Raw genomic sequence first — 480020 nt, forward strand, 5'->3', positions numbered from 1 at the left:
CCATAACCATTACTGAATGACTGGATGAAAATGCTCAAGGCTTTAGCGAATTTTTCCTATTTTCTACGTTGCAAAAACACAAATAAATTAGCCACAATAGAAGTTAATCTTAAAAGGGCTAGAGAGATGGTTCAGTGGTTAAGAGTGCATACCGCTCTTGCGGAGGACTGGAGTTGGTATCCAGCATCCACCTCAGGGAACCCCAGCTCCAGAGGCTCCCCTCTGCACTCTCTGGGCACCAACACTCAACACGTGCACAAGAACAAAAGTACATTCTGAAGTAAGATATGCACATAATCAAAATTAAAATAAATCGCCGAGCAGTGGTGGCGCACGCCTTAATACCAGCACTCGAGAGGCAGAGCCAGGCAGATCTCTGTGAGTTTGAGGCCAGCCTGGTCTACAGAGTGAGATCCAGGACAGGCACCAAAGCTACACAGAGAAACCCTGTCTCAAAAAACCAAAAATAACATAAAATAAATAAACCTAAAAAAATTTTTTAAAACGAGGCTGAAGGGATTAGAATGACTATGATTGTAAGAAAAGTCATCCCATTGTGCTGAAATATCTATAAAAACAATTTATCTGTACATTGTGCCAGAGTCCTGTAATCTCAGCAGTGGGATAAGGACAAAGGCGGTTTGGAAGTAAATTCAAAGTTCACCTGGGCTGCTAAGGGGATCCAAGGCCAGTCTGGGCTATGTGAGGCTTTGGGCCCAGACAGGAAGGGAGACTGTCTTTTCCGAAGTAAAATTTTAAACATAGCCTGGGTTGCCTGGACAGGAAGTTAACCCAGGTGCCCGCAAACAGTCGGAAATGAACAAAGAACACGCTGGTGATTTGCATGGGTAATAAAAGGGGCAGGTGGGCAGGAGAGATGGTTCAGCAGGTAAGGGCACCTGCTGCCAAGACTGACTACTTGAATTCCAGAAGAAATAAGAAGAAAACAAAGAAAGGAGATGAAAGTGTGAAGGCGATGTTGCAGGTGTCCAGGAGGAGTGGGAAGAATAGTTAGGGAAGGATGTAACTAAAATACACTGCAGACATAGGAAATTTTCAAAGAATAAATAAGAAGTCTTTCAAATTTTGTTGCTATTGTATTAGGTTAGTGTTGTCAACTTGACATAATCCAGCGTCCAGCGTCGCTTGGGGGATGGGTGGATGAACTGCGGGGAGGGGGAAGCCACTGCAAACGGGGCCCTGACTGTGTGCATGGAGAAAGCGGGCTGAGGAGGGAGGAGTGCCCACTCACTGTCCTCCCTCATGTGACAGCTGCTTCACTGTCCTGTGGCCTTGACTTTACCACCAGGATGGGCTGTACCCTTGACTGTGAGGAGAATGAACCTTCCTCCTCTCCATTGCCTTCTCAAGGTGTCTTATCACAGTGGCAGGAAAAAGAAACTCAGACATAAGTTTGTACATTTTTCCTAAAGATACAGGAGGGTTCAAATATGTGATTATAATATTTTGTTACTTAATTTTATTTTAAAGTTCAAAAATTTTAAAAACCCAGAATGTGGACCTGGCTTCTGACCAAATGCAAAAATGCCAGCTAAATATTTATAAACAAATGCTGCGAAAGATTATTGTTGGGCTGGAGAGATGGATCAATGGTTAAGAGCACTGGCTGCTCTCCCAGAGGTCCTGAGTTCAATTCCCAGCACCCGCATGGTGGCTCACAACCATCTACAGTGGGATCTAATGCCCTCTTCTGGTAATAATGTTGTATGTGAAGATAGAACACTCATACATAAAATTAAAAAAAAATCTTAAAAAAAAATTATTGTTCCCAAACACACCCAGAAATTCTAATCAAGTGAAAACAGAGAAGAAACCCAGAAAGTATGACAGGTAAGAAAGTTTCTATCGAAGGACGTGGTGGTCCCTTATAAAAGGAGGCAGAGCCTTTTGTACCATCCACCCGATCCCAAATTACCACACAGAGGCTTATATTAATCATAAATGTTTGGTCGATGGTTCAGGCTTACTAACTAGCTCTTACATTTAAATCCACCCATTTCTATTAATCTATGTATTACCACGTGGTCCATGGCTTACTAGTCCCCTGGTATCTTGCTTCTTTGGCCGCTCCAGCGTCTCCCTGACTCTGCCCCCTCCATCCCAGTCATTTGTTTAACCTTATCCTGCCTTGCCATTGGCCAGAACAGTTTATTATCAACCAGTGAGAGAAATGCATATTCACAGCTTACAGAAGGATCATCCCACAGCAATCCCTTTAGTACCAGCACTTGGGAAGGCAGAGGCAAGCAGATCTCTAAGTTCAAGGCCAGCCTGGTTTACAGAGTGAGTTCCAGGACAGCCAAGGCAACACAGAGAAACCCTGTCTTAAAAAAACAAACTAAAAAAGAAGACTGTGTCTTAGTTCAGGTTTCTATTGCTGTGGAGAGACATCATGACCACAGCAACTCTTATAAAGAAAACATTTCATTTTGGTGGCTTGCTTACAGTTTCAGAGGTTCCGTCCATTATCATTATGTTGGGGAGCATGTCAGCATGCAGGCCGACATGGTGCTGGAGTAGTAGCTGAGAGTCCTACATCTTGCAGGCAACAAGAAGTCAACTGAGACATTGAGTGGTATCCTGAACATAGGAAATCTCAAAGCCCGCCCCCACAGTGACACACTTCCTGTAACACAGCCATACCCACTCCAACAAAGCCATACCTCCTAATAGTGCCACTCCCTGAGATTATGGGGGCCAATTACATTCAAACTACCACAGCTGAGAATGGAAGTTGTTAATAGCCTTGTGACCTCTGCATTATTTGTATGGCCAGGCTACACCTGGCTCCCCATAGACTTTTACAAACAGGACCAAGGGCGGTTAATAGCCTAGTGACATTTATGCTATCTGTATGATGGAGACTACACCACATCCTCCCCCGGGCTCTCAAGATGACATACATAGTCTATATATAGAGGCCATCCTTACAGAAGAGGTGACATGAACTTTGAAACGAGTCTCGGTGTCATTGTGCCTTAAGATTTATTGTTCAGACAGGATTGTGTTACACCTGGAAACTTTTTTCTAAGTTGTACTGTACTTCAATATGCCTAAAATAAGCTGTCCAATGTAAGACTCTAGACGTTTGAGCCGCACCAGCTACTGAGTCAAGCTGAACTGGATTTTCTTCTGGCTTTACATGGATCATTACTCTGCCAGGCCTGGGATTTGCAGAGATCCACGGTTCATACAATTGAAAAATCCACTAGCTCTGGAAGGAAAAAGGAAAGGAAGAAAGGAAGGATGGGAGGAAGGAAAGAAGGAAGGTAGGGAGGAAGGTAGGTGGGTAAAAGGAAAGCCTAGAATCAACCAAGCTTCAAGTACAGTCTGATCCAGATATTCAACAACAATGCCACTGGAGAGTAGAGTGATCACAGACTCATGCTTCATGTAAATACTTTGGTGTCGAGATAATCTTTTTGTACACTGTGAATATGTGTCTCTGTCTTTCCTCACCTGCCTAAGACACCTGATTGGTTTAATAAAGAGCTGAACGGCCAAGAGCTAGGCAGAAGAGGCTAGGCAGGACTTACCGGGAGAGAGAGGAACTCTGGGAAAGAATCTGAGGCTCCAGAGATTTGCCAGCCAGACTCAGAGGAAGTCGGATGCATGGCACTGAGGAGAGGAGTCACGTGGCAAAACGTAACTTCATATAAATAGGTCAATTTAAGTTTGAAGAGTTAGTTGGGAACAAGCCTAAGCTAAGGGCAAGCTTTCATAATTAGTAAGAAGTCTCCATGTGGTTACTGGGAGCTGGCATCCAAAGACCTGCTACACTTCAGATTTGGTCTTGTACCATCACTAACAGTGACCGTCTTGCACTCCTACAGGCTTACTAGTGCAGGTGATAAACTCTACAGTAACCAACAATGTTAGTTAGCTTTTCCATCTCTGTCACAAGTGTCTGGGGAAAGCAACTTAAGAAAGATTGATTTGGGCTCAGTCCCTCCTGGCTGGGAGTGTGTGACAGCAGAGCAGGTCTGGGAGCAGAGGGGAAGCAGTGCCCACGCCAGGGAGTCTCCCCTTCCCCACCCCATTCCTTTCCAGCCCCAGGCCTGGGAGGAATTCTACCTGCTCTCCCCTCCTCTTAACTGATCTTCTCTAGAATCACCTCGCAGAATATCAAGGGGTATGCTTTGCTCATCGAGTTGACAGGCAACATTAACTATCACATTGGCCAACAAAGGTGGCTCAGCAGATACATGTTAAAGGCATTTGTTTCATAAACCTAACAACGTGAGTTCAATCCCTGAAACTTATGTAAAGATGGAAGGAGAGAACCAATTCCTACAAGTGTGTCCTCTGATGTGCGCACACACACACACACACACAAAGAATTAATGACTTGTAATCCTTAAGTGAAATTGATTGTTAAAGTATATTACCTAAGCAAAGTTTACACGTATCATCCCTGTAGTTAAATAAACAAACATAAAATTATTTTTTCTGAAAGTTATTGTAAGAAATATGTTTCAGAGCTGAATAATCCTTGCAAAGATAATAGAACTTGCTTGAAGTTAATCATTGGCATGTATTAAAATTTCTCTTTCCTGGAATCAATCCTTCAGTAAATGAAGAGATTCAATTGACCCCTCTTTATTTCCTAGTTATTTAGCCTGTTTTCTTTTACAGAATTTTCTTAACAAGTAGAAACCACTAGAATAAAGAACCATACAAATCAAATGTGCCGACAGGTCTTCCTGGGGCTGCTGACACTTCCAAAGCTCTATCATTCCGCTCCACAAATCAAACAAGGTAAGACTAAAGGAAAGCCAAGTCTGCTGCTGTGGCATTCAAACAATAAGTTGATATGTGTGAGGTCGACCTTCTGCACACATGGAAAATTAACTCTTCCTTGGAACTTTGAGACTAAAGTGAGCATTAGTAATTTATTTCTGATTAATGTACTGGTAATGACAAAACATTTTGTTAAGTGGTAAAACAGGAGGTGCTTTGATAAAACAGTGCATCATAAAATTTCTATCCTCAAATATTTTAAAATTAGATTTCTTTATTTGGGGCGTTTGTGTGTGTACATGTGTGCACATACCCTATGCGTATGTGTAAGGGTGCATGTGTGGAGTCAGAGGACAGTTTGTGACTCTGTTCTCTCCATTTACCTTGTGGATCCCAGGAATGAACTCAGGTCATTAAGCCTGGCAGCAAACTCTTTTACAAAGCTCATCAACCCCTCAAAACATCAACTAATAATTAGTTTTTATGACAGCATAAATGGAAAATTCCTGAAAGATAGTAGAAACAGAAACATACTTGTGAAGCAACCTAAGTACTCTTTAATGAACAGTTAATATCGATCTACCTTCTGAATATAGATGAAAAATCCATAACTAAATATAGCAAAGGAGACAAGAGCCATGACTCCCTAGCATATATGAAAGCCAGAATTCAATCTCCACTGTTGAATACAAAAACCGAAAGTGGCCGGGCGGTGGTGGCGCACGCCTTTAATCCCAGCACTCGGGAGGCAGAGCCAGGCGGATCTCTGTGAGTTCGAGACCAGCCTGGACTACCAAGTGAGTTCCAGGAAAGGCGCAAAGCTACACAGAGAAACCCTGTCTCGAAAAAACAAAACAAAACAAAACAAAACAAAAAAAAAAAAAAAAAAAAAAAAAAAACCAAAAAAACTAACCTGTGATCCAGAACTCAGAAGGTAGGGACAGGAGGATCAGGTTACAGGTCCTCAACAAGTTCATGTCTGAGACCTATGTCTCACTTAGTGGTGTGTGCATACACACACACACACACACACACACACACACACACACACATTTTTAAACAGTAGCGTGTAATTTTGAGTCTAGGTGGGAGGAGTTTAAGCTGCATCCTGCTGGCCTACTGTCCTTTTTAAAAGATACAACAGGTCCAAGACCACCCTTCCCCTCACTCACCTTGTTCCCTGGGTGCTGGAGTGCTGGAAACAGTGGCGCCCAGCTGAAGACATGAAGGTAAAGGATGTATCACACCAGGACAGACACAGCAGATGGTTATTAAAGAAAACGCTGCAGGGCTGGAGAGAGGGTCCAGCAGCACGTGCTGTGCGTGTGTGAGGGCTGGAGTTCAGATCGCCAGAACCCATGTGAATGCCAAGTGGGCATGGTGGCCTGCCTGCAATTCTAGCAGTAGAAGGCAAGTGACAGAGGCTCCCCTACTGACTGAAGGGAAAAGTCAACACAACTGACAAGGCCACAAAAGCCCCCTCACCCCTAAGCCTGAACAGGGCACCTCACAAAACCACCTTATAGCTTCATTTGCAAAAGGAAACTCTGTGTGTGTGTGTGTGTGTGTGTGTGTGTGTGTGTGTGTGTGTGTGTGTGTGGTTTTTCGAGACAGGGTTTCTCTGTATCACAGCTTTGGCTGTCCTAGAACTTGCTTTGTAGACCAGGCTGGCCTCGAATTCACAGAGATTCACCTGCCTCTGCCTCCTCAGTGCTGGGCTTAAAGGTGTGCGCCACCACACCCAGCAGGAAACTTTTTAAGATGAGAGAACTAAGTAAACCAGCTCATATATGTTTATTACTTAATTTTTAAATGCTACTTAAAAATTTAAACTTTTCCTAATCTTTAAACCTTGTGGTAGATTATAAGCTTTGAGCAATATAACTTAAGAAGCCACAGGATCATTCACTAATTCATATATTTATTCATATTTACATACTTATACATCCATTGTAAAGGCACCTAACAGCCACTGTCTTTCAGAGAGCTATCTGCAAAACAGATTTCAATTCATCTCAGCACTAAAAACTAAAGAGCCTTATTTATGTTTTCTCTGGAGAACGAAGAATGTGCTGAACCAAAGTTTTGACCCTGGAAACTTATCAGCAGTTTTGTTTCAGCTGAGCACTGCTGGGTTCATCAGCAGGGAGAGGCAAAAGCTGTAGTTAATCCTGTAACCTGCATGCCTTCTTCCCTCTATAGCAAAGTGGGCACCACCCCATTCAAAGGCTCAGTGTTAAATCGTGTAGGTCTAAATGCTGTAGGTATAACTGCTGTCATTGGTACACCAGACCTGTGGGGAGCCGAGGAAACCTTGAGTGAATGTGTAAAAATGAATGAAGTCCTGAGTGAATGTGTATTGTTGACATGGGCCCAGTCAAGTCAAGGACTGAATGCCTCAGACCCATGGGAACGGCAATGCCTTCCCTGTATGGGTGAGGCTTGGAACTGGGAAATGGTAAAGCCTTCCTCTAGTCCTAGTAAGAGTGTTTACAAACAATTGATGAGTACGTGCAATGAAGGGCAGTTGCAGCTTCCTGCTCCTCATGGCTACAACTACTCCAGTACAAAGAGCTCCTACCTAGAGATTTTGAGCCATTGCATAGTAGATGAACTCCATCAGAGCTAGCACAGCCTACTTGATCCCAGCTTTTCTGGACATTTTGTTTGTCTGTCTATCTTCCCTTTATTCCCTGGTCACCCCAGTCAGGTTTCCAAGCCCAACTCACTCTATTCAAATTTATAAATGTATGTATTTATTTATTTAAGACAGGGTCTCACTATGTAGCCTTTGCTGGCCTGAAGCTTCATATGTAGACCAGGCTGGCCTCCAACTCATCTGCCTCTGGAGTGCTGGGACTAAAGGCATGTGCCAGCTCATCTGGCCAAAATTTGTATGTATTTTAAGTGTCTGCCTGACTTTTAGGAGTATGTAGTTGGCAACATCAGGCAAACACTTTAACTATTAACATACAGGCATAAAGTTAGTTAGCCCACAAACCTGTACTAAATGGGAATTCCATCTATGATGAATCAAATCTTCCTGTCCCTACTGCTTAACTTGGCTATTTCCGTGCCTCAAGTAATTCTGAACGTCCTCTGAGGTTCCTCACCACTGTGGGGCAGAGAAATGGGTGACGTTCTTCACTCTGACCATAGCTCTCAAGCCATCCTTACTAACAGTCCTTGGCCATCTAGTCACTGAGGTCTCTAAGGTCCCTGATCACACCACCTACTAGCCTCCACGATACAACCTGGTTGTTTTCTGAAGACTGTGGTAATTGCACATTCGTCCACCGTACTCCAAGTACTGTCATCTTGCTGAGTGATTTCAAGATCCATCTGGATCCCTTATTTAATACCCAGACACTTTATCCTGGTAAGTAAGCATCCCAGACTCAATCTTACTTCCACTTTCCTGTGTTTTTCTTTTATTTGAGAATATACTGCATTTGCTTATCTCTAAAAGTCTTAAGCAGCACACTACCAACATCTGGACCCATCCCAAAACCAACGTCTTGGAAATAAGAGAAAGATCTGGGTTGAAATATGCAAAGTCACCTGAAAGAAATGTGTGAACACTCCTGAGACTTGAACAGAGACAGATGACTTAACACATTTAAAAGACGTGTCAAGGCAAGTCTAGGCAACCCTCGCCAACCCACCTTAGGCTAGCCTCGCCCACTGCAATCTGTCCATCACACAGCTGTCGGAAATACCCTCCTGGTAGCAAACGGCAAGCATTACACTCAACTTTAAATGGCCTTTTACCTCTTGCTATTTCTTTTTGTTATAACAACTAGCTTTGAGCTCTATTTCAGCTTAGCTCTTGTGATTTGACTCTGAACAACACCCCAAAGCTCATGAGTTCAAAGGCTAGGTGGCCCCCTAAAGGAGCCATGTAATCTCCAAACGGAGTTACTTTATTTCTGTGTGCCTGTTTCATTTTCAGTAAAATTGAGGTAAGTCTAGAATCTTCTCAAGATCATTTTGGGATTAAAACATTGCCTAGTGCTTGGACATAGTGCCATATAATGCTTACCCAGCCACTTTATGAATTAATTTATGGACAAAATTGAGAATCACAAATTTTATTGTACCGCCTTGTTTTTTGCTCAGTGTTATGCCACATATTTGGTAGTTTTTCTCATTCCACACCTGCCCCTAAATGACAATCGCAACCTGTAAGAATTCCTTTTCCCTCTTTAAACGTGCCGGTTCTGGCCCCGAATCCGTTCCAGTTTCGAATTATCCCGGGAAATTAAGCATGAGCAGAGCCAGCCTGGGCTGAGCGTTTGGAGGCCACGCCGTCTGGCTTCATCAGGCTCGGTGACCGCGGAGGGGCCGGAAGGCGGTGCCCGCACTGGGAGTACCGGCTCAGACGGAGCCACACCCAGCCCCGCCGAGCCGGGGTCGAGTCAACACCAACCCTTGCCAGCCGACCTTTGAACCCCCACAGCCCACGGGGCAGAGACCGGAAGTACGGCCTCCCGGGGACGCGCGGCCAATAAGAAGCGAGAGCCCCGGGGGAGCGGGCGGAAGAGAAGCGGTCCAGTTCCGGAGGCGGCCGCGGCCGCCGCCATCTGTCACCTCGTCTCCGGCACCGGCAGCGGGTGGCGAGTGCCCCGGCCGTTTGTTTCCTCGGCGGAGCCCGCTCCTCGTCCTGTCATCTCTCCGTTCTCGCGCCCGCCTTCCTCGCCGAATGGATCTGGTCGGAGTGTCTTCACCTGAGCCGGGGCCCGCAGCAGCCTGGGGACCCAGCAAGGTGAGCGGGGGTCGCGGCTGGCACACTTGCCGCGCCCACGCGGGGTGCTGGTCTCGGAAGCCGGCAGAGGCGACTCGGCAAGCCTGGGGCGGGGCCCCGAGGGCCTCGCGCAGGCCGCCCCGGGTGGCCGGGGGGTGACTGGGTCCTGTGCCCTCTCCACTCGTCGCCTGGACCGGAGCAGAACGCCCCGCACCGGCTCGTTCTCTCACCAGCCTAGTGCGCCAGCCCTACCCCGAGAAAGCTTAGACAGAAAACTGCGTTAGGAAGGTGTTGCCTTCAGACGACTGGGTTATCCCAGTGCGGTAATTTCTTGTTTTAAAAATGGTAAAGATAAAAGTTTAGGCGCCTGCCCGTTCCAGCTAATATTACTAAAGTGCCGTAAGACTGTAAAATGGTTATGAATTTCCATGATCTGCCATAGGCGTGGCTTCCCCGTACCGCTCGAATGGCAAACTAAGATTCTTTTCTGTTCACGTCTGATTTTGAGCCTGCTCTTCTTCGTATTGCATCGGTTGGGATGAAAAAATCCTGAGTATTTCATTGCCTAGGATGAAGAGACCGCAGACACTTGTTTCGTTTGGGGTTTGTGTTCCTCAACTGTAAGGTCCTGAAGGGGCTCCAGCCTTGTAAACCTCACAATAGTTATTAATTCACGTATTAATCTTATTGGAGCCTCCTGAGTGCTGGGATTAAAGGCATGGGTCACTATCACCCGGCTCAACTGTTAAGTTTTTAAAAAGTTGATTTTATAAGTTTATAAACCTGTAGGAAGAGTCAAATATCTATTGGTAAATGTGGTTACATCTTCATATCATTTTACCCACTTGTGAGATGCTGATCTTGTTGACGAGGTCAAGACTAACAGACAGAAAAGGACAAAATTAGACAGAGACCATAAAAATACAGGCCAGATTCTTTCAATTTCCCCAGTTAAACACTCCCAGAGCTTGTAGGAAAAGTTCAATGAAAACATTGAAATGTTTCATTTCCTAAATAAATAATAGTGGATAAATGATGCACATCACCTTCTCATCTAAGTGTATATCATCAGAACTATGAAATCCCATTTTCATCATTTAGCAAAAAATATGTTCCTGGAGTTTATTGGTAGTTTGTTGGATAGACAGACTACCAAAACCAGGCCTGTGTCATCATTTAACCATTTCCTTTTCTAACCATGGAAAACCGGAGTGAGTGAGTGAGTGAGTGAGTGCCTAAGGAGGAAGAGACTCGAGAATAGTATTGTTTTACTTTTTTGTTTGTTTGTTCTTGTTTTTTCAAGACTGGGTTTCTCTGTGTAGCCTTGGCTGCCCTGGAACTTGCTCTGTAGACCAGGTTGACCTCAAACTCTGCCTACCTCTGTCTCCCAAGTTCTGGAATTAAAGGCATGGGCCACTGCCACCTGGCTTTGTTTTACATTTTAAAAAATCACTGTTTAGTTTAATAGAAGGTAGTTTGTTCTTATATTTATTTGTTGTATGTTTTTGGATTGAATATATGGGGAAAATCCATCCCACAGATACACAGTTATAGCATATATAATTGGAGATGGACAGTGGGACACAGTACAGAGTAAAGTGGAGTTAGCCTAACTCTAATAAAGATGCACATTTATAGCCCAAATTTGCTACTGTAGAAAATTTTGAAAAGCATGGATGTGCAAGCATCCATTCAGTCAGCCAGCGGAATGATGATATCATCAGTTCTGATGTAGACCCTGGAAAACTATTATGGTTGAAAGAATGAGAATTAAAAAGACAAAGCATAGCAAGAACCTGGAAACAACCTAGATGTCCCTCAACTGAAGAATGGATAAAGAAAATATGGCACATATACACAATGGAGTACTGCTCAGCGGTAAAAAAACAATGATATCATGAAATTTGCAGGCAAATGGGTGGATCTAGAAAATATCATGTTGAGTGAGGTAACCCAGACTCAGAAGGACAAACATAGTATGTACTCACTCATAAGTGGATACTAAATGGGAGGGAAGGGATGGCCAGATTGCAACCCACAACTCCAGAGAGGCTAGTTAACAGGAAAAGACCCTAGGAGGGACACATGGATGACCCTGTGAAGGAGAAGTGGATGAGCTCTACATGAGTGAACTGAATGTAGGGGGGTGGCAGAGGATGAGGAGTGGGGGATGAGAACATAGGGAAATGGGAGGGTCAAGCTGGAACAGGGACAGAGTGGGAGGGCAGGGAGGAAGATACCATGATAGATGAGGACATCATGGGAATAGGAAGAGGCAGGGTGCTGGGGAGGCGCTGAGGAATCCACAAGGTTGACCCCACCTTGGTCTACTGGCAGTGGTCCAGAGGGTGCCTGGACCAGTCTACTCTGGTGACCAGCCTAGCAAATAACCTAGCTGTCATCATAGAGCCTTTGTCCAGTGACTGATGGAGGCAGATGCAGAGATCCACGGCCAGGCACCAGGCTGAGTTCCGGGAATCCAGTTGATGAGAGAGAGGAGAGATACTGCAGGCGAGGGACGTCGAGATCATGATGGGAGGATGTGCAGAGATGACCGGCCACACCAGTGGAAGCCCATGAACTGTGGACTGGTGGCTGTGGAGCCCCCATGGGACTGGACTAGGCCCTCTGGATATGGAAGACGGTTGTTTGGCTCAAACTGTTGGGCGGCACCCAGGCAGGGGGATCGGGATCTGTCCCTGGTGCATGGGCAGGCTTCTGGAATCCGGTGCCTGTGGTGCAGTGGGAAGGGGCTTGGACCTGCCTAGGCTCAGTGTGCTGGGCTCTGCTGACTCCCCGTGGGAGACCTCGATTTGGGGGATGTGGGGATGCAGAGTGGCTTGGGAAAGAGGGCTGGGGGGTGGGGAGAGGGAGGAGGGGGGGTCTGTGGATAGCATGAGGAGTGAATAGAAAATTTCTTAATAAAAATAAAAATAAATAAATTAATTAATTAATAAAAAAAAAGACAAAGCATATCTTAGTAGTGTTGAGAAAATCTTGACCTCACAGTTCTTCTGATAGGGCCCCAGGACCTGCTCTCCCAGGTACCAGTGACAGAATACCACACTGCTTTACAGCCCAAGAAGCAGGGGAGGGTGCTGTCGAATGAGAGGCAGAAGTGAGGAAGTGTCTAGCTCTGAGAGGGGGTTGTAGAAATGAGTCCATGGGACTTCCATGGCAGCCACCAAGAGTCTGAGAAACCTAAAACCAAGAGGAGCCTAAGGAGACCTGACCAACCTACAGTGGTATCCTGGATGTTCTTCTACAGTAGAAAAAAGGCCCTGGGGGAACTAAGGAAGTGCCAGGCACTGTAGTGTGTGCCTGTAGTCCCAAGGCTAAGTGCAAGAAAATCAGGAGTTCAAAGCCAGCCTGGGCTGTCCATTGAGATCCTGTCCCACAAAGTAAAAAGTCAATACTGGTTCATTAGCTGTGCCTGATGGTGCACCCCTGTAATCCCAGCACTATGGAAGCTGAGGCAGGAGGACCGAGGGGTGGGGTTCAAGACAGCCATATATACTATATACTCTGTCTTCAAAAAAAGTTATATTGTGACAAATGTGACCCACAGGGAGAACCCAGATCACTTTTCCCAGACATTTGACTCAAACATGTGTCCTGGATTGTGTGGTTAGAAAGGGATCCTCCTGTGGGTTGTGATTTTCTTGAATTCCATAAAGTGGACTGAACAGCTAGAGAGAGTCACATCATTGGAGCTGAAAGGAAAGGCTGAGTCCTTCAGTCTGCAGCTGGCCAGAAACCAGTGAATGTGCCGTGGTCAGGAACCGTGAAGAGCAGACTTCAGGGGTGGGTCTTGACCGTATTAGAGGACGGAAAAGTCTCAGCGGGAAGGATTTAGGAAGCTGGCTATGGGGCTGTCAGATACATTGTTAGTTAGGTTTATGGAGCTGGAGCCAAAACACCGGTGAGAACAGTTTAAAAGGTGAGAGATTTCAACTCATGGTTTCAGAGGATGCAGACCATGGCTGCCATGTTTCTGGGCCATAGCATGTCATGGAAGTCAGGGCTGTTGTTCTTGTGGTGGCCAGGTGACCAGGAAGGAGAGCAGAAAGAACCCTTATGGTCTGATTGTCTCTGGAAGGATCGTCACAGACACACCCAGAGGAGAGATTTGAATCTAGGCATTTCTTAATGTGATTATATTGACAGTCACAACTGAGCACTCAGAAATGATTGTGTGCTGTTTCTCAGATGAGCTCGAAGTTATGAGTAGATGTCCTGATGATCAGTAAGAATGACTGATGAGGTAGGAGTCTGAGAGTTCCTGTTGCTTTAGGTTTATTGCTGCTTTAAAATGTAAAGCTTGTATCATTGTTGTGTATATATGGTGTGTGTGTTTGGAGCAGTGCACATGTGCCGTGACGGGTATCAGAAGACAACTTTGTGGAGTTGATTCTGGGGACTTAACAACTTAGGTTGTCATGCTTGCTCTGCCTGTGTCTGTTAGCTGAGCTATCTCACCTCTTACTTCCTTAGTGAAGAGTTTGATTTCCTGTAGACTCACAAGGACCTGACAGCAGACTCTCCGCGATATAGACATATCTATCTCTCTCTCTCTCCCTGGTGCCAGATCGTAAGAGAAGCCTCCAGTACATTCTCCAAGCCCCTTTCAGCAGGATAAGCCATTTGTAGAGTGTTCCCTTCCCCAAAGCGGCCCTCACAGAGCCAGGAGAATTTGTAGAGTGTTCCCTTCCCCAAAGCGGCCCTCACAGAGCCAGGAGAATTTTGTGGAAGACTTTTACTAGCTACTTTTCAATATTTCAGTTTGATTTCAAACTGTGGGAATTGTGACTTACCTAGCTAACCTGAGGAAGTAGCCTCAGTGTGAGGTGGCCCAGTTGGAAAGGTTGGCAGAGAGGGGAAGTGTAGGTCATTGTGAGTGGGCAGTTCCTGTGTGCTGTTATATCTGTGGTCTGTGTTTTTGGGAATAAAGAAATCGCCACTTCATGGTAAAAAAATTACTGTCTGACATCATTGCCTCTTCTGAGAAGTTTGTCAGCTAATAATTTATATTTAATGTCTTTTAGACCCTGGTGGCAGGTGACAGTAGACCATGAACCTCAGAAATAGGCACGCAAGGTGGAGGCAGGGACTCGAGATCAGTTTGAGATGCTGAAAGGCACAAGACCCTGCCACTTTGGACCACATTTGGTCATCTTTTCATTGTTTCCTGTGGCGTGTATCATTCAATAAGTACTTGAACGTTTCTGTGTCTGAAGCTCTGTGCTGGGTCCTAAGGGTGAGAGTGCCCCACCCCTCAAGGGGCTCTCACTCTGTCCTGGCTGGTGATAAACTTTAGTGATGACTGCAACAAGGGAGCCTGCCTTTGTTTCCGTTTCTGAGCCTTTAAAATGTCGATGGTTGCCGGGCGGTGGTGGCGCACGCCTTTAATCCCAGCACTCGGGAGGCAGAGCCAGGCGGATCTCTGTGAATTTGAGGCCATCCTGGGCTACCAAGTGAGTTCCAGGAAAGGCGCAAAGCTACACAGAGAAACCCTGTCTCGAAAAACCAAAATAAAATAAAATAAAATAAAATAAAATGTCGATGGTATCTCGGGTACTCTACCTACAGCTCATGCCTTTAATCCCAGCACTTGAGAGCAGAGGCTGGTCTACATAGAGAGTTTCAGGATAGCCAGAGTTATAAAACAGAGACCTGAAGGAAAATGAGGGAATGATGCTCCAAGGCACGGTGGAGAAGGGTTTACTGTAGATCTGAGGGAGAGAACAGCCAGAGGCATCCAGAAGGGTCCTGACTGACCCAGGCGAGAGAGGAGGTGGTGGGAGGGAAGAGGAAGGGGCAAGAATGGAGAGGGCAGGCAGACCAAGAGACCAAGAGCACATGGCCCAGTGGCTGGGCTCTAGAGGACTCAGAAGCTGGAGAAGGAAAGCCCAGCTCCTGGGCTGAAGAGGTTTAGGGTAAGGGCGGGTGAGAAGTGATGGTAACTTATATTCTTAGTTAGCTAAGTGACTTAGTATAGGGAATATTGAAATGTTATCTGTTGGGCTGTGAATGTAGCTATTGCTAGAGTAATTGCCTGGAACGGTGAGATCTTGGATTCAGTCTCCCCCACTTCAAAAGAAAAGGGGCAGGAGGTGGCTCTACTACTTCCTGTTAGTCCTTGTCTAGTTGTGGTGAGAGTCATGACTGGGAAAACGCAGTCATCTGCTTTTGGAGCCTGGACTTTGAACTGATCAGACTAAGAATTTCTTTATTTTTATTTCATGTGCATTGGTGTTTCGCCTGCTTGTGTGTCTGTATGAAGGTGTTGAATCCCCTGGGACTAGAGTTACAGACAGTTGTGAATTGGCATGTGGGTGCTCGGAGTTGAACCTGGGTCCTCTGGAAGGGTAGCCGGTGATCTTAACCCCTGAGCCATCTCTCCTGCCCCAGACCAAGCATTTCTAGGTTAAGGAGCAGAAGGCCAGTGGAAGCCATGTTCTGTACATTACAGAGCACTTCAGTCAACCTTCAGGGAGTCTCTGTTCTCTCTTGGTGGGCCTTCCATGAGGATGGACCAGCTCCACAATGGCTGGTGTCAGTGTGTGCAAGGGGCCATGTGCACCCCTCTGTCTCAGGCTGAGTCCAGACAGAACTTGCTCTGGTTCCCTTGGGCATGAAAAATAGTTGTCATTGTTGCCCACCCCCAGGCTCCACCCGGGCAACCTACCCACGTCAGTCAGTTCTGACCCTCTCCCTAAACGTGGGTATTCCTGCTCAGTTGTCGCAGAGATGGCATGTACTTTTGCCGCCTCACCTTGGTTTGATAGTTCTGTGGCTGATAGAGATATCACTGTTAATTAATTCTGAGGTAGACATTCATTGAGGAATGAGTTTAGACTTTATACTAAGGCAGTAAAAACAACAAAAAGTTTAATTAAGGGAATATAACTAGTAAATCTATAATTTGATAAAAACACTGTATTTTGGAAAGTGGAATCAAGACAAGGAGTAGATGATGAGTTAGATGTCTTAGGAAAATATGAAATCAATCTAGAATCTGTGTTTCAAGAAAGCTGAGACAGTGGTGCCATTGAGAGAGGCCAGTGCTGAAGAAGAATCTCAAGGAATAATACTCTTTTGTGATCATACTTTGTCATTCCTGAGCCTCAGATCCTGAAGTTTAGAAATACATTTTTTTTGTGTGTATGTGTGGCTTGTTCTTGGTTTGTTTTGACATACACTCAGACATCTTAAGGAGGATTGACACTTTTTATAATGAGCCATGTCCTTATGCTTAGATTGGACTTAGGCATAACTTCTGAGTGGGATTTGAATTATTTTAGTTGGTAAAAGTAATTTATTTTTCCTTTCTGAGATAGCCTTGCTTTGTAACTCAGGCTGGCTTCAGCCCCATAGCAGCCCTCTTCCTTCAGCCTCCTAGGCACTAAAATTACAGGAGTGGACCATTATGGCCGATGATAGAGTCTGTCCCATAAGAACATCTACTAGGGAAGCCAAATCATAAACAGAAAGGTGTCTGATGAGAAGAACTGCCTGCCCAAGCTGAGAACTCCTTGCCTGGTGGGCGATGCTGTGTAATATAGCCTAGTACTTTTTTCAACCTTGAGAACACGCCTGTCAAAGAGATGGGTGTGTCTGCTTAAGTTTATGGGTATCCTCAATAGGGTTTGAGTTGGGGACGGGCCATATGGCCCAGTGGGTAAAGGCACCTGCCACCACCCTGACAATCCAATTTCAATCCAGTCCCTGGAACTCACATGGTAGGAGAGAATCTACTCCCACAAGTTGTCCTTTGACCTCACTTGCATTGTGGTGCTTGCAGCACAAGAGTAAATAAGTGAAGATGTAATTAAAAAAAAAAAAAAGATTTGTGCTGAGAGATGCTTCCTTTTAGGATGAATTTTGTAAATAGCTAATTACTCATTTTGGTCGTTTTAACTAGTTTAATTCTCGAAAGATAACCTTGTTTTCGAGTTTTTAAGTCCTTATTATAAAGTTTTTTCTCTTTTGTTTAAATAGTGCCCATGGGCTACCCCTCCAAACACAGTATCCTGCTCGCTGACCGAGGTGATGAGTGAAGAGTTGGCCAAAGAGCTGCAGTTGGAAGAAGAAGCGGCCGCTTTCCCTGAAGTTGTGTAGGTGACCCTCAGTGCTTGCTTTACCCAAAGCTTTAAAGTCTGCCTGGGCACGGTCATTACAGATGAGTAAGAATGCATGCAGAAGGAAGAGCACTGTACTGAATTTAATTCCTGAGTCTCAGTACAGATGGCACAGGCCTACAACTCTAGACACTCAAAAAGTACTCAGAAAACTTCAGGTTTTAGAGTATTTCAGATTAGAATTTTCCAGATCAGGAATACTTAGCTGAGTCTATGTAAATCATTCCAAAACTTGAAAACTTCAAAATCATAAGTACTTTTGGTCCCAAGCAATTCAGATAAAGAGATTCTGAGTTTGTATTATCTTAGCCAAAGCACTGTTTCTGTGGGTTTTGTCCCTATTATTGCAGCAGTTGAGCTACTGAGGAGGTTTGGTTTTCTCTCTCCTGTGGTTAGACCACGGATGAAAAGCATTCTGGGTCTCAGTACGGGTTTTCCATAGACCCCTAGGGGGCTCTCCCATCTCTCTCACCTAGCTGGGGCTCTCAGAGAGTTGCCGTGGGTCTGAGGCTGGCTGAGTGACCAGGAGATGGTAAATGGTTTGGTAGAGTCTCACCCCTTCTTCAGTGTGATTTTAGCGTTGCAAAGACACTTTCTACTCATGATCAGTAGCTGTGTGCACAGCATATCGGTCAGCTTATATCACCTTATTTTGAATAGTGTTGCTGAAGGACCATTCATTTCTGGAGAAAATGTCGACACTTCCAGTGACCTAATGCTGGCTCAGATGCTGCAGATGGAGTTTGACAGAGAATATGATGCACAGCTGAGGCGTGAAGAAAAGAAGTTCAATGGTGATAGCAAAGGTACTGGGACCTTATTGTGACCTTTCCAGTGGATGGTAGGAAATGCCTGTACACACTACCAAGTAAACAGTCAACTGTTTTTACCTTTTAAGTTTCCATTTCATTTGAAAACTACCGAAAAGTGCATCCTTTTGAAGACAGTGACAGCTCTGAAGATGAGGTTGACTGGCAGGACACTCGTGATGACCCCTACAGACCAGGTGCTGTTTGTTTCTGGGGTATAATTGGGAAGGGTAGAGGAAGGTAATTGTCCCAGTGAACTTGTTTAGATTTGAATCTCATTTGATAATTCACCCTGTTAGATTCAAGTGTCTCTTCAGTGCTGAATGCAAGACTTTACTCTTTGCTGTTTTTATATTCTTGGCTTTTCTTAATTGCCTTTAGCAAAGCCAATTCCTACTCCAAAAAAGGGCTTTATTGGAAAAGGAAAAGACATCACCACTAAGCATGATGAAGTGGTATGTGGGAGAAAGAACACAGCAAGAATGGAAAATGTAAGTTACAGAAAGAGTTATTTCCCAACCAAGAGTCTGCCTCGAGTGCTGGGATTAAAGGCATGTGCTACTATCCCCTGGCTACCTCTCATATTTCTATGTAGAAAATAAATAGTAAAAGGTACTGATAATGACATGTAATTGGTTTTGGGTTTTTTTGTTTTTGAGTGTAGCTATCAGCCCCTTTAAAATACAATAAATGGAAGTAGGATTGATGAATCATTTAACAATAAAAAACTGTAACATTAAAAAAAAAGAGTTTAAATATATTTTAAAAACAGCATTCTAGTCCAGGTATGGTGGAGCACGCCTTTAACCCAGCACTTAGGAGGCAGAGACGTGGTCTACACAGTGAGCCAGGGATACTTTCTTAAAACACAAAAGCAACCAAATTAACAGCCTTATGTATAGAGTACAGTAAACTTCTAAAAGTTTATTTTATCTGTTTCATATGGGTCTCACTCCATAGTTTGGGCTGGCCTCAGACTCTTGTTCCCCTGCACCTCTGTGCTGGTGTTCACCTCATCAGGCTGCAGAGATGCTCTAGAGGACGGCTTAACTCTGAAAAACTCCGCCACTGAAATGATGGGGATTGCCTTAAGTGCAGCCCTAGAGGACACTTCAGACTTAACTTGATTTACAAGGTTCTGAGGTTAGGAAGGGAAGCTGAGCATATGCCTGTAATCTAGCACTTGGGAGGTAGAGGCAAAAGGATAATGGATTAAAGGGTATCCTTGGCTACATCATGATTTCAAGGCTAGCCAGGGTTACATTAGACCTTGTCTTTAAAAAAAAGAAGGATAGAGGCTGGAGAGATGGCTCAGAGATTGAGAGCACTGGCTGTTCTTGCAGAGGACCTGAGTTTAATTCCCAACACCCACATGGTGGCTCACAACCATCTATAATGAGATCTGATGCCCTCTTCTGGCCTGCAGGCATACATGCAGGCAGACCACTGTATACATAATGAATAAATAAATTTTAAAAAAAAGAATAAATGAATTCTTAGTCCTTAGTACATTATTTTTTACAAAATAGCATTTCTACAGAACGCAGCTGTGGAGATGGGACAAGAACTAGAAGAAGTGCATGTACGTTTTAGACATCCTGCCTTTGTGGTATGGGTGCGCAGCTGCAGTGTCTTGTGCACGCTGAGCAAGCCACAGAGCTCCGCTCCCACCCTGCACCAGGCTTTTGGAACTACCTCTAAAATTAAAAATAAAATACCATTTAAAAATGATTTCTCGGCCGGGCGGTGGTGGCGCACGCCTTTAATCCCAGCACTCGGGAGGCAGAGGCAGGCGGATCTCTGTGAGTTCGAGGCCAGCCTGGTCTACAGCGCGAGATCCAGGAAAAGCACAAAGCTACACAGAGAAATCCTGTCTCGAAAAACCAAAAAAAAAAAAAAAAAAGATTTCTCAGGGGCTGGAGAGATGGCTCAGTGGTTAAGAGCACTTGTTCTTCCAGAGGTCCTGAGTTTGATTCCTAGCACCCACATCAGGTGGCTCACAACTGCCTATGAACTCCAGCTCCAGGAGCTCTGATGCCTCTGGCCTCTGTGGGCATTCACATGTGTGTGTGCATGCCTACCCACACACAGTTAAGAATACGCCTTAAAATGAAACTAAATGTCTTGGGAGATGGAGAGATAGCTCAGCAGCTAAGAGTACTCCTGCAGAAGACTGGGTTTGTTTCCCAGCACCCACATGGTGGCTCACAACCATCCTCAACTCTAGTTCTGGAGGATCTGATGTTCTTTTTGGCTTCCGTGGGCTTGAGGTGTGTACGTAGTGCACATATATACATGCAGGCAAAACAAGCATGCACATATAATTTTTAGGTTGTTTTTAGCTTTTTATTTGTGTGTGTGAGTGAGTGTAAGGGGGAGGGAGGGAGAGAGGGGAAGGGAGGGAAGGAGGAAGGGAGGGAGGGAGAGAGAGAGAGAGAGAGAGAGAGAGAGAGAGAGAGAGAGAGAGAGAAAGAAATAGATTCAGGTACCTGTGGAGGCCAGAAGAGGGTGCTAGATCCCCTGGAGCTGGAGTTATAGATTGTTGTGAACCTGTTGACAGGGTGTTGGGAACTGACTCTGGTCCTCTGGAAGAACAGCAAGTGTTCTTAACTGGGGAGCCATTTTTCCTGTCTCAAATAAATACATCTTTTTTTTTTATTTAAAATTTTTATTTCTTTCCTTTTTCATAACAACCCCTGTTCCACCTTTCTCCCCTTCTCCTGCTCCCCTAAATAAATCTTTTAAAAAAGTATTCTCTTTCATAAATACTGTGGTCAGTAAGAAACATGCAGACCTTAGTGCACAAATGTTTGTTCAGTAAATATCTTATTCAGTATGGTTGTGATGTATCTTGTCTGGAAATGTTCTGTGGCTCTGGAACAGTGCTATTGTGCAGAACTCTATGGTGACAGCAGAGTGCCTATCTCTGTCTTTTGTCTTCTGACATGGTGGCTGTATTGGAATTTTAATTAACTCAGATTTAAATATCCACCCGGTGGCCACCTAAGTGGACTGTGCAGCTCCATAATTGTCATGGAGGTGATTGGTATGGTCTGCTTTAGCAACTTAGTCTTCAGAAATAATTATGAAGTTATAGTTCTTTGGTAAGGCTCCGTGGAGGCTTTATAATATAACATTGTTCTTTGGCATCAGAACAAGGTACAAAGCAAATGCTGGGTCATTCACTTTGCATGTGGTAAGGGGTGTTTCTCTGTGTGGCGTATGCCTTCCTTTGGGCTGCCTTTCTTTTGGGGTGCTCCTCTGTGTCAGGTGCTCCCCTGCGGTGCCCGTGGCTTCTGTGTGTGCGGGAGGTCGTCTGTTGAGTAGGAACGCTGCAAGACTGACTTCCCACCGTTGTCCCCACACTGTTCCCGTAGGAAAACGTTAACTGCTGACTTTTCTTCTTTGTCAGTTTGCACCCGGCTTTCAGGTAGGCGATGGAATTGGAATGGATTTAAAGCTGTCCAACCATGTTTTCAATGCTTTAAAACAACATGCCTACTCAGAAGAGCGCCGAAGTGCCCGGCTCCACGAGAAGAAGGAGCATTCTACCGCAGTAAGCATTCCGCACCTCCCTCGCTTTGGTGGAAGAATTCATGTTAGAAACTAATGTTTGAGGGGAAAAGAACAAAACAGAACTTCATGATTTAATTTTCCCCCGCCTGTGAAATTAGCTTTTCGAGTCAATGCTACTCGAGAGACTTTGCTTTTGGGCATTTTCTTACCGTAATAGGTAGTCAGTCATTTATAACCCACGTTATGGTGTTTTCATTTCTAGCAGCCGCACTGCCGGGAACTTAGGATTTGGCACAGAGGGTGAAACCGCTCTTCTTGTGTGGCCCCTCACATGAAAGCAGTGCCCGCCCAGAACATCACCATAGCTCAGCCTCCAGAAGTGACGGCATCTGTAGTTGGCTCACCTTCTGTTGCATCCCAGAAGCAGATGTGATGGCCCAGGTGGTGACCACTGTAGCTGGTGGTGTGGCTTCGGGCTCTACTGCTAGGCACACACTGGCCATGCTGTCACCAGAGGCTTCAGTGGAGGTAGTAATGTTGAGCCTTCAAGCCTGACATCACTTACCAGGACCCTTAAGGAACCTAAGTAGCTTAGCAGAAACACTTGGTGGCCCTTGGTTTCATGTGCTTCAACAAGTTTTAGAGTGCCCAGAACCTGTATGAGGTTAACCCTGCTAGTGTTTTAGTAAAGTTGGGAAACAGTTCAGACCTTCCAGGGACTAGTCTGGTCAAGGAGTTCAAATTGAACTGAGGTGGCTCATGCCTATAATCCCAGAACTTCGGAGTATTGATTGCCATGAGTTTGAGGCTATCCTGGGCTTCACAGTGATTTCCTGGCTAGACTAGGCTAGTGAGACCTTTTGTTTAAAAAAAAAAAAGAGCACATTTATATTAGTTGTTCTCTGGGCTAGTGCAGTTGAAGAAATGTTTGAAAATTGGTTATGAAAGTATAATGTGTAAGCTGAGTGAAACCTTATTAAAAAGTTTTAGTAATTCTCCCCCTGCCCCCTCCCCTCGAACTCAGAGCTCTGCCTGCTTCTGCCTCCCAAGTGCTGAGACTAAAGGTGTGTGCTGCTAAGCTCTGCTATTTTTAGTAATAATCTCACTGCTTCAGAATGCCGTGTCTGTATAGAAGTTCACCAAGATGATAGGGAGTTTGCGGTTGAGCAAATGGCTATATGGCCTCCTTAAGCCATCTGAGTGATAGCATTTGTGAATTCATTTGAATAAAGGTTTTTCCCCCTAACGGTTATGTTTAGTGATAGTAATTTAGAGTATACACTTTATATTTAGTTGAATGTTCCAGATATTTAAAGATCTATTTTATTTTATGTGTGTGGGTGTTTTGTCTGCATGTGGGTGTTTGTGGGTGCCTAGTAAGTACCCTTGGATCCCCTGGGACTGGAGTTACAGACAGTTGTAAATTGACATGTGAGTGCTGGGAGTTTTACTCAGGTTCTCTAGAAGAGCAGCCAGTACTCTTGACTCCTGAGGCACCTCTCCAGCCCAAATGTTCCATATTGTTTAAAAAAGTTTTTGCCTGTTACACTGACATTTGCAACTACTTGGACTTAATAGTGTCTAATGTTTTACATTAATGAAGATAATATCTATTTTGGAAATAACAAAATTACTAGACTTTTTAAAACACTAATCTTTTATATTAATGAAGAAATGTGTACTATTTTAATAAGTGAATTTACTAAACCCTTAAAGCTGTAAGAGGGCTAGAGATGGCTCAGTGTAGTGAAAGAACACACATTGTTCTTGCAGAGGCTTGGAGTTCGATTCCCAGCACCCACATTAGGCAGCTTCACAACTGCTTATACCTCCAGCTCCAGGGGATGCCTCAGGCAATGCACATATACACATAAATTAATAATAATAACTATAATAGTACCGAGAGAGCTATTTAAACTTAGTTGGTAAAATAAGATTTTGATGTGTTTTAACTACCAGTCTGTTTTTTAAGGACAGAATGTGGAAGTTATAGTCCAAGAGCCCCTCTCAAGGCTCAGGAGGTAGGGAGCCACATAGGCTACACAGGCAAGGTGTCACAGGTGTGATACTGGATTAGGACTGGAAGGGAGAAGTGTCTCAGCCTCAAAATACTCCGGAGGTGTTGGATGAGTTCTACCACCATACAAGATAGAGAAGGGACTTGGGTCCTCAGTGGATGGTACCTAGCTAGAAGATGCTGCAGGGGAACCAAGGAAGGTCAAGGGTTAGGGAAGGGGAGGACTTTGTGTATGTATTAAATTTAGAGACTTACCAACTGTGCACACCTGCCTGGCATCCCAGTTGTACCACATAGCATCTGTGTTCACTACCCTGATCCATTATTGCTGTAATCTTGGCTTATGTCTACACCGCAGTCCTGGCAGTAGTGTGGGGGCTGGGGAGGAGCACATTGATGCACTAGGAAGGACCTCTGCACTCCTCTAGTCCCTTCTCATGTTCTGTCTCTGGAGGGGAGCTGTGATGATGCCTCCCATTCAGTTTTCTCCTCTGGGGCTAATTGTTTATCTTGGGATAAAATTAGGGGTTACCAGAGGTCAGGGGGATCATTCCAATGGGCAGGAGTGTATCTTGTGGCCTCCGAATTTGATATAAAACATTACTAGAGCCATGGTGCCACCCAGAATCCATCACTGTCTCTGTACCTTGTCTACTTTAGTGTCCTACCTGGGAGGAGGGAGATGAGTGGATGGGTATAAATGGATGGTGCAGGACTCAAAGTTTGGTTTTCCTTGAAGAGACTCCTATCCAGACCCACGTCATCTTCCACAAAGTGGAGAGACAGAGCTAGGAAGCCAGGAGTTTTTTGAGAAGGAAGGTGAAGCCCTTCCTCAGAACAGATGTCCTTTGGGGAAACTAGTTCTCCTGATGCATCAGAACCTCCTGCTCTGCACATTGAGGCTTATGGTGAACTGGAGGAGAATGGGCTGATTTTCCTGGAGGTCAGTGTGGAGGCACAACAGATGAGTGTTCATCTCCAAATACTTCCAGAGAAGGCTACGGGTGGGCCTGGCCAGGGAATGAACTGGGCCTGAGTCGTTTACACACAGTCTTTGCCTGTGTCCACACAGAAAAACTCCAGGCTCTACCATCTTGGGCTTTGTCCTTCATTGGTTCCAGACCTTTGAAAATGGGTCACTGTGGTGCTGCTGTCAGCACTTAGCGTCCCTTGGGGCTATTCTTCAAGAAGCTCTGACTCCTGAGGTTGTCTGCCACAGAAACAGTGACTATGTGGTCCAGACTTGTAGCCTCATGACACTGGAGCTGAAATCCAGGGCCCCTGACGAAAGAACTGTATTGTGATCAGGCTCTTTTAAGAGCCTGATTTCCTATACCCTTTGAAAAGAGAATCTTTTATGATGATCATTTTCACTTACAGTACTTTATCTCTTACAGGAAAAAGCAGTTGATCCTAAGACACGCTTACTTATGTATAAAATGGTCAACTCTGGAATGCTGGAGACAATCACTGGCTGTATTAGTACAGGAAAAGAATCTGTTGTCTTTCATGCGTATGGAGGGAGGTAAATGAACAAACACCTTTCTCCTCAGGACTGAGGGGTTATATATAATCAGACTTAAGCTGCATAGCAAGTGGAGTCATTATTGTAGAAGTGTAGACATTATTTTTATTTATTTGTTTTGTACTTAAAAGAATTCACATGCCTGTTGGTCAAGTCTTTGCCTTTCGTTTTCTTAACTATTTACCTTTTCACACACACCCATACCACACAGACATCATATTGAATTGGATTGTTAAGTTCTAAAAACGAAGAGAGTAGAAAGCAGTGTTGGGTCTGGGGATGTAGCTCAGTGGTAGAGCTCATGCTTAGCAGATGCAAGGCCCTGGGTTTAATCCCCAGCACCAAAAAAGGAAGGAGGTATGGGAAGGGGTTTGCAGTTTTAACCTCTGATCTGGAACAAGTTAGATGAAAACCTCATTTGGAAACTGCTCCTCACTTCATGGGATTTTTGTGTGGCTCAATGAGATCTTATTTCATAATTCCTGATATTAATCTTAGCAAACATTTACTTCTTCCTTTCCAATTTTGAGTTCAGTCTTTCAGAGGTTTGTATGCATTTGTTTAGTTAGCTTATGCAGTGATCTTTTCCCAGTTAACATACATTTGACTTTTAGGTATTAGTAGACAGTCTATATTTCTAGACTGCACTATACCGTTTAAAATCTTATTTTTATTTATGTGTAATAGACCAGTAGGCATTGGCTTCTGGAGCTGGAGTTAAGGTGGTTGTGAGCTGTCTGACAGACAGGAGAGCGCCTCTGGAACTGGGAGCACAGCAAGTGCCCTTGACCTCAGAGCCGTCTCTCCATCCCCAGACGATGCTATTTTAAATGACACCATGGGACTGTGTAGAGAGATCCTTGAACTTAGGTGTGTTTTACAGCTATACCCTTCAGCTGAATTCCTAATGAAATTGCTGTGGAGACACTGTATGCCTTGTTTTTCCTTTTTTTGTTAAACAGTTGTGGAAGGCTTCACTGAATGGAGAGCTGGGTTTGCTCCCTTGGAAATCCTGAGCCGGCTGGTGTATCAAGCAGTGTTTATTGGGATTTCGTGGGTTTTTTTCTTTGTTTTTAATATATGAAAATTTTAATTAAAAGCTAAACTATATGTTCTTGGGGCTGCAGAGTTGACTCGGAGGGTAAAGTGGTTGCTGTGCAAGTATGAGGACTGGAGTCCCTGTGCCCTATGGTAGGATGGGAGGTGGAGACAGGAGACGCCCTGGAGGCTAGCTACGGGTCAGCCAGCCCGGCTTACACAGAGGCAGTGAGACTCTGCCCCAAGGTAGAAGGCAAAGCCCAACACCCAGGGTTGTCTGCTGACCCTCGCTCACATAAACATGTACATAAAAGAGAAAGTACAGATTTTCTTGTTTGTCACCACAGCAGTCAGATCCTCCAAGAACAGTTACGACCGGTAAAAGATAATTGTATGACAAAGCATGCAGCTATGCAGCTATGCAGCACTGCAGGGTAGGAAGAGACATAGGCCAAGATCATTGCCAGACACATTCAGGGAAGGCACCATGATGAGGTTAGCTTTCAGCTTGCATTTTAAAAGTAAGCAAAAAACCCAGTGTTGACAGCCAAAAGATGGTTGAAAAGGTACATAGCATGTCATCTACAGCTGCTTGTCTGTATAGATATTTCTATATGTGTATTAGTCAGGCTTCTTTAAAGGAACAGAAATGATAGAATTATACACATACACATATAGATATATTTTAAAGGGAGTGACCACAGGCTGTGGTCTGTTAGTTCAGCTATGGCTGTTCCCTGATGGAAAAGCAAAGGACCTGGTAGTTGTTCAGTGCAGGAGACTGGATGTCTCAGCTGTTCTAGTCTGCCTCTGGAGTCCCTGGGAATTCCTAGAGAGCAGCTGGTCTTCAGTCTGCCTTGGATTCCTGAGAAACTAACACAGTGAAGGGATTCCTCCCCAGCAGGGTACATGGACTTGCCAGTGAGAGTGAGGGCAAGAAGGCCTTCCTTGTACTTACGTGGGCTGCCACCAGGAGGTGTGGTTCAGATTTGGGGTGGATCTTTCCACCTGAAATGATCTGATCAAGAAAATCCCTCATAGCATGCCAACTTCTTGGGGTTCAGTTGGTTACAAATATAGTGAAGTTGACAACCAAGACTAGTCATCATTGTGTGTCTTCAGCTCCAGAAAAACAGCACTGTGACAGTACTTGCCCCAGGAAAGGTGGGGAGGAGGAGGGAGTCTGCCTCAGGCTTGTAGTAAAGGCTTCAGCTCTGTCTATAACTTCATTACATAATTTCAATTTTGTACTAATCAACAAATGTATACTTTTACCCGACAGTAAATGTTAGAGATACAGGGAATAGCATGGTATAAACACAGTAGATGTGGTTAAGAAAGACCTTAAGCTGGCCAAAGGAAGCCAGACAGGATACACATAGGTAGTCCCAGCTTCTTAGGAGTTTAGAATCCACTTGAGCAACAGCAAGACCCTATTCTAGAGAGAGAAGGAGCTGGGCATATTGGTTCATACCATAATGTCAGATAGGATATCAAGCTCATCCTCAGCTACACAGTAAGTGTGGTGCAAGTCTGGGTTATTTATCTGAGTCCCTGTCTCAGAAAATAAAGACGAGAAAATTAGCAGGTACATAGAATGTTTTCTAGGGGATGATGAGATGAATTGTTTAAATTGGACTCCTTGTATATCTGTGATTTTATTTTATAGCGTTCTGTTTCCTCTGCGTAAACAGTCCAATGACAGGAAGCTCATCTCGAGTTCAGCCTGGTGTGTCTAATAACTTATTCAGGGTATTGGGGACATTTCTGTGTACGGCCTCCATTCTCTTCCTGAGAACTGCCTCATCCACTTGCCAATACTTGAGCAGCTTCCATGGGATGGATCCTAGGTTCTAGGTCCTGGAAGTCCCTGCTCTAACAACCTGCATTCAAGGTTAGCATACATAGACACATCAGATATGTGCTGTACAGAGTTTAAATGGCATCGTCATGGTTTTGATGAGTAGAACAGGGAAGTCTGATGAAGTGACTTGAAGAACATACCCAGCACAAGTGGCAGATGAGGTTGAACTGCATTGCAGACTAGAGAGAGGAGACCAGGAAGCAGCGGGAGCTGGGACAGGAAGGACTGTGAACCTGGAAGAAGGGGTCTGCACAGTGGGAACCAAAGACGACGTGGGCTGCTGGGAGAATGAATGATAGTTGAAAAAGTCTCAACTGTGGATATAGTTCAGTACTTATAGCATGGCGAGTCCTAGGTTCAATCCCTACCTAGTACCAGGGAAAAGTCTGTATAGCAGTTTAAATAAACTACTGTGTTGATTTAGTCTCAGTGGTAGTGAAGGAAAGAATAGGACTCTAGGCAGGCAGTGGTGGTGCACACTTTTAGTCCCAGTACTCAGAGGCGGGTGGATCTCTGAGTTTGAGGCCAGCCTGGTCTACAGAGTGAGTTCCGGGACAGCCAGGGCTACACAGAGAGGCCCTGTCAAACAACAACAACAAAGAATAGGAATCTATGTTTGGAAAGTACAATCTGCAGTCTCCTGTTGGAGAGGATGTGGGGTGCTCTTAGCCAGCATAGCACACGTTGGTACTATTTCCTGAGGTGAGACCCTAGGGGAAAGTAGATGTAGGAAGCTGCTATCAAGTTTTGTTCTGGGGACAGTAGGAGAGAAGGAACAGGAGGAAAGGAGGGAGGGGAAACTGTGGTCGGAGTGCAAAATAAATGAAAAATACGTTAATTAAATAAAATAAAGTTTTGTTCTGGGCATGGAAAGTTGAAGACACCTGCTAAACATCAAAGCAAGTATGGGTTGAATAAAGGGGCCTGACGCTCCTGAGAGTGTGCTCTCCATAGAGGACATGGCACAGGAAGAGAAAGCGCCATCGAGCTTGCTAAAGGACTCTGACCTTTTGAGGCTGAGTGGAGAAATAGCCATTAGCGTGTAACACAGAAAGCGGTTGCTGGTTTAATTCTGATTCTGTCCCTGGAAGCAGCTCAGCGTGCCTGCAGGCATTTAGAAGTAAATACTGCTATAGTTTCATCCATCGCCTGCCTTCCCAGTTAGCACTGGAGTCAGCTCCTGAGTCAGCCCCAGCCTCTGCCTCCCTCTGCCTCCTGCACTCTGGTGTCACTTGAGGAAGTGTGTCGTTGCCAGTGCCATGCTCACAGGCCTTCATGATTCCTGCTGGCTTTGGAGAAATGTCCAAGTTCTGAAGCCTGCCTCTCTTGTTCTGTCATCTCCACCTTTATGTCCTCTCTCTAGCCAAGATTGAACTGCAGTGTTTCAGGTTCCTCAGACAGCTCCTGAGTCTTCTGATAGTACTGTTCAAATCTGCTGCTTCTTTGCAGTGCCACTTACCTCGCACAGCCTTGTTTACTCTTCGAGGGCCATTCAGATGCTGCTTCTCTACTCGCCCATCCTCTTCGCATACTCACAGGGCAGGCCCCTTTTTCCCACCCTTACACATCTGCCAGGAAAGAAGGAATTATTTTTACAAAGCTACTCTGTGTGTTGATTCTGTTCAGTTTTGCCCCCAAATCCAAGGTCATAGTAGTTTGTTTTAAGAAGTATGTTTTCCCATTATTTGTCAAGCTTGATTCTATAGTGATGAAATATACAGAACATTATGCTGTAGATTGATGGAAGGTATCTGACAGTTCATTTGGAAGTATGTTTTATTAAAAGAAACAAACCCAGCTAGGAGCAACAGTGTCTGTAGTTCCAGATCCTGGAAAAGCTGAGACAGGAGGATCACTTGGGTCTAGGAAATTCAGGCCATTCTAGGAAACATAGCAGGATCCCCTAAAACCTAATGCTTTATTAAGATATAAAACTTGAAGGTTTAAAAACAACAACAAAATAGGATGACCCTTTGAAACGGAGTCGGTCTACTTGAGAAGAATGAAGTCTGAGACGGTCTTACTGTGAGCTGGTAACTTACTGACTTTGTTCTTCTCCCTTCAGCCTGGAGGAGGACAAGGAAGATGGTAAAGCTATACCAACTGAATGTGCCATCAAGGTATTTAAAACAACCCTTAATGAGTTTAAGAACCGTGACAAATACATTAAAGATGATTTCAGGTTTAAAGATCGCTTCAGTAAACTAAATCCACGTAAGATCATCCGCATGTGGGCAGAGAAAGAAATGCACAATCTTACAAGGTAAAGAAACAGTGTGCTGCAGGTGACCTTGGGAATTGCCCTCTGTACCAGGACTGCTAGCCAGGCCAAGGCCCATGCTGTCTTTTAAGCTAGTTTATAGAAATAACAGAAGGCTTTGACTTTCTAGTGCTTCCAAGGCTTTTTGTCAGAAAACATTTCTGTGCTTTGAACCAGAATTCATACTTTGTGAATGAAAAGCCATTTTCCTTCTTCATTAACATTTAAGGGAAACTAAGGCATCGTTTGCCCAGACATCCTGTCATATATAGGAAAACTCTCTGTTGAACAGTCTTTCTGAAGAATCACAGAGCATGCAGGGCGCTGGCCACACCTATGCCAACCTTAACTCAGTACCATTCCACCTGCCAAGTTCCCTCCCAGTAGGGGCTGTATCTTCCTGGTTTTGTATTCCCATATCTCCTGTGTAGAGCATAGTACCAGCTCAACACAGGCCCTAGTTAGGTGTTTGTTGAATTAATGGCATGTTTTCTCCTTCTGACCTTTATATTCCTAATCATGTCTTTCTATACAGAATGCAGAAGGCTGGAATTCCTTGTCCAACAGTTGTTCTGCTTAAGAAGCACATTTTAGTAATGTCTTTCATTGGCCATGATCAAGTTCCAGCCCCTAAATTAAAAGAAGTAAAGCTTAGTAGTGAAGAAATGAAGGACGCCTACCATCAGACTCTGCATGTAAGTTGTGCTTTATACCTCCTGTGCACTGACTTGTAAACACGCTGCTTCTATCCGGGTTAGAGCGTGCCTGTAGTGCAGCTGCTTGGGAGGCCCAGGTACTTGAGCCCAGCTCTTCAAGGTCAACCTAGGAACATAGCACAAGAGCCTAGCTTAGTAGATGGTAAGTTTTAAAAAATCATGGGGCTGGAGAAATGGCTGCTCTTCCAGAGGTCCTGACTTCATTTCCCAGCAACCACATGGTGGCTCACAACCATCTATAATGAGATCTGGAGTCCCCTTCTGGCCTGCAGGAACACATGCAGGCGGAACCTGTACACATAGTAAATAAATACACTTTTTTATTTAATTTGGTGTTTTGAGACAGGGTTTCTCTGTGTAACTTGAACTTTGGAGCCTTTCCTGGAACTCACTCTGTAGACCAGGCTGGCCTCGAACTCACAGAGATTCGCCTGCCTCTGCCTCCCGAGTGCTGGGATTAAAGGCGTGCGCCGCCACCGCCTGGTGAAATAAATAAATTTTTTAAAAAATCATGGAATCTTACTTTTTGAAGGTAGCATAAGAAGGATAAACAGAATCTTGTGAAGGATTGTTGACATTGAAGTTGTCTTTTAGACAGGCACGGTGGTGCACACCTGTGTACTTGAGAAGGCAGAGAGAGGAGAATAGCTACAAGTTCGAGGCCAGCCTTGTCTACATACTAAGTTTCAGTCAAGTAGCCTGTCTGTTAAGACGCTGTCTAAATGGGGAGGCACTAGAGAGATGATTAGTGATTAAGAGCACTTGCCGCTCTTGCAGTGAACAAGGTTCAGTCCCCTGCTAGATGATTCACAACCCCTGTGACTCTACTCCCGAGGGTCTGATGCGGGTACAATGTAAGCGGGAACTCACACACACAAAGTGAACATAGATAGTCTTTAAAAATTAACCCTGCCTGTGATCCTACAGCGTGGGCAGCTAAGGCTCAAGGACCGCAAGTTGAAGGCCAGCTTGAATTCCTTAGTGAGACCCTATCTCAACACAGTTGTTTTCATGTCCATTTGTGTGCTGAATAGTTTTAGAAAACTTTAAGATATTCATGGAGCAAGAGCAAGCTTCATTCTTAGTATGAAACAATTGTTCACAGAACTTCTTCAGTCAAGTTTAGCAGATGGAATCCCTCTGTCTGACTCCTTAAAAGTTAGGGTTCTTTAGCAGTATTGAAAGGGTCGTGCATACCTTTAATCCCAGTACTTACTTAGGAGGTAGAGGCAGGCGAATCTCTGAATTCAAGGACAGCCTGGTCTAGTTTCAGGACAGTCAGGGCTATGCAGAGAAACCTTGTCTTGAAAAACCACAAAAAAGAAAAAGGACAGGAAGGGCCTACAGGCACTGTTGGGAAATCCGAGGGAAGCAGATTGGCATCGCTGCGGCAAAGTGATGAGGGGAGTGAAGACGGTGGGTGACAGTAGCGGGTCCAGGTGCTGCCGTTGGAGCCCCTGTCAGGAATCTTGACAGTTACGTGTGTTTGGGGACAACAACTGGATTAAGTTGAAGCCTCCAGTTTAGAAAATGTCCCCAATGCCGTCGTGATTTCTTCTGCAGTGTCTTCAGTGAACACTGGGGAAACTTAGGTGTATGTCACACACTGTCTACATGGAGCCTTTGTGTCATGCAGCAGCTGATGTCAGTATAAAAATACTACCCAGTAATTTGTTAGGATATGATCAGAGGGGCCTGAGCTTAAGTGGTGCACATATCCTCAGCCTTGGTTCCCTCACAGTGCTGGTCGTCGATGCAAACAGGGAACTTGGGGGCAGGAAGTAGACTCAGAGCCAGTTTACTTCTGTGCAAGCCCAAGACTGAGTTTGCACCTCAGTATCCCTATAAAAAGCCCAGTGTTATGGTGTGTGCCTTAATCCAGCCCTGAGGAGAAAACGGGATCCCAGGGGCTTGCTGGCCAGCTAGTCTAGCTGAATCCATGAGCTCCAGGTTTATAGTGAGAGACTTTGTCTCAGGAACTAAGGTGGAGAGCCACAGGGGAGGACACCTGATTGGACCTCTGGCTTCCACATGCATGCACATGTACACCCCACATGCACACATTCATGAACACGAGATGCAATTTCAGAGGTTAAACACCTTCCACTGCCAAGAGAAGAACAGGAAAGAAAGGAAATCATGTTCAGAATGCTTTGGGGAAGAGATGAAGTGATGGGCTTTGGTTATACAGTTCTGTTAGGGGTAGCAAACACACATTTTCAAGGGTAAAGTTAGGGGTTATCATTAATGATGAATGTATGATGCTGCTTAATTTAAAAGGCTGGAAACCAAGTGTCCTACACACTGGGAATCCCAGCACTTGGGAGTCTAAGGCAGGAAGTTCATGAGTTCAGAGCCATCCTAGGCTACACACCAAGGCACCGGCTCACAAACAAGAACACCTCTTCTACCATCACAGGCAGGAAATACTGTTCCCTTGGAACTGTGTCTGCTCCATGGAGGTCTCAGTGGGACACTGTCCTTTGACAGGAAGTGGCTAGACAACAGATGCCATTGGAGTCTGAGCCTGGGCCTGACTCTGGTCACAGCAAGGAAGCAGAATGGCAGAGTCCTGCCGTCCCTCATTCTCCTCAACACTGCTGACACAACAGAAGTGCCGCAGTCTTAGATCGTGTAGGAGAGGGGAGAAGGGCTGGGCTCATCTGTGGAGTGTGTGCCCATCTTAGATCGTGTAGGAGAGAAGGGCTGGGCTCATCTGTGGAGTGTGTGCCCATCTTAGATCGTGTAGGAGAGAAGGGCTGGGCTCATCTGTGGAGTGTGTGCCCATCTTAGATCGTGTAGGAGAGGGGAGAAGGGCTGGGCTCATCTGTGGAGTGTGTGCCCATCTTAGATCGTGTAGGAGGGGAGAAGGGCTGGGCTCATCTGTGGAGTGTGTGTGCGTCTGGGCTCAGTCATCGGTGTGACCAAAACAAGAGACAAATAAGGAAGGAAGGAAGCTGGTGTTTTTTTGTTTTCCGAGACAGGGTTTCTCTTGTAGCTCTGGCTCTCCTGGAACTCTGTAGACCAGGCTGGCCTTGAACTCACAGAGATCCTCCTGCCTATGCCTCCTGAGTGCTGGGTTTAAAGACATTACTACTGCCCATGAAATAGGTTTTTAACTTGTTTTCTGGGAAGTACTTGTTGACACATTCATTTTAATTAGTCATTTAATTCATTTAATCAAGGTCTATTAGAATTATGCTTTCATTTCTCTTCTCAGTTGATGCAGCAATTATATAATGAGTGTAACCTTGTGCATGCTGATCTCAGCGAGTATAACATGTTGTGGCATGCTGGAAAGGTAAGTGGCACATTCCAGTTAATATTCAGATCACATTTCCTGGTGTAAATTATTGAGTGTTACATCAGTCTATGCTTTATGTTAACTAGGTCTGGTTGATTGACGTCAGTCAGTCTGTAGAACCAACCCATCCTCATGGCCTGGAGTTCTTATTCCGTGACTGTAGGAATGTTTCACAGGTAAGTGTGCCAAGCAATGCCTTTTTTTTTTTTTTTTTTTTTTTTTTTTTTTTTTTTTTTTTTGGTTTTCCGAGACAGGGTTTCTCTGTGTAGCTTTGCGCCTTTCCTGGTACTCGCTTTGGAGACCAGGCTGGCCTCGAACTCACAGAGATCCACCTGGCTCTGCCTCCCGAGTGCTGGGATTAAAGGCGTGCACCACCACCGCCCGGCTAAGCAATGCCTTTTAAAGGATGTCCAAGGTTCAGATATTTTTCTCACTCCTAAGAGATCATATTTGTAGAAATTGAAGGAAAAGATACCGGCTACCTTTAGTATAAGGAGATAAAGGAGGGTTTTTCAGAATTCACTTATTCATGGACTCTGGAGTTCATGACTCATGTGGCCTCCATTTCTAAGAGATTAAGTTTTTGGTTTGGCTCCTGCTGTTTAAGGAGTGAGTGGACTTAATGTATGCCTAATGCATAAACCAAAGCTGAAGGTGGTTAGGCCTGCATGCTTCCTCCCATTACTGCTAGGAGAAGGATGGCTTCCTCACTGGGACAGTGCCTCCTCACTGGGACAGTGTGTGCTCACTGCCACTGTTACTCCAAGGGAGAGTGAATTCACTCCCTGAGCACAGAGAAAGGACTTGCTATCAACAGATCCAAGTGATAAATAACTGTTTACTGTGGGTAACCTGTGGGCCTGCTTAAAAATAGTAATTCATGGGATTTAGGGACTACATTGCATCTGTCCACACAAAACAGTGCCAAAGCCGCTGTATACAGGGCACCACGTTTATACTGAAGAAGAAGTAGCAGGCTGTGGAAGTTCCTGAAAACAGACAATATCGTGTAGACCTGGGCCAGTTAACCTTGAGAGGGAAACCTCAATGGCTGCAAGATGCTGAAGGAGTGTAGTGCAGCTTGTGCCTACAGGGTTGTGAGAACTTGGCTGATGTTCTGACTGTGTGTGTCGCTGCTAGTTTTTCCAGAAAGGAGGAGTAAAGGAAGCCCTTAATGAGCGGGAGCTCTTCAACGCTGCTTCTGGCTTGAACATCTCAGCAGACAACGAAGCTGATTTCTTAGCTGAGGTGAGTGCCTGGCGCACAGCTTTGTCTCCTGCTGCTAGAGAGCTGCCCAGAGGGGCTCAGGGCTGGTGTGACGCTCCTCCAGTCTACGGGTCTTCCTTCTCTCTACGTGGTTCTTTTCAGGCATGAAACCTAACACGTCTTCACAGAGTTCATCACAGTTTGGCAAAAATGGGTAACAGCAGGCGGGGTGTGGCACGAGTCTTTAATCCCAACACTCAGGAGGCAGAGGCAGAAAGATCCTGAGTTCCAGGGCGGCATGGCCTACATAGTACTCAGTGTGTTCCATGCCAGGGGTCTAAAAAGAAAAGATGGGCAACAGCACATTCCTACTTACTCTTATTCTCCTGTTTGAAGAATGAGGAAGGTGACTGGGGAATACCCTGCGTGATATAAAAAGAGTAATTTATTGACTACCTTCCCTTAGCAGAACATAGAAAGCTAGAAGTAGCCACATGCAGACATATGCCTTCCTTGTAGTGCCAGAGCCACAGGAACGGAGGCAGAAGGCCTGGTCTATGTAGAGAGCTCCAGGCCAGCCAGCAAGATGATGGTTTTAAAAGAATTTACATATATAACGTGTGTGTGTGTGTGTGTGTGTGTGTGTGTGTGTGTGTGTGTGTGTGTGTGTGTGACAGTAGCTCATTATTCCCAGCATTTTTACCACAAAGCAGAGAGAGAGTGGTTAGGGTCTGTTCTGGAATTCCTATGTGTGACTTGAGTTTGGCCACACTCTGGGGGAGCCTAAGGCCAGGCAGGAAGAGGCAGAAAGCTGGTAGTTCAGTCAGCTGGTGTTGACACTGTTCAGTGAAGCTTTATAGAGCACATGGCAAAACCCATCAGAGTTTACTTCCTGGCTTCATAAGTGTACTCAGTACTAACCCTGGTAATATAATCAAGGGAAAAGCATACGGTATATTTGCACACGTATCACACACATGCACAGAGGGGGTGGAGAGAAGAAGGAGGGTAGAGAGAGATTCTAATTCAAGACCAGCATCATTAGAGGTGGCCGAGTGGTAGAGAGGTATATACATAGAGTCCAGACTTGACAGATGGGTTCAATGTATTGGTTCTGCAGATAGAAGCTTTGGAGAAAATGAATGAAGATCACGTTCAGAAGAACGGAAGGAAAGCAGCCTCGTTTCTGAAAGATGATGGAGGTCCACCTGTGCTGTCCGCAGAATAGCGCCAGTACCACTGCTCTCTGCCAACAGCAGTGATCGCCAGCTGCCGATAGCCAACGAGTGTGGCTGACTTGACATACCAAAGCAGGAGTGGACAGTGCTGCTCCTGTGCTTCCCACTTGTTACCCACGTGCCAGACGTGTGGAATTTTTAACTCGGCATTGAAAGAATAAAATGTCACTACCTCTCATCTCACGAAAAGGATAAGATAATTCTTTAACAGGTATAGACGCCATGATATGAAATATCTTGATGAGGATTTTTAAACATAGGTAGTGGTTCCGAATGGGTGGGGACTGACTGTGAGGTGTTTACAGGGGAGGTGTGCTGGCTGCACTGTGCTCCTCTACCTCCCTGCTTTCTGTTGAATCTTTCTGCAAATGTTGTCATTCGACTTTAGCCCTTCTCAGCTGGTCTTCCAGCTGTGACTATGATTGTAAAGACCCTAGTGGTGTTAGAAATGGGGATTTGGCTTCAGAGTAGATGGTGGAAAGACATAAGCAATGTACCATTTATTGGTCTATCATGAAAATGTATGGAATTCACATTTCTATCTCAGTATCTAGGAAATGGCAGGTTTCTGAAAGATAAGTACAGAAAGATTTCTTAACTAAATTTTAACTTTCGGGTTTTCTCCATTTAGGTTAAGTGGTTGGGATGTGAGTCATCTATGTTTATAATGAAAATACAAAATATCTGGAAGGACAGAATATAAGAATCGTATTTGATGTATTTTAAGAAGGCAATGAAACACATTTCAGTTTAGTTTCCTGAAATTGTTCACATATTGATTGCTAGTTGTTTGCAGAGAAATAGAGCAGAGTAATTGGAGCTGTTAAATAAATGGAAGACAAGCTTGTGTGCAGAACAATTAATTCAAGGAGCGAATTAACCAGCTCAGCCGGTCGGCCTCTGTTTACCAGTCTCTACACTGGCTGGATTCTGCTTTGAAAAAGCGAGCAGTGTCTAGAAGCTATTGATTGCTTGCTCTCACTTCATTAGCCTCTTTATTACCCCAGTGCCAGGAGTCCGATCAGATCCACTAAACAGCCTAACCCTGTCTGGTTATAAAGAGTAAAAATATAAATGTAATTTATGTTTGAGAGATGTTAACATTATTTTAAAATGCCAAATATGTTCTTTCTTGGACTATTTATTTTTGTTTCTGTTATACTGCTTTTAATTGCATTTCAGAGGAGTGTGACTTTAGGTGACTCAGCCCACTCTGAGATGTTTGCTACTCTGCAACAAAGATTTAAATGATGATTAATTATTGGCTGTACAGAAATTCCAGAGAACTCACTTGAAACAATCATTTAAAACTTTTTCTTTCTTGACATACTCATTTTCAAACCATTGCTTGGAGTGTGCTGTGAATTTGCCTTTCAAGAAATTAAAAATGAAGAGATCATTTTAGAACTGGCTTATTGTGTGGTTTATTCCTATTCCTCATTTTAATGTCCTGGCACCAAGACAGCCTTTCAGTAGCAAGGTAAGCAGTGCTGTTTTTAAATACACACACACACACTTGACTTCTGTTTGATTTTTAATCACAAAATAGATTAGATTATAGATAATTTTTTCCCTCTTGTGAGGTCAGGACATTTTTCACATAGCAGGAAAATGATGTAGAAGATACTGGTTTGATAAGTAATCTAGTAAGTGTGTATGTATAAGTAAATAGGAATATTTTACCTCACTTTATTGACATTGGATATAAATAACTATAAAAATACGTTTCCAACATAAGGATGATTGGAGAGAATTTCTATTACAATAAGATAATTCATTACTAGTTTCCTTGATATGTGTAAAGAATTAGATCCCAGCACTTGGAAGGTAGAGGCAGACAGATCTGATAGTTTGAGGCCAACCTAGTCATATAATGAGTTCCAGGCCAGCTTAGGATACATAGTTAGACCCTATCTTATAAACAAAAACAAACTAAAATTCCAGCACTGTGGGTATGAGGCAGGAGGATTGCTACAAGTTTGAGGGCATCCCTAGACTCTCCCTAAGAAAACAAAATAAAATGGATGGACAGACACAGAATGAAGTCAGGCAGTTGATGGGGAGATGTTACATAAGGCTGACTCCCATGGGAAGATGGGAGTTTGGTGGTTTGAATGGCAATGCCCTCACTCTTATATATGTGAATACTTGGTCCCTACTTGGTGGAGCTGTTTGGGAAGGATTAGGAGTGGAGCCTTGTTGGAGAAGGTGTGTCACTGGAGGTGGGCTTGGAGGTTTCAAAAGCCCACACATGGTCACAGGTGTATCTGCTGCCCTTGAATCAGGATGTAAAGCTCTGGCTACTGCTCCTGTTGTAAAAACGGTGAGAAGAGAGGTGTTGGCAAGTTGGAGCTGAGGAGCCCCACAGCGGTGAGAAAGAGGCATGCCATGCAGACATGGCGGGCGGTGGTCATGGCAGGTGGGAGTCGTGGGAAAGACATCATGCAGGCGGCACTCATGTGAAAAGTTATTATTAAAGGAGGAAGGGAGAAGGGGGGGAGGGAGCGAGCAGAGGTGCTCACCTCATGGGAACAGTGGGAGCAGGGGTCTTCTCCTGAAGGGGACTGTATGTAGGGTGACGTTGTCAGGACACTGGGCAGGCCAGGGGCACGTCTGAATGCTAACAGTCCTCCCTCTTTGATTATTATAACAAGGTGAGTTATGCGTAGCAAGTGGGGGGAATGAGGCTGCTGAATTCTTGAGACTGCTTCCTGCTGATTCAGGAAGAAATAAAGAGGGGGAGTTGGGAGTCAGGGTCACGCACAGCAGGAGGTGTGAGTGAAGAAGCATTCAGTAGCTGTCATTGAGGAGTCCTCAGGCAACAATGATTCTACCTGGTTTATAATGATGCCATTGAGCAGATAAACACCACTCAGTGATCAGCTTTGGACTGCAAACTGTTCAGGACAGTTCCAAGATGGCTAGATGAGATGGTCCATCATATTGCACTTCTAGAACTTTGGGTAAGCTTTACCCATAACTTGGGAGACAGACTATGAATATTACAGTCAGTTCCTCTGAGACCTAACCACTGTTTTAGTTTTTCACAGGATCCCACAGAGAGACCATCGGCCCCAGGACAGAAGGAAGCAATTCTAAGAAAACGATGCCCCCCACCCCCCAAAAGGTTCTGTTTTCTCAGGGTTATGGATAATTGTCATCTGTTAGGGGTTGGTTTTAAGTTGTAATAAGGTTGGGGGTGGAACAAAGTTTAGACTCAGGATTCTCTTTTGGAAAAGAAAAAAGGGGGATAGGCTAGAATAATAAGGTAGATTATTGTATCTACTTGTAAACTAAATCAGTAACTATTAGCTTTAGATAATTTGCATTGGTATGGATTCTTGTATGTTGATACGAATGTAAAGTTATTTTTCTATTGCTGTTTAAGACAATTTGTATATTGATACAAATACAAAACTATACTTGCCATATTGTACATGTGTTCCTACTCCTGTTTGAAATATTTTGTATATTGATACAAATGTAAAATTATATTTGTCATACTGTATGTGTGTTCTACCTCTGTTTATGACATTTTGTATATTGATACGTATTAATGATATTGTTGTCATATTGCACTATACATTTCTACCTCTGATTAAAATAAAAAATAAAAAGAGTCCATTACTGATACATTGAATTGGACAAAGAATGGTAGTGAGTCATGAAGAAGCAACTGAATTATGTGAGAAGACTTAAAATATGAGGGTTTTTTGCGGGGGAAGGGTGGTTTTAAGTGGCTGAAGGGACTGAGGAGACAGCTCACTGGTTAAGAGAGTTTTCCTGCTCTTCAGATGACCCAGGTTTAGTTCCCAGCACCCACATTTGGCAGCTCACATGTGCCTGTAACTCTAGCTGCAGGGGATCCAGTGTCCTCTTCTGGCCTCTGAAGGTATCTGTACTCACATGCACATACCCCCACACAGACACAAACATATACATAATTAAAAATAATAAAATTATTTAGATAGGGTCTCACCATATAGCTCTGGCTGGCCTCAAATATAACAATAAATAAGATAAAATGTGAATGAATTCTTTCCTAAGTTCTATTCTGAACTCTTGTGGACCCAATTTCTCATCGTTGAGGGTAGAGGTGTTGTTTTAATTCTAACAGACAGGGCACTTTCTGAATTGAATCTCATCTCTTGTTTAAGAAATGACACTGGGGTTGCAGGTGAGGCAGGAAGTAGTGCACCAGAGCCTAACCTGTGCAAGGCCTGTGATCTGATAACCAGCCATAGAGACAAAAAGACCAGAAATAAACGCAGAAAATCCCACCTCAACAGCTAGGAAGGACTTAACTACCCACAACTTGATGTCTTAGGATGTCTGATCCAAATATTTGAGCCTAACCCAAATTTTTGTGCTTTACCCTAAATGCCCCTCTCACAAAGGACAAGTGGTGCTGTAAAACTCACGACTTAGCAGAACAGTAAGATGCCCACTTGTCTAGCCAGATGCAGACTCCACACAAACGGCACCTAAGGCCAAGGAATTGACATCAACTGTCTAAGGAACCACTGCCTGGTGTCTTCCTGCTGCTGTGATAAAATAACCTGGCAGAAGCAGCTCGAGGGAGGGGGGTTCATGAGTTCAGCTCAGTAGTTCATGGTCTGGTCCATCACAGCAGGGACAAAAGCCAACCGGAGCTTGAAGCAGCTGGTCATGTTACCTCTACAGAAAAGAGCAAAGAATGCAGGCCAGTGCTCAGCCGTGTGTGTGTGTGTGTGTGTGTGTGTGTGTGTGTGTGTGTGTGCACAGCTTACACAGGCCACATTCCAGACGGGATGGTGCAGCCATAATGCTTAGGTCTTCATTAACATAATGAAGATAATCCCCTGATAGATGTGCCAGGAAGCCCATCTCTCAGGTGATTCTAGATTCTGTCAAGTTAATAACACTATAACCATTGTATTACCATTCCTTTTCAGGAGGCAATTCTCTCAGAATTTATCCACTGTGTCTCTGCCTCTTTTATTAAAAAAAATTAAAACAATTACTTTCAATTTCTTGTTTTGTGTTTGTGCTTATTTTTTATGTATTTATTTAACTTTTTTTTTTGGTTTTTCGAGACAGGGTTTCTCTGTGTAGCTTTGCGCCTTTCCTGGATCTCGCTCTGTTTTATTGAGGTTTTTATTTTTTTTGAAACAGGGTTTCTCTGTATAGCTCTGGCTGTCCTGAAACTCACTCTGTAGACCAGGTTGGTCTCCAGTTAAGATCTGCCTGCCTCTGCCTCTCAAGTGCTGGGATTAAAGGTGTGTGCCACCACCTCCTGGCTTGTCTTTTTTTTTTTCTATATTTTTAAAAGATTTATTTATTTATTTATTTATTTATTTATTTATTTATTTATTTATTTATTTATTTATTATGTATAGTGTTCTGCCTGCATATATGCCTGCACACCAGAAGAGGGCACCAGATCTCATTACAAATGGTTTTGAGCCACCATGTGGTTGCTGGGAATTGAACTCAGGACCTCTGAAAGAGCAGGCAGTGCTCTTAACCTCTGAGCCATCTCTCCAGCCCCTTATTCTTCAATTTTGTGTGTGTGTGTGTGTGTGTGTGTGTGTGTGTGTGTGTGTGTGTGTGTGTTTACACATGCATGTGGAGGCCTGAGGTTGATGTTGCAAATGATCTTTTGTCACTCCACCTTATTTATTGAGGTAAGGTCTATAAATCAAATCCAGAGCTCACAGATATGACTAGTCTTGCTAGCCAGCATGCTCTGGGGATCCTGTCTCTTGCCCTCTGTCTTAATTTGTGTTTCTATTGCTGTGATAAAACACCATGGCCCAAGTGTTTATTTTACTGAGGGAGGTCAGGGCAGGAACTCAAGGCAGGAAGTAGGAGGCAGGGTCTGAAGCAAAGGCCATGGAGGAATGCTGCCTACCGGCTTGCCCCAATGGTTTACATGGACTGCTTTTTTATACTTAGGACCCCTGGTCCCGGAATGGCACCGCCCACAGTGGGCTGAGCACTCCCACGTCAATCATCAGCCAGAGAGTACACCCCAGACTTGTCCTCAGGACAGTCTTGGGGCATTTTCTTAATTGAGGTTCCCTCTTCCCAAAGGACTCACTTGTGTCAATTGACATAAACTGTCCAGCACATCTTCCTGGAATTGCAAGCGGGCCACCATGCCCACTTGGCATTCACATGGGTTCTGGTGATCTGAACTCCAGCCCTCACACACACACAGCACGTGCTGCTGAACCCTCTCTCCAGCCCTGCAGCGTTTTCTTTAATAACCATCTGCCGTGTCTGTCCTGGTGGGGTACATCCTTTACCTTCATGTCTTCAGCTGGGTGCCACTGTTTCCAGCACTCCAGCACCCAGGGAACAAGGTGAGTGAGGGGAAGGGTGGTCTTGGACCTGTTGTATCATATTAAAAAGGACAGTAGGCCAGCAGGATGCAGCTTAAACTCCTCCCACCTAGACTCAAAATTACATGCTACCATTTAAAAATGCAAACAATACTAAAAGTGGGGAAAAACCCCAAATTCCCCCAAAAGTCCACAACAACAAACATCCTTATTCATTCCTCACCACACTTATTATATATGCATACAAATATGCAAAGAAATTTGCATTGCGACCCAGAACATTTTATTTATTTATTTTTTATTTTATTTTATTTTTTTATTTGTTTAATGTGCATTGGTGTCTTGCTTGCATATATGTCTGTGTGAGGGCGTCAGATCTTGGAGTTACAGACAGTTGTAAGTGCCATGTGGGTGCTGGGAATTGAACCTGGGTCCTCCGGAAGAACAGTCAGTACTCTTAACCGCTGAGCCATCTCTCCAGCCCCGACCCAGAACATTTAAATATAGCAGGTCAGTGAAGAGCCCAGGAATATGAAAAGTTGTGTGCCTATAGCCTATATGCATAATCTAGGGGTGTTGGGGCTGATAGCTGCTTTAAATAAGCTACCTGACCTTGCCCTACATTCTCCCCAGATATGGGAAAGGCAGTTAAAACAGACCCATGACTAGGTACACATCTTGAACTAACACCCTGTAATCGGAGGCTTTAAATCCTGACCCTCAGATGATCTTGCTTCTTTTGAACCTTTTTACAGGGGTAGCCTAGGACCACCTGCATGTCAGATGTTTGCATTGAGATTCACAATAATGACAAAACTGCAGCTATGAAATAACAACAAGCCTCAAATATTTTGTATGATGATAGTGTTAGTTTTTTGCAGCGCTGTGCTCTTACCCTGCAAGGAAATGTCACGAAACACGACAGAATCCTCTAATAAGAGTTTTATTAAAGATAAAGGGACAGAGAGTGCTCAGGCCTGTAGGAAACGTGTGTGGAAAAGAAGAAGAACCGGGAACATGGCGCCGGCTTTTAAAGGCTGGGCGTGCACAGGTCAACGTCACTACTCCACGCATGCATGTAGATCACATGGCTACGTGGTGCGCTTATGTAAACATGCAAAGTTACGGATCCTGGTCACGTGAGACGTCCTGACCCGGAAATGGCTATCCTGACCCGGAAATGGCTATCCTGACCTGGAACTGGCTAGGCGGACGTGTCAGGTCCGCCGGGCATATGTAAACATGCCCAACCGTCGGGGCATGTTGTGAACCCTTCAGATAGAAATGTAAAGCTAGATTTGACTCAACTCTAGTTTACAATATACAAATGTCCTTGGCTAAGGGAAGAGGCTGAGTCCCCCTGCAGCTGGAAAGGCTAGAGACATCCTACAGGTGTGCTGTGTCTTCTTTCTACAGACCCATGTCAACCCACACCAGTTCACCAACACTCTCCCTAATCTTAATAAACTCAGTAACTTATTCACTCTGGCCCAGCCTGAAAATATTTTCTGCTGCATGGTCAGGATCCACCAGCTGCTCCTGACTAAAGTTCTCTCACTGGGAAGGGAACTCCTCCAGGATGCTGGCAGCAATGCTGGGCTGTACCTCCCTCACATACACACTTCTAAAACTAGCTCCTCTTATAATATGTTATTCATGCTCACTTTCTAACCAAAAGGAATTTAGAAAGTTCACAGAGGAAACCAGAAGTCATCCAAATGGTGGCTGAGCAGTGAGAAGCACTCAGTCTTACACAAGGTCTGACCAACAACAGGCAGCAAAACCAAAAACAAGAAAACAGCAACAGGATATCGGGTGTGCTCTGAGGTTCTAGAAGGCATCGGGAGCGCCCTCTAGGATCCTCGGACAAGCACAAGCACCCCTGCTTATCTCACAGGCCAGAGCTTCCGGGCTCTGGAAAACAGTCGGAAGTCAAACAATGAAGAGGAAGTAAACATCCAGCCTGGGGGCTGTCAGGGCAGAAGTGACACTGATCCTTGGTTGAGCACACTTAGTCTGTCTACCTACTAATCTGAGGCATTCCCAGGTCGGACTCTCCCCCAGAGACAGTCTGGTGCTTGCCAGCTCAGTGGCTTTCAACCTTGCTTTTCTTGTTGTGTTTTGTTTTTTCTATTTCAGCCCTGTGTGTTTGGTCAGCCCTTCAACTTCTTACCTTTTCCATTCTGCACAGCACCTCAACCCCTTGCTTATCACTTTCAAAGCAGCTCATTCATGGTGGAGCATGGTGGCAGCTAGTGTCCAGCCCTCACCCAGGATTTCAGCCTCTGGGGTTCTAGCTGCCTTGGGAGCACTCCAGGGCCTTCATGAGCGGTAAAAGGACTCCACAATGAATGCAAGCTAAGATTGTAGTTTGCTAATTCTTGTTCCATGTCCCAATATTTTAGCTTTCAGATGCAGCAAAAGTTGTCAAGCAGTCTTGTAATCCCGGCTCTTGGGAGGGGAGTGGTAGGTAGAGCGGCTGCCTAGCATGCATGCCCTCTGCTGGCCTCTATGGTCACCTGCACTCGTGAGGACATACCCACCAACACACACACACACACACACACACACACACACACACACACACACACACACTTTTAAAAAAAGAAATCTTAAAAGAGAAGAAGAAGAAGAAGAAGAAGAAGAAGAAGAAGAAGAAGAAGAAGAAGAAGAAGAAGAAGAAGAAGAAAGTGAAATGGGAGAAGGTATCCGCTTAAGTAGCAAAGGAAATCCAGACAAAAACTTTCAGAATACATGTCAGGCCAGAAGGGGGCACCACAACAAAGGCAAGGCTCCTCAACTCTATTGAGGCTGGTCGTTTTTTTGTGAACTACACTTTAAAAGCTGAGTCCCTGGAAACGCCAGGATCTCAAAATGCTGGTTTGTTCATTTTTGCATAAACCATGCCAGGTTCATTTTTCTTTTTTGTTTTCTTTGTTTTGGTTTTTCGAGACAGGGTTTCTCTGTGTAGCTTTGTGCCTTTCCTAGAACTCGCTCTGTAGACCAGGCTGGCCTCGAAATCACAGAGATCCGCCTGGCTCTGCCTCCCTAGTGCTGGGATTAAAGGCATGCGCCACCACCACCCAGCCAGATTCATTTTTCTTAACAATTTTTAATTTTTTTTAAAATCTAGGAAGAATAAGTGCTCCTATTTGGTCACAGGGTAAACAATCAAATGGTCTTCACTGTAGAAGGAAATGTTTGCAGTGGGGTGGGGAGACGGCTTAGTTGGTAGAAGCCTGAGGACCCGAGTTCAGATCCCCAGCCCCCATGTAAAGGCTGAGTAACCCTGCTGGGCTGAGCAGGTCCCTGGGGCTCACTGGTCAGTCACTCTAGCCAATACGTTCACGAGTGATCCTGTCTCAAAAACCTGAGGGGCTGAGGAAGACACCCAATGCGCTGACCTCCAACCTTCATACGGATATCCATCTATTCGTATTCAATGCACCATACACACATTTAAAAATAAATAGAAAGAGACCATACCTGGAGGGGCAAAAGATGTGATTCTGGATCTTCAGGATTCCTGCAGCCTGTGGTGGTTGGAGCATCTCCTGAGTCCACAGCATTGTCAAGATCACTGTGACCAGGTTCTTCCTGTGACCAGAGTCTTCCCGAGGCAGTTCTTCCTGCTGCTGCTGCTGCTGCTGCTGCTGCCGCCGCCGTAACAAAGAGCTGCAGGCTGGGGGCTTAGACAGTTAGTTTACAGTTTTTGAGGCAGAGAGCCTAAAGTCAGCAGGGCTGTTTCATTTCTTTTTAAAAATTTTATTACATTTTACCAGGTGTGGTGGCGCACACCTTTAATCCTAGCACTCTGGAAGCGGAGGCAGGTGGATCTTGGTGAGTTTGAGGCCAGCCTGGTCTACATGGTGAGTTCTAGGCAAACTAAGACTACACAGAGAGATCCTGTCTCAAAACATTTTTTATTACATTTGTTTGTGTTTGTTTGTGTATGTGGGTGCTCACTTGCTACAGTGCATGTGTAGAGGTCAGAAGGCAGCTTGCTGGGGTCCTTCTAGTCTTCCATGCATGTAGGTCTCAGGGATCAAACTCAGGACATCATACTCGGTGGCAAACGCCTTTACTTACAGAGCCATCTCGCTGGCCCAGGACTGTTTCTTCGAGGCCTCTCTGACTCGTAGATGGCCACCCGGCAGGCTGGGCATTTAAGACCTCATCTCTTTTTTTCCTTCTTTAAATAAAAGTCATATTGGTTTAGGGACCCATCTGATGACTTCATTTTGCCTTAATTACATCTTTGAAGCTCCAAATGCAGGCACATTCTGAGATATTGGGGATTAAAAGTCCAACACATAAACTTGTGGGGAGGGGCAGAATTCAGTCCTCAACATCCCAGCAGATCCCAGCACTGCCTGCATGGCTGACAGATTGTTCAAAAAATCAGGTCCCGGGGCCGGGCAGATCTCCGGGAGCAGTGTTTGCCCGGTGCGAGTGGGGTCCTGAGGTGAGTACAGAAATCAGTCTTGGCTGCGTGATTACAGCCAGCCTCCTGCCTTGTCTCCCTGACTCAATTGACAGGCAGGAACCCTCCGCGTAGGCGACGCGGGACACGGCACCACTTTAAGCTGGCAGCTTCCGGGTCACGTGACTCTCGCTCCGCCTCCGGAGGGGGCGTGGCTACGGTGGTGGGCTCCAGCGCGGGCCACTGACGCGCCGGCGGCCGCGAGTCACGTGGGGCGCGGGGCGGGGCCTAGGGCAGCGGCCTGAGCGGTGGACCGCAGCGAGGCAGCCGGCTCCGGCGGGTCCCAGCCATGGGCGGCGAGGACTACTACCTGGAGCTGTGCGAGCGGCCGGTGCAGTTCGAGAAGGCGAACCCGGTCAACTGCGTGTTCTTCGACGAGGCCAACAAGCAGGTGAGCGAGCGGTGCCCGCAGCGAGGCCCCGCGCCGGGACGCTCACCGTCGCCCTACCCGCGCGCTGCGCGCAAGGATTTAGCGCCGAGTGCCCGGTGTTTTGTACGGGAGCAAAGACGGGTGTGCAAGTGCATGGGTGGTGCCAGAGTGCGAGCTGGCTTTCAGGTGGTCAGTCTCAGGGTCTAGCGTGCTCTTGCACGGTGCCCTATTTTGCTCACTTCTTTCTCCTTAAATTCGTCTAAGCACCTACCTAGGAATATACCCTGTTAGTTTGTTCAGATGACTCAAGGGGTGGTGCGGTAGACACGATCCCTGAAAGGTTGAGTCTAGGTCTTTACAAAGCTCTGACCATTAACGTTGCCTCTTCTTCCTTAGGTTTTTGCTGTTCGATCGGGTGGAGCTACTGGCGTGGTCGTTAAAGGCCCCGATGATAGGAATCCCATCTCTTTTAGGTAATTTGCTCTTTTCAGAATAGTATCCACATGTAAACACTGGGGATTTTCTGATTCAGAAAGTTGAATCACTTTGTTTTGCCCTCCTCTAAGCAGCCTGGGGTGGAATCCTGTGTGTAGGAAAAAGCAGTGGGCATCTGCGGGCGCAGTTTGGGAACGACAGAACAACTGTCGGAGTGAAATGTGGCAATCAGGATTGCCCAGGGCACCTACTTCCTGGTACTTGAAGTTACCGACATGCACTCATTTCTGCTGTGCTGGGCCTGGGGACTCAGTTTCTCATTTATCCCAGGTCTTCCTAGAGTGCTGGGTGGAGGAAAATCCAGTCTTCCTCATGTAATGGGGAAGAACCAGGGTTCTCACTGAGGTTAAAGTGACAGACAGGCTGTCCCACTTTACATACGCTGAGTGTGATTGACTGTAGCGGCCCCTTTCACTTTCACAAGTGCCTCAGTTGGCTACACAATCCCGTCAGTAGCAAAGAGAAAGTATTTTGTAGGGCCTCAGTTCAGTGGTGGCACAGGCCTCTAACCCCAGCCCTCTGGGAAGCTAAGAGAGGTAGTTTGCAGGTTACCGGCCAGTCTGCACGGCATGGCAAGACCCTGTTAAAAAAAAAAAAATCACTTTTAACATGTGTCAACTGTTTGAAATAGAAAACAGCTGATGTCGTTTTGTTTTTTTGGTCCTTGTTCGGCACACACCGTCAGTGAAGGCTTTGAATCAGCCCCTTCCGGAACTTGGACTTAATGTAGGCAGGAAGAGGTTCAGCAAATACTGTTTGCCACCATAAACTCTGTGCTAGAGCTCTGGTGAGAACATGGGAACACTTAAGGGATGCAGCTTTGACCTTGAGATGGGGTTGAGCAAGGCTTTCAGGTAGGAAGGGAGTGATTTCTGGTTGGAGACCAGACCATGAGCAGAGACGTGGTGTTTGGGGGACTCTAGGTCAGGGTATCTGTAGGGAAGGAGGCATGGAGAAGGTGTGCATTCCCCATGGGATTAGGACTTTTCCTTCATGGTGAAAATCTGTCAGGTCGGGTGTGGTGAGGTCACCTCAGTGTTTGGAAACACCGTATGTCTGTGCTCCTGATGCTGTTGGGAGCAGAGACAACAGTAACTCTGAGAGACAGTGTTAGTTCAGCTATGTGTTGCCAAAAATCCAAGGGGCTCTGAGGTACAGACTGATAGCAGCATGGGAAGTTAGTGGGTGAGATGCACCAGTGAGACATGGAAAAGTGAGAGGGATCCGCCTAGCATGCTACACTTCAGGATTCTGAGGAGCTTGAGGGGTTGGTAGGCCGCAGCCTTTAACTTGTATATGCGTGAATGCATTTTTTTCTCGTGTTTTGAGACGCAGTCTCTTTGGCATATTAGCATGGCAAGTGACCCTTAGGGGCCTGCTTCTCTTTGTCTCTCTAGCACTGGAATTGCAATGCCATAGTGTCTAGATTTTTTTACATGGGTTCACACTCTGGAGATCACACTCAGGTCTCTGTGAGCCAACTGAACCCAAACATTGTGGGGGTTTTTTTGTTTGTTTTTTTAATGGCTCTATTGAGTTATAATAGGCTCACAGTATGTTGCACACTTACTATATAGTGAGCTATTTATACACCCAGGAAACCATCACTATAATCATGATAATGAGTGCATCTATCCCCCAGGGTATCCAGCAGTTCTCAGGTGACGTGTGTGTGACCTTGGCTCTCCAGCCACTTGGCTATGTCCTCTGTTCATTTCACCAGCCGGTTGTTGCCAGTAGATTCTGTTCACAGCTTCAGAAATGCAATTCTAACATTAGACTACAGCTTGCTGCTTCCCAAAGAGTTACATGGCTTTTTGTCAATAGCAACAAGAGCTAGAATTCAGGGCAGTTTCTCTCTGAACCTGTTCTTTCTTGTTTCAGAATGGACGACAGAGGCGAAGTGAAGTGCATTAAGTTTTCTCTGGAAAATAAGATACTGGCTGTGCAGAGGACCTCGAAGACAGTGGTAAGGCAGCTGAAAGCAGCGCCAGAACATTAGACGCATGCTTGAAAGAGACAGGTTGTTTCCTCACCTGAGGGATCCAGTGATGTGGGGCTGGGGAGATCGTTTGTAGACGAGAAAGACCGATGAGTGGATGAATGAGCTTACCATCTGTATTCGTGACATAAAATGCTGAGTTTTATCGTGACGTTTTCATACCTGTGTATTATGTTCCATGCTCATGTTCTGTCCCATTACCTTCTCCTGGTTCCTCTCCTCCTGGTCCCCCTCCTCTTTCCAAGTAGTTTCTTTTCTACACATAAATACTTGATTTGTTATTTTTATGTGTGTGGATGTTTTGCCTGTATGTATGTCTGTGCACCATGTATGTGCAGTGACCAAGGAGCTCAGAAGAGGGCATAGGATCCCCTGGGACTGGAGCTGCAGGTGGGTATTAGCTGCCATGTAGGTGGTAGGAATTCAGTCTGGCCCTGGAGCAGCCAGTGCGTGTAACTGTTGAACCATCTCTCCTGCCTCTATTTATTTATTTATTTTTAAGTAATCTGGATTGTCCTGCATCTTTGTGTTGCTTGCTAACTGGCAACATGGATTATGCCAGGTCTGTTTTTGACTGCTTGGTGAATTAATCTTACTCAGGTCACTTTATCAGCTGGTGTTTCTTGCTGGATTGGGTAGGAACAGGTAGATAAACACAGTTGGAGCAGCTTGCTGGCACGTCATCCCTTGGAAAGCATCACCGTTGTGCGTCTTGGGATGGGATGCAGTGGTAATTTAGCCTAGCACAAAGGAGGTCCTGCGTTTGCTCCTAGCATCACATTAATCAGTTCATCAGTGTTGTTCATTCAGTTCACTGCTGTCGTCTGTAAAGTAGTGAAGAAGCCACTGCGAAGATAAGTAGACTGATGTGTTATCTAATTATTCTTTATCAATAAGAAGTCAGGAGTCAGATATTGGGGTAAGCACCTGAATGATCAGAGAAGTGACCTCCTATCTCTCTGTTCCTCCATCCAAAGGGTTGAGATCCTCTCTCAGCCCTGTCTTACTGCTTCCTGTCTCCTATCTGTCCTCAATCCTCCAAAACCTCTATGGTTAATTTTGGTCAGCTAGTTGCTAGCTCTGCCCTCTCCAAGCAAGCTTAATTGTCAGAATGAGATCAAAATATCACACACGAGCAGACTCCTATACCTGCTGCTGCTTTAGTATTGCATTTGCAGGAAGCCTGGGGAAGCTGGGACATTTCCCCGATGTCACCCATCTGAGGACCTTCTTCCTTCTCTGCCCTTCCCTGTCCACCCCTCCTTCCTTCCCTCCCTCCCTCTTTCCTTTGCCTCCTTCTCTCTCTCCTTCTCTCTCTCCTCCCTCCCCATTTCTCTCTAACAAGTCCTCCTTTTATGACTCAGGTTGGCCTGGAACTTACTACATAGCCCAAGTTGGTGTTGAACTTAGAGCAATCCTCCAGCCTCAGCTTCTTGTGTGCTGAAATCCTAGATGTGGGCTGCCATACCTGACTTGAGGAATGAATTTTAAAAGTCTGTTCATGAATCCCAACTGAGTATTTGGATGGACTCTTTAGTTGACTGATGTCTTAGGGTTTCTATTGCTGTGACGAGACACCAGGACCACAACAACTCTAGTAAAGGAAAACATTCAATTGGGCTGGCTTACAATTGCAGAGGTTTAGTCCATTATCATCACGGTGGGATATAGTGGCATGCAGACAGACATGGTGCTGGAGAAGGAGCTGAGAGTTCTACATCTTGATCTGCAGGCAGCAGAAGCAACTGTGTGTCACACTAAGTGTAGCTTGAACAAAGGAGACCTCAAAGCTCACTCCCACAGTGACATACTTCTTCCAACAGGTCACGCCTATTCCAACAAAGCCACGTCTCTTAATAGTGCCACTTCTTCTGGGTGCCATTTTCTTTCAGACCACTACAGTGGATAACTTGGTGTTGCTGACAGTTGACCATAATTGGTCTTTATGTCTTTTGTCTGTGGTTGTTTGTTTGGCTATTTCCTTTTATTATCTATCTGTCTGTCTGTCTGTCTGTCTATCTGTCTATCTATCTATCTATCTATCTATCTATCTATCTATCTATCTATCTATCTGAGTCAGGGTTTCTCTGTGTAGCCCTGGCTGTCCTGGAACTCACTCTGTAGACGAAGCTGGTGTGGAACTCACAGAGCTCTACCTGCCTCTCTCTCCTGAGTGCTGGGATTAAAGGAGTACGTCACCACTGCCCAACATGAGCTATTTTCTAATCATTTTAAAAATCTGTCAGAGCTGGACGGTGGTGGTGCACGCCTTTAATCCCAGCAATTGGGAGGCAGAGGCAGGCAGATCTCTGAGTTTGAGGCTAGCCTGGTCTACAGAGGGAGTTCCAAGACAGGTTCCAAAACTATACAAAGAAACCCTGTCTTGAAAAGCCAAAAAACAACAACAACAACAACAAAATCTGTTTGTCAGGCATAGTGGCTCACACTTTTAAATCCCTCCCAGCACTCAGAAGGCAGAGGCAGGCAGATCTCTGTGAGTTCCAGGACAGCTAGGGCTGTATAGTGAGAACCTGTCTCAAAACAAAACAAAAACATTTGTCCATTTTATCTCATAGTAGGCTGTTTTATCTAAAATTGTCCCTGTGTGTTTTTCTGTCTTTCAGGACTTTTGTAATTTTATTCCTGATAACTCTCAGCTGGAATACACCCAAGAGTGCAAGGTACAGGGGTGGGGGTGGGGCCTCGTTCCTCACCCGCTGCTTCCACTGTGGGCTGTGTGTGGAGACCTGTGGGTCGGGTGGTGGAGGCACAAGCTGGGAATCCCTGTCTGGGGGGCTGTCTAGGTTGGTGATGAGCTGCAGAGGTCAGCTGGGGGGTCTAGCTTGGCTGGCGGACAGTGTCCCCCTTTTGGAAATTCTGTCTCTTCAGCTATGAAGTGGAAGCGTAGATGGGTGAAGAGGTTCCCCTCAGCGCTGTCTGGGCTTCCTCACTGCCTCCTGCCTCCTGTGTCTCAGGCCTGGGACCCGCCAGGGCCTTCCTGTGATGGTCTTGGAGTGTTCTTTCCTTGACATGTCTCCTTCCCATGTCCTTACACTTTCTGTAGGCATAGACTAGTCTCTGAATTAGATTAGCAGGGTATTGTAAATGAGGCCGGAGGGAGCTCCTGGGGCAGCTGGGAGATTGACCAGAGCTGTCAGTAGATGGGAGTAACAACTTTGGCATCTAGGTTCTTGGTAAGTGGCACTCAAGATGGGGTCTGTATCCATGGGAGGAGCCTCCACCACTTAGCCAAGCTCCTCCCAGCCCTTCAGGTGCTCTAAGTATGAAACAGTTCCTTGTCTGAGCCCTGCTGTGCCTGTCTGCCCTCGGGCCACCCAGTCTGGTCTCAGGCTGCTGGAACTCATCTTGGTCTGTGTTCACTGCATAACTTCAGGCCCTTGTATTATTGTGATGGCTGGGGGAGTGTCTACAGTGTGAAAGGCAGAAGTTGGAGTTCCTGTGCTCTGGGTGTTATCTTTATAAAACTCAGGCTTCCTCCTCTGTGCAGCAGAGTTGAAGGAATTAAGATTCAGAATCTTGGGTTAGGGCAAAGATCGGGGAAGCTGTGTTTAAAATGAATCCCAGCATGTGGTAGGGTGAGACCGCATCCTGAGTTCTAGGCTGCCCAGGCTGCAGAGACCAAGGCCAGCCTCTGTTATGATAGTGAGATCTTGTTGGAGTGGGGGCGGGGGTTGTGGCTGTTAATGAGTAACCATTCTGAGAAACTCATTCATGAGTGACAGTGACAGCTGAGGCCTTGAGCTTTGGATTAGAGTTGTGCAGCTTTTCTTGTATGTGTGGTATAAGTATACAAGCGTGTGTAGGGATGCATGCCCTCACAGGTCAGTGGAGGATGTGGTGTGTCCTGTGTTGTGGATATTTTGATTGCACTCTGACACTCCGGAGACTGCCAGTAAAGTTTACCTTGAGTCAGAGGGCAGAGCCAGCTACTAGCTGACCAGAATTAGCCACAGAGGTTTTGGAGGACCCAGGACGTATATAGAGAGACACAGGAAGCAGTAGGGAGGGGTTTAGAAAGATTTGCGGCCCTTTTGGATCAAGGAAGGAGAGAGAGAAGGTCGGTGGTCGCCTTTCCACTGCTTCTCTGATCAGTCAGGTTTTTACCCCAGTATCTGACTCCCGAGTTCCCTTCAGTCCTGCTCTGTGCTCTCCATCTTAGACCCTTGGGGCAGGTCTACTGACCTGGCCAGTGGCCAGCCAACCCAAGAGCCCTCCTGTCTCTGCTCCCCCCACCCCAGCACTAGGGTTGTGGCCACTCTTGGTGATTTGTGTGGGTGCTGGGATTTGAACCCAAGTCCTTGAGCTTGTGCAGCAGACGCCTTACTCACAGAGTAAGTTAGTTCTTTTTTATTTTGGAGATAGTCTCATGTAGCTCAGACTGGCCTCCAGCTTAAAATGTAGCCGTGGATGGCCTTGACTTCCCAGTTCTCCTGCCTTGACCTCCTAGGTGCTGGGGTTACAGGCATGTGCAGCCGCAGCCAGCTAAAAACATTCTTTCTATAATTCTCCCAGACCAAGAATGCCAACATCCTGGGATTCTGCTGGACCAGCTCTACGGAAATTGTCTTCATAACAGACCAAGGCATTGAATTTTACCAGGTACTGTCTCGGTTGTGAGGTTTGCTAGAGAAAGCAAGGTTGGACCCGGGGGTTCTAGAGCCAGCCTAGCCTCTCGATCGAGGAGGCGCTGTACAGAGAGCAAAAAGTTGCATAGTCCCCAGAAGTGACTGTCGGCAGCAGTTTGCACACTCCGGTGCTCTTCTTCTGTACACATCATCATCATCATCGTCTTTTGCAAAGGGGGCCTCTTGCGTGGACACCTCTGCAGCCTACCTTTTTCTTGCACAGCTGTATGCTTTGGCGGTTGTTCCCAGATTTTGTTCTGAGAACAGTTCTGCTCTGAATGATTTGCCCTTTGTCTTGCCACTTCCTGTTACAGGATGTCTAGCTCAATTTCACTGTTTTATCCTTACAGTTAGAAAGTTCAGTGAGCCTGCTCACGTGTTTCTTCATGGGTAAAGCAGTACTTGGAATTGAGTAGCAGTGTGGGAATCTCTTCCGTGCACTGCTGCTGGCCTTGGATCTCATTGGTTTGTAGACAGTTGCCATTTCAGAGAGAGAGAGAGTCTCACTGTCCTCCTAGGACAGCGGTGCTCAACCTGTAGCTGAAAACTTTTAGCTACATCAGCCTGTGGGTTACAACCCCTTCGGGGTCAAACAGTCCTTTCACGGGTCACCTAAGACCATCAGAAAACACAGATATTTACATTAAGATTCATAACAGTTGCAAAATTACAGTTATGAAGTAGCAACAAAAATAATTGTATGGTCGGGGTCAGCACACATGAGGAACTGTGTTAACGGGTCACAGCTTAGGAAGGTTTGTCTGTGTAACAGCTCTGCTGTCCTGGAACCTGCTTTATAGACAGGCGACATTGAACTCACAGAGATCCACCTGCTTTTGCCTCCCAAGTGCTGGGATTAAAGGTGTGTGCAACCGCCTCCTACCTTCAGCCTGCAATCTTATTGATGTAACGAAAGGAGTGTAAATTAGAATTGGTGGAGACAATGTGCCCAGTGTAAGTGGCATGTGAGACGCTCATGCCATGGTCTTTGCTCTAGGCCTGCCAACGTGAGCATTTAGGGGTGCCAACATGCGCACTGGAAAGTTTAAACCGGTAAACGGAGAAGGGGAAGCCTGGGTGTGCTGTCCACAGGCCGACAGGGGGCTCCCCGCAGTCCCCTCTCTCTCTCTTTGAGACAGGGTTTCTTTGTATAGCTCTGGCTATGCTGGAACTCACTGTAGACCAGGCTGGTGTCAAACTCACAGAGATCCACCTGCCTCTGCTTCCCCAGTGCTGGGATCAAAGGTCCACCACCGCCACACAGCCCCCCACAGTCGTCTTTAAAAATCTGTCTGTGTTCAGTGGTTAAGAGCACTTGTTGTTCTTCAGGAACATAGTGGGTCACAACCATCTGTAACTCCAGTGCCAGCGTATTCAAAACCCTCTTCTGACTTTCATGGGCACCAAACATACACATGGTCCACATACATGTGTGTAGGCAAAACATTTGTTACACATAAAACAAAACAACTCTGAAAAAAGTCTGTTCTCTCTAGTGAGCAAGTGTGTGTCATAGGTCTTCGGGTGTTAACACAGGTTAGGTCTGATGAGATGGGTCAGCACTTGCCACCCAGGCCTGATGATCTGAGTTGGATCCCTGAACCCCTTGTGTAAGGAGCAAACTGTCTCCCAGAAGTTATCTTCTGACCTCCATGTACACGGTATGACATACCCATGTCTATACACACGGAATAGTGAAAAAGAAGTAGATTCAAAAGGAAACCTCCAGCATGCTTCTTGTGGCTTCCAGTGTGTGCTATCCTGTCATAGTGCACATGTGTGGGGGTCAGAGGGCACCTCTGGAAAGTTTATTTCCTTCCACCTTTCCGTGGGTTCTAGGATCAGATTTATGTCAGGTGGCAGGTGCCTTTACCTTCTGAGCCGTCCTTCTGGCCCCAGACACACTCTTAGGAGGCTTGGATGACGAGGTTCATGCTCATGGCCTTGCTGTCCTTCATGGTCCTTTGGCATGTTGCTGGGTGAGTCTGTGCAGTGTTCTTAGTGTGTAGGAGTATGAAGAGAACATTAGATGAGACTGTAAGGCGCTGCAGCACTTGGAAGCGGTCCTGTGGACAGCGGGGTTAGCAAAGGAGTCTAGCTGGGCCCCAGAGCCAGGTGGAGTGCAGATGGAGCCTGGTGGCTCCTGGAAAGGTGGCGGACTCTGCCTGGGTCTGGGGACTGCTTCACTTTGACTATCTGCTTAATGAAAACCCACAGTTCCTCTCTTTAGTGCATGGTGCCTGAGTGCATGGCGGCTCGGCCATGGCGGTAACTGCCTGAGTGTGTGGCGGCTCGGCCACGGCTGTAACTGCCTGAGTGTGTGGCGGCTCGGCCACGGCTGTAACTGCCTGAGTGTGTGGAGGCTCGGCCACGGCTGTAACTGCCTGAGTGTGTGGCGGCTCGGCCACGGCGGTAACTGCCTGAGTGTGTGGCGGCTCGGCCACGGCGGTAACTGCCTGAGTGTGTGGCGGCTCAGCCACGGCAGTAACTGCCTGAGTGTGTGGCGGCTCGGCCACGGCGGTAACTGCCTGAGTGTGTGGCGGCTCGGCCACGGCAGTAACTGCCTGAGTGTGTGGCGGCTCGGCCACGGCGGTAACTGCCTGAGTGTGTGGCGGCTCAGCCACGGCAGTAACTGCCTGAGTGTGTGGCGGCTCGGCCACGGCGGTAACTGCCTGAGTGTGTGGCGGCTCGGCCACGGCGGTAACTGCCTGAGTGTGTGGCGGCTCGGCCACGGCGGTAACTGCCTGAGTGTGTGGCGGCTCGGCCACGGCGGTAACTGCCTGAGTGTGTGGCGGCTCGGCCACGGCGGTAACTGCCTGAGTGTGTGGCGGCTCGGCCACGGCGGTAACTGCCTGAGTGTGTGGCGGCTCAGCCACGGCAGTAACTGCCTGAGTGTGTGGCGGCTCGGCCACGGCGGTAACTGCCTGAGTGTGTGGCGGCTCGGCCACGGCGGTAACTGCCTGAGTGTGTGGAGGCTCAGCCACGGCGGTAACTGCCTGAGTGTGTGGCGGCTCAGCCACGGCAGTAACTGCCTGAGTGTGTGGCGGCTCAGCCACGGCAGTAACTGCCTGAGTGTGTGGCGGCTCGGCCACGGCTGTAACTGCCTGAGTGTGTGGCGGCTCGGCCACGGGGTAACTGCCATCCCACCATTCCCACCCTCTGTCAGCCTGAGGTTCTCATCTGTTGTTCTGTGCAGTCTCTCAGGTGTAGTGAAGAGCCTTGGACAGCACAGGCCACATGGTGCCGTAATAAACAGAGGTCACAGTTACTGTGTGACCCGTCAGCTGGATTTCCTTGTTTTGCTGTTTGGTGGTGCTGGGGTTGAACTGGAGCCTCATGCATGCTCTTCAAGCTCTCTACCACTTGGGTCCGTTGCTAGCCCTCAGTGGGCTTTGTGCTCTTCATTTACCTAATTTGTTGTAGCCGTCTTTTAATGTGAAGATTCATTTCTTGACCTTCGTCGCAGGTGTTACCTGAAAAACGAAGTCTCAAACTCCTGAAGAGCCACAACATCAATGTGAACTGGTACATGTACTGTCCGGAGAGCGCCGTGATCCTGCTGTCCACCACAGTCCTTGAGAATGTTTTGCAGCCTTTTTATTTTAGGGTAAGAGTGAGTCCCAGGCCCCTTAAGATAATTCCTGTCCCCTTCCCTAACCCGGAAATGAACCCCGTCCTCAACATGAACCTTGCATCTCAAACCGCTAGAGGGCGCGCTTCACCTCCCGGCCAGTTCCAAGAATGGCTGGTTCCCTGGAGGAGGATCAGAAGGACAGTGTGTGTCTTCATTGAGTTACTGTAGAGCGAACTAAAGCATGGAAGGAGTGTTGAAAACTTTCCTAAACTTTCCCCTAAACAGGCTGGCACCATGTCGAAGCTTCCCAAGTTTGAGATTGAATTACCAGCTGCACCGAAGTCAACCAAACTTAGCCTTTCAGAACGAGACATCGCAATGGCGACCATGTACGTCTGTCTTCAGAAGGTTCCTTTTTGTGATTGTCTCTAGTGACCTTAGTAATGAGGGTGTGTTAGGAGCTCACAGTAAAAGGACCCCTACAACAAATATCAAGGACTTCCCTTTTTTGGTTTCGTACTTGAATTAGTAAGTACAGAAAAACCTAAGGTCTTTTGACACTTTTTAAAAAGGTTTATTTTTATGTGTGTGCTTTAACTGTATGTATGCATACGCACCATGTGTGTGCAGTGCCCACAGAGCCCAGAGGAGGGCGTCAAGTTCCCTAGAAGGGGAGTAACAGTAAGCTGTCCTGTGGGTGCTGGGAATTGAACCTGGGTCCTTTGGAGAAATAGCAAATGCTCTTTTTTTTTTTTTTTCCCCTGAGACAGGGTTTCTCTGTAGCTTTGCACCTTTCCTGGAACTCACTTTGGAGACCAGGCTGGCCTCGAACTCACAGAGCTCCGCCTGGCTCTGCCTCCCGAGTGCTGGGATTAAAGGCGTGCGCCACCACCGCCAGGCAGCAAATGCTCTTAACTGCTGAACCATCTTTCCAGCCCTGGCATTTTCTTTGGATTATACTAGTTTATCACCTAAGGATGATTTTTTTACCTCTTGTCTGACACAATGGGAATATTGAAACAATTTCAATGAAACATTCAAACAATTAAATAGGTTTGCCTTAGAATTTTTTTTTTTTTTAAAGATTTATTTGCCGGGCGGTGGTGGCGCACGCCTTTAATCCCAGCACTCGGGAGGCAGAGCCAGGTGGATCTATGTGAGTTCGAGGCCAGCCTGGGCTACCAAGTGAGTTCCAGGAAAAGGCGCAAAGCTACACAGAGAAACCCTGTCTCGAAAAAAAAAAAAAAAAAAAAGATTTATTTATTTATTATGTATACAGTGTTCTGTTTGCATGTATGCCTGCAGGCCAGAAGAGGGAGCCAGATCTCCTTACAGATGGTTGTGAGCCACCATGTGGGTGCTGGGAATTGAACTCAGGACCTCTGGAAGAACAGCCAGTGTTCTTAACCTCTGAGCCATCTCTCCAGCCCATGAATTTTTAAAAGTTCTATTAATTAAAGCTTAACAAGAATTTTTTAAGCTAATATACAAATGTTCAAAATATAATTTTTTTTGTTTTTTTGTTTTTCAAGACAGGGTTTCTCTGTGTAGCCCTAGTTGTCCTGGATTTTACTTTGTAGACCAGGTTGGCCTTGAGCTCACAGAGATTCACCTGCCTCGGGATGTGTGCCACTACTGCTTGGCCCTCAAAATATAATTTTTAAAACTCTAACAAACATGGAATGGAATTTTATATGTAGTAAATTACATAATTGCTTGGAAATTCAGATATCTCAAGTTTTAAGTTTCATACTGAAAATGTTAAGCAAAAATGAAATCAATACAGAGAAACATTTCCTACCCCTACATTTCTGCTTCAGCAGTCCTCACAATTTTGCTCCAGGACCTGAGGATGTGACTTAGTACCTAGCATGCTCAAGATTCTGAGATTTATCCCCAGTCCCAAAAAACAAATTCTAAATCATTTCCAACTCTTCTCTGAGTTTCCCAACAACTTTTTAAAAATTATGATTATTTTTAGTAGAATGTGCTTCCTCCTTTTCCTTTCTGAGAGCAGAGCAGTGAGCGCAGTCCTGGCTGCGATGCTGGGACTTGTCTGTCCCTTTGGTCTCTTTTTGTGTCACCGTGGCAGGCCCAGCCCTGAGCTCATGGCAGGGATGGAAGTGCACATTCTAGAGCTACTCACAGCAGCGTCCACAGGTGACATCTACCGTGAAGAGTGACTATCCTGTCCTTTTGCTATGGGACATGTCCTCATTCTATGAAAGAAAACAGAAAGCCAGAAGTAAAATAAGCATTGCTTGTCATGACTGCTGGCCTGTATTCCTTCCGATTGGAATTCAGTGCTTGGCTTTGTGTCTTTCTTCCAGAAGACCTTCATGAAGCGTATGTGGAGGAATTCTATTACCCCTTAAAGACAGGGGCTTATATAGGCTAGGCTGGGCCAGAACTTGTTATATAGTCAGGATGACCTTGAACTTCGCATCCTCCTGAGTGTCAACATTATGAGCTAAGCCATACCCAGTTTATGCCTTATTGGGGTTCAAACCCAGAGTTCTGTGTAGCTAGCCAAGGCTCACTTTACCAACCAAGCTACATCCTCAGCTTGGGGAGGAAGGCCTTTCAGATGGCCAGATATGACTCGTGTGCCTCCATCTCTGCTTAGATACGGGCAACTTTACGTCCTGTTCCTGCGGCATCATTCTCGGACCTCCAATAGTACGGGAGCGGAGGTGGTGTTGTATCATCTCCCACGGTATGTCTGGGGCCTCGTGTCCTCTTCCCTCTTGGATCTGAAAACTGAACTCAGGCTTGCTGACCTCCAGCCTCAACTTCTGTGCTGTCTTACAGAGAGGGCGCATGTAAAAAGATGCACATACTGAAGTTGAACAGGACGGGAAAGTTCGCTCTGAATGTAGTAGACAACCTGGTCGTCGTCCACCATCAGGACACAGAGGTGAGTCTCCTGGAGGAGGCTCTTTTTCCAGACAGCGTTTCTCTGTGTAGCTCTGGCTGTCCTGGAACTCGCTCTGTAGACCAGGCTGAACTTGAACTCAGAGATCTGCTTGTTGCCCCCACCACCAGCAGCAGCAGCAGCAGCCGCCGCCGCTTGTGCCGGGGCTCTTAATAGGCTTTGTGGGAACTGGCAAACCCAGACACGATAGCAAGAGTGCCTAAGCTCAAAGCAGTTAAACAGCCATCCCCAACAGTTTATTAAAAACGATTCAGTTTGGGGACACAGCTTGCCTAGTGCGTTCCGTCCCCTGATTAAAAGCCAGCTGTGATGGTATACACCTGTTACCCAGGACTTGGGCAGTAGAGGCAGGAGGGTCAGAAATTCAAGGTCTTCCTTAGCACTATAGTGAGTTTGAAGGCAGCCTGAGCTACAGGAGACCCTGTCTCAAAAAGAACCGAGGAGGTTAGGAACTTGGAGAATGTATTTGATCTGATCTTTGGAACTCTTACTCAGTTGAGCCAGCTGGGCTGGGACTTTGCTTCAGCTCCCTGGTGTCACATGAGTCTGTGGCCTTTGTCGAGCATGTGGGTGTGGATAACAGTATTCGACGGTGTTGGGCCCATCAGTCTGCAACAGGTCTCTCTAAATGTCTAGCTGAGCACCCGGTATCAGGCAAACCTCACCTCCCCTTGCTTTCTGGGGGTCACGCTGCTCTGTCTTGTGAAAAGGCTCTGCCTGTCTCTCTACGACCTTTCAAGGAAGCAGGCCCTAGGTGAGGAAGTGTTTGTGAAAGTGGTAAGATTGGAAAGAGTTGTCCCCTCTGAGTGCGAGCCGGGCTGGGGTGGGCGCACGCAGAGGCGTCCACACTGGCAACCTGTGATGCTGCCCTTCCCTCCTCTAGACATCCGTGATATTTGACATCAAGTTACGGGGAGAGTTCGATGGCACTGTTACTTTCCATCATCCTGTGCTTCCAGCCCGATCAATTCAACCTTACCAGATCCCCGCGGCAGGTGAGAGCAATCCTGTGAGGTGTCAGGGCTGTCTCTTCCCCACTGGGCCATAGTCTGGCTGGAATCGTCAGGGGTCATGTTCAGAATGAGACCAGGAAAACAGACTCCCAGATCTGCGTCATTTTTCAGAGGGGTGTTTGCTTTGGGGTGCTGGGGATTGAACCCAAGACCTTATGCTTGCTAGGCAAATGTTCTACCACTGAGCTCCATCTCCAGCCAGTTTGTTCTATTTTACAAAAAGATACCTACTCCTGCTGCTTCTCTAAGCTGACATTTATTTTGAGAAGCAATTTATACAATAAATGAATCTTCCTTGGAGGAAGTAGTTTTCCTTCCTCAGGCTTCTCTAGAAGCCTGCAGTCTGCATCCTTGTCTCTCTCTTTTCTTCGAGACAGGGTGTCTCTTGTGTAGCCCTGGCTGTCCTGGATCTCGACCTGTAGACCAGGCTGGCCTAGAACTCATAGAGATCCGCCTGCCTCTGCCTCCGGGTGCTGGGATTAAAGGTGTGTGCCACCACTCCTGGCGGCCCTGTAGCCTTTTAATCTTGATAAGCCCTTAACCCTTCGTTTCCCTGGTTCTGTAACCCTAGAATTAAACTCAGCTGATTGTGGCTGTTATTGCAACAGGGTCACATGCCCTTCTATTTTTAACGTTCTGTGTTAGAGGTTTTTTTTTAGATTTCCTTTTTTATTTTTGTGTGCTTATGTGCATCTGAATTTGTCTATGAGCATATGTGTATGGGTGCTGTCAGAAGCCAGAAGGTGCTGGATTTCTGGCAGTTCATGTGTCCCCAGGAAGCGGAAGAGGAAGTGTGTCAAAGCTTCCTTCACTGTGGTTGATTTTAAAGTTTATTTTTTTAATGTTTTATGGATTGAGTGTTTTTTCTGAGTGTATATGTTTGTACTGCATACATGTCTGGTGCCTGATGAGGCCAGATGAAGGTGTTGGATCCCCTGAAACTGGAGTTACACACAGTTGTCTACCCCAACATGGGTGCTGGGAACCAAACCCAGGTCCTTTGTCAGAGCAGCAAGCGCTCTTAACCACTGAGCCACCTGGCCAAACTCTTGTGCTGGGTTATAGTAGATACGGCCAGTGCTCACGTCACAGCTTACAGGTATGGTTCTCGAGTCAATTCTAGATCATTCCTCCTGCTCAGGTCAGGGAGGAAGTCAAGAGAGTAGCAGGTCAGGAGTTGAGAAAAGAACTAACCTCCTTAGGACGTGGTCTCTGATGTACTGTGTTTCCTTGGTTTTGAAGGAGACTGCAGTGAGTTCGCTGATTGACAACCCCAAGTCACCCCCAGTTTGGATCTCTGGTGGCTGTGTTTCCGTAGGAGACACACATGTCAGCTGGCATGTGGCACTTGCTTATCCTGTGATTTCCTTTTGGTCTTTGTAGAGACAGTTGAGAGCCAAGCTCTAGGAGGTAGATCGGCAAGCAGTCAGCATTTCGGCAGCTGGCCCAGCAAAAGGCAGAGGGAAGGAGGTGGCCATCAGGTACCCGTGAGCGCCAGGTGTCTGATGGCCTTAACGCCTCCCGTGTGCTTTCTGGCATCTGGCTCCCTGGATGATAATGTGACCAGTAAGGAGGAGGTGATGGCAAATGATTGACTGGGGAAAACTCTGGGCTCTGGTCCAGTAGTAAAGGATCAACAAAGAGGCTAATTCAGGTGGGAAAGGCTGATAGTAAGAGGTCAAGACTCCGTGGATTCCTGGGGTTCTAGGGAGTCTGGGCAGGTAGAGCCTGCCTCTCCTCAGTTTCCTGCTGGACCATGCGCCCTTAGAAAACCTGAGACTGCTGTCCCCCAGCGTGACTCGGGCTGCTTTTGAGAGCGGTGCTGGTTTTGTCCTGTTGAACAAGTGGCTTTTGTTTGACCGTGTTAATCACCTGGGTCTCTGAAGACTGACGTGCCCAGGCTCTGCACGGAGGCACAGCATAGGCAGCAGAGATTTCCTCTTCAGTCTGGCCGTCACGTGCTTTCCTGAAGCTTGTCTGCCTGGGCACGGCCCTCATCTGGTGGGTGGTGTGTTCAGAATGACCATCTTACCTAGCTGGTCACTGCCGGTCACATCTCACTAACACTGCCTTCTGACTCTATCTGGGTAATTGGTACAGAACTGGGAACACTGTTGATTCAAGAGCCCTCCCATTTCCCCAGGGTGCATAACACCCAGGCAGCAGAGCTGGTTGGGATGGGCCCGGTCATGTGAGAGTGGAAGGTGCTTTTAGGTGAGTTCTCTTATGCTAGACTGCTCAGTGCAGTGCAGTGGCAGTGGTGCCCATGCCTTCGTGATTAAACCACAAGCCATCGTCACTTGAACCGTCAGTGAATCTGGGTATTCCTTCGGAATCATCCAGGTCAGTTTCTTAGGGTTTAAATGTACACATTTAATGGTGATGTGTCATCTCTGGTTAAAACAAACCTGGTTAAGAGCTCTGCTGTACTTGCAGAGGACCTGGGTTTGGTTTCCAGCACCCACGTCGGGGTAGACAACTGTCTGTAACTCCAGTTTCTTCTGGCTTCGGCAGGAACCAGACATGTGTGTGGTGCACACATACACACTTGGGCAAAGCACTCATAAAACATTTAAAAAACAAACCTTAAAAATCAACCACAGTGAGGGAAGCTTTGACACACTTCCTCCTCTTAGGGACACATTTTCATGGATTAATGTAGCTGTAGCTGGCCGTCCCCCTGCTTCCCAGGTGTGTGAGACAGGACAGTCACCTCCTCCTCCTCCTCCTCTCTCGAGTCTGTTGTGACTCCTGCAGGGTCCCCTGCTGCCTGGTCACACCGGTGTTCTCAATTTCTAGGTCCTGCTGCTGTGACCAGCCAGTCTCCAGTTCCCTGTAAACTCTGTATCCTCACAAAGGCGGTGCCACTGAGCACGAAGGGCATGTGTCCCCACCCACTGCACACAGTCCTGGGAGCCAATCCGGGGGGGGGGGGGGGGGCCTTTTGTGGCCTTAGCATGTGGGGGCTGGGCTAAGGGAAACGGGCTTGTCTTTTGTTACCCTCTTTTCTTCCATTTGGAATTTCCTTTAACGAGTAGATTCTTCATCATGGATCGTCTTTCAACCAGACATCATTATCAGTGCCAGCCAAGGTAGGTCCGAGGGGCCATTGTCTGCATAGAAAAGCGTGTGCCGACCTCAGAGTGACTCTTTGAGATGACCCCTCCCTTCAGTCCTGAGAGTGGACTGCATTTCACCTTCCTGCATTTCCTCTGTAGGTTCTTTTTCTTTTCATGAGCATGTGTGATTCTCACAACTGAAGTGACTAAGAATGGCCAGTGCCTGTGGTATCCCCATGGCCATCACAAAGCCAGTCTCATCCCTAACCCACCTGCCCGTGCACTTCTGAGATGCTCCGTCCCTTGTCCTGTCTTGCTGGTCACGCCTCCTTCAGCCAGCCGTCTCTTCCTAGGTGGTCACCTGTGGCTCGGCATTTGAGAATGCTGAATCATCTTTAGTCCCTCCGAGGCTCTCCCAGTCTCCTCCTTGACATTCTTGGGGTGGGGGAGAGAGTTAGCCCAAATGTCACAGACACCCACTGCATGTAATGAATTCACTTCTCCTTACATTGACAACAGCTCCATCTTGGAAGCTGAGAAATTGGTCCCTCCAATTATTTTTGATGTGACATTCCTTTCTCCCATGGAACGCTGAGGAATGTGGCCCCAGCTTGCCTGTTAGTACATGCAGAGGCTGATGAGTGGAAGGAGTCTACTGAGTTTGTGGAGTTACCTGCTGTGCACCTGAGCCAGTACAGGAGAAAGTAAAGTACTCCGTGCGCAGTTGATGGCTGGGGCAAGGCACAGTGGAGGGAGTTGAGCTTGTCCTTGTCTCCATGGAGACAAACGTTGGTGTGACTCTGAATGCAGTTGTCATTCATGAAGATCAGCCCCTTTGCTGAGCTAGCGTGACTCTGTTCTTCCACAGTCAGCCACCTTCCTGAATGTCCTGGCGCCATGTTGGTTAGGAAGAGCTCTAGGGGCATTCTTTGTTGGCTTTGGCTCTGGCTTGCACTGTATTGCTGAACTTGCTGCTTCTTAACACCCAGGTTACCTCTGGAACCTCCAGGTGAAACTTCAGCCCATAGTGAATCTCTTGCCAGATAAAGGGAGGTTGATGGACTTTCTTCTCCAGAGGAAGGAGTGCAAGATGGTCATCCTGTCTGTCTGTTCACAGAGTAAGTGGACTCCTCTTTCCCACAGGTTTGTGGCTCCCTACCACCATCTTTCTTTGTTTTGGCTTTTCAAGACAAGCTTTCTCTGTGTAGCCCTGGCTGCCCGGATCTCACTTTGTAGACCAGGCTGGCCTGGAACTCGGAAGATCCCCTTGCCCCTGCCTCCTGAATGCTGGGATTGGAGGCGTGTGCCACCACGGCCCGGCTTCCCACCATCTTTAAAAAAAATTATACCAGTGTGGGTATGTGTATGGGCACATGCCATGGTACCCCGCTGGATGTCAGAGGGCAACTTAGGAAAATGTGCTCTCCCTTCTGGCACGGGGGTCCTGAGATTGAACTCAGGCAGTCAGGCCTGGTGGTGGGCGCTTACTGCCTGCTGGGCATCTCACCAGGGCCCCGCCCCACCTCTCATCTTTTGCTCTCAGGGCTACATGCCTGAAGGATGATTACCTAGCCCACCGGAAATACTGGGAAATACTAGTGCCTTGTAGACTTTGGCAGGAAGCAGCCAGCAGGCAGGTGGCTCCAGGTGAAGGCTGACGACACGGCCAGTGTCGTCCAGTGACACCTGTCTTGTTTCCTCTGGTCACTAAAAGGGGTCCTGACTGACTGCCAGGTGGCGGTTCTCTGAAACATTTCTTGCATTTTGAGATCACTTGTCACCATCACCTGAGATTCTGATCACAGTGGGTCTGACCGTGTACTGTCCTTTGCAGTGCTGGCCGAGTCAGACAGAGCCACGCTGCCGGTGATAGCCACCGTTTTTGATAAACTCAACCACGAGTATAAAAAGTACTTGGATGCTGAGCAGAGCTACACAATGGTAAGTCAGACTGGGGGGAGTCCCGCTGCCGCTGTACGATGTAGTTACACAGTGTAATGTCAGGTTCGATGCATGCAGGGCAAGGTGACAGTGGTGTACCCAGAGTCCCCACATGCTGCTGGCTTGAGGCTTCAACTCGGTACCTTCACTGTTTCTGCTTTTTAAAATCTGTTTGAGCTTATGTGTGGATGTGTTCTCAGTCTGCTTCTATTTTGTAGAAAGAAAATCAGCTTTGGCTTTGACCAGAGCCTGCACTTGGCAATTAGAGGTGTGATTTCCACTACGGGCTGTGCCTCCTTCCCTTACAATATAAGGTTATCTAGAGGGCAGTGTGGGCGAGCTGTGTCCAACATGCAACATGTATTTGTATGAACTCAAAAAGTAAATTTTAAAAGATTCTTTTTATTTCAGATAAGAAATCCTTTTTTAATTTTTTTAGACAGGGTCTGGAACTTACTATGTAGACCATGTTGGCCTTAAAGTCAGAGATCCACCTGTCTCCCAAGTGCTGGGATTAAAGGCATGTACCATCATACCTGGCCAAAATAATTTTTTTATTGATGAATCTGTTGACAATTTCATATATGTATGCAGCATATTGTTTCCTCTCACCCCTACCCTCTGTTACCTCCCTCCTCTCTGCAAGTGTCTTCCCCATTTGGATAGCTTTGTGACCCAGATTTTAACGAGGACTGTGAACACAGGTTTGAAAGTGTGCATGGGGCCTGGATCACCGCTGGGTGCACACCTCAAGGCCACGACTGCCTCTCCTCCAGATTCCACCAGTGCCAGTAGTTCAGCGGGGAGGGTTAGGGTCCTGTGAGCCCTCCCCAGACCCATGATTGACGGCTGACACAGCTATTGTGAGGTCATGTTTGGGATAGCTGTGTCAAGCTTTGTATATAGCATTTTGCAGCCCTTTCCCCATCTTCTGGCTTTTACATTCTCTTGCCTCTTCTGTGATGTTCTCTGAGCCTCAGAAAGGGCTGAGTGTTCAACAGTTGGTTGTCTGTCCTCAGCATCTTGAGCAGCCACATCTCGACAGCCACTCTGCATTCTGTCATTCACTGGCAGGGCCACAGAAAGGTTTATCTTAGGTTAGCAGAAAAGGATGTCCTAGGATCCTGCCACCATCAGTATCCTTGAGGCATTGGTTAAGTACTGGCACTGTGCATTCCAGTTAATAGACATCACATGTTCAGTGAAAGGCGGGGAGAATTAGTGTGGCGTATTACTAGGTACAACACCTAGTACTTCTGGTTTCTGAAGCAAGAGGTTTGGGACAGTAGGAGAGATTATTTCAAGGACGTGATTACCAACAGTGGACACTGCCTTGGTTATTGGAGGATAGTGGGTCTGATAGGCTGCCTCGATCATCTCTGTCCCTGTCCTGTGTCAGCCCTGTCAGGTTGTGTCCTTCTTCCTGTGGGTCCCACTGGTAGTATCTGGGATGGGAGTCAGTGGGTTTGAGTCCAGTGGCAGGCCCTGGGCTCTCCCACACTGTGGTCATGACGTGTGAAGAACAAACCATCTGTACTGGAGTTGAGCCTGCTCTCTAGGGACACACACAGCTGGAGCAGCTCTGCTCAGTCTTTGGGGAGCTCTGGCTCACCACTGAGTCCCCATTACACTGGGCTGTGACTGACCTAGCCGCCGGTGGTAGAAGTGTAGAGATGAGTGAGGCCCTGGATCCACTTGAAACTCCAGCACAGACCCAGTGCACGAGCCATCCTTTACTGTCTGGTAGAGCTCCATAAACGAGGGTGCAGCCGGCCAAGAGTAAAGAAGAAAATCAGGTCGGCCTCACGTCTTCAGAGGTTAGGAAACGTGACTGTGACTTGGGTTATTTAATTCTGATCTTGCACGAACCGTGGAGTGTTTGCCAGAGGACCAGTTTTGTCTGGCTTGTCAAGCGTCTTGCTCACATTTAATTTTTGCCTAGGAATTCAGTCTCGGTTAACTGTGATGGGTGCTGTTTCTGTGGAAGATGATTAAGGTCACCAGTTGTCTGTCTCACTTCAGGCCGTAGAAGCAGGGCAAAGCCGGAGCAACCCACCTCTGAAGAGGCCGGTGCGGACCCAAGCAGTGGTGGACCAGTCGGACGTGTACACACACGTGCTGTCGCCATGCGTGGAAAACAAGGTGTGTTATGGCTCCTGGCCTCCTGAGTGGGCTACTGTGCAGCAGCCCCAGGACTCACACTGCGTTTGAACTAGTGGGGTGGCGTTGGGAGGGCCGAGGCCGTCAGGTTGACTCTAACAGACTCAAGACATGCTCACCAGTGTGTACGGTCCACAAGGACTGTTTAACACCAGCCAAGCGGTGGGCTGCCTGCAGCTCCGGCAACTGACAAGACCCTCTTCCTCCCTAGGAGATGGCGCACAAGTTCGTGATAGCTGTGCTGATGGAATATATCCGTTCTCTGAACCAGTTTCAGATTCCAGTGCAGGTACTGTCCAAGGGGTATTTGCCAGAGCCAGACCCAGTGCAGAATTCTGGGTGACTTTAACATGGCAGTTGTTTGTAGTGGGACTGGAAACTTTGGTTGAGAACACTGTTAGAACTAGACTACAGCCTGGGAGTTCAGACTGTTGCAGTCCTCAGCCCGTCACAGCTGGGTGACTCGTTATGTCCTTGACCTTTCTTGTGTTTCTAGCATTACTTACATGAACTTGTCATCAAGACACTTGTCCAGCACAACCTCTTCTACATGCTCCATCAGTTTCTGCAGTACCACGTGCTCAGCGACTCCAAGCCTTTGGTCTGTACCGCGGGATCTCACTTCTGTAGTCACTGAAACCTTCCAGTGGTACCCTTTCAACTGAAGCCGTTGAAACCCTGTCTTCCAGGCCTGCCTGCTGCTGTCCCTGGAGAGCTTTTACCCGCCTGCCCACCAGCTGTCTCTGGACATGCTGAAGGTAACCTGGGCCACAGCCTGGGTGCTACCAGCATCCTTCCTGCGGCTGCCCTGACCTCCATCTTTCTCACTTCCAGAGACTCTCAACGGCAAACGATGAGATAGTAGAAGTTCTTCTATCCAAACACCAGGTGTTGGCTGCCCTAAGGTTCATCCGGGGCATTGGTGGCCATGACAACATTTCTGCACGCAAATTCTTAGACGCCGCAAAGCAGACTGATGACGTCATGCTCTTCTATACCATATTCCGCTTCTTTGAACAGCGAAACCAGCGTTTGCGAGGGAACCCTAACTTCACACCAGGTGAGGGAAGGCCCAGGGTGAACACAAACAGCAGGAGCCCACCTCACCCTGGGGTCTGTGATCGTAGATTCAGAATGCTGATGGATCTAACTACACTCAGGAGAGGAGTGTTTGGGGCTGAGGCATTCAGGATGGAATTCAGGCATCTCCGAGGAACCCTTAAGAAGAAAGTAGTGACCAAACAGAACACCAGGAAGGGCAAGCTGAGTCACTTGTCATGTTATATGTATGTTTGTAGGTGTATGTATATGAGTGACAGGTCAGCTGGCCGGGGCTGAGGGGCTGAGCTCTGCAGTAGAAGAGAGTGACAATGATCTCAGTGGAGGAGGAGGAGGAGGTATTTTATTAAAGAAAATAAGTTAAAACCCAGTACCCAACCCATGAGCTCTGTCTGCATTCCCTTCTCCCCTGCCCGTAAGCAGCTGCTGACTGATGGACATTCTCCCTACAGGAGAACACTGTGAAGAACACGTCGCCTTTTTCAAGCAGGTTTTTGGAGAACAAGCTCTGATGAGGCCTACGACTTTCTGAAGTCCCTGGATAGTTTTTTTTTTTAATATAAAAATGTACAAAGTTAATTTATTGCATTAATAAAGCTCTTTAAACTACAAAATGTTGTAATAAAGTACCTACAACATCCTCAAATGTTGCTAAAAATAAGCTATAGCACGTGTGGTGGCTCCTCCTGAAAGAGGAGCGCGCACGTAGAGAAGTGGCCACTGTCTCACGCTGGCAGTCATTGTCCTTCCTCTGCCCCAAGACAAGGGTTCTCTGCTGCAGGGCTGGCGACTGCCACCTTCAAACTTCATAATACTGCTTCACAAGTCACGAGAGCATTCCTGAGTGTAAAGTGGGTGGGGCTGCATCCGCTACAGCCGTGACACCGCCTAACCCTGGGAACCAGCATCAGCAGGGCCTTGGTGGGACAGCTGTCGCAGTAACCTTGACCTGGACAAAGTCACCAGAGCCTGCTACAAGGCTAAAAGTTGAGGAGCCGTTCTCGCTCTGTCCCTTTGTATCGCTCTTGAGTGGTTTGTCTTTTAGCTTTATTCACCGACGGTCCTGTATGAGACAAAGAAGTAGAAACAATCTCCTGGGCACCCAAGAAAGCCCTGGTTTTGTTGACTCCTCTATTGTTTGGTGTGCCAGAAGAGGGCATCCAATCCCCTGAGACTGGCGTTCTAGACAGTTGTGGGCTGTCATGTGGGTGCTGGGGATCAAACCTGGGTCCTCTGGAAGAGTGGCCGGTGCTCTTAACCACTGAGCCGTCTCTCCAGCCTCCAATTTTTCTATTTTAATGCTTCAACTTTCTAACAAAGCTGTAAGGCAAATGAGTCCTGTTCTCTTCAACCAGGGGTCATTTCTATGAGGGGATCACCAAGAGCAGCAACAGCCTTCGGCTCTGGACAGCCGCCACAGGGAAAACAAAGGGCCCTCTGGACCGCTGGCAGGGCTGGCTGTCTCCTTGTTCCTCTCAGGGCAGCAGGCGTCAGCCCAAGCCTGCTGCCCTCCGAGAGCTCCCTTAGGCTTCTGTTGACGCCTCCAGAAACAAACAGCAGTGAATGCCCAGTGAAAGAATCTAGCTAACCATGAAGTCCTGGGGAGGTTTTCCCCTTTCCCTTTATAACTTTGTATGCAGTGTGAATTATCATCAGTACAAATTCAAATACTACACAGTTCAAGATTAACAATTTTGAGTCGGGGGTCTTTCAGCCTAGGCTAGTCTCAAACTCGCTGTAGATGACCTTGAACTCTGGATCCCGAGCGCTGGGACTGGGCTTCTGACACCATGCTCAGCTAATACAATTTTCTTTTAGCAGTATTTTTTCTCCCATGCCTGGGAAAAGTAAGCACACTTACCTACGTAGCTGAGTAAGACAGGAAGAAATATCAATCCGTGAGTGGCTCCGAGTAAGACCATGGCTAAGTACATCCTGAAGTAAAATATCTCGAAAATTTGAGATTTGGCAAAGGCCAACACTACAATCCCTCCAAATTTTGTAAGTGTGATTCCACTGAATACCTGAAGAGGGAGAAATGACCTGTTAGCACTGTCACACAAACCTGCCCGAGCATCAGTGTCCAGAGGGTGTGGGGCAGCTGCAGAACTGCTGAGACACCGCTCTCTACCTAAAATGGTTTGCACGTGTTATCTGAGGATGTGTGAGTGCAGATGTGGGGGGCCGGAGGCTGACTTTGGGTGTCTTCCTCAGTGGCTCCCCACCTTATGTGCTGAGACAATCTCTCTGAAACTGGAGCTCAGACAGCTGGACTGGCTGGCTAGTGAACTGCAGGGATCCACCCCTCTATCTATCAGGGCTGGTGTTACAGATGTGTACCACTGCACCCACCTCCTATGTGAGTGCTGGGATTCAAACTCAGGTCCTTGTGATTGTGTGGCAAACACCTCACTGGCTGAGCCATCTCAGCCCTGGATAAAAATCTTAGAAAAGGCCAGGCGGTGGTGGCGCACGCCTTTAATCCCAGCACTCGGGAGGCAGAGGCAGGTGGATCTCTGTTAGTTTGAGGCCAGCCTGGGCTACCAAGTGAGTCCCAGGAAAGGCGCAAAGCTACACAGAGAAACCCTGTCTTGAAAAAAAAAAATCTTAGAAAAGGTCAGAAGGTAGTTGCGATATGCTTTCCTGGAAAACTGTCTTCTACCTTCAACTATAGTGGCCTTGGCTTTTTGGTTCAAATCACGCAATATCTGAACCAAGACACGTTCTTAACGGAAACTAAATGTAAAAAGATTACGGTGTGGGGGTGGGCAAGCAGCATGCATGGGAGCTCAGAGGCCAACTCTGTGGAGTCATTTCTCACTCTCCATTTTTTTGACGTGGGTTTTGGAGATCCAAACCAGGCTTGCAGAACAAGCTCCTTTGACCTGCTGAGCTATCTTACTGGCCTGGGAAATAGTTTAAGTATCTGACGTTACAAAGCAAATGCTTAAGTTTTCAATCTACTAATATTTTCTGCAGCGGCCAAGTGACAGAGGGGAGCAGAGGGATAAAGAGCTGCATCAAAGACCTCCAGGCATCAACTACAAGAGAGCTCAGTGGATGCAGCAACTTAGGAAATCCTTGCCGTCACCACACAGTGCTGGTGTCCGGCTCTCTCAGGTCTAGATTTCCTCAGTGTCCTGTTTAAGCCATCCAGCTGCCTATAAGAGACCACACAAGGACAATTCTGAGGAGCTACAGGTCTGTTCAAGATGCAGCCGGCTATTTAGTGAACTGAAATTTTGTCATTGCTGGGAGCTGCCATTTAAGGAATGGATCCAAATTCTGCTTTACCTACTCAATTTGTGTGTCTTCTGAGAAGCAGCCAGTCTCTGAGAGGCACCCCTGTTGTAGGCCCCACCTCTCCTGGTGCCTAGCATACTCACAGAACTACCCATGTGGGCCAGCGCCTCTTCCGCTCGGCTCACTCGGCTGCCTTTGGTACTCATCGTGAATGCTCGTGTTATATGGCTGCAGAACTCCACAGAAATGCCACAGCTCTGAAATAAAGCATTCCTGTGAGAACAGATCTTTTTCAGCTGAAAATTCCCCCAACTACAGCAGGAAACTCTGAAGTCCTCTGGGCACTACCCAGAGCTCCACTTAACTACAGCATCTTGGCTTTGATGGACTTTTCTGGAAACTTTCCAAGGTTACCTGTTCTTCCCACTGTGCCAGCACATTCCTTCCTTTGCGTTACCACTCTGAAGGTGTTCTTATCTGAATGTTTACCTTTCATTAATACTTTTCAAGCTCATGTCTTCAATACTTTCTTTTTGTTGTTGTTTTTCGGGACAAGGTTTCCCCATGTAATCTGGCTGTCCTGAAACTTGCTCTGTAGACCAGGCTGGTCTTGAACTCAGATCCACCTGCCTCTGCCTCGAGTGCTGGATTAAAGGTGTGCCCACCATGCTGGCTACATCTCCAGTACTTCCTAACTACCTGGCAACTCTACGGGAAGCCTTACAGAGTAACCCGGGAAGTACAACTCGGGCGGCTTGATGTCGGTAGGCTACAGGTTTCTTGGTTTTCAGACAGAAGCTCATCTAGTTCTGGCTGACCTCAAATGTACTGTGTAGCTAAGGGAGGACTTTGAACTTCTGACCCTCCTACTCTGCCTCCCCGGTGCAGGGCCACAGGTGTGCACTCCAGAGCTTCCATAATGCCGGGGACTGAACTCAGGATCCATCATCCTGTGCACGCACTCTACCACACTGAGTGAGTTACCCCAGCCTTTGCTTCTCGTTTTTGAGACAGCATCTTAATTTGTAGTCCAGGCTGGTCTGGAACTCACTGTGTGGTTGAGACTGGCCTCGAACTTGCAGGAGTCCTATCTCAGCCTCTTGAATGCTGGGATTAGAAGTGTGTGCCATCACACCAGGTCACGTGGCTTTGTTGTCCTTTCTGAATGATGGAGACAGTGCACCCCCACTAGATCATGGAACCACATTTTCACGTCACAGCACCATGAACAACCCTACTCACTACAGCTGCAAAGAGAAGGAGAGGAGATTGCAGCCTTGAACTTGCAAGCCTCCTGCCTCAGCCACCTGGACGTTGTTGGTGAGCTTCCACTCCAGATGTTCTCAGTGCTCCCTCAGTGCCAGCCTGACTCAAGCCCTCGTCCCATCTCTCCCTGTGCACTAAGAGCAAAAGGCAGCCACAGCATTCCAGGCCCTCTCGGAACTTACATGAAACCCAAGGAACAATTCATGCAAGGTCACAGGAACTAGGGACAACGTCAGAGTCGGGCAGGACTCACCATCACCAAGTTGACCAAGGAAACAGCATTCAGACTGATGCCCCACAGCCACATAACACCGAACATGTTGACCAGGATCATGGCTATGGTGATACACATGATGACTGCAGACCACAGCTCACAGCCCAGAACCACCAAGGTCACCAGAAATATGGAGCCCAGAGACACACTCAGGTTAAAGATGGTGTCGTCAATAATGGTCAGGTACTGTTCATAGAAGACGTAGAACACACTGGGGAAGAGAGTAGCTGGTTAGAGCTCGCACTCCTGGGGTCATCCCTCTCTACCCTACCACCCTGCAAAGTGAGGAGACTGCTGAAAGGTAACAGACACCCCAGGAAACCACCTGGATCGGCACGATGCACCTAGAGCCACCCAACTATCTTTGATAGCCACTGACATCCAAAGAACGACCGGAAACTAACTGCAAACGTGTGTTTACTTACAGTTTTCACTTATAAGACTAATTCCCTGCTGCCTCATAAACACTCCCAAAGAATTCCATTGGTTGTTAGGAAAAGAAACAAATGATCCAGGGTGCTCTGGGAACCACCCTGGGCTGTGACACTGTTAGCCAGCTCTGCCTGAGAATTAGGACATGCACTCCGAAGAGCCACACAAAGAGGCTGCCCCCAGAGAGGCTGCCATTCTTCAACTGAGATCATGCTTACTGTGTGAGAAAAGCAATCGTTTGTTTGCTCCACCTTCCTTATCTTTCAAGGAAAAGCAGCAGCAGCAGCAGCAACTAGAAAATAAAAACTCTAACCCCAGCAAATGAAAAGTCTATCAAAGCACTACCCCGGGTCCTGAGCAGGCAGAGGTCCCTGCCAGCTGCTCACTGCATGACTGGCATGTCCCTTGTGTCCCTGCTCTATGTTACTTCATGTGTCTCTCTGGGCTGGGGCAGCACACTAAATCTGGCGTCCGTGGTCCCCAGAGCATCGAAGATGCTCCAGATCTTGGCCTTGCTCACCTCAAATGCCCCACATACACCACTCCTGGCTAAGGGTACAGCAGGTGTCAGAATGAGAGCTAGAGCTCTGCAATCCCACCCCCCCACCTCACCCCCAAATAGCCCTCCGTGCTTTACCTGTACGGGAACACGCGGTAGTTACTCCCCTTAGCTCTCATGGTTTCTGTGATGTTACTGGCTACAAGCTGGGCTTTTTTCATGGCATCAATATAGTCAGCGGAGGTCTTAAGTACAGTGTGGTAGGTCATAAAGTAAGTGGCCCCAACATAAGTGTCATCTCCGACGATGTTAACAGCTGAACCGTAGGCAGCATGTCCCCTGAGGTAGAGTCAGGGGTGTCAGAAAGGCTATGGTTTGGAGCAGTAGAAGGGTAGGACATGAGCACTCTGGGTGACCTCCCTCGGAGGTCAGAGGATGAAGGAGGCTTTGCCTCACTGTCTTCCTGTTGCGGTTTGTGTGGTGCACAGCGCTACTGTTTCCCCATCCGGTTCCATTCAAAACCAAACATCATGCAGAGCTGACCTGGTACTGCTCTCACAGGGAAGGGCAAGGACCTGGACTCGAACCCACGCTGGCAGAGTCCCCTCACCTCAGCCCCAACAACCCCTCTGTGAGTGGGCTCACCAGCACATGCCCACGGGCTGGGAGTGCGAAATGGGTCAAGGCCAGTGAGGTGTTTGGCATGACACTACACTACTTTGGCTATTACTTTCTAACTGAATTGCAAAGAACTCCCATGCTCTGGAAGAAAATTCCAGAATAACCTCGATAATCACAGGCAAAGCAAGTTCTAAGATCTACTCTTCTCTTACTTTTTAGAGGTAGTCTTCACCAGAACTAGCAGAAATCTCAAAACAGACATGACACACACAAGTAAGAAGACTGCTCAAATGTGATTCTTATAAAAATCAAGCACATCATGTGAGTTACACCACACACATGTGGTATTCAGCTTTCACCTACAAAAGCTTCCCAATCAATCCTCTTATCTTTACTTTTTCTGGACCAGACAAGGGCCCACATGTTCCTGTTCATGTGGGTAATGGGCAGTGTGGTAGTTTGAATGTAACTGGCCCCTGTAAGCTCACAGGGAGTGGCACAATTAGAAGGTGTGGCTTTGTTGGGGGAAGTGTGTCACTGTGGAGGTGGGCTTTGAAGTCTCCTAAGCTTAAGATATTAGCCAGTGTCTGAGTTCTCTTCCTGCTGCCTGCAGATCAAAGATGTAGAATTCTCAGCTCCTTCTCCAGCACCATGTCTGCCTGCATGCTGCCATGTACTACCATGATGATAATGGACTAGACCTCTGAAACTGTAAGCCGGCCCAATTAAATGTTTTCCTTTATAAGAGTTGCCACCGTCATGGTGTCTCTTCATAGCAATAGGCTCCCAAAATAAAACAGAAGTAGGTACCAGGGACTGGGGTGTTGCTGTGATAGGCCTGACCATGCTTTTCTTTGGAGGAATTTAGACTTTGGGACAGGAAATCAGTGGAATATTTTAAGCAATGCTTAATGGGCCATACTAGTAGGAGCATGGAAGACAGGGGTGCTGAGGGTGATTTGAACTGTGGGGACCTGGTTCAAGAGGTTTCAGAGGAGAGGAATGTTAGTGTGTGGCCTAGAGACTGTTCTTGTGATATTTTGGTGAAGAGTGTAGTTGCCTTTTGCCCTTGCTTGAAAAGTCTGCCTGAGCCTAAAGTGAAGAGTTTGGATTAATTGCATTGGCAGAGGAAATCTCAAAACAGCCTAGTATAGACTCTGTTGTGTGATTACTAGTGTTAACTCAAAGAGGATTTATAATGAAAAGGAGCAAGCTGAGAAAGGAAAAATACAAAATGTACAATTTGAAGAGAAAAAGGCCACCATAAGTGGAATGGAGCTAAGCCAAGGAGATAAACAGATAAAGAAATGTAATAAAGGGAGTGGTGACCTCAGGGCAAGATCCCACCCAGGTAAGCTTCCAACTTGTGAAAAGGAACTAAAGAAAAAGTTTTAGAGCCTGGTGTGGTGATGCACATCTTTAATCCCAGCACTCAGGAGGCAGAGGCAAGTGGGTCTCTAAGTATGAGGCCAGCCTGTTCTACAGATCAAGTTCCAGCACAGCTAAGCTTAGGCAGTGAAGGAAACCATGGAAAACAGAAAGCTGGTAAAGATGTAATTGAACAAGGGGAACATGTCCCAGCCCCAGCAAGCAGCAGAACGTGGCAGCTTTGGCCACATGGTTCTGGCTTTAGAGTCAAGGATGGAAGAAATAGGTTATGGAATCTTCCTCCATGACCAAGGAAGGCCACAGAGGCCACATGTGTGTCAGGGGTGTCCCTGAACGGAGACTACAGAGGCCACTGTGTGAAGCTTTGAAGGTAAAGCATGGATTGCCTTGGAGACCCCAAGATGCTGTAGATGCCAGAGCTGTGGGGTAACTGCCGAGGAGAGATGCTAACAGGGAGTGGAACCAGCCTAAGGGAAAGAAGTGTGCTGCAGTCAACAAAGCTAAAAGGAGTTGGAGATCTGGAGAGCATTTTGACATCACATGGAGATGCAGAGTTTGGAGTTTGCTGTGGGATGTCGTTCTGTATGCTGTGAATATGTGTTGATTCTACAGGACACAGAGAAAAGCAACTTAAGAGACTCTAGGCCTATAGGCTGAAGATGGATGCCCCAACATTGCAGACAAATTTTGGGTGACTGTCCAGGAACCCAGCTGTCTCTGTCATTCTAGTTTTTTGGAAGTTGCTTACAATGCACTTCCTGCTTACTTAGGTAATGTTATATCCTTCTGGTCTTGAATGTAGTTGAAGACTAGATAGTTATAATTTTCCTTAGTCATGATAAAAGATAAATTAGATATGAAACTTTAGACTCACAAATAGATAGGATAGATGATAGACTATTTTCTTTAATTTTGCCAAATACAAACAGACTAGATATTGTAACTGTAATTCTTGCTTGATAACTGTTTTGTTATATGTAATTTTACTATGTTAAAGTTTCTTTTTGATTAGACAGAAAAGGGGAAGTACTCTAGTATGTCATTCTGTATGCTGTGAATATGTGTTGCTCTCATTGGTTGATAAATAAAATGCTGACTGACCAGTAGCCAGGCAGGAAGTATAGGCAGGGCAAGCAGACAAGGAGAATTCTGGGAAGAGGAAGGTTGAGTCAGGAGTTGCCAGCCAGACACAGAGGAAGCAAGATGACAAGGCAGAACTGAGAAAAGGTACCAAGCCATGTGGCTAAACATAAATATGAATTATGGGTTAATTTAAGTGTAAGAGCTAGTCAGTAATAAGCCTGAGCTAATGGCCAAGCAGTTATAATTAATATAAGCCTCTGTGTGCTTACTTGGGGGATACAAGTTGGGGAGATTTGTCCTGACCACTGGCCAGCCGGAACACAGGAAAACTTCTGACTACAGGAGTTTGCCCAGCTGGTTTTTGGTCTTGCTTTGGTCTAGTATTTCCTCAATATGCTCCATTTCCTATGTTTTGGAATGGTAATGTATATCCTGTGTCATTATATGTTGGAAGTATGTGATCTGATTTTTCATTTTGATTTTACAGGGGGTTACAGTTAAAAGATTGCATGAATCTCAGAAGAGACTTGGAACTTTAGACTTTTAAATACATTTGAAACTATTATAGATTATGGGAACTTTTTGAAGTTGGACTAAATAAATTTTGCATTATGATATTGTTACAAGCCTATGGGAGTCAGGGAGTGGAATGTGGTAGTTAGAATGTAATTAGCCCCCATAAGCACGTAAAGGGTGGCACTATTAGGAGGTGTGTCTTTGTTGGAGGAAGTTTGTCACTATAGGGAGCAGGCTTTAAGGTCTTCTACGCTTAAGCCATGCCCAGTGTGGACACAATCTCATTCTGCTGTCTGTGGATCAAGATGTAGAACTCTCAGCTCCTTCTCCAGCACCATGTCTGCCTGCACACTGTCATGTCCCACCAAGATGATAATGGACTGAATCTCTGAACGTGTAAGTCAGCCCCAATTAAATGTTTTCCTTTATAAGAGTTGCTGTGGTCATGGTGTCTCTTCACAGCAATAGAAACCTAACTAAGACAGGTGGTCTGGCTGGCTGAGGATTCAGACAGCTCATACTTTCACATGGCTGGGGTAGCAGGGATTAGAAGAACCTAAACCTTAAACTGTGGCAACATTACCAAAACAGAGATGCTGTTCCTTAAACCCACTGGCACAATGGAACTGCCATGGGCCTCTTACTCTCTAGTGTGTCTACCCTGGCCTCTGCTTCTTCATGATATGCATAGGAATCTGCCTCCATCCACATACCCAGGGTCAGGACAGGAACCACAGCATGGAAAATGAGTGCCCAGTGAGGATTAGATCTGCTGAAAACTGATGAGTTTTCTTTAAATTGGGTCTTTGCTTTTACAGGGCTGAGACAGGGTAGAGAAGAGGCCCTTTCCCACAAGCTGACTCATCCAGACTCTGCTTCCTATTTCAAGTTAAAGCTACGGTGGATGCTTATCTGACAGGGCTCTGCAGCACTTACCCTTTGCCACACTTGGGGTTGGGGTTATCGGAAAGGAACATGGGCAGGAATCTCATGAACTCTTTCCCTTGAGGTCTCTGTTTGCCCTCTGCAGTCAGAGGTCTGCAGCGGACACAGGTTGGGTCAATCACTGGCAACAGAGGAGAGCCAATCATTAGAAAAATGAGCCTCAAGATTTAAACAGCAACAACAAACACTTAAGACGAGGTACAATGCTTTCCTGCACCCTTCCCTCCTTCAGACGCTTCAGCTCCGTGTGATTTCATAGTGCAATAAACGTCAGACCCACGTCATTTCATCAAACCATCCAGCAAACCCTCCTGAAGGAGGTGCCCTGTTCCGAGGAACACCAAACAACACAGGACTCTCAGCTTTCATGGAGAAAATTAAAGTAGTCTGCACAAGATGAGAGGCCTGATGGGGACCCGGTGTCCTGGATCTGCAGTCCTGAGCCAGGACATGTGCATGCATGGCTGAGGAGAAGGATACTGACAAAGGGAAGGAGATGCAGCCCCAACACGGACAACAGGCACAAATTAAAGCAAAATGAAATGGTTAAGGGATGCTACCATTTTTCTGAAATAAAAAAAAGGAAAGCTCTAGAAAAGGAGATCAAAGTACCAGAGGCGTTGCAAAACTGTTGAGTGGCACTGTAGAGTCTGCAGCAGGAGGACTGTGGTGCGATCCAGTCAAAGTAATCGTCAATCCAGGAGGAGGGGGCGAAGCCTATGCGGGTGCTGAGAAAAGAGAAAACGACTGCCTTGCTGGGGACTCCCTGGAGACGTCAGCCCTTCCCTCCCATTTGGCACGGCTGCACTGGCGTGACTGGACACAAACCTTCGTGACAACGCGTGGCCAACGAGCCTGCTCTGTGCACAGGAAACTTGGTCTAACAGACCTTTTGAAATACAACAAAAAGCAACTTTCCCAAGAAAATTTGTTTTTAGTGAGAAATTTCAGGCCTGAGTTGATTCCGGCCAAGAGTTCCTCCTGTGGCCTGTTTGTGCTAAAAGACCAAAGCTGGACATGGTGATGCACATCTGGTCTGCAGCCCTAACTCCCAGGAGCCTGAGACGGGGCAAGCTCCGAGTTCAAGACCGGCCTGGGCTACACAGGGAGACCCTATCTCAAAATAAACACATCAAAGAGAAAAAGAAGTACAAAGGACCAGGCGGTCCTGATACTGACTAGGCGTCCAGCTCAGCTGCGTTAAATATCTGCTGTACCAGGGAGTCATTGTCACAGCCCATGCCGCCGCACACCATGTTCTGCCCTCTGTGAGTAGCGTAGTTATGACCTTCCTCCAGGACAAAGTACACAGGCGGACCCGAGTGCAGGTACTGCCCGAGTGATTTGAAATAATCGATCACGTAGGAATCCTGAAAGAAGACCAAAGAAGAGAAGAGTACGTTTGGAGAGAGCTAAAGGAGATGGAGACTACTAAGGTAAAAGAGGGAGCCCGAGCCGCCAACCTAGACTCATGGCTCTCTTCCCCAGGTCCCAGTGCGCACGGTTGCTAAGCCCCAACCAGAGGGGACCTCAGAAGGTGACCTCAGGAGACTGGCTGCTCCATCCCTAAGGCTGTGCCATGAAGAACGGTGTGAGTTCATAGGGCCCGTGGCCCACTCCAGCAGAGCCCTGGAGTTCACTGTCGCCCCTTACATGACCTACATTCGGAAGCAAGCATTAACACCCCCACACACGCTCTGAAAACGACTCATCATCAGCTAAAAGTTAAAGAAAAGAAAGCGCCTTACATTTGGCATTGAGAGAGACTGATCCAATCCGATTTCTACTTTGTTCACGACTGCAATACTGAATGACAGGACACCCACAAATACGGCTACCTGGAAGGAAAAGCAAATGGCAAGACACCAATTGCTAATGTAACAATAAACTGAAGAACAGAAATAAAACCTTACAGACAAAAGACATGATACTGTTTTCTTTTTGGTAGTATTAGAGGTTGAACCCCATGCCTTGCATAAGGCTGGGCAAGTACTCTACCACTGAACTGCATTCCGAGTCCAAAGCCAGACTTTGCTAGAGTAAGATAGAAAATCCAAGGATAGCCCAGTGGTGGTGAAGCACACCTTTAATCCCAGCACTCGGGAGGCAGAGGCAGGCAGATCTCTGTGAGTTCGAGGCCAGTCTGGTCTACAGAGAGAGCTCCAGGACACAGAGAAACCCCATCTCAAAAAACAAAAACAAACAATAAACAAGCCGCAGAAGGGACCTCGCTACCGTACTATTTGCCTTTGTACTTTGGCAGTGTATTAACAGTGATTGGAATCGCCATCCCAAGCCTCAGAAGGCATGTGGCACACCTGTGAAGGGAGAGAAGACAGAGAAACCACAGAAAAGTCCGCACCACAATTGGTCGCAGCCAGTCCTTCATCAGAAGGGGGGCAAAGGAGTTCTTGAAGAAGCGGAACAGGCAGCTCTCGGAGGCCTGGATGCCTCTACCGTCGTCAGCACCTCTGACACAGCACAGGATGTCCAGCCGATTTTTCTGAGGGTACAGAGAGGACGAGGATATGGAAAGACCCTTGACATGACCTAGACTTTAGACTCACACATATCCTGGAACTTACCTCTTGCCTCTTAATATCTAAGCCCAAGAGGCTCACAAAGCAGGTAATCTGAAGGAGGAAGTCGATGAGGACGGCCAAGCCCGCAAACAGAGAGAAGGTGTGGACGGCCGGCATCGAGGACAGTGCCCCTGCAGGGAGAGGAAGGCAGTCACACCACTTAGAGGACTGCGGCTCTCAGGGCCATGCTGCCGTGCACATAGGACCCACACGATACCGATCATTTTAGGATCAAAACTATTTTTAATAGGTTGTCAGTATTTAATAGTGGAATAAGATTTACACAAAAATCTAGATTCGCCATATTATTTAGGGGTTAAAAAAAATCAAACTTTGTGATGCTGGGCTGGCCACATGATCCTAGAAACAAACATAGGCATCTGCCTCTTTAGATGGGACGTGTGCCGTCCTGAGGATGCCAAAGCAAACGGTAAAGTTTGCTGAGGTTGGGCTGATGCTGAGGCTCCGTCCCCGCTGCTACCATGGGCACACTTGCACTGCTTTCCTTAGAAGTGAAATGCTCATTCCCTGTGGCACCTGTGCCTATCGGGGCACAGTAAAGACCACAGGCTTCAAAGATTCTCTCTGTAGAAAGGAAGAGCGACGAGGAGCCAGCATGAAAGCTCGCCACCTAAACTAGCCTACAATGGCCCGTGTAAGAGCTGGCGGTCACGTGGGCACTGCGGCCTGTGACCTCAGACAATGTGAGACTGTCTCCTCAGCACAGACTTCCAGCCTCGTCCAGCCTCTACAAGGACCGAGTCAGTTTCTCTTTGGACACTTTGGAGATGGGCGGGGCCGGCAGCATCACTACTCAGGGACGGCTCTGCACCAAGGACTCCCTGAGGAACCGGCTCATTCTGGCTCCTTGCACTGAGGCACCACAAGCAGCTCTACTCATTAACGAGCCTGTTGCCCGGGGAGCGCGTGTTCAGGGAGGAAGCCCGTCTGGAAACAAAGGCAGAGCCTCCTGGACGCCAATGTGTGAGGCACTGCCAAGGTCTCCGTGGGCACGCGGGGTGCCATTTCCCGATACTAACACGTGCTACAGGCACCAGACGCGGAGGAGACGGAAGAGCTCAAGTCCCTGTCACCGTGAATCCCAGCATCACACTGTTCTGGGACACACAGTTGAGAGAGCACTTGAAAGCTGACTCCCGAGACACCGCCAATCGCCAAGACATGGCGGTTCAGCAAGCGGCACTCCAACATGAAACAGCTCACAAAAGGGAGCAGCACTGGGGCCAAAATACCCAGCAAGCTAGAGTACAATCTACAGCACGATTACCAAAGAAAAACGCCGAGGTCTCAGAAAAGGACGACAGGAACATAGTAGGGGCCACTTCCCCAAGGATCCTGCCCAGTTGCTGATCCAGGGTCTCCTCCTGAAGACGCTCATCTCTCTTGAAGGAAAGAAAAATGCACTATTACAATTTCTCTGTAACAGAAACGCCATCTCACTCCTGTCTTGTGTTACCTCAGGGTAAAGGAGGGGTGGCTGGATGAGCAGCTGCAGCAGCTAAGCCCACCGGTGAGCTGCCGAGCCACTCCGCCTGGTTAACTGAGATCACCAACCTGGGCTCGGGCTATCAGACAACCGTTGGCACATGGGCTGCAGGAGGGTGGATGCCACTGAGTCTCCACTCAGACGAGGACGGACCCCAGGCAACTGAGATCACGTTCTACGATGGCAGACTGTGTGGACCCTGTGCCATCAGCGGTGCCTCAGGACACCACAAATCTGCTACGTGTCTGGAATCAATTTAACATCCCTCATACGTGAAATGACTTCCTTGGTGTCAGTTCTTATAAACACATGTGAAAATGATATTTAATACCAAATTCTTATTTTCTATATGTTCCACACATCAAAGAAAGGGCTGAAATTCTTGGTCCAACGATATGCAGAACAAATCAGAGACACCAAGGAGCTGCTGAGGAAAAGGATGTGAAGCTGTCTGTATTGTTACAGGCAGTGGGGGGTACTTGCTGGGCAGGCATTCACAAACACCAGAGCCTGCAAGTCTGAGCTCCCTGAGGCGACGAAGATTTACCTGGTAGGTCTGCACGAGAATGAAGATGTTGTCCACCCCGACAGCCAGCACCAAGAATGGGATGACTTCGATGACAATGAGGGTCAGTGGCATCCCCATGTAGCTGAAGATGCCCAGGGAGCAGGCCACTGAGCTCAGCACTATCAGGATCCCCGCGATGCCCAGCGAGATTTTAGAGTCCACCTGATGTCAGGCAAAGGCAGAGGTCATCAGAGAGCGCTCTTTGTCCTGCCTGTTACAGGGTCTGTCCAAAACAGGAGTTAAACGTGCAGTGCACAGTGCGAGAGGACACAGAAAGACTTCCAGGTTTCTCCCTAGCAACAAAGTTCATGTGCTCACAGGCAATGGCGTGGGCAAACAGGAAAAAAACAAAACAAAAAAACAAAAACGCAGTTTACGTGAAGTAAACCTTAGGTTTACAATGAAGAACCCAGATGCAGAAAAGAGAAAGCTCCTGTCAGCGTGATGTTCACTGAGACACCACACCTGAGGCAGCTTTGGGAAGAGTGAATTAGTAAGGCTAGGAAACGCGGCATGCCACGGTTCGTACTGTCGTTTCTAGCACAGATATTCACGGCCTCTAACACCCTCCCCACGTGCCCCTCACACTTACCAGAAGCCTGCTACAGCTCTGGATGTGTCCCAAGGCCAGGGAGATGTACAGGAACATGATGGCGTAGCTGATGGCAATGGTGAACACGTCACTCTTACTTTCCCGATTGAGCTCGTCTTCAATGCTTCGCTCAGCGATGAAAGAGATGGTCAGATTGGGGTTTTTGTAGTTTTCCACAAACTTAATAAACCTAAAGGGTAAACAAGTTTTTACATTTTTAATTAAAAACTACACGACAGTTGAGTAAGAGTGGTCTCAACATTTATGACAAACGCCATCCTGCTTAACTCTGCCCAGGAGCCTGGGAGGATGCCCTCAGACTATGGGCAAATTCCAGCTGCTGACTGGTCTGCCTTTTGTGGTGGTGTGGAGCACCAAACACAAGACCCCGGGCACCCGAGGTCAGCGTTCCACCCCTAACTGTAACCCCAGTCCTGAAATTCTACTGTTCTACTGTACTGTTCAGAAGATGTTTAAAATTGGCTCACAGTTTTGTTGATTTTTGTTTGTTTGTTTGGCTGGTTGGTTGGTTTTGTTTACAGAGACACCTCTCATTATAAGCCCAAGCTGGTCTAAGATTTCTGAGTTCAGTGATCCCTTTGCCTCAGCCTGAGTACTGGGGTCACTGGCATGCACCACCATGGCAGGCTTAATGAATACATAGACTCATAGAGCAAAGTTTTAAAAGCAGATATATAAGTTCAACACCACTGTAGATCCCATCTGATTTCTTTATTGGACATCATAAGCTGCTTCTAAAGTTCACATGTAATTGCAAGGCCCCAAGCAGCCATAACAGACTGAGATGAACAAAGAAGGACTCGCATTTTCTAATTCCAAACTTAGCACAGCGATCAAGAAAGTGTGACAGGGGCTGGAGAGATGGCTCAGCGGTTAAGAGCACTGGCTGTTTTTCCAGAGGTCCTGAGTTCAATTCCCAGCACCCACATGGTGGCTCTCAACCATCCGTAATGAGATCTGGTGCCCTCTTCTGGCCTGCAAGCATGCATGTAGGCAGAACACTGTATACATAATAAATAAATAAATCTTAAAAAAAAAAAAAAAAAGAAAGAAAGAAAGTGTGACACTGGCATAGAACAGACAGACAGACAAAACCATGACAGCAAGACCTACGGACATACTGTGTCTGATGAAGATGCATGACCACTCCACCGTGGAGAGAAAATGGTTAAAGACTAGCTATATGCAGAGTGAAGCTGATCCTTACCTCATGCCATACACAAGAATTAATGGGCTGGGAGTGGTAGTGTAGGGCTGTCAAGGGCTAGCCTGAGCTCTAAAGCAAGACCTGGTCTCAAACCAAGGGCTGTGTATGTAGCTCCACGGCAAAACATTTGCCTAGGGTAGAGGCCTGGGTTTGAAAGATTCAAATGGATCAAGCAGAGGAGTTAACATTATAAAATTCTCAGAAGAAAACACAAGAATAAGTCTGTCATTGTGTTGGATCATGGCTTCTTAGATACATGAAAAGTAAGGCAATGCAAGGAAAAATCTGACCTTCAAAAGCACAAAGTGGGAGAACCACAGAAATGGAGGAAATATCTTGAAATCACATATCTGATAAGGGACTGACTTCTACCTAGAATATGTATCAGAATTTTACAACTCTAAATAATAAAAGTACAGACAATCCAATTAAAGTGGGCAAAGGATATGGAGACTAAGTTCATGAAAAGATGCTTGAGATTTTTAATCAAGAAAATGCAAACCACAGGGCTGGCTCCCATGGTGGAGCACCCACCGAGCATGCGCAAAACCCTGGGTTCTGCCCCTGGCACTGAGCAAAACAGGTGGTGCAAGCCTGTGATCCTAGCACTCGGGAGGCGGAGGCAAGAGGGTCAGAAGTTCAAGACCATCCTCAGCTACACAGCAGGTTCAAGGCCAGCCTGGGCCACACGGGACAGTCTAAATCACAAAAAAGGAATCAGAAAACGTTACTCAGTGCCACTCATCGGAACAGCCGGCATGAAAAGGTCAGATAAAGCATGCAAGCACAGATGGGCATCACCACACAGTGGAATCCACCAATCAGTCTTCAAACAATTAAAGCAGGATTATGGTAAGACCCAGTGATTCTGTTCCTACGGATATAAGTCTGTCTCCAAAGGAAATGAAAATATGTCTGATAAAAGTGCACAGACAAACATGCACAGAGCCATTCTTCAGAACAGTCCAAAGACTGATGCAACCCAAACGTGTGTCAATGATAAATGCACAAACAAAATGTGGTATGGTTATACACTGGAGTATTTGGACAAAAAAGAGAAACAAAGCATTGACATAGTTCACTATATGGACAACCTTGAACACATGAGGGTAAGCAGAGGAAGCCAGACACAAAAGTCCACATATATAAACCATATACAACATTTCACAGCAGTAAGGTCTATGAGGACAAAAGGCAGATTTGTGGTTGCCTAGCGCTGTGGGTGAGAGGCTGAGAAGACAGGGTGGACAGGACAGCTAAAGGAAACAGTATTTATGCTAACAGAACATTCGATTGGCTGAGGCCTTAAATGGAAGACTCAAAATGAGTGGACTGTACAAAGGTGTATGAATATGTCTGTATTCTTGCACAGAAATACCTGTTTAAACCGCCTGCTGTAGGTAAATCTGTTCAAAGACTTCTTAGTATAGCTACTACCAAGTGAAAACGATCCCATAACTCAGATCTCAAGTGCACACACTGCCCACGTCCAGCCCCATGAGTGACTCACTCTTTTTCCCAGGCCTGGGCCCTCTGGAGCTTCTCTGTGTCATTATAGTAATTGCTGACAGGGAAGGTGATCACAAGCGCCGTGGCATTATTGTAGTTCTGATCTAGAAAGCAAAAATGTGACATCAAAGAGCCGAGTACGAGCATGCGAAGTCAGAGAAACCACAGTCCATTGCTGGTCTCCCACTAGAGTTCCTTCCGTGAGCAGGAGCCACAGAGCGGGCCTGTGCTAGCTCAGGTAACACAAACGCAAAGCGTTCCGACAGTCACCACTCAGGAAGAACCGCCTCCACTAAAGACAAGGAAGCATCAATTCTTGGGTATTTTCCTCTTTTACACTTCTTTTTATTAACTATACATAATGGGCCTTACTTCAATATTTTTCATACATGTCTATAATGTATTTTGAACACATGACGCCCAGTGACCTCTGCTGCACTTCCCACTCCTGCTCTTCTAGTCCCTCTCATACTTTCAGATGAGGTTTCTATAGGTAGCCCAGGCTGTCCTGGAACTCACTCTGTAGCCCAGGCTGGCCTTGAAGTCACAGAGATCCACCTGTCTCTGCCTCCTGAGTGCTGGGATCAAAGGCGTGCGCCACCATGCTGGCCAATGATGTTTTGTGTGGACAATGGTGGTTCTTAGTGACACAGTGTGTGGACAATGGTGGTTCTTAGTGACACAGTGTGTGGACAATGGTGGTTCTCAGTGACACAGTGTGTGGACAATGGTGGTTCTCAGTGACACAGTGTGTGGACAATGGTGGTTCTTAGTGACACAGTGTGTGGACAATGGTGGTTCTCAGTGACACAGTGTGTGGACAATGGTGGTTCTCAGTGACACAGTGTGTGGACAATGGTGGTTCTTAGTGACACAGTGTGTGGACAATGGTGGTTCTCAGTGACACAGTGTGTGGACAATGGTGGTTCTTAGTGACACAGTGTGGACAATGGTGGTTCTTAGTGACACAGTGTGTGGACAATGGTGGTTCTCAGTGACACAGTGTGTGGACAATGGTGGTTCTCAGTGACACAGTGTGTGGACAATGGTGGTTCTTAGTGACACAGTGTGGACAATGGTGGTTCTCAGTGACACAGTGTGTGGACAATGGTGGTTCTCAGTGACACAGTGTGTGGACAATGGTGGTTCTCAGTGACACAGTGTGTGGACAATGGTGGTTCTTAGTGACACAGTGTGTGGACAATGGTGGTTCTTAGTGACACAGTGTGGACAATGGTGGTTCTTAGTGACACAGTGTGGACAATGGTGGTTCTTAGTGACACAGTGTGTGCACTGTAGAAACTTCAAAGTAGGCAGAGAGATGTTTATTGAAAAATTTCTCCCCTTTCCAAATTTTTGTTCTAGTCTAGTTCTCCTCCTCAGGCTGTGGCCAGCCAGCTGCCAACAGTTTCAGAGCACACAAGCAGACACACGTGTGCGCACACGAGCAGACACATGTGTGCACACACAAGCAGACACACGTGTGCGCACACGAGCAGACACACGTGTGCACACACAAGCAGACACACGTGTGCACACACAAGCAGACACACGTGTGCACACACAAGCAGACACACGTGTGCGCACACAAGCAGACACCTGTGTGCACACACGAGCAGACACACGTGTGCGCACACGAGCAGACACACGTGTGCACACTCAAGCAGACACACGTGTGCACACACAAGCAGACACACGTGTGCACACTCAAGCAGACACACGTGTGCACACACAAGCAGACACACGTGTGCGCACACGAGCAGACACACGTGTGCACACACAAGCAGACACACGTGTGCGCACACAAGCAGACACCTGTGTGCACACACAAACAGACACCTGTGTGCGCACACAAGCAGACACCCGTGTATTCTCTTTCTTCTTTTCACAGAGAGTGACGTCTACTCTCCAACAGTATAAAGTTATGTACACTGGAACCTACTGCGTCACACATCTGAGAACTTTGGAGGCTGAGGAAGGTAAGTGTCTGTGGCTAGTCAGGGCCACCTGGTCAAGTTCTAAGCAGCCTGAGCTACAGAGCAAGGTCCTGTCTCCAAACACAAACAAAACTCACAGAAAACCGTCTTAAGAAATTGCTCCGTCTCAGTATATAAAGACAGAAAATGCTTTTATTCTTTTGTGCAGTGTCATATGCTCCAGCATAATGCAACCAGTGGACATCTCTGCAATTTTAAAAAATTACAAAATGACTACAAAGGCTATCTACAAATATTTTAATACATAAAGTTCATATTTGTAGAATCAATTTTTTCCTGTCATCTTTGAGTCAAAACTATGAGTGTGTCCAATTTTTGATAAAACTTCTCTACAAAGTTTTGATCCTGTATTAAACAAAATATCGAGTCCGACCTTGGGCAGGTTTTATTTTATGTGCTATAGACACACCAGAGCAAAAGACAGAAGAAGCCATCCCTGCTTGGGGCCTAGAGCCTAGTAACTAGGCAACCTTGCAGGTCTTCACCAACAGGGTTTTCTCAGTTCTGTGGCTTTCGCCAGTTCATTGGGTACAAAGACTGAAGTGATCTCACTTCCCAAACAGAAGTGAACATGAGTATTTCCTCCATATAATTGAAGTCATTTTGGGGGCTGCAGGCGAGACACACTTGCTGTGCAAACACGAAGACCTGACTTTGGACCCTAGCATCCCCGTAAGGTGGGAATGGTCAGTCACACCGCCTGTTACCCAGCATTGTGTGGAGCAGGACCGCCGGGGCTTGCTGGCCAGCGGCCTGTTCCAGGTGCAGTGAGAGACCCAGTTTCAAATAAAGTGGAGAGTGACAGAGGACTCCTGAGGCCCTTCTCTGGCCTCTGTGCACACAAACATGCACCCTGTCCCATCCCTGCCATGTGAACCACACACCACACACACACCACACACACACATACACACACACACACCCCACAAACACACCACACCCCTCCCACACACCCCCCCACAAACACACCACACCCCTCCCACAAACACACCACACACAGACCACACACACACACAAACACCACACACACACCCCCCACACACACCACACACACACACACACACACACACACACACACACACACACACACACACACACCCCACAGACCACACACACACACCTACACACACCCACTGGCATCTATATTGCTTCTTGTAACTTTCAACTACTTTAAACTCGACCCTCCCACCACACAGCCCTTTTTATTAATAGAGAAATGTCGTCTGTTATGAACAGTAATAGGTGTATGTGCAGTTTCTTGCCTTTTACTTTTTAAATGTTTTTTTGAAAGGCCAGCAAACAAACTTCATTGAGAAGAAATAGCTCCCCATGGCCAGGAAGGTGCTAAAAAATGAGTTTTCCTCTTGTCTTAAAACAAACTGTACGCTCTCTTTCACACACGACTTTAGAATTCTTATGCAGTCAAATTCAGTCTTTCCTTCTGTGGCTTTTGAGTCTTCTTAAAAAAAAAAAAATCCCTCATGTTTTTCCCAGTTCTTTAACAGTTTCACTTTCCACACAACCCTTCTTTGATCTCCTGGAGTTTACTCAGATGGAAGGAATAAGAAACCAGATCCAGCCAGGTGGTGGTGGTATACACCTTTAATCCCAGCACTTGGGAGGCAGAGGCAGGTGGATCTCTGTAAGTTTGAGGCCAGCCTGGGCTACAGAGTGAGTTCCAGGACTGTCTCAAAAAAAAGAAAGAGAGAGAGAGAGAAACCAGACGCACTTCCCCTGTGGGAAGGCCGGTTATGACATCATTCTTTTCCCACCGTGTAAGAAAGGGCTTTTTATGACGGTGAGGCAGAACCTGTCTCAGATACAGATCACAGCTTCTCTCCTCCCTTCGGAGGGAAGAAAAGCTACCTGGCCTCTTTAGCAACTGGAGAAAACCTGTTTGGCTGGCAGCATGATCAGGCTGCAGATGTTGGAGGTGTTACCTAGCCAGGTGTACCCCAAAAGCAGTTGCCCTAGGAAGCAGAGGCCATAAACAACTGCTGAGTCACTGTCCTGACTGGTTTAAAAAAACAACCCACTTCTTTTTGTTTTCTTGTTTTGTTGAGACAAGATCTCACTATGTAGCCTAGGCTAGTCCCAAACTAATATTTCCACCTGCTTCTACTTCCTGAATGCTGAGTATTTTAGGTGTGTACCACCAAACCTGGCTCACTTCTTTTAAATCCTGAGTAAAATTCAACCCCAAAGCTAAAGGAGATATTTTTAGGATTCAAGAGATGGGACATTAAGACTTCTTGATTTCCGAATTGTAAACACTTTGACAGCTTCTTACCGTCATAGCCACCCAGCACAAGCCATGGGAACACAGGTCCTCCAAATGTACCCAGGCAAGGATCGTGGAGCATACTCGTGTCGTTCAGAGAGGCGGGGGCCCTGCCAGAAGTTCAGAAAAACTCAGTCAGAACCTCCAAGACACAGCAACCTAAACACTTCAGGGGCGGCGTCTGCATTCCAAGACACTCAGGTTCCTTAGTTGAATAAGACATCGGTCACCACCTCTAGGGAATCAAGCCACTGGGCACCAGCCAGGCCCAGTGACACATGGTGCTGTGTGAGGACAGTCGGGTAAAGGGAACGGGCAGCAATGAGGACGAAGTAGGCGAAGGAGATGAGTTATACAGAAGCCTCCTCACCTGTATTTGTGAGCCCTCGTGCTGTCATACAAACAAAGGCGGGGGTTAAAAACCGTGAAAGACTGATGCTCAACAACCAAGTTACCAGAAAACCAACTGCACAGAGAATCAAGGCATTTCTGGCAATGTCCTCTCACATTGCATTGTGTGACGTCAATGCAACCCTCGTTCCGAACACGTGTGCTTTGCACCTCACATGCTGTCACAGCACACGTCAACAAGTGCAGCCTGATTCAAGATTACTGTGTGTTACAGACTGCAGAGTGTCACCATGCACAGTTTTCTGCTCTTCTCTGGAGAACAAAACCCTCCAGTATTTCCCTCCGGGATGTTCCCCGGCATGGGTCACACTATAATACTATACACTGACTTGGACCATATTGTGTTGGAGTGGTGTCATTTTCAAAACTAATACTTAAGTTTCATAAAATTTGTTAAAAGACTTGTGGCTCGGGATTAAGTCAGTATTTCCAACAATTTCTAAAACTGCCCTAAACATACCTCTGCTCTTTTATACCATATATTTATGAGAAGAAATGCTCTGAGCACTGATCATTGTAAAATCAAAATACTGATCAACTCTGAAAGGCTTTGAAGATGGTCTGTGCTGGACAATGTCCATCCAAGATTTTGTTCTTTATGTCAAAATGAGTACACCCACCTCATTAGTATGTAAATCTGCTTTCATCTTTAATGATAAGTATACCAAAGAAGTGCTTCAAAACAAATCTCATGATTTATCACCAGTAGATTTTTTTAAAATTGATTTTATGTATATGAGTACTCTGTCTTCAAGCTTTATCAGAAAAGTGAATCAGATCCCATTACAGATGGTTGTGAGCCACCATGTGGGTGCTGGGAACTGAACTCAGACTCTGGAAGTGCAGCCAGTGCTCTTAACCATTGAGCCATCTCTCCAGCGCCACCAGTAAATGTTTGATCTATACTCATTTTATATACCACTACACCTAAGAATCCATAAAAATGTCTTGGGTAAAAAGGGATCATGAGTGGAATAAACTGTGCTCATGACTGGAGCAAACAGGCATGAGGCAGGGAGAAAAGCAGGGGGCTGGTGTCTGGAGTGGTCAGCCTCATCTTGGAGCATGTGGCTCACAGAGTCAGGCTCCCAGGAGAGGAGGCAGGGCTGCAAAGGAAGAGAATCAGGCTGTGCGGGGAAACAAGGATTCAGTGGCACCATGCTGAGTGGTTCAGATTTTATCCCAGAGACTGCAGGATCAATCAGAGTTCTGGGAGATGCACTGCACAGCTATGTGCAAAGTGGAAGGAAGAAAGCGGGCCAGACACAGGAAGCAGGCTGGCCAGCCAGGTTTGTGTAATAGCCTGGGCAGACATTTCAGGACAGTCATCACCAAACTCAGCCGGGCATTTGGGAAGTTCTCTAAAAACATCGCCCTTCAGAGCTGCCAGGATGAGCCCTGGAGGCAGGTGGCATTACAGGGAGCAGTCCTTTACCCCCAGGCTGACCACAAAGGGAGAGAAGAGGCCACACAGAGGTTAAAATGCACAACACAACCACCACCTAAGGAAGGTGCAAGCTGGGGACGGGCCTGAGATCACGAAGGGTGACTACTGACCACGCCCATCATGGGAGGCTGGCCTGCCTGCTTCCTGTGTCTGGCCCGCTTTCTTCCTTCCACTTTGCACATAGCTGTGCAGTGCATCTCCCAGAACTCTGATTGATCCTGCAGTGGCATGCAGCTCACGGGAGCGCCATCACAGGCATGCAGCTCACGGAGCGCCATCACAGGCAGGCTCCGAGCCTGAGCCTCAACTCTGATGAGACGTCTGTGTGCCTCTCTCCCACACTTTCATTTTTTGATTTGTACCACAGGAAACCAGTTTTTCCTCCAAATATAGAAATTTTACACTATTGAATTTTTTCCAGTCACCCAAAGCTCTGTCCCACCATCTGCACAGTGAGGAATGATGGTGTAGGCTTATGAACATGTGTATTCACGTCTCAAGCCCACAACCTGCTCTCAGTGGCAGCATCACTGAGGAGTGAACACAGCCAGCAGCTGAACAGTCACATCTAACACAGACACAGTTTAAGGTTACGAGAGTTCTTGGTCAGAGCTGCACTGTGGAGAAAGTAAGCTGAGCAGCACACCCATCAGAGACCTAGTCATTTCCCTGCTCCCATGGTGAACAGCTGGACACACCTGTCCAGCCCAGGTCAAGAGCACTCAGGGATGGTAGGCCTACCAGGAGTCAAGTCACTCTTCCTGACAAGCCGGCTCCCTCACAGGTCACTCAAGCTGGATGACTAATCCCAGTTATAAGGCTGCCCTGACACACAGCCTCCCAAAGGGAACCTCCTTGAAAGGAGGCTGCGTGCATTAAAACTAAGCTTAATGACAGAAGGTTCTATTTGAAGAACAAGAAAAGTACAGTGGACTCCTAACTCCAGGAGGAAGGATGACCCTGTAAGCCGCTGATGTGTGCCTGCTCTTCCCCGTACGTCCCGAGAAAGCTCCTACCCCAGGGCCTCAGCGTTTGCTGCTCATGCTGCTCGGACACTTTCCTCCTCCGGTATCCACAGGCTCCCTCCTTCTCTTTCCCTCTGAACAATTCTACAGTCTAAGGCAGCACAAAACCCAAGCCTTAGTGCTCAGCCTTAGTGCTCTCCTCACAGCCTCATCCCTCCTGACAGGACAACACCCACAGTCCTATACCACACATAACTGTCTCTCTCAGCGGCAGACCAGATACAAGACTGTGTCCCCTGGAATTGTGTTGCTCAGCGGCATCACAGTGGTCTAAGGTTTGTACTAAATTAAGAACGACATTTTCAGCAGATGCCCCCATTGCAAAGCAAAATGCAAAGATTTATTTGTCTATGGTAGCTCTCCCTCTGTTAGAATGCGAGCTTCTCAAAGCACATCTTGCTCTGTCTACTGGGTCTCAAGACCCATGAAAAGAGTAAGCAACAGAAGTTCTCAAGTACCAACAGGGCACAAGAATGGCCGCTGCCACTTACCGTACACAGTATAGAAAGTGCGTGTGGTAATCGGCATATACATAGAAGACATCGCCTACTTGGTGGTCCAGCACCGAATGGCTGTTCTGGAAGTAATTTAACACACTCAGAATGGTGCAGTTCTTGTTGTATGGAGAGAGAGGGGCCACACAGATGTCCTGAAGTGTCACGGTCTCATTGCCATAAGATGCAGTGATACTTTCAATGGCAATCTGTAAGTCAAGAACCTGAAGGATTTTGAAAATAAGAAAATCCAGAAACATGTCAGGCTTCCTTAGATGGTCACCAAGCACACTGCCCTGAGAACTCAGACGATAAAGATGCTTTGAGCAAATACTCCGGAGGATGGGGGAAGGTTGTACCACAGCATGGTGAGGGCCAATGGCTCCTCTTAACAGAAAATTGGGATGGAGAGCTCCTGTTAGCGGTTTCTGGGAAGGAGGCATCATTACCGTAACAGACCTCAACACTGGACACAAAAATCATCCTTCCCCCTTCTCCCAGCAAATTCTTGGTCTTCTGACATTGTCCCTTGCCAAAAATATACCACTTCCCACCTTGGCCTTTTATGTATACATGCCTTGTGACCATTTATGTATATGCGTGCATTTTCTAATAGAAGATGTTATCTGGTGAGAAAATTTCAATTAAGGAATTGCCTAGATCAGACTGGCATCTAGGGGCATATCCGTAGGGGACTGTCTTTAACAGTGAAGTGGTGTTGGACGGCCTAGCCCACTACGGGCAGCACCATTCCCCAGGCAGGTGGTCCTGGATTTTATAACGAGAAAGCTAGCTGAGCACAAGCCTGCCTCACAACCAGCAAGCCCGCTGCCTTCAAGTTCCTGCTCAACTCCCTTTAGTGATGACTGTGCGCTCTGAGACTGTAGGCCATCGAAGCCCCTTCCTCCCCATGTGGCTGTGGGTGAGGGTGTTTATCCCAGCAACAGAAAGAAACAGGACAGTGCTGCACCCTCCGTGGCTAAGCGGTGACTGCAAATGGTGGGTTACCTGGTGCAGAATCTCTTTGTCCAGTGGCGGCCCAAAGGGCACATCAGATCCTGAGGGGTACGGCTCATAGATATGAACACTGGTGCTGGGGGCCTGGATAATGAGCTGCTCTGTGCGGAAGAAAGGCCCAAAGTGCTTATCAAAGTACTCCTTCTCCAAGCGGGCCCGACTGTGAGGGGCTGACCAGAGCTCCACAGGATTGGTGGTGACCCGGACAAACACCAGCCCAGAAGAACACGCAGCGATGAAGACCAACGAGAAGAAAATGACGCAGGTGGGGTTTCGGACACAGAAAGCTCCCCACTTTGTGAACATGCGCCTCAGACAGCTGTCGAAGGCTGCACCGAGTGGGTCACAGCATGAGGCCTCCCCTGGGAGAGTGAGGGAAGGAGAGAAGGGAAAGTATTGAGTGCTATGGGGTGCTGGGAATCCGGTCTGCAGCTGCTCCACGCTCACGGTCCCCACACCTGCTCCACGCTCACGGTCCCACACCTGCTCCACGCTCACGGTCCCACACCTGCTCCTCACGGTCCCCACACCTGCTCCACGCTCACGGTCCCACACCTGCTCCACGCTCACGGTCCCCACACCTGCTCCACGCTCACGGTCCCCACACCTGCTCCTCACGGTCCCACACCTGCTCCACGCTCACGGTCCCCACACCTGCTCCACGCTCACGGTCCCCACACCTGCTCCACGCTCACGGTCCCCACACCTGCTCCACGCTCACGGTCCCCACACCTGCTCCTCACGGTCCCACACCTGCTCCTCACGGTCCCCACACCTGCTCCACGCTCACGGTCCCACACCTGCTCCACGCTCACGGTCCCCACACCTGCTCCACGCTCACGGTCCCCACACCTGCTCCTCACGGTCCCCACACCTGCTCCACGCTCACGGTCCCACACCTGCTCCACGCTCACGGTCCCCACACCTGCTCCACGCTCACGGTCCCACACCTGCTCCGCGCTCACGGTCCCCACACCTGCTCCTCACGGTCCCACACCTGCTCCACGCTCACGGTCCCACACCTGCTCCTCACGGTCCCACACCTGCTCCGTGCTCACGGTCCCCACACCTGCTCCTCACGGTCCCACACCTGCTCCACGCTCACGGTCCCCACACCTGCTCCACGCTCACGGTCCCCACACCTGCTCCACGCTCACGGTCCCCACACCTGCTCCACGCTCACGGTCCCCACACCTGCTCCTCACGGTCCCCACACCTGCTCCTCACGGTCCCACACCTGCTCCACGCTCACGGTCCCACACCTGCTCCTCACGGTCCCCACACCTGCTCCTCACGGTCCCACACCTGCTCCACGCTCACGGTCCCCACACCTGCTCCTCACGGTCCCCACACCTGCTCCTCACGGTCCCCACACCTGCTCCTCACGGTCCCACACCTGCTCCACGCTCACGGTCCCACACCTGCTCCACGCTCACGGTCCCCACACCTGCTCCTCACGGTCCCACACCTGCTCCTCACGGTCCCACACCTGCTCCACGCTCACGGTCCCACACCTGCTCCACGCTCACGGTCCCACACCTGCTCCACGCTCACGGTCCCACACCTGCTCCACGCTCACGGTCCCACACCTGCTCCACGCTCACGGTCCCACACCTGCTCCACGCTCACGGTCCCCACACCTGCTCCGCGCTCACGGTCCCACACCTGCTCCACGCTCACGGTCCCACACCTGCTCCGCGCTCACGGTCCCACACCTGCTCCTCACGGTCCCACACCTGCTCCACGCTCACGGTCCCACACCTGCTCCGCGCTCACGGTCCCACACCTGCTCCACGCTCACGGCCCCACACCTGCTCCTCACGGTCCCCACACCTGCTCCTCACGGTCCCACACCTGCTCCTCACGGTCCCACACCTGCTCCACGCTCACGGTCCCCACACCTGCTCCACGCTCACGGTCCCACACCTGCTCCACGCTCACGGTCCCACACCTGCTCCACGCTCACGGTCCCCACACCTGCTCCTCACGGTCCCCACACCTGCTCCACGCTCACGGTCCCACACCTGCTCCTCACGGTCCCACACCTGCTCCACGCTCACGGTCCCCACACCTGCTCCTCACGGTCCCCACACCTGCTCCTCACGGTCCCACACCTGCTCCACGCTCACGGTCCCCACACCTGCTCCACGCTCACGGTCCCACACCTGCTCCACGCTCACGGTCCCACACCTGCTCCACGCTCACGGTCCCACACCTGCTCCGCGCTCACGGTCCCCACAGCCCCTACCTGCCTCTCAGCTACGTCAAGTCTCCTTGGCTGCTCAGGATGGACCCTCTGGTGACTGTTCCACTCAACTCTGCCCTCAGGGCTTCTGTGGCTCTTCCCTCAGTCCATAATTGTGTCATTACTATCAATTACTTGGTTCTGAGGTGCCACACTGATGCCTAACCACTGCCAAAAGGGAAGAGCTATGTCTGCTTCCACTCCGCTGTCCTCAGCACCAGTACGCCGCCTCACATAAGGAGCACGGCTCTCTGCTCCTCACATAAGGAGCACGGCTCTCCGCTCCTCACATAAGGAGCACGGCTCTCCGCTCCTCACATAAGGAGCACGGCTCTCCATTCTTCACATAAGGAGCACGGCTCTCCACTCCTCACCTAAGGAGCACGGCTCTCCGCTCCTCACCTAAGGAGCACGGCTCTCCGCTCCTCACCTAAGGAGCACGGCTCTCCGCTCCTCACATAAGGAGCACGGCTCTCCGCTCCTCACTAAGGAGCACGGCTCTCAGCCCAATATAACCCTCGACCCCCCCCCCCACACACGCTTACCTCTGTCGCTGGTGTTCACAGAGAAGGCTATATTGCTGTCAATGGGAGTGTACTCAGATACAAAATAGCGTCTTCTGAAACAGAAGCATGGAGGTGGGGTTAGCAGACTTCGATACGATGCAAAGCTCACTTCCTCCTGGGTCCCCTGCTCCCTGTCAGCTTTCCCAGTCTGGGCTCACCGGCCTCAGAGAAGATGAAGGTAAAAAATGACAAAGGTAATTTCACATTGGAATCCACAGGTGTCACTTTTAGGTCCTTTAAAACACTTCCAGTAGCCAAAAGCTCTCTAGTGTCCAGGCTCCTCCATGCCATTCTCTAACAAAGGGACCAGAAACTCCTTGAGGTGGAGGAGGATTCCAGGCCCAGGGTAGGAAGTACCCAGTGAGCCTGGGGTTGGGAGCACGTCAAAAGAACACGTGAGCTAATGGGAAGGAACTCCAATGCCCGGTATCAGACACAGTCCACACAAGGCACACTACTGAGTAAGTGAAGGAAGGTCGGGTCCGGACGTGACGAGGGAGAGCGAGTAACCTGTAATCACCACGGGGCCAACGCCATCCATTCAGAGGACCAGTGGACAGCATCAGCTGGCTTGAGGAGAAACAGTCAGCCATTTTCAAGTAGCCCCTCCTCCTAAGAAACTTTCAGTCCCAGAGTGGGGTTCCTACCGCACAGTAGAGACCCAGCAGCCCCACCGTAACTATGTAATCCAGGCAAACCTCACTGGCAATGGAACCCAGGGCACCAGACTCCCCGCCGAGGTGCGCTGAGAAACCACACCTGAATGCTCTTGTCCACACACAACCTCAACACAATGCCGAGCAAGCATCACATGCTGGCCATGGAAAGACATGACCAATTCCTACTGGAGTGTCCCGCAATAGAGAAAATTAATAAAACCAAAAAACGAATGTACTGTGGGGTCCTGGAAGCAAACAGTGGGCAGGACCTCATCAACACCGGTGAGATGTGAAAAAGTCTGTGGCTTAGCTCAGAACACTATGATAATGCTATTTTTGGATTCTGAACATTGCCTACGAGTTCTGCTAGCTGTAATGTAACATGAAGCTCAGAACACGCACACATAAACTTTGCTATTTCTGCAGCCTTTATTTCACAATAGAATTACTAAAACTGTATTGTCCTGGGCTAAGGAGACAGTCTAGCCTGCAAAGTGCCTGCCATGGAATCATGAGGACCTGAGTCAGACCCCAAGAACACACGTCAAACGCCAGGCATGGTGGCACACACTTGCAATCCAAGTACCAGGAGGCAGACGGGTGGGTCCCTGGAGCTTGCTCCAGCCGGCCTCCACAACCGGTCAGCTCTAGGCCATGAGAGACCTTGTCCCAAAAACAAAGCAGAGGGCAACTGAGCACAGCTGACCCTTGTATACACACCTATGTACATGCGTGTACCCATGTGAACACTCACAAATATACTGCCTTAAAACAAGATGCAAACACAGACAGGACTGTAGTACTGCACGTAACTAGAGTTTGATCAGACGTGGCTTACACAGACTGCCTAGGTTACTGCAAGGTGCCTTAAATCACACACCATTTTGAATAAATCAGTAAACTAACTTCAAATGTTTAAATACCTAAACAAAACCTAATTATTTACTAGCTGCCAGGCATAAGATAACCAGAGAATGGTATCCATGTGGATATTTATTTCCTGTCTAGATTAACTAATGTTAACTGTGAGCTAAAGGTGCCACATGGGCAATTCTGCTCTTGTCTTGAAGGAAAAAACAAACCAATTGGCTTACCTGTGGCACCACACTGCCAAAAGTCCTCCAAAGAATACCAGCAGAAACGCCACATAGGTGAACCACATGATAACATACATGGCGTCCAGGCCGAAGATCCTCCAGGGCACAGGAGGCGGTGGAGGCTGGGGCTTGGGGCCACAGACCATGGAGCAGTCCTGGCAGCTACATGGCCCCGTGACCTCATCTACAGACTCGTTGCAGCCTTTGGTGGCATTTCTCATGGGCTCCATCCCAAGGACAGAAAGATCTACAGGAAGAAATTACGCTGAATTAGGACCTCATGAGAATACGTTCTACCTTTGATTATAGTTAGACCCAGTGGGAAGCATAGAGGACACCATGTGATACAACTGAAGACTAGGAATGGAAGGGCTGCGTATCCCTCATTATGCCTTGTTGCTCTGTCTCTTGGGTTTTTTTGGGGGTGGAATGGGGTAGGTGTTGACAGGACCTTATGCAGGCCAAGCTGCCTATAACATACGTAGCTTTGTATAACCCTGAACTTCCGGCTCTTCTGCCTCTAGCTCCTAAAGACTCCAAGGCAAACACTCTCAGCTAAGCTATGTCCCTTAGAATACGCTGTGACATCAGCAACCCTGCCACAGCGTGTGCCCTGATCTTCCAGTGCACCAATCACATAAGGTGGGTCCTCGGTGTGTCTGGCTTCCACTCTGAGCAGACACTTCTCAGCCTTCAGAAAACACACACACACACACACGCACGCACGCACGCACGCACGCACGCACGCATGCACGCCGGTTCAGTCTTTCAGTTACATTACCAATCCCTAAAAGCAATTCCTTTTCTCACCCAGCCCTAAGTTAACCACGCAGGACGAATGTCCTTCTTACCTCTCTGAATTTGTCTTTCTGTAGCTGATTGATTCCTGGGTTTTAAAGCAAAATTCTAACTACATTGGGCCAGAGAGCTGCCATCCTACCTGTAAAAATGGGTGTGATGGTGAACGGCGCCTGCCCGTTGTCTTTGTTGAACATGTACTCAATCCAGTTGGTGGCGTTGCAGGCACTGGCGTCCCTCCCACACAGGAGGCCCAGGGCCTTCTCATTACTTGAAGGGGCCTCCACGTCACGGCAGGCGTTGTACATGGCTAGAAGAGGAATTCCAAGGGAAAAGAGGAGACATTGTGTTTGCTTTCATTCTCCACTCAAGATCTAACTGAAGGCCTGTGGAACAGGAGCACAGCCTTCAGATGCACTGTGACCACACACCGCAGCCAGTGGTGAGAACCTGGGACACTACAAGACAGCAGGGAAGGAGACTGTCTCCAAACTGACCCAGTAAACCAGACGGCACCGCAGGCCTGACTCTAAGTGAAGAGAGTGACCAAGAGGAAAGATTCTAGCTGTTCCCCCAGCAGCTTCGAGAAGCCCCACTCACATTACAGAGAGGGGCTCCCTAAGGTCAGGAGACAGAGCCCCACTCACACTATAAAGAGGGGCTCCCTAAGGTCAGGAGACAGAGCCCCACTCACACTATAAAGAGGGGCTCCCTAAGGTCAGGAGACAGAGCCCCACTCACACTATAAAGAGGGGCTCCCTAAGGTCAGGAGACAGAGCCCCACTCACACTATAAAGAGGGGCTCCCTAAGGTCAGGAGACAGAGCCCCACTCACACTATAAAGAGGGGCTCCCTAAGGTCAGGAGACAGAGCCCCACTCACACTATAAAGAGGGGCTCCCTAAGGTCAGGAGACAGAGCCCCACTCACACTATAAAGAGAGGCTCCCTAAGGTCAGGAGACAGAGCCCCACTCACACTATAAAGAGGGGCTCCCTAAGGTCAGGAGACAGAGCCCCACTCACATTACAGAGAGGGTCTCCCTAAGGGTCAGGAGGGGAAACCTTAGCATCTCTTTGGTCAATGATGCTCACTCTGGAAACTTCTGCAGCAGGAGACTGCACAGCTAGAGGACTGAGGACTTAACGGGAAAACACTTTTGGGAAGAGATCACATGCAAATGAACTTAGTTATAATTTATGGGTCCCTCCTTGGTACAAACTTTCTGGGATCATCTTCCCCTAAACTCCGAGGAGACCCTATGAAGACTGGCTAGGCAGTGTGAGAGGTGACAACCATAGAAAGCTGGACTCTATTCCATTCAAGCTCTATCCTGACAGGAAAGAAAACTTCCAACTGTGTGTGAGGACTGGTGAGTTTTGTTTGGAGCTCTCAATCCTCCTGCCTCAGCCTCTATAGCAGTGGTTCTCAACCTGTAGACTGAGATGCCTTTTGGGGGTCATATATCAGATATTTACACTACAATTCATAACGGTATCAAAATTACAATTATGAAGTAGCAATGAAATCATTTTATGGTGGGGGGTCATAATGCTATATATGTAAGGAAAAGAAAATGACACAATGTAACCCATTATTCTGTGTCCTTTTTAAAACAACACAAACTGAAAAGCTAGGCCTAGGGTATAGCTTTAAAAACAAACAAACAAACAAACAACAAACACACCACAAAACAGCTTGGAGCCAAGCTTGTTGCGCGTGCCTCTGAGGACCAAGAGTTCAAGGCCAACCTTCAACCTCTGTGACAGACTGTCTCAAAAACAAACAAAACCCGCAACCCCCACTACAAAACCCCCCAGTAAACAAATTCAGTCTCACAAACCGCCAAACTCTCTTCTGGTAACAAGCCCTTATGCATCTTTTCACACATTTTTTACAGTCTTTGGTGAAGTATCTGTTTAGATTTTTTTGGCCGTTTTTTAATCCACATTGTTTACTTTTGTAAAGAGGTTTTTGGTTTTTTAACATTTTATTTCTTATGTAGTGTTCTGTCTGCATGTTTGCCTGCAGGCCAGAAGAGGGCACCAGATCTCATTACAGATGGTTGTGAGCCAGCGTGTAGTTACTGGGAATTGAACTCAGGACCTCTGGAAGAGCAGGCAGTGCTCTAACCTCTGAGCCGTCTCTCCAGGCCCTCGTAAAGTCTTTTAACAGTTCTTTGGATGCCCTAGGTAGCGAGCGGTTCTTAACCAGATCTGTCTTTTGTAACCATTTTCTCCCCATCTAGCCTTGTCTTCCGTTCTCTAGATGTCTCCACTTTTTACATCAGTGACGTTCTTTTCTGGGGCTTCCTGTTCATAGGCATTTTCAGTTTCTGTAGGGAGAGTCTACCTGCTTACACATATTCATGGTTTCTGTGTGTGTGTGTGGGGGGTGTCTCTGCACGCATGCGCACACACACACACACACACACACACACACGGTTTTTGTAGGGTCTCCCTGTTACGTGTGTTCACGGTTTCTGTGGGGTCTCCTTGTTTACACGTGTTCACGGTTTCTGTGGGGTCTCCCTGTTACGTGTGTTCACAGTTTCTGTGGGGTCTTCTTGTTTACACGTGTTCACGGTTTCTGTGGGGTCTCCCTGTTACGTGTGTTCACAGTTTCTGTGGGGTCTCCTTGTTTACATGTGTTCACGGTTTCTGTAGGGTCTCCTGCTCACACATGCTCACGGTTTCTGTGGGGAGGGCTGTGTCACACAGAATCTCTGAGGTAAAGGGGTGCTTATCTTCAGCTTCCCTGGGTATTGTGAAACTGTCTTCAATGGTTTCAAACATGTGCAGCAGCAGCAGCAGCAAGGGGCAGTCTATTGACACCCTATTGCTTCATGCCCTCACGAACAACAGGAACAGACAAACTGATTTGTGCCAATCTGATAAGACATGAAGAGTGAAGCCTTGTTTCTCTATTTCATGGATTGTTCTGGACACTAACCACTTCTGGCTTTTGCCTTTATTCTCTTGTCTAGAAACATTTTCTTACCTTAAAGTCATAAAAAAAAGTCCTATGTTTATTTGTAGAGATTTCCAAGATAAGTACTTTTAATCTACACAACTTCTCGCACATACTAAAATACAGATGAGCATATCAGTTTTACTGACCCATTTATCAACAGCCCCTCCCTTCTCTTAACGATTCCTAATGATACAGCTGATACGTATTCTCCACATACAGTTCTGTTTCCGGCTGAACACGCCCAGCTGGGCTATCACGTCACGTCCTTGGGAAGCTTTTGTCATTTTTGTCACGTCTGCAAATGGGACCTTTCCCAACTAAGCAATTTAAACTTCCGTTTGTTTTTCGGTGTTTTGAGACCCAGTGTATGTAGTCCAGGTTGGCTCCATCTCATGACCGTGCCTCAGCCCTGCAGGTGCTAACAGTAAAAGTGTGTATAACCACACCTAGCTGGGTTACTTTTTAAATTGGTCATTATAGTTAACCACAGCTTGGCTGATCTTACCGATCCTAGTACATTAAACATTATTATCAAGTTCACAGACAGAGCACTGCGTATCGTTAAGACATTCTCACACAGCGGATGCTTCAGGACATTCCCCTCTCGCTTATCACCCCTCAGCTGCTCTTCTGCCTTCATGTCAATGTGTCCTTCACGTCAATGTGTCCTTCCCCAGGCCTTCTTCGCCAGCTCCTGTCAGCCTCCCTTGGTTCCAGTCCAGTCTAAGTCTGTACCACACACGTGTGCTCATTTACACACACACAGCTGCTGTTACAACCAGGGTCTGCACAGGTGACAGGCCAGGCCGTTGTCATCTTTCTAGGTTTAGGTCACTTGGCTTAATATTCTGTTCCCCAGATCCACCCATTTCCTGCACATTTCATTTTTCTTTACAGCAGAACCAAACTCCATGTGTGCATGCATCCTGTTTTCTTTACTCTCTGTTGATGGGCATCAAGGCTCGTGAGAAGAAGGCAGCAATGAACACAGATGTGCGAGCACCTCTGGGGGGTACGGAGTCCTTCGAGTGTACGCCCGGGAACGGTGCAGGCAGATCTGATTGCTTTTTAGACTGATCTTAGACACCTCCTCTTCAGCTAGGGCTACTTTGCTATTTTTAAGCCCATTTCAATGACTACTCTGTCTTAAGATCTAATTCCTTCTATTTGTCATTTGTTCATTCCTTTTCAGAAGCATTTTATTCTTTCAAGAATTCTTTCATTTCAGTAACTTCTAGTAAGTAGATGGATCCCTTTCTCTATGATCTCCAGTGGCTGCTGGGTGTCGCTCCTCATGTCATATGGGGTGCTCCTCAAGTCATATGGGGTGCTCCTCATGTCATATGCGGTGCTCCTCAAGACATACGGGGTGCTCCTCAAGACATATGGGGTGCTCCTCATGTCACATGGGGTGCTCCTCAAGTCACATGGGGTGCTCCTCAAGTCACATGGGGTGCTCCTCAAGTCACATGGGGTGCTCCTCATGTCACATGGGGTGCTCCTCATGTCACATGGGGTGCTCCTCATTGTAACCGCTTACTTTCCTTTTGGTGACTGGCTTCCTCGGAATCAAAACCCTTCTCTGCTGCCTCCTGTTTTTGTCTCTACTCTGTCTCTCGAGGTTAAAACAGTCAGGTCTGGCTGGTCAATGTGGGACAGTCACTAAAATGTCCACAAGTACACTCAAATTGTAACACGGTAACTTCAAACAAAGATTAAAAAACACTTGTTACTTCTTTGAGATTTTATTTTTCTTTTCCTGCGTGCATGTACGTGTATCACACGTGCGCCTGGTGCCTGCCAAGGACAGAAGAGGGCCTCAGCCAAGAGGACCCTGGATCCCTTGGGCCTGGGTTACGGGGGTTGTGAGCCACTATACTGGGTGCTGGGAATTGAACCAGGTCCTCTGGAAGAGGACTATATACTCTTAACTGCTGAGCCATCTCTCCAGCCCCCACATCAGAAGAATTTTAAAACAAGTAATTTAAAGAGATTGTTTTAGCAGTTGTAGCTGAAGTCCCAGAATACAGCAAACTGACCAAGGCACGAAAACTGTAACTTTGCACACACTTGCCAGGGTCACAACAGATGTGCACATCCCAACCCCGTGCCCTGACACCAGCTTTTTAAAAGGAGTAACAAGTATTTTTACTTACCATTCGAAAAGCTCTGTCCGATATAGTACTCCAATTCCTTTACGTTTGTTTTATTCTCCTGTGTCTTAGGATCAACATAGTCTTCAGTGGCCGTCACATTCAGAAACTGACTCTGGTGAGGACTACATGTCAGCTCACAAAACAGGGTCATCAGGTTATAAAAACATGATGGACATCTAAAGGAAAAGTAAGTTACGTTTTACGACTTCAGATGGACCAGCAAAAATAAAAGGTGCAATATTTAAAGAATACTTAAAAACTTATTGAAAAGAGACAAATAAGTTACCATGAAAAGATAATAGACTCAGGAATTTTTTTTCCCCGAGACAGGGTTTCTCTGTGTAGCTTTGGTGCCTGTCCTGGATCTCACTTTGTAGACCAGGCTGGCCTCAAACTCACAGAGATCCGCCTGCCTCTGCCTCTCGAGTGCTGGGATTAAAGGCGCGTGCCACCACTGCTCGGCAATTCTTTTTTTTTTTTTAATTAATTTTTATTTTATGTGCATTGGTGTTTTGCCTATATGCGTGTCTGTGTGAGGATTTCAGATCCCCTGGAACTGGAGTCACAGACAGTTGTGAATTGCCATGTGGTTGCTGGGAATTGAACCCAGGTCCTCTGGAAGAGCAGCCAGTGCTCTTAACCACTGAACCATCTCTCCTGCCCTACACTCACAAATTCTTAGAACCTTATAGTAACAAAGAAATAGCTTTTAAAATTGCCCTCCTATTACATATAGTTTATTCAGAAGTAATTTCAAAAGGAAAAAAAAAAAGCTTTTCTGAATTCTGTGCTTTGTAATTTAGAGATGTCTATCCTTATTCCAAAGATGTCATATTTCTGATGAAGAGATTAAGGGGTAGATAGGTGTGTGTGTGTGTGTGTGTGTGTGTGTGTGTGTGTGTGTGTGTGAGAAGGACCACTATAGGATTCATATATTTCTTCACTTTACTGAAAGTCTTTCTTCTGGGCGTCAGACCACCCTAGCCTCTCCTAACACAGGAGGACCCCCTGAGTTCTGAAGATTACAGAGCCATCCCCCTGTACGGCCTGGGTCCAAGCCTGGCATCGGGAAGGTGAAAACAGAGAAGCATCATGGCAGTGCCTGCTGTGCCCGCCGCAGTGACACTCGGGTTTCTACGAAGACCACGGCGGACGGCTGTCCTTCGGGTTCGGAGTTTAAGCTCCTAATGCTGACTCTGTGGCAAAAGGGTTCTCTCTCCCCTTTGGTCCACAGTTACCTCACTGTTCCATGGAGTTCTAGAAACAGGAGCGGCTGAGGTTATCATCTAGTCTAATCCAGCCCCACTCGTCAGGTATGACCGAGGAGGGCATGCGTCTTCAGGGGCCTCTGACCTGAAGAGGCCCAGAGGTGCAGTGGCTCTTTCTCAGAGCGTGGCTGTCAGCTAGGGTCCTCTGAAGGAGCAGGGTGTGCTCTTAACTTCTGAGCTGTCTCTCCAGCCCCCAATTAGAAGGGTTGTAAAACAAAAACTTGAAAGAGTTTTTTTTAATGGCTGTAGCTCAAGTCCCAGAATACAGTGACAAAATCACAGGCTACAGCTGCACCTCTCTGACAAGAATCGTTCCTAGGGTGCACTGCTCTCCGCTGAATTACAAATCTCCTTCATTTAATCTCTACAATCATCGATTTCAACAGCTGCATAAAACTCAGATTAGTATGTTTCTCTTATTGGTATAATTCCAGTTTGACCCTCTGATAACATGGGCGGCCTAACTCTAGTAGATGCTTACATCATAAGCCATCACTTAGAGTGGCCACTAAATAAGTGTGCTTGGATGAAGCAACAAAGACTTTGATCTGGCTCCATCAATGTCAGAAGTCTAGAGTGGCCTGAGCACACTTCTGACCTACTATTACATTCTGTGATATCTGGGGAGGACAGCGCAGCAATGGTTTCCCACTCTGTACTGCCCACTTCTAAGAAGCAGGGTAGGGTCCTGCCGCCTACAGTGGTCTCTGCAGAGATCATCTTCCCCTCATTATCCCCTCATCCACCTCTACCCGTGTGCTAAAGTCTGCATAATTTACAGGCACCAGCATCTGCTGCTCTAAAGAACACCAACATGTTCTTCGGCACATTTGAAAACTGATAGGTAGGCTACAGGAACATCCACTACACCGTCTTTCTGCACTGCTCGGTAGGCTACAGAACATCCACTACACCGTCTTTCTGCACTGCTAGGTAGGCTACAGGAACATCCACTACACCGTCTTTCTGCACTGCTAGGTAGGCTACAGGAACATCCACTACACCGTCTTTCTGCACTGCTAGGTAGGCTACAGAACATCCACTACACCGTCTTTCTGCACTGCTAGGTAGGCTACAGAACATCCACTACACCGTCTTTCTGCACTGCTAGGTAGGCTACAGAACATCCACTACACCGTCTTTCTGCACTGCTAGGTAGGCTACAGAACATCCACTACAACGTCTTTCTGCACTGCTCGGTAGGCTACAGAACATCCACTACATCGTCTTTCTGCACTGCTAGGTAGGCTACAGAACATCCACTACACCGTCTTTCTGCACTGCTAGGTAGGCTACAGAACATCCACTACACCGTCTTTCTGCACTGCTAGGTAGGCTACAGAACATCCACTACACCGTTTTTCTGCACTGCTCGGTAGGCTACAGAACATCTACTACACCGTCTTTCTGCACTGCTCGGTAGGCTACAGAACATCCACCACACCGTCTTTCTGCACTGCTAGGTAGGCTACAGAACATCCACTACACCGTCTTTCTGCACTGCTCGGTAGGCTACAGAACATCTACTACACCGTCTTTCTGCACTGCTCGGTAGGCTACAGAACATCCACCACACCGTCTTTCTGCACTGCTAGGTAGGCTACAGAACATCCACTACACCGTCTTTCTGCACTGCTCGGTAGGCTACAGAACATCCACCACACCGTCTTTCTGCACTGCTCGGTAGGCTACAGAACATCCACTACACCGTCTTTCTGCACTGCTCGGTAGGCTACAGAACATCCACTACACCGTCTTTCTGCACTGCTAGGTAGGCTACAGAACATCCACTACACCGTCTTTCTGCACTGCTAGGTAGGCTACAGAACATCCACTACACCGTCTTTCTGCACTGCTCGGTAGGCTACAGAACATCCACTACACCGTCTTTCTGCACTGCTCGGTAGGCTATAGAACATCCACCACACCGTCTTTCTGCACTGCTCGGTAGGCTACAGAACATCCACCACACCGTCTTTCTGCACTGCTAGGTAGGCTACAGAACATCCACTACACCGTCTTTCTGCACTGCTCGGTAGGCTACAGAACATCCACCACACCGTCTTTCTGCACTGCTAGGTAAGCTACAGAACATCCACTACACCGTCTTTCTGCACTGCTCGGTAGGCTACAGAACATCCACTACACCGTCTTTCTGCACTGCTCGGTAGGCTACAGAACATCCACTACACCGTCTTTCTGCACTGCTCGGTAGGCTACAGAACATCCACCACACCGTCTTTCTGCACTGCTAGTTAGGCTACAGAACATCCACCACACCGTCTTTCTGCACTGCTCGGTAGGCTACAGAACATCCACTACACCGTCTTTCTGCACTGCTCGGTAGGCTACAGAACATCCACCACACCGTCTTTCTGCACTGCTAGTTAGGCTACAGAACATCCACCACACCGTCTTTCTGCACTGCTCGGTAGGCTACAGAACATCCACTACACCGTCTTTCTGCACTGCTCGGTAGGCTACAGAACATCCACCACACCGTCTTTCTGCACTGCTAGGTAGGCTACAGAACATCCACTACACCGTCTTTCTGCACTGCTCGGTAGGCTACAGAACATCCACCACACCGTCTTTCTGCACTGCTAGGTAGGCTACAGAACATCCACTACACCGTCTTTCTGCACTGCTCGGTAGGCTACAGAACATCCACCACACCGTCTTTCTGCACTGCTAGGTAGGCTACAGAACATCCACTACACCGTCTTTCTGCACTGCTAGGTAGGCTACAGAACATCCACCACACCGTCTTTCTGCACTGCTAGGTAGGCTACAGAACATCCACTACACCGTCTTTCTGCACTGCTCGGTAGGCTACAGAACATCCACCACACCGTCTTTCTGCACTGCTAGGTAGGCTACAGAACATCCACTACACCGTCTTTCTGCACTGCTCGGTAGGCTACAGAACATCCACTACACCGTCTTTCTGCACTGCTCGGTAGGCTACAGAACATCCACTACACCGTCTTTCTGCACTGCTAGGTAAGCTACAGAACATCCACTACACCGTCTTTCTGCACTGCTAGGTAGGCTACAGAACATCCACTACACCGTCTTTCTGCACTGCTCGGTAGGCTACAGAACATCCACTACACCGTCTTTCTGCACTGCTCGGTAGGCTACAGAACATCCACCACACCGTCTTTCTGCACTGCTCGGTAGGCTACAGAACATCCACCACACCGTCTTTCTGCACTGCTCGGTAGGCTACAGAACATCCACCACACCGTCTTTCTGCACTGCTAGGTAGGCTACAGAACATCCACCACACCGTCTTTCTGCACTGCTCGGTAGGCTACAGAACATCCACCACACCGTCTTTCTGCACTGCTCGGTAGGCTACAGAACATCCACTACACCGTCTTTCTGCACTGCCGAACACTAGAACAAGCTCGACATCAACACAAGCCCGGGCTGACCCGGGAGCTAATGCTAGCACAGTGTTTCAGCAGAGACAGGAAGGATGACAGGCAAGGGCCATGGGATGCGGGCAAGCTGGATGACCTGAGTCTGATCCTCAGGACCCACAGGATGGAAGGAGAGAACCAATCCCGACAAGCTGTCCTCGGGCTTCCATGTGCGTGGGCACCATGTGTACACACATTGTGCACACGGGGTGCACATGTACACACAATAAATAAATAACTGCAATAAAAGCTTGGAAAAGAATGACAGGCAAAGCAGGGCAGCAATGGGTGGGGAACAACCTGGGAACCACACAGATGAGGACCAGGGTCCTGAGCAGGACACCAGCGACCACTCTAAAAGGCCATAGGCCCCGTGCAGTTCCCTTGGGGGCCAGGACACCTCAAAGGAAACCAAGTCTTAACTCTGAATGCAACTAGGAGGAGAACTGAGTGTGCCGTGTGACCTTTCCCTTCCAACAGGCCCCGAGTGCCTTCCCGGAGTCTCCAAAGCACACCAGAGTGTCACTGCGTGTGGAGCCCCTCGGCTCCATTTGCCGGTGGTCAGCCTACCTGGACAGAAACTGCAGGGGCAGCTGCAGGTTGTTCTTTAGCGTCTGAAGCTGTTGAACGTCACAGCAGAGACTGACGTCGCCGAAGAAGAACCCCGGACAGAGCTCCTGTGAGGGGAGAGGATCGGAGGATCGTCAGTACACGCAATGTGCTGTCACTCTTGCTGCTCACGCGGTTCTCGCAGAACCCTCTTAAAGGCCCAGAAAGTGGGGTCACAGGAAGCTGTAGAGACAATCCTATTTATTTTTCCTTTCCTTTACTGCTTTGACTCACAAGTTAGCCTATTCAAGTTCAGCCACTGTACTCCGTCCACTCACCGTGACTCCAGGGACAGTCAAAACCTGCACTAACTCTGAGAAAGGAACCCAGGTGTTTAGAAGATGAAGTGCCACGCTGGAGCGGTCAAGCCTCCAAGGCCAGTCTTTTTTGCTTGACATTGCCCAGTATTTTTTCCCAACAGCCCTAAGAATCATGCTAATGAAAAGCAGAGTCCTGGGGGGCAGCCAGAATTCACGGCTTGCAGGGCAACAGAGAAATCCCTAAAACAGGGGAAGAGAATTCCCAGCCTCTTAGTGGCAGTCTAAGTCTTGAAATCTAGGAACCAACCAAACAAACAAACAAAAAAGCTAACTTCTAATACATTTTGCAGAAGTCCTAAAGAGTAGTATCTGGGGTACCAAGGTCAGCTCTAAACAGTAACTCGCTATTGGGAAACTCCAGGAGACTTACAAAGTCAGCACCTGGAAGATTAAGCCTGGAGCCGGTTTATCGGTCAGTTGTGGGGTACGGGCTGCAGTCTAGGATAAGATTTAAGCCTCAGGGCTGGAGCAGTTAAGAGTGATTACTGATCCTGTGGAGAACTCAGTTCAGTTTCCCAGCACCTATGTGGCAGTTCATAACTGCCTGTGAACTCCAGTCCCAGGGGATCCAAGACCCTCTTCTAACACACACACACACACACACACACACACACACACACACACACACACACACACACACACACACACGATTTAAGCCTCTTAGTCTTGCCTCCAGCACTCCCAGCACCATTCCACAAGCTACTGCCCATGCTTGTTGCCTGGTGCTCTCAAAACAGCACACTTACCTGCACCAAGTCATATCCGTCCTTCGGTAAGGGTTTTGGTGGACCAGAATATTTACAGTTGTACCTCTTATCTCCAAGCGTAGTTCCACACTCTCCATACCAAACACAGGATTGTGAAAACACCTACAGAGAGTCAACATGGACAACCAGATTTTAGCAAGAAAAGCTCAGCCAGCGAACCTTCCAACGATACCTAAAAAATTGAAGGAGCAACAAAGGTTCTTGTTAAACATGCCAAGAAATATTAACAAAGATAGAACATGGCAGGCATGGAGGGTGGGGGGTCTTAAACCAACAATCCCAGCACTTGTGAGGCCCAGATAGAAAAATTATGAGTTCAAGGCCAGTCTGAGTTGCACACTAAAGACCAGCTAACTACCCAGCCAACTCTGTCCTAGAAACCAACAAAACAAAACACCCAGGCCATGGGGCTGGAGAGACGGCTCAGTGGTTAAGAGTGCTTCCTTCTCTTCCAGAGGATCCACCTGTAATCCAGCTCCTCTACTTCTGGTCTCCTAGTGTGTGTGCGCACACACTAAATAACAATATCTCTTAAAAAAGCAACCAGACCTAATACCCCAACTGGCTTTGTCAAGTCAGTAACGCAGGTATGGAGATTATCTACAAGATGCAGACCTCCCGAGGGCTCGGGAGAGGGCTCTAGTTCCAGAAAGACTCACAGTACAAGTAGAAGCAACATAGCACTCAGCAAGTTAGTGATTACAAGGTACCGGTTTTGGGGCATTTGCACAAAAAATTAGATAAACAACCAAAGAACATTTCCACATATACTGAGGTTGGCTAATATTGGTAATTCAAAAGTAACCCATAGAACAAAACCATAAACATCACTAATCTTACCTAAAAGTGGGTGAAAGAATGGACATTGTCCTTGAGGGTTAAGAAGAATGCCAAGGACTGCACGTGCCGACTTTAAGGACTATCACCTAGGCAACACTAACTTGTGAAAACTTCCTATGGAAAGATGTGTCAAGAGCCACTCATATTCCCCATGTGACAGTCATAAGGCTGCCTAGAACTTGAGACGAAGGAAGGGTTCCCGTGAGTCACTGCCCTGTCCACGCATGCTGGCCAAAGTAAGCCCATACTCTGCATTACAGCTGACTCAGCAGAGATGACCAGCAGGCCAGGGACACGGGCTCGTAACCATCCCACAGGGAAAACACGGAACCAAGGAGCAAGCTGGATCCCAGAGCCCTGGTGGAAAGCCTTAAACACACTGGACAGAAGCGCCAGGACCAATCCACGCACATGCAGGGAGCTAAGTCAGTGTTCCTCAGCTTCCTACCCCAGAACATAAAATATGGGGGTAGGGGGAAGGAAGTGGAACAATCCCATCAACCAGACCAGGGTACACAATTGTCAAGGGACCCAGTCAGTATAATCTGCTTCTGAATTCATCCTTTAGATAGCAAATTAAAAATTACAGTTTGCTGGACGTAGTGGTGTATGCCCAGAACCTCATCTACCACAGAGAGGAGGAAACAGGAAGTAGGAGAAGCAGAGTTTGAAGCCAATCTGGGCCACCTGGAGCCCCTGCCTTCACAGAGAGGGATGGAGCTCAGGGGTGGAGTGTTTGTTCAACATGTGGAAGGCGCTGGGTTCAAAATGGCAAAGCAAAAACACAGATGTCCCAACCCACACGCCCGTCCTTTTGAGACAAGGGACAGAGTCTAACTCTGTGGCTCAAGAGCTCCTTCCCCAGGCTGCCTGAGTCTGGCACCACCCCCTCGCTGAACTCACTGTTCAGGACACAGCGGGGGTGGGGGGTGGGGGTGGGGGAGGGAGAGCATCCAAATGAGGAAGTGTCAAGATTTTAAACCAAACCCAGCAGCTCCAGCAGAGAACCTCAGCTCTGGCCTTCCAGCTGACAGGTGGTTACCAATGTAACTCAAGTTTAAAAAGGCAAGAGCTGACTATGGAGGTGGGGGGACGAGCTGACAGTACAATTTAAACACAAGGGAGCCTTCTCTCCTTCCTCAGAACTCTACTAGCTGCCAAGTCAGTCTCACAACAGAATTCAAAGGAAAATTCCGGAGGCTCGTTGGAGTTTAGTTAAGCAAGGCCTAACAAAAACTGATTCAGCAGGGCTGTCACCAAAGCCGGTTCTGAGTAGAACATGCCAACAATGTGATCAGATGGCATTCCCCACAACAAAGGACGAGACAAAGAAAGCAAGGTGACAGTTAACTGATCCCAGATCAACAAGCATCCACTCCAAATCCACGGCCCTCCGCAACAGAAGCCCAGTCACCAGGCCAGTCAAAATGGCCAGCCTGTCTCTGCTGTCCTTGACTTCAAAGCCGAGTGTTCCTGCCCCCTGGAAAGGAGTGGGGAAGGAAGGAGGGTGGCCGGGAGCTCCGGATCCCAAGAAGTCAGTACTTCAAGTCACCTGGAGGAAGTTACTTAGCCATCTCAACAGAACAGGGACTATGTGGCTTTCCTGGTCATCCTCGGCTAGCATCTCACAGCATCACCTTGCCCACAGCCGGAGCCCGAGCCCTTCTGTGTCAACTCCGAGTCCTCAGAGCGGTGTGACAGGGTACTAGTGCACGTGTTGTTTCGTGTATCCACAGATGTGCATACTGAAGCACTAGGAGACACATACATAATTTGTGCAAGATCACAAACAGTGCCTTAGCCAGGACGGAAACTGAAGTCTTTTGGCTCCAGGCACAGACTCCTCATAAAAGGTAATTAACTCCACAATTAAGGCCTTTCTCAGTTACCCCGCCCACTCCCACCTCTGTGAGGGCAGGGCCCATGCATCTCACCCAGCAGCACTGAAGGGCGAGGCCCCTCTTCCCGACTACAGCAGGAGAGCCTGTTTCCTCCCGCAGCTCTTCACTGGGCAGCATGTGCCTTCACTTTTCCTGCTGTTCGCACCTGCCTATGAACACTGGTTTCACAGACCTCCCCTGCTCTCCACACTTCTGCCTAGCTGCCTGCCAGCCTCTGGCTCTTGAGGAAAGTAACCTCTTTCCATGCCTCCACACCCGGGGCCTCTTAGGGCCGCCACAGCTAACTGCCACCCACTCTGGGGGACTCCCTTGTTCAGCCATCTCCCACAGCCTGTGGTCTTCCTGGGCTTAGAACCCGCCCTCTCCTGCGGCCCGTGAAAAGGGCTCTGGACACCCTGTCCTGGTTTTCCCTTTCCCTGTCCCATCCTAAGGAGACCCATCTGCCTCCACACTGGTCCCCGTCCTCCTCACTACCTGCTAATCTCCACCTCCCTTGGGGTACCTGTGGATGCACTGAGACGTCCCTCTGGAGCACCTGTCACACATTCGAGTCCCACAAGAGGATATGGCACATTTCCCATCCTCACCCTACCGGCACTTGCTAAGTGTGTCCCTACTTCACAACCCCACCCAAACAGACCTGTGACTCACCTGGTACTGGAATTACAGATGAGCAGGTAAAGTGCCACATCTGAGGTCTGGACTAAGACATGGCAGAGTTGGACTACACCTACCTGTGGCCTAGGTGCCTGGAAGGCTGGGCCCTCCTGCTGCTGCTCCAAGGGACTACAGGTCTAAAGAGAGGAGGCTGGGCCGTGCTCATCTCTGCAACCCATGGAAAATCTAACTGGTGCCTCAGAGGCAGGATTTGCAATCTCAACATCGCCACAGCACAGAAAGCAGCCAGGGCTTGTGTGACAAGGAGAGCTAAGGTGTCACGAGGTCTCCCAGGACTGTCACAGCAGCACACGCTAATGCCACCATGCTCTGGGCAAGTGGAACTCATGTGGGCCATACCCTTCCCTTTTAGACAAAGAACCTGACTTCCAAGCATAAAGCTGCCTTCACTTAATACAAGAAGCCTGATTCCAAGGTTAGGGCAGTGACATTTGCCCCTAATCCCAGCACTCAGGAGGCAGAGGTAGCAGGATTGCTATTGGAGGCTAACCCAGGCTACACAGCAAGACTTTGTCACCCAACCAAAACATACCCTGGTTTTAAATTCAGAAACATCCTCTTTTTTTTTCCTCCTTTGAGACAGGGTTTTTCTGTGTAACAGTCCTTGGCTGTCCTGGATCTCGCTCTGTAGACCAGACTGGCCTCGAACTCACAGAGATCCGCCTGCCTCTGCCTCCTGAGTGCTGGGATTAAAGGTGTACGGCACCACCACATGGCTCAGAAACATCCTCTTATGGAAGGAAGTGCTATGTGCAGTATTCAAATGAACCTCACCATGTCTGAGGTCTACCTTCACCAGAAGCGAGTCTAAAGCAAGCAGGAGCCTTGTTTTGGAGACAGACAGACAGACAGCAGCCATGGTTGTGCAGGTGTGATACACTGAGCTCACTCAACATGGCTAAAGGCAAAGTCATACGCGTATTTTACCACCCAAATAACACAAAACGAGAGCCTGGTCTCAGATATTCCTCACAGACGAAATGGAAGTCTGGTGTCAAGGGCGGCAGAGCTTCTGTACTGTCAACATTCTGAGGTCAAATAGGATCAGGGATCACAAGCTGAGCGTCACACCATACACCCAAGTCTTAACAGCATACCCCACTGACTCAAGGACTGGGGTATTTCACAGTTTGTATGCTGCTGCTGTACCAGAACAGCTGAGACTAAGTGATAACAGAAATGTATTAGGCTCAGATCTGGAGGCTAGGCCAAGGTGGAGGGCTGCATCTGGTGTTCTTGCTGCCGTACCCCATGGCAGGCAGCAGAAGGTAGAAGAACAGGAAAGGGCTAAACCCTTCACTAGGAACTCACGCTCGGAGGACTACTTGCTCATCTTGACAAAGGTGCACTGATCTGTCCACACAGAACGCGCATGACCTAATTACCAACACTGTTGCAGGGTGTGTGTGTGTGTGTGTGTGTGTGTGTGTGTGTGTGTGTGTGTGTGTGTGTCAGGGGGATTCCAGCACTAGAACTCTGTTGGCACACTCAGGCCAACAGCCAGATGTATTTTCATACAGACCACTCTCACAGAGATACTCTTAACTGAAAGGATAACACTACTTAAGTATTACATTTTTGTTCACTCCTAAAATATTTTTTAAAGACTGCAGATTTTTCTTTAATTGCAAGTCACTATACACCTATCACAAATACCCAGATTTTGCAGACACACTGAATTAAAACTGAAAGGCCTCCCTTGGATCCCACCCCGACCCATTTCTCAGACTGAACCAGTGCTGACTTACCACACCAGGTCTTCCTGGCTTTCCACCTTCCCCACAACATCACCGAGGCATAACCACAAGCACGCTGGGTCAGCTCCCTTCCGCACATCCCTCTTCGGCTCTTCTTAAACTACCCTCAGTTATTTTTCTCTCGATCCTTAGGGCCAAACTCCACACCACAGAGAAACAAGCCTCACTGTTTCTTCTGTCGCCCATCCCGTCTGTCTGCCCTCTCTGGTGACCTTTTCGTGGGTGCCTCTCCCAAGACTCACTTCCTCGCTTAGCTGAACTCTGACCCTTCCACTCTGGTCTAGTGCCCACGTTCCCAAAGTAGGTGAGCTGCCGTAATAGCTCAGAAGCAGAGCTGGTCTTCCCAGTGAGGCCACATGGTTTGGTCACATCCTGAGAGCTCCCTTGCAGATCCACTAGGGCTAGGCACTGAGAAATTCTGTCTCTGAGGGCCAAATGTTAAATAACGCAGGTCTCTGTGGCAAACACTCAACCCTGACTGCAGAAGTTCCAATGCAACCACAAGAAGAAGTAGGTGAATGGGCACGTCCCAATAAAACTCCACTTACAAGCGCTCTGGCTGGGCCAGTTTGCTGCTTGCTGCTCTCACTGGGTTTCCTAAGTTCAGAGACAAGAACTCATGGTCATCTGGCTTCAACCCAGATTAGTAGTTACAAGACTAGACAGTCTCTACTTTGAAAGATAGGGAAGATGTGGTTTAATTACTAGGAATATTACTGAGTCAGAAAGCTGCTTCCAACAGTTACCTGGTCAGTGCAGGAAGATTTAAGAAAGACTAAGCCGCCTGCTATCTATCAGCTACTACAATCGCTGACCCCACTCTACTGTCCATGAGCACATATGGAGGGCCGCTACCCACACGACACAGAAAGAAACCCTGAAAGCCAGCAAGAGAGCCATGCACTCCTGGAGGAGGCCTCCAGTGAATCCTGCTGAGGTCCGAACTCACAAATCCAGAAGGAACGCCAATGGCACCCCAGGAACAAAGTCGTGTGGTTTCTCACCTCGTTTATTTCTCAAACACTCCATCACACGGAACAAGAACATTTTACAGGCAAGGGAACCAAGGCTCAGAAATGATATTCCAAAGCCACATAGCTCGTGACATAATTCTGAGAACCAAGACAAATGTTCTCCAGTCCATCTTCTGAATCTTCCCACCCTCCCAAGCCGCGTGCCCACACAGTTCAAACTGCAGCCAGGTTTGGGCGGTGACACTCCCTCAGCCAGGCGGCCCCACCTGCGATGGTCCCCGAGTACTCTTTCTTCACAGACTCGGTCATTCCCATCTCTCGGCGGCTGTCATGTGATAACTCACTTCCTCAGTGTGACTGACAGTTCCTCAGCTCCCTGCCAGCGCCCAACCAAGATGCTACAGTTGGGATTATCGCTTCTGCTACCACTGTGGACAGGTGACGGCAACAGAGGGACCTGGGACACAGCGAGCGAGCTCCAGGTCCAAGAGGGAAGAAGCCAGGTGGCTGCTGGCTAGCCCCACTGCCCACTGCCTCTCTAGGGCGCATGGACAGTCACCACAAAGCAGGATGGGGCGGAGGGAACCCTGACCAGAGATGACACTGCCTGCTGTCCCTTTGGAACTGGGAGACAGATTAAACAAACACGGCAGGACTTGGAGGTGGAGGCCTGACCTGACTTCTGGGGTAGAGCCGCTGGTTCTGTTTCAAAGCCAGCCTGGCATGCACACGCACGCACGCACAGAGCAAAGGGTAATGTTGTGCACACCAAGACTAGCCTGTATACAGTGCTGAAGTCAACTACTTCTAGAGTGAGACGGGCTCTCATTTCACGGACCACCCTTTACCTCACCCAAGGCCACACAACCAGCCCCTGACAGACACGTATGAGCCTCAGCTCATACGGGGTCAGAGAAGAGCCCCAAAGCCACAGCTCTAAAACGAAACTGTGACGTGAGCGCTGGTATGTATCTGGAGAGGGCCATGGTCAGCAGACGAGTCGCCCAAGACAGGAGCAGGTGTTGAGGAGGAGCCTGGCTGGCCAAGGGGGTGACTGCTGACCCCCACTCCCTTTAGCTCGCTAACTTCCATCATCAGGTAGCATCACTTGAACTTGAGTGGACTGCAGAAATCCAGCTCTGGGCTGCCACTGACTGCCCTGTGACCTTGAGACAAACACGAACTTAGTGTTCCTGTTGATAAAACAACAAAAATAAGGGGCTGGAGAGAAGGCTCAGGGGTTAAGAGCACTGGCTGCTCCTCCTGAAGTCCTGAGTTCAATTCCCAAACACACATTGTAGCTCATAACTGTGCATAACTACAGTCTCATGAAATTCAACGCGCTCTTCCGGTGTGCAGATAAAACACCTATATACATAATATACAAAAATAAGTAAGTCTTAAAAACAGGAAAAATATACTTTTACTGCAGGGGTTCTATGACGACGAAACAAGGTTAGCTGTGTGATCACGACACTGTGCGAAAGCGGGGTGGCTACTTCTATATCTTTCATCCTCTGTAATCCAGAATCGCTCCCACTGCCTGCTAGTGAACACGGCCGCACAACACTATCACCCCAGCTCTTCGGAGGTGTCGGAGGCCAGCGGGTTTACACAGCAAGTGTCACTCAAAAAGGAAACCATCCTGGCCATTTTAACAACTTTATGAAGATAGTTTATACACCATAATTTATCCCTCCATCACATGCAACTCAGTGAATGGTTTTTGTCAGCAACTAGATGACTTTCTGCCGTGTAAGACTCTGCATTATCACACTGTGTGTGTGCAGTGCAGCACCTGTGGGTCGGAGGACGGCTTCTGGGGGTCGGTTCTCTCCTCCCACAGTGAGCTGCAGGGACTGAACTCAGTCACCAGGCTTGTACTGGAACACTTTCACTTGCTGCCCCGCTCCAATTTTGCAATTTTTAGTTTTTTATGATAAATATTTGTATGTACTTATAGAATATAGTATAATTCAATATAAGTATATGACATGAAATGATTAAACTAGGGTAATCAGTGACTCCATCTCCTCTACCGTGAATCATTTCTATGGCCGTCCTCCATCTTCCCGGTTCCTCTTGGTCACCTGGTACACAATTCACTCGAAGAGCTCAGCTCAACACTGTAACAACCTGCCCTTGTCTGACCTCAGCATCTCTCCCGACACTACCATTTTCCCCCAGTCTTTCACCCACTAAGTATGCACAAGACAGAGAGAGTAGTTGACATTACACAGCCCTTTATAGCGTATACACTGCTTTCCCAATGGGCTGGGTCTCTAGATCTTCACATCCTACACTGTGCCCAGAGTCCCTACTTTATAATGAGGGAATTAATTTGAATTCCTCTTGTGTGACCTAAGGAAAAGGACAGTAAAATGATCAAGGAGAAAGTGTTAGTGTCTTTCAAATCCTTTCAGAAGCTTATTCATTGTACGAGAGGGCTTTAAGCCTTTTTTTTTTTTTTTTTTTTTTAAAGTTCTGTTACCTAAACAAATCTTCCAAAGACTAAGATTACAGGCTGCCAGAGGTGGCTCAGTTGGTCAATCAGTGCTTGCCACACAAGCCTGAGAGGATCAGAGTCTGGCTCTCCAACACCAACGTCAAAAGTCAGGCACTGTGGTACATGCTTATAACCCAGAGCTGAGGAGGCAGAGACAGGAGGATGGATCCCTAGGGTTTATTGACTAGCTAGTCTGCTGAATAGGTTAGCCCCGGGTTGAGTGAAAGACCCGGTGTCAAAAAAATGTGAACAGTGACTGAGGAAGACACTTGACCTCTGCCCTCCGTGTGCACATAACCACCCTCACCTCCCCCACCACACACACAGGCACAAGCTAGGAAAACAGTCAATCACCGTCACCACCAGAAATCAACTACAAATACATTACATATACATAATTTATTGCTATTTTATGTTCATTGGTGTTTTGCACCATGTATTATCTGTGTGAGGGTGTCAGAAGCCCTGGAACGTGAGTTACAGACGGGTGTGAGCTTCCATGTGGGTGATGGGAATTGAACCTAGGTCCTCTGGAAGAGCAGCCAGTGCTCCCAAATGCTGAGCCATCTCTCCAGGCCCTGCAAATACATTTTTGATCACAACTAATATTTAAGTCCCTTTTCAAGATCCACTTTGAGGCTGGGAGACATAATGATGAAAAACAGCCATATATCAAGAGTCCTGGCCCCACTTGGAGACAAAATATAATTCTTGCCCTCAAGGGGCCTGTAATTTGGCATTTCAGTTAAAAAACAACCAACAAATATCCTGGAAAGTAGGCACAGTTAATATGACTTTATGAGGGGGCTGGAGTTCTAGTGGGGAGAGATGGGGTTAGGGCCCCCTCCCCACACTCAGGTCTTTGAGTTCAAAGACTTTGTAAACAGAAAAAGCCACTGCAGCAGTTGAAGCAAAAATTAAGAACTTCCATAGGAAGGCATCCTGGCTGGGGAACAGCACAGCATCACCAAGAAAGCTCCAGGCCACAGGGACCGTGGCAGTCTGGCAAAGACTTTGTGTGGGTTTGATAGCAAATGGTCTCATGTGTCTGGGCAGCAGACACCCTCTGCAGGCCCCAGGTGACAGAGTGAAAGAGCACCTGAGATGGCCTAGTCCAGACTTCCCAGTAGGTGATACGCCATGCCTGAAACAGTGGGTCTCTTGAACAGTGGCCTGAGGAGGCTTAGTCAGGAGAGGGTGCCTGTGCCTCCCTCAACAGAGGGACTCTTTGTTCTGGGTAATATAATAAATTCGGAGAAATACAAAGTTCTATTCAGCAAGTTGGTAATTTATGTTATCAAATCTTACTCCATCAATCTGACTGATGGACCGAAGCTAGGGATTACACATACCCAACTCCAATTTCACAAAGTTATTCATCCTTCCTCCAGGCTAAAAGATTAACCCATTCCAGATCATCTCTGAAAAAGCCACTTATATGTTTAATGAGTACTCAGACCTCAACACATTTCAAGTTCCTCAAGGGAAAAAGAAAGAAAGAAAGAAAAGTCAGGAGAGACACGTTTATTTCCCCCAAATTGTCTTCATACCTGGATGAACACAGGTAGGTTGTTGTTTGTATGTTTGAGACAGGGTCTCAATATTTACCTGACTGGCTTAGAACTTGCTAGGTAGAACAGGTTGGCCTCAAATTTACAGAGATCTGCCTGACTCTTCCTCCCCAGGGCTCAGATTAAAGGCATGCACACCATGACAATTAGCAAACACAGGCATTAAAAACAAGTTGTCTAAGCCCGCGCAGTAGTTCATGCCTATAATTCTAGCACTTAGGGGGCTGAAGCAGGTTCACAGTGAATTCAAGGCACACTTGGGCAATATAGTGAGCATCAGAACCTGGGCCCTTAGAGATAAACCCTGACACACAAAAAAAGCCAAAACAAGCAGGAAAACAGAACACTCAACTTGGCAATGTTATTCCATCATCTGTAAGAGGAAAAATTTAAAGGAAAAAAACCCAAAATCTCTCCAAATGCATTTTAGATTTTCCAAAGGACAACTGCCTCTATCCCCAAGCAACTTGATTGGTGCTCAGACTGAAACCTGATGAGTTGCAGCCACAGACCAGTGTGAGTTCTAAAACCAGAGACCCCTCCCCCATCAGTTCAGCTGCCCTGGGAGCCTCCAGATAGCAGGAAGCCGATTTTAAAACAATGGGAGCGTTTCTAGTTGAGAGGACTTTGGAAAGACTCTCAGGCATTTTGCAAGAGAATCAACTTCTGGTCTACTTCAAATGTACTAAAAGAGAAGCTTATTGCTTATCAACCTTGACGGCTACCTTGAGGTAAAAGCAGAGATAAGTTTAAACCACTTATAATGTGAAGTCTGCTGATTAGGTCCTGACCTAAAACTCTGGGGAAAAGAAATTGCTGACGCTTTCTCTAAGGCACTACATTAGGCAGAGAAATGGCTTCTCCACACACTAACTTATTTCAGTAATAATGATGAGGTATTTATCATCTCAAAAAAATCAAGGCTGAGTCAAACACCTAAAACCAGAGATGGCAAGGGTTGGCGCGTCCCAAACAGCCCCTTTGGTTCAGCCTGGTATGTGCACGTGTGCTTCTCCTGGCTCCCGGGCCCTACTGGGCCAGCACCCGGATGCCCCTCTGAGCACTGCCCAGACATTTAAAGACCGGGTAAGCCCTTCATCTGCTCTCACTTCTGATTCACCACCTTGTCATAACCCATAAGTCCATTAAAGGAAGTTAGTGGACACAGGGGCACAGAATTCCAGTGACTCAGTCATCCTGATTTGGTTTAATTAGTACCCCTCTGTAGGCATCCCCAAACAAACACACCCATTGTTTCCAATGAGACAACCGTAGACACACCAACAGTAGTGACACACCCGTGCCCAAGTTGGCCACAGCAACGAAAAGCCAGAAGAGGGAAGTCACTACACTGTTCCAGGTGTTGTTCTGTGGGCCTATTGTATTTGTGGGCCTCTGTTTCCCGAAACGTTCAAATGAACGTGATAAGAGGCAACCCACACTTTAGATCGGGCTGATTCACTTCAAGTACTCAAGACTGGTTCAATTTGGTGCCTGAGTTTTGTTCTCCTCCGCCTCCACCGTCTGGAGACAAGGAGCAATAATGCAGTCGGAGCTAAGTAAACTTAAGAGTTCGTGTGCACGTAGAATCTGTTTTTGTTTTAAAAGGCTAAAAACAAGCAAAGTCCCTATCCTCTGCACCCACTGTCCCTCCAACCCCACATCCTAAATCAGGTGACCACAGCTGGAATGAGCGCAAAGCCGGCCAAATAGCGGCCCCCGCTGTCACCTCTCCAGACCACAGGACAGCACGAGGGTGGACAGACATAGGAGAAGGCGACCTCCGCGGCTGCACCCGCAGACCGACTTCCCCCCGCCCGCGCCCCCCGCCCGGGGTCTCCGGAGCCGCCGCGCGGCCCCGCCGCGTCCCGCCCAGCCCGCCCGGGGCTCTGGAAGCCGCTCACCTGCGCAGGGCACAGCAGCAGCAGCAGCAGCAGGCCGAGGGCCGGGTGGCGCGCGCTCATGCTGGGGCCGCGCGGGGCTGCGGACCTCGGTAGGACTCGCCGTGCACCGCGACCCGAGCGCCGCGACACTGGACGGGCGGGTTCGGGACCGGCGCCTGACCGACCAGGGGGCAGGCGCAGGCTGCGCGCGCAAGTCAGGAAGGACGGAGGCGGGGCCGGGCGCGGACCCCCCCCAGGGGGCGGGGCTAGGAGCTCTGGGCGGGGCTTAGAGCGCAGAGCCGGGCGAGCTTCGCTGAGCCGAGCCCGCCCGCGCTCTCTGCCGAGCTCCGCTCCCTCCTCCGGGAGTCTTCGCAGCCCGGCTCCTTGGGGACACGTCTTGGAGCGCAGGTCTCAGGACCCCTCGCCAAAGCCACGCAGGCCGGATACCTCCCCGGGGACTAGTCCAGCTTTTTGGTGCCTCGCCATCCCTGCGCGCCCCTTGGGGATGGGATCTCTCACATCTGGGAAGCTGCACTTTTAAAATCCGTCCTGGGATGGTACTCTGGACTTACTCCAACATCTGACTTTGATGTTTTTAATTTAGTGCTCCCCCTCTCCCCCTCTTCTGGGTTGGAGAGGTTGGACAAGGTTTTAGCACCAGTACTTCGAGGCAATTTTCCTAATTAAGAACCCATTCTTCGGATCGCTGAGACATTTCAACCTCTGTTTTATTTATTTATTTATTATTTGCTTATTATTTATTTATTTATCTATTTATCTATCATCTATCTATCTATCTGTCTATCTATTTATTTATTTATTTATGGTTTTTCGGGACATAATTTCTCTGTATAACAGCCTTCAACCTCTGTTTCTTTGGGCTCTGACAAGTACTCTGATCAACTCTCCCAATCCCATTTACCCAAAAGGGATCGGTACTGGCGCATCTTCTAGCCAGCTCGGGGCGGTGACAGCGGTGGCCTGACCCTATTGGGATCTGACAGCTCAGTGTGGCTGCGCTTCCGACACCAGATCTGTTTTCTGTTAACTCGGACCAGGTTTGAGAAAGCACTAAACAGCACCACCTACCGGCCGAGGAGAGTCTAGCAGCGAACCCATGCTTACGTGGAAATTTAAAAAAATACACAAAAATCTAGAGACAAGAATTAAAAAAATAATCACTTATACTTCCCCATGACGGACAGTCTATGTTACACTGTGCTGTATTTTCTCTTTTTATGAGTTTTTTTCTTTTTGTGAAAATTATTTTAACGTGGATGAGACCCAAACAGAGGCTTTTAGCTTGAACAATACCACCCCCACCCCCCCACCCTCCCCACCCCAGCTTTCCCTCTCTAAAGGTCCTTACATTCCCCAACTTGTCTGGATTCCACAAAGCCTCTACTCCTCCTGCACTCTGTTTCCTCTTGGTACTAAAAGCTATTGATGATTTTCCTTATGGAGAGAGAGAGAGGGAGAGAGAAGTGAACAGGGGAGAAAGAGGCCTCACCCATTTCAGACATTCTGCAAGGCTGATTGACTGGTTAGAGCGTCCGTGTTTATGGAGAGCTAGAATGTTGCAGATCCAGAGTCAAGTTCCTTCAGGCTCTCTAGCCATGTACCACCCACCTCTGTGGTTGACCTAATGTCCTTGGGACTATTAGGGAAATCCCTTTGAAATGTACAATGAGACCCCTATCTTCTACCAACCCAAAGGCTAAAAATATCAAGAGATGACATCTGAGGCAGAGACACAGAGGTTTCCTGGCCTTGCTGTGATTTGTCTACCTGATCCTTGCACCAACCTCTGTAAAATGGGCCTTTATTATTTTCTTTGTTCCGTAACTATAAAAACTCGGTGAAACTGCTACCACATTGGCACATGGTATTTGGGGCACCTGAACCTGTTTTCCTGGGCCATGGTTGGGTGTGTGCGTGTGTGCGTGTATGTGCGTGTGCGTGCGTGCGTGCGTGCGTGCGTGCGTGCGTGTGTGTGTGTGTGTGTGTGTGTGTGTGTGTGTGTTTAGCCGGCAGGTGAAGGCGAAGACTCCAGTACCTGTGCCAGTGTCTTTGATCCGTGAGGTAACTTATCAAACACCTCCCACTGAAGTGCCTATTGGCCCTTGCTGTAGCAAACAATGACGCAATCAAACTTTTGTAATCTTCTGAAGAAAATGGAAGTTTTCCCTGTGCTGGGGGATGAACCCAGAGCTTTGGCCATGGCAAGCCAGTGCTCTGCCCCGGGGCTACATTCCCAGCCCCTGTTTATTTAATTTTGAGGCCGGCTCTCACTAAGTTGTCTGGCTGGCCCTCAAGCTTATAATCCTCCTGCCTCAGCCTCCTAATAGATGAGATTACAGGCACATAGCAACATGCCTTACAGATAATTTTATGTATTTTAATCAAAGGAAATGTACATTTACATTTTGACTGTTGTTAAGCTGCCTTTCAAAGAGGTTTCAGGCTAAGCCTTTGTTAGCAACACACGGAAATTACTGAGTTTCTGCTCCTTCACCATGACCTCTATTCTGATCGGTGAAATATAGAATCTATAATTTATTCCTTGTTTTTAAAATGTCCACATGATTTAATTTATATTCTTTTAATTATAAGAATAAATGTCTACCTATTTGTAAGTGACTTTTATATACTTTTATTAGATATATTTATTTTTCACATTGTTTTGTAAAAGCTTATATATGTATGTATATATATGAATATATACACATACACACACACACACATATATATATATACATACTTGTGTGTTCTTGTGTTTATGCACATATGTGTGTATGGAGGCCAGAGGTGCTGCTCAGGTGGAATTTGTCTTGTGTGTGTGTGTGTTTTTAAGACTTACTAATTTTTATTTTCTGTGTATGGGTGTTTTGCCTGCATGTACATCTGTGCCCTTTGTGAGTGCCTGGTGCCCATGGAGGTCACAAGAGGACATTGGATCCCCTAGAACTGGAGTTATAGACACCTGTAAGCCGCCATGTGGTTGCTGGGAACCAAACCCAGGTCTTCTGGAAGAGCGGCCAGTGCCCTTAAGCACTGAGCCATCCTCTCTCCTTTTAAAGATTATTTTAAAAATGTGTATGCTTATAAGTCAGTGTATGGGTATGTGCACATGAATACAGATGTCTATACGGCCAGAAGGAGCTATCAGATCCCCTGTGGCTGGAGATGCAGGTGGTTGTGAACTGCCCAAAGTAGGTGCTGGGAGCTGAACGTCAAGGCTCAAGCGAGAACAGCAAGTGCTCTCCAGCCCCACCCTGTTTTTTTGGACAGAGTTTCTCACTGGGGCTGGGGGCCTAGGGCTCCCCGATTAGGCTAGGCTGCCTGGCCGCTGTCTTTCCCTCCCCAGTAGTGGGGTTCCAAGCACATGCCTCCGTATCTGACTTTTTACCTGGGTTCTGGCAACCGAACTCACGTCTCCATGCTTGCAAGGCCAGCACTGTGTTGTCTGAGCTCTCTCTCCAGTCCCCTGCAAAGGTTGTTAGTAAGAAAATCCAGAGGTGAGCCACCCCTACTTTACCACCCTCACCATCAGATCGCTTCCTAACGCCGGCGACTTCTGATGGACGGCCATCTTCATTGTGATGTCATGAAACGCTTTACTGCTGTAGAAAGCAGGTGGCTAGAAGCAGCCTGAAGACCCCTGGCATGTGGGTCTGCTGAGGAGGGCCTGGGTCACTCGGGCGAAGAAGCATCAATGAGTGGACTGGTACTCTAGCTCTGCTCAGAAGCCTCTCCCAAGCTCCTGGATGCTGATGAAATGACACTGACGGTCAAAACGAGGTTTCCACAGTCCTCGCCAGCACGCATCCTGACTCACTTGTCATTTCAAGGTGTATAGATACACACTGTCACACATAAAACCCAAAGACAGACGGCAAGGACAATCCTGACCTCTGCGTACCCCAGGACTTTCCTCATGTCTAAGTCCCTCCTCTTTGCCTCAGCAAGTCCGTCTGTGAAATGGAAGAGCAACTGGCCAGCACCCAGCAGCTCAGTTCCCATCTAGCCTTGGTCCCAGGAGATGTGTTTGGCAGGAGGCCCAGCAGCAGAATTCTACATCTGAAAGAGGAGGAGGCAGAGGCCTCTGCAGAGAGTCTCTCAATCGGCCTTATATCTTGAATAAATTGCAGGTTGGAATTTAAAAAAAAAGAAAATTATCCTATGATATGTGTTGCTGATAAACACACATATACTAACACACACACTCATACACATACACACACACACCCATATATATACACTCACACACCCTAACATACTCATACAATACTCACACACACACATCCACACACATGTATACACACACTCTCATACACCCACATTCATACATATATACTCACATACACACTCATACACATACACTCACACACACTAACACACAGTCATACACATACTCTCACACATTCATACACATATACACACACTCTCATACACACACACTCATAACATACACTCATATATATGCTTTCATACACACATACAAAGATCCAGCTTCCCTCCTTTCTCTCAAGCCAAAGAAATCCCATAGTTCCCCGCTCTCCTAAAGGCCATTATTGCTTATGTGCAGTTCTCTTATGCTTTCATCTCCCTTGATTTCCTCGTAGCGTTCAACACAGTTGAGCACACTGTCCTTGTAAACCATATTCCCCACAACGCTTCCTCTCCTGGGCTACTTATTTGTCTAAGCCACGCCTCCTAATCGTGCCACTCCCTGTGAGCTGATGGGGGCCAATGACATTCAAACTACCACACTCTTTAAGTCCGTCTGGGACCCCATCCCATGGGATGAGGTTTCTCACATTCAGGGTGGGTTTTCCCTTCTTAGCCAAGTCTCTCTGGGAACACCCTCACAGACACACCCACAAATGTGTCTCCATGTGTTTCTAACCCCATCAGGTTGACAATGAAGACCAACTGTCGCCATCCACAGAGAATGGGAGGCTCTTAAATTCCAGAAGCTTTGTTTATACCTTTCCCCAAACTCTCATGATCCATTACCACCCAAGACGTAACCCCAACTGACTTCTACCACTACACGTTGGCTTTGCTTTCCTTGAGCGTCAGGTAAATATAACTGTAGCTCTTTTATACAGCTTCTTTCACTCACCATTGTGTTTAAGGCTGAGTAGTGAGATCACTTTATTGGAAGTAAGAAGAATACCTATCAGAACTGACTTAGGTGGGAGTACTCAAGAGCTCAGGCTGCAGCCGGGGACCCTTTTTATGGGCTCTAAAAGGAGGGGTTTGAGTGGTTCTCTGTTTTGATTGGTTAGATCATCGATTCATTTTTCTATGCATGTCCTTTCCTATATGTACCTGGTTTAATCATATGCACGCCCAATCATGCATACATTTAAGACAGTGAATAGGACATTCTCACTAAAAGTTCACTTCAAGGACACAGCATGTATTATTGCACATACACACATTTCAAGCCAGGTCAGGCCAGGCTGACCCTCTTGGACTTCTCTTCTTTGTACTTAAATGCATTGGTAATAAATTTGGATAGGAGTTGTCCAGATTAGATTGTTGTGAGGGCAGGAGAGTCTTATGCTGCTGCGCAGAGGTGGGAGACGCGTGTAGCAGAGCAATGGAGGTATGGGGATATGACAGCCAGCCCCAACCTGCTGGAACTATGGTTTGGCCTGCCCAGAATCAACTACTCGATCCTAGTCATTAGAGTGTTCAGACCTGAGTAATAATTTATGCTTTTAATCTGTGATGACCAAAGAAACTTAATATGGAGCCAGCACCCCTTGAGGGCTGTTGACCTTTGCTGTGGAATGCCTGGGAGACTGTAGTGGTCTGCAGCCACAGGAAGAACAGGACAGTAGACTGTGAGGTATTAACAGCTGCCTTTGCTTCTGAAAACCTGCTTATCTCCATGGGAAGGGGATGAAATGGTCTTTTTATTACTATATATTGGGGAAAAATGAAACAACTGAGGGAAATAAAATAATTTTCCTGCCCAGCTGTGGATTCTATGGATAGTTGTAATACACACCTTTCTGATGTCTGCCTGAAAATCTCACCTTAATCCCTGTGGTGGTTTGAAAGAAAATGGCCCCCAAAGAGAGTGGCACTATTGGAGGTGTGGCCTTGTTGAAGGAAGTGTGTCACTGTAGAGGTGGGCCAGAATGTACGCCAGCATGGAGCACCTTGATGAAATGGACTAAACCTCTGAAACTGTAAGCCAGCCCCAATTAAGTGTGTTTCTTTTCTAAGAGTTGCCATAATTATGGTGTTTCTTCCCAGCAATAGAAACCCTAACTCAGACAATCCTCCTTCTGCATGACGTATATATGGACTCCATCTGCTAGCAGTAAAAATGAATTCATTTCATCTAAATTTGAATTGTGCCTAAGTCTTTGGTTTCTCCCAGTGGATCTGAACACCATGACACAGGTAGGGATCTGAGGGGGTTTTCAGGTTGCTAGGTGCACTGTTTAGGGAGGAGTGTGTACACATAGCAGAGGTAAAGGAAGTAGGCTGTCCAGTGCATTTATTAAAAGAGGTGTGTGTGTGTGTGTGTGTGTGTGTGTGTGTGTGTGTGTGTGTGTGTGTATGCACGCACATGTGAGCATTCCTAACACAAACTAAATATAGTCCCAGGTGACTAAACTTTTCCCTTTGCCTGCCTGCTTTCACTCCAGGCAAAGGAGAACATGTTGTGTGGTTGGTGGAACCCTGGGAGAACGCAGTGCCAATGTAAGCTTCCCTCACACTGGGAGGGTCCTATCTGAGTGGAAGTTATACCACAGTCCATGACTGGGTTAACCAGACTTCAGCATCCTTAACAAGGTAAATAAAAATTGACCCTGTCTGATCAGCAATGCCCTGTTTCTGGGTCAGTCACAACTACTGACACTGAGGTCCTGTGTTAAAGCTGTAAGCTGCTTTGGGTGAGATGTCTATAAAATTCAGCTTACTTAAGTAGGGAGCTTTAAAAGTCATATTGACGAACCAGTGGCTGGAGAGGCTCAGCAGTTAAGAGCACTTGTTGCTCTTCTGAGCACTCTGTTCGTTTCCCAGCACCCACATGGAAAATTCCAGTTCCAGGGGAGCCAACAACCTCTTCTGGTCTCTGTATGCACCGGGCAGGCATGTGGTGCATATATATACATGTAGGCAAAACACTCATACATGTATAATAATTTTTTTAAATCTAAAAAGTCTTACTGCAGAACCCCAAAGAATTGAGAGTGTATGTTGAACATAGACATGTTCAGGAATGCTCATGGTATGTGGTCATCATGGTCCATGTTTGTAACCACAGTACTAAAAGGACGGTCAGGAGGACCCGGAGTTAAGGCTGTCCAAGGTTGAAGCTAGCCTCTGCTGGAATTTGTAAAGAAAAGAGGCCTTATTCAGTTATTGTTTGGAGACTCAAAGTCGCAGACTGGCACTCTCATCTGTTCAGGTCACAGTGAGAGCTTTCTGGTTATATCAAAACATGGCAGGTGGCATCACGTAGAGAGAATGCATGCCAGTGCGTCACAGTGTGTGCTAAAGAGATCACAAGACAGGAAGAGAGACTGGAAGGAGGCAGCCTCACTCTAACGACTTTTTCTCTTGAAAATTAATCTACTCCTTGGAGGTCCAACTCACACGTGAGACCAACACTAAAGGTTCCGTGAGGGTGTTCACGAGCCCGTCACCTCCTCCTACGTATGCTCTAGCCCCTAAGGCATCCCACAGACTCAACACAGATGTGTTGAGGGATTAAGCCTCAATATGAGTTTTGGCAGCAGCAGACCACATTCAAAACATAGAATGGCACACCTGTTTCCTTTTGCTGGCTTTTTATAATGTGTTGAGGCGCAAGTGCCATAGAGCATGAGCTGATGTGTGACAATGGCATGAAAAACCATAGCCTGGCAAGAAAATCCTCTCGCGATGTCAGCTTTCTCGGCTGTAAGACGGTGACGATGTAACTGTCCTAGCAGGACTGAAAGGTGTTCTAAAGAGAGGCCCTTGTGCCCCTTCCTTTGGTTACCAAACTATTAAAACAATGGTCCCCAAGGAACTGGAATTTCTTGGGAACCCCATGCTGGGGGAGGGAAAGGCTGCAGCTCTGATGTCTCCAGGAAGTGACTCCACACAACTCTGTGGTGGTCAGTGATGGGCAGGGCTACACCTTAGCCAGGGCTGTTTAGTTATACACATCTCCTGGGCTCTATCTAAACCTAAACCTCATGTCAGTACTCCCCAAATGTACTTGGGGGATCACAGGGCCTCTTTATGTGTTCCTCTTCCCAATGTGGCCCACTGAATAAGCATCCTTTCTTACATCACTGTCTTGTTTCTTTAGTTGGCTTGTTGAGGATGGATGGCTGAGTCGGGCTTGTTCGGACTGAGAACCCAGGCTCTGGCCTTAAAATGCCGATCGTTTCAACAGCACCTATTTCATAGGGTTGTCGTTGGGGGCAAATGAGATCGTCTGTATCAAGTGCTTACCACCAAAGTGCCCTGTAACAAATGGTAGCTTTTTATTAACCTGTGATGCATCCCCTAGTTACCACATGGGCACTCAGCCAATTCCAGCACTACAGCCACCTTCTCAAGCAGTTAGGAATTCCACATCTTATCCCTACCATGTGCAGGCCCATCTCAAACTTGCAGCCACCTCCCTCCCTCCAAGCAGCCATGCCTTTGGGTAGTCCTTTCTTTCCTCCATGCCTTTCCTCCTAGGGAGGGTTAGTAATGACATGTAGCTTCTTGTCACAGAAGATGGGACAGAGGAAAGCCAGAGCCACAAGGGGTCTTTTCAAGATTCCTGATGTCCCTGCTACAAATGTTTCATGTACAAGTTCTGCAAACTGATCAGCTGTTTCACAAGAGAAAGTTAGCTGGCAGAGAGCTGACGGGCCAGGAGCAGCACCAACAATAACAACAGGAACTAGGAACTTTGTATTTTCAGTGTCTTCAGTGACTACCCCAGGAAGTTTTGTTTAAATTGAAAACGTTGGGAATTGCTCACAAGTGTTCCTCCACAGTAGAAATAATAATAAATAGCATAAGTCCTTTAGTGAAATGACACTTAAAGATCTATTTGGGATCCCAAACTTTAATCTACTTACCAGCAGAGTTCAATTACTCACTCTGAAATTTTAGTCTATTCAAAATCACACAGGGGTCAGTGAAGTGGCTCAGTGGTAAAGGTACCTTCTGCCAAGCTTGAGGACCTGAGTTCGATTCCCAGAGCCTGCACAATGGAAGAAGAGAATACTCTTGCACGTTGTTCCCTGACTTCCAAGAGCACTGCTGTTTCCACAAACAGTAAACATAAAAGAGGGTTTAAAAACCACAGAAATAACACGTGAACTGTTTAAAGAAAGGGAAAAAGCAGCAAAGGCGAATTGGGAAGTGCATTAACTTTATTTGAAGTATAACATGGAATGTGTTGTCAAACAGATACATGTAGCTGCAAACTTTCGTAGTGCAGTTAAACAGGTTATTTGCATAGGAACTGCTCATGTTAAGTCTTTGGATGAACAGTGAATTGTTAATGAGACTAATATAAAGTAAGAGTCCTTTACACGTGTGCAAACTGAAGCATGGTTCCTGAAATAACAGACATTTCATTCAGTCTTTGGTGAGTTCTTGATCAGCTTCCCTGCCATGGATAATAACATCATAATTGCATCTAGATCAAATGCTAATCCAGATACCCGTCTCCTACAGTACAAAGGTCTTTATTAAGTATTGCTAAAGATACTGAATTAATTCCATGGCCCTAAAATAGTTCCTATGAGGGACAGGCCAATGCCAACATGTTTTAGTGAAAACCTGCAGTTCCTGATACTATCTTCTGGCGTTTTAATGTTGGTACCTACACTTCTCCTTTGTCTTGCTCAGTGATGAACAACTGGTTCTGGGCTAAATAAAGTGCAAAGAATTTAAGTCCACATCATTTTCTTCTTCAAGTCAAACACAGCATTTCAAAATTCCCAAGGGGGAAATGTGTATTTGTATAACTTTGCTGAATGAGAGGTTGTCACTGAAGAAGCTGGCACTGATCTTTAGCTACCAAAATATTTGTGTCTGGTGTTCTGGCAACACACAGCTTTCTTATCGTGCATCTCAAAATTAGCCTGGGGATTTTGCACAGCCGTCAGGCTCTACCCTTTTCTGAGAGCTGTGTGCACTGTTTGTTACCGGCTTTGTTAGCAACATTTATCAATATCTCCTCATTCATTATCATAAACAATTTTAAGAGACTATCTTCTAATTTCAGAAGTTTCCTTCTGGCATTTACTGACTTAAAGGTAATGCATCTGGTACCACTGCATGTTAATTAAGCAAAACTAATTTAGGACTACTTTTCCCTCCATCTTAAGATGACTCTACATAGAGACTACTGCTTGGAAACTGGAGCATAACATGAGCAAGGGCATTGGATATGTGTTTAAACATGAGAAGTACGAACACTGTTTCATATGGTGCATCGTAGAAGACAGCTTGATGTCTGTGTGTGCAGCTAGGCACCGACAGAAGCAGTTAGACACCATTGAAGGGCATTGGACATCAACTTTAGAGGCCCTCAAAAAAACTCTCAGTAAACTTGGGGTTCTTTTTTGGAACCAATTCACCCATGAATATGCATTATGAGCACTTGGTAAATACTAACAATGCCTTTTACTATGGGTACTCCTTCCCAAGTAGTAACAGTAACAGCAACAGTACTTATGTATATCATGTTTTGTCCAGTGAGCTCAAAGTCAGTGTGTTAGAGATTGCTGCTAGAAACAAGATTCCACAGCATATTATGGACTCACTTGTGGCCCGGGAGATGGACTCCAGACAAAACAACCAAAATCCAAGCTCAAGGAGACTTGTGGTTTGCAGCTTCAGGATTTTCAGGTTTCCACTGGTTTCCTCATACACCGACAATGTCGACTAAGAGACTGTGACCTTACATGTCACGAATAAGATGAGGTTTTGTCAACAACTATAGTTTATCTTTTCTATGCGTCAATGGCTCACCTTTGAGTAGCACATAGTGGGATGTCAGAAGTGGATCTTAATTAATGAATGCTTAGGTGTCATCGGGTCACAATAATCATGGCTATGATCTTCAGTTGATAGAAAATATTTTATACTGAAGGGACATACACAACTTTGATGGATGCAATGTATTTTAGCATAGCTACATTTAACACAAAAGCAAAAATGCATTGATTTGTTGATGGTCAATCTTTGACTCTTAAAGAACAAAGCCTTTGTCTCCACTTTTTAGCACTAAAACCATGGCAAACACCAAGTTTAACTGAGAGACCCACACTAGCATATTCATAATAAGTTTCTGTGAAATCTGTAAATATCCATGTCCTCGGGGGCCAAGTTACAGGGCAGTGTGAGAAGCCCACTGTAAGTAAGGGGAAGTGGACCCCAAGCCCTTCCTTGATTTAGTGCACAATGCACAAACCCACAGGGTGGACATTCTTTCTTCAAGAATTTCCAACCTTGTTAAGAAATATTTCTTTCCCGACAACGTGGCTTAAATTTCTATCTATCTAAGATGGATCCAAATTCGTTCTTCCCAGGTCCTTCTTTGCTTCTCAGGAGGTGCAGTATGCGCTCATTTTTGGTCAGTTCTGCTGGAAGCTCATTGGCCTGAAAGAAGATGAGATGGCCATGAGTGAATTCGCTCACTGGTGTGGTTCTAGGGGTTCAAGGGGGGCAGGTGACCCCACACTTTGCCCTTTAGAAGTGAAAAAGCTCCATTACTTACTGTGTTCTAGTAGGGAACTGGGGCCTCCTCTTAATGTAGAAGTGGTACCTGCTATTTCTCACCTCAACATTAACTTTGCACTTAGCAAATCTTTACTATACAGAGGCTCCCAGGGCAGGGCCTATGTCTTACAAATCATTGTGTCTCCACTCTCAGTACAATGCCCAGCACATCTAATCCTTGTTGAATGAATCAGGTATTTGATTTTTTTATACTTAGTCTATTAAATGAGGTGGTTTGTCTGATAGGGAGGACTCAAGACAGGGATTTTTTTCCGGCCACATTCCAATTTATGTATTACTTTTTATAACTCTTTTTCTAATTTTAAAAGTGACATGGTGTGTATGTGCTTGCTTGCTCAAGTGCATGCCACAGTGGGTTGTGGGTGAGTCAGTTCTCTCCTTCCACCCCTTGAGTTCCAGGCCTTGAACTCAGGTCATCAGACTTGTTGACAAGCACCTTTACCTGCCTGACCGCCTCTCTGGCCCCTCATTTATTATTTTTGTTTGTACATATTTATATATTTATGGGGTACAGTGTGATAATTGATACATAGATGTGAAACATGTTGATTGAATCAGGGTGGTTGGCATCTCCATTTCCTTAGATATTCATTGTTACTTCGTTAGGGAAGCTTTGAACATCTTTTAGTTCTTTATAAAATACACAATAAATCATTATAAACGACATCACCTGCTGTGTGACTACAATTCCTTCCTTCTACCAACTGTATTTAGTATCTGGTGTCTGACCTGCCTGGACTCTCACCCTCCTCCTTTCTCTGAGCTCTGTCTAAACCATCTTTATTCTCTGCCTCTATGAAATAAATCAACTTCCTGGTTTTCATATGCAGGATGGGCATGTTGCAATAAGACAGGTGTGTCTGAAGAGAAAACAGTCAGGAAGCATTCCGAGCCTACCACACAGCCAGGAAGGCACAGTGTCTGTGGTTATAACCCCTACGGGACCCTCCCTGCAAGTTATCAGTCTGCTGATCACTGTGTCACCCGCTGAGACACATCATCAAGCATTTCGGGAGCTAGTTTCTCCCACAGGCAGCACGTGTCACAAAGAAAATAATTCTTGAACTTCCATGACTTCAGGACCATTTTATACTCTTAAATATTATGGAACACTCTAGTATGTTTTTTAACCTAGAAATGAAAGCTGAAAAATACATTTCTTAGTTGATAAATCCACTACAGGTTGGTATGTAAAATATATTTCTGAAAAACAACAACTGCATTTTCAAAAACAAAAGGCTTAGGAATGTAGAATTGCTTGCCGGCCTTACACATTTCTTTAGTATGGAGCTCAACAGAGGACAGTTGGACTCTTCGGTCTGCCTCTACACGCAGGCTATGGTGATGTCTTGGATGGAGCACGGGATGGAAATTCAGCTGCACACTGATGGGTGGTTGGGAAGGGAGGAGTGTTCTAACATCCCCACAGACCAGGGCAGACATCTTCGATAGGACGCCAGCGCTGGCCAGGCTCCCTCTGCTCTTCTCTACCCTTCCTCTGCCTCTCCCTCCCTGCCCTGCCCTTTCTCCCCTCTCCTCCAGTTCTGTAGCAGTTACCATGCTGGAAGGAAGTTCACTAAGACTCACGAATTTCTAAAAGGAAGCTCCCTAAAGCAGGAAGTAAACAAAATCTCATCAAGTCCCTGAAACTTACAGGAGGCCCCTCTCTCCACCAAGGACTCTGAAGGGAAGAGATCCTCCAGCCCCCAGGACGGCTGCCAGTCAAGCGGAGGGCGCCAGGGCTCTGGCCTTCTGAGCCTTCACCCATGCTAGGGCGGACTTTGGGTAACACAGTCTTCCCCACCCTGTAGACAACCCTCACCTATACTCCTGTAAGTAACCCAGTAGACTCTGGCTCACCAGGTTGGACTTTTGTGGCATCATTACTTCTATCCGTTGTCAGTTTCTTCTCTGGGGTGAGTAGACATTTTTCAGGTCTCTCCAGGATTAGTGTCAAAGGACCCCTCCCCTCCCCTCCCTGCTCCCCTCTCTTCTTCTCCCCTTTCAATCCTCTCCTCTCTCTCTTCCTGTGGGTTTTTTCTTTTTTTGATGAAAAGGTCTTGCTATGTAGCCGAGGATGGCATAGAATCCACAATCCTCCTGCCTTAGTCTCCTGAGTACTGAGATTTACAGGTGTGTGCCACCATGCCAAATTTCTCATTAACAGCCATGTAGGATCCAGAAATGTACCATGAATGGCTTTGTACTTTGTTACATGGAAATCTACAGGTTCTAGCGTTAGTCACAACACTTGGAACACATTAGCTTACTCAGCCACACAGCTTGTGCAAATTTTGGCACATTTCTTCATGCCATATCCAAAAGTCGCATTCATTAAAATGCTCCTAATTCATCAGGAAAGACTTTCTGGACTGGTGAGCTCTCATGCCCCAAGTGCCATTCTTCCAAATAAAACAACTGGGTCCAGTGAGTGACTCAGCGGCAGAAGAACTACGTGAGGCTTCCCGTCAAGTTCAATCCCCGGACCAATCCCCGGACCAATCCCTGGGTTCCACAAAGTAGCAGGAGAGAATGGATCCAGAGGGTTGACCTCTGACCTCCACACACACTGCAGTACATGTGTCTACACTCTCTCACACATATGCACAAAACAAATAATTCAAATAAAAATGATGATTGATTACAAAAGTGACCGTTCAGGGATTCAAGGAAATCCCTGGATGCAGGAGACAGACAACAGCAAAAATCTCTTTGAAGACTTCCGGGTTGCTGCTAGACTCCTACTGCCTTGCTTCTGGGGCTGTGATTAAAGAGGCTGGCTTCTCGTGGTGTTTGGTGGACAGGGACGGTTTCCCTGGCAGCGATTCCTAGGACCGTGAGGCTTTCTGGAGTATGAGCCTCCACACATAAGTTCAAGTCCTTCAGGGAGGGTGAAAGCTCAGCATTTTGTCCTCTGGAAGTCACTCATGACCATTATGCCGCAGTTAGCCCATTAAGGGGACACAGTGGCACAGTGGGAAATGGTTTTGTTTTTTTTTTGTTTTTGTTTTTTGTTTTGTTTTGTTTTTGCAGTTTCTGTATCAGGGTATTAGCAGGGTTCCTAGTCTTAACTCAGTCCTGGATAGCTCACCACCAAAGTTTGATTTCTTTAAGAGTTCCATGTACAAAGTCTAGAGATAAGATTCAAAAGAGAGGCAGTTGTGACTTGAGCTGGCTTATCAACCAGCCAGGCCAGCTAAGGGAAAACAAATCTGGGAAAGATAGGCAGAGATGATAACAGAACAGCTTTCTGCAAGCAGCTGACTCTCCAGGAACGAGGAAACAGCTCTTCTGTGTGCTAGGTAAATGAGTGGGAGCCTTGACCTGGTACATTGTTTCTTTGGCTCTTCTTAATGGTGGGTGTGTGTGTGTGTGTGTGTGTGTGTGTGTGTGTGTGTGTGTGTGTGTGTGTGTGTGTGCGCGGTGTGGAGGTCAGAGGAGGCTGTTGTCCTTTATCAATTTCCACCTTATTCCTTTAAGACAGGGTCTCTCCCTGAAACTGGAGCTTATGGTTTTCAGCTAAGCTGGCAGCCAGCAAAACCCGGCAGTCCTCTGTCTCCATTTCCCTCAGGGCTGGGGTTACATGCAAATGCAACACCATGACAGCTCATTGCATGGGTTTTGGGCTCCAGACTCATGTTCGGACAGTTGTGCAGCAAGTTCTCTTAATAACCAAGTCACCTTTCCAGCTTTGATGGTTAGTTCTAATTGTGAACCTTGCACAACCTAGAGTCACCCATGAAGAGAGTTTCAACAAGAGATTGCTAAATCGGGTTGGACTATGGGCAGCCTGTCGCAGACTTCTCTTTAACTGGATTAACTGAGGTAGACCCACCCACTGGGTTTGGGTCCTGGACTGTGTCAGAGCAGAGAAAGGGAGCTGGATGCGACATATGACTGCACTCATTGTGTGTGTTCTTGGCGTGGGTGTGATGTCACTGGGCCTTTTGTCCTGCCACCCTGACTTCTCCGCTGTGAGGGGATCCAGGGCTAAAATGAACCTTTCTTCCCTAGATTGCTTTTTGATGGGTTAATTTTTTATCACAACAACAGCAATCAAAATACAACACCAATCCTAATGGGTTTCTTTTTAACTTCCACTTAACACAAAGATGACTCCAGCAGACATCAAGTAAGAGGAAGTACAAGACAAATCTTTCTGCTGTGGTTGTAGACGCTGACTTCCAAATTTGGTCTAATCCAAGGATTTAGGATAATAAAAATATGGATTGGTGTTAGAACAGACATGCAATCCTGCTGATAAAATAAATCACATTTTCCTGACCAAGCCACGAAGCGTACATTACTAATTCTCAAGATATAAACATCTGACTTACAGGGAAGGCCATAGGCTTCCAACAATGACATTTTTAGAGTACATACTCCCCATAATGACTACCTCTTTCCTCCTATCAGGAAGCCACACCATTGCAAGCCTCTGATCCCCTGCCTCCAGCTCCTGGATGCTGGTATTAGAGCCATGCACTACCATTGCCGGTTTATGTGACTGGGGAACCCTGCTTGCTAGGCATGCACTCTGCCAACTAAGATACATCGCTGCCCCTAATGTTTGCACATTTTATATGAGTAAATGGTTAAAGAAAGCCATGGATGATATAGGATTTTTAGCAAAATTCCCTGGGTCTAAATGCATTGACTAGGAATAATTTGTAATTGTAGTCCTGCCCTTACTGTGTATAACTATAAAAATAGAGACAGGAGCCTGAGAGATGCTTGTCTTGCCTTATGAAGAGATAGTCTCTTTGCACAGGGGCCCAGTGTAGTTAAAGGATGGGTTGAGTGGGTACCTTGTTTCTCAAGGCCGGATCTGCCCCAGCTTCCAGGAGCAGCGCAACTGTTTTAATGTTTCCGCTGAGCACTGCGGCATGCAGAGCCGACGTCCCATTCTAAGAGAAAATGAGAGTGTGTGTCAAGAGTTGAGCTCACAGCCCTCAGGCTCTGCCTGGCTTTCATCACAAACCATCTGAGAGATGCGATGGGAATAACACAGTCGTACACCTCTGTATCTTTCCTCATACTTTTCAAAGTCACATCCGTACCTACTACAGTGTCCTCAGATACACAGCTATGTGGTATATGGCTAGATGTATAGCCATATACTATACAGGGAGGGGAAGGGAAGATATTATAACCAAATTTACAGAAGAATGGGGTGCAGACATTGGCTCCAGAGGGCACAGATATCTATAAACAGCACTACAATGCAAGCTAGGCTTCCTACTTGATGACTCATAATCACCATGATTTGGTAAAAGTAAAAAAAAAAAAAAATGTCTGGAAAAACCTGTAGCAAAGCAGCCTTTCTCTGGTTGCTCCCACACTTCGAACGCTAATTCACTAAGCCGGCACTAGCTCAAACGTCTAAGTCTCAGACAACATGCATGGAATAGCTAACAAAGAGGCGGAAAGAAGTGTGTGAAGCATGAGTAGACACTGCCAAGCTCAGCTGAAAGCTGTTTCACTTTCATAGATAAATCCTTGTTTCCAAATGATTGTAAGAAGTTACTTCCCGATTCCCAAGTTCGCGGAAGACTGGAGGTATCTCAGTCGGAGGAGACGGGGACTGACATACTGAGCATTGCCATTCTTGATTAGGCATCAGCAAGAATGGGGTCTAAAGTGTGAAGGGCAGACAGAATGTTTCCAGTGTGGACATGGTAGTTATGGGGTCATTCCAGGGCAAGGAGTTTGCATGTCTTGATGGGTCCTGAGGACACGGCCTCCGAACTGCTAAGCCACAGCGTCAACTTAGAAAAGACTTGGTGTCCTTTATTTAACAAAACAGGAGAGTAAATGCTTCCTCCAGTCAGCAAACTGACCCCTACGGGTGGAGCCTAGTCCACTGCCTCTTTTTTCATATGTCCTGAAAACTAAGAACATTTTGTAACATGCCCAGATGTGAAATTTCATCACTCTATACCCATAAATTAAAACTCTGGATGGCAGCCACATTCATTTGCTGCTGTCACTTTCTTGGCTCCTCTGAGATGGCAGAATTGAGAACCTGCACAGGAACTGTAGGTCCACACAGCCCGGGTGCATCTGGTGCCTCATGCCATCTTGCTGACTATGCTACATCCACTGCAGCACAGACATACTTCCATCCCAAATGATTCCCACTTAACAAAGCGTCTCTAAGTCTCCAGGAAGACCCATTTTCTAAGGCTCCCAGATGTTTGAATTTTACACTGAAGCTAACCATGAAGAGTGGGTCTTCCCTCGGGGATGAAAAGAAAGACATGTCCTCTTTTGATCGTACAAATCTTCCAAATGATATCAATAGTTTACTTGCGTGTTTTAGTGTCAATGATACTATTTTTTTCCAGAAAAACTGGTTATTAGGAGAGTGTTCTCTTTCCCATCTTCCCATTTCCACTGAGCTAATGGCAATCCAATTCTACCTCAGTCACCAATGTCTTGGCTAACTTGTCTCTCTTTTTGACAGAATGGCATAACTTCTTTTTAGGTCTTACCTTCAAAATACCGAGAGTAGGTGAGAATTTGAGCAGCTCCTCTATGACATCATTGTACCCTTTGTTGGCCGCCTTCAGCAAGGCTGTAGTGCCGTCCTGAGGAAGGGGGCATGGGAGTTAATTATTAACATACATTGTGTTGGCTAATCAGCCATGTCTCCATCTAGGGCAGGTTAGGGCACATTAGACGATAACTCTGCATGCGAGGATATCATCCACAGTGGGTGACTGTGCTGCCTTAGGAGCCTGCGTTTGGTGAGTCAGATGCTTCTCCAGTCCCCGAGAACACTGCATCAGGGACGAGAGGGTTTTCAAGACCACATTTTAAGGTTATCATGGACCCAGGAGCCCTTCCTGCTGTTCATGACAGTGGAAATTGCTTAACCGCCTTTAATGATTCATGTTATTGAACCACATTTACTGCCTTAAAAATACACGCAGTCTTGACTTTACCCGCCCTGTGCATTATTGCCTATGTATGCTGGTGGGGTTGCAGGAGGAATGGGTCATAATTGATTAATCTTTTAAAAGATTTATAGACAAACTTAAAAATCCATCTTTTTTGGCTCAAAGAGAGCCGTTTCCAAATCATTAGCGTTTCCTGCTTGTACCAACGACTGTGTCTGGAGGACCGTTTCCAAATCATTAGCATTTCCTGCTTGTACCAATGACTGTGTCTGGAGGACCACTTCTGAGCTGTCTTCTGTCTGCCTGTAGAGCTCATCAGGAATGGGAAGGAGGAGGAGGAGGGTGTGATGGGGGATTTCTCTCTTCTAATTTCCGAGACGACAGGAAGACGATGGTGAGGGGGGAGGCCAGGAACAGGGCCTCCAGATTTCCCTTTTCTGAGACTTGATAGGCAACCAGGAGCGGCACAAGAGAAGGCACAAGGTACATCAGACACACGACACACGGCTCGCAACCTAATGCCAGGAGAATCTTTCCAAGTCGCTCTCCTTCCTATGGGCCTGCAGCTGGCGCAGGCAGGCAGGATTCAGGGCAAACCCTCAGAAGCCGAGTGTGTGGAGCAGCTGCTTGAGGGATGTAGCACCAGGGTTTGCAGCAGTGGCGAGGGCAGCAGCCAACAGTGGGCTCTGCCTGAACTCACTCCATAGATCCTGCGTGTCCCCTGCATGCACGAGGTCAAGTAAACCGTACCCCTCCCCAGAAGTCATCTCAGATGGAGGAGGGGGGAGGCACAACACTTGTGAAGTTTCCACTTAATTGGACTTTGACTGTTTCCCTGCTAAAGAGCAGATAGAGGTTGGAAGCCCAGTTGAGTGGTAAATAACACATTCGGGGGTCACATCTGAGCCCAGTCGGGGCTGGAGGGGGTGGGCTGTCTACTCACGTTGCGTGCAGCGTCACGGTCAGCTCCCCTCAGCAGCATCACGCGCACCACCTCGCTGTGGCCCATCTGGGATGCGATCCACAGCGGCGCAGTTCCATCCTGTGGGAAAAGGAGGAACCTAGTGTGACAGGGGTTCCACTCACTCATCCCAGAACCTCAGGAACACCAGATCTCTCTGAGTCCAAAAAAACCCCGGAGAAGATCCCCTGTCCAGCTGTTCTGCGCACCTTAGAGGAAGGCAGGGAGAAGGAGGTCCAGTAAACACAGGCCACAGAATGGCGTTGGGCAGGCAGGACCCTGCAACTGTTCATGACAAACTTTTGTCTAATACAGTCTTTCCTTTTCTCTTTAGCGACAGGATGTTGTGCATTTTAGGTTGGAAGAAAACTCGCCGTATAGCTGAGGATGACCAGGGTCCTCTGAGCCCCTGCCTCTACCTACTGAATGCTGGGATCACACATGTGCCACCATACCATTTTATGTAGTACTCTATTGAACCCAAGGCTTCCTGCGTGCTAAATAAGCACTTTACCAACCAAGACACATCCCCATAGGTCTGGCCTTTGATGTCAGGGCCTAAAACAGGCTGGGGAAGGTTCTGTGGGACCCTTATTCAAGGACAGCCGAGATGCACCACATTCTGAACTCCCCTAGCAATGAGGCAGCTGTCTCTTTCCCCTCAGACGATCTACTTCTCTGTTTTCTGTGTTAGAATGAGGCAGTGCATCCTGCCAGCACATGTCTAGCATGGAAGAGTGGGCAGCTTCTTTTGAGGTGGGTCATTTCATTTACTTTCATATTTGGTACCCCAAATCTCCCATGCTTTAAGGAAGCATAGACTTATATAGAAGGCAATGCTTTTCCTAGGAATGGACGCCCAAACTAGTGTAACAGGACATTAGGGTAACATTTCCTGTACAGTATTTGCTGGGTGACACCCTTTTACCTGCTGCGGGCCACAGGAATATATCATAAGAACTCAGCTGGTTATGACAAAGTCACTACCTGGAGGGATCAAGGATTTCCTCCAGAGGAAGACAAATTCCAAGGAGATTTTGGTGTTACTTGGCTTGTTATATATCAGCTGTCTTCTGTTATGAAAATCATGTGTGCCTTCATAGTTTTCCCAATTGACTTTTCCCTAAGAAGGGCTAACAGTGTGGACTGATCACTCTCTGGACATACACATTCAAGGTATTTGGAGAACAGCCTCAGGAAAGGCTTTCTCTGGAATCAGATATCTCCCTTGGCCACTTTCAAGGACTAGCAGTAATAACAGTCCACACGCAAGTCTCCTGATTTAAGATAAATTCCACAAGGAGACACTGCCTAGGTCAGGTGGACGTTAAGTAATAGCTTTACACAATTTAGCTCAGACCCTCCTTTCTTACATCCTTACTGACTTTATAGACGTTTAACTCCTTACCTAACCACTTCTAGGAATATTTAGATAACTTTCTGTGCTGACAGCTATGCTCAGCCAGAACCCCAGTTCAAGCCTCCCTGTAATTATCATCATTGGCAGCATCCGGCCAGGTCCATCCCCAGATGGAGGAAAGTACCTTATCAGAGATACCTCTGTACTCTCTAAGAACAGACTTAAGCATCCAGGCTACCCATTTGAGAAGGCCTGGCGGATGTGCCAATTAAGCTTTACTTCCTCCTTTCCCAAATCTTACCTCTAGTTCCAGATCTCCCTTTAACTATCACCAGAGGCATCTACCTATACACAGGTTGCCTAGCGACTGAGCACACTTTCCCCCACCCTGCAGAAAAACAGCAGATAGCTTGGACAGATAGGAGCCACAGGAATAAAGAAGACAGTTTTATTTTATGCCATTGACCTAGCAACTTTTAGATTCTTAACATTTTCTACTAATCATGTTTAAGACTATAGTTGAGCACATAAGATTCCCTCTTCTTAGATATTATCTGAATTTAGCCTTTAGTTAATTCATTTCCCCATTGGTCACTTCCCTTTGGGATTGCAAATGATAATTAATGTTTATTGCCTCTCAATGTGATTCTTATCACCCCTCCCTTTGACCCTGGAAGCCTGGCTTTATATACCAGGACTTCCAGGGCATGAGACAGAGAAGAGAAAAGAGAATGGAAGAACTAGCCGGGTAAGAACTTGAGAGGAACAAACTGAGATGGGGAAGGACTAGATTGAAGGGCTAGAAGAGAGTACTAGAGGAATGAGATGGAGGATGAGGAAGAGCCAGATGGGGAAGTACTAGCTAAGTAAGAACAAGATGAAAAGGACCTAGATGAGGCAGAATTAAGATGAGAGAATTAAGATAGAACTTAGACAAGTGTAGAGAGAAATCAGGCAAGAGAGCTAGGAGCTAGGCATGAGAACAGAACTGAAGCTGTGTATAAAGGATGTTATGCCAGAGGAATTAAAGCAAGTGGACTATAGAGCTCGGTGTGCTGAGATTCTATTTCCTGAAAATAGTCCTCGTCGTTAGTAGTTCTCTCTCCTGAGCCCCTGGGATGTATAATACTAAGGCTGGTCCCTCTAATATTATACAAGATTTTCCCAAGGCTGAGAAGGAGGTGAGATAATAGAAAGGGAGGAAGGGGAAGAATTTGACCCCAAGGCTGTCAACTGGAGAGCAGGAAGCCTTTGTAGGTCAGGAAGAAGCAGGACAGGGAAGGGACTCATGTTTCCTCCTTCCTGGCTTGACTCTGGCGTGTGGAGGGCACAGGGGTAGGTAGCTAGGTGATACAAACACCTAGACAGAACACTGGGAGCTTCAGGTGGAAAGGGAATTTTCTCGTTTTCATAGAGCAGAACTCAAGAAAACGGAAAATGCCTTAAGGAAGTTCTGTTCTAGGCTAGTGCCTGGAAGTGAGGACAGGATTGCTGACGGGAGCTGTCTGGGCCACAGGGTACCTGAGAGATTCCCCCAAAAACTACGATCCATAGCCACCTAGCATCTGGTTATCCAAGAAATTGGAAGTGCTAAGGGAAGAGAGGCTTGAAGTACGTTTGAGGTTGAGAAGACAAGGACACAGAAATGACTTCACTCAGTAGCGTCAATGCGGAGCCAGTATCTAGGAAGGACCATAGGGACCTCTAGGAACCAGTGCAGACACCTGAGAACCAGAGAGGCCAGCACAGATTCAGGAAGGAGTCTCCCCAACCCCTCCTCTGATACCTGAGTGATAGCCTGATCTCTGAGAACCAATTCACTTCAGAAAGAAGAGCAGGAGGAGGGAACTGGATCCAGAATTGGGGAAATGTAACTGCTGATGTCATCATGGTAATCTATCCCAAGATCTGGATTAGCTACCTATCCATAGCAATGGGGGCTACAGAGCAAGATGATACACTGATAGCTCATGAAGTTACAGCTTCTGCTGCAGTGTGCAGTTTCAATCCAAGCATACCAGCTAATGCCGGCACACAGTCACCGGAGATGGCCATCCTGACAAAGGGTTAGAGGATGGACTTGAGTCGGGTGGTTAAAGATGACACATCGAAAGGTGGGGGTGGGGGGAGGGGAGTGGAATCTGCAGGTGCTGAGAGAGCATCGGGTCCGAGTCTTGGGAGGGGTGAGGAAGGAGGAGCTGAAGGATAGAGGAAGGCTGAAAGAGCCTGCTTCACACCTCCTTCACACTTTTCTGTCTCTTGGAACTATTCTTGGATGTGAATATTATCACTAACAAATTATAATTTGTACTAAAAGCACAAACTAAAAGTACAAACTAAAGAATAGCTTATTGTTTAAAATAAAAGAACTTCCACAATTTTCATTTGATTCTCCCAATCGAGGATTTAATTTAGTATTCACCCAATCAACAATTAACTATGAAACCCCTTCTATGTTTCAGGTAGAATACTGAAATGCATCTCTCTTTCAAAGGGAGGTCTAGAGAAGGAGATAACATTAAAATTTCTGTGCAATTGCAAATGATAGTAAGTGAGGAAAATGTGCCCAGTGAACTAGGAGAGGGTCCCTCTCACTGCTGTGGGGGTTGGGGTCAAGCTCCATAGACGGGGTCATAGTTGAGTTGGGTCTTGAAGGAAGGCCAGGGTTCTGTCAGGTAACAGGGCAAGCGTACATTTACAGTGACTTGGACAGGCATGGCGTGGCAGGCGGAGTGAATAATTCCATTGCTTTGGCACATGGGTGCAGGTGGGATCCTGAGAGACAACAAGAGCTCTGGGTTCCACGGGTCTGTCAGGTTTGAGGTAGCAAGTGTGCTTGTTCCTTGCCTGCTCTGGGTCTATTTTGTTCTTTGTGGATGTCTCCACCAGAGGGCAGCCAGGGAAGGGAGATGGGCTGTCTCGTGAATAGGCCTGTCAAAGGTTTGGCTGTTTTAGCAAAATTGCCTGTGGAAAAGTGCTGAGACATCCCCACTGAAAACAATCATCACTACTTATAACAGTCATAGCAATGCTCAGATCTATCACATTAACTGGAAAAAAAACCATCCAGCAATTCCTGCAGTACCTTCTGCAAACATGTCAACCTTGTAGAGACCTACTGATGAACAGGACATGTAAAGGCAGAGAGCATGAGGATGGACCGGTGCTTAGAAAATGCTTACTGGATCCGAGTGCTGTTTACCATGAACGGCAAAAAGCCTTGACTTGTCCTTCTGGTTCCTTAAGCTCTTCCACTTGGTTTCTTCTACCAAGTCTCCAGGTGACCCTCTCCAACAACTGGATAGGGAGCAGCGAGGTCCTACTGACGGTACAGGACACATGGGGTCGCCAGCGTATCTGCTGATGCTCACTTCTCCAGATTTGATGTTGGAACCCAGGGCTTGTGAGTCAGAGCATAACTGTCAAGTCCAACTGCTTATTATCTAGTTGAGTAGAAGATTACTCTTTACACAATCATTTCTGCGAAATAGTCTGTGCCTTCCTCTTTTTTTATTTTTACTTTTTTCTTTTCTTTTCTTTTTTTTTTTTTTTAAAGACAAGGTCTCTAATTATGTAGTCCTGGCTGTCCTGGAACTCTAAACCAGGCTGCTCTTGAACTCACAGAGATTTACTTGCTTCTGCCTCTTGAGTGCTGGGATTAAAGGCATGCACCACCATACCACGCCTTCTTTTTCATCATAAAAATGGTGGAATACAAATCAATTCCTTTCTCTTTTCTGAGGTTTTGGAGTGAATTGGAATGGGCAAAAAAGATTTAAAAACTTTTAAATACTTTTAGATACTTCTGAACAAAAAATAGTTAAAAAATATATTAAGCAGAACAAATTACTGTGACATAAAAGTTATACACTCCACAGCTCTCTCTCTCTGTCTCTCTCTCTCTCCCTCTCTTTCGTGTGTGTGTGTGTGTGTGTGTGTGTGTGTGTGTGTGTGTGTGTGTGTGTGTGTGTATGGGTATATGCTCATAGCATGAGGGTGCACATGCAGGTGTGTGTATGTGCACACGGAGGCCAGGGGTTGGCGTCAGGTGTCTTCTTTGATCACTCTCCACCTTCGCTTTTGAGACAGCACCTCTCACTGAACTCATTGGTTTGCACAGGCTGGCTGGTCAGTGGGTCCCAGGAATCTGCCTCCCTGCCCTCTTGGCATGGAGTCATAGAAGAGCACAGCTCCACCTTGGTTTGTGTATGTGTTTAGGGTTCTACTCTCAGGACTTCATGCTCACGTGGCTGCACTTTACTGACTAAACCATTTCTCCAGTACCCAAATCGCTTTTAAAAGAAAAAGAAAGACTCACAGGTAGTAGCTGGCATTTAATTTAGTATTGGGTTCACACCAAGTGAAAGGAGATTTAGATTTACTTTGTAGGTCAGTGAAAGAGGATTAATAGATGACGGGCACATGGGGACTGGAGGCCAAGGAAAGAACAGGAAACATGAAGGCTGAATAAGACTAACAATCCAATAAATAGCAACATCTGAAGGTGTGTGATAATTCCAGAAAGAACTCAAGTACCAAATGGATGGTTAATAGGGTGACTTTGGCATTTCCTATCACATCTGTTGCTATTTTCAGGCTATATCTATTTTACAGATAGAGGGTCTATAATACCACTCACGTTAGAAACTTATCTTCTATAATCTTATCTAGGTTTCTAAAATCTACTTGGAAAAAGAAACCAACCCATTCAATTCCACAGGAACACATATACGAAATGCTATATGTTCTCTGTTTCTATAGCCTTCTAGTCCCCAGGCACGGACTGCTTTCATCTGTAGGTTTCAGGCCTGATAGTCTCTGGGATCAATTTTATTGATAGTTGGGGTTTCTCAAGATACAAGGAACTTTCCCAGTAGTGATGAGGGCCAGTAACAAGACAACTTTGCTACCAGAGTTAGTCCAACCCAGAGCCACTGCAATAAGAATTTTACTGGGAATATTTTATATCATTTTCATAGCAATTCTAGAGCGACGTTACCATTACTGTCTTGGGTTTATAGATGAAACGATCAAGGCCCAGGGAAAGGAAAACCACTGGCTCAAGGTCATGGAAAACTGGACTGTGTTTCATTTCCTAGACATGCATATCCGTACGACTGTCAGCTCCTCTCCACCTGGAGACCCGTGCTGGCTCCACAGCTGTTTACCAGTTTTCTAGAGCGTCTGTGTTGCCCGCGAGCATGGGCTCTACATCCAGATTCCTCTAGTTTCCAATCATGGATCATTCTGTGCCATCATACCGCCCTGGTGTTTGCCCAAGTCACAGTATCTTTTGGTGGCCAATAGGCCTTTTCCAAATACCTATACCATGTGCAGAGGGCTGAAGACAGCCAGTGGCCCAAGCGTTCCTGTGGTGGTCTGGTTCAGTATCCACATGCTTGGAATCCGATAGCAATCTGGAAGCTCTTGTTTCTCCCATTTCCCATGTGCCTTCAAACTTGTAACCCAAGAGAATAGTCACCTTCTGGGTCCCTGCAATTCTCTGTCCAGTCAGAGGCTTTTGTTAGAACAGTGGTTCTCAACCTTCCTAATGCTGCGACCTTTCAATACTGTCCTCATGTTGTGGTGATCCCCCAACCATTGAATTATTTTTATTGCTACTTCATAACTGTAATTTTGCTACTGTTATGAATCCTAATGGAAATATCTGTGTTTTCCCATGGTCTTAGGTGACCCCTGTGAAAGGGTCATTGGACCCCAAAGGGATCACGATCCACAGGTTGAGAACCGCTGTGTTAGGGACTGCACTCATTAGATGGTCTTTCCATCAGACCCCACAGAACACTGACAAGCAGAGGAGGAGGATAGTTACCGAGGAGTGGTGACGGGCCAGCCTGATGCTGGGTAAACAAGACCAGGTGTGGCGCTCTAGAAAATGTTGCTCTAGTAATGTGGGTGGGTTGAGCTAGGAAAAGTGTGTGTCAGGGCATGTGGTTGAGAGAACAGTGGGTTAAGTAGACATCTTCACTGTGATTAAAAAGCTTTGCCTCCTGGCAGGTTCCCCTTTCAAAGGACACATGGAAGAAACCAAAGTGAGTTTCCCGAGTAACAGTGGGATTCAGTGATCCCCGGGACTCCCACCATATGAGGTGGGACAATATGGAAGGATCTCGAGCTGCGCACCACCCAGCATCATGCTCTGTGATCATGCTTCCTCAACACAAACCACCGAAGAGGTCTCTGCTTAGTTCTCAGGGATCTCCCGAAGCTCATGTCAAATGTCAGCCGGGTGACTAGAGTGACTTCATTAGCATCTTGTCACAGATGCTAATGGCAGGACTCTGCCAGATGGTGTGTGTGTGTGTGTGTGTGTGTGCGCGCGCGCGCGCGTGCGCGAGCATGCGGGCATGCACATGTGTACGTGTGTAACAAGCGTGATAATCTGAGTTTGACCTTCAGCACCACATAAGCTGGGTGTGGTGGCATGTGCTTCTGAACCTAGGGCTGGGGAGAGAAGGGAAGGGAATCCCTGGGACTCGCTGAACAGATAATCTAATTGAAAGTGCCAGGTTCCAGGGAGAGACTGTCTCAAAACAGAAGATGACTCCTAAGGAGGGACACCTGAGACTGACCTCTGGCTTCTACACACATGTGCTGCACTTGCACACATGCACACGTGTGTGCACACATACACATGCACATCAAGTTTTTCTAAAAAATATTAAGGATTGGGAAATCAGGCACACATCCTTGTCCTTACTTTATACATTCAAGAATTTTCTGATGAATATTTAATGAGCCAGCGGGAATTTCAGAAGAAAACACCAGCTCCGGACACCCTGCCTGGAATGTTCTATCCTGTGCAAGCCATTTTAATGAGAACGCTAAACCACACTTTTCTTAAACCTCTAAATACCTTGTACCCAAGCAGCCATGCTTGTACGACGTTCATCATGCTTATGATGTTTGTTTTCTTAGACAGAATGGAGTCAGCAGAGGTTCTCCTGTCAGAGAAGGCAGGACACGGAATCATTGACCTAGATAGCTAAGTCTCCAACTGGAGGATTGCAGGCGCCTGGCAGGCAATGGACCCGGTTACTGTGTGGGAGCGCTATGGAGTGAGTGCGTGCAGAGGAAACATTCCACCGCTCCCCCACCCCAAGCAATTCTTATTTTTACAACACACTTTTCCTGAATAACCATCTTTTCAGACCTGGACTTCTACAGTCACAAAGCACTTTGTTAGAAACAGTCTTTGGAAGGGTATGTCCCTTGCTCTGTAACCGCAGGGCAGGCCCTCGTCCTCACGGGCTAGGGTATCCGCTGACCAGGTGAACCTCACGCTTGAGGAATGCAAACAGCTGTGATGTGTTGTGGTTACTGCTGCCATGCGGAGTTACTTTTTAACCTCCTGGCCTCAGTGATAACAAGTGACTCAGCTCAGGTTCAAGTGCACGCGCACCCATGCAGTCTTTGAAATATCAACTCATACCAACTTGGGTATCATTCTTTAAGCAAACATGGCTGTAGGAATAAGAATAATGAAATACATTTTACACACAGGCTTGTTGAAGTGACAAATTACTTTGCAAAGATATAATGAAAGAAACTTGGCACTCCCAATAACCTCTGGCATCCAAGGTCACAGGATACCTGTGGTGACAATGACCTCCAAATCAAATCCATGCCACCTGGAGCCCACCTCCTCCTCCCATCAGTTACGACAGAATGAAGCTTTTAAGTCAAAATAAGACTGGTTAACGAAATATTAAACTCCAAATTCCAAATGAGCGCTTTAGCAGGCCTGATGTGCATTTTTTTTCTTTTTCTTTGTGTGTGTATGTGTTCATGTATGTGTAGGGGTGTGTGTGTGTGTGTGTGTGTGTGTGTGTGTGCACGCGCACACGCGTGTTACATGCACATATGTGTCTGTTTATGTGGAGGTCAGAAGTTGCCCACGGGTATAGCTCTTTAGGAGTGGTTGGCCTTGTTTTTTGAGACAGGGTCTCTCGCTGGCCTGTGGCTCACCTATTCGGAACTGCCTGTCTGTTTCAGCTTTTCCAGTGCTGGGATTAACAAACACATGCCATCGTGTTTGGCATTTTTACAGGGTTGTCACGCTTGTCACGCTTGTCTTACTGACAGTCATCTCTTCATCCCTGATGTGCAACTTTTCCTGAACTGCTTTCTTCCCAAGAGCACTTCTAAGGCCATCAAAAGCTAAGCAAATCTTTAAAAGCTTAAAACACGTAATTTCACGTTTCTAGATTTACCTGGTCTATGGTAACTGCTCTGGGGATACTGACTGAACGTTGATAAAAACCATTATCAAAGCTCTGGGAGCTTGAAGGCCTTGTCGGGCACATCCTTCCTAGCCTCCTGGTCCAGGTGAAGGCCCCGAGGCCTTGATTTGCTTGTCAGACTCACACAGCTGGGCCACAAGGTGACTTGGTGGGCAAAACGGCTTGTGGCAGAGCCTGATGGTCTGAATTCAACCCTACAGTCCAAGGTGGGAGGGGACAGCAGACTCCCAAAGCTGTGCTTTGATTTCCACGTGTATTCTGTAACACACACACACACACACACACACACACACACACACACACACACACACACGCACACACAAATAATACGTTTAATTTAAAAATCTCCGTCGAGCTGAGCAGGCACAGTGGTGCACTCCTGTAATCCCAGCACTAAAGAGGCTGAATCATGAGTGTTGGGGGGGAAGTGGGGGAAGCCTAGCAACATAGTGAGACCCAATCTCAAAAACAAAACCCACCCGCAGGAACCAAACCACAGATATTGGCAGAGCTGGTCTAGAAGTCTAGATTGCTGAGAGCAAACCTACTATACCCAGACTCTTCTCATTCATTATGCACCCAGGCTAATGAAGACCCAAGAAGTCTATGTCCAGGAACACAGGCCGTCTAGAGGGTCCCCAGAGCTAAATGTTATGTAGAGACTCAGGCATTCCCATGACACATCAGTTCTAGTAGAAACCTGCCTTGGGGGTATTACTGCTTAAGAAATCAGTTTGACTTTTCTAAACAAACGAAACCTTCCCAGCAATGTTTCCTTAACCTCAGACGCAATGAATTAAACAGAGCACAGCTGGTTCCTACAAAATGGAGAGCTGTACCACCTTACATTTATCATACATAAAATGGCTCCAGTGTTATCTTGCATTCCAGAGCTTTACGTATCAGCTATTTGATTTGCCAGATATTAGCAAAGGACAGATGTCAGGTACTGGTAAATGAAGTCTCAATGCTTGTGAGCGATGAAGGCACAGGGCCTACCCATGATTTCAATGTCAAGGGCTTCTCTTGGTTTGTTGGAAGGTGTTGGGCAGGAGATACAGCAGCGTATCAGGAGAGGCCAGGCAAGGACTTGCCTCTGTTTATCTATGGCTCAGGTCAGCCAACACACTTTACTTCAGCACAGTCATAATTTATTTGAACAGGAGGTGGCAGAGTGTGTACTTGACCTCAGACACTAAACACTCAAGTTTTCAAAGTTATGAATCGTGATGTCAGCTTCAGTTCAGAGGCATCCTGCTGAGCTCAAAGCACAGAACAGGAGCCATCTTAGTGAAAGGTTAACTTCTTATCACAGAGGCAGGGGTGAGGGATGTCTCCAGTGCCTGTGCATGCCAGGCTTACGCTGCTTCAGACCCCTGGCATTCCCTGCTGCATGCTCCACGGACTTTGGCAATGACATTACCTGCCTTGGCTGGTTGACTTTTGCTCCTGAAGACAGCAGTAGTCGAATAACATCCAAGTAACCACCTTGGGCAGCGAGGAAGAGGGCAGTGGCTCCATCCTGAGAGAGAGCAAGTGTTCAGATTCAGGCTTCATATTTATTTTAAAAGAAAATTAAAGGTACATATACTTAATTAAAGCACATTCTCTTTTCTGTTTCTATTCTTTTTGCCAATCAATAGCTATGAGCTATTAGGTAAATAAATGGTTCAGATGTGCATACACACACACACACACACACACACACACACGCACACGCACACGCACACGCACGCACGCACACACACGCACACACACCCATGGAGGCCAGAGGACAACCTCCAGCATCATTCCTCAGGAAGGCACTGTCCACTTTGTTGAGATCTCTCACTGACCTGGGGCTCACACCAGGCTGCCTGGCCAATGACCCTGAGGGCTCTCCCTATCTCTGTCCCCAGGTGCTGGGATTGCGTGCATAAGCCACCACACCCAGCTTTTTAAGACATATTTTTATTTTATTCATGTGTATTAATGTTTTGTCTGCTCATATATATGTGTGCATGCAGTGCGTGCCAGGTGCCCTAAGAGGCCAGATGTGGGCTTTGAAAAGGTCCCCTAGAACTGAAGTTACAGACAGCTGTGAGCTGCTGTGTGAGACAAAACTTGCGTCCTTTGCAAGAGCAGCACACGCTTTTAACTGCTGAGCTATCTCTCCAGCAGACCCAGCTTTTTATTTTTTAACGTGAGTTCTGGGAACGAAATTCAGGTCTTCACATCAGGAAGCAAGCCCCTTACTAACTCCCTATCTCCCCAGAATCCACTTTCTGTGACTTTATGAACTGGGAGTTAGTGTCTTTCCCTCGGCCTCTCCACGGCCCTCAACATGCAGTTTCTCTGAGTATTGAAGGCATGGTGGCTCAGCCGCAGAGCAGCAGCCTAGCACTAGCACAGACACGTGACTTCAGAAAACCTGCCTTAGAAAGACCCCACCTGGCTGCTCCCTGCCAGCTCAGTGGACGCCAGCAACACCTATAAACACAAGGTAATTTGCACCAAGCCCAAAGTGACAGCCCCAGTCTCCGTGAGCTTTTCTGTGTGTGTGTGGAACTTCTCCTTTTCTTTCTCAGAATCATGTCTTCCTGATTTCAGCAAATTCATGGGTTGCGTTTGTCCAGATCCTCACGTCAGAGTATGTGCATATGGGGCAAACGCTGTTGTCTCTGCTCCACAGTAGAAAACCTGGACGTTCCCTTGTGGCGTCAACACCAGCTAATCACCTTGTGCTGGAAGTGCTAATGGCAAGCTGGAACCCCAAACACCTTTCTCGGCACAAACCCAGCCAGGCGCAACACCTGGATGGGGCTGGATTTCCACTGGGTGTCTGCTGAGCTGCTAGATTACCCTCGAAGCAATCATTAAAAACAAACCAGCCCGTACAGATTTTCAGGCAGATGCTTGATTATGGTTGCAAATTTTAGCTGCTCTGTGGTGTATTGGCACAGAACGTTCCCCACGCCCTTAGCTGCGGCTGACTCTGGTCTTTTCTGAGACAGACTGTCTACGCACAGGGTCTCTCATTGTGCATCACGGCATTTAGTTCCCACTTGTTTTCAGAGACCTTTGACACGTACCTTACCCCCATCATTTTTTATTTTATTTTTTGATACAGGCCTCACTCTGCAGCCCTGGCTGGATTGGAACTCACTATGTGAACCAGGCTGTCCTTGAACTCACAGATCCACCTGCCTCTGCCTCCCCTAGTACTGGGATCAAAGGTGTGCGTCACCACACCCAGGTCAATTGTTTCTAATAGAAATATTTGGACTAACTTTACTAAAAGTAAAAATGAATTTACAGCACATGAAATTTCTTAATTCACCTTATAACAAAGAGGAATTTACTATGAATAAGTGCTCAGCTGAAGTCTATATTTCCAAGAGCCTTCAGGAAGGATATTGTCTAATGAGTATAAATTTTACATCCACCCTCAATTCGGACTGCTAACTCTGGGTCATGTTGTGAAAATAAGAACTGCCTTTCCAAAGTCTCTGGAAGCCGTTTCTATACAGCCCACAGCACAGAAACCTAGACTCTCAGCCATTCTTTTCTGACGTCCACCCATAGAGAGGTATCCAAAGTCTTAGATGTACACTCATTTTTCCTTCTTTTTTTTTTTTTGGTGTGTGGTATATGTATGTGTTTATGTGTGTGCGCATGCGTGGATACATGCGTGCATGCATGTGCACTCAAGTGTATAGGTTAAAGGTCAATAGTAGGCGTCCTCAGTTGCTCTCCACCTTATTTTTGGAGAAAGGGTCTCACTGAACCCACAACTCACCACCAATTTGGCTAGACGGGCTGGCCAGCAAGCCCCAGACCCTCCCGTCTCCATCTTCTCAGTTCTCCAGTCTGCGCAGCAAACCACTGAGCCTCTCCCCAGCCCTGCCTGTGTTACACGTCAGAACCTCCTCATGCCACAGCTGTGTCCACAGAGGCTGGCTCTGCTGGTCTGCAGGGGTGGCCAGGACTGGTGGTTTGGAAGGCTCCACAGATGCGTCTCATGGGCAGCCAGGTTGAGAAGCTCTTTGTTAGCGTTATCAAGGATCTCCGGCCCCAAGCCTTACAAACTCTGAAGTGCCAGAGGGCAAGGCGAGCTGCTGTGGACTTCAAAGAGTTAACGAGGGGAGCTCTGAGTATTCAGATGGAAACCTGCACACCCACACAGCCCATTACAGGCTATGAAAACCTAGCGCCTGTGTCGTAAGTGCTCCTGTGTACTTGAGGAATACCTAATAAACACAGTTCCTGGATAATTGGAAGCACGACTCTCTCCCTCCCCCTGAGACTCCGTCAAGTCACCTCATCTTTCCGTATTTTATTTTTCCTACAAAACCAGGACAATAACAGTTGTCATGGAGTCTACGGAATCACAGTGACAATTAAAAAGGCCCCTGGGCTACAGACTAATTGCCAATTAGCTGCAAACAGACTCACAGAGGCAGCAGATCCCCTCACAGCCCTACCTTGTGCATCCATCTCCAAGCTTTCACCTCTCATTTCTCTTGGAACAACCTGGTTTCTCTCCCTGATGCCTTTCTGTTCTAGTGTCTTTACAACGGGAGGCTGCAGTCCATGCACTGGACCATATGGCTTGTCATGGCCGGAGTAAATATGTATCCCAGGACTTTGGGGCAGCTGAACTGCATGAGTGAAATGTGCCAGATGTACCGCAGATTTAAAAGGGACATGGTTTCCATGATAGGGAAAGCTCATCTCGTTAGCTGATTTCCCCTTGATGTCTCAGATGAAAATCCCACTGTGCAGGGCTGAAGGGATGGCTCAGTGGTTAAGAGCACATACTGCTCTGCTCAGGACCTGAGTTCAATGTTAGTATTCTGACCCGCCCCTTGGAGACCCGCCCAGCGTCCTGATGTCATCTTACACGTTAAAGCCCCCTTAAGAGGAGAAAACCTCTCCCCTCCCTCTCCCACCTCTCGCCCTCTCCCTCTCTCTCTCCTTTCTCCTTCCCTCCATTCCCTCTACCCTCACCCCCAAATAAACTTGCCACGTGGACGACGTGGCTGCTGTGTGAGTAACTTGCTGTGTCTGCCGCGCCTGCGTGGCGTGTCTAACCCGCTGCTGAGCACCTTGGCCCAACCCGCCAAGGCCTCCCGTGGGCCGCCTTATCATTACACAATTCCCAGCACCCACATCTGGTGGCTTACAACCGCCTGTAAACCCAGCTCCAGCAGATCTGGCACCTCGGACCTCTGTGGGCACTTGCATTCATGTGCACGCACACACATAGACAGACAGACAGACAGACAGACAGACACACACACACACCTCTGTACACATAATTAAAATAATAAAAATAAATATTCAAAAAAACAGAAAACCCCACTGTGCACTGAAATTACTTTAAGTTGGCAGTTCTGACGTTGGGATTTAGACTGGATGTTAGATGTGGTCAAGGGTGATACTCACATACAGTTGGTCATGGATGTTGGCCCCATGCTTCAGCAAGGTCTCCACCACTGGCATGTGCCCATACTGACTGGCAGCCAACAGGGCAGTGCCCCCGTCCTGTGGAAGGAAAGGACACTGCGTTATATCTGGTACAACTTGTATTTCACCAAGCATACTCTTCACAGAACTGGAAGAAAATGTCCCAAGATAATAAGTTCAATTCCCTTCTGTCATCTCTCCACCTGGTCTTTATTTTGTAAAGGCTTACTTTATTTTTTATTTGTATGTATGTGCACGTGTGTCTGTGTGTCTGTGTGAGTGGATGCCCTGTGTATGTGGGGGGTTCCCACAGAAGTCAGAAGAGTGTTGGATTCCCTGAACTGGAGTTACAGAAGACTGTGAGCTACCCAACATGGGTGCTGGACACTGAACTCTGGTCCTCTGGAAGAGCATCCGGTGCTCTTAACCACGGAGCCATTTCTCCAGCCTCTCACGTTTTCTTTGCAATCACGAAAGCTTTCGCCGTAAGGACCTGCACACGGTGTACCCTCGTATAACCTGCCAGGGACACGATGCCGTTATCTCGCCAAGTTATTATCATTACAAAGTATCTTGTACCAAGGGAGGAGTCACAGCTCTGCCTCTCAGTGTGGGGAGTGCAGCGTACTTCCAGGTGTTGTCAGGTCCTCCCGGAGTCACCAGAAAGGCCTTCCACAGCTGCTGCCCAGAGGCTCCTTTGCCAAGCTTTGGCTTCTCCTTGTGGTGCTATTTGGTTATAAGCCACTGAGTTTAAGATGTTTTTTATGGGACAAGATAGGCCTCCATTGAAAGAGCCGATGATGACCTCATGGTCCACGTCTTTGAACATGTGCCAGTTTGTCTGGGTCTCTTCTAAAGCATGGCCCTGAGACGAAGCAGAGTGCTGTAGAGTACCCGTGCTCTAATGTGGAGCGGGGCATCCCTCTGCTCCAGCAACCCCACTCTCATCTCTGCAGCCGAAATTAGAACAAACGAGCACTTAGCCAACCACATCGCACTACGGACTCACCGAGTCTGCGGTCGAGGGGCCACTAATGGCTTTCCCCAGGTGCCTCTGGTAAGGCAGCTGCTTTCCCACCTCAGAGGGATGCTCGGTTCTGTGAACTGTGATGTGGAGACTTAGGCTAATTATGAGGAATTCAATACATGTGACTTCACTAAAAATACTAATCATAAATATGATAGTGTAGTTCCTAAATTTGGGCATAGGATTTTTTAAAAAAGTTATTCAAAGCAAATTCTACCCTCAGAGGTTCTGATTCATAAGGTCTTGGGTGTGGCCCAGAAAAATAAGCCTTTTAACGAGTCATGTGGGGTGTGGCTGTGACAGTCAGGGGCAGGTGTAAAATGCCTGCTGTAGAGGTCTTGTGTTCACAGTCAAAGTGACATTCTGGTGCATGACAGTAGCTGCAGGTGGCATCACGGAGCGAGGGACTGTCTGTTAAGGAATAGGGCTGAACCGGCCTCGAAGGGCGGGGAACGGAGGGGACCGTGGTGGAAGGCTGAGGCTGGCAGCAAGATGGGGGACATCAAGACATTGCTTAGTAGCAGCAATGACAATTGCTCTTTCGCATCTCGCTCCTGTCAACTTTCTCTTCTCTCTTCCTGGTGAGGTAAGAGAATAGTAAGATACAGTGGCGCTGACAGAGCACCAACCTCCTTTATTAAAGGAATTTTAAGGCTACAAATTGCATGCAGTTAGTAACAAAGAGGGTGATTATTAAAACCAAGTCAGTTTTGATGACAGGCTCATATTGAAACTCACAACCTCCTGACACTTACTTCTGCCCATGGAAAGCTCTTAAAACACCTGCAGTTGACCTCATGGAATCATGGAATTGCTCATCCTGGGCTCTGCGGTCTATGGATCTATGGGAGCACAAATTGGCTTCTGTACAAAGACTCTAAGCCGACATTAGCTTGCTAAGCAAGAAGATGACTGGAGTAGACAAGTGGTCGTGTATGATCATTCTGACTTAGTTCTAGGGTTGAGATTTGGGTTCAGTGAACTTGCTACTTTAGTTGTAACGTGTGTGAGTGAGCGCACGCGTGCTTGTGTGCATGCACGTACACAGGTGCACCCATGTGGTGCGTGTGTAGGCCAGAGGTTGACATCAGGGTCGCTTCCTCAATTGCTGTTCCATTTTGTGATTTTGAGACGGTGTCTGTTACTGAACCTGGAGCCTGTCATTTTGTCTACACTGGTTGCCTTCAGGATCCTCGTGTCTCTCTTGCCCATCACCATCAGGGCTGAAGTTAAAGATGCGTGCCACAGCGCCTGGCCCCACAGGACCAAGTCATACTTCCAATAGCTCCTCCTACTGTATTGGAACTAATATAGAAATAGAATAAAACACAGAACTAGGGACTGTTAGAGAGAGAGCTTAGTTTCCCTGAACAGAAAATGAATGATGTAAGAAAGAGTAAAAGTAATTCTCCATGAAATTTTCCAAGTGTGAAACTTAGAAGGAATCCCAAAGACTGGCTAACCCTGAACCACTTGTAACCTCCTGAAACCCACTTCCTTTGGCTACAGAATCTTCCAGCAAGAGCAGCATATACTTGTGCCGCAGATAAGGAGAAAATGGATGCAGGGATGTGGAAGGTCTTCAGCAGGATGTGAAAAATCAAGACCTGAATTCTCTTACTTTGGTCCTATATTCAGTGGAGGCTCCAAATCCGAAGAGAAATCTCACGACGTCATTGTGGCCTTGCTGGGCAGCAAAGAACAGGGCAGTTGTACCTGACTGGGAGAGAGAGGGGATGGCTTTAAAGAGACGTTAACCAAATTAGTTTGCAAATAAAGCAGAGCAGAATCTTTGCACAGATTTCCTAGCTCCAAGAGGGCCATGTTTGATTTATTGTGATTTTCTCTTCTATAGTTTTACTTTTTTGATGTGGGATGTTTTGTCTGCACACATGTCAGTGCAGCATGTGTGTTCAGTGCCCGTGGAGGCCAGAATAGTGCACTGGACCCTCTGAGACTGGAGTTACAGACAGTTGTGAGCTGTCACGTGGGTGCTGGCAACTGAGCCTGGGTCCTCTGGAAGAGCAGCCAGTGCCCTTATCACTGAGCAACATCTCTATCCCCTGTTGCCAGTTCTTGATGAGAGAAATATCATGAAAGGGAGACTTCGTTCTTGTACTAGAGTGGGTGGTCCTCCCCCGAAGGCCAGACTCCGTCCTGATTCCAGGATATGCTATTACTTTATATAGTGAAGGATGCGACTGAGGAGCTGGAGAGGAGGTGCTCATTCCGATTGCCCGGACAATGATGAGTGTCCTTGTAAGTGCAAAAAGAACTGAACTCGCTCAGCTCTGTGAACTGTTCCACAGTATCACAGGCCTATAATCGCAGCAGTAAGGAGGCTGAGGCAGCAGGACTGGAAGTTTGAGGCCAGCCTGGGCTACAATAGTGTACCCTATCTCAAAAAACTTAAACCAATCCCTAATGAAAGAAAACAAAACAAAAAAGAGTGAGGAAGAAATCTTCTTTGCAGGAACTACGGCGTGGAAGCAGTGGAGCGGTGCATCTGTGGATGCGCAAATGGGGGAGTCACGCGGCGTGGCCTACAATGGCAGAATATTACTTAGCTTTAAAAGGAGGGAAATCAAGGCAGACAGCACAACAGGGTTGGAACATAAAGATTTGTCACATGGAGTAGGTCTGTTCCACAAGCACAAACTCCTTAGATTCTGCTGTGGTGTCTGAAGAACACAACAGATCAGGGACAGATCAGGGAGGTGGTGTGGCAGCGGAAGGAGGGGGGAGGAGGGGGAGAAGGGGGAGGGACAGCTATCGTCCGGTGGGCACAGCGCTGGGAAAGAGCCACAGAGAAGCTGTGGTTACACGGCACTATGAACGTATCCATGGTGCCATAACCGCATATTCTGAAACGGCTGAGGTGAAAATGGGTAAGATGGTGAGCTTTATGGAGACGTACTACCGTAAAAACGTGATTAAAAGAAGATGGATGAAGAGGGATGTTTGACAGGAGCGGCAAAGAGACACAGGCACGGCGACTGGGATGCGGTAGCCACAGGCACCGGATGGTGTCACAGCAGCTCTGGAGGCAGCAGAGAACGGAGGCCCCTGGCGGCCTCTAGCAGGCATGTCCAATCTTGATATCGTAACTCAACGCTGTCATCTTCCAAGTTCCTGCTTGGGAACTGTGTAAATGAGTCATAAATAATTCACCAAAAGCCTCCTAGTGTTTTCAGTAAGTTTTGTGTTGGGCCCCACTCATGATTATCCTGGAGTGCATGTGGTCTGGAGGCCATGGGTTGGATGCCTAGAGGGGGAATGAGGCCCAGTCCACACTCTGGATTTAGATTTCTGGCCTCCAGATCTACAAGATAATTAATTCCTGTTGTTTTAAGCCACCCAGTTCATGGTGATCTGCTGTAAGAGGCAACAAATATACTCGGTGTAGTGTCTGGGGAAAGGAGAATAGATTAAAACGTGGAAGAACTCTGGTGGCAGAATTGTGGTGCCAGAGTTTAGTACTCCAAAGCAGAAAACAATCAATGCGAAGAAAAAAGAAAGAAGAAGGGGTGGGGGGAAGAATCTAAATAATTTGCTTGTAAATTCTCTAACTGGAGGTCAGAGCAGAGGCGGACTTAAAATATTTTTCAAAACTGGACATATTAACCACTAACAGTCTAAATTCACATTTTCAGTCAACCCAAACATGGTATTTTTAGCATGTTTCCTTTGAAGTCACTTTTATAAGCCTACTCAAAGACTGGTGCTCAAATCATAGTGTCCCATGAACAAAATCATTAGAGCACAGCAGTGGCCAATGTGTATCGTTTCTATGAAAATGCTCATCATGGGGGACTATCTGGGAAGAGGGGGGTCAGCAGCAGGGATGGAGGGGATGGGGGGTAATGGGAGTGAACATGATCACAACACACTGTACATGTACAAGGAATTGCAAAGAAAAAACGTCCATCACATTCATAGTCTGCGCTTTTGGTGAAACCAACGTACTTCACTTCTCCAGCCTCCATGAAAAACCCCTCTTTCCACAGCTCACCTGGAACCTGTGGGTATTGATTCTGACTCAGGCCTGAGGGGCCGGGGGAGGCATCAAGTCCCGTGGACTGTACTCATCACTCTAAACTTCATTCTTAAGGGGGCAGGACACCGAGGCAGAACATGGAACACCTTTGTGAATTTAATCCTCTGCCTCCAGCTGTGCCCCGAGGGGAAGGGCAACCTGACCATTCCCAGAGCCCGGCTGCTTGCCGTGAGTGCCGTGAGGGGTTCCTCACGGTTCCCCACGGTTCCCGCAGACGGTTCCCGCAGCAGACGTGAAGCTGCAGCACCCGCCCTCTGCTCTCTGACTGCAAAGGACACTAAGTTCCAGAATGTCTGTAAAGAGGTTTTGATGAAAACACTTGCTTCTGAAATAAAGTTTAGAGAGTATCCGGGATTCTTTCTGGTGTTTTCTTTAAGAGAAGATATTTATTTTTCAGTAATTTTTTGATAAATAAACTAAAATGATGATCATAGCAGCTTGAGGTAATTTTTATATATAAAATCAGGCATGTATTCGGATACAGTAATCCCTAGCTAACAGGATTTAGAGTTCATTCTGAAAGCTGAATTAAGTTTTCAGTGTACATTCTTTCCTCCTGAAGCCCAGGACTCCAGGCCAATTCCTGTTGCTTCCAGTCACCACTGCTGGGTCTCTCCAGCGACTGCCCTTCAGGACCGCTGGTCTCCAGCTGGTCTAGAAAGCTCTACGGACCTAGGAAAGCAGGTTAGGGAAGTTCTAAGGACACACTCTGATGCTGCAAACGGACTAACAGTGGGGCATGGTTTAGGCCTGCTGCAAAAATACACTCCAAAGATCCCTCACGGAGTCCGTACTTTGGGGCCTTCCCCTGGCTTAGTATTCGTATTGCCTGAGGCTGCCATGGGCTCAGGAAATTAGAGGGACTACTGGAAACTTCTATAGCATCATCATCTGGGACACGATTTACCTCTGGACCGAGTGTGCGTCAGTGAAGTCCTCAGGGCACAGAGGTTTCCATCTGCTAGTTTAGTTGACCATTGTGACCAGAAGAATGAATCAACAAAACCACAAAGCCACACACCAGCTAGAAGTCCCTGTTTCTCTTTTCTCTGCTCTTCTTAGTGGTTCTCGAGAGGTTTTTGTACACAGTGTAACTGTCCTTCGGGATCAACTTTTTGAATAAGTATATTTCTGGACTGCATTGTTTTTATTAGAGAAAAATCTGCTTTGTGTTTTAAAGTTATAACAAACAAGGACTATAAAGTAGAGAGAGAAAAAGATGAGGATAATTTAAAAATATATTTCTAAATGGGCTTAAACATCTTTATCCCAGAGAGAAATTTTGTTTCAGCAGCTGATGTGAAAACGGCCTGAAGCAAGGAGCTAGCACTGTGGAGACTGCCCCAGAAGAACCCGTGTGAGAGAAGATGGATAGAATTGATGGCAGTGTCCTCACTGCTGCTCGGTAGACAGCCTCACAAAGGTTGTTTTTTCATGGCCTACAGACAAGGCCTCTAACATTTAGCGGTAGATGGACTGTCAGAGGTAAGGCAGATCATAGAATCAGGCCAAATGAAGAAAATCAAGGGTCCACTGTGGCTAGGAGCTGTCCCAGGATGGGTCTGTGTGAACTGAGGGGTCAAATTTACACCTAGAGTGACCAAGAGCACACATCTCCATAAAGCTTTGTCTAACCAGGTCCTACATCAGCTTGGAGATATAGGTGGGGTCTCCTCAGACCTGACCTCCAAAGTGTGTTAAAATGCCACAGTCGCCGGGCGGTGGTGGCGCACGCCTTTAATCCCAGCACTCGGGAGGCAGAGCCAGGCGGATCTCTGTGAGTTCGAGGCCAGCCTGGACTACCAAGTGAGTTCCAGGAAAGGCGCAAAGCTACACAGAGAAACCCTGTCTCGAAAAAACTAAAAAAAAAAAATAAATAAATAAATAAAAAATGCCACAATCATCTTGCCGCTGCTCTAGATTGAACCTCTGATAAAGGTTGGAGCCTCTGATAAAGCCAAGCACCCCAACATTGATGAAGTGTGATCACATGTTACTTCACGGTCTCCCCACGTGACTCTTTTGGAGAGCTTACTTAATACACTGCCAGGCAGAAAAGAGATTTGTAAATGTGGTTTTGTGAGGACCAAGTTTCATGATGAATAGGCTGCAGACAAAAAATACAGTAACATCTGGGAAATTCCTATAAATTCCATGGTATCTCATCCCAAGAGAGGAAGAAGTACTGATTCGTGTCTGAGACAAAAATGTGACTGTTAAAGAATGTGATAAGGCAGGGTGGTGCCTGGGATGGAGCAGATATGGTTTGAATGTGTCTTCTAAAGACTCAGTGCTAGGAGCTGAGTGTCTGAGTGATGATCCCGAGGTAGTTGGACCTTGAAGATGGAGGCAACAGTGAGGACATCGGTGGGTGGAGCTGTAGTAAAGATGAGTGCTGATCTCCTGGAGTGGGTTAGTTCTCACAAGCATGGGTTGTTAAAAAATCAGACACTCTGTGCTTGGTGGTCTCTTCTGTATATGGTCATTTCTTTTTCCTTTCTTCAACCTCATCATGTTGTGAGGCAGCCAAGGAATCCCTCACCGGATGCCAGACAGATGTAGTTCCGAATCAGTCCCTAAAACTGTGAAGTAAACAAACCTCTATTTTTAAAATAAAATACCCAGCACCAGTTACCCCGTTACAGTAGCACAAATGAATACAGTTGATGATGGTTCATTCTCAGCGCTTATTTTAGGCACAGGAAGCTCTGCAGTGGGCTTTGGTGTGGGAGCAAAGCGGTGGTAACTCTGTCCTCTTAAGCACTTGACTGCCATAAAGACCAGAGGTCTTTTCACCTGGTCACTTTTGTTCGCATGCACAACCCGACTTACCTCTCTCTGGAGGTTGATGTCCGCTCCCTGTAGAACCAGCTCCCTCACACAGTCTATGTGGCCAGCGTAGGAGGCCACCATGAGGAGTGTGGTGCCATGCTGCAGGAGGAGAAAGATGAACAGTTACACTCTCACAGCAGAGAGCCCTGAGGACACTCTAGGGATGTTAGCTTCACCCGGCTGAGGCGCACGAGATGAACAGCTCGTGGGTAACTAGGGTGCCAACTGGACGGGAGCAAGCAAAGGGGTAAATCACCAATTTGAAGGTTACAAATTCACTTATAGCCATCTCCTGCAGAAACAGTCCGAGTGAAGCATGGAGATTGTATTTTAAGCCAGCAATGATACAATGTTCTCATTTTATGATACACACTAAATGATTCTTGATCCATAACACTGCTACTAATTCCAAAGTGAGTTGAACGTTACTAACTGGTTTTCTGGATTTGGAAGGTTTTTGTTCTTGTTTATATATGCGTTTACAGTATAAGTTGATCATTTCCCCTCCACCTTTCTCTCTCTCCCTTCATACTTTCAAGTCCTCTCCTGTCTCCTCTCCGTAACGCTGAATTTAATCAGTGCTGCCTGCTACATTGTTGACTGTTGGTTTGATCTTGTGCAGGTGTGTGCGGGTGTGTGCAGGTGTGTGCAGTGACCACAGCTGCAGTGAGTTCATGAATGCAGTGACTGTGTCATGTTCCGAGGACCATTTGAACTTAAAAGTCTTCTAAATTGTTTTCTTTCATTTTAAGCCAGGTGGGGAGGCTGAGCAGAAGGATCGTGAGTTCAAAGCCACCATGGACTACATAACGGGTATGTGTCTAAAAAATATTTATTTATTTCTCTAAGAAGAGTGGGAGTTTATTTAGAAAAAGTTTTAACTCAGATTTAGCATGGAATTAAGGGAAGGAGAGAGAATCTCAGGAAAAGGATGAAACGCTATCAACTATGGACGGACGCTTCTTAAGAGAGTCAACCGATGTTCATCTTAATTTAAAGTCTTTCTTGACTTCTTCAGTAATGTGTTGTTCAATTCCCACGAGTTCCTGTAGCTACAGCAGAGTCTTCTGCTGTTGACTTGAGCTTTTATTGCATTGTGTGGTCAGAGGGTAGATATGGGGTTATTTCATTTTTAAGAGTTGTTTTGTTGAATGTGGTCTGTTTTAGAGAAACTTCCACGAGCTGCCGAGTAGAACGGATATTCTTTAGTGTTTGTAACTATCTGTTAGGTCCCTTTCACGTATGATGTCTTTGAGTTCTGGTTTCTCTGTTTATTTACTCAGCTGAACTCCTTTCCTCTGGAGTCCTCATGACTAGAGTATCGATCTTATATCACTAACTTCTTCCTGAACGTGAACAATTTTTATTTAGACAAGAAATAGGAGAATCCTTGGTGCTGTGGTCTGAATGTGTCCCTTCAAAATTCCTGCTGAAATCTAATTCCCATTGCAGTGGTGTTAAGAGACAGGCCTGTAGGAAGGGATTAAGACACGACGGACTTGCCTTCCAAGTGGGATTAGTGCTCTTGGAAATAACTTGAGGCGGGGACTCCTGCTCTGTTCTACAGAGAGGGCTCTTAGTGGACACCAAATCTGCAGACACCTGGGTCTTCGTTTCCCAGCCTACATGATGGTGGGCAATAAATTTCTGCTGTTTATTAACTATCCAGTTCGAAGCGTTTTACTACAGCACCTCAAGTGGACTCTTGGCTTAAAGACAACTTGTTTAAACAAGCTATAAATACATCCTTTTATATGAGATGTAAGAAAAATATTTATCTCACAGGTCACACTCTTTTCAAAGTAAGAACCAATCATGAGCAGAAGAAAGTATCCGAGTATTAATTTGGATATTTAAAAGAGAAAAAGAGGCTGGAGAGGTGGCTAGGGGTTAAGAAAGCACACTGTTGTCACAGAAGGGCCGTGTTCCCAGCACTCACACTGGACAGCTCACTATTACAGAAGGGTCGTGTTCCCAGCACTCACACTGGATAGCTATCACAGAAGGGCCGTGTTCCCAGCACTCACACTGGACAGCTATCACAGAAGGGCCGTGTTCCCAGTGGACAGCTCACTATTACAGAAGGGCCGTGTTCCCAGTACTCACACTGGACAGCTCACTATTACAGGAGGGCCGTGTTCCCAGCACTCACACTGGACAGCTATCACAGAAGGGCCGTGTTCCCAGTGGACAGCTCACTATTACAGAAGGGCCGTGTTCCCAACACTCACACTGGACAGCTCACTATTACAGAAGGGCCGTGTTCCCAGCACTCACACTGGACAGCTCACTATTACAGGAGGGCCGTGTTCCCAGCACTCACACTGGACAGCTCACAACCGTCTGTAGCTCCCATTTCAGGAGATCTGACACACGTCTTTCTTGTGCATCCACGGGCACTTGCATTCATGTGACATAAATGCACACAAACATCTATACATAAAATTTTAAGAAATTTTTAAAACAAGAAATAGCCTTAAAAATAAAATTAATCTTCCACAGGTGAAAAAAAAAACCTTAGGCTGATTCATTTGAAAGAAAAGATGAATAAAATAAATAATAAAAATATACCTTTATATATTGATCGTTTCAATTCTATACTATGATCAGTTGAAACAAAGATTGCTTCAATAGGGAAAGACCATAAAAAGTACAACATACAATCTCCATTTTCTTAAAAACCCATTAGCTTGACAAATTTTTGATTCCTGAAATATTAAGAGTACTTCATTTTATTGACTGAAGTTTAAAGTATATTTCAAAACAAACTAGTTTTGAACAAAGCATATATAAATGTATATAAAGGTAGTGAGGCCCAAAACAAAAAGACATTGAAATACATACATTAATAAATCTTAAAAAAAAGTTGCAAGAATCTTGTAATTCACATCAATGTGGTTAAATAGATAAGCAAAGAAAGAAAGAAAGAAAGAAAGAAAGAAAGAAAGAAAGAAAGAAAGAAAGAAAGAAAGAAAGAAGGAAGGAAAGAAAGGCAAAGACGGGATTAATTGCGGCTCTCCCCAGGCGTGGGAGTACAAGCCCACAGTTCCACTGAAGCAGGAGATGAGGCCAGCCAGCGAGCACAGCGAGTGTCAGGGCAGCTTGGGCTCCGAGTGCTGAGGCTCCGTCTCCAACAATTAAAACAAAATCTAGAAATCTCAGGTGAACAATGTCAGCAAATCAAAGCTTTGAGCGTGCAGCATGTGGTCTAGAGACGCAATATTTGTTCTTTACAATCCGTTGGAAAAGTCTGACAATGGCTGCTTTGATTGAGAACCGTTTCCAAGAAAGCCCCTTCGGGGCACTCTTGGCATCTGAAAGTTCTCCATGGATTTATTAGGTGATGCTGCGCCTCAGTTCATAGACCCCGGTAGTGGCAGCCTACATGTCAGTCATCACAACAGGCAACAATCCTAGAACCCAGATTCCATGCCCAGGTGCAACATGGAGAGACAGATGCCCAGCCAGGATAGTCCAAGAGGAGCGAGGTCCTGCACTGTCTCCACACATCTCCGTGTTCTTCCGTATCACTAACTGCCCTTTCAAAACAGCAAGATGTGTTTCTAGTGTTAAGAAATTGCTTTTCCAGAAACCTCCTGATTAAGTGTTAAAATTACTTTAAAATTTTATTTTATTTACTATTACTTTATGTGTATGATGTGCATGTGTTGGGGGTGTACATACTACAGCACACATGTGGAGGTCGGATGACAGCTTTGTGGAGGCGGTTCTCTCCTTCAGCCTTTACATAAGTTCACCAGGCTGTGGCCAGCACCCAGTCCTGCTGAGCCATCTCACCCGGGGGGTGACCCAAGAGGGGCAATTTACAAACGTATTTATTAGTCAAACATCTATTCTCGGGAGAAAAATCTTGTCCAAACAGTGTAAGCCCTGTGGGTGTAGCACAGATGACTCAGGGTACCAGAAAAGGTGGGTCTGTGAGGTACGCACAGTGACCTTCAAAAGCTAGAACTCAGAGGATGTCACAGGGGTGTCCAAAGAGGGATGACTTAAAAAAAAAGAAAAGAGGAAGAGTAGGCACCAGCTGGCCAGGGAGGAAGGCCACAGGTGGCAGTTGGTTCTTACCCCTTCTTGTTGGTTGGTGTGGGGCAGGAACTCATCTATTGAGACCCAAGTAAGACCAGGGTGGCTGTTCACAGATGCCCAGAGTCCCCTTTAAGCCTGGGTTCTGACAAAGAACAGATGGTATGTTCAAATTGGGATAATTGGAGGGAAATTTAATAAAGAGACTATTCATAAAGAAGTGGTCTGGCAGTGGAGTTCTGGGACTTAACGAGAGCAGGGCTCTGTGACTGGCCAGGCTGGAAAGTACAAAAGTAACATGATGGCCCCTGCAACAGTGTGACCCCCAGTGTGAGCCCCAGTGTGAGCCCCAGTGTGAGCCCCAGTGTGAGCCCCAGTGTGAGCAACAGTGTGAGCACCAGTGTGAGCACCAGTGTGAGCCCCAGTGTGAGCACCAGTGTGAGCACCAGTGTGAGCCCCAGTGTGAGCCCCAGTGTGAGCACCAGTGTGAGCACCGTGTGAGCCCCGGTGTGAGCACCGTGTGAGCACCGGTGTGAGCCCCGGTGTGAGCCCCGGTGTGAGCCCCGGTGTGAGCCCCGGTGTGAGCAGCAGTGTGAGCCCCGGTGTGAGCACCGTGTGAGCCCCGGTGTGAGCCCCAGTGTGAGCCCCGGTGTGAGCCCAGTGTGAGCCCCGGTGTGAGCCCCAGTGTGACCCCCGGTGTGAGCCCCAGTGTGAGCACCAGTGTGAGCCCCAGTGTGAGCACCAGTGTGAGCACCAGTGTGAGCACCGTGTGAGCCCCAGTGTGAGCACCAGTGTGAGCACCAGTGTGACCCCCGGTGTGAGCCCCGGTGTGAGCCCCGGTGTGAGCCCCGGTGTGAGCCCCGGTGTGACCCCCGGTGTGAGCCCCGGTGTGAGCACCGTGTGAGCCCCGGTGTGAGCCCCAGTGTGAGCCCCGGTGTGAGCCCCAGTGTGAGCCCCGGTGTGAGTCCCAGTGTGAGCACCGGTGTGACCCCAGTGTGAGCACCGGTGTGAGCCCCAGTGTGAGCCCCAGTGTGAGCCCCAGTGTGACCCCCGGTGTGAGCACCGGTGTGAGCCCCGGTGTGAGCCCCGGTGTGAGCCCCGGTGTGACCCCCGGTGTGAGCCCCGGTGTGAGCACCGGTGTGAGCACCGGTGTGAGCCCCGGTGTGACCCCCGGTGTGAGCCCCGGTGTGAGCACCGTGTGAGCCCCGGTGTGAGCACCGTGTGAGCCCCGGTGTGAGCCCCAGTGTGACCCCCGGTGTGAGCCCCAGTGTGAGCACCGTGTGAGCCCCAGTGTGAGCCCCAGTGTGAGCCCCAGTGTGAGCCCCGGTGTGAGCCCCGGTGTGAGCCCCGGTGTGAGCCCCAGTGTGAGGCTGAACGGAAGGCCACTGGCCTCTGACGCTCTCCTCCACCTTCTGCTTCCAGCAGATGCTTTTATTGGCCAAATTAAACGGAAGTACCGAGAGAGGGAGGCGTCTGGGGCATCTCTTATGATTCAGATTCCCGGCCCAGGGCCCGCCAGAAGAAGGTACAGAATGGATCTGGATGTTCTTGGTGACCCAGTGAATACGCTAGAGAAAATCCTGCCATTTCTTTCTGGGGCTGCTGGTGGTTTTCCCTCGGCAGATTTCCACATCAAAGCTGAAAGTGGCACACCGGTCTCAAGGAACGGCGAGGCTCCTCTGAAAACACTTGTTTCAAACCACAAAACCATCCCCTTATTTGAGGTCCTCCTTGTCCCCAAGGATGCAGAGAAGTCTTGCGAAACACAGAGAATTGATGGCTTCTAGCTGGGGAGGGGAGGCTGCTCTGGGTGGGACCTGCCAGTGGCTCTGTCACCTATTTTAATTTCCTTCTAGCTTGTCACTTGGTGACTCCCCCTTTCCCAAAGTGAAAAGACAGGGGGTGGGGTGGGGTGGAAGCTTCAGTCTCTCAGTTTTTGCATTCATATATGAAAATCACAACAATCATGGCTGCCCACAGTGCTCTGAATTATCCTCCCTCCCTCCCTCCCTCCCTCCCTCCCTCCCTCCCTCCCTCCCTTTCTTTCTAACAGTTGTTTTCTAAACAGCCCTTTCTTCTCGGAACCTGCCAGTCTCTTTCCCCAGGAAAGCCGAGGCCTTCTGCTCTCCCTGTTCAACTATTTGCCTCCTGACCTCCTCAGCATGTTTCCAGGTCCACCACCACACCTCAGGATTCTTGGAAAGGATGGAGCAAGCAAGCACAAGAACAAGTGCATAAGCATGTGAAGGAAGCATGTTCACGGGGTGCTCACGCCTGCAGAGTGCAAAGGCGTGCTCTGGGCATGCAGATACCATGTCCGTCCATACACTGTCTCTGCAGTCCACATCCACGCGACCACTGTTCAGCAGCAGTTTCAGCAGGGCCAGGTTTCCCCTCCTCGCTGCCCAGAATGCAGCGTTGGCAAGTGGAGTTTCTTTCTGCAAGAGTGGAGACAAACTGGCTCTTAAAAGAGAAGTCAGTGACCATGGCTGCCTGTGTGCACACATATAACACCTTTCTAAAGGAAGAACTTCGAGATGAGGGATGGTCATTTGCAAGAATGCCCTCCTCTCGATATATGAGATCATAGAATTCCAGGCTATGACAAGAGTTTTATTTACAATCTCTGGGCCCAAGGTTGTCTGCAGAGCAATACTCTGATACACCAGAACCAATGCCTCACCTCCCACCAAAGCCTTGCCTTCCTGCCTCTGTGAGGTCTTTGTTCAGTTTCCTTTTAACTTGAAATGAATTTTCCCCATCCTAGAAGGACAAGGTTCTGCCCAGATGCCATTTCCTCTCTGAAGCATGCCAAATAACCTTTTCCTTGCAAGTGGAGCAAAATCTCTCTCTTCTGACCTTTGAGAGGAGTTTAGTGGTACCTTTTCTGTGTCTTCAACATTTTCTAGCCAATTCCAGCTACTGGTGTAGGCAGCTCACTTCCCCTCCACCCAATATCTCTCCCTTCAACTGGAACTTGCCAGAAGCTTTGGGTGAGAACTGGGGACTTTGGGCAGAGAATGCTCCTTTGTCCCCCGCTTCCTCCGTTGCTGGGGCATTCTGGAGTGGCTAAATTGGAATTGGGCCATACTTATGGAGGGCAGGGGGACCGGAAATAAAGCCTCTAAAAGGAACAGCAGAAATAAGCTGGTTTAATTTCCTGTGCTAAGACAAACTGGTATGGATTTGTAGAGAAGAGTCCTTGAGAAGAATGGCTGGGGACTAGACAGCTCTGAGATTCAGACTGCCACACAAAAATGCCTTGGTCCATGGGAATCATTGTCGCCTTTTGCTTTAGAAAGAGATCAAAATGCCTGCCCTGAAGTTTACGGGGGGGGGGGGGGGCGAGAGAGGGAGAGAGGGAAAGAGAGGGAGAGGGGGGGAAGAGAGAGAAAGGGAGGGAGAGAGAGAGAGACAGAGAGAGAGGGGGAGGGAGGGGCAGGGAGGGAGGGAGGGAGAGGGAGAGAGGGGGAAGAGACAGAGAAAGGGAGGAAGGGAGGGAGGAAAGGAGAGAGAGGGAGGGAGGGAGGGGGAGGGAGGGAGAGAGAGAGATGCTGAGGGTAGACTGATTGCCTAAAACACAGGTTCTTTTTCTTTCTTTCTTTCTTTTTTTTTTTTCTGAACTTGAACACTCCTTCTTGGAAGGAGACTCAGAAGGTTCAAGAAGTAAACAAAACTTGAAGGACTCAGGAAGCTCCTAAAACCTGTAAGATTCACATGGCTTCTTCCCCAAGGCCATAAGCTGTAACAGTTGCTGAAGAGAGAAAGCTCTCTAGCCAGCAGAACCCATGCCAGTCATGCCAGGAGCTGGGGGGAGGGCAGCTTTCCAGGGTCATCACCCATGCTGGGGTGGGCTTTTCAAGGATGAAGCTGCCTTCCAGTCACTCATGCTCTTGTAAGGAATCCCAATAACTCACTGACTCGCTAAGCCAGACTTGGGTAAAACTGTTCATTTGGTCTGTCCTCAGTGTCAGTGCGGGGTGAGCATATGCAGGAAAGGCGTGAGACACCAGCACACCATAAATGCTCATTTCTTCCACTCCAAATGCTTTACTTCATGAGGTTACAGTAATAGGGACAATTAAGTTCCAACTATCGTACTATTACAGAATGTTGCTGCTCCCAGGACATTTGATGGCACTCACATTATCTAATAAAAGGATTTGGGGAAGGTGTAAAAACATCTCTATGACTGCAAAAAGGCCTGTTTTTAAATATCTTTTAAATAGAGTTACATGCCCAATAACATTTTAGTCAATGACAAGCTGAATATACCATGATAGTCTCGTAGGATTACATTAACCAAGGACACTAGCTGTCTTAGTTTTTGTCTGCCCTGCAAACACTCTATGCCTGTTCATTTCATGAAACCATCTAAGACCATTTCTCAAGACACCTACTGTTTTTTGTTTGTTTTTCAAGACAGGATTTCTCTATGTAGCCCTGGATGTCCTGGAACTCACTCTGTAGACCAGGCTGACCTTGAACTCATAGAGATCCACCTGCCTCTGCCTCTCGAGTGCTGGGATTAAAAGCGTGCATCACCACCGCTGGGCTCAAAACATCTACTGTTAAGTGAAGGATGATGATCATGTAGCAGGCCCTCTTAACTGTGGTTTGACTTCCTGTAGTTATAGTTACCCACAGTCAATTATGGCGTGAAAATATTCAATGGGAAATTCCAGAAATGAACAATGCATAAGTGTTAAACTGAATACGGTTTTGAGTAACGTGATGAAATCTCGCACTCTCTTTCCTGCATCCCTGTGAGGAGGAATGGACTCACTCCTTTGTACAGTGTATTTACACTGTTTTTGCCACCCACCCTCTGCTTACTTAGCCACCTAGGTGATGATACCAACTGTGCTTGTGTCCAGGTAACTCTTTACTTGGTCACAGCCCCAAAGAACAAAGTAGCGATGTGGGAATTTGCTGTAGAATTTTGTTTTAAGATGTGTTACATTTGTTTATGCTGTGAAATATTTGTTTTAATGATGCAAAGATGTGTTGTGTCTGTTTAACTCAGTGAAGCTGCGATACTGTGCCTATCTAAAATACCTGATGGTCTAATAAAGAACTGAATGGCCAATAGCAATGCAGGAAAAAGGATGGGCGGGGCTGGCAGGCAGAGAGAATAAATAGGAGGAGAAATCTGGGAGGAAAGGAAGAAAGAACAAGAAAACAAGGAGAGGAGGATGCTAGGGGCCAGCTACCCAATCACACAGTCAGCCACAGAGTAAGAGTGAAAGTAAGATATACAGAAGTATGAAAAGGAAAAAGCCCAGAGGCAAAAGGTAGATGAGATAATTTAAAGTTTAGAAAAGGTGGCAAGAAACAAGCCAAGCTAAGGCCGGGCATTTATAATTAAGAATAAACCTCTGTGTGTGATTTATTTGGGAGCTAGGTGTCAGGCCCCCCAAAGGGCAAAAACAAACAACAGGGACTTTATTACAGTATTCCATTATAATTGTTCTGCCTTATTAACGTTTATCATTATTCTTTACTGTGTCTAGTTTAGAAACTATCATAAGTATGTATGTATAGAAAAACAGAGCATAAAGGTTTGTAAATTCCTGTGGTTACTTCCTGAGGGGGTGGATCTTGAATAAAGGAATGAGCACTGAATTGTATTAAATACAGCACTTCACTAAGTTAAAACCACAGTACCATTAACCTCAGCTACTCAAGAAAGCCAGGTACCGCGAGTGTGCAGTGCTGGCAGACGATGAAAGCATCTGCTGGCGCAGGGTTTCATTTCAGAGTCTTTCAGCACAAGCAAGCTAGTGCTGCTGTGCAAACCCGAGAGCCAGGCAAGGTGGAGAGTGACAGACAGATCACAAACATGCTTTGAACAGCTTCCTGGCTCACTGGGGTGCACCACAAATCCAGGTTAACCAGTTACCTTCCCTGAAGGCATAAACTTTACTCTCCTGAGTTTTCAAGCTAACCAGTGTCAAGGGGCTCACACCAGAGCCTCCCACCTCTGCCCCAGGCTGTGTCTAACTTGCTACAGTTACTAGTACCCCAGTACTAGTAGAAGCCATGGCAAGTGGGGTTGGTGTGAATAATAGGTCATGAGACAATGCCCTCTAATAGAGACCGCATGAGGCCAGGATGGAGTCTAGGAGGATGAACTTAGGGGCTGCTTCAGTGTCAACATGGAGTGTCTCTGCAGGCTCTCCCTAAAATGAGAACAGAGTGGGGTGGGGTGTGGTAGTTTAAAAGAAAATGGCCCAAATGGGAGTGGCACTATTAGGAAGTGTAGCCTTGTTGGATTAGGTGTTCCTTGTTAGAGGAAGTGTGTTACTGTAGAGGCAGGCTTTAAGGTCTCCTATGCTCAAGTTACACCCAGTGAAACAGTTTACTTCCTGTTGCCTGTGGATCAAGATGTAGGATCTCAGCTCCTTCTCCAGCACCATGTCTGCCTGCACACTGCCATGTCCCACCATAATCTGAAACTGTAAGCCAGCCCAATTAAACATTTTCCTTTATAAAAGTTGCCATGGTCGTGGTGTCTCTTCACAGCAACAGAAGCCCTAAGATATCCCAACAGGAGTGGGATATCATTTTATTCAATGATTTTGCTTTCTCTCCTTCCTCCCCGCCCCCCCCCCCCCCCCGCCTCTCTCTCTCTCTTTCTTTCTTGTTTTTCAAGACAGGGTTTCTTTGTGCAGCTCTGGATGTCCTGAAACTTGCTCTATAGACTAGGCTGGCCTCAAAACCACAGAGATCCACCTGCCTCTGCTTCCTGAGTATGGGGACTAAAGACATGCGTCACCATGCCCATGACTTCACTGAACTTTCAAGTGAACTTCAAACACCTGGGGAAACCACCTGCAAACAGCAAGCATCTACTGTTAGAACAAGCTTTGGAGCCAGGGCCTCTTCTTTCTTTAGAATGGTTTTGGAAGTTTCTCTGCAGTTAGGCTGGGCAGACCAGTTTCCAAGATGCTAGACAATGAGTTTAGTAAAAAGCTGTAAATATTTCATTCTCCCTCCAGATCTTGGCTTTCTGAGAGGCCGAGGAAGGTTGGACAGAACAGTTGATCTGGGGTAAGAGAGATTCGGGTTTAAGTCTGAACCACTTTCTAGCTGTATATCCTAAGTGAATCACTTACATTCTCCTGAGCCGAGTAAGATGGGGGGAAATAATAATACAGCACCTCTGTTCTGTGCTGGAGGAGTAAATGAGACAACACACAAACATGCATTTTACATGCTCAAGAAATCCTGTCTAAAAATGCACAGCCAGAGCTTGATATGGTTCTCCAAGCAATATGTAAACATGGTCACTAGCATGTGCTGGGGCAGAGGAGTGGTTAGGGTTAGGAATTCAGCTTAACTTTGACCTCTGCCTACAGTGGCTTTATAGTCTCATAGGAAAATAACCCCCATCAACAGGCCTGACTTTTGTAGATCAGTGGAGAAGTGTGGCTGCTAATGGTGAGACTAAGAAACAGATCATGGTCTCTGTTGCCCAAGGCCTACCTCAGTATCACTCTTGGAAGGACAGAGTGGAAGACATGAAGGATAAAAAAGGAATGAGATTTCTTTCTGGACCAGAGACCCAGGACAGAGCAGATCCATGAACTTGGACTTTATCCTGGGGAGTCAAGGGGGTGTTTGAAGGTGAGAAATACCAGTTTTGCACACAAGAAAAGTCTTAGTGACTGTGTCACAGAGGAAAGGAAGATGCAGGGCTAGGATGACACTGTGTATGGAAGGCCAGAGTTCTGGGTGCTGGAGCCACGGACTGCTGTGGGAACGGGAGCGGGAGAGACTGGCTATGGTGGTATTTTATTCGTACTGAAATGTGATTTTAATTGTATGTTAATAAATAAAGTTGCCCGGGGGTCAAAGCTAATAGCAAGCCATAGTAGAGCTGGGCGGTGGTGGTGCATGCCTTTAATCCCAACACTTGGTAGGCAGAGCTAGGTAGATCTCTGTGTGTTGAAGGCCTGCCTGGAATACAGAGTGAGTTCCAGAAACCCTGTCTCAAAAAACCAAAAGGAAAAAAAAAAAAAAGGAAAACAACAAACAGAGGAGAAAGAGGGCCCCACTCCCATAAGGCAGTGGAGGTGATGTGCAGGGCCTGAGAGAATCCTAAAAAACAGAACAGGCCTGAGCAGCCAGAGAAAGCCTTTTTTCTTTCTAGAATTAGTTAGTACTCTATATGACCATTCATATCTTAACAAAGTTTAAAATGTATATATATCTACATATATATATAAATCTTGTAAATTTTGATATAAAATTAATACTTTAAGAAAAGTTTAAAGAATCAGAACAGAATCAAAGAGTTGAGATTAGTAATAGAATAGTCCCTTAATTAATTTGGCTTTTCTCCTTTCCCATAGCAGAAGATGGCTCTTTTCTTCTGGCATGATACAGGGAGTTTGCATTTTCCTTTTGACAACATGCTTGAATTTAAAGAAGGAGAGAGTCATTCTCCAACTCCAAAGTCAGCTTTAAATTTTAATTGAACTGGGACTATTAGAAGACCAATAGTGTTAGATCTTTAGAGAAGAGCAGAAACAAACATTTAGGAAGACATAAAATTTTTTTGATGATATACCCATACGCCATTTCACTCTGTTTCCTGGGAGAGATGATTTGTCCCTTTTCTTCAGTTGTCTCATTTGCCCAGTGTTCTTCAGATTCCTTATGATATTTTATAGATTTAGGAAATTTTTTATGTACCACTTCCAATGGCTGTTGTACAAAATATTGGTACATTCAACATTCCCTGTTGGAGGACCCTCCATTGAAATCTTTTAACCGGTTGAGAATTATTATAAGTAGGCATTGTGAAAGCAAATCTTTCTCTGTCTTTTTCTTGTAAGGGTATTGAAAAAAAAAACAGTCTTTTAAATCAATAACTGAGAGGCCATCCTTTTGGTAACAGAGTAGGCAAAGGAATTCCAGATTGTAGACAGCCCATTGGCTGAATTACTTTGTTAATTGCTCTAAGGTCTGTTACCATTCTCCAATTACCAGATTTCTTTTTAATAACAAATACAGGAGAATTCCAAGGGCTGGTTGATTCTTCAATATGATGAGCATTTAACTGTTCTTCTACCAGCTCTTCTAAAGCCTGGAGTTTCTCTGTTGTTAAAGGCCATTGCTGAACCCATACAGGCTTGTCTGTAAACCATTTTAAAGGTAGAGCTGTTGGTGTCTTTGGAAGATCATCAGTTGTTGTGCCCTGTTCTTGTATAATATGAATGGCTGGTGACCACTGATTAGAATAATATCTTCTAATATTTCTCTCAGAAACATATGCTAATTTGTGATTTGTTTCTGAGATTGGAGGGATGTTAATCTGAGTATTCCATTGTTGTAACAAGTCTCGACCCCACAGGTTCATAGCTATGTTAGCCACATATGGTTTTAATTTTCCTCTCTGTCCTTCTGGACCTATACATTCGAGCCATCTTGCACTCTGTTTCACTTGAGATAATGTCCCAGTTACTAACAGTTGAACGTTCACCTCCCGAAGGGGCCAAGGTGGATGCCAAAATTCTGGTGCAATTATGGTAACGTCTGCACCTGTGTCTACCAGACCAGACAACAAAACACCATTTATTTTTATCGTTAATTTTGGTCTTTGTTCATTAATAGAAGTTTGCCAAAAAATTTTCTTTATGTTTTCTCCTGAATTTTCTATTCTCTCTATTTCATCATCCTGACCAGCATGATTTATTCCAATAGACATTTGGTTATTTAATTGCTCTGAGTAGGGGTTTCCTCTGTGACTGCAGGAAAGGTTTGAACTGGATTTGCTATTGGGGCCTGCATGAGGCCCCTCTGGGAGTTTCCCGAAGACTGAGGCAAAGGATTACCTTGCCTGTCCCTTGTTGATCTACATTCGTTGGTCCAGTGTTTTCCCTTACCACACTTTCTGCATACTCCAGAAGGACAGGGCATTCTGTTGCCATTGTTCCTTGAAGAAACATTGTTTCTAGGAATGACCTGTTTACAGTCCCTTTTCAAATGTCCTTGCTTTCCACATCTAAAACATCTAACATTCCTCAAACCTTTTGAAATTGCTTCTCCTATCCACATATCATCATGGTCATGAGCCTCAACATTAACTGTGTCTCTAATCCAATCTTCCAAAGGTGCAGATCTTGCCTTTAACGGCCTGATTATTCTTTTGCATGCTGCATTTGCATTCTCAAAGGCCGAAGATTCAATTATTATCTGAATAGCTTCTGAATCTGGGACCATTCTCTTTACTTCTGAAGCCAGTCTTTGTAAAAAAAATCTATGAAAGATTCTTTTGGGCCTTGTATAACCTTTGTAAATGACTCAGTTTTTTTTCCTGGTTCCTCAACTCTGTCCCATGCATTCAAGGCTGCCGTTTGACACAGAATTAGGGTTTGGACATCATATAAACATTGTGTTTGTACTGAAGCATATTGGCCTTCTCCAATAAGCTGATCCTGGAAGACTTGTATTCCTTTATCCCTCCATTGTTTTTCTATGTTTTTAGCCTCATCTCTGAACCACATTTGCCACTGGAGCCTTTGACTGGGTTCAAGAACAGCTTGTGCCAGCTCCCGCTAGTCCTGTGGTATAATCCTATTATATGTTGACCAATAGTTTAACATTTGCTTTACATATGGGGAATGCCTGCCATAAGATACTATTGCCTCCTTAAACCTTCGTAAATCTAACATTTCAATTGCAGCCCAAATATTTTGTGTAGTCATTTGATTAGGCAACTACTGTACAGTTACCGGATAAATTAAGGGTGACTGTGTGAAAACAGGCTTTCTTTCTGTAACCTTATGATCCAATCTTGAAACAACTTCACTGTTAATTTCTTCTGTCTGAATTTGAATTTCTCTATGATTCATTTTTACAGGTTTAACAAGTTTTTCTAAAACTGTTATCCTGGCACTTAAATTGACTATCCTTTTAAATAGTAAAATGAGGATAGGCATAGTAATAAACTGCATAATTCGATCAACATTATTCTTCTCATATAGTTGTTCCATTGTCAGACTGCCTAAAATTGCAAACAAAGCCCAATTTTCTTCCAATGTACACAGAAAACCCATTTTTTAATGTGGAAAAAATTTCTCTTTTAAATAGTTTCCTTTAAAATATCTGATATGTTAAGTGACTTACCAAGTCTGTGTAGAACAGTAGAAATCCGAGGGAATTTCAAAACAGCCACCTAGTGTCTGAGGTGTGAATCCAGAGAGAGAGAGAGAGAGAGAGAGAGAGAGAGAGAGAGAAGCCACAAATTCTGGCTAAGAGCTTAAATCCAGCCACGTGTTCCCGCTTGAGCGGAGTCAAGCCTTGGCTCTGGCTTTCTTAAGCTCCAACCGCGTGCGTTGGCTTTACAGGCAGGGGTCCTGTTCAGCAGGGCAGGCCTGACTTGTTTGTAGCACCAGCTTTAAGCGAGTAGCTCCAACTGCATGCAACCACTTGGGGCTATAGTCAGTCCGGCCTGAGGCCAAGCCGACCTGGGCCCGAATTGGGCCCAAGCTAGGGAGCCAGGCCGCTCAGGCCGGAAACCGGACCTGCCGCCAAGCCAAGCCAAGTGGTTTTTAATGGATTCTTGTCACGTTGGGCGCCAAATGTACATGTAACCAACCATCTTATTAAATAAGAAACACAGAACCAATGCAAAGAAGAAAGTCAAGATCAGAGCTGAGAGCCTTACCCGCCTGCTGCAGCTAGCCTCTTAAGTCAAGAGACCTCTCCGAAAGAGAGCTACTTCCTGTCTCTTTGTCTTTATATAGACTTTCTGTTCTGCCTTCTCATTGGTTGTAAACCCAACCACGTGACTGCCTCGTCACTGCCTGTCTGTACAGACCTCCAGACACACATTGGAGCGTGTGTCTCCAATGCTGGCTGTATCCTTGAACACACAGAGATCTACCTAGTTCTGCCTACCAAGTGTTGGAATTAAAGGCATGCACCACGAACGCCCAGCTCTGCTATGGCTTGCTATTAGCTCTGACCCCCGGGCAATTTTATTTATTAACATACAATTAAAATCACATTTCAGTACAAATAAAATACCACCATATTTCCCCTTTTCTATTTTAATTCTAGAAAGAAGGCTTCAATTAGCTGCATATATATATGTCTTTGTGTTCGAGTCTCTTATCAGTTTTCTGCAGGAATTCACGGCCAGACCTAACATCAACTGAAGTCTCCAGGAAGAAGATGGGGCCCCACAACAACAACAATTCCACATAGACAATAATAATATCATTTAAGCTGACAAACATCATCTACAGATCACTTTTTGGACTACAAAGTGCTCAGAGCAATTTTGAGATGGCCAGCTGAGATGATCCAGTCTCAAAGACTACTTGAATAAGGACTTGAGATAAACCCTGAACTTTGGCATTTATACACAGACTGGATAATGAAGGATATAGTTACCTTTCCTAGAATTTGACAATTAACTTAAAATTTTTCTTTCAGGATAAAGATAACTTCGCCCATACCCAGCAGGAAGCAATTTTAAGAATACGACGCCCACATTCCCAAAGAGGTGGTGTGGGGCGGGTGGTTTTTTGGTCTTTTTAATGGGTTTTGGGTCTGGGATAATTTTCATTGTTTAGGGGGGTTGGTTACAAGTTGTTGTCAAGGGTTAGGAAAAAGGCTAAGCAAAGGAGATTAGATTTAAGGTTCTTGTTTAAAAAAAAGAAAAAAAAAGAAAAGAAAAAGACAATTACTAGTTTTAAATACTTTACATTGGATTGTATTGTTTTATATTGGATACAAATTATATATATTGAAATTGACATTGTTAGAAAATGCTATATGTATGTTTCTAATTGTACTTATACCGTTCATTTAACAATGTAATACAATTTTCTGATCCTTGAATGTTATTATTACCAACTATTAGGATATAAAGAAATGAAAGTTAGTAGTTAGACATTACAATAGAACATGTAGTCATATTAGGCATGTTTTCAAAATTGAGCAGATATATTTTAGATAGACAGGTCATCTTCAAACCCTTCAGAGATCTACAGAATATGGCATTTAAAATGTTTTAATAACTTAGAAAATTTTTCTTTTTTGTTATGACTATAAGACATGTCGGCTCCTGGCAGTACCAATCTACTTCAGAGAAAATATGGGCATTGAAGAAACTGCATATTGAGTTAACTTTCATTGTGGCAAAAGTTAGCCACTGGACAACAAAGTATGCTCGAATCAACTGTTGACAAACAGGACAGACAGGACATGAAACAAAGGACTACTGATTCTTGCCAAAACAAGTGTGGTTATGGCTTTATCAAAAGGCATCTTCTGAGGCCAGGACAATATGGCACCATCCCTGAAGTGGCCTTTGCAATTTGGAAAAGGTACAGTGCCCCTTTCTTCTAAGGCAGCTGAACAGGCAGTGGGCCGATGGCTTCTGATGTGCAATGGAACAGCAGCTGAAACAGTTATTCTTGAAGAGTAACTAAGCTCACGCCTCTCAATAGTAGACTGGCATTTAATAGAGGGATGTGGAGAAGAACGGGATGCTGAGATGAAGCCATATATACAGAGCCAAGAAGAATGGACAGCTGAATTAAAAAACCATCAACAATTTCCAGAATTTAAAATCCTGAATCATGACAGGACACTAGTGGAATTCAGGTGTTTCTGGTACATGGACTGCCCTCACCCAATGTGAGGTTGAACTGATGACCTTGTGTACATCCTACTTCACAAATGAGTCTGTCAGATACGCTAAGCCTATAGGCTGAAGATGATACCCCAACACTGCGGAGAAACCTCAGGTGACTGTCCAGGCAGCTGGCTGTTTCTGTCAACTCACAAATTTTTTGGAAGTTGCTTGCATGCATTTCCTGTTTTTATTTTTGTTAGGTAATATTATTTTCCTTCTTGGATCTCTGAGGGAGTTGAAGATTAGTTAGTTATAGTTGAAGACTAGTTAGGATAGAAAGTGAATTAGGTACATTTTGGACTTACCAAAATAGGATAGATAATGGAATTATTTTCTCTGAATTTGTCAAATACAAATGGACTAGACATTGTTTAGGTATTTATTACTTGTATATATTGTATATAGTTATTGTACTTTTGTATATAGTTTTTCTTATGTTAGTTATAACCTTTTTCCTTTTTTCTTTTTATTAAAATAGAGAAGGGGAAATATGGTGGTATTTTATTTGTACTGAAATGTGATTTTAATTGTATGTTAATAAATAAAGTTGCCCGGGGGTCAGAGCTAATAGCAAGCCATAGCAGAGCTGGGCATTCGTGGTGCACACCTTTAATTCCAACACTTGGTAGGCAGAGCTAGGTAGATCTCTGTGTGTTCAAGGATACAGCCAGCATTGGAGACACACGCTCCAATGTGTGTCTGGAGGTCTGTACAGACAGGCAGTGACGAGGCAGTCACATGGTTGGGTTTACAACCAATGAGAAGGCAGAACAGAAAGTCTATATAAAGACAAAGAGACAGGAAGTAGCTCTCTTTCGGAGAGGTCTCTTGGCTTAAGAGGCTAGCTGCAGCAGGTGGGTAAGGCTCTCAGCTCTGATCTCTTGACTTTCTTCTTTGCATTGGTTCTGTGTTTCTTATTTAATAAGATGGTTGGTTACATCTACAACTGGCTGTCCTGGAACTCACTCTGTAGACTAGGCTGGCTTCGAACTCACAGAAACCCGTCTGCCTGCTGGGACTAAAGGTGTGTACCACCACAATGATCTCAACTTTGAACATGTTCCAACTGCCTAGGGGGGCATCCTGGTAGAAATGTCTAGCAAAGAAATGGGTGTGTGTTCTCTGGCACTGTGGCCATACACGGCCAGGCATCTTGAGCTAACACTTTTGAAGTTCAAGCTCAATGTTGCATGGTATGCTGTCTCCATAGACATGATTTACTCCTAAGCACAGCTCAGAGAGATGGGTTCTGTCATTTCAGACAAGGTAAGAGAGAAACAGCAAGTTAGGCACCAGGCACCCGTCACAGGTTGCCCCTTTTGAGAATACCACACTGTTCTGCCACTCACAAACTCTTCAGTAGACAGCAAGGAATAAGGCTGCCATGACCTCCAGTGACCTTTCCACCCGCCCTTCCAATCTCCTCTCTTGCCAAGACAGAAAGTTCCCCCAACTTTCCTTTCCATGGGGAGTCTACAAGAATCACAATCCTGGGTAACTTCCAAATCTCCCCTGAGTGCATTTTGTAGAGAACCATAAAAGGTGTGGAGAAGGCTGGGCAAGGCCTGCAGCCTTTAACGGAGACAATGTTCTCTGTCTCTGCCCTCGCCCACTTCCTCTGCCTTCCTCCTTTTCCCCCTGGACTTCCCACCACACTACACATACATTATAAACCTCTGTAAAAAATAAAGGAAATAATAAGATGATACTCGGGTGAATTATATGCCAGGTTAAAACATCCTCATTTTGTTAATTTATTTTCCTGTGGCTTCTCAAAGCACTTTAAGGTACGTGGTGAACTGGAGTTCATTACGAGGTCATTTGTGTTTGGGGACTTGGATGAAACACGGGACTCTTGTATTTGTCTAGCTGAGGCACAGCTGGTTTCAACGATGACCACAAAACTCCATAGTGAGATACTTCATCTTCCTGGCCAAGACTTGGTCAAGAAAGTTCTAGAAACTTCTGTTTAGCTGGCAGTGATATTTTCTCTGATCATAAACTTCCCCCATCCCCAAATGAGTAGGGCTCTTGGCAGCCTCAGTCCTGAAGACCAAGACTTGAGTGGTTGGAATAGCAGTTACAAAGTCAAAAGCCAATGTACTGAAATCCATGAACCTTACTATACACACACACACACACACACACACACACCACCACCACCACCACCACCACCACCACCACCACCACCACTATCACCACCACCAACAACAACCAAAGAACAAAAGCCCTCAATTTCCACTGTGTCTTACTTAGCTTTCTACTGTTGTGATAAAACATCATGACTAAAAGCAACTTCAGGAGGAAACTTGTCTATTTAATCTTCTACTTCCACTTAACAGTCCATTACTGAGGGATGTCAGGGCAGGAACTGAAGCGGAGGCCATGGAGGAGTGCTGCTTACTGGCTTGCTCAGCCTGCTTTCTTTTTTTTTTTTTTTTTTTTTGGTTTTTCGAGACAGGGTTTCTCTGTGTAGCTTTGCGCCTTTCCTGGAACTCACTTGGTAGTCCAGGCTGGCCTTGAACTCACAGCGATCCGCCTGACTCTGCCTCCCGAGTGCTGGGATTAAAGGCGTGCGCCACCACCGCCCGGCCCAGCCTGCTTTCTTATACCATCCAGGACCGCTTGCCCAGGTGTGCTATACCCCCAATGGACTGCACCCTTCCACATCAATAATCAGTTAAGAAAACGCCCCACAGGCTTGACTACAGGCCAGTCTGGTGGGAACATTGTCTCAGTTGAGGTCTCCTCATCCCAAATGACTCCAGCTCATACATGGTTGACATAAAACCAGCCAGCACACACTGTATATATGCCTACTTCCTTGGCCAGAACAAATTAGGAATTGCCAATTAGGAAAGTAGATTTCTGGGGGCAAGCTGGTGCCTGAGGGAAGTGGGAGCTAGCAGGGCTGGGGTGGAACTCAGTGGTAGAGATCCTGATTACCCTGTGCAAGGCCCTGGTTGTGAAATAAGGGGACTGGTAACAACAGAAAAAAGCCATAACAGCTTTGAAGGGGCCCATGTGGTTCAGAGTCACACTGTCCACATGCAGTGATTCCAACTCAACACAAATGGCAGAAACTGTGATGTATGATGCCTTGCAGACTCTCATGGAAGCATCAACAATGCTGACTTTTTGTTCATGGGGTTTGAAGACCCAAACACTTGGGCTGAAAATAAAAAGGTTAACTCCTGGCTCCCATGTTAAAGCTAATAAATGTTCAAGAAATTGTTAAAGAACACAACATCTTGTCAACTTAGTTAATTGTTGAATTTGGAATAACGTTGATCCCAGGAGAAAACAATGTACAAGTCTGGCTGTTTTCACCACAGTTACTGAGTACAGGCAGCAACTGTAGAACAAAAGGCATAGTTGAAAGGTAAATTACTCATACCTAAGTAAATAGTTTAGAACACAAATGTCATAAAAATTCTCCAAAAGTTTACAGTAAAGTCTCCACAATTACTGTGGGCTGAGTGTGTTTCAATACCCTTGAACCGATGGGAGGCAGACGAAGAGCCTTGCTAACATAAGTCACGACTGGCTGGAACTTGGGGCCTTTCCCTGAACACCATTCCACTCTGCTCCTGGCTAAGTCTTCGTTACCAGCGCAGACTTCTCTTTCTCTCTCTGCTTCAGCCTCCCCACTTCCCCTTCCTGGTGGAGGCAGGGTCTTCTCACACTGCAGCACAAGATCTGGATTCTAGACAACTGCCCTTCAGTCAGACGTACAGATCTCTGCTCCTTCAAGACAAGCTAGCCACTTACAAAGATGGTATTAAAAATTATTTCTGCCAGGTGGCGGTGGCGCACACCTTTAATCCCAGCACTCAGGTGGCAGAGGCAGGTGGATCTCTGTGAGTTCGAGGACAGCCTGGTCTACAGAGTGAGTTTCAGTCCAGCCTGGACAACACAGTGGGATCTCATATCAAAAAACTAAAAACAACAAAATTACTTTCTTTTTTGAGATTATAACATAATTACATCATTTCCTCCTTCCCTTTCCTCCCTCTAAACCTTTTCCCACAACCCCCCTTCCTCCTTGCTCCTTTTCAAATTCATGGCCTCTTTTTTCATTAACTCATGATATATATATATCAGAGGACAGTCCTCACCGTCATTCCTTAGGTGCTGGTCATCTTTTTCTTTGAGACAGAGCCTTTCATTGCTCTGGAGCTCTGCAAGCACACTAGGCCGGCCGGCCGGCAAGCCTCGGGGATCTGCCTGTCCTGTCCCTACCTCCTCAGTGCCGGATCACCAGCATGTGCCACATGCCTGGCCGGGGGCTAGAACCCAGGTCCTCATGTTTGCCAGACAACTGAGCCACCGTCTCAGCCCAGAAGCTTCCTTTCCGCTTACCCCAAGTGTTAGAACTCTGCCCTCACTCCAGCTACATGACTGCACATGCGCAGTTCAGGAGTTAAGCCAAGGGTCTGACGTCATCAGTGGGCGCTGGCAGCTATATGCGCGGCGTGATCACGCAATCAGCGCATGCGTGATGTAGCTCCATAAGGCCCCTTCACCAGGAGCCCTTAAAACGCTGGACACAGACCCCACCCTCTCTGCTCTGCTCTCTCCCCCCACCCCACTATCTTTCCCTCTGCTCTCTGCACGCGCTCCCCCACCCCTTCCTCCTAATAAAACTCTGAAACTAACACTGGGTTCTGTCGTGACCGTGACCTTTCCACGTGGTAACCAGCACTGCTTATCATTCATTTCACCAAGTCCAGAACTCATCACAGGTCTTACTTTAGAAAACATCAAGTAATGTTCAGCTTCCTCTCAGTTGAGGCTCAACTTCCCCTCCTGTCCTTTAAGCCCCACGGGAGAGTCACCCCCACTTTTCTGGTTCATCTCTCTAGCTAGTGGAAGCACTCTGCTCAGGTTGCTTCCCCTCTGCCTCCTGCAAAGATCACCTGCTTGCAATTCTCGCTTCTATTCTCAAGCATTCAAGACATGCCCCATTGCCACTTGAAAACACATTTGTATTGAAACACAATTCACATGCTACATAACCCTCTCAAAAATGCAATCTAAGGTTTTTGGTTCCACAACCATCGCTACTATTCATTCCAGAACATTCCATCACTCCCCACAAAGAAACTTTCATACCCATTTACATATTAATATTCCTTCCCCTCCTCGCCCTTACAACACTAATCTACTTTCTGTCTCTACAGATTCACCTTTCTAGACATGACTTGTTCCACTTACTGTGTGGATGTCCAAGGTTCCCACACTGCAGCATGTATTAAGGGTTCATTTCTTTTGACTGAACAATTGTATTATATAGTTACATTTTGTGTCACTGTTACAAAACACCTGATGGAAACAACTTAAGGGGGGATTTATTTTGACCTTTTAAGAACAGGAAGAAGGCCAGCTGGATGGCTCAGCGGATGAAGATGCCGCTAAGTCTGATGACTTGATCTTGATCCCCATGACCCAAAAGGTGGAAGGAGAGAACTCCAACTGCATGCTGTCCTCTGACCTCTTCAAGAACACCATGGGCATGCATGTGTCCACAACACAAAACCCAGTAAATGTTAAAATACAAAAAGAGAAGAGAGGCCAGAGGTTTTTCTTTCCATTCTGCAAGGAATCAGGTATCAAGTAGCAAGCTGCAAGCCAAGAAAAGAGCCTCACTAGACACAAGTTGGCCAGCACCCAGCACCCGACCTCAGACTTCCTAGTCTCTAGAACTTCAGAAAAAACAGCGTCTGCTGTTTAAGTCTCCCAGCCTGTTATTTACAATGCAAACTGTATCATCAGCTGATGGACATTTGGAGTGGTTCCATTTTTTGCCTATTTTAAACACTATTGCTGTGAATGGGTATACATGCTTTTGTATGGACATATTTTCACTTCTGACATGTACATATCTAGGAGCACATTCCTTGGGTCATGTGATAATTTTGTGTTTTAAAGGTTTTGAAGACAGACCAGACTTTTGAGAACTCACATCTGTGTTGGGCAAGATGGCTCAGAGGTTAATGTGCTCGCTCTGCAAGTGTGAGAAATGACTGCCCATCCATAATTACAGCCTTGGAGAGGGTCCCCAGAGCGAGCTAGCTCTGTCAGGGAGGCTTTGTCTCATTGGCTAGGGCAGAAGTACAAGCAAGTATGATTTTTGACATTGACCTCAGGCTTCCATGTACACCTGTACACCAGCATACATGTGCACTCACACCCATACACATGCCCTCCCAGACAAACAAGCATACACATACATGTACACACAAACAAAACATGGAAAAATTGAGTAAAAATGACCATATCCTATTACAGTCCCCCCCAGCGATGTATGGGGTTCCATTCCTGCACATCTCTGCCACTGTCTTGCTAATTGGTCATCCTCGTGGGAGTGGAGCAGTATCTCAGTGTGGTTTTGATTTGCATGTCCCTGATAGTAAATGATGTTGAACATCTCCTCAGTGCTAATTACCCACCCGTGCAGCTTAGCGATTTGCTGGTGATCATTTAAGGATGCTCAATTTCAACCATCATAAAGCAAATAAATCTGTGTCAACTGTGGATCCCAGCTGCAGCCATGGCCTGAGACAAAACAAACAACCACCACAACAAAAACAAGTTTCCAGAATCTCTTGAAGGAGTTCCCAATGCTGTGGGTTCCACAAGTTCCACTCGCTATTGTAATCTGGCTCCTGAACCTAATCCTTTGCAAAACTGCCCTTGGCCAGCCACCAGGGGCTGTTGTGTTATGAAATCCAGTGGTCTTTTTCATTCTTAGTTCAGTTCCCTGTGGAATCTAACACTAAGGCCCTGTTCATTTTTACTGAAAGACTAGAGCTCCTCGGCACATGCTTCTGTTGTTGTTGTTTGTTTGTTTGTTTTCCATCGTATCTGGTTGTTCTTTCTCAGTTTTCTCACTGGGCTTCTTATTCTGTTATTCTAAATCTTTTTGTTTTGTTTTTGAGCTTGTGTGTATGTATGGGACATGTCTGCTGACAAATCGGATGATAAAAGTTTGATCCCCAGGACACACAGATGTGTGTTCACACAGGTGTGCATGTTGTGTGTTTCAGAGGTCAAAGATCAAGGTCAGATGTCTTCTTCCATTGCTCTCCACTTTATTGTTTGAGAAAGGGCCTCTCAGTAAAACCAGGCTGGCTGGCCAGTGAGCCACTGGACTCTGTCTGTCTTTGCCCCCCTATCCTGAACACTGAAGTTACAACCTGAACAAGCCATTTGAACCGGTCCTTACCCGGGAGCCACATCCCCAGTTCCCCATGTTAAATCTCAGTCTTCTTCACACTTGCAGAGCGAGCACATTAACCTTGGGTTCAGTTAGCACATAATTCTGCTCCCTGCAAAAATCTCATCTCCATCTGCTAAGCTTCCACTCTGGCTATCTGTCTAATCAGCACCTTTGTGTGGGTTCCCATTCACGCTCAAACTGTTCCAAACCAACATTTCACCTTTGTCTCTCCTGCCTTCCCGACTCGTGAGTAACACCAGTTAACAAACTGCCACTTCAAACGAATCTTGTCATTTGTCTAACTCCTTCCATTCTTTCTGCCTACATTCCAGCCCAAATCCATTTCTTTTAATTTAAAGAAGTTTAAATTATATTTGTATTAATTCTTAAGAATTTCATAAAATGTATTTTGATCACATCACACACACACCCGAACAAGGCAGGGTAGGGAGACATATCGTCAGAACGTTAACCATAACATAGTTCTGAAGGTGTGTCCCCCTACCCTGCCTGTCTCCAGCGGTAGCCAGTGTCTTTCTGACATGCAAATCTCGTCCTGTTATTCCTCTGCTCAAACAAGTTATTAAAAGAGATGGCGGCAGGAGCTTTGGAGTTTGATGCACCCAGATTTCAGTCTTAACACCATTAGCTTTATAGTTGCGAATCTGGGAGGGTTATTTAGCGTCTCTGTCTTTATCGACTCAAAAACAAAACAAAGAGAGAGAGAGAGAGAGAGAGAGAGAGAGAGAGAGAGAGAGAGAGAGAGAGAGAGAAGGAAGGAAGGAAGGAAGAAAGAAAGAAGGAAAGAAAGAAAGAAGGGAAGGAAGGAAGGAAGGAAGAAAGAAAGAAAGAAGAAAACTAGAATAGCCAATTAGAGCATCATCCCTCCAGAGCATCACCCCCGAAGACTGGTTCACCAAGGCACATTTTTTTTTTTTTTTTTTTTTTTGGTTTTTCGAGACAGGGTTTCTCTGTGTAGCTTTGCGCCTTTCCTGGATCTCGCTCTGTAGAACAGGCTGGCCTCGAACTCACAGAGATCCGCCTGCCTCTGCCTCCCGAGTGCTGGGATTAAAGGCGTGCGCCACCACCGCCCAGTCACCAAGGCACATTTTAAATATCCGATCCATTTGACTTGTTTTTATTAAAACCTTCCAGCCAGGACAAATCAATGGCTCCCACTTTCACCCTCAAGTGTGGGGATTAAATGGAACGACTTTAATGAATGAACTCTTCAAAAAAGACAAGAGTCCTTTGGACGCAGAAGCCTGGCGATCAAAAGCACTTCCGCCCTGCAGATAAGTGCTCTGAGGAGGAGGCGGGTGCTGGAGGACCCGGAGGGCCTGGCTGGGGTGCTGCGGGGAAGCCCTGACCTCCGCAGGCTTCTTCCTGGTCGCGGCCTGTTACCATGGCGACAGTCCCCGCCGCCCGCCGGGCTCACCGGACCCCGCGGAAAGTGCGTCCAGCTGGAGAGCAGGAGCCGCCCGAGTCCTCCCGCCCCGGCCCGCGCCGCTCACCTTGAAGGACATCCTGCACGTGTCCGAGGCCGCCGCCCGCCTTCCCCGCTCGCCGCCCGCCTTCCCCGCCCGCCGCCGCCTGCCGCAGAGGGGCCGCCCCGCGCGCTCCCGCCGAGTGACAGCGCGGCGCCGGGATCGCGCGCGCACTGGGCTCCGGCCGCGCTGACACGCCTCACCCCGCGGGCACACGCGCACAGCCCCGAATTCCGCGTGCACTCTGAGCTCTCCACACTCACGTCACGCTCCACAGACAGCTTCCACACACACAGTTCTCCATACTCCACGCTAGGACGCCCTCCACACGATATCCTGCACCACACACACAGCTTCCACACACAGTGATCACACCCACCCAGGACGCCCTCCACACTGATAACCTGCACCACACACACAGCTTCCACACACAGTGATCACACCCACCCAGGACGCTCTCCACACGATATCCTGCACCACACACACAGCTTCCACACACAGTGATCACACCCACCCAGGACGCCCTCCACACTGATATCCTGCACCACACACACAGCTTCCACACATAGTGATCACACCCACCCAGGACACTCTCCACACTGATATCCTGCACCACACACACAGCTTCCACACACACAGTGATCACACCAACCCAGGACGCCCTCCACACTGATATCCTGCACTACACACACAGCTTCCACACACAGTGATCACACCCACCCAGGACACCCTCCACACTTATGTCACACTTCACGTAAGTTTCCAAGAGTTCTCATGTTCACATCACGCTTCACACACACAGCTTCCATATACAGGTCTCCACACTGTACCAGTGAGATCCTCCATGCCATGGCACACACCATTCACATAGGCTCTCCACACAGAGTCTGCACCCCGGACGCCCCCACACTGATGTCCTTTGTACACCACACACCTCAGGTTGTACATCCATCTCTCCAAAGTGCTCCACATACACACTTTCCAAATTCCATACACACCGTGCTCTTAGCGTCGCACACACATTCCCCTCACTCACACCCACACGTTTAAGCCCGCAGGCCCAGGAGGAACCTTGTTTGTATTAGCTGATGCTCAGCCTTCAGTACAGAACAAATGTCATGGTATTATAAAACCAAGTTATGGAGGACTTGGTCCACCATCCCAGCACTCTTTCAAATAGCTATTTTTATTTTTGTTTTTCCCATTCCTTTTCTCTTTTGTTCTTTTCCAAGAATTTGTGGGTGTCTCCCCCCTCCTTTCTAGTAGTGTTGATGGGAAAGTTTTTGAAAGGAACCTTTTGATCGCATGGGCAGCGGGTTTCCTTTTGGAGCAGACATGCCACCTTTTTCTGTTTTATTGCTGTAACAATGCCCTTTTCGTGTCCGCCTGATGCACAGCTGTCCACTCCTCACACAGACCGCTGCCCTTGGACTGGGCTTGGGGTGATTAGCAGTGGAAGGGCCATTTTTAAATTAAAAATATTGTTTTCAGTGCATAAAAGTAAAAATATTAGAAGATTCCAATGTAAAGGTAAAAAGGTGGATGTCTTACCCTCCAGCCCGGTGGGAGCCATTCATTCATTCTCTCATCGCCCTGTCTGTGTCTCCTTCATTCATTCATTCTCTCATTGCATCTCCCTCCTTCCTTCATTCTCTCATCACCCTGTCTGTGTCTCCTTCATTCATTCATTCTCTCATCACCCTGTCTGTGTCTCCTTCATTCATTCATTCTCTCATTATCCTGTCTGTGTCTCCCTCCTTCCTTCCTTCATCCATTCTCTCATCACCCTGTCCGTGTCTCCCTCCCTCTTCTCAACTGCATTTGTGATGAATATTTCATTGTAAAGTTGTTAAAAATACAAGTACAAATAAAAGCGAACCTGAAAATGGAAATGTAACTCTTTTGTGAATTCCTATTTGTCAATTCTTGCTATTAGCTGTTAGGCTAATGGAGTCCTTTTTAGGAAGTCCTAGCCTGTATCTGATGTTTTTCTCCTAGCAGTTTCAAAGTTTCAAGGCCTTTGATCCATTTTGCTTTGACAACTTTTTAATATATTTTTTTAAATCAAAAAAGACTCAACCTTTCCCCCTTGTCTTAGATCCCTCTATGGACAACACTAACTTTCACGTTGCTGTGGTTACTGTGACATAAGGCAAGCAGTAGAGCCCTGCCTGCAGGTTGGATGGGCACATGGAGAGAGGGAAGAACAGTCATTTAATATTTGTACTTAAGAACTAGTCGGCTTCCTTGTGAAAATCCTGGGAGATGGGTCTCATCCCACTCCGCAGAGAAGACTGAGGCCCTGAGAGTGACTTGCTAGTAACCGATAGGGCTAGACTTGCTAATAACCGATAGGCTAGTTAACCCTGTTTGGCTATAAATATCTTTTCACTTCCACCACCACAGGCTGCCCTGGAAGTGCTTTCTGGCAGCCTCTGGCCAGGGTGCTGATCCTTTCTTGTCTCTGGAAAAATGGGACTCACACAGCAATCCTGCACCTGGCTGATGGGATTATTTTTGGTCTCTGTGGGTGCTTAATGCACCGCCCCACACACCTGGCTAAGTTCATCTTCATAAAACAGTCCCCAGAGAAAACAAAACTGTCGGGGTCACCATCAGACAAATTTTTCTAAAATAGCTCACCCCAAAATTTATCAGTGACCCACACTGAGCCTGACATGGAAGGAAGTCCATACCCTCCCACTTCCTTATCCATATGAGACTCTTCCCTTCTTGTCCCTAGTAACCATTTACTATTTTTAGAACTTTGTGGAGAGGCCTTGTGAGTCTTGTTTGTTTTAGTTTTTTTCCGAGGTTTATTTATTTACTGAGTCTCATGAACCTCACACCTCCCTCTTGAAGAGAATGCTTTAAAATTTCATGACCTATAGAACTCACCTCTAGGATGGAATGTTTCAAATCATGGGGGGAGGTGTGGGGTGTGAGTGGAGGGCAGGCTACCCAACAGACACCCTCTACCATGATCTGATGAGGCAGGAAGGTCCTTACCACAAGACTTTGGGCTGATGGAGGCACCATGCTCTTGGACTTTCCAGACTCCAGGACTGTAAACCAAATAAATCTCAGTTCTTTATAAAGTACTCAGTCTTAGGTATTTTGTTATAGCAACAGGACATAGGCAAAGGCAGTGTGGTAGTTTGAATGTAATTAGCACGCCTTTAGTCCCAGCATTGGGAAGGCAGAGGCTGGTGGATCTCAAAGTTTGAGGCCAACCTGGTCTACAGAGCAAGTTTCAGGACAGACAAGCTCAGGTAGTGAAGGACAGAAAGCTGGTGAAAATGTAATTGAACAAGAGGATGATGTTCCAGCCCCAACAAGTAACAGAACTTGGCAGCTTTGGTCATGTGGTTCTGGCTTTAGAGTTAAGGATAGAAGAAATGGGTTGTGGAATTTGCCTCCATGCCTAAAGACAGTCACAGAGGCCAGGCATGTGTCAGGGGTGTCCCTGAATGGAAGCCTAGTAGGGAGGCCATTGTGTGAAGCTGTGAAATTGAAGTCTAGATTGTCTTGGAGAATGCAAGCTATTAGAGATGCCAGAGCTGTGGGACACCTGCTGAGGAAAGCTGCTAACAGGGAGTGGAACCAGCCCAAGAAAAAGAAGTATTCTTTCAGTCAAACTTGAACAGAGTCGGAGAGCTGAAGAGCATTTTGACATCAGACACGGAGATTCAAAGTTTGGAGTTTGCTCAGCTGGTTTTTGGTCTTGCTTTGGTCCAGTATTTCCTCACTGTGCTCCCTTCCCTACATTTGAAATGGTAATGTAGATCCTGTGCCATTATATGTTGGAAGTATGTGATCTGCTTTTTGATCTTGATTTTATAGGGGATTGTAGTTAAGAGATTGCATGAGTCTCAGAAGAGACTTTGGACTTTGAAACAAGTTTAGAACTGTTATTGACTATGGGGATTTCTGAAGTTGAACTAAATGCAGTTGGCATTATGATATTGTTATAAGCTCATGGGGGCCAGCGAATGGAATGTGGTGGTTTGAATGTAATTGGCCCCCATAATCTCATAGGGTGTTGCACTATAGGAGGTGTGGCTTTGTTAGAGGAAGTGTGTCACTATAGGGGCGGGCTTTGAGGCCTCCTGTGCTCGGGATACCGTCCAGTGTCTCATTCAACTTCCTGTTGCCTGCCAGATGTAGTACCCTCAACTCCAGCACCAGATCTGCCTACATGCTGCCATGTTTCCCCATCATGATGATAATGAACTAAACCTCTGAAACTGTAATCGAGTCACTCCAATTAAATGTTTTCTTTATAAGAGTTTCCGTGGTCATGGTGTCTCTTCAAAGCAATAAAAACCCTAACTAAGACAGGTAGGGTCTATGACTCTTGTTCTGTCCAAAGCCTTTTCTGGTCTTGTAATTACACATGGTTTAATTGTGGACATGTGTCAGATTCTGATTTCTGAGACAGGAGGGAAGCTGTTCTGGGTCGTGGTAGTGGTGTGGGCCTATGTGGGGAGATCTGTGCAGGAAGAGATGGTCTTACATGGATATGAGACCCAAGATTGGTGCAACCACTTTGCGATATGGGAAGAAAATCTTGGTGACAGAACAGACAATAGTGTCACCAAGGCCATGTATTATCCAATCATGACTTTCTTGCCCCTGGATTTCTTGTTTAAATCACTTGCAGTGGTTTCTGTCTTTGTTTCCATTGGAAGATTCCTGATAGATGGTAAGATTGGAAAAGCAGGAACAAAGGATCAGGAACTAACCCACACTAACCAAGATCCACCATGTGCTGACATTTTGAATGTGCCTCAGATTTTAATTCTCCTTCTTATACTAGGCAAAAGTTATTATTGGTGAAAAAATGGAAAGCCTTGGTAGGTGAGAAACTTGTGATCATAGCAAGGATTTGAACCCAGAATAGCAGAGCCCTGCTCTCCCACTGTGTTAACTCACCAGTTCATATGCAAGTGCTGGCCCAGTGTCAGAAGGGACTCACTTGCTCTCCACTTGACAATCTTAAGACTGTAGATAAAACCCAGTCAGCAAGAGTCACCTGCTGCCTGTCATCTGGGTCACTGAATATCTACCACCTCATCTTAGGGAAGCCATGTAGTCAGTCTCTGCGTAAGAATGCCATTTTACTCAGAGACAAAGTAGGATAGACTCATGGCAGGACTTGGTTCTCCATGGCCAGTGGGTTACTCCTGACAGCCAGTGCAGGGGAAGTGGTGTGTACCCAAGCCTCTATGCTGCAGCAGCAGGACCCTGTCCCCTCCACTCAAGGGACAGATACAGTAGTGGGGTCTGGCCAGGTGTCATATGATGCACAAACTTAAGTATGGTAAAAGGGTACTTGCTGAGTCTGAAACAGACAGATGTCCCGTGACAGGTGATGGGCAGGCACAGCCTGTTTGTTCTCCGTGAGGTAAAGTTCCAGGCAGATGCCCATTCTCCTTTTTTTTTTTTTAATTTGCACCAAATTTCTCCATTTGAAGGTATAGTACAGACTAAAGAACTCAAGTCGATGCTTTGGATGTGTTCCAGGGTGTGTTTGTCAAAAAGCTGTTCCACCAAGGCAGAGTTGGGAGCTCTCATCTTCAACAAGTTGGTTACACGGTCACTGTGTTCTTTGATGGATTTCACCCACTCGTTTGGTAAGGCATCTCAGTGCAGATATTTTTGTCAGTGGCCTCTGTGCAGCTCCAGGAGTGACTGGTTCACACTCTTTTCCAAGTGTGAGGCACACTCCGTTTCAGCATGCTTTCCCAGACATCTGGATTCTTTGTTTGTTTGTTTTTGTTTTTTGTTTGTTTGGTTGGTTTTTCGAGACAGGGTTTCTTTGTCCTGGAAGTCACTCTGTAGACCAGGCTGGCCTTGAACTCAAAGATCCACCTGCCTCTGGTTCCTGAGTGAAGGAATTAAAGGCACACACCACCGCCTGGCTTTGGTCTGGATTCTTGATATCCTGCAGGAATATTTGGCCACCTAACAAGGTACTCAACTTAAATCAGTTTCTCAGCATGTTCCCTCTCCTCACAAGATCGATGGAGAAAGTATTTGGCAAAGTTCCTCAGAGTCACATTGTTCCAGTCCAAGTAGCAAGATGTGGACAGGTCGACACAGGAGATGTAGAGTTCCAAGTTATCTGACAGTTGAGCGCAGCCCTGTGTCCTGGTGGTAGGTCTGGCACACCTTTGAGGGGGACATGATAGTCATGTGGTTGAGTCAATACCCATTCTTAAGTGGCTACATCAGCTCATTTAAAAATGTAATGTAAATTTCTTGTCTTGGAAGTTATTATTACAAACTATTTAGGATAATTAAGAAATACAGGTTAGTAGTTAGTCATCTAACAATCAATGTGGCCATGTTAGGTATGTTTTCATGTGAGACATGTCTGCTTGTGGCAGCACCAATTTACTTCAAAAAAGATGATGGGCATCAGAGAACCTTCACATGGAGTTTGCTTTCATTGTGGCAAAGTTAGCCACTGGGCAAGAAACTGCCCTTGCCTCCACTGCTGACAGCATGCAGTCCAAATTGGACAAGCAGGACACAAAAGAAGGTGACCTGCAAACTTTGTCAAGACAAGGTAGGACAGTCCTTCAAAATCCTGCTTCACAAAATAGTCTGTCACATATTCTAGGCCTGTAGGCCGAAGATGGATGCCCCAATGTTGCAGAGGAACTTTGGATGACTGTCCAGGCAGGCAGCTGTCTCTGTCATTTCTAAAGTTATAGCAGTTGTTTGAGTCCTGAATGTTATTTAATAATAGAATGACATAAGTAATCACTTCAAACAACAGAACTGAAAAGAACCAGCTGAGCACAGACAGTGTGCCAGGTTCCCACTCTTTCCTCTGCTTAAGAAGCTGCTTGGAACTTTTCTGAGTGCTTCCCATGACATCTTGCATTGTGTTCTATTTACATTTGCTTTTTAATCTTTGCCGGACAGTATTGAATGTCTTTTTATGTAAACACATAGGGGAAAAAACAGGGTAAAAACGAAGTAAGAGGTAGAGAAAATGGGATTTAAAGAGAAATTGAAAATAGAAAAAACTAATCTATACACCCGGGAGTGAGGGAGAGCAGAAAATGGAGGTAGGCGGCCCAGCATGACTCTGAGCTCCACAGCATCAGCCAGGGCAAAGGAGCACCAGACATTCTCCAGTGGTAGACAAAGGGTTCAGCCACTGCAGACAGAATGGAGCTGCTGCAGATAATGCAAGGCCACCTCAATAATCTCTTTATGGCAAACACATCAGTTTCACAAAACTTGGTTTTGGAACATTTCTTTGTATTAGCCAAGAGACTAACCTCAAAGGAATATTAGGAAAACTCAAAATAGTGCAGTTGAGGTACAGTATCTATTGAGCTAGCCTCTAGAGCAGTGATTCTCAACCTCCCAAATGCTGTGACCCTTTAAGATAGTTCCTCATGATGTGGTGACCCCCAATCATAAAATTATTTCATAACTGTAATTTTGCTACTGTTATGAACGGTAATGTAAATATCTATGCTTTCTTATGGTCTTAGGGGGACCCCTGTGAAAGGGTCCTTTGACTTCAAAGGGGTCACAACCCACAGGTTAAGAACTACTGCTCTGTTATGAGAACCCACAGGAGTCTGTTGAAGGATCTCAGGAATGTTTTAAGATATAAAATGGGGTAATACACTCACAGACACAGAACGGAATAAACACCACCGCCTATGCAGCTGTTGTCCTCCATTCAGCCCAAGAGTGATGAGACTCCACTGCAAGCTGCTCCATGCAGCCTGACCTGGTCCTTGCTACTCAAGAGAGAGCACGGGCCCCTCTCTCTCTCCTCTGAAGTGGTCATGTACGCAGACAAGACCACACCCATTGGGTCAGATACCCCAAAAATCATTGATTGAATGAAATGAATTCCCACAATATTTCCCCCTTTTTGTCTATAAGAATGTTATGTTCTAAACCTAATACAAAGTTATACACATTAAGAACAATTATCAAGTATTGTCTAGATGAAAGAAAGGGTAATAGCATAAACAAACATGGAACTACAACCAACAAGAACAACATCAAGCAAGAGACACATAGTAAATAAATGTCCAGGACAAAGGTGATTGGCAAGTTACAGAGATTACTCTAACAGCTGTCCTATTCTGAAGAATCTAAATCTTGTACCTGAAATGCTCTTAGCTAAAATACTCAAGGATTATAACTGTGTCTATCTAGTCTTCAATCCCATGAAAGACCTGAGAAGGAAAATAATCTTATCTGAGTAAGCAAGAAGTACAAGCAAACAATTTCCAAAAAAAAAAAAAAAAAAAAAAATGCAAGGAATGACAGACAGCTGCCTGCCTGGACACTGCTCTAGAGGAGTTTCAGTGGACCACTGATTCTTAGATACAACTGTTGCTGCTATGGTCTGAACGCTTGTGTTACTCCGCCATTCCTATGTTGCCATCGATTCCCAGTGCAATTGTTTTAAAGGTGGAGCTGGATTGGGAGGACGGAGCTTGCTGCACCAGCATGAGGACCTGAGTTCGAATCCTTAGCACCCACATACAAAAAAGCTAGGTGTGGCCACGCATGTGTGCAACCCCAAGGCTTTGTGAGGCAGAGACAGAACAACTAACTGCTGGGCTTTTCTGTTTGCCTCCCTAGCTCCAGCTTCCATGAGAGACTGTCTCAAGGGAACCCAGTAGAGAGAGACATCAGAATCCTCTTCTGGCCTCCACAGGTGTGTACATGGACACACGTGTCTGCACACACAGGCACATGTATGCATACATCCCACACATATCACACGCACATACATAAAAATAAAAAGATGATACTAAGGTAAGATAGAAAGGCATAAGATGTGAAGGAGGGGTGAGGAGAGAGAGAAGCCCCCACCCGTGATGTGCTTTGCCTTTCATAATGACAGAAGTTTCATCACTACTGGTAAAGCCACAAACGTCTTCCCAGGAAGTGCATTTTTCCCAAGACAGCTCAAGAACAGGTGTTAAACACCAAATGAGCCGTGCTTCCCTAGGGCTGGGATGTTTGTAACCTCGTGTTTTACTTCAGCAACACCCCTGTCTCATCCCTGAGGCTAAAGCCTCACCGTATGAAACCACCTTACAATTGCATTTACTGAAGAAAATTAAAGGAAAAAATAAGCCAACTAACTCATGTAGTTTTATTTAATTGGTAAACACTACTTAAAATTTAAACTTTTCTTCATCTTCAAGCTTTACATCCTTTGAGTAATATAATTTGAAATATCACAGCATCAAATATGTGATATTTTATATATATATATATATATATATATATATATATGTCTATATGTGTGTGTCTGTCTACCTCTCATCTTTGTGAAGATGGACGTGTCTTTCTTTAACACCTACACTTTTATCTGAAGCACGTACTCTACTCTTATTTTTAAGGCTTATTTTTGTTCGTGTGTGTGTGTGTGTGTGTGTGTGTGTGTGTGTGTGTGCGTGCGTGTGTGTGTGTGTGTGTGTGTGTGTGTGTGTGTAACATGTGTGGAGGCACCCTTGAAGGCCAGAAGAGGCCTCAGATCTCAGGGACCTTGAGTTCCAGGTTGTGAATTACTCGATGTAGGTGCTGTCGCTGAAGTCGGGTCCTCTGGAAGAGCAGGCAGCTGCCCGAGCTGTGAGCCATCTTTCCAGCCCTCCCTCTTAATCTTAATAAATTCACCGACTTTCCTTTGCTCTCACTCACTCTGAAATTCTTTTTCCTGGCGTTGTCAAGGACACTCTGTGGAGGCCCCCAAAGGGAAAGGTACCCCTCGGGCTGCTGGTGGCAGTTTTGGGCTGTGTCTTCTACCACACCGCCACTGATTAGATCACAGGGTGGAGTTCTCCTGAGTGGGATTGGGACTCTCGTGGAAGAGAACACAGCAACAAGGCTTCATCCATGTCTGGAAACTGAACCTTCACTGGAAGCTGCATTTGTTGGCCCCTAAACTGTGGACTTTCCACAATCTAAATACAGGTTTGATTTTTATAAACCACCTGGTTTATAGTAATTTGCTAAAGCAGCCAAAATGTACGAATAGTTCCCTTCAGGGAATCAAATCATTACATTTGGCTTGTGTGGTTACACTGCATGGCTTATACAAAGCAGAAGTAGAAGGAAATAGGAATTGATACTCCTATCTTAAAGGAAATTTAGAGGTTTTAGCTAAGTGGGAACTGCCCTCCCAGTCAAGGAGCGGCACATGCTAATGAGCCCTGCCTGACTACAGGACGTTAAGTGATCATGTGGCCAGAACTCGTCCACATGGACAGGTTCTGTCATGGGTCATGTGGCTTAGCACAAGCCATCACATGACAGAAGGGTCCGTCGGGGATCAAGCTGGAGCAGGATCAGAGAGCACAAGCCAGCTTGCACAAGCATGTTGCTCTCTACAATTCCACCCACAATTTCCCCTCAGCTCACGCCCATTATATAGGGAATCCCTTAGGACAAGATGGAAAAATCTGGCTCATAGATCACCTATTAGACTATCGGTAGCTATGCCAGTGTAAGCAGAGGCTGGCTAGTGGATACATTGTAATTCTTCCTTGAGGTGGTGGTGGTGGATTGAAAAGCAGAACTTTGGTTAAAGGTCATTGACTCTGTACAGAAAGAGAAATGGACCAAGATCAGGCTATATATGACTAGCGGGGAGAGGACAGTGGCTGGAGTTGTGGTCATATTCCTAGAAAGAGAGAGTCTGGAGACTGGGGAGAACAGCTCTAGCACAGAGTGTGTGAAGTCTGGGAGTGAAGTTATGGGAGTGGGTACACAGTGCAGAGACCTTGTCTTGTACGTTAATGCTTAGTGAAAACCACTTACCACAAGAGATGAGCCAAAGTACATAAACAAAGTGACTTAACCATTGACACAACCAACTTCTATCACGGACATCCCCAGTGCTATGACGATGGACATGAGTGATGTGGCCACAGAAGCAAGAGAGGGTCATGATTGGTCCAATAGCATGGTCCCACTAACCAAGTTTGATACAGGTACTATGGACACTAAAGATCTAACCTGCACAACAGTACCAGTACCAAGTCTCCAGTATGATACCTCCACTCACGGGTATCCCCTGTTCATTGGTGCCAAGTTGACTATATTAACTACTTTCCTGGAAAGTAGTAGGCTGGCGATTTATTTTGACAGGAATAGATACATATTCATGTATGGGTTTGCTATTACTGCCTGTGGGGCCTCAGACAATACTACTTTCCAGGAGCTAATGGAGAGTTTGTTCCAGTAGCATAGAACCCAGAGCTACGTCAGATCAAGAGAACCACTGTAGGGCTGAGGCCATGGCTCCACTGGTTAGGCCATCACTGTAGAAGCAGCGAGCTGAGTTCAATGCCCAGAATTCATGTAAAGAAGCTGGTCATGGAGGCACGTGCTTGTAATCCCAGAGCAGACAAAGGTGGATCTCTGACAAGCCAGCCTGGCTGAATCAGTGAGCTCTAGACCAAGGAAAGACAGTCTTAAAAAAGATTAAACTTCAGCATGACTTTGGGTGTGGCAGGGAGTGAACGGTACCTGAGGAATAACACCGGAGGTTGACCTTGGGTCTTTACACTCAGCTACACACATGTACATGTGTGCCCACACACATATGGCCCGCCCCCAACAAGAGATATACTTTATAACAGAGGAAGTTCAGTGTGCTCATGACCCTGGTATTCACTGGTCACATGTCATAGCTCATCACCAAAGCTGACAATCACTTAAGTGTCAGAACAGCCTGTTCAAGTTGTAGCTAAAGTCTCCCTGTGGAGATGATTCTTTACAAATGTGGGACAACATCTCCCAGGACTAGTACAGAGTTTATGAGAGAAATCTTAGGGGTGCCGTACCAGCAGGAGAAGAGTCCACGTGTCTGAAGAGCAAGGGCAGGAAGCAGGGGTGGCTGCCCCCACCATTCCTACCAGCCACCCACTTGTGTTTTCCGACACTGCACCTTACATGCTGCCCGTTTAGAAGTCTTGGTTGTCAAAGGAGGCACATCTCTCCCTGGATACAGCAATAGTTTCTCTGTATGGCTATTGTCTGCTTACTTTGGGCCTTTTTGTGATCAAGTGTAGCTAGTAAGAAAGTAGGGTGGTTTGAATGTGGCTCCCTGCCACACCCAAAGTCATGCTGAAGTTTAATCTCCATTATGAGATACTGAAAGGGTGGAAACTTAATCCAGAGATAAGATTAGGATTACATGAGGTCATTATTGTCCAATCACTGTGATTGGATCTTGGTGGCCGTATAAGAGGAGTAAGAGACCAGAACACCTCTTTCTCTCCCTCTCCCTCTCCCTCTCCCTCTCCCTCTCCCTCTCCCTCTCCCTCTCCCTCTCCCTCTCCCTCTCCCTCTCCCTCTCCCTCTCCCTCTCCCTCTCTCTCTCTCTCTCTCTCTCTCTCTGTCTCTTCCTCTCTGTGTGTGTCTCTCTCTCTCTCTCTCTCTCTCTCTCTCTCTCTCTCTCTCTCTCTCTCTCTCTCTCACACACACACACACACACACACACACTCTCTCTCTCTTTCACACACACAAGCATACATGCACACACACTCTCTCTCTCACACACTCTCTCTTTCACACACACACACACACACACACACACACACACACACACACACACACACTTGTGCCGTTTCACTCACCATGAGGTAACAAAGCTGAGAAGGCCCTTGCTAGAGTCTGCACTCACTGTTCAGACTTTCGTGATCCCAGATTGTGAACTAAATAAATCTCCTTTCCTTATAACTTAGTTTGCTTCCTTTATTTCATGAAGGGTTATTCAATTATTTCATGAAAAACGAGCTGGTGCAGTTGAGTCCCCGTGTTGACCTTGATGATAGGAAGGAGGCTGTAGTTGCACTCCGGCGTCAGTGAGGAGTGTGTCCTCCTAAGCACTCTGCTTGCTTCCCGATCGTCTCCCAACCCTACTCAACGGTAAGTGAACAGAAGACGACATCCCAGGAGCTGGGAGTCAGTGAACTGCTGCTGCCCAAGCATGAGGACCCGAGCTCCATCTTCAGCACCCACACAAGAGCCAGGGATGTGGTGGCACATTCCCGTGGTCCCAGTACTGGGGAGGTGGTGATAGGAGTGAAAGGCCCTAGCCCTTCAGGCTCACGCCCCCAAGCCTCAGGAAGAGAGAAACTTCAAGCACCAGGAAATGAGAAACTAAAAATCTAGTTCCAAGGGCCACCTGACTCAGCCACTACTCAATCACCCCTGTAACAATGTAACAATGTAAAAAGATTTCTGTTAAGAGATGTGCTCAACTGTGACTGGGATAGTTGCAGGTGTTCCAGGAAGGACCACTGTGACCTTTATAAACTCCACTCCCGCCCTGATACCCCCTTGAGATTTCAGGAAGAATGTACATGCTGACTTGACTGTACCCACTCTGTGATCAGACCATGATCTTGTGAAACGAAATTGTATGGGAATTGTAATCTTGTGGGTTTTGTGGGTTTTTCCTTTAAAAGCCCTTATGGGGCTGCAGTAAGATGTGACTCTTGCTCTTGGGAGCAGAGGAGCCCTTCTATATAGAAGCTTAATAAATCCTCGTGCTGTTGCATCAACTGAACTGGAGTCTGGGTTCTTGGGGCGCCCACTTGAGACCCTAAACTTTGGGGTCCAACAGGAGGATCCCTCAGGCTTCCTGGCCAGTGAGTCTAGCTGAAGTGGAGAACTCCGGGCTCCAGGAAAGACTGAAGAAATTAGATGAAAAATGATTGAGGAAGACATTCAACCTCTGCCCTCCACATACACATGAAAATATTAAATAAAAAGAAGCAGCTTCATTTAGGGAGTGTCTGGGTGGCTAGGGTTCACAGTGTTCAGGAGCAGGGCCCTAGCCACCTTCCCGGTAAGCCTTGAGGATGGGAGGAGTTGTTGGGGAGTAACATGGTGGACAGCTTCAGCCCTATATCAGCTGTAGCAGGGAGTAATGTGTGCAAGCCACTTCCCTCTTCTTAGTTCCCCGTGGGAGTGGGCTCTGTCCGAGTCATGCAGGAGTTGCTCCTGGCTAGTGCATGAGATGGTTTTGAGTGTGTAGAGGGCGTGCTGTGGAGGGTGAGTCACACTCTCTCTGTTGCTATATATAGCAAATACTGAAACCATTAGAAGGAGGTTCATTGCTTCAGAGTTGTAAGTCCATGGCTGGCTGGCTGGCTCCGTTTTTCCTGGACTGGGGTGAGGAAGAACATTATGGTAGGTAAGGCATGATGGAGTGAAGTTGCTTACCTCACGGTCACCAGGTAGCAGAGAGAGCTAACAGGAAAAGGTCACCACCAAAACAGATCCTTCAAAGGTATGGCCCCAGCCAGCACGTCCTTCAACTAGGCTCCGCCTCTGCAGTTACAGCACTTCTCAAGAGTCTAGTCAAACCTTGACTCTACAAAAGGACGAAACTGCTGACTAGGCCAGAGGTGTGGGCAAAGCTTCCCTGGACACAACACATCCAGACACGTGCTCTGCTTCTCTTCAGACTGAGACTAAAGATCAACCATCACCATGAACTTTGATTGCATCCTCCTTCAGAAGAACCTGCCACTTAGCCACAGGAGGGTTGTTGGCAGGTAACTGTCACCAGTCAGCCCCTTCTGGGATTTCCTGGGCTGCAAGGAACCACCTCTTCCCAGGCCATGATGTGTCTCCGGGCCCAGTTCTAATGATGACTGACACAGGAGTGTAAGAACCCAGCCTTTGTGTCTGCTCTAGTTTGCCTTTCTGTCACTATGATAAACACCATGACCAAAAGCAGCTTGGAGAAAGAAAGGGCTTATTTCAGCTTACAGGCAACAGCTCGCCAGGGAGGGAAGCCAAGGCAGGATCTCAAGGCAGGAGCTTGAAGGAGAAACCGTGGAAGAATGTGACTTACTGACTTGTTCTCAGGCGGGCGCACACTCAGCTTCTTTCTTATTCAGCTCAAGTTTATCTGCCTAGGGATAGTACCACCCACAATGGGCTGGGTCTTCCATAGCAACTAGCAACCAAGAAAATGTCCTTCAGACATGCCCACCAGTCAATCTGATGGAGGCGATTCTGTAGCTGAGGTTCCTTCTCCCCTGGTTGACAAGATCAGCCATCAGTGTCGATTCAGCCTACTCTGAAAGGTCATTCTGATCACAGATATCCCTCTAGGGCCACATGAGGCTGTTACTGGGCTTCCATTGTTTTTCAGCTTCTCTCTGTGCCCAATCCTATCTGTCTACAGCTCACAGTGAAAACGTCAGCCCTAATAAATGACTCAATGTTAAAATATGACCTGGACTCTGCTTGCCAGGGAACCTGGCCTGCCAGAGCTTCCTTCAGAAACTTGACAAATATCTCAAGTGTAGTCCTATGTACTAGACCCACATACTTTAAGTTTTATTTCAAACAGAAATGACTATAGGGTTTTTAATGTTAAAACAAAATAACTTTTATACTCCAGAGCATATCTTGTCTTAATGAGATGCTTAAAATAATTTAGAAATTTTAATTTTCTTTAATAACTAAAATCTACATTCTTTGAGAGGTGTCACAGAGCAGAGGAAGCTAACTTCTGTGTATTGTCACTCCTAGGCATGGCTGTAGGGCCGTCCCTTCCTTGTCTGTAAGTGCTTCTGATATAAATGCAGACTATGGTTTGGCAGACACAGGAAATAGCAAATCTGAATTAGTAGGCTATGGTGCTGGATTTTATGTGTCAACTTGTGTAGACAGAGTTTTCCTGTCCCACCAGCCCACTTCCAAATTACCACCCCCAGTCTTATTATTAATTATAAATGCTCATCTGATAGCTCAGGCTTATTACTCACTAGCTCTTACAACTTAAATTAACCCATATTGCTTATCTAAATTCTACCACGTGGTTCATGGCTCGTTATTTCATTTCATACATGTCCTGCTTCCTCTGTATCTGGCTAGTGACTCCTCCAACTCTACCCCTCCTCATCCCAGCATTCTCAGTTTGGGATCTCCCACCTAACCTTATCCTGTTCAGTTACTGGCCAGTCAGCTTCTTTATTAAACCAATCACAATGACATATATTCACACAGTATAAAGGAATATTCCACAAACTTGACTCAGTAATGATATCCAGCTATTTGGTCAAACAAAATTCTAGATGTTTTTGTAAAACTCTATCTTAGATAAGATTAACATTTAAATAAGTAGACTTTTGAGTAATGCTGATGAACCTCCATAATGGTGGGCTTCATCAGTCAATAAGCATCTGAACAGAAAGAGCTCGGCCTTCTCAGGAGAGCAGGAGTTTCTGGACTTGAAGTGAGACATTGACCCTTTCCAGGGTGTCCAGCCTGTCATTCACAAACAAACAAAACAGAACAACACAAACAAGTAATTAGGCCTTGAAGCATAAGACACTTGGTAACCATGCCTTTGGCCAAAACATCATATTATGCAGCCTTGGAGAGTAATATAAGCCTTGACTCTCTGACCTTGAGTCAAAATGGAAATAAACCACATGTTGGAACCTTTGTGGCTCCCATACCTTTTAGCTAGGGTGATGTGAAACTGACAATTTTCCAGGCCAAAATCATATGAAATGGCTATTGATAAGCAACATCATGATTTAAGCCAATATTTATTCTCTTTGAAAGTTTGGTTTCCTTCTCTGTAAAATGGAGATAATGATATTGCAGATTGGGTTGTTATGATGTTGATTAGCAAAATGCACATGAAGCACATGACTTACATTGTACCTGACATGTGGCATTTGTTATTGCTGTTATTCTTATGTCAACAATGTCAGTCAGATAGATCAGTGCATACATGAATAGAAAATAATTTAATATTAATGCCCATTCTTACTCTGATGAAAAAAATTTTTGAAAACTGGAGTATGGTATTAAAGGATGACCTGGAAACTGTTGCTGTCCTGTATCTACTTTGTAGTGTCTTTTCATTGTAATTTTTGAGCATTGGAAATGTCACTTGTGAGTTAGCTGTGCTTCCTCCGATACTAAATCAGTCTCTTAATAGATTTGCCCTTGAATAATCTTTTCTTCTCTATCATATCCTTGATAGGCTTTGTGCGTGAGGTGCACTTGTGTGTTTGTGTGGATGTGTGTACATATGCATGTACATGTGTACATGCAGATGTGGAGGTCAGAGGTTGGAGTTGGTGTCTTCTTCAGTTGCTCTCCACATTATTTTTGAGATGGGGTCTCTCACTGAACTTGGAGTCTATTGGTTGGCTGGCCAGCCAATGAACTCCAGAGAGCTGCCTGGTTCCTACCCCATGTACCAGTGCTGAGATTACAAATGTCACATCCAGCTTTCGTGTGGGTGCTGGGAATCTGAACTCAGGTCCTCACGCTTGTGTGACTGGCACTTTCCGGAACCATCTCCTCAACCCCACTATATTATTGAAAATGAATGTGCTTCTGCTGAGAATCTTCTATTGGACTAGATCAGTTATTAACGGTTTATAAACCCTTTGTTGCTTGTTGAGCAGTTTCTCTTCTTCGAGTGGGACGTCAGAATGTCACTCCCAGACAAGGTTCTTGGGTTTATGAAGTGTTCTTTCTGGCTTGACTGTGTCTGAAAATCCCTCCAGAAAAAAAGAAAAGCACCTTTCCATAGAAGGGCCTCATAAATGGCTCAACCATTTCCCAAGCCTCTTTTCATGTTGGCCTAGTCCAGTGGTTTTTAGTATCCTATTAATTTTGATTTAGTACAATGCTCAGTTCCCTTAACTTTAGTGATGAGATGAATGACACTCCCTGCTCTGACATATACCTGGAGGTTTAAAATGTGATGAATCATGGGCTACACACAGCAGGAATCTAAGAGAACCATCTGTGACCCAGTGGACCGAGAAGTGGTGCCAGCCAGAGGAGCCTTGGGTCGCTGTCAGACATCTAGATTGTGCCTGGAGTGTTTGGTTTTCATCTGGATGCTTGGCATTACTGTGTAACCCTCAGCTCGCCTGTCTTCTAAGTGTTGTTTAATCAGAACCTGGGTTAAGAGTTGGAAAGTGTCCTATCACTAATCTGGCCCTTGGGAATGAAAGCGTCTATTATGAATGTGCCCAGAGGTGCTCCTGAATGAAGCTGCCTTCAGCGTCCTGCTGAGGCCTCAAAGTATCCACAGAATGGCATTGTCTTCTAATGTGGTGGGAACCCTGGATGTTCTCCAACAGAAAAGCTCAGCCCCTCGATTTTACCATGTTGCTAAACTCACAAGGGACAAAACTGTAGCAGACATGCACAGCAGACTTGGTTTGAAGTTACTTGAGAAATTAGTACTTGTTTTGTTTAGTCTTGTGTTGAACAAAAATGATTTAAGAGAAGTTGAAAAGGCTGAGGTCTGTCCTGAGGGACAAAGGACTGGGGGACTCCCGTGCTATGGAATTTCTCTCACTGTACATGGAAGCGAGAATAGAATTTAATTTTGTTTGTGGGAAAAATAGATCTCATCTAATGGTAAGAATGCAGAGTGTAGCATTCTTACTGATATTAACTTTGGGGGTCTTTGCTTGATAATTATACATTAATACACTGAACTATGTGCTAAGGATACTGTAAATCTCAAGTGGAGAGGAGAGTCATTCTGTCAGTGATGGTCCCTTGGTGGGCTTTCTACAGACAGACATATTGAACTGCAACCCAGGAACTGAACGAAGGACATGTGACTGAGGATATGTAAACAAAATTGTACACTTGCTTAAAACACCATGTGTGTTCTTTAATTTTTGTGAACTTAAACACTGCAGCAAGTTTTTTTATCAGACTATCTTTAGACTGCCAGCCCCCAAATAACAAGGAAACTTCTTATTAATTATGAAAACTTGACCTTTAGCTTAGGCTTGTCCCCAACTAGCTTTATAACTTAAATTAACCTACTCCTACTAATCTGTGTTCTGTCATGTGGCTTTTTCTTTTTACCTCTCCTCCATTCTGTATGTCCGACTTGGTCCACATCTCGCTGGCATCTCCGTGTGCCTATTCATCTCCTCCTCCTCTTTTTCCTGGAAATCCTGCCTATTCTCTCCTGCCTAGCTATTGGCCATTCAGCTCTTTATTAAGCCAATCAGAAGGCACCTTGGCAAAGACACATCTTCACAGTGTAGAAAAATATCATCCCAGAACAAAACACTTTTTATTACTTGTTTATTTGTCATGTGTTTGGGGTGTCACTCATGAACCATGGCATGCACGTGGAGATCAGAGAAGAGTTTTCAGGAGTCAGCTCTCTCAGGATCCACCTTATGGGTCCCAGGGGTCAAACTCAGCGCATCAGGCATGGTGAAAAGGAGCTTACCCACTGAGCCGTCTCGATGGCCCTCCAGTATGAGCATTACAGATAGAAAACTGTGCTGCACTGTCAAGAGGTTGGGCACACCTGGCCGCTGGCAGCAGCAAGATGGCAGCTTGAGGCTACAGGAACCTTGGTAAGTGTGAGCATTGGACCCCGGCCAACAGAGTCGTTTTCTCTGTTGTTCCAGCGTTGAATCCAGCCCCCGGTACATGCTCACTGGGTATTTTTGAATGAACTAACAAATGTCCACATGTTATCCACGAATCCATAAACTTCTCAATTATGGAACCAAAGCTCTTGCTGCTCTTTTCTCTAATGAGATTTACAGCCTCTAGTTTTCAGGCTCTTCTCTCCTTTAGCAATCTAAGTCATGTGACTACTGATATGTGAGGTCACTGGGTGGACGATAAAGAAGAATATCCTTCTATTTCTTTTCTTTCTTCCTTTTTTTTGTTTTTGAGACAGAGTTTCTCTCTGTAACCCTGGCTGTCCTGGAACTTGCTCTGTAGGCCAGGATGGCCTTGAACTCAGAACTCAGAGATCTGCCTACCTCTGCCTCATGAGTGCTGGGATTAAAAGCATGCACCATCATGCCTGGCATGAATATCATCTTATTTCTGCGTGACAGCTCCTGCCTGTTTATCATTTCTTCCAAGAGGCAGAGCCTTTTGCCTTCAGCTCTCAATAGTAGTCAATACCATGGAACAGGAAGAGGGGGCTGGAACTGCTAAGAGGCCATGACTCCATCTTTGTTACATGTGTATGTGTGTTGGGGAGATGAGTATGGGCTCTGGAATTCTTAAGCAGAAGAACAGAGTTTAGCATCATTTAAGACACCCACCCTGCTTGCTCTTCCTTCTCAGAGAAGTGCTAGCTGAGCTAAACTCAGACACAGCCGACTTCAATGTCTTTTGTGAGAATGTGGCTGAGGCGGCATTCATAAACAAACAGTGGGAGGTGGGAAACCCAAGAGATGAGCAACATCAGCAAAGCTCATGGGACTTTACTAACGCCTTCTAGACTTCTAGACTTTTCTAGACAGAAAAGCCATGAGTATAGGGACCAACGCCTTCCCATACTTATGCCTCTCAACTCTTGACAACCACCAATTCTGTGTATTTGGCATTGTGATGATTTCACTCACACAGTTGAGGCTATGCATTACTTATTTTACTTAAATGATGTTTTCAGGCTCATCCATGTCATTTCAATTCTTTTAGTTGCTGAATAATCAACCATCATGTGAATATGCGTTTGCATTTACCTGCACTACGTCTTCTTTATTCATCCACCCATGAACACGTGCTTAGTTCGAAGAGACTAAGCTTAAAGAGCACACATGGCTTCCCTAAGTTACAGGGAACAGTGCTAGGAGACAGGCAGCTTGCACTGTGATTTACATGTGGAACTCTACAGCCGTGGGCTTTATTATTACACTGCAGGGTGGAAGCTTGGTCCCGGGAGGGGGGTGTGGGGGGTGTGGGGAGGGCAAGGTGAAGGGGAACAGGACAGCGGTCACAAACACTAGGTCATTTAACCTGCACAATACCCTTGTCCTCATTTTCTACTTCAGCAAGACACCTGAAGCACACAGGCCTGGATGACCGCCTAAAACCACACAGGACTGAGGCAACAAGCCAGTGTTTGGGGCTACGGCACACAATGGAGAAAACTCAGAAACAAGATGGCCCCAAGGCTGATGTGCTAAAGAGAAGAAGACACCCACAGCTGTGGTTCACATTCCCCCACCCCACCCCGAGACCTCCTCAGTGTAAAATGGAGCTGCACATTTTATTTCAGTGATGAGGACTGAACTCAGGGTCTTGGTCCTGCTAGGAAGTGCTTTCCCACTGAACTGCAAGTAAGTCTGTAGACACACAGCTTTGAGGAGTATGGCTTGTAGTAGTAAATGTAGGGTGTGGACGTCACCTAAAATAACCCAGTGATGCATTTGTTCTTCATGTGAATGAGTCATGGGCTTATTTCTATCAAATTCATATTAAAACCTCCTTCTATCATGTCTGTGTAGACAGCTGAATCAGTGGATGTGAAGATGGAGTGGGTAAAACAGAGTTAACTTGAACAAATGTGTCATTTCTTTTGAGTTGTCTAGACTCAGGTTCAATTACTCATCTTGAGCCGAGGGAACTGGGCAGGCTGTTTCATACTTTTAATAGGGTCACGAAACTCCAGTTTTTAAATATTTGTCGTATCTACAGGTGAGTGAATAGGAAAGGGTTAAATTAGATATTATTTACCAAGTACTACCCAGTTGTTGACAGATGGTTGTAACTGCCCGTGCTGTTCCCACACTGCCTTGGTCCTGAAACTGGAAGGTCATTTACTGAGGTCATTTGGATCAGTGTGTCTTTAACTCCTCAGGGAGAAAAACCAATAAAATAAGGTCCAAGTTGCTGGTGCCAATGTTTTATAACATACAATAAACAGCTGGTTATGAGAAAAGTGACCACACAGCTGGATGGCACAGCAACGTCAAACTGCTCCAGATGTTCACAGTGAGGCTCTTACCTTCCTCACTGTAACAGTTCCATTTCTACAGTCAACCAATTCCCACGGCCGGGACAGTACGGGTTTACCGAGGTAGGGCTACACTGAACCTATCACCATAACTGAAAAACTGGATTCTCTTCTGGTTTGCTATGTGAAAGATTTACAACAAGCCCCCACGGTCAGGCGTGTCTGCATATGCCTGGCGGATACTTCCGCCTAGCTAGGTCCAGGTCCAGATAGCCATTTCCGGGTCAGGGCATCTCGCGTGACCAAGATCCATGACGTCCCACTGGCCACGTAAGCGCGCAACGTGGCCATGTGATCTACGTGCTTGCGTGTAGTAGTGACGCTGATCGGTCCACGCCCAGCCTTTAAAACCAGGCGCCATGTTCCCGGTTCCCTTCTTCTCCACACACGTGTTTCCCGCAGGCCTGTTCACTCTCTGTCCCTTTACCTTTAATAAAACTCTTGTTAGCGGATTCTGTCGTGTTTCGTGGCATTTCCTTGCAGGGTAAGCACACAACGCAGCCGAAAAACTAACACTATGTCTTACTTATTGTGCTTGTGGATTTTTTATTCAGACTCACCTCCGAAGCCCAGTTTAAACGCAATGGAGAAGTGCCTCCTTCACAGACTAACAGAGCACCAAAGAATCTGAAATAGAACCACACAGGTCTACAGCCAGAAGTGACCGAGGCTGGCCTTCAAAGGAAGAGCAAACCACACGTCTCAACGATTGCTGTGGATGCTGAATTTGCCTTAGAGAAGTTCAGAGGCAGCGAAAGAAGTTTGTTTCTGAAGAATTGTCCTTTCTGGCACTGCTCTTGATGGCTTGGCAGAAAGCACCGCCCCAAGACGATTAAAAAAAAAAACTTGGAATGGAATTAACGGAACATTTAGACACAAGCAAAACACAGGGCATGGGACTCAAGAGATCAAATTTTCCTTTTCCCTAGATACTTACCCAGAAACAAAGGCCAGAGACAGAAAGAGAAATAATGACAGAGAAACTTAATTTTATCTTCTCACATGCACTATATGCAAAAAGTTATAAATGTAAACATTGGATTCTGAGATTTTCAGTTTCCCAGTAGAGTCTGGAAGTAAAATCTTCCAGAAAGTGCTCTGCCACTTCTGATACTTTAGAACTCGGATATTTAAGAACAAAAACTACAAGGACAGTATACCTTTGGTCAATTCATGTCTGTGGTTAGGAAAAGGAAAAGATTTCATGCATCTGGGTTATCTATGATGCATATAAATCCCCATCAGAACCAGTGGCTCTCATGGGTGGGGAGATGGTTTAGCAATTAAAATGTTGCAAGTGTGAGGATCCCCAGAACCCTCCTAAATGTTCATAATTCAGTGATCTGGGGTGAGATGAGTTGGGAGTTCTGCGCCTTGGTCAAGGTCTCTCCTACGGGTTGTGCTCCATCGCGGTTCATGCGACCTCACATATCCAGGACCTCTCTTGGCCCACCCCCTCTTTCTCTAGTGGTGTTTAGACTTACACCTTGGGATCTGAGTTCCAAAAGGGAGAGCTTCTAGAAGACAAACTTCTGTTGGCACTGAGCTTCCTCTTAAACTTCTGTTGGCACTGAGCTTCCTCGTGTCTCATTAGCTGCATGAAGCCCCACAGTCCAGCCTAGAAACACACGCACATAAATTCTGAGGCACTGCTCATTGGGGGCAAACAGTGCAATCCTTCCCACCCCTCCCCCCCAATTCCTTTCACTGGCCCTGTCTCTGGAAGGCTCCAGTATCTCACTAACTAGTTAAATGTTTGCCCAGGGGTCAAACCTTTTCCACAGGGAGTCGCTGGGGGCCCTTCAGATACAAACTGGAGCATGATTTCTTTATTTGGGCCTGCTTGAAAGATTCTTACCCAAATTCCTGCTTCTGAAATGATGTATTTTAGACCCAGAAAGCAGCATGTCATTGCTGGGCGTGAAATGGTGAGTATTTTCACCCTGTTGGCGGTTCAGAAAGGAGTCAAATCCTTAAATCTGGGGTCACCAAATAGGGGGAAGCGAAAACACTGTAATAAGATCATTTTGAAGCTATTTGCTAATTTTCACTTAAAATCTTTGCCAGATTAACTACCGACATCTTGTCAAGAGGAGTCAGCTCCATTCCTTAACCTCTCCAGGAAGCCTGAGCAAGATGTACCCTTACTCACTGCCTTGTTCTCACTCATCTACATGAGAAGAATGGCTTCTACCCACTTGCCCAGCAGGGTCGCTCTAGGCTGCTAGGAAGAAGAGCTGCTGTTACCTAGGTGCAAGCTCTCCTTTATCTTAGAACTGCTCTTGCAGTAACACACATCAAGGGTGGAAACACACATCAAGGGTGGAAACGGAGCCTCTTCTAACAGCAAATGTATAAATTACCTGTTCTGCCCAAGCACATAGTTTGAATAAAGGCTGAACCAGAGAGTGTGGAGCAAGGGCTGGAAGGGAACTCATGTGATTGGAATGTGAATTCTTCACGGGGTTTTGGCAGAACTACCTGGGAGTGCCCTAGCGCCAGGCACCACTTTCAAGGTTCCAACCAAAGCTGGGATCTGCCTGCGGTGAGTAGGAACTCTGGGTCCAACCAGGCCAAGAATTCCACTGTGTGGTTAGCACTGAGGATTCTGAGCTCGGAAGGCTCTGGTCCTCAGAGTCACAGGTCAAATGAGTGTGTTTCTACTTCATAAGGAACACTTAGACCAGAGCCCTGGAGCAGCAAAGCCCACACTGGAGAGGGAGCGGAGGGAGGCAGCCCGAGACTGGATTCTGGGCACTGTTTTATGGTAATGAGGACTTGACTTACACTTCCATATCTATATCTATAAAGAAAAAAAGCGATGCTGGATTTGTGTTTCCTGATGTCCAGTACCTAAGGGAAGTCCTCAGTTTTCAAAATGGCCAGTAACAGTGTTGCTTTTATTTAGGGTATGCCACCCAAACCATGGGGTATTCACCTTCTCTGCTTGATCAGGAATGATTTTGGCTCAGCATGGTTATGGCAATTATTTCATGCTAATGAAAAGTCTGCACTTGTGGTTACCAGATCTGCAATAACTTGGAAAAGTGTTTGCTAAGAAATTCACTGGGTGGAATTCTCTCAAAGCAGGTTATAGGAGAAGAGCAATACTTCCTACTTTTCTTTTTTAAGTTAGATTTTGGTTTTCGTACAGAGAAATTGATTGGAGTGTGACTTTTCACGCAGATGTGTCATTATATATTTTCATATTCCTCCTTCCCACTGCTGTCCAAGTGCTCCTTTGTCATCATCGTCCTACTGGTCCCCTCACTCCACCTACTCCTTTACCCTCTCCTGTCCCTGAATCTATTCCCCATTCAGACCTCTTCCTCCGCTTTCATACTCTCCTTTCTCCTTTCACACCCTCATAAATAAATGTGTGTGTGTGTGTGTGTGTGTGTGTGTGTGTGTGTGTGTGCTTAAAGGTAGATTCTGCACCTGAGAGAAAATATGACACTTGTCTTTCTGATTTTGGATTGTTTTAAACATAATATCCAGGTCCATCTTGGTTTCCTGAGAATGCCATAACTTCATTCACTTTCACAACTAAATAAGATTCCACTGTGTAAATGTACACGGTTCTTTATCTCTTATCTATTAATGGACACCTAGACTGGCTTCACATCCTGGTTATTATGAACGGTGCAGCAATGAGTGTGGCTGTACGGGCACCTTTGTGGTATACACCTTAGAATGTTGGATGAACATCCCAGGAATGCTGTATGAGGTTGGATCACAGGTGATATATTTCCGTCGTGTCTGCACCAGCTTACATTTCCACGGGCAGTGCGTCAGCTTTCCTCTCCTTCCACATCTTCAGCAACACTCACTGTTGCTTGAGTCTCTCTGTGTGTGGGGGCAGTGGTGGGGGGTATTCAAGTCAGAGTCAACCTCAGTGCCACTCCTCAGGAATCATCCAGATCATTTTTTTTCAGACTCTTGCCAATCTGGGGAGCACTAACTCAGCAAGGCTTGCTGGCCAGGAAGCCCCAGGGACCTGTCTGCTTCTGCCCACCAGTGCTGGAATTACAAGTGCATGCCATCATGCCTGGCTTGTGTTACCTGGGTCCTGGGAGGGTCGAACTCATGGCTCACACTTGCAAACACAAGCACTCGCTGGCTGAGCCTTCCCCTCAGCCCTGGTTTCTTGATCGTAGCCGTTCTGGCTGAGCTGAGATGGAATATCAAAGTCATTACAATTTGCATTCCTTAACAGCTAAAGATGTTGAAAATCTTATCAAGTGTTTATTAGCCATTTGCATTTCTTCCCTTGAGAGCCGTTTTTCAGCTCATTTGTTCATTTATTAACTCGATACATTCTTCAGGTGTTTGGTTTTTAGAGTTCCTTATAGATTCTAGATTTCAGTTCCCTATTGAAAGTGTAGTTGTCAAGATTTTCCCCATATGGTTCCTGCGCTGTGCAGAAGCTTTTTTGCTGATCTTGAAGTATCTTTCTCTTTGGGGGCCATGGACTGCACTGCTAGGGATGGAACCAAGAGCCTCGTGCATTCCAGGCAAACATTCTACCCCGGAGCTACATCTCCAGGCGCAGAGGTGCTGCATTTTGTGCAAGCCCATTTGTCCATTCTCGGGCCTTTCCCCTGCTATTAGAGTCCGTTTGGAAAAGTCCTTGCTGTGCCTGTATCTCAATACGCTTTGCCTGTTTTCCTCTAGCACTTTCTGAATTTCAGCTTTTTTTTTTTTTTTTTTTAGGTCTGATCCATTTTGAATTGATTTTGTGCAGGATGAAAGAGATGGATCTGGTTTCATTCTTTTGCATGTAGATATCCAGTTTTCTGGGCACCATTTGTTGAAGAGGTTGTCTTTTACCCAATATGTGTGTTGACACTACTGTCAAAGATTGGGTTGCTATAGCTGTGGGCTTATTTCTGAGTCCCCTGCTCTGTTTCACTTGCCTTCTTGCCTGTAGTCTCAATATGTAGCCCAGGCTGATCTTGAACTACCAAGCGCTGGGACTGTGAGCCTGCACCATGCTCGGCAGTAAGGCTTTCTTTTTTAAGAAGTCCTGAAAGAGACCTTCCACCTTCAGGTTTACAATGTAGCTAACCACTGGGTAGCAGAATTTGCTCACCATGCTTTTCATGGTTTACTTTGCCCTCTGGAGGCTACAAGTGTGTGGTATCAACAAGCCTTTCGTTTCCCTCTTTTGTTTATATTCTTTTCATTGCTGCTTATGACCCCCACACTGCCATCGGTCTGCAACAGATTCATTGCTTTCTCTGTGAGTGACGGGAAATGGGGAAGGATGGCAGCTTTTACAACCTGTTCCTTCAGTGAAGTCAAACCAGTTTAGATTCCTAGGATGACTCTGAAAAGCTGCCATACTGGGGAGGGTGTGGAAAAGACAGAGAGGAAACCCAAGGTTTGATTTAAAAGAGTGTCTGCTATGAGTATACTGTTGCCCAAACACTAAAATCAAGGGTTATTAACGTTTGATTTCACCCTTGCAAGACACAGGGAGTCAATCTCCTTGCACTTCTAGCTTCTTGACCCCAGGGAAATGCTTGAAAACAATAGCACACACAATTCATTTCCATCTTAGGTTCTGAAGGACTCAGAAGGGCCTGAATCATCTCTGAAGCATTAGGCTACCAGCCAAGCCCCAAGCTCACCTGTGTTGTTGACATCAACCATGCATGTTTTGCTCCGCCCTCTCCTCTAGGAGTAGCTCAGTAGCCCCTTGTGTCCTCAGGACCCAAGTAGTCTTTGTCTGTAGTCTTTGTCCCACGTCTGGGTATCTTTTCCTTTCAGCCTTCCAGAATCCTCCTGGGAACACAAATTAGGAATTCCAAGTTCTGAGTCCAGCTGAGAGTTGTGACGAGCAACTGTATGTCTAGTTACTAGGTAGGCTGAGGCAGGAGGATCACTTCAATCCACACGTTCAAAATCATTCTGGCAACATAATGAGATATTGTCACAAATAAGAAAGAAAAAGGAAGGAAGAAAGAAAGAGAGAAAGGAAGGAAAGAAGGAAGGAAGGAAAGAAGGGAAAAGAAAGAAAAATAAATCCTGAGTTTGTCTTATTATTTCCATTAAAAATATGAACAAAAAAAATCCCATCCAAAATGAAACCAATAAAGTTCCCCAAACCAAAAAACAAACAAACAAAACTCAGAGAAACAAATGAATTGATTACCTAAATTTTTCCAGTATAATAAAAACTTGGGAGTCAGAAATTGAGATAGAGATCTGATAAATCAAGGAGCAGCAGAGTCCACTGGCTGACCTCTCCCTATGGTTTTCCCGATCTACCAGCCCAGAAAATCCCTGCCCCCTCCCCAAGTCTTTCTTCTCTCTTCCTGTCCCTCTCCAGCTGACCTCCTCAGTCCCCCAACAACTCTAATCCCAGTCGCCAATCACTGGCTCTGTCCTTTGACTCAAGGTGGCTTTCTTGGCACAGTGGAATGGCCTTATGAATAATCTCCTGCAACAAACACACTCGTTGGCAAGCCATTTAATTTCTTGAAGTATCATCTCTCTGGGTTTAAACACAGCAGCTTCATCTGGCCTCAGACACAGGAGGGTGGCCATGTTTGCTGCCTTGGTCTTCAAAAGCACCTGCTCAGAAATAACTGAAACTTGAAAACAGCCTTTCTCTCCTCTGCAAAGCCTCCTTTTCATGACTCATACTAACACCTCCAGTGTCTAGGCTTGTAGAAGGTAGATGTTGTTTGTAATACATCACCTTTAGAGAGACGGCCTTAGTAACAGGCCCTACCTTTAGACACATAGCCTTTATCTGGTTGTTTTTAAAGCTGCCATCCCTGGGAAAACACGACACTTTAACATCACAAGTTTTTCATTTGAGACAGGCTCTTTCGTATTCCAGGCTGGTTTGGAATTTGCTGTGTATCTGAAGATGACCTTGAACCTCTGATCTCCTGCTCCACCTCCTGAGTGTTAGTTTTACAGGCATGCGCCACCACACCCCATTCTGTGCAGTGCTGGGGAGGAACCCAGGCAAACACCTACCAACTGAACTACATCTCCAGACTGACAAGGCGTTTTGTTTTGTTGTGTGGCATATGTGTGTGTGTGTGTGTGTGTGCATGTGGAAACTATAGGTTATCTTTGGGAGTCTCCCTTTATCACCCTTTATTTAATTTACTGAGACAGGGTCTCTCCCTGAACATCTTTTCTCCTTTTTTCTCTCTTCCTTCTCATTCTTCTATTTATTCCCTGCCTGGCAGCCCCACCATGCCTCTCCTGCCTAGCTATTGGCCGTTCACTCTTTATTAGACCAATCAGCTGTTTACACAGCTTTACAGAGTTAAACAAATCCAACATAAAAGAATGTAGCACATCTTTGCATCATTAAACAAATGTTCCACAGCATAAATGAATGTAGCACGCAGGGTGGTGGTGGCGCATGCCTTTAATCCTAACACTCGGAAGGCAGAGGCAGGTGGATCTCTTAGTTTGAGGCCAGCCTGGTCTACAGAGTGAGATCCAGGACAGCCAGGACTACACACAGAAACCCTGCCTCAGAAAAAAAAAAAAACACAAACAAAACCTACAGCTTTTTAAAAATGTTTGAGTGGTAAGAGTTCTTTACTCTGGATATGGGTGCATTGTGAGACAGGTGATTCTGGAATGTCTTTTACCACTCTGTGGGTAGAAGTGCCGTGTGAATGCAAAGGTTTTAAAATCTAATACAGTTCATTTGTTTTGCACTTTTGATATATCTAAGAAACTTTTCATTTTATTTCCTTTCAGAGTTTCATAGTTGTGGCTTTTACATCATTTGAGTTGTACATGGTATGAGGTAGGATTCACCTTGGCTCTTTTTGATGTAGACATCCAATTAGGCAAGCACCTTTTATACAAGGACTCTTTTCTCGGGGAAGGGTCTTGGTATCCTGTTGAAAGTCAAGTGACCACAACTTAAAGGTTTGTTTATGGACTCTCAATTAATTGATCTATGTGTTTATCCTCCAGACAGCACCACACTGTCTTGGTCACTGTCACTTTGTCTTAAATTCTGGAGTCAAGAAGTGAATCCTGTACTTAGTTGTTTTTCAGGATCATTATGACCATTCTGGGTTGCCTGCATTTCATAAGGATTTTAGGATCTTCATGTCAGTTTCTGAAAAAAGGCAAGAAAAACAAAAACAAAAAAATCAAAGAAAACTGACATTTTGATAGGTATTGGGTTCACTCTGTAGATGGCTGTGTGGACTATTGTCATTTTAACATTTTATACACCAACCTATAAATGTAACACTTTACATTTACAGATATTCCCCACATCAATGATGTATTGTGATGCTTATTTTGGTCATCACCCAGACACACCTTGGAAGAGAGACCCTCAACTGAAGAACTGCCTCAAGCATATTGGCCTATGTGTGTGGGGGGCATTTTCTTGCTAATTGATGTAGGTGGGCTCAACACACTGTGGTTGGGATCATCCCTAGAAGGTGGGCATGAATGTACCAAAGGGTAGCTGGAGGTGAGCCTGTCAGAAGTGTCCCCCAGGGTCTGCTCTTTAGTTCCTGGTTTTGGGTTCCTGGCTTGCTTCACCTGGTGGGTTGTGAGCTGTCAAATGAAATAAACCCTTTCCCCTCCAAGTTGCTTTTGGTCATAGTGTTTATCCCAGCAATAGAAAGTGGACTAAAAGCTGGGCAGTGGTAGCTCACACCTTTAATCCTAGCACTTGGTAGGCAGAGGCAGGTGGATCTCTGTGAGTTCGAGGCCAGCCTGGTCTACAGAGTGAGTTCCAGGACAGGCACCAAAACTATACAGAGTAACCCTGTTTTGAAACAAACAAACAAACAAACAAACAAAAAAAGTGGACTAGAACACCTGGCTTCCTCGCCCCCCCCCCCAATTTATTGACTGTATGAAGACATACAAACTTTACTTCATGTCTTGAATTAAGAAATCTTTTCATGTGCTAATGACATGTAATGAGATATTTTTTGATGGTGGGCATTGGCAGCAGTAGAAAGACCCAGGTTCCCCACACACCCAAGAAGGTGAAAACACGAAACTCTATAGAGCCCCACGTTGCTAAGCTACGTCGCCAGTAGGTTAGGTGTCCGAAATTCATCTTTTGACATAATATCGTCACTTTATGATGAACTTATAGGATTTTGCTTCATTGTAAGTCAACGTACATCTGTATCAAGTTCTTCTGAAACATCTTTGAAAGATGTTCAGTTTTTACAGGACAAGGTTGAACTTTTTAGTTTACTTTATTCCTAAGAATTTTATTCTTTTTGATGCTGTTATAAATGGACTTTTTTTCTTAATTTCATTTTGCTAGTGCTAGAGATAGAATTGATAAATTGTGCATTTTTATATCATTTCCTTTTTGTTAAATATTGCAAACATGTCAAGATATATTTCTTTAAAGTTGTTCTTATAGCCTTGCAATAACATTTAGGGTGAACAAACTAAACAGTTTCAAGGAAACATTGGATCAAATCTTAATAAACATCCCTGATTATTTCAGGGCTATAAATCTCTACAAGAGAAACTGCAGGACAAACCATATATTGGAGTCTTTGGCTACGCTGCAAATTCCTCCCCTCAAATGGAAGGGTTCTGCACTTTTACCAAGAGTGTGCTGATTTCGTGAATTCTCTTCAATCCTCAATTTTATAGTTAATTCATTTTATCAGTTTGATAAGTGAAAGATGAGGATTATCGATTGGTGTCTTGTTCGCTTCTTATTCCCAGGAAGATCAAAATTCTAAACCAGCGATGTTTATTTGCTTTAAATTTTCTTTTTATGTAAGTTGCCTGTTTGCTCTCGTAGCCCTGATGTTCAGCTTTTCCGTGTTTGTTTTGCAGAAGCTGCATTGTTAAAGGATTAGGCCAACATCACGTGTGAGCAGTCTCTCCCGCCTTGCTTTCCACTTCTTGTTGGTTAAGGTGCTATCTGACATTTAAGTTTTGAGTCCGTTCTCACGGCTTCTCCTTTGTATTAGGTAGGCTCATGAACTCTGTTCCCTCCATGTTCATGAAGAACAAACAGAAGATTGAGTAGGTCGCATAACTACCCCAGCATTTTATAAATATACCACTGGCTCAATCCTTCATCTCAGTCCTGAGCTTTTACAGCAGAGTAACACAGTCGCCTTAGACCATGACACCACGAACAGACGTCTTGTGGTGGTTGGGATTGCGTCCTGGTTTACACACAACAATCTTTTTACTGTGCCCTCATGCATCAAGTGCTAGCCTGCACACTCTGGTCTCTTGTTTTTCATTCATTTTGGTTTTGTTTGTTTGTTGTTGTTTGCTTGTTTGTTTTGTGATGGGGTTTTGTTATGTAGCTCAGGCTGACCTTCAACACCCGATCCACCTGCCTCAGCCTTCCTTAGTGTTGAATTGCACATGTGGGCCACCATGTTTAGCTTGGGGCTCATTTGTAAGGACACTGATCCCGTTCACCAGTACCAATCCCACGATGTATTCACTTGAGTGTTCCTGGCTATAAACCTGTACAAGCGGAACTGCAGGGTTTCAGCCTAGGAATTTGTGGGGGAGGGGCAGGGATATTCAGACCACAGCACCTCTCCTGTGCCATTTTGTCCCCAACTCTGTATCCTGGCGGAGCAGTGTTTTCACATCTTGCCTCGTTCCCCTTTCCCTAGTCTTCAAAGCTTTAGTCCTGTTCGTCTGGGACACTCAAAGCCCTTGAGCATGCTAGTTTCCCCAGCAAGTAGCACCTGGACCTCTAAAGGATTCCCCGAGGTGCCTTTCCAGGTCGGCTAACCACAGCATGCACCACTGGTTTGTGGTTTATACGTGTACTTTCCACCACTGCTAATTCTGGGAGATCCTTTAATCCCTCGCCTGGGAACGGGAAACGTCTTTGACAAAGTTCTACAGGCAGAGGCGGTTTCCTGCAAGCCTCCCAGACGCTGGAGACCCTGAATGTTTGGCGAGAAGACCGCTTTGATTTCTGACCTGGCTGTTAGGACAGTCGGAGGACCCTCGCTGGTGCTCCGGGCTTTGGGGAGGGGGGAGGGAAGTTTGCAGCCCACGGAGTCCACTCCTGCTGGTTCCTGATCGCTCCAGTGCCAGAAGTAGCTGTAGGTTCCGCAACCTAGGCGGGCTCAGCGCGTGGACCTAGGGGCGCGGCCCGGGGCGCCGCCCACATCCCGGGGCTGCCCAGGAGCGCGGGGAGTGGCAGCCGCCTGCTCCGCAGTGCCACGCCACGCACAGGCAGGAGACCCAGCGCCACGGGATGGCGGTGGCTCCAGGGTGGGCACCGCGATCCTCACCGCCGCTGCCCACGCTATTGCTGCTGCTGCTGCTGCTGAGGATGTCGCCCTGCTGGTGCATGGTGGCTCAGGACCCTCCGGCGGCCGCGCTCAGCCTGCACCCGCCTTACTTCAACCTGGCCCAGGCAGCAAGGATCTGGGCCACCGCTACCTGCGGAGAGCGGGGTCCGGAGGTCGCAAGGCCCCGGCCAGAGCTTTACTGCAAACTGGTGGGCGGCCCCACCGCACAGGGCAGCGGCCACACCATCCAGGTATGGTCCCCACGGGTAGCGAGGATTGGGTCGAGAGTTGTGACTGGCTTTCTGCATGGGCTTGTCACCGTGGCCAAAGGATGGGTCTTCTTTTCCTTACTCAGCTAATGACCACAAGTGCCGGGGACCGGGCTGTCCCAAGGCCAGCTGGCTGGGGACCCTGTGGCCTGGGCGCAGTGCTCTTGGTACAAGCCAGTGGGAGCGCTGCCCTGGCCGCATGCCATCCTAGGTGGGGTGGGCAAAGCCAGAGTGAGTGAAAGCTGTGGTCAGGTTCCAGCTTGTAGAGGAGGAAGCTCGAGGCTTCGTAGCAAATGTCCATCACCCAGATGGCGCCCGGCCAGCCCGGGACTGACCTGGGCTTCAGAGGCGGCTGTCTGCCAAACTTTTAGGTTTTGCACCCTTATGCCTAGGAGACTTGGGTAGCATTTCCGGTTATATCCGTAGTACTACTTCACTGTCAGCAAAGATGCATTTCATCTGATGCGCCAACCCGCAGTCCCAGGGACCAAGGAGACCTTCAGTGGGCAGAAGCAGACGCCACACTCTGGCAAGCACCTGGTGGAGATGAGGATGCCTGAGGTCGGTGCGGCTTCATCGTACCTGGTGATGAGCCAGGCCCTCACACCCGGGCCTCACCTTGGGCTGGGAGGTGCTCAAAGGAGGAGGCTAAGAAACAGCATTTTACTCTAGGATGGGTGTGAGCGCTTGAATCCAGCCCTAAGTCCAAATCTTTGCTCCTGGGAGTGCTGCTGAGGAGAGGAAGTGTTACCAGAAGAGGGAGTAATTCTGGAGCTTAGAGTGTCTGGGTTAGTGTGTTGGACAGTCTTGACGGGTTTCACCATAAATGATAGGTAGTTGAACTTGCCATGTGTATAATGCAAATTTGTGTATAAATTAATGCATGTGTGAGCATCCTCACATATTGTACATATCTCACTACATGGAAAGAAAAAAATTGAAAAGATAAAGTTTTTTTTTTTTACCATATAGTGTAAATATGCAAAAAGGGGAATAGAAGATAATGATGATGAAGACACTTTAAATTTTCTCCAACAGATGCCAATTATTTTTGCTTTAATTATTTGTTATTGTGTATAATTAGACATGTCTACAAATGTAATTGTGACACATTTAGTTTGGCACTTTTCGCTCAACGGTTCCAAGTTGGTCTCACAGGTCGTACATCTGAATGATCCCTGAAAAGGTGGAGGCGCATGCTGAGGACATAGCCCAGTGGTAGAGTTCTTGTCTGGCATGTAGGAGGCTCCAGGTTTGATCCCAGTACTAAAAACAAACAGAAAACCAAAACAGCATTCTACGATGCAAAGCATGGTGGTACATACCTATAATTTCAACACTAGAGAGCCTGGGGCAGGAGGACTGAGAATTCGAGGTTGACCCATCCTATATGACAAGTTCAAGACCAGCCTGAGCTATATAGTAGGACCCTGTGTGGGGAAAAAAAATCATTAAAATTTTTATGATGCTGGAACTAGTTTCAGGATACATGAGTAGCTCATTAGCCACTTCCAGTGTGTTCCTGACATGCTCTTTTCTAGCACACTTAGAACACAGACTGAGAAGTCAGAGTGGCAGATGGCATGAGGTGGTGACCTGGCCTTGTTCAAGAATGCACAGCATGGGGGGATGGGGTGAAGGTCAGGACCATGTCACTTTTGTTGATGGGGGGTGGGGTGAAGGTCAGGGCCATGTCACTTTTGTTGATGGGGGGTGGGGTGAAGGTCAGGGCCATGTCACTTTTGTTGATGGGGGGTGGGGTGAAGGTCAGGGCCATGTCACTTTTGTTGTCCACCCACTGTCCTCTCTTTTATCTCTGCTTTCCTTTTCCTTCCAACTTTGGATTCTTTCTTCCTTTCTTTGTAGTATAGGCTGTGTGAACAGTGTCCTGCCAATTACTGTTGTGTTTGGAAGCACTGAATTATAGTGCTGTAGTACAGACCAAAAGAACATGCTTTTCACTTCAAAAAATTTTGGATGGTGACAGACAGAGGAGCCACCAAGTTGCGCTGGGTGACAGGTTTCATGCTGTGTGCACTTATGCAGAATTCACTCAGGTTTTTTTTCCCACAGAAACTTGGTGAGTCATTGCTCTCATTTCATGCTAAATTCATCATTCTCTGCTAAGGAAAATCATGTGCACTGACAATTTTCTTTTGGAAAAAAAATACATTAGAAAAATTTATTTCCCCATTTAAATAAATGAAAATATGAAACTTTTAAAGTTAATGAATTTCTGGCTTTGCCACAAGAAGACAGGCACACATTCCCAAACACCTGCCTTTCAAAATGCTTTTTCCTCCATGAGGCATGTATTTTCTTAGAAAAGTGTTTACTTTCCCACACACTTTTGGCACAAGACCCCTACTTTGCTAAAACAGAGGGTCTGTCTTTATTAGTCTGCAAATATCAGGTCATTGTCCAACAGATTCCTGCTGGCAGACAGTTGTCATCCCAGACAGTCAGCAAATTTGGAATGTTTGGGGAAAAAATCCATGTAATTCTTCCTTTAAAAAGTGTTTTAATGTTGTATATTAATTATACAAGACAATGGGCTTCAATTTTCACACCTGCGATCACATCCACGCATCGACCACCGTCTCTCCCTTCCCTTCTCTTCCTCCTCCCACCCCCTTTCCCTACATGCCATCCATCGTCCAGCTTTCCCAGCACAAGTGTTTGACTAAAGATGTCAAACACTTCTTCATGTATTTACCGCTGTTCAGCTTCTACTTTCCTTAAAATTTATATTCTGCACAAGAGGGAGAAGCAAGACATTTTCTTTCTCAGTCTGGCTCATTTTGTTTATGACCCCCACCCATAAAATTATTTTCTTGGCCACTTCATAACTGTAATTTTGGTACTGTTATAAATCATAATGTAAATATCTGTGTTTCCCGGTGGTTTTAGGCCACCCCTGTGAAAGGGTTGTTTGAGCTGAAGGGTCCGGACCCACAGGTTAAGAACCACTGCTCTGCTGTGTATATTCACCACACTTTCTTCATCCAGTCATATGTTGATGAACAGCTAGGCTATTCCATATCCTGGTTGTTGTAGGCAGTGTGAAAATCAACACAAACATACAGGTATTTCTATTGTAAGCTAGCTTTGACTCCTTTGGGTATGCCCCAGGACTTACAGTGTAATTGCACTATATAGTAGTTTTATTTATTCATGCTTTAAGGAACCTCCATTCGGAATGCTATAGTGGTTGCACTAATGTATATCCCCACCAGCACTGTGTAAGGACTTCTTCCTATGAATTTCACTAGCACATCTTGTTTTCTTTATGGTACCATGTTGACTGGGATGAGATGCACTCTCAACGTAGTTTTGGTTTGCATTTCCAGACTAAAGATGTCAAACACTTCTTCATGTATTTACCGCTGTTTGCATTTTTCTTTTGGAAAGTATCACATCAGTTTGTCTATTTGTTCCGGGGATTAGTTTTTTGAATTCTCTGTATATCCTGAATATTAATCCTCTACTAGTTGAATCGCTGGTGAAGATTTCCTTCCATTCTGTATGTCCCTTCACTCTGTTAGTTGTTTCCTGTGATGTGTAGAAGCTTTTTAATGGTATACACTACCATCATCATGTCTTGCTATTATTGTCTGGCCCCTTGGAGTCCCATGAATGACGTTTAGAATGTCATGGTGTATCCCTGTAGCTTGATGGGTCCCCCTGTTTCCCATTTCACACTAAGGTCTTGAATCACTTTGTTTTGATTTTGATCTGGGTGACAGGCAGGAATCTACTTTAGTGGTCTACATGCCATCCATCGTCCAGCTTTCCCAGCACAATTTGTTAAAGTGGCTAGCTCTAGTTTCTCCAACATATATTTTTGGTATGTGTGTTGAAAATCAGATCGCTGCAATTGCATGGGTGTGTTTGGGGGGTTCTCTATTCCTTTAGTCTGTTTCGGTTTTTGTGACAGTTCCATGAGGTTTTAGTTACCATAGCTCTGCAGTATAATTTGAAGTAAGGTACTGTGACGTCTCCAACGTTGCTCTTTTTGATTAGGATTGCTATGGCTGCTCAGGGTGTTTTTGTGCGTTCAATTAGTTCTGTGTAAAAGTCACTGGGATTTTGATAGGGATCACACACAGTGAAGCAGTAGATGGCTTTTGGTAACATAGACATCTTTGTTTTTGTTTTTCGAGACAGGGTTTCTCTGTGTAGCTTTGCGCCTTTCCTGGAACTCGCTTTGGAGACCAGGCTGGCCTCGAACTCAGAGAGCCGCCTGCCTTTGCCTCCCCCACCACCCAGCCTACATCTTAATTGTATTTATTCTGCTTACTCATTAGCACCGGAGTTCTTTCTGTCTTTGTTGTGGAATATTATTTTAACTGTGTAAAGGTGTGTTACATTTGTTTCTGTTGCTTTTTGTTAACAATGCAAAGATGTGTTACATCATTAAATAAAATTAACCTGGGGTCAGGAGGCCGAGTCAGCAACTAGCTCACAGGAAGTGGTAGGGAGGAACTAAATTCCAGGGTTCTTTAGTGGGGGCTGAACAGAAAAGGACAATCCCTTTTTTTCCGGGAGACACGAGCAATGAGAGGTTAGCTACTTGCTATTCAGCCTCCCCGAGTGAGCAGAATTTCACCTCAATCTTTGAATCCTGAGTTCTATAGAAGGATAGAGATTCAGATGAAGTTTCCTTTAGTGGCCATGACAGAGCTGGTGCCTGAGGGACCAGAACTCTGCCTGGCTGGGCCAGTGCTGCCTTAACCGCTGCTGGTAGCTGCGGAGTTGCAATTGCCGGTTAAGACAGCAGTGGCTTGAGGGGCAGCCATTGCATTGAACGCAAACCAACACGTCTTTGAGGGTCTTCTTCAGGTTCTTTGTTCAGTGTTGGATAGTTTTCACTGTAACAGTCTCTCACTTCTTTGGTAGGTTTATCCCCAGGACTTTTTTAGACCTTTATGAATGAGATTATTTTCCTAATTGCTTTCTCAGCAGAATCATTATTGGTATATAAAAAGCTACTGAGTTTTATATGTTGATTTTTTTTATACTGTTACTTTGCTAAACTTGCTTGTCAGGTCTAGAAGGTTGTTGGTAGATCTTTAGGGCCTTCTAAGTATAGGATCATATCATTTGCAAGTAGGGATAATTTGACATCTTCCTCTTCCATCTGGATACCTTATTTACTTATTTATTTACTTATGTATTTGTCTTACTGCTGTAGCTAAAATTTAAGTACTGTGTTGAATAAAAACAACAACAGTAGACATTCTTAGCTTCTTCCTAATTCTAGAGAAAATGATTTGAGTTTCCCCCTTCAGTATGATGTCACCTGCAAGTGAGCAATCTATAGCATCCATCATGTTGAGTCACAGTGCTTCTGCATGTAGTTTCTTCGGACCAGTTATAATGAAGGGATGTAGATTTTTGTCAAATGACCTCCTGCATCTGTTGAGATGATCATGTGAGTTTGTTATTGATTCTGTTTGGGGCTGTCTTATTGACCATTTTGCATTTGTTGAATCATCTTCGCATTCCTAGAATACAACATTTTCATGGTGCATGATCTTTTTAGTGTTTGTTGAATTTAGTCTGCAAATATTTTGTTGAACATTTTCTTCTTTTTTTTTTTGCATTAATGTTCACCAAGAGCATTGGTCTTTTGCCAATTGTTATCCTTATTTGACTGAGGTATCTGGGTAATAGTGGCTTAATGGGATTATATCACTAGCAATCCATGGAGTCTGTTTAATGAGCAAAGGAATTTATTTGGGGGTTAACTCACAAGACAGAATAAAGGAATTTGTTGCAGGATCCTGGAAGGATGAGACACGGTCCAACGCTGTTCTCTGGTGAGATATGCCCTCCATATCTGGTCTGCCCAGCAGCCAAAACTAGTAGCAAAGTGAGCCTGAGTGCATCCCAGATCTTAAGGATCCCTCCACCCCCAGTGTCCACACCCCTGGGGCATGTACTCCAAGGTCATAGGCAGGTGTAACAGTTACCTGCTGCCTCACTCAGGGCGGTGCTTCAGGGCATGGTGATGCTTCAGGGCATGGTGAGAACAGCTACCCATTACAATGGCTTTATGGCTGACATTAGAAAAACTCCTTCTCTATGGAGTAGAGTGAAGATTATAATGTCAGTTCTTCTTTAGATATTGTATGATCAGCAGTGAATATTCTTTGTCTTGTTTTGTTTAATATGGTGTTTCTCTGTGTATCCCTGGCTGCCCGGGAACTCACTCTGTAGACCAGTCTGGCCTTGAACTCACAAAGATCCTGCCTCTGCCTCCTGAGTGCTGGGATTAAAGGCGTGTGCCACCACTGCCTGGCAATTAAGGCCATTTCTAATCAGAGTGAGAATGGAAATGTATGTGCTATTTTCTGTCATTTTCTTGTTTTTATGCTATTTCATTTTTTTCCTAATTCTTATTACAGTTCTTAGTTGTGGGGAAGTCAAGGCAGGAATTTGAAGCAGCTAGTCACATTCCACAGTCAGGAGCAGAGAAAGGGTGAATTCATGCGCGCTTACCACTCAGCTCACTTTCCTCACTCCTACACAGTCCAGGATGGACCCTAGGGAGTGGTGTGCCCACAGTAGGCTTGGTTTTCCCACCCCAATCACCGTAGTGAGATACCCATCACAGACACGCCCACAGGCCAACTTGGTCTGGACAGTCCCTCATGAGCCTGTCTTCCTGATGATTCTAGATCGTGTCGAGTTGACACTTAGCTCTAACCACCACAGGAACTAACACTTCCCAAAGGAGCAGCTTCAAGATGGCTCCCAGTCACAGCATTCTGCTTTTACACCGAGAAACTGAGAAGAGCAGAGGGATTCTCCAGGGGCAGTGCTGGGCAATTTCTAAATCAGCTGTGGTCAGACTTTCTTTTCTGGTTCGTTTCTGCACTGGTTCTCCAGGCTGCCTTCCAGTCCTTCTCTTTCAGCGGCTGTATGCACCCCCCCTCTCCCCTCCCCCCCCCAGCAGCCGGGCCATCTGGTCGGTGCACGGCTGTGCCCTTTCTCACCCTCTGACAACCAGCCTCTGGTCTCTCAACAATGCCCTCTGTTTAAACCTCAGTGCGTCCTTTTAGTCTCAAGTTTTGCTGAGAAGCAGTTCCCTGGCTGTTTCAGAACCGGTGAGAATCGGAAGGTGCTGCCGGCCTCAAACCTGCCATTTTGTCTCCTCCCCTTGTAAGTCACTTTAAATACTTCAGCGTGAGATGACTAGTAAGCGCTGCATACTCAAAAGAATTTCACGCTCACTTCTCATTTCAGTTCAGGTTGTATTTGCTCTGCTATTTAAGGGAAGAGAATCCATATTTTATTTGACCATGTGTCATGGTCACATGCTAGGCTGGTGGCCTACCTTCTCTCTCAGACACTCAAGTGGTCACCTGACTTGGAGACTAGATGAAGGCCCCCTATGACAATCTGTATATTAAATATCAGCAAAACTGAGTTTTTTCCCATTTAACTATCAGTTGTAGCTTGGATATTTAATTCTGGGTGCCCTGGGTTGCTTACCTCAGCCAGTGTTGGCGAGAGTTGTCCCAGGTATGGGTAGAGCAGGTATGAAGTGAGGAAAGGCCTCACGGAGATCCACATCTGTGGTTTCCCCAGGTTTGCCAACCGAGGGCCACCTCATGCTCCCCAAGTTGCAGTTTTACTGATTGGTAGGTTGGCCCTGATGTCACCTTTCCAGCTTTTGTTGGGTCTGTAGGACAGGCTGTGCGCAGGGCCTGCCTCTCCCCGACAGAGTGGGAAGTGGCTTCTCAGGTCCACTCAGCAGACTGTGTCTCTGGGTCAGGGTGGAACTTCGTAACTCTTCAGTCTGGTGATATTTTCCTCCAAAAGGAAGACTGAACCAAAGTTGCTTTCTGTTCCAACAGTTGAGGGGCTTGAGAAAATGGACTAGTTGCTGGCAAGAAGCATGTTTGGGGAAGGAGGAAAAAGCTGAGCTCTGGAGGCTGGCCTACTGGCCGCTGTCACCAGTGTGGGCAGGAGCTTGTACGCATTTGTCTTTCAGAGACGTGAGAGGTGCTTGGGCACAGGCAGAGAAGGACAGAGAGAGTATGACTAATCCCTTGTTTGTACCTGAGCGAGGCTGGACTTCGCTCCCCTTATGTATCACTTGGCATTGGAGGAGTTAACTAAAGCAGTTCTGTTTCCTCGAACTTTCTAAAAATAGATTTCTGAGACCAGCCAGGATTTAGAATCTTATGCCAAAAGGATCTAGAAAAATTAAAGTTACAAAATGAATAAAGGTCATTTCTTAAAATAGACTCTGGTTCCAGGGTAGTGGTTTATTTTTGGTGGTGCATCTATAACAATGCCCGTATTTTAATGGAAGCGTGTGTCAGCAGGCAGGGTGATTTATAAGTCTGAGTTTTGTTTGCGTGTGGACATTGTTCACTGGTGTTTCTGGCCCTAAAGATCCCTTTAAGAAGGTTTTGCATTCTCACTATTACTCAGATTTTTGAGTTTTTGTTTTGAGAGACTTCCGTGATCCAAGGGTCCTTCCTGTCCCTGTCCTCAGCTTTATCATGAAGCCTGCAATGCAGCAGGAGTTTAGAGAAGATCGGCTGCGGGGTGGTGGATGGGCAGGCGTTAAAGGCTGTAAAGCAGTGAACCTGATGGGTAGATGTGAAGGAGGAGCAAAGAGGATGCCACATCCCATGTACTGGTTAGAGTGTCCTCTTGCCTGTGGAAATTGGAGATGTTACATATCAGGACACCGGACAAAAGCAATGGTAACACAGGAACGGACGGCTATGTTGAAAACACAGCATCAAGTTCAGGGCTGAGGTAGCTCAGTGGTTAACGCACTTGATGTTCTTGTGGAGGACCTGGGTTCAGTTCCCAGCAACCACGTTAGGTGGCTCACAAATGTTTGTAACTCCACCTCCAGGTGAATAATGCCACTGGCTGCACGCATGTGCATATAACCACATTCAGGCACACACCCTCCACATAATTAAAAATAACAAAAGGAAAATCTTTTTTTAAAAAAAAAAAAGAAAATATAACCTAAGAGTTTGGACTAGCCTGGTGTAAACACTACAGTTATCAGGGATGAAATGCACATATTTGCCAGTAGAGATCTTGAATTTGTATGGTGACAAGCCCGCCCACCCTCCGTTCATCCCTGCACTCCACTGTGGTTTGTGTAAAGAGCGTGTGTTTGACTCGGATGACACTGATGCACACATACACACATGGACAAGTGTGAGAGTGTTTGCTACTTCCTATAAGCCACAACAGTTTCAGCTGTGTGCTTGTGTAACTTGGGACCAATGGTCATAAACAGGAAACTGAGTCACACCAAAGCTCTGTTTATAGAACTATGTGAAAGAGAATCCTTTGTTAACAGGGCCTTTCCTTTCATTCATGTAAGATCCGTGAGTGAGGGCTGGGAGATTGAAGACAGTTACTGTGTTCATTGACATACTTGTAACAATTATTAATGGTAAAAGTTATCTTGAGAATTCAGACAAATGTCCTATACACTTAAGGGTGACTAATACCTTTATTTTATATGAGTGGGTTTTTTTTTTTTTTGAGACAGGGTTTCTCTGTGTTGTTTTGGTGCCTGTCCTGGATCTCGCTCTGTAGACCAGGCTGGCCTCACAGAGATCCTCCTGGCTCTGCCTCCCTAGTGCTGAGATTAAAGGTTTGCACCACCATCGCCTGGCTTTATATGAGTGTTTTGCCTGCATGCATATGCACCATGCGTGTGCCTGGTATCCACAGAAGTCAAAAGAGGGTTATGATTCCCTGGACCTGGAGTTACAGATGGTTGTGAGCCACTATGGGGATCCTAGGAATTGAACCCCAGTCCTCTGGAAGAGCAGCCAGCTCTCTTAACTGCAGAGCCATCTCTCCAGCCCCTCTTTATTTAAAAGGAATATTTCTAATATTTGTCTGTGCTTATGGATCTCAACCAAGGTCAGCAATGAAAGGTCGTGTATAAAGCACACACGGAGAGGACACACAAAGTGGTTTTGGTGAGTCAACTTGACTTACCAGTGAAGAAGCAGTTCCACACACACCACACCAGCAGCCACTTCAGCTTGCTCTTAAGTGAATCCCATGGAGCTAATGCTCCTCTGGGGCTGCGGAAGCTACAGGTGTCTGATCCTTGAATAAGCAGACTCTTTGTGCTCTGATTTACTGTTGCCATTGAGAGTCGGGATCAGTTCATCTGAGAGAAAGATACCTACAGCCAGAGGAGGAGAGGCCCAAGATGCTGCTCGTTCCAGCCCCCGTACAGTGGTGTTCGGGGTGTCAGCTCTCCCGCTGCGTCTCCTTACTCCACAGGTGAAAACCATGTCATTGCTTCATCTTTTCCCAGTTTTTGAAACCTGAGTCTTTTCCCACAGTTTTAGTGACGCATAGTTTAAATTCTATAAAATGTATCTATTACAATTCTTTAGGCAGGATCATGTAAACAACTTATCTTCAAATTCCATTTATGTATAGGTTGTTGTAGGGTTTTGAACAGATAGGAGTCCAAGAAAGCTGACTTCAGGATTGTTGTCTATTTGTTAATTCAGAGGGGGTGGGGAACAGGGCCTGGGGTTCTCCACTTCATCATTTTTAACGACCCCCCCCCCCACAATTTTTAAGGCTTTATTAGTTTTTGGTATCACAATGCTTCAGGGAGGGTAATTTTTATTTTTTCTGCCAGCCCTGGAGTTAATTCTTCAAGGAGCCTGGTTTTATTGAGTATGACATCTGGAAACCAAGGGATCTTTGACCCTTGTCACTACCAGTGTGCCTTGCTTCCAGGCCCTCTCAGTGGCCAGGGTTTGGGAATAAATATATTAGTTGGCTCTCCTCTATATTTATATCTGCATTAGAGATGTAGTTGATTTTTAATTATTGATTTTATATCCATGACCTTGCTATAGTTTTTTTTAATAGACTTTTTGGTATTATTCTTTGGTGATATTTGGTTGTATTTTTTTCATCCTTTCCAATCCTTATGCCTTTAGTTCATCCACCCATCCATTCACAAACAATTATGAAATGCTTACTATTCTATATTCTGAGGATGCAAAGAGCACCCAGATACAAAGTTACCTATAGATGACTGTGCTTGCAAGGCCTAGCTTCCTCAAAACTGCGGGGAAGCTCCTTCGGTGGCTTGTAATGTCATCTGTGTCTCTGAAGAAGCTCTTCTCGTGGCTGAAACACCTGACAGCAGTAATTTAGACTTGAGTCTTATTCTAACTCCCCCAGCTTCCTGGTGCTGGAAAACGATGTCACTTCATTTTCCTTACATCCAAAACAACACTAATAACTGTAGCTTGTGTGTGTGTGTGTGTGTGTGTGTGTGTGTGTGTGTGTGTGTGTGTGTGTGGTGAATGCACACCTGTATGTACTGGTGTCCGAGGAGGTCAGATGTGACCTCTGTTGTCTTCCTCTGTCACTGCCCTCCTGATTCCCAAGAGACAGGGTCTCTCACTGAACCTGCAGCTAGGCTGGCAGCCAGCAGGCTGTTGTCAGTGGTCCCCTCTCCCCTCAGCCTGGTGTCACAGCCATGCCTGACTATGCACGGCTTTGTATGTGGGTTCTGGGGATTTGAACTCAGGTTCTCGTGCCTAAGTAGCAAGTGCTCTGAGCTGGTGAGCCATCTTCCCAGCTCCAGCTTGACTTTTTTTTTTATAATGTTCATGGATATTAAGGCTTTCATGAAATGAGGAGATTATTTCTAGATAAGACTTCTAAAATGGTAAGCTTACAAAAAGTTTTTGTCACAGTAGTCATGTAAAATTTATGTAAAATTCTTTTACTTTTTTAATTCAAATTTTTATTACTGTGCGTGTGTGTGTGTATGTGTGTGTGTGTGTGTGTGTGTGTGTGTGTGTGTGTGTATGTACTCATGCTAGAGATAATAGGATCAGTTGTGGGAATCTCTTCTTCTACCATGTCGGTCCTGGGGACCAAACGTCAAATTCAGAAGGCCAAGTTTGGTGACAAGCACCCTTACTCACTGAGCCATCCTTCTGGCCCACAGCATCCTTTTTCTGTGGCAATGCACACTGTGTTATGAACTGCATAGATTGGGTGTGCTGACTCCTTCTCAGCAGCAAACACTTCTGAAGCCTTCTATTTAGAGCAGTGTAACACTGTTTTGGAACATGTTAATGACTAGTTTAGACACTAATGAATGCACGGGATACAATGACATTTGGGGGGCTAATTTTTAAAGCTAATTTGTGTAACAATAATATATTTTTTCCAGGTCACAAATTGTTTCTGGTTGTCATTTAGCTATTTCTGGGTCCATTTGCCCACTGAGAAAAGGACTTATTAATGGTCCCTAAGTAGTTGAATCCAGAGGTCTAAATGAAAGGGCCTGCCTGGGGCTGTGGTGTCCGAGTGAACTCCTGGCTAAAGGCTGAGGAGAGTTCGAAATCTGCTTGACAGGGCTGCCTCTGCTCGGGGCCTTTGCCTGCTTTGCAAGAAAGAGCTTCCAGGGCACCGATTGGAATTCTCACGCCAACAGGGTGGGCCTGCCCAGGGGAAGCCAGCTCATTGAGCCCCACATGTCCTCCCAGTGTTCAGCCTTGTAAGCGTTACAAGCTCTCACTGGTTCCACCACTGTCAGAAAACACATGTGGGATTAACACATGGAGGTCAGAAGTACGGGCTTTCCGTGACTGTCTTCACCATGAGAAGGGAGAGAAGCCGGTTCCCGTGACTCTGATGCTGTCATTCCGCAGCGCAAACTTTATAGGAAGGCACCAAGCAAAGGGCAGAATGGGGGGAAGGAGGAGCAGGCAGATCATCAGGGCCGCTGCTTAATGTAAGATCGTAATTGAACACACGCTCATGTAGTACTTAGTGATGCCAGGCACTGTCTGGATATACCCTACGTATGTTGACTCCTTGCTTTAAAAAAATAATTTGTATGTGTGTGTGCATGTGTGTGCGTGTATGCCACTTTGCGTGTGTGTGTGTGTGTGTGTGTGTACACACATGCGCATGTGTATGCATGTGTGTCACTGTGCATGTGTGTGTGTGTGTGTGTGTGTGCGCGTGCGTGCATGCATATGTGTGTATGTGTGCCACTGTGCATGTGTGGTCAGCATTCCCAACTGTGCATGCAAGCCAGCAAAACACACACACACACACACACACACACACACACACACACACACACACACGCACGTAATGTAATAGTGTAGAACAAAGTCTGGTCCTTCCACCTTTACATGCGTCCTGGGGGATTGAACTTGGGCTGCCAGGCTTGCACTGCAAGCGTCTTTATCTAGTGAGCCACCCCACTTGTCTCTGTGACCTCTTAGTCATCACAGTGACTTAGGAATCCGTGGAGCTTTGTTGGGCATACTCATCTTACCAAAAGGATTCCGAAGCACCGAAAAGGGAAGTGACATGTCTAAGACCACAGTGTGTGGTAAGCTAGATTCAAACCCTGGTACGAAGGGTGGAGTCTGCGCTCTACTCACTGTGCCATGCTTCTGTGCTACCACTGTGCAGGTGACCATGCCTTCCTCAGAGCTCCAGCTGAGCTTTGCTGGAACCATCTCTGATTCCACACCACTTCGGAGCTGTTTCTGTTCCAATCTCCTTCTGTGTTAGCTCACCAGTTCCCTGAGGGTGGAACTGCTTCTTCCTGCGTGTGACGGTCTCTCTTGTGGCAGCTTGTCTTAGGCGCAATGTTCAAAGGGCAATGCCAGCCTAGGAGCTTCCTGCCAGGACAACAAATGCCCTGGTGGAAGCCTTGGAAAGGAAAGTACCCGAGTGTCAGCAAGCTGGGTTTTGTGAACTTTCCCTGGAGAGGTGTGGATGAACATCTGCTCACTCCAGATAGGGCACCAATGAGAGACCAAAGTAATGATTCCACCAAGTTCAGTTGGGCGAGCCAATGAGTTTAGGGGTCTGCGTATAGAGTACAGGTGGTGACCCCCAAGCAGACACCCCACTGAAAAGACACCCCAGTGGAGCTGACGACTTCCCATAGCTGCAGAGATGGATCCCTCCCGTCAGTTAGCCCCCCACCTCTACAAACTGTCATACCTTCTGAAGTCATGAGCCCTAAGACCACGTGCAGAAAGATGGCAGGAATCTGACATGAGGTTCTTCTTCCGTGAGAACATCACCAGGCCTGACCTTCTGAATCCTCACAGCTGCTCATGAAGATAGTAATGTCTCAGGTGTGGCCTTGATACATCAGTTAAGATGGATGTCTGGAACTGGGCTTCTGGAAGCTGGAGGGGTGCAGAAGGAGCTTTTTCTGACGGGTTTCAAGAGGAGCACAGCCCTGTAGACATCTTGAGTTTGGGCTTCTCGCCCCCGGAGTGAGACCACCCACTGCTGTTCTTGGTCAGCCTACAAGTGCTTTCTATACAGCAACTGCAGCTTCAAATCAGTTACCCACAGTACTTTTTGACCAGGATGGGAGGGGTCTGTCTTTAAGGGAGAGCAGAAGATGAGGCCCTAGGGGTGGAATGAAGGCCACTTTTTTTTTTTTTTTTTTTTTTGAGATATTTGAACCAGACTACTGCAGATGTGGTCTTTAGACAGAATGAGGCTGAGCAGATGGCAGGGAATATTGACTTAGGAGTCCTCTTTATATGTGAGGTGCTCACCAGACTGGCACAGGGTAAGGGTTCAGGCCCGTTTGGACCAGCTCACATAAACACCTGTGTACCGGCCTGGGTGATCTGTTTGGAGACTTTCTTACTGGGGGCTTTGGCTGAGGCACCTCATACACATCTCTATCAAGACTCCCTTGGTGTGGGATTCAATTAGCTGGCTGACGCTGCCAAAAGGAGTCCACAGCCAGGACCCGGATGGCTCTAAAGGCCGGGAGTCCAAGATCAAGCTGTTGTCGCAGTGAGTTCTTCTTGGGTCTCACTCCTTGGCTGCAGGGGGCTGTTGTCTCCCCGGCCTTTACACACTATTCCCTCTGGGCAAGTCTGTGTCCTAATCTCACCTACTAAGGACACTGGCCTTAGGGACGCCCACACGGTCTCACTTTACCTTAATTATTCCCTTGAAGTCTCTTTCTCCAAATACAGTCACATTCTGAGCTACTAAAGATTAGGTCTTTAACATATGAATTTTGGGACCCAAGTTAGCTCACCAGTGTCTTGGGCAAGGCCCCCTCTTTTTCCTAATTGACTTCTTAGTCTTTACTCCTGCTTCCTTCCATTTCCCTCCTGGGCCAAAGGAGGCCATAAAAAGCCTTTTGGGGGCATCTTCGGGGTGGGGCAACTCCTCCTGCCACCTGACCTTTGCACGGTAATATTCCATGGCAGGGGGTACAGTGGAACCTTAGGGCACCGGCACCCTCTTTTCTTCTTGGCCTCTGGTCACAGAAAATGAATGTTCGTGGTGGTTGCCTTCCTTACTCTGACTGACCAGTTTAACACCTGAAAGTGGACAGGGCTGGTGAAGTGTCTTTTGAGGTGATCTCTGCTTCCTCCCACCTATAAAGACCTGCCTGTACTATCTGGGGATAATGTTTATAGATATACTTGTGTGTCATATTCATTTGCTTCCCTATTTAATAAATATTTACTGATATCTTCTGTGAGTCAGGCAGGTGGGATGGTGATAAAGGGCAGGTAAGACATTTCAAGACAAGGCAGGGACGGTCCCTGAGCTAACATCCTATGGGGAGATGGTAACCATGAGTAAATGGAATGATCACAGGTCATCCATAGGAGCCCATGATAGAGACCGGTGGCAGAAACCCCCGGTGTGAAGGGGAATCCAAGTGTGAGGCAGGGAAAGTGAGTTACAGGTTGAGGAACAGCTGAGGTGGGAACATGAGGTGGGAACATGTCCTATGTTTTCTAGGAACTCACAGTCCCCAGATGTGATGTATTTTGAATATTATCCTGAGTGAGATTGTGTAACTTCTCTAGGATTTCCAACCTTCTCACCCTGGCTCTGTGTGCATTTGTATTCTTTCTGGTCTTTGAAAGAATTTAAGTAATAAAACTAAAGCTGGATGAATGGAAGTGTTGAGGGATTTGAGACAATGGGAACATAAATCAGAAAGGGTTTAATTATAAGATTAATGTAGTAATTGGAGATTGAGGGGGAGAGTCTGATTTGAGGAAATGAGTCAGGCCAGGGTCTGACTGTGTCCCCACCCCACCCCACCCCACCCCACCCCACCCCCAGGACGAGGACCATGTCTAGCTCTTAGCAGGCCAATGGTTGGTGTTCAAATGAATAGTCTACGAGGCAGACCCATCGTGGTCAGCCCAGGCCTCCAACTGAGCTCTAACAAGGAAGGACTGGTTTGGGGCAGTGAGTGCACAAACCTAGGACACCCCTTTTGAATAGAAAAGAATCACACAGAAGAAGCATACTGTAACCAGGGTTACAATTCCTTTCTGATTTGGTCTTAATAAGCAAGGGACGGCGGTGTCAGTGCCTGAGAGGTCTTGGGGACCAGGGAGATCTGGCTGAGTGTGAGAGGCACTTCCTGGCCTGAGCAGCCAGCGGAGAAGTGAGGAGAGGAGAGCCGGCTCTGGGGAGGCCCAAGCGGCAGAACAGGCAGGTTTGTACGGTGGCAGAGAAAGCCGTCCAGGTAACCTTAGTGACACAGCACATCTGTAATGTCCGGTCTGTCCCCATGGAAACTATCGCTAAGCCACAGATTAACTTGTAGCTAGTGCATGTTACCTTAACTTACTGATCATATCGGTGACCATTGAATACCTGCCTTGTGCCAGGTACCTAATTCTAGGTTTACTGTTGTGAACAATGTATCAGAGGGTGTTTACAGTTCAAGAATTATCATGAATCTAAATGGTTAGTGATTGGATAGGATATAAATAGGTAAGAGAGTGTAGCTCACCTACTCCTTGTTAGGGGGAACCTCTGAAAAGGGTCTGAAGTTGGGTTCAGTGTGTTCCTTGGAGAAAGAACAACATGCATAGGGCCCAAGGCAGCCATAGCCACTGGAGAAATAGCATCAGTGTTGGAGAGAGGGGTAAGGGAGGTAGAGTTGTTCATGTGAAGTTTTTGAACAGGCCAGAGAGATGATCTGGGTGCCTGGAGCACAGATGCTGTCTCCAGAGCCACAGGAGGGAAGCCAAGCATACTGCGCTCAGCAGTCACAGGGAGCTTGTGGATTAGGACCAAAGCAAGTAAAGTGGGTTCCTGCTTTGACAAGAAGGTAGGGAAAGAAGAGCATTGACAAGCGAGCAGGGGGCATGTATGCAGCAGTAACTCCAAGGAGACCGAGAGGGAAGATGGGCAACAAGCGCCTTGGTGTAGAGAGCTGCCGCTGTTCACAGACGAAGGCTAAACACATCTTTGTGCAGCTGGCTGAGTCAGTGTCAGGTAGGTGGTGCCCTTGTCACAGAATAGATATCCTCCAGCCAAGGACAGACTGCTGCGAGGTCCCAACCCCAGATGCCTTTATCCAGTCTCCTCTCCCCTCCCCTGCTCCAGTGCCCAGCTTGACTCAGCCCTTCCTGGGTTCCTTTCTCCACTCCGCCTTGGACAGACTGTTTCTTCTCATTGTGCCTCTGACTCCCCAGTGATTGTCTCTACCTCCATGATTTATCTAGAAAACAAAACACACACAAGCCAAGGTGTGAAACCTGGTTTATGATGCCTCCTTTTGTCTCCATTGTTGCCCACACAGTGGCTCTGTGACCGTGGCCATCAGGGGTCTCTGTGGTGCACCTGTGTGTATCAGTCCTGTTACCTCTTACTTTCCAGACTCATAAGCAGAAAAATCATTGGGGGGGATGGAGAGGTGCCTTTAAGGAATTCTGGTCCAGCTCTCTCCAGGGATGTTGATTCAGTAAGGCCAGTGCAGGATCCTTGAGTCTGCAGTTTCAATAAGCACTCAGTTAGTCCCAGTGGCAATGTGCTCATGTACCAGAGCAGGGCACTTCATGTGGAGCATCACATTTAACCCTCATGAGAACAGCATAAAATTGGCAGGATTAACACACTTAAATAAAAAGAAAACAAAGCTTTTGGGGTAAGTAATGCCACTAATGTTCCACAGCTGTAATCGTGAGGGCTGGAATTTGAACCTCTGCCTGCTGTGTTTGATCTGAAATCCCTCCTGAAGGCCGTGAGGTAGTGGCTTGGCTGCCGGCTGATGGATTATGGGGAAATGGGTAGATCAGGATAGGCTTTTGGGAGGTGATAGATGTTCCTGAGAGAGGACTCAGCTGAAGGAGGGGGCCCTGGGATTGTGCTCTTAGGGATTGAGTGTACTAGTAACTTTTCTTGTTGCTGTTACAAAATACCTAACCAAACATCAAACAAAACCTGAAGGAAGGAAGGAAGGAAGGAAGGAAGGAAGGAAGGAAGGAAGGAAGGAAGGAAGGAAGGAAGGATTAATTTTGACTTTACAGTTTGGGGGTGCATCATCATGACAGGGAAAGCATGGTGGCAGAAACGTGAGATGATGTCACATTGCCTCAGTCAGTAGTCAGGAAGCAGAGAGAGGTGAATGCTGGTGCTCAGCTTGCCCTTCTCCTTTTTATCCACTCTAAGACTCCAGCTCATGGACGGTGCTATCCACGCTTACAGTATATGATTGTTACCGGCTTATGGACGGTGCTATCCACGCTTAGAGTATATGGTTATGTTATTGTTATAAGACTCCAGCTCATAGGCGGTGCTAGTATATGATCATGTTACTGTTATGATCCTTTTTCTGAGGGGATGAGATACAAATGTCTACTCATCTCAGATAGGAACTGACTACAGCAGTCATATCACCAAAGTTCAATTTGATGAGCCAGTGAGCTCGCTGAGTTACAGGAGTGTGGGTGAAGAGTAACTTACATGATCAGGGACTCTTTGAGGGCAGCTGCGCCATTGAGGCCCACTCCAGCATGGGTAACCCTTCCTGGGAGCTACAAATACCACCCCAATTAATCCAGTGTAGGAAGTCCATCACAGACAGGCCACCCCAGCACGGGTAAGCCTTCCCCTAGTTAATCCAGTCTAGGAAGTCCATCACAGACAGGCCACCCCAGCACAGGTAAGCCTTCCCCTAGTTAATCCAGTCTAGGAAGTCCATCCCAGACAGGCCACCCCAGCACGGGTAAGCCTTCCCCTAGTTAATCCAGTCTAGGAAGTCCATCACAGACAGGCCACCCCAGCACGGGTAAGCCTTCCCCTAGTTAATCCAGTCTAGGAAGTCCATCACAGACATGCCCAGAGGTTTGTCTCCCAGGTCTTTCCAGATCCTGCCAAGCTGAAAGTCCATATTCACCACCACAGGGATTCATCTTGTTCCCAGCCATTTCTCTTCCCTTGCCTCTTTCCTGGTCACCAGGAGGTGACCAGCTTTTCTTCCTACCACAGGCTCCACTCTGCCTTGTCTCAGGACCAAAGTGATGGGACCAGGTGACCAAGGACTGAGACCCCCAAACAATGAGCCACAGCTTTTCCTTTTAGAGGAATTTCTCAAGTGTTTTGTCATAGCTACAGGAAAGCTCATGGACACATCTGTTCTGCTCCAAAATATACACCTCTAGAATGAGCTAGAAAGATCCACGCACCCACCCTGCCTGGAGTTTGGACCAGGGGTGCACAGTTTGTGAATTACTCATTCGCATATACTTGTTTATTTTTTATAAAGTTTTTCTTAAATTCTTAGAACCAAACTTGAGTCCCTTGTTTTCTCTCCCATTTAAATCTTATAACCAGAAGCCTGGCACATAGGGAGGTAATGCCCCAGCCTCTGAGCTGTGAAACGTGCAGGAGCCACAGAACTGTGTACTCTGTGTGCTGTGAAATCACCACTCACACTACACCATGCAAACTTTCAGGAACATGACAGAGTGCTTGCTTTAACGACTGTAACCACACCTGTGTGTTTTGGTGCCTCTCAAAGGGAGCAGGATCTTTGCAAAGAAGCAGCCTTAGGTGTGGAATTGGCTCACTGCAGGAAATTCTCCACTTTAGGGCTGGCTTAGGTTTGAGCACTGGAGGTACCATAGCCTCGAGAGCCTTAGAAAATGATGCCAGGAGTGGAGCCGCTGACAGTGTGCATGCATGGCACGTGATGGGGCTAGATGTTGACGGATGAGTGTGGTTAGATGTTCCTCTTGCCAGGATTTCTGCACCTGATATGAGGGCAAACATGTAAACTGTTGCCAGGCAGGACTCCTTTCTGAGCTGGGCCTCTGGGCACATCTGGTGGTGGCAGGTACTTGGAAAATAGCATAATTGCTATTCCAATTCAGCCTCACATTCCATCCAAATCAGAGACAGGGCTCTTTGATGTAACTTGCAGAGTGGATCAGCCAGGGAAGAGTACGTACAGTCTTGGGTTGTAGGTAGCATCTCTAGACCTCTGTGCAGTCCTGGTTCCAGCATGTCCTAGCTGTGTGGCCTCGGGCAAGGCACTTTAACTCTTTTTGACTTCATTTCTCCACCTTCAGGTTTCATGGGTTTTGTTATAAGCCCCAGAGTGTTGTAGATACCAAGCAAGTACTGTACTGTAGCTTCATGCTCCCAGCCTCCCACATGTCCATGCCATCCTTAGTCTAGCACTTTCTAGGAATATGTGAGGGTCAAATGACTTTTCTGGTCTCTTAGCAACTTTCTTCAAGGGCAGATTCAACCATTAGTGTTATTTCTCTGATTTCAGCCCAGTTCTGACACTCTAGGTTGTGAGCAATTTGGATAAATTGAGCAAAGGAATCTGTTCAAACAGAAAACCAACAGTTCTTTCAGGGGTACTGTTGGAACCAGTGCCTACGTAATTAGAACCATACAGTGTTTGCATTGTGAATTCAGTGCAGAGTACGGCATGCCAGAGGCTGTTTAGCCTAAGACGTCAAGAGTGTGGGGAGCTAGCAGAGATGAGACGTCCATCCGTCCATCCGTATGAAGAAGATGCTGCTGCTGAGCTACTGGATGGATGCTGGCTTATCTCCTGTGGATTACCAATGCTGGAGTCTTACGCTGGACTGTTTATTTAAAGAGTCCCCAGTCCCTCCCTCCCTCCCTCTCTCCCTTCCTTCCTTCCTTTCTTTTAAAAATTTATTGTAGTGTGTGCATGTGTGTGTGTGTGTGTGTGTGTGTGTGTGTGTGTGTGTGTGTCTGTCTGTCTGTCTGTCTGTCTGTCTGTCTGTCTCTCTGTCTGTGTGAGTGTATATGCACATGGATGTGCAGATGCCCAAAGAGGCTAGAAGAGGGTGTTGGATCTCTTGGATCTGAAGTTATAGGTATTTGTGAGCTCCCTGATGTGGGTGCTGGAATCTGAACTCTAGCCTCATGACTGAGCAGCAAGTCCCCTTAATTGCTGAACCGTTTCTCCAGCCCTTATTCCCTTCCTTTCTAGCCCCTCCATTGCATTTTCTGCTTCCTACGTTCCTAGACTGACGACAGCCTCAGCACAACTGAGAGTGAATCTTTTGTCCTGTTCATCTTTGCGTGTTGGGAACTTCTGGTGCCGAGTACCCGCGACAGTTGCTTGCTGTGTGTACAGGGAATAGTCGCTCTTTGTGCCCCTTTCCTCCTGACTTCGTCCTGATTTGTTTGTGGTTGTTAAAAATACTGGGGTTCAGATACAGGCTTGGATTAAGGATTTCTCATTACCTTCAGTTTATGACATGCTCCTATGGTCCTTTTATGGCGATTGTGTGTGTGTGTGTGTGTGTGTGTGTGTGTGTGTGTGTGTGTGTGTGATAGTTTAAACATACATGAAATGCATGAACTTGCTACCAAAACCAAAAGCAGACCCTAAATGATGGCCTATGTGGTAGCATATGCCCTGTTCCCACTGTCTCCAGTTACTTGAATCCGATCCTGAACCCTTCATTAACTATTACTTTGTTTCCCTCCAGTTCCTTCTTTCCTTTTTTTTTTTTTTTTTTTTTTGACACAGGGTCTCACTGTGAGGCCCAAGATGGGCCTCAGACTCGGGAGGCTTGTGCCACAGTGTTAGGGTTTCTATTGCTGTGAGGAGACACCATGACCACCACAGCTCTTAAACGGAAAACATTTAATTGGGCTCCCTTACAGTTTCAGCATAGAAGTGTGCAGGCAGATGTGGTGCTGGAGAGCCCACCATCTCACAGGTAACAGGAAGTGGAGGCACCGGGCAGTATCCTGAGCATAAGCCTCAAAGCCCGCCCCCACAGTGACACACTTCCTCCAACAAAGCCACACCTCCTAATAGTGCCACTTCTTGTGAGATTATGGGGGCCAATTACGTTCAAACCACCACACAGCTTCCTGAGTGCAGCATTTACAGGCATACCCCTCCATGCCCCACTGCTTCTTTGAAATAGAGTTTTTATTATTTCCATATATTTTCTAAAGAATAAAGGCTTTCATTGTGACTTGCTTTTAATTTTAATGCTGTTTTCACTAATGTATTTCCAAGATCCTTGATGAATCTCTTCACTTATTTACTGTTGTCCACAGCCACTTACGGAGTGGCAGTGCCATTTTTGAATGACCTGCTTTCCTGTAGCCAGGCAGTTGGGTTAGTCTCAGGAGTTTGCTCTTGTGAACAGGCTGCAATAAATATTTTTGCAGCTGATACCATCAAAAATGTGCAAGCCATTCTTTCTGAGTTCTGAGCTGAGGAGTTGTATTCCTGTGTTCTAAGTGTGAATCTACTGTAGGAGTGATGCCAAAGCAGCTTCTCAAGTTTTTATACCAATTCACACCCGCAGCACACCCTCTCTGATACTGCATTGCACTGTAAATCTGGGCAGCCTGAGTGTGTGAGATCCTATTGCATGTGGTCTGCTAGAACTGTTAACGTGATGATGGGAGGTACATTCTCCAGTCGTTACTGCCTCCTCTGTGAGACGCCTGTTTTTATTTTTGTCCATTTTTGAACTGTTTATAGTTCTTTTGATGCTATGAAAGGATCTGGTGTATGTTTTAGAGATTTAGGATTATTCTGTTCTCTGTTCAATTACGATTCTTCTGAGTATAATAACACCATAGTATTATTATTATTAACAACAATAATATTAATAACAAAACACTCTAAATCAATAGCAAACACTTCCTCCCCTGAGGATTGCTGCTCAAGCCTGGCAACTTGAGTTTGATTCCTGGAATCTACGTAAAGGGGGAAGGAGAACCAATTGTCTAGGGCTGTCCTCTGGCCTACACACACACACACACACACACACACACACACACACACATACGCACACGCACACACAAGCACACACACTCACACATGCACACACACGTGTACATACACACAAGCACACTCAAACATGCACACACGCGATTAATAACAGTAATAATTTTTAGAAACCTTTAAAATCCCTGAGAAGTTGCTGATGGAATCATTGTTCTGCTGACCTTTTACACTGTATGACATCTTGGCCGAAGGGGCAGGGTGCAGAGCTAGCCAGCACAACCTGTGGCCTCATGAACTGATCCAGGGCTTCAGATCTCCAAAGTGCTGCTTCTGAGTCCTAGAAATGTCTTTATGTAATATCAAAAGATAAACATCTACACAGACAGCTCAGCACAAGGAAGGAGCAGTTGTACCACACAAAAACATTTTGTACACGAGCACATTTGTCTCCACACCAGAGCCAAGCTTATCTCTGAACATTTGAGAATTATTGAAAATGCCGCAAGAGCTACCCATTTGCCACAGCGTACTTCTGAGGAGGGGTGAGCGTAACTTTGCTCCTTTACCTTCCCTCTCTTTCATGCTGCTTATACTCTGGGGTAACTTAGTTTGGGAGTGGAGTATTTCAGTCTCTGAGGTCCATCCCTGGTGAGGAAGCAGGACTCTTTGAGCTGGGCAATGTCGGGAGGCAGAGGCAGGTGGATCTCTGTGAGTTCAAGGCCAGCCTGGTCTACAAAGTGAGTTCCAGCACAGCCAGGTCTACACAGAGAAACCCCGTCTCAAAAAACCAATGTGTGTGTGTGTGTGTATGTGTGTGTGTGTGTGTGTGTGTGTGTGTGTGTGTGTGTGTGTGTGTGTGTGTCCAAACACAGGGAAGACCAAGGCTCAGCTTTTTGCCTGGTAAACAGCTGTAAACTTCTGCATTGAAAAGCACAGAGTAGAACAAAACAGAAATCAAAACCAACTGCCTGCCAAAGAGAGCAGCTCATTTAGGGGCTGGCTGTTCTAACACCAGACGTCACCCCAGGTAAAAACACCCCACTTTACCAACTGAATGAGCTGCTTCTCACTCTGGCACTGGCAACCTCATCTCGCCATTGATCTCTGAAGTCTCCTTCAGTGCTTAAGTCAGTAGGGACCGGCTGGCCCCCGTCTTTGCTCATGTTGGCTGTTCAAGTTGGAACACTTTCTTGTCTGAGGCTAAAGACCATTTACCAGAGACCTCTTCTCCACTCTCTCCAGACAGTCCATGGTGGACTGTGCTCTGCCTTAGACCATGGCATCCGGTACTGTGCAGAGGCGCCTGTTGGATCCTAGGCTTCCCCGCGATAGTTTGTACACTTAGCACCTCTGCTGGGATTGTGAAGGGAATCCTCTTCACACCAGTGCCTCACACAGAGCTGCTAGGATGGGGATTTGGAGTCTAGGGGGCTTGTTAAGGAGAAAAATCTTTGCATGTCCAATACAGAAAGCTTTTTGTGGAGCCTTGTGTGGGTCGAGGTACACAGAGCTATGATGGACAGAAGGAAACAACCTGAGCTACAGGTAACATGGTTTCACACCAAGTGAAAAAGAAAATACCTGCCTGATTGCGGTCTTCAGAGCTGCATATTGCCATGCAGCTCGACAGCATCTGTAAGCTAGTAGACAGCAGTCTTGGTGGGACCATTTCTTTTGCTAAACTGATGCAAAAACATTCCTTGAAATGTTTAAAAAGACCTTTTCTCCTCCTCAGGGCCAGTTCTGTGACTACTGTAATTCTGAGGATTCCAGGAAGGCACATCCGGCCACCCATGCGATTGATGGATCTGAACGTTGGTGGCAAAGTCCCCCTCTCTCTTCAGGAATACAATACAATGAAGTCAACCTCACCTTGGATCTGGGTCAGGTGAGGTTTGCTTTTGAGTGGAACGGGATATTGGTTTGGATCACTGTTTCTGTGATGATTTCTGACATGAAAAAATTATTGTCAAAAATAAACATTAGTTTTAATCCATTCATTGTTTTCAACCCATGACATTGATATTTGCTTCCTTTAAAACCCAGACCAGCATGAGTCACCTTGTCTATTATTAAGTTTAAAACACAGTGGTAGGGATCGGAGATATGACTCAGTTGGTAAAGTGCCTGCTGCACAGAGATGAGGACCTGAGTTCAGTCCCTCAGAATCAACATAAAAGCCAGGCATGGTGGCGGCTGTAACCCAGTGCTGGGGAGGTGGAGACAGGAAAATCCTGGGGTTTGCTGACCAGCCAGCCTAGTCAAATCAGTGAGCTCCGGGTTCAGTGAGAGACCCTGCCTCAAAAAAGAAGATGGAGAATGATTGAGGAAGAGACTCAGTGTTGACCTCTGGCCTCCACACACAAGAGCACATATGTGTGTACATACCCTCACACATACACCTACATGCATACACATAAATATATAGTTGTGAATATTACGAAAATATTCTTTATTATTATTTTAATTGTGTCATAATGCAAACATAAAGTTATCATTTTCACCGTTTAAGCGTATTGTTCAGTGGCGTTTACTACCCTGACATTGCTGTACAAATACCATCACCGTCCACAGTCTGCACCTCTCTGTCTTGTAAAGCTGAAACTCCCCACCTGGTCCTTCCTCCCTCCCTCCTGTAATCCAGGCAGCCACTTTCTGGGGACTGATATCTCTAGGACTGTCACATAAGTGAAATATAAAACTTGCCTTTTTGCGGCTAACCTAAGCTTTCAAGCTTTTGTACCATGTGCCAACATTTCCTTCCTCCTCTGGGCTGAATGAATAGCATTCCATGTATTTCTATCTACCTTTGTGTCCCCATTGATGGACACTTGGGTTACTTCCAGCTTTGGGCTATTGTGAATAGTGCCATCAAATACATGGGTGTGGTGATTATGTTTTTATTGCATTCTTCTTCCTGGAAATTCTGAATCACTGAACAATGAATACCATAATTTGGAGCCTTATTTGGCCAACTGGTCCACAGGGAGGCAAGTTTGAGGTCTATCCTGTGTAGGCTATGAGGGTCCCAAGATGGATGCTCCTGGTGCATATAACATGCAGTCCATCCCCTTGTCCTTGAGCACAGGCAGCCTTGTGACTGTCATAGATGTGACTCCCATACTCAGGTGGCATTGTATGACAAGCATGAGCAATTTTTGTGAGGGCATTTATAGTCCCGTAAGCCAGTTGATTCAGATGGGGAGGTTTTCTCTGATGAGTAGAGTTTCCAATGGGATTGCACCTTCTGAGGGGAGACATTTGACCCTTGAGAGACTCCCCTACTAGACTGAAAGGCAAACACTGTCAGGTTGTGTACTTCCCCTGGAGACAACCATGGGGCAAAGATCTGAAAGTAGGTTCCCAAAGCTGAAGGTGGCCCCAGCCAACAGCCGACAGAGCAGCATTCAGCTGACAGCTTGATTGCACTTTTGATCTTGAGCAGAGAACTTGGCCAAGCCGTGCCTGACTCCTAGCCAGTACTTTGAGATAATAAATGTGTTATTTCAAGACATTAAGCTTAAGGTACTTTGTTATGCCCAAGCAGAAAATGAATACGACTTACTCTCCCTGAGGAAGTTCAGACTCTTCCTTTTAACATGTATTTATTACATTTCTTCCATGTGCCAGACACTGCAGTAGGCACCTGGGATATATCACAGATCCTAAATGTATGCATAGTAAACTCGTGTGGTGTGTTTGAAACTGAAAAGGGCAATGGAGGGCTGAAAAAGCCAAGCAGGCTAAGGTGTTGCCTGTCAGGGACAGTTGTAGCTGCAGCTTTTTGGTCGGCTCTTCAGAGCAGAGGTTACTGGGGACGTAAAGCTGAAGCAGAGTTCTGAAGCATGTGAAGGGCTTTGTCATGCACATCGATGCCTGTAGCACGGATCCTAATTGGTCTTATCTGACTCCGGGTTATTATTAATATCAGGGTGAAAGCTGAAAGATCAGAGAAGCAGAGCAGCCAGCCACTAGTTCTTACCTCTATGAAATCCTCAGCCTGAAAGGGAAATGAGCTCCTGTCTCCTCCCGCCTTATATTCCTCGCTCCACCCGCCTTATATTCCTCTCTCCACCCAGCCATATCACTTCCTGTCTCCACCTCCCTAGTGCTGGGTTTAAAGGCGTGTTTGTTTCTCATTTAGACTGGATCAATCTTGTGTAGACCAGGCTGGCCTTGAACTCACAGAGATCTGTCTGCCTCTGCCTCCCCAGTGCTGGGATTAAAGGCGTGCGCCACCACTGTTTGGCCTCTATGGTTATCTAGTGGCTAGCTCTGCCCTTTGGTCTTCAGGCAAGCTTTACTTGTTAAAGCACAGACAAAAGATCGCCACAGATGCGTGTCGCCCAGACAAAGGGAACAGCTCTCCCAAACCCCTAAGACAGAGTTTATATGAAAAGCAAAAGGAGCAGCACGGAGGCCAGAATGAGCAAGGAGGAGGTGGCATCGGGAGAAGAGGACGCGGAGGAACAAGCCACAGGGGACTGGAAAATGAAGCGAGAGTCAGTTGGGGGTTTTGAGTCTAGGATGGACATTCTCGCTGCGTATCTTAAAGTCATCTCTTTGGGAGTCCTGTAGCGGCGTATAAGGAGCTGAGTGGGAGGAAGATAACCATAGCCCATGAGGAAGATGCTGGTAGCAGCCGTGGAGGCGAGCGATTGGATGATAAAGCTGCCGCGATGTCATAGTGGGTTGCAGTGGGGTTAGAGAAAGGGAGGACTCAGGGATGACTCCCTGGACCCTTGAGCACCGCTGTTGACAGAAACATCTGTGGGAAGACCACACATCTGGTGCTGTGGGTCTGGAGGGCTGTCTGGAGGAGAAGTAGAAGTTGACTGTAGATTCCTTTAGTCTCGTCCGTGCTGGCTTCTCCCAGCAGCTTCTCGAGTCTGTTGATTTAAGCTTTCCATCCGCTTTGAACATTTCAAGCCATTATTTCATTGAACAATTCTCAGTACTTTTCTCTGGGATTCTGACAACAAATGTTAGCTTTAAAAAATGTGTGTGTGTGTGTGTGTGTGTGTGTGTGTGTGTGTGTGTGTGTGTGTGTTGGTGCGAGTGTTTATCACATGTGTGCAGGTGTCTGCAGAGGTCAGACCCTCGCCCTCAGGAGCTGGAGTCACAGGCTGTTGTGAGTCTCTGGACATGGGTGCTGGGAACTAAACGTGAGTCCTCTAGAAGAGCAGCAAGCCCTCCTAACCGCCCAGCTGCCTCCCCAGCCCCCAAACGTTAGCTCTTTCGTTACTGTTCTCCAGTTCCCTGGTGCTGTGCACGTCTTTATTTTCCAGTTGATTTTTTTTCCTTTTTTTTTTTTTTTTTTTTTTTTTTCCAGTTGGGACAATTTGTATTGTCCTGACTTCAAGTCCACAGATTATTTTGTATTTTACCCCGATAACATTCTCAGGCCCACAGAGAAAATTTGAACTTTGCCTCCTGTGCTTTTCAGCTCCCTTTTCTACTTGTTCTTTGTTGTATGTTTTATTTATTCACGGAGGACTTTTTGTTTCAGAGTACTTATGATCATTTATTGGAGCATTTTATGATTGTTGACTTAGAGAATTTCTCATATTCTATCATATGATTAATTGTCTCATTGTCTTTTCAAGTTGTGATTTTTCCTGTTGTGATGAATACTTCCAGCTGGATTCTAGTTCTTTTGAAAATGATGTTAGAAGACCACTCTAGGCTCTAAAAGCCTTCTGTCTTAGCCAACTGTCTTTACTGTGGTGTAGGTCCTGGTGCCTTTGTGAGCTGTGGTTTCAATCATAGTTTTCAGTTCTTGCAGTACGGTTCGTCTGTGTTGTTCACCCGGTACCTAAGTCTTTAGGAGCAGAATGGGTTTCTCTTACCCATTTAGTAGAGGACATGAGGCACTGGGCATTTGGGGGCACAGGCTGCTTCTCCCAGACCACTGCCTGAGATTGCTGGTGAGAAAGTGAGAACATAAAGATGGAATTAAACTGGGAAATTGGATGAAAGTCAGAAGAGAAGAGGATCAAGGGTGAGTCCTGCGACTCACCAACACCGAGAAGTCGGAGAGAAGGGAGGAATCAGTCAGAAAGATTGGCCTGGGTCAACAAATGCTGGAGGAAGTCAAACATGAGAAGGAGTGGGGAAAGGAGGAGGTTTGCAAGTCAACACTACAACGAGTGCAATAAAAAACACAGGCAAAAGATCCGAGTATAATCAGTACTCCAAAAAAGATTTACGTGCGATCATCAAGCCCTCAAAAGCAGGCTTAGCATCATCAGTCACCAGGAAAATACAAATCAAAACATAATGGGGGGCAGGAGAGATGGGATGTCGGTTACAAACAAGCACTGCTCCTCCAGAGAAGTTCCCAGCACCCATGTCAGGCGACTCACAACGACCTGTAACTCCAGTTTAGGGGATCTGAAGCCCTTTTTCCTGCCTCCATGGACACTTGTGTTCATATGCACATACCTCCTCCCACATAATTAAAGATAAAGCAAATCTAAAAATATAACTATCATTGTAATAAGATACTACTTGATATTGATTTAGATTGTTATAATAAAAATTTTGATAGTCACAAATGTTGATGAGGCTGTGAAGAAACTGGAACACATTGCTGGTAGAAATACAACATGGTGTAGCTGCTTTGGAAACCTTTGGTAATTCCTCACAAAGTTAAGCACAGAGTGAGCATATGACTCAGTGGTCTCACTTGTAATTTGTGCCCAAGAGAAATGAGCACATGTACCCACAGAAATCCCACTCATCAGCCATCACTGTAGCACTGTTCATAACAGCTAAAAGTGGAAGCCGCTCGACGGTCTGCCAACTGATGAACGAGTAAACCAGAGGCATCATGTCCACACAGTGGGTTGTTATCCAACAATAAGAGTTGTAAAGTCTCCATGAAAGCTTCATGAGCAAATCTTGAAAACATCATGGTGTGCAAAGGAAGCCAGTTAAGAGGCCATGTGCTGCAGCTTGTGTGAAATGTGGAGAGGCAGAACTAGAGAGAGAAACCTTGGCTTGGTGCCTTCTGCTTGGGCTGGGGCTTCTGGAGAAAGCTGGAGAATGGCTGCTAATAGGTCTAAAATAGAAATGTGGTTAGTGAAGAAAAGCATCGTTTAGCAGCAGCTCCTGCATAGTGAGCAACGTGCGTGAGAGGAAGAACCACAGCTGCCAGTGCGGCTCCGTCAGATGTTGTCAACATTCACGTATAACACACACCACCAGTGCTGCTCTGACGAACACGCTCTTCTTGTCGCTGTTGTGTGCAGAGCGCAGCTCACCTACAAAATACTGCTAGAAAGAAATGGATCAAGACGTTCGCTGTTCCCTGACAATCGAGAGATACTGAGGTTTCTTAGAATGTCATTTTCATTCAGGGTGGGCCTAGTTTTATGACAGAAGGCCCCTCAGCCTCCTTACTCTCTGTTGTGATGAGCAGGCCACTCCTGACAGTATCTCCCCATCCATTTACATGTGATTTAATTCACAAAGATCCATCATGGGTCAAAGGCTATAGAATGCTGATTCAGTTGTGAATTAGTTTTTTTCCCAAAGAGCTAACCTGAAGCTTAATTCAGGTTTTATCAGTAATGACCAAGATTTACCTATTGTCACTTTTTTTTTTAATGAGAAAAGGTCTAGTTATGTAGTCAGTATCTTCTTGCCTTAGCCTCTCAAATGCTAGGACTACAGGCATATACCAGTACAAATCATGTCACTTTTTTTTTCCCAGGCACTGGGAATTGAACTCAGGGCCTGACCCATGCTGGGCATGCCTAACCTTTATTACGTCACTTTTTACCTGAGGCTTTCTAGAACAGGGAATTTTAACCCATCAAAATGATTCTCACCAAACATAACCATACCAGTTATACTTACAGCTTTTTTAAAGGCCATCTTTAAAAGACTTGCTTTTCAAAGCACCCCTTTGATGTGCTAAAGAACCCCTAATTAAGACACTTAAATTCAGAAAACACCAACATAGGAACAAGTTAGTAATTTGCTGGTGTCTGACAGACATCAGTCACAACATGCATATTCATGAAGGCTCTCTGTCCACCCACCTCTTGGCTGGCCAGCAGCAGCTTTGTACAGTGGGTGGCTGTGTGGTCTACAGTCAGCCTGCCCCAGCCTGTACCTACATCCTGCTGACTTGCTGTGTGGCCCTCTACAACACATGAGCTAGCTGTTCTGTGCTTCAGGTCCCTCGTTTATAAGCCCAGGCAACTGCAGGACTGTTGAGGTTTAGTGAGTTAATGGCTTCATTTCCAGACCTCTTTGGGGTAGTGTAATATTCGTTTTTTTATTTAACAAAATTGTGGGAGTCTGCCGGAGTCCCGCTCCGACCTGCTCTGACCTATTGAAGGGTTCTTGGGTGGAAGAGAGAGAATGAAGAAATATAGGTAGAAAGATAGACTGACCTAGACAACGAGGAGAAAGACAGAGACACAGGTAGCTTCGGGAGGGCCTGGTCAATACCCAGCTGCTCTAGGCGCTTATTCAAAAGGGCTTTTTATATCAATGCCAAGGGAAGAGGCAAAAGACCTCCCCTTGCAAGATCAAAGCACACCGTACAGCCAAGTGTAGACCCTTCAAACACCTGGTAACCATCCCCATGGTCAACTCATCCCATTATGCAGCCCTGCTGGGTAGAGCAAGCCCAGATTCTCTGACCCTGATTAAGTTCTCACTAGGAAGCCTCTGTGGGTCTCCACACAAAATGAAGTGAATTTCAATGAACACATTATTAAAAAGAATAGACTCATAACTTTTGTGCCTTTAGAAAACTAAAAATGCTCTTCATTTAAGATCTGGAAAAGTAATATAAATTACACCAGACTGAACACATTTTCTCTCTCTTTTATGTTGGCACAGTGTGGTATGTCAAGAAGCATGTGCTGTCATGTGCAATTCATATTTTATGCCTCATTGATATGATCTATTTTCTTAACCATAAAAATGTCATCAAGAGGCCAGATTTCACCATATAAAAGTCATATTAATGTCTTAGAATTAGGGAAGTGTGAATTTTGATGCATGATTGGGAAATAAAATGGATTACTGATTTGTCTCGAACAAATCACCTTTTCTCAACTTGCTGAAAAGTGAAGTTTGTCTGTGAAGAGCTGGAGTCAGTTTGACAGCTTATGTTGTTAGGGGTGGGTAGATCACTCTGCCGCCTTCAGAACCAGCCAGTGACCCATCCTCTCCCCGCCATGTGTGCACGTTTTCTTTAAAACAATACTTTGAATTATTTTGACAGTTTCTTATACGTATAGAACATACTATGTCCAACTCAAGTCTCCCTCCCACTGTCCCCTCTGGTTGGTGACTTTTCACTGTGTGTTTCCTAAGTTAGTATCTTCAGGTCAATGGTGGAGGGCAGGTCTGTGATCTGCTGAAGTCGTGGTGTTTCCTCGGGTTTTGAAAGTTCATCTCCTTGTGTGTTATTCATGAGTTTCGGGTTATAAATCCAGCAAGAACTTTGTGTCTTATGGGAAACATTAGGTCATCTGACCAGCTATAATGAGTTTGTTTTTACGTTTAAAGTGAAATGCGGTGTTACAAGCAGAGTCTTGGAGGCTCAGGGACATTTGTGTCTTCCAGGTGCCCTGGTGGCCATGTCTGTGGGAGATAGGAGGGCGTCTTGGTGTTATACACATGGGCTTCCTGCAAGTGAGTCTTACTATGAAGTCCTGTCACTCACTTTCCTGCTCCCTTAGGCTGGAGTCTAAGGATAAATAGAGAGTACATGTGGGGGTTCCTCCATGCTCCCTGAAATAAGGGGAGCTTGGATGTTGTGAAGAATTGGCTGTTCATCAGGATGGAGAGAATGTCTAGGAACCAGAGGAAGCAAGCTGTACCTGTTGTCCGGGAATTCACCTCAAGAAGACTCTTAAGGCTTTTCTGTAGCTGTTATGCAAACTGTTGCTACTATGTGAAGACAAAACAGAATGAAATAAACCCTGTCCCTGCCCTCAGAAGGCCTGGACCCCTGCATGGATGCAGCGCCATCCTGAAGGTGGACAATACCTGGTTTCCACCTCATCAAAACAAAAAGGGTTCCTTAGCAACTGGCCAGACTGCGGCTTCAGGAAGCCGGGGAGTGTCGTCTTCTATTCGCCTGTGATGTTCCCTTCTCACCTAACGTCTTGTACAGTGTTGAGCCTGCAGCAGATGCTCAGTAAAGGTTTTGCAGTTTGTGTAGAGTGAACAGAGGGTGAACCTGGATCAGTTGTCCTTTGTCAGGGAACAGAAACAATGAGAGGAAGCAGGTTGCTGTGAGCAGAATCTCTGCATGGAGCAGGCCTGTTTTAGCTCCGCAGTTAGAGGACGGGTTCCACCTCTGACACCAGGTCATAGGCGACAGATTTTCACTATTCGGTAGCAGTAACACAATTAGAAAACATGGATTATGTTTGGAACAACTTGCTATTAATAAATATACTGTGAAATCAGCCACAGGGGTGTTTCTAGCACAGAGATGAGTAGATGCTTCATCTGAGGGCGGGTTTACCCACACACGGGTCCATGCCTTTTCCATCTCTCTTCATCTGAGGCCGGTTTACCCATGCATGGGTCCATGCCTTCCACATCTCTCTTCGTCTGAGGGCAGTTTACCCGCACAGGTCAGTGCCTTCCATGTCTCTCTAGTTCCCTCTCCTTACCCCACTTTACTGTTCTTACATTTGTGGGTCTGGGAATGGAATGTAGGACCTCATACATGCTAGGCAAATGCTCCACCACCTACTCCTTGACATTTAGTACATCTTGGTGCCTTCCTTCCTGGCTGATCTTGGGCTTTTTATGTAGCTGAGAATGAGTTTGAACTTCTGATTGTTGGAGTCCACTAGGCTTCCTAGTGGCTGTACCCAGCAGGACTGCATGGGAGGTTGATATGAGCACAGGCCTGGGTACCAGTGTTTGTAAGGGTCTAACTAGCAAGGGGGAGGTCTTTTGCTCCACCCCTTGGCATTGTTATAAATAGCCCTTTGGAATAAATCTCTGGGTCTGTTTGGGTAAGGATCCAGGCCCACCCGAGTCTATCCTGTGTTTCTCTCTGCTTCTTAACTCTCTAAGTCTCTTATCCCTCATTCCTCAAGAGTTTTGGGGTAAATAAGTGTGGGGGCTGGTCCCCTACATCTGATCCGGCTGCCTCCACCTCCTAAGTACTGGGGTTACAGGTACAGCATGGGGATTGAGCCCAGAGATTGAGCCCAGAGCTTCATGTGTGGTAAGCAAGCACTCTACCGGAGAGCCGCGTCCTCGCCCATGTCTTGCTTCTGAAGCTCTCTGGATCCTGGCTTCTCTCCACTCTCGCTCTGCTATCCTGACTCAGCTCTTGACAACTCCTTTCACAGTGGGTTCATCAGTCTTCACTTATTTCCAGCTTCCGCTCTCACCTCACCTAGTTTTGCAGTTGGCTGAAGGTCAGAATCCTCCGGGTGAGATGAGAAGTCGGCCATCTTTCAAGGGTCCACCTGCCATATTCTTTCTCATGGCTTCCAAGGAGAAGTAAAGACCAGAGCAGGCCAGTCAGGCACACCTTGGTTAGCATCTTCTAGTCACTTTCTTTCCTCTAGTTTCAGAATAACGGCCATTTTCCTGACAAGACTTCTGAGCCCTTCAGAGCCTAGCTGCTTACCAACTCTTCTCCACCACCCCCTCCCCCTGCAGTTTTACTTTTTTAGAGATGGTGCAGCTCAGGTTGATCACAAACATGCAGTCCTGCCTCAGCCTCCGAAGCGCTTACATCGTAGGTAGCCACAATGTCTGTCTGCCAGCTTCTTGGTGGAGCCCTCTCCTGCAGGCTGTTCCACACCAGCGGAGGCTTACCGTGCTCCTCGAGCATCCTGTATTGTCTCTTGCCTCTGAGCCATTTTCTGGTACAGTTCACAGTCCTCACAATACCTTCCCTTCCTGCCTGGTCTGGCTGCCTTCTTCCCAAGATACCCAGTGTCGCTGCCCAACACTGTTCCTGGCTGCAGCCCTCCACCCAGTGCTGTGTTACAGAGACCACGTGAACCCCGAGCTCAAGGCCAGGGGCTGTGCAAGCAACGGTCTTTTTAATCCATAGGACTGAGAAGTCCTGGGCTGTGTGTGCCATTTTCACAGCAAACGTTGAATCGTGCCACTGTAAACTCCAACACTTCTGATTTCCCATTTGATGACATGTTTTCCTGCAATTGTAGATTATTTGATTGGAAAGGTCTCTAGAACATTTTTATTTTTTTTCCTTCTAACTTGCACCATAAATACAACAGATAAAACAGAAAATACACTAAATATGTTTTCTGTCCAAACAGGGACTGTGAGCAGACAGCATATGCCTCAGAAACACCCGCAGGGATAAAAGCTGGACTAGGAAGGAGCAACGCTGGGGGATGAAGCACTTCCTTCTGGAATTTTCTCTGTCTCTACATAGGGAAATTAATGTGATAAAGTGATCAGTGGGGACCACTGGGGCACACTTGGTGACTTACCAGAAAGCCCTGGCTCACCCACAGCTAGGACTCTGCCTTTGGTCACCTTGCAGGACAAGGCCATTGTAAAGTCAGAGGGTTTTTCTGTCCAGGAGAGGTGAGAGCCAGGGTGTGGTTGCACACGGGGAAGCCTGCAGTGTGGCATCCGGAAGGAAGCTCCTGGCTGCTGAGTCATCCCAGGTCTTGCAGGCTCTTACAGGGCAGCAAATACCTAGGATCATGGTTCATAGAAGAGAAAGCTAAACAGAAACTACGTCTTTGTGCATTAAAAAAAGGTTAATCCTATTTCTGTACAATTGAGAGGATATGTACGAGCAGCCGGGGAACTGACAGGAAGAAAGGAAATGTAGATTATTTTTATTTGCAAATGAAATCACTCTATTCTAATCAACTCACAAATAGAAACATCACAGGGCAGGTTTCAGGAAGCTGCTTAAACATTTGCCCAGTTCCAAATCTCAGTGAATTTCCACACAGTTACAGTGGCCATGCTGGAGCTGCGAAACGTCGGTTAACAGGTTTTACACTTTCACTAGTAATTACATTTTCATTCACTTTTCTGCCACGACAAAAAAAAAAAAAAAAACAAAACAAAACAAAAACAAAAAACTATGATGGAGTTGAAACTGGCAAAATAATAGTTCTATATCCTCTTTCATGACTCATATGACCTTTTGCCTCCATTGCATTCTTTTTCTGCAGGATGGCGTTGCCCCTCACCTATGAAGAAGTTACTACCTTCTCCCCTCCCCTCCCTCCCCTCCCCTCCCCCCTTTTCTCTCCTTCCCTCCTCTTACCACCTCTCCTCTTTAAAAATACTTTAAATTATATTTTTACTTTTTTGTGTGTATTTGTATGGGCATATGTGTTCTTTTGTAGATGGAAGTTTTCCTGTGTCCCACCTGGTCCAGCTGCTCGGTCCCAAGTAAACACACAGAGGCTTATATTAATTACAAACTGTATGGCCTGTGGCTCAGGCCTCTTGCTAGCTAGCTCTTTCATCTTAAATGAACCCATTTCTATTGATCTTTATTTTGCCGCGTGGCTGTGGCATTACTAGTCTGCTGGCACCTTGTTGCTCCTTTGGTGGCAGACTGGCATCTCCTCCACTCCTCCTTTCTCCTCCCTGTCTCTCTCCTTGGATTTCCCACCTGCCTCCAAGTTGCCTTGCCATAGGCCAAAGCAGCTTATTTATTAGCCAATGGGAGCAACACATATTCACAGTGTACAGAAAGACATCCCCAGCAGTTCTTTCTTTCTACCACATGGATCCTGGAGATCAGACTCAGGTCGTTAGGACTGGAGCCAAGTGCTGTCCCCACTGAGTCATTTTTCTGGCTTGTCTCTCCTCCTTTTGAGACGGAGTCATATCTAGGCTGGCCTAGAACCCACAGTGTAGCTCAGGCTGGCCTTGAACTCCAGTCCTCAGCCTCGCCAGTGCGGGTGTTAGCGAGGGAAACTTACCGTGTTCTTGGGAAGCGTCAAGGCTACTGCACTCACATTTGGTTGTGAGAGTACTCAGGCCTGGAAGGAGACGAAGGCATAGGCTGGGGTAGCTGGGACCAGGCGTCTAGGGGCTGGTGATGTTCCCAGTCAGTAGGGAGGACTCACTGTCTATGGTTAGACTCTTCTGCTCATTGGAGCATTGTAAAGCACTAACAATATTCCTTGAGGGAAAGATGACTGATGTCCATCCTCCCTACCCTGGCTTTCCACCAGGCTTCAGCTTAGAGCAATGGTTCTCAACCTTCCTAATGCTGTGGCCCTTTAATACAGTTCCTCATGTTGTGGTGATCCCCCAACCATAAAACTTTTTTTATTGCTACTTCATAACTAATTTTGCTACTGTTATGAATTGTAATGTAAATATCTGTGTTTTCCAATTGTTTTAGGTGACCCTTGTGAAAAGGTCATTCAAATCCCAAAGGGATCATGACCCACAAGTTGAGAACCACCAGCTTAGAAGCTTATCTCTTCCAAGTGAGCAAAGTATCTATAACACATTCACCCCACATTCTGGGGACTCAGGGCTGATAGAACATCTTCCCAAAGATCTATACTTTTTTTTTTTTTTTTTTTTGGTTTTTCGAGACAGGGTTTCTCTGTGTAGCTTTGCGCCTTTCCTGGAACTCGCTTTGGAGACCAGGCTGGCCTCGAACTCACAGAGATCCGCCTGGCTCTGCCTCCCGAGTGCTGGGATTAAAGGCGTGCGCCACCACCGCCCGGCCAAAGATCTATACTTTAAGACACTTACCATGCTTAATACGGAAGGACTATTTTCAGGAATTTCACATGCAGAAATTAATAAGATAAACACTAAAGTGTTTAATCCAGGATATTTATCCAAGCTTTGTTTATAATTGTAGAAAATGGAGAAGAATCTTGATGTGTAATAAAAATCATTCACACACAGACATTCTAATGATGCCATAGGGTCTTTGCCAAGCTCTGAATATAACCATGGGATATTACAAAGAAAAAAATGTGTGTGTGTGTGTATATATATATATATATATATATATATATATATATCCTATACATAAATATGAAAAGGCATATATACTGTTGTTATATATATGCACAAAATATATGTATACATATACATACACATGTTATGTATTTAGTATGATAAGATGTCATATTGTAGTAAAAATGATTTGTATATAAACCAAAAACAAATTTATGGGAAAAATCCTGAAATGCTAGGTACTTCTCTGGCTGGAGTTATTATCTGTGATTTTGACTTTTTCCCATAACTCCACTTAGATCATAGGCTTGTGTACCAGGCCTTTTCTTTTGGGCCACAAACCAGCTCCCAAACCGTGACACAGAAACTTATTAGTTATGAATGCTCAGCCTAGCTTAGGCTTATTTCTGGCTAGCTCTTTTAAATTAACCTGTTTCTCTTTAGCTACCTTATGCCTCGGGGCTTTTTACCTTCCTTTCCTTCTGTCTTACCTTCACTGCCTCTCATGTCTGCCTTGCTGGTACTGCCTGGCTGGTGGCCCCGGGCACGTCCCTCTCTTTCTCCTCATTCTCTTCTTTCTTGTTCTTGTTTCTTGTTCCTAGATTCCTCCTCCTACCTATTCTCTCTGCCCACCAGCCCCATCCATCCTTTCTCTGCCCAGCTATTGGCCATTCAGCTCTTTATTAGACCAATCAGGTGCCTAGGCAGGCAAGGTGAAACAAATGTGGCATAAACCAATGTAACACACCTTTACATGGTTAAAGTAATATTCTTTCGGGCGCCAGGTTCGTATACTATTATAGAACCAGCCTTAATATTATACTATCCCAGGGACCCAGAAGTGATGCTACCAGAGGCGTGGGAATGAGTCTAGATATACGGAGCTCTTTCATCCAACTCGTCTATTCCTCCGTCTGCCATCATAATTCTTCCTGCTTCTCTCGGGACTGGTCTATATCTTTCCCAAGACAGCAACACCTTCATGTTTACAATGCAACATATAAATTGCAAGGTCCCCACCAGAAGTTTCCTGGCCACTTCATTTGCAACCCAAAAGGGGGAAGAGAATAAAGGCGGAGTTAGGTAGGAGCTGGAATAAATCAGAGAAGGAATTTATGTGCTAGGAACACATCCTTACTGTGGCTAGGTGAAAACATTACGGGTCTATCATAATGTCCTCAAACTATAAACTCACAGGTGATAGGGTGAAGAAATCTATACGTCACTAAAAATAAAACTGCCTCTGTTTTTCTCTGCTACCAGTTTTCTGACAGGGCGGGGGAGGAGCACTGACAGCTAGTCAATCTGCATCTCAGCTTGCAGCACCTGGTGAGAGAAAACCCCTTTGATCTAAGAAGTTGCTCCGGGTCAGTGGAAGATCTGAACTTGATTTGCACAAGAAACAAAGCTGTACATTTGGTAGCCTGTTAGTCTCCTAGGCTCAGTGTGTGTGGGGGAGGGTGAGTAGGGCTGGTAGGGAGTTAGTACCTAGTGGAACAGTGTCTGGGAAGCTTAGCTGTTTGCCAAACGGTCTGGAAGTATTTGGGCACACAAGAATTTCATAGCAGAAGAGAGCTAAAATATTAAAAACTGTATAATACCAAATATTCATAAATGGCTTGCCTTTTGACAGACCCTTGGCTGGTCAAAGTAAAGCTTTAATACAGAGCTGAAACTCTATAATATATTCTTGTGGCCCGCAAGAATATTCCATTGCATAAACAGATGTAACACATCTTTGCTCAGTTAAAATAATATTCCACAACAGGCTTGGATTGGTCAATGTCCTCATCTGAAGTCTGAGGATGAATCTGGTACTAACTCATGGGGAGGTGAGGAGATCACGAGTTAACACCAGGAGAACTCAGTCTAAGCTCCATGTTATCCGCATATTCTTCCAGATGCAGCTCTTGTTTGGAGTTAAGGAAACATTAAGTTATTTTCCTTATCAGAAAGAGGAAGAGTCCAGGGGCTGGGGAGATAGCCCAGTGAATAAAGTGCCTGTCTTTACATGTGAGGAGCTGAGTCCAGATCCCCAGAACCCACAGGCACAGCAGCTGTGCATGTCTGTAGTCCCAGCACTGAGATATGGGAGCAGAGACACAAGGATCCCTGAAAGCTTTCAGGCCAGCTAGCCTGGTCTACTGAGCAAGGTGCTAGGCCAGTAGAAATGCTCTCTCAAACAAAAGGTGGAAGGCACCCGAGGACTGACATCCATGGGTATACTTTGACTTCTACACGTGCACTGTGCATAAGCACATCACACCCTAGGTGCATTCATTCATGTGAGTGCCCATGCATTCATACATACACACACACACACACACACACACACACACACACACACACACACACACACACGAACACCATACACCACATACCATACACACACCAGACACACAACACACACAAACACACACACCAAACACAAAAACACACACACACACCAGACACACACACCATCCCACACACCACACACACACACACACACACACACACACACACACACACACACACACACACATTGAAAAGGGACAAGGGAACAGTGATTCCTAGTAGGACTTGAGGGATGGATAGAAAAGCCACCTTGCAGCTGTCCTGGTGCCCCTCTGTAATCCCCTGTGACCTGATTTTTTCATCTCTGAGAGAGCTTGGCCTTCTGAGATCTTTAAATGCCAACAGAGTCAGAAAATATTCAGAAAATGGAAACTGAGTTTTTCAAAAGAGCATTTTTATCCCTTAGCAAATCTTGAAAACTAGCTTGTATATTTTCCCCTGTGAAACTTTCAAGATTCCAAATACATTTTGGCTTTAAATCATGGCTCTTTTCTTATTATTCTTCACAACAAGCATATATAAAGAAAGGGCAAAGTTCAGGAACTCTTCACGATGGTTCTAGCGAAAGCCTGAGCCAAGTCTGATGTGTGGGGAGTAGCCGGGCCCTGGCATCTCCTCTACCAGCTGTGTTCCACGGGTCCTGCTCTCATGCACATAGCCTTTGTTCCTGACCCCCGGGGACCCTGGGGCCCCTCTGCCAGCAGACTGTCCTCTCTCCCTGTGTCCCCATCTGTCATTCCCTTCTCTTTGAGTTCTCACTTCCCACTCACTTTTACACTTTCCTCTTCCAGGAAAAACAAACCAAACACCCTGCTTCTTCCTCAGTATGAGCAGCCATAGTCCTTACCACCAGGATGTTTTCTGTTCCACCTCTCTCCTTCTGAGGAGTGAGCCCCCAAGCTACCCCTAGTCCAAATGTTCCAGACTTTAGGCATTCCAGATGGAGCGTCCCATGTGACACACTCTGTGCCACGTGTGCTGAGCACCCTGAGTGAGACATACAGCTTCCTCACTGACCTGCAGCATCCATCACAAAGCAGCCAGCTGGAGCGTTCACTTCTCTCCCTGGCCTCCCACAATCCTCCTTGCTGAGCAGGTTCTCACCACCCTCTCATCACCTGCTGCTACCACGTTTTTTCTCAGGAGCTTCCCAGAGAGGTGGATGGAGAAGGCAAGGGGAGCCAGAGCTGGGAGACTCCCTTTAGGGATCCATCTAAATGGCCAGCCCCAGGGGGCCTGGGCAGCTGAAATCTAGACTGTGGCTTTAGCAAAGGCTGTGAGGTAGGGGAGAGAGACAGAGTAGCTGGGACAGTGAGCAGAGGCACAGGGAAGCCGAGCTCAATGCCGGGCTGAGGTGAAGTAAGGTACACCTAGGACAGAGCCCAGCCTTGTTGCTACAGAGGGAGGAGTGGGCAGGGACGCGGGGAAGACAGCTGTTTTGTGAACTCCTGTGTCACAGAGGAAGGCATGAGCCCATATTGCCAGGCCCGACTGTCTCTCAGCTCAGGACCTGGGCAGAACTGGGCTTAAAGGTGTCTAGTGGTTCAGCATCCCCGTGGATACCCAAACCTACGGATGCTCAAGTCCCTTCCGAAAATGGAGAGCTGTTTGCATATAACCTGTGCGTGGTCTTCCTGGAACCGTCTCTGTGATACCCAGTGCAGTGTAAATGTTGCATTATCTGCACATGCTCAGTGAAGAGGCGGTGTTTCCCCCAGATCTGATAGATTTAATAACGGCTGATTGAATCTGCAGATGTGGAACCATGGACACAGAGAGCCAAGCACATTTGGAATAGGTTGGTCTGGCATCTTGCCTGGGCTGCCCAGCTTACTCCTATTAGTCAGTCACTATGGTGACAGCATAAGGCCAGGTTTAAACTCATTACTCTCTAAGTTAGCAAGTCACTCAGTTCTGGACACAGCTTCCTTCCATACAGTGACAACAGGCTCCTCTACATGAGCCTCTGGGGATCTGGCCCCTGGGGGTCCACACAAGGTAATGAGGACAAGGCATATTGGGCCATTTGGGAAACTCGCTCCCTCTGCTGGTTGTGGTGCTTCCCATGGAAGGTCCTGACCCCAGCTTTGTCCTGGCAACAACATCCGTACCTTCCGATCCAGGGTAGGGACAGTCCTTAGGTCTTCTGAGGCCCAAATTCTTTTCCATCATGGGAAGGCCTCCTTTCCTGGCCTACTGCCTTCTAAAAAGTTGTTTTTATCAAGCATGCTTCAGTTGCTTGTTTCTAGAAGGTGTCCTGTTGTGACACTGTGTGGCCGTCAGCACTGGTGGGACACGGTGGGACAGTCGGCCCCTAACTTGCAGAGGACGCTTGTCTACAGATGAAAGGTCCCCAGACCCCCAGGGCGCATCTCTGGAAGAATGAAAGGAAATTATTGAGGCGACATGGTAGGGGTGAAGAATCCACTCGTGTGCGTGTGTGTGTGTGTGTGTGTGTGTGTGTGTGTGTGTGTTCCATCCCTACCTACCATTTTCCTTTGCCTTCCTCCTCCTCCTCCTCCTCCTCCTTGACTTTTGACAGTCTCACGCTGTTTTCTTCCCACCCTTACACGCCGCCGTAAACCCTCCCCACCCCACTGTGCTGTTGCCTTTTAACAGAATGGGCATATTGATGAAACTGTAAAGCATATTTACTGTTTCCACGTAGTCATATCTTTGTATATAAATACTTCTCGTGCAGCATGAAGCATTTATGAGTCCCCTCAAGAAGCACGGTGCAGTTCCGTGGCAAACACTTGAGCTCTGCGTGCCGGCTGGAGCTGGTTTTTCAGCTTCTGTTTAAGTGGATTGTCGCAGAGAAGCCAGCGTTGAGTGGAATGACCAAGCATCGAAGTCTGCTTGAGGAATGTGCCAGGTTATAGGTTTCCCTCTACAGCCTGCCGGGAATAAAGAGGCTGTGATATTTAGCTTTCTCTTTTCCTTCTGTAAAATTCAATTTTCTGGTTTGTTTAGCGGTGGTCCTCAACCTGTGGGTCTCAACCCTCTAGCTGTGTCTAATATTTACATTCCGGCTCATAATAGCAGAAAAATTACAGTTATGAAGTAGTAATGAAAATAATTTTCTGGTTGGGGGATCACCACAACATGAAGAACTGTATTAAAGGTTTGCAGTGTTAGGAAGGTTAGAACCACTGGTTAGTGTGCGTTTATATATATATGTGTGTGTGTCTGCGTGGTATACATGTGCCACAGAGCATGTATGGAGGTCAGAGGAGACTGCGTGTGAGTCAATTCTCTTTCTATACTGCATAGGTTCCAGGGATCAAACTAAGGAGGTCAGGCTTGGTGGTTGGCGCCCTTACCCACTGGGCAACCCCACCAGCCCAGCTCTCTTTTTCTAAGTTGATTTCATTTTTTCCCCCTTAGATCAAAAATATCTTTTGATGCTGAGACCTTGTTAGCTTTTGTACTGTTCCTAAGGAATTTTCTTTTGCTCTAAAATTATTTCAGTAGCAGCAAGATATCTATGTGTGCTGATAGCCGGGAGAAGGTTTGGGTCTAAACAGTTGAGGATTTACCCTTAGCATCCACACCTGTCCGTAGTGAGCACACCTGGTCACAGCCACACAGGGCCCGGCCACAGGCTATCCTGGAATGGCTACCCACTACATACACTATCCGATGACACTACCATTAGCAGCCACGACTTCCACCCTCTAACATTAGCCTCATCAGAAAGAAAAGGAACGTTTCCCCATCTGCCCAGCTCCTGTGTTTCTGAATCGATTCATAACCGGATAGGGACGAGGGATGCATTCTCAGCAGACCCTTTTGAAAGCGCCAACAGTAAGGACTATCCCTTACAGACGAGCACTGAGCACAGAGGATTAAAGTGGCCCCACAACTTGACCTCTCCAGAGGTCACAGGGTCTGGCTCTTATGACAGGACACACTGACCACAGAACACGGAATGTTGTCTAACATATTGCTTTTCATGTATGTAAATGGACTGTTGCATCTAGTTTGATGTTGTGTGAGCATATACCTCACAAACCCCATCCATGTTCATCCACATGACTCTACTTTCTTGTTCTGATGGTTCCAGGGGTGCATTTCTATAGTCATTAGTGAGACTGAATTTCCACGTTCCCATGTTCTACTATTGGAGATATTACTATGGTGTAAAACATATTCAGGTGTAAATATTTTATGCTAAAAGCCATACAAAATATTTAGAATTAGTATTGTATTTTTCTAAGAAAATATCTACTAACTAAGAATTATCCCCTCAGCCTCAAAAGCACAGGACCTTCTGGGGCAGCTATGGAAGCTTTTATACGTGGTGTTTGCCAGATGAATGGAATAAACCAACCCTGAGCTTTAGGAGAAAATCCCTTCTTACCTGTGTAGTATTTGGGGTGTAGGGAACACAGCTGCTTAGGGGACAAAGACAGATAATTGAGAGGATTGGCAGGGGCTAGGTTCGGCTGTCGGAGAGTGAGCGGAACCAGCCCTGGTGTGGAGACCTGGAGTGACGGGATTTGGGGTTCAACCCATAACAGCCCGTCTCTCTTTTGTAGAATCCTTAGCTGCTTACTAATGCTTACCCTTCCTCAGATGCAGACCTCGTCCCGTGGGTGGTGAGGCTGCATTGGGTTTTCTCTATGCTGTTTGCTGGCACGGATGATGTTTCTCCCCACTGAGTCCCCTTCTCTGCCAGTGTGTGGGAGATTAAAACTGCTCGCACACCTACCAGGATGCCTGGAGCCAATTCTCCTCCGGCTACTGGTTCTAGTTCCCCATTTATCCCACGTCCCGTGTGGTGGCTCTGTCTGGCCACCCGGCCCACCTCCTTGGCTCCGTTCTACTTTATGTCCCCTCTGGTACTTCCTCATGTCTAAATATAACATCTCACAGATGGATTCCCGGCAACTGACCTCAACTTCTGACCAAGGCTCAGCTGGGCATAGACCCACTTCTGATACCCATCGGGTATGGAGGGTGTGGAGTTCACGCCAAGCCATTTTCCTGCCTCCCGTTTTGCTACCCCAGAGCTTTCCTGCAGCCTTCCCACACATTGTCCTGCCGTGAAGAATGCCTGCTGGGGGTCTTCACAAAATCCAGGACAGCCAGGTGGGAACATCTGGGACACAGGCAAGTTCACTGTTCAATAGTCCCCTGGGATGCCCTTCTTACAGGGGCAGGGACTTGTTTTATGCCAAATAAGCACACCCCTTAAGTTCTGGCCGCCTACCAACACTGCCCTCATCCAAGTAAAACGCAGGCTGTGTCCTGACTGAAGGCTCTGGGTGCCAAATGTTCCTGCCCGGGATAACCCAGACTACACCCTGCGTTCTCAGGGCAGACACTTCTGTAATTGCTTTTGTGAAGTTGTTTGTTTTTGCAGAGCACTTTTGAAGCAGATGCAGACATCTAATCAGAGAGCAGTGGCCGAGCCGAGACCTGAAGGTTGAGCAGGAGTGTTAGCAGGCATCTTGGGGGCTGCGGTCAGTGGGGGTCACTTGGAGTTGAGGGGAAGTGAGGCTTCTCTAAGTGAGATATCTAGTGGACACCTGAGTGTATGGCTGTGAAATTGATGTGAGAAGTTGGCTGGAGGGAGATGTGGTTGTCAGTGGCATACGATGGAAGTGGATGTAGATGGGGAAAGGATCGTGGACAGTTGGAGGAGAGAGGGGATGAGCTAGCTCATGGCCATTTGGAGCTACCTGGGATAGGAGGTGTGTGTGTGTGTGTGTGTGTGTGTATGTTTGCATGTGCATAGTGATGATATTACTGGTAACAGAGAAAAAGCAGCCTTCAAGAGTGTTTCTTCCACAGCAGTGGGGGTTGGGAAACAAAGACAATCAGGGTCAGGACCCAGGAAGCTGCACAGTCAGAACCAGAAAGGCAGCAGAAAGCCTGGAGTCCATCTTCAAGGCCACTGCTGAGGCTAGATGCTGCTTGCTGCCACTTGTCCTGATCACTTGGTTAGCCCTGGGTCTAGATACTGGGCTCAGTAGGCCCCTGCTGGGATCAGCCATTGTCCCCAGAAGCCAGACAGTGCTATCTGTCCTGCTTCTGGAAAGAACCTTTTAGTGTCTTCGCCTTTTTGTGTTTCTTGCTCTAGATGCAAAGTCTTGGAAGGAGACATCAGTGTACTGAGCCCAAGGCATGGGCCCATCTGCCTTCCCTGTAGGGAGCTGGGAAAATTGGCACCTGAAGCATTTAAAGTAGGAGCCACATTCTGTTCACAGAAACGTTCAGGTGACAGGAAGGACATTCAGGTTCCCAGAAGTCAAACAGAGGAAGGACAGGTGCCTGAAATATGGCCTGTCTCTAGCCAGACTCTGGGCAGGTGCTGAAGGACCCCCGTGTGGCACCCACATACCCAGAGGACAGACTCCAAATCCCAGAACTTGGCTTCAGTCTTTCTCAGAGATCAGGTATGATGCTGTTGTATGGGCTTGTCATTGTGACAAGCAATAGGACATCTTGTGGCATACATCTGCAGTCCTAGCACTTGGGAGGTAGAGGCAAGAGGATTAGGAATTCAAGGCCAACCTGGACTGCACAAGAAACTGACTCCCCAAATAAATCAACTAAATGAGTCTCCACACTCTAGAGGCTTTAGTATTCAGGAAGTAAAGATAGTAAAGGTCAGAGGACATTCTAGGAATCTTTGATCTGAGGCTGGGCTGGTTTGAAGTCATACTTCATGTGACAGCCGATTCTCAAAATAAACACGCTGGTAAAACTGGAAATGCCGAGCCAGCACCTTTGGCCATCATTATGCCTTCTAGAAATACACAGATGTCAAAAGTACACAGCTGTCTCCAGACCTTCATCTCCTTCCTGTGTTGAGATGCTCTGATGTAGGCACACCTATTTACTGTGACATCACTTGAGTAATTGACTCCTTAATCCTTGTAAGACCAGAAAGGCAGTAGCCAGAGCTAGAGAATGGGGAGCAGGGAGATGTCCATCAAGGAAAATATTGTCTCAGTCGGACAGGAAGAATAAGTGGTTGGTATTTTGGATGATATGAACAAGCTTAATTCAGTAGTCCCACATTGTAGGCGGGGTGGGGGAGGGGGTGGCTCAGTGGTAGAGTACTAGTGTGAAGTCATGTCTTTAACCCCCAGCACTACACAAATACTTCCGCTAGTACCGTTGTTACTACTCCTGCCAAGTCCTACTGGGTTCACATTGCATACATTTATTATGGCATCATTTTGTACTCCATTACTAATTAAATGTGTCACTATCCAATAAAGAATAAAATTAGTCAACCAATTAGAGGAGGATTTGGAGAACTTACTGGCAGTAATTAAAGTCCAGTTCTCTTTGCCTTGGGTAAACATGACTATGAAATTTCCCTTTGTCATGGTTTGTCAGGTACGTTCACTGGCTGCTCAGTTCAGTGAGTCAAATGTTATAGCAATTTGCTTGTAAATTGGTGAAACAGAAGGCATGCATGAAGAAATGGGGTTTTCTAAGGGGCACCAGGCTCCAGACACAAACACTCCCTGAGAGTTGAGAGTAGCTAGAGGAAAAGATAAAACACAAGACTTAGTATAGGATGGGGCTCAGAGATCCTGGGTGTTACATTTGGTTGCTGTGATAAAATACCATGACCAAAAGCAACTTAAGGAAGAGTTTATTTTGGGTTAGGGTTCGAGAGGGAGAGTCCAATGCAGGGGCCAAGGAAGAAGCTGAGAGATCACATCTCTAATTACACACAGAAAGCCAAGAGCACATGGAAGTTCAGCAAGACTACAAACTCTCAAAGCCCACCTCCAGTGATGTGCTTCGGTAAGGCTGCGTCTGATAAAGGGTCTACAGTCCTCCAAAACAGCTCACCAACAGGAAACCAGGTGTTTAAATACATGAGCCTATGGGGGACATTTCTCTTCAAACCACTAAACTGGGATTTATGGAGTTTCAACTGTTAGGGTCCACAGATCACCCCACAAAGGACCACCACTCATGTATGCAAAAACAAGAGCATTTATTTGTCAAGAGAAGAGTTCCTGCATGCAGGGGTCAGCCACCCAACAAAATGGTGATGACCCCCAGAGAAGCTCGCAGGCTCCTTTTATAGACAACCACAAGGGGATCAGGTCATCCTAAACATGACTGGCCAAGAGAGCAGCAGCCACACTAATATGTTTCTTATTGGCTGGGGCTGTAAGTGCTGAATCATGCCTGATCTGCAATATCTCCCTCCCTCTGCCTTATCAGAAACTGAAACTCCTGCCTAGTGGAGGCTGGGGCCAGGAGAAGTCCACCATGGTGTACTGTGGCCTGTCATCAACCAATTCATAATCACTACCAATTCTATTTACAAATGTTGAGTGGGGCTAAAATGTTCTTCAATAGCAATTTGGGCTCAAGTTCTACACGTTAAGCCCATTGGGAATGATGACTAAATTCATAAGGACTAGAAATCATGTTCTAAGCTGCCAAAAATTTTATTAGTATAAAATATTTTTGTATGTATGTGTGTATGCTCATGTGTGTGTGTTTGTGCACATGTGTGCATGTACTCATGGAGTTGAGAGGGCAGTGTTGACTGTCTTTCCTTATTGTTTGTTCTCTAATTCGTCTTTTGAGGCAGGGTCTCTCCATGAACCCTGAGCTCACTGATGTAGAGCTAGTCTGTCCAGCCAGAGAGCTCTGAGGATCCTCCTTTTCCTTTCCTGCCTTCAGTTCTGTGGTTAATGATGTTCATGGCCATGCCTGGCTCTTACATGAAGATATGAAATTAGCTCTCACTGAACCCTGAGCTCACTGACTGAGCAGAGAGCGCCGGGATCCTTCTGTCTCTGCCCTCCCACCCCCACCCAGCTCTAGGTCTTTGATGGGCACAAACAGGCAGGGCTCCCACAAGGGTGCTGGGGATCTGAATGTAGGTCCTCAGACTTGTGCAGCAGGCATTTTACTGTCCGGGCTGTCTCCTCAGCTCTCCAGTGTAAGAGTGGGATTCAGGGCTTCCATTTTCTTCTTGTTTATTGTTTTCTTCTAAGTTGTCGGTGACCCAAATCTTTCTGGTTGTTTCACTGAGACGGGGTCTGTCTCCACGGCTGGTTTGGACTCACCACAGACTAGGCTGGTCTCAAGCCTTCATTGCCCTCCTGCCTTTGCCTGTAGAGTGATGGATTTGCAGGCATGTGCCCTGTGCCCAGTGACCCACATCTTTAGCTTTCTTGTTTGAGTGTGGTGGTGGGGAGTGAACTCAAGCATGCTGTCCATGCATGGCAAGCACTCCACCACAGAGCTGCATCCCCAGCCTAAGCCCCAGGTTTTTCTTTTTTACTGGAACAGAATTTTTTTTTTAATCAGAACAACTGAAGGACACTAGTCTCTTCTCCAGAGTGGAGACTGTGTGCACATGGTACAAAGCCCCGATGTTTAGACTAAGTTTGGCCTTAGGACTTTATTTCTTAGACTTTTGTGATTTTTTTTTTCAAAAATTCAAACTGACACATAAACACACACACACACACACACACACACACACACACACACACACACACACACGAACACACACTATGTCATGTTCAATTTGGGATACACAGATCTATTTCCTCAAATGTTATTTCTTTATGGAAAACATCCGAACTCTGTTCTCCTTATCTGTGGTCACCCTAATGTGGAATAGTCCGCTAGACTTACGTATAACTAAAAGTTAGTTCCTTTGCATCATTTTCCAACCAGGATTTTACAGAATCCTAACTTTTCTCTCCTTCTAGTTTCTACCCTAATCTTGTTGTCCTGCTGATTCATTGCTTTGAGTACAGGGACCCTTGGTGTGGTTTTTTTCTATTCTGGGCATGTTGGCTTGTGGGATGAAGGGTAGACTTGCCCTCAGAGGTAGAGGAAGACTTGGGAGAGGTGTTAAGAAAGCACACAGAAAGCCTCTGGTGGCCTGTCCTTATCACCAGTGCAATGGGGTCCTCTCAGAAAGAGATGCTAGGGTCAGAGGTCACATAGCACTTTTTGAATTTTGTCTTAATAGTTTCTGGAATGATCTACCTTACCCTTTCCAAGTGAGCAGTTTCTTCTGGGACCCAGTAAGAAGCCAGGAGTGCTTCTTTAGAACTTGGCCAAATGCATCTTTCTGCTGAAAGGCAAAGGACTGGGCTTTCCAGCACAGAATGACGGCTGTTGCAGAGATGGTGGCGTCCTGCAGAGCTGACAGGAACACTCTGTGGACCAGGATTAAAGGGGCCGGTTGCAGACTGGCTGAGTCATATTTTCATCACTGACTCTGACGTGTTTTGAGGATTGGATTCTTTATAAAAAGTCTTTCAAACCAGGTCACCACAGTGAAGCATCTCGTTCCTCCTGCGTCTTCCCTTCTCAATGAAAGATAAAAACCCTCAAGCTGTTTAAATGACTGGATGGAGGAAAGGGATGTCACACCCATGTGCGGATTACCTGTGCAGTGATTGGCGTGAGATGCTTCACCTGGGCCAGATGATGAACAAATTAAGACTGGGATATTCTGATAGGATAGCCAGCCTGTAGGGTAGACTGTGGAACATCCCAAACATCTGAAATATCACTGTTGAGAAAGACAAAACCATGGTGACTGACAGGTGTGTGTGTGTGTGTGTGTGTGTGTGTGTGTGTGTGTGTGTGTGTGTGTGTGTGTGTGTGTCTTTAGACATTTTAGACAAAAGATACAGAAGAGACCTGTATCTAAATGTATCTAATACCTGACCAGATCCTGGAACAGAAAAAAGAGCGCAGTGGGCATTAGGATGGGAAATTAAAGGGGAATTTGAACAAGAACAACGTATTAAATACATTTATTTTGATTATACATTCCTTTCTCATTGTCCTAGTTATCTTTAATTGTCAACCTGATGCAACCTAAGTCATCTGATAAACAGCTAGGTGAGATTGACCTTGCGTGTTTGTGGGGGATTGGCTAGATTGTTGGTTGATATTAGAGGCCCAGCCCATGTACACAACACCATCGTCTAGGCAAGGTGGTCCTTGGCTACATAAGAAAGCTAGCAAGGCGCGAGCCTGTGAGTGAGTGAACCAGCAAACAGCGTTCCTCCATGGGGTTTCAGCTTCAAGCTCTGGCTTGACTTCTGCCTTGACTTCCCTCAATGATGGACTGTGACCTGTAAGTGAAAGCCAAGTAACTCCTTCCCTCTCCAGTGTGCTTGGAATGTTTTATCACTGCAACAGAAAAAAAAAAACAACCCCAGAACAGTCCTGAAAGTTCTAAGTTTATGGAAATTCCATATTTTGGGGTGATACATGCTGAAGTATTTAGTAGCAAGCATCATGATGTCTGTCATTTTTAAGAATCAAAACTTCGTGTGTGTGTGTGTGTGTGTGTGTGTGTGTGTGTGTGTGTGTGTGTGTGTGTGTAGCAAATGTGAACAGCAGATGAACAGCCATTAAACTTTTTTTTTGAGATTTTCTGTAGGTTTTCAGACTATTCAAAGTAAAGCATTAGGAAAAGTCATTATTAAAATGCTTCTTAATTGATCAGTATATTCACTCATTAAATTAGAATGCTCAAGTACGGCCCTCTTGAGGTTCACTGAACCTGTTTGCCTGCTAGTATCTGCCTCCTGAACCCAGGAGCAGTAACACAGCTTTTAAAAAAAATTGGTTAATGCATGCATTCATTCATACATCCATGTATTATTCTATTCATAGCAAATTCTATTCATTCATAGCAAATATTCAGTTCAGGAAGGCCCCGAAATGAATAAGCGGCCAGCTGCAGCAAGCTGTAATTTCAATGACTTTGGAGGGAGCCAGGAAGACTTCTGTCTTATCGCACCTACTGGCCTTGAAGTCTTTTGAAGTCAAAAGGCCTTTTAAGTGTCTTATCTGCTTCATCAGGACACGTTTTAAAAGACTACCGTGTGTCTCCTAAGTAGACAGAGCCAAGGCAGCTCTAGCTTGTCACAAGTGTTTGAGAGGAGATTACCAGTCCACAGTTTTCAGCTATTTCCCTCCCACTCCTTATCTCACCTTTGCCCCCCCAAATATTTCCTTGCAAACGCCCTTGGCTTTCAGCTCCCCTGCTCCTCGGCCTGCTGCTTTCTAGTTTCTCGGGGCCTCTCGTTCACGTGAGTGAATCTCAAGGCTCACTCATGTATGCTTCCAAGTGTTGTCAGTGGTGGGAGACCAAGTGTGGGAGGAGGAGGGTAAGTTGTTTAACAGAGACGGCTGGCTGGAGCTTGTGTTACGCTTTTCAGTGACCAGTCAGCAGGAAGTAGACCCTGCCTGCTGGCTTACCATGCTGAGCAGGTTGTGAGCACCCAGAGACTATTCACTACTACGGAACAGCCTTTGAAAGTACGTATGTCAGAGGGGATTTGCTGCTGAGCTGGAGCACTGTGTAAGAATGGAGCCGGGCGGTGGTGGCGCACGCCTTTAATCCCAGCACTCAGGAGGCAGAGCCAGGCGGATCTCTGTGAGTTCGAGGCCAGCCTGGGCTACCAAGTGAGTTCCAGGAAAGGCGCAAAGCTACACAGAGAAACCCTGTCTTGAAAAAACAAAAAAAAAAAAAAAAAAAAAAAAGAATGGACAGCAGGTTTCCACAGTGGTGCTGGATCCATCGAACTGTGCCAGCGGAATGAAAAGTGAATGCAGCCCACCCATCGCCAGAGCACTTGCACATGTGTGTCAAGGAACCTCGGAGACAGGTCCCAAGACAAAACCCGGGAAGGGCACATTTTAAAGTGGATCGTCCCGTCTGCGTGGTGCTAAACGACGGTGGATAGACTCAGCATGTTCATTAAATTAGCCCAGGTATTAGGTTCACACAAGCCGAGGCCCCATCTGCTTACTGAAGTCTCCCCCCTTCCCACTCCTATTTCCATCTTTCTCCCTTTCCCCCTTCCTTTGCAGTATCTCATGTAGCCCAGGCTGGCTTCAAACTTGGAATGTAGCCGAGGATGACCTTGAACATCTGGATCTCCTGCCTCCTGGTTTATGTGGTACTGGAGCTTGAACCCATGGCTTCCTATAACCCGATGGCTCCTATAACCCCTATGGCTTTGCTGGGGATGTTCAGTAACTGCAATGTTTCAGAAGAATAGCATAACACCTTGAAACAAGCTAAGCTAAGCTCAGGAGTCAGTGGCCACTAATGATAATCCATTGAATATTTTGTAGGAGCTAGGACTGTGAGAGTTTGGTGGGAGATAAAGCATGCTCAGAAAGATTCTTGTATTCAAAACGCCTCATTTATTGTCCATCTGATTCTGTTACCTAAATGTGGGTTTACTTTGACAGGACTGAAACAGGTATATGAGCAGTTGGAAGGGCTCTACATTTGTTACAGTTTTTCCAAGCAGGAGTTCTCGAATTTCCCATAAATCCCTTCACTGTGCAACTATGGCCGGTGTCTTTTGGAAACCTCCATTTCTACCTTTAGGTATTGCTTTATGGTGTTCAGACCACCTTGTAATTCCTAGTACTTCTGTATCAAGGAGGAAGTTTCCCCACACATTGGTGGAGAGTAGGGTGTATTGAATTAGATAAACAAACAAACAAATAAATAGAGAGACATGACTACTCCTAGGTATGGTGGAGGAGAAGGTTTATTGTAGATAAAAGGGAGAATGTAGCTAGAGGCAGAGCTATCTGGGAGAGTCCAGCGTGGACATGACCCCAAGCCATGTGAGGAGATGGGGAGGGGAGAGCCAGGAGAGGAAAGGGGCTAGGGAGCCAGAGTTGTTGGATTATATAGGGAAGGGCAACTGAAAGAAGAGCTGGACTGAAGAATGCCAGCCATACCCTGTAACAGGTGGGACTGAGGGGTGCTGGGAGAACCTGGTGGCCAGACCTGCTTTGCGATGTTAAATAGGCACCTCAGTTACCCATTTGTCCCAGGTTGAGACCTAACAGCATTACTCACAGCTCAGGTAAGTATTATTTCCAAAACTGAAAAGCATAGGCCTGAAGGGCACAGAGCTGGCTGGGACTTAGGGCGTTGTCACAGCTGTGACAGTCTTCCTTCCCTAGAGAACCAGGCAAAGGGGCTTCTTACATGAAGGCAGACTCTGTAAGGGAGTGGTGGTTCTCAGAGTCAGGTGAGAGCCTGTGGGGTCCCCAAGGCCAGAGGACCTCATTTTTACCGTTAAAGATCTAACTGGGGTGAGATCTTTTCCAAATACTTCACCCAAGCAAAACATGTCACTACAGAGAGAAGTAGAAGCAGATATGAAAACCCATTAATCTTCCATTCACTCTGACAGTTAAAGGGATTTACAAAAACAGCTCTGCCAATGTTCTTGTTTGAGAAAACACAGCTTTTCATAACCATACTATAGCATTTATCTTAGGATATAATGGTGCTGCATTCAGCACTGTTCCAAGGACAGACCTGACAGGTGTGTGTGTGTGTGTGTGTGTGTGTGTGTGTGTGTGTGTGTGTGTGTGTGTGTGAAGAAGAGACACAGAAAAGCTGGGGGTTGAGCAGACCAGGCCTCAGATGAAGAAACTTCAGCACCCTGGAATCTCAGCGTGTTTATTAAGTAAAGTTGAATAGAGAGGTGGGGTTATTGCATACAGCTCAACAAGGAAGTAGGCTATTACATGCAGACAAACAAGGAGCTTGGGCTTATGATACACAGCTGGACCAAGGAGGCGGGTTTAGCTAGTCTTGTAGGAGCAGTCTCTGCAGGGGAGCAGTCTTCAAGTCCTAAACATCCTGGTGAGGAAAGCTAAGTGGACATTTTTTGCACACATTATCCACACTCACACTTGGATGGAAGATGAAGGCTTTGCCATTTTGCTCTGAGCCTCACCAGGAGGGATGTGAGTGGGGGGTAGGTGTTAGGGGGAGACTTTGCTATTTTTCTATGCGTCTGAGGCTTTGGTCCTTGACATGGCTTTGCTCATGTCAACAGCACAGTTCATTCAGGACTTTACTCACTCAGGGCTTCCTACATAATGGAGTTCTTACTTTAAATGAATAATAATATATATGCTTTAAATTTCTCAACTATAAGCCAGGTGGCAGTGGTACATATCTTTAATTCCAGCACTTGAGAGGCAGAGGCAGGCAGACCTCTGTGAGTTCGAGGCTAGCCTGGTCTACAAAGCAAGTTCCAGGACTGTTGTAGAATATTTATATACTATATGAAGATTATATTTGCTGTGATTGGTGTAATAAAAAGCTAAATGGCCAATAGCTAGGCAGGAGGTATAGGTGGGATTTCCAGGGAGAAAAAGGCAGAGGAGGAGGAATCTAGGTACACAGGAGACATGGAGAGGAAACAGGAGGTACAAGATGAAAGAGCAGTAACGCCACGTGATAGAACACAGATTAACATAGATGGGTTAATTTAAGTTATAATAGCGAGTTAGGAACAAGCCTAAGCTATAGGCTGAGCTTTTATAATTAGTAAGAAGTCTCTATGTCATTATTCAGAAGCTGGCTGGCGGGACAGAAGAAGACCCACTACAGTCAGGACAGTCAGGGCTACACAGGGGAACCCTGTGTTGAAAACAAAACAAACAAAACAAAACTTTCTCAACTGTGATTGTTAACACGTCAATAGAAGAATCAACAGAAAAGATTTTTGGGTTCTTCTATCATTTTTTAAAGTTTAAAGAAATTTGGAGACGAGAGAGAGAGAGAGAGAGAGAGAGAGAGAGAGAGAGAGAGAGAAACAGAAAGAGAGAGAGAGAATATAGATTTGGGCTCCTAATTTAGAGTTTGAAGTATTAATATTAGATAATAGTTCTCAGACTTTAATAGTTCTCACATATACCATACAACTTAAACCATCAAATGTGGAAAATAGTTAAAACCCCTACTGTTGTTGTTGTTATTATTACTATTATTACTATTATTTTGTTCCCAGGGATTGAGCCAAGACCTTGCTTGTGATTTGCTATTGGGTTACATGCCAAGAGTTCTCTTATAGTATTTTTTTCCCCCAGGAAATAGAGCCCCACAGTCCTCTTTTCCTTCCTTTCTCCCAGTAGATGAGGTCACCGTTCTGGCTCTAGTGGGTTAGCTAACGGCAGTGGTGCAGCCTGCTCAGACAGCCACTGTAGAACCTGTTACTTGTGGTGTCTTGGGTCCAGGGATTTGGGGAACAGGAAGGTTCATTGACATGATAATGCAGATTTGTTTAGACCTGTGCTCTGCTGTCATCCGTTGGCGGTGTCCCCTCTGTCCTTTGCATCCCTTAGGGATGCCTGTAGCTGGAGTTTTCTCCAGTCCCACTCGGGTCCTCAACCGCTCAGACCCAAGTAAACACACAGAGACTTACATTACTTATAAACTGTATGGCCATGGCAGGCTTCTTGCTATCTAGGTCTTATATCTTAAATTAACCCATTTCTTTTTTTTCTTTTTTGGTTTTTCGAGACAGGGTTTCTCTGTGTAGCTTTGCGCCTCTCCTGGAACTCACTTGGTAGCCCAGGCTGGCCTCGAACTCACAGAGATCCGCCTGGCTCTGCCTCCCGAGTGCTGGGATTAAAGGCGTGCGCCACCACCGCCCGGCAAATTAACCCATTTCTATTAATCTATAAGTTGCCATGTGACTTGTGGTTTATGGGTACTTTTACATCTTGCTTCTTCTGTGTCTGGCTGGTGACTTCTGACTCAGCCTTTCTCTTCCCAGAATTCTCCTCTCTGCTTGTCCCGCCTATACTATACTTCCTGCCTGGCTACTGGCCAATCAGCATTTTATTTATATATCAATCAGAGCAACACATTCACAGCATACTGAAAGACATCCCCAGTAGATGCCTAAGTCCCTGTGTAGAATGGTGCACTTAAGTGTAGCCTATGCACATCCTTTTATATAATCTATAGGTGACTAATATGATATAAGTACTTGTTACACACTGTATTGTCAAAGACTACAGTCAAGAATAATGTACACACTACCAATGTGATATCCTCCACCCCAACATTTTTGGTGCTTGGTTGATTCACATTTTGGATATCATAGCACCAATTTGGAGGCCTGACTGTATAATTACAGAGCTTGAATGCTTTTTGAGGAAGGGGAGTGTGGAATAAACTGCAGAGATGTTGGGCGTTCTTGGGCTATATCTGGGCATTTAAGAGTTGGAGGTGAAGAGAGCAGGACCAGAGCCCACCTTCCTTTCTTCCTACGTTTGTTTCACTCTGGTCACAGGCAAAAGAATGATGGGAGTCAACAAGAAACATGGTAAGAAGGAAACAGGAAAAGAAGAGGCCAGTGCAGACGGCATGGGGAAAGAGGGTGCGGCCCCACCCAATGGCTGTGTGGGTCTCAGTCTGCGACTGGGATCTCTCCAGTACCCGGACCCACAGGGACTCCTAAGAGAACCTCAAGCTTTACTGTTGGTTCCTGCTCCTCCAAGGACTTGGCACACTGTTCTTTGTGCTCGCCACCAGGCTTCTGATATAAACCACGAGGCTGTACAGGCTGGCTGAAACTCAAGACATTTGGTTAAAATGTGACAATGCAACCATGTGTACTGAGAGGAGGGAGGAAGACTATATAGTTTTGAGAATAATAAGCTTGAAAAGGTTGCAGCTGAGTAGAGATGTTCACCAGACAGATAGAAATGGGATCTGCATCTTGTAGCCTTGGGAATCACCATCCTGTAGAAATAGTCAGAGCTACGGACAACGTGACTTTAATCTTTTCTTCTGGGTGATGCTGGGGATTGAACCCAGGGCCTTTTGCATTTGAGGCAAGTGCTATACCACTGAGCTATGCTCTCAGTCTACACAAACTATATCTCTCTTGCTTTTTCAGCTTTTCCATGTGGCCTATGTTTTAATCAAATTTGCAAATTCTCCACGCCCTGATCTTTGGGTCTTGGAAAGATCTGTAGACTTTGGAAGCACCTACTCACCATGGCAGTATTTTGCTCGTAAGTAATCTTGTCTTCTGTGCTATGAGGGGCTTCGAGTATCTGAAACAGTTCAAGACTATGGATTTAGTTAATAAAGAGTGTCTCAGTGTGACTACATAAGGGACTGGACCTCCCAAGTTATCCTCAAAACATCCCCGTTTCTCAGTCTTGTATGCACTGATTCTAAGGGTCCCACATGCAGAATGGAGGTTGCACCCCCTTTTAAAACAGTTTTGCTCCTTCTGGTGGGAGCTACCTGTAAATGAGCTGCAACTCATGTTCTTGCCCCTTCATGAGGAGTCAGTAACAAAGTCGGCTCTCTATGGATCCCGGGCTCCATGCTTCTCATTTAGAACCCATTGTCTTTGCTAATGAGGTATGTAAGTGTCTCTGAACCACATGATGAATCAAAGTGGCAGCAGATTTGCTTAGAGGGTAAAGCTGCCTACTCGAGGCATGAGGAATTGATAGCGTATCTTCAAAGGTGGTTGCCGAAGGGCACTTGAACTGAAATAGCCAGGTATTTCTTTTTTATGAGTTAAAAACTTCATTCTAAGCTTCCATCTAGAAGTCCAAAAGACTTCTTGGTTCTTCCTCTTAAGGAAATGCAAGGCGTTGGAAGCATTCTAGAAGAAAAGATGCATTATTTGATAACGTTCCACTGTTTCCTTTCTAGACTCTAGAAGAGATTGTTTAGAACAGTTTGGGCAAGAAGCAAACATGGCCATCACCCGAGATGACCAGGTGCTCTGTGTCACAGAGTATTCCCGCATCGTGCCTCTGGAAAATGGCGAGGTAAATTGTTTGGGAGGCAGTCGGGTAGGATCCGAAAGGGACAGGAGGCTATGACATTGTACTCCCCGGAAGACGGTACAGACCAAGGTGGGAAGAAGACTTTTGGAGGAAATAGAAAAGGAATCACTCCAAAGACTGGGAATGAGTTGGGTTGGAAGTTCTGTGTGGGGCCGAGTTCTCCCCAGGAAGTTAGGGTTTGGGATCCAAGTCCACGGGTCTCAGAATTCTCCTGGTGACAGAAGGCAGTGGGTCCCTGGTAACTGGTTACCTCCCTCCCACCTTCTCACACACTATTTCCAATAAGACTGAGGAGGTGGAGCAGGTGGCAGTGCTAAGCCCTGGTGAAGAGATGCTGTCGGCACAGGACCCCCAAGACCGAGTCCTCAGCACAAAGGAGATTTATTTGCCCCAGAGGGACAAAGGGCAGGAAATAAGAGACAAAGACAGGAGACAGAGGATGAGGGAGAAGCGGAAGGGAACAAGGGAGAGAGAGAAGGGATATTTTCCAGAGGACAAAGGACGGCCTCTGGATAGGAGACAGACGTGGCCCATAGAAAAATGGCAGTTTATAAAGGTACAAGGGGAAGCCCCATGTTAGGACGAGGTGTTTAATTTTGATTGGGCAGGTTAACTAGGTGAGCCAAGGGGCTTCTGATTGCTGGACTCCAATACTTCCATAGCTGAACCTTGGTAGTCAGCCTCAGGAGGAGGAAGTGGCCAAATAAGGAACTAGACCTTGGGGGCTGGCTTTAGGAGTGTAATGGTTTTAGCAAGGCAGAGGGAATGGGGAGAAGGGCAAGGCCTGCCAGAGCCATGTTCACCATGCTGGGTCTGCCAGAGCCATGCTCACCATGCTGGGTGTGCCAGAGCCATGTTCGCCATGCTGGGTGTGCCAGAGCCATGTTCACCATGCTGGGTGTGCCAGAGCCATGTTCACCATGCTGGGTGTGCCAGAGCCATGTTCACCATGCTGGGTGTGCCAGAGCCATGCTCGCCATGCTTGGGCTGGCCAGAGTCCCTTCACTTGGTCCCATTTGACATGGTGGATGTCAGCTCCTGGGGGGAAAGCAACTGCTGTCCCCTGGAGTTGCCTCTGGCCCTGCTGTGAAATCAGCCTGGCTGTAGCTATGCAGGGGACAAACCAAGCTGGGGACATTCAGGGAAGAAGTCCCCGGAAATGGTGAGGCCGGAAGGAACACAAACAGACTTTCCGATCAACTCTCCTTAGGAGTGTGAGATCTTCCTCAAATAGCTCTATCCAGTATCTTCAGCTGCGGAGCAGCTCATGTTTCAAGCTACTGAGGCTTAGACTTTGTCAGCTGAGGCATGAAAACCTGAGCCATTATTCTGGTTCACATTTTTAAATAGCATTTAGATCAGCGGTTCTCAACCTATGGGTCGCAACCCCTTTGGGGGTCAAATGATTCCTGCATATCAGATATTTACATCATGATTCACAACAGTAGCAAAATTACAGTTATGAAGTAGCAGGGAAAATAATGTTGTGGTTGGGGGTCAGCACAACACGAGGAGCCGTGTTAAAGGGTCGCAGCATTAGGATGGTTGAGAAGCACTGGTGTAGATCATTTCAGCTTTGTGTTTGATGCAGCTTGACAGAATCACTTCCCTGTGTTTATAGACATAACAGTCTCTCTCCAACCTTTCATGGTGTTTCCCTTCCACAGCCACCTGACAGGTCAGACGTTTAAGAACGAAGTGAGAACATCTTCACGGAGATCAGGTTTAAATGTAGATCCAAGAACTAGCAAATGTTCTGACCTATAAACTAGATGCTCAACCACCTCAGCCCATCCAGGGGCTCCTTTAAGAACCGGGTACTTTGGGGGCATATGTTATTTTTAGTGTCTTGTGGCTGCATTTTGAGAAAAGGACTTGGTCTGATATTTTGCTCTGTTTTTGAAGGTGGTTGTATCTTTGATAAATGGTCGTCCAGGTGCGAAAAATTTCGCTTTCTCTGACACCCTGAGGGAGTTTACTAAAGCAACAAACATTCGCTTGCGATTTCTCCGAACCAATACCCTCCTTGGGCATCTTATCTCCAAAGCAGAGCGAGACCCCACTGTCACCCGGCGGGTGAGTGGCATTTTGTGAGCGCCCAATCGCCTGTGTTTTGTTGCTTGTCTTGCTTGTCAAATAAGTTCAACTCTTCTGAGTACTTTTCGCAGTCAGTGATCTTAGGTAGAGGGTGGGTCCTGTCTAAAAGAGATATGGCTATTTGAAGAAAAATTAACCAGGCCTGGTGGTGTAGGCCTGTAATCCCAGCTGCCAGAGAAGCTGATGCAGGAGGATTGCAAATGCAAGGCCTGGTTGACTGCAGAATGAGACTCAGGACAGCCTAGGCAACTTAGCCGTCAATCTGGCTCAGTGGTAGAACCCTGGGTTCAATCCCAAAGACAAGAAAAATTGTTATATCCAAACGGACTGTAGTCAGTCTGGTACGGGTGCAGGTGGGTAACTCTTGCCATCAACAAGCCCAGTGTCAGAGGCCTAAGAAGGCCTGGCTCATGTCACAGTCCGGTGTGTATCAGCTGGTGAGCACAGCTCCATGCGGTCACCCTGGGGACCAGGCTCCTTGTTTCTAGTGGTGTCTTAGTGTCTTCCTTTCGATTCCCTGCTTCAGTTCAGCAGATGAAAGAAGGAGGAAAGGAAACCCACACACCCCAAGCTACAGAGGTCACTTCTGATGGAAGGAAGGCCTTGCTGGTCAGAGGTTGCAGTCTATCATGCCCCGGCAGCCTTTTCCAAAGCTCAGTGACATGGAGACTTCCTCCCCAGCGAAACTTCCCGCTCTCTACCTGCCCTTATCTGGAGAATGTCCCTGGGCCCGGAGGACTGACCTTATCTGAAAGCTGTCTCTAAGCCTGGGTGCCTGATTTATCTTTTGCTTGACCCTTGGCCCAGTTCCCTGCTGGAAGCCTCCCCTGCTGCACGTGTGGAAACGAAGACTTACACTAGGAGCTTTACTACAGGGCCCTGCTGCCACTAACCCAGCCTTACGATAGGAGTGTGCCACTTAATGAAATTAGGGTTTGTCCCCAGGCTTCCCAATCCTATATATTCCCTATACTCTGGAATAAAGCCGAGCTGATTCACTAGTCATCTCCCAGAGGGCTGTTGCCATCATACCCACAGCCATCTGAACTCTGTTCCCTGCTTCCGCTCCCTCCTCCCTCGTGGACCAGTGCACCAATGATCTGGAGGAGGAAGCAAGACTACAGCTTCCACTGAGAAGATCTGGTCCTAATGTAGACCCTCCTAGGGAAAGAGCTCCAAAACGTGACCTAGTGGAGGAGAACGTGGTGGTTCAGTAAACTCTGCAGTCTGAGGGAGAACTATGGGAACATCTCATCCTCCGGTGTTAGGATGGTACCCTGGCTTCTAGGGACAGAGGGGGGCAGTAGAAGAAGTGACCTGAGCTTGCTCTTCTCCTGCAAGTGCCTCTTAATGGCACAACCAAAGAGGAAGCTATGGAGCCAGATACAGGGCTGCTGATGATACAGGGGTCAGCCCAAGGACCAGGGGCAAGATCCCCCAGAAGGCTGGCTGGAAGATGCCCACCGTACTGCTAGAGTTTGGCATTTTATGTAGTTGATAGCAGAGAGGTCGGAGGTGGACAGTCCGGGAAAGATGCGTTACAGTTTTGAGCATTTTCCAGAAAGGTCAGGTACCTTGTCTGCAGGTGACTCACCTGCATTTCCTGTGCTCTTAGCTCTTTCTGAACCCGTGGGTAGATGGGGACAGTGATAAAGATGATCTGGGCATTCTGAAAAGCTACAAGGCCCCAGCTCACCACTTCCCTGCACTTCCAATTATCTTTGTGAGTGTTGCAAGGTGTGTGTGTGTGTGTGTGTGTGTGTGTGTGTGTGTGTGTGTGTGTGTGTGCGTGTGTGCATGTGGCCTCTCCTGGGTCTGCTGCTAACTCTGGCTGATCTTTGGGAGTTTGAACTCTTAGCTCTAGCCTTTTTGAACATGAATTAGGAAGGTTCCAACAACTGCCCACAACTGATGACTCCTTCTACAGGTGGATCTGATCCATCTTTGTAAATATTTTCCCTCTTCCCACACCCCGGAGGGGCAGTTTGCACATAGTAGGTACAAAATTCATTTTTGGTAGATACATATGCTCAATGTATGAACAATCTTAAAACACATCGTCTCATTCCAGTAGGCTGTCCGTATGATTTCCCCCCATAGGTAATTTTCTTCCCTGTATTTAAAGCATTTGATGTTTTAACGGACAAATTATGAAGGCTTTTTAAAAAATTAAGTTTAGTTGAGGAATGCGTTCATTTTGTAAGACAAGTAACAAGCAACGTGGCTCCCATTTGTGTTCAGGTCAGCAAGGAGAAATAACCCAAGAGTGTAGAATAACGGAGAAGCCGAGTCACCCCTTCTGCAGGTGAAGGCACTAGCTGCTGCTAATTCTCTTCTCTGTCATGCAGTACTATTACAGCATAAAGGACATCAGCATCGGCGGGCGGTGTGTTTGCAATGGCCATGCGGATGAATGTACGGCTGACAACCCTGAGAAGCAGTAAGTACGGAGGCGCCCACCCCACCCTACCCCCAACCCCCCACCCCCTGCCTTACTCTGGATGAGCCTAATTGTTGCAGTGTGTATGTATACCCTGGTAAAGAGTTTCAGGTTCTAGACCTCAACAGGAATGTTTCAGAGTCCACAGAAAGGTGGTGTGTGTGTGTGTGTGTGTGTGTGTGTGTGTGTGTGTGTGTGTGTACTTTCCTTCCACAGACTACCAGTGGGTCCATGGCAGACATGACTAATCAATCACAGCACCCTATGGATAATATGGAACGCTGCTATCAAATCCCCAAACCCAAGACCATGCTAGACACTCACTAATAATTTTTATCCACAGTTTGATTTTGCATTTTTTAAATTAAAATTTTATTTTTATTTTATTTTATGTGTCTGAATGTTTTGCCTGCATATATGCCCAGTGCCTGAGGAGTCCAGAAGGCATTGATCTCCTGAGACTCAAGTTACAGACAGTTCTGATCTACCATGTGGCTGCTGGGAACTGGACCCAGATCCTCTAGAAGAGCAGCCAGTGCTCTTAACTGCTGAGCCATCTCTCCAGCCCCTGATTTTGACTTTATTTTATTTGGGGTTTCTACCATGTGTGACAGTTCCTACCTCAGGTTGGAATTGGCACTGAAGGTGGGAACGCACATTAGGGTTTGGCTTATCATGAACATTCTGCCTTATAGAAAATCATGATTGACATGTGGTCAAATAGCCTCGGTCTCATTTAAATTCTGCCAATACAGAACAGTTCAGCAATGACAATCCGGTGCCAATACTCATGAAATCTACATGTATGAACAGGAACCAGCCTCTGCTTGAGATGGTCCAGGCACTTGATGGAGGAAGCCCATTTTGGACAATCAGTGAAGTTAGTTCTAGGCAGAATACAGTTTTAACCAACGGCTTACCATCCTGACCTCGCTACATGGATAGTAGCAGGATCGCACTTTTGATTCTGGGCTTTCAAATAGCCTACTAAACAGGAGGAGTCAGCTCAGGTTCATCTTTTGCTGTGTCACAACCTAAAATGTCAGCTGCTTAGGAGAAAATGATGGTAGATATTAGGCTAGGTAAGATGGAGAGGCCATCATGGAAAGGACTCTCTAATTGGCTGGGTCTGAAGCATTTTTGTAGTAGATACAAAGTGAAGTGCTACCTCATCTTTAGTCTAGACTGAGAATCAGTACAGCAGTGGCTTGGGAATGTCAGCGCTGCCCAGGCAGCTGCTGCCCAGGCAGGTACCGCCCAGGCAGACACCGCCCAGGCAGGCACCACCCAGGCAGGCACCATCCAGACAGGCACACCATCCAGACAGGCACCACCCAGGCAGGCACCATCTAGACAGACACCGCCCAGGCAGGCACCGCCCAGGCAGGCACCATCCAGGCAGGCACTGCCCAGGCAGGCACCGCCCAGGCAGGTACCTGTCCAGACAGGCACACCATCCAGACAGGCACCACCCAGGCAGGCACCATCCAGACAGGCACCGCCCAGGCAGGCACCATCCAGACAGGCACACCATCCAGACAGGCACCACCCAGGCAGGCACCATCCAGACAGGCACCGCCCAGGCAGGCACCGCCCAGGCAGGCACCACCCAGGCAGGCACCACCCAGGCAGGCACCATCCAGACAGGCACACCATCCAGACAGGCACCACCCAGGCAGGCACCATCTAGACAGACACCGCCCAGGCAGGCACCACCCAGGCAGGCACCATCCAGACAGGCACACCATCCAGACAGGCACCATCCAGATAGGCACACCATCGAGACAGGCACCATCGAGACAGGCAGGCACCAGGTTCCTTTCTGTGCTGTGCTCAAAACTTCCCTATGAATATAGTTGGACCCCATGTTCTTCAAGCAATAGCCCTTAAATATTCCTTCAGGCCAACATATGCCAAGTATTTCACTGGTACTGAGCTGAAACTGCCTCTGATGAGAGCCCACGTGGTCTCCAGCTGCCGTGCTGTGCCAGTTAAGTCCACGTCAGTGTGCCTTCACAGACAGTTAAGTCCACGTCAGTGTGCCTTCACAGACAGTTAAGTCCACGTCAGTGTGCCTTCACAGACAGTTAAGTCCACGTCAGTGTGCCTTCACAGACAGTTAAGTCCACGTCAGTGTGCCTTCACAGACAGTTAAGCCCACGTCAGTGTGCCTTCACAGACAGTAGAGCAGGGAGAAGGATGGGATCTTCTTTCCGGAGTGTGACTCTTCAGTCGGGCCATCCTCCCCACTGCCTCTCACATCAGGGCCATGGGGGTACCTGGAGGCCCAGCTAGGAGCTGTTCCACGATGGTTTTGAGTCTTCTTTCAAACCAGATGAGTGGTAACTCAAATGCAACCTTCCATTCCATTAGAAGGTCTTTTTCCCAGCTTCACTCCAGGGTTCGGTGAAGATGTGATGCTAAATGCATCCCAGGAAACTTAGTACCTGCTTGTTCACTTATTTTTATTTCTTACTCATTTATATTTATTGTTTTCTGTAGCCCAGGCTAGCCTGGATACTGTTTATCCTTCAGCCTCCATGGAGGGGTGATTATAGGTGTGAACCACCATGCCGTATTGTTCAGTTATTGTAACATAATGTGGTAGAGGAGAAAGAACTGGTGCTTCAGGGTCAAAGTTCTGCTTGACATTTGGTTCTCTGTTATCACCACGTGACCTTTGGCAAACATCTAACTGTCTGTATCTTAGTTTCACCATCTGTGTGACAGAGACAATGGGGTTGACATAACGTGTGCGAATTGCTTTGCTCTGGTAATGCCACAGTGAATGTGCTGTGGAGACGACGGGGTTGACATAACATGTGCGAATTGCTTTGCTCTGGTAATGGCACAGTGAATTGCTGTGGATGACCTAACAATGGTGTGTGTGTCATAGATCATGTTTGCATACAAGAACAGAGGTGTTTGTTTAGTTTTGGTGCTGGGCATTGAACTCACGACCTGGCATGCTTGACTAGCAGGAACAACTGATCTGGTGCTGGGGGGTGCAGCTCAGCTGGCAGAGTGCTTCTCTAGCAGGCATGGAGTGCTGGCTTTGAGCTCTAGCACCACATAAAGCTGGAACCCATAAACCGGGCATGTGGCATACACCTATAGTCCCGACACTTGGGAGGCAGAAGCAGGGTGGAAGTGCAAGGTCTTCCTGAGCTACATAGTGAGTTCAAGGTCAGTCTGGGATAAATGAGAACCAATCTCCAACAAAATAAAACATCAAATCAATCCAAGCCAAACAACTTTTCAAACTCAGGACGCCAAGGCAGGAGTACTGCCCTGAGTTTGATGCTATACCTACAACAACTCTTTTCATTTACCAAAATATGCTTTGCCTTCGTGCTCAGGTTCCGGTGCGAATGCCAACACCACACCTGTGGGGAGACGTGTAATCGCTGCTGTACGGGCTACAATCAGAGGCGCTGGCAGCCTGCTGCTCGGGGGCAGCACAGTGAGTGTGAAGGTGGGTGCTGATGTCCTCTCCTCTCTACCTGTGGACTGATAGCAAGTGTGCCTTGAGGTCACAAAGAGGATGGGGTCATGTCAATTTCAGAGACTCAGTTCTGTTTATTATAAGGTAGACCCCCCCCCTTTACTCTAGATATGTGTTTTGGACCCCTCGTGGATGCTGATTTCAAGGACAGTGGAGACCCCAAGATGTCCTATATGCTCCTCTACATTCACGGTTATGAGAAAGTTGAACTCATAGATTGCCCGTAAGAGATGAACGGCAACTAACAAGAAATAGAACTGTGACGACACCAGAATGTGATCAACTGGCCAGTATCACAATGGGCGCACTCGAGAGCCTTTATTAGTAAGACAGGGCTCTCTCCATGTCTGTTCAATATAGTCCTGGAGTTCCTGCTAGAGCAGTAAGACGACAAAAGGACATCAAGGGGATACAAACTGGGGAGGAAGAAGTCAAACTTTCGCTAGTTGCAGATGATATGATAGTGTACATAAGTGACCCCCAAAACTCTACTAGGGAACTCTTACAGCTGAGAAACTCCTTCAGTAATGTGGCAAGATTCAAAATTAACTCAAAAAGTAAGACAAGGGTCACAGGAACCTGAGGCCCTGCAAGCTGATCTCATCACCACCGTGAATCCAGGTGACTCTTGGGCTGGAAGCAGCAGCCACGAAGAGAAGCTTGCACTGCGCTGCACTGCCCGCATGGCCCACAGTTTGAAACACGAATTGTTGATTTTTGTGACTCTATTTAATATTTGTAGACTGCAGGTAGCTTAACTATGGAAAATGTAACCACTGATAAGAGGGAACCAATATAAGGAAAACATCAGATTTAAGAGGAAAGAGTCCTGAATTCAAATATAAGAAAAAATTCTTAAGTATATACATGGTACTTTCATGTATGGATCGGGCTGAGTGTTTTAACATGTCAGTCTCTCTTTTTAGCACTTTTAGGGTGTGATAGCAGATAGCGACGACGCTGTCTTGAGGGCCGAGGGCTGGAGAAAGAGATGGGAGTGATGGCTAAGCCTGATGCATACTAGGATGCTGTTGTGGATTAAATCATGTGGAAGGTGGGAGAGATCGGAGAAAATGAGAAAATAGTGGGAAGCTGCTTTTAACTCACAGCTGTATTAGAAAGTTAAGGAAGCAGTGGTTTTTGACACACCCCACGACATCTGCATTATTTTTTTGTGTTGCTGTGATACAATTACCAACAAAAGCAACTTATGAAGGATGGTAACTGGGTTCTGCCGGGTCAATTTCTGAGAAACACCAACGTTCAGACCATATTGTGGAACTGCTTTGAACATTTTAATCAGATAGCGTAGTGGTTGTGTTCGGCATACTAACTAGTCAAGATTATACTATCTGTTTAATTTTATGTCCTGATCTTTTTCATTGATTTTTTTTTTTTTTTGGTTTTTTGGTTTTTTGAGACAGGGTTTCTCTGTGTAGCTTTGCGCCTTCCCTGGAACTCACTTGGTAGTCCAGGCTGGCCTCGAACTCACAGAGATCCACCTGCCTCTGCCTCCCGAGTGCTGGGATTAAAGGCGTGTGCCACCACCGCCCGCTCATTGATTTTTTTTAAAAAGATATTTTTGACATTCCTTCCCAATCGTCATGAATTCTTTGGTGGCATATAGTATCATCACAGTACGACTCCAAGTCAATATGGTGGGGGTTAGTGGAGTGCCACCGTGTGCCTAGGACCATGCTCTATCACAAACAAAATACGTGCAGCTCCATCTTCATAGGATTTACAGTCAGCCAGGTGTGTTATTTATCTATAGTTAGACGTGAACCTAATTCCTATATTGGCTGATAGGAGTTGGAATATAGGCTTGGAATCAAATATAAGATTTGGAGTCAAACAAGGACAGGACTGATTTCTGGCTCTCTTGTTTATGGGCTGTGTAGCTGTGGATCATCTTGTAGCCTTGCTCCATCTCAGTTTTCCTATCTGTGGTATGGGGATAATGGCACCTATATTAGAGAGTAGATTAAAAGCAACAATGCATATAAACATACCGCACAGTAAATAAAGAGCTGAACAGTAGTTTGTAGTAATGTCAACAGTGGCAGTAGTCTGTGTACATACTATAATGGGTATTTTGATTCATCATTGTTATAACTATATGTCTTTTTGTTTGTTTGTTTTGTTTTTCGAGACAGGATTTCTCTGTGTAGCTTTGCGCCTTTCCTGGATCTCACTCTGTAGACCAGGCTGGCCTCGAACTCATAAAGATCCGCCTGGCTCTGCCTCCCGAGTGCTGGGATTAAAGGCGTGCACCACCACCGCCCAGCTATAATTATATATCTTTTAAGAAAAGAGAAATCTTTCATTTACTGTCAAAAAGAAGGGGCTATAAAGTACACAATCTTTTATATAGTAGTCTTTGTGTAAAAAACAAACAAACCTGTAATTCTCTACAGAGTATCTCTAGTGTTTCAGGACAGACTTTATTGTAAGCCACAGAGCAGAGATCCTGTCTGGGAGCTTACTAATGTTGCATAGTAATTTGACCAAGAGTGCTTTTCTTCCAGCCTGCAACTGCCATGGGCATGCCACGGACTGTTACTACGACCCGGATGTGGAACAGCAGCGGGCGAGCTTGAACACCAAAGGCACCTATGCAGGGGGAGGAGTCTGCATCGACTGTCAGGTGAGACGCCGCATAAGTAGGTGTTGGCCTGGAATCCGGTCTTCAAGTAGATCCATGTGGCAAAGCTGTCACCATAACAAGAGGGGCCCAGACAGGCCCCCCACTATGTCGGGGGGGGGGGTGTGAGCTGGAGGAAAGTACAAGAGCAACCAGCTGGGACACAGTAAGGCCTTCCACAGATGGCTCTGAAACAACAAGATCTTATGTGGAAAACTTAAGCCTTGATCCCTGCTCACATATATAAAGTTGACTTGGTATTGAACAATGGACAAAGAGTGAGCTGAAGCTGTAAAACCTGAGAGAAAAACACAGAGTCCCTGTGTGATTCAGAAGGTGAGAGACTTTCCTCAGTCATAGAAAGCTGTAATCGTGAAAGATGAAGGAATCCGATTGCACTGAAGTGAAAAACTTCTGCTCACTCCCACTGAAGAAAATGATCGGGCAAGCTGCAGACAGGGAGAGAATATTCACAAACTGAAGTCTGTCAGATGGTCGGTAACCACAACAAATAAAGAGGTCCTAAGCTCTTAAATGAAGACAGGTAACGCCCACATACACACAATAACCAAACAGCCTCTTATGAGTGTTTAAGTATGTGAATGACCAATAAGCTGGCAGTCAAGGGCTGAGCTGCTTCCATCAGGAGGAACATGCCAGTCAAAACCACAAATCACCTCCACCTCTCACCAAGATGGCAATTATTAAAAAGCCTAGCAACTAAATTTCAGTGAGATGTGAAACAACCATAGATACCATTCCCCCATCGATAGAAATGCCAAATGGTGTGCCATGGCTCCGGCAAAGGCCCAACAATGTATAAAATGCAATGAAACATGCACCTTCCTACACTGTGATAAACCCTACTCCCAGTTTATCTATAAGAAACAGAAATGTTTTGGTTGTGAGCCAAACCTTTAATGGCTGAGCCATCTCTCCAGCCCCAGAAATGCTTGTTTTCTAATAGCCTCGGTCATCAGTAGTAGGATCAACAGACAAATTCTTGCTCAATTGCATAACAGAACACTAAAGGGCAGAGAGGACCTTGGGCTGATGCTACATCACAGCACTGAGGATCTTAGGAGCAGTTTGGTAATGGAAAATCAGCTTTCACAAAGGGTTCATGTGTGTGGAAGCCATTGGCACAGAATTCTTAAACACAAGTTAGTAGAGAAAGTATCAGAAGTATGACTAGTTCTAAGGAGGTGTAGTGGTGGGAGGCTGACTGGGCAGGAACATGGGGATTTTCTGAGGTGAGGTGTTGTTTTATACTGAGATAAGAAATTGAGTTTGGTGAATGTACGATTAAGAGTTTTGTATGTACCAAATATGTTTTATAGAACAAAAATCACAAGCATGTGTTGAACGCCAGTTAGTTAAGTCCAGGCTTAAATACTTGGATGGCTGGCACTTGTAGCATTTGGGAATACACAATAAGTCAGATGTTGATGCATGGACAGAGGAAGAGGTTGGGGAATGTTTATTATGTAGCAAATAAATAGAGTAGGATGTTCATGGTGATCTGTGGGTGGGGCTTGTATGATTGATCACTGTGAAAACTTCCCGTAACAAACGCTGAGGCAAAGGGGAAGGGAAGAGGCTGGATGGCTTGCCTGCATCCGCTCCTTCTTGACTTCTGTTTCTTGTGGTAACACTGACGTACTTAGTGAAGACTGGCGGTTACCCAGGTTGTTTGGGGTGGTGCTCAGAGGTACTCTCTCTCTGTTAACCAAATGAAGTTGAACGTCTCCCATGAAGACGGCACTTGCTCCCTAGTTATTCACATCCAGTGAGGTCAATAAGATATTTGTCTCACTATTCCAGAACCATCTGTTTTTCACATGACACCTTGTAAAACAGATGGGAATCCAGCCACAGAACACATGGTTCTGTTCTGCCCCAAACCCTACCATGCACAGAAAAGGTATTTAAAAAGAAAAATGCACCCTTTCTCCAGAACTCATTATAAAGTGAAAATGAGGATGTCGTGTTGTTTGAAAAGAGCAGAAACTCCAAAAGATTCAAGAAGAAAGCAAACGTGAAACACACATACCAGACAGGGTTCAAGGCTGCAAATGTCAGAATGACATGGAGCCCCAAGAGGCCACAAAAGGAGCCGATTGTGGGGCTAGAGTCAAACTCCTAATGCTACACCGGAATCTATAAAACACAGCCTGTGCTGAGCAGTGTTTTCAGGCTTGATCTTTTCTGAAGCCAGCCTATACATTCAGTGTGGTTTTAGGACTTTTGTGGGGATGGACAGGAAGATTCTGAACTTACTAGCGGAGAACACAAGACTAGATTGTTAGAAATGAGTAAGTGTGGGACACCCAGCCTCTAAGAATCAAAACTGTTCTGAATCTGTACTTGGGTATGGACTCGGCATGGGGATTACTGCCAGAAACTAACAACCTAAGACAGCTCATGGGAAAGGCACAATTTGATTTTAATGTCATGTCATTCCTAATAGAAAAGATGGACATTTTGTAAGTGCTATTGGGACACTTGGTTCTTTGTTTGGGGAAAAAATGAACTGTATTTTATGCCATGCACACAAGGACGTGAAAGTCTTCCCTGGAAAAGGAAGAGAAGAGGGGCTACAGGGCCGGCCAGCCTGGTGATCCAGTTTGAGTTTGTTGGTAAAGAACACACAGCCTACAGCAAATTCTGTCCCCTAGAAATGCAGGAATTGTGCTGTTTCCCACCATTTCTGTTCAGTGCCTGCAAGTGGAAAGTGATGAATAATCTGCCATCATCTCAGAGCACACACACAGGCTGTCCCTAAACACCTTCACATAGTATCTCAGTCAGTTTGTGGCTATACCGAAATACCTGAAATGGGTTAATTCATAAAGAAGAAACTTTTACTTTTGCATAGTTCTGAGACCATGAAGTCTGGGATCAAGATGGCAGCCTGTTTGGTCATCTGGTAACAATCTGTCTTTACATGGTGGAAGGCAGAGGATAAAGGGCCAAATTCTGTGGTCTCCTTTCTAAGGGCCTTAATCCACTCCTGAAGGACAAGCCTTTATGACTGAATCACTTCTCAAAGGCAGTGTCTCTTAACACTATTATACTGGCCATTGAACTTAAGCCTGAATTTTGAAAAAGACCCAGTTAAACTGTAGCAGATAGTTGTAGGCAGCGTTTTTAGTTGGGACCACTGGCTCCCCAAATAACCACACAGAGATTTATTATTTATAAATGCTTGGCTGATAGCTTAGGCTTGTTACTAGCTCTTACTACTTAAATTAATCCATATTTCTTATCTATGCTCTACCATGTGGTGGTACCTTTTTTCAACATGGCATGGTCATCAGCTCCCTCTACATCTCACTAGTAACTCAGCCCTCCTTCTTCCCAGTTTTCTCTCAGTCTGGCTCTCCTACCTAACCTCTTTCTGCCTAACTATTGGCCAGTTGGCTCTTTATTAAACCAATGAGAGCAAAACATCTTCACAGTGTACAAAAGGATTATTCCACAGCAGATAGTCATGGTGATAGAGTTAGATTCTTGTCCTGAATAGAAAGCAGTTACCAGAGGCACATATAGACTCTATTGGTATTGGTTTATTTTATTTCTTGGGTTTCCCATTTTAACTGTTGGGATAGGGTATAAGATATTCCAAGTAAGGTGGCCAATTTCATGAGTTGTGGTATCTGAGTAGATAAGGGAATGAGCCAGACATCCATTGGGGGCATTAGAGTAACAGAAGGACAAGAGGCCTTGGTAAGGAGCAAGATCCCAGGATAAGTGAGGATAAGTGAGTCGGGAGAAGGGCAGATAATTCCAGAAAGGCACCAAAGTCTAGTTCATGTGGAACCTTTGTAAGGAAAATTCATTCTGGTCTTCAGGGACAAGGTGACTAATGAGTGAGCAGTCTCCACGTGCTTGAGATTCACAGAGATGGAATGTGATGGGGGAGGTACAGTCAAGGAATTGAGTGCAAGAGGCAGAGAGTTAGTATTTGCCTAAAGGTCAAAACATGTTGGAAAAGCTCCATGTGGTGGAATCCAGAACTCAGACAATCAGGGTGAGGCCTGGCTTCTAGATGAGCACTCCATAGAGTGCTGCCCAGGGGACCCAGGTGATAGTTCAGTCTGTAGCTTTTGCTGTGCAAGCATGAGGCTTGGATTTGAGCTGTAAAACCCTTGTGGATGAAGCGTGTTCTGGCTGGCAAGACGGCTTAATGGATAAAAGCACTTGCAATTTAAGCTTGAGGACCTGGGTTCAATCCCTGGAGTTTGAAAGAACCAACTCCTGAAAGTTGTCCTCTGACCCCTATATGTTTTTCATGCCATACACACACACACACACACACACACACACACACACACACACACACACACACACACACACTCCCTTTTCTCCGGGTGGAGCCAGAGCAGCCAGTAGGTGGGAGACAGGCTTTTTGCCTGCAGAGGGCGCCATTACACTTACTCGGCTTGGGTCTCTGTGGTTCTCATTTGATGCTGAACAGGCCCAACTTCAAACACCCACTCCTCCCGCCTGGCAGGACAGATTCCTCTAGGCCGCCACCATAAACCTGTGAAGCCACCTTGACTCTTGTGTCTTGCCCTGCCTGTGCTCAGTCCAGCCAGGACCCTGCTGTCCACAAATCCAATGGTATGAGTTGCCCTCTGACTGTGGAGGCCTTAGAGAAAACCATCCAAAACAGGCTTTATTTTATCTGTGGTGTCTGTTCTCTCTTGGTCCTTCGCTGCTATTCAAGCACGAATTGAGGCAAGGATCCAAGGCTGCCCACCTCAGAGAACAGTTCTCATGTCCTGCCCTAATTGGATTGCTAGCCAAGGTTAGCCACAGTAGCAAGCAATGGAATGGAAGGTGGATGGCATTTGATGGGAAGAGTGGGCGGGCTGGAGCTGTTTCCTATTTGTTCACAAGGTTCATGCGAATGCTAGCAGGGTGGCCATCATGACCTTGGTGCTAAAGTGGATTCAGATTTTTAGCCCACAGGACAAGAGTGGTAAAAACCAAGGGTCTGTGGTTAATAAAATCCTGCAGGGAGAGGACACAGACCAGGCCTTTGTTCTCCCTGAGTTTCTGTGCAGGTTCCGTGTGGATCCCATTGCGTTCATTCTTGTTGGGTTGCTTTTCTTGCCCTCTCGGTGGTGACACTGTCCCAGGGCTTTTTCAGGTGAGAGGGAACAGAATTGAGCTGTGACGTGTATTTCTTGGAAACTGATGATGTGTGTGGGTTATTGATTTTGTGGCAACTGTAAGGATTAACCATGGACTGGAAAAAGCCACCCGACTCAAAACTGAGCTCTGTGTATGAGCCTCATGCTTACATTGTCCATTCACACAATGAAAACATCCTGAGAATGATGGAAACACAGATAAAATTAGAATGACGAGAGACAGAGATTTTTATACACTTTCCTTCCAAAACTGGGAAAGATACTGATTCTCACGCACTGTCTCATTCTTTGAGCTAAACCAGGGCTGCCGAGTGTCCATCCATTGGGTCTTCTGAGCAACACTGTACGGACTGAAGCGACAGGGGCATTGAGGGTTATTATTTTTTCTTACTCAAGTGTCAAGTTCATTAAAGCAATTTATTTATTTTAATTTATTTTTAGAGGGGGAATCCAGGGCTGCCAGTTTATTGAACATTCCTTATTTCCTTTTCCCACGTGTGTGGTGGGGATTTCAGGGCCAAGGTGAGTCAGTGACCTGGGACACATTTCGGGTCCTGTGACAGGGTCAAGTCGGACGTTTTTAGGGGCTTTGGGACTTTGATTTTGTAGGAGAGAATTATTTCTGTGGTGGATTAGCACAGACTAAAGAATGCTGGGCTTCTCTGGTGTCCTTTGTAAGTTTCGTTCTTTCTCTTTCCTCTAGCACAACACGGCAGGCGTGAACTGTGAGAAGTGTGCAAAGGGTTACTACCGGCCCCATGGCGTGCCCGTGGATGCGCTCCATGGATGCATCCGTAAGTCTCATGTCATGACTATGACAGTGTGTGTATACTGCCCCAAGGGTGTCATAGCTCGGGGACCTTGGTGGCCTTTGTCCCTTGCCTTTGTATTTCAGGTTCTACTTCTTTCCAGCTGTGCTGTCTCAGGAGACTCCATATTTTCTCTAAACCCCAGAATTCTTACGTGTAAATAATGATGATAATAAATGTACTTCCTAACAGTAGGTGAAATGCTATCAAAAGTGTGCAGGGAAGCACTTAATTCAGTCAGTCAGTCACCTATCAAGCCTGTAATAGACATTGCATCTTCATTTTTTTTAAACTGGTTTGACCTGTTTCTATGTTTTCCAATAATTTCAAGTTTGTCATAATTAGCATCAAAGCAGCATAGTAACGAGTCCACAAAGATTTAATCATCGTCATGGTGGTTAGCTGTAGGTGAGTGCTTACTAAGCACAAGAGATTGTGTAAGACAATGGGTGTGGCTGAGAGGTGTGAGGACAAGTGTGCTTTATTAATACAGCGAGGGACTGGTCACTCAGTGATTATTTTTCCTCTTAGCTTGCAGCTGTGACCCTGAACGTGCAGATGACTGTGAACAGGGGTCAGGTCGCTGTCACTGTAAGCCAAATTTCCACGGGGACAACTGTGAGATGTGTGCAGATGGGTACTATGATTTTCCATTTTGCTTGAGTAAGTATCCAGTGTAGATGAGCGCCCCCTTTCTGGCCCATAGCCAATCTCTGTGTGTGAACAATGGAGAGCATGGAGAGTGTACGAGGGGCTAGAAACAGGACCAAGTAGGTTGCATTTACAGGAAAGCATTTCCCTAGGTCTCAAAGACAAATTTTAGAATTATGTTTAGCTTGGCGTACAGTAGACATTGCTGTTTTAGTAGGTCAAGGACTCAAATACTGTGAAATTCAACTTGATAGTAAACCATGAGTGTGACTTCATAGAGACTTCATAGACCTAGTGCATCATTCTTTGCAGGGTTGGGGCAAGAAGGTGTGTTTTCTCTTCTCCAGTGCACAAGAGGGCAGCTGCCAGGGCCCTCGTTTCCCTCCACCCTACTACAAAAGATCTGAATGAATACTTTAACATATTCATGAGGAAAATATATATACACACACATATACATATATTCTGTCTCAGGAGAAGTGTGATGTATTCCGTCTTGGAAGAATGTGGTGGGAGAAGTGGGGACCTGGGACCGACCTGTTCAGTGTGTACGTGCTGTCCTAGAACGGTGATGAAGCAGCGACTATTTCACTGTGGAGACGTTCCTACTCTGGATAATCAACTATAGTTTAGGAAACAATGTCTGAAGCCATTGACTCTTTCAGGTGCTTGCCCATTTAGAATCTAGAATTGTGGGATAGGTTCCACAGAAACTGACCCTGCTTTTTCAGTGGGAAAAAGAAGAGGACACTTCAATTATTTTTTTTTTAATGGAATAAGCAAAAATTCAGGGAAAAAACTTAGAAGAAAACCTTTTTTCAAAGCTACTCTCGGTTTTACTTAAAAAAAAACATTAAATTTCTGTTTAAAAAATAACCATAAATTCTATTCATGTTTAGACATAGCTATTCTTTGGGCATAACTGTTATGAGTGATTTAGCAATTGTGAGCATAAAACACACACCCCCCATTTCCTTTTGCTAATCAGCTAAGCACCCTGGCTTCAGTTATGAGGCGTGTTGGCCATAGAGAGTGCAGGGCCTTTCCCTAAATCAGTCTCTACGTGTCACTTTTCACTGAAGGAGGGGCCTTCTTCCTGCTCAGTGCAACTTGGTGGTGTATACTACTATCTCTGTAATCTGTGTTTTTAAATAAATTATTTTGTAGGAATTCCAGTCTCTTCCGTTTACACTCTGAGTCCAGAAGACCCGGTAGCTGGCAATATAAAAGGCAAGTAGCCTCTTTTGGGTTTAATGTCAATGAAAATACTGTGTTCCATTTCCTTCCTGGTTTCTGGGCACACTGCCAAGTCCAAGTGAAGTTTCGGAGTGCTGTGGGACTTTTGCAGAGTCTTCTGGCCATTCTCAATCGTAGTCTATCTTTCAAAAGGGCACTGCCCAATTCAGGATACTGGTTAGAGCTTGGATTATAGATTGCCAGTTTGCTCAAAATCCTTTCATAGTGGCCTTCCTACTTGGCCACCTGTCCTACCCACATGAACTTAGTGCAAGTACTATATCTGGGAGGTGGTTCCAGGAAACAGCAGGACAGGTGTGGGAAGGGCATGTGTGTGAGGTGTTTTCAAGCATCAAAGCCCCTCTGCATCCTGACTGAGGTTCTGCGGTCATGTAGTAGTCAGGGTCTGGGCTGCACATGGAGTGCTGGAGGTGAAATTATGTCAGAAAGGGAGGCTAGGAAAGGGAGGTTTACCAATTGAAATAGTCAGGCATGGGAAAGATGGAGTACATAGTCCTTAGGATAGGACTGTCCAGTAAGCAAAAAGCCCAGAGGTGTGGCAGTGAGATGAGGGAAGAGTGGCCAGGAAGGGAAGTGCCGGGGCCTCATGACAAGCCATTGCCAGCCACTGTGAACATTTAGTGTTTGTTTGGAATGAGATAGAATGACAGAGAGACATTACATGTAAGGACCCTTCTGGGTGCTGTCCTGAGAACAAATTGCAGGGGAGAAGGGGTGCAGAGACCCAATGGGAAGCCATTGCAGTTACCTAGGAGGAAATGATGGTGGCTGAGACCCAAGTGGCATCCCCGGAGGAACAGGAGTTGGGCAGGTGGTGGGTGTCTTCCACAGAGAGAACCAGACAGACTTGAAGGGGGATTTCTGAAAGATAAACGGGGCTGGTGGCAGTGTTGGTTACCACGTGGAAAGGTCACAGTCACGACAGAACCCAGTGTTAGTTTTTAGAGCTTTATTAGGAGGGAAAGCGGGGGGAGGAGAAAGAAGAGAGCCAGGCCTGGAGAGGGAGAAAGATGGTGGTGGTGGTGGTGGTGGGGAAGCAAAGCAGAGCAGGGAACAGAGAGAGAGCAGAGAGAGAACATGGGGTCTGCATCCGGCTTTTTAGGGTATGTACGTAGTCGCCAGTGCTCCCTGATGATGTAAGACGCAAGACCCCAAGCTACGCATGTGCAGGAGTGAGGGCAGGATCCTAAAAAGTTCTACATCAGGAACAGAGTATGTGGGGAAGAGAAAACTCAGGTTGTCTCCAGGACCTTGGGGCTGTCTGTACACACAGAAGGGAGAAGCTACCTTTTATTGAACCCAAAAGGCTACTGACCAAATGTAGTCTGCATGCGTGGGAGAGGCGCAGGCAGGGGCAGCCATGGAGACTTGTGGGAGCGTGCTCTGTTTGCTCTCTGAAATAAGAAGCACACGTGTTAGAGCAGGCAATGAGGAAGGTGAAGAGGGCTTGGTGTGGAAGGAGAAGGCGTGAGAGTCATCCAGGGGTGTGAACTTAGGAAACGTCCCAGGACTGCTTGGTGGCACTGGGGCTCCCTCGAAGTCAGTTACAATTGGCTTCATCTACCTCCCTGCCTCAGCCCTGCCTGCTGCTCTACCCACGCCTCTGACAAACCAGGTCTCCGTGTGCCTGTGAGGAGGGCTGGGGGAGGGTGGGTATACTTGGCTTGGCTTGTAATCCTCTTAGTGCGGAGGGTCTGTGGCATGATGCCCATGGTGGGAATCAGCCAGCATTTTCTTAAACATTTGTAAATGAACTAGAGTGGAACTTAGAGCCTTGGCAAAACACAGCTCTGGTTTCTCTCGCCAGAATGTTTGGATCACCCATTTATCATCCGTTTATAGTCATCTCTTTGTTCCTCTGTTTCTTCTTCTCTCCAAAGAGGCTTGTGGTGACCTCAGGGAAAGAGGGTTAACTGAACATGTCGAGAAGTTCAGGTATCTGCCACAAAATGCTAGGGAAACCTTGGAACGCAGCCTGGTAGAGAATAAGTAAATTAGCACAGTAAAGCTGGAGAATTCAGACACAGTGATCCACCTCAGTTTGCTGACTTATTAATTCATTTTAATTATTGATTTTGTGGTGTATGTCTATACCAATCTGTGCACATGTGTATGTATGTGTGTATATGTATATGTGTGTGCATGTGCAATCATGTACACACATCTAGAAGCCAGAGATTGGCAAAATGTATCTTTCTCAGTAGCTTTTCACCTTATTTTTGAAACAAAGTCTCTTCCTAAACCTGGAGGTCACCAATTTGGCTAGACCGACTGGCTAGCAGGCCCCTGGGACTGACCCTCTTGTCTCCATCTGCCCAGCATTGGGTGTATAAGTACATGCTTCTGTGCCTGGAATTTTACATGGGTGTTGAGGCTCATAGTCAGGCCCTCCCGGGTGCACAGCACACACTTTACCAACTGATCTGCCTTGCCCTATTAATACATTTTAAAAACACCGAGTTTGGGACTTAATTATTGGTAGAGCATATTAGAAGTACCAATTTATAAGCTACCAGCAAATGCAGAGCACTGGATGAAGCTGGCCTCCCTCCTACCCCTGAGAATTCTAACCTCTGAGACCTGTGGAAGATTGTGTGTCCTTGAGTATAGCAGTTCTTAACTAAGCATGTGCTTTAAAAAATTGTTTTTTATTCCTGCCTGTCACTTGGGGTCTTGATGTAGGTTTTCGGGGATGGAGCCTGGGCGTGTGGTCTGGAGACTTGTCCTGACTCTGGACGCTTCTCATTAAGGAACATTGACTCATCCCGGAGAAGCTCCTGTCTAGCAGTTGTCAAGCTTTGCTGTGAAGGATCAGATAGGAACAACTTCTGGACTTTGGGGATTGATGGATCCTGTCACATGTCCTCAACTGCTGTTGAGGGGACCACAGCTAATATGTAAGCGAAAGCATTGGGCTGTGTTCCAATAAAATTTATTTTTCTAAAAATGGGTATATTTGGCTCTCACCCAAAAGTTTACAGACCCTCAGTGTAGGGTAAAATGGACTAGCCAAAGAAACCCACCCTGGCCCTGAAACCAGAGCCAAATCTGCCCCTGATCAACTGTGCATGAAACCAACCAATCCCTGAGCAGGAAAACCAACCAATCCCTGAACAGAAAAACCAACCAATCCCTGACCACAAAACCAGCCAATCCCTGAGCATGAAATCTAGCCAATCTGAGCATGAAATCTAGCCAATCTGAGCTTGCCCAAGCTCAAGGGGATTGAAATCTGACTAATTCCCACCCTGAAAATCTTCTCCCTGGGAAAACTCCACCCCTGTGCCTGTTCAGGTAGTAACTGTCCTTCACCCTGGCAGAGGCAGCCACTCTCCTGGATTTCTCCCTCCCAAATAAATCTCTTCAAAGAGTTTTGGGTAAAGACTTTCTTTCGCCAGAGCAGAGCAGAATCTCTGCTGGGAAACTCCCAAGTGGAGTGGAGCAGAGAAGCAATGGATTTCTCTGCTGGGAAACCCCCTTAGGGAAGCAGAGCAGAGCTCAGCTGTCATGGCTCTCTCTCAGAGAGGAGCAGAATTGCCACATCCTGTGGGGAGACCATCCCCCACCAGACCCCAGCTTCAGGTATAGCCTGACTTCCCGAGAAGTCAAGATACCTTTCTCCTCACAGCTGTAGGTATCCAGGATACCTTCCCTTCACAGCTGCAGGTACAGCCTGACTTCTGACAGTCAGGGTGCATTTCCCTCCAGAGCTGTAACACTTGCACCCAGGACCACATCAGAGTCCCTGAATGTGCACTTCTATACCCAAGCTAAAGTATTTTACTAGAGACTCCTATAACCAGCTAAGACTGGGACAATTAGTCTAGAAGAACAGCCCTTCCTGTCCATTGGTATTTCATCTCATCTGCATACCTACTGAATATATATATATATTTAAAATATATTCAAAAATATATTTTTTAAGAATGCATCTTGAGGGATGTCTCAGTGGGTAGAGTGCATGCCACACAAGCAGGAGCATGAGTTTGGATCTCCAGGCTATGTGTAGTGTTGGCACAGCATCTCACATCCCAGCGTTCCTATGGTGAGACAGGAGGTGGAAACAATGGAATCCCTTGGAGCTCATAGGCCAGTGTGGTATACAGAGATGAGGCTCTGTCCCCAAGAAGGTGGAAGATAAACACCAGCACGAGATTTTCCTGATTCCACACACAGAGTAGCATGCATATACCACCCCACACAACATGCAGGTTCTCACGCAAATGTTATAAGAATGCATTTATAGTATATATGTAGAATCCTTGTCATTAGTTTTAATGCTGTATAGAAGCATATTGTTTTAGGTATAAGTCTTGCTGTGATTTAAAGTATTTGGGAGTACATATATAGGTTATATTCAAAGGCTTCATATTACCCTGTCATTTGAGCTGAAGAACTTTTGCATCTGGGGGGTTTAAGTCCATAAGTGGGGAGGGAGTGCCATGGAATCCCCCACCAGGAAGTACTAAGGAATGACTGTGCTTGATAAGGATTCTTGACACTGAAGAAGAGACTCTAATTAGGCAAATAGCTATGTGGATTTGACTATTTTTAGGCTTCTATCTTTATCTCATAACTGGATATTATTATCCAGTTCAGATGGAGGGACCAGTTGTATATATCCACTTGAGCATTATTAGTAGAAAGGAGGTGTGTCATAGACACATCTCTAAGGGATCCCTTTAGAAGTGATCATGAAGCCTGTTATTCCCTCGAAATATATGCTCAAGGACATGAGACTGCCCATGTGGCTTCCTCTAGTCCTCCAAGTTCAAATTGCAGTGAGAAGGAGAGCCCAGGTATCTACTCTATCAGGGAAATTGTGGTGATCTGGGCTGATTGTGTAGAGCAGCTCATCAGGCCCGCAGACAGGCCAGCCCTGTCCAGTTACAGGGGCAGAGCTCCTGAAAAGATTATGGAAAGGTTTGCAATCTCCCCAGCCTCCCACCCACTTCGTAAAGAGCTGTTTGCTATTGTCAAGGTCCTGACTGAAGCCGGTGGCTGCGGTCTAGCGGATGTGTTAAACAGGGAACACCCCAAAAGGTCTGGGTAATCTCTCTGGCACATGCTTTCCAGGGGGTGCCCTCCACAGGATGGGCATTTCATCTGGCAGATGGGCTGGGGCATCACTGAGGGCTTGGAGCTTAGCAGATGTGGCTTAGAGAAGGACAAATGGGTTGTGATAGCTCCATCCAGAGGCTCTGCCGTAAAACAGAACTGAAGGAACGGCGTTTACTGAGGGGATTGAGGCTTGACTCTGGAGCACAGTCTTTATTCAGCTTTGAGGGCACACCTACCCTGTGCTAAGTACTGCCCATTGCCCCCGAGAGCTCCCGGTCCACAGGAGACGTGGACAGGTGGACAGTTAGAAGAGCAGCAGCTAAGATCCACGAGCAGGAAGAACCCAGAGCTAAGGGAGCAAGGGGAAGGCCATCCCTGAAGGAAGGAAGGGAGACAGGAGGTAGGTGAGTAGGAAGTCTGGCTTCTCCAGAGCAGGAAGGAAGGCATTTGAGATGAGTCTTGGAGCATAAAGAGCAATTAGCCAAGCAGAGAAGCATTGAAGAGTGGCATGGGGGGAGGAGAGGGGATGGCAGAAAGGCCACCGGGCTGGACTGTGGAGGGGGAGGAAGTTGGGGGGTGGGCTCTGAGAGGATGAGGAAAGGATTTGAGTGGACAGCCAGGTTCAGATCACCACCGACAGACCCCGTGATCATCTCACAGCAGGTGACACCTTGAGGAGGGCGCATCTTTTCTAATTTGCATGAAGGGGCCTGTGGCCTGCTGTGGTCTGGGAGATTTGGAAGGATCTTCACTGTCACAAAAGTGAAGGACTTTGGACTGTGTCCTGAGGCATTGTGTCACCACGCAGGGACTTGACACTGTGACTCCAGCATGAAATGCACTCAGAAGGGTGGGACAGGGTGTCAAGCCTGTGAGGTGACTCAGTGTGTAAGGACACTTGCTGCCCAGCCTGATGACCTGAGTTTGATGTCTGGGTCCCACACGGCAGGAGGAGAGAACTGACTTTTATAAGTTCTTCATCCTCTGACCTCCACACATGTGCTGCAGTTAACACATGCTTGCACATATACACCCACATAAATAACAAATAAATGCAACAATAAGACGGAATTCAGATGGCTCCCAGGGTCTCCAAAGTAAGACAAAGAAGGATGAGGCTCTGAACTCCAAACTCTGGTCGGAGACGAGGAGTCAAGGGACTTTTCTGAGAGGAAATGACTATGACCCAGTGATGAGTTGGGGAATTTTTTTTTTTTTCTGTTTCAATTGTAAATTGTGATTCCCTGAACTTGGATGCTAGGGGATGTCCAAGCTCCTCACAGACTCCAGTGCCTAGTTTAACCCCAAGGCTGCAGTTCACAGCAGAATGTTCCTTTGCTGTGACCCTCTCAGCCTGCAGAGCTGTGTGCTTGGGTTCCTGTGTAACTCCAGTGAGAATGATTCCAGGGTGACACTCAAGACAGCGCCAGCTCCAAGCTTCTCATGTCATGAATGTGCCTTTGGTCACTTCTGCAGAGGAAGAAGAACTTTGTTCTGCACTCTTAGATTCTGTGGCTGAACCTCAGTTGAACTAACATAGGGAGGGTAACAGGGAAAAGACATGGATTTACATGTGTACACGGCCATCTTCAGAAGGCATGGATTTACATGTGTACACGGCCATCTTCAGAAGGCATGGATTTACATGTGTACACGGCCATCTTCAGAAGGCATGGATTTACATGTGTACACGGCCATCTTCAGAAGGCATGGATTTATATGTGTACACGGCCATCTTCAGAAGGCATGGATTTATATGTGTACACGGCCATCTTCAGAAGGCATGGATTTACATGTGTACACGGCCATCTTCAGAAGGCATGGATTTACATGTGTACACGGCCATCTTCAGAAGGCATGGATTTACATGTGTACACGGCCATCTTCAGAAGGCAACTGAAGGTCCAATGAATCTGTCAGGTACCAAAACTTGCAGAGATGCTCTACAAAGAACAATAAATTGTGGTAATATGACAGGGCCAAGGAGCTTGTTCAGGGGCAGGGAAGTGTGAGATGGTGGTTAGGAAATACAAAGGAGTATGGATTGCCCAGAGTCTGGGGAAGACGCTACATCCGGCCATCCGGCATGGGATATCTGAAGGAAAAAAAAATTATGTACACTATGCTCTTAAGTCTGTTAACTTTATTCCTCTAAGACAAAATTCTATCTATACAGCTACAGCTCCATCAGGCATTCAGGACAGGAATAAATCTAGATACACCAAGCTCTTCGTCCGTCTACTTTACTTCTCTGGGATGAAATCCTGTCTACATAGTTTCAGCTCCATCCTGACACTCAGTTACTCTATGTCCCCTCATTTACTGCCCTCCCAAAGTCCTGCTAATGACTAAGCTCTTATGCTTCCAGCCTCATCTTCATCCTCTGATTCTTCGCCCTCCATCTCCACTTGCTCTCTACTCCTGGCTCTGATGAACTCTACAAGAGTCCTGCCTTACCATCTACAAAACCTCTGTGTTCTTCTCTTCTCCCTGGTCATGCCCTTCTGTCTACAGAAAACACTTGTTTCTTCCTCGCCTGGCCAGGTTGTCCTCTGCCTCCTCAGGAATGTTGCTCCACCCTACCTTCCACCTTGATATGTAAAAACCTCTTTTGTCCTCTACTTGGGAAGGAAGGGCTCATGAGTGTTGGAAACATTCTGCACAAGGGTTAAGACTAGACAATAATTTACAAAATTTCTAACTCCTTCCTCTTCCTCTTTGCCCTAAACCCTTACCTTTCAGATAAAAATCTAATAACAAATTTGTAGAGTCATTTTTCTAATGTAATACTTAAGACTAAAACATTACCAGAGGAAACCAGAACATAACGATATTTGTGTGACAGTTGTTTAATTTGACAAGAACTTTGGGAATGGAGGGGTTCAGAACATTCCATTTTATACGGTCGGTGCTTGTATCGACAGGCTCCGTATGATTGAAACCATTCAGGAAAACAATGTGTCTGTACTGAATGTGTTCAGACTTAATTTTACCACTATTTCCTAAATGATATAGTGTAACAACTTAAACAGCTTTTGTATTAGGTAATTTTTAGTAATGTGGAGTGATTTAAAGTACATGAATCGATGTGTATAGGTTACAGTACACCGATGTGTACAGGTTACATGGATGTGTACAGGTTACATGGATGTGTATAGGTTACAATACACCGATGTGTACAGGTTACATGGATGTGTATAGGTTACAGTACACCAATGTGTACAGGTTACATGGATGTGTATAGGTTACAATACACCGATGTGTACAGGTTACATGGATGTGTATAGGTTACAATACACCGATGTGTACAGGTTACATGGATGTGTATAGGTTACAATACACCGATGTGTACAGGTTACATGGATGTGTATAGGTTACAATACACCGATGTGTACAGGTTACATGGATGTGTATAGGTTACAATACACCAATGTGTACAGGTTACATGGATGTGTACAGGTTACATGGATGTGTATAGGTTACATGGATGTATATAGGTTACATGGATGTGTATAGGTGTGTTGTTGAGGGGATGGGCCCTCTCTAGGTTCAGAGCATGCAGGGGACCCTAAGCCTAAAGCATGAACCCCAACCAAAAGGGGCCAAGGGCAAAACCAACTTGCTCACCCCTGAACCATTGTTGATGACCATGGGCTGGTTGGCAATGATGTCACAGGACTCCGTGGCCTGGCTGAGCCACCCTGCCCATGCCCAGCAGGCGGGCTGCAGGGAGACCTGGACAGATGCAGCTCCTGACATACTCAGTGCCCCACGTGTCCTTTCTGTAAATATATCTTACAGGGCTCTTGTTTAACTTTGCTATTCATGCATTCACAATGGGGTCGAACAAGAAGCTTGTTTTTGAGAAATACTATTTACTGAGAAGTACTGTGTAGATGGTGCTAGGGTCCAAGCTAACAGGTTTTCCCTCCTCTGTTTCCATGTAATGAAACATTACTCCAAGCATAGTGGTTTAACAACAGAAGATACTTCCAGTCTAAAGACCGCGGGCAGCTCTGCTGGGCTTGCTGGGGGTCTGTGTGGGTAGCTGGCGTCTCTCCACGTGACCCTCCTCCTCTGTGGTGTTCTCAGGATGTCCACAGGGTGAGAGCAGAAAGTACAAGGCCTGTGGCGACCTTGGCTCAGAAGCCGTAGGGCAAAGTGCTGTTCGTTGTGATCACCCGATGAGTGCTTTCAAAGCTGAGTGGAAGACGAACTCAGCTGAGATGAGACTAGGAGAGCGGAGGGGGCGGAGCCTGTTATACAGACAGGAGAGCAGAGGGGGCGGAGCCTGTTTACACAGACAGGAGAGCAGAGGGGGCGGAGCCTGTTTATACAGACAGGAGAGCGGAGGGGGCGGAGCCTGTTTATACAGACAGGAGAGCGGAGGGGGCGGAGCCTGTCTATACAGACAGGAGAGCGGAGGGGGCGGAGCCTGTTTACACAGACAGGAGAGCGGAGGGGGCGGAGCCTGTTTATACAGACAGGAGAGCAGAGGGGGCGGAGCCTGTCTGTACAGACAGAGAGCGGAGGGGGCGGAGCCTGTTTATACAGACAGAGAGCGGAGGGGGCGGAGCCTGTCTGTACAGACATGAGAGCGGAGGGGGCGGAGCCTGTTTACACAGACAGAGAGCGGAGGGGGCGGAGCCTGTTATACAGACAGGAGAGCGGAGGGGGCGGAGCCTGTTTATACAGACAGGAGAGCAGAGGGGGCGGAGCCTGTTTATACAGACAGGAGAGCGGAGGGGGCGGAGCCTGTCTATACAGACAGAGAGCGGAGGGGGCGGAGCCTGTTTATACAGACAGAGAGCGGAGGGGGCGGAGCCTGTTTATACAGACAGGAGAGCGGAGGGGGCGGAGCCTGTTTACACAGACAGAGAGCGGAGGGGGCGGAGCCTGTTTATACAGACAGGAGAGCGGAGGGGGCGGAGCCTGTTTATACAGACAGAGAGCGGAGGGGGCGGAGCCTGTTTATACAGACAGAGAGCGGAGGGGGCAGAGCCTGTTTATACAGAGAGCGGAGGGGGGCGGAGCCTGTTTATACAGACAGGAGAGCGGAGGGGGCGGAGCCTGTTTATACAGAGAGGGGGCGGAGCCTGTTTATACAGACAGGAGAGCGGAGGGGGCGGAGCCTGTTTATACAGACAGAGAGCGGAGGGGGCGGAGCCTGTTTATACAGACAGAGAGCGGAGGGGGCGGAGCCTGTTTATACAGACAGAGAGCGGAGGGGGCGGAGCCTGTCTATACAGACAGAGAGCGGAGGGGGCGGAGCCTGTCTATACAGACAGGAGAGCGGAGGGGGCGGAGCGGAAGCCTGTTATACAGACAGAGAGCGGAGGGGGCAGAGCCTGTTTATACAGAGAGCGGAGGGGGCGGAGCCTGTTTATACAGACAGGAGAGCAGAGGGGGCGGAGCCTGTTTACACAGACAGGAGAGCGGAGGGGGCGGAGCCTGTGTATACAGACAGAGAGCGGAGGGGGCGGAGCCTGTTTACACAGACAGAGAGCGGAGGGGGGCGGAGCCTGTTTATACAGACAGAGAGCGGAGGGGGCGGAGCCTGTTTACACAGACAGAGAGCGGAGGGGCGGAGCGGAGGAGAGCAGAGGGGGCAGAGCCTGTTTATACAGAGAGCGGAGGGGGCGGAGCCTGTTTATACAGACGGAGAGCAGAGGGGGCGGAGCCTGTTTACACAGACAGAGAGTTTACACAGACAGGAGAGCGGAGGGGGCGGAGCCTGTGTATACAGACAGAGAGCGGAGGGGGCGGAGCCTGTTTACACAGACAGGAGAGCGGAGGGGGGCGGGAGCCTGTTTACACAGACAGAGAGCGGAGGGGGCGGAGCCTGTTTATACAGACAGAGAGCGGAGGGGGCGGAGCCTGTTTACACAGACAGAGAGCGGAGGGGGCGGAGCCTGTTATACAGACAGAGAGCGGAGGGGGCGGAGCCTGTTTATACAGACAGAGCGCGGAGGGGGCGGAGCCTGTCTATACAGACAGGAGAGCGGAGGGGGCGGAGCCTGTCTATACAGACAGAGAGCGGAGGGGGCGGAGCCTGTTTATACAGACAGGAGAGCGGAGGGGGCGGAGCCTGTTTATACAGACAGAGAGCGGAGGGGGCGGAGCCTGTTATACAGACAGAGAGCGGAGGGGGCGGAGCCTGTTTATACAGACAGAGAGCGGAGGGGGCGGAGCCTGTCTATACAGACAGAGAGCGGAGGGGGCGGAGCCTGTTTACACAGACAGAGAGCGGAGGGGGCGGAGCCTGTTTATACAGACAGAGAGCGGAGGGGGCGGAGCCTGTTTACACAGACAGAGAGCGGATGGGGCGGAGCCTGTCTATACAGACAGGAGAGCAGAGGGGGCAGAGCCTGTTTATACAGAGAGCGGAGGGGGCGGAGCCTGTTTATACAGACAGGAGAGCAGAGGGGGCGGAGCCTGTTTACACAGACAGAGAGTGGAGCGGGCGGAGCCTGTTTACACAGACAGGAGAGCGGAGGGGGCGGAGCCTGTGTATACAGACAGAGAGCGGAGGGGGCGGAGCCTGTTTACACAGACAGGAGAGCGGAGGGGGCGGAGCCTGTTTACACAGACAGAGAGCGGAGGGGGCGGAGCCTGTTTATACAGACAGAGAGCGGAGGGGGCGGAGCCTGTTTACACAGACAGAGAGCGGAGGGGGCGGAGCCTGTTATACAGACAGAGAGCGGAGGGGGCGGAGCCTGTTTATACAGACAGAGAGCGGAGGGGGCGGAGCCTGTTTATACAGACAGGAGAGCGGAGGGGGCGGAGCCTGTTTATACAGACAGAGAGCGGAGGGGGCGGAGCCTGTTTATACAGACAGAGAGCGGAGGGGGCGGAGCCTGTTTATACAGACAGGAGAGCGGAGGGGGCGGAGCCTGTTTATACAGACAGAGCGCGGAGGGGGCGGAGCCTGTCTATACAGACAGGAGAGCGGAGGGGGCGGAGCCTGTGTATACAGACAGAGAGCGGAGGGGGCGGAGCCTGTTTATACAGACAGGAGAGCGGAGGGGGCGGAGCCTGTTTATACAGACAGGAGAGCGGAGGGGGCGGAGCCTGTTTATACAGACAGAGAGCGGAGGGGGCGGAGCCTGTTATACAGACAGAGAGCGGAGGGGGCGGAGCCTGTTTATACAGACAGAGAGCGGAGGGGGCGGAGCCTGTTTACACAGACAGAGAGCGGAGGGGGCGGAGCCTGTTTACACAGACAGAGAGCGGAGGGGGCGGAGCCTGTTTACACAGACAGGAGAGTGGAGGGGGCGGAGCCTGTTTATACAGACAGAGAGCGGAGGGGGCGGAGCCTGTTTATACAGACAGAGAGCGGAGGGGGCGGAGCCTGTCTGTACAGACATGAGAGCAGAGGGGGCGGAGCCTGTCTATACAGACAGAGAGCGGAGGGGGCGGAGCCTGTTTATACAGACAGAGAGCGGAGGGGGCGGAGCCTGTGTATACAGACAGAGAGCGGAGGGGGCGGAGCCTGTTTACACAGACAGAGAGCGGAGGGGGCGGAGCCTGTTTACACAGACAGAGAGCGGAGGGGGCGGAGCCTGTTTACACAGACAGGAGAGCGGAGGGGGCGGAGCCTGTTTATACAGACAGAGAGCGGAGGGGGCGGAGCCTGTTTACACAGACAGAGAGCGGAGGGGGCGGAGCCTGTTTACACAGACAGAGAGCGGAGGGGGCGGAGCCTGTTTACACAGACAGAGAGCGGAGGGGGCGGAGCCTGTTTACACAGACAGAGAGCGGAGGGGGCGGAGCCTGTTTATACAGACAGAGAGCGGAGGGGGCGGAGCCTGTTTATACAGACAGAGAGCGGAGGGGGCGGAGCCTGTTTATACAGACAGGAGAGCGGAGGGGGCGGAGCCTGTCTATACAGACAGAGCGCGGAGGGGGCGGAGCCTGTTTACACAGACAGAGAGCGGAGGGGGCGGAGCCTGTTTACACAGACAGAGAGCGGAGGGGGCGGAGCCTGTTTATACAGACAGGAGAGCGGAGGGGGCGGAGCCTGTTTACACAGACAGAGCGCGGAGGGGGCGGAGCTTTTTCATACAGACAAGTCCGTGACCTGGAGGCCTTCTGAGGAGCAGGCGCGTTCATAAACATGAATAAGATGAAAAGCTATTGTGTCAGGACATAAGGAGGGATGTGCCAGACATAGGATATTACGGTCTAAACAAAGGTCCTGAGGTGGGTATGTATTTAATTGGTGTATTGGCAGCAGCCTGGTTGCTGGAAGGCTGTGCACCTGGCAGATTGTGTGAGATAATCCCACAGAAACCCCAAAAGCCAAGCTTGACACACTCTAGGACTGAATATATGTTGTTTCTTTATCTTAAAAATTAGGAGCTAGACTGGCAGTAAAGTGTCTTCCTCAAAGATACGAGGACCTGCGTCCAAACCCCCATAGCCACATAAGAGGCTGGGTGTAATGGAGAGCTGTCTTAGCTGGGGTTTCTATCACTGTGATAAAACACCATGACCATAAGCAGTGTGGGGAGGAAAGAGTTCATTTTATATCACACATCCAGGTACCGTCCAGCACTGAGGGAAGTCAGGGCCGGAACCTGGAGGCAGGAGCTGATGCAGAGGTCGTGGAGGGTGCCGCTGACTAGCTTGCTCCTTGGCTTGCTCAGGCTGCTTTCTTACACACCCCAAGACTGCCTGCCTGGGGTGCCTGCACCTGAAGTAGACTGGGCCCTCCCACCACAGTCACTAATTAAGAAGATGTACCACAGGCTTGCCCACAGACCAGTCTGGTAGGGGAAGCAGGAAGTCCACACGGACACAGTGGCCTCTCTGACAGTGTCCTCCTTTGCAGGGTGTGACTGCAACTTGGAAGGTGTTCTTCCAGAAATATGTGACGACCATGGCAGATGCCTGTGCCGCCCTGGGGTTGAGGGTCCCCGGTGTGCCTCCTGCCGCTCAGGCTCCTATTCGTTCCCTATATGCCAAGGTAAGTGGGTGAAACAGAAATGCTGGTCAGCAGTCTCCCAGCTTGGACTCCTAAGGAAGCCCAGGCGAGCTCTCCGGCAGAGCAGCATAGCCTGCCCCGCCTTTGTACGGATGCGACATTTCTCTGTCCTCTGAGATCCTTCTCTTGCTTTTCTCTAGCCTTCTTTCCCTCTGGAAGTCAGGTGCTGGCTGACCCAGCTCCCTGGGTTCAGGTCCTGGCTCTCAAGAGTGGTATCGTGAGTTCAGGAACCCGCCCAGTGGACAGAAGGAGTCAGGGCTGACAGGACACCATGAGGCTGGATGTCCCAGCAGTCCCAATCTGGTGCTGAGATCCTGGAGGATTCCTGGAGAGCCACTGGCCCTTAGTCCACACTGGAAGCATGAAGAAGCAGCTTCCTGTATCAGTACCAGTAGTAGCAGCAACCGGGTAGATGAACTTTCCAGAGAGAATGAAGGCCAAGCCAGGAAAAAAAAAAATCAAGCATCCCCTTTCCCACATCCTTCTATCTAGGCCGCTACCAAAAGGTACAGCCCACATTAGGGTAGGTCTTCACACACCAATAAGACAATCAGGACACTCCCTCACAGACATTACAGTTCCCGATACTTGATCCACCATTTAACATTGTCGTGAGGGTCATGTGTACACTGATGTGCAAAGCTGAGGGACCTGCCGAGGTGATGACATTCTTCCACGCTGTCTCTGCCCCTCTTCCTCTGCCTGGCTTACAGAGCCTGCAATCCTGGTCTCACTTCTTGTCCTGTTTGCTTATATGTCTGTCTGCATGCCATGTTCCACACCCTTCCTGTTCTCCCCATGGACCTCTCTCGATGGCTGTCCTTTCTCAGCCTAGTTACTGGGTCACCCGGCAGGTCACCCGGAGGCTAGGAACAGGGAGAAGCCAACCATTTCTCTCTGCCGTGACCTGAGCAGAGATGCGCTGTCACTGTCAGAAGTGGGAGTATGAGCACTCCCTGTGGGACCACACAGGGACGGGTGTGCGGTGTAGGTGAGAATGGGAGATGTACTGCTGCACCCCAAGACCAGCACAAAAGGGTCACGTGATCGTGGCCTGAACCCAAAAGCCCAGATAAACCTTTCGGCCCTTCTTGTAAGTTGACTTGAGCATTTCGTCTCAACAGCAGAAAACTCACTAGCACATTTTGCCTACTTAAAGAGCAGGCTGGTAAGTCAGGAAATGACTGGACTTAATCAACACAGACGGCTTGGGCCTTTGTTCCACCGAGGCATTTAAATGGCCTCATCATTTGCACTCATTGAAGACAAGGCCAGCAATATCTGGTACAAACAGAGGGGGAGAAAGGGTAGAGGCAGCCACGTTGTTTTATCCCAGGGTCTTTTCCGAGCATTTAGAACGGGTCTATGAATGGGTCTAGGATGGGGAAGCATCCGTAGCGTCTGTCCCCCATTCTCCTCCATCAGTTGCATCTCAGGTGTGAACTCCTGGAGTAAGTAGCAGGTAGACTACTTTTGTGTATATTCCACTGGAGTGCATGCCGTTCCCAGTTAGTCTCCATCCTTTCAGCAGAAGCAAAACATTTGGTGGCTGAAACTATCTCATCCCCTCTGTGCAACCCTGTTTCTTCTGGAAAATCAGAAGGGACACCCGCAAAGGTTTGCACTAATGGAATCAGTCCCATGGCCTTGGGATTTTGATGCTCTGCTTGGTCAAGCCTGAGTTCTGAGATCCATGGAGCCAGAAGTAGCATAAACACATCTGAGCCTCATGGATAGAGCCAGCAGGGCAGATCCCCTGATGCAAAATCGGGGTGCCACAACCAAGAAGTGACAAAAACTGTATGAGCTCCTCCATGCTCTGAGGAAGTGCCATCCTTCTATACCCTGGGAGAGATTAAGAAACGCTCAGGTTTAACGTTTTCTTCTTAAAAAGCTGACAGCTGACTGACTGGCAAGCTGGTCATTTGGTGGCAGGGCATATAATAGTTGTAATAGTTTAGCGATGGTAGGCAGCCTTGGCGGGCTGGAGCCAAGGGCACGAAAGTCACACCATGCAACAGAGCTCACAGGGGAGGTTTATTGGAGGGAGGTGCAGAGGTGGCCTCTGAGTAAGAGCAGAAGGAAAGAGGGGGCCAGGAAGGGCTTGCCTTTTATAAGGGGATATAGCGCACGCACATAAGGAGTGTGCTCTGCTTGGTGGCTGAGGTAGCTACAGTGTCACATCTTGGCTGCTGCTGCTGACATGTCCTGCTAGGTCCCTGAGAGAAGGCCAGTGTAAATTCCTGAATGCTAACAATAGTGCCACTTGTTCCCTGTTTTAAATGACTGGAGTCAGTCTATACGTCCATGATGAGATTTATCTTCTGCTTATTTTTATCACAGAGTGTTTGGACTTCTGCTCCTAAGGTCTTCCAAAGCCATTAGAGCTCGCTGGAAGTATAAAAACGACAAGGCTGGCTCGCTACTTTGGGTGTCAGGGCTACTGGAACGCTAGCAGACTCTGGTCCCTGCTGTGAATGTTTGCTGTCAGCCTCTGTTGGCTCCTGTCTGTGGTTCCGAGTGGAGAGAGAGGCTCACAAGGCAGAGCTAGGCAGATAAGTCCTGTGCTCTCACTACCTCCTTGTGGTTGGTTGTTTTCACTCTTTGCTCTTTGAGGGGCCCACCGCCCAGCTCCCAAAAAAATGAGACAGAATCTTATTCTTTTTCATGAATGCCCAGCCTTCGCTTGGCTTGTTTCTAGCCAGCTTTTCTTAAATTATCTCATCTATCTTTTGCCTCTGGGCTTTCATCTTTCTTTATTTCTGTATATCTTTTTTCTCCTCCTTATTCTGGGTCTGGATGTGTGGCTGGGTGGTTGGCCCCATCTTTTCTTGCTCCTTGATCTCTCCTCCCATTTATTCCCGCCCATCCTTTCTCCTGCCTCGCTATTGGCTGTTCAGCTCTTTATTAGACCAATCAGGTGTTTTAGACAGGCAAAGAAACACAGCTTCACAGTTAAACAAATGTGACATAAAAGAATGCAACACAGCTTTGCATCATTAAACAAATGTTCTGCAGCATAAACAGATGTAACACATCCTAAAATAACATTCCACAACACCTCCTCCTCTACTTCTTCCTTAGGTCTGCTCAGAGTGTGAGGACAGGCAATGGCACAGACTTTGGCATTCAAGCTGGAGTTTTTGCTCTTGTATTTTCTCAGTGGGAGTTTGTATCCACCTTCCCAGAATCCTGTGATGCTCTCTGTTGTTTGAGTTGCATAGGAAACACACTGTTTATTCCAGAGGTGGTGCCCAGGTCTGCCCTGAAGTTTGTTACATCAAGCTTGAAACATTATGAAGGAGTTTGAGTCCACAAAGCATCTGTCTCTGTCCTTCTCTTGTGCTTGCCTTTTTCTTTTTAAAGATAACTTCTGTACCTATTGTTACTTATTTGCTTATTTAACTGTGTGTGTGTACACATGCTCACATGCGTGTGCATGCACACACATATACACTTGTGCTGGGGTGTGCATGTGGGGTCAGAGGACAACCTTTGGGGGTTCTCTCCTTCCACTCTGTGGGCACCAGGGATCAAACTCAGGCCCCTGGGCTCTGTGACAGGTTTCATTACTGGCTAAACCGTCTCTCTGCCTGCATCTGGCCTTTATAGCTGGTTCCAGGGATTGAACTCAGGCCATCAGGCTTGATGGCAGGTGCTTTTAACTGATGAGCCATCTTTCAGGCCCCTTATGATCCACTGTATTTAAAATTTAAAATTAACATTGCCCCAAATGCTACATCAGATATTTTTGCTATAATCTGTCCTTAAGGCTTTGCCCTTTATTGCTTTAAAGGTTTAAAAAAAAAAAAAACTTCCTTACAATGAATTTAAAAAACACTTCTAAACTGTTCTTGAGACTGCAGGCTTGGATTTGTGTTTTTCATTAAATTAATTGATTCCAGACTTCTAAAGTACAAGGCTATACTGTTCTTATTTTTACTTTGAGTCACTCAACTACTCTGTAATTTTGTTTCATAGAATCAAATCACCAAATAAGAGGCTGACTTGCCAAGATGTCTATACACGTACAAAACTTATATGCGTATTTGTGTTCAGTTAACACTTCAACCATAGAACACAACTATGACCTTCTCGGTGGCTTGGCGATGGCGGAGGGGGCCACTCCTCACTCTCCCTCCTCTCCCTTCTGTCTTCCTTTCTCCCTTCCTCTTCATTTCTCTTTGTCTCCCTCTTCCTCCTCCTCCTGCTTCCTGTCCTGGTGTGGTTTGCTAGCACAAGAGAGGCTGGAGTGGGATGTGGAAACAGCGGTTTTCTCTGGCCGTGAGCTCAAGGCGTGTGGCATTGATGCTGCCCTAAACCCTCCATCACCAACTGTGACTGACGCTCCAGCAGATCCCAATCTGGGATGACAAGAGATGCCCCTGGGAAAGCTGGCAGCCACCCCGGGGGCAAACAGAGCGTGTGACTGGGACTGAGAACCCTCTGGGGTCAAGTTTTGTGCAGCATTGCTCAAACTGGCCCTGTGTTCTGTAGTTCATTTTTTCCTAAGAAAATGTCTGAAGTGGTTGCTTAGAAAGGCTTAGAAGGTCCTAAGGTTTAACTTCTCCAGCGTCCAGTTCCAGAGAAGTCGATTGTGATGTATATTGTGGGACCTATTGTTGGCTTCATGGCTTTGACTGATTAGGTATCAATCTGTTTTCCTACAAGGAAGGAAGAACTCCCAAATCCTGGGCAATGAAAACATCACTTCTGGCATAAGGGACTCTGTGAACTTTAATCTGCTTCTTGTCTGGGTTGTGTTGTCATGGCGTGAAGAGAGTGGCCGATTCACGGTAATACTTGTCTGGTAGCCAGGTTGCAAGGTTCAAGACAACACCCATCAGGGACATGTTCAGGTTACGACTGAAACTAGGATTTCTAGGGTCACTCATATTCCCTCTGTAGTCATGTTTGGCATTCTCGGTGGATTAGGACTGCACTTGGGCTCGGGGACAGTGGAGAGCATGATGGACGAGCATGAGGTCAAGTCCTGACCACTGGAACGTTTGTTCTTACAGGTTCGGCAGCTCTAACCTGAAAATTAAAAAGTCCAAAATATTGGAAAATATACTTTTAAAATTATTATTATTATTACTATGTGTGTGTGTGGTAGCATGCCAAGGGAGCACATGCATGCAAGGGCGTGTATGTAAAGGTCAGAGGACAACTTGCCAAGTCAGTTCTCTCCTTCTACCCTTACGTGGAAGAACTGAACTCTGCTCATCAGTCCTGTGTAGCAAACGCTTTTATCCCTGAACTATCCCCCTGTTCCTGAATCAAAGCTTGTGGGTCAGAAAAGAAGACATTTCTATATCAGACATCATGAGAGAGGTCACAGCCAAGATAGATGTGTATTAAAATTTTTGTTTAAGGCTGGACATGGGCGCACATAACCTTTAATCTAAGCACTTGGGAGGCAGAAGCAGGCAGATCTCCCCAAGAGTTCAAGGCCAACCTGGTCTACACAGAGAGTTCCATATATATATGATATATGGATTTGTGTTTAGACTCCAGTCCCATCCCTAAGATGCCTCATTGCATGCATACAGATGCCTGAGACCCTTCTGATATAAGTGGTGCTCAGTCTATCTTAGTCTTATACATCTTGGGAGTAAAAGTGTTTGAGGGCCGAAACAACGTGGGGTGGATTGGGAGAAGCAAATACTTCAGAAACTCAAAGGCCCCAGACTAAAACAAAGGAAAGAATAAGGCTGTTCTGAAAGCATGTTGTAGTGTTGCCAAGAATGTGGAGAGGGCTGCCAGTGTTGGTGTTGGAATTTGGCAGCTTGGAGAGCGGCTGGAGTAAAATGAAAAAGACCGTGGCAGATGGGGTGAGTCACCATTTAAAACAGCACGTGTGTCTAAGGTCAAGTCTTCATTTTCACCTCCAGTGTGTGGCCACATGTCCTGGGGCAGCTTCCGTGGCCCTAAGGGCGGTGTCTGTGCCACCCATATGCAGTAGAGGGGCACCTGTGTGCCAGGCAGCTGCCCCGACACCTTTATGCTCCCTTTCTGTTTGCATTCACTCCCCTAAGGCAGAAGTAGAAGAGCGAGCCTGAACTGGCCAGGCTTCGCCTGCAACCCGGCATGGGTGTGTGCAGAGAGGTTTACTGTAAGGACCTGGCTCTGGGCAGTGGGTGCTGGAAGGTCTGAAATCCACAGTGTAGGCTGGCAGGGTGGAGCAGAGCTGATGCACACCCCCACCCCACCCCCGCTAAGATCAGAAGACATGTCTGGAGAAGGAGTGCCTTTCGTTTCTTAAGGAAGTGCTCAGTCTTTCCTCTAGAGGATTTTGGTGGAGTGGATGGCACCCACACACAATGAAAGGTCTTCTGCTTTACCCAAGTCTGCCAATTGAAATGCTAATTTCATCTAAACCTCCTCACCTGGTATCTAGCCAAACACCTGGAAACCGTGCCCTAGCCAGAATGGCTCCTAAAACTGACACAGTTGGTCCCTTGTTCCCTTGACACTCATCAATGAGAGTGATACATATTACAGTGTACAAAGGGATTATTCCACAGCACGTGTCTCTACACCACACCTTATCTCTGAATAAAATCTACAGCAAGGTCATCATTCTGCCTGACATGATACAGGATCGCCTGTACTCCAGACGAGTTCTCCTTCCTTCCATGGTGGCGTAGCAGCCCCATTTCCCCCTTAGCCATCAAGGAAAATGATCACCTCCATCTTTGCTGATTGTGAAGCACGAAGAGCCCAAGGCACAGGTAGCCATCTGAAGTTCTAATTCAGTGGAATTGCCGTGGGTTCCCTGGTGGGAACGCCCTTCTCTGTGGAACCAATGTCTATAGGTCTGCTGAGCACAAACTGGGACAGGAAGGGAAGCTAAGAGTGTCCCTTGGGTAATGGGGAATGATGCTGTGCCAACTCCCATGCTGTGCTTCCCAGACCCATGCATCCTGGTTGTTCGAGAAGCAGCATCACATTCTGGGCACACTAAGGGCACACATTGCCATCTGGAGAACCTTGCAGAGGTCTGTCTAATGACCTCCACTTGACCTTCCCCATTATCACTGTGACTATTTTGGCAGCTGATGGGTTAACTATTCTAGCTATAAATTCTGGAACTGGGGAAATAACCACAGGACAGGTTTGAGAGGTGGATGTGAGGTAAACCTCATTGATCACCTGACCTCCATACTGGGACAGTAGTGACATGGTAACATTTGGAGTCTCCTAAAATTAGTGTCATTTAGTGCCAGCTTCCAATAACCTCTGGAAGTTCTGATAACTTTCTTTCCCCCAAGCACAGGGACTGTGTTGAAAGGCCGTGGACCTCTTTGGAGAAGGCTAGGAAAGAGATAAACTAAAAATGTGGGGCAGTGCGGTGAGCTCCTTCCTCAAAAGGATCTAGACTCCCCATCACTTAGGCATTCTGGAGGCTGTAAACTGGCTCGTCTGGGAATTCGTTACTGGGACGTGATTCTCTGTTCTTACACTTGGAGCTAGTCTTTGTCTTTCCTAGAGCTGTCCCTCTGAACAGCTCACGTAAGAATCCAGCAGCTTCACGTCCAGGAACACACAGTGGGCGAGCAACACCCTGGGTCCCTGTGTGGGGGGTGGTTAATTTTGCTGGGCCATTTTGACTCTCTTGTCTGTCATGGTAACTCCATCCTTCTTGATTTGGGTGGTTATTAGGCACAGACGTTTGACTCCTGCTATCCCAGGAGCTTCCCTGCATTTACGTTTTCTAGTTCCATGGCATTGGTTCCCACATTCCTAATTAATATTAATATAATATTAATAATATTATATTAATTATTATATATTATATTAATATAATAATAATTAATATTATATGAGAGAATCCTCATATAATAATACAGGCCTATTTAAATTGGAAAACACATACTCAAAGTTGTTTTGGAATGTAGTACACCTCCTTGTGAGCTACATTGTGGACCCCACTTTTAGGGCTTATTGGGGTTTGAGTCTAGCGAGCAGTCTAGAGGGAAACAAGGGTGATGGGTGGGTCCTGAGGAGCATCTCAGCCTTTGCAAGGCAGCTCCTTCTTCAAGGCAACTGCAGTTTCAATAGGCAAAACAGGTGACCCTCCCAGATGCTGGCAGAGGGGCTGTTTCTATTGACAGACAGATTCATGGGATGGAGGGCTCAGGGTCATTGTCTGCATCCTGATCTCCCCAAGTTACAAGACTGTCCGTCACTCTTCCTGCTGCTGTGACAGAATATCCGACGAGCAGCTTTCCGATAGAAGAGTCTACTCTGGCTCCCGGTTGAGGGGGCCATCCATCATGGCGGGGAAGGCATGGAGGCACACACAGGGATGGGCCGCTCCCATTGCATCCACAGTCGGGAAGTGGGGGGAATGGATGCTGGTACCCAGCGATTCCTCTTTTCACATCTTTTTTTCAGTTGAGTCCTCAGCAAATGAGATGTTACTACCCACATTCAGACTGTGCCTCCTTCTCAGCTAAATCTCTCTGGAAAGACCCCCGACAGCCCAGAGGGGTGTTTCCTAGGTGGTTCCGAACCCCACCACGTTGACAATGATGATTATGCTAGTCCTTCCTTGACTTTTCCTACAGATACTTTGCAAGGCTGAGAATTGGATTTGTCTTGTAATTCTGCCAGTCCAGGATGAGAGCTCCACTACATAATCTCTGCCTGGAGGCTGTAGAAGATTAGGGCCTCCACTGGGAAAGACATGCAAGCTATGGGGGCATTTATGCTGTGTGTGAACTGAGCATTCAAATCCTAGAACTCTTCTGTTCTGCCTTTACCCTGTGCAGCACAATAAGAAGCAAGCAGCTAATGTCGTTTAGTCATTAGTGGACAAACAAGACAAAACCCTCAGTTATCAAATACTTAGGATAGTGACTTCATATGTGTTTGATTAGGAGCACACAGGAGCAACATGTTTGCATCTGTGTTATCACGCCAAGGTATGGATTGTCACAGATCTCGTCATTGAAGGACACAGTCAATAATGCTTCTGTAGGTAGTCAGGCTAGAAAGCCATTTTATTCCAGAAGCCCCCACACCGACTCAGAATGCACTCATCAGAGTCTGTCCCTCAAGAAATCAGACTATATCTGCACTGATAACAGTTGAAAAGAAACCAAAATCTGTGTTTGACTCCAGAGAAGCTGATCCACCTCACATGCTCAAACATACACAGAGAGAGAAAATTGATTGATTTAGTTACACAGTTATTCATTTAGCTGTTAAGTTCAGAATCTGTAAGGAAAGCCAGCAGAAAGAGACAGACTAGGGATAGACATTTTTGTAATTTGAATCTAAAGGCTGTTTGTAGGCAGAACACCTTTAGGGGAACAGTCTTTTTTCTGTAAGGGCCTTGACCTGATTTGATAAAGCCTCTCTACATCATGGAATATAATCTGATTTTCTTAAAGTCTACTGTGTGTGTTATATGTGTATGTCTGTGTGTGTGTGTGTGTGTGTGTGTGTGTGTGTGTGTGTGTGTGTGTCTGTGTGTCTGTCTGCATGTGTCTGTCTGTTTCTCTCTCTCTGTGGGTGGGTGTGTCTGTGTGTGTATGTCTCTCTGTGTGTGTCTATGTGTCTGTGTGTGTGTGTCTGTCTGTCTGTCTGTCTCTCTGTCTCTGTCTCTGTCTCTGTCTCTCTCTGTGTGTCTGTACCAGTGTCTGTGTATGTGAGACAGAAGGGATATAATAGGATCAGGCTAGCCCAGAACTTACTGTATAGCCCAGGCTGACCTGAAACTTGCAGAAATTCTCCTGCCTCTGTCTCCCAGAGTTTTGAGATTACAGGCATGTATACTCTGTCTAGCAAGTCTACTGATTTGAATGTTAATCTCATATGAAAAACACATTTAGCAACATTGATACTAGTGTTTGATCAAACATCTGGCTACTACGGCCTGGCCTGGCTGACTCATAAAAGCAACAGTCACAGAGGCCAAGAACATTTCCTCAGAATCTACACAAGGTAGGAACTTGGTCTACAAACAGAGGCTTGGTGGGGCCACAGGGCCGGGAAGGAGCCCTAGACAGATAGACAGGCTCTTTGGGGCCACAGGGCCGGGAAGGAGCCCTGGACAGAGAGACAGATAGGCTTGGTGGGGCCGCAGGGCCGGGAAGGAGCCCTAGTAGAGACAGCAGCCAGGTATCCGTGTCCTTGTTGGGGTGCCCGCCAACAGCTGGTAGAGCAGCATTAGGCACATTTCTCATACATAGCTCTGTGGGGGATAGGGCTCTTCACCCTGTCACTAATTCTCTAATTCCCCTTCTGGAACTATTCAAGATTGGGAGTGTGTATTTTTATATTTCCCTGCAACACAACACCTAGCCATGCAACCGTTAAGTACGGTAGAATGCTGAGCGCTGTCTGCTGGGATGGTGGATATAGATGGTGGATAGACACACTCTCTGATATCTGTGTATCTCAGAGAAAGTGGCACCTGCCTGGTGGATTCCCAGGTCATGTGTGAATGAGGAGACCCCCCCTCATTCCAGTCCCTCAGCGAGTTTATGACTACAGTGACAGCAGATCAAACACTTGCTAGTCACTGTCATCCATACTAAAAAGCCCCATCAGAATAAGTCCCATATAGGCCCACACCCTGCTGGGAATGAAAGCGGACAGCATGGTCTCAGTCTCGCCCCTCAAAGGCTCTTTGCCTATGGCAGGAACATCATTCATCTGTTGAGGATTCTTCAATCCTTAGCAAGTAGATGCCAGTATAAGGTCCATTTAAGGGAGGGGAAACTGAGGCTTAGTTCAATCAAAGATGTGAATCTGGAACTTGAATTTGTGTCTTTCTGGCCCTCTCCGAGGAGTCCCATCCAGGACACTGCCCTGTATTGTCTGATCAAGCTATTTCTCACAGCTTGCCAGTGCTCGACTGTTGGATCCTATCCAGTACCCTGTGACCCGGTGACTGGCCAGTGTGAGTGCCTGCCTGGAGTGACAGGAAGGCAGTGTGACAGGTGTCTCTCAGGAGCCTACGACTTCCCCTCCTGCCGAGGTAAGGAAGCTAGCAGCATATTGGAGGCATGGTTCTCATCTGAGTAGGTGTAGCCCGCCTCTCCGAGAAGCTTGGCCAGTCTTCTCCAAATTGACTCTAGCCACCCTAGCTATTTGGTTCAGTGTGCCCCTGGCTAACCTCACTGAACACACATCCATCACATGCTCAACCTCAGAGACAGTTAGTGCCTAATGAGAACAATTTAAATTCCATTTATAAAATATCTGGGTTTCGTGGTTCACACGTCACTTCTCCGCATCAGCACGGTGAAGGTGGCCCGATGGCATCTGCCCCTGTATTTGTTTGGCACCCCTCAAACCCCGGCCATGTCAAGGTGTCAATCAAGCCTTCTGTCCCTAGTGGCTTCAGTGCTGATGTGGGCTGCGCAGGATCTTTGCTGTGGGCTGAGTGCTGTGTTCTGTCCTTCCCCCAACACACGAGCTGCCCACATTTCCCCCAGACTCCTTTGTGTGGGCAGCCCCAGGGTGTACCCTAGCTCCACCTGGGGATTGCAGAGGTCTCTTGTGCTGACTTTCCAAGGAGAATGTGGTTTTTGTGGGTACCCTCCTGCTCCTGGTGACACTAAGGGTGTAGCATCCAGAGCTGGGTGGAACCAGGTAGAAGAGCACACAACGTTTTCCAGAACTTTCCCAATCAGCATTCTGCAGACCAGATTTTCCTGAGGGTAGAAACTGCAGGGAGCAGTGACAGGGGCTTGTCCCCAGAAGGCCTCAGGCCTGTAAGTGCTGTGGCAGAGGCAGAGTAGTCATGAATGTGCTGGAGCTGGAGAGTGACCTTGGCCATCCTGGAGGAGCCCTGGGCTGGCCACGGTCAGTATGGAAAACAAAAGGAGAGAAAATGGGGTGTGGAGCTGCTAGAGAAAAATGGATCAGAGCGTGGGGGGGGGGGGGGGGCGCGCGTGATTAGAAACTGAGGCAAACATAACAAAGAAAGGAAGGTGAAAAGCTCAGGGGCCGTTTGTAAGGACAGATGGCCCAGTTATGGACATGTTCCAATGAGAAACCTAGCCTGAGAAGCACGCTCAACCAACCTGCTGTCCGTGTGATGCTGAGACGTAGCAAGCGCTCAGCTACAGCGGAGGTCACCAAGAACGTCAGTGCTCGTGGGGACAGGGGGTGATGATAATTATCTCCCAGTTACAAAATGAACTTAGGAATTCTGTAACTTCTTTTGCCGCACAATTAAGAAAAAAAAATTTTTTTTAATATTAAAAAAGAAATGCAATATCGCCCTCTTCTGGACAATTCTAAAGATGCTAAAAATTTCAGTTGTCCCTAACCTCCCATTAGAAAGGACGTTTAGTAGGGAAGTAGGAGGCAATTTGGGAGGAGCTGATGGAGAGGAAAGACTATGATCAAAATATTGCATGTAATTTTCAAAAGTAAGCTAAAATATACATTAAAAATAAAATATAGAAAACATTAAACAAAGAAAGGAAGGTGTATTCCCAGGCAGGGCAGAGTTGTTGAGTGACAGATGATGTCATTGCAGATAAGTATCATAAAGACCACCAGGTGTGCCTCAGTGTGAGTCACACACAGGCTTTGCCACTCAGCTATCAAAAACATAAATGCACAGAGAAACCCTGTCTCGAAAAACCAAAAAGAAAAAAAAAACCAAAAAAACATAAATGTAGGTGCACTTTAAAAAAAAAAGCAAAATTAAAGTTTTTTGAAATGTCAAAACCATCAGCCAGACATTTGTAACATTTCTAAATCATATACAGGATCCAGCAGTATTTGTGACCCAGCTGGGACCGTTGACTCCAGCTTGGTAAGTAGGGGAATCTATGTAAAAGGTCAAGACTAACCATGTGGAAACTTCCTGAAATTAATGTAAGACACCAATCCATTGCTTAAAGAGGCCATGGTTCTTTTTTAAGATGTATATGTAGTTTGTGAGGTTTATATTTTTTAAACAAAAGAATAAGGTTTATTTAGATTTTGTATCCTAGAGTCCCAGAGTTAGCTCTTCCTGGAGGTTTCTGTGAGGGTGTTACCATCATGAAGAGCCATCCAGGCTCAATCATTGGCCAAGAACTTGTGACATAAAGCTGGCCACTCACAAAGCCATCACACAGTCTCTGTTTCATTCCAAGCACATACTGTGATGCTTTGAACAATTTCCTAGGACGCTTAGGACTTGCCCCCCTCTTCGTGGCCTCACAACCTAGGAAGGGACAGCAGACCCCGGAGGACAAGTGGCAGGAGGTCCTGCTGTTCCTGCTGTGGGGTTTGATGACAACTGAAGCCACACAGGAATTTGACATCTCATAAAAGCACTCAGAGAATCAGTCTCTCTGTGAGACGCTCAGAGTCTTTCAATAAATTTGCAGTCTATAGTGTAACAGCATTAACAGATACTGGCACGGTTTGTGTGTGCACACACATGCATGTGTATGTATGCACGTTAGGTATGGGTACGTGTACTCATGTGTGTATTTAGAGGTTAGAGGGCAGCCTAGGATGTCATTCCTCAGGGATTATCCACCATCTTGAGACAGGTCTCTCACTGGCTCAGTTTACCAGGCAGGCTAAGCTTCTGGCCAGTGAGTCCCAAAGATCTTCCTGTCTTCACGTCCCAGCACAGGAACTGCTTGCCCATCATGTCTGGCTTTTAAAATGTGGGTTCTGAGGATCAAACTTGGGCCCTCACACCTACAAGGAAAGCATTTTTAGTGACTGAACCATCTTCTCAGACATCACAATGTTTTAAACAAGAGAGATCTTCAGATTTTCCTTCTCTGTATTTTCTGACTCCTTTTAACCACATTTGTTAGTTATTCGTGTAAAATGTAAGTGCGTACTGAAAAAGTTCAGGGGCTGGAGAGATGGCTCCGTAGTTAAGAGCTTTCACTACTTTACAGAGGAAGTTTAATTCCCAGCACCCACGTGGTGACTTACAGCCATCCTTAACTCCAGTTTTAGGAGATCAGGTCCTCTACTTCGGGCCTCCCTGGGCACTAGGCACCCACATAGTGTGTGGTAAAACACTCAAATGTATCAAATAAAAACAAACCTGTTGTTGTTGTTGTTGTTGAAGTTCAGAAGACTCTTTAATGCAACCTTGTGCTTTAGTGAACCCCTTGACTTATTTTTCATGGTCAAATTTAATTTTGGTGACAAAGCTTTGCTCAAAAACATGCATTTGAAACAGGTCTTAATTTTGAGATGCCAAGTGTCAGTCTGATTCTCATTTCCAGGGTTATTGCCAGTGCAAGCTCCATGTCACAAGTCCTACGTGTAGTGTCTGCAAACCTTTATATTGGAATCTGGCCAAAGAAAACCCCAGTGGATGCTCAGGTGCGCTGTCTCCTCTACCGCCCTGTCCTGCCGTGCCGTTACCTCTTTACTTTTGTCTCCTCGGTGGCCACATTGACAAGAGAGCACTCCGTTAAAGCAGTTTGATGTGTTCACCATGCTGCATAATGCTTGGTGTCCCCCACTTCCATCTGGGGCAGAACTTCTGTCATTTTCACACAAAGACTTATCTATACTGTTTCCATGTGAATCTTGTTATTTGACAAGGCAGCCACTTAATAAATGCCTGTCTGCTCTTTGTTCTCATAGACCGCTCTTTCTGGCTTACTTATGTACATATTGTAGCAATGGCATATACTACTGCACCTTCATTTTGAACAATTAGTAAAGCCAGATGCCAAGTTTAAAACACTTAAGTAAAATGTCTAAGTGAAGCAACTATCTTAGGGTAGAGTGTATTTTTATATAGACACGTCAATAATGACCTTGGCACTGGAAACCTTTATAAACTCTGTGCTGGAGTAGCCATAAGCCAGCCATTACTCTAGATGGATTCTGTTGATTGACCTATCTAACCTAACTAACCTCAGAAAGCAATCCCATTTTAGAACCCAGAAGTGCAGGCTGGATGTTGCTTAGGTCCACAGGGAAGGCCAATCACACAAGTTATATTGTAGGCATGTGACATCCCTAGGGCAGGGAACTGTTCTGGTGAAACCCCTGGCTCATAGACACTGTCTTTTGTCTTCACAGAATGCCAGTGCCATGAGGCAGGGACAGTGAGTGGAATTGGAGAGTGTGGGCAGGTAAGAGGCCAGTTTGTCATGTGATGACTGGAAGATGCTGCTCTGGTTGACTGTGGGATTCCTGGCGGAGGGTTCCAGCCCCTCACTAGTCATCCTGGCCACGGGCATACTTTTCCAGTCCTGGCTCCACTGCTTCCTATTGTGTGCTGAGCCTGTTTTCCACCCTGAAGGTAAGTCCTACGTCTCAAACACTGCCTCCTGGCTCCTTTACTCCCCAGGGAGATGGTGACTGCAGCTGCAAAGCTCACGTGACTGGTGATGCCTGTGACACCTGCCAAGATGGATACTTTGCTTTGGAGAAGAGCAATTACTTTGGCTGTCAAGGTAAATGCGTAGGGCAGGGCTTGAGCAAGGTGGAGGACGCAGGCTGCCAGACCGTGCCTTGACCAGCGGCGGCTGACTTTCAGGGATGGTGCTAAGACACTCTTCTTGAGAACTCGGCTAGGGCTTCAGTTGATACTTTCAGTGAACCCCAAAGAGTGCTGTCTCCACTTCTCTTCTACCAGAACACTGGAGGATCAACTCCAAAATGCATACGTGGGATGGAGGGCCCATGCTAATGTTAGCTAACTCCAAGAGTTAGTCACCTGGAAGCTATACTTCTATTATCTAAAAAGCTAGATACTTAGATATAGAGTTGTACTAAATCATGAAATTCTAGAAGTGGCTAGTCTGTGAGGCTGCTCCAGACTTCCACATGGGCCTCCTCATGAACATTATCACAGCCGTGCTGTTTCTTTTATGTGTGTGTCATGTTCATGGATGTGTGTGCGTCTGTGTATGGAGGCCAGAGGTCCATGTCAGGCACCCCCTCACTTATCTCCACCCAGTTCTACTGAATCTGGAGCTTGCTTGACTATCCCTGATCAACTGGTCCCAGGGATCCTCCTGTCTCTGCACCCTTAGTTACATTACTCTTTCCATGTCTGTGGGAAGCACTTCATTCACTGATCCCTCTTCCTTTCCATGTCTGTATGGGAAGCCTTTCATTCACCGATCCCTCTTCCCAGGCTACTTAACCATGTTTAACTCCTGGCCTCATCTTCCACTGGGCAACAGCATACCCACCTGCTGGCCGATAGTCACACTTCTTGAAATTAGAGGTAGACCTTTGAGGGGACAGGCCATCTTTGTTTGGGACATCCCTGCCTGATTTAAGGTATGGCAGAGGAAAGAAAGCAGCCATCATTGCAGAGAATATCAGAGCTGTCTTCTCACGGGGAAGGGGAAGAAAACACCTGGCAGTAACCCAGCTGTTTCTTGACTTTTAGGGTGTCAGTGTGACATTGGTGGATCACTCACCACCATGTGTAGTGGGCCCTCAGGAGAATGCCAGTGCCGAGAGCATGTTGTGGGAAAAGAGTGCCAGAGGTGAGTCTTGGGGAAGTTTCTTTAACTCTCAAGCTACTGAGGCCACCTCCCATTTCCCCGTCTGTGCTGATCCTGGGGTAGAGAAGAGAGAAGCAATCCTAAGCAGGCAGATGAAGCCGTTGATACAACTAGAGCCTGGACATGTGACCGTGCGCTAGTTAGAACAGGAGACTGGGATGCCCACAGAAGCCAGTTCTGTGGTGTAAGCTCCGAAGCCCCTGCACCCTGAAGTCCCCAGGCTTGAAGCAAACAGGTGTAAGAACCCAGTGTGCACTGTGCCCACTGGAAGCTGGGGCCTCTCTACCAGCCACAGCATGGAGGCACCAGACACAGAGGCCCAGGTTTCTGGAGCAATGACATTCAGTTCCTGTTTGTCTCCCTTGAGTGAGGGAGTGAAGTCGGGTGATTGGAATAAGGCGGTGATTGGAATAAGGCGGTGATTAGAATAAGGCGGTGATTGGAATAAGGTGGTGATTGGAATAAGGCGGTGATTACAATAAGGCGGTGGGGAAAGTCTTGAAACAGAAGCAGCTGGAAAGGAGTGCTAAGAACAAAAGCAGGAAGGACGAAGGCCTGGAGTGGGGACTGTGTGCACGTGTGTCTCTGGGTGATGATCCTACTGTAAGTTTTTCCTCAGTGGAAGGAGGAGAAATTGAAATCTAAACTCTGGCTTTTAATCATGTGCTGAAACTCCAAGAAAGGCAAGGTTTTCAAAATCTCACGCACCTTCTTCACCGGCTCCATCAACAGATTAATTAAAGCACTCTTTGGAGTAGTTCTGAGTGCTGTTGGCTGTGACTCTCCCTCAGTGTCTCAAACACTTGGATTCTAAAAGTCAGGGCCGCTTGGCTGTGCTCTTTCTCAGTCAGGGGCCAATGACATTTTTCATGCAAATTTTAAAATCAAATTTTCAAATTGTATGTATCATAAGCATTTTTTATAAAATTAAAACGTCCTCAAAATATTAATGCCTATAGAATATTTTATAATTTATTTAGTTTATAATCTTGGTTCAGTCATGTTTGCGTTAATTCTTTAGAATGGATTCCTGGATGAATTGCTAAGATGCTGGAACAAACCCTCCTCCTGGATTGCTGTCAGTCCTCTGAGGCGATGCAAGCATTCCTCAGTGCTCACAGTACAGGCGTATGGCTTTTATTCCCATTGACTGACGGATCTTTATGTCTTTAAATCCACTAAGTGTTATTAGCTTCTTACCCATCTTACCAGATTGGCATGTATATTGATTTGAAGAACTCGAGTAGTTTGGGTGTGGAGGCCACATAGCACGGGGTGTTTTTGAGCATTCTCTGTGATTGCCACAGTTGGACTTGTCAAAGGAACCCACTCATTAACTACAGAGGGCTCAGAGGAGAAAGACACCTGTTGCCAAGCCCGGCCACCCTAGTTCAATCATCAGGACCCACACAGTGGAAGGAGAGACCCAACCCAGCAAGTTGTCCTCGGACCTCCATAAATCCTCCTCATCTGTGCACACACACACACACACAAACACGCACAAGCACACACACAAAAACACTCAAGACTATAATAAAAATTATGTGTGTTTAATATATAAGGTATTATATGATGATGCTTAGGACAGTGCCTGGCATAGTTACTGATGTAAAATATGTAAATATGAGTGTGTGAATGACTGAATGAGTGAGCCAATAGTAAGTCAATATATTTGATTTTCACTGTTGGCAACCATTAGAACACAGTCGATGCCGGGCGGTGGTGGCACATGCCTTTAATCCCAGCACTCGGGAGACAGAGCCAGGCGGATCTCTGTGAGTTGGAGGCCAGCCTGGTCTACAGAGCGAGATCCAGGACAGGCACAAATCTACACAGAGAAACCCTGTCTCAAAAAACCAAAAAAAAAAAAAAAAAAAAAAAAAAATAACACAGTCGAGGGTGTGTTGAGGACCTCATGACTTGTGCTAAATGACTTCCTCAATTTAGTGCTTGGAATGAGCAGGTGTTGAGTGTGCTCTGTGCCAGCGTTTCCCTGAATGAAAGAATCATTTAGAGCAGCAGTGGGGACAACCTCCCTCTGTTCTTATGTAATGGGTTTAGTCAGCTGGCAGCATTCCTTCAGTGTCTATTAGGAGAGGACATCAGATTACCGACACACCTAACTTCTTATGTCCACATTTACTTGTGATTTGTGAAGGCCCGAAAATAACTACTATTTCCCGGATTTGCACCACATGAAGCATGAGGTTGAAGATGGCGCTGGACCTAATGGAAGAGACTTGCGGTTTGGATTTGATCCCATGGTGTTCCCTGAGTTTAGCTGGAGAGGATATGCCCTAATGAGCTCGGTACAGGTATGTAGCCAGAGGGCCACAGCTCATTGCAGGGGACCCATGTGTATGCCCACAACACCCTCACAGTCCTAAAAGCCACACTGCCCCAGACCTATTCCAGGATTCATTTTCTCCAGAGTACTGGCCAGGGTTGGCTTGAAGGCTAGGCTTGGGATTTAGGATAGGGAAAGATTTTAATTAATATGCATATACTTGGATTTCACAGTTTATTGCTACTATAATTTGACCACTAAATCAGAAAAATGAAGAAATAAAGTATTTGTCTCTGGAGGCTTTCCATAGAGGGAAATTTCTTAAATGGTATTAGACTATATTAAAACATAGAGGCCATTTTTCTTTAATGCCATTTTGGGAAATAAAAATGAGTTGACTTGAGGACTTCTAAAAAAGCTAGCCTCCTCATCCTTCTCCTCCTCCATCTGACAGTCTGGCGGTGTGGCTCAGGCTGGCCTACACTGGCCTCCTAGATGCCACAATACCAGCTGTGTGTCACTCCCCTGCCTGGGGTCGCTGATTTGGGGCGGTGCTTTTCAAACTCAATTACTCCCTGAGTGGAGACCATGGTAAACGATGCGCTTGGCGTTGGCCAGCTCTTCTTCCCTTCCTCTTTCCCTCCACTTTTCTCTGCTGCGCCCATCCATCTTGCCTTCACGGTGGAATAAGAGATGTGTACACTATTTGTTTATCTGGAGCACTTATGCAATATTATAGTCATGTCGAGTCATTGAACTTCTCTTCGAGGCTGGTCTCCTCAAGCTGCTTCTAGATAGAGAAAATCAGAGGACGAGAAGGACCTGAGGGCCGTGGTCACTCAGTGCTTGCCCTTGGCAGGTCACAGAGAGCCCGGGCCAGCCCACAGCTCTCCTGGAGCTCCTGTGGACTCTCCCCGACTGAAGCTGGCTTTAGCAGACGACAGGACTGTGAGGCACCCCACATTCCCCTTTCTTGTATCCACACCAATGGAATTTCTTTCTTTCTGACCTGGGGTCGCACTGTGTAGCCCTGGTTCACCTGGGACTCACTGTGCAGATCAGACCAACCTTCAGTTCACAGATCCCCTGCCCTGCTCCTGAGTGCTGGGATTAAAGGTGCGCACCACACTAGGCTTTTAAAACAGATTCATTCTACTTTAAGTTATGTGTACACGAGGGGTGTGCACACATGTGAGTGTACACTGGGGTGTGCACACATGTGAGTGCAGGTGCACTGGGGGTGTGCACACATGTGAGTATATACTGGGGTGTGCACACATGTGAGTGCAGGTGCACTGGGGGGTGTGCACACATGTGAGTGCAGGTGCACTGGGGGTGTGCTCACATGTGAGTGCAGGTACACGGGGGTGTGTACACATGTGAGTGCACACTGGGGGGTGTGCACACATGTGAGTGCAGGTGCACTGGGGGTGGGCACACATGTGAGTGTATACTGGGGTGTGCACACATGTGAGTGCAGGTGCACTGGGGGTGTGCACACATGTGAGTATATACTGGGGTGTGCACACATGTGAGTGCAGGTGCACTGGGGGGTGTGCACACATGTGAGTGCAGGTGCACTGGGGGTGTGCTCACATGTGAGTGCAGGTACACGGGGGTGTGTACACATGTGAGTGCACACTGGGGGGTGTGCACACATGTGAGTGCAGGTGCACTGGGGGTGTGCACACATGTGAGTGTATACTGGGGTGTGCCCACATGTGAGTGCAGGTGCACTGGGGGGTGTGCACACATGTGAGTGCAGGTGCACTGGGGGTGTGCTCACATGTGAGTGCAGGTACACGGGGGTGTGCACACATGTGAGTGCACACTGGGGGATGTGCACACATGTGAGTGCAGGTGCATTGGGGGTATGCACACATGTGAGTGCACACTGGGGTGTGTGCACACATGTGAGTGCAGGTGCATTGGGGGTGGGCACACATGTGAGTGCAGGTGCACTGGGGGTGTGCTCACATGTGAGTGCAGGTACACTGGGGTGTGCACACATGTGAGTGCAGGTGCACTGGGGGGCGTGCACACATGTGAGTGCAGGTGCACTGGGGGTGTGCATACATGTGAGTGCAGGTGCACTGGGGATGTGCACACATGTGAGCACAGGTGCCTGCAGAGTCCAGAGGAGAGTGTTAGGTCCTTGGTGTCTGGAGTTGCAGGCAGCTGTGAGCCACGGCACGTGGGTGCTGGGAACAAACCACGTTCTCCACGAGCTCTAACTGCTTCGTTCCCCAATTCTGTTTCTTTTGTGGGCGTTCACTATTCTAGAGTCATGGTGATTCTATCAATCCTGATACAGCCCGGCCTAGGTGTCCTCACAGGCGTTTGACGTTGACCCAAAGAACTCCATTTCTAACCATCCCCTCTGTGAGCAGTCTTTGGGTCAGAGGAGCTGCGGCGTCCCTTCCATGGCCATTTTCTTTACTCTTTGAATGCGGCCTTGTGCATTTATTTCCCAGTTGGTATCAGAACTTGAAATGAATTCAACCAAACTCTTAGGGCTGGTGGGAATTCCTGCATGGGCCCCGTTCACACTCCTGTGTCGGAGCTGGGGATCACCTGGAATTTAGCCTTCGCTGTCCTTTTACCTCACTCAACACACATCCTTTGCATTGAACCCAAACTAGCTGGAGAGGGAGTAAAGAAAATCCCAACACTTTGTGAACTTCCCTGGGACCACAGCTGGATCTGGACACGTGGTTTGTGGTTCTGAATAAAAATAACTTATTCTCGGGGCTGGAGGGATGGCTCGGCAGTCAGGAGTGCATGGTGGCCCACAAGCATCCCCAGCTCCAGTCAAGGGACCCTCTTTTGACCTCAGTGCATCTACATATATGCAGGCAAAATGCTTATCCACATACAACAAATGAATCTTAATAAATAAATGAGGGGCTGGAGAGATGGCTCAGAGGTTAAGAGCACTGACTGCTCTTCCAGAGGTCCTGAGTTCAATTCCCAGCAACCACATGGTGGCTCACATCCATCTGTAATGAGATCTGGTGCCCTCTTCTGACCTGCAGTCATACATGCTGTGAACATAATAAATAAATAAATCTTTTAAAAAAATTAAAAAAAATAAATAAATGATAATTTACTTGTGTTATTAATTCTTTTTTTAAAAAAGATTTATTTATTTATTATTATGTATACAATTTCTTGTCTGCATGTATCCCTGCAGGCCAGAAGAGGGCACCAGATCTCATTATAGATGGTTGTGAGCCACCATGTGGTTGCTGGGATTTGAATTCAGGACCTCTGGAAGAGCAGCCAGTGCTCTTAACCACTGAGCCACCTCTCCAGCCCTGTGTTATTAATTCTTACAGAGTGTTGTGTGACCCCAGAGCTTGGGAATACACAAGACCTCTCCTCAAGTTCAAAAGCTAATTCTGTTTATTGATAAAAGCTTGAGATAAAACTTTCTCAGGCAAAACAGGCATATTTAGTTGCATCTAGGTTTTTACCACAAATGTGTTAGGGGTCCTTCATCTTTGCTTCCACCATTACTGTCTGCAGCCATTTAGATGTGGAGTTAGGCATGTGAAGCAGGGTTTACAGGGTCTCTTTATGAGTGGTGGTGTGAAGTGGGGCTTACAGGGTCTCTTTATGAGTGGTGGTGTGAAGTGGGGCTTGCAGGGGTCTCTTTATGAGTGGTGGTGTGAAGTGGGGCTTGCAGGGGTCTCTTTATGAGTGGTGGTGTGAAGTAGGGCTTGCAGGGTCTCTTTATGAGTGGTGGTGTGAAGTGGGGCTTACAGGGTCTCTTTATGAGTGGTGGTGTGAAGTGGGGCTTGCAGGGGTCTCTTTATGAGTGGTGGTGTGAAGTGGGGCTTACAGGGTCTCTTTATGAGTGGTGGTGTGAAGTGGGGCTTGCAGGGGTCTCTTTATGAGTGGTGGTGTGAAGTGGGGCTTACAGGGTCTCTTTATGAGTGGTGGTGTGAAGTGGGGCTTGCAGGGGTCTCTTTATGAGTGGTGGTGTGAAGTGGGGCTTGCAGGGGTCTCTTTATGAGTGGTGGTGTGAAGTGGGGCTTGCAGGGTCTCTTTATGAGTGGTGGTGTGAAGTGGGGCTTACAGGAGTCTCTTTATGAGTGGTGGTGTGAAGTGGGGCTTACAGGAGTCTCTTTAATGAGTGGTGGTGTGAAGTGGAGCTTGCAGGGTCTCTTTATGAGTGGTGGTGTGAAGTGAGGCTTGCAGGGTCTCTTTATGAGTGGTGGTGTGAAGTGGGGCTTGCAGGGTCTCTTTATGAGTGGTGGTGTGAAGTGACATGCTTTCCTTCCTTCTCTCTCTTCTGCCTTTGATTTTCCCAGCCAGTGGTGGTTACCCCGTCACTGTGACCCTCTTAAACTAGTCCATCTAATACTCCATTCTGTCTGCCTGGTCACAAAACAAGGTCAAAAGAGAACCCTAGTTGCTGAGGGAGTGCATTCCACTGCCACTGGAACTGTAAGTGACTTTGCTTTCTTGTTAGGCCTGCCTAGTTCTACCTACTACTTGGTACTTACTGAGTGTGTATGCATGTGCACATGTGTGTGCCTTGCACGTCTAAGAGGGAAACTTAAATGAAGCCCCTGGTTTGCTGGCATTTCTTCGCAGTCACTTTTCTACACTTCATGGGTTTTGGGGGGTGCTTTTCAGAATGAAGTGAGGATGAGATTGACTGTGGGGAAGTCAAATCTCTCCTTGTTCCACATTATTCTGAGATACGTCAACCCTGGAACTGAAGAAGTATCCGGCCGCATCACTGTTTATCCGTCCTGGGCACAGTCAGGTAGGTACAAGTTCAAGCCTCTTTTCTGTACCTGTGTTTTTGTTTTTAGAGACAAAGTCTCATGACACAGCCCAGAGTGGCTCTTCTTCCCAGTGCTGGATGGACAGGCATGAACCTCTAAACCTAGCTTCACCTCTTTTCAATGGAGAAAGGATCAATATAGCATTCTTTTGGTTTTCACAAAGTTCATCATCCTTAAACAACATTAAACCCATGACAAGATCTGATTGGATGGCTCTTTTGCATGCTCTTTCTTACCATCTGATTGGCTGGTTCTCTTGCATCCTTCCTGACCATCTGATTGGCCGGTTCTCTTGCATCCTTTCTTACCATCTGATTGGCCGGTTCTCTTGCATCCTTCCTTACCATCTGATTGGCTGGTTCTCTTGCATGCTCTTCCTTACCATCTGATTGGCTGGTTCTCTTGCATGCTCTTCCTTACCATCTGATTGGCCGGTTCTCTTGCAGCCTTCCTTACCATGTGATTGGATGTCTGGCCTACATCCTTTCTTACCATCTGATTGGCCGGTTCTCTTGCAAGCTCTCCATTACCATTGCTTTCTCTTCACTTTGTGCTCCTTTTACTTTTGCTGTTAAATTACCATCAGTTGTCATTTTAAAAATCAACATAACAGCTCTCTCTCTGCATCTCTCTCTGTGTCTCTCTTTCTGTGTTTCCTCTCCGCCAGGCCTGGCTTCTCCATCCTATCCCCTCTTTTTTCTAATAAAGCCCATTCTAACTCTGGTTAAAAAAAAATCAACATAACAATGCTCAAATGTTGGCTAGACCCCAACCCCACGGGTCACGATACCTTTAGTGATAAAAATCAGATCTGTGTAGCTCACTCATGGGGAAGTGGGTGCCACCTTTTTTGGGTATTATTTGGGAGCTGTTGGCATATTGCCCTTAATTCTCCCATGGTTTCAAGCAAGGTGAAATGGAGGAGGATTGGAATTTTAAAATGAAGGTCAGAAAATAGGAAGTCCCAGCAGAGGCCCAGACACCTGCAGACTCCTTCAGAGGTGAGGACTTCGTGAGCAGAAGAGGATACAGCTCACAGCAGTCAGGGGCAGAGCCTGGAAACCCATGGAATTAGGGCTACAGCCAATCCCAGAAACAAACTCAAGAAATCATTTGGAATCCCAGAAGGACAGAGTGCTGTGCTAATGGAAACCTGACTCTGTATCGGGATGTTAACTATCCTTATTTCACGTGCATGCCAGAGTTGGAAGTGAGGGAAGTAATGGAGCTCTTCCCAGGTTGGGTCAGCCAAACGTGTGGCTGGAGGCTAAGCAGCTCACAGCCACTAGAGAGCTCTAGTGGGCTCTCTCTCTCTCTCTCTCTCTCTCTCTCTCTCTCTCTCTCTCTCTCTCTCTCTCTCTCTCTTTTCTGTGTAGTTTCTCTGTGTAGTTTCTCTGTGTAGTTTTGGTGCCTGTCCTGGACTAGCTCTGTAGACCAGGCTAGCCTCGAACTCACAGAGATCCACCTGCCTCTGCCTCCCGAGTGCTGGGATTAAAGGCGTGCGCCACCAGCGCCCGGCATGGGCTCTCTTTAATGCAAGGAGCCTGAGCATTTGTGGCCTCATGCCCTAAGAGCCTTGTGGACCAAAGAAAACAAACTGTCCAAGTGGACAGTCTGTAGACTCCAAGCTCATTTCAACAGACCCCTCTGTTCATTCCTGGGTGGTGTCAGCGGTCTGCCCTCTGTCCATCCACACAGACCCCTCTGTTCATTCCTGGGTGGCGTCAGTGGTCTGCCCTCTGTCCATCCACACAGACCCCTCTGCTCCTGGTGTCATCGCGGTCTGTCCTCTGTCAGTCCACACAGACCTCTCTGTTCATTCCTGGGTGGCGTCAGTGGTCTGCCCTCTGTCCGTCCACACAGACCCCTCTGCTCCTGGGTGTCATCGCAGTCTGACCTCTGTCCGTCCACACAGACCCCTCTGCTCCTGGGTGGTGTCAGCAATCTGCCCTCTGTCCGTCCACACAACTAGAATATGTTTTGGCTTGTTCTCCTGCTGTCGGAGACAGTTTCCTCTAAATCTGAATCAGGTGCCCTGTCACATGTTCCTAAGGCATGCATGCCTCCTCTCCTCTCCACAACCACTGTCTGCACTTGGGCTCACTCTGCATTCTGATCTCTGTCTCTCACTTCTCGTGTGCCCAGGGAGTGAGGCCATGCATGCTGTGTTCACTGCATTGCCTGCAAACAGCCCTGGGCCTGGCACACAGTGGGCCTTTGTAAACATCTATAGAATGAGAGTCATGCAGATATTTGGTGCAAACATCTCCTCTCCAGAAGACCCCTCAGACTCAGGCACCAGAGTTTGTTTGTCGGCAGAAGAAATACACAATACATCCTGAAAACACGTAAATAGAAAGCTGGGGTATTTCTAATTGCAAAGTGAATGTATGCTCATGAATAAAAATGAAAAATGGTCATCTCCTATACACAAACAAGAAATCAACAAGCCATATAACATACTGAATACATACATCTGAATACATACATTCCTAAAGATAAGTCTTGGCCAGATGTAGTGATATGCCCCTGTCATCCCAGAGCTTGAGGGGAAAAGGCAGGGGGATAACCAGTTTGAGACCAGTGTGCTCTGTGGTGAGTTCTAGGCCAGCTAGTGCTACGGAGTCGACTCTGTGTCAAATATGTACATGTAGATATTAGTATATGTACGTATTTAATAAACCTGAAGAAGTTGAAGCCTGGCCAGATACCACTGCTAACATCTTCAACTGCTGTTTGTCTTTCTGATAGATGCTTCTCAAAGCAAAGAGATTACCTTTCCCCCGAGTAAGGAGCCAGCCTTTGTCACCGTCCCTGGAAAGGGCTTTGCAGACCCATTCTCCATCACACCCGGGACATGGATCACTTGCATCCAGGTGGAAGGAGTCCTCCTGGTAAGCCAGAGTTCTGAGTGCCCAGGTCTGTGGGATGTCCTGTTGCTGAGATAGCCTTGTCCAATGCTGTAACCCACAGGAAGACATAAAGCTCACATGTGTTTCCCTTTTACGGCAAAGGAAACTATGTGACCTTTGCCCTCAGAGGACATGCTGACAGAGAAACTTACTTAAAATGATGTTTTACATCCTTCCAGTCAACTACTCTTGGACAACAATAATCTATATGTAAACGAACTATATGTATGTAAATGGACTATAACAAAATTATTGGAACAAACGCAAAGCCCTTATAAACACACAATCTTTCACATTTTGTTTGATATTTCTGTTATGAAGCAGAAAGGCACCTGAAGATGCACCCCCCCCCATGCAGAATCTAATTAATGAGGAGGATAAAGCAGTGAGATTAGGGATGTGGGAGGGGAAGGGAGGGCTCCCCCAGGGCTGCCCCAGCACTTCTTATCCTCACCCACTCAAGAGTCCTGCAGCTGATCCGGCAAAGGGCTTCTCCGAGGCACCCCTCCTTGTCCACACCCCAGGCTTGTTATAACTTGTGGCAAGGTCGTAGATGAAGTCTTCGGCACACGTTTGATGTCAGGTGCTTTACGCAGGAAACATAAAGCGGGTCCTTCCGGCACATTAGGAAGTCTTAGGCAGGTCACAGCTCTGAGCCTGCCTCCATCATTTCTCCGGAATGACAGGGATAGAACTTATCCTTATGTGTCTTTTCCAAATGCAAACAATGTGAAGTTACACAACATCCTTTGGGCCTTGCTTTTCTTGTGCCTTCTTGGCAAAGAAACTTCATGTCTAAAGAAGTAAGTCAAAAAAATACCTTTGATGCCAATATGGGTGTGAAGCTGGGTGGATGGGAAGAAGATAGGATTATAACTTACTACCTAGGTGGGAGAAGCTGAATGACATTATGCTGATGCCCCCTTTGTGATTCTGTTCTCACTGAGCACTTGCTGTTCATGTTTACGGTCTTTGCAACTATAGCCATTATGGGCCCAGCTCAGGGAAATGGCTTCTAGAACAGTTAAACCCACCCAGCTAGTAAGGCCACTGAGTCCCCTGAGTCACAATCTACTTTTTTCCCCTGCTAAACATTTCTTCCTGAGGAAAGAAAGTGCCTTATGGGCCACATGTGTCTCTCCCTCTTGAGGAAGATATCCTGCCTCCTCTCCTCTGTGCAGTGGGGCCACAGATCTGAGATCACTGGCACACTGCCGAGCCAGCCACGTCTGGGAGCCCGGAGCACTGCTTTCCTGAATGCCTAGCTGCTTTTACTGCAGGCTTTGTTTGGCGTGGTTGGTGGAGCAGTCGTGCCTTCGTTTGTGAGGAAAGACAGAGAGGCTGTTCCAGTCCGAGACACCGGCATCACAGAACTTTACTTTCCCCACTATGCCCGGTGAGCAGGGTTGGAGCTGGAAGCCACATCGGAGGTCAACAGTTGGTGTTCTGTAGTGATGAGGGCAGCCAGCGTCTCAGCGGCCATCTTTTCTTTTTAATGATTTATTTTTGTTTCACGTACATTGGTTTACCTGTGTGAGGGTACTGGATCCCTTGGAACTGGAGTTACAGACAGTTGTGAGTCACCATGTGGGTCCTGAGAACTGAACCAGGGTCCTCTGGAAGAGCAGCCAGTGCTCCTAACCACTGAGCCATCTCTCCAGGCCCTCAGCAGAGAATCTCAATGATGTGGTTCAGCTCCTTTGATCATTGTGTGTGTGTGGGGGGATTTATAAGAAGATATAGTAACATTTCCTGTGGATCTAGAAATTGCAAATGTACACACCGTGGCACTGACCTACAGTGTGGAAGAACTGATGGAGAGTGGCATTGTGGGTTCTGGTGGGTCAGGGTGAGGAACGAAAAAGCTGATCTGAAGTCGAAGTTCACCAGGGACTTCCCTGGGGCATTATTCACTTAAAATGACATTTGGTCATTTTATTACCAAGGAGGCCTGCTAGATGAGGACTAACACTTTCTGTGGTCTTCCTTTCTAGGACTACCTGGTGCTGCTTCCCCGGGACTACTATGAAGCACTCGCCCTGCAAGTGCCAGTCACAGAACCGTGTGCACGCACAGGAGCTCCCCAGGACAAGTTAGTAAAGGGGGTGGGGGGTTGCAACCTCGATGCCGCCAGACTTCTCCGGATGAGCCTTGAGTACAAAGGCTCATGATGGTGGGCCTCCCAGTCCCAATGGTTACAGGACAGCCCGACCGGTAGTTTCATTGTGAAGTGTTTGTTCTGAGCCTTGCTTGAGTAAGAATCTCAAAGCACATTGCACGCCACAGCTGGGTTAGGAGAGGCTACCGCCCTGTGCGTGTGGAATGCCGCAGCACACCTGCAAGGTCATTCAGAGTCTTCCATCTGGCGAAGGGAAGAGCTTAACATGGAGGGTAGGGTCTTGGACCTGTTTCTCCCATCCTGTGTGGAAAACTTAGTGCTCAGTGCCTCAGATGTCTACTTACTAAGACTTTGCTGAAGAGATGGTGCAAGGATGCCTCGGTGCCATGCGTCACGGAGTCCTTGTAGTGCTCTGTGGTATTCTGTGTCACGTTCATGTGGTAATGATTGTGCTCTGCTGTCATTCAAGCTGTCTGCTTTACCAGCATTTACCAGTGACCCGGTTCTCCTGTACCCTGGCTTGTGAGGCCAGACACTTCCTGCTTGATGGGGAGCTGAGACCCGCGGCGGTGAGGCGGCCCACCCCCGCACACCCAGCCATGGTGGACCTCAGTGGGAGAGAGGTAGGGCAGCCTTCCAGTCTCCATTTGTGTCTGCTGAATGCTTAGCCAGGGCTGCTTCTCCAATCCCAGAAGGGTTTCTCAGAGGTATTGATCCCCAGGTGCTCTGATCTGAACTGGGACTGAAGTATCCTCCATATGAGCTGTGCTGAGGTTTTCTTTAAGCACTTTCTAGATGTAGCAACAACCACCATAGACGATCACAGGTCATTTTGTTTACCTGCCCCACCTGACTCACAGCAAAGTCTTCCTTAAAAAATGGCTGAGACTCGGTCTTACAGGCCTCCAGTAGTTTACCTTAAAAGGATGTAGCAGGTCCTCACTGCCCAACCCTGCAGGCCAACAATTTGTAGCAGCTGAATTTGTAGGGCTTGGAATCTGGAACTGCTCCACCCGAGGCTTCTGTCTCATGGCTGGGAGGACATGTTAGTACATGTTGGGGCATTGTGTCTCTCCCTGGAGTTCTGGGAGCCGCACGGGCAAACCTAAGCGTGTGCTGGTAACAGATTGCACCGTACACCGACAGTGAGAACATGCATCGCAGGACCCCAAAATGAAGATGCTGAACCACAGCCCCCCCCCCCCCCCCCCCCGCCGCTGTTTTTACTCTTTTGTTAATATTGTCTATAGTCAACTTCTGAGAAAACACTTCTTTTGGGGTAAAGTATATGCAGTTAAAATATCTGTGGTCTCAATTCTTCCTAAATATTTAGGTACACACATTTCATAAACTATGTCCCTACATTTTAAAGTCAACAGCTAAAGATATTAAGATTACCTCTTGGATAGACTCTTCATTTCATTTTGTTAGATTTTTAATTTAAACAATATACTTAGGGTACTAAGTAAACACGTTAAATATAGTGAAAAACTGAATATTCTCTCTACTCCATTCTAAAATTTACCACATTCCTTTCTGTCCATTCTGCATGTACACACGCGTGCATGTGTGTACTCACTTGTACATGTATTTAACATGTGAGAATGAACATATACATATATGTGTGTTGATAAGACAACAGGGCAGTCTAGCTGAGGTGGGCCAGCCCCTTGGAAATATATATACTTCTACTAATTAAACAGAAATGTATCTAAGTTGTCTCTCGGCTACATCAAGCACACCTCAAGATCTCAACAATCACCTGTGTCCAGGGGACAACATGGATCATAGATTATTTTGCCAGAAGACTGTTGTAATGAAATTCAAATTTGTAGAGTTAGAAGAGGTATTGAAGATATTCTTGTTCCTTTCCTGTGCAAGAATCCTTTTTATATTATCATTGCTAGACTCGCTGGCCTTGTATATGAAACCAAAGAGTTTTTATTTAAAATTTAGTCTCATCCCCACGGTTATTTACCTGTATTAATTACTTTGCTTCTTGATGTGACCAAATTCTTGACACAAACAGCCTAAGCAAGAAAGGATTTATTCTGGAGTTTGGTTTAGGGTGGAGTCTGCTAAGGAAGGAACGCACTGGCAGCATGAGTGGTTGGTGGCTGTGGCTGCTTGCTCATATTCGGACAGATCAAGAAGCAGAGATGGAACAGGAAGTAAGTCATGCTAGAAACCTCAAGGCCTGCCCTCCAGAAATCCATTTCCTCTGGCAAGGTCCCCATGTGTAAAGACTCCGGAACTTCCCCAAACAATGCTGCCTATGGGCATGGCTCATAGAGTAACGCTGTTCCATATCCAAATGCTAACAGTTCTCCTTCTGTACATGCAAGTATTGGAAAATCAGAAAGCATCCAAAATCGGAGCCATCTCTGGTCCCCAGCCAGGGTAAGGAAGTCTCATGTGCTATCATATTACATGGCAGCTCTGTGGATTAACTTCTCCTGATTAACTTCCCTGCATCTGCAGAAATGTTTGATTGCTGGGCTGGAGAGACACTTCATTGGATAAAGCGCTTGTTGCGTAAACAGGAGTTCTGAGCCCAGATCTCAGAAGCCACCTAAAGCCAGATGTGGTAGCACACATCTGCAATACTGGTCCTACAGTGACACAGGACATAGAGAAGGAGAACCCCAAATCTTCCAGGCACCTAGTTTGGTGCATACAGTTGCAAACAGCCAGAGACTCTGTCTCAAACGAGACAGATGGCAAGGCCCAACATTTGAGATTGTTTCCTGACCTACACACACACACACACACACACACACATACACACACTAGGATAGAGTCAAACATTTTAACGTGTTCTAAGACTGTCCTTCCTACCTCTAATTGTATCATCCCACCTCTTGTCCCCTGTTCCTTGGCCACCCTGCCCTACCTCAGTCCTCCATGTTGTCGGGGTCTCTACCACAGCTGCTCCCTCTGCCCGATGCTCCTCTGTTCCTTCCAGGTATGTCTCCATCCTTTCTCCTCCATGCTCAGCTACCTTCCTGCTTCCTCAGGGAAGCTTTCTCCTCCTACACATCTTCCTGACTAACTCAGTCCTCCATCTTACATGTTTCTATGGCACTCTCTGAGAGAATCTGCCACACTTGAAACTTAAACTGTACCTGTCTAATTACCTAATTATCTGATTCAAGTCTGAGAGTCGAACTCACCTGTCTTGTTTTCTATTGGATGCTCACTAGCCAGTCATGGCAGGCCTTCAGTAACACTTGCTGGACAAAATATTTGACGTCAGAGATGGTAGTTTATCCTTCTGGGCTTTGCACGAGCAGCAGATCTGAAGCCCCACCTTCCATGTCTTTACCCAACACTTGGAACTAGCGAAGAGAAGCTCTGTGCTGCAGAACCATGTGCCTCTGGGTCCTTTCAAGTTCCCCTTTAAAACAATAACTATAAGAGCAGACATCAAATTTCCATTTTACCCAAGTTCATGTGGGTTTACTATCAAATGTATTTGAAACAGATGTCAGTCCATAGGACTAACGGACAGATGGTAGTAGAAACTTAGAAGAGTGCCATGGTAAAAGTTGCACCAGTAAGGACTTGTCACTGCAGTGTGCTATGTGGTGAGCCGAAACAGACGAGCTTTCATTGGGAGATGCCTGGGGAGAGAAGCTGGTAGTGACTTCTCTACACGGGCAGGCAAGTTGGACTTTCCTGTGTAACTGAGTCAAAAGTGGGTGGCTAGTGCACACACACACACACACACACACACACACACACACACACACACACCTGCCCCCAAAGCCTTTCATTGTATAAGTGACAGAAAAATCAGCATGGACTCTAGGAGTCACATGGCTCAGCACTGTCCTGAAGGAATGAATAACACACATCCATTTGCTGAAGGCCAAGAGGAGGCCGTTTAATGAAGTGGGGGCAAAGCTTGGCTGAGCGGGAGCTTTGGGGTTGTCATGGTTACACAGTGAGGGATGGAGGGAGTTCTTCGGTTGGCTCAGGCATCAAATGTGCACACACACTTTAAATAGTCCCGCTTCTAGAAATCTTACAGAACACCAGCACGAGGATGTGTGTGTACACATGTATGTGTGTGCTTATATATGTGATATAACATTGGATATTATCTCATCAACAGGATTTTCATGTGTGTGTACAGGTATTATGTGTGTGTATACATGTTTGTAGGCACATGTGTGGGTGTGCATACATATGGAAGCCCAAAATTGATGCTAAAATTCTCCACAGGTCACTTTCCCACCTCCTTTAAGGAGACAGGGTCTCTCAATCAAACCTAGGGTGCGCCTGTCTGGTTATCCTTGCCGGCCACCTGCTCTGGTTTCTCCTGTCTCCATCTTCCCAGGCTGGAATTATAGGCAGCCCACCACAACCACCTGACATGTGTGTGGGGTCTGGGCATCCCAACTCTGGCCCTCACACTTGTGAAACTGTGCTTTACCCAGCAACTTCTCTCTAGCTTAAAATTTTCATTTGTATTATAGGATGCCAGGCAGCCATTAAGAAAATAAACCATGTATGAATCTAATGATAAAGGCACATGAAATGCTGGGGCTGGAATGGCGGCTCAGTTGGTAACGTGCTTGCCTTGAAAGCATGAGGACCTGGGTTCAAACCTCCAGCACCCATGTGAAAGAAATGGAATGTGGTGCCACATGCTTGTAAAATCAATGCTGAGTAGGTTCAGACAGGCCGACTGTTGGGGCTCACCAGCCAGCCTAACCCACTCAGTGAATTCCTGGCAAGTAAGAAATCTCTCTCAAAAACAAACAAAAACAAGATGGGTAGCCTTTGAGGAATGATATCAAAGTTGACCTCCAGTCTCCTTTCTTATGTGATATGGGTGCATCTTTACACACACCAATAAAAGTGTGAAAATAAATCAACAACACACCATGAAACTCTGTTGGGCAAAAGGAACAAATCATGACAAAAAACCACCACTGATTAGAACCACCAATGTTTCCAAAGAATTGTTGTATGTCACATAGATTTAACCACTCTCCATGCATTTATTTAACCTCAGCTGTGTTGAGAGGGCACTGATGCTATCCCCATTTCATGGAGGGCACTGATGCTATCCCCATTTCATTGAGGGCACTGATGCTATCCCCATTTCATGGAGGGCACTGATGCTATCCCCATTTCATGGAGGGTGCTGATGCTATCCTCATTTCATGAAGGGCACTAGTGCGATCCCCATTTTATGAAGGGCATACAGACATTGAGTCAGAAGCTCTAGGTCACACAGTGTCAGCTGGATTTTTGACTACAAGCTCCTGCCTCATGATTCCCCTAAGGGAAAGTCACATTTTTCCCAGAAAGGGCCAGAGAGTAGACATTTCCAGTTTTGTGGGTCATTACAGCCTAAGAGCACCCCTGATTTCTGACTCTTACAACCAGTTTTCTTAAAAACAAAAGAGGGAAGCACGTATGTCACCCACAGAAAATGCTTTGAAAGTATGAAAGCCACGTGCCATCGTTCCTGGGGAGGAAGGAGGTGTGTGCTGCTTCCATTGTTCTTATTCGGCTAACTTGACATTTCTCTCTTGAAGTAGCATTTAAGAAGCCTCCAAGCAGATTTCCACTCTCTCACAGTCTGTGGCACTTCTTTTTTACTTCAAGTTGGGAGTGTTTGTTGTTTGCTGTTAAGAAACAAGCAGCTGAAGCATCCCTGAGAACAGAAGTCCTTAGATGCAGAATCTCTAGAGTTAGAAAATAGAATGCATGTCACCCTCTGAAGTTCCAGACAAGTGGTTATGCAATGTTTCTCTCTCGGAGCTGAGAATTTGATCAGGGCATCTGTTCCCCCACATCCTCTCTGGAGGACCACGTGTGTACTATGCAGACAAGACAGACCCTGGGGTGTCCTCTCTGCTTTGCCGTTGTGTCTGTCAACACGTCCAGTGTGTCGCACATCTGGATGACCACCTGTCTACTCTCTGGCAGGTGGAACTGCACCTGCGCCTGCGGGTCCCACAGATTGGCCACTATGTGATCATGCTGGAGTATGCCACGGAGGTGGACCGGCTTTTTGTGGTGGACGTGAACCTGAAGAGCCCAGGGTCTGCCTTGGCGGGCCAGGTGAACATATACAGCTGCAAGTACAGGTAATGAGCCCAGCCCCAATTCTCCCAGCAGGGAAGTCTGTGGGGACTTTGGCGATTGCTGCACTAGATTTACTTCCTTTTGGGGCAGCCTTTGAAAACTAGCAGGCACTATCCTCAGGGTTTGGGAGCCTCTCTGTGGGCAGCATTGTGAAAGAGTATGACAGGTACACATCTCTCTTCATGACCCACCTTCAGAATCTGTCATAATTAATGGTTGATGATTGCTGAGCACAAAAAGCAGGGACGGAGGTCTCTTGGAGGTCTCTCAAATTTACCCTAACGAAATTTTTGCCCAAGAGTGCTAATTGACAAGGGCTTACTAAAATTGACTTTCTTTGCATAATATTTCAAGAACATTCTTTAATTAAAGAATCAGCACAAAGGATATTTGCAGACTACGTGTGCAATTAATGAACCGGAAGCTGCAGTCCCTTGATACACAAGTGGAGAGCTATAGTGAGCGCACCAGTCCTTGGCCACGGCCTTCAACCTTCTGTTAACCCGGTTTTTATGTTGCTTTATGTCAAACCCAAGATAACTTGAAGTAACTGACCGTCTTCCTAGTGCAAAATGAAAAAACGTATGCCAGGAGCTGCTTTCAGCAGCTGAACACAGGCATTTTTGTGAGGCCTGAACAAATGTCTGTTGGATTACTGTTATGCTCCCAGTGACCCTAAATCTGCAGAGGGATGAAGATCTCAAAAATGAAGAATCATATTTGGATGTATGTGTAGTGTCAAGGCTCAAACCCAGTGCATGCACGTGCTGGACTCTCCCACTAGGCCTGTATCCTCAGCTCTGTACATGAGTTTTAAGGGCATGGGATGAGCCTGAAGTAGTTTCTCAGAACCATCTACCAGTGTCTGAATATAAGAGTTTCATGTACAGTTGGCATGATACCATGATACGGTACCACATGTGTACTTCCTACGGGGAGGGCCTCAGGTGCCTGAGTCCTGGGTGTATTAGCCACAGGGGTTCTTCACCATCTGTCAATCTGAGCCCAGCTTCCAGTTCAGCTTCCAGTTCAGCTTCCAGATTCCTCCCATCTTTCAGATCACAGGCTTGATTTCTTTTCACAGAATCTAAAAGGAGGTGTTGAGGAGATGGAGGAATATTCATAGACACTCCAGTGAGTCTCTAGATCATCTCAGAAGGAATCCAAGAACATCTATGCCCAAGTTTATATTTTGGGAAGACAGGGTCTTGCTATGCAACCCAGGGTGGTCTTGAGTCTATGATCCTCCTGCCTCAATGTCCTGGGTGCTGGGATAGTCATGTGCCACCATACCCGGCCTGACAGGAGGGTTTACAAAGCCAAAGAAAGAAAGAAAACCCTTGCAGGATTCCATGCGGGTTTTCTGATGAGGGAGGCTGTATCACATTCTAGATCCTTTAGCACATGACAACACCTAAGTATGTTTAGCAAATTTATCATTAGGACAGGAGAGCATCACATTAGACTAGAGATTGCCTGCTTCGTACCTAACCACTCCTAGGAAAGTCACACTGCATATTTTCGCTTGGCCAAAGTATTTCCCTTTTTTGTGTTCCGGGGGTCACAGTGGTCAACTGACTACAGGGGTGGGAGTCTAAAAATACAGGAAGGCCTGTTCTAAATGACAGGTCTGCTCAGCATTGCACAGTCTCCTGCTGAGGTTTGAACTTTCCCCTGCACGTCTCAAGTGATTTCTAACCACTCTGTTAGAAAGACGACATCTCAGCGAAACAGAATAATGCGATGATAAATCAAGTCTTCTCCCCATCATGCAGTGACCTGTAATGGATAAACCAATGGCCATCTGTTTCTTAGTGAGACTTTTTAAAGGATAACAATAAAACTAAATGCAAGTGAATCAATGTATCAAGCTCCCAGGATAACACTTCAGTCCAAAAGAACTGCTTCAATTGCACTTAGATGCAGATGTTACGTTTCTATCTGTGCACCCAACTTCTGCCTGACTCTTTGCATATTTTTACCTCCTTTTAGTCATTACCCAAATGTCCTTGACTAAACCATGTCTGGTGTTTTTTGGGGTGGCCGTATTGTCTTAGCCTTATACTATCCATATTCTACATATCCAAAGGAAAATGGCCTTAAATATGCTTCCTAATGGATGGCCTTAATGATGGCCTTAATAATGCTTCCTAACCATCAGAGTTGGAGTTCATGCTGCAAGATGGTGACTTTTAAAAAATGGTCTCAAAATGGTCTCTAACCCTATGGAGTGGAAGGGTGGGAGCCAGGGGTAGAAGTGGAAAGGGACTAAGGGAGAAAACTGACTCAGCCTTGAAGATCACCTGGCTTACCCTTCCCCATGTTAGTAAAGCCAGCTGTGTTTACTGCTGGGTACCTTGAATGTCCAAAGAATATTGGTAAATTTCTAAAAGATCTGCTGTCACTGCCCCAGGATACATTCTCCTAATGACTAACCATGTCTTCTATCACTCCAGGTGGAAAGGGGGAGCAGGGGCAGCAGTCCTGAGAGGTACAGCAGGGGCTGTAACAGAAAGGTCCTCTTATCTGTAGAGACGGTGATTGGAATCTAATATCCTTGTGCTGCTATAGCAGAATAGCCTGGACCTGGTGCTTTATAAATAAAGAAGCTTGTTTCTCACTGTTCTGGAAACTAGGCATGAGTCAGCATCTCCTGGGAGGCTTTTGTGCTGAGTCATTCCATGGTAGGAGCGGGAAGGGCAAGAGTACACACGAGCACCAGAGTCTGTTTTTGTAACAGAATCATTCCCATGTCAGCTAACCTACCCTCACTGAAATGAATGATAAATGGCGCTGGTGGCGGTGCTGGTTACCGTGTGGAAAGGTCACGGTCACGACAGAACCCAGTGTTAGTTTTAGAGCTTTATTAGGAGGAAGAGGGGTGGGGAGAAGAGCCAGGCCTGGGAAAGGAGCAATGCGGTGAGAGGGAAAGATGGTGGGGAGAGACAGCAGAACAGAGAGAGAGAGGGTGGGGTCTGCGTCACGGCTCTTTAAGGCGCAGATTGCGTGACCACGCTACACATATGTGATCACCAGCGTACACTGATGACATAAGACACAAGACCCTTTGCTTAACTCCTGAACTACACATGTGCAGTCATGTAACTGGAGTAAGGGCAGAATTCTAACACCCATAGTAACAGCAATCTGCCCACAGAGTGGAGTCTCCACTCCCTCGCCACCTTTTAGAGATCACGGTGGCAATTTCATTTCAAAAGGCGTTTTGGGTGATCATTCAAACAGTAGTAGGCTGTATCCCTTTTTGACTTGTCGTACAGGAAAATTGCCTCCGGTTCACCCAGTTACAATCAGGAAAAGCTGATGATCCGTCGGGCACAGCAAGGGAGATGCCAGGTGTCAGGCTAAGAAAACTCTGTTCCCTTTTGCAGCATTCTGTGCAGGAGCGTGGTGATTGACAGCCTGAGTCGTACGGCTGTGTACGAGCTGTTAGCAGATGCAGACATTGAGCTCAAGGTGCACATGGCCAAGTTCCTTCTGGTATGCCTTCATCTAGCCCATGAACTTTAGAAGCTGCCTGCTGTCATCTGTATTTCTCAAAAGCTTATTAAAATTTGGGCTGCAGCCAGGTGGTGGTGTCGCAAGCCTTTAATCCCAGCACTTTGGAGGCAGAGCCAGGCGGATCTCTGTGAATTCAAAGCCATCTTGGTCTACAGAGACAGGACAGGCACCAAAACTACACAGAGAAACCCTGTCTCGAGAAACAAACAAACAAAAAAATGGGCTGCAATTGCATGGTATCTGTAAATTCAGCCTTTTTCATGTCACCTCATAAAGTTCAGCCATCAAATTTGAATGCATCCCACAAAAAATCACATTTCATTAATTTTTGTTTATCATTATCATAAATGAAATACCTTTTGTCATTATATTTTCTACTTTATTATTATTATGTCTGGGTACAGAAATGACACTGGCTATCATTTCATTTCTATCCCATTTACTATCCTATGCAGTTTCTTGGGACATTTCATCAGCTATTTAAATTTTATAACTGGTTATATTATAATACCCTATATTCCAATAAGGGTATTATTCAGTTACTTAGATATATACTTTTAAGATTTAAATGCAACGGGGGCAGATTAAATGATACTCACGTCCACCCATGTGAGGGTGAGAGCTGTGGTCAACAATGGGGTCTCTCTAGGAAAGGGATTGTAAGACTTACATGAACTCTCTTAGGGAATTTAAAATTACCCAAGTGTGAAACAGCTTCCTGTTACGGCTGGCAGCAAGCACGCATCACACCCGGAAGGCCAGGGGGGAGTGCTTTAAATATTTGTGCCTAACCTAGCAGGAGTAAGTAAAAACTTGGAACTTAAGGGATAGTTTGGAATCAGACTTTTAAAATTATTATTATGAAATGGTGGTTTTCCCTCTGTGAATCTAACCTTGTCATTGTTGGAAATTGTCCTGGGACTGACTCAACCTTTTTAAGTGTGGATTTGCCCTTTAAAAAGTAGCCTAAGGTCACTGAAGGTCAGGGTAACTAGCATGGATGTTCCATGAAGGCAGAGCATTGTCCATCTCGGTCCTATAGACACCGAGTCTTGGTGATGCTCCATACATTTTTGTTGTTACTACTGAACTGCTCTGCCATCAAGCTGGTAATACAGTCTGACTTCAAATCTAACAAAAGATACGTTAGTGGCTGAGTTTCTTATGTGACCCAGAAACTGGCTGTAGAGACAAATCCTTCAAAATCCAAGTGGGCTGAGGTCCGAGACATCCTCTATCAAGTGAGTTCCTCTCCAGATGCAGCCATGTCTTCGAACAGCAGGCCCTTTGGGCATCTGCTGCCTCTCTCTTCTCCTCCTGAAGCATCTCAGGTGTCAGCATTGGCCCTAGGAGAGAAAAAAGAAGCACCAAAGGCCCCTGAACAGAGCAGATCTTGAACTTTCCCGTGATTTTGTTCTTTGACTTATTTGTAAAATTATTCCCACAACAGTGTAGTCAGTGATCCTGTGTAACAAGAAGAGGGATCTCTTGCCTGTGGGGGTGCTACATGCTCGCCATCCTGCAATTTTACTACTTTAAAATAATAATATCCATTTTCTGGATGAGTTCTTCACTTAATAACTGCTTTTAACAGTGTGGCGGACCACTGGTTTTTTGCCGATAACTGCTGTGCGTCTTTATCATTTGCTTGGCAGTATCATGTTTGTGTCATACCCACTGAAGAATTCTCAACTGAATATTTGAGGCCTCAAGTCCACTGTATTGCCAGCTACAGGCCGCGTGCTAATCCAAGGTAATGTGTCTCCTCCTTCCTTGTCAACACTCTGAACAATTGTGTGGTATATGTAAGTATGAAACTTTATGCAGGCTCGCGTCTCTGAAATGCTCGGTGTTAGGGAATGTTAGCATTCACGCCCGCCCCTTGGGGACCGCCTCCCCGCCCCCCCCACTTCCCACAACCCCCCCTACCCCCCACCCCCGTGTCCTGACCAAGTCACCTTAAGGTAAAGTCTCCTTTAAGAGAAAACCTCTTCCCCTTCTCTCTCTCTTCCTCTCCCCCTCTCTCCTTCCATGAGGCTACACGCACCTACCTCCGCTTTCTCTCTTTCCCTTTCCTTCTCTTTCTCTCTCTTTCCCTCTCCTCCCCCTTTAATAATAAAACTTTCCACGTGGATGCTGCGTCTGCATGGTGTAATTTTCTGGAGTGGCTGTCTTTTCATCTTGGCTCAAACCAGCTGAGGCCGCTATGCGTCATTTTACAACACTCGGGAACTTTGAATTTGGGAGCATTTGCAAATACATAATAAGATATCTTGGGGATAAGACCCAAGCCTAAACATGAAACGTATTATAGATCACATGTAGCTTTTCACATCACCTGTGGCTAAATTTATACAGTAGCTGGTGTGCCTCTGTTTGGATTATGATCTATCATAAGAGGTCACCAGTGGAATTTTCCACTTGGGGCATCATGTTGGTGCTCAAGATGGTTCATATTTGAGAGCACTTGGGGTGTGGGATTTGGGGTGCTCAGCATTGCCTAACTGCAATATGGGGCAAGACACTGATGTTTATTCTACTATGGGATGTTAAAAAGAGAAGAGCCGTGGGGCTGGAGAGTTGGCTCAGCAGTTAAGAGAGCTTGCTACGCAATCATGAGGACTGGAGTTTGGATCCCAGCATCCGTGTACAGGCTGGGCTGGACATCCTGCACACAGCTGCAAGCCCAGCTCCAGGTGGGCATTGATAGGATGATTACGAGGGCTTGCTGGCTTCCAGGCTAGCCAAGAACACACAAGCCCCAAGCGCAGGGAGAGACCCTGCCTCAAAGATAGAGAGGGATGCCCATGTCTTCTTGTTTCTGCTCACACATACAAGCATTCACCCCTTCACACACATGTACACATGCATTTGTACAGACACATATGCACACAGACGGTTAAGCCTGCTCCTTGAGTGCAGGTCTGCCAAGTTCTCCTCTGAGCCCTCGCTCTGTTCCAATCCTTTAATCTCTGCGTCTAGGCTCTTCTTCTGAAAAACCACAGAAATAATGATCCATCTCCACGCTGTGACATCAGGACTAGCTAATTAGTGCTCACCGGGGCTTCTAGGGGTGTTGTTTTGCTGTAGATCCAAAAATAATTAAAAGGGTTCAGCCCTGGAAATTTGTGTGCATGGTTAGGACTCGGGAACAGTGCCATTTTAGCCGTGAAACAAAGGACACCCCTTTGCCTCGCACGTCAGCATTCCTACAGAGAGATCTCGTTTTATTAACTAATTTTTGTTCGGGGAGAAGGAAGTGACAGTAAATTTCTGTCGCATGTGTTACTTTAAAATGAAGATCTTCTTTCTGTTTTAACTACCCAGTTGAGCAGGTGCCTGGAACATGCGGCCAACCGGCCGCACTAGCCCTGAAGCTCCTAGACCCCACCCTCGATGGGTCCTCTGATCTGTTCTTTGCCATCGGCCGTTACTTAGTGTCTGCTGTTTGTTATGACACAACCATATTTTAAAGTGTTCTATTCTTTAGTGTCACCTGTGTCTCCCTGGCCCATGAAACTCCTCCAACAGCCTTAGTTTTGGATGCTCGGAATAGGGGCCCTCTCCCTCTCCTGCCTCAGGAGCCTTCCCCTCCTGCGGATGTCACTGACGGAGTTACCCTGAAGGCACCACAGGTAGGAATGACCCCCCCCCCCCCCAGTGTGTGGTTTCTAGACCAGTGGTTCTCAGAGTGTGTCACACACACTCACACACACATACACCACCCCACCCCCACGCACTCCCAACTCCACCCCCACCAAGCAGCATCCACCTCACCCTGGTGCTTGTTTGGGGTGCATGTTTTCAGGCCCTCCCCAAAACCTCCTTCATCCCAGGCTCTGGAGTGGGGCCAGTCATCTGGGTTTTTATCCGTTCCCAGCCCCCTGAAATGTGGGAAATTCCACTTTTGGCTGTGGACCATTGAGCAATGCTGGAGCGGAGCCTGGGTAGCCCTGACTGTGACCACTCCTGCCTCCCTCCCCTCTGTCTCTGTCCACATGGCCGCTCAGCAAGTTTTCATGGCCGGTGTTGCAGTCCCTATTGTGTTCATAGGAGGCAGCTGCTTGACGTTGTGGAGTATTAGTTCTCTTCCGAAGATGGACTGTAGAACTGTGAGAAGAGCTGGTGCAGTCAGTAAACCGTTAGGCGTCCCCTACTGCACCAACACAGGACCATTTAGGTGGGGAATTCTCAATAAACATTCTCCAATTATCATCTAGGGCTGGGAAGCAAAATTTAGTAAGGTCATGAAATGTTTTTACCATAAGCCATAAAAAAAATCTCAGGATCACTGAAGCCATCACAACATTCCAAATTATGGAAACATACTGAACATCTGTGTAAACCCACCAGGGCTCTAGCAGATCACCTAGCAGCGGCCTTGGAAATTCATACTATCTGAGGGGGAAACTGAGGAAGTTCCCTGAATGAAATGGGTGCAGTAAAGACACCAAAATAGCTGGTCTGTGGGTGAGAAGTTTATTCCAAACCACCCAGGCTGTCTCTGGAACACGAGAACAGTGGGAGGGGTGGGGGAGTTTCCAGGGTTTAAGGGAAGGGGGGGCACACATCAGGGGTGAGACAGTTTGCTGGGGTGGAGGTCTTTGAAGTGTAGAGCAGGTACTTGTGAGTAGGTATTGAAGGAGTCTAGAGGCTAGCGTGGACCTTGATATGCTAATAGACACAGGTTAATGGAAGAGGCCAATGTCCCTTTTGCCAGAGATAAATAGAAATGACTCCTTTCAGCAGGTAGGGACTATTTTCTCAAGTCCCTGAGGGAATGCTGGCTTTTATCTAAATGCCAGACTTGGGGGAAAGGAAATTTTGGGGGTCAGACATTCTCATAGGAGATCTTGTAGCTAAGGGGAAAAAAAGCTGAAACGAAGCCCTGGTTTTGCCATCACATTAGAAAGTTGGTTATCCAACTTGCAGCCCTCACTTGAAGGATGGAGAGAGGCCTGCAAGACAGCTCCCAAAGGTTTAAAAAGGCTCTTGCCAACCAGCCTGATGACCCAAGTTCCATCCCTGGGATGCGGTGAAAGAGAGAACCGATTCCTGAAATTGCCCTCCAGCTGCTGCATGCATGCCATGGTACTCATGGCCCCCACCCCAGAACCGATTCCTGAAATTGCCCTCCAGCTGCTGCATGCATGCCATGGTACTCATGGCCCCCACCCCAGAACCGATTCCTGAAATTGCCCTCCAGCTGCTGCATGCATGCCATGGTACTCATGGCCCCCAACCAAGAACCGATTCCTGAAATTGCCCTCCAGCTGCTGCATGCATGCCATGGTACTCATGGCCCCCACCCCAGAACCGATTCCTGAAATTGCCCTCCAGCTGCTGCATGCATGCCATGGTACTCATGGCCCCCAACCCAGAACCGATTCCTGAAATTGCCCTCCAGCTGCTGCATGCATGCCATGGTACTCATGGCCCCCACCCCAGTGCACAATTAAGGGCACAAAACTCGTTTTGAAAGATGATAGATTCCCAGCTGCTGCGTAGTGTTGTTGCTGTAGTTTTGGGAGTTAACGGAGCAGGGAATAGTCACTTAGGCTGACAGAGTGGCTCTGGGCTCCATTGTGCTTGGTGGGAGTGGGGAGTGGGAGAGGGTGTACCCAGAATGAGGCTCCCTTCCCCTACAGCAAGGGTGTGGACTCTTGAGCTTCCTCACCAGCTTGTCCAGGTGTAAAGTTGTCATTGTTATAAATAGTAACCGATGTTACAGGTTCCGGGACAGGAAGCTGAGGTGAAGTTACCTGCAGAGGAGTTTTATTAGGACAGTTACTACATCACAGCTGGAGGTGGAAGGCAAGCCTTCAGGCTGGGGGAGGAGCTTCCCCAGGAGAGAGAGCCATCAGGGATAGCACTGCGGAGGGCGGGGGGTGGGGCCTGAAGGGAAAGGGGCGGGGCCTTCGGGAGAGTTACACCACAATGTAGGCCTAGGCCGCAGGGTAAGGTCTTGAAGGAAAGAGTCTTCAATTCCAAAGAGCAAAGGGGAAGTGTTCTTGTCTTACAGTTTTGGGGTGTGGGTAAGTTCTGCACCATGTGACCTAGCCAGCATAGTGGACATCAGGAAGGCCCTGAGGAGAAGCTAACTCAGGGCAGCGGGGACTAGCCTGCAGCTGCTCTGGGGGAGGAACTCCACTCTTTAAGAGCTCCAAGCCACCTATTAACTCTGCAGAGACACAGACAGAATGCAGGAGGCATGGCTTGACTTGGGGAAGGGAGAGCAGATGGCTTTGTCATGTGACCAGAAGCTCCTCACAAATGGAAGCCTACTCCTTACGTGTGTGCTGAGTCACACTGCTAACTGCTTGCTTTCTGCACCCCACCACGGCAGGGTGCTTGTCTAGCTCTTTGCAAACGTACTGTGCATTTCTGTACATTCGGGATGTACCCAGGCATGTAACTGCTGTGTCATGTGTTTTGATAAATACCCAGTTTTCCAACATGACTAACCAACCTACTCCCCCAACCCCCACCAAATGTGTGGGTTGTGCCTCAGTTTCTCTATTCTGTAGGTGAGAGACATTTGGTTTGCATATAATTTTTGTTGTGTGTGATTGCAAATTAAAACTTCTATAAACACCCATGTGAAGGCTTCTCTAGGAATATAGCAGTTGCCATTTAAAATACCTAGCTTGTTTTAGGCTTTCAACCTGTTTGTATAGTTGCTGTAGCAGGATATCTGAGGCTGGATAATTTATAGAGAAGAGGTTTACTTAGGTCATGGTTCTAGGGACTGGGAAGTACAAGATCAGGTAGCTATAATCTGGTAAGTGTTGGTTTTAAATTCGGTGCTTTTACTTTGTGAGGAAAGGTCACGAGGCACAACAAAACCCAGTATCAGAGCTTTATTGGGGGGTGGGGAACAGAAGAGAGAAGGGCCAGGCCTGGGAAGAGACAGGTGAGGAGAAGGGAGACAGGGGAGGAGGAGAGAGCAGAAGAGAAGGGAGGAGTCTGTGACCGGCTTTTTAAGGATTCCCCCTGCACATGCGCATGTGGATTTACGGAGCTAGGCAGGCATGCACAGATTGCGTGACTGTGCTGTGCGCATTGTGTGATCACGCAGCGCATGGATGATGTAAGACGTAAGACCCCTTGCTTGGCTACTGAACTGCGCATGTGCAGTCATGCAGCTGGAGGAGCGGCAGAATCCTAACTGGAAGGATCTTGTGGGATCATAACATGGCTGAAGGTGCCACGTGGACGGAGCTTGTATTCCAGTAGCAATTGGTCACTTTTCAAGAGAAGAGGGGCAAAGGCAGCTGTGCCTCCTAACAACTCACTCTCGTGGTAACTGACCCCACCCTGTGAGGGAAGAACTCACTTCTGCAGATGTTTTTAGTCTGTTCACAAAGGCTCTGGCCCGTAATCTAACTGCTTCCCTTAAGCCCTGCCCCCCAACATTGCATTGAAGAATTAAGTCTCGCCACGAGTCTTTGCAGGAACCAACTATAGCAACATCTCATGTCCTGATCATTCAAAGTTCTGCAGTTTGAGAGCTCCTTCCCCCCACCCCCTTTTTCCCCTCTTAGAATCAAGTAACCCTGAGAGGACTCGTACCACACCTGGGCCGACACGTCTTTGTCATCCATTTCTATCAAGCAGAACACCCGACATTTCCCACAGAGGTGTTTGTGGATGGAGGAAGACGGTGGTCAGGTGAGCAGCCGTGAGCAGGCTCCACCACATGTGCCGGATGTCATGTGACAGCGGGTGTCGTCCTTGCGGCCATGTGACAGCAGCGTCTCTCCCTCTCCAGGCTCCTTCCTGGCCTCCTTTTGCCCTCATTTACTTGGCTGCCGGGACCAAGTGCTCTCCCATGGCCAGGTGGAGTTTGACATCTCAGAAGCGGAGGTAGCTGTGACTGTGACGGTTCCGGAAGGAAAGTCCCTAAAGCTGGTGCGTTCTGCTTAGCCGACCGCGTTCCTTGGCCAGCCGTTGTGTGTTAGGCTTCGGCCAATACTTTCTCCAAGGAATTAATTCTATTTAATGGAAGAGTTGATGACTTGTAGAAAAGTGTGTTTTACAAACCCGTAAAATGAAACTACGAGACAATCAAAGCCAAGAGAATCCCTGTCCCCACCTGTGCTTACTCCTTGCCCCTGCTGGCCCCTCTCTGAAGTTTTTAGCCTCCTGGCTGCTTTCTGTCCCTTTCTCCTGTCCCCCTTAGTGATTCCCTTACCCTGGTCCATATGTTCGTGTGCCCCCAGGTTCCACTCTGAGACCCCTGTGTTATTTCTCTGTGTTCATCATGCCTGCTAAGTATGCTCCCTGCTTTGGGAACATCACCCATGTCTCTGAATTCACTCTTGATCTCGCCTGAACCCCAGGCCCAATCTCCACCCATCCAGGGTCCCCTCTGACTTGGCCTGGCCTGCTTCCAGATCTCTGTGCTGTCCCTATTATTGAACCTGTTTCACCCTGGCCCACATCCTTGCTCTGTTTACTGCCCCTCTCTGGTCTATCCACTTTATTCTGGTCCATTCACCTCACTCTGGAATTCATGGCCCTTCCTGCCTGCTTCTGTTATGCCCAGATCTTGGGGACCCCCAAAAGACCACCATGGAGACCAAATCCTGTATGTAAAAGCAAAGAGCCTTTATTCTCTTCAAGCGCAGAGCTTGGACTCTCTGTCTGATGCAGCAGTGAGAGCAGAGAGTCCTGAGCCTAGGCAGGGTGGGGTTTTTATCATAGCAGAGGTTGAGGTGAGGGGATTTCCAGGGTCCAGGACCCTGATTGGCTGACATTTGTCTAGGGGTATTTGTAAAACAAGAAAAAGGCATGTGCTAGACTCAGGGACATCTGGCCACCTTATCTAATGGTTGGAATGTTTGGGATATCAGGTACTTCCTCAACCCTGGGTGGATCCCCGGGTGGTGTCAGCTTATGGCTTTTCCTGGATCTGGGTGTTGCCTGCCAGTAAGCCTGTCACAGAAGCTGTGTCTGGGCCTCTAGGCCTTTCATGGCAGCTGTGTGGTCAAGCCGTTTTGGGGCCCCTCCACACTTCTAATTCACCTTTCATTCATCCTCCTCTGTTCCATGCTCTCCCTTCCATTATCTGACCATAATCATCATTCAAAGCTCATAGATATGCCATCTTTGACAATGCCAGCAGGCTTTCTTGTGCTCTTTTCTAGAATCTTCTGTCTACATTTGTACCTGACAAAATCCTGTTCACCAATGAGCCTAGCTTAGAGTTAATTCACCTTTTCCTTAAGGATGTCTAGAAAAAAAACCAGGAAGAGTTTATTGGGTTTTGCTCTGTGGCCTTCCTGTTTGTTCCTGTGTTCTCGTTCTCTCTCTCTCCCTCTCTCTCTCTCTCTCTCTCTCTCTCTCTCTCTCTCTCTCTCTCTCTCTCACACACACACACACACACACACACACACACACACAGGAGACTATCATTCCAGAGTACAGGGTATTCATTTTATATCCCTGGTGCCTAGAACACTGCCAGGCACGTGGTGCTCAGCAGATGATTATGGAGCACAGGAGAACGAAGTCCTCTCTGTCAGCTGTTAGCTGGTAAACAGTTGTTAAAGACATCGAGCCTTCCCTCAGGGTCTGTGAGTGCTGCCGCTTGTACAGGTGTAGGAGAACTGAATCGTGCTACAGTTATTCTGTATTACTTACTTTTCTGTTGCTGTGATAAAAACACTATGACCAGGACCACCTACAGAAGGAAGGGTGTACTGGGGCTTGTGGTTCCAGAGATAAGCATCCATCATGGATGGAGGCATGGTGACAAGCAGCAGGCATTGTGGCTGCAGCAGGATGCTGAGAGCTTTCTTCTTGAATCACAAGTAGGAAACAGGGGGCAGGAATGGGGACTGTGCATACACACTGGGCTCTCAAAGGCTGCCTCCAGTGCTGCCCACCCTCCGCGAGGCCACACCTCCTGAATCTCCACCCACCCTCCCCGAGGCCACACCTCCTGAATCTCCATCCATCCTCCCCGAGGCCACACCTCCTGAATCTCCACCCACCCTCCCCGAGGCCACACCTCCTGAACCTCCCCATCCATCCTCCACAAGGCCACACCTCCTGAACCTCCCCATTCATCCTCCACAAGGCCACACCTCCTGGACCTCCCCATCCATCCTCTACAAGGCCACACCTCCTGAGCCTCCCCATCCATCCTCCACAAGGCCACACCTCCTGAACTTCCCCAGACAGTGCTGCCAGCTAGGGAGTGTTTAAATAGAGCTGCACAGGACATTCTCATTTAAACCACAAGTACTAAATAAACTTCAGAGGAAGGCCTATTTGGGTTCCCTGTTAGTTCTGCAACTTCAGTTTGCTTACTTTTAAAACTATAAAGCAATGACCACTGGAAAATCAGGGAGTCCCAGGCATTCGTCACATGTTGCCCCAGCAACCATAACAGGCTCTGCTAGGGATGCAAGTCTACAGGGTACCTTGAACCAACCACCACTCAATGCTGCTATTCCTTGTTCCTTGGAGCAGGTGCTTCCAGAGCCCCGCTTATACCCACTGTTTCCTAGCAACTGCATTGAGCCTTTACCCCTACCTCGAATTTCCTGCTGTGGTTCCTTTGAAATCCCACCTTACTGGCACTTGGATAAACAGGAAAGGATGTGGGGTCATTCTCTTCCTCCTTCACTGGCCTTAGTCATGGGTTGATGCCTTTCTTTTAGGTCCGGGTTCTAGTGGTACCCGCAGAGAATTATGACTACCAAATACTTCACAAAACATCAGTGGACAAGTCCTTTGAGTTTATCAGCAATTGTGGAGGAGACAGTTTTTATATTGAGTAAGTGTCGTTTTGTGGGAGGGCTCTGGTGTGCACGGGGCATGCTCATTCCCAGCCAAAGTGAGGTCTGGAGAGAGATTGGCCTGGAGTTGGCTGCTTCTTCTCACCACCCAAGAGAGTAGTGAGGCTGGAGTCTCGGGAAGGTGTTGTCATTCCTCTGTGCCCACCACTTTATGAGAGACCTCGCCATGTACCATCTGGGCAAGGTGACCACACTCAGCCTTGAACTCAGCAGAGGTCTACCCTCAACTCATGATTAGGGACCAATTAGAAGAATCCCTTGCTCCTGGCTAATCCCCATTTACTACTGTATATCCTAAAAGATACCACACAGGGTGTCTTCCACTGACAGGGTCATAGCCCAGAGCCCCACTCACCGTTATGATGGGGACTGTCCAGAGCTGTGCCCTCTGTACCCTGTCTTCTCTCATTCCTGAGTGCTAAGAGCACGCCAGCCCCAATACATGCCCCGCTGTGGAACTCAGTGCCCCTTAGAAGCTTCCAGAAGGAGCCAGGAGCTCCAGAGACCCTGAAGATGGTCTCTTCTTGTATAGTGATAGTAAAAGGTATGGCCCCAGAGCCAAACCACTGTGGATTTAAATGACATCTCATCCACTCCATACCTCTCATCCTCAGGAGCGTCACCCTACAGCTAAGGTACCTTATCTGTGAAATGACCCAACGGGCTGGATGGTTGTAAGGCTGAGATGTAGCTGACGGTTCTTAGCACATCATCTAGCCTTCATTATCTTTCCACAAGCTCTAACTCACACACCACACAGTTCATCCTGCAGCTGCCTCACCATGTTCCCACTGGCCATTCCTGTGATGCCTTCTCCTGGAGCAGATGTTGGGGACAGAGTGGCTGTCACTGGCTGAATCCACAGTGGGGTCATTTTCCACTTCTTCCCAGACTCCAGTGCTCGGCATCCTGTGCCCCTGTTCTCCCCCGCCCCCCCGCCAGATGCTGCTGGGTATAACTAGTGGGAAAGGGAAGTTGAGGATAAACACATATCCCAGGTTATCACCAGGAGTTATTTTTGTTTTCTCAGTCCTCAGGCAGCCTCTGGATTCTGTAAGAATTCTGCGAGGTCCCTGGTAGCCTTTTACCATAACGGTGCCCTGCCTTGTGAGTGCCACCCAGCTGGGGCTACCAGCCATCACTGCAGTCCTGAGGGCGGGCAGTGCCCTTGCCGGCCCAACATCATCGGAAGGCAGTGCACCCGCTGTGCAGCAGGTCACTATGGATTCCCACACTGCAAGCGTAAGTGACGCTGCCAGGCTTCTGACGCCTTCTCTAGTCCCCAGAGGATGAACCCCGTGCACGGCAGGACTCCTCAGGTGTCGTTGTTTTGGACACACACCTTGGGGCTTGTGATGAAGTCCTGATTCAAGAGACCTAGTCTGGGCCTAAAACTGCATTCCTAATAAATACCCAGGCTATCTCACAGCACACGTCTACAAACTCTACTCTGAGTGGCAAGGCTCTGGGCTATAAATAGAAATGTGAGTATATACTCATCACATGGACAGCCCAGTCCTCTCTCTCTCAAAAGTCCTTTCAGGTTGTGTGGCCCAGTGAAAACTCAGTTTAGACAGAACATTCAAGGTCTCATGGGTGTATTATCCACTAACTTAGAAACCCCGTATTTTTACTTAAGAATCACCTGTGGCCTGATGCTCTGGCTCAGCCCATGCTGTAAGTGGCGTGAGACCACAGGTGTGCAGACAGAGCACCACAGGGGACCACTCTGTGTCTGAATAAACAAAGCAATGTCACTGCTGCATGATGCGCTGACCCTGGACCTGGGTGCTTTGCGAAGCTGCTTCAGAGTGTCTCCAACATTCACGGTTAGATGTCTTCTAGAGCTTTCTGTTGAACAGGAGGCCGTGTTAGAGTGGGAGGCCAGCAGCCTGATAGGTTCGTGAGTAAGGGACCTAGAGCCGGTTGGTCTGGCCGTTCCTCACTTGGGGGCCCCACACTGTTCTCCCCTGGAGCCCTTGGTGACTGGCTCAGATCACCGTGGACAGTAACACCCATACAGAAGGAAAAGGAAACACGTCCCCAGACTCCTTGGAAACGCCTGGAAATCCCAGCGGTTTGTATAGTCCAACTCTTATACAGTCTCTGTTTCCCTTGGCAGCTTGCAAATGTGGCAGACGCCTTTGTGAAGAGGTGACAGGGAAGTGTCTCTGCCCACCCCGCACAGTCAGGCCTCAGTGTGAGGTCTGTGAGGTGAATTCCTTCAACTTCCACCCCCTGGCTGGCTGCGAAGTCTGCAACTGCTCCAGGAAGGGTACCATGGAGGCGGCCACCTCAGAGTGTGACAGGGACAGCGGGCAGTGCAGGTGAGCTGTGGTACACTGGTGTGTCAGATCGTGTCATGGGACAGCCAGGTACATCTGTGCACATGCTGGTCATCGTCCCTCTTCACTTCCTGCCTCCTCACTGTGAGGGCATCAGGATTTTGGTGGGTGAATTGGTTGGTCCGTCCAGATTAGGGGAGCCACGCAGAGCCCCAGGGAGGGGCTACCCGTTCCCCCAAAGCCAGAAGCAGCCCTGCCCACTTAGCCCAACATGTTGTCACAGTAGGATTGTGCTACGTGTGTGTGTCATGATCCCACTGTCTTGATGGTTTTGATTGTCAACTCGGCATAACGTAGAGTCATCTGGAAAGGGTCTCAACCTAGTCTAGACAGTCCCTTGTGGCTCCCTTCCCATGTGATTCTAGACGGTGTCAAGCTGACACAGGTAACCATCACAGGCCTCCAAAGCAGGGTTTATTGGTCACAGAGCACCAGGCTGGGTTGGCCGTCTTCAGGAACCACTGTGGCCCAGCGCACAAGAGCTGAGACATGGTGGCTGTATTAGTTATTTGTTCCTAATGCTGTGTTAAAACACCCCGACAAAAGTAAGTTAGAAGAGAAAGGGCTTCACAGTTCGGGGGTACAGTCCATTATGTGGGGGAGGCATGGCGGGAGGCTCCGGAAGTGGCTAATTCCATGCGTGTGTAGCCAGGAAGCAGGGGTTGACGGGCTCCAGAGCTCAGTCTGCTTTTTCTTTTTTATTCAGTGCTAGGGATTTCACTCTATGTATGTTTATAAGAAGGACGCCAGCCAGGCCAGCTTAATAGCCAGCAAATTCTAGGATGGCTCCATCTTAATTGCGTTGAGTATTTTCAGGTATCAGCCCATTGTTGGAACTGGAGGTTAGAACCAGAATGCATGCTCGCACCTTTGGTGGACACAGTTCAGCTCTCCATTACAGCAGTGGTTCATTTTCCAGGGAAGAGCCAACCCTTATACCACGCCTTCAACCATTGTCTGGTGCCTGCCAGCTTCTTCGGGTAGGGAGACTGAGAGAAAAACGAGTCACAGACCATCCTAGGACTTTGAAACCACAACCGTGAATCCTGCCTGAGTCAACTAGTCAGTCAGCGATCAGGCATGGGTCCTCTCAGTGAAGCCCAGGCTGAATCATAGGAAGCAGAGGAACTGGGTGGCTGGAGAATTGATATTCAGACCGGGAGAAAAGCCGGAGAGCTCAGTCTAAAACCTGACCGTTACTTCTCAGTACTGCAGACACATGGGGAAAGAGGGATTTGAAGAGCTTAAAACCAGTTCCCACAGCAGGAGATGATAGATGGGTGTGCCGTAGCACTGTATTTGAGGAAAATAACCTGAGGAATTTTAACAACCCACTCCCAACAGTTATAATTTAACTGACTAGAAGTTACTTAACTTGGGAGCAAGGCCTGTCATATAATTCTGCCTGGAAAAGGGACCTTAATTGACGGGTGTCATGCTTAATTAAAATATGAAACTGCTCACTTTGACAAATTGTCAAAGAGACTGCATAACCTGATGGGAACACATATCAGTATGTGATCAAATGGCCTTGTCCTGAAGGAGTCCTTAGCAGATAGCATTAAAACGTGGCAACAAAACAACTTTAGCAGTTTGCTATATGCTGTAAATTGCACAAAATCCAATATTTATACAGAAAAAAGCATTTAATTGCTTAAAATAATTATTTACAAAAATTTTCTTCATGAAATGTTTGTGTGTATTTGTATGTATGGTGTTTATACATCTGGTGAGAGTGTGTGTGTGTGTGTGTGTGTGTGTGTGTGTGTGTGTGTGTGTGTGTGCATCTGTGTGGCCAGAACTCAACCCCAGGTGCCTTCTGTGGTCACTGTGAACATGAGTTTTGGAGATCCCATCTCTCACGGAAACTGAAGCTTAGCTATTTGGTGAGGCTGGCCAGCCAGTGTGTCCTGGGGTCCGTCTGTCTCCACCCCATCCCCAGCACTGGGTTTACAGACACACACTGCCCCACTTGGCTTCTGTGGGTGCTGGGGATCTGAACTCAGAATTTCTTGCTTACATGGCAGGGACTTTGCACACTGAACTGTCTCCCCACTCTCAGAAAAGATTTTTGTGTGCAAACCGCTTCCCTATGCACAGGAAAATTTCTGGATGGTAGCAAGGACCGTGTTTAGTGACACCTAAAGCGTGAGTAAGAAAATGGCTTGGTGATACCTAGTGTTTGCTGCCAAAGGGAAAAACATGTTGTTTTCGGCAACGCAAGGCTCACTGGGAGCTGTACAATGCTTACCACAAACCATAACACTTAAATATTAGCATTTTATGTTGTATTTGCTGCTGACAGCCTGGGAAGTTTGCCCTTTCTGCCAGGTCAAGTCATTCCAGCCAGGCTTAGCAACTGGGAAGGCAACTCCTTTGAGGACTAATCAAAGAAGAGGAACGGGGGCGCCAGGCAATGTGGCCATCAGTGTGCGGGGTCTCACACACTTCTGTTGTCCTTCATGTCCTGTGACCTCTGTCTCTCGTCCCCAGAAGGACCTTTCTCAGGCTGTTTCCTCATCCCTGGTCCTCAGTGAAGAGCAGTGTGGCCTGAGTTTGCAGCAGGTTGTGTCCTGCCTCAGCCCCTCACCGTCTGGGTGACCTGCAGCAAATGCCTGCTCTCCTTTGCCCTTCATTGCCCTGTGAGATAGGGCTGCTCTGTCTCCCAGAGACTTGAGACGGCTGTATACCGTATGCAAACACCCTTAGGACAGTGCCTGGCCACACTCAGCACCCAGTGATGTCAGTCGTTGGTGTTGGCCGGGGCCATGGTGGTCTGCCTCTCTCTTTCTGCGCTTTGTTTACCCAGACCCATCTCTTCTGCACTTGGACACCTCCATCCCGAGCGTCTCTCAGACGCGCACTCCCCTCCTGCTCCTCACTGGCTGTCCTCTCATCTTCTCCCGGATTCTCCGACTGGCTCTACTTAGGACCGTGTCTCCTGAAGTCCTGCGGCTCCTGTCTTCTCATATATATAATGAAAATAATTTTAAAGATTTGATTTGTTTGTGTGTATATGCACATGTCTGTGTTGGTATGAGTATATGTACACACGTGTGTGCAGGTGCCCTCAGAGGTGAGAGAGGGTATTGGATCCCTTGGAGCTGGAGTTACAGGTATTTGTGAGCCACCTGACGTGGGTGTTAGGAACAGAACTACAATAATTATGACTGAACAGTAAATGCTCATAACCACCCAGCTGTCTCTACAACCCCCATGAAATAATGTTTTTTAAACTTTTTATTGATTCTTTGTGAATTTCCAAAAGAAAACAAACAGTCTCGCTATGGTAGCTGTGGTGTGTCATGGTGTGTCACACAGTCTACCTTTTGCCCAAAGAGCTTTACTTGCAAATGTTCATTGCAATGAGTCATTGGTCTGGTTCGAGGCCTCCGGCTTCTGCTACACCATCAATACTGGATCCTCACCGGGTCTGGAGTCAGATTTCCTGTTGTTGCCCTGTGTCATGGAGACCCTGCAGCTTTGGTTCTGCAGGACCGGTCTCTTTACATGCTCTAGCAGTCTTCAATGGGGTAGATGTAGGAGTGGGCCAACTCAAAGCCCTGGATCTGGGCCTGGATGGTAGCTGAGTTGGTCAGCCCTCCCGCTCTCCTACACCCTGACCGCCAAGGCTAGTTTTACTGTGCTGCCCAGGTGAGGAGTGGAACCAGCTCACCTGCTCTCACCACTTCGGGGCCAGTTCTCACACTGCCCAGGTGAGGGGCGGGGCCAGCTCTGTACAGCCCTCAGACATTAACATGGCCCCAGGCAACAGTCCAGACCAGGGATGTTCCCATGACCTTTGGTGGTAACATGGGCCACCACAGACATTGACCCAGACCCCTGATGCTGCAGGGCCATGGACCCAGCATGGGCCAGGCCATCACCATGGCCTCCGGTGGTAGTGCAGACTGCTCACATCATGTTCCTCACCCTAGCGCCTCTAGCTCCGCCTCTCTTCATAGTACACAAACTGTCCTGCTTCTCTCTCTCATCTCGACCACATACTGGCTCATCATCATGGTGCCTGCCCTGCCCATGCCATGTGGAGGTGGGCGGGGCCTCTTGGGTGTCTTCTGCCCTGCCCATGCCATGTGGAGGTGGGCGGGGCCTCTTGGGTGTCTTCTGCCCTGCCCATGCCATGTGGAGGTGGGCGGGGCCTCTTGGGTGTCTTCTGCCCTGCCCACGCCATGTGGAGGTGGGCGGGGCCTCTTGGGTATCTTCTGCCCTGCCCACGCCATGTGGGGGTGGGCGGGGCCTCTTGGGTATCTTCTGCCCTGCCCACGCCATGTGGGGGTGGGCAGCAAAATGCTATTTTAATGGTCTGTTAGTGAAAGCACCCTCTTAGCTGATCTCTGACTCCCAGTTTTACAGTCTGTCTGACCCCCATGTCTTGCCTTCCAAGCTTTTCAAGCATCTCACCTCTTAGACTTCAAATAATCTGCTTAATGATGATGGCCTCTTTCTTATTTTTTTTTTTTTTGGTTTTTCGAGACAGGGTTTCTCTGTGTAGCTTTGCGCCTTTCCTGGAACTCACTTGGTAGCCCAGGCTGGCCTCGAACTGACAGCGATCCGCCTGGCTCTGCCTCCCGAGTGCTGGGATTAAAGGCGTGCGCCACCACCGCCCGGCCTCTTTCTTATTTTTAAGATGCCAAGATTTCAGACTTTAAAACTCAGTTTCCCTATATCTAATCACATGTCAGCTTCCGGCAAGGGACAGACTCTCCTGTCGGGTCTGTCCTTCCCTCTGGCTCCCACCCTCTCTAAGTCCCTGTACCATGTTGGAGTCATGTTGGACCAGTAGTGGCGCTCTCTTGATTGGTTCTCCGCCAGATTTATTTATTCACTCATTCAAGTAAACAAACAGCTATCCAGAGGAGTTTGGTTGGTACCATGACAACAGAGAAGAAAAGGGAAACTTCCTTTCTGAAGTCTGGCTGAACACCTCTTAAACTAGTCTAGAGTCAGGCTGACCTTACACATTTCTCTAGGGAGACTCTGGATCCCTAATTTAATAGGAATATGCTAATTCACAACTATACTGGGATTTTTTTTTTTTTTTTTTTGGTTTTTCGAGACAGGGTTTCTCTGTGTAGCTTTGCGCCTTTCCTGGAACTCACTTGGTAGTCCAGGCTGGCCTCGAACTCACAGAGATCCACCTGGCTCTGCCTCCCGAGTGCTGGGATTAAAGGCGTGCGCCACCACCGCCCGGCTATACTGGGATTTTAACATCTGTTTTCTCCTGACTTCTCACTGATACATAATACTGTTGGTCCATAAAACTTGAGACAGTAAGTACTAATAAGTGCATGTTTCTGATTCTGTTGCCTTTTAGAATCTTTATTTTAAATGTTTGCTCATACCTAAAATGATATTTATATGATTATATTAAATGATATGTGTACATTTATTCATACACCGTGATGCTTCATCTCATAACATTGTATAATGACCAAGTCCCGGTCATTAGCCTAGACATCATATTAAGCATGGTAAGTATGTTCAGATTTTTTTCTCTTCTGGTTGCTTTGAGTAAAGCACCATTTTTTCTTCTTATATTCCTCTAACACTTTACCTGTTGACTGTGCTTTTCTCAGCCCTGCCTTCTCTCTGCCCTCCTCAGTCTCCAGTAATCACTATTCTGCATTCAACTTCTGTGAGTGCTACAATCTTAGATTCCATATATGAGGAAGATCCTGCCGTGTTTGATTGTATGTATGGCTTAACTCACCCAGCACAAGCCCCTCCTGTCCATTTTATTGTGCAAACGGTCCCATAACTGGGCAGTATTCCACTCTGCATATCAGCCACATTTTCCCTTCCGTTCATCCACTGATGGGCATGTGGCTTGACTCTGGCTGTTCGGCAGTTGTAAATAGCACTTCACTGAAGGTGAGCACGGAGCTGTCTCTGTGACACACCACTGTCATTTCCTCTGTACATAAACCTAACCGTGGTTTTTGGTGAACGCTCAGACTGGTTTTCACAGTGACTGCATTGTTTGCTGTGTGGATACATGCTTGGTTTCAGTGCTCAGACTTTATCTATGCTTCGTTTTGGGTACAGTGTTTCAATCCTGTTTATGTTCTAATGAGGAAACCTATACTAATTCATCACGGCAGCTTGGCCTGGTGAGTGCCAGCCGTGTTGTGGGGGGATCCTTTGGTGACATGAGACTCTACACAGAGTCACTTCCATCATCCACTCCTTCATCCAGACCTCCCTCAGTTTCCCGTTGCCTCAAGGATCAAGGCTGTAGCGGTCTGTCTTACACCTGCTCAACTACCCTTCCTTCTCTCTGAGCTTCCACCTTTCTGTAAGCTTTGTACACATTCACTTCTCCAGCCACGAAGGCCTCCGTCCCTCTTCTGCTGCCTTTACATTATGCATGTCCTTCAAGGATTTTGTGTCAAAAACTGAAAACTCACAGAAAGAACGAGACCACAAGTCACAGAGATAATCCCATCATGTTTTTAACATAAGCCACCTTAATGTTTAGTCATCCTATCTCTCACACTATTACTTAATTTCTTACGTCTCCATGTCTTCAGTGAGGCTGCTGATGTCAAGACTGGCTCGTTCAGCCTCACCCCCACATCAAGTCCCCCACCCCCACCCCCACACCAAGTCCCCCCCCACCCCCTCCCCAAGTCCCCCACAAGTCCCCTGACACAGAGATGTGAAACGGGGAAGCCGTCAACGATTCTCAAATGAGGGAATGGATGACATGGTGGACTCTGGGCTGTAGGCTGGAACTGGAGTTTGATGTGACCATCACATGAAGGGCATTGCAGTATTTAATAACAAAGAGACAGTGTTCTCTCCAGAGCATCTGGACCAGGTTTCCTATGAGATGCTTGCAGGCACCCACACATGCACATGGGCAGATATTGTTACATAATGTTGGGCCCCGAGCCAGTTCTCAGAGATGACTTCTAGACCCACATCCCTAGAGCTGCCCCGTCGTTTCTCCAGGTGGCCCCAGCCAGTGCAGCAGCCGGTGCAGCATGGTGCAGCACCAGTGCAGAGGCAGTCCTCTTGCCTCTGCAGCGGAGGCCACACTTGGGTAGCAAAGAATCTCCTTGGAGAAATGTGCGAGGTCAGGCTGACTGGGGGGTGCTTTAGAAGATCCTCAGCCAGATCTCGGAGCGGATGTTTCTTTTTGCTTCCTGGTTGTCATGACACCACCCAGCCTCCTTTGGTTACTTGATGTTCACAGGATTCAGAAGCTCGTGATCCGAACACTGTGTTACTCTGGAGTATAAAGCCCATATTCTTCAGGTTCTGCTTAGCCCTGACTTGTCACCCCCATCTGGGCTGGGAACAGTTCCAAGGCCACGGCTCCCAATTTGGTGTTTTCTTCTCCATTCTTGTGATCTCGGCTGCCTTGTGCCTTGTGAGCTCAGAGCCAGGGCAGTGTGACAGACATGGTCTCCCATCATGCTCTCCATGTCATCAGCTCACAAGGGTCCTGAAATCAACAGAGAGAGAGAGAGAGAGAGAGAGAGAGAGAGAGAGAGAGAGAGAGAGAGAGAGAGAGAGAGAGCGCTTTAGCTTCCCTTCACTTCCCTTCTGTCTTGTCCCAGCCAGCCCCTCCCTAGCTGTAACAGACACCCACGCCTTCCTTTTCCAGCAAACTGAGCCTCTAACAGCTGTGTTTCCAACAGCATGCCCTCTCCTTCCAGGTCCTGGCCTAGGACCTTGTTGGAAGTGGAACGTGAGTGTCCCTGCAGTGTCTGAGACTGTTGTTTGAATGTGAGGTGTCCACTGCAGGCTCACGTGTTTGCGCACTTGTTTGGGAAGAAGTGGGTTGATGGAGGTAGGCCTTGAGCTTGATAGTCCAACCCCACTTTCTCGAGGCTTCCAGAGTGAGGATGCAGTCTGACCAGCCAGCCTTCTGTTCCTGCCTCCTCTGTGCCTGAAACCGTGTCTTCCACGATGGAATGGTTCCCTTGTCACTGTAAGCCAGAGTAAACCCTTTGTCCCTTCAGCTGCTTTTGTGACCGTGTGTATCATAGCAATGGGAAAAGAAGCCGTGATGACCATCAGGAGGATGGGATTCAATCCATCAATCCAACGCACTTGGGTGTGCTTTCTAGATGCTGCAAGTACCCACACAGGTGCAGGTTCTGCTGCATGACGCTTGGCCAAGCTCACTGCTTCCTTGTTCAGAAATACTCAACTACTCTGACCTGAGACCAAAGGCATTCACTGTACAGTTTGGCACCGGCATTCAGTTGTTAAGTTATTGCAGCCTTGGGCCAGAGCCCTGCGTGTTTGCCGAAAGAAACATCCTGGACCTTGGGACAAGGTATTATTTCATGACAGCAGCACTGTCCCACAGTGTCCTTTTCTTCACTACCATACCCAGAGAGGAACGACCCACCACGTCCAAGGCAGGTCCTCTCCAAAGCCCTCCCGCTGGCCTGAGGATTCTTGTTCTGAGCTTCCATGTTTGAATGATATGGGTTGGAATCTGAAATGACCCCACAGGTCCATGTTTTGAGCTCTTGCTCAGCTAGTGGAACCCCTAGGAACTGGGGTATGGGGAGGGACTATGAAGGGTGTACTCAGTCCAGTCTATGTCTTGCTCTTTGCTTCCTGCCTGCCACAATGTGAACAGCACCCCCATATCTGTAAACAGAATCTTCTGTCCGCCAGCAATTCCCAAATACCCAGCAGCTGCTTCCCAAATGATTGACTTGAAGGCTTAATATTACTTATAAATGCTCGGCTGATAGCTCAGGCTTACTACTGACTAGCTCTTACACTAAATTAACCCATAATTCTTATCTATGTTTAGCCACGTGGCTTGGTACCTTTTCTCAGTGTGCATTCTCATCGTGCTTCCTCTGCGTCTGACTGGCGACTCCTGACTCCACCCTTCCTCTTCCCAGCATTCTTAGTTTGGTCACCCTGCCTATACTTCCTGCCTGGCTACTGGCCAACCAGTGTTTTATTAACCAAATTGAGTGACAGCTTTTACAGTGCACAGGAGGCTACCCCACAGCATCCTCCATGCACCATGCTTCTCTGCCAGGCCAGGGTGAACCCCACGGAAACCATGAGTGGAACAGGAATTTGCTCCCATAAGTCATGTCTGTCAGTGTCTTGGACACAGTTATGCAAAGGTACCTGCTACATGGAGTTTCCTATTCTGTGCATCTCTGGACCTCCATGGTTTTATATTCCACACTTGATGCCTCTTCAGAAACAGATCAGATTCTGAAAACAAGCTTTAGATATTTTTCCCTTGGCTATCTGATTGAATTTAGTTTGAATTTCATAAGAATAGATTGGGTGTTACTAACCCAGGCTCCAGAAACCTTCTGATATTGGAAGCCAGTTGTGTGTGTGTGTGTGTGTAGGTTGTTTGTGTGTGTAGGATGTGTGTGTAGGTTATGTGTGTGTGTGTAGGTTATGTGTGTGTAGGTAGTGTGTATAGGGTGTGTGTGTATAGTGTGTGTGTAGGTAGTGTGTATAAGGTATGTGTGTAGGTTGTGTGTATGTGTGTGTATAGGGTGTGTGTATATAGGGTGTATGTGTGTTTAGGTTGTGTGTGTGTGTGTGTGCATGTGTGTGTGAGAGTAAGATGGTCCAGAGCTTATCTAGCTTCCCTGGCATATCCCTGTCCCCTTTAAAATTTCTGATGTCTGGCACTGGAGTGATGGCTCCTAGCAGAACATTTATGAATTCTGCCTGTGTGCTTCTGGATGCGCTCACACTTCACATCCAGATTGACCAAGGTATAGTTTTAAGGACAGTGTTAGCACTATCGGACAATGAGGATGTGAGCTGGCCGGGACTGAAGAGCTGACCTGACATGGGTTTGTTGGCAGGCCTTACTAGAGATGCAGACGTCATCTCTGCATGTATGCTGGGTGCATACGGGCTCTGTGCTCCTCTAGGCCAGGGTTGAGCAGGAATCATCACAAAGACACGTCAGTGCGTGCAAGGCACTGTCCTGAGGGTCTCACATGTAGTCTCTTATTTAATGAAACAGTCCATTTTCACAGGTGTGGAAAACCTGGTTGTAAAAAGGATGATGTTTCCCAGGGCCCCCTGCACAGTGAGCTGTAACACAGGATTGGCACCTAAAGCTGCTGCCTCCAGGTTCTCACTGTTAACAAAAATTCTTTCTGTGGTCACAAGCAGGTATTGGATTAAAAAGCAGCTGATCCCACTTAGGTATGGGACCAGGGACTGAGCACACAGCCCCCTCCCTCCCCGTGCCCCCACATGGTGAACCCCTCGGGGTTCTTGCCCCTCTGACCCACCTTTCCTTGTTCATCCCATGCATCAGCTGCTGAATGACAAATCAGTGTCCATGGGCTCAGGCACTCACCGTCCATCTCTCCTGGACTTGCCCCAGGTGGCTCCTCTCGCCATCTGCTTCCTTTGGCCACTTCCTGCCCACACGCTCCTACTCACTGATTCCTTTTTTCCTTGACTTCACGGGGTCTGGAGTCCATCCTCTCACTGATCTGGAAACCTGGGACTCTCCTTCATCTTCTCTTCTTCCCTGTCTTGTGGAAGATGTAAGTCCCAGAAATCCCCACTCAAAATACCTTTAGAAACCATCCTCCTCCCCACCCTAAATCCCCCTTCCTGAAGCTAGCTCCGACCTGGCAGCCTTCTGTCGGGACTCTTTTCCTCAACTCCACGCTGTGCACAGTCCAGCCACATCCTGTCCTCCTCAGGCACCTCTTCATCATGCGGTGTGCAGCTTAGGAGTAGCCTCGAAGGAGATGCAGTGCTGGAGTTTGCATGCACTGTCGCAGAGCGGCAAACGTTCAGTTTGTAAGATAATACGTTTCATACCTGAGGCCTGAGTTAGAACCTCAGCCAGCTGCCTTTGGTGCACAGTTCTTAACCCCTGCGCTGTGGTGAGCAGGACCGGGGCCAGCCCTTCCGCGGCACAGTTCTTAACCCCTGCGCTGTGGTGAGCAGGACGGGCGCCAGCCCTTCCGCGGCACAGTTGAACTCTTACCTAACTTGACAGACCTGAGGTTGGACATTCTCCACTTGGGATTCAGCTCCAGTGACACCAGATGTACTTTCTGAACACCCTAGGTGGTGTCCCTGCTGTGTGCCCTCTGTTCAAAACACAGGCACTACGTCATTTAAGGTCAGCCCAGGTGTGACCTCCCCCAGGGAAACTGGGAACTATTCTGGGCTGGATCCCATGTGTACTGTTCCCATTTGTACTCGTGGGCTTTTGGGGAGTGGTGTTATACATCTTTCCACCTCCAGCCCTCACAGGGATCCTGATCCAGGGGTCCCAGGCCATCTGTGGTGGCGTCTTCACCTGCTTCTGTGGGTAGTCTTTTCTAGACCATGGCGTGTCCCTTTCTGTGGGTAGTCTTTTCTAGACCATGGCATGTCCCTTTCTGTGGGTAGTCTTTTCTAGACCATGGTGTGTCCCTTTCTCTGGGTAGTCCTTTTAGATTGTAGCGTGTCCCTTTCTCTGGGTAGTCTTTTCTAGACCATGGCATGTCCCTCTCTGTGGTATCAGCAGCCACACTCAGCACTGTGTCTGTAACTGCTCTCCTGCTGCGGCTGCTCTCTCATAAGGCAGGGAGGCCTTTCAGGACCGTGAATAGAGCAGTGATGGGGTTTGTTTCCTTTATTCCTGGGCAGGTGTAAGCCAAGAATCACAGGGCAGCGGTGCGACAGATGTGCTCCCGGCTTCCACCAGTTCCCTGAGTGTGTTCCTTGCAGTTGTAACAGAGATGGGACTGAGCCCCAAGTGTGTGACCCAGGGACTGGGGCTTGCATGTGCAAGGTAAGGCAGGTCCTGTGACACCTGGGAGTTCTTCAAGGGAGCTGACCTATGATGATTTCTGTAATGTGTGTAGCATTTTGTGCTTATCGCCTCCCTTTATAGGCATAATTGAAGGAAAGACTTTTCTCATCTTTTAGAAAGGCTACAGCCCCCTCCCCCTCCCTATGATAATCTGTTGCTAAGAATAAGTCCTTTTACTGGGCAGTGGTGGCGCACGCCTTTAATCCTAGGACTAGAGAGGCAGAGGCAGGCAGATCTCTTGTGAGTTCGAGGCCAACCTGATCTACAGAGTGAATTCCAGAACAGCCAAAGATACCTAGAGAAACCCTGTATAGAAAAAAACCAAAATAAAAAAAAAACCAAATAAAAAAGAATAAATCCAGAAAAGGGAACATGAACTGTTTTCTAAAGAGGTTCGTATCTTTTTTGTAAGTTGTTCTTGGATGAGGATCCAGGTTGTCTTCCCTGCCGCAGGTCCCGCGAGGCTGTGGTGGGATCACATCTGAGCAGATGTTCCAGGTGGTGGAAGTTGGACCAGTTGCCCCTCCTGCTGTCCCTCCACACGGTGCTGTCTGTGCCTCTCAACGCTGAGAGTGTCTTACAGGACCCCTCCTTCACGCTTTGTTTCAACAGGAAAACGTGGAAGGCCCAGAATGCCACGTGTGCCGCCGAGGATCCTTCTACTTACACCCTGCCAATCCAAAGGGCTGCACCACGTGCTTCTGTTCTGGAGTGAATACTGACTGTCAAAGTTCACATAAGCAAAGAGCTAAGGTGTGTGAGGGTTAGTGTTTGGGTTCTCGGTCGGTATTCCTGACTGAGATACGAGGGAACGGGCACGAGCTGCCGTGTGTCTTGTGTACTGATGATTCATGTCGACAGCATTGCCCTTACAGCTCCTCGGCCTCAGCACTGTCTCCAGAGATGCCATCATGATTGTGTCCCAGATTACTCAGGTTTTTGATCCAGTGTCACATGCTCAGAATGCTTTCTGTCCCCACTCCCTGTGAAACATAATCCTGGTCATTGTCTGTATTGTGGCCCTTGACTTCCCTACAGCATTTAGCACTTTGTAACATATTATGCCTTTAACTTAAGAAATTACTGTCTTCCCTTCATCAGTAGAATGTGAGCTCCTAACATATACCAGGGCCTAGGACGGAATTTGGGACATAAGAATGCCCAGAAAATACTCATTCGATGAATAGATTTTGTTGTATTGAAGGATATGATAAAGTATCCAGACAGACATCTGTACAGGGTCAGAAGGTCCACAAGCACACTAACTTCTGTCACCACGAAGTTATGACATGCCACTTCCTTGAGCCCTCCAAAAATATCACTTATTGTCTTTATAGAGCTCCCATTATGCAGGCATGATTGATTAAATCATTAGCTATTGGTAATTAACATAACTGGTCATTGACTTTTGGGAAGGTTAGGGATGGGTTGAAAGTTCTGCCTCTCTACACACGGCTGGTCTTTCTGGTCACCAGTTCCCATCCTGAGGCTAATTAGGGGGCCCAATAATCCGGATCTCACAAGCATACAGGGTGTGTGTTTGCACGTGCCTGGGTTCATGTGTATGTGCGGGTGTGCTTGAACATGTGTGCCTGTGCACGCCAGTCGCTCATGTTAGATGCCTGCCTTTATCGTGGTTCACCATGCATGCTGAGGTGGGCTCTCTCTGACATCGGAGCTTGCCAATTCTGCTGCTGTAGCCAGCCAGCTTGCTCTGGAACTGTCATGTCTCTGCCTCCTGAGGGTTGGGACTGCAGGTGAGCTGCCCTGCCGGCCCAGCGTTTACATGGGTTCTGGGGATTCAAAGTCTGGTCCTTGTGCATGTGTAACACACACTTTAGTCTCTGTGCTATACCTCCAGCCCCACAAAATATTTTATGACGCTAATATGACATTCTTCATTCTCTTCTCATGTTCTTCCTCTTTTAATTTCTTTCTCAAATGTTTACCACATCTTAGATGTGCCTACTTTGTGGTGTGTGTGTGTGTGTGTGTGTGTGTGTGTGTGTGTGTGTGTGTGTGTCTACGCATGCTGAAGCCAGAGGTCAATGTCAAGTGTCCTCCTCCATGGCTCTCCACCTCAGTCTCTGAGGTGACCCATCACTGAACCTGGGTCTTGCCCTGGATACACTGACTGGCATCCCCCTGCCTTCGCTTCCCAAGCACTGAGACTCAGGTGGTTCTTGGAGATCAACTCGGGTTCTCATGATGGCGAGACGAGTGCTTTCCAACTGAGCCGTCTCCGCAGCCCTGTCTACTTGTAGGATTAACTTTACAAAACTGAGATTGTTGTCAACTGCATCGGTCCGTGAAGCAGGTAGCACCGGGAGACTGCTTCTGTGTAATACCGTTTTATATATTTCACTGCTTCCCGGGTGGAGGGCAGGCTGGTAAGTGGAAGAAAAATGAGTTTGTAAATCTGTCCATTCTTTGTTTTTTCCTCCCCTCTAAATGGAGCTGGCTTCCTTGGGGACAAAGGAAATATTTTATTTTGGCTACTGTATTCCACAACACACTTAATTTTTTTTAAAAAAAATTTAATGTTGTCAAAAACCTTTTAAAAATCTAAGTTAATTCTTTGACAATTTCATAGTTGTATAGACTAAATTCCAATTATTCCCTCCCCTCTTATCTCCCTCCCCACACCAACCCCTGCTCTTTCCTGTCCCTCTCCCAGATCAATGACCCTTGGTTTGGTTTTGTTACCCATTTAGTTACCAGGGTCATCTGTGTGATCATTGACTTGTAATTCCCCATTGGAGCCTGATAGAGTCATCAGTGGTTTCACAACTGAAGGCAATGGCCCTCCCCTTCCCCCTTTCATGAATCTATTCCTAAGAAATAGTTCATCTGTGATGGGGAGGGTCCCCTGAATTCCTCCTAAATCCTTCTTTATGTGTGTCTCATCTTTTAAAGATTTATTTATTATTTATGTATATGTGCATGTACCTGCATGTATGTGTGTATACCATATGAGTGCAGGTGCCTTCAGAGGCCAGAAAGGGCATCTGATACCGGAAACTGGAGTTTCTGGTGGTGCTAAGCCACCCAGTGTGGGTGCTAGGAGCCAAACCTGGGTCCTCTGCAAGAATAGCAATGCTCTTAACCCCTGAGCCATCTCTCTAGCCTTGGATTTCACCTTTTAAAGGTGCCCACAGCCCAGTCATTATTCATACACTTACTTTTTGATTATTTGAACATCCAGTAAATAACTACTTCATGTTAAGAACCAAGGTATGTGCTAACATACAAAGACAAAGCCCACATACATATGATCACATGTCCTCTGGGTCAGAAGGGAACAGAGTTAGGTGACAGCTCTGTCATGCCCCAGGGAGGGCAGACCCAAGGTGAGATGAATGGAGCTGGGGTATAACTCAGTGGTAAACTCCACACTAGACGAGTTTAATATTTAGCATTAAAAGAGAGATACATAAAGGTAAGTTTTGACGCTTGGTGGTCATCGTGCGAGTCTTTCGGTGTTGTGGATGTTGCCACCACTCTAAAAGCCACAACTGCTGTGTTCTAGTTTGTAGACATGATGGGCTGGCGTCTGGAGACAGAGGATGGAGTTGCTATCCCTGTGTCCTTCAACCCGGGCAGCAACAGTGTGGTTGCAGATCTGCAGGAGCTGCCATCATCAGTCCGCAGTGCATCCTGGGCGTCACCTCCATCCTATCTAGGTGACAAGGTAACAATGTTCTGATGCTCTTCTGAGCCCTCTCTCTGTGGTCTCAGCTGTCACTGCATAATTATCATTTCCTCAAGGCCTGGGAGCAAGCACCTGGAAGTCAGGTAATTAATGTTTAGCAGGTTAGGCAATAATGAAGATGTCTTGCCTCCTGTCATGCGGAGGACTGCAAAAGCACCTCACGTGTGTGTGTCCCACTTACGTGAGTTCCCAGAAAAGGAAGCCCTGCATGGTGTTTTTCTTGATTTGTGCTTCCTGCCAAGGAATTCTCCTCTAGGGAAATATAAAAACCATTTAAATAATAGCTGTTGCAAATGGGCCAGGTGCTTTTAAACACTCTGCTGAGAATTCTTTGTTTTAAAGCAGAAAGGCTCCTTGTCAGGAGAATAAAAGCTGAACAGTGACTCACAGGGTTATTAAAAGAAGCACAGGACCCATGGCAGTTAGACTCTCACAAGCAGGATCAAATGTTTTAATGGCATGCTCCCCCAGGATCTTATAAGTGAGCCACACACATGATCATGGCAGAGCCTGGCCATGGAATGGGTACAGTTCGGGTCCTGTGTAGAAAGGCTATCAGGCAGCATAGGCTTCAAGATAGTCATAATGGAAGATGTTAGAGCGGATTTCACAGGGCCCCCGCTCATGAGATGTCATAATTTTATATTGCGCATGGCTTAAATAATTATCAGAGTGTTTATGGAGGTTCAATTATGTAGGCAAAATTGATGAAATTACCAGTCTTTGAGGAATTAACTCAATGTCTGTGAGTTAATTCAGTGGTTGTTAACTCATTGTTGGCTCCAGATCTCTAATTCTGGACAAAGAATTATGAACTTTGACATTTTCATGTGCAAAGAACTCCTTCTTCCACGTGACCCACTCCTCCATCACCCACTCACCCTCCTCTCGATGGTTAGTCCCTGCCTCGGTCATCTGTGACCCACTCCTCCATCACCCACTAACCCTCCTCTCCCCTCCATGGTTAGCCCATGTGTTGGTCATGTGACCCACTCCTCCATCACCCACTAACCCTCCTCTCCTCTCCATGGTTAGCCCATGTGTTGGTCATCTGTTACTATGCAGCAGCTTAAGGTGACAAGTAATTGTGCATTGTCTGTGGACTGGGGATCCAGGAGTCATTGGCGCAGAGTTTCCTCTGGGGTTGTAGTCAAGATGTTAGCCAGGGCTAGTCACTTCAGAACTAGAAGATCCACTTGCTGAGGCCACTGCCATGGTTGCTAGCAGGCTTCTGTCCCTTCTCCACCTGGCGGAGGCTTCAGAGCCTCATCCCATGAGACCTTCCTGAACTACCCGAGGAGCATCGTGACAAGGTGGCAGGTATCTGCAAAGTAGCTGAGGAAGAAGAATATGATAGTGAGAATTAATGAAAGAACTCTAGACAGAAGTGATAATCTTATAACTCCACTTTGGAAAAGGTGAAATCTCACGTCTGCTTTATTCCTCTCATGAACTTGTTAAAAATGAGTCACTGAGTTGAGCCCACACACAAGGAGAGGGCAATGGCACTTCCTTCCTGTGTCAGTTACTTTTCTGTTACTGCAGTCAAACACCATGACCAAGAGCAACATCTAGAAGAGTTTATTTTGGCGGAGGCATGGAAGCAGGTAGTTAGAGCAGGAAGCTGAGAGATCATACCTCCAACCACACAGAGAAAGTGGAGAGTGGGCTGTAAAGGGGCAAGGGTATGAACTCTCAAAGCCCACCCCCAGTGATACAATTTCTGCGGCAAAGCTACACTGTAGTGGGGAGCTGTTCTAGCTATGACCTTACACTACACCTTGTAAAAGTTCCACAGCCTCCCAAACAGCGCCACAGTAGAGAACCCAGTGTCCAGATACCTGAGCCTATGGGGACATTGCTAATTCCAGCCACTCTAGGAAGGATTACCAGAATTCATGCACACATTTTAAAATAGCCTAGCCTATCAAAAACACAGTGCTTAAAGTCAATTAGATGAGCCTAGGTGTCTCTTGGAAATGCTCTGGGAAGCTTCATCAGGTTGCAGATCCTAGGAGAAGCCTCTGTGGCCTGGGGCCCCAGAGATGCTCCCCGCTCTCCCTGGAACAGCGTTTTGTTCTCAGCTGAGATGATGTCGCTGTTGACATTCTCGTCACTCCCTCATTCCTAGATGATTTTAAGGTGGGAGGGACCAGGAGCAGAGGTGAACTAGTTGACAGAAAGTTATGACCTTTCACTGCACGTTGCCACCAAGGTCATACTGTGCTGGCCAAATCTGTGTCTCTGAGGGAGCCATTGATCATGGCTTCTCTCTCCAACAAATAGGGAATAGTCACCATCTGCTGTCAAGGAATTTTTTTGAACATTTTTAGGGGTTTATTTTGCAACTGATAATCCCATTTCTTCTATTTCAATAATAGATTTCTTAGAATTTCTTTGGATTAAGCAAACTTTTTATTTAGTCATCATGAGAGGGAAAAAAATCTTCTTTGTTGCAATATGGTTGTTATTTTTTCTTTTTAATAAAAGTACATTCCCTCTTATAAAAAAGCATGTCAATGGTTTTCAGGAATCTGAAAATGACATAAAGTAGGAGATGAAGGCAGCGTTCTTAGTCCCACCTGCTAGAGCTCCTTTGCCAATGGGTCCATGTTCGTCTTTCCAGACATCCTGGTTAGTGTCAGCCTGGTCATTTTCAGTGCTGTGGAGACTGTCCATTCAATTTCAGGTTTCCTCGTATGGCGGCTACCTCACCTACCAAGCCAAGTCCTTCGGCTTACCTGGCGACATGGTTCTTCTGGAAAAGCAGCCAGATGTGCAGCTCACTGTAGGTATTCGGGTGTGGGCCGAGCCGCGGGAAGCAGTGCCCATAAGCGGGGCTGTGCAGAGTGTTGATTGATTAGTGATTTGAAGCCCCTGACACAGAAGGTATCAGGTATCACGGCACCCCTGCCCGAGGGCGCCTGTTTCCCCTTCCGGTGCAGCTGGTTTCATCTTCGAACAGCCTCGTGTTTTAGTATGGTTCCGTCTTTCAACTTAGTCTCAAAAATGATTTTGAGCTCATTCTTCACGGCACCCCTGCAATACGGACAAAATCCCTGGAATATGGGTTAGGGAGCCGTAGCCTGTTCTGGAGCTATAATCCAGGGCCTCACACTTGCTGTGCAGGCGCTCTGCCGCTGAGCTTCATCCCCACCTCCCTTTCTGCCTTAGATGCTGTGGTGGGTGCTGGCAGCTCCAGCTTCCTGGAAGGTTTCTTTGCACCCTGCAGTGTAAATGGGAACCAGCAAGCCTCACACGCATCCTCACAGCAAAGGACCCCGTGTGCTTGGTAGATCTTTGTGTTCAAGTACTGCTGAGCCATATTTTGCTTTGACCAGTAAACAAATATATTGAATTGGTCTGGTAAAAACTCAAAGGAACCTTAGCAGAGCATAGTGAAAATTAAGCAACAAAGATTTTAGAGTTACATAAGGACACATATTACTCGATGGAAGCACTGTCCCAGCAGGGCCGTGTTTCAGCTTCTGTTCTGCAGCGCATCTCACAGCTGAAGGTACTGCTGTGTATAATGTCTGCTGCAGAGGACTTAATTGTACATGCTCTTGGAATGCACTGGAGGCAAAGATCAAAATCCCCCTTGATTTTACCTTCAGACATGGAAATCATTTAGGCTCACAAAATTTTTTCTTTGTTGCTTTATTTAAACCACTGTAATTAAGAGCCTTTGGGGCATGTTTCTTAGATTAAGGTTTGGAGTGATCTGTGATCCTCGATAATGTTCTGCCCTCATGAATGGACTGCCTCCAGGTTTGGAACTGACACAGAACAGCTGGGCCGTGGTGTGCGACTTGGGGTGGAGCTGCGGCAGGACCTAGACATGCCCATGCAGTCCTGTGAAAGCCCCCAAGAGGCACTGAATGGGATGGGGCAGAGGCTGAGAGTAGGTGGCCAGATCCCATAGGCAGGCCGGAGCCCTGGGCCCATGTCTTCATCCATGAACTCTTTCTCTTCTCCGAACACAGCAGCTGCAAAGCCAGGCTCGGTTAACCCTTCCTCCATCCCGCCCTCTCCGGCAGTCTAAAAGCACGGTCCTATCGGCAGCCATGGAATGCGCTTCCCACATTTGCTACAAAGAGTGATTAAAATGAATACTTTTGTCCATTTTAAAAATACTTTATTTAATGTGTGTGAGTGTTTCGTCTGCACATCTGTCTGTGCACAGGAGAGAGCAGCAGGTCCCCTGGGACTGGATAACAGATGGTGAATCTCCAGGGGACGCTAGGAATTGAACTTAGGTCCTCTGAAAAGCAGCCAGTGCTCCAAACCACTGAGCTATTTCTCTAGCTCTTATTCTTTCTTCATATTTTAAAATCACATTTGGCCAAGGTAGTTTTCATATGTGGAAACGTACCATATGAGCTGCTATTCACCTATGTCTGGGTCACTAACCCAGTCAGTTCTGAACTGTTTAGGGCCAGGTGTTTCATATAATGTAGACACACATAGAAATCTGTTCTAACATCAGTATAAGCTTCAAAGCATCCCAACCCAGGCACTAATGCATTCCTGCTTCCCCTTAAACAGGGTCAGCACATGTCCATCATCCACCAGGAATCCAGTGACCCACGGCCAGACAGGCTGCATCACGGGAGAATACAAATGGTTGAGGTAAGACAAGTCCCAGAAGAGGTCTCCGGTGGTCTTTTTGATCTGTGTTTGTTCTTTTAGTCAAGATTTTCACTTATTTAAGAATATTTTAAGAATACAGATTGCATTTATACAGAAAGAGAGAGAGAGAGAGAGAGAGAGAGAGAGAGAGAGATCATACACACACAGAGGGTGGGGGTGGTATGGCTTAAAAAAAACAAACAAAAAATAAAAAAACAAACAGGGACCAGTCAGGTAGCTACATGGGGAAAGAGCTTGATCCCAACGCTGACAACCTGAGTTTGATCCCTGGGACTTACATGGTAGAAGGAGAGAACTGACTCCCAAAATTTGTCCTGACCTACATACAAACATCATGACACCTGCACACACACACACACACACACACACACACACACACACACACACACACTGTGTGTGAAACCCCCACCCTACCACATAATCTAGAACATAATATACCATTGAGTGTTTGATGCTTACACATTTTTGCTTATATCCTCTTTTATAAATATCTCCCCTGTCCTATGTGTGTGTGTGTGTGTGTGTGTGTGTGTGTGTGTGTACACATGCTTGTGTGTGGGAGCCAGAGGACAACCTCAGCTATAGTTCCTTAGCTGCTGTTTCTCCTTTCTCTAAGACAAGCTTTCTCTTGGTGTGAAGCTTGCCGGGTAGGCTGGCCAGCAATCTGGGGGAACTTCCGTCTCTCTCTTACCCACAGAGCACCTCTCATGCCCAGAGCGACCAGAGAGCTCACGTTCTTTAGTGTTCAGAGAGGGTTCCACGGTTCAGAGCACTGCTGCTTTTGCAGAGGGCCTGAGTTTGGTTCCCAGCACTAAGACTGGGTGGCTCACAGCCTCCTGAAACTCCTGCTGTAGGGATTCAGTGCCTCCTCTGCTCTCCATAAACACATCCATGCATGTACATGCGCATGCAGACTGCCACATACACATAGGTAAATAATTAAACCAACGTACAAGAGGCACATCAGAGAGGCTGCCTTCTTTTCATCATAGAAGATACAGTGATAATGGTTATCTACAAATCAGGAAGAGAGCCTCCCCAGGAGCCCATGCAGCCGGCACTCGGAGCTTCCAGGACCATGACAAACATCATGGTATAAGCCAGCTACTACCTGGCACTTTGTTATGATCAAAGCACAAAACCCCCACTACATAATCTAGACTACAGTACACCGCAGGGGTCTGATGCTTACATGCTTTTGTTTATATCCTCTTTTGGAGGCAGATGCGAGCTTGGAGGAGCTCAAGTGTACTAACGTATGTAATGGAGATTTCAGAAAGAGAAGAGAAAATATTCGAGGAAGCAATCACTTGCCAAACATGATGAGAGTCACTAATATCTCAGTGCCAAACACCCAAGTCTGACTAGGATAGAAGGAAGAGGTCCGCACAAACATATTGTAATGCACATGCAGAAAGACAGAGAGAACTAACTACCAGAGCCCCGATCCATCACATGCAAGTGGCCTCAGTAACAGAACGCTGGTGGTCAAAGGTGGTGGATGAGCTATTCAAACACCGAAGGAGGGCTGAAAAGATGGCACAGCAGGTAGAGGCATCAGCCAGCATGCCTGAGGACCTAGGTTCGATACCAGGAATCCACGTGGTGGGAGGAGAGGACTGGCTCCGGCAAGCTGTCCCTCTGAGCTCTACATGTGTTCTGACATATGTGTGTGCACTCATACACATACACCACACAAAGTGGAAAAAATGACAAAGCAGAAGAAACAAACAATTAACGTGAACAATTAAGAAACAAAGAATTCATGTGCAAAAAATTTAGTGCACTGATCTGAGCCACGAGCAGAAAATTCACTACTAAATAACTTCTTGGTAAGAAGTACCCAGCCACAAAAACATACAGGATGTGCGTCCACTGATATGAGGTCCCTAACACAGTCCAACTCTTAGAAAGTAGGCTGTGTGTGTCCATGGCTGGAGGGGGTCTGCCTAGAGTTTCTGTTTCCAACCATGAGCAAGTTTTTGAGACTTGTGCAGTGTTGTGCTCATAGCTCAGACCACTGCACTGCAGAATCCATAAATAAAATGGATATGATAGTACATTTCATGGCATGTGGTTTTTTTAACAATAAAATTACATACGTCAGCTGGGCAGTGGTGGTGGTGCACGCCTTTAATCCCAGCACTCAGGAGTCAGAGGTGGGTGGATCTCCGGGTCCGAGGCCAGCCTGGTCTACATAGTGAGTTCCAGAACAGACAGGGCTACACAGAGAAACTCTGTCTTGGAACAAAACAAAACAAAAATCACATACATCTATTACAAATAAAAAAATGATAGGAAGAGCCATGAAGTGTCTCCTCACACTGGGGATCTCAGCACTTGGGAAGCTGAAGGTAGAAGGATCCTGAGTGCCAGGCCAGCTGAGGCTTCTTAGCTAGACTCTGTCTCAAAAAGAAAAAAACAACAAAAATCCAACCAAGCACACAAACAAAGCAGCAAATTAGTAAAACAAATACTTGTGCAAGAAGAGATCATGTTTGCTGTCCTAATGATGCACATTTAGCTAACTTATGGAGTTAGGCTTTTTCTTCTGCATCCTCATCACAGACTTTATATTTTCCCAGATTAAAGGACATTTACAAAGGCATGGCGCTGGTCATGGAGATCCCTTCCCTGGGGCGGCCTGGCGTGCCTGTCCCAGGAAGGACTTCCCCATCTTTCTTGGACTCCTTTTCCCTCATACATTCTGAATGTCTTCGCTTGGACCCATTCCAGGGCCTTTCTCTCCGGAAGTGACCTTGCCTAAGGAAACCTCTCCATTTACTGTGCAGGGAAACTTCAGACACGAGGGCAGCGGTGCCCCAGTGTCCCGGGAAGAGCTGATGACCGTGCTGTCCCAACTGGAAGGGCTGTACATCCGGGGCCTCCACTTCACTGAGACACAGCGGCTCACCCTGGGCGAGGTAGGGCTGGAGGAGGCCTCTGACACAGGAAGCGGACCCAGAGCTCATCTTGTGGAGATGTGTGCCTGTCCCCCTGACTACACAGGTGACTCATGTCAGGTAGGATTTTCCCAGCCATGGTATTCCTCACTTCCTGGGGCCCTAATCCGTGTCTGGCTTGTTCTGGCTGCTGTCCAGCAATGCCCCACAGTTGGGGCTTTCTCTACCCATCATCCAAGTGTGCTGGGCCAGGTCTAGCATCTTCCCGAGACTACCTTTAGGGATTCAAAATGTGACAAAGACATCACAGTGTCTTGCCTTCAACAGGAGACTGTGGGTGCTCCATAGATGTGGAAATCAGAGGTAGGAAGACTCGGTGTTTGTCTGTCCTTCCCTGTAAGCTGGCCAGAGCCGCCTCCTGTCACTCTGCAACCCTAGTGCAGTTAAATCCAGAGGATTCCCCGGATGCAAAAGGGAAACCCTCTCTCCCATTTTCCACCTCTTAGCAGGTCCGAGTTGTTTGAACTTACCCTCACATGATTAAAATGTACTACAAAATGAAACCATTTTCAACCCATACATCAATGTGTTCTTTTCCTAATGAGAATCAGTGTTGGCAAAATTAGTGGGAGATAGCAATGATGTTGTTCTGTGTACCCTGTCCCCAAAAGTATATAAACTAGCAAACGTCTCCACTTTCCTGTGTTTTAAGCCAGAAACTCTCTCCCTTGTGATGGCATCCTGGAGACTCCTTTTCTTGTGAGTTGGCTCACAGGTTACCTCCACTCAGCTCAATGCCTTCCATCTCTTTTTCTAACTGACTTAAAATGTAAATTAGATAGCCCAAGGAGAAGAGGAGACGGTGGATTAGCACCCTCGTGGCCAGGGTGTGGGCTTTTGGGTTGACTCAGCCTGTGATTTACAGCAGCTCTAATCGTCTGGGGCTGTCTGCAGGGCCAGGTGGGTAGAAGGTGACGTCTGCCCCACCTCTCAGGACTTACAAGGCTGTGCTTACCTGTGGAACTGTTCTGTGCTTTCTCTCCCTGAGTAGGCTGAGTCATGTGTGAAGTGTAAAGGTGGGGCCCCCTGCTGCAGACAGCCTTCCTCCCCTGAGTCAGACAGGCCCGGGCACTGAGCAGGGAGGGCACGTATAAGAGGAAGAGTGCAGAGCTTTGCATGCAGCCTGGCGGGCACCCAGGGATCAGGATGCCCCCTGCAGTGAGGTGGTCAGCCTGGAGCACAGGATGGCTCTGGATCTTTGGGGCAGCCCTGGACCAGTGCCTGGGGTATGGCTCAGAGCAGCAAAGGGTAGCATTTCTTCAGCGTCCAGGTCAAAATCATCTGCAAGCAAGCTATACGGAGCTCAGACCTAGTCAGGTAATGCCTGTTTTAAATTTCCGTTTGGGGTGGGAAAATGTGTCCAGCTTGGTGACATTTTGAGTTAGGGTTATTACGGAGTAGATGGGTGGGCTGGGGGGAGGGCAGGCAGCCTCCCGGTTGTGGTGAGCGGCAGGGTTTATTGCAGAGCTGGGCAGATTGTTCTCCCGAGCTATTAACCACAAGCCCCATAAACATCAGCCCACCTTGGAAGGCCTAGACAGTTGAGAGCTTGGATGCTTGTGGAGTAGTGGTATACCATGAAACTTGTGCCCTTTGGGGACTAGCTCAAGCCTCGGACAAGAGGCTGCTGCCTGTACGCTTGCCAGTTTCACTTGGAAGAAAATTTACCCACAAAGTAAAACATGAGGAACAATAAGAGCCAAGGCTAAGAAAACGATCAAAGTTTGTATAGTGCCTCACGGACATGCTGCGATTTGCCGGGCATGAAACATTCATGAATTTTGCTCACTCCTTACATGCCCTCGCTGCTACATGTATACTTACAGAGAAATAGAGCCTGTGGCCTATGAGATTGACCCGGAAAGTGGATGGGGCATTTTATCATCTATAATATAAAATGTTACGGGAAATTTTATCCTTAGAAACACAGCTTTGTAAAGCTTCACCACTTCTAAGTCTCTTTATTGAAGTATAGGACACACTCATTTCCACCTGGAGATCTTCAATAGAATTTGAATACTTCTGTGAAATGCGTTTGCTTGCTTTGTGGAGGCATGAAATTGAGTCACTGACAAGTACTCCGAGTCACATGACCTGGAACTTGGGCAGAGCATTTTTCCTGCTTGTAATTAAAAGCACATTAAGGTGGATGATTTTGTTTTGATCATGATAGACTGTTCTTTCCCATAGCAGGTTTAATTAAGGCTTTTGTCCGAGCATGGTGCCTTCAACTCACGAGACCTATTCGTTCATTTGAATAATTTGTCCCTTACCAAATGTAATTATTTTGAGCAAATGACGTGATGTATGTAAGGCACCCGGCAGTTCATACAGCAGCTGGTTTGTTGTTGATATGGTCACATAGTCCCTGGCTGGATTTCATTCAGGTGTGTCTCCCAGCTGAGCTATCAGAACATTCCTTTCATACTTAATTCTCCTTTAGACAAGCCTGTTCATATAGAGCCTTAAAGTAAAAAAAAAAAAAAAAAAAAAAAAAAAAAAAAAAAAAAAAAAATTGCAATATATCCCTTTGCCTAAACATGGCCCCTAATCATGTAAAGGAGCATTATATTGGGAATTACGTTCTGTTGTTTGTATGATCTGTTAGCCATTGGTCATTTGGGAAGGAGATCCTGGCTGGAGTTGAGCCCCCCACCCCCACCCCCGCCCCCCCCCCACCCCTCCCCCGCCCCGACAGCACGTGATCCCACACTTCTTCTAGATGCCCATGCGCAGGCCCTTTGTGGACGTGGGCGGTGAGACTGGCCTGTTTATTTCAGGTTTTGCATTGATTGCCATTTCAGAGTCTTGTTATGGACATATGTGCTGTTTAAGATCATTCATCAGATGGGTTGAGATATTAATTCTTGGTGGTGCTTTCAAGATGGAAATCTGGGAGACCAGAGCCACAAACAAGGGGAAAGCCAGTGTTAAGCTGTGCATGGATTGACTCTGGCAAGATAAAGACCGCATCTATCTATAATCCTTTTTTTTTTTTTCTTTTTTTGAGCTAGGGTTTTACTCAGTAGCACTGGCTGACCTGGAACTCATAGAGATCCTCCTACCTCTGTCTTCCAAGTGCTGGGATTAAAATCCTGTTGGAAAGTTCTTAACAGAATCTTTTTTTTTTTTTTTTTATTTTAAGATTTATTTATTATGTATACAGCATGTATGACCGCAGGCCAGAAGAAGGCACCAGATCTTGATACAGGTGGTTGTGAGCCACCATGTGGTTGCTGGGAATTGAACTCAGGACCTCTGGAAGAACAGTCAGTGCTCTTAACCTCTGAGCTATCTCTCCAGCCCTTAACAGAATCTTAAATAAGACATAAGTCCATGGGAAAAACATTAACTCTTGCCGGGTGGTGGTGGCATACACCTTTAATCCCAGCACTCAGAGGCAAAGGCAGAAGCAGGTGGATCTCTTTGAGTTCAAGGCCAGCTTGGCCTACAGAGTGAGTTCCAGGATAGCCAGGGCTATACAGAGAAATCCTGCCTCAAAAAACCCAAGTACACACACACACACACACACACACACACACACACACACACACACACACTCACACACACTTTTCACCCAGCTAAAAGCCATGCTATTATCTGGAAGGAGACAGCAGACTGGAGATAGAATTGACTGATTCTGTAGAAACATGAAAACAAGACTAAACCCAGAGACTCTCTCAGGCTGGGTCTCTGTCTTCACAGTGGGCCAAATTCTTGAGAACAGGCTTGTGTGTGAGCACTCAACACCTGCTGACCACTGGTTAGTGAGTGTTGCTAAAATGATTCCAATAATTGTACCATTATTGAGAGGACTCCGTTGAGGACTATGCCCACTCCACCCCCCTCCTACAAGCCTGAGCCCATCCTTGGGGAGGGTATGCCGTCAGGAGACTGTTGACCTTGAGTTGGCTTAGCTTTATGCCCTAGTAGGGACTGGCATCCTCTTTACTCCCACCCTTCCATCTGCTCAACCCCTTTGAGACAACTGGTATGTGAGAGGGGCCCATGGCCACTTCTCCTGTCTCTGTTAGGTTCCATTCCCACCATCATCACAAAGACACAGCACAATCTTACCAAAAAGCAGCCACGCTGGCTGCTGGTTGATATCAGAAATCCACACAGCCCCTGGAGAGGGAAGGTTTTAAAGCCTCGACTTCTTCACAGTAAGAATTGTGACGGGCTTTGGAAAATAATAATTCTCTTTTCTTTGTATTGATGAAACATTTTTGTTTGAAAAATAGGCTTGTCGCCCTGGATACTATCGGGACAACAAGAGCCTACCCGCGGGAAGGTGTGTTCCCTGCAATTGCAACGGACATTCAAACCGCTGCCAGGATGGCTCAGGGATGTGCATTGTGAGTAAGCTGGTAGTTGCTGCTGCTGGCAGGCAATCTGTTCCTCCTCTTTCCCCTGAGATGTCAATGTTCCATCTCTCACTGAACCCCCAACAGAGATTGCTATGGCCGTGGAGGAGGCTTCTGAACCCTCAGGCTGAATTAGATGTTTCACACTTCACTTTTGCCTCGATTGTAACATGCACTCTCAGAAGAGAGCACCTGTCGGAATGGTTATGAGATACCTTTCTATGATCTCTGCCTCATCAAGTGATAGTAATAAGTGCATCGTGGGGCTTAATACTTGCCTGGATATATAAGTCTGAGCTGTCACTTTGGGGCTCAGTTTTCTAGGGCTGACATGGGTCTCAAGGGGACACTTGTGGCTGTCAGAGGAGCAGTAACTCTATTACAGGGTGTTGAAGATGGGACTGGGTGGGCAGAGAGCTTACCTAGTGTGCACAGGACTTTGCATTTGACCCCCAGCACCCCTAAACCAGGCTGTAATCCCAGACTCTAGTGTTGGAGGCAGGAGGATCAGAAGTTGTCTTAGTCACTGTTCTGTTGCTGTGAAGAGACACGATGACCACAGCAATTCTTACAATGGACAGCATTTCATTGGGGTTTGCTTCCAGTTTCAGAGGGTTAGTCCATTATCCTCATGGTGGGAGCATGGCAGCATGCAGGCAGACGTTGGAGCAGGAGCTGAAAGTCCTTCATCCTGATCCATAGGCAGAGAGCAACACTGGACCCAGCTTGGGCTTTTGAAACCTCAAAGCCCACCCACAGTGACACACTTCCTCCAACCAGGCCACACCCCCTAGTCCTTCTCAAATAGTGCCACTCCCTGATGATGAAGCATTCAAATTCGTGAGCCTATGGGAGCCATTCTTATTTAAACCACCAGTTTGAGGCCATCCTGAGACACAGGAGACCTTCCATGGAAGGAAAAAAAAACTGGGAAGGGAGAGGGGTAGGACATTAGTGATGAAAGGAAAAGAAAGGATAAAAAGAAAGAAAAAAATTAGAGAGAAGGGGATACTGAGAATGGCTTATGGCTCATGCCTAGTCAGTCAAACACAAACACCCCCTGGCTGCCAAGATAAAGTGGGGTTACCGGAGAGGTGGGTGAAGGGATCACACCAAGGAGGCGAAGTATGTCCTCACTTCTCCTTCCTCACAGGGGCCCCAGGCCTTCCAGCTACTTCCTTTTTTTTCTCTTTTCTTTTCCTTCTTTCTCTTTCTTTCTTTTCTTCCTTCCTTCCTTTCTTTCTTTTTTTGCAGTTATTGATGGCTATAGTTTATATGCTAGAAAAGGGTCTTACTTTGGAATATTTTATCAAATTCTCTCCAATAAAATTTGTAGTAGAATATTTTTTATAGTAGAATATTTTAAGATGTGTTACTTTGTTTACATTGCATTTGTTTAACTCTGTGAAGCTGGGTTACTGTGCCTGTCTAAAACACCTGATGGCTTAATAAAGAGCTGAACAGCCAATAGCAAGGCAGGAGAAAGGATAGGTGGGGCTGGCAGGCAGAGAGGATATATAGGAGGAGAAAACTGGGAGGAGAGATCTAAGAGCTAGGAGCCAGAGGAGGAGGAGGACTCCAGGGGCCAGCCACCCAACCACCCAGCCACCCAGCCACCCAGCCACCCAGCTACACAGCAGGCCACAGAGTAAGATTTACAGGAGTAAGAGAACTCAAAAAGCCCAGAAGGAAAAGGTAGTCAGAATAAGTTAAGGAAAGCTGACAAGAAACTAAGCCAAGCTAGGGCCAGGCATGGTAATTAAGAATAAACCTCCATGTGTGATTTATTTGGGAGCTGGGTGGCGCCCCCCCCGCCCAAAAAAAAAGACCAAAGACCAACTAACAACAAAAATTAGCTTGTTTCTAGGAATGGTAGCACTTAATTCCAACACTTGGGAAACAGAGGCAGGCAGTGCTCTGTGAGGTCAAGGCTGGCCTGGTCTCCATGGCAGGTTCCTGGTTAAGAAGGCTATACAGTGAGACCACGTCGCCAAAAAAGAAAGTAGTTTAGGTAATTTTCATCCCCAAAGAGTCTTTCACATTTTTATTCATATATATATACCTGTTTTTAACTGTCCTTCACTTTTCTGTCCCATCAGAGCTCTCCCCATTCGACAGCCAGGGCCGCCCCCAGTTAAGGCCCTTTGGCCGCTCTGCTGCCATGGACTTGCTTTGTGTGGTGTGGGAGCACCTGTGGAGTCCCTGGCCTCCACTGAGCCTGCTTGGCTGCTGGCTCGGGATCTGCTTCCTCTGCAGGGCAGGCCAGAACAGGAAAGTGCCGAGGGGGCCGCCTGATGGAATATTTTGTTAGATTTTGACCTTATAAGTTCAAAGAGACTAAAAGGCCCCAGTGCGTTGTTTTCCCGAACAGAAGTCTGTTTGATGCCTTACCACAGAACCGTTGCTGGATGTCAAGTCTATCTTATAAAAGCCACCAGAGAACAAAGGGAATTTTCTCTAGATTTGGTACACTTCATGGAGGATAGCTTGTGGGAGTCATACTTCATTTTCCAATCAAACAAGGGTTTTGTTTTGTTTTGTTTTTCCATTTGCTCTTTCTGTAGATCTGTCTTTGCTTGTCTCTAAGGCCACTGTGGCTCCTTGAGGCAGAGCACTCACTCCTCAGGAAATCCTGATAAACTGCTGTGGTTCTGAGATCCCTGCTGAGCTCAGACCCACCAGACACAATCCTTCCTCTCAAGAACCTACTTTACACACCCACCCACCTTACCACACATGTGTATACACCCACACCCACACCCACCCTACCACACATGTGAACACACCCACACCCACCCTACCCATCCACATACGGGGGCAGAGAGAGCTAACTGAGCATGGCATAGGCTATTGAAACCTGTAAGCTCACTCCAGGGACACCTCCTCCAACAAGGCCACACCTCCTAATCCTTCCTGTGGGGGGCCCACCCCCACCTTTTACAGGGTTCCTATGAGGAGGAGAGAAGCATAAGGAATTAGTAGATAAAAAGATAGCAGAGTTGAGACAGACAGAAACACAGGATAGCTTCGGAAGGACCTGGATCAAAATCCACTGGCCCCTTCTGGCTCTTCTAAAGGGCTTTTTAAAGGAATGCCAAGGGGCGGGGCAAAAGCCCTCCCCTTGCTAGATCAAAGCACACTGCACATCCAAGTGCAGACCCTTCCAAGCACCTGGTAACCATGCATGTGGTCAATCCATCCCCTTATGCAGCCCTGCTGGGTAAAGCGAGCTCAGATCTCACTAGGAAACCTCTGTGGGCTCCCACACCTTCCCAAACAGTTCCACCAACTGGGGACCAAGTGTTCACATATATGAGCCTAAGGGGGCATTCCCATCCAAATCACCACACTGCCTAACCATGCTTTATGTAACTATCAGTTCCTTAAAGATTCATAAAGGATGGATTTGTTTAACTAGGCGTCTTTTCCATTGGAGACAAGCCCCATCCTCGTGTGTTTTATTTTTCCTAACTTAGCTTCAGGATTTATTTAAGTCTTCACATCCATTATCTTCCCCTGTTCAAGCACCGTGGTGGCATATAGAGGTAAAAACATATAAGCAACCCTCAGAGCTCAGCCTTGTTCCAGGTCATTTCATTAACACAAGTTATCTCTTAGTTACCGGATGTCCGTAGCACAGGGGACTTCCCTCAGTGTGTGTATGTGTGTGTATTTGAAGCTTTGTTGTGAGGGAGGGTGAATCCAAGAAAGGTTATAGCAGATTAAAAATCCCACAGGAAAACATGCTTTACACAATCCATACAGCCCACCATCAGGCTGCTTGGTGGTGATGTTGTGGAGTGATGTCCTTTAGACATTAACTGTGATGAAAAGGTAACTGGATTTACAAATATAAAATGCTTAGACACAATTTCTTCCTTCCTTCCTTCCTTCCTTCCTTCCTTCTTTCCTTCCTTCCTTCCTTGCTTGCTTTTTTGTTTGTTTGTTTTTTGAGACAGGATTTCTCTGTGTAGTCCTGGCTGTCTTCCTGGGACTCACTCTGTAGACCAGGCTGGCCTTGAACTCACAGAGATCTGCCTGCCTCTGCCTCCCGAGTGCTGGGATTAAAAGTGGGCACCACCACTGCCTGGCTAGACACAATTTCTTAATTCTCTGGAAATGGAGTTATAAGGGACTTCTTCTAACATTATGTAACTTTCTATTTTCACAAATTCCACATATGAAACCTATTTAAAATGTATTGCTCTTCAGTAACTGAGGTGAGTTATGAAGCAAATGAGGCTAGCTTCCAGATAACAGGAGGAGAGAGAATCCACTCTTCCCAAGGACCCAGCACATTTTTAGTTTTGTACTTGCTTGACTGATTGAGACAGGGTCTCATTCTGTAGCTCTGGATAGCCTGGAACTTGCTATGTAGACCAGGCTGGCCTTGAACTCTCAGAGTTCTGCTTGCCTCTGCCTCCTGAGTGCCTGGTTAAAGACTTGCACCACCACATCCAGCCTCCCTTTTGCTTTCTAAAATCCTCTTAATAGCATCAGAAAGTGGTGCTCTTCTAATGGCACATTTTAGGAAAACTGTACTTATACTTAGAAATATGTCAATAAAATTGATATAGGAAAGAATAAAACTTAGATAAATAAAGGAAATTGCCCAAGATGCCACGGCTGTGAAATGATACCATGGCATAGTAACCTATATGGTCTTTCTCTATTGTAGCTAATGAAAGGACCCTTGAACTGAGTGGTGGTGGGGGTGTTGGTGGGTGGTGGGTGGTGGTGGTGTGTGTGTGTGTGTGTGTGTGTGTGTGTGTGTGTGTGTGTGTGTGTGTGTAGCTGGAGGAAAACACTAGTGTCCTTCCAAAGCACCATCCATTTCTTTTGTTTATTTTTGAGACAGAGTCTCTCACTGGCCTAGAGCTTGCCAAGTAGGTTAGTTAGTAAGGCCTGGAGATCTACCCATCCCCCGAGTCCTGGGATTACAAGCATGTCCCACCATAGCCAGCTTTTAAACCATGTCTTCTAGGGAGCAAACTCAGATCCTTGTGCATGCAAGACAAGTAATTTATGCAGACTGAGCTATCATTCCAGCCTTGCAGTATTTTTGTGTGGTACCAAGAGCAATTAAATAGGAATATATATATATATATTTATATATATATAAATTCAACAGAGCCAGTATCCTCATGCAGCCAGAGGACTAGAAATGTAGTTCAGGTGTGCCAAGCTCACCGAGCATACGAAACTCTGGGTGTAATCATCAGCACTGAAGAAGATGTACAGACTGATAATAAACAGCTAACTCACTGTCCTGTTCGTCTGTCCCCAGAACTGTCAGCACAGCACAGCTGGGGACCACTGTGAGCACTGCAAGGAAGGTTACTATGGAAACGCCATCCAGGGATCCTGTAGGGTCTGTCCCTGCCCTCATACCAACAGGTACAGTGGGAGTTCACAGTAACCGTGTGCAGTCTGGCACAGGGCTGAGAGCTGTCAAGGAGATAAAGGGTTAAAGAGAAGTGACGGCTAGTGGGCTGTGGGTTGTTCCAGTGATGACAGTGTTCTGAAATCAACCATAGTGGTGGTTGTACAACTCCTCAACTACACTATCGAGCCATTGACTACTATTTGTGGGTAAAATGTATGGTGCGTGAATAATGCTTCACTAAGAAGGTTGGTATGTATATCTATATCTATATCTATATAGATATAGATATATATATGTCATTTCGGTTGTCAGCCTAGCCTTTAATGGTTGAGTCATCTATTTTTTTCTTAATGAACAGACACAAATGCAAGGAAAACCTCAATCATTAAACAGAAACAGTCTTTTAAAATTGTTCCCTTTTGTCTTTTTCCTTTTCTTCTTTCTTTTGCTGCCCACTCAATGATTTAACGAATTTCATGGGCACCGATTATGGGGCCAGGCCTCAGCCTGGCTTTGTACTAGGGACACTGACATATGGTAAAGATGGTGGAATCTGATGTCCCGGGGCTTTACCTGGAGTGGGTCAGGGAAAGAAAGGGTCACCACAACTCACTGCACAAAGTAAGTACATGCAGAAATAAATACGAAGTAGACTATCAGACAGACATGGGCTGTGTGATTGACAATGAGTGACTATATTAGAGAGTGGCCAAGAGGCCATGGCTGGTTAGCAGGGGCATGAATGATGAGTGAAGGAGGCCAAGGCAGCATGTGGGTCCCAGAAGGGAAAGCCTCGTAGGGTCTGGCCCTGTCCTGACACCAATGGGTACTGTAGACACTCACAGTGACAGCTGGTAATCTGAGGTTCTACTGAGAGGGGATGGGAGATGGGGGGCTAAAGAGACAGGTCCACGGACAGACAGGAGGGGCTGGCGTGCACTGAGAGAGAAGGGGGCCCAAGGGCCCTCCTTAATTGGATGCACAATCTTCCAATCACCAAAATGGTGAGTTTTGTGAATGAGAAAGGAAGAGTTTATTCATGAGGCAGTACGGAGACAGGTATGGAACAAGCCTCAGACCCACCTCCCCGAGAGCAGGGTTTGGGACCACTCCTGAAGTAAGGAAGGCAAGGTGAGATGGGATGAGGCAACATTTACCAGTCATCTCTGTGTGCATGGCTGAACGTCATAGGATGCACATTTAGGAAGTGACAGCTTTGGCCTGATCTTAAGGCTGGGTTTTTCTGTACCCTGATGTCAGCGATGTCACCCATGGGACACTTGCACATGCCCAAGAGAACAGTCAGTGGTTCCAATAGAAGCAGCTTTCAAGCCCTGAGAGTCGCCTGGATGATCATTAAGACCCGTGAGTCAGGGGTGTTACCTACAGCTAAGCTCACAGGAGTCTAATAGTGCCACTCACCTGCATGGGCTCCACAGTGGTCATTTGTGTGAGCAGGGGGAGTCTGAGACTGGGTTTCTCTGTGTAGCAGCTCTAACTGTTCTGGAACTTTCTCTGTAGACAGGGCTGGCCTCAAACTCACAAAGATCCACCTGCCCCTGCCTCCCAAGTTCTGGGTTTAAAGGTGTGCGCCACCATGCCCAGCGTAATTTTTTTAAGGAAACAGAAGCAGGTGAAGTGAGAGGGATTCTTCAGGTTTTCTCTCAGTGCCAAGAGGTCTGGAGATGCAGCTGAAGGGTCCAACCAGGACTCAGATTCTAGGACTCTTAACCTTGAAGGCTACAGCCAAGCGGCTGGGTTTACTCCTTGTGATGGAAGGCTTGGGGGAGCCTTTGAGTGATACATTGTTGCTGTCGTTCAGGCCCGGTGTGACTGAGAGATAGCAGGTAGAACAGTCACTGTTTCTTCCTGTCCTTTGGGCCTGGCACACTGTTAACTCTTGTTCATTAGGTCGTGTCCACCAAGGACTCCGAGGAAAGAGTGTCGTAACAGCTAAGTAGAGTAGTAATGGGCTTGAAAATCAAGAAACTGCTCCTATGCGATGCAGACTCAGAAAGAAGAGCAGAGTGCAAAGCAGACTGACTCTGGCCCGGGTCAGATGAACTGACCACATCTTCCTTCTGTCCAAGTCACGTGCCCCAGGGCTGCTGCTGCCCTGGAGAACCCCGTGTCTGAACCATCTGCCTTGCTTTCTATCTATGTGTTTGCGTCCCGTTCAGCCTGCCCGTCCTGCAGCCCTGTTTGTACAGCGGTCTATCACTCCGTGCCTGCCCAGACTTGCACAGACCGAAGAGGAGAACACCAAGAGTTCCCCCAGTGCACTCAGGAGCTTGGTTTTGGGTTAAAGCACAGAGCTGTCAACAAAGCCAGCTCCCAGCTTCGGTGGGGCTGGAGTGCACGCAGACCTTCAGGTTTATCATGACAGCTGTTTTATACCTCTTCCTCCATCAGCTGGAACACCACTGAGAAACTCCCAGCCAGGGAGTCTTCCCAAGCATAACCTCTCCTACTAGACATTCCCTCTGATGTGCATCAGTTTTTAATGTTCCACAAATCTGCAAATCCACACTTTGCAAATCCACATGGCTTCTTTATTTTGGGAGCAAAAAAGATTTCCCGAATATATGTCAGTTTAGAGCTAAAAGAAAAGGAATTGAAATTTTAGGACTTGATTGGAAAACAATATAAATCCACCAGCAAGGGTACCACAGAAATGCCCAAGGGGATGGGGAACTCTGTACTTCTCTCTGGGACTCCCAAGGCCTGACCTGTCTGCCAGGAGTGGGCGCTGTGTGGAAGAAGCTGGGGTAAACAAGGAGACCAGATTTGAAGAGAATCAGGACTTGCTGTTCTCTTTCCTGCCTGGACTTGCATTCCTTCCTTGTTATTCCTGGGGAAACCGTGTTGTAATCATTTCTGCCAGGCTGAGTTACTGGGTCTGTCTCCAGGGAAGGAATGCATTTATCCAAGCCAGAAGGAAAATGCACGTCTGCATTACCCCATTTGTCCGGTGTCAGCTGAGGCCATTCATCAAGCCCTCTGGCGAGTCTCCAGGGGCCAAACTTTATCCCCACACAACTTTCTTCACTCAAAATCTTCCTGACAATGGGTTTCAATTTTTGCTTCATGAAAGCTGGTCTTTTGTGATAGAAAACAATGAGCCCATGGGGTTCTGTTTTCACTGAGGCCTTTTTCCTGTCTTCCTTTGAAGTTTTGCTACTGGCTGTACTGTGGATGGAGGAAATGTGAGGTGTGCCTGCAAACCCGGATACACAGGAGCACAGTGTGAGAGGTAGGTTTCTCCCTGCACCATGTGCCCCTTGCCCATAGCCCCCTTTTTCCAAAATCTGCAGGTGGGGTATGTTGGCAGGTTGGTTTGGAGCTGGTACCCTACTGAGGGCTGAAACAATTGTGGGAAAAATACAAGACTTCCACTCAACAAACCATTGACATTCTCTTCTCTCTTGCTCATCTTTAGAAGTCTGAGGATGAGGTGCACACACCACACGAGCACACATACATGCAGACTTAGATTCTCCCAACACATGCCACTGTGCACCCCGGGCCCCATCCTCGTTCCCACATGTCCTTCCCCATCTCTACACATCCCTCCTCTACCCAGCGTACCCCTAGCCTTGGTCAATACCCCTACACATTCATCCTTCCCCACACCCTTATGTGTTCTTTATATAACTCTCATCTCCCAAAGTCTATATACCATTTCTCCTACATTCTTAAATACTGCTCCCCAAAATATCTGTACATGCTCTTATTCCCATAAAGACTCATTGCTGCGTATGCCCACACCCAAGTGCACACATCTTTATATACCTTTATCCCCACCAATATTTTTTTCTGTATATATAAATAACTTTAATTATAAGTCTACATACACACATAATCCATAGCCTTACACACACACAAAGTGCTCCACACAGTGTATTTTGAACACTCAGGAAAGCCTGTTCATTTCCCAGTCCTTGATGCCTGTGGTGACACTGCTCATATCAGATGTATTTAGTAAAATTCTACTGCTACTAAGGGCTGTGGGAGGGCCAGTGTCTTAGAGATACACTTTAGTTATTCACGGATTGTCTTATGTAGCTTCTATGCACTGGATACTGTGTAGGTTGAATACGGCAAAAGTTGACCCAGGTTCAAATAACTTAACATCCTACCTCTCAATAATCTAAGGGCCGTGTTGCACAAAATACACAAAGTATTTGGTTCCCCTCCCAAATATACCCAGTATGAAATGTTGATTGTCGGGGATGCATGGGACACTAGTCACAAAACCAAGTGGGCGGAGTTGGGTTGCATCTGAAGGGTCAACCAACCAGCCTCTGAGAGCAAAGGATGGAAGAGTCGGCTATATGGAGATGGGAAGGGTGTGTAGGCCAGAGAAGGAGGGCTGGGAAGTTGTTCCAGGTTTTGTGATTTTAAAGTTTGGGGTGCACATCTGGGAGAGGCTCTTCCTAATTTTAGCCTCCTGTGGTTCCACACAAACAGCAAAGAGGCTTGATGAGGCGTCTGTTTGTTTGGCAACTAATTTGAAGAGACATTTTTTAATTAACAATTCTTCTCTCAGCATATGCTACACTTGATGTCTCAAAACAAGTTATTGTTTCTTAATTAAAAGCATCTTTTAATGAGTGCCAGGTTGATGACAGCATTTTTGTTTATTAAACATGATTGCACACCTAGGCATCTTCCACAGCACTGCTTGTTAAGTTTAGAATGACAAGTAAGAAAATCAAGGGTGAGAAGTAGGAATATACTCTAGAGAGAAGTCTGGTTGAACTTGGGGAGGAGTGGCCTGTCTATGATAGGTGCAGACAGGCTTCTAGCCCCTCCCAGGCTCCCTTCTCTCTCCCTCAGCCACAGAGCCACAGACAGGTGTGTTCTCTGCTCTTTATTCCTGTACTAATGTCATCTGGGAAAGCAGGAAGCATTCATCCACTGTGTTTAGCTATAAAGGGAAAATAAGAGAACCAGTTATTTCTTGTAACCAGTAATGTATTCTTTGTAAGAACAGGGAAGAAGAATTAAATGCCCCGATTCTTTTTATGACCTTATAAAGGGTATGTTGTACTTTTGATCTTTTCTTCAGAAACTTTAGATATAGGTGAGAAATGAGAATAAAGTATTTTAGGGCATAGATCTTCTGCAGAATAGACGAACACGGGACTGGTCAGTATGTAAGGCCGCAGTACTAGCATTTTACCCCCCTGCTTTGTAGGTTTGGATAAACCACCTCACCCTTGTTAATAAGGAAGAGTGTGTGAGTATCTGCCTTCCTGTCTGCTTTCTGAAATGTAGTAATAACCAGTGATACTGATTGTAAAATGACTGTTGCATCCCACCTTATGATCGTGGGTGTTTTAGTGAGTGCCTATATGTGAAGGCTGATAGATTATTACTAATATCATTTATGTCCATTGATCAGTGTGGGCATTATTAGTCATCCATTGATCCATCCATCCCTCCATCCATGACACACCTGCTTGGCTCCTGGTATGTGACAGGCAGCACTGTGGATCCCAGAGATGAGCAGTGAGCAAACCCTCAGTGTCTTTATGGAACTTACATTTTCCTGAGGGCATCCGATGGTCAACTGGAACTCAAAGGACCATGGCAGCCCAAGACACAGCACAGGGGCACAGGCAGGTCCAGCCAGCTGTTTCCAGTCCAGGATCTACATTCCCTGCAGACACCACCAGGGTACCTTTGGGAACATGTGCTACAAATGGCTGGGGTTTTATTATAATTATTATTCAAGACTTAAACTTTGGAAAAAGGGTTAACACGTTTCCTCGAGTCTATCATCTCCGTTATGTTGACATACTATATATCAGTTTACTGAAAATTCAACTTCCTCATATGGGGAAATATTAATAAATAGAAATATCTTAATTGACTTCCCAGTATTAGAATTTAACATTTTTTTTTACTAACTGAATTTAAGTGTCAAGGGCACATGACCTTTAAACGTTGAGGTTTGGACTTGACTTGTACTGTGTTATCTAGAATGACAGTGGCCCAGGTCCAGAGGCAGCAGCTGTGACTCCCATCAATAACATCGCGTTCTTGTATCCCCCACTGCTGGAATGAGCAGACATATAGATCACACAGCCTTGAAATCACACATTGGGAAATACAGAAATTCTTCTCCCTGTGAAAATTTGAATCTCCTAGATTTATTTCTATGAATATGCTGGCTTCATATTAAACAATATTTATGTGATGTCTTCAGGAGCATAACTCAGTAAAATCCAGCCCACCCTTCTGTGTTGATCAAACCATCTATCCTCTGCCATTCAGCTACTGAGCAGTCGGTAGCAGGGGCAGCTGGGAGGCAAAGGAGCAATCCCCGTCTGACTTCTACCCTTAGCAGCCTCAGTCATGGGATAAAATAAACACGCCCTTTAAGGAATGTTCGTTCTCACCAGCCTGGGTCACTTTTCCTATTACGCAGCTATGGTGTCTCAAATCGGGAAAATAAGGTGGATAAATGATAGTTATTTGAGTGTTTCTTAGCCTTTCCGTGTTTTGTGTAGGTGTGCGCCAGGGTATTTTGGGAATCCCCAGAAGTTTGGAGGTAGCTGCCAACCCTGCACCTGTAACAGCAATGGCCAGTTAGGCACTTGCGACCCCCTGACTGGAGGTGAGTTCGATGCACAGCCCCGACCTCAGTCTTAAAGCTTCTGTGAGACAACAGTCTAACGAGCAAAGCACAGCACTCTAGCTCACAGATTGTCCCTCCCCTGACAGTCCTGTGAGTGCTGGGGGATTATTGGTAGTTTTGAGGAACAATTACTTCAATGTTTTTAAGTAGATTGTTTTAAAACCCCAATGATTTGTAGCTTAAATAACTTTAGACCCACTTTGGTGATTTTACTGAGATGTTCCTGGGACACTGTAGTTTTTCTTTTTAACAACTTTATTTTAAAGTTATGTGTATATGTGTGTCTGAGAGTATGTACACGTGAGCACCAGTGTCAGTGGGGGTGAGAGACATAGACTCCCCCGAGAACTGGAGTTACAGTTAGACAACCTGAGTGGGTGCTGGGACTTGAACTCAGGTCCTTGGCAAAGTAGCTCTTTACCACTGAGCTCTCTCTAGCCCCACGCTACAGTTATTTCTCCGTCAGCTCTTTCTATGCGAGCCTGGGGAAATTAAAGTGTTCTGTGTGTGTGTGTGTGTGTGTGTGTGTGTGTGTGTGTGTGTGTGTGTGTGTGTTTGAGACAAGGTTTCTCTGTGTAGCGGCTCTGGCTGTCATAGAACTCGCTCTATAGACCAGGCTGGCCTCAGACTCACTGAGATCCTCCTGCCTCTGCCTCATGAGTGCTGGGATTAAAGGCATGTGCCACCACCGCTCAGCTGTTCTTTCTTTCTTAGCTATACAAGTTCTGGGATGTGTTCAAGTCAGAGGTTTGGATAGTATGTACTGTGTGAAAGATAATTTGTCACAGTTTGTATGGATTCATTCAGAAAAACTTGGAACAGAACAGAAGAATATTCTCTTCTTTCATAGAAAATGCTGAAAAGATGTGTTAGGAAAGCAGCATAGATGTACTTAGGTGAACTCTCTCACGATTGTGGGCAACTTGAAGAACTAAACTGGGAATGTGCAGGTTATAGCAGATCAAGCAACTGTTCCCAAACCAAGACAGAACAAACTGGTTAACACCAGTTGTTAGATTGGAGCAGTCATTCAGAAGTTCAAGTCTGGCCTAGGCAACTTAGTGAGACCCTGTTTTTTCAAAGTAACAAGGAACTGGAGATGTCTCAGTGTTTAAGAGTGATAGCTGCTCTTCCAAAGGACCTGGGCTCAGTTCCCACCCTGCACATCAGGAAGCTCACAACTGTAACTCCAGCTTTAGGGGATCCAGTGCCCTCTTCTGGCCTTCACAGGTATCTGTATAGATGAGGCACACACACACACACACGCACGCACGCACGTACACACACACACACACACACACACACACACACACACACACAAAACAAGTCTTAAAAAAACAAAAATAACCTGAGTAACAAGAGGACTGACGATGTCACTCAGTGGCTGAGTGATGGTCTGATGTGTGAGACCCCAGCTGAATCTCTACCAAAAGAGAAAAAGGAAAGTAAGACATGCCATTCATGAGAAATGCCCGTCTTAGAAAAGAATTAGTGAAGGAGGCCACCAAGGAAGTCCGCGCTCATGGCAATGGCATGGTGAAAGTGGAAAGCAGGGGCCAGTGACACCTTTGTGACTGGGCAACTAAAACCTTCCAAAATGGGCTTTTCTGAAACCAAGTTAAAAGGCAGATGAAGACCAAGTAAATTAAAATGTCTTTTTTTTCCTCCTGACTTTAGACTGTGTAAGCCAAGAACCCAAAGACGGCAGCCCTGCAGAAGAATGCGATGGTGAGAAATGAAAATCCTTCCCTGCCTTTCCCAAGCTGTGTTTCATTTAAGATGCGTGAGTGCTGGACTGGACTTGGGCACTTGCTAGTCTGGGAAAACAAAACAAGAGGACAGGGAAGGACAATATTGGCTCAGATCCTGCCCCATCAACTCTTAGCTGTCTACCATCCACAGGCCACTTTACCTCTCCAAGTCTCAGTTACGTATAGAATGGACACAGAATGCCCACCTCATACAACTTCTGGGGACCTTCTGAGGATGTCTTATCACTTAACATAGTGTCTAATCATCTGTGTGTAGTGGCACACGTCTGCAATCTCATCACATGGGATACTGAGGCATGAGGATGACTAATTTGATGTAGCTTGGGCTATTTAGTGAAACCCAGTCTCAAAACCAATCAACAAAAATAGTCGTTAGCAGATACCCTATAAACAAAGGGTGACCACAGGTAAAATAAGCAACAAGCTGCTAAGATGCACCATTTCTAGTAAAAACGCTCTCGCACATACAATTCTTTCTTCTACAGAGCGCACATCCCCCCGTGAGCCATGGAGGGGTGTGACTTCTGCCTGTGATCATCTGTGTTTGAGGAGGCAGGTTACAGAGCCCTGCTGTTCTCTGTGGCTTTTCTGGGCTGCAGCCTACAGCATAACCTACAGTATATCTGGCTTTCCCTATGGCCCCTGCAGACTGTGACAGCTGTGTGATGACACTCTTGAATGACTTGGCCACCATGGGTGAGGAACTCCGCCTAGTGAAGTCAAAGCTGCAGGGCCTGAGTGTGAGCGCTGGTGTTCTAGAACAGATCCGGCACGTGGAGACGCAGGCCAAGGACCTGAGGGTAAGCCTTCGGTGGGGATCCAGACTGGTGTTTAGTGAGTGTGGCTGGGCCTTGCTCTGTACTGGGGAATCGGTCCTGGGACCCTCTATGGGAAACCAAACCTGCAGATGCTCACATCCCTAATATGACATGGCCTAGGACTTTCTTAAGACCCAGCACTCTGGCTTGTAAACTTTACATCATCTCTAGATTACTTATAACAATGAATAAGTATAAATCCATCCAAATAACCATTCTACCACATTGTTTAAGGAATAATGAGGAAAAAAACACTACATGTTCAGTACAAATACTTTTTTTTCCCCCAAAACCTTTGGACCTGGTGGAATCCATGGACATAGAACCATGGGTGCAGAGAGCTGGATGTAGAGTGTGTGTTAATGTCTGCTCCTTAGACAGGAATCGGGGTACAGGCGACTCCACTTAAAACTCAAGGGTTTTTTATCCCCCTGATACAGATGAAGAGTCAGTTCTCACCAGTGAGAAGTGCTCACCAACACACAGGTCTGACACTTGTGAGTTCATTGCTCACTGAACAATCCTGAGCTTTCTTTCTCATAAAGCGTTCAGCTCCGTGTCTTGCATTCAGAAGACTCAAACACGGGCTTCTTCAAAGCTAGTATTATTCCTCTTAAAATAGTTGCTAGAATTTTCTAGGGAAGTTATGTGAGCCTAGGTGGTCCTTAGATGGTTCTTCTTTTAATAATCAGTGTTTTGAATTTGTACAAAAGATAGTAGACTCATTAGCTCATTTATTTCTTCATGAGTAAGAGTTGGTTGTAGGTCCCTTTTAGATAATGGGTCCCTTTCACCTAAATGACCAAATGTACTCACTCCAAATAGTTCAGAAGTCCTTTCCTGTTCCCTTAAGATCTGTAAAATCTGCAGTGTGCCCCCTTGCCATTCATTCCCAGGGTTGGAATTTTTTACCTCATCTCTTTCTCTTGATTATCAACTTCATTGATTATTTTTTCTATTTCATCAACTTTTCTGTGTTCAATTTTTCTGATTTTTACCTTTTATCATTCAAGGCATTAATATTTATTGTTATTATTAATGGATATTTTATTAATGCTTTGAGAATTAATTGATATTTTATTAATTCTTTGAGAATTTCTTACAGTGTATTTTGATCATATTCATTCTCTTACCCCCACCTACCTATGTCCCATAACTTCATGTCCTTTTTTGTTAAAAAAACAACCAACCAGTTGACTCCAATATGTGTTATTCCTGAGTGTGAGGCCACTATTCAAGCACGGTAAACCTACTAGGACCCACATCCTCAACTAAAATGGACTCTCCCTCCTCCAGAAGCCATCAACTGACAGTATTTCCTCATGAACCCCTTCCCATTCCATGCTGGAATGTTGATTGGCTTGACCTTGTACAGAGAGCCCCAGCTGCTGTGGGTTCATGAGTGTGGTGGTTCTGCATGACCTGAAGACTGTTCCAGGCTGATTGCCCCTGACGCTGGCTCTTACAGACTCTCCACTCCTCTTCCACAATGATCCCAAGTCTAAGAGGAACGGAGTCATGTAGGCATCCCATTTGTGTTGAGCACTCAGCTGACACTCTCTGTGTACTATGACCAGTTCTGAGTTTCTGTGTTAACTACCAACCACTGCACAAAGAACCTCTCTGCTGAGCTGAGAGCTGACTAATCTTTACATTGAGAGATACAAATTTTTCTCAGGTCATGGAGAAATCAAGTTGGTACTGACCAGGAAGCCTCTTCCTTGGTGAGTGGCTATCATAGTGCTCAGAGGTTCTCTGCAGGCTACTGTGGAGAAAACAGTCACCAACCATCTTAGCCAGCTCTGAACCATACACACTACAATAATGACCAGCATGGCAAGATACGTCCGTGGGTGCAAGCGTGCAAAAATGTCAGGGGGACCAGCTAGGAGGGAGGTATGGCTGGTATAGTGAATCTGGTCAAGAACCAGACTGCGGATTTCAAGGGCGCTACTACTATTAGCCTCAAGGGTGCTACTATTATTCTGCTAAATGGGCATACTATCAGACTTAACTGATTTCTACTCTTACCCATATATTTAACTGCTTCTTTCTATATTCTGTGGAATAATTTGTTATTCATTTTCTAGTTTCTTATGATCAAAGCTTATTTTACTGATTTAAAACTTTATTGTTACTAACATAAGGATTTATTGCTGTGAAGAAATGCTTCTCTTAAATACTACTTTTCCTGTATTGCTTAAATACTACTTCATAGTATTGTTTTCATTCTCATTCAATTCAAAACACATTTCTATTTCCCTGTGATGTATGAATAACCCATAATAATTTAGAAGTGTGTTGTTAAATCTAGATCAGAGATTTTTTTCTAATGGCTTTCTAGTGTTGATTTATAATTTGATTCTTTTGTGGTCAGAAGCAAACTATGTAAGATTTCAATGCCTTTGGATGTGTTGAGGTTTGTTCCAAAGCTGGGATATTGTCCATCTGGGTCAGTGCTCTCAGTGTCCTTGGAAATAAGGGAGTTAGGAGGGTATTATGAGAAGTGGTGGGGCCACAGGCCTGAGCCAAGCTTTCTCAAGTAATCCTGAGGGTTACTCTTCCCATTAATGAAGGCTGAACACAAAACCTTGAAACTGTCCAATGCCCTTTGTTGGCAAAAGGAGAAAAGAGGTGGGCCATGGGAGTCCTAGTCTTCTGACAAGGACCTAGACAAGCCCAGAAGCCTGATCCATGCTGGAAAATGACATCCTCAAGCCTGGATTCATGCTGGAAATCACATCCTCAACATCATCATAGTATGCGAGTTCTGAACTGCTAATGTATGCCTGGCCTTAGACTCAGGGAACAAGGTTTCGTGTTAGGGGCTGTGATAGCTATGAGATCACTAGAGATGATGGAGTGAGTGTGGAGGAGGGAGAACACTCCCAGTGATTGATTGAGTCTGCAAATGTTCAACAGACACATTAACCAGAAATGCAGCAGAGAAGAGATGAGGGCACTTTAGAGAAATGAGAATAACTGGACAGTCTGAAAATTTCTTGAAAGAATAGCATCCATTAGAAGAAATGAGAAATGAGATGTGGAGAAAATCTCACTTGAAATCAAGTAAGGAGAGATGAGAAGACCTGACTGAAAATCACTGAAATGGAAAAATATGGTTATTGAAGTACAAGAATTGATGAGGTAAAGCCTAGGCTAGACACAGTGGAAGAGGCTTTGGGTGAAGGTTAGTGAGTGCTTTTGGAATGAGAACTGATGCCAGTGGCTCCGTCTGAAAGTAATTCTGGAAGAGTGTTCCTTTTCATCCCTTAAGGAATTCGACTCCGTGGTTTATGGGTTTAATATAGAGAAGGAAACGACTCTTTCTGTGGTGAGAGAAAAGGAAGCTCTGTGAGGTAGTTGCTTTATTTGGTGTCTCTGCATGGATGCTGTATGCCAGGCACTGTTTTGTGTCTCACTCACAAGATGGAGAAAAAGTGCTTTCATTTAGCCGACATGTAGATGCTGTAAGAACAACAGCATATTCACACAGCTGGAATTCAAACCCAAAGTCTAAAGACCACGCTTTGCTCCCCACCTTTACCCGTGGCCGCTCAGTGGTGCTTGGCTTTCCCACTGGTCTATGTGTCTTACTGCTCTGCCACACAAATTCTGAGACAGCTCAATGAAAACGAACTAACATTTTTGCACGCTCATGAGTACATACCTACACCCAGTGGTTTAGAATACCCTCATTGTAGTGTCAGACTCACTGCTAAGCTGCAGACCTGGGTTTGGTTTTCTCTGCATTGTCTCTGACATACAGACGGAGGCAATAGAATCATTTTATTTAAATCTCTCTTTCAAGGTATTACATCCCTCCTCCAAAAATTAAAAATAATCCCTATTCTAGAGCCAGGCAGTATAGCACGAATCTTAAAAGATCTTATTAATAAAAACAAACCCAGAGCCAGGTATTGGGGTGAATGCTGAAAGATCAGAGAAACTGAATAAGCCACAGCTAACCTCATCTCACCAATTCCTCAGCTGATCCTGTTTCCTCAGACTGGAAGCCTCTGAGTCCTTATCCAAATGGATCTCAACTGAGCTGCTGCTAAAAGCCTAAAAGTTTAACAGACTCTAGTTCCTGATCCTCACACCTTATATACCTTTCTGCTTCCTGTCATTACTTCCTGGGATTAAAGGCGTGTGTCACCATGCCTGGCTGTTTCCAGTGTGGCTTTGAACTCACAGAGATCCAGTTGGATCTCTGCCTTCAGAATGCTAGGATTAAAGGTGTGTGTGCCACTATTTTCTGGCCTCTATATCTAGTGGCTGTTCTGTTCTCTGACCCCAGATAAGTTTATTAGGGTGCACGATATATTGGGAGACACAATATCACCACAGGGTGGTGGTGGTGCACGCCTTTAATCCCAGCACTTGGGAGGCAGAGCCAGGCAGATCTCTGTGAATTCGTGGCCAGCATGGTCTGCAGAGAAAGATCCAGGACAGGCACCAAAACAACACAGAGAAACCCTGTCTCAAAAAACCAAAAGAAAAAAAGAAAGAAAGAAAGAAAGAAAGATCCCTATTCTAAATATGTGTGGCAATGTCACCTTTAAAAGTAATATGGCAATTCAGTAATAATATAACAGCAATAAAATGAATAGGGAACTGGATTGTGACCCAACACAATCAATCAGTGATCAGCTGTGCTGCCACAGACACGTCATCCAATTTCCTTGAGAATACCAACTTCTCATTTGAATGTGAGGACATCCAACTATATCCACTCAGAATTCCCCTACAGTGAGACGGGCCTCTTTGAATATAAAGGTTCTTTCAGCGCAAATAGCTATATGTACTGCTTTTATAAGGCAAAGTCATTAATTCAAGTAAAAAATATCTCTCGTCTTTGGATTTGCTGTAGTTTGGGTCTTTAGTGCCCCCCTCTCCCCAACGCCTAAGCTCTGAAGGGATGTTCCAAGTGTAAGGGATGGTGGTAGGTGTTTCAGGATTGGGCGCATGCTCTCCAGGGGGCTTCGTCGGACCCCAGCTCCTCCTCTCCCTCAGTTTCATCCCCTTGCTCACAATGTGCTTCTACTGTGAAGCGCTACCTCGCAGGGACCCAAGGCCATGGGGCTAAAGCCCCTAAAACTGAGCCAGGAGAAGCCTTTTCTTTGTCAGTTGATTATCTTTTATTTATAATTTATTAAATTGATTGTAGTGGTGGAAAGAGGGCCAACATATTTGCTTTACTTCACAACCGTATCATAATTTACGTCAGAAAGTAGATTCATCTTGTAGGTTACTTCTAAGAACCCCCTCCTCCCCGCCCCCTCCCCCCATGGAGCCAGCGTTGGGCTTGTGGAAGGAACTTAGACGGCTGGGCAATGTCTGCTCTGAAGGGTTTAGCTCTGCGTCTGCTTTCAGAACCAGCTGCTGGGCTTCCGTTCTGCCATCTCAAGCCACGGGTCCAAACTGGACGGCCTGGAAAAAGAACTGGGCCATCTGAACCGTGAATTTGAGACTGTCCAGGAAAAGGTGATGTATTGAGTCAATTCCCTTAACCCTTTCCTCCCTTGTGGATATTTTCTGTTTCCTGTTCCCTTTTACTCTAATTCACTCCTAATGAGTTTACTTTCCATGTAGGCACAAGTCAATTCCAGAAAAGCACAAACATTATACAACAACATTGATCGGACAACCCAAAGCGCCAAAGAATTGGACACGAAGATTAAAAACGTCATCCAGAATGTGCACAGTAAGAAAAGTTACCCAGCCCAATTAAAACCTATTGCTTAACCTTTGTTGTGTGCTGAATGAAGAGTTTATTTTTGAGAGCGCCGTGTTATGAAAGAAGATCCCACTGTGATACTTAGAGATGAACAGGACTCTCCACAAAGCTCCCAGAACCCCCAGTTTAATAAGCTTCTTGATGTTTTCCAGTTCTCCTGAAGCAGATCGCCAGGCCAGGCGGAGAAGGAGCGGACATGCTGGTGGGCGACCGGTCCAGGGAGCTGGCAGAAGCCCAGCGCATGATGTGGGAGCTTCGAGGCCGAGACTTCAGAAAGCACCTCAGAGAAGCCGAGGCCGAGAAAACAGAAGCCCAGCGCCGTAAGGCCAGCCCCGATTCCTGTGTCCACTCTAATCAACTCGAAATGCCATATTCTAAGGGCCGAGCTCTGGGCTGTGGGAGGAAGGTCTCGTTTCGGCAAACCTTGCTAGAGGCCGCAGTGGGAATGGGGCTGCCCCTTTTGGCCCTAGAGCCCAGTCTTTTCTTCAAGTTTCCAAGAGGCATGACATCCTACCACGGTGTAAATGACCGCAAAAATGACCCTAAAATTAAAATATGTGTGCCTTGTCCTCCCCCACGTTTTTGTCTTTGAGGTGAAGTCTCACTCTTTAGCCCAGGCTGGCCCAAACTCTGGTAGTCCTCCAGCTTCAGGCTTCTGAGTCCTGGTCCTGCGGGCATGGGCCACCATGAGTGGCCCTTTCATCTGTACAAACCTCTTTCTGGTGACAATTTCCTCTTTTCTAATTCTCTTGCAGACGCCATTCTTGCCCCTCACTTTGGAGATAGTGTCTCACTCCATAGCCCGGAATGGCTTTGATGTGCAGTCCTACCACCCCAGCGTCTCACGTGTTGAGATTACTGGCATGAGCCACCAAGCTTAGCTCCATTAAACCATTTTTAAAGATTATTACTTTACCACTGCTGAATTTTTTTAATCACAAAATTAACATTGGCACTATTATTATAAAACAATGCCCAAACCAAATATCTGAGTAACTAGGTATATGTAAACGTAGAGAAAATGCCTTTCTGGGTCAAAAATAACCATATTAATTTACCATATATCTTTCATATGGATATTTATTCTCTGGTAAAATGATGTATCTAGGGCACATGTGCAGGTTGTAGCCGATATGTGACATTTGTGCTAGTCAACATTAATCCTTGCTTTTAGCAGTGGAAGAATCATGGCCTTCTATTCTGCTCAACTCCTACACTGGTCATTTATCCTTCCGACTGTCTTCTCTTCAGTAATGAGAATGATAGCCACTGCGCTTGTGTGCTTCTCATGGTAGCCAAAAGGCAGTGCATGAGTGCACGTGATAGGTCTCTGTAGGTGAGCTTTGCCGTCCTGTTCCCTCCAAGGCTGTGGGAAGCATCGTGGAGTGAGCAGGAAGGCAGCTCTCTTTCTGTTGTTCTGACACCTGGCTTAAGCAAACTCATCTCTCAGGTGAAAATCGGAAATTGTGTTGCAGTGCTGAACCGGCTCAGGACCTGGCTGGAAACCCACCAGGTGGAGAACAATGGACTGCTAAGGAATATTCGGGATTCGCTAAATGATTATGAAGCCAAACTTCAGGACCTGCGTGCTGTTCTCCAGGAGGCCGCTGCCCAGGCAAAGCAAGCCACTGGCCTCAACCGTGAAAATGAGGGGGTTCTAGGAGCCATCCAGGTGAGCCACAGGCAGAAGCCTCCTCATGCTTTCATTAACGGTAGGGCTGAAGGGAACGGGAGGCATGACCAGGCACCTGTCTGGTTTTTCTACCTCAGACCCTGATCAGACAGGAGTGAGGCATTAACTGCAGGAGAAGTCCCCTCACTTCCCCAATTCAGAGGACTCTGAAACCTCTGGCAGAGTCTCACTAACTGCCACAGCCTGCCCATGGCTGGGGAACATCAGAGGGATTGGTTGCTGAGTGAATGAGAAATTCATCAATTGTTTGAAACAGTTATCTACCTGTTTATAGGAAAGATGCAGAAGGATAGGTCACATGCCATTATAATGGCAGAATTTTGAGATTAAGGTTTCAGCACATACACACATACACATAAGAGAGACAGACCACACACACACAAGAGACACACAGAGACACATATACATATAGACATACAGACACTCATACACACACAAACACATACGATAGATAGATAGATAGATAGATAGATAGATAGATAGATAGATAGATAGATGATAGATGATAGATGCAGGCAGGTAGAGACTTTCTTTTTGGCACATTTGGAATCAGACCCAGGGTCTCATGTTAGGCGACTATTTTAAAATCAAGCCAACACCCCAGCCCTATAGTTTATATTTTTGATGGTGACTATCCTATACCAAAACAACAAAGACAAACAAAAAGATACATGAAGGGTTGTCAATGACAGACCGGAATTGAATAACATGAATGGCACCCAAAGAGGAGGAACCTGATAAACACAAACCAGCGTCACCTTAGTGGGTGATGCGCCCAGCTCAGTGCTGTCCTGGATAGCACTGCCTCTGTTTGAATCTCTGGGGATGCCAGGGAAGAGGGCACGCTCCAGCAGTGTGGGCCCCAGCCTCTACGCCGTCTAGCCTGGCAGACTCCTGCCCTGTGCCGCTGTCTTTCGTTCAGAGGACTGTTGCGTGCTCACTGGGACCAGTGTGTGGAGTGATTGGCCCGGGTTCGTTTATTTAGTTGAAATCTTATGTTCTGTTCTCCAAAGCAGATCTTAATAACATGCCCCACCTCACCGGTGGAGTGCCCAGTGTATGACTTCTTCAGCCGTGCTGGCAGAGGATACCATGATAACGTAGCAACGTGGGAATCCAGGCCCCATCACTTAGAGCAGGCTAGGCTACTGTCAGCTTCGAGAAAACATTGGACTCTGACTTATTTCCTGTTGTTTCGTAAACATGTCTGTGCTTTCTGCTAATGTGTCGTGGAATGTGTGCACATGGGCTCTTTTATTCTCTCCAGAGACAAATGAAAGAAATGAATTCCCTGAAGAATGATTTCACCAAGTACCTGGCCACGGCAGACTCTTCCCTGCTCCAGACCAACAATCTCCTGCAGCAGATGGACAAAAGCCAGAAGGTAGCAGACTCTGGTTCTCTAGAAACATCCAAACTAGTCGAATGCTATTGTCAGGAGACAGTGCAACAGGCGAACCTATTGACTTTTGAGTACATCCCTTTAGACAGAGCTCTCTGCTGGGAGAGGGGGATGAATGCTGGGCTTCCCTTAAGTCTGTCCACATTACCTCATTTGTCCACAATGAGCAAGTCACTTTTGTGGTAACAAGCATTGCAATGCTATTTTAAAAATATCAAACATGCCTTTCTTGATGGAAGACATCAAAGACTTGATAAAAGCCTGACAGACTTCTTAGTAGCCTTGTGGGCATTTTGAAATAATCTTTCCCAGTGTCTATTTCTATATCATAAGTAGCCCTTCCATTTAGCTGAACCTCACCTTGATGATGACATTGTAACTCTATAAACCTTGTAAAGATGGTGCCCATCAGAAGGAAGATATTCAAGACGATGTCAAAACTTGAGTTATAGTCAATGGCACTATCTGAACTATGGATAAGTTGATATGATAAAAATGACAGAAAATAGAAATTCTCATTAGAACATCATTTATGAGGGAGTTTGAGAAAATGACATACATGTTCACTGCTTGAATAGATGTTGTTTATTTGGAAAAAATAGGAATATGAAAGCTTAGCTGTGGCTTTAAATGGAGCAAGACAGGAGCTAAGCAGCAAAGTGCAAGAGCTCTCCAGATCTGCCAGCAAAACATCCCTGGTAGTGGAGGCCGAGAAGCATGCGCAGTCTTTACAGGATCTGGCAAAGCAGCTGGAAGAGTGAGTGCCTGGCTGCAGAGGTCCAGATATCATGGGTTGATTGAGTATCAAGCAAGGTCCTCACTGGGCTGGCTAGGACCCGGGAACAGGGTGGAGGGCTAGACCAAGGCCAAAGCCCCATCCAGAACCCATAGACCAAGTCAAAACCAGACTTGCGGTGAGATCTGTCCCTCAGTTGTGTCCTGGGGACAGAGTAGCAAGTGCACAGCATATGTTGCGCAGTCATTGGGAGGATGGCATCCCCAGGCAGAGAAAGGATGCTGGATGACCTACCCCCACCCTGTATCATCTTCCAGGATAAAGAGAAACACCAGCGGGGATGAGCTGGTACGCTGTGCTGTGGATGCGGCCACCGCCTACGAGAACATCCTCAATGCCATCAGAGCAGCGGAGGATGCAGCCAACAAGGCTGCCAGCGCCTCGGAGTCTGCCCTCCAAGTGGGTCCCTGGAGCTGCACCGGCTTGCTGGACTGGCTCTGGGGGCAGCTCATTTTCTTACTCTCCTATGCACGGAACAGTATTAAAAATTATTTACTTAAACTCAGAGCTTATTCTAGGTATAGACTTGAGTTTGTTCTTGGTATAGACCATTTCTGCATTTACTGTTTGATATCAAGAGTGTGATTTAAGTGTATTTGTACAATCAGATAGAAAACATACCACTGCCAATCTTGAACCTAAACAGATAGTGTATCCTGCTTTTCACTAGGTGTTTTTATGCCTTGGTTAATAATTGATGTTCACCAAAAGAAAGATTTTGGGAATTAACTGGATTGCCATTTCTTTTTACCGATTTGGTCTTAAATCTGGGCATGTCTGTAGAGGCCTACAGGATCTTTGGTGCACTGTATAATATCTCCATATACAAGAAATAAAGGATAGAGAACTCAGTATTAGAGTTGGGAAGCTGGGCCTTGAAAGATCAAAGACTTTCAGGTTTCAAGGCTTGAAAGCCTCAAGGCAAGTAAATGATTGCAGGGGTTTCGTAGGGGCTTTGGCCATGTGTCACCAGAGATCAGGCCAGCTCCCCAAGCCACAGGCGCACGTCTACCCAGAGATCAGCCCAGCTCCCCAAGCCACAGGCGCACGTCTACCCAGAGATCAGGCCAGCTCCCCAAGCCACAGGCGCACATCTACCTAGAGATCAGCCCAGCTCCCCAAGCTACAGGCGCACGTCTACCTAGAGATCAGCCCAGCTCCCCAAGTCACTGGTGCACGTCTACCCAGAGATCAGCCCAGCTCCCCAAGTCACTGGTGCACGTCTACCCAGAGATCAGCCCGGCTCTGGAAGTCACTGGTGCACGTTTACCTAGAGATCAGCCCAGCTCCCCAAGCCACAGGCGCATGTCTACCCAGAGATCAGGCCAGCTCCCCAAGTCACAGGCACACGTCTACCTAGAGATCAGCCCAGTTCCCCAAGTCACAAGTGCACGTCTACCTAGAGATCAGGCCAGCTCCCCAAGCCATAGGCGCACGTCTACCTAGAGTCCTAACCGCATCGTTAGGCAACAGTGTGCAATTCATTCTTTCAAATCTTGTTCTTTAAAGATTAAAGATAAGGGATTAGGGCCAGGGGTGAAAAGTCTTACTCTGTGTTTGCTAAGGTATAGTGTCTGCTCAAGGCTGATAAACATTTCCCTTTCAGACACTGACAAAGGAAGATCTTCCCAGAAGAGCTAAGACCCTGAGTTCCGACAGCGACGAGCTGTTAAACGAATCCAAGATAACGCAGAAGAAGCTACAGCAAGGTATCAGAAGGGTGGCGGCAGGGACAGTCAAGGCAGCCTGTGGGGTGTGGGGGCGGGCGGACGCCAGCGTAAAGGACACGTCTGCACTCACAGTTTATGTTATCAGTGCCGTGCATTTACCAAGAGTCCTAAACAGCCCCTATCCATCCTGCATGGACTTGACTCAGGTCTCATACAGATGAAGAAGTCTTGCGAATGCTAGCCTTCCTTGGTCTGACTTTGGAGGTACTCTTAGTTAATCCACTGGTGACGCTGGCAGTGGGAGCCACATATGAAGGCCGCTCATTCCGGGTTATTACAGCAACTGCTTCAAGATACCAAAAGTCCTAAAATCTTAGCAACTGAAAGTGTCCAAAAATACTGCTAACATGGGCCATGAGAAAATTTAAGCATCTTTGGTAATTTTTCATCTTATGTACTTAAAAAGTAATTAAATTGTCTTAACATGAGATGTAGCTCAAGGGTAGAGGCTTTGGGACACAGGGATAGAAGCCATCTGAAACTCAGCAGTCCCCAAGCTTTGAAAATGCTGCTCTTGAAATGTTATGGTCTCTCCCAGGAAGCCATGGCCAGGCGGGTATCTGGACTCTCCATCCTCGCTCAGCTACCCTGTCCATTCTGAGGGCTAGATGAAGACTCTGTAAATTTGCTTACTAAATATTTTTGAAAATCAAATGCACAAAAAGTAAAACCCTGACCAAGTGTGTTCTGATATGCAATCATTAATCAACATTAAGATGGTAGGGAATTAGGTCTGTCTTCATTACACAAGTCTAGAGTTGGATTGGTATGTTTGTGGTTGTTTGCTTTCCGTGGCTGTGAATTGAACTCAGGGCCTTGAACATGCTAAGCATGCCCTCTGTCCATTCTCCTCTCTGTACCTCTTCAGTGCTAGCGTGGTGTGGCTGTGGCAAAGGTAGGTGTTTTAAGTAGGGTGGAATACTGACTATGTTGCTAACTAAAACAGTCCTGGAGTCATAAAGAGCCATGTGTCACCAGCATGGTGTTAATACACTGGCCAGTCACTTCCTACATCCCAAAGATGGCTGCATTGCCAGCCAGGGATGTGGATTTGGACCGTCTTGTTCATCGGTTTGTTTTTGATGTGTCACTTGGAGCTTCTCTGGGGAGAACCCTAAGGACAGGTCCTTTCATTGTTCTGCAGGGGCAGAAACAGACATTCACTTTGTGTCCTTTGTGTGAGGCTCTCTCAAGAACAGTCTTGTCTTGGCCTCAAGGCATCCTTTCTGCATCATTCATTTGTTCGCTCCAGCATTCATTCCTTGAACAAGTGTTCAGTAGCATTAAGTCCCAGCCGGTGCCAGCCGCACACTGTGTGTTAGGACACCTCTTCAGCAAGCTTCCTCTGCTGAGGTCGGAGTGGAAGTCCAGCTGTCCCCTGAGCTATTCTGCATCCCTCCTCTGTGTGTGTCCTTTCAGCTGGTCACCACAAGGCTCTGGTAACTGCTCTTCCAGCCTCTGTAACCAGAGACCCCAGAGCTGTGGGGCTGGGTACTGCAGGAGCATCTGTGGGGTGATGACTAAGGTACACATGTACTCATTGGTCTGAAGACACCGCCCACTTCAGAGGCCACAGATGCCCATGGAACATCCAAATCCACGAAGTAATTGCCTCTTGGTGTTTTCTCTCCTCCTTCCTTCCTTTAGAAGTCAGCCCAGCTCTCCACAGCCTACAGCAAACCCTGAACACTGTGTCGGTTCAGAAGGGCCTGCTAGATGCCAACCTCACGGCCGTCCGTGATGGTCTTCGTGGGTTACAGAGAGGTAATGGTCACCCTGGACCCCTGGTCGTAGTTGCTTGGGAAGAATGCTTCATGTCTTTATGCCTCCCTATGTGTGTGTGCACCAGGTGATGTTGACAGTATGATCAACGGTGCGAAGAACATGGTCAGGAAGGCCAATGGTATAACAAGCGAGCTTCTGGACGGGCTCAACCCCATCCAGACAGATTTGGGAAGAATTAAGGACAGCTATGGGAGCACACGGCGTGAGGACTTCAACAAGGCTCTGACCGATGCCAATAACTCAGGTATGAGGCATCCTCCAGTCAGGGTGTCTTAGCTGTGTTCTCCATTGCTAAGGCCTCCATCCATTTCAGTTCCTTTTTGGTGAGTCTGACCTCAAGTTAGAATCGTGTGATCTATTCAGATAGCACGTGGTCTGTTAGAGAGACAGGGAGCTTGTCTCCTTTCCCCCTTTTGTGTGTGTGATGTGTATGTGATGTATGTTGTTTGTGTGTTCATGAGTGTATGCAGGTCAATAGTCTCCAGAAGTTCATGTTAAGTATATTCTTCAGTCATTTTCCTGCCTCTCTCCTCCTCTCTCTCTCTTTCTCTCTCCCTGAGACAAGGTCCCAGTATATATCCATATATCCCCAGCTGCCCTGGAACTTGATATACGTATCAGGCTGCCCCTTGAACTTAAAGATCTGCCTGTCTCTGATTCCAGAGTGATAGGACTGAAGATGTGTACCACTGTGCCCTGTGTCCTTCCTGTCTCTTAAGAAAGTGTGTGTGTGTGTGTGTGTGTGTGTAGGCATGCATATGCCAGAGCATGTGTGTGGAGGTTGGGGTACAGCTTATTTATTTGTTTGTTTCTTTGTTTGTTTTGGTGTTTTTGAGATAGTGTTTCTCTCTGTAGCCCTGACTGCCCTAGAACTCGCTCTGTAGACCAGGCTGGCCTCAAACTCAGAGATCCTCCTGCCTCTGCTTTCCAAGTGCTGGGATTAAAGGCCTGCGCCACCATGCCCAGCCAGAGGATGGTTTTGAGTGCTGGTCCTTGCCTTCCTGTTTGTTTTGAGGCAGGGTTGCTTGTCATTCACTCTGTGTACGCCACACTAGCTGGCCAGTGAGGAGCTGGTGAGTCTCTTGTCTCTGCCCCCACCTTCTAGGAGCACTGGTATGGTGGACTCACGCACCACATTCAGTTTTGGGTTCTGGGGATTCAAACTCAGGTCCTCATTCTTGAACAGCAGCTGATGTCCCCACTGGGACATCCCCAAGCCTCCACTTTAGTTTCTGAGACAGAGTCTCTCACTGAAGCTGGAGCTTCTACCTGGAAATGATGCAGATTAGCTGGCCAGTGATCTCACCAATCTCTCCACCTTTCAGTGCTGGACACACACTGCTGTGCCCAGCTTCTTCCATGGCTCTGGGGGTCTGAACTCTTCATGCGTGCACAGCAGTCTCTCTGCCAGCTAAGCCATCTCCCCAGCCCCAACATGGCCTATAGATTATTTTACTTTATTTCTTTTCTTTTCCTCCTTCTTTTTTTTTTTTGATACTGTGGGAGTTCTTAATCATGATGTATTAACTTACGATTGCTACTAAAAGATAAGAAAAGAAATATTTTCCCATGTTAACCAAGGAAAATAATTTGATACCTACATCATTACAGAAATCTATAATGAATTTAGGAGAGTCTTGCATGATTATGATCTGTCTTGTTCCCAGGATTGCTAGAACAAACATTCCCATCAAGAACGTCTGCACTTAACCTTTTCTCAATGTACTGTGTAATATTTCCATTTTCTCATTTTGCCAACAGTAAAGAAATTAACCAAGAAGTTGCCTGATCTTTTTATCAAGATTGAAAGTATCAACCAGCAATTGCTGCCCCTGGGAAACATCTCTGACAATGTGGACCGAATCCGAGAACTCATTCAGCAGGCCAGAGATGCTGCCAATAAGGTGGGTGTTCCCATGCTGCCAGAGCTGCTGGTAAGATCCTCAACACGTTCGCAAGACAGGAGAGGCTTTTGTTTGTACAGGAACTGGTTGTCTGTCTTCTCCCAATTCTGATTAAATGAAGTTTAGCTGCCTTTTGTCACCTTTCACCATGTGCACGGCCTTAGTCACCTAAATTTGTGGCTTTATCGGCACCTGAGGCTGTTCCCATGCTCTGAGTTCACATAGGCCGGAAGGAGGTTCTCTCAGGCCTCACTTTGTGGACTGTAATTGCAAGATTTAGTGAAGGTTCTGTGGTCAGGACCTAGTCTCTCAAGGTTGAAAGTGTTGGAACCCACATTTGTTGAGTTGGAGGACACAGATGTGTTGTGTCTGTGACCCCAGCTCTGTTGGGGGTGAGACGGGGGGGGGGGGGGGATGAGGGGGGGAGGGTGTCACTGGGACTTGACGGCTGCCAGCCTAGCCCCAGGCTCAGAGAAAGACCCTTGCTCAAGGAGTAAGACAAGCTCTATAGAGCAGGACATCTGACCTCCTCTTCTGGCCTCTGCTTACATGCAGGTGCACACCTGGTACACACATGTACACTCACACATACATATACACACATCCATACACACACATGCACACTCACACATACATACACATACACATCCATACGCGCACACACACACACTCACAATACACATACATACTCACACATGCACATACACACACATACCCATACACATACATGCACATACACACACATACCCATACACATACATGCACATATACACACCCTATACAAAGGATGCTTGTTACAATACACTTTATATAATCATGTTTTTATTTTTAAGAAAAAAGCTAACTGCTTACAGTGCTAAATACTAATGAGCTGGACTCATGCATATCACCCAGATCAACCTACAAATATAGTTTCCAGCAAAGAAAGCAAGTTATAAAAGTATGGTCAGCTAGCATTCACAGGAAAATATTTAAGTGTGAAAAAGAGAGCAGATGTAGCTGACAGGTAAGTAGACACAGCTGGAGTCGTAGATGAGTCCTGTGTAGTAGAAATAGCAAACCCTGCCTAAGCGTTTGCATAAGGCTCCAGCTGCAGGGTGGGGGCGGCTGTGAACGAGAGGAGGCGGCAGGTGAGGATACAAACACAGGGCCGCAACCTCCATCTTTTACGGTCCACACAAAGTGTCTTCTTAATTTAAAACACAAGCAGGGGTTCACCAGGGGACAGAACGGGCTTCGCAGGAGGAGACCCAGCGGTGCGGTTGGGTCTCCCGGAGGGCAGATGGTGAGTGGAAGAGAGCCTTGATGTGAGCTCACAGAGCAGGTGAGAGGACCCTGGCCTCACCATCACACGTCAAGATACCAGGAAACACTAATGCGTGACAGAGAGAGCATGTGGTAGTGTCATGTGGAGTATCATTCCAAGATGGTTGTTCTTTGACTGCTAGAGGATGTTTGTTTTCTGTGGTTTAGGCTGGACCTGCCCCGTCGTGGTCCACAGACCTGTGCTAATCGGGTGACTCTTGCTGATGGTTCGTAGGACCTAAGTATGATATTAAGCAGTAATGCCTGGGAAGTTCCAGTGCTTTGAACTGCATGTGCTTGGTGGACTTCCATTTCATACAGCTTCCTCATTACACTTTTCTAGTAATTTTGATGTTACAGGCATACTGGTTCATGACCGGCTGGAGGGGGCGAGCAGGGCAGGGCCTCCATCACACAGTATCTAAGATACACGTATGGTCTTAATGCCCGTGTGTACCCACGAGTGTGTGCAGAAGCTGGAGGTCTTCCTCAGTTGCTCTCTACCTTATGTTGTGAGACGGTCAGTCTCTCACTGAAGCTGGAGCTTGCCGCCTCATTTAGACCACCTAACCAGCAAACCCACGGGCTCCTCCACTGTGCTGGATTACAAACACACATCACTGCTCCTGTGTTTCTGTGTTGGTACTGGGGGTCTAGACTCAAGTTCTCATGCTTGCACGACATGACTGACTGAGCCGTCTCCTCACCCCAGTGCGTGCGTATTTCCAGTCAGAATGTCTGTGATAAATGTAGGCATAGTGTGTAACATACTCATTGGCAATCATTCCCTTCTTAAAAGTACTTTAAAGAGCTGGGTATTGTGGGCCATGCCTGTGACCGCAGCACTTAAGAGATGGCAGGAGGGTCACAAATTCAAAGATATCCCGAGATGTAGAGTGAGCCTGAGGCCAGCCTGGACCACATAGATCCTATCTGAAAAAAAAAAAAAAACCTATTTAAAATATTTTAATCATATGCAAGCACTATCATAAGTGGTTCCATGAGCATTAACTCCGTGAGCATTAACTGTAGAGTAGGAATTACTGTTAATGTTACCATCGCCATCACCATCACCACCGTCATCACCATCGTCGCCGCAGAAGACCAAGTTCACTCCTTAATGGCCCTCAGCCGATTCACATTGACAATAGATGGCTCAGCAGACAACTTCATGAATTTATAACCTGGGTCCAAACCAAGTGTGGCGGCACAGCCTTTAATCCCAGCACTCAGGATGGGGAGGCAGGCAGATCTCTGTGAGTTTGAGGCCAGCCTGGTCTACAGATGAGACCTTGTCTCAAACATATGTGTGTATATACATATATGTGTATATATGTGTGTATTATGTACATGTGTGTATGTACGTATGTAAAACACAAAAATTAACCTGGGTCCAAGAGACGTACCCTTCCGATGCTTATCACAAGAGCTGGGACAAGCTGGCGTGTCCCCGAGAAGGACGGCTGCAGAGCTCCCTCGCTAAGCTCGTCCTATTTTTCACAGCTGTTTGACACCGCGTTCTTCCATCTTACTCTTCCTCAAGGTCGCAGTCCCCATGAGGTTCAACGGGAAATCCGGCGTCGAGGTCCGGCTCCCAAATGACCTGGAAGACTTAAAGGGGTACACGTCTCTGTCTCTGTTTCTCCAAAGACCCGACCTGCGCGAGAACGGGGGCACCGAGGATATGTTCGTGATGTACCTCGGGAATAAGGATGTGAGTGCGGTTCGGACTTTTCTTGTTTTAGTAACAGGATGGTTTTGGAGGCCACCAGGAGACTCGTGACATAACTGTCACTGACTACCCCACCCTCCTGTCTGAGTCTGTGACCCTGCTGTCACCTCCTGAGTGCTGTGGTGGTGCCAGGAGAGACCTCTAGTTCATCACGGATGGAAGTCACTGATGAGAAGCCTTGCTCAGTGGGCTTAAGATATAGGCACACGTGTGTCCATGTGGGCACATGCATGCTTACAACTGTAGGGTCAGTTCTTTCTTCCCAGGAAGCAGTATCAAGGCTCTATGGAAACTAACTGGCTGCTCCTCACCACACTGTGTCCTGTCCTCTTCCTGGGAAGGCCCAGCCACAGATGTCTCCCCAGGCCGGAGGGGTAGGGACCATAATATAAATGAGACCGGAAGCAGAACCTAACCTCTCTATTGCCCGTCCTTCACCCAAACTCATGAAACTGCCACCACCACAGGCACTGTCAGCAGGTGACTTGAGTGTCCCCATGGATTTTGAGCAGGTGGACAGCTGTTCTAATTATGTGCCACAGTTGATGTTTATGATAAAATAAATTTACTTAAATGCTCTGAATACCAAAAAACACTTTAAAAAGGTCAAAATTGTCAGTTTTAGTATCTGTCTGTCTATCTATCTATCTATCTATCTATCTATCTATCTACCTCTCTATCTATCTATCTGTTCATCCATCCATCCATCCATCCATCCATCCATCCATAGATGTCTCTTCCTTATGGTTCTCCCATTCTAATAGAGAAGAAAGCCACATTCACTATGGGGAAATGTCATAGCAGAGGCTGGCCCAGAGTGCTAAGAGGACAATGCATGGCACCCAGAGAAGAGAGGTGGTTTATCTCCCTTGCTGATGAACTCCAGTGAGCAGCTAAGTCTGCTTGCTCTGTAGTAGATGCTGGTAAACGATCAGATTGAACAGTGGGGGAATCAGTGACCCAGTCCGCTAAAACACGAGGCGACAGCCCCTGCATTATTACTCAAGTGTGCTGTAGTGGCCTTCAGAGGATATACCTTATGTATTCTGTCTTCCCATTATTTTATGCAATAAAACATTAGGAACCTCTTGATATGGAAAATGAGAGTTTGTAATGTTTGAAGGGTTCTGAGTTCTTGTCACACCTATGCTCTGGGATGTATCTGTTTATCTTTCTGAATGCCTCACTGTCTTAACCCTCATGCTTAAACCCTGTTCTAGAATATCGTTTTAAATGCTGTCTCATTTTGAACAAAAAGAGTCTGAGGTGACCTTTATGTCTCCAGGCCTCCAAGGACTACATTGGCATGGCGGTTGTAGATGGTCAGCTGACGTGTGTCTACAATCTCGGGGATCGGGAAGCTGAAGTCCAGGTAGACCAGGTGCTGACTGAGAGTGAGAACCAGGAGGCAGTTATGGACCGAGTGAAGTTCCAGAGGTACGGTGCTGTCACGGACTTGACCAGCCTCAAACTCTTCCATGGATGTTACGAAGCTGTGCCCTTAGCATGTTGGCTTTGAATTCTTTCATTTTTTTCCTACAACTTTATTATCTAATTTTCAACAGAATATATCAGCTTGCAAAACTTAATTACACCAAAGAAGCCACATCCAATAAACCCAAAGCTCCTGAGGTCTATGACATGGAGGGCGACAGTAGCAACACCCTCCTGAATTTGGATCCAGAAACTGCTGTGTTTTACGTCGGAGGTTACCCACCCGATTTTCAAGTAAGTATCAATGCAGACTCGTCGAGTGAAGTGCTTAAATTTTGGTGTGGTATAATGACTTCATCTCTCTGTTTTAACCAGTTCTGTACAAAATGAATTACCCATATGCTCTAAGAGTACACCTAGTGAGAAGAACTGAGATGTATTTCCTTTGTCCACTGTTTTAAGCTTAAGAGAATTAATTTAATGTACTGTATTTATTAATATTAATAATCACCCCCATTTTACAGACGAAGACACTCAGGCAAGGGAGGTTAACAGTTAGCCTGGGTAGAGACAGCCCTTAAATGGCAAAGTCCTGGACCACATCCTTCACCCCTATGCCATGCTCACTGTTGAAAGTCCTGGCGCTGCATGGCCGCTGTCCCTTCCTGTTCAACTCATGGAAGGCTTGTCTTGTTTCTCTCACAGCTGCCTAGCAGACTGAGGTTCCCTCCATACAAAGGCTGTATCGAACTGGATGACCTCAATGAAAATGTTCTGAGCTTGTACAACTTCAAGACAACTTTCAATCTCAACACAACTGAAGTGGAGCCTTGTAGGAGGTAAATGGAGCCTGGAGGCCCTTGTCCCTAGGACTGGGCTGGGCTGGGCCCTGCTGCTCACATCTACCAGTGGTGGGCAGGCAAGGTTGTCGATGTTGCAGTTCATTGCAACTGCTTTCTTTCTGTTTGCGGACAACACCTACCATGCTGCATCCCTAACAGCGAAGGACCGGTCTTGCCCTAGTTTACATAAGGCATCAGATTAATTTTCTCAGTTTTTAAAAGCATGACCCTTTGGGGACTGTGCGATGGCTCTGTGGGTAACAGCATGTGCTGCACAAGCCTACGGACCTGGGTTTGATCCCCGAGTCCACGTAAAGGTTGAAGGAGGACACAAACGTCACAAAGTTGTCCCCTGATCTCCACGTGTACCACTGTAGCACATACACTCACATACATAATGCACATACATGATAATAAATACAATTTTAAAAAAATGAGCCTTTAATTTTTGGTGCCTCCTTCTATAAAAAATACTCAATATTAGATTACTTAGGCACATAATTATGTAATTAAGCTTTAAATAACAGTAGTCTACAAAGCAAGTGACTTTCTGTGTACTTTGCCTTCTGAACCTATTTGAAAATTGCTCTGTCTTAGTCAGTGTTCTGTTGCTGTGAAGAGACACCATGACCACGACAACTCTTATAAAGGAAGCATTTCACTGGGGCTGGCCTGCACTCAGAGGTTTAGTCCACTGTCGTCATGATGGGAAGTGTGGTGGCTCACAGGCAGACATGGCGGCACACTGGAGAGGGAGCTGAAAATTCTAGATCCAGGTCTGCAGGCAGCAGAAAGAGAGAGAGCCGGCCACTGGGCCTGGCTTTGAAACCCCAAACCCACCCCCAGTGACACACTTCCTCCAACAAGACCACACCCCCTAATAGTGCCACCTCGTAATGACTAAATACTCAAATATTTGAGCCTATAGGAGCCATTCTTATTCAAACCACTACCTGCTCTTTTGAGCTCCTAGCCATCTCTGTAATGTAAAGGATTTGAGATATTCCTATTGTTATTTAGAAGCTGACACTGAAAATTAATAATTTCTTATATTTAAATATTTTCAGCTAGTTGGCCACTTTCTCCTAAATACACATCTCTAGAAGATGTTCTTCTCTTCCTCTCCCTCTCCCTCTCCCTCTCCATCTCTCTCTCTCCCTCCACCCCAGGTTTACATGATATATGTATGTGTGTCCAGGTATATTCATCCATGTGTACACATGTTGGAGATCAGAGGTAGACATCAGTCTTTTTCTCTATTACTCCCCCACCTTATTTTTGAGTCAGGGTCTCTTTCTGAACCTAGAGCTCACATTTTGACTAAACTGGCTAGCCAGAAAGCCCCTATGTTCACCTGCCCCCCCCCCCACACATACCCCCACACACACCTGTACTAGGGCTACAGATATGTGCTGCCATGCTCAGCTTTAACATGGGTTCTGAGCATCACAACTTGGGTCTTCGTACTTATGTAGCAAGCACCCACGGAACTGCCTCTTCAGCGCAGCGATTAGGAGCACACGAGGAAGGAAGGCTGACTGACATGCTAACAGTGTTTCTCCTTTTCCTACCCAATTGTGACTCCCAGCCTGTGCATTCCTTGTCCCATGTTAGAAACACACCCGCAAGGTGGCCTTTGATGGCTGACCTCTAACTTCCGGTTGGTGTTGACAGGCGAAAGGAAGAGTCGGACAGAAACTACTTTGAGGGTACAGGCTATGCCCGCATTCCCACTCAAGCCAGCGCCCCCTTCCCAAACTTCATCCAGACTATCCAGACCACCGTGGACAGAGGTTTACTGTTCTTTGCCGAAAACCAGGTAATTTACACCAAGCCTCCAGAAACGAGGTGAATACCCACTGTGTCTAGCAATCTCGGGGTGACTGGGCTATTGTACATAGCCCATCTAGCTTGGCAGTGTGACCTTGGCCAGTCATGTCTTCTTTCTGCTGGGGTGAGTTTTAACGAGGACAAAGGACCAGGAATTGAGCAGTTACCACCCAAAGGAGGCAGGATTCTCCTCCTAACCTATTTTCACGTCTGTTTCCGACTTTAAAATGGTGGCCTGCCTACTAACGTCTCACTCTGCTTTAAACAAATGAAGACCTCCTGGGGACCTCAGTCTAGGTGGCTGGACTTCCTGATGCTGTGACCTTGGTCTGGCTCATGGCAAGTGTGGGGATTGTGTCTTTCTGAGCCCACAGTTTGACTCCCCCGGCATAGAAGCTTCTGTACTTTGAAATAGCCGAGGTCAGGGGCCCACGCTTTATTTTTAGTATTTTTCTATATTCTTGAGGGCTTTATACTGTGTACAATAATATAATCATATCTGCTCCTCTGTTTCCCTTTCCAACTTCCTCAAATCCCCCCAACATGGTCCCCTCCCAATGTCATGGCTTTTTCTTGATAACTCACTCAGTTCAACTGGTGCTGTCTATGTGTGGGGGTCTAGTGTATTCTGGAAAATCTAGCAGTGGCCACATGTTCAAAAGAAGAATGATTTTCCTTCCCCTGGCAGCCATCAGCTGCCAATATCTACTCATTAAGGGACACCTTGCTGTAAGTCTGGCAAAGATGATCCCTGAGCCTCTGTAGTCGTGAGGGGTGGTAGTGAGAAAGACGTTCCGCTTAGGGCTGAGCACTCATCTCTTGTTCTTAACACTTTGACCAGTCATGTATCCCAGCATTGGCAAAAAGACCCACTCTGACCAAGGCTGAGAGCAGCCTAGGTCTGTGACCATAAACAGAAATATTTAGAAGGCAGCTTGACACTGTGACCATTTAGCAAAATAATATATTCTGTTGAAAATTAGATAATAAAGTTCTAAGAAAAAATAAGAAAGTTGACCTCCCAAGCCGGCGCGGGCTTTTGATCAGGATTATCCATAGCCACCAGGGAAATACAGGCGATAACTACAACATTCCATCTCCTTCTAGTCAGAATGGCCATCATCGGCACTACAAAGGACAGCAGGTGCTGGCGTGGACGTGGCCACAGGGAACCTGTATGTACTGTTAGTGGAACTGCCAGCTAGTGCAGCCGACTTTGAAAATCAGTGTGGAGGTTTCTCAAAAAAGAAAACAATTAAACCAAACATAGAACTGCCATATAACCCAGCTATACCAGAGGGTCACTCTTGTATTTCTTAGGTTAGATGTGCGCAAGGTGGTCGTCCACTCATGATTGCAAGTGCCCTCGACTGCTTCGAGGAGAGTGGACATGCTGTTTGCTCTGGTTCTGCAGTAGTGGGTCTTCTACTGGATCCACCTCCAGAACAGATCTTGTATACTTGCTCTCACAAGCAGTGTTCCAAAAAAATGTGCACTAGGTCACCAGTCTGAGAATGTGTGGATGATATTCAGCTTGAGATTTTCCCCAAACGCATCTGCTGCCAGATAGGAACAAAGCCTTGTCTCCACTCTTCCTTCTGAGGTTGGTTTGGCCCCTAAGCTCTGAAGTTTGGGAGGGTCCCAATCAGTCTAAAGGCTGGAGAGAGCAAGGCAGTTACCCAGCATCTCCAGGCTAAGGCACTTGTATTCCAAAACAAGGTCTACTTTGCTCTGGTGGAGGATCTTTTTTTTTCCCCAAAATGCATAGGATGAGTAGTGTCCCACATTTTGGATTGTTTCTCATTTTAGAATATTTGCATATACATAATGAAGAATCTTGAGGAGGCTTAGTGCTCAGGTAGCTTTCTCTACTCTTACACACTCCAGGGCCCAATACCAGAAAATAATGCTGCCCAGTTTCAGGGCTGGCTCTTCCCACATCAATTAAGGCAATCAAGACAACCCCCATAGACATGTCCAAAGGCCAAGTCAGTGTAGACAGTCAATTCCTCCTTGAGATGCTCTTTCTAGGTGATTCTGGGTTGTGTCAAGTTAAATATGAGCTAACCATCACAGGATCCAAGTGTAACATGAACTCCATGAATGTTTTATAAACACACATTGTATACATGTAGGTTGAAAGTAATTTTATGCAATATATTTTAAACAATTTTGTGCATAGAGCAAGGTTTGTATGCCATAAACCATCAGAACTGTGTTGTTCTGCTGATAATCAAAGTGTTTTGATCTTGAAGCATTTCCCATTTTGAATTTGGAGCTTGGGGGATGCTCAACTTATTTTACATTTTGAAGTTTTTTGGAGACTAAGGACCAGAAATAGTGTTTGGTCTGGAGGAACCTTACATAACCCCATTGCATAAGAATCCTTAGAGCTTCTGCTAAGGAGGCAGTTATTGCTCTCAGGGAGCCATTGCTCCCTGGCTCAGGTTGATGGCTCTCCAGGGCAAGACTTTGGGATCCACACTAAAAGCCTTTTAGATGAAGGCTCTCAGAGACTCACGGGACCTCACAGAGAAGACTTCTTATCATAGGGAACTGGATAAGAGCAACAGCTTCAAGTCTAAGTTAGAAAGCCTCAGCTTTTCTGACCATTGAGGAAATAGGGGGTTCAAGCCCGTGCTTCCTCCATGGCCAAGAGGCAATGCTGAGCAGGATGAACCATATCCTGCCCTCTAGAGGGCAGTGCTGGCGTTGCACACAGGTGCACTGCGGGCCAGTGAGCTTCATCACCATTTTGAATCGTGTAGAGGAAAATGATGAAGTATGAAATCAGAACAAAAGACGCCTCCTTTGAAACCCGGTGGACAAGTAGAAGGTGACATTGGAAGTGTGTGGTAGAAGGGGACTCAACAGGGACGGGGCACAAAGAAGGCCTTGGCAGTGAGCACCTGCAGGGACAGAAGGTGGCCTGCCAGCAGGACATGATGAGAAGCTAGGAGAAGAGATGGGCAGCACCTCGAAGCCTCTGCCAGGGAGTCTGTGCTGTGCCCTGAGAACCAAGAGAGTTAGCATGCTCACTGTCGATGGCAGGAGACTGCCTGGCTGCACGGTGGAAGGTGATCTGGGGAGCAGGGGAGGACCACAGGAGTGATGATATGGCTGAGCCCAGGCGTGTGCCGAGAGAGTTCGGGGGCAAATCCCAAGGTTTGAATGGGCTGATTGGACGAGAAAGGAGGAAGGTGAGCAATGATTCCATGTGTGGCCCCCTAGTCCTGGTTGTGATAGAACGAAGTCAGGACTCTGGCTGGCACGCAGGAGTTTGTCCGAGTGCTGGGCACTGTGGTGTCCCTCACAGCTGCAGTAGTCAGCCGTCAACTGCCTCTGTGGTCTCAGCGCTGGTCTCCCGTTAGCCCGGGAGCACCTGAAGCTGGCCGCACCATCGGGAATCGCTGGAGAACCGGGACTACTTCAGCCAGGCCTCCCGGTAATCTACCTGTTTCCACACTCCAGGATAACTTCATATCCCTGGACATAGAAGATGGCAATCTCATGGTGAGATACAAGCTGAATTCGGAGCTGCCCAAAGAGAAAGGAATCCAAGACACCGTCAACAACGGGCGAGATCACACGGTACGTCCTTGGAGTCTGTTGATTTGAAATTTTAGAAGTCAGTGAACCTTTAAAATGAAATAAGCGCCCCTAAACAAAAATAGGCAAATGACACACAAACCTGTTACAAGGTGAACTTATTAACTGAGGGGTGTGTCCTTTAAAAATTTGAACATTTAGGCATAAAGTATAATATATGTAGCATATGTAAATTATGTAAACCTTGATAAATTTCAACTGAGAATGTTTCCATTAAAGTGAGACTACTTCTACTAAAATGTTTTAGGACAGTGGTTTTTAACCTTCCTAATGCTATGATGGTCCTAAAGGGGTCACAACCCATAGGTTGAGAACCACCGTTCTGGGGGCTTGGGGAGATAACTCAGACTGTATGAGGAGCCGAGCTGAGCTTCTCAGAAACTAAGAAAAAGCTGTGTGTGGCGGGCTGGTCATCCAAGCACTGGGGATGTAAAGGCAGGCAGGTCCCTGGTGTTTGTGGGCCAGCAGCCTAGACTATGTGAGTGAAGACCCTGTCTCAAATCAAAGGTGAACAGTGCCCGAGGAACAACACCTACAGTTGTTTTCTGACCTCTGCACACACGTGCACACACATGCAGAAACATGAACATGCGCACAGACACACACAGACACACACACACCACACACACACACACACACACACACACACACACACACATACACACACACACACACACACACACACACACACACACACACACACAGCAGTCTTCTACCATGCATGTAAATAAATGCCAAGGAAAATAAAACCACAGTTACTCTGAACCACCACAAATAGGTTTGTGTCTCATTGCTTGCTCGTTCATTCCCATTCATTTTAGATTTCGATTACAATCGGAAACTCAAGAAAACTCATGTGGGTGTATATGCATGACCTTAACATAAAAATTGAAGGGGAAATATTTGATTTCGGCACATATTATCTGGGAGGAATTCCAATTGCAATCAGAGAAAGGTAAGATGATGCTGTGGGTTTTTTGGGGGGTGGGGTGGGGACCACTGCATGCATGTGAAGGTCAGAAGACCACTTGTGGGGGTTGATTCTCTCCTCCTACCCTGTGTGTCCTGGGCATCAAACTCAGGTCATCGGGCTTGACAGCAAGTATCCTTACCCACTGAGCCATCTCGTCACCCCAGTGTGCCGCATTTTATTAAAGCAGACCCCCTCTCACGCTGGCAGCGATTGCTACCGACAATTCTGGTCCCCTTCATTTAATTTTAGCCACAGGCAGTTAACTTTGCAATACTAACAATGTAGTCTGGAAAGAAGAACAGATTGTAGAACTGAATAATGGGGCCGGCCATCCAACATGGGGGAGTGGGGTAAACTGTCTGATACTCCCATTCCCCTGGTTGTCACTCCGGGAAGGAGAGAAACACAGAGTCCAGTTGGGTGGATAACACCGAGGGAAACAGAAGGAGTCTATTGATCTACCCATTAAAGAAGTTCATGGACAGGTGTAGGCTAAGAACACACATATGGGGGAGGGGAGAGAGGGAGAGGGAGGGAGAGAGAAAGAGAGAGAGAGAGAGAGAGAGAGAGAGAGAGAGAGAGAGAGAGGAGGCTTTACCTGGCAGTCTGACTTATGCTTCCAAATGAGAAGCTCCCCCCCTGTTCTAAATAAGCTTATACTTTTCTTTCTTGCTTTAATTAAAATCCCAAGAGCAGAGACATAAATGAAGTGGACGAAAGCCCGTGGAAATATTACCTGGCCTTTTGTTTCTTCAGAAATAAAACGCTACACGGTATTTATCAGTTTCTGGCCTCTTATCCATCTGGTAAGGTGTTTGGCCATCCAATGAGCCCCTGCAACTGTCGCTGATGAGGGTTGCTGGCAGGCCGGTGGCCTGGAGAGCCTCAGCAGGACCCTGCAGGGGCACCCACACAGCTCTTCTTCTCAAGGACCCTGGTTTAGTCAGAGAGCTCACACCTGACAGGAACGAGGCCCGGCGGAGTCCTGGCTGTGTCCTGCAGCTTTGCGCTGCAGAGACCATGGCTCTCCTCCCTCTCAGCCTCCTAGGAATGAGGACTCAGGTCTTTGAATGACTTGAGATTATAACTGGGAATCATGTGTCTGTTGATTCCATCTTTAAACCCTTCCTGATAAGGCCAGAGGACCTGGCACCAACCAGGACATTTTCCCTTGGATTTGAGTGTGATCATAAAACATGGAGACAAAGGTCACAGGAAAGTGGCCATCAGTCGGAGTCTGACAGACACTGGGCTCAGCATCACTTTGAGATCCTGTAGTTCCCTCACATCTGCTGACTCCAGCCAGAGAGCTGGATGAGCTTTTGTGGGCAGATGGGCCCAGAGTACGCACATCCATTCCAATGCAGGAAGTCATTGAACAGCACTTGCCCTGACATAATCAGGTTCCTCTAGCAAGTATCTTCAGACCTTGCATCCTGGAGGAAGTGTGGACGCCTAGGCCCTCAGCTGGCCCAAGAGAGTGGATATAAACAAATTCGTAAAGTCACCAGCCCCAGAAATTGAAGCATTCGTCCCTCCTCTCCAAGGTGAAGGCTGTCTTTCTAAAATAGTTAGACCATAGTGCCAACGAAGGTGTGCTTTTCTTTTAGTTGAATTTAATTTATGCACATTCCACATAGCTCTGCTGTTTATAATGAATCTGACTAGATTGAAGGCAGACACCTTTCCATTTGGATTAGTAGAGCTGCCTTAGGGATTTATAATGAAACTGGCACTGGATTTTCTTAGTACATCATTTGATTAAGAAACATTAATATTTGCTTAGACCTCAGTCAGTTCGTGTGTATTAATATTTTTCATGAATTCACCTCCACACAGGTCAGGAAGTCCAACCAAAGGGGAGTGGCAGGGTGCCGCACAGAAAGGTCTGCTATAGAAATTGATTGTGGAGGCCTAGGAAGATGTGTCATTCTGTAAAGGGCTCAGTGAACAAGCACGAGAACCCGAGTTCAGAGCTCTAGCACCTACATAAAAAACCAGGCATGGGGTTGGGGATTTAGCTCAGTGGTAGAGCGCTTGCCTAGCAAGCACAAGGCCCTGGGTTCGGTCCTGAGCTCCGGAAAATTAAAAAAAAAAAAAAGCCAGGCATGGTAGTTCCTTTAATTGTAGTGCTAGGTAGCAGAGGCAAGAGGATGCCTCAGACTTCCTGGCCAGCCAGTCTAGCTGAGTTGTTGAGCTCCAGTTTCAGTGAGAGACCTTGTCTCAAAAAATAAGGTGGAGAGCAATAGAGACAGACATCCATTGTTAACCTCTGGCTTCAACATGCACATACATACAAACCCACACCCACAGGAATGCACACACACATATACACGCATACAACACACAGCCATAAGAAATTGCTGGCGTAACGATAATAGGGTAGTAATGTAGGGTAAATAGTGATGCACCAGGTACTATATAGACAGCCCTACTGTCTTGCAATGAGTCCTCAGTTTCCCTAAGTGTTATTGAGCATGTTACACATATTAAGTTAATCATATGACAGGCCCATGAAGCAGAATAGTGGGTTTTCATTTTGGATTAGAGAGGAACAGAGGAGTAAAGGTGCCCGGTCAAGCCGGCCCAGACCTTGAGCCAGACAGCCCAGCTCCAGAGCCCACAGCCCTCACCCACTCTGAGCCTCTCACATACCTGTGTTGCGTCCACCATCACTCCAGACTCTTTCTGAACATCAACGTATTTCATCCTCAAAACAACCACTTGCTCACGTGGCACAGTTTGGGGGTAGCAGGTAGATTCAAACCCAGGGTGTCAGCTTGGCGTTGATTAGATCAGCCATGTTTTCCATAATGTAGTAGAACTAAAAAGTAACAGTTTGCTGAGTTCACAGGGTCTGTGGTAAAATGGAGCCTGAAGGTTTTTAGCACACCCCTGGATCTTGAATTCCCACATACATGTTTCTATATCACCTGCAGTTACAGCGCATCCACAGACTTTCCATCCATTGAGAAGCACCGGGAAAACAGCCTTTCTGGGGAGGCCAGCCTGACAGGTCTCCTTTCGACATTCCTCCCCCAGGTTTAACATCTCCACGCCTGCTTTCCAAGGCTGCATGAAGAATCTGAAGAAAACCAGTGGTGTCGTCAGGTTGAATGACACTGTGGGAGTCACCAAGAAGTGCTCCGAAGACTGGAAGGTAAGCAGGACTCAGAGCGTGGGACACACTGCATCCCAGAGGGCCATGGTGCTGCCCGCGGTGAGCTGGCTTCACGCACTGCCGATGAAACCTGATTGTGTGGCAAAGCAAAGCGTGAGTCCGTCTGGACTGCACTGATAGTGTTCGCCATTTCAGGGACGTGGTGCAGTTTTAGAGCCCGTATCTGGGCGTCCAGGACACGATTATAACATCAGTGATTTCCATGTTTGCATTTCAGCTCGTGCGAACTGCCTCGTTCTCCAGAGGAGGACAGATGAGCTTTACCAACTTGGATGTGCCCCTGCCTGACCGCTTCCAGCTCTCTTTTGGGTTTCAGACCTTTCAGCCCAGCGGTACATTATTGAGTCATCAGACACGGGTAAGAGGTAGTATGTTTGAATTAAAATTCTGGCTCCACAGTTTCTGTCCAGAGCAGCAGAGAGGTTTGGAGCGTAGAGGACTTAGGCATTTTATCCGCTATCATGTGAACAACTCTCCACCTGGGGCAGATCCTGAAGGAAATCCAGCTAGAAGCTGCCTAGTGATTGATAGAGCTGGATTTGTGTGTATTGAGCAATCTTTTCCACTCTTTGCAGATAAGTGTTAAAATGAACTATAGCAGGTATAAGCAATAATGTGGCTTAGGAAAACATTAAGATTTATACTCAGTTTCTTCTTGATTACAACTTCAAAAGATGGTCTTCAGAATCCTCTATTGCAGCAATTACTCCTCAGAAAATCTTTACCCTGGAGAGTTTGAGGAAATCGGGCCCAGTGCCCCTTCAGTAGAAATTCCCTTGGGGGCTGGGGAGGTGACTTGGAAGTAAAGTGCTTACTATGCAAATGTGAGGATTGACGTTTGGATCCGCAGCACCCCAGCACCCACGTGAAGGTGGGCACAACAAGACATCCCCTTAGCAGTCTAGGGCTCAATCTCCTGAGCTAGACCAGCCCAAATGGTGAGCTCCGGGTTCTGTAAGAGACCCTGTCTGAATATGTGAGGTAGACAGCAATCAGGGAAAACACCTGGAGGCAACCGTGTGCCTCCACACACATGTGCAATGGTGAGTGCACACCACACGGCATATACAGAAAAGGAGCACACAGCGAGAGCAGGAGAGAATGAGAGCAGGGAGAGAGACTGAGACACTGAGACTCTGTTCACAGACGAGCCCCTCTATAGCTCCTGAGATATGAGTCAGCTTAGAAATCCACTCATAGGAAGAATGGGACTTTAAAATAAATAATGGTTTTTGGGTTGTTTCTTTAGTGTTGCCAATCACAGTGGATATTTTGTATCAGATCTAAAAGATGACAGTGGCTGCCTCTGTGGCTATGCCCATTAGGAGGGTCACTTGCCTTTCGGTAAACTTGTTTACCAGTTTTTGCAGACTTTTAAAATGATCGCTAAAGAGACAACATGTGCCATTAGATAGTATAGGAGCGCGCGGTCTATCCAAGCTTGATAGCACATTAGTTTGACCTAATGTGCGCTCTCTCTCTCTCTCTCTCTCTCTCTCTCTCTCTCTCTCTCTCTCTCTCTCTGTCTCTCTCTGTATGCACATGTGAGCACACTTGTGGCCATGTGGTCATGTATGTGTAGGTGAATGTGTGTGCTCAAGAACAACTTCGTGTATCATTCCTCGGGAGCCATTGCCTTGTTTGAGACAAGGACTCCCCCCAGCCTGGGGCTCACCAAATAGGCTAAGCTGCCTAGCCAGCCCTAGAGATCATCCCGACTCCCTCTCCCCAGCCTTGGGATTGTGAGCACACACCACTGCACCCAGCTTTTTCTATGTGGGTCTGGGAACTGGGCTCAGGTCTTCACCCTTGTGTGGCAAGCATTTTCCTGACTGAGTCATGTCCCCAGCACTGACCCAGCACAATTCTGTCACATGTAAGTACAGTTGGTACACACTCCACAAAATGGTTGAAAGCAGATGGAAGGATTAGATTAGCAACAAGTTAGAGCAACCCTGTGCAGTACAGGAATTCTAGAAATGTCTTAGGGATATTGCTTTCAAGTTCAAAAATGGTTATTTAGGAAACACAATTGGTCCCACTGGTAACCAGTTCTGCAAAGCCATCACTGTATGTAAAGATGCACTGGAGAGAAACTGGCAGATATCACACAGCTTAAGGAAAATGTCAGAAATTAGGCATAACAGAGAAACTGAATGAAGCTGAAATGAGCACTAATGATAGGTTTTAAGTTACTCATTGACAGAAAGAGTCAAGGTCTTGCCAGTGTTTGGATGAGCACAGCTTGACATGGAAAGTTGGGCTTCTTAGAAATGATGACCAAAACATAAAACACTTATGAAAATCACAGAGGAGTCATTGTTGTTATCTTACATAGGAAAAAAGATTCTGAATGATGATGAATCAACTCCTTGCTGTAAACTTTATGCAGAAGAGAATGGATTCTGATAGAAATAACTTCATCAAAATAAGTAAAAATAGGGGGAAATTAGATGTGATTTAATGTTCTATACATCTGGTTAGAAAATCAAGTGGGCCTAACAAAAGTAGATCGAGACAAAGACTGACAAATTCATCAATGTTGAAGTAATCTGCATATCATTATTTTATCATAAACAAGGAGATGAACTATTTAAAATTATCTTTCAATCGAGAGGCAAGGACCAAATACGTGGGTCAAAACACCCTGGCTGCTTTATGCCTAGTTCTGATCGTTCATTCGTCGTCTCTAAATGCACATTAATTGGTGGTGGTGTATTCTGGGATGGTTTCAGACAAGTAGCCTGCAGGTCACCTTAGAAGACGGTCACATTGCGTTGAGCACCAGGGACAGCAGCGACTCCATCTTCAAGTCTTCACAGACCTACAGGGACGGCTTATTGCATCACGTGTCTGTAATCAGCGACACCTCAGGGTGAGTGGACTGCCTCTGCTGCCGGGGTCTAGTTCACCAGAGTTCTCCAGCATAGCCTCTCAGAGCATCTCTTCCTGGTGCTGATGCTGGTTGGCTATGTGTTTTCCCTTTCCTAGTTCTGTCCCTGTGTCCTGACTGAAACGTAAAGTCAGTGGTCAGATGTGTGTGGATAGATAAAATTCAAAATGGACTACCCACCCTAAACGTGGGAGGAACCATCACAAACCTTCATACAGGATGGCGTGGGTGAGCCTCCAAAAATGTGGTGAAGACATGCACACCTGAGACTGCTCTCCTGTGATTCTGTGTCCAGGGGTTTAAAAACAGGGCAAATCAATTGTTTCAGAATTCGGAGTGGTGGTTATTCCTAGAGAGGGAGGGAAGCTGGGAACTACAATTAACACAAGGTATTTGTGTTCTTGAGGTACTGGGAAAGTTGGTATCTTTCTATGAATGCAAACTATATTGATATATTCATGTTGCAAAAATTCATTGAGGGGTTGGAGAGATGGCTCAGTAGTTAAGAGCACTGGCTTCTCTTTCAGAGGACCCAGGTTCAATTCCTAGCACCTACATGGTGGCCCACAACCATTTTTAACTCCAATTCCAGAGAATCTGACTCCCACTTCTGGCTTCTCAGACACTAGGCACATACATGATGCACTGACATGCATTTAGGCAAGGCACACATACACATAAAATAAAAATAAATAAACCTTTTTTAAAAATTGCTTGAGCAGATATCTATGATGTATATTTTCAGTACATATATATTATTTGGCTGAAGTGTTGTGTGTGAAAATACTTTGCACTTTCAAATCATTTCTGATTTGACTAGTCGTGGGTGACAGATTTGAGTCTGGGTCAGTCAGTAGATCGTGCCCACAGTGTGGGGGTGTTTTGTTGCAGTTTTGTTTTTTGTGAGGAGTCTCACCCTTTTCTTGTGTCTCTCCTTTTTCAGCCTCCGACTCCTCATTGATGACCAGGTTCAGGGAAGGAACCGAAGGCTCCCTGGCTTCTCGAATCTCCAGCAGTCCCTCCGTCTGGGTGGTGGTTATTTTGAGGGTTGTATCAGCAATGTTTTTGTCCAAAGGTGGGGGATCTTTTTTCTGTGGTTATCAATAAGAGCCCACCCACCTGCACAGTGTCACACTTAACCCAGTTACTGGATTAGATTTCTTAGTGTTTCTCAAGGCTCTCATTCTGCCTCAATATTTCCAAAATTCATTTAAAAACCAACAAGTAAAAGCTCCTAGCAGCTCAGACCTTGGAAAAGATCTAATAAAAATTAACTTTCAGATCATGGCCCTTGAAAAACTATTCATGCTATATGCTTTCATTTTAACCAAGACTGTACAGTTTGATTGGATCAGCTCTCCATGGCTTTTAGGGCAAGGGAATTTTGAGGATCTGTGCAGTTCTGGGGAGACCCAGTCACACAGTGCTGACCATGACTTTCAAAAGAGTAGAGCTCCAAGATTCCACTCATACAAGCTTTAATTGGTATCTCTGATTCAGAACACTGTAGCAGAAGAAGGTCCTGGCTCTGGCTGGGAACCTTAGGCTGGAACTTGCAGCCTTCCAAAATGGCACCATCATCCCTACGACCGACCATCCAGCAGGCATGAACCTTCTGGACCACGATGAGGCGCACAGTTCTCACTCCTGTCCATAGCTGATAAAGCAGCTCTCTTGAGCTTGTAGGCCAGTGGTTAGAGCAGGGCGTTGGGGGGAACAGAGAAGACAGGAGGTGTGTACTCACAGCCTCTGCCAGACAATACACACAGCTAAGCAAGCACCGTCACACAGATCTTTCCATAAACGACTTCTGTGGCGTCCTGAGGCTCACCCAGATTCCTGTGCTGAGCCATGTCTATAACTTCCCTCTCTGCGTATTTGATTCGATATTTCTATATGATATCCATTTCAAAGAATAAGCCAGTATTCCTGCCATACTTGAAGTCCACAGAACTTTCTGGAGCCCTTCTATCTTGCACATGTGACTTGCGCAGATGAAAAAGTTCATGTAGGAATCATGACAGTAAGAATGTCCTTTGCCACGAGCTCTGTCTCCCCACTTGTGGGTCTCCCTCCACAGGCAAGAATTTGGTCATGGTTTTCATTTTTCCCTCATTCCAGGTTGTCACAGAGTCCCCAAGTCCTGGATTTGGCCAGTAAATCTACCAAGAGGGATGCCTCCTTGGGAGGCTGCAGTTTGAACAAGCCACCCTTTCTTCTGCTGTTCAGAGGCCCCAAGAGGTTTAACAAGGCCAGGACTTTCGATGTCAATCAGGTAAGTGTCAGAGCCTTACCTTGAGTTTGACTTCTCCTCACCTTGCCTGGGGGAGATGATGGGAGAGGGTAGCACGTCCCCCAGTCTCTGCTGGTTAGGGCCGCCATGAAGCGGCACCAAAGGATCAGCAGCAGTTGACAGGCACCAAAATGGCAAAGCCAGGGCTGAGGGATGGCTCAGTCAGCAGGGTGGTAGAGTCATGCACAGACATGAGGACTCAAATTCGGATTCCCAGCACCATGTGTGGTAGCATGCATCTGTAGTTGGGCACAGAGGACATGAAGATCCTGGGAATTCGCTGACCAGCCAGTCCAGCTGGATTGGTGAGCTCCAGATGCAGTGAGAAAGTCTGTCTCAAAGATTGAGGTGGAGGGCAACAGAGGAAGGCATCTGACTGATGCTGGCCTCGACTTCCCCATGCTCGCACATGCTCATGTATACACAAACGTACACATACGTGCACTAAAAATATGACAAAGTGATTTCTCTTCCACATTTTTTTGTATCTTGATAAGAATTTGGCAATTTTTGCAGTCTCCAAAGAAGTGGAACTGTAACAGAATGCGGTAAGTTCACTCTGTGAGTGCAACACCAATGGACCCAACTAGGGCACAAGAGAGGAAAGGAAGCATTGTTACTTGTATCTAATAGGAATATCGAGGCTCATTCTCCAAGAGTGCTTCTCAAGCCAAGAAATTATGGGGCTTTCACTGGGGAAACTGATGTACATCATATAGAAAATATTTCCATCACATTAGGGGAGGTACAATCTTGAGCATGCTCAGTTAGACAACATGTGACTTCTTCATATATCCTTTGTCCAAAAGTGGTAGAAGAGAAACACCCTCTGCAGAGGAATTTTCATTATAATGCAACCATCCTGAGCAGCATTGACTCTGGGTCACTTGGAGGAGAGGCAATGTAGTCTTGGCTGTATTAAACCAGCTCCTTGCAGTTTGCTTTGCAGTGATCACTTAGTTTCATTTCTGTCACTGTGATAAAAAGCCACTCATGGGAGAAAGGGATGTATTTCATCTTAAAATTCCAGGTTACAGTCCCATCATTGTTGGGAAGTTGAGGCAGGAACTTGAAACAGTTGGTCACATCACCTCCACAGTCAAGAGCAGAGAGAAAGGAATGCATGCTTGCTTGCTTGCTTGCTTGTGATCAGCTAGAGTTCTCCACTCATACACAAGTTAGGGCTCTCTGCCTAGGGAATGGGGTCACCCACAGTGGTCTGCATCTTCCTCTATCAATTAACAAGATGATTTCCCATAGTTGTGCCCACAGACAGACCCACTTTAGACAATCCCTCATTAAGACTTTTCTCCTGTGATTTGAGGTTGTGTCAAGTTGACATTTAAAGATAATCATCACTGTCTTAGGGTTTCTATTGTTGTGAAGAGACACCTCTCCACAGCAACTCTTAAATGAAGGAAAAACATTTAATTTGGGTGTCTCATTTACAGTTCAGAGGTTCAGTCCATCATCATCATGGTGGGATATGGTGGTGCGCAGATAGACATGGTGCTGGAGAAGTAGCTGAGAGTCCTATATCTGACAGGCAACAGACACACTGGGCAGTATCTTGAGCATGTATAAGATGTCAAAGCCCACCTCCACAGTGACACACTTCCCCCAACAAGACCACACCTTTGCCACAAGGCCACGCCTCCTAATAGTGCCACTCTCTTTGGGGGCCATTTTCTTTCAAACCACCACAATCACAAAGGCCTTATCTGAAACAAATAAAAGCTCCCAAAGAACCCTTACTGGTATTTAAAGGTGCAACAACTCACTCCTCAATCCTTGCCTAAGCCAAGATAATTGCCCTTAAAGCTACCTGCCTAGCTGCTAACAGACCTTAATTTGGCTGTCGGAATTTCTGTGGCTGATTTCTTGCTTTTATATACTTTCACGTATTGGTAGCAGGTCTAGTGATTTTCTCAAGACTAGGGGAGCTATGCCCCTTCTTACATATGTGCCCACAAATATCCCTTGTGCAACCTCTATGACAAGGTATACATATTCACCCAAGCTTTGTCAAAGCCAGAGTGGCTTAGCTTGGACTGTGTATTTTAAACAGGCAAGGAGTTTTCAAATCACAATGCTCAATGACCACTTAGGTCAGAGACATCTGAAGAGGGCCTAGGTACCTGGCAGGGCCCTCCGGGTGATTCTCGTGTCTTGCAGAGACCAAAAGGAAGTCATGTTGCTAACAAGGAAGAGTGTGATCATTGTCATTAATTAAATACAAGCTTTGGAGTTAAGAAATGCCTTGCTCTGAGCTTGGTCAACAGGGTGACCTCCCCATAACTGAGGTCACAATAAGAAGAACATGCAGCCTTGATCCACCAGGCACTGTGCTAAGGCATGGGTACATGTTCTTATATCACTAGCCACATTGTACAAAGAAGGAGGCTCAGGTCTGGACAGAAGAGCAATTTATGCTATGAGCAGAAGGTGGACAATGGGGCTGTGCCCTCTAAGAGTAAGCTGCTGGGCTGCAGGGAGAGCTCAGTACTTGAGCACTAGTTTTTGACCAAGTAGAGCATGCTGCTCCAGCTCAGCCACAGTGTTCATTAACAATGACCATTTGCTGCTCATCCAGCTATAGTCCCCAGCCACGTGGTGATTATTAACAGACAATACTGACTAAGAAATGTTCTGTACTGTTTAGAAACAATTCACTTCATGGATACTTGGGGACTGTTATCTTACTATGATGAGAATACTGCCTTTAGAATTGCCCCTTCAGAAATGAAGTCATGTATTTTGTTTGTTCTAAGCTGGTAGCTACTGGGACTAAGTCAGTAGGATGGAGGTGGAGCTGGTGAGGAGTCAGTAGGATGGCGGTGGAGCTGGTGAGGAGTCAGTAGGATGGCGGTGGAGCTGGTGAGGAGTCAGTAGGATGGAGGTGGAGCTGGTGAGGAGTCAGTAGGATGGAGGTGGAGCTGGTGAGGAGTCAGTAGGATGGAGGTGGAGCTGGTGAGGAGGGAAGGGACTCCACTATTACTCAGAAGGCAGAGAGTGTTAAACTCAGACAATAATTGTATTTGGGAGAGCAGGGAGAGACAGAAAAATCCTAGTCCAGTCTAGATTGTAGACTACATGGTGATGCTAGAGACTTTTGTGGAGTTGGGGGACAAGCATTTGGAGAGAAAGAGAAGGAACAGGGAAGTTCGTGGCATGTTGAGTGATGGGTACCTGCAGGTCATGCAGGCAGAGAGAATTGGTGGGAAACTGTTGGTATCTCCCAGGGGGCCTAGGCAGGTAGAGAGTAGTGGGGGCCGTTGTTCTGAGAGGCATTAGTGAATGCATTATCTAACTTTTCCCTCTTCTGCACAAGCTCCAGATTAGATAAACTGTATTATTTCTGCTGTGAATAGCTTGGCAATGGAGAGAAAGCAAGGCTTATGGTGATCTGCTCACACCACACTCCTTGGAAAGCAGAAGGAAGTGAAAACTGGACAGGTCCAGATGTCAGGTTTCAGATTAGTGTTTTCTTGTTTTGTTTTGTTTTGTTTATAAGCTTTTCCAATAATACCTGGTCGGTAAATGATAGACCCAGAATTCACATTAGGCATAGTATCACCCCAGTGAATGTGCTCTTCAAGTCTCTGCTGGCTTGAAAAACTTGATAAACATTGGGAAATTTGATAGAGAAAGGAGGCTGAGGGAGGGATGTGAATCCCACACTGATGCCAGGTCAGGCTGGTGACATATGTAACTTGGACGTTTTCAGTGGCTGGTGCAGAGCTACTGAAAGGAGTTCCTCCAGCTGCTTAGGAGATTAAAGCACCGTCGTCTAGCAGCAAGCTTTATGAAAACATGTCGTAGGAAAATCTTAAACAAAGGAGTCGAGACAGCGGAGTTACTACAGCCATCCGGGCAAGAGCAGGGCTGCTCTCAGGGCAGAGGTACCAGATGTGAAGAAAGAAGCAAAGAAACAAAGTCCATCACAGAGCTCAGCAATAGGACACAAGGGTGATGCATGGAAGAAGTAGAGGGGCGGGTGTCCACAGAGGCCGTGGTGCTGAGCCTGGGTTCCTTCAAGGATGATGAGAGAACGGAGGAGTTAACAGTGTCAGAGGGAGCGTATTGACAGACAAGGAACGCTTGCTCGGAGGCAGTAGGGCCTGCTGATCCCAGGCAGGCCTCAGGCTGGGTTCTGTTCTCAAGAGGACCCAGCATAGCTCTGAATTCAAGCAGTTCACTTAGAGTTCTGATGAGTATGATTGAACATCTCCAACAGTGTGCAAGCTTGGGCTGTTTTTGTTTAGTAGTCTGTCCCTTTCTATCAGGGACTATGGGAGTCCAGCCCCTCGATAGTCCCCTCCCAGGGTCCGGGAAGAATCTACAACCAGCTGATAATTAATCTTTGAAGAAAAGAAATGAATCTATGTACACGAAATTCCTTAGTCCATACATTTTATTATTCTGTCAGGTTTCTCTCTACAAGCTTATACTCTGCTCTCATTTTTAGCTCCTTTCTTGCCCAATTTCTCTTTACATTTATCTGCTGACCCCTCTAGGTTCTATCTTAATTTTTTCATCTTAGTTCTGTCCCTTCTAGGTTCTTATCCATCTAGTTCTTTCCCATATCAGCTCCTCCCTCATCTCCTTTCTCTCTCATCTTGTTCTTCCTCATCCTGTTCTTCCCCATCTGGCTCTTCCTCATCTTCCATCTCGTTCCTCTAGTCCTCTCTTCTAGCCCTTCAGTCTAGTTCTTCCCATCTCAGTTTGTTCCTCTCAAGTTCTTACCCATCTAGTTCTTCCATTCTCTTTTCTCTTCTCTGCCCTGTGCCCTGGAAATCCCTGTATAAGAAGGGAGGGGGCGAGCTAAATTGTGTAAAGCTATTACTTAACGTCCTGACCTAGGTGGTGTCTCCTGGTGGAATTTACCTTAAGTCAGGTGACTAGCATGTGAACTGTTATCACTGTTAGTCCTTGAAAGTGGCTAAGGGAGATATCTGATTCCAGAGAAAGCCTTTCCTGAGGCAGTTCTCCAAATACCTGGAATGTGTATGTCCAGAGTGATCAGTCCACACTGTTAGCCCTTCTTAGGGAAAAGTCAATTGGGAAAACTATGAAGGCACACATGATTTTCATAACAGAAGACAGCTGATATTTAATAAGCCAAATAACACCAAAATCTCCTTGGAATTTGGCTTCCTCTAGAGGAATTCCCTAATCCCTCCAGGTAGTGACTTTGCCATAATGAGCTGAGTTCTTATGATATATTCCTGCAGCCTGCAGCACCTCTCTGCAGCCCTGAATCTGTGTGTGTGTGTATGTAGTTTGGAGGGTGTGTATGTAGTGTGTGTGTGTGTGTGTGTGTGTGTGTGTGTGTGTGTGTGTGTGTGTGTGTGTGTATACCACTAGACAAGCATCCCATCTCTGGAATAAATCCCAATTCTCTCATTACTTTCATTTAGAGACCATGTCTAACTTAGTTGCCTAGACTGGCTTTGAACTTGCTGTCCTCCTGTCTCAGCTCTAGAGTAACTAAGGACTTGCAGGCCTACGCCAACAGGCTTTGGTTGTACAGACAGCTGGTATGAAGTGTACACTCTGGCACCATATCTATCTGGGATAGGCTGGAGAGGAACACCTGACTATAAAGGAGGTTTCAGGGAAGTTCTTTACTGATGGCTCCCAAAGATTCCTTGCAAAATGGCTTTCATGAAGACAACAGTTCTACCTGTGATGACTTGTTTGTCAACTTGACACAATTTAGAATCACCTGAGAAGAAAGTCTCAGTGAAGGATTGTACAGATCAGGTTGACTTGGGGACGTGTCTGTGGGCATTGTCTTGATTGCCTTAGCTGATATGGGGAGAAGCAGCAGGAAAGTGGGGATGCTGTTCCCTGGCGTGGGAGCCTGGACTGTGTTTGAGTGGGGAAAGCTAGCTGTAAACGTGCTCCCGACTGGGGCTGATGGAATTAGCTCTAAACATGCTTGCATGCATTTCTCTCTGCTCCCGACTGGGGCTGATGTGATTAGCTGCTTCAGGTGTCTGCCTCGATGTCCGCTTTCTCTTCTAAGTCGCTTTTGTCAGAGTATTTTCTCACAGCGGCTGAAATGGAGCTAGGATCCCACCTAGGACGCAGTTCAGTGGTAGGTGGAACATGAAGCTTGACCCCAGTTCTCTCTGCTTCATCTTGGCTCTGAGAAACACTTGCTGAGCAGTGTCCAGCCGGGGAAAGACGGACTCTGCCTGGGCTTCTCTCTGCCAGGACAGCTCTTTTATCGACAGCTCTTCCCAACAACTTCTCCTCGAGAATCATGTCCAAGAGCAAGGGTCACATGGTCATTCCTGAACCAACACTTAGCAAGACAAATCCTCAGCTTTCACTTGAGTTCTGGAGATCCCCATTGAGCTCTGAGCCCTGTGGTCCAGACCTAGACACCAGAATCTGGACTCTGATGTGAGGAAAGGGGGCAATCTGGAGACTCAGTTTCTTCCACAGTTAATGCTCAAGCATTGAAAGTGTTGTCCACCATAGGACAGATTATTATGTCCCAGTCATTGCTGACAGCAGTGAGGACAGGTCCAGGGCCCTTGCTCTCAGTCTGTTCCTTGCCCCGTTACAGAAGCCTAAGGGGAGGTGGCAGGTTTTGGCTCTGTGTCCTGCTCTGGCTGTAGATGCCTCCTAATGGATGTCTGCTGAGAACACTCGGTTCTTCTGATGGTCCATGATGGGATGGAATGCTGGATCCCTGCAGGCTCCAGATGTAGCGGTTTCCCCTAAAGAGGAAGACTTGTATAAGGCATGAGGCACATGTACTCTCCCCAGAAAGGAAATAAAAGGGATGTTTGCATTCTCCAAAGCTGTGTCTTCCAGCCCCATTCATAGCATCCTGAAGGTGAAAGGCCCCAAGCTACAGCCGCACTGGGGCCCTGAGCGGTGCTGGGTGGGTGTGCAGGAGAGTGAGGAAGCTTAGACTAGGTGTCCGCCTTCCTCTCGGGGGTCCCCTTGGGGCCATTTGCTGAGTCTTCTGTCTCTCTGCTGACTTCATCGCTTAGACGCTGGGGTGAAAACTGCGTGTTTGGGCCAGGCGAGCACGCTGCCCTCCAGCTGCCCCCCCCATCTTCTCTCCTCTCCCTCACAGCTATTGCAGGACGCACCTCAGGCCTCCCCAAGGAGCATGGAGGCATGGCAAGATGGGAAGGCCTGCCTGCCCCCTCTGAATACCCAGGCCAGCCACAGAGCCCTCCAGTTTGGGGACAGTCCTACCAGCCACTTGCTATTCAAGCTTCCCCGGGAGCTGCTGAAACCCAGGTATTTCTCCTTTCCCTTTTTTTCTCTTTCTCTTTAAAATTTTTTTTTCTTGTTCCATTCAGTGCCAAATCAGAGCCCACTTTCCCGCCTCTCCCAGAAAAGTCTCATGAAGGGGGTGCTGTCAGTTTGCTGGAGACAGTAGCCTGTACAGGACAGAGTGGGGGCCTTCACGTTCTCTCCCCTGCACAGCTGGAATGGAGATGTGACTGCCATCGCCGCCACCGCGGCTGCTCAGGGCCCAAACAATAAGCTTGGCTCTGGCTGAGAATTGATGGTGTTCTAAAAATAAGGCTGCTGCTCCACCCCCAAAGCTAGTTATTATTTATGTGATAAATCACCTTTCTTCTTGCGCTGTATTGAAAGGGAAATTGTTCTCTTAGGTAGCCTTGGTGCAGATGGAACATTCCTAGAGAATGCTTTTAGCTAATGATCTCAGAAGGAAGGAGGGACGCACGGTTTGTCCTTTTTGGGTGTCTTGAAGGAAACATGGATGCCGACCATTGCTTCAGACTTTCATTTTTTAAACAGTGGCAGAAGGGCCCAGGGGTCAGAAAGACTGGCTTGAACTCTTGGTTCTCGTGAGGCCTGTGCTTAGCAACACACTGGCTGTGTCACGTGCTAGCTCACTTCTCTGTGATATGGATGCCGAGATGGGTCTGGAGAGGCAGGGGTTTAGTATGGGAAGTGGAAGGTGGTAGAGAGGGGGCAGGCAGGCACAGGCTGGGAGAGCCTGAGGCTGGGATAGGGCCACTATGGAGAATGGAGTGGGCGTCAGCCTGCAGCGCTACCTGAGGAAGCCGTCTAGTCCTGCACCCCTGAGGCAGAAATCACCTCAGAAGGGTCTATGTTCCATCATGCCTGCCACATTCAGCAGATCCAAAAAATATGACAATTGGGGACTACCCTGTGCCCTGTCACAAGCCTTCCCAAAATGGATATATCTTTGTGACCTTCATACACAGTGTGTCTTTTCTAAGTCTGCATTTCCCTTCTGGGTCTGCCTGACATTTTAGCTATGGTACACCTCTATCTAGCCTCCATTTTCTCATTGGTTAAAAGGGGTTAATACTGATTTCCTGACTATGGGTACAGGTTAATAGTTTGACAGGATACTGGCCCTTGGAAGGCCATTCAGCCACAGGATGGCTCACAGATATGACAGTCAGAACAATCCGAAGGAAAAGCCTGAGCAAGCAGTGACCCCATGGAAAGACTCAGAACTTGTCATTTGCAGAAACTCAACTTGTAGAAGACCAGAGCAGGAGGAGGCAGGATGTCCTTCAGCTGGCCCTTCTCCTAATGACATCATCACTTCTGGGAAGGGAGGCTCCATTGTCTAGCCCTGCTCTCTTGGCCAAGCTGGCCTTAATGACAACAATCCCTCTCTTAAAGAGGTGGCATCTGCAGATGCTGCCCTGACTGTCCTAGCTTCCCCCGGCTCTCCCCACCACCTCCCACCCCCGGCTCTCCCCACCGCCTCCCACCCCCGGCTCTCCCCACCGCCTCCCACCCCCGGCTCTCCCCACCGCCTCCCACCCCCGGCTCTCCCCACCGCCTCCCACCCCCGGCTCTCCCCACCGCCTCCCACCCCCGGCTCTCCCCACCACCTCCCACCCCCGGCTCTCCCCACTGCCTCCTGTCTCCAGCATCTTCTCCCTTCATACATTCAGCATAGTGGCCTGCTCACAGTCAACCCTGATGCTTTCTCATCCTGGTAGCATTTTGAAAGGTGAAGTGGGGGGTAGTGGGTAGAAAGCTGATCATTACGATATTGGCTATTTTTCTCATCTCTATAGCAAAAGCAACTTAAGAATGAACGGTCATTTGACTCATGGTTTGAGGGTACAGTCCACTGTGGCAGAGAAAGCAGCAGGAATATGAGGTCACATTACATCCACAGTCAGGAAGCAGAGAGATGGGCAGCTAATGCACACTCACTTTCTCCTTTTCATTTAGTCAGGGATCCCAGCCCAGGGAGTGGTGCTGCCACATCCAGTTAAACCTCTTTGGAAGACAGACCCCTTGCTGACTGCTGCAGGGTGTGTCTCTAAGTTGACAGTCAAGATGAGCTGTCACACTAGTGTGTGCAATCCTAAGCTACCCCAGTCCCAAATGTTTTAACAGTGGCGCCTTCGGGAAGCTGCCGGCTCTGCTGTGAGCTGTAGTCCTCATTATCATTTGCATCTCAGCTGTTTTCACCGTCCCATAAAGGGCACCATTGCTTTAACCCTGCAGTGGATATGTGAGTGTGCTCTTGATCTCCCCCACCTCCCCTCAGCAGTGAGGACTCACAGCTGCTCTGTCATAGTCTGGGATGCGAATCTGCTGCTGCCTTTTTGAAATGTTAGTCTTTTCTGCAGAAGACTGCCTTAAGAAACAGTTCTGGAAAGCGAATGTCAAGTCCAATCACTGCGCCCACGTATGCAAGTGCTGTGTGCTCTGGAGTGCATCCCAATATTCTTTTAAGTTGGCACAGGAGACCAGAAACGTCAGGAGAAATATGGAGCCGTGGGCCATCTGGGCAATTTCATTTAACAAATACGGGTTCTTTTTCATCTTGAAGAATGTTGCCCTCTAGGAAACCTGTTCATCTGATGAACAAATATGCATCTTAGACTCACAATGTTGAAAAGCAGAGAATTAACAGTCTAATGTTGTCTTATACCTCCAGATTCTACTCCTGAATTATTCATTTCCTTCTTAACTCGATCTCATCGCTATTTGTTCAATGCGTACTGTGTAGAAGAAACTACCCATACAGCTACAATAGCAAGATATCCCTGGTCTCTGTCCTCTAGGGGGTATTAGACATGAACCCCAGGGAATGAGTACAGACATCTAGTTGACTTCTGCCTCTCTACTGCCTTTTCATGTTGTACCTCAGTGAACTTGTTGGTGGTCCCATGCACCATAGATAATTCAAGAAACAAAATTCTATGGCTGTATCCCCAGGGCCCAGCACAGTCCCTTCTACACACTGAACTCTTAGTAAATGTTTGTTGGATGGTTAGCTGGTTTGATGGATGGATGGATAGGAATCTTCATATAAAGTAAACTTTGCTTGGCTTGTTTAGGAAATGATATGAAACCATCATGTAAATTAATGCTGGCTCTCAATTTGTGGCTACATAATATTTTGCAATTCCTCTTCCAGGACAGCTGAGGTCTGGGGAGTTGGTCAGAGAAATGGGGGGAGCAGGAGAAGGTGAATCCATGCTCCTGTGCCTTTGTGTTAAATATGTCCCATACCAAGTGCTCATCTGATGTCCAGGCCACACTCTCGTTAGTCAAGCTGCCCCCGTCCCTCCTCCCACCTCCCTCCGCACGAACGCGCACCAATGGAAAGCACCTTCATCGGCTCTCAACAGTCGTGTTAGTGAGGAAGCTAAGCCAGCCACCAAAAGACAAACCGTGTGGTTCCGCTTGCATGAGGTACCAAGAGCAGTCAGGTCCGTGAGACAGAAGTGGAGGACTGGTAGCCAGACCCCCAGCAAACAAAGAGTAGAACTATTGGCTAGAATGTGTGTTTCACACACTGAGGGGCTGTGGAGATGGTTTGGGGCAACGTTACGAATTAACTCAACCCTAATGAGCTGGACACTCAAAAGTGGTGAAGATGGTAAATTTTAGGTCATGTGATTTTACCATAATTTTAATGTTGATTTTTAAAGTTCCAGCGTGTTCCTTTTGCCACATGCTAGGACTTATACCACTAGGTAGGCTTGCTGTAGGAAATGTGTGCAGTTCCCCAACATAGTCAGGAAACTACCAGAAAACCATTGGCAACTAGTGTGCTCTGGCGTCCGGAAGTCCCTATGTCTTTGGGGAATGGGCTCACCCCTACTCCTCTTCTGAGGTGCAGGAAACTGAAGGCATCTATATCCCTCCACTGCCCATTTCTTTCCCTTTTTTTTATATTTATTTACATACTTACTTATTTGAGCAAAGATCTTACTGCTGTATACCTGAAAACGTCTAGGCAACCCAGGTTGGCCTCAAACTTGTAATCCTCCTGCCCTTCACTCCTGAGACCTGGGATTATAGGCCAGCATGCCCAGTTCTTGCCTGTCTCTTTCTTTATCCACAGGTCACAGTTTTCTGTGGACATACAGACAACCTCCTCCAAAGGGCTGGTGTTTTACACAGGCACCAAGAACTCCTTCATGGCTCTTTATCTCTCAGAAGGGCATGTCATCTTTGCTTTGGGAGCAGAAGGGAAGAGACTGAGGCTCAGGAGCAAGAAGAAATACCATGATGGGAAGTGGCACACGGTGAGAGCTGGGACTGTGTGAAAATGGGTTGAGCATCTTGAAATAACCCCAAGCCCAAAATGGTCCAATGTCCCAAACATTTTGAGCAAAGACAGTACCTCAAATAGAAAATTTCATGCCTAGTCTCTTATAACTGATTATAATAAACATACTAAATATATAGATTCTCTTTCTGTTTATATATATTGAACATGAATGAATTTTGTGTTTAGACTTGAGTCCCATCCTAAGATATCTCATTATGAACATTCCAAAAGCAGAGAACAGACTATAACACTTATGGTACCAAGCATTTCAGATAAGGGATCCTGGATCCAGTCTGTACTTCTAGCTGGTGCCGAATCTACTGTCTCAGGAGCCAAAATGAAAAGTCCAGAGTTATTCCCAGGAGCCCTTGCACATGTACAGGCAGAGTCTGTGTGGGTAGGTGCACTGGACACCCAGCATCTTGGGACAAAGACTGTCACACGTGCATGTACCGTGTGTGGATGGCAGCCTGAATGTCAAGGTAGACTTAAACCATTGATTCTGTGATTTCCTCCCTATCTACCTGGGCTGCATGGCTCCCCAGCCTATTTCCCATCTCTGCACACTGGACCGCTTCTCAGAACCAGTTCTGGGCTCCAGGCTCCTCTCTCTGTACCTGGTGTTCTTTCTCACAGCACAAGCAGAAAGCCTTCTCTCACTGCATCCCTTACATCCCAACTCTAGCCGAGTTAAAAGTGTACACTAGAAAAGGAAGCCATGTTTTTCTAATGATGGAACTGTTAATCAGAAAACCTAAGTGACCTGATGAGTTCCACTCATTAATATTCAACAAATATTCAATGGGCGGCTCTCTTGGAGCACATGAACAAGCATCCTGACTGTAATGTCAGATACTAGTCTTTTGGGAAAATGTTAGACTGGCTAGACCACAGGGAAGTAAGAGTGGAGATGCTATTTTTGTTAAAGTCATCAGGAAAAGGCTTCTGGGGGGGGCAGTCAGTGAGCAGACCACGTTATAAGGGGCGGGATTGGGGGCGTAGGGTGGACAGGAATCGGATAACTTAAGGTTTCAAAGCCCAAACTAAGGGTTTAGGATATTGCTGGCTGTAATTGTATGGATGCATTTATGTATGTATTGCTAGAAATGCTAGGAGTTGAATCTAGGGCCTCATAGACCTGGGTAAGCACTCTGCCATGAGTCTTAGGGTCTCAGATGCTTATGCTGACCTTGACTCTGTAACCCTCCCACCACAGTCTCCAGACAGCTGGGATCACCAAGCTGTGCCTTCAGACCAGGCTACTTTTATCTATTTATGGGATAGGTTCTCACTGTATAGCCCAGGCTGTCTTGGGACTCACTAGGTAACCCAGACTGACCTAGAGCTTGTGATCCTCCTGCATCAGCCCAAGTGGCTAAGATTACCAGGCACGTGTCACTACAGCCAGCTTGGCCTTTGGGTTCTATTACAAGTGTCTCTGAAGCTCTGGAAGCCTCTTAAACTGGTAAGGCATAGACACAGGAATATAGTGACTTTTTCCAGAGTCTCTCTGGCTGAAGGATCTGGACCAGGGCAAGAATCGAAGTAGGGAAAGCAGACAGATGTTGTTGCCCTCATCTAGAAAGGCCGTGGTGGGAGTGGGGGGCCGTGGTGGGAGTGGGGGGCCGTGGTGTGGAGGGTGGATGCAGAACGAAGAGCAGGAGGACAGCTGTCCGGTTGCAGGTGGACTGACAGCAAAGGAGGAGGCCAGTGTGGCCTTCATGATTTGGCCCAGTCTTTGGGCTAGTGGCAGGGCAGGGAGGGAGGAATGGAGGAAGAGGAGAGAGGGACAGACACAGAGACAGAGACAGAGAGAGACAGAGACAGAGAGAGAGAGAGTTGTTGGGGGCCAGTTTAGATCTCCACTGATGGCATTGGACTGGAGTCTTTAGTGAAAGTGCCACCACCGAGAGAGCAGACAAGGATTCAGACGCGTAGCCAAGAGACTGCTCGCACTCCTGCGCTTACCTGAGCCTTGCCCTGGCCTGCCCCGCCCTCAGCTCTGCGGACTGTTCTGACCCTCAGCCTGTGCTCTTGGTTACTCCTCCTTTGTTTACATTCCTGACCCTGTGTCTGCGGATGCAGCCCCTTTCAAGCAGCTCTTTATTTAACTCCTCTTCCATCACAGCTGTTCAGTATCTGACATCATCTCACAAAACAATGGTCACAGTAATAAACAAGAAAAGACCTTTCTCTCCTTGTAAAGCTACTGAAGGGTAGAAGAACCTTTTTTGAAGTTTTCTATGACCACTAGTGAAATACGGCAGTAATTAACAGAGGTAAACCTTTGATTGTTTTCTTTATTCTAAAGGTGGCGTTTGGACAAAGTGGAGGGAAGGCGCGCTTGGCTGTGGATGGGCTAAGGGCCCAGGAAGGCAGCTTGCCTGGAAATTCTACCATCAGCCCCAGAGCACAGGTTTACCTGGGATTGTCACTATCAAGGAAGTTGAAGGTAAAGCTAGAAAAAAAAAAGTATTTCTCATTATAGCTGTTATCACGTGAGACATTTAAGACTTCAAAATCCTTTAAATAATTGTTTGACCTATCTAATGTTCTCAACCCACAAAGGAAGTGCCCACTCTGCATTCTCAGGCCTGGGTATGAGGACCAGACTAAGACACAGGCATTTAAGAAGTGACATGGTGTTCTTTAAGAACATTTAAGAAGAAACATGACTCTCTTAGCTTCTCTTCCAGGGAAAGGGACAGAGGGGTGTGTTTTGATTTGTTATTTTGTGTGTGAATATTGTGTTTGTATGTATGTCTGTGCACCACATGTGTGCCTGGGGCCTGTGGAGGCCAGAAGAGCACATCAGATCCCCCAGAGACTGGAGTTAGAGGAGGTTGAGAGGCCATCTGGGTGCTGGGAATTACATCTAGTCCTCTGGAAGAACAGCTAGTGCTCTTGACCACTGAGCCATGTCTCCAGCCTGAGGCAGAGGTTTCGGGTTAAGACAATGCGTCCCAAGCTTTGGTAGTCTCTGCCACCTTTGCCAAACTGAAGCCAAAGCATGTACTTCCTACTTCGCTGCCTCTCAACTCGCTGTTGAGTCGAAATGTATTTTAAAGGACCATTTTTCTTTCATAAATGGAAACCCAATGTCTGTTATCATAGATAGCAAATAACCACAAAAATGAGTACTTGGACATGGAGCAGCATCATTAAAGTCTAGGTAGGTGGCTTGGCCTGTGCTTGCTCTTGTGGAGAGCGGAGCTTGCAAGCAAGTCAAGAGGTGTTTAAACATATTAGCATTGGCATAAAGCCAAAGTGTTCCCTTTTCTAATCAGAGGGTTCCAAAGACACTTGAAGAAGTGGAAGGTGTGTTTCCATAGACACTGTGCCTGGTGGGGCGAGGGCCTGGGCTGGATCTCTAGCCCAGATGGAAAACACAAAGAAGATCTTACCACACGCATCACACCGTTCTTCCCTGAAATGACGGCATTAGCTCAAGACTCAAACTAGGGAATATGGCTATGGGACAGCTGAGAGTCCCCTGACACCAAAGAGGAGCCACGGTTCACTGTCCTTGTCACGTTTAAAAGGGCCACAGCCCTCTTGCTTGCTCTCTCCCTGTCTCTCTCTCACCCTGCCAAAGTGCCAACTGCACCAGGGATGCCCTACGTCCCTGAACTTACCCGTGCCATTTCAGGTCATGGTACTGTGAGAGCTCAGGTCTAGGAGCTATCCTTTACCCAGATGTAGTTTTTGGCACTTCCTCAGGAGTTGAGGGCACATTCTGGTGTGATGTTCACTTGCAGGTCCGGGCTCGAATCTGGGCCTGGAAAAGGATGTAAGTAAAGCAGGCATTGTCCACCAGCTTAGACCTTAGTGTTTCAGGGTGACCCAGTGAGAGCTGGGGTAGGTCCGTGGGGTACAACCTGGCCCATTCTTTGTACCAAAGCCACAGCAAGGAATAAAGAATGGTTTTGTACTATATATGCAGTAATTTTGTATGTCTATCACAAATACTGCAGGCCACATTTATATAATAGGCACATGGTGTCTATGGCATATGCTAAGGGCCCTTACTGTTAACACTGACTTTGCTCCAACCTCTAAAACCGTTTTCCTCTCAGGAAAGTCACAGGTTACTCAGGGTGTGATTAGGGCATTCTTTTGATTCTGATAGGTTCTCTTAACCCTCATTAATCACACCTAGCTTCCTAAGTGGGGGCAGACAGCAGCGTCTATTTACAGTGTTCCATTTAAGAAACTTTCAGTTGATATACAACATAGTGGATTTTCCTGTGACATGGTCACTTGGCCCTGATGCTTTGGGCCTGTGGCAAGGCAGGGCATCACAGCAGGGAATGTCTAATGGGGCAAAGCTACTTGCCTTGGTCAGGAAGCAAAAAAGTGAGGTGAGGACCAAGATCCCATCCCCCTTGGGTGAGCATGCCAGCAATGACCGCCATTGCCTCCTGAAGGGTGCACAACCTTCCAGTAATGCCATAGGCAGGCTTTTAGCATGGCCTTTGGGACCCTTAAGATTCCAACGGTAAGAATATAAAATCCAGTAGTGGTGCTAAGCAGCAGAACTGCAGCCAGCCTTGGGTTTTGCTGTTGGGTCACAGTCGGGCCTGTGGTGTCTGCACTTGGTTTCAGATACACAATACGTCCGTCTAGCACAATGAATGTGAGGAGATGTGTTAGGCACTGCCTCATCGCTGGGAAAAATGCCTGACAATATGACAGTAGCAATTTAGGGAAGGCAGGGCTTATCTTGGTTCCCAGTTCCACGGTGTAGTTGTAGTAGTGGCAAGAGTGGAGATGACGGATGCATCACACTCACAGCTAGATGCACTCACAGTTAGATGCACTCACAGCTACACACGCTCACAGCTACACGCACTCACAGCTACACGCGCTCACAGCTACACGCGCTCACAGCTAGACGCGCTCACAGCTACACGCGCTCACAGCTAGACGCGCTCACAGCTACACACACTCACAGCTAGACGTGGGGATGAACGGCGAAACAGCTGGGCTTCTACTGGGTGAAGACCTCAGCCCATGGGACGGTGCCACCTCCATCTACGGTGGATTTCCAACCTCAGTTACCAATCCAGAAACTCCCTCACAGGCATGCCCAATGGCTTATCTGTTAGGTGGTTCAAGGTCCTGTCAAGGTGACAATATTAACCATCATAAAAACGAATTCCTGAGGAGGTCTTGCCGGCCACTTGCCGCATGCACCACATGCATGTCGCCACGCTCCCTTAAAATTACCTGTAAAATTTGGGGATTTCAGGAATGTTTTGTGAATTTGGCAGATGTGCTGTGGTTCTTCTCCTGGAGGGTAGGATGTGCACACATTGAGCATCTTCTGTATACCACAAGGTATTGTGAACCGTGATAAACCCAGATCCAGACTGGGAACTCCTGTTCCAGGCCCGCTTCAGGCAGGTGTTGACGAGGTGCACGGTATCTCCTTTGACCTCTGTGGCATTCATGGTTTATTGGTAGTATACCAAGCCTAACAATATAGAGGGCCATCTTGCACTTCATTATTTTGGGAACATTTTGGCCCCATTTTTCAGTCAGCTGCCTGGAATTAAGCTATCACGCTGGCTCACAAAGCCCTAAGAAGCGGTTCACACCTACAGAGAATGGTGAGATATATAAACTGTGAGGTGGAGTTTTCCTTGTGTTGCAGCTCAGTCTGTGTGAGCCAGAGTCATGTTGACCCTCTTTGTTCTTATTTGAGCACAGATTAGCAACTTCCACCCCACCCCCAGCATTTGGTTCAGAGACACCTTCAAACGTCAACAACACCCACCAGTTCTCAGGCAGGCTGCATGCCCTTCGCGTTGGCTTTTCTGGAGTTACACGCTATGAACGTTTTATCCTCTGCTTTGTTACAGAGCCTCCCCCAACACAGCTTTATAGGGTGCCTGAGGAACTTCCGGTTGAACTCAAAACTCCTGGACTCCCCCTCAGCAAGGTTTGGGGTATCTCCCTGCTCAGGTGGCTCTTTGGAGAAAGGCATTTATTTCTCCCAAGGAGGAGGCCATGTGGCCCTGGGTAAGGAACAGTTGGCGGAGTTCATGTCTGTAAGTCTAAAGAACTCTGTTTTCTTTCCTTAATTATGGTGTTTTAACTGTTTCTTGTTCTTTCTTCTGGAAGCCAATTCTGTGTCCCTGGGGCCAGAGTTTGAGCTCATTTTCAGCATCCGCCCGAGGAGTCTTACTGGGACCTTAATACACATTGGAAGTCAATCTGGACCACACTTAAGTGTTTACATGGAGACAGGAAAGGTATGCTTACATGGGAGGGGAGAGGGAGCCAGATTCCACTAACAGAGACACTCAGTAAGTCTAAAGTTAGGGTACAGGTGGAATCCAATATTATACCTAAGAGACCTGATTTGGAAAATAACTTCCCATTTTTTATTAGCAAGTCATGTTATCATATTTCCTTTGCTTCATTTTTAAAATTGTGAAACGTCAAACAAATTGAGCTGAATTCTGGAGACACCACTTAGTTATAGGATCCGGGAGAAGCTGCTCAAATTCCTTCAGACACAACTGCAATGTCTATAAAATATAGACAATAACTCTGCCATCCGGGTTCCAGGCTAGACATTGCTTCGCTTCGGAGGTCAGACGAGACTGGGTACCTTCAGGTAGTGTGGCTGCAGACAAATGTCAATCCTAGGGCTTCTGTCAAGATTAGAGGAAATGCCACACACCTCACCCATGCTTATATCCCTCCTTGTCACCCTCCATGTCTAGGTCACCTCCATTTCTAGGGCCCTGAGCCCCTGGAGTCCACTCTGGGCCCTTTGTCCTCTCTCTGCAGCTGTTGTACTCTGGCCTCTGTGGCTAAGCTGCTTGCCGGCTCCCGCACCATCTCTCCCTTGGCTTGGCTTGGTTCTTCCCCCTTTAATGCTTCTGCTGCCTCAGGTTCCTGTCAGTCACAGGCCTGAGTCAATATCCTATTTCAACAACCACATTTCATATCTTTAAAACGAAATTCTTTCGGGAATCTTCTCTGTAGCTAAGGCCTCAAGTCAAGATGAATGTTGTACCATTTTCTTTCATTTAGCTTTCAACGGTTTATTAAAAATGGGGGAGAATTCCAAGATACAATAAAATGGCTCAAACTCCTAGAATACTGTTTTTTCTTTCTAGGGGTCAGACACAGAGTCTCTGCCACTCTGCAAGGAGTCTATTTCAGTGCCGTACTCCTGGCCCAGCCACTATGTCCCGTTTTTAAAGTTTTTATCAGCGAATGATAATTATACACAATAATGGGTTTCCTTATGATGTTTCTATGAGTGAACATAACGAATTTAGATCGTATTTACCCATGATTCTCTCTGGGCCCCTCCTACTCCCTCTTCTCCTTTGTCCTTTTGGTTTGGGGGAACCAGGTGAGTTCAGCTGGCTTTGCTCACAGGCACATGGATGGAGCACAGGCAGTTTGCCAGTGCCTACACCTCTGAAGAATTGACACCCCTTTCCACCACCAACAATGGTAGATCCTTCCTGAAGCTGTAAACATTAAGTCAGTGTGAATCTCCAGTCATGCAGAGGAAGAAGTAGCTGCCTGTGTGGGTGGTGGGCATGTGGTGGCTGGCTTTGCAGAGGAGGGTTTGGGGGAGGGTCTTCATTGACTGCCTCCAGACAGGAAATGATGCCAAGAAAACAAAATCAAGACTCGGTGACCTTCATGACTGCATGAAGGTCAAAACCTGCTTTCGAGTGGCCTGCCCCATGTAGCTACAGAGAAATCAGCTGTAAATTATTTATAAATAGGCTTATTTTAGCTTTCTCATTCTATTCACCTTGACTTAACCCTTGGAAGATCCCGGAGGAGTCCCCAACCTGGAGAGTGGGAAGGTGGGAGTCTGCCTTCCGTGTACCAAGTGCCTGGCACTTGACACATGTCCTGTCAAATACAATCTGTAGCTTAACATCCTGTCATGTGCAGTGCACTGGGGGGTTACTGTAATTGGCTGGTCCTTGCAGCAAGGTGTGGCCCTCTGCCAGCATTTTTGATTTCCAAATTCTGCATATTAACTGCCGAGGAGAGTGATGAATGTTTGTCAGTAACCTCTGAGGGTTGGGGGAGTAGGGGTTAGGAAAGCCCATGGCTGTTGCTAGCATTGTAGGCAGGTCTGGGTTTACAGTTTGGTTTGTTTGCCTGGAAAGAGTGTGAGAGAGGAATTCTTTGGAAGCTTTGGGGATTGTGTGGTCACTGGTACAAGAGTCGGGCGGGGGCGGGGGGGGGGGGCAACAACTAGCATGCTCCCAGGGAAAAGGACAGAGGGAAGCTGGCTCCACATGCCCTTCTGAAGGAATAGCCAAATGTATGTGTGTTTCAGGTCACAGCCTCTATGAACAGTGAGACAGGTGGGACCTTGACATCAATCACACCAAAGCAGTCTCTGTGTGATGGACAGTGGCACTCAGTGACAGGTATGGCATTGGTGACCTTTGGCACAATCAGGGAAATCCTTTGGCCTGTGTTTGAACATCTCAAAGGCAGTCAGTCCATCCGCTGGAAGGCGTAGACTGGACCAGGTACTGTAGCCAGCCCACATCCCCAGTTTCCTTACCTGTTTCCAGCCCCGACTGTGCATAGACTATCTTACGGCTGCAGCCTCTAGTTCCCCATAATGCGCTGAGTTTGGGGTGTGGAAACTTCGGGTGGAGGATTTTCTTCAGCCCAGCCCTGCCCAGAAAACAGATAGGCTATTTTAGTGTTTAAGGTGCCAATAACATTGGGGTTTGGGTTTTGGCTCTGAACTCTTGGGAATAAAGAAAAAAAAGTTTCTGAGGATAGAGATACGACTCAGTGGGTAAGAGCACTTCTTTGTATTCTAGCAGACCTGAGTGTGATGCTCAGAACCCACACCGGGTGGGTCACAGCCACCTGCATCTCTAGAGCCTGAGGATCTATACCCTCTCCTGGCTTCTCTGGCACTGCACTCGCAGACATACATTCACACAGACACACGAGTGTACACACACACACACACACACACACACACACACACACACACTTTAAAAAAGAGAAACCACTTATTATGGGCAGGTTACTTATAGCATCTGATCTTTAGTGAGCATTCAGTAAGAAGAATCCAGTTTTATTGCTGGATTTTTAAGGATCATTGTTATTTTTCAACCATTATTCAATATTAATCCAAAGTATTCAAATGAAACAATGGTGGAAAGTGAACACACCCTCTCAGAATCTGTTATTTTAGTAACAACTTGTGGTGTTAGCTTAGAGCTTTATGAGCCTGAAGCAGGGGGTGTAGGCCCAGTTGGTAGAATGTTTACCTTGTGTGCATAAAGCCCTGGGTCCCATCCCCTAAACCATGCATGACAGTGCACATCTGTGACCACAGCACTGGGAAAGAGAAAGAGGGTTAGGGTTAGGGGTCAGAGGTCCAAGGTCACCTTGAGATGCATAGTAAGTTTGAGGCCAGTATGAGACCCCATAAACAAGCAAGTAAATAATAAACATAATTTTTATCTCGTGTTGGCCTTTTGGCTAAGATTAAGTGTAGAAATACCTGCGCCTGGACTGGCTAAAACACCTTTTTGTAAAAAGTCCTTTCTTGGCTAATTTGAAAGCTGTCTTTCCGTTAGATACAATTTTCAAGCTAGGAGACCTTTTGTGTTGAGGGTCAAAGTTTGTACAGACTGACCCTGGCTTCTGAGAAAGCAGCTGAGGTCAGATCACGTGAACATGGCTTTTGGAGACAGACCAGAGCTTAGGTTTCATCTGTTTAGAGCGACCTCTGCTCAGCCCTCCGTGAGTCCCTTCAGTGAGTAGTAATGATGTGGCCTTTGCAGACTCACTGTGTGTGGGTGATGTGTGTGCACAGCCTGTGGAGGCCAGAGGCCAACGCTGGCTTTCATTCCTTACGTGCTAACCACCTTGGTGTTTGAGACATGATCTTATTGGCCTGGAGCTTGCTAAGAAGTCTCGGCTGGCTGCTGAGGGAGCTCCAGGGATCGGCCTGTCTGCCTCCCTGGGTGAGCCCCGGGGATCGGCCTGTCTGCCTCCCTGGGTGAGCCCCGGGGATCGGCCTGTCTGCCTCCCTGGGTGAGCCCCGGGGATCGGCCTGTCTGCCTCCCTGGGTGAGCCCCGGGGATCGGCCTGTCTGCCTCCCTGGGTGAGCCCCGGGGATCAGCCTGTCTGCCTCCCTGGGTGAGCCCCGGGATCGGCCTGTCTGCCTCCCTGGGTGAGCCCCGGGGATCAGCCTGTCTGCCTCCCTGGGTGAGCCCCGGGGATCGGCCTGTCTACCTCCCTGGGTGAGCCCCGGGATCGGCCTGTCTGCCTCCCTGGGTGAGCCCCGGGGATCGGCCTGTCTGCCTCCCTGGGTGAGCCCCGGGGATCGGCCTGTCTGCCTCCCTGGGTGAGCCCCGGGGATCGGCCTGTCTGCCTCCCTGGGTGAGCCCCGGGGATCGGCCTGTCTGCCTCCCTGGGTGAGCCCCGGGATCGGCCTGTCTGCCTCCCTGGGTGAGCCCCGGGGATCGGCCTGTCTGCCTCCCTGGGTGAGCCCCGGGATCGGCCTGTCTGCCTCCCTGGGTGAGCCCCGGGGATCGGCCTGTCTGCCTCCCTGGGTGAGCCCCGGGGATCGGCCTGTCTGCCTCCCTGGGTGAGCCCCGGGATCGGCCTGTCTGCCTCCCTGGGTGAGCCCCGGGGATCGGCCTGTCTGCCTCCCTGGGTGAGCCCCGGGGATCGGCCTGTCTGCCTCCCTGGGTGAGCCCCGGGGATCGGCCTGTCTGCCTCCCTGGGTGAGCCCCGGGGATCGGCCTGTCTGCCTCCCTGGGTGAGCCCCGGGGATCGGCCTGTCTACCTCCCTGGCACTGGGACTGCAAAAGCACAACCACGCTCAGCACTTTTTGTTTTTAGGTAAAGTCTGAGTGCTTGACTCGGGTCCCCGCGCTTGCAAGGCAGGTGCTTTACCAACCTGACTGTCTCCTCGACCCCACAGGTTCGGTTTAGGGGTTCAAATTAAGAATGTCCGTAGGACACCAAACCCTGACTGCCTCTGAGTGGTGTGTTGAATTTCTGCCCAAGACTGACCAAGTGCCTTCACACAGTTCCAAGGGTCCAGTGGGAACGAGTTCAAAGCCAGTGGTGACACAGAACAGATATTAGACAGTGGACGGGCTCTCCTCAGGGGACAGACCTAACCAGCTTCCTTTCTTCCAGTCTCTATCAAACAGCACATCCTGCACCTGGAACTGGACACAGACAGTAGCTACACTGCCGGACAGCTATCCTTCCCAGCTAACAACACCCAAGGGTCACTACACGTTGGAGGCATCGCAGGTCAGTAACTCTAGTCCCAACTTCTACACCCCTGTTAAACCCCAGCAGCTCTTGCCATTTTCTAAGGGCAGCCCTGGGTGCACAGTGGAGGTGGCAAGGTCCTTTACCTTGGCATCTGGTCACATCTCAGGGTAATGGAGGCCACAGGACTACCGCTTCCCCAGGTTCCAAACCTGTCATCTATAATCCTCCCTTAAGAGGCTCCGTTAAGCTGGGCAGTGATGGTGCATGCCTTTAATCCCAGCACTCGGGAGGCAGGCCAGGCGGATCTCTGTGAGTTCGAGGCCAACCTGGTTTACAGAGAGAGATCCAGGACAGGCACCAAAACTACACAGAGAAATCCTGTGCCAAAAAACCAAAAAAAAAAAAAAAAAAAAAAAAAAAAAAAAAAAAGGCTCCATTAACTTAGAAGCTTATGTCAGCAAATAAACAAGAAAGTTGATGAGAAACAATGGTCTCTCTTCCCCAGACCCTGAGTTGGCTGTTGAGGCCAAATGGGAGAATTGGGCAGGTTGAGTTCTAAGACTGAAATGTTGCCTGGAAAGGGGCCTTTTCATTCTTTCTTGTTTTATGTCCCTTCAGGTTGTCTGCTTACTAATTTTATAGTGCTTTTATAACCCATAAAAGGTAGCAGAGTTGAGAGTTATTATCTATTGATTCGGGCTGTGGGAGTTCCTCCTCTGGAGGCAAAGAACAGCTTTGTTGCTGATGAATCACGTAGGCAGGAAGTCAGGAAGCAGCCAGGTGGGCGGAGCCATGGGGTCTCTGACGCTTTCTAATACTACTCCCAACACCCGAGGTGCACTCATGTCATGGTGTGAGCTGTCTGTCAAGTGCCTCTTCCTTTCCTCTTTCAGACAAACTGAAAATGCTTACACTCCCTGTGTGGAACTCATTTTTTGGCTGTCTGAAGAATATTCAAGTAAACCACACCCCTGTCCCCATCACTGAAGCTGCGGAAGTCCAGGGATCCGTCAGTCTGAATGGTTGCCCTGACCACTAACCCTACACAGAAAGAAAATTCACCTTTGAAAGCACCAAGAACCCAGCGGATCTCCCACCCCATAAAAAGTCAAGACACCTTAGCACACGTTTAAAAACCAATCTCATTTTTAATTTCAAGTACACAGACCCATCGTTTTGCCATTCAGCGCTACACTTGTATTTTATATAAAAAGCCCATTTCTTGAAGAAAATGAACAAATTGTTATTCAAACATGCACACAATGCTTTTGTTAGTATTATTTTTTCCACTAAGAATTAAATGCCTTTTAGAGAACATTTTTCCCAATTGCTAAAAAGAAAATTTTGTTTAGAGCACTTTATGAATATAAAACTTTAAAATGTTAAATTGCTACAGTTCATGGGATTAAATAAATGCAATGCACTCTTCAAATGATGTTTTACAAGCAAGGAAAACCAAGGGCTGATGATCACTGCTAATTATATTAACTCCTCGGCACCTGCTCAAAGTGTTATGTGCAACACAATTTCCTACAGATAATTATTGAGCACATGCTAAGAGGTTGTCTGTGTGCTCAGTGTATGAACTACACTGACGTTTAATAAGTCAGTGTGTGAATTCCACTGACGTTTAATAAGTCAGTCCTGCCCTTAAGGAGCATGCTCTTCAATGGAGAGATATACAATATCATACTATAGGAACCAGCATATTGAACCAATGAAACCATTAATGAGGCTCACTGGCTTCCCAATCCTTGCCTTCCCCAATCTGCTACCAAATCTAAATTTTGATTATTAATTTGTTGAGAACACAAGCCATCTGGTAGAGGTGCTAAGAAGAATGTATGCACTATAACTGAAGCTTTGTGTATCTTTGTGCATGTATGTGGAGGCCAGAGCTCAACACTTTCCTCAATCACTTTCCTCCTTATTTTTTGAGACAAGGTCTTTTGCTGAACCCAGAGCTCAACATTTTGACTTGGCTTGAATACCCAGCAAATCTCTCCAGGATCCTTCCATCTCCCCCACAGTGCTAGGGTTACAGACATGTGTCTAGCTTTTAGACAGCTGCTGGGAATCCGAACTCAGATCCTCATGCGTATCCACCAAGCTGTCTAGACCACTTGATGACTGAAGCTTTTATGGCAGGTCATCAGGACCCAGCTAGGAGAAATCCCTTTTAGATTATCTATAAAATAATTTGTGACACAACAGACAAGCATTATTACCCACGTGTGCTAACAAAGACTATGCAAGTATTTTTGTGTCTTTGACTCTTTGATAGGGGAAAAAAGGAATATTGCATATAATAAGAAAATGGGGTATAATAAGAAAACAGGGTATAGTAATCCTCTATGGTGTCCTTAGAGCTCTGTGTTCTCTACTTCTGAACTTGAGTAGCTTGTTCTTCCATGGTCTTTGCACCACAGTCCTCTGAGCATGCTTTCCACCAGCTCCAGCTGTACACATCTGGAGTGTTCTGCAGAGGCAGCCAATTCCCTACCCCAGCAGGTGCTTCATGAGAGCTGACTGGTAATCTTTAGGGATGCTGCTTGACTGCAAGTCAGGTGCTTCAAAATACGTTGATTTTAAGACTTAAAAACCCCCAGTGGTGGTCTTGGCATCTTCTGGAAGTTCCTCCATGCTTCCAGCCATCAGCAGGTCTTCACAACATGTATGATCTCTCTCAGTTCTCACTGTTACACAGACTGGATCTGCAAAGTCATGACTCAGTAGAACTTCATACTTGTAAGTAATATGTAGATTCATAATGGGACAGCTACTTTTTAAATATTTCCCTAGTTTTATATATATCTGTGTTTTTTCCTGTATGTATGTCTGTGCACCATGTACTTACAGTGCCTCCTGATGCCAGAAAAATGTGTCAGGTCCCCTGGAACTGGAGTTATATTACAGATGGCTGTGAGCTGCCATGTGGGCACTGGGAATCAAACCCATGTCCTCTGGAAGAGCAACAAGTGCTCTTAATCACTGAACCATCTCTCCAGCCCTGACAGTTCTGTGTTGACTAATCTCAGTGATTCCTTTCTCCATTCTGTAATAACAACATGGAGAATGACCACCCATCTGGGTTTGCTGAATAAATCCCAGCTGCCAATATTCAGCAGAGAGTCCCAGGTGAATTCAGCCATGGGAACGTCAGTGTGGCCACTCTCCAGTTAGAAATGTATGTTCCCTGAAATGAATGTTTCTGTGTCTTCAGTGAAGCCATCATGGGAGCTATCTGTCAACTACAAAGCACAAAACAGGGACATCAGGTCAACTCTGACTGTGTCAGCACAAGGCCACCACTGGTTCCTGCTAGGGTCCACCAAAGGTCCATATATTTGGTCCTCCAGATCAGGCACTGGGGGGTGCTGTGAACTTTTAGGAAGTGGAGTTGAGAGATCCTTAGGTCATTGGGAGATATGCTTAGAAAGGGATACTGGGACTCTCCCCATGCTCTCTCTACTTCCTGCCTCAAGATGTGGCTGCCTGTTCCACCTGGTACAGCCTCCTGCTACTGCAATGCCCATGTCTCAAGACCCCCAAACAAGACCACCGCAGAACCGACATTCGATGCAATTGCAAAGAGGTTTATTAATAACAAAGCAAGCCTGGGCTTGGTCCGTGTCCAACATCTGACACAGCGAGTGGACAAGGATGGCCCTGAGCTCTCAGAGTGAGGGGTTTTTAAAGGGGAAAACTGCAAACAAGCCTTTGCATCATATGATTGGGTGAGGGTGTGTAACTTTTGAATTTACTGGTTGGGGGTTACAGTTATCATTTTTGGCAGGCCTGGACAAGTTCCAGGCTTTGTCCTTGAGCTGCCATTCACATTGACCCATGCATGTTCACACTGACCCATGCGTGTAGCTCTAAGTTGGTGAGGGGTCCCAGATAGTAAACAACTGGCTGAACCTTGAGCGGTCAGAGTACGTGCAGAAAGGGAGCTACTGCAAGGACTATGTCTTTTGTTCCTGGCCCTCCCAGAAACTGTTTGCTCAAGTCTCAGGAAACTGAAATTGGGGCCTGATCTCTGAGAGAAGGCTGAGCAGCCTGTTATGGCGTCTGCTTGGTCCTTTCACTACAATGTGCTACCATCTATGACACTACCAAAGCTCAATGAGGAACTTCATGCCCTGGAACTCCAAAACTGTGAGCTAAATTAACCTTTCTTTATGAAGTTCGTTACCTCATTATTTTGTGGTAATTCAAACTTGATGAAACAGTCCCATGTGAGGCTTGGAAACAGCTTATCTTTGGAAGCAAAAACACCAGATATTTAGGGAGCAACCATATGCTTTCATGAGCCTGCTCCTTTCAGGAATTCTCAGGGTACCTGTTGACCTCACTCCTCAATATGTAAAGCCATTAAGTTTTGCCATGCTCTCTGTAGCTCCATTTCAAAAGAAAACGGCACAGGACAGAACACAACAACTTTCCCTCCTAGACAGGAAGTGCCTCACCCATGACAGGAAGTGGTCTCACCCACAGAGAACGCTGGCTAGCACCCTTCTCCACTGTTCCCACTTCCACCCCCAGTGTGCCAGGCTGGAAAACACCAAAACCCACCTTCTGCCCCATCAACCACAACTTCCTCCAGTTCCCAAGTTCTTGGTCCTGGTTTGCTTTCCATTGTTGTGATGAAACACTGACCAAAACCACATTGGGGGAGGAAGGGGTTTGGCTTATACTTCCATGTCACAGTCCGTCGTTGGGGGTGGTCCGGACAGGAACCACAACAGAGGAATGCTGCTTAGTGGCTTGCTCCCTCTGGGTTGCTCAACTACCTTTCTTATCCAACCCAGTTCTACCTGTTTAGGGGATGGTACCGCCTACAGTGGGCTGGGCCCTCCTACATCAATTAAGAAAATGTCCCACGGGTATGGCCATAGGCCAGTCTAATCTGGGCAATTCCTAAGTCACTCTGGGTTATGTCAAGTTGACAGCTGATTTCAGAGAGGGTAGAGTCACCTGAGAAGATGATTCCCTAGGAATGATGACTTCAAGCCAGCACATGAATGAAACAACATTTAAAACTATATTCTTTTAGGGAATGTAAGTGGTATATGTATTCATTATGGAAAACTTAGGACTATGTATAAAAGCATAAAAAGCCATCCACAGGGGCCAGAGAGATGGCTTAGAGGTTGAAAGAACATACTGCTCTTGCAGACGACCCAGGTTTGGTTCCCAGCACCCATCAGATAGCTCACAGCTGCCTGTAACTCCTCCAGTGTCAAGTATCTAACACTCTCTGCTGGTCTCCATGAGCACTGCGCTCACACACACAAACCCATATTTGCACACACATATATACATAATTAAAAATAAAATATTTTAAAATTACCTGTAATCCCAGTAGCTCAGAAGTCTGTTTACATTTAGTAATGTGTCCGTTAGTCCTTTTAAATCTTCATGGATTTCCTTATGAAGTCATGAGTATACAATACATTTCTCTGTAACTTTAGAACGGTGCCATTTCCAGGTCTGTAGTGTAACCATAATGTAATCATTACTTGATTGGGAATTTCAATATTTTTTGAAGTTGTAAGCAATATTAAGATGTAGATGTCTTGGGATATATTTATTCTCTTAAGATAATTTCTTAGCAGTGAAGTCAGTTGTCAAAGGCCATGAATTGCTGATGGCAGAAGTTAGTTATTGCCAAGTCGACTCCAGAAAGAGCTGTCTGTCTTCAGCAAGATGCATTGGGAAGTGGCCCTTGAATATGCCTCCCTTCCCAAGGCTGGCTGATGGTCAGACTGAGAGTAGCCCTTTGAGCAAGCCCTTGGTGGTCCGCCATGACCCAGGTCACCTTCCTGGAACACAAGGCCAGTGACGGATGTTTGACTCAAAGGACAATCGTCCCGATGCTGTAGGAGAGTGAAGTGTTGCTGAGTCTCTGGAACTGGCTCAGAGCCACAGGACTGCAGAACATGTCCTGTTCTGAGACCTCCATGCCACTGCCAAGGTCAGGCCATTTTTCCAAGTGGAGCAAGACACTTGCAAGAGGATTTGATATTGTACTGTCCTCTCTCCCAGCGGCCTGGGCCTCACTGGCAGATCTAGCCATCTCCTCCTCTGTGGAAGTTTGTGTTCATTGTGACTAAAATTCTCATAGCAGTTCTTTCAGGAAAATTCCAGGATTCTCTCTCTCTCTCTCTCTCTCTCTCTCTCTCTCTCTCCCTTTCTCTCTCTCTCTCTCTCTCTCTCTCTCTCTCTCTCTCTCTCTCTCTCTCTCTCTCTCTCTCTTTCTTTGTGTCTGTGTGTGTATGTGGTGTGTGTGTGTGTGTGTGTGTGTGTGTGTGTGTGTGTGTGTGTACCAGGGCACACAAGTGAGCATCAGAGAACAGGTTGCAGGAGTTGGTTCTCTCCTTCCTGTGTGCTTCCCAGGTATTGAACTCAGGTCGTCATACTTGGCAGCAAGCATCTTCCCTGCTGAGCCATCTTGTCAGCCCAAATTCTAATATTGTAACTGGCAAAAACCCAAGGCCACATCCCTCCAACTGACTTGGTCCCTAACAGAGAAACCCAAAGCACAAACTCCTGTAAAAAATTTTAAACTGATACGTAACTGTACATCCTTAGGGATACAGTGTGGTAACTCAGTATACACGTGCGATGTGCAAGGCTCAGCCCCGAGTGATTAGTGTTTCCACCCCTACTCACCGTTTCTTTAATGGCCTCTCCAAGCTCCTCTTCTAGGTCATCACAACATACAGAATAAATGGCTGTGAAATAGTGTCACCCGGATGTGCTGCAGAACACAAGGACTTACCCCCTAACCAGCTGTAGGTTGGTGTCATGAGCCTCCTCCCCTCCCTCCCCTCCTCCCCTCCCTCCCTCCTCCCCTCCCTCCCCCCTCCCCTCCCTCCCATGCCCTGGTCTCCAGTGAGCACTATTTTACTCTCTACCACATGAAATCAGCTTTTTAGCTCCTACGTAAGAGTAAGCTAAAGAAGAACTTGTCTTTCGGAGCATGGCTTATTTCTCCTAATATCCATCCATGTTGCCACAAATGACAGGATTTCATTCCTTTTAACAGCTGAATACCTGGTCTACAAAGCGAGTTCCAGGAAAGGCACAAAGCTGCACAGAGAAACCCTGTCTCAAAAAACAACAACAAAAAAAAAAAACCCAAGCAAACAAACAAAGAAACAAACAAAACCAGCTGAATACGATTCCATTCCGTAGCTCTGCCACAGGTTATTTGTTCATCTATCACTGGCCGCCTTGGCCGACGCAAACCTTGGCTATTGTGGATCGAGCAGCAGTGAACACCAGATGCTCTGACACACTGGGCTTCTCTCCTCTGGCTATCAGCCCAGGAGTGGGCTTGCCGGATCATATGGCCATTCTATTTTTAACTTTTTGAGGACTGTCCATACTGTTTTCCGTAAAGGCTTCACTAATTTACGTTTGGTAACAATGTATACGAGTGTCCCAATCTTTCCCTCCTTAGCATTCATTTACAGATTGGTTATAGCCATCCCAGCTGG

At 46.8% G+C, this 480020-nt stretch overlaps 5 protein-coding genes and 1 long non-coding RNA gene across 11 annotated transcripts; 3 read left to right on the forward strand and 3 right to left on the reverse strand.

The window, feature by feature from the left end:
- The first annotated feature begins 9308 nt into the window (after positions 1-9308).
- On the forward strand, positions 9309-38550 carry Riok3 (RIO kinase 3). Its single transcript, XM_052741539.1, has 13 exons — positions 9309-9526; positions 17507-17622; positions 18307-18452; positions 18545-18652; positions 18837-18946; positions 21868-22011; positions 25386-25513; positions 30481-30678; positions 31211-31370; positions 34612-34692; positions 34782-34871; positions 35836-35943; positions 37022-38550. Exons 1-13 carry the CDS (start codon positions 9464-9466, stop codon positions 37127-37129), a joined length of 1560 nt encoding a protein of 519 aa, XP_052597499.1. The 5' UTR covers positions 9309-9463; the 3' UTR covers positions 37130-38550.
- LOC128112539 (uncharacterized) lies at positions 31377-48055 on the reverse strand. The gene is made up of 3 exons (XR_008219014.1): positions 47555-48055; positions 46952-47147; positions 31377-31497 (listed from the first exon to the last, which is right to left on the reverse strand). It is a non-coding gene; the product is annotated as an uncharacterized LOC128112539 (long non-coding RNA).
- Positions 48056-48166: 111 nt separating this feature from the next.
- On the forward strand, positions 48167-71816 carry Rmc1 (regulator of MON1-CCZ1). The gene is made up of 20 exons (XM_052741538.1): positions 48167-48339; positions 48715-48791; positions 50698-50782; positions 53440-53496; positions 55349-55435; positions 58928-59068; positions 59321-59424; positions 61662-61751; positions 61847-61952; positions 62854-62965; positions 65783-65827; positions 66022-66075; positions 67032-67160; positions 67877-67983; positions 70006-70125; positions 70355-70432; positions 70640-70744; positions 70833-70901; positions 70978-71203; positions 71655-71816. Exons 1-20 carry the CDS (start codon positions 48238-48240, stop codon positions 71732-71734), a joined length of 1974 nt encoding a protein of 657 aa, XP_052597498.1. The 5' UTR covers positions 48167-48237; the 3' UTR covers positions 71735-71816.
- Npc1 (NPC intracellular cholesterol transporter 1) lies at positions 71520-127336 on the reverse strand. Its single transcript, XM_052741537.1, has 25 exons — positions 127144-127336; positions 114992-115114; positions 113887-113993; positions 108621-108796; positions 103636-103803; positions 102693-102942; positions 100919-100992; positions 98120-98490; positions 97109-97335; positions 93744-93844; positions 89458-89560; positions 86720-86909; positions 86107-86289; positions 85341-85455; positions 84056-84183; positions 83833-83973; positions 83219-83308; positions 82650-82840; positions 82083-82198; positions 81462-81591; positions 77055-77255; positions 75965-76196; positions 74589-74702; positions 73064-73226; positions 71520-72265 (listed from the first exon to the last, which is right to left on the reverse strand). The coding sequence occupies exons 1-25, from the start codon at positions 127201-127203 to the stop codon at positions 72183-72185; spliced, it is 3837 nt and encodes a 1278-aa protein (XP_052597497.1). The 5' UTR covers positions 127204-127336; the 3' UTR covers positions 71520-72182.
- A 9164-nt stretch (positions 127337-136500) lies between these two features.
- On the reverse strand, positions 136501-196282 carry Ankrd29 (ankyrin repeat domain 29). 5 transcript variants are annotated; one of them, XM_052741541.1, is made up of 10 exons: positions 196189-196282; positions 176123-176233; positions 169752-169850; positions 164484-164582; positions 161815-161913; positions 157811-157909; positions 146746-146844; positions 145395-145490; positions 143709-143807; positions 136501-138759 (listed from the first exon to the last, which is right to left on the reverse strand). In XM_052741541.1, the coding sequence occupies exons 1-10, from the start codon at positions 196198-196200 to the stop codon at positions 138652-138654; spliced, it is 921 nt and encodes a 306-aa protein (XP_052597501.1). In that variant the 5' UTR covers positions 196201-196282; the 3' UTR covers positions 136501-138651. The 5 variants fall into 5 exon arrangements, with proteins under 5 accessions (XP_052597501.1, XP_052597500.1, XP_052597505.1 ...); XM_052741540.1 differs by having other exon boundaries at positions 176108-176233; XM_052741545.1 differs by lacking the exon at positions 164484-164582.
- A 32728-nt stretch (positions 196283-229010) lies between these two features.
- Positions 229011-479338, forward strand: Lama3 (laminin subunit alpha 3). Of its 2 annotated transcripts, XM_052741546.1 has the most exons (75): positions 229011-229469; positions 254285-254437; positions 287535-287652; positions 288311-288429; positions 290353-290523; positions 292893-292984; positions 296344-296459; positions 299018-299136; positions 304999-305089; positions 305636-305767; positions 306923-306985; positions 320907-321041; positions 331915-332052; positions 333800-333846; positions 335276-335375; positions 336087-336139; positions 336358-336463; positions 337411-337510; positions 339687-339843; positions 344460-344592; positions 347366-347508; positions 349521-349618; positions 350115-350268; positions 355592-355752; positions 359140-359248; positions 360925-361022; positions 362760-362904; positions 366814-366940; positions 367041-367180; positions 369940-370055; positions 371108-371319; positions 372200-372404; positions 384063-384207; positions 384841-384981; positions 387758-387919; positions 390630-390728; positions 392489-392572; positions 395386-395616; positions 399801-399914; positions 405211-405320; positions 408482-408562; positions 411828-411934; positions 413633-413683; positions 414376-414527; positions 419922-420032; positions 420141-420252; positions 420438-420605; positions 421761-421957; positions 423246-423362; positions 423983-424137; positions 424434-424575; positions 425783-425885; positions 427554-427670; positions 427756-427935; positions 429453-429595; positions 432444-432614; positions 433918-434069; positions 434198-434360; positions 434772-434905; positions 436583-436727; positions 440210-440329; positions 441169-441302; positions 444363-444480; positions 444719-444859; positions 447237-447376; positions 448338-448469; positions 449516-449669; positions 456787-456956; positions 461044-461227; positions 463565-463705; positions 467118-467277; positions 467380-467510; positions 469583-469676; positions 472432-472551; positions 473409-479338. In XM_052741546.1, exons 1-75 carry the CDS (start codon positions 229182-229184, stop codon positions 473552-473554), a joined length of 10011 nt encoding a protein of 3336 aa, XP_052597506.1. In that variant the 5' UTR covers positions 229011-229181; the 3' UTR covers positions 473555-479338. The 2 variants fall into 2 exon arrangements, with proteins under 2 accessions (XP_052597506.1, XP_052597507.1); XM_052741547.1 differs by lacking the exons at positions 229011-229469; positions 254285-254437; positions 287535-287652; ... (33 more) ...; positions 392489-392572; positions 395386-395616 and adding an exon at positions 396631-396873.
- The last annotated feature ends 682 nt before the right edge of the window (positions 479339-480020 follow it).

The sequence above is a fragment of the Peromyscus californicus genome, unplaced genomic scaffold, assembly GCF_007827085.1.
Source record: "Peromyscus californicus insignis strain IS unplaced genomic scaffold, ASM782708v3 Scaffold_17__1_contigs__length_78620276, whole genome shotgun sequence".
Lineage (NCBI taxonomy): Eukaryota > Metazoa > Chordata > Mammalia > Rodentia > Cricetidae > Peromyscus > Peromyscus californicus.

What these genes read in the sequence shown, in the direction of transcription:
- Riok3 (XM_052741539.1), top strand. Translation starts at nt 9,464, where the DNA reads ATGGATCTGGTCGGAGTGTCTTCACCTGAGCCGGGGCCCGCAGCAGCC. An exon ending in CCTACCATCAGACTCTGCAT is followed by an intron (nt 31,371 to 34,611) that starts GTAAGTTGTGCT and finishes TTCTCTTCTCAG; the next exon opens with TTGATGCAGCAATTATATAA. An exon ending in AAGCTGATTTCTTAGCTGAG is followed by an intron (nt 35,944 to 37,021) that starts GTGAGTGCCTGG and finishes TTGGTTCTGCAG; the next exon opens with ATAGAAGCTTTGGAGAAAAT.
- Rmc1 (XM_052741538.1), top strand. Translation starts at nt 48,238, where the DNA reads ATGGGCGGCGAGGACTACTACCTGGAGCTGTGCGAGCGGCCGGTGCAG. An exon ending in AGGAATCCCATCTCTTTTAG is followed by an intron (nt 48,792 to 50,697) that starts GTAATTTGCTCT and finishes TTCTTGTTTCAG; the next exon opens with AATGGACGACAGAGGCGAAG. An exon ending in GACATCGCAATGGCGACCAT is followed by an intron (nt 59,425 to 61,661) that starts GTACGTCTGTCT and finishes ATCTCTGCTTAG; the next exon opens with ATACGGGCAACTTTACGTCC.
- Npc1 (XM_052741537.1), bottom strand. Translation starts at nt 127,203, where the DNA reads ATGAGCGCGCGCCACCCGGCCCTCGGCCTGCTGCTGCTGCTGCTGCTG. An exon ending in TGCTGCTGTGCCCTGCGCAG is followed by an intron (nt 115,115 to 127,143) that starts GTGAGCGGCTTC and finishes GACTCTCTGTAG; the next exon opens with GTGTTTTCACAATCCTGTGT. An exon ending in GCAGCTGAGCTGGACGCCTA is followed by an intron (nt 82,199 to 82,649) that starts GTCAGTATCAGG and finishes CTCTTTTCTCAG; the next exon opens with CACCCGCATAGGCTTCGCCC.
- Ankrd29 (XM_052741540.1), bottom strand. An exon ending in ACAGTGTATGGACGGACATG is followed by an intron (nt 169,851 to 176,107) that starts GTATCTGCATGC and finishes CTCCTCCTGCAG; the next exon opens with CATGGCACCACACTCCTCAT. An exon ending in ATCCGGCCTTGAGAAACAAG is followed by an intron (nt 138,760 to 143,708) that starts GTACCCACTCAA and finishes ATCTTCTTTCAG; the next exon opens with GCCAATGAGCTTCCAGCAGA.
- Lama3 (XM_052741546.1), top strand. Translation starts at nt 229,182, where the DNA reads ATGGCGGTGGCTCCAGGGTGGGCACCGCGATCCTCACCGCCGCTGCCC. An exon ending in GCTGACAACCCTGAGAAGCA is followed by an intron (nt 292,985 to 296,343) that starts GTAAGTACGGAG and finishes CTTCGTGCTCAG; the next exon opens with GTTCCGGTGCGAATGCCAAC. An exon ending in GGGTTCTAGGAGCCATCCAG is followed by an intron (nt 421,958 to 423,245) that starts GTGAGCCACAGG and finishes TATTCTCTCCAG; the next exon opens with AGACAAATGAAAGAAATGAA.